This window comes from Triturus cristatus, chromosome 9, assembly GCF_964204655.1.
Source record: "Triturus cristatus chromosome 9, aTriCri1.1, whole genome shotgun sequence".
Lineage (NCBI taxonomy): Eukaryota > Metazoa > Chordata > Amphibia > Caudata > Salamandridae > Triturus > Triturus cristatus.
This window is the reverse complement of record NC_140592.1, coordinates 737,942,663-738,430,249: the sequence shown is the minus strand read 5'-3', so window position 1 is coordinate 738,430,249 and position 487,587 is coordinate 737,942,663. Positions and strand designations below refer to the sequence as shown.

At 45.6% G+C, this 487,587-nt stretch overlaps 1 protein-coding gene across 2 annotated transcripts; it reads left to right on the top strand.

The window, feature by feature from the left end:
* Window positions 1-213: 213 nt before the first annotated feature.
* Window positions 214-387,717, top strand: LOC146798684 (potassium channel subfamily K member 4-like). Of its 2 annotated transcripts, none has more exons than XM_085627995.1 (7): window positions 214-298; window positions 294,357-294,649; window positions 313,311-313,431; window positions 345,963-346,123; window positions 346,486-346,672; window positions 351,805-351,944; window positions 386,537-387,717. In XM_085627995.1, coding segments are annotated over exons 1-7 (1,467 nt in total). In that variant the 5' UTR covers window positions 214-297; the 3' UTR covers window positions 387,101-387,717. The 2 variants fall into 2 exon arrangements, with proteins under 2 accessions (XP_085484121.1, XP_085484122.1); XM_085627996.1 differs by lacking the exon at window positions 214-298 and adding an exon at window positions 247,464-247,610.
* Window positions 387,718-487,587: the final 99,870 nt, after the last annotated feature.

Sequence of the window (487,587 nt, the reverse complement as noted above, 5' to 3'; positions counted from 1 at the left end):
ACAAGTGGTGTCGGCGCACTGTGTGCTCCTGAGCACACGACAGGTGTCTGGCGGCGTACCTTCACACAGACACAGGTGTCAGCCCGTGAGCTGTCACTCACGGGTGGAGGAGTCGGACAGTCCATTCTCCGTCTGGATACTGGAGGTGCACTCTCTGCTGGTCTCTGGAGTGGGGGTGTTCGACAGTCTCTTCCCAGGTGGAGGCGTCAGACTGCCCGAGCTGTCCTCAGGTGGTAATGCTGGAGTCTCCTAGTCAACCTTACCACGAAACTCTGTGCAGTGACGAAACCGTCGAAGAGTGAGTACCCACTTCCCTCCTCCTCCCCCTTTCTCGACTTTTGGAGTTGATCCGTCTCGTGGCAGGAGGAAAGGGAGGTATTTTGGGAGAGGGGTGGGTCTGATGTATAATTCGCTTGGGGCCTATCCCTCGCTTTGCAGCCTCCCTGTTCTTGGTCCCTTCCGCTGTGCAGCCCGGTCGATAGTAATTGAATGAGTCTTTTTTAGGTCTGGCTTGACAGCGCATCTGTCGCCAGACATATGACTTGTAATGTCTGGGCCGATGCCACCGTCTGAGCTGCTGTTGGTGTTCACAGGCTCAGCACACTCATTGGGTGTCTGTGTAGTGTAAGTGCGCGCATATATGTGTTTGCCTGTGTCGCGATCGCGAGTATATGAGCATCTGTGTCTGGTCTGTGTGTCTCGTGCATTTGGGTCCTGTGGCATGTGTGTGTGTCTAGCAGATTTGTGGGCTCTTCTGGGGAATGTAGCCATTTATGCAGACCTGGGGCATTTGTTTAATCTTTTTGTGCCTGGGACAGTTCTCTCTTGGAAGTGTTTGTGTATCTGTGCGTTTCTGCCGTGTTTGTGTGTCTAAGTGTGCCAAGGATGGCACATATAAGGCCTTTTAAAGTATTTAATCTGTACTTTAGTTACTTACGTGGCCGTATGTCCCGGGTGTAGCGTGCATCTGTGAGAGACCAGGGAATTTTTTGGAGAATGTCTAAATTATTCGTTCATCTGTGGTGGTTTTTTTTTTTTGGGGGGGGGGGGGGCAGTTAGCTATTAAAGAGTATCTAAGGCTTGTGTGTGCCCGTGTTGTCTGAGCTATTTGTCTACATGTATATCTTGGGTTTTATATGTGTGTCTGAAGTATTTGTCTCTGCGCGAGTACATGTATCCATGTCTGGGGTATTTGTGTTCACATATGTGTTTACCTTTCATATTTTTATATCTGTTATGTTTGTGTGTGTCTGGGTATTGGTAAATCTATGCGTGCCAGGGCCACGTGTCTCTCCCATGTTTATGCATTCGTGTGTGTTTGTGTTTCTATGCATGTCAGGGGTGTCTTATATAAAGTGTTTTGAGTATTTAATCTTTGCCTTTTATTATTTATGTAGGAGCGTGTCCAGGGTAAGTGTATATCTCTGTGAGACTAAGGTATTGGGTAGGGTGTGTGGGGGTTATTTGCATAACCTCATCTGTTGTCTGACGTAGGTAAGTTTCTTGGGTGCTTCTGTATCCTAGTGTGTGTGAGGAATGTGTGTGTGTGTGTCTGTCAGGGTGTTCTTGAGTCTGATATATATTTTGTTAAGTGTCTGAGGTATTTGTGCATCTCTGTTTTTCTGGGGCTGTTAGGTATAAAATCTTTTACTGGGGTGTTCGTGTATCTGCGTTTCCTGTTCTATTTGGTTATATGTTTATCTTGGATGTTTGTCTGTTTTTTTGAAATATGTATCATTTGCCTATGTTTCTGAGGTATTTGTGTTTGCAAGTGTGCATATATGGGGTTACCTGTAGTATATGTTTGTGCGCATCGTAAGATTTGTTTTTGTCAGCACAGGTAATTAAACGGCAGTATAAGCTGTGTGTGCTTGTTATATAATTGTTATTTGAGAGACTTTGTGTGTCTGGGCTATCTGTGAGTTTGAGATATTTGTCGGACTTGCCAATCTAAGAAACTTTTTCACCATGTGATCGTATGGGGAGCAAGGGTGGCATGTATGACATTACAACGCATACATTTACAACGAATGCCTTTACAACGCAGTTTTTACATCGCAACATCCTTTACAATGCATTCTTTTACATCGCATGCCATTACATCACATTTCTAGAAACCACCTTTACAACGCATTCCATTACATCGCATTATACCATTACAACGCATACCATTACATTGCATTTAAGGTAAATGTTGGATAGTGTAGGGTTAATAATTACTATTCTAACTCCAGTGAGTGCAACAGTAGGGTAAGTGTTGGATAGTGTAGGGGTAAACATTACGATTCTAACTCAAGTGAGTGCAACAGTAGGGTAAGTGTTGGATAGTGTAGGGGTAAAAATTACTATTCTAACTCCAGTGAGTGCAACAGTAGGGTAAGTGTTGGATAGTGTAAGGGTACTATGCGTTGCAATGGTATGCGCTGTAATGACTTGCGATGTAATGCCTGTGTTGTAGTGACATGCGATGTAATGACTGCGTTGTAGTGACATGCGATGTAAAGGATGTTGTGATGTAATGACTGCATTGGAAAGGTAGTGCGATGTAATGACTGCATTGTAAAGGTTGTTTCCCGAAGAGGTGTGATCATGGCGAGGAAACTGGGCCATTGTGAGTGGGGCTTTTGTCTCTCTGCTCTGCCTAAACAGCTGCAGCTACCCTCCCCAACAGGAATAAGGAACTTTTCTGGCCCCGCCTCCATGTCCTGGGGAGGTTTTAGATGGAACCCACCTATGCAGTGTTCATACCTGCGCTGGAAACGCCTTCTACGCAAGGTTTTCAGACTCATCTTGTGATTCCAGTGGTCGAAGTGGGCGGGATCGGAGGGGCACAAAGTGCCCATGCTTTTTTAATTTAAGGAAAACAGTTCCCCTACTTTCTGTGAAAAGATAACCTTCCCAGGACGGTTAATTCCGAGAGCTGAAACCTTCAGCTGCAGTGTAAGACAGGGAGCCTTCTGTGGCGTGAAACCGAAGGCGAACAGGCATGTAAACAAGCCTTCTTGCCAGGGTGCCTGCTTACCTGAAAGAAATGTAAATTTGCACAACGGGTCCATCTGCAAATGTAAAGGGAGCTCGAATGCCGGTATTGGCTTTAATTAATTGAATCACTTGACACTTCCTGATGACACAGATTTATTATTTTTGAGTGGTTTTTGAAAGGAGTTACAAGCTGAGTTGTGAAGTGTGTGCTTTTTAAAGGAGCACAACACAGGGCCCTGCACTGTAGGGACTCCGGGGAGTCTTTGTTACGCCCCAAACTATTCTCCACAGCTCCAACTAGGATTCAGTTCTGTGGCTCTCTGGTTACAAACACAGGCCTCCTGTAGAGGTTTCATAAAAGTACGATAGTGCATTTCCCACTGATTAACTTAATTTGCACTTGCTTTACATTTAAGCTGTGTTATTTTATATGTACATACCTGAAGGCAAAAGATCGAAAAAAGTTATAGAATATTTTGTTTTTTAGAAATGCCTTGACCCCGCCCCCACGCTTGCTTGCTCCACCCCCATTGTGCACATCTTCACAGTTCTCTTACTTTTTTTTAAAGCTCTTCAACCGCTGTGTGATTCTGACTCCTGACCGTGTGTGGATGTGTGATGAGACATGAAACCGTGTGTCATACAGCAGCATTGTATGAGTTGTCAGGCTTGGTTTGTGTATCCATAGACACATGGGGTATCTGTGTACACATATATGATGACGTCGTTGTTCTATGGTGTGTGTGTGGGTGGCTCTTTTTCTCTGTCTGAATGTGCACCTTGGTGTGTATGAGTGTGTCTAGGTGATGCTTCTGTGTTTTTGATTTCGCCTCTGCATTTGGTTGTATCCTTTGTGATTTAATGTTGTCTCTGTGAGTGGTTATCTACATATGTATGTTCAGTTTATCTTTGTTTTGGGTATGTGCATATTTTGTTCACGTATGTCACTGTTTGTGTAGAAGTTTTTGGTGTGGATGTTTGCGTCTGCCTAGGTGTGTGCCTGTTTTTGAAATCATATACATCTGTGTGCATGTTGTGTGTGAGTTGTCTGATGTGTGTGTTTCCTGTTTTCCTCCTTGTTTTGATACGTCTTTGACACAGACCTTTTGTAAATCGAGCAGCACAGTATTTGTCTCTTGAATGAATGAAATAAAATTTATATTGCGCAACTAAAACCCGAAGGCAAGTGCAAGGTAGGAATGGTGTCACGGTAACAGTCTCCTCATTTTAACATTGCAGATACACGATTCTGGCCATCAGGGCATCACTCTTTTTGTCTCTGCCCATGGTACTTCTCAGTCAAAAAATAGTGAAAAGTTTGTAAAGTAGGTTGATCTACGGACAGTGGCGTTGCTAGAACTTTTGCCACCCGGGGCGATCCCTGAGTTTGCTGCCCAGTGACGACCATTCCAGGTAATAGGAGGGCGGAGACATCCGATGAAGAGCGGGGGGAGGCAACAACAGACGACGAGGGAGAATAAACAAAACAAAAAAAAGAAAAACTTACCTTGCACTCTTCGCCGCCCCCCCAAAAAGTGCCGCCCCGTGCAGACCACCGCCGCCCCCCCCCCCCCCAGCTACGCCAATGTCTATGGACGATTCCCTACCTCCACCGACGATCTCTACCTCAGACAGGCGTGCAACGCCCATGGGGCTAAAAGGGCTTTATGAGCTCCACCCTCCCACCCCCGCCCCCCGTCGTGTGTCTCAGCCCGGGCTGCTGCAGCTTGGGCTTCTGTGGGTTCGACAGGTCAGTGTGTGGCGTCCTATCTCAACCACATCTGAGTTTTTAACAGGTCTTTGAAAGACCGTTCAAAAGCCTTTGTGAACTGGTTAAGGAGACTTTATGTTTATACACTGGTTCCAGTACCCCCTGGGTCCGCACTCTTCCTAATATTGACATTTTTATTTTATTTTTACTGCCACAGTGGGAGAATGCATTTCGTGAAGAGGCATCTCATGAGTAGGGATGCCACCTTTCCAAGAGAAAAATAATGACCATTTGTTGTTGTTTAAAGAGTCTGCAAAGGCCTCACCTTGACACTAAATCGGGCTGTAAATAAATTGGTATTTATTCATTTGTAACATTACTATTCTGTCTTTTTTTCCTTTAATTATTAGTTATGGATAATAATGCAGCCCTAGAGCACATTTAAAAGTGATATTTGCTGTATGAAGTATGCACAAATAAGTGCTAAAAATACCAGCTTTGGGTCATTTTGCTTATGTTTTTTACTGGCTGGGTCATCAAAATACTCGTGGTGCCGGTATGAATCCGATCTGCTGGCAACCCTATTCAGGAGACTGAAAGTTTGTTGCAGGGTCAGCTCATTATATATTGCCTCCAGCCTCTATCCTTGATTGATGCCATAATAGCAATAGTTTGACATATATGAAACCCTACACCAGCCGTCAATACAATACTAAGTTACTCCAGGTCTCTGGGAATACAACCTGCATTCAGACAACTCCCTCATTCTCACTGCTCAGCCTTTACTTTCATGTTCACCCTGCACTCACAGCGATCACACTGCACTCACACTGCTCACCATCCACTCACGTCATTCACCTTCCTCCCACTCTGCACTCACACGAGCACACCACTCACCCTGCACGCACATGACACGCCACTCACTTGTCACTTTCACTGCTCACCCTACACTCACAGCAATCAAACTGCACTCGCACTGTTACCCTGCACTCACACGTTCATCCTCCTCTCACCCTGGGCTCACACGAGCACACCAAACCACCTGCATTCACAGCAACCACACTGCTCTCATGCCCATTGCTATGAACTCACGCCGTTCTCCCTCCACTTACCCTGCGGTTACAGGAGCTCACTGCTCACCTTGCACTCAGTGATCACACTGAACTCATAACCCTCACCATGCACTCATACTTTTCAACCAGCACTTATACCAGCACTATACTCACCCTGCACTCATGTGACACTTCACTCACTTGTCACTCTCACTGCTCACTCTTCAATCTTACTCAAACAAGCACATCACTCACCATGCATTCATTCCTCCCACTCTCCACTTTCACCCGCACCCAAACTCATATGTGACATCACTCACCCGCCAGTCACTCCTTTCACCCTACTCTCACACTGTTACATTGCTCACTGCATACTCACATAGGCACTCCTATCACTCACACAGCTCACCATTCACTCACATGGACACAGCACTCACCCTGCACTCACACCAAGCAAATAAGCACAGTACTCACCCTGGAGTCACACCACTTACCCTGCACTTCATCCTCTCACCCTGCACTCACACTGACAAACCTCTCAGCCTGCATTCATACAGGCACTCTGTTCATCCTGCCTGCACAAAGGGATAATAGTCTGCCGGAACTCATAGGAACACACCACTCACTCTGCACTAATTCCTCTCACCATGCACTCATCAGTCACTCTCATTGATTACCCCTCACTCTCGCCGCTCACCCTGTACCACACACAGGCACACCACTCACCCTGCATTTACATCACTCCCACCACCCTGCACTCACTCCTCTCACTCTGCACGCACTCCTCTCATGCAACACTCACATGGGCCCTCCTCTCACATTCCATTCGTGCAGCTCACCCAACACTCACATCGGCACATTTTTCACCCTACACTCGCACCACTCATGCTGCACTCACACTATTCACCAGCACTTACATGAGCACACCTCTTACTGTGCACAAATACTAATTACAGAACTCTTAAGAGTATACACATATCTACCCTACAAAGGCACCCACAGAACACCAGCTCTTTTCATAGTTCTAGATGCCTACTTAATTCCATCTGCAACAACGGGGCAGGTGCAAGAGGGGAGCGTGGACTGAGAATGTGGGATGGCACAAGGAAGGAGACCAGGGCTGAGGCTTTGGGGTATGGTAATGGATTGAGGACTGGTGACAACTGTTAGCTATCCTGGCTTTCCATTCACCACAATTCTTCATTCTGGGACTTGTAGTGTTTTTTTTTACATTGTAAGTTTGGTCTCAAAAACCCCAAAATGCAAAGTGTTACTGGATAAAATCAATGGTTGCCAAAGAAGTCAAGTATTTCATACGATCAGTTGGATGCTGTGATGTTACATGTTAGAACATGGATTAGTTAATTTCCAATGCTGTAACTGCTTGATCCACACATGAGATCAAATATAAGCCCCGTAGAGCTATTTTAAGGAAGTTTACTTTGCATTCACGTCATTCTTGTAACACACATTGACAAGGCAATATATTATTCTTTTTGAATAGCGTATAGGAATATGTGTTTATTAAGCTTCACTAAAAGGCAAGGCAGGTATAGCAGAAGCAGCAGGGCAAGCTTTTCTAACACAAGTAAAGTAGATTTACTAATGGAAGTGTGTCTGTGTGCGAGCTTGACAGAGTACAAATGTACAAAAGAGTGCAAGCGATATTGTGAGAATGTGTGTGTGAGTGTATGTCTGTTATGCATGCAAGTGTGATGCTGGTCTGGCATACTGGAGGTTATTTTTGCCTTGTGGACAAGGGCACTAATAGAATATGGGTGGGAGGTGTTACCTATGGCAAACTGCAGGCCCTGACATGCTTCTATTAAGACACAGTATTCCACCGGACTGAGAGCTGACAAGACGTGCTGAACTACAGATCGCGTAAATGATGCAACTAGCTTAAAATCCCAAATTTATTGAAGACATCATCCTTTTACCTCAAAAATCTTCAAGGCCTCCTCCTGATTCACCAGGACTACAACTTTGACTGAGAAAACCTTCACGCCTGCAGATATTAACCAAAATTTGCGTTTGGGCTGTATACCCATCTGCACTGTCCTGAGGAAGATCCGCCGTGACGCTTATTATATTTTGCGTAGTACACGGGGTCGAAACGTCGACGCACCCTTATATGTCTACACAATGCTTCTGATTACAGATTAATTCACATAGGATCTTGTAGCATATGTGAAAAACCATAAAGACATATCAAGAAATAATGTACCTTTCTATTCTACTTATTCACTTTTGCCGCATTTGAAATATATTGTATATACTATTTATCATCACATGTCACTTTATCACCACAAGTCACCAATATTTTGCTCTTTTGAACTTCTGTATTACGACAGCCCATAATACTTTATTCCCTTAAATTACCAAATTGCAAACTTTTTATTGGTGTGTGCTTTTTTTCCTCATTTATCTGATATCTGTTACATGTCATGAATATTTTTTTAACTTTCTAAAAGAAATCAGAATTTCCCGACAGAACCATTGTATTTATATAATACGCCCACCCAGGTTCTGAGGGACACCGGGACACCCCATTATTTTTGCTCAATCTATTAGGACACCATCATTGGCTGTGGGGACTCGAACTGTCTAACTGAGAAAGCCGCTAGCCCAGTCATACCCAGCGGCATGGACACCGAACACGCGCCTCTGGCCGAAGGCCCTGCCATGATGCACACAATTCTTAGTTTATGGGGTGGATCCATAGCCAAATGTTGGAAGTGATATTTGAGGTAACTCTTGTCATAAGATTTCCTGTACTTATTTTATAAAGGGTGTCAATTGTAAAATGCTGACCCTTGTATACCGGCGGGAATTCTTAGAGGTACCCATGCCTGTGGCTGAAGTATCCATGGTAAATTTATGGCACTGTCATATTAAATGCTCTCCTTGGCATAAGGGACTCACCCATGAAACACATGATGACCTTATTATAGTGGAAGTAATTTCTGACTAAAGACATTTGAAAAAAAACTAGATCTACTCCTAGGAAAGGCCAGGTTTCCCTGGTGCGCCATGAAAGTATTGGAATATTTAATGAATGCCTATAAGGGTATGCAGCGTTTTTGCAAATTTGATCCAAAAAGTAAAAAAAAAATCTCAGGGGAGAAGTTTACTTTCTCTTAAATCATCTATAAGAAATCTGTTAACTTGTTTTGCTTGCGGGAATTTGGGGGAAGTATCACACCCCACCACTTACATAGATCTTTCTCACTCATATAATGGGTAGGTTAGCTCTCACCCCATTTCTGGAAATGCTTGTCCTGCCCCATTGTTGGGGGCGCTATTGGCTTTAGGGTGTTGAGACTGGTGCCGCCGCACCTGGAGTTGAATTTGGTGGAGGCCGCTGTATTGAAAAATATTTTTTGTTTTAAAAGCACATGAACTTCCTTGTGCATCAAGTAGCTTTCAGGCTTCAACAAAAATAGCAAGATAACTGGTGATTAATGTTCCTACTAGTGAGAGTTCATAATTTTGTCTAGTTGCATTATTGGTTCATCGTAAAGTAGCACAGAGGGCTAATGTGCCTGCTGCAAAGAACGTGTGCCATGCAGAGCACATACTAAATGTGAGGGAACTATGAGTAGCACTATAAAAACATGACATGTACAGCAGAGAGAGGCTATGGAGAGATGAGGTGCACTGTTGGAGAGTGGTAGTGAGGGGATTCCTGGAGAAGGTGGATATAGGGGAGGAGAGTGCTAAAAAAGACTGTTGTGACGGCTGCCACCAGCGCTCGAGCCGGCCCTGGCTGGGAGTCTCAGCCCCCACCTGATGTTTGGGTCTAGTTGCGCCTCTGATGTCAGACTATGTTACTACTAGTGGTGAGAGGGAGGAGCACAGTTGCAGTTGCTGCTTGGTGATGGACCCACACCACCAACAGGCTCCCTCCACTCGCTCTCCTGTTGGGCTTTAATTTACCACAGCTGGGAGTTGAGCCAGGCCCTAATACTTTTCCCCTTAACCGTTAAACTTTCACCGTATGGGTCATATCTGGGATGCTTTCATACCGGTTCTGTTTGTATAAGCCAGATGACACTACTGGTGAAAAATACCAACCCCTGTTCGTGGATGACAAAATTGGTTAATACTGACCCCCCAGCTCAATATAAGATTCAATAGGCCCTTAAGGCTACAGAAAAAGTGAAGATGTCAGCACTACATGATACGTCACAGAGGAACTGGTCACCTTTGCAACAAGTCCACCCACTCAAAAGATACCCAGAGACTTGATGCTGGGCCTGTGGTATCCACTGGAGGCCTTGACATCCACTTCTCAAAAGCCAACATCTAAGGCTGTAATATGGTACACGGATACTCAGTTGTCCTTTGTTAAACCAAGTGTGTTTCCACCACCTAACAAACACGACATAGAATGGATAGCCAGTGACTTAACCACACAGCACACTAGACAACACTCACACGTTGACTGCACTCTAGTCTACGAGGAAGCCTAGAACCATGATGAAAAGCACACACCCAAAAAGAGCTCCTCCCTGGAAGGCGATAGTAAGGGCACACATGCCCTTAACAGTGACGCAATGTAATATTCTAGAAACCTTCCATCCAGGTTAAGTGAACAGACAGTCAGACACAGCTCTCAAGGTAGAGACAGAAAGAGATAACTCCTACCAAAGCACAGTCAACACATCCCGTCAGCCGAGACCCAGGCAAAGACAGGCATAAATGTGCCCTTTTCCAGCCCATTATCATTGGATTTCCTTTCCATGTGAGGTGGCAGTGCAGATGCTCACACTGCTTTATTTCAGGTTTTCTGTGGACCACAGACATGCTGACTGAGGTGGTAACAACACACCTTTCATGTATGATAATGTTTAATAAATTGCTCCAGCCACTTGTAATCCTGTAACACCATTCTCTGCGTTAGGCACAATCTTTGTGTGATTGCAGGAGATGCCTTTATGGACTTCCTGGGTATTCTCTCTATCCTGTTTATTGCAGGAATATATTTAATTTTGAGTATTGTTGATAATCACCCCCTACATTGGTAGGACGGACTGGCAGCCACATATGACGCTGATGATGCTTTTCTCCTGACCGACAGCAAACATGATCTTGATTGGTCGCTTTCCATCCTTGTGTCACATTGCACAAAAATAGCGAACGATTAATTGGGTGAAGAACAAGAGAACGGTATTTGGTAAAGAAAAATAATAACAACAAAAGATGCATCTTTCTGTCTGTTAGTGACTGCTTGCAAGGTGATAGTGATACAGTGTTGGTCTCAGTGGTGTTCATGCATGATTGGCCATAACAGAGATAAACTCAATAACACTAAAGCTCTGCTAGAGAGGGAAATTCTGCAGCTAAAGGAAATCAGTTTCTTTGCAGGCTCTCAGCCCAGAATTGGTCTTATTTATGGAAACTTCTGTGCTCTCAATGTAAATATGATACTCTACTATGATGTCCTCCAAGAAGATAATGGTAGTCCATCGGCTCTGGCTTGAGTAGATGTTGTAATGAAATTTGTGATCACTCGATGCGAGATCGATCATAGCAGCTGCTAATTTTGTCTGAGCTCCAGTGCTGGCCCCACACTCACTGCCATTTGCTGCTATTTTTAAAATAGCCTGTATCTCTTGACCCTGATTATTTGAAGCTGAACTCACCCCAGACAATGTATATTGCCACTGCCTTTTAGGATAGGGCTCACTTGAGTTTTGATTAATATTTTGCTCCGGAGGACAACGGTTGTTACTTTTCAGCCTGAATCTACTACCCTTAACGGATCAGAAGAATACAGAGGAGACTATACTGACTGCTGTTCCACTTGTTTTATTATATTTTTCGTGCCTGGATGAATGGATCACTGGTACAATATAGCAATCAACAATACCATGTAACAGAAGTATTGTGTCAAAAATATAGTTAAAAAAAATATCAATTTTCCATCCTTATAATGGTAAGTACAAAAATATTCTTTAAAAAACATACACAAATGTAGTTTCTAAATATATATAGTTTAAAGTAGTAAACCTTAAATATTTTATTATATACTGTTAATATAATGTAAATTAAATAAATCTCACTAATATTTAATGCTGTATATAAATATATAACTGTATAAACACACATATGTGTGTATGTTTATTTATATTTATAAACACACACATATATTATGTAGCACAATTAACAATATATATTTCACATTATATAATTTGTTTTGTTCAATTCTTTAGATTTACTACCATAAAAACATATATACATATATATATATATATATATTCACTTAAAAAACCATAGGTTTCACACACGTTATAGTTAGGAATTAGCATTTAAAAAACCTTGCAAATTCACTTAAAAAACCATAGGTTTCACACATGTTATAGTTAGCTGGACATTTCGTAAAAAAACATTGAAATTCCCCCGTTATAGTTAGTTCAGATAACTATAACTCGCGCGACCGCAATCCACTGCTGATGACGTCACATATTACATCACTCATGACATTGTCAGTGACATCACTCATGACATCACTGATGACATCATCCTTGTGATAGAGTGGCGGTCGCGCACCCCGCGATTTTTTGAAAAAAAAATAAAATGTTTTTTTCACCCTTCGGGGTCCTTCAGGGTCCCGCTGACAAAGGCTTGGGGGTCAGGAACTCTCTACCCTGCCCCCTTTTCACGTTCTCCACCTTTCTTTTTCACTGTCACACACAAAATGGCGGCCGACACTTCCTGATTTCGACCGATTCGAATGTTGACTGACATGTAACCACCAATCAGAATTACGCTCGCGCACGTTATGGTGCGCGCACCGTGCGCGCATATAGAAATGTATGTACTTTTAACTGCAATTTTCTCAGGAACTACTGAACAGATTGACACCATATATGCAAAAGGCACATGCCTGACCTGAGGACTACCTCTTTGCCAAATTTCAAGTAATTCTGTTCAGCCGTTCGGGCTGTACCTTCGACTAAAGGTCCTATGGGAAAATGCATGGGTAAAACGCGTTTTGGGACCCCCCTTTTTTCTCAGCCCCTGCTTGAGGAATCACCCCGAGACTTTCAGGGTAGGAGCTGAGCGGAGCTCCCCATTAGTTTTGAAAATTTCGCGAGGATTCGTCAACCGGCGCCAAAGTTATTCAAAATAGAATTTTCAGATTTCCTATGGGAACTCGGTCCTAACTATAACTATCTACTGGCGACCGCCAGTAGATAATATATATATGTATGTGTATATATATACTATAAAACAGGGAAAAAAGCTGAGAATTGTTTCAAATATTAACACTTCAATTCCAAACATTAAATAAATTGCCAAACAAAGAAAATTAGAAAACATATTTACAATTTTTTTTATACAATTTTAAAAACAAATAAAAATATGAACAAATACTATGAAATTAAAATTATAGACAAATATTAACAATATATATCTAGGAATAATAAACATACTATTCCCACTCCAGAGTGTGCAACAGTAGGGAAAGTGTTGGGCTTAGAAGGGGTTAAATATACTAGTCGTACTCTAGTCTGTGGAACAGTAGGGAAAGCAGTGGACTTAGGAAGGGTAAGATTTACTATTCACACTCCTGTCTGTGGAACAGTAGGAAAAAGGTTGTACTTCGAAGGGGTAAGATTTACTATTCCCACTCCAGTCTAAGTATCAGTAAGGAAATTCTGTGCAACAATAGGGAAAGCGTTGGACTTTGGAGGGGGTACATTTACTATTCCCTCTCCAGTCTAAGCATCAGTAAGGAAAGCATTGGACTTCAAAGGGGTAAGATTTACTATCCCCTCTTTAGTCTGTGCAACAGTAGGTAAAGCGTTGGACTTTGGAGGAGTTAAATTTACTATTCCCACTCCAGTCTGTGTAACAGTAGGGAAAGCATTGGACTTTGGAGGGATTACATTTACCATTCCCACTCCAGTCTGTGCAAAAGTAAGGAAAACTTAGGACTTCGGAGGGTTAACATTTACTATACACACACTCCAGTCTGTACAACAGTAGGAAAAGTGTTGAACTTTGGAGGGATGACATTCACTATTCCTACTCCAGTCTAAGCAACAGTAAGTAAACTACTTAACTTCAAACACATTACATACTTGAATAACCCTATTAATAAAAAAAAATTAAATCTCCAAATATAAACATTGGCACTTAACATAAAATATATATAAAAATAAAAAAATAAACAACAATTATCCAATTTACAAAATGTGTAAACAATGTAATTTATTTTCAATTACTTAATTAACTTTCCAGCCTATACCCTACAAACCTAGTAACCCACACCTAAAATATTATGAAAATAACGAAGTAAAAAACTATTTACATAATTGATAAACAATTACATAATTGATTAATAGTTAATTATAAATTAATTATTACTTAATTAACTTCCCACCCTACAAACCCAGCAGCCCACACCCTAAATATAATTAAATATATAATCCTTACACAATTTAAATATTTATTTATCAATGAAATATTTAATTATACATTAATATTCATTACCTTTTAATTATTATTTAGCGTCTCACTGTATACTCCTACAAACCTAGCAACCTGCATCTATAATATAACTAACATAAATTAATATTACATAATTAATAATGAATTCAATAATTAATAATAAATTATAAATTAACTGTTAATAATTCCCACCCTATACCCCTACAAACCCAGCAGCCTGAACCTAAAATATCACAAACATATATGGTTATTATACGATTTGTATAATTAATATAATCAATTAAATAATTAGTAATATATTATACATAATTTTTTTATTAATTACCCCATTAACCTTCCAACCTATATTGCTACAGACATAGCAACCCACATCTAACTTATAAGCATAATAAATCAATGTTACATAATATACATAATGAACATCAATCACAGACTTACTTAAAATAGTGTATTCATTATTTCTTAACTTCCCACCCTATCCCCCTGCAAATCCAACAACCTGCTACAAGACTGTATATTACTATTAACAAATATATAAAAAATTCTAAATCATTTAAAATGACAAACTATATTAAAAAAAGTATGCCAATTATATAAACAATACTACAAACAATATTGTATAATTCAATATTGTTAAGCAACATAGGACTTGAATTGGCAACAGATGGGTAAAACAATTTGCGGTTGTTCCAAACATGGGCCCCCAAAATATATCTTGCCCAGGGCCTCCAAAATCCTTAAGGTGACACTGTGCATGAGTAGCAGTCGCGGCCGGCATGTCTCGCGGGTGCGGGGGGCAAGAGGGGCAGGGGGATCACGTGCGGAGGGTTTAATTTAACTACAAAAATAAAGAATCAACGTACCTTTTGCTGGTCTGGTCCTGCGTTTTCTCGGCTCTTTCTCCTACTCTCCTCCCTCCAGCAGGAACAGGAAGTAGGCAGCCAGGTTCCCTCCGGACCCTCCCCAAAGCCAATCACAATGCTGCAAACAGCGTTGTGATTGGTGGGAACGCTGCCCAGCCAGGGGGTTACGGGGAGGCCATGTCCTCCATGCAGGCTGCATTGCAGCCTGCATGGAGAAGATCAGAGTGCGCATGACTGGTTTGAGCGGCCCCAGAGGGCCGACCAAACAGTTGTTGCATCCTCAGGAGTGGGCACACCACTCCTCCACTGCCCTCGCTGCTCGCAAAGCAGTGCCGCCCTCCTGCAACCAAACATAAAATGGTAATAACTGAAAGTTATTACCATTTTATGTTTCTGCTTCTCACACTACGGGAAAGCAGTGGGGCGGCGCTCCTCCACCCTAGTGGAGGAGCTGCCCCTGTTGAGTAGTGGGTAGTAGCGGTAAACTACATTAATGAGGCCCTGGAATCTTTGGTGCTTGCAGCACTGGAAGCTTGCTAGCTAAGGGTTTTCAAGGGGGCAAAATGAAATATCAGGACAAGATTTTGGACTAGCCATACACTGGAAGGCAACAACCTCCCTCCCCCGCAGATCAAAGTATCGAAGCAGATGAGGTGAGCAGTCTCAGAAATAGCGACCCTCCTCCTCATAGTTATGAAAACCACTAAATGTGCCAGGTTGGAGGCATGCTAAAATGGGTTGGAGATCAGTTTAAAAAAGTCAGATGAGCAACCCGCTTCCGATACCAGAGTCACAGTAAGGAAACACTGAAAAATGAAATGGAAAATCATGGGAGTAGCTACAGTCAAGATGTGAATAGCTCTTCCCTTAGCCACTGACTACAAGAGGAACAGCCAATGTCATAAGGTGATCCTGATATGTTGTCCAGAGAACAATGGAATGGGTTATGCACTTGTGTGTATTAGATCTGTATAAGGGAACCTCTGGGTGAGGTATCTGTTCAGTTTAGAATCTGTTTTTCTGTGCATTTTTCTGAAGCCTCAATAATAATCTAAAACTGTGGGGCTGGGCCTAAGCTGATGATAAGGGGAATGATCCTCCAAACCTGTTTTTTCTAGAACTACATAAAAACTTTGAAAAAGGAAATAAAAAGAATATCTCATAATTGCTGTAAATAATTTAATGTAAAATTCTGATTAATAAACATTGGATTGATGATTATACATTATCATCCATAAATATGACAGATGGACTGCATCCTTATAGAAAAAATCTGGAACCACCACTGTAAGTGTCTTATGTACCAAAACACATTCTTAAGTTTCTGCAAAACAACTTAATATCCTTGTTGACCTCTTCTTTGGTCTAGTTTAGAGCTTCCGGCTTCCTCACTGTCCTCATCACCCATCTAGACACCAGTGCCAACCAGACCCATTATGTTGTCCTCCACTTCTCTGTTATCTGTGAGTCGCTCTTCACTATTTTCATCATCCTGAGGACCAGGCCGAGGTCGTTTATACCAAAGTGAACAATCAACAAATCAGGAGGGCCTTTGTTTTGTGCTGGCTCCATTACCAAGAGTATTAGTTGCTTCATTCCATCCCTCCTGCTAAACCACAATATCTCAGTCTGCTCTTAGCTATGCTTCAACTGCCTCCCACACATCCAGTTCTCTGTTTTAACAGGGGTGTGGTCAAGGCGCCAACATGGTGCCTCACTGCTGAGCTCTGGCCAGTGAAGACTGATACCTGAAGATATCTGTAGACTCTCCTGTACACCGTTGCCCTGTACAGTCACCACAAGGTCACAAGTCACCACCTCGCTAAAACAATCAAAGCGCATGGGATGAACCTTACCTCATATGCGGATGACACCCAGTTGATTCTGGCCATCAGAGATGATGGGGAAACAGTAGCGGAGAGTTTTAAAGCAGGCATGCTGGCCATCGGACAGTGGATGGCAGCAAACTGTTTAAAACTGAACTCCGATAAAACCGAGGTGGTAACCTTTTGTCATCTTAGCCCTAACTGGTCCTCCGTATGGTGGCCGTCATCCTTTGGAGCCTTGCCCAAACCAACCACGAAGGTGAGAAACTTAGACGTCATTTTTTACGACAACTTGAACTTTATGGCTCATGCCAACCAGACGGCCTCCACAGCGTTTTACAAATTACGCCTGGTAAAAAAGATCCTCCCATTTCTCCCCAAAAGTGTAGGCAAGACATTAGTTAGTGCCCTAGTCCTGTCTGCATTAGATTACTGCAATGGCCTGTTTGCCAATGCCCAAATCAGGGTCATCAAGAAAATGCAGACAGTACAGAACGCAGCGGCCAGACTTCTCTCGGATATCCCCAAATTTAAACCTATAACTGATACCTTGAGAAGCTTTCATTGGCTCCTTATCAGGACTAGAATCAAATTCAAAACATTGTGTATTGTTTATAAATCGCTACACCCACAAGCCCCTCAATTCCTGAGAGACCACCTTATTCCTTATATTCCTCCTCGACCACTCCGTTCAGCCAAGCTGAACGATCTGGTGGTACCCCGGACTAGACTCGTCAACTGGGGAGACAGACGTTTCCTGGTTGCCGCCCCAAAACTATGGAACACACTTCCTCCATCCATCAGATCCAGCCCAAATCTCCTGTCATTCAGAAAGAAGCTGAAAACATGGTTATTTAACCTCTAAGAGCCAGAAGCCAAGCATAGGAGAGTTCACAATAGTACAGCGCCGAGACGCCTGCGGGCATTTGTTCGCGCTTTAAGAAATGCTAAAAAATAAATAAATAAATAAATAGATAAATAAGGGCTGGAAATTCGCCGGGTGCGAAAGAGCGGTAGGAAGTCAGTTTCAAGATGCTGTTCCCTCCCAGCTGCCTCCGACAAGCCTGACAGAGTACAATGGCATGATGGCACTTCTGCAGAGGTGAGGAGGTTGGCGGGCTTGACACGGTCCACCGAGACCACGTGATGAACGGGGCATGGCATCCCCCCGGTGGAGTGCAGGACAGAGAGGTGGTGAGTTCCCCTGCCCACCTGCCTTCACTCCACCATTTCTCCTGGGGATCATGAAGCCCAGTACCTGTACAGAAAACAGCTCCAGCATGAAGGAAAATCGAGCACACTCTCTTGAAGACCTGCTTTCTACTTGAATGCTAAGGGGTGATGAGAAATATCCTGCTTTGCAGAGGCGGGACACCAACTGCGCTGAACTGCTAATGGGGCAAGAGGACCTGTGATCATGCACCACATCTTTGGGGACTGCCATAGAAAGATCTGTGCAGAGGCCCAGAGTGGCTACAGTATCAGAAACTGAGGAAACCCTAGCGGCTGTGGGAATCTGCTCTAACAGCTAGGGTGGGATAAATGATGTTACTCGCAGCCAGAACCATGCAATTTAGGGATCTGGCCTGATATCCTCTCTGGGTAAATTCACCCCAGGGAAGACAACTGGGTGGTTTGTGACGAATGATCCACCCACAGTACTCGAACTATACCACACCCGAAAAACAGCAAATAGCAAACAAGTGGGCTTTTTTTAAAAAAAATTTATTGTGCAGAGAAAAGGGTACAAGCACGGGCCTACAACCGCCTGGGCCGGCCGCTAGTAGTCACAGTGATCAAGCAGTTCAAAAAACAATGACTGGCCCACAGGGGCTCCGCTATATTACAGAAGATCAGACTGCACATAAGGGAAGTCAGGATACACACTTTTAACATAAATAACAACAAAAATAAAGAAAAACAAAAAGCAAGGCGAAACGACATGAAATGGGCGTCGAACCACAGCCGGGGGACTCCACACCCGACCACCCGAGGGCGGTCAATAAAAAGGAGGCCTGAGAGGGAGGGGGGGGCCACGGGAGAACCAAATCTATACTCAGATGTACGAGATAAGCAAGGAACCCTCAAGGATCAGGGGGACAAGGCAACCTCAGACGTATCCACCAGGGGGGGAGCACAGATAGTCCCGCGATACACATTCCACTGCCCCCATATTCTACCCCATGCCCCCGGTTTACCACGAGCCACATACACAGTCTTCTCCCTGAACATGCACCAGTCCATGTTCTCCTTCCATACGGACACGGTGGGAGGCCGTTGGGAACCCCAAAGCTGCGCTATATCTCTCTTTGCGATCATGTTCCCCAGGGCCGCCCACCGCGCCTGGGCTGCATTATAGTCATTGGGCTCCCACACATTCAGAACACAGCGACGCACCTCCGGCAGCAGAGCGACCCCAGTGACTCGTCTCATAACATCATGCACCTGGCGCCAATATTCCGCCACCTCGCGGCACTCCCATAGGATGTGGAGAAAGGTGGCACTGAGCCCGCAGCCACGCTTACAGAGCCCGTCGTCAGAAAACCCCATCGAGACCAGACGGGGGCCCGTCACATAAACACGATGGAGAATCTTAAGCTGGACCAGACGGAGACGGGCCGGGATGGCCACCTCCTTAGGGGATGACAGTGCAGACTGCCAGTCCTCGTCGTCCAACTCAACCCCATCTCCCGTCCATGCCTCCCGAAGACGCACCAAGAGGTCAGCCCGATTATTTATCAGTTTTTTGTAAATCAGAGAGATAGTACTGTCGGGGACGTGACCGTCGAGTATGCGGTCCTCGAGAGGCGAAGAAACAGGGACCTTGGTCCCCTCCCCAAAGACCGAGAGCAGGGCATGCCGAACCTGGGCATAACGGAAGAACTCTCTTTCACTAAGCTCGTGCTCGCTCTGGAGCGCCGCGAAGGATTTAACCGCACCTTTAACCCATAGGTCCCCCACTCTGCTAATGCCGATCGTGTCCCAGTGCTCAAAGCCTTTCGTTGTCCAGAGGCTTCCCAAGCGTTCTGAGGCGAATAAAGGAGTAGCACACGTTAAACGCTCACTCCAGCCCATCGCTACGTTCGCCGCCTTCCACACACGTACCGCAATCCTAGTAGGGCCCGTAAGGGTCCTACCAGCAGATCGAGAGTAAAGCGCTCTGTTATAGTTACCGTCGAGAAGCAGGAATTTATCCATCTCATATGCCGGGTTCAAACCAGGAGCGTACGTAGCATGGTTAATGGCAGACAGCTGGGAGGCCCAATAGTACCGTCTAATGTCAGGAAGCGCGATGCCCCCGTCATACCAGGGGAGAGTCAGCTTTGCCAAAGCGATACGCGCTCGCCCGTCCCAAACCAGTCTCCTCTGCAAACTCTCCACTTCCCTAAAGTAGGCCGCCGGAATGACATCGAAGGAGTTCTGGAGTGCATAAAGAAATCTGGGAAGGGACATCATTTTAAACAGTGCCGCGCGACCAAGTGGAGACAAGGGCAACTTACACCACCGAGCCGTATCCACCCTCAAACGCCGGAGTGGAGACAGGAGATTCTGCTCATAGCGGACCGCCGGATCCAACGAAACGTACACCCCCAGGTATTTAAAGCCGGATTGAGATGTTTGGAGCGGAAGCCGAGGCGGCAAGAGAGGAAGGCCACCAGAGATAGGATACACGCAAGATTTGGACCAGTTAATTATCAGACCCGAATTTCTCCCGAAGGAAGTAAGGACATCAAAAAGAACATTGAGCGACTTCCGCGGCGAGGTGAGGTACAAGAGAATATCATCCGCGTACAACGAGACCCGATCCTCGAAGCCCGGCGCCCACCGGATCCCTCTGAGCGAGGGCTCCCAACGGAGCCAGGCAGCGAGCGGTTCCAAGGCGAGAGCAAAGAGCAGAGGGGACAACGGGCACCCCTGCCTAGTACCCCTCCCGAGAGCGAAAGGCCGAGAAACCCGCCCGTTGACAACAACCTGAGCCTTTGGTCCAGCATAAAGAAGCTTCACCCAGCTAAGAAATCCCTCCCCAAAGCCAAACTTCGCCAAGACGGCCCAAAGGAATGGCCACTCGATGGTATCAAAGGCCATCGTGGCGTCTAAGGAAACCAATATGGCCGGTTCAGAGAAGTACTCCGCCCTAGCGAGGATGCCGTGCAGACGCCGTAAGTTGAGAGCGGTATTACGATGAGGGATGAAGCTGCATTGATCCGGATGTATCAAGTCACATATAACGCTCAGCAAGCGATTAGCGAGGACCTTAGCAAGGATTTTGGGTTCGGCGTTTAGTAGGGAAATAGGCCTGTATGAGGCACAGCGGTCTCGTGGCTTACCATCCTTGGGAATCACCACTATAGTAGCCAGACGCTGGTCGTCGGGAAGGGAACCCCTCTCGAGCGACTCCTGAAACATACGACGGAGGAAAGGAGCAATTTTATCCGGGCGTAATTTATACAGTTCAATCGGCAGGCCGTTGGGGCCCATAGCCTTGCCCGAGCGAAGAGAGCGAATCGCAGTAGCAATCTCTTCGACAGACAAAGGGGCATCCATCTGCTCACGGTCCTCGACGGATAAGCCGGGCAGGGCAATATCCCGCAGCAGAAGACGAGAGTCGTCCTCATCTCTATCAGACACCGGGGAGTACACCGCCCGGAGGTGGTCAGCAAAACACTCCACAATCTCACCAGGCTCAGTCACACACACTCCATCCGAAACCCGAAGCTCCGGGACCACACGATTCACTCTCTCCTTCTTATCCAACCAAGCAATCAGTTTACCCGCCTTGTCCCCGGCATCATACAACCTACCCTGCTGCTCCCTATACATGGTCTTGGCAGCGTCAGTAACAAGAGACTTATATTCAAACTGCTTCAGGCTGAGGGCATGGAGCCCATCCAGAGTGACACCCGCCTCCAAGGCTGCCTCCAGCCCCGATATTTCAGTCTCCAGCTTCACCACCGCCTCATTCTTAACCCTCTTAGCCACCACTATCTGGGATAGGGCATGCCCGCGGAGCACTGCTTTGAAAGCTTCCCACAGGGACACTGAGGACAACACCGACCCCTCATTCTCGAGAAAATATTGATCAATCGACTTAACCAGGCTATCACGGATCTTGGGGTCTCGCAGGTACCAAGAGTTAATAGGAGCGATCCGCCCAGCGGACCGCGTCCCAGTGTCGAAAAGCAACCACAGTGGGGAATGATCAGAGATACCCCGGGCCAGGTGCTTAACCTCTCGAATCCGGGCAGTCTGGGCCGCGGGCATAAGAAAATAATCCAATCTGGAGAGACTCCCATGGGCCCCAGAGTGAAATGTGTACTGACACTGTGTCGGATGCATTAACCTCCAACAATCCACCAGACCGAAGGTCTCCAAGAGTCCGCCGAGCCACGCCTGGGCAGCAGGGAGGGCCCTGGGCGGGTGGCGATCCAGGTCACCCAAGACAACCGAATTGAAATCCCCACCCATAAGCAAAAGACTGTCAGGAAGCTCAAGCAGCATACGACCCAAGTCTGAGAAGGTGGAGTTCTGGAGGCCCGGGGGAACATAGACCGAGACCAAGGAAAGGGACTGCCCCTCCCACCTCCCAGTCAGAGCCACATAGCGCCCTCTATCATCTAGGACTACCCTGGTGATCTCTAACGGAAGTGAAGATCGTAGGAGAACGCCTACCCCTCTAGAACCAGTGGTGAAACCAGAATGGGCCACGAGTCGGTATCCCCCCCTGTTCATGGCATGACAAACATTACCAACCAGATGCGTCTCCTGTAAGAATACCACATCAGGAGTCAGACGACGCAAATATTGCAGCACAACACCCCGTTTGATACGGTCCCCCAATCTGTTGACGTTCCAAGACATCAATCTCAACCCGTCCCCCCCCCATCCCCTCCAGTAGATCAAGGGTCCCCTAGCAAATAGCGCAACACCCGAAACTGAACCAGAGCCAATACCTCGCCTTGAGAACAAAAAACACAAATCCAAACAACCCCTCCCACCCGCCAACCCTCCCCCGAATCCAACTCCCCCCACCCTGCACCCCTGCGGTCCAAAAAACCACCCCAACTTGCAGTGTGCCTGTCGCCCTACAAACCCCATTCTACGAAAAGACCCCGGAGGAGGAAAGGGACCCGTCCCCGCCCGCCCCCCACACAGATCATAATGAAACAAAATGCACAAAAGAAGTTGAACCCAGCCGAACAATACAAAATGGCAAAGTCAAGGACCAAAAGTCACTCTGAAGGAGACCCGCCACCCTCGGTACCGGCAGAGGGCCCAGGCCGGTCACCCCGGTCCGGCAGCGAATCCAGCCAGTCACTCACAGTCGCAGGAGAGTCAAAAAAGGTAGTCCGATCTTCATATTCCACTCGGAGCCTAGCAGGAAAAAGCATAGAGTACTTGAGACCCAGGTCCCGGAGACGACGCTTCACCCCCTGGAAGCCCATCCGCTGTTTCTGGACAAGTTGGGTGAAGTCCGGGAAAAAGTTAATGGACGAGTTCTCATATCGGACCGGGCCATGGACCCGTGAGGCCTGCAGAATCGCATCTCGGTCTCTGTAATGAAAACATTTTGCAACAATAGGCCTCGGGGGGGCCCCCGGTCGCGGCCGACCACCTGGAACTCGATGGGCCCGCTCCACGGCGAAGAACTTACTCAGGCCAGCGGGGGCAAGCTGTTTGAGGATGAGCTCCTCAACCATGAGATCAACCGGGCGGTTGTCGGAGGTCTCCGGAACGCCTATGACGCGGATGTTATTGCGTCGAGCCCATCCCTCGAAGTCCTCCAGCCGCCGGGCCATCAGATCGTTGGCCGACTTGAGGTCGCCGAGAGTAGTCTGCAGGTCCGACACGTCCGCACCAAGGGTGGACGTCCGCACATCCAGCGATTGAACCCTCTCGTTGGTCTTAGAGAGATCCGCCCGAATTAGCGTAACATCAATGGCCACCGTGTCGATTTTACGGGCCAAGGCCTCGTACTGCGTAGCGATGGTCTCCCTGATGCCGTTAATGGCGCCCATGATGTCCTGCAGGGACAGATCCGGAGAAACGGACGGGCCACCACCGGCATCATCCGGGGGGACACTGGCCGTCCCAGGGGACCCTTTACCTTGAGTGTAGCGGTCCATGTTGTTAGTCTGGACCGGTCCCCCACGTAGGGATGTCTTGGTCTTACGCCTCTCGGGGTCCCCCCTGCCTCCCATGAGAACCACGCTCGCCGAAGGGGACCACCGAGCAAGCGTCGAAGGGGCACAGGCAAAGCAGACACAAGCCGCACCAGAGACCGCAATGTGGCGGTGCGAGGGGACCAAAGTCAATGGGCACACTGGTAGCAGGCGGAGCCAAAGGCATCAAGCGAAGGCCAAGTGAAAACCCAGCCGCACCAAGCAATTCCACTGTCCAGCCCCTCAGAGATCCAAAAGTGAAACCGAAAGTGATGGGACGGCCACTGGCACAGCCCCGCTGCCGTTGTTGTTCAACTACGCCCCGGCTCCACAGTTCACCTTCGCACCGGGCACAGCCATCGGTTGGGCCTCAAAAGTTCAAACCACCATAGATCAGGATTCCCAGGTCCGATTTGGTTTCTGAAAGGAGTTTAGTGTTCAGCCAACATTCATCTTCCAGATTCCGTCAACCAAGTCAGGATAAAGTCAGGATAGGTTCCGAGGAGCAGCGAGGGTCCGGGGAGCCCTGTGCTCACGCGACCATCTTGGATGCGTGCTAGGCTCCTCCTCAACAAGTGGGCTTTTTGTGCAGCGATTAGTACATTTGTGCTAGCACGGGTTCCCACAGTCACACACGGATCAGAAGCCTGGTCCTGAAGGGTCTACAAGCGATCATGCTGTGGCTCGCATCCAATGTTTGCAGAACATCGCCTGCCAACATTGGTTTGAGTGATAACACCAAGGCTAACAATGTCACAGAGAAGGTGCTACAATGGTGACAAAGGGTCAAAAACACCACAGGCAAATAAAATTGACAAATACAATTCCACAAGGGAAGACTGAGAATACACCATGGAATCGTGACAAGGGTCCACAAAGGAGGGTGAAACCTAATTCAAAGAACTACTACTAGCTATCTAAGACACCAGATTGGCGCTGAAGCATAAGAGTGACACTCTCTCATTCAACGTCACACTGATTTGTTCTGACATGCAGAAAATTACAGCAATGAGTGCTGATGCAGAAAGTACCTTGGAAGAGCACACTGCAGGGCGAAGTCAGACTTCTTCAGGAATTAACTCACCACCTACGAGGGGAAGATGCTGAAGGAAGGTCCTGATGCAACAATTTAAGGCTGGTGGGCTTTCCTGAGAAAGTGTAAGATAACCCTGAACGTTTTGTGGAGAACTTTGTGATTACCACCATGAAACCTGGAGACCCGTCCACACATTTTGTGGTGAGACACGCCCACAGGGTGACAGGGTTTCCCCCAATGCCTTGAGCTAGACTGCACCATACAGCAGGAGGGAGGGACAGCCAGCAAAGCAGGCATATGAGCACTATGGAAGAAACCATGATGTGCACATAATCCATAACCATACACATATGACTCCCAATATGGGACAGGATAGCTGTAGAGGGATGTGTCTTACCTTCCTCTCCTGGAATGTGAATGGGTTAAATAATCGACTATAAAGGGGAGTGGTGAACAAGTTTCTTGCAAGAAAGAATCCAAACCTTATACAACTGCAGTAAACATCCAGTTGGTAATGACTACGATTTCCTGGGCAGGGAATGATACAAAGATCTAGCACATGCTGGCTTCACAGCAAGATCCAGAGGGTTAGGGAATCCTCACCCTTACAACACTCCTGCTTACAATCACACCAGCGTGGTTAGACTAAAGAGGCTGTTATGCGATGATCCAAAGGGAATGGAATGGATATAAGGTTAAAATTGCTTCTTGGTACTGCCCACCAAGTTTACATTTAACTAAATTGAAAGCTCTGGGAAAATCGATCACTGAGTTGCCAGATAAATCATAGCGGTGACTTCAACTTAACAAGGTGTGCAAAAAGGATAGGCTCATGAGTAGTAAATGAATGATCATAGGAGATAGGTGACTTCTGACTTTTACCACAGCTATGTGGCTTTTTGACCTATGAAGGGAAGAACACAACTGTGCCACTACTCCAATGCCTCCAATGGCAGGAGGGGAATTTTCAGGCTTGATTATTTGTATGCCCACAGGAACTAAGGGTGATTATACAGGAACACATGTTACCTAGCAAGAAGCATCTCTGATCACTCACTATTGGTTTCTAGACTTGGCCTGTCAGGAAATTGGAAGGGGAGGAGAGGAGGTTGGACCCTTGGGGGCTTACTAGCTGGGAGGCAAAAATATCTGTTGGAATCCTCTAATTTATACTGTAAGGAAAATAACGGGTCAATACAGCCCCTATTACAATCTGGGAGGCATACAAACTGGTAGTCCGTGGACTCCTAATAGCATATACCACTGGGAAAAGAAGGGAAAGACAGAAGGAAGTGTTGGACTTTAAATAGCGTTTGAGTCAGCAAGAAATAGAACATTTGCACCAGATAACCTTAATTTGGGTGGAGAATCGGTTACTCATAAAAAATGAGGCACACATTCAATTTCAAGCAAAACAACACAAACTGTACAAGGTGGGTAATTAGGCCGGGAAGTTGCTCACTTGGCTGGTCATGCAGAAGGGATAGTCAATGATGGATAGATAGAATCAAGACTGATACGGATGACATTGCTGAGTCGACCAGTGAGATTGTGCATGCGTTTGGCTCATATCTGCATAAGATGTATATCCTCTTGTTACAAATGCCAGGGGAGGAATTACTGGGGTTTCTTGGGGACATTCCGACACCACAGCTGACTGTTTTTTTTTTAAACATATTTTATTAATTTTCATAACACAACAAAGGCCATTATCAATTATATATCTGTTAACAACACATGAATCATGTATTTATGCCATAAATCAGTACATCATGTAATCATTAATAAATGCCGTATGGGCACCATGCATTTGTGACAGCGATAACGAGCATAGCGTTACATACATTGTATTATAGTGTCGTCATTAATAAGGCCCTCCCACCCTCTTCCCTCAACTAATAACAATGCAATAGCATCTCACCCCCCACCCACTTTCCCTCCAGACTTGTTTCATGTGATAACGCTAGTTTCCTAGTCAATGTACCCGAGCTATGCAATCCAGTAAATGCGATGAGGGATTCGTTAAACTCCCACCTTCGTTATTCCGACTCTGTGGTCAGATCGCTCCTTATCTCCACCCGTAAAGGCATTTAATCAGTGCATTGATGTGTAACCCATTTTAATTTGTGGGAAGTTCCGTGGCTATAAACCCCTCCAGTAACGCATTCCATTCCAGCGAGATAGGATTCTTTCTTAGAGCCCTGTTTTCTTCCCTTTTAATCTCCATACCTTCAGCTCTACCCCATCTGATAACTTTGTCATGCCAGCCCTGTACGGCATTTATTAATGATTACATGATGTACTGATTTATGGCATAAATACGTGATTCATGTGTTGTTAACAGATATATAATTGATAATGGCCTTTGTTGTGTTGTGTTATGAAAATCAATAAAACCAATAAAATATGTTTTTTTTAAAAATCAGTCAGCTGTGATGTCGGAATGTCCCCAAGAAACCCCTGTAACCACAGTCCCCCGCATCCGAAGAGCGACCTCCGGCGGCAGATCGTTCTCCCACCTCGCCGCCAAGACCTTGAGCACCCTCCCCATCCACCTATGGCAGACCCAACACCTGCTGTCCTTCAGAAGACTCCTCAAGACCTGGCTCTTCGAGCAGTAGCAGCATTCCCCACCCCCCAGCACCTGAGACCCTCACGGGTAAGTAGCGCGTTTTACAAATGCACTGATTGATTGATTGATTGTATTGCCGGAGCCTTTGTATCCTTCCATATCATTGTGATTGATCTTTTGGCCAGGATTAGTGCCATGTTGGCAAATCGACTTTGCACACCCTTTGCACACCCTTTTTCTTATGTTTGGTGCCTAGTCCTAATATACAATATTCAAAAGTTTCTCTACTAATCCCCGGGGCTATTTCATGCAATATTTTTTTGCACCGTTGCCCAAAAGTTGGATAATCTCAGGCAAGCCCACATCATATGCAATAAGTCAGCATTTGAGGCGTGACAGTGAGGGCATGAGTCCTTCATGTCTGGAAACATTCTGTGTAGTTTATGGGAAGTCAAATAGGCTTGATGCACCACCATTGATTGGATAAGTTTAAACTTAGGATTCCGAGATATCTTCTTCGGGTATTCTAGTATTACTCCCCACTCCTTATCTGTCAGTTCTCGTCCTATGTCCCCATTCCATTTGTCTTTAAGCACCTGTAGGGAGGTGGCAGCATGCGTTTGTATTCCCTGTACAACCATTTGGTAAGGTGTCTCACTGTGCCCATTAGATATAGCTTGTGCACTAGCTCGTGTGTTGGAGGTTCATTTCCGTCCAGGGCCCAAGTATTCCTAATATATCTACTAAGGCTCGCGTGGAGAAGATACAACGTATTGGGGACACCTTGCTCCCTTACAAAGGAGTCATGATTCATTAGCGTATTATCTTCTAATAGCATCCCCACAGTATTTACTCCCTCCTCTGTCCATTTGCATATACATCTTCTGGTGATTATCCTAGTCGGTGTGGGGAGCCCCAGTAGCGGGATATTGGGAGCGTAGGGAAGTAGCCCATTCGTGTAACGGATTGCTTTACCACAGCTGACTGAAGGCAATAGATCACTGCTAGATCGTAGAATGACAGAGGATGAACTGTTAGAGACCATAAAGCTGCTACCGAAGTGAGAAGACACCAAGTCCGAATGGATTCCCCCCAGAATTCTTCAAATGTTTGAGGGGCAGACTGGGAGCACTATTGCATGCAATGCTGGAACAGACAAGGACACCGGGGACCCTCCCTGGGGATCTCAGGATGGCAATAATAGTGGTCATACATAAACAAGGTAGACCAGCAGAGGTATGTTCATTTTATACGCCCATCCCACTGCTAAACGTTGAGGCCAAAATCTTGGCTAAAGATTGGTGAACCATTTTAGTCCCGTTATCCACAAGATTATTGCTCTGGACCGATCGGGATTAATGCCATGCCGGGCCACAAGGCATAACCTTAGAAGGCAATATTGCTGTCTTGCAGTATGGCATGAGATTGCGCAGCTGGGCATATTATTGGCACTAGACACTTAAAAGGCATTTGATTCTCTAGAATGGTGATACCAGCTAACAATTTTACCTAAGATAGACTTTGGGCCAGAGTTCTTAGCGTGGGTAAGGCTCTTATACTCAGACCCACTGGTTAGAGTCAAGGTCAGTAGGGTATACTCTGAAGTGTTCTAAGTGGAATGAGTAACGAGACAAAGTTTACCCCTCTCTCCATTGCTTTTTGTTGTGGCTCTTGAATCACTAGTGGGGTAGGTGTTGAAAGACACACTTGCAAGAGGTCTACAATGGGATTATGACTCAGAAGAGGTGATCTCCCTCAATGCAGATGACATGCTCCTTTACTTGACTGACCTGAGCATTTCCTGGTCAGAATAATGGAGAACCTTCAGATCTTTGGAAGCTCCCCTGGCATCAGGATAAACTGGCACAAATCAGTACTTTTTCTTATTATCCCCTGGAAGCTACCTGTTCCTCCCAAGGGTTTACTTACCTCGGTATATGTCTGCACAGGCCGGTAAGAGCTCTACAGATGGAACCTGGGCAGAATTTTGGAATACAAAAAGACGTGGCTCATTGGAGGAAGTTGCCCCTTGCACTGATGGGTAGAGCGGATCTCTGCAAGATGATCATGCCCCTTAAATATTTGTACATCCTACAAAAAAACACTAAATGACATATCAAACACATTATGATACAGGAATGTATGACGTTACAACGCAAACATTAACAACGCATGCCTTTACAATACAGTTTTTACATCGCAACATCCATTACAACGCATGATTTTACATCACATGCCATCAAAACGCATTTTTAGAAACTACATTTACAACGCATTCCATTACAACGCATACCATTACAACACATAATACTTTTAGGGCAACAGTAGGGTAAGTGTTGGATAGTTTAGGGGTAAAAATTACTATTCCCACTTGTAACGTTGACCAGTCCTCAGGATCGGTTTGATGAAGGAGTGGTCCACCTCTTGATCTAACCAAGCCTACAAGCCATAATGGCACAGGTCATCGGAAGGATCAAGTGGGGGAAGGAAAGGAAGGGAACAGCGGGGAGGGAGATCTGAAATGAGAAAAAGAACACACACTGTAAACACTTCCTTCACATAAAACACATTATGCGAAAGCCTGGTATATAAGCCAGACCCGGTGACTGTACCTCCTATACCTGCAAAGTAAAAGAATAATCCATGTAGGGATTGTAGTAGAAACAGAAGGAGGGGGGGCGCCTTCTGTGTGGGCGGATTTGTAGTGGTATCACTGCAGAAATGAGAGAAAGAACAATAACCATATATACACTAACCCACTCTCTTTCTTTAAGTATCGGACTTCAATAGCCTGGCACTGAAATCTTTTGCCATAAACCTACCCTTCTCTAGACTCCACCGTTCGTCACAGTGATAGAGCGGAGACCTCTACCACTCTTACCAACCCCTGTTAAAGATAGAGCCAGAGACAACACCGTTAACAAGTCTGTGGGTATGTTTCAATCACATAACACAGCAAGCCACATTCATCCAGTGACAGTAGGAACATCCCCTTAAATGATGCTTGACTTATCAACGTAATCTTTTGTTAATCCATACGACATTAGCTGTATGTGGTTCTTGTGTAATACATCTTACACGGACTTCTGTGGGAACTGTAGCAACCCAATGCGAGTGGGACACACTGGGGAACGCCTATAGAGTGCACTCAGGAGGACCTGGAAAAGACCTTAATTTGGAGCGCATGTAAGCCGCTCTTCCTGGCAACTCCCCCTGCCGGCCGACAATGCAGGCCGAGCAAATCCTCAGCGCTCCCTCGCCGCCAGCCGAAAATGCCAGCCGACACTCGCTAATGAGCCAGCCTCCGCACGAGCAGCCGCTCACCAACGGAGGTTGGCTTAAGGACAAAGATTGAGGTGGTGCAAGGCACCCTTACCAGACTAGGATACCAAGACGGGAACTTTTGCAGGAGATCACCCAGACTTGAGAATTTCCGACGGCGTCGCAGGAGTCTGTTTCCTGTTTTATGCCGTCCTCTCGCGACGTCGGACGTGACGTGCGAGGGATTCTGGGTAGTGTCGTTAAAATCGATGCGGCGGAATGCCGGTGAGGTGTTCCGCCTCTGGGGACGTGCGCTCGCTAGGAGGGGGCTCACGACACCACTCCAGTGAGTGCAACAGTAGGGTAAGTGTTGGACAGTGTAGGAGTAATAATTACGATTTCCACTCCAGTGAGCGCAACAATAGGGTAAGTGTTGGATAGTGTAGGGGTATAAATTACTATTCCCACTCCAGTGAGTGCAACAGTAGGGTAAGTGTGGGATAGTGTAGGGGTAAAAATTACTATTTTCCATTACTTCCTTATATTGCGTTGTAATGGCATGCGTTGTGGTTACATCAAGATTGGTGGACAATTTCTATTATGACATCGAGACCGGAGTGGTGTTGAACTCATGAGTCCGATGAAGAGAGACCAGCAGGCTGTCATTATGTGGATTCCATGTATATGTGGCAATGGTACCCATAAGAAGTTTGACAATATGTTTTTAGCAACTTATGCTTTGGATATTTGAGAATATACTTGCTAGTATATTAATAAAAAGATTCACAAAAAATGTTCTCTGTTTGAACACCTCACCAGTTCACAGTTGAGTTGGACTGCATTTCTGTGCATTAATTAGTCTGCTGTTCATGCGCCCGAGAACAAAGTACAAATGCTAAACAACTGTCACAGCGGCAGGACCATTTTTCTTTAATGGCTGAATTAAGGTCTTATGTGTGAGGTTTAAAAATCTTCCCCTACAGGTCTTAATTTGAGAAAGTGGTTGCAGGTGGTGGGCATTGGCACTCATTTCTGGGGACTAGGGTTTATTTTTCATCTTCAGGGTAAGAGAAAGAGAAAAGGGAGAAAGAAGGAAAAAGAGAAAGATAGTAAAACAGTGACAAAGGGTGAAAGGAAAGATGAAATGTAACTTGGAAGAGAGATAAAGACTGGCAGTGTAGGCTACTGCGAGTAAGTAGCATGAGATGGCATCAAGATAGACAGCCGTGCAATTGTCCATTAGTTGTGGGCTCCTGAGAAAGAAATTGTGCCGTGGCGCTTCCTTTCTTTTTAGGTCTTGCATGCACTGCATGCACTCTCATTTGTGAGAGATATTGTATAGAACAAGGGGCTTGCAGCCTGCCCATTGCTTGGCTTTTGTTTAGTGTTTGCTGGCTTCACTTCCTCTTCTATCAGCCGGAGCATGGACCAAGTACTGATTGCTTCGTCTTGATTGTTGTCCTTCTGCTGATTGCGCTGTGATTGAGTAGCTACTTTTCTTTTTTCTTCCCTGTCATCCTTGTTGAAACTCTTGCCATTTGGAGCTAAGTTTTACTATGTCACGGCACGTCAAAGAAGCCCTTTTCTCCTTTGAAACAGATGTGTATTGTGAGAACAGATGTTATCTGCTTTTATTGCGAGAACAGATGTTATCTGCTTCCAAATGTATTTTAACTAAAACATGGACAGGAGTGCAATTGCTTTCTTTATGTGATTGGATTTTTTGCCAAATGCCATATTTTCTTTTTTTTCACACTTGGGGAGATTAACTGATTTTCTCAGAATCAAGGGGGGGTTGTGCAGAGACTTAACAAGAATTCGCAAGCCAATAGGTCTCATATTTGAGACCATTGGTTCTGCCATTGCCTTTTGTTCATGCTGTACAGGCTGGGCATTGCCGACTATAGCAATGATTTGTAGTCATGCTATAAAGCAGGTGGCTAATGTGCAGCACCGTTCAAAATAATAAAACAAGTATTGGCAAAGCCAATAGGTCTCCCCTATGAGACCTATTAGCTTTGTTAATGTTTTTAGCCATTTTGAACAGCATCTCAGCTGCTGTGCACCAGGGTGAAAATAAAAGTCCTAATGATGCATTTTGTAGGCACATGCAGGCATTCAACATACATGCACGGACTTACAAAGGGCACTACTTTTCTTTTCATTTACCGATCCGAGGTTGATCGGTAAATTTAAAAAAAGTAGTGTGAAAGCATTGTTTTAAAACGGAGCTCGAAGCTCGTTTTAAAAATAAATAATGGATGCGCTGGTTGCAGGAGTGGGTGTGGGCCAGGCAACTCATGGCAACGTACTCTACGCTATTCCACAGTATACACGTCCATTCTACGCTGCCCCACTATATGCTATTTCACTGTACCCTACTCTACTATACCCCACTCCAGTGTAAGCCACTACAGTATACGCCACTCAATTGTACCCTAATTCATTGCATGCTATTACACTCTACGCCAGTACATTGTACGACACTCCAATCTAGGCTTTTTCACTGTATGCCACTCCACTTTACGCCACTCTACTATATGTTATGCCGCTTTATGGCACTTCACTATACACTAGCCCGCTATACCCTAGTCCACTGTATACTATTCCACTGTACACCATTCCACTGTACGCCAATCCAGTCAATCACACACCTCTATATGGAACTTCACTGTACGTCACTCCAGTGAGTGCCACTCCACTGTACGCCACTCTACTATATGCTTAATGTGTGTGGTAAAGGCATGGGTGGTCAAGTCATACAACTTAATAAACATACATAGAGACATGAGGCAGATATGACTCTAGAGCTCCAACGCCAGTGCCCTACAACTTGTATTATTTTATTTAGGGTTCCTAATAATCTAGTTTATGTGGAGTTTATTAACACAAGAACATGGGCATTAATAAAAACAGTATATGGTCTCCCTTACATAAGGAGTTCAAAGCCATCGAGGACATATACATTTTATATGTTTTTCTTACAAAAAGCACACATGCAACTTTGTGTGCATTGGGAAAAAAGCTAATATTGTCTAAACAAAACAATATACATTTATATGATTATTGTATAAAAAGCAGAAGGGCAGCACTCAACATATTCAATTGCCAACCAAGAAATTAAACTAACTGAGTTATCCAACATATGCTGAAGTGTTGTACATAGTGGAAAGCACGTTCTATGAGATCAGAGGAATGCTTGCTCACAGTACATAAGCATCCAACAGAAAGGCATCCCAATAGAAAACTAAATAGAACTGTTACTTAGGAATCTTAAAAGTAGACAGAAATAGAAACAGAACATTTTGGTCAATGTATATATTTTACTGTTCAAACCCCTGGTCAAGCAGCAAATGGGCCAGGGATGTTATTTTAGAATGTTGTAAAAACAAAATGCCAGTTTTTGGCATCCAAGTGGAAGGCATGCTGTGCCAGCTAGTGAAGCAGGCCCTGTAAAAAGTGATCTCTAAACAAAACATACACTTTCTTGGAAAAAAACGTGCCTCACAAATTAAGGCACAACCAAACAGCTTCTGATAAAAGTGAATGAGGAATCCACAAATCGCCTTACAGAAGCCATAGAGAGAGCAGTGGCAGCTTCTCCACTATTGCAGAGGAGCGGCACACCCTCCCACCAGCAGCCACAAAACTCAAAAAATAAAACAATAACACAGGTTTATTATTGTTTTATTTTTAAATGAATCTTGGGGGCGGGGCCAGACGATGACAGGCTGGAGGGGGAATGTTTCAGCACTGCTGTCAGTGCGCATGTCGGTTTGGGCACCCGACTCAGGACGGCCAAATTGACATGCACACTGCATGTTTCCATCCCGAGCTTCATTGCCGGGTTAGAGACATGCAGGCACAGGCTCCCAGTCTCTCTAGGAGCACAAATCGAGGGCGCTCAGGCCAATCCCGACGCTGCTCTCATGCATGAGAGCAGCATCAGGATTGGCCGCAGGGGAATCTGGGAGCCTGTGCAGTGCAGCAGAAGAGCACTGAGTCAACGATGTGGCGAGTGCAAGGTAAGTGGTTTATATTTCTTTCTTTTTTTATCTCGTCGTCTTCCATTATATCTGAATGTCCCACACACCCTCTGGCCCGCCACTCTGCCCTGATACCAGCTGCCACTGGCGGAGCAGTGAGCAGGAAAGGCCTACAAGGAGAGACAGCTTTAAAACATGCATTTTCATGAAGTGCTTCACTAAAAAGAAAAGAAAGAGTTCCCAAAACAAGAGCAGCCTTAGAAGAATAGAAGGAGCCATTCAGTGAGGTAGCAAAATGTCTATGCTCCATGGGAGGGACTAACTCAAGCAGGACACCCTAAAACAAATAAAGCCAGCGAAAAGAAAGCATGCAAATGTGAGTGACAAGAGGCAAAGCCAATGGTAGGGAATAGACAGAATGCATTTCTAGGTCAGCTTTCAGTATGTCCCCTGGTTTTCTTTGTAACCAGACCGCTGCACAGTCTGGTAGGCTTTGACCTAAAAAGGTCTATAATGCATCTAGTGCTAAAGCAACTTTAAAAAAGTGCATTATCCCTGGCTGTGTCATACCTCTGTGTTAGCGTTAAACACCACTGCTTTGTTTGCACAGGTCTCACTCCACAGTACCACAAGCACCAACAAGGGCCCCATCGTGAGAGCTGTGATGCTAAAATTATCTGCACTCTTTAGGCCAGGTTAACGTCCCCACCCCCAACCGCCGCCCCCTCAGTGTACCCTGAAGACTCAATCCCTGAGTGGACTGGACATGAGTCTGTATTCCTCACCCCCAGATTTATTGATACTGGGGGTATTGATGAATGTGGAACATCTGAGGCATTATGAGTTTGACCCTGAGGATCCACTAAAACCTGAGGATGTACAAGGGGAATCACTAATTCTGCATCCAAATGAACCTTTAATTTCATATTTCCCTCTTGACATTCACACGAGACTCAGGTGCTCTCAGCAGCTGAAATACCCGAGTGAAAGCAAAGTGATCGGTGGTGTTCCTGCAGATCCCGCATGTGCAGTGGGGCTGTTTATTGTTCTTCTTGTCCTCATCGGAATAAAAAGGCCACTAATAATGAGAGCCAATCACTGTGCTTGATCCTCCAGCAGCCTCACCGACACCCCGTTGTCTTTACCCTAAAATCTTCACTTAGCCTGCAGATCCCCTTATCTGACTGAAATTACAGACTGCATACAAAGAACAGCAGCAACTTTCCAATCACTGGGAACATAGACAGTTACAAGGGAAGAATTGATTATATCATTGATAACCGGATTAACAGCATCAATGATAGCGAGTAGCACTTCCGGCGGGCAAACACCGAAGGGCGAGCCGGATTTGCAGGAAAGGATGGCTCGGCATGACTCTTCTCAACTGATGGTATGGAAGGTTTGAAGATTGGAAATGGCCTTATGGGATACTAAAGGTATATCCATGGGAGGAACATATCCCATGTTAAAACCTAATTGTAGCTTTTGAATATTTTGTTCAAACAAATTGGCAATGTTGTTACATAACGTTTGTGAGGGGGGAAATGTCTTAATTCAATATTTTAGAATGGATGAATGATTTCACGATTTAAAAATACATTTTTGATCTGATTCAGCTGATTCTATTAATTTCGCGCAATATGCTTTTTTTTCACTATAATTTGTTTATGATATGCTTTCAGAGCCGTTTTGAAAACTGAGTTAGGTCCGCTGAGTTGTATCCTTTCCGCCATCTACGATCAAGTTGTCTACATTGAAGATGTAATTCAGTTAATTTTTTGGTATACCAGGGGGCTGTTATCTCAGTGGTCGATTTCATTTTCAATGGAATGGGGGGGGGGGGCAAAAATATTGCTACGAGTGGTCATCCAATGGTTAAAGCTCTGGTTATCTTGGGAGGTGTTGCCTATGAAGGTGGGTCTAAGTCCTAGTGCACGATTAGATAGATCCAGGGGCTTTAACATGTTGCACCATTTGTGCACCGTCTTGGGGGTTCTAGTGGTACGTGGCTGAGGGGGATTAATTTGAGGCCATGTGATTCCAAACTGAATAAATGTATGATCTGACCAAGGTAACAGAATCGGGGAGTTAACGATTAATGAGCATAGATGAGAGCAAATTCCATCAAGGATGTCCGGCACAATGTGTGGGGGCACACATCATCTGTTCAAGGTCCAGATCTCAATGTAGTCCAAGAAATTTCTAACTCCAGATTCCTTATAACATTCTACGTGGAGCTTAAAATCCCCAATAATGTAAAATTTGAACATCTTAAAATTAGGGGCCCTAAGGTATCCCCCAAAGATTCTAAAAATGAAGAGTTTGGACCAGGCGGACGATAAATCAATGCTCCAGCATATGAAAATGAGCCTTCAATTAGGAAGCAAAAACACAAGCTTTCTGCTCTTTTAAGGTCGGGGTGCTCAAACAGGGAGCATTTAAGCATATTGCAATAGATTATGGCCAAACCTCCTCCTCGTGATTCAATACATTCCTGTCTGTGAATTAGGTAACCCGAAGGGAAAGCCTGTACAATATCGGGATTGCACCCGTCTTTAATCCATGTTCCTGTGATAAAAAGGACATCTAAATCGGATTCGGGATGAGATCAAAGACGTTTTGAGTGTGCTTGCTCAAAGAGAGAGCATTAATCAGCTCACCCAACATTGAATTTGATGGGACCACGTTAGCATCAACATCTTTAGTGAACAGGCTCAGCGATACGCTACATTTATTGCAGGAAATGGGACCTGCCCATTGATCAAGATTCAGATAGAAACCACGATTATGCAGTGGCGGTGCGTCCATTAGGGCGCTGGGGCGTTGACCCACAAGCCGCGCCCGCCGACTCCTGAGGCAGTCATTTTATTTAGCAGACAGGCTCAGCTCCCTCAGCGGCACTGTCTGAAGGGGGTGGGTGGGGCAGCCAGCAGGTTGACTCCCGGCGTCATGCTGATTGACATGTCATTGTCAGACTCAGCAGGCCAGGGGGTGGTGCGGAGCGTACAGCAGGCAGCAATGCGCATGTTGGGTTTGGGTCGGAGAATTTTTCCGACCAGCCCAGTCATGCGTACTAGTGTTTGCTGTGGCTGGCGGCTGCGCATTAGGAGAGTGAGGGTTGATCAATGCCGCAGCCCTCGGTCTCCTAATGGGCGGCGAGCATCCCTGCTAAGCCAATCCTGGCGCTGCTGGAGCAGCATCTGTATTATTGTATTGGCTGAGAGGGCTTGCCACACTCATGCCAGTGGCCTCTCACAATTCGCCAATGAGGGGTTGGGCCCTGGGCTGCCATTGGCTGAGGGAGGCTGGTGGCTGGGAGAAGAGGCCTGACTCGGCTGGCACTGGTTGAGCTCAGCGCAGTGAAGAAAGGAGAGTCGCAAGCGCTGTGCTTCTGGAGCCGCTGGTGCGCGTGCGATGCTCTGCTTCTCCCAGGCTCCGGAGCCGTTGCGGGGCTGGGGCAGTTTCAGCAGGTGAGGCTGCACTGGAGCATCTCTGGGGGATAGGGACATGCAGGGGGGCGCGAGGAGTCTGGGGAAAGTTTATGTGCAGGGGCGGAACAGAGCTGGTGTGGGCAGGTTAAGGTGGTGCACACGTGTGTCGCGATGTCGGGGTCTAGGGTTGGTAAAGAAGGCAGGGGGGCAAAGCCTAAGTTGGACAGAAAGGGCAGATTTCAAGGGCATAGAGTGCATAGAGTTCATTTTGCACGGTGTGGCTGGGGCAGTAGCATGCAGTCCTCTGGGCGGGGGGTATGTGTGTATTGTACTCAGATCAGGCTAGAATAACCCCATACTGTTGTGGGCTCCGCGCTATGGGGCAGGGTGCCTAGAAGTAGGTTTCAAGACCTTGCGGTTCATTGACGTACGAGAAGAAGGCTGCGGCGCACTAAAGGCTAATGTGCTACCTTTTGGGGTCAAGATGGGTGTTTCAGATTTGGAGGCGCCTGGAGACATGGTGCTGGATCCGAGCATACAGAGAGCGGCTCAGAGTGATAGGCACCGGTGCACTAAGGAGCAGGTGGTAGATCCATGGGTACAGAGAAGGCTAAGGTATGAGAGCCTGTGGTACTCTTGGAGATGTGTTTTAGGACACAGTGTACCCTTGGGGAGGAGCAGCAGTGCGAGGGCCAAAGGTGTGCCTGAGGCGGAATGCTCTAGAGATGCACACCCAGGATGGGGGTACAAGCCCAGGACACACCAAGGGGCAGGCTGTTAGAACCTGGCGTGAATTAGTGAAAAGGGTGCTAGCTTTCTGATGTTCAAGGATACAGTGCTCGTCCTTTGGTAACTGATAGGCTGAGTGCTGGAACCGTGATTTGCACAAGGGCGCATGGTGATGGAGTGCAAGAGATGGGATTGCCCTCGGACTGGAACTGAAGCCCGAGAGTGCTAGGCTCTGGGTATTAAAGATGTAAAGTCCGTTGACGCATTAGTGTGCCCTCTGACAGTGGTGTGCTTCAGGCTGGGTACCCCCTGCCCTGTGGGTGCCCTGTAGATCAAGCATGCATTCACTGGAGGGCGAGGCTGGGAGAGAGAGAGAGGCGGACTGCGAACCGGGCCCGGAGAGCTCGAGAGAAGAGTGGGATTCTGACCAGGACAGGACTCAGCAGAGGACCATGCTGGTGGGACCGGCTGCAGGAGAGTTACCTGCGATGGAGTCCACGGAGCTGAGACAGCGGGAAGTGCACTGCTGCAGGCAGTGAGGAAGCAGCTCGGGAGATGAGGCTTGGCTTTTGTAACACCTAACAAAGGCTGCAGTGTCACAGCACTCTGGAAAGTGACGGGCTCCTACATCCCATTCCGAGTGTCATTGGTGGGCGGGCTGTTAGTGTCCCAGGATCAGCTACGTGTTCTACCCATTCCGGGGCTCTAACTACCCTGATGTCACTCACTGTAGTGCTCTAACAATCTCCGAACAATCCCCATGCGCAGCAGCTAGCGTGAGTAAACAGAGCTCATACTTGTACATACTGGGCCGCAGTATGGCTATTGTTTTATGGCTCACCACTTTCGAATATCACCAGCCGCCACTGCGATTATGGTGAAAATTATTAAAAGAGAGTAAATACTCTTTTGTCAAGTGCATACCTGGTTCAAATTGGGTAGCATTCCTGGTGCTGGCTGCGTTCCGGAGGACAGATTACCTCAGTGAGAAGTGATCAGTATTCTAGTTTAAATCAGTGGTTCTTATCTTTTTGAATTCTTGGGAGCCCCACTAAATCTGAACTGGAAACTGGGTACCCCTGCCTTAGCAATTTCACAAAAATACAGAAACAAATGTACATCAAATAAATACATGAATTACTGACCATATGGCCAAAAAAGCCAAGTCCTTAACATACCGTAAAATTATAAACAATCACCCTGACTCCACACAGTCTCTCCGGGAGAAATGGTAGAAAGAGGTAGGAGACCTAGACGAGATGGACTGGCAGGAGGCATTAGCATCCCCAAAGGAGGTAGCGATCCCCTCGAAACTCCCTTTAGTGCAACTAAAGGTGCACCATAGAATATACTATACAAGACCAACACTGTGCAAAATAGGTAAGATTGACAGTCCACATTGCCTCCGACCATGTGGAGAAATAGGGACATTTTATCACACGATGTCGGAATGCCCAGCAATAGCGGCATACTGGGCGAAGGTTATTTCTAAAATAACTCAATTCAGTAATGCCCCTGTACTACCAGAACCCAAACGATGCCTATTGAACATATGGGAAGCAACAGATCTTAACATCACAGCGCAAACATGGGCAACGCTGAGTATGATGGTGGCGAAACGCAACATTGCCAGATTGCGGTGGGCTCGAAACATTCCTACGATTCGAGACTGGAACTCAGACATGGATATGGCCATGGTGGCGGAAAGAGCGGTGTATATAAATATGAGATGTCCCAAGAAATGGGAACGGTTGTGGGGAAAATGGAATGCATTTAGAGGAGGGATATGTACCACACCTACTATAGAATCCTCACAGGAAGACAGTTAATCATCACATAATGGGGCAATGATTCTGTTTCATAGATTTTATCAATATCAGCTTATAGAATGTCCAGGTACTATAAGAAGAGTGCTGTATAAATAGCGGTTCTATTGATTCCGGATTGTAATTATGTATGTTGTTTTTGCACCAATAAAACAAATTACAAAAAATAAAATAAATAAATACACAAATTATTGAATATTTTATTTCAATTCAGTGCCTGAATACCTTCATGGGTGACAAGCACCACTCTATAAATGCCCCTTATATTACAATTCACACACAAAAAATGTGAAAACCCACATTTTAATTTTAATGGAAAGGTTGGAGCTTTTCAATTTTTTTTTTTATTTCTAATACATGAAGGGATATGCTAATCACCATCATATCACTTTTTGATTATTTTTTTTGCTCCTAATGTATGATTTCTTTTAGTCGGCTCATGCCAGTGCTTCAATTGAGGCCACAAATCATTCAGACTAGATTCAGTTTACTTTACTTTCCTCCTCTGACAAACCAAGCTAAGGATCCCAACTTAATTGTTAGCTGCCAATTTCAATTCACATTTGCAGAGCATTTTAACCCCTTCAGTGCCACGCCCTTTCCCCCTCCTGTGCCGGGCGTTGTATTAGTGGGTGGGGTTCATGACGAGATAGTCTCGTCATGGGCACAGCGCAATTGTGCTCCATGACGAGACTATCTCGTCATGGGCACTGAAGAGGTTAAAACTTACAGTTTTCATTTATGCTTCTTAATGCATATGTACTTTATTAATCAACTAATATGATTTAACTTTATAAAGAGTTGCGCCGCCCCCCAACCCCCCACCCAAGTAGCCATGATGGACATCCAGGGGTCTGTGGACCACAGGTTAAGAACCACTGCTCTAAATGACGATTGAAAAAGCAAATTAAAGTATGCAAGGACTCCTTCTACCACAATGGTTTCAGGCTTGATGGAAAATAGCTTAACCGATGGTACACACCTCTGAAAACTTTTATGACCCTGACTGACACAAACAGTTCTTTCTAGATGCAGGCTGAGGATCAACAGGGTTACTATGAAGCAGGCATCTTCTCATGCTGCCTTGATTCTTGAGGTGGCTTCACCTGTGGCCTGCACCTTATCCATCATGTACACATGTACCAGAGTTGAACATTCCTCATGGGCTAAAAGAATACTTGCCTATTGGGGTCTTTGGGTGCCTACAAATCCTTGAAGGTATCAAGACTTCAGCACCAGGTAACCTGCAGGCTAGCCTGACTCAGCACTACCATACTTCTGAAGTCTCTCTGGATTTGTGCTTTTATCTTTGCCCTCTGTGGGGGTTCCTCTTTAGGGATCTGCTCAGCCACTGGGGTTTCTTCTGGTTGAGCAGTCTGAAAGCAGGTAAGCACTCCATCAGCTGTTCCTCAATAGGACCTTCATGTTGAGATCTTCCCTGACTCCCCCTCAGATCCTCTCCATTGGGTTGCCAATCTGCAGGTCTGCCCCACACCCCTATGATTCTCCTCTATCAATGAGAGCCACTAAGTTGGCTCCTCACAACGGTGCATTAAAAAGACCTTCAACCTGGACTATAATTCAGCCATGACCACCGTTAAGCACCTCGTAGCATGTTGCGAATTGGAGTAGTCACTTGGGTTGGAAGTGCATTTGGTGTACGCCAATATTTAACTGAGTAATGTCATTTTCAAGAATGACAACATTGAAAATTAGGCTCACAGATTGTAAAGTGCCTTGGAGACCGGTCAGCAAAAACAAACAGAAGGACGGAACAGATTTTCCAAGACATACACAGGACCTTTGTCCCAACAGCCACCACTCACTATGCAACTGCTTTTCTCTGTGGCATGTTTAAATCCCTTGTTCCCTCCATCGCCTGTCTTGCCATTCAGTTATTTTCCCACACTCTAAGGTCTCCCTGCAGCCTGTAGGGGTCAGCCATATCAGAGGAGGAAATTAACCCTGTCCAAGTATTGGCACCTCTCTGCTCCTTCCTGCAGGTATTGCACTCAGTGTAGCAAATCACTGAATACAGACACAATATACTGGGTATCGGCGAGTAAGCACGAGAGATCCCTCAGCATTCCTTTATACCTTCAGGCCGTGCCAGGCCCTCTGGTTGTGCGTATGATGCAAACTATGGTAAAGGCCGGATGGCACTCGATATCCCTCCCAGCTTCCACTATTGTGGAACAATAACAGGTTATTAACTTGATAGGGATGTAACATACATGGTCTCTCAATCTCTGACCGGGTAAAGGATTGGGACGGAGTCCATACTTCTAGTTGCAACCACTGGCTTCCTGACTCATGATTTGTCCATCGCTCTTGCCCACCTGGATAGCGGGCGTTTGGCTACTTAGTTCTTGTGGGTCCACATTGCTGTGTTTGTCCTAGCTGATACTGTATCCATACGGTGTTGAGTGTGTCTGTATCTGATCCATAGGCATCAGCCACCGCTTCTTGGCCATTGTCCTGCTCTTTTTCCATGGACCTGATCCACTTGAACCAGGATATAATTCTTGATACCGTGGACAGACCTCATTGAACAGTTACCATTATGCCCTGGATATTGGTGATCTCCTACACTTCTTTTTCAAATGGAGTGCGGAACTTCCACCCTGGGTGTTGATCTTTCATGATCACCTTGTCCCAGACAACAAGATCAGAGACAATAGCTTGTTGATGTTTGCTGGCTTTGTCGTTAGTGGCTAACTGCTTTTCTTGTGCGGCATGGATGTGAGTAACTGAGGGGCTCCAGCTGGACCCAGCCGGGATGATATCCGAGTGCATCTCCTCATTAATAGGTCTCTTGGGGCACACCCTTGGGTGCTGTGTGGCATCTGCCGGTAGGCTGTTAGGAACCAGTGCAGGCAACACTCAGCATCTTCTTCGTGCTCTACACCGATTCTGAGTGCTCTGTTCAGGGTGCGCATGAAGCGCTGTACCTCCCTGTTGGCCTGGGGCCACTATGGGGTTACCTTTGAACATCTTATCTCCAAACTGTGGAGATAGGACTTGAATTCTGGCCCCTGTAAGGGGGAACATTGTCTCTTTTTATCTCATCAGGAATACCTAGCAATGAAAGAGTTTTTCCAATTTGGGCAGTGGGTCGCAATAGTTTCACCACAGGGTACTTGGTGTGGCTGTCCATTACGACAGCTGTGATGCGGCCATCGGGAAGACTGCCATGGTCCATACTAACACATGACCATGGTGTTGTGCAAGCTTTCTCGGTTATTAATGGAGCAGCTGGTCGATCCCCATGCGTGATCGCGCCGGAGTGGCAGCTTTGGACCTTATCATTGACCAATGTGTCGATGCCAGGGAACCACACCTTATCTCTGAAATGGGATTTTCTCTTTGCGATGCCCTGGTATCCCTGGTGTGCCAGCTCGATCACTTGTGCCCACAGGCTTCTCTGCATCACAATCTGTCGTCCCCGAAGCAGTAGACCTTCTTCGCGCATGCTGAGCTTTTCTTGCATTCTCCACAGGAGGCTCATGGCCCGCTTGCTTGTCAGTGGTGAGGGCTTTTGCACCGTCTAGAGAATTTCGCCATTGATGTTTGAGGAGTTATTTTTTTGCTTTGGAAATGTTCGTGTAACTTTCGGTTACTTCTTAGATCTCCTCTAGTGATAGAGCCCTTGGGCAGGCCTTATTTATTATCATCCTTCCAAATTCCTCTGCACCTTCGTCTTTCTGCATGGGGCTGTTACCTGTTGGTGTTGCCAAGTGCCTGAGCAGGTAGTCTGCACGGTAATTGACTCCTGGTCGGTACACAACCTCTAAGGAGTACGGTTGGAGCTCGTTGCGCGGTGGTCCGTTTCTGGTGGTGACTGCAAAAAGGGGAATCAACAACTTGCGGTCAATCACCAACTGCAACTTCTGCCCACAGAGATATAGGTGGAAATGTCAGCAGGACCATCAAATTGCCAACACCTCACGCTTGATCTCGGCATACCCTGTCTCAGTGAGGACCCTACAGTCATAGGCGATTGGAACTCATGACCCTTCTTGTTTTTCTTGCAGCAGGGCGGCATCAAGGCCCACCAAGGCCCCCCTACTACCAGCTCTGTTCTGCATCTGGGGTTGAAGTATGCCACTGTCACGTCTGCAAGGAGCACCTCCTTCACCATTCTGAACGCTCTGTCATTTCTGCTGTCCCACTCCCAGGGTCAGTCGCACTTAGTCAGGGCTCAGAAGGGTTCTGACATAGTAGCCAGGTTGGGGATGAACCGCACAGTATGTGGCCATCCTCAGGAAGGTTCTCACCTCCGACGCGTTTCGTGGGACGACCGCCATTCTTATGGCATCTACTTTCTACTTTCTTCAGGTCGACCTGTAGTCCGTCGCTTGAGAAGTTGTATCTGAAAAACTCAACATCGTTTGTGGAGAATGAGCACTTCTGTCTGTGGAGGGTGAACCCACAGTCTGTTAGTCTTTTTAGTGTCTCCATCAGCCTCACATGATGGTCTTCTAAGATGTCAGAGTGAATCAAAGATGTTGTCGCTCATGTTCAGCACGCCGACTAACCGGGACAGGGTTTCCCGGATGACATTCTGAAAGTTCCACGGCGGATGAAATCATCAAAGTTGAGGCATCTGTATTTGTAGAGGCTCACATGAGCTGAGAATGTGGTTATGTATCTGCTCACCTCGTCGAGCTTGAACTGGTGGTAACCTGCATTTAGTTGTAGCTTTGAGAACCAACGAGCTGCATTAGTCAGCCACTTTCTCCCCTATTGTGGGGGCGATGTGTTGTTCACGGCATATTGCTTTGTTCATGAGCCACATGTCAGCACATAGTCTTATGGCTCCTGGCTGCTTAGGTTTGGAGGTTATCCCTAGAGGTGATGTCCATGGGGTAGGTCCTGTCACCTTTTCCATTACCCCTAGCCATTCGAGTTGGTCCAGTTCCTTTTCCACCAGTGGGCGCAGGTGGAATGGCACCCTTCTGTGTCTGAGAGCTACTGATCTGATGCCCTTGTCGACGTGGAGCTTTATTTTCAGGGCTTTTAGGCATCCCAGACCTAGGAACAGCTGCAGGAACTTCTCGAGGATGCTCGTTGCATGAGAGTCCTGCACCTGCTGGGCAAAGAAAACCAAACCTAAGTCCTCCGCTGTATGGCATCCGAGGAGGTTGCCTGTGTTTCTCCTGGTCTCATGGAATATGGCTTGTGCTGCTTTTCCTCACTTTCCACCTTCACATCCACCACCCCTCTCAGGGGCAACGGTTCTGTTCCCCCATATGTGTAGATTCAGGTATTGTTGGGTGCCAATTTTGGTCATGGTTTAAGTTTGTGGAACTTGGTAGTGTCCATATTGTTCCCAGACACGCCCGTGTGGATAAGGGCAGTGATATGTGTCTCTCCAATTTGCACCTTGCATATCGGTGGCGGTCTCCTACAGTGGTTCTCTATCAGTGAAAGACACTGTGAAGACTTTGTTGTCATCATCATCCTTGGGGTGACCAAAGAATTCCAGCCGCTGAGCCAAATGTCCCATTTCATTTTCATACAGGGAGAATTCTTGAGGATCTGTACAGATTGTGGAGGTTTCTCAAGCACAACTATTACGAAAATGTGTGATTTTATCTGCAGGACATTCTGGGCATGAAAACCTAGTGTAATCCATAAAAGACACACCACCCTAGACTGTGTGCTCTAGTTGTCAAAAATATCCAGGTTTGGTAAGGTTCTCTGGGTGGTAGCTGAGCCCGGGCCCGAATAGTGCAGCCATTCAGCATGGAAAGTAAGACGAAATTTGAATTTACTCCTGTCTGCCTGCCCACATGTCAAAATTACGCACCCCCATCTCCAAAATCAAAATGTCCTTGTGCTTGCCATGGGAATGGGGATGCTCTATGCCCTAGGTGGGCAGAACAACTATTACGGCTTAAAGGGGGGGGGGGGGGATAGGCCCATCCACATCCTATATTTGTTTCCTAAAACACAAAAATATATCTCTGGTGTCTAGTGGACTTTCTCCCCTCCTGTGGAGAGCAGAATGTATTGTGATAAACTACCTAAGCAACTAATGGAGGGAGGGCAGGGAGACTGGTGGGCTCGTTCTGGGGAGGGCGCAGCACGATGCCTGTGTGGGGTGCCCTTGCCACTGTTTTTGGACCATTTTCCCCTGATGTCCATTGGACTTTCCGCCCCCACCAAACCTGAGGGAAGGGTAGAAGAGTTGTTGGGCCCATTCTGAGGTGGAGGCACAGCTCTGTCTCCCACCATTTTTTGGCCTTTTCTCTCTGGAGTCTGGTAAGCTTTCAGTAATAATCACCTTAAATAAAAACATTCCTTGGTGGGCTTTCTGCCCCCAAAGGAGCATATTGGGGGGGTAAACATCCCCATAGGACCTCCCCACTGGGTAGACAGAAAGACTCTGTTACCCAGAGCAATCCCCAAATAGGAAATCAGCTAGGAAGAACCAGCACAGAAAAGGGGACATTGGTGCCTTTCCCATGTTGCCTCCCATGGTGATCGATACTCAGGGAGAAGAGTTATATCCCCCCGGCAGCGATCAAAAGTGAAAGCAAACAGTGCTATTAGTGTGGTTTATTTTTGTTGTGATGTCAGCGTGCTGTGTGTGTTGCTCGTCACAGCAAAACAAAAAAAATATCTAACTCTGGACGCGAGGGTAGCTCTTCTCTTGCTTCCCAACTTTGAATTTAGGAAAGAAAATGTTTCAGGTGCCTTCACCAGAACCCTTTTTTATTTCCAGTATGATGGATGACCCTTGACATCCACTGCACTGTGAAGGTATGAGAGTTGTGGGGTGGCCATCAACAGTATGGCCACCGCACTCAAGCGGTCAAAATGACTCTCCACAGGAAATAATGATAAGTAAATAACATTATTTTGAGTTTTCAAATAAATATATACATATTTTGTTTAATGTTAAATAATATATATTATTATGTAATTATTATAAAATGTATTAATAAACTTATTCTAACACTAAAATTACATTAAACATTTATTAAAAAATGTAAAATCGTTTCATACATAATTCTTTATACAATTTAATATATATTCAATACAAAAATAAAAATTCTACTGTAGGTAGGATTGTTTTGAATTACTAATATAGACATGTTCATTAAAAATGGAATACATTTATTTTAAACAATAATAATTGAATAAACGTGTAAATTAATGTGTTGTCACATTTTTTTGTTGGGTTTAAAATATATATATATTATTTTAAATGTTAATACATTTGAATCATTTTCCCTTTACTCTCCCATTGGGAGATCTCTGTTTCGGTTGCAGAGGTCTCCACCTATGTGTGAAAAATTAAAAGTAGTAACTTTATACTGGTAAATTCTGATATAGGACCACCAGGGGGGTTGAGGCATGCAAGTCTACACTACTAAACTTTGCACTTAGATATGGTGTTTAGCAAAAGGTACAATAGTACTTTTACATGTGAGTAAATTTACACATCTTTGTGAATAGGCGCAAATAGTGTTAGACACAGTTTATAGTCCTGCCACTAGGCGGCAGGCTACTCACAACGGTTAAATATGGCCAAGCCTATGGAATGAGGCTCTGGTTACAATGGAGGCGCAAATCCTTTTTAAACACTAACTCTTGTTTGCACGTTGAACGGGATTACAGCTGTGTCACAAATCGTGGTTGATGCCCCTGCAACAAATAACAAGAGCAAATAGTGCGCATGCGCTGTTTGTGGCCACTAGAATAGGAAATAACGTGCCCCACTGGTGCATTGCTGCTTTTAGTATTCACAATTGGTGTATCACTAACACACGTGCAAAGAAAGTCTCCTCTTCTTGAGATGTCCAACTGTAAATGAGTCTGTTATACTATGAGCAAAAAATGTACACCACCCGTCTCTAAAGCGCCCATTTAAAGTGTTGCGGAAATTGGAAAAAATTGGATTACTGCACATTTTTTACTGTAATGCGGCTACAGAGCAGTATAGTAGTATCGCATTACTGAAATATGGCAGGCTCTGCTTCCCAGAAATTCTGTGGCAGCAGCTTACCATCAGTCAAGGTCGGGTGCCATCTACGCATGCATAAATGTGGAAAGACCTGTATTACCTTTATTATCATAACTTATTCTCCGTTACAAGTTAAGTTGTCAGGCTGACTCAGTAAGCGGATGCTAATTGCTGACCATCTCCTCCCATACTTGCAGTGCACCTTCACAGGATGACTTTTATCCTCATGCCTGCATCTACGTCATCTGAAAAAAAACACAAGAGGGAAGTCGGGGATCCCAGCGATTTGGAGAATGACCTGTTCACTATGGCCCTTTTGATGGCCGTTTCCTGATTTTAAAGAGATAGGAATCACAAACACACCCACAAATAAGCTGTATATCAAGATCGGATCTCTTAGGGACCATGGGGCATATTAACAAGGAACAGGGAAAATTAACGCTAAGGGCACTTAGCGTCAATTGTTTTAACGCCCGCTATCGCTGGATAATATTGCCTGGTTATCGCGTTATTAACAACGCTAACCGCCTAGGCGATAAAAAATCCAGCGATAGCGGCCTTTTGGGAGGTTATCGCTGGTAATGCAGCGATAAAACTACAAGGATAGGGATATCCTTGTTGATAGCCCATGGTGGATGTAGCCATGTATTCCACCTCCCATTGGATTACATGGCTAAGTCTGAAAATTAGCAGACATAAAAAAGTAGCGTTAACCATGGTTAGCACTGCTTTTTTTGTCTCTAACAGGGTTAGCGTGAAGCTTGATAGGAGAAATGTTGGTTAGCGACATTTCTCCTATTATTTTGCTCTGGAACGCCCACTTTGCACTTCATTAGAGATGCAAAGGGAAGCGTACTGAAAAATGGTGCTAACATGCGATTTTGCATGTTAGCACCCTGTTGTTGATAGGGCGATATTTTTATCTCCGCTTCTTTGGCTTTTAAAGCCAAAAAAGCGGGGATAAAGCCCTTGTTAATATGCCCCCATTTGGTCCTCTGCCTCATTTAGAGATGGGTAAGGTGTGTTTCAGGCAGATGAGGCATGGACTGCTTAACTGTCTGATACACCCTGCTTAGAGAGCAAGTGCCAGCTGACATACCACATAAAAACAACTCCTATTTAGGAAGGGGCTTCCAACGCAATGTCAGCCATGATTTTTCCATCCACATCCACCATTCTCAACATAACATTGGCAAAGCCAATGGGTTTTGCCGATGCAAGAGTTATTGGCTTTGCCAATGCCTGTTAGCCATGTTGTAGAGGAGGTCGGCTGCTGTGAGGTGAGGGTGGGAAACATGCACAATGGGAGAGAGGGTGTCAAGGAACAGATAACAATGACATCGAGAGTGAGGGTGGGAGAGACAGGGCAATCAGACAAAAAAGTGTGGTGATGCGGCTAGAGTTGGCTGCGTCATAGAGCTTTTTTTTCTTATGGTGGGTGGGGGCGGGTAACACGGACAACGGGAGTGTGAGCGGTGGTAGAGGATATAACAACATGGACATGGGGTGGTAAGGGAAGAAGCAACATTGCCAATGGGGGGTTGGAGGGGAGGAAGCAATGGGGACAGCGGGGGTAATGAAGAAGCATTACGGACAGGAGGTATGGGAGGGGAGGAAGCAACATGAGGGGGAGGGGAAAAGCAACACAGAGAAGGATGACAGGGAAAGAAAACAAATAGTACCTCAATCACAGCTCGATCAGTGGAAGGACAGCAAACAAGCTGAAGCAATCAGTACTTTGTCTATGCTCCAGCCGAAAGAAGAGGAAGTGAAGTCGGCACGCGCTGGCCAATTAGAAAGCATGAAATAAGAGTGAGAATGAAGACAATGAATGGCAGGCAATGGCTAGGCTGCAAGCCCCTTGTTAAACACAATATCTTTGGCAAGCAAGAGTATGTTCAGCACGTTCGCTGTTGCTGGCAAGACTTAAAAATACACTGGCTTGATTCATCAGGGAACATGGATTATTTTTTTGTTTCAAAACAAACTCCTGCCTTCGGGGTTTGCCTTCTGAAAACAAAATAGATGCTGATGAGCACCACACGTCTGCATGCCTGTTAGCATTGATTACTTTTACCAAAACTGTTACTGTCATGTGGTGGGAGCAATTCAGCAAAAATAAAAAATAAACTCAGGTGACGATGGGATTTTTTTAATGTTGTGTGCAGACCAACAAATATTTCTCCAGTAATTAGAATCTGATTTTCTCAGGCCTTTCATATCAAAATATCCTAAACGTTCCCACCTTATGATTTTTAGTTTGAGCACACGGTGTCTGGTTGCAAAAGACCTCTTGTGGCTTTACCAAGAATTTACAGGGGCTTACAGTCCGCATATTACTTACCATTGGCTGACTTTCTTGTCATTTGCATTTGCTTGCTTCTTATTTGATGGCTTTCCTTGTCTCAACATGCACATCTTGTGTTTGTTTCTTCCCTGGAGCATAACCTCTTGACCACCTCTCTGATTGGCCGACTTCTACCCTTCCACTGCTCACTTTTTAGGGAACTCCTTTTTTCTTTTTGCTTAAGCACTCCATGAGTGTTTGTGGTTTCCATCTCACTCATGTGCTTCTCCCTATGCCACATACCTGCTTCCGTGCTCCATGTTGCTGTCTCCCTTGTGTTGCAAGCTTTCTCGTATAAATGGCCCCGCACAAAACTCCTACCTCCCTGCTCTTTGTGTTGTTTTCTTGCTCGTATGTTTCTCCCCCGCCCCTGTGTTGCTTTTCCTCATGTACTGCTTTTTCCATTCCCCGCCCACTGCACATTTCTTTCCCCCCACACTCGCTCCTGTTTTCCCCCATATCGACCATCTTTATTTATTTAATGTATATAGATTTTTTAGGGGATGACCAGACAACAATTTGCTGCCGTCTCATCCACCGTCCAAAAATAATTTTCTGGACTTTTTTTTATTTATTTTTTATTTACCAATCCATATCGGTTTAGTAAATAAAAAAATCCATTTGTGTCGTTTTTTAGGTAAGTAATTACGCATAGATTCACCCACAAAATGAAGTGGCAGGTGTGGGCATGGTGCCTTTTTTTGTTTTAATCTTACCCTTGTAGAATAGCATCTTACCAATGCTTGTTTGAATTGCTGTTGCACACAGCTGCTCTAGCACGACTGCATTACTGTTCTCTGTACTTAGACTTCCTATGAATCTTTTTTTGTGGGTTTTATAAGAATGAACGTATTAGATTTTTACGCCCAAATTTAAAAATAAATTATTTTAATTAATGTCGTCCAGCATTATACTTTTTAAGGAAACTTGTGGATCCATTTGTATGCTTCTCAGTTGGTACTTTTTATTGGCATGTCTAAGGAGAATGAAAACTGTTATGCACGTGCCTTGTGAATATTGATAATGGACTACCTTGTTTTATTAACACAATTGTAATTCGGACATTTGTAATTAGTTGTTATGAAATGCACTTCCAGACTTAGTCGTCTTTTTAAAATGTTTGGCATTAAGAATTAAATTAGGAACTGTGTCCAAACTGATTAGATTATAAATGTTTTTATTGCTTTGTACTTTTATGATCTTTATTCTTAAATGGATCGAATAAAGTTTCTTTGATTGATTGATTGAATCTTCTGTCAAATGAATCCTTCTCTTCTCATTGTGGATTCTCTATGGTCTTTTCTCCTTCCTCACATTTTTCACCATAACGTATCTATGGCAAGGGTTCCCGTATTTTTATGTTTCAGTATTAATTTCTCTACAATTATTTTAAACAGATTGAATTCTCTACCCATCCATTTAAATATCAATATATCTGTCTCCCTTGGGGAGCTTAGTTCTGCATATTTTTTTTTACTTCTTTTTATTCAAAATTTTGAGCACCATTACATCAGAAGCAAGCAGTATTCAGTATATGACATGCGCAAGTACAATTCAGCAGTAGCATATATGCCATGTGGTGTTCCAAGTAACAGCATCTCTATGTATACTGAGTCTATTTTGGACAGGTCACTTTTAGGATTCATAGTTAGCATGCGTTGCTGCTTGCAGGTACACATATACTCCTGTGGATGTCCTGTAGGTCTCGTCAATTCCGCCCAAGATAGCTGAACATCAACCTAACAACCAGGGAGGGGGGAAGGAAGGTCTGAGGGAAAGAAAAAAAGAGGGGGAGGGGAGGGTACCTAAGGCGCGCAGCTGGGGTGAGCGGTCTAGTGCGGATTCTAGTTGACCCAACCCAGCCAGGAGCGAAGCGTTCTGAGCTACTCAACTGTTCCCCTGGGCACCAGGGGGCCCGCCAGGGAGGTCGAGTTAGCGAGTGTATAGTGTTGTAGGGGGCCCAGAAGTCCCTGGGTCTACATTGATTGGGCATCAAATCCCAGAATGCTGCAAGCTGTTCCTGGCAGAACGCTGCGTCTCTGAGCCACATTGTTTTCATGGGGGCAAGGTTTCTGCCCCACCCCATGGCGATGCGCCTTTTAGCAATCAGTAACAGCATTGCCCAGAGCCATCTGGCTCCAACTGGTACGTCCTTCACATACCCCAACAGTGCTGTCAGTGGGGATCTGTCTATAGTCACACCCATCATCTCATCTATAGCATCGAATACTGTTCCCCAGTATGTGTGGATTGGTGGACATTCCCACGCTAGGTGCAAGAAGGTTGCCTTGGTGGGGGCCTTGCGTCTCTGGCATTGTGCATCTGTTGTCAGTCTGAGTCGCATAAGCCAGTTCTGTATGTGTGGTGTAGAAAGCTAGAATGGATTAGGCGCAGCCGATAGCTCAGGGATAGCGTGCGCGCTTGTACGCAGCAATACGTCCATTGGTCTTGTGTGATAGGTGTGCCTAGTTTAATTCTGCATATTGATAGTATTTAACTGCCCGTCGGGCACCCTGTGCTAAATCCACTCCAGATTTTGATAGTTCTAGACCAGTGATGCTCAAAGTACGGCCCGGGGGTCGCTTGCGGCCCACGGACCTTTCCATGTGCCCCCCTTGGTGAACAGCAGCACTAGTCTGTTGTTTACTTGACTCCGCACTAACATTCAGGATGGTAGTAACTTAGATGACCTGCACCACTTAACTTTAGAACTTTAGAAACATCTTCATTTTGTAAAGACATCTTACAGTAAACCTGTAGAAATATGATAAAGTCTCGTCACAATCCAAAAATGTGTATTTAATTAACACGTAGAACCTTTTCTCCTTAGTGTATTAGTATAGCTGATGATATCACTGCATTGAGAGTTATTTTTTTTATATAAGATAGTTTTCAAGCATGAAGTTAGAAACATTCATGCTTGCACCGACCGTGACAATGCCAATAGTGAACTAAGAGGCAAGTCAGTTGTCATGTGCACCCTCTGGGTGGCCTGGGCTGCTCTTATAAATGGACAACATCATAGATTAAAAAACTAAACAAAAGAGAAGGAAAAGGAGGCAAAGTGAAAAAAAAACAGTTGCCTAAGATCACACAGTTTGGCCAAGTGGGGAAGCCGGGATTGATCACAGGTTTTCTGGTTTCGCATTGTGCAATTCAGCCACTATATGTACGTGCATCGCTTCCTCTACACCCACCGTACAAACCCCATGTCACCAGAACGCCACCCTGCTGGCATCAGTGTGGCCCTCGGTCAAACCACAGATCATACTTTGTGGCCAGAGGGAAAATGTTTCCGAGTACCCATGTTCTAGAGTCTAGACAATGACTCCTGAACTGTGGCAAGCGCTACTTCGAGCACTTTTCCCCACTTCTATCCTGACACACTCCAAATAGCATGCCTCTGTTGTTTTTAATATTCACATTGTTTACAATTCCAAAGAGCTTGAACTACAAATGTGTCACTGCATAATTATGGTTTATTTTCCATGTGTATATTTTGTTTCATCTCACTTTGTCCTACACCCATATTTGTTACTGGGTTTCTGGAAAAGACACTACAGAAACAAAGAAAGCAAAAACAAGTTCATATTTTGTGTACCATATAATACAAAATTAATCGTATTGTATGTATTGTTTGGTAAAAAGTTCCCCTGTCTCTATTTATCATTCCCAATTTCACTCAGTCCTTTTCCCCATATTTAATATGAAATAAGATGGAAAGGCTTCAAAGTGTATTGTACCCAGGGCCACAAACATGATTACCTTGCCCTGACAGCTACAATTCCATTTATTCGTCCCTTACCAATTTAAGCAAGAGAAACCTATGAAGTACTCTCTGCAACCCAAAATGCAAAAATTTCGCTATGAATCTGAGGCTCCTATTCGTGAATATGAAGGATTTTGTTTCCGGGTTTTTCTTATCAGATTCCAATCTCAGTGATATATACTTATATGGTTGGTTTAAAAAAAAAAAAAAAAAATGGATCCATTGAAACACACTGCTCGGATGTACGATTTCAGATTTGTACCACTAGATGGCAGCCGTGTCCCGCAGTAGATCATTGAAGATACCTAGTTAGCGCTCCAGGCTGTCAAATGTCTTAATAAAGATATCAACGGAGCCTAGGGAGTATTTGGTTGCAGCACTTAGGACAGAGAAGAAGAAAGCGCCTCTGTTTTATTCAGTGATTCAGTCATGTTTAAGAAGAAGCCGACAGGTCTCGGACAGGCACAACATGTTACTCTGTTTACATTACCATCCCTGTTAATTTCTGACCAAAAAGAGGTAGACTTGTTCAGGATTCAAAATCCATAATTACCATAATGATGGGAACAGATGATATGGCATGACGTGCCATAAAGGACTGGTCGTCACGCACATCCCCCCAATACAACTAGAGAACATAGTAACATCACACACACACACACACACGTACACATGCACGCACACACAGACGCGCGCACCCCACACACCCCTCCATACATTAATATATATTTTTTAATGAATGTTATTTTATTGCAAGAGGCTGGCTAATAAGCACAACTGTCAGGCCCTCCTAAAAGGGTCCAGCAAAGAAAAGACTATTACAGTAGAAACGTGCAAATCCTCTTCCCCCAGGCATTTTTAGGTCTCGCCTAGCGTTGCAGCGCATGTGTTGCTCACTCTGCGAGATCTATTGTCGTCGACTTGAATTCGGAAGTGGAGTGGAAGTTCCGCCCATGCTTTTGATTGGCGCGCGTCATCCTTTATGGTAAACACTGGCCTTCGAATGAAAGTGAGGCTTTTTGGTGACTGCCCGGTCTCCTTTAGGCCCCGCCCACCCAGACTGGATCTCTTGCTTGATGGCTGTCATGAGGGTATTTTTTGGTCTCGCCATCCTTGGAGTAGGGTTCTCTTCTCCTCCGTGGTTCATCTCAGCTGGCAGATACAAGGCAATGCCTGGAAAAGGTTACTTTACACTTTGTAATATTCGTCTCGCATAGCTCCATAAAACTGCCATGTGGCGACAACACTTTTGTCTGTTCATAGTCTGGTGCGAGGGCTGCATTAGGGTGAGTCCCAAACCGCATGCATCGCAGTTCGTTGCTACCACACGTACACAGCAGTCCGTGAGTGCCCGTGCTCCTTGAAGCAGCCCCTCCTACCCGGACACCTATCTCACAAGCTTCAGTGCGAGGCCCTGGCTGGGCCCGGCTGTCGAGGGGGCGCGGAGCTCCCCAGTAACAGCTGCGATCATTGTGCAAAGCTTCCTCCGGACAGCTGTTCCGTGGGTTTGGAGCATCTTTGGATTTTGATACACCCTTCCTCCCAGCATAACAGCTGTCCTGTGATTCAAGACGTAAAGACTGTGCCTTCCATAAATCCCACACAAGTGTTTAGATGCATCTCTGGCGTCTAAAGCCCGACCACAGACAACCCCGGGGTAGGGTTCCCTGTCCAGTTGTAATTCACACACAGACACGCGTGCAAGGGTACCAGTCTGAACACTTCTATCACACTTTCAGAGGGCTTCTTTCTACTGCTGGGCTGCATTGGTGTCTCTAGTCCTGATTTTTAAGGGAGTGGGGGGCCACGGATAAAACCACCAGGACTAATTACAAAAGGCGATCATGAAGAGTGTGCGCAGGTGTGGTATACAAAATATATATATATATATATATATATATATATATATATATATATATATATATATATATATATATATATATAATATGTGTGTGTATATATATGTGTAAATGTATATACACACACATAGTAATTTAAGCTTTTTAATCACTCTGCTCATGAAACATTAGTATGGCCAGCAAAGTAGAAAAGTCTTCAGAGAGTCTCAATCCCTTTTTTTCTCCTCTTCACACCACTCTCTTCTGCAGTCTCTCTTTCTGGCCCATAGTCAGGCCTGACTTGGCATCTGCGCCATTACTTTGGCTTTAGAGTCTAGCCTCTGTGTGTCTCTCCTCTCTAATTCTTGCTCCATCATCTGTGTTGCCGTTTCTCCCGCTTTCCTTGTCTCTCTGGGGCACCACAACTCATTGTGGTTGCTAAACAGTATAGCTTTCTCCTGTGTCGCCCATAATGCAGAACCTGGGCCTTTCTCTTGCACTGGCTGCAGTGCCTGGTTTCTAAGCCTGGATTCTTCACCCCCTCTTTTGCTACCATCCTTGACCTCACATTTGCACCCTCCCTTGCCACTCAGGCTGCCAAACCCTCACTGAGTCTCTGCTGTGTCACCCATACCGTGGAGCCTCGGCTCTCTGGGCTTACCCTGTCAACAAAGCACATCACTTCCTGGATCTCTCCCATCCCACAGTCCTCTCCTGGCCAGGATTGAAACCTCATAGTCTTGGCACTAATTAATATTCCTAGCATGTAAATCTTGGTTTAAGGTCTTGCTAACCCTGTTGCAACTGCCTCTATTTAACTTTCTTGATAGAAAATGACCAGCAGAGGTCAGTAAAATACCAGAATCACTTTAGCATTTTCTAAATTCCAGTCCATAGAAATTGTCTATCATGAGCACCCGTAGACAATATTCTTTTTTTCAAATCTTGTATTTTCGGTGATATGTCCACCGAAGGCCCTGGTTTTATATTAAAAACAGAGCTTTGGATTATACCATTTTCCACTGAAAGGCAATATTTCTCTCCATGTGTTCCCATACTTGGCATGTCACGCAGTTTGGTGCTTACGTTCCCTCCATGTTAAATAACAGTAGATGTTTCAGCCCCCAGGCTAATGTGCTGCATAGCTAAATACATATAAGGTCCCAAAGGCGAGACCAATTGCATTGCAAATGCTTGTTATAGGGGTAATCAGTATCCAAAGCCTTTCCAACTAAGATCATCTGTGGGATTCCACGTAAAAAACATATGCGGCAACAGACTTCAACACCGTGTACTAACAATCCACCATTATAGCCCTTTAGGGTGTAAATGCCTGCTCCCTTAGTCATAACTTTTCAAACTAAGCAGATAATTTATATGACATCTGACATTAACTTTTCTAAATAAAGTAATCTGAGCTCTATCATGTAAAATGTAATGGTCTCCATAACCAATTTAGCCCTGCTAGACGGAGCATTAGCTTTTTCTCAAGGCAACCATCAGGTATACATTCACACATTTACAAATATGTACACAATGTATAGTTGGCAAAAGAATGTGCAACCTCTAGGAGTGTTTAACAAGGATTCTCATAGTGTAAATCCTTTAACCCAAAATTGAAATATATACAAAATTAGATCATTGGAATGTTGAGAGCTCCGTTGCAGACAATGGAGTAGCTCTGGCTTATAATGGCTGGTATAAGCCTTTTGCTCCAACATTCCAATGTTTTTCTTTCTGTTTCTCCCTTTTTCATTTAGAACCTTCTACTCTCAGTGGGTGGAATGTTCTAATAGCCTTATAGCCTGCTGCCTAGGGCTATGCCAGTTGTTAAAGGCACTCTGCCTCGTTATAGGCTGAACCGATGGCTCGGGCCTATTACTCGGGTTAAGGGCCTTCAACAACCTGTATAGTCCTCGGCAGCAGGCTAAAAGGCTATATTGCATTTGGCAAAACAATGTACCAAACCTCCAAAGACGTCTTAACAAGGATAATCACAATGCAAATCTTGTACCCACATGGTTTGTCAAAATGGGGTAACCAACACCAAAACAGTGGCCAACTTTGCTACAGACTTTAACACAGTGTAATTACTATCCATACTTAAACACATTTTGACATTAACATATGTTTTTTTCTATAAAAATGAAAGTCCAACTGCCTTTGTCATAACTTTACATAATATACAGCTCAACCCAACACCCTTGATCATTGGTGTGTTACCGTAGCCAGTTCAGTCTTGCTGTATTGAATATAAAGTTTCCACAAGACAAATAGGGCAATACAAAAAAAATATTATCTGTGGAAGCACACAACTTCCACCCAGTCAAATGCTGTGCTCAAGTAAATCAAGATGTTTGTGGAACCAATGCCGCTCTCTCAGTTGTGCTTGTGAAAACTGTTTTTCTATTGACCACACAAGATTTCAGCAGCTGTACTGTCAAGGCAGACCTAAAAAGAGGCAAATTTTATGCTATCCCTGGGGAAATAATGGAAGCAGCGGGGAGGGAAGCTAAGTATGTTTCAGTGTATCACAGAAATAGTCAGGAGAGAAATAACCAGCATTTCAGAGGAATTGGCTTACAATGGCAATTTACAAAAACATGTCCCTAATGTAGCGCATCGCTTTTGCTGTGCCTAACTTGTTTAATAGTTTTTTCTCACTTTCTCTCTCTGTTTATCTCTGTTTCTGTTTATCTCTTCCTCTCTCTTTCTTTCATTTGTTCTCTCTCCTCATCTACCTGTCCTTGAATCTGCCTCTAGGCTCTTTTTGATGCGTCCATCCATTCATCGCAGGCTCATTATAACTCATTTTTTCTCTGCCCCTCATGGGTTTCTTCTCAGGCCCTTTCCTTGTCCCTTTATTCCTCACATCACATCTCCCTCACCCTCACGGTGTTGTTTCAATCATTAAAAGCTCACCTTTTCTCCTCACCATTTTACCATGTCAATGTGTTCATCAAACCTCCTTGCCCCTCCCTCTAACCCAAATCCCAAAGGTGAGAGAGAGGCAAGAAGAGGCCATGGTAGTGCTTAATTTGTAAAAAAATAAAAAGAAAAAGTGCCAGGGTTCTAGGCAGGAGGCCTCTGCAGATGATTGTACCACCCATTGCCAATGACAGTACCTACACAACTACTAACTAGCACACTGCTACAAATGTGACAATTCAGCCTATTTCAAACCTCCAAAGGTATAGAAACAGCTTGGGCTGCAGGTATTAGTTGTTTTAATGCATACTGAATGAATAAACAATCGCTGTTCTGCTCATCTCTAAATTATACAAACAGCGCCACCATGTGGCAACTCTCATAAATGCCAGTGTCGACAATTAAGTGCTGGTGCCGACAATTAAGTGGCGGTGCCGAGCACTGGAAACCACCTCCTCAAATTAAGCACTGGGCTAAGGAGCAATGAGACACAAGGGAGAGGGAGCAGATGGAGGGTGATGGTGGTCTGCAGCAAAGAGGGCAGCTCGGTCCGAAAGGGCCTTGACTGGTGAGAGGACCGGTCCAGGTACCTTAGGTGTCTGTGCACCTGCAGTACCCATCTCCTGTGTGGAAGGACATCATCGACCTTTCCACCTCTGAAGCTTTTTTTATAGGTTCTGACCCATTTTTTAGGTGTGGCTAGAGACTACTTTAGCTGGTTGGCGGACCACATGTAAAACAGAGACTGCTTAGAGGGATTTTCAATGTTGACCTGTGCAGGTACACATTTTGCATTGTGTTTTTCTATTAGAGAGGGGACTAGAAAATGAGTTCCTAGTTGCGATTACAAGGTGGAGCTTCCCTGAAAAAAATGCTGCCCTCATGCTTATCGTGACCTTGGTGCGCATTCCAACGGCAACCACAGCAGCAATCATATCCACCACCACAGCATGGATCACAGCAACAATAGCAGCTGTTAGGACCAAGGACAGCAGTGAACACATTTATAACCACAATAAGGGCCAGCAGCAAAAAGAACAGCTGCCAAAGTGGTAGGAATAACCGCACTGACAACAGCTACTACCACAACAGAAGAAACATTAGATGCCACCCCAGCAGCCATAATAGCTCCTTTATTAGCCACCACCACATCAGCAACAACAACTGCTGGAGCAGCAGCAACAGCTGCAAGCAAAGCAGGGATCACAGGAACAATGACTACAGGGATCACAGTAGTGATGGAAGCTATTACTACAACAGGGACAAGAGCAGTGAGGTAAACTGTAATCAAAGCATGAACCATGCCATCAAATCATGGGAGCAACAACAGCAGACACTATAGCTTAAACTACAGCAGGGATCACAGAAGTAACTATACAAGCTACAACATAAGCCGCAAAAGCTGCAACCACAGCCATTACAGTAGTATCAATTGCTGCCTCGATAATTGTAAGCATAACAGGGACCACAACAGTTTCCACCACAACTGTAACTACATAAGAGGGCACACAGTAATCACAGCTGCCATGACAACAGGGACAATGACAGGAACCACAGCAAATAAACAGCTATCATCATGGCACAACAGCAGCAACTGCGGCCACCACAGCACCAGGATACCCTCCTGGATGACTTGTGCGCTATACAAATATACATAGCATAATATTATGGACCTCTACACCAACCACAACCAGAAGCACAGCAGGGACTCCAACAGCAACAACCTCTACCATAACAGCTGGGATCATTACAGCAACAACTATCACAACAGCAGCAACCACTGCAGGGACAGCAACAGTTACCAAACAGCAGAGGCCAGGGCACCAACCACATCTGTAAGCACAGAAGGGACCTTAGCAGTGACCATTGCTGCCAACATGGCAGGGACAGCATCAATATCAACCACTGCCACTAAAACTAGAGCTACCACAGCATTAGCTGCCATAAAAGCAGGGGTCACGCTAATGACCACAGGTGTATTTGCAGCAGGGACCGTAGGAATGGCTACAGCTGTCACCATTGCAGAAACTAGAGCAATGACAACAAATGTAACCACAGCAGGATTACATCAGCAACAATAGCAGGGACAATAGATGCTACCATAGCAGCAACAACAACTGGCACCACTACAGTAACAAGAGCTGCAATTAAAATTGCAAGTCAGCAACAACAGCTGCTAGAACAACATTGACCACAGATGCAACCACAGCTGTATCTTCAGCTGAGACTACAGCAAGGATAACAGCAGCAACAACTATCACAACAGCAGCGGCGGAGGCAGTCTCAACAGCCTCGACCATAGCAGGGACCCATCAATGACCACAGCAGCCACCATAGCATCGAAAACAACAGTGACAACAGCTGGCAGGCAGGAAGGGATAACTTCATTGATCACAGTTGTAACTACAGCGGGGAAAACAGCTGCCACAAGAGGAAGAAATGCAGTCATGACAACAGTCACCCCTATAGCAGGCGCAAACACAAGAAAAGTGAGCGAGGTAGGGAGAATAGCAGTGACCACATTTGTAACCACTGAGAAAAATAAAACCAGCATTGAAAATGCAATAGCTCTTGCCTTTGATTAAGTTAAAAGCCATTTGCTTTGCTAATGGTATTGTATAGCAACGAAAATGGCTTTAACTTAATGAAAGGTGAGACCTTTTGCATTTTTAATGCTTGTTTATTTTCTTTAGGCACAGGGAGACTAAGTGATTTGTCCAGAACCACAAAATGCTGAGACTAGAACCTGGTTCCCCAGTTCCAAATGTGGCAGCTCTGGCCGTAACGCCACATCCTCATCTTGAAAGTACCACCGGTTGACCTCTACCAATAGAAAAAGAGTGCAAGAATAGCCCATATATCCATTTAATCCTAATGAAGGGGTGGTATATGGAATATAGTGCCCTCTGTCATGAGCTACGTAAATATTGCAAGTCACTAAGGATTGTAGCGGGCTGAAGGCCATGGATTAAGATGTTTAATAGAGCTACGGAGAGCGATGTGGCTCACAATTTCCTTACAATACACTCTAGCTATAGTAACAGAGGATCATGGACTACATATCATCTGACAACAATGTCGTGTCCTAAATGTTGTTTAAAAAAACATATCACCCATTAAATTCTATAGACAAAATCGATACCAAAGGATACAATATTTTTGTAAGCAATATTTAGGACACACTATTGTGTGAGATGATAATTTTGTCAGCCATATCCTGACATACAACGATCGACTAGAGGTTATTATAATCCTTATAAAACTTATTTACATCACTACCGTTCACAGAACCCTCTTTAAAGTCTTTGTTTTCATGTTCCTTATCATGAAAGAGATCTTGAAGTTCCGGGGAGTAAAAAATGTGGAATTTGTGCAGTGAAAATACACTCACCAATGTACACTTTCAAATTTGTTGCAAAAATATATTTTCAGTAGTTTAATGTGTCACTTTCAAAACTGACAGTTAAAATATGCTGTACGACACAGTTACATTCCTGATTGTATGAAACTCCAACTGTACAATAAATAAACCCTGTCCCAAAAATGTCTCCATGTTGCCTAATTCCTGTGAATTTTCAGGGGAAAAGTTAGGAAGTAAGGAAGCTGGATAGCTGTTTCTCCTTTTAAATGTTTAAGCAACAGTTGCGTTCAGTGACCCGCCTTTCACACTATGTTGCATCACACTGCTGTTGTAACAACTTGTTTCAGTACAACCGTGATGTAATTTCCCTGTTTGAGGGAGAGTAGTGACGCCAAAAACGAGACTGAACCAAAACAAGTCAGCAAACCTTTACGAGGTTATTTTATACTTGCATGCACGTTTTCATAATTTTATTTCAATTGATAACATGAATATATACATTGCACATAAATTCCTTGGTAAGTAATATGAAACCCACATAGAAGAAAAAATATAAGCTGACCGTGCTATTTTCACAAGCCAATTTCTTGGAAAAAGAGAACAAAAGATAAAATATGTTCAGTGTAGTGTGTGTGGACAAGAAGGACGAGAGCAGGAGACCTATGAAGGAACAGCTCTGGCAGTGAAGAAATAAGTTATTTTACCTAACCCTCTTCGGTGTGCGCTGCGTCAACGGCGCATCCGTCTTCTTGTTCACGTTTCTATTTTTAGGTCTCGGCGGGGCTTGCAGAATGCCCAACAGAGTTTGTTGAGCGGCGCCTTTACATCACGCTTTCTCCCAAAAAAAAGTGCCTAGAGTGTCATGCCACCAGTGAAGCCTCCAGTTTACGCGTGCACATCTTCTGTCCGACCGCCTGCACATAGGAATCCGTATTGATTCCAAAAGCCCTCGCATGGCGATTGCAGCGCATTTGCGCTGCTAACGCCAGGCGAGACCTAAAAAGCGATGAGTGGATGCTTGAATTAATGTTGGCCTAATTTAATTTACTTTGGATTGCATTTATCTGCATCTTCTTTTGGCTTACTATGCCACGGCAGACACAGACCAACTATATGCTAATCAGCCTTGCCCCAGCTCCAATCAGAACAGTCTTGCTTGCACCGCTGAGCCTTGGTCCCTCTGAATGGAGCACAACCAGTCACAGACTTGTTTCAGCCTGTTGGGCCTCATCAATGAGGTACAGCTTGATTTCTGTGGTACAGTGAGCATAAGGCCCATGTTTGAATATAGGACATGAGAAAACACAAACAAGCAGTATGGCAAAACCAACAGGTCTGGTTTAATGTGTTAACATTTGTGAACATAGCCATGCAGAAAATATACACAAGCCCTCCGAAGACAAAAAACGTGTTAGACCGATATCTGTCATGTCCTTGTCAAGATACGAAGTTTTTTCCTCTGCAAATGTTGTGTAGTTGTGCAAACGTTGTGTAGTTGTTTTCAAAACTTGGGCAGCTTTTCAGCATCTGCAATTGTTGCGAAGTTTAAATTCCAAGGAAAACATTCTGTAATATTAGGTTTTGCGATAAAATTATCTCACAGTTGATATATTGTGAAGTTTAAAAAAACACATTGCAACGTTCACAAAGCACTAGGGGCCATATGTAGAAAGCAAAATTGCGATCGCAAACGCCGAAATTCGCCGAATTTCGGCGTTTGCGATCGCAATTTTGCTAAGTGGTATGTAGGAAGGCAAATCTGCGTGCAAAATAAGGAATCTCTAAATTTGCGATTCCTTATTTTGCAATTGCATTTAAGGAATCGCAAATTTTGCGATTCCTTAAATGCAATGTAAGAAGCACCAAAAAAGTGCAATTTGGCCTTAAGGAATCGCAAATTACCACCAACTACAGGTTGGTGGTAATTTGCGATTTCTTTCAAAAATGCATATTTTTGCATTTCTCAAAGTGGCATGTGGTGCACACACATGTCCTTAGGGCAGGTATGTGTGCCACATGTGCACCCATGCTCATTTCAGGGGTGCAACAGGGTGTCCTTTTGACACCCTGGCACACTTGAAATTGCATTCTCAATTTGCGATTCTCTAATTGAGAATCGCAAATTGAGAATGTCTTCCCATTCATTCCTATAGGCCTCTAGGCCCATAGGAATGAATGGGGAGGTATTCCTTAATTGCGAATTGCAATTTGCAATTCGCAATTAAGGAATATGTAGGATTCGCAAAATTATTTGCTAATCCTACCTACATTCCGTTTTGCAATTCTCTAATTGCGATTCCCTAAAAATTGCAATCAGAGAATCGCAAAACACATTCTATCTACATATGGCCCTTGGTGTGAAACTCTCACAAAACTTTGCTGATGAAACTTACATTTTGCCCACCACTAGTTGGGTCTTCCAAGTTTTGTCTCCATGAACTCGTTGCTGTCATTTGCTGGGTTTGGTTAACCTGTCCGGCTTCAATTATATACAACGACATCAGTTCATTCATCTCATAAGAGAGAGTTATTCTGGGTAACTGGTACAGGAGGCAGATCTGCTACTCCAAATAAAATGTGCAGGTTACAGAGCGCTTCAGCATGTGGCTGGGACAGTGACTGTCTTCACTCCTAGCAAAGTGACTTTGCTTTTAATGGGTATTTAACTGGTAAGGTTGAAGGGAGGAAAAACTGAGAACTCTCATTGATGCAGCTCATTGCCAACATCTCTGTAGCCAACATGATAAAACCAAGAGAGGCAATGAATGCCTGGGCCTGGACAGGCTAAACTGTAATGACAGTACAGGCAACGCGCCAAAGGACCTTGTAAAGTGATCAGGATTGCTGCAGATAGGAGTCAAATTTAAGGGCATATGTACAAGCCCATGTCGCCACTAGAACGTCACTTTTTATGGCGTACTGGTGGCGATAAGCCCTCTGCCTTATTTACAAGGTGGCGTTAAGCCACTTGACGCTGCCTTGTAAACAGGGCCGGACTGTCCGTAGCGGGCACCAGGTGTTTTTCCAATGGGTCGGTAGGGTGGGGTCCGGTTTTAGACCAGTCAGAGCCATTTTTGTTACTGGGGGCCGGTTTTGTGCATTGCTGCAAAATCGCCCCCTGTAACAAAAGTGCATCCGCAGTATTTTACACCAGCACCCTTATCCCCCCCCCGCGGTGCCCGGTCCAATGTAATTAATTGCCAGGGCTGGTTTGCTTTCCCTGTCTGACCCTGCGTGTAAACAAGGCCTTTTTTTCATGCAGCACTTAGAGTGAAAAGGGTAGGCATTGGGTGTTGCAGTGTGCGTTCCCGCCGCAACACCCATTGATTTTGATGCTGCCCCATATTTACAAGGGTGGCGTAAAAATGGGGCAGCGTCAAAAATAGGATCAGGGAAAACCTGGTCTTAACCTGGCGAAACGAGAAGAAATTAAAAATTTCTCCTAGTTTTTGCTGTTTCTATGTGTGCTGCATTGTGCAGCACACATAGAAAGAGTAAATCGCCACTAGTAAGTGTTCATGTGCAGAAAAGTGTCCCTTCCTGGACAAAAACAATCATTAAATAATGACAAGTTGCAACTTCTATGTGTGCTGCACAATGCAGTTACAAATTGCCGTTAGGACCCCTTCCTGCACATAAATAATAAATCCCTGCAACGCAGACACCACTGCGTTGACCCTAGGCAGACAGATTTAGCACCAGGGCTAGGGGAAACGCAGAGGTACACCGTATTCTTGTGAGTATACAGCGCATCCCTGCATATTTAAACTGTAGGAGCGCGGTGATAGCAATGTTGGAGCTACACCTCGATCCGCCAGTTCATCGTAAATATGTCCGAGTGTTTTTCTGGTCCAGTGCAATAAGTACCAGAGGTTCCCACTGCCAAGAGCCGGTACAAATTAAGTATGCCTTTATTTATTAAGCGCTTCATACTGGCATTTGGCCCTTTTTTGAAGGGCTTGCATTTTGGAAGATATGGGCACTTGATATGGGAACTCAATCGCAGACGTAGACTTTATTTATCCAGGCTCAAACTATATGGCCAAGTAGCTGGAACAATAACCTTGGCCTCCACCATACAAGGGCATCCATGAAGCATATTGCCAACAATAATTAGCTTTCTTCACCATTGGAGCTGTTGATTCTGCTTGGCAGTCACAGCAATGCACTGGTTTATTTGTACAAATAAAGTGCAGGAGCCTAAAGTTTTTCTTCGGAGCCTGCTGCTGGCACTGCTGTATGCTAACGTTGATGAATACCAAGGCTGCCTAGTCGTGATTCCACCTCATGCCTCTTTCTTTCAGTATCCTACACATCCTGTCTCTTTATGTCACTCTTGCAGGCACTTTTTCATCCCGGCTTTCTAACACTTTTTCTAGCATTCTCCTCCTCTTTTTTCTACCTGTCCTGCCTTTCTCTCTCTTGTTTTGATTCAAAGTCTGATGATGAAAAATAACCCCCATTTCCCAAAAACCATTGCTCGCTACTTGCAACCACAGGCACACACGCACCGCAGTAAGGCCCTTGGTGACTAAGCACCTGTCTTGGGCACTGGAAGTATTGCCTCATTTCCTCTAGCTCAGCTGTTTACTGCAGCCTTGAAGTGGTAGGTTTCGCCCAGCACTTTAGATAGCCAGACTGCATCAGGTTGCTACTGACCACGATGCTGGGTTCTTGGATTCGAAATAGAAAGTTGGGCCACGAAAGTAGCTTGGTAGGGCTTTCATGGCTCAAGGGAAGTGGTGTGAAGGCTGAGCTAAATGCATTATAACACAGTTATTACATAAACAATAAATAGGACTGCCAGGATTATACTTTGAAAAGTAATAACACTTTATTGCACATGGTTACATTAGAGTATAGAACACTTTGAGAAGGAATACGGTGGGTCCAAGTCTATCATAGAATACCTCTTATGTAGGGTTATTTATCATCATTTTGTTTTTTACATAGGGCTCAATTCTGTATACAACCGAGCACTTGGTTCAAGAGAAAACACGGTCCCCGCTATTGGAACATGCTAGTCTTCAAAGTCTTACGAAATAAAAAAAAAAACACTGGTTGTTTAAGCGCAAATGTTTCGGCAGACTGTAGAAAAGATTACAGGCCTGTCTCAGGATATCTCCTACCCCGATACTGTTTGAACATATTTATTTATAAGAATAATATACTACAAGTGTAGGAGAGTGGCATCGACTGCATAGTTGCCCCCAACTTTTTGCTGATGTTTTGACTGTTTTTATGACTTTAGCCAGGCTGTGGCCCTGCTATCCAGGACCCCAACCTATCTGCTTCCTCTGTTAAACGATGTGAGTACCCTAGGTACTAACCAATTGGATGCTGAGGGTACCCTGACAGTCCCTTGTAGGTGGTACCCTAGGTACCCAGGGTATGGGTCCCTCAGTAGGCCTACCAGGGCTGCAGCACTTATTGTGCCTCCCTGGGACAGCCATACAAACTGACACCACCAGACCACTACTGTAGTCTGGGTAAGGTGGTGCTAGCACCCTATATCCCACCCCATTACAACACATGTACTCTCATAGGTCACCCCTATAGCAGGCCTTGCTAATCCTACAGGGCAGGGTGCTGAGATATGTGTGAGGGGGCACCCCTACCTGAGTAGGGCCTCTTTGCAACCCTCGTAAAATCATTGCTGGGTTGTTTGTAGTGTAGCCATACCATATACTCTTAACCGCATTATAAGTCTATGGCGATAGCGTGATAACTTGAGAATGGCTACACAGAACCATATCGTGTTTGGTGTCAAACATGTAGGAATCATACCCCCAGTCCAGCCATGGGCATGAGGGTACGATTCCCCCCTGCTAGAGGGGGGATATGGGAAAAGCGGCAGAATTGAGACATCAATTTAAAAGTGCACATGTAGTACAAAATGGCTACTACCCGCCACCCACACGACTCTGGCTGGCTGTTGCTGGGGAAAACCCCAGCCTCGCCAGCTGGACAATAGGGCTTCTGTGGCAGGGAGGTGCTAGCATCTCCCCAGACAGGATAATGTGGATTGGAACACTGTGGGTGCACCAAATGTCCTTTCAGAGTTGCACGTAGGCAGCTGCAGAGCCCTCATTCTGCATACACCGCTTGGAACCGGTTCAGGGGCATCCTGCCCTTCGCCCAGGCGGGAAACACACAAAGGGGAGAGGGTGTAGCCACCCTTTCCCGCCTCACTACTCATTGGTGGACACTACTCTGGACACTCCCCTAATCTTGGGGATAAAGGTGAATAACGTGGCCCCAGAGCCTCAGATTACTCTTGAACTTTACAGTCTTGACCTTCGACTTGCTGCTGCCCAGCTGATGGAAGAAATCTCCCTTGGGATAAAGGAGTTATCCCCCTGCTTGGCAGGCACCTGAAACACTGCAAGTGACCTGGTTCGAACCTCGCTGCTCCGACGGACTTCGACGACTTCCAGCACCCTTGAGGTGGGTTTCCAGCGCATCCCAGAGGCCAGTGAGTGTGCTCAACGAGTTTGGGCACCGTGGACCGCGTGGGTGCCGAGATCCCCAATACCCCAGGACACCAACCACCTCTTGCGTAGCACACAACCCTGACCAGTGGGGAAGTTATGCTTTGGCCCGTTTTTGAGCCAACCACTCTACAGCAATTGTGCCAAAGACCAGCACCCTAGTCCCCTCCGGTGGCCCGTGGGTGCCCTTTTACGCACTCCAAATTGCTGCCTCCCGCGGTCCCTTGTCTCTCAACTTGTGGGCCCTAGCGGAGGTCTATTTCAACAATCAAGAGGTCCCCTGGTTGCTCCAGGCCTGCTCTATAGTCTCTCCAAAGGAGACCTCTCCCAAATTTCGTGGGTCTTCACTGGAGCTGATTTGTTTATTCTTTGTGGGTTGCGGTTGCCAAGGCTTAGTGGATCCAATCCGGACACTAACACCGCAGTGACCCTCATCCGACGTGGGACAGTCACCCTCCGGAAGCTGGCCTTCCTTGAAGCCTCCCGGAGCCCGTGGCTGCAGATCCAAGCTTCACCCCTTCGCACCTGAAGCACCCGACATCGAAGGGCTCTTTGCTTTGAGCCTCCTGGTCACTTTGCCGTGACCCAGACTCTGTCCCCTCTGCGTTTAGGTTCTTCTCTACAATCTTCACATCTTTGATCTTCATGGCATCATCGACGCTTGTGGCTAGCAGCACTTTTGAACATTTTCCTATAGAAAATCAGCCCACGACCCGACACCAGAATCGACCTATGCACCCGGCTTCCCTGGGGCAGGTAACAGTGGTACCTCGGTACTCTCGTGGTAGTGGCTCCTTAAAAGCTTAAGTCTAAAGTTTTAACTTTGTACTCCTGCTAGAAGGGACTTTAATCTGTGTAATTTCAACCGCGACATTCTCCATAGACTATAATAGAGATCCCGATAGCAGCTACTTCCACTGCACGCGCCTCCCGTGGGTCCCCTTCCTCATAACCTGGGGTGGATTCTTAAGGGGCCAGCGATCCTAAATGCCCTAGGCATTGTCTGTAGAATTGTCGTGGTTCTTTTACCACTTTTTTGATATATGGTTTGGTCCTCCCTGGGGCCCAGTGATTCCTGTGCTATTTATTGTGTTTATAAATGCTTGTTTGAATTGCAACTTTGCCACTAGCCTCATAAAGAGACTGTGGGATTCTGTCTAGAATAAATACATATATTTTATATATATACCTGTGTGGGCTACTCTTTCATTTGGTTATTCAAGAAGTTATTATGGTAAAACAATAAGCTTAACACTCCTTCAAGACTTAGCCTGAAGGCTGCTCTCCACAGCTACCACTAGGATAACTTTCTTTAAAGGTTGTCTTAAACCTATCATCAATAAGAGTCGAATTGGACTGGTGCAAGGTGTCCCTATAACTAGGAGACAGCATATGCCAGGCCAACTTCTCACATTGGTGTGCAGCGGTTGGATTCAAGCTTGCCATTGTTTTACCAGATAACAAATTGAATTTCTAAAGTGAAAGCCACTTGGTACCAAAGGTACATATAAATTCAAGCTTAGAATACAATAAGTTCTACTGAACTTAGGAGTTGTGTGTAGAGGGTTTAGCACACCTTGACTACAACTCAAGAAAGGGTTTAGTAGGCCACACCTAGAGTAGGTAGATACACCACTATCACTACACTAGAAATGTCTTTAGGTTCAGGTGCCCATAAGGCTCTGGAAGGACCCCAAAGGGTTCCAGTCGACAAATATGATCATCTCTCCTTTGCTGATCTTAGGGAGATGTGCACCTTTAGGAAACTTAAGACAAACAAAGGTGCCAATACTCAACGCCTCAGGGAGATCCTGCTCATAGCAGACTTTAAGCAGACTTTAGGGTCTGATGGGGTAGATAGGTTGGGTGGGCACCCCTCAGAAGAGGACCCTCCTAGAGAGGACTCTGATGAGGACCAGGAAGAGGATGATGATCCTGACCTGGAAGAACCAGACCACTCACAACATGGAGGTGATGGCCCAAAAGGCACTCTCTCCATCCCGAAAGGGAGAGTGGTGGATCCAAGTAGAAGGAACAGATCCCCCTCAGTGGGGTCCAACCATTCTAGGAGATCCAAAAGGACCTCTGCCTCTCCTCAGACGAGAGAATCCTCCCAAGAGAGGAAATGCAGACTGATCCAGTTTGAGCAGGCAAAACTACAGCTCAGGAGAAAACAGTTAGCAGTAGACAGGGAGTCCCTGGAGTTTTAGAAAGCTTCAAGAAAGTGGGGTCTAGAGACCCCTGGTGGCAGTAATGAAACCCCTGGAGTTAGAGAGAAAGTCCCTGACAATAGGAATCTCCACAAGATTGTGCCCCCCTATCATACAGGGGATGGCATCCACAAATGGATCTCTGCTCTTGAGAGGGCCTGTAAAGTACAAAGGGTCCCAGTAGAGCAGTGGGCAGCAATCCTGTGGCTCTCCTTTGCAGACAAAGGTAGAGACAAGCTCCTCTCTGTAAGAGAAGAGGATGCTGATGATTACTATATCTTGAGAGATGCTTTAATAGATGGGTTTGGCTTAACCACTGATCAATACAGACTTAAGTTCAGAGATACCCAAAAAGCACAGAATCAAGACTGGGTAGATTTTGTTGATTGTGCTACCAAGGCACTGGAAGGTTGGTTAACTGGCAGCAAAGTGAATGATTATCAAGGATTGTATAATCTCATAATGAGGGAGCAGATTTTTAATAATTGTCAGAACCAGCTCTTACATCAGCACCTGGTGGACTCTGATCTGACCTCTCCCCAAGAATTGGGAAAGAAGGCAGGCAAATGGGTCAGAACCAGGATTAAGCAGAAGGTCCAGCCCTTGGGGGGTGCAACTAAAAAGGAAGATGCCAAGAAGTCTGAGAAGGGTGGGGAAAGGGAAAAGACCAGCAGTCTTCAACAGGCCCCCAAAAATCTGCATCTGAGAATACCCAAGCTACTAAAGCTAAACAACCAAGGAAGCCATGGTGTAAGTTCTGTAAGCAGAAAACCCATTGGACTTCAGATTGTAATAAGGCCAAAGACTCCAATAGTACCACACCTGCCCCTAAGGCACCTGTTCCCCCTAGTCCAGCTATAGGTGGTGGTACACAGAACAAGGGTATAGTAGGGTTGACCCTGGGATCTGGAGAGGACTCTGGCCTAGTCAGCACTCCTACTCAGGCTGTTCTAGTTTGTGATAGGGACCTGTCCCTGTTTGTGAGCCCCAGTGATCTGGGCAAATACAGACAACAGCCAAAAATTAATGGAAGGGAGTCACTAGCTTACAGGGATACAGGGGCCAGTGTCACCATGGTGACTAAGGACCTTGTGGACCCTAACCAGATCATACTTGGGGAAATTTACCAAGTGACCAATGCAAGCAACGTTAGTACTGACCACGCTCTAGCAGTTGTGAACTTCTCCTGGGGAGGGGTAACTGGCCTCAAGAAAGTTGTGGTGAGTGCAGACCTACCTGTTGAATGTTTACTAGGGAATGATTTGGAGACCTCAGCATGGGCTGAGGTGGAGCTAAGTACCCATGCAGCAATGTTGGGTATGCCAGCAGAAGTGTTTGCCCTGACAAGGTCAAAAGCAAAGCTGACAGGAACTGAACAGGCCTTGGATCTTGGAAAAATGGACCAAGGACCTTCCAAGAGGAGGAGTAGCAGGGGTAAGGCAGAGCCTTCCCCCCAGGATCAGTCTGTAGAGAGTCTTTTAGCAGAAGAGGATCTATCTCCTGAAGAAGGAACTGCCCCAGAGGAACTGGAACCTGATCAGGTTGAGTTCTTGGGGCAGGGGGACCTTCTAGGGCAGACTTGAGCCTGGAGCAGCAGAGCTGCCCCACTCTTGAACCCCTCAGACAGCAAGCTGCTGCTGAGGCTGCAGGGAATGCCAGTGGGACCCATAAGATTTATTGGGATGAGGGGCTCCTTTACTCTGAGGGTCGAGACCCCAAGCCTTGTGCAGCCAGGAGGTTGGTCATACCTCAAAAGTTTAGGGGCTTCCTGCTCACACTGGCCCATGATATTCCCTTTGCAGGACACCTGGGCCAAAACAAGACTTGGGACAGAATTGTCCCTCACTTTCATTGGCCCCAGATGAGTGAAGACTGTAAGAGCTTTTGCAGCTCTTGCATTACCTACCAAGCCAGTGGCAAGGCAGGTAAATCCACAAAGGCCCCCCTGATACCATTGCCTGTGGTGGGGGTGCCCTTTGAGCGGGTGGGGATTGACATTGTTGGTCCCTTGGACCCACCAACAGCATCTGGGCACAGGTTCATTCTAGTGGTAGTGGATCATGCCACTAGACACCCAGAAGCTATTCCCCTTAGGACCATCACAGCACCTGTGGTGGCAAAGGCCCTCCTGGGAGTCTTTTCCAGGGTGGGGTTCCCTAAGGAGGTATTGTCTGACAGAGGTACAAACTTTATGAGTAGTTACCTCAAGGCAATGTGGAAGGAGTGTGGGGTTAACTATAAGTTCACCACCCCTTACCACCCTCAATGCAATGGCCTTGTTGAGAGATTCAACAAGACCTTAAAGGGTATGATCAAAGGGCTCCCAGAAAAGCTTAGGCAAAAATGGGATGTTCTTCTGCCCTGCCTTCTCTTTGCATACAGAGAGGTGCCACAAAAGGGGGTTGGTTATAGCCCCTTTGAACTTTTGTTTGGCCATCCTGTTAGAGGGCCACTCTGTCTAGTGAAGGAGGGATGGGAGCAACCTCTCAAACCCCCTAAACAGGACATAGTGGACTATGTACTTGGTCTCCGCTCCAGGATGGCTGAGTACATGAAGAAGGCAACTAAAAACCTGGAGGCAAGTCAGGAATTACAAAAAGCCTGGCATGACCAAAAGGCTGTCCTGGTGGTGTACCAGCCAGGGCAGAAGGTATGGGTGTTGGAGCCAGTGGCCCCAGCAGCTCTCCAAGATAAGTGGAGTTGACCCCATACCATTTTGGAGAAAAAGGGAGAGGTTACCTACCTGGTAGACCTTGGCACTCCCAGAAGTCCCCACAGGGTACTTCATGTCAATAGGTTGAAAGCATATGTGGACAGGGCTGACATGGGCTTTGATCATGGCAACAGATGAGGGACAGGAGGAAGAGAGTGACCCTCTCCCAGACCTGCTCTCTCAGAACCCTGACGATGGGTCAGTTGATGGAGTAGCCTTGGCAGGCAGCCTCACTGACCAGCAGCAAGCAGACTGTAGACAGGTTCTTCAGTCTTACAGGCATATGTTTTCTCTAACTCCAAGTCAGACCACCTGGTGCACTCATGAAGTGGACACTGGGGACAGTCTGCCTGTCAAGAATAAAATCTACAGGCAACCTGACCATGTCAGGGACTGCATAAGGACAGAAAGTCCAAAAGATGTTGGAGTTGGGAGTGATTGAACCCTCAGATAGCCCTTGGGCTAGCCCAGTAGTCCTAGTACCAAAACCTCACACCCAGGATGGTAAGAGAGAGATGAGGTTCTGTGTCGACTACAGGGGACTCAATGCAGTCACTAAGACTGATGCTCACCCAATTCCCAGAGCAGATGAGCTCATAGATAGATTGGCCTCAGCCAAGTATCTGAGCACATTTGATCTGACAGCTGGCTACTGGCAGATAAAGTTAGCTGAGTCTGCAAAAGCCAAAACTGCATTTTCTACCCCTGGTGGGCATTTTCAATTTATTGTGATGCCCTTTGGTTTGAAAAATGCACCTGCCACTTTTCAAAGGTTGGTGAACCAAGTCCTCCAGTGGCGGTCCGTCCATTGGGGGCGTTGGGGCGTTGCCCCCGCGCCCCGTGCCCGCAGCTTCCTCTGCGTCTCTGAACTTAAGTAAACTCTCAGTTTACTTACGTTCAGAGACGCTGAGGGAGAACTGTCAGTCAGTATGACGTTGGACCGCCCACCCCCTTCAGAGTCTGAAGGGGGTGGGCGGTCTGGCGTCATGTTGACTGACAGGCAGCCAGCAGCACACAAGTGCGCATGAGTGGGGACGGAGGGCAATTTTTGCACCGTGCCCAGTCATGCGCACTAGTGTTTACAAAGGCTGGCGCATGCCCATTAGGAGAGCGAGGGTTGAGCCATGGCTCAAACCTCAGTCTCCTAATGGGTAGGCGGGCGGAGCGTAAGCCTGCTCTAAGCCAATCCTGGTGCTGCTCCAGCACCAGGATTGGCTGTGAGGGGTCTTGCAATGCCAGCACTGATGGGCTGGGCTCAGGGGCTGTTCCAGTGAGTAGGCGCCAGAAGTAACGGACCTGAGGCGGCGCGGTCGGTGGACCCGGACCTGCTCAGGACAGGTAGGATTTAATTAAAAAAAATGTCAAACCTTTACAGATATTTTTGAGAATGTTGTGGGATTGGATATCTAGAGTTTATCATTGTAATTCATGTTGAACCATCCACACGTGACACCCCCCCCCCACACGACACGAGCCGCGACTGAGTGGCAGGCATATTGATTAGAAAAGCTGTCAAGCTTTAAGGATTCCTTTTTAGCGAGACCGCGACCCTGCTGCCGTGCATGTCCTGCCCTTGACACTGTTGCGTTCTGGGGCTCGGCTATCCCTGCTCTGCCGAATTGGCCAAAAGTTCCCCGGGAAGTTTCAGCTTGAGTTCCCAAGCACATGAGGCAGCCAGTCCTGCAAGGCGCAGCCTCACACCTTCAGCTTTCAAACACCATTGGCGTCTCTAACTTATGATTTTAAATGAATTAAAAAACCTCCCATTTAACAGCGAGACTGATCAGTCTCACTCCAGCTCAGCCAAAATAATGTGTCTTCTCTGCCTGTGGAGCAGTGAGCCGTGGTGTTTACTTTTTCTGTTGTAGTTGAGGGTCAGACTCTGATCAAGAACGGGGCACAGAGGAGTTTGTTACTGAGAAATGTACTGGTAAAGGATGTGAGTCAGAATTCACTAATCGATCACTGCTTTGTGTAGCACCACAAAAGATACACAAGACTTAGCCGCCAAGGGTTCAGAATAGATTGCTAATGTGTGAGTTTTCATGGATTCAGTGTACTGTTAACTCAAGTTCGGTGCCCGGTTGCTGCACCAATTCTGGCTGGCTAGAGACTCTAACTCAAGGGTCCAGTCGGTGTGGCAGCAGGCAGGATGTTTTCATTTCAAATTCCTGCCAGCCCAGGCCCACAGGAATTGCTGCTGCCACCTCCTCGGGAATTGCATGTCCCTCAGAATTAAATAAGTTAAGGCCAATTCCTGTCTTCCTCACCTCCTCGAATTCCGGGGGGGTTGTCCACTCACGGTGAGAACAGGCGCTTAGTCTGAGTGACTTTAAAAGGCACGTGAGCCCCACAGCTCTGAAGTCACATCTAAACTCACATCAACATCATGAGCTCGCACTCTGACTGGTACTACTGCAGAGATGAGCATCATCACAACTCTGAGCTGCAGTGCAGCAGTCTTCAGTGGGTGTGATGGCACAGACTGCAGTTGAAGCAACAGCGGCAACCCGAGGCAACAGGCCAGACAAAGACCTGATAGACAGAGATTGGAGTTTTCCATAGTGCCTGTTTTGAATAAACGCACCATAAAGAAGTGGGGGTGGGGGTGGGTCATATGCCTGCTGCAAAGAATGAGTGCCATAATGTCACAGAAATGTATTTAATGTGATAGCTCTGTGGGTTACTGATTTTGTCACAGAGATCCTTTTCTTACTTGTGGTTTGGCCGCTGTTGAATAATGTTCTTGCTGAAGAGAGATTGTAGTTTCATCTAGTGGCAGTTTTGAGTCACCATAAAGTAGCACAGATGGTTAATATGCCTGCAGCAAAGTTCAGGTGCTTTGCAGCAGTTTAGCTATTCTTGTAGTTTCTCATTGCTCAAGTGGGTGTCATTTGTTATATTTGTCTGTTTCATGGACTTAATTTCTTGATTTTGATTGCAAGAAAGTGTCACTCGAGGTGTCACACATTTGGTCATTGCATGTCGCTCATTAAACAGAGATGCACATCTGTATCAGAATCGTGCCTGCCACAGAGATCCCCACCCACCAGGATTTAGAACATCTCTGAAGCAGCCAGGCCACTGCACATCGGCTCGAGATGCTTAAATGATTAACCTTGAATGGGCCAAATGAATTAACTCTTGACACACAGAGTTTTCTTTACACTTGAGTTTTAAAATGCTATATTTGGATCCCCTTCGTTCAACAATTTGTAGTAAACATGTGGTGTGAAAACCATCATTTGATCCATTATTTTCAAGATTTTGTTGCGAGGGAGAACTCTCTCCCCGCACCCTCCTTTTACACTTAGGGGTCGCTCGCACGCTCATTATACTCGGGTATAAAATTTCCGCCCTACCACTTTAAAAATCCACCAGCCGCCACTGAAGTCCTCTCAGGTCTGGAAGACTTTAGTGCAGCATATCTGGATGATATTGCTGTCTTTAGCTCCACCTGGGGAGATCACCTGATCCACCTGAGGAAAGTTTTGGAAGCCCTGCAAAAGGCTGGGCTCACTATCAAGGCTACTAAGTGCCAGATAGGGCAGAGTCAGGTTGTGTACCTGGGTCACCTTGTAGGTGGAGGCCAGGTTCAACTACTTCAGAGCAAAATCCAGACCATCATGGACTGGGTTGCTCCAACCACCCAGACTCAGGTTCGAGCTTTCTTGGGCCTGACTGGTTACTATAGGAGGTTTGTAAAGGGATATGGATCCATTGTGACCCCCTTGAATGACATCACCTCTAAGAGGATGCCCAAAAAGGTTCAGTGGACTGTCAGCTGTCAGAAAGCTTTTGATGACCTAAAACAGGCAATGTGCTCCGCTCCAGTGCTCCAAAGCCCCAACTACTCCAAAGAATTCATAGTTCAAACTGATGCTTCAGAGGTGGGGGTAGGTGCTGTGTTATCACAACTGAATGAGGAGGGCCAGGATCAACCAGTAGCTTTTATTAGCAGAAGGTTGACCCCCAGAGAGAAATGTTGGTCAGCTATAGAGAGGGAGGCCTTTGCTGTGGTCTGGGCCTTGAAGAAGCTGAGGCCATACTTGTTTGGCACTCACTTCATTGTTCAAACAGACCATAAGCCCCTCCTATGGCTAAAACAGATGAAGGGTGAAAACCCCAAACTACTCAGGTGGTCCATTTCCCTACAGGGGATGGACTATACAGTGGAACATAGACCTGGGAGCAACCATGCCAATGCAGATGGCCTCTCCAGATATCTCCACTTAGAACATGAAGACTCAACTGGTCAAGGTTAGTTTAATGTCCCTGCGTTGGGGGGGGGGGGGTTATGTAGGAGAGTGGCATCAACTGCATAGTTGCTCCCAACCTTTTGCTGATGTTTTGACTGTTTTTTAAGACTTTAGCCAGGCTGTGGCCCTGCTATCCAGGAGCCCAGCCTATCTGCTTCCTCTGTTAAACGATGTGAGTACCCTAGGTACTAACCAATTGGATGCTGAGGGTGCCCAGACAGTCCCTTGTAGATGATACCCTAGGTACCCAGGGCATGGGTCCCTCAGTAGGCCTACCAGGGCTGCAGCACTTATTGTGTCACCCTGGGACAGCCATACAAACTGACACCACCAGACCACTACTGTAGTCTGGGTAAGGTGGTGCTAGCACCCCTTACAGGGATATAGGTACCCTATATCCCACCGCATTACAACACATGTACTCTCATAGGTCACCCCTATAGCAGGCCTTGCTAATCCTACAGGGCAGGGTGCTGAGATATGGGTGAGGGTGGACCCCTACCTGAGTAGGGCCTCTCTGCAACCCTCGTAAAATCATTGCTGGGTTGTTTGTAGTGTAGCCATACCATATACTCTTAACCGCATTATAAGTCTATCGCGTTAGCGTGATAACTTGAGAATGGCTACACAGAACCATATCGTGTTTGGTGTCAAACATGTAGGAATCATACCCCCAGTCCAGCCATGGGCATGAGGGTACGATTCCCCCCTGCTAGAGGGGCGATATGGGAAAAGCAGCAGAATTGAGACACCAATTTAAAAGTGCACATGTAGTACAAAATGGCTACTACCCGCCACCCACACGACTCTGGCTGGCTGTTGCTGGGGAAAACCCCCGCCTCGCCAGCTGGACAATAGGGCTCCTGTGGCAGGGAGGTGCTAGCATCTCCCCAGACAGGATAATGTGGATTGGAACAGGGTGGGTGCACCAAATGTCCTTTAAGAGTTGCACGTAGGCAGCTGCAGAGCCCTCATTCTGCATACACCGCTTGGAACCGGTTCAGGGGCATCCTGCCCCTCGCCCAGGCGGGAAACACACAAAGGGGAGAGGGTGTAGCCACCCTTTCCAGCCTCACCACTCATTGGTGGACACTACTCTGGACACTCCCCTAATCTTGGGGATAAAGGTGAATAACGTGGCCCCAGAGCCTCAGATTACTCTTGAACTTTACAGTCTTGACCTTCGACTTGCTGCTGCCCAGCTGACGGAAGAAATCTCCCTTGGGATAAAGGAGTTATCCCCCTGCTTGGCAGGCACCTGAAACACTGCAAGTGACCCAGTTGGAACCTCGCTGCTCCGATGGACTTCGACGACTTCCAGCACCCTTGAGGTGGGTTTCCAGCGCATCCCAGAAGCCAGTGAGTGTGCTCAACGAGTTTGGGCACCGTGGACCACGTGGGTGCCGAGATCCCCAATACCCCAGGACACCGGCCACCTCTTGCGTAGCACACGACCCTGACCAGTGGGGAAGTTGTGCTTTGGCCCGTTTTTGAGCCAACCACTCTACAGCAATTGTGCCAAAGACCAGCACCCTAGCCCCCTCCGGTGGCCCGTGGGTGCCCTTTTACGCACTCCAAATTGCCACCTCCCATGGTCCCTTGTCTCTCGACTTGTGGGCCCAAGCGGAGAACTATTTACACAATCAAGAGTTCCCCTGGTTGCTCCAGGCCTGCTCTACAGTCTCTCCAAAGGAGACCTCTCCCAGACCTCGTGGGTCTTCACTGTAGCTGATTTGTTTATTCTTCGTGGGTTGCGGTTGCCAAGACTTAGTGGATCCAATCCAGACACTAACACCGCAGCGACCCTCATCCGACGTGGGACAGTCACCCTCCGGAAGCTGGTCTTCCTTGAAGCCTCCCGGAGCCGGTGGCTGCAGATCCAAGCTACACCCCTTCGCACCTGAAGCACCCGACATCGATGGGCTCTTTGCTTTGAGCCTCCTGGTCACTTTGCCGTGACCCAGACTCTGTCCCCTCTGCTTTCAGGTTCTTCTCTACAATCTTCACATCTTTGACCTTCACGGCATCATCGATGCTTGTGGCTAGCAGCACTTTTGAACATTTTCCTATAGAAAATCAGCCCGCGACCCGACACCAGAATCGACCTATGCACCCGGCTTCCCTGGGGCAGGTAACAGTGGTACCTCGGTACTCTCGTGGTAGTGGGCTCCTCAAAAGCTTAAGTCTAAAGTTTTACCTTTGTACTCCTGCTAGAAGGGATTTTAATCTGTGTAATTTCAACCGCGACATTCTCCATAGACTATAATAGAGATCCCGATAGCAGCTACTTCCACTGCACGCGCCTCCCGTGGGTCTCCTTCCTCATAACCTGTGGTGGATTCTTAAGGGGCCAGCGATCCTAAATGCCCTAGGCATTGTCTGTAGAATTGTCGTGGTTCTTATACCACTTTTTTGATATATGGTTTGGTCCCCCCTGGGGCCCAGTGATTCCTGTGCTATTTATTGTGTTTATAAATGCTTGTTTGAATTGTAACTTTGCCACTAGCCTCATAAAGAGACTGTGGGATTCTGTCTAGAATAAATACATATATTTTATATATATACCTGTGTGGGCTACTCTTTCAATTGGTTATTCAAGAGGTTATTATGGTAAAACAATAAGCTTAACACTCCTTCAAGACTTAGCCTGAAGGCTGCTCTCCACAGCTACCACTAGAATAGCTTTCTTTAAAGGTTGTCTTAAACCTATCATCAATAAGAGTCGAATTGGACAGGTGCAAGGTGTCCCTATAACTAGGAGACAGCATATGCCAGGCCAACTTCTCACAGCAAGAGTATATGTTAAATACTCTTCTGTGTTGCCCTGAATTGCCTTATATTTCAACGTGAAGATCTTAAATTGCATCCTGTCCTGTAAGGGTATTCAATGAAAGAAGTGTTTAGGAGAAGTCACGTGATCTTGAGGGTCTCTCACTGCTGCATTGTGCACGGCCTGGCGTTTGGCAATGCACTTTTCAGCTGCACCTTTACTTAGAGAGCTACAATAGTCTACATTTGCTGTGACTATCATTCTTGCCAACTTTGCTTTAATAAACTCCACTATGGGAGTTCACAGATGATATATATTCTATTCTCCAGTACCTTAACACAGGAGATTATCCCAAGTTCACCCAGTGGACTTTGCCTCTCCCAGACAAAGGTGCTCAAGATCCCAGACTACCAACGCCAGAGTGCTGCAGGGCCTCTTCAAAATCCAGCAAGCGGACCAGTAACATGGCTCTGGTACACTCTTCTGGTATTGCAGTCCAACAAGGCTGTTCTTGGCCCATGCCCTCTCCATGGCATAGACTTGTGTGCTTACCAGGCAGCCTGCCAAGCTTATCAGCTCCCAGGATGATGCGCTTGCCAAGCCTTCTCCTCCACTGCAGGTCAGTTTACCTGAAATTTGTTGACACTTCTGCATCTTCCCATCATCTCTGTTGAGGTGTGTCCTGAGGTTCTGCATGACACTCTGAGCGGCTCGATTGGTCTCCTTGGAATTTTTGGGTGACTCCTTTCTGGCATCTCTTCTGGTCAGTAGACAGGTGCAAGCAGCAGGGCCCTGGGCAGAACTCCAGGCTTTTCCCAGCATGGAAGAACAGACAGCACTTAGTGGCAGGGGATGCCCAACATCATCATCATCTTTATTATTAGGCACTTCAAACCTCCAGGCACTACACGTCCTCACAGATCTTGGACAGATGCAGCCTTTGAACTTGTTGGAGTTGGGCTCCAGTTTATATTCTCAGGGCCTCATTTACAAGCCCATTTCACTGCTGGAGCATCACTTTTTTTGTCGCACCGGCGGCGCAGTGTGCCTGTCCATATTTACAAGGCCACAGAAAGTCACACTGCGTGACTTTTCATGGCCTTGTAAATATGGGCCCCTTTCAAGCATTACTCTGCGTGAAAGGAGCGTTCCATGGGTGTTGCTGTTGGTGCTCCCATGCAGCAACCATGAGACCTGACACATTCCCAGATTTACAAAGTTTTGTAAAGCTGAGAATGCGTCCGAATCCTACGCTTTCCCAGGGGAGGTGTAGGAGTGGCGCAATGAAGAGAAATACTTTTATTTCTCCTCGTTTTTTCCCTCTTTCTATGTGTGCTGCATTCTGCCGCACGCTTAGAAAGAGGAAAATGCCATCAATGATTGTTTTTGTGCAGGAAGGCAAACCTTCCTGCACAAAAACAATCATCCCAGCAACGCAGGCCCCCTTGCAACATGACGCAAGGGTGCCCGCGCTGGCGCATGGCAGCCAATTGTGCACTGACGCAAGGGAAAGCACACAAATGCATCGTATTGTTGTTAATACAACGCATCCCTGTGCTTTTAAAATGACGCCGCTCAGCGCAGCAAAATGGCTTACAGCGCTGCGCAATTTCTTTGTAAATGATGCCCTGAGTCTGAAGCATCGATTGCCAATCATGTGACTTGCAGTACTGAAACATTAGGGCGCCAACCAATCAGGTTACAATTTTCCAGACTTTCTCCCACTCCAGAATGTCAGGAGGAGGGAGAGTGGGTTCTATGCGTGTTTCAGAACCCGAGGTAGACAGGATAACACAATGTGTTGGCTGCACTGTTACTCGGGGTGGGTAATGCCGCCTCGTTAGGATGATCTCTGCCTTCCCCCAAGAGACCAGAAAAAAGGGACGAGGGATGGCATAGGTCAGAGTTGCTGATAGTGTTTCCATCCGTCTATGAAGACTACCAAAGATGCCCAAAGGGGATCGGTGCCCGCTGCACGGGGAGAACCTGCCTTCTCGTCATCATCATTTTACATAAAGTGCCTTCTGTCCTGTACACATTCACCTTCCTGTTAAACCTACAATTCAGTCTCTAGGAAACCCTTGAACCAGCATTGGCGGTGTCCCACAAACTTTGGGGGAGGGGTAGCGGTCCTTGTTCCAGGGGGCTATTCGAGAGGCAGTTAGTAAACCTCACCCTCGCGGTACATCCAAAATGTACTAAAAACGTGATAAATCCACTACCTGCAACCTGTGCCATCACTGTCATGAGGTTCAGGAGAGAAGACCCTGAAGAAGACTTACAAATAAACCCTTTTGCATTATCCATTTTCCTAGCACGGAAGCACCCTACAGGTTGAACCTAGGTAGCCACTAGTCGCTGAGAGGAGTTTTAGATTGGCCTGTGAGGCAAGCTCTGTGCACAGCTCAAATAAAATTAATTGCATTTTGGCATTTAGGGATGGGTCGACTGCTCTTCCCGATGACTGTCACTGTCTGTGCGACACCATGCCAGGGATCCTACATGCATGTTACATGGCCAGCCACTCTGTTGCTGAGCCGCCTGGTTGGGTACAGTCTTATGGGCAGCAATCTCAACTGAGGCTGTTGGCTCCAATGTTCTGGCAGTCGGACAACCTACAGATCACCCAGTGTCATATTATGGCTTTTTAATGAGGCTGGTTGGAGAACTGTGCACCTCATGCTTTGGACAAACTGATGGGTAGGAACCAAACAAGACTATAATCAGACTGAGTGTGAAGCCTCATTTGTTCCCTGGACGACCCAACCAGCCTGAAACTCCCCAATAAACAGACTTTGTGATATCACAAGGTTGCAGCCAGTAAGATATATAAGAACAACCAATGATCTACAACCCAGGGAGATCACAGGATCATACTGCTTTTGAGATTGTGTATGGCATTTACTGCCCCAATGAAGCGCTGAGGCACTTAACCACACGGAGCAAGCTACACCATCTAGGCTATGTGGGAAGTGTTTCCATGTAAGGCGTGATGACCACCAAGGTGCTGTTATCGTGTTATAGGATGCAACACAGGGGGGTGTGATGGGTGAGGGTATTTGCAGGCATCTGGAAAAGCCATGGCATAGATGCAGAGGGGAGTGCAGCTGTTGCAAGTGTAATGTGCTGCACTGTGCACACCTGGCAAGAACTGTATCAAAACCCATTTTTTGAGCCTGCCTACAATTGATACTGTGTTGCGCACTCAGATGGATTCATGTATTACAGACAGAAGTTACCAGCTTTGAACAAATCTACTCCAAGATCCAGCTTTATCTGCTACCGACTCTTTATTCCAAGGGTCAGCTATTCATTGCCACTTGCCCCCCCCTGCCCCCCCCCATCCATGTGCAGAGGCATCTGTGAACAGAAGTGTGCATGGCTTTCGCAGAAGAGCTATTTAATGATCAGTCCATTGTCACACAGCATTTACATTACACTTTTTGGGTTCAGATATTTAATCATTGACTACAGATATAATAAAGATCGATAAAGGCATCACAGTGCCCAGTGCATGTGCAAATAAATGATGATGGGCTTCTGCCCAGGCACCGTATGTATAACAATGTGTGTCATCCTGCCATTGGAAACTGATCGAAACAAAATGGAGAAGTCACCCTGCTCGACTGTCCAGGATGGCCCCTGGACACAACAAGAGCAGCTTAAGACCACTGAGTTTAGAAATATAAACACCTGTGAACACTAGATATGGCAGGACATCAGTAGTAGGGAAATCAACGTAGGCTTGTAAGGGCAGAGCTCTCAGAATTTACCTGCTCATATATAAGTAGCTGGACCAGTCCAGATTTTAGGTAAAGCCCACATGCACTGTCTTTTGCTAGACATATTGTGGACTTACCAAAAACATACACAGGCTTGGAGCCCGCCCACTGCTTACCATTGGTTGGCTTTCCTGTCACTGTCATTTGCTGGCTTCTTATTCCGAAGATTGCCTTGTTTATCTTGTGCATGCCCTGCTCCTTGAGCATAGCCAATTTACGTGTGGCTTTCCTCTGCTCACTTTTAGGGAACTACTTTTTTCTTTTGTCTTACGCACATCACAAGAGTGCATGTATTTTCCCACTCTCTCCCTAATGCAGTCCTCTTCCCTCCCTACACTCTGCTCTCTCCCACCTGTGCACTTCTCTCCCGCCAGCTCTCCACTGCTTTTGCCTGTTGCTTCTCCTCCTCACCACGCCCTCCGGGTTGCATACCTCATCCGTGCTCTCCTTCTCACTTGCCCATTGCTTCACCTCCCTACACCCGTACTTCCCCACTTGCTTGCTCGTCCATGTGCGTCTCCCCACCCACTCCACTTTGTTCTCTTGTCCACCGCTTCTCCTTGCTACCCAAATCCTCTGTGTTGTTTTCCCCACCCATGCCCTGCTCCTCTGCCGCCCATTGCTTCTCCTCCACACACCCGCCCTCCATGCTGCTTCCATGACCATCTGCCCTGTGTTGCTTACCCCCACCTCTTCCCTGCCATGTTGCTCCGCCACCCCAGCCCTCTGCCAAGCTTCCTTCCGATCCTCACCCTCTGTGTTGTTTCTGTTTCCCCCAGCGTGTTGCTTCTCCCAACACCATGTTCTTTCACCTTCACCACAGCTCTCCGTTTTGCTCACCCCTCACTGGCATGAGTGGTGCACACGTCTACAAAATAATGTGACTGCTGAGTCACTGCGCCTTTTATATTTTAAAGTTTATTGTCATGCTGCACAGTATCGGGGATGCTGTACAGCACGGCTAAAAACCATTGGCAAAGCCAATAGGTCCTTAAGGGGAGAGCTATTGGCTTTGTTAATGCATGTTTTATTTGCATTCTGGTGCTTGTAGTCCTCTTTATCTCATGCTAAACTATAATTTTAATTTCTGTACAACAAGTACCTGAATGCAAGGAAAGAACATTTAGTCACTCATGCATGGATCTCAGAAACCTGGTAGCTGCTGTGGGTGAGGCTGGTGTCACAAATATTTGTGAAGGCAGTAAGGACTCTATGGGAATGAGGTAGAACTGTGTGCCACAGGCTGAAGAAAGGCAGTTACCTATGGTAAATGCAAGAACTCTGTGAAGTCAGCACAGTGTTTAAAATGGCTGACTTGCATTTGCTCTGGGAGCTCCTAACACAGTATTAGTGAGATTAAAAAGCCCCATTGATCAAAGTTCAATCCTTTAGGTCCTGTCATTTATTATAGCTCATCAACTTTAGAGTGCTGGAATTCAGCTCTCTTTTAAACCTCCCAGAATGCAATTTTACAAGCGCTAGTACTTCCACAACTAGATGCCTGCTCCACAGCCTCCACCCAGCCTCCTCACTGGCCCTCTTAAGTGCATTCTACATGCCAGAGCACGCCTCATCAAGAGCTTGATGAAATATGGCCACATCATCACCACCTTGATCGATCTCTGCTGGCTCTCCTTGCCAGCCCACACCATCCTCAAAACCAAAGGTTCCATTTCAAAAGCCACCTTGACTGGCTTCCACGTCTGCCTGGCTCACAAACTCACCACCTCTGGTGTCTCTCGGCACACCCACAGGCAGAACACCACTAGACTGCAGGTGAAGAAGTGCAAGAAAGAAAAAAGTAGGCAACAGACCTTCTCCATCTATGCACCTACAATCTGGAACAACATCCCTGTATCAAGCAACACTATCCTAATCCTGCTCTAATGTAGGAAAGAGCTGAAACTACACCTCTTTAAAGAACACAACGTCACACCGCAGTAAAACTCCACCTGATGGAGGTAGATTACATTAAATGTTTTTAGAAGGGGAGTACAGACATGCTTGGGGAGAGCAAAGCCCGGTGTTTGGCTTGGCTTTAAGAGCCATCACATGAGCCGAGTCATCAAAAGATGTAAATTAGGTAGCAAATGTGATGAAAAAATATGATAAAGACTTTAGTATAAAAATATATTTTCAGGGGAGTACCATTGGTGGCAGAAGCAGTGTGACTGCACTGAGACCCTGTGAGTGCTTGCCACCACGCCGCCATTGTGGGGCAATACTATCCTCAGCATACGCGTATATATACTGGGACCTGACAGGGCTTCTGTGTGCACGCTCATCGGTTCTCTGGCGCATCCCTGGTGTGTTTGCCTGGCATATAACTTGGTTGTGACCTCTCCTCCCACATGGACCCAGATGCAGATGGATTTGGCTTGTCAGTAACACAACCCGGCTCAAACCTAAAGTATTTGGTGTGGACATGGGTCTCCTGGCTTGTGTTTCCGGTGGGAACGGTGGTGTGGGAACGCCGATCCTCTACATCATGGGTCGCACTAAGGCTAGACAACCTGACCCCCCTGCATTTGATGCCACACATACTGCTATGAGATTAGATTTAGTGCATAGTTTCAACACTGATGTTGTGCCACCCACAGGGGCTGAACAACACGCTGATAAGTTGGACTTGATACTGAAAGAAATTAGAGACTCACTTGTGGCGATTGAAACGCAAATAGGAACGCTCTCTACAGGCCTCAACCTCTTACAAGCAGACCACAAGAAACTGGCGGACAAGGTAAAGTCAAACAAACTAGCTCTAGAAGACTTGATACCGCAACAAACTATACACACCTCCCAAATGGAACAACTACAGAACCAGCTAAGGGGGCTACAAGATAGGGTGGATGATGCTGAAGGGAGATCCCGCCGAAATAGCGTACGCATACTGGGAATACTGGAAAAGAGTGAGGGGCTTGATCCCACCCAGTTTGTGGAAAAATGACTGCAGGAGCAGGTGGCGAAGGAGGGCCTCACGGATCTCTTTAGTGTGGAGAGGGCACATAGGGTGCCGCCCAGGCCTCCCCTTCCGGCTGCGCCACCTAGACTGCTGATAGCACGCATCCTGAATTATAAAGATCGTGACACGATCCTGCGTGCCGCAAGAGAGAATGCCCCCATCCGCGTCGAGAATAAAACAATCTCCCTATACCCGGATTTTACATTGGCGGTTCAGAAAGCGAGAGCCACTTTTCAAGACGTTAAAAAGAAACTGAGAGCACACAACCTGAAATATGCTTTGCTTTTTCTGGCCCGTTTGAACGTCATATTTGGCCACAAGTCTCTATTTTTTGATAATCCTGAGGAAGTGACGGACTGGTTGGAGATCACCCTCATGCCTCCTGTGGCCCAGAATTCGCTACTGCTGAGTCAATCCACACGATCCTTGTCGCAACGCGAAGATGTGACCAGCATGGGCGAGACTCGGCGCCGTGGAGATGGGCCGGGCGTAAGCCCGTCTCTGGAACAGATCTCGGACAGCCAGAGAGACGCTCTCCTGACGGCGGCAGCCTTGGCAGAACATGATGCACAGTCCCAAGCTGTGTCTATTCATTCCTCGGACGATGCCACCATTCGTTCGGACTCTGACACCAGTCTGACATTATTTCCATTAGTTACTCCACAGACTGCGAATGACTATTGAGATGGTGTATGGGGCCCTCCGGAAGCTGGTATAGTATGAAGTGCTGCTCGGTATGATTGATATTTACATTGACACTTGATGGTCCAGTTCTCTAGTCTTCTTTCCTGATGATGGGGATTGTGCTGGAGCGATAAGAAGAATGTAACTGCATACGGGGTAATGTATGTTCAGAACGTGGTGGTTGCCGCCCCCCCATGGCGACTGCACTATGGTATTGTTTATTTAGAGTTCCTGTTGAACTTTTTTTCATGGTTTGGTCTTCTGATATTTTCTGGGGGAACCTAGTATTGGGGAGTTGATAAAGTTACACAGGCTCGGCTGCAGATTTCTTGACACCAGATTGGCCTAATATCCTATATGTTCCCAGTAGATCACTCTACTTAGGACCTGATGACACATCCTAGCAGATATAACTACAGCTCCTGGAATGTGAGGGGACTAGGCTCCGTTCATAAAAGGCATAGACTGTTGGCGCAGCTCAACAGACGGAAAGTAAATATTGTGTTTCTCCAGGAAACCCACCTGAACAATGATGAAGCAGTGAAACTGGACAAGAAATGGCGAGGGCAGCTGTTTTTTACGTCCCACTCGGCCTTTGCACGCTGTGCTGCGATATGGCTGAGGAATAGTACCCCTTTCAAATTTTTAGAGCAGAAGATTGACTGGAATGGTAGATATGTCCTCATACATGGTTTACTAGATGGGGAGCATATTGTGATGGAAAGCATATATGCTCCAAACACTGACCAAGACAAATTCCTGGAGGTCCTCAGTATGATCTTAGTGGGCTGGGAGGAGTACCCCTGGATATTGGGTGGAGATTTTAATGCGGTGCTTGATGTAGATTTGGATAGGTCACACCCTCCCTTACACAATATGGGAAGTAGGAGGCTGACGGAAGCGCTGAAAGGTTGGGCAGATGAGTGGGGATTGGGGGATACATGGCGCGTGGCGCACCCCAGTGGCAGGGAATACTCCTTCTACTCTCCACCACATCGGTTACATACCCGAATCAACAGAATATTTTGCTCCTTGACTTTACTTGGCTCCGTCAGCGATTCAACACATTTGGGTAAAACACTCTCTGATCGAAATCCTGTGAAACTTACACTCCTGTGGGGTAGGATTCCTACCCTGGTCCCGACTTGGAAATTGCAGCCCTTGCTCTTAGAAGACCTGGTCTTTCATATCACGCTTTCCACAGCCATAGATAATTATTTAGCTGGAAATTCGAATACGGCGGCCACACGCCAAATTGAGTGGGATACCTTTAAAACTGTAATACGGGGGGTAGCAATTAGTACGAAAGCTGGAGTGCAACATGCCCTTGTTGAACAACTCAAGGACATTGAAATTCGTATGGGTAGGCTAGAGCAGGAAGCTGTACTGGATGACGGACAACAAACACAGTTGCAAGAAGCGCATATAAAACACGCAGCACTCTTAGAAGATTTGCGTATCCTAGACTACCGTCTTTATACTCAGAAACAGCATGCAACAGCGGATATAGCGGGTCTAATTCTCGCTAAAATTATTAAGGACACCCCTTCGGTGTCTCCTGTTCTGGAGATTCGGAATATGGGGGGTGATACAGTTCGTACGCAGCTAGAAATAAATACTGCCTTTAAAAACTATTATGAGACATTATATGCAAAACCGGCTGACTTAACTGACATAGACTTTGAGCCCTTCTTTGATGGTCTGCAGCTCACCCGCTTATTACAAAACCACAAAGAGGAACTGGGGCAGCCCGTGATTGGCATGGAAATTAAACGGGCGATCAACAGCTTGCCTCGTAACAAGGTGCCGGTAGGTGGTGGCCTACCCATTGAATTTTACGCAACATACTCTGACCTACTAGTACCACATTTGCTGCAGCTGTATCAGGCATCCTTAGATGCTGGTACCCTCCCCCTTACCACACTACAAGCGACAGTGGCCTCGCCGCGGAAGCCGGGCCGAGATAGTACGGACATGTCGGGATATAGGCCCCTCTCCCTTTTAAATACAGACTATAAAATATTGAGTAAATTATTAGCGAATAGACTCTGCCAGTTTATACTGCAGTTGATACACATTGACCAATGCGGCTTTGTCCCGGGCAGAAGCACGGCACTCAATATTAGGCAACTGCACCAAATAATGGCACATACACCGCCAACAGCCACTGCGAGGGGTTGCATTTCGCTAGCTCTACGTCAAGCCTTCGATTCTCTACACTGGCACTATATGTTCTATGCCCTTTCCAGATTTGACATCCCAGAAGCCTCCATAAAGTGGGTAAGGCTGTTATATTTGAACCCCACGGCGCAAGCACGTACGGGACAGTATATTTCACAGCAGTACTGTGTTGCACGGTGTACCAGGCAGGGTTGCCCATTATCACCCTTACTATTTATCTTGGCCCTGGAGCCTCTCCTACATAAACTTCGTAATATAACGGGTCATATAGGGATTAAAATGGGGCCCAACACACATATTGTCTCTGCATATGCGGACGATTTAATTTTATACTTCAAAAACTTAGACGAGGATTATGAACCTATACCTTCCACCTTTGACAAGTTCCAGCGACTTTCCGGACTTTCGATCAATGAGAACAAGTCCTATGTCTATTTCTTCACTGACATAACATGTAGCGGTCCTCTGTGCTTCGGGAAGTGGACGTTTCAAATAGCACCTACTACCTTCAAATGCCTAGGAATCCAAATATATAGGGAAACAACAGATCTACTAAATGGCAACTTACAACGTACTATCACTGCACTCAAGCCCCAAATTAAATTCTGGACTTCCCTGCCTATATCGTGACGGGTAAGGTGGCAATCACCAAAATGGTAATGCTCCCTAGGTTGCTATATTATTTCACTAATTTGTCCATTGTAGTACCGTCACCGGTTTTTGAATTACTGACCTCCATATTGATTGACCTAATCTGGGGAAAAGGCCGCAGGCGTATTGGAATTGCGAACTTACAATTAGACACTAAACAAGGGGGAATAGGGGTCCCGGACTTGAAAGCTTACTGTTAGGCGAGCCAGCTACAATGGCTGGCGTATTGGGTGGCGGGCCGTAATTTACAGGAGATTGATATGTCTCGACAGTCGTGGCTAAGAGGAGACTTACATAAACTCTTACTACCCAACAGCAATATTCCCCGACGGCACCCCATTTAATAAGGGTCGTGTTGTCATATTGGAGGAATACTCTGCGATATACCAAACTGGTAGCCCCCTACGCCCCCACTATTCCCCTTTTGGGAATCCCCTCGCAGTCGGGCACTGTTACTAATAGAAGAATACTGGCATGGGGAGACGTGGGAGTAACTACGGTGGTCGCGTTCTTCCTGGACGGTACCCCGATGCCTCACGATGTCTTTGTCTGAGAACATGGAGTACCAAATACACTGTTTCTCCTGCATGCTAGTGTTTCTCACTACATACGCAACACGTGGCCTCCAGAGGGGATAGAACCAGTAACGCACGCACTACTGATGGGAAATGAACGCCATTTAACGAGATGGCTCTACAGAGGGATCTGCACGATTGCAGCAGTGCCGCTCCTACCCCTCCGCAGTAGATGGGAGGCGGATGTGGACCGTGCGCTTACTGACAAAGAATGGGACACTATTTTGGAATACCCGAGGAAAGTATCCAGGAACTCTAAATTTAAGTTTATACAGCTCATGCTCCTACATAGGGCCTATTTAACTCCATGTTCCATGTTTCCCGAAGCAGTAGATGCTTGCCCACGCTGTCACTCCTCGGAAGTGGGCTCAATACATATGCTGTGGAGCTGTCCACGACTAAGATATTACTGGGCGTCCGTGGGTAAGATACTGAAGGACATCGCCCCGATGCAGAATGATGTCTCGCTAGAGTTCTACCTGCTGGGGTTGGGTCCAAAAGGGAAGAAGGGACACCCCCTTAACAAATGTATTAACCTTGCTCTCATATTAGCTAAGCGTAACATCACAATGAGATGGAAGACTGCTAAACCGCCGTCACTACAAGACTGGCACAGTACACTGGTCAGATGGGAGGGGGCAGAGGGTGCCGAGCTGCAGAGGGAGGAACACAGAGGGTTGCGTAAGAAACCCGTTTCTATGGAATGGAATATATTGATGGAAGAATTTATGGCTGTTGACATGCAAATGTACTGACGGATTCCTTATACACTCTTTCCCCGGGCTGCTAGAAAAAAGCTAGGGACAGTTCGGGATGAAACATGTCTTTATAGTACAATGCTGGTAGCCTTTCCGCTGTAATGCATTGGGTCTCTACAATTCTGTTGTATTGGGATGGGTCAACTAAATGTATAGGATTTAAGCTGAGCCTGGGGGTAAGATGGGGGGGGGGGGGGGCTAGGGAACATTTAGGTTTTTTCTTCGTTGGAAGTGACACGGTCACCAGGGACTGTCACATGGGCCAGTTATATCACATTAAGTAGCCCATTGAGCTGTGCACATATTGAACAATGCTTGACGAGGAATGTACTGATGAGGTTACCTACATTTGATATGTATCAATTGTTGAACAGTTGTAAACTTGAGGCACCCCTAAGCTACATGCTTATGCTATTGTGGAGAAGTGTGGCTCAATGGTTAGAGTGGCAGACCTTGATGCAGAGCACTGGTCCGGAACCAGGGTTCGATTCCCGACGCGGCAAGGTCTCGGGCTATAAATTCCTCGGACCTGATATTCTCGCATCAGTGCCTATCCTAATCATGGGTCCCACGCTGCAACTCTGGGCAATAGCTTGCTTAGTCTCCACAACGGCCCCAACAGCGCTGGGATGCCTGGCTTCACCATGGGGATGCCCAGGAGTGGACACTTCACACGGATAGCCAGGAAGGGTTCCTACAGCGGTATGAGTACAGCGCGGAGATACCCCCAGGGGTGATTCGGCGCTATATAAGCACATACACATTTACATTTACACATTTACATTTACATTTATTCTGAGACTTCCCATGTTGACTTGTGAATCAACTTATGAATGTCCTCTGACTTATTGACTGCTGTGTAAAATCAATAAAAATATGTTTAAAAAATATAGATATATATATATATTTTCAACATTTCTCAGTGTCTCAATTAAGTAGATACAGTCATTTCACTGAACTGAGTGAGCTTTATTAAAGTCATTATTTTAAACATGAAACATTCAAGAATACCCCCATGCCCCGGCGATGTTGCCATGTAACCAACACCTGACAGTTTGTCATGTTCTCCATTTATATAGCATATACTGTTAAAATATTTGATGTAAGATTGTTTTATATTACCCATATACAGGTGAAGTTTCTGTAGAGTGCTGATCCTGTATTTAATTTCTTCAGTGTACTCTCAAACTGGAAGGTGTGGGAAAATGATACATACTGAAGTAAAGTAATGGGCCGTGGGTCACACATTTTGATCCAGTGGGAAGCCGGGATTTGAGCCCAGGATTGCATGCTGTGCAGTTCAGAGACTGCAGGGTTACAGTCTTCTCTCTTCAGTGTAACACTAAAGATCAGTGCTTTGTGTTCAGTTATTCAATGATTGTTATTCAATTAGTATCTGGAGTTCAATAAAATCACTTATCACGCCTTAAATCAAACCGACACCCAGCACACATTTACAGATGCGTAGTTATAACATTTAAAGATGTGCTTATCTTTTTGGAATGTGTTCACAGACCCTGAAGATCAAAGTAACAGAACATGTCTGTCTGAAATCCTCCTGCACTTCACACATGCATCCTTGGAGCAAACTCTGTGAGGACACCGAGACCCCTTCGCTTTTTGTCAGTTATTTCATTGTGGTCATTGAGGTGTTGAGCCTCTCCTAAAACCATTCTTTTCTCAAGTCAGCCGAGCCAGCAGTAACAATAACATAAAATGGCATCTCCTGCCTTCCATTAAGCTGCTGGCGCGCCAGGCTTGACCATCAGACCAATATGAGAAGTTGTTCAACACCTCAATGACCACAATTAAATAATTAACAAAGCAAAGAGGCTTTATAGCCTGCGCAGAATTTGCTCCTGAGGTTTCAAGAGGCTTAAGCGATCTGCAGCATAGCTTCGGACAGACATCTGCCATTAGTAATCTCCAGTTTCCACTTCAAAATTAAAATCTGAGGGGATGTAGTCTCCTGCGTCCCCCCGCTACATAATCTGGGGGGAGAAATCCCCATCCCACAGGGTTCCTACACCCAGGGTATACCCAACTCAGAACCCTGCTACCCCTCCAATCTCTCGCTGACAGTAGCTTTGCCATTGACCATGTACAGCCCTCCACTGCCTTTCGGCTAGGCTCGCACTTTGCAAATAATTCTAATAATTATTATTATACGCAATTTGTAAAGCGCATGGCTACCTAAACAAGGTTTCCCAGCGCTAAGGTCAGTTACGGAAAATAGATCAAACCAGAGTGGTATCAAGAGAAAATACAGAGTTAGGAAGATTCTGAAAGTTGACGCAGCCATGTCTATAAAGATTTACGAAACTGAGAGAGTGAATGACTCTCCCGCAGCGTTGGAGGTAGGTCATTCCAGACTCTCGGTCCAAGGAAAAAGAATGCTCGACCTCCTTGGCGGGATTTCCTAAGTTATATCTCTACTTGTACTAATAATACCACGTCCATTCATGTACATAATCAAGTCACAGAGTCATTTGATCACAACTCTGTCCCATGGTATGTTGTTATTTACTTTGATTTCATTGTAAAACCATAGGTCATGTGACATCATTTCTGCTGATATAGTCAGTATGCTAATTAGTGTTTTTAAAACTTGAAATGTTTTACCCCTTTTTGGTGCCAGAATGTTGGCAAGTATCCTCCCATTGCTGTCTACCAACCTCACCAGGCTGCTATCAGGTGCCCATAAGTTGTAATTTATCTTGGCAACACCAGCCAGCAACAACTTTATGAAAAATAAACCATTGTGAAGGTCTATCATGTAATAGGAACACGAACCAGAAGTATAGGAAACGCAGACCCAAAACAGGAAATATTATTTAAACTCATATACCTGTGGGAGGCCAGAGGTTAGGGCAGTTGCTGGTCTTATGTTGAATGGCCTTTCAGACAACATTGGTCAAGAATCAGACTTTAGGAAATTGTACTTTTCTGGCCCCTTCTCTATCTGTGACAGCGGTCCATTTAAAAGGACAATTTCATGGTGGTAGTCCCTTTATAACAATAATAAATATACAACAATGATGATACATTTTGATTGATAGTACTAGTACTACTACCAATAATAGTAATAAAAATTATCTTTGCCATATAATTAATGAAAATTAATGTAAGTAAAAAGGAGCACCAAAAAGTCCTTCCCTTTTTTGTGTTAATAGGGCAATTTGAATTGCTGCCTTTTTCTGTACTTTGTGTGAATTCCCATTTGTGCCCAGGTGTTCTCATGTTCAAATGCTGAAAGCATAAGGGAATCTGCTAACTCAGTCTCCACACAATGAAGTTGTCATCACGAAGAGCACTTTCATGCCATATTTGTGGTCTGCTGTCTTCAACTGCTCACCTAAAACTCATTTTTCTCAATTGAATATTCTCCTTTGTTTTATGTCCTCATTGGCTTTCTGCTGTAAAGCGATATTGACCATGAGCCTTCTTCATTAAACAGGAAGCACTCTTCAAGTTGCAAGTCAAATCGGATTAAAACAATTGTGCGCACAGAACAAAGGAACAATTCCAAAATAACTGATTTTTAGGTCAAATCCTACCAGAAAACACAGCTGTTTGGTTGCAAAGACATATAGGGGTCAAGCTGCAAGCTTACTTAAGTTGCGAATGCATTCCGCCCGTTGCTTACCATTGGCTTTTTGTCTTGTCACTCACAGTTGCTTTCTTTCTATTTGCTAGCTCTATTTATTTTAGCTCTTCCAGCATGTATTTGTCCCTCCTGTGGAGCATTGCCTCTTTACCACATCTCTGATTGGCTTCTTTATTTTCTTTCACAAATGCTGATGCAAGGAAACTCTTTTTTTTCATTTTTCTGAAGCACTCCATGAGAAAGCATGTTTTATCCAGCTATCTCTCTTTTGTGCACTCCCCCCAATCTCCGTAGCACAGTGAGCTTCTGGGCCACAACCCCCATGCTCCATGTTAGTCTTTTGCCCTTACAAGTATTCTTCTCCCTTACATTTGTCTTTTTTTTTATATATAGTAGGATCTTAGCCCCAGTGACACTGGAGAACTTTACATCAAGCACCAGTTACACTACACACTGTCACATGCATTTTTCAAGCATATTGCTTCGGCCCCTCCCTCGACCCTCTTTCCAGTTAGTTTACATTAGCAAAGTCAGTAGGCCTTTATACTGAGACCTGTTGACTCTGCCAATGCTTGTTATCTAATGAACACTAAAATTGTACTCTGTTACAGAGTAAAGGCAACGCCTTTCCAACTACACATCATCCTATATGGTGTAGCTTGCATCCCAGGTGCGTAGGCACTTCAGTGGCACACATAGGAATAGTAAGCGCTACACAAATAAATGCTGCAGTACAATACAATATAATATCATATTTAATATTTGCGTATCATCAAGATTTGTTTTAATCCTATTAAAATATTTGTTTCCATCATGCTTCCGAATTACAAAACAAAATGTGCTTCATTTGTTTTTCATAATTGCTGATATATATTGAAACATGTGTACAGTTCATTTTCAGGAATTTATTTTTTGCGCATTATATACAAATTTACATCCTGCAGTCTTTCTTTTTGCACTTCCTGTATGAAGAGCAACTGGAATATGTGATTCTGCAGACCTGGCATTTCCGCATAATTATGAATTTGCTGCCTTTGCAACATAATGCATCATCTGCTGCATGATCTGAAGATTTTAACAAAAAATTGTTTCTAGCTCAAATGGATCAAAAGTTAATAAAAAGGCTGCGTCACCTGCTGCCTCACAGTGAAAGGTCGTTCACAAAGGTTGACTGGTCATCTCTCAGTTATTTATATCTGCATTTGGATGTGGGTCTGGTACTAATGAAGTTAAACCTTTGCCTAGACAGTGTTAATGTGTAAAAATGACAAAATAATGAAGCAATACTATCACAAAATGTGCCACATTAAGTTTTATAAGTTGTGTTTTCTTGCCTCATAATTTAATCACCCTTGCCACATAATTTGGGCATTCCCTGCCGCATAATTCTAGTGGCCCTGCCTGCACCCAGTCGCGGCCCATGCAGGTAAGAGCGGTGGGGCCGGGAGGAGGGGGGTTTCGACAGACAACAACGAGGATAAATTAAATAAATAATTGATTTTCCCTCGTCGACGTTGGTCGAAATCCCGCCCCACCACTCTTACCTGCACGGGACGTGTCTACCTGTACCTCAGCGAGATTGTCACAGAGGTCACTTTAGGAAATCCTCTCACTTTGCAGTCAGAAGAAGAAAAGTAAACACCAGTCTAAACCTAAAACAATAAGCAGCAATTTGTCATAAGACACAGTCTGACATTTAAGGTCTGTCTTTAAACTTAAAGTGAATGTAACAAGATAAAGGCATTTTTATTGGTCATTCACCATCGGAACTGCCGCATATTTTTCTTTAGATTAGACCGTATGCATTCAAATGTGAAAGCAGTTTGTTTAAACTAAGTTTCTGATATATACTGTGCCAGCTGTCTTGTCCTTTGGGGGAGCCAAATATTCATGTGGACCAGCCTGGCCCTCAAATGCCCTCCCTGTGTGTCACGACCCTGGTTGAACATGCAGGAAAGGTGGATTTCCATCACCAATTCTGGGCGAGGACAAATCGGTCTGGTCACAGATGTCCAATGTGAGAGGGATTCTGGGCAGAGTGTAGAGGTTGGTGGTGCCAACTAGTCCATGCAGCAAGTTGATGGCTTTGTTGCATGAGGGCAGCGGTGGGATGGCCGCCACGAAGAGGAGGATTCACTTTGAGTCCTGCTGGCCAGGCATAGACAGGCATGCGTGGCTTGAGCATTCTGATGGAGAACCTTATTGAGCCTGTAGATTCGCCTGAACGCACGTGTAGAAAGTGTCCATGGACATAAGTGGTCCATTCGGATTGTCAGGAATGGAGGGAAAGTGCACTTTGGTGATTATTGTTTGTTTTTCCAAATGTCAACAGGTTAGTTTCATGAATGAGGGGAAAATGGCAAATATAATGACTTTTTTATGGAGAATGTTTTAGGAGGGAAGGTTATCCTGAAGAGACAACACTATAGTTTCTCTCGGAAGAATTTGAGAAATACTTGCAGCAACAAGATATGTGACACCACAAGACAGCTGTATACCACTCATGTGAGAGCGTTGCGCCATGGTGCAAGGGTGCCTGCACCATGGTGCAAGGGTGACTGTGCCATGGTGGAAGGGTGCCTGTGTTGGCTCTAGGCTACCAAAACAGTGCCAGCGCTGGAGAAAGGGACAGGAATGCACCGTATTGGATAAATATGGTGCATTCCTGCCCTTTCCCTCTGATGCAGGGCAGCGCAACAAGGTGACTTGCTGCGCTGCCCTGCGGCACAAAAATCATAAACATGGCCCCTAGTGTGGCTCTAGTGAGCAGAAAATACACACCCCTGTCTGGTGTTCTTACGCAGCCAAGTAACTTTCCAGATGTAAATGCCCGCCATGCATTGATCTATGAAACACCAATGTATCTCTGAAGCCAACCTATTCCATTCTACAATATATTTGATTTGTGCCTCTAGAGAATAGTGCTTAATGTTAGGTATCACCAGGCCACCCTCCTCTTAACATAAATAGATGTGTTATTTGCCATTCAGGACTTTTTTTCCTCCCATATGAAGCCTTCTAGTAATTTCTGGAGACTGTCTGGCACTCCAAGATATGGGAGAAGAGGCTGGGCTGCAGAGGCAGAGTCTGACTCAAGCACAGTATTGTGGGCAGAAGCATCATTTTAATCGACGCGACTCAGCCTAGCCATGGCAGTCTGCCCATCTGTCAGGCTTTCATTTCTTTGTGGGCAGTTATTAGTAAGTCTGCGAATTTCTGTGAGGCTGTTCTCTTGGTGGTAGAGCAGAATTTGTCCCCTTAGTTACTGCAGGTAGTGCTAGGCCCAAGTGAATGAGGAAAGCTTCTGCAGGGAGTCCCTGGTGTCTTGCAGTGTCTTGGATTTCTAGGTATTTATTTTTAAGTCGAACACTCTCCGAAATGCTTCAAAGTCACGTAGCAGGGCATGGATTCAGTTCCAAGGACTGGACAGTGCCACAAGCACATCATCAACGTAAAGGGCCAGTTTATGTTCCTAGCTTCCAATTTTCATCCCAGTAATTAAGGGATTAGACCTGATAGTTTCAGCCAGAGGCTCCATATAGAGGACAAAGCGGAGGGGAGGCAATGGGCAGCCCTGCCTTGTGCCCTTATCCACTTCAAGGGAGTAGATGTTATCCCATTGACTTTTGTGGTAGGATGGGAGTAACTGTACCATATCCATTTTTGAAATTTTGGGCGAAGTTCTAGTGTATTAAGGACTCGCTGTAGGAAAAGCCACTGGAAACAGTCAGACTCCTTCTTTGCACAGATGGAGAGCAGGAGATCAGTTTTCTTAATGTGAGCGACATTATCAATGATATGTTATACTCATTTGGTATTATCGCTGCGCTCTCTCTCAGGGATAAAACCAGTTTGATCCAAGTCTATCAGTCCCTGCATGTATGGACCAGGCTGAAACACCAGTATACCGTAAATATTTTGGCATCAATATAGCGGTAGGATAGGGATCTGTAGGATGTGCATTGTGTTGGGCCTTTGCCCGGTTGAGGGATCACGGTAATAATCACCTCTCTCATGCCGTCTGTGAGAGGTCCCAGGGAGGTGAAGGCAGGTTAAGATTGGTGTTAGGAAAGTACAGAAGGTCTTGTAAAACAGAGAAGTGTCTGGGCCAAGTCTGGGTCAAGTGCTTTGTCAGTTTGTAATTTGGCTATATCCAGGATGACCTCTTCCATTGTGATGTCCTTCTCTAATATGTTGGCCTGTTCTAGTGTAAGGGCCAGGGTTGGGATGGGTGCTTTGTAGGCTTCTATGTTTATCTCTGGTAGAGAGTTGGCATAGTATAGATTAACATAGAACTGGCAGAAGGTCGGTGCAATGTCTTCATCTGTGTGGATCATTTCTCCCCTGGCTTTGGCTAACTGTGCAATGGTGCCAAATGGTTTTTGGTTCTTAGTTTGCAAGCGAGCAGTTTCCCTGCTTTATTCCCCAGTTTGTAATTCAGATATTGCAGATGTAGCAGTGCACATGCAGCTGTGCCCCTGTCTAGAGCTTTAAGCTGTTTTCTGCCTTGCAAAAACTGCTGCCAAACTTTACATGACCCTGATTTTTTTATGACTGGCTTTATGTACTCTCACCCTGCTTTTAAGCTCCATCCTCTTATCCCTCCTCTCTGTATTAAATTTTGCTGCTAAAGCGCCCAGTTCCTCACGAATCACTGCTTCGAGATGTCCCAAAGGCCAGAGATGTGGGAGACCATACCTTTGTTCACCTGTGAGTTTTGGTTCACCTGTCATATGGCGGTGTTAGACAATTCACCTTTAATGATCGTATCATTCAGTCTGCATGTATAGCTTGAGGATGACAGGAGAGGGGTCTATCAATGTGACAGTGATTGGCAAGTGGGCCAGGAGGGCTGAGATGACAATGTTGACATGTTGAGTCCTAGCTAAAATGTGACACGTGCCCATGAAGTAGTTGAGTCTTGCATTGGTCTGGTGGGAACAGAATAAAAGGTATAGTCTCTGCTAGAAAGATTCAGAGAGCACCATATGTCTGTTAAGCCGAGATCCTTCAACCACCTCAATCCTTGCTTAGATAGGGATCCTGCCAGCCTGCTGTCTGTTTAGATCTATCTGATGTGAAGTGAAGTACAATGTTGAGGTCACCCTCCACCAGAATTTTATGCTCTGGAAAGGTTAAGACCTATGAGAAGGCTTCTTTAATTAATTTCTCTTGACTTTAATTCGGGGTGTAAATTGTACCAACTGTAAATGAGCAGTCGTTTAAGAATGTTCACCTGTAGCCTCCACGGTCTCAGGGGGTGTCCTTAGGACCTTCCCTTTAAATTGTTTGCCAGAAGAATTGCTATGCCCCTCTCCTGCTTGGCCTGGAGGAAATCATTTTCCAGAGAATCATCTGGATCTGCAAACGGCCCGAAGCACGCTTCAAAAGGTGAGCTTCCTAGAGAAGGCATGTATCGCAATTAGAATCAACAACATGTTAAGAAGCAAAATACACTTTAATGGGGTATGAAGGGCCCATACTTAAGCGTAGTATCTTAGTCATAGGTGTCTCTAAGAGACAAGGTAGAATATCTGGTATGTGTGATGTGAGGAGCTAAAGGAAACCATTTTGAGGTGCGTGGCCTTGAGTGTGTGAACTGCTTGGATAATAGATACGTCTGATCTGGAGTTACCCTAAAACTATAAACAGGGAAACATATAACTAGTTCAACTCTCCCGTCCCCAACAGAAGTCCACGATATCGAGGAGAGGACTATTAAAATAGTCCTATGGGTCATTGGGTGTATCCTTCGTGCACAAAATCATCAACCATTCCTCCCTCCGCCTCAGCCCAGTGATGCCATATGTAAGGTGGTGTTTCACCCTAAACTTCTTAAATATTGTCAGTTTGCTGCAGTGTGAAGTTAGGCCAGCCTATAGCAATATTCTGTTGAGGCCATGACTGCCCCACTGGTATCCTGCCCTTCTACGCGGGAGGCTCAGTCTCCACATTCAACCTCTTCCCCTTGCAACAAGTCTATGACAGCCCTTCTTTATCGCTGAATTTCTTCCTGCGACAATACAAGAGATGTATTTTTTAGGGGAATCTTGGTCCACCTCCTATGGCAGCACCCTGGGACATCCTTATCAGATCTCGGGGATGGTGTTGGGGTGGCCGTTCTTGGCAGCTTGGACAGGCAAACAGTGGCGGCCGCCACAAACAAAGGGTGGTGAGGCGGGTGGAGGGTACGCAGGATCGCGGGGTGATAATAATATTTAAAAAAAGAACTTACCTTAAGCTGCCGGCCGCCTCCCGCGCCGCGCCTCCTGTGCTCTTCCTGGTCCCAGCAGCCCCTGGGACAGACTCCCTGTGCAATCCCAACGCTGCTCTCATGCTGTGGGAGCAGCACAGGGATTGGCCTGAGCGGGCTGAAAAGACGCTCCGCTCAGGACAGGGAGTCTGTGGGGTTTCTCCAGCCCGGCTGTTCAATGAAGCCCGGTTGGGCAAACCTAAGTACGCATGTGTGTTTAGCCAGCCTGAGACGGCCGGCCAAACACACATGAGCACTTAGAAGTGCGCATAGCACTCCTCCTCCCCCCTCCCATGCTTCGGTTCCACCCCTCCCAGCACGCGCTGGCTCAGAGCCGTCAAATGAAAAATAAAACGATGATAGAACATCGTTTTGTTTTTCACCTTCTGGCTCTGAGTCAGGCAGTGGGGTGACGCTCCTCATCCATTGCGGAGGAGCGACCGCTGCGGACAAAGTAGGTGCTGGGCCTCTGGAGGGGTGCACATACCATTTAACTCGCAGTTCCACATGAAGATTAGGCAAAGTGGTGAGCCCATCTGTGTTTTATTCCTTTCTGTCTCAAAAAAAGTAGTGCCTGCGGGAGTAGTCAATGTTTTGCAAGTTAATGGGGAAAAGGGCTTGATATGGCCATAGGCATGGCCCCTCAAAGGAAATTGGGCCTGAGGTGCGGGCTGCCATCATAATGGCCTCCTGTCTGAAGTTGTGGACATAGGTCAAGATGTCCTGAGGTCCGTCTCTGGGCCCAGGTGGACAACTCGTACAACGTATCCTCTGCAGATTTATATCTGCATGTGAGGGGTCTGGCTGTAAATGCTGGAATAATAATTTGAAGTAACTTCAATGTCCCCTTTCTCTGCATTGCTGGAGGCCCCTGTATCCTAATATATGATCGCCTTTATGTATTTTCAAGATGGCACTGGAGATCGATGTTTTGTTTTCTGAGGGCCATCATTTCCTAGAAAAAGTTTCTAGTTCTTCTTCTCTGTTATCGCCGGCTTCTAGTAGTGTGAAGATCCATTGTTCCATTTCATGCTTAATTTCTTTCAAGTTTTTAGAGACATCTTCTCTTAGAGCTGCAAAGTGTGGCCAACCATCCAACATGGCCAACAGATGTTAGGAGAGCTCCTGAGTTGGCACAACGAATCCACCAATAGCTATGTGACTGCTCCCCAATCCTATCACTGAATCAATGTAGCCCCCCACCCCCAAGAGAGAGCGAAGTGACAAACAACGCACCCGCGGCCACGGCAAGAGACATGGACGGCTAGGGGTGGCCTACAGTGAGGAGGGCCGCACAGAGCACGCCCCCCCCCCCACCGAAGAGCCTGGCTGTAATATTGTTAGGGCCCTGGAAGTGTGCTGCCCTCCGCCCTCCCCCCCTTGGGTCTTGAAGGAGGGAGCTAGGCCTACCTGAAGAGACAGAAGAGCCCTCCGGCCCACAGAGGAGCACCCCAACAGGCAGTTGGGCCTGTGCTTCATACCTGGGAGGAGGGGAGTATCTTTGTGGCTGGGCGGGGCACTGGACACCCGGTCAAGCCACAAGAGTTTGGGAGAGACCAAAAGGGGCCCCTTCAGAAGTGGAGAGGAGATCCCACGCACAGAAACTCATGAATGGTGGCTCTGGACTGCAGGCACCTCCAGGCTGGAGAGTAACAATCCCGCACAGCCTGCAGGGAAGGAGACAGGGGGTGCAAGTCATTGTGGCCGGCTGAACTGCCTCAGCTGCACATGTTGCCCTGGAGTACTCTGTATACTCCTCTCTGCGGGTCAGGCATGCCGATACAATGGATCCCAGATACATTGGTGATGCGGGTGAGGGGACTACAACATCGGAGGAGACCAAGATGGGAAAAAATAAAGGAGTGAAGACTCTGGCCCACCGCAATGCCCCCGCGACGGGAACTGCAGACCTGGATGAGTCCACGCTGGTGATGACTTCCTCAGATGCACCACCGCAGTCAAGTGACACTGCATAAATCCGTACGGCAATAGGAGAGTTCCAGGTGGCGCTGGAGGCTAAAGTGGACACACTGGCCACAAATTTGAATATACTCAGGGAGGACCACAAGAAACTGATTGGCAGGCTGCAAACAGAGGCCACACTTAACAAACTCGTGCCACAGTCGAACGGCCAAGTCAAAGAAGCTGCATGCCCTGTTGGAGCGAGTACGGCTTCTAGAGCATCTTGCTGAGGATGCTGCCGGGAGGGCACGGCTTAATAATCTTCCTAGTGGAAAAAACAGAGGGCACCAACATCAGCCTTTTCATTGAAAATGGCTCCAAGAACAGGTCTGTCCTCATAGTCTCTCCTCCATGTACCCAATAGAGAGGGTGCATCAGGTGCCTGCAGAGGCCCCTCCCTCAATAGTACCCCGAGACCGATCATAGCAGAGATCCTTAACCTCCGTGATCGAGTTCTCAACCTTAGGGCTGCCCGGGAGGCGGGCCCATTGACTGTTGACAGCTCCAGAAAAATGATATAGCCAGACTTTACACAGGCTGTCCAATGCCAGAGGGCCTCCTTTATGTCTGTCAAGAAACGCCTTTGGGAGCTGGGCCTGACATATGCTCTGCAAACATTATTGGTGATAGCAGAACAAAAGACCCACTCCTGTGCATTGGCAGGGGATGCCTACACTTGAAATCATAAATTTCACCCAAGCCCCAGGGACGGGGAGGCTAATCAGGGCTATTCCCCACATGGGCAGCGGGCGGTGCAGGCTTGACACGCAAAGAGGAGTAGCTGGTAGGGCCCACAGGGTGGCCTGACTCCACAGCAGACATGAGACGACCGTGCTGGTGGCATTCTGGACCAGCAGACTCTCATTGGAATTGGGGTGGGGTGCCAGTGGGGACCTGTCAGATAAAGAGCTCAGCAATACCACCAGTATCCTGCCCAGTGTGACTCTACAAATGGCAGAGGAACTCCTATAGTTGACCTGCGCATTAACTCAGACAGGGGTAACAATCCTTGCATTACAGTGTACATAGCCGAGACTTCCCTACTCGAGGGGCGCTTGACTAGGATCTGCTATTGGCCATCCACCCCATCCCCTTCCACACTCTAAAGTGGATGATTGGTCCCCAAAACACCTCACAGTAGTTGAGTACATTTCTCCGATCACAATGAGCCAACAGTATGCCAACATCGCTAACTCACGGAGCCCCACGCACCCATAAGCAGCATTAAGCAACTGTAACAAACTATTAAGCTGTTACTATCTGTTCAGACAGTTCATCTGTTACAATGCTGGTCGGGCATTGTTCACTTGCCAGACCTGGAGTTGTATAAGGGGAGTTTGGTTCCACCTGGGTTGAGTATAAGACGGGTGACCTCACTATTGTCCCCTGAGATATCGATGTTCCAGCTGTATCTCATAGAAGGCCCTGGGCTACTGCTAGGGCTCATCCCTAGCCGCTCCTCCTAGCGCCATGGCGAGTCCGGGTAAATACACTACGCTTACATGCAATGTGTGGGGGTTGAGCACACTGCATGAATGCTATGGGGTTAAGGCGCAACTACAGCAATAGGATGTCCAAAGTGTTCCTACAGGAGACCCACCTTACCTAAAGGAAGGGGAGTAGACTAAAGAACAAATGGCATGGACAGCTATACTACACCACTTCCTCTGCTCTGGGGAGCAGCAATATGGCTGAAGCCAAACGTTCTGCTTCAGAGGAAACACGGATAGATCAGCAAGGCTGGTATGTGCTGCTGAGAGGAAGGTTAGATGGATTCTAGTTGGTGCCCGGCAGCATATATGCAGCCAGGCTTTTTAGCAACACTCTCACAGAGGCTGGCGGATTGGGTGGGCTTGCTGTGGCTACTGAGAGGGGATTTCAATTCAGTCCTCGACATAAAGATGGGCCGCTCACACCCCCTGCTGCCCAGTGCTCCAGACCACCATAACACCAGAGCTCAGCAGACATGGGTGTGCGATTGGCCACTGGCAGACTACTGGTGGGTTCGGAACCTAGGAATAAAGGAACAAAGGAATATTCATTCACTCAACGTCTCATGAGTGGCACATCCAGTTGGATTATATTTTCAGCATCTGGCCAGGGTGGAGTACTCCATGCTACTTACTTAGGAAAAAACCTCTACAACCACAACCCCAGAGAGGTAGAATACCATTGGGGATGGATGCTGACTCCAATCCCCTCGTGGAAACTTCAACTGCTATGGCTAGAAGGCTCAGTAATCATTGACATATTGCACAACACTGCAATTGACTACATCCAAGCTAAAGAGGGTACAACTTCATCCCCCCCTTGTGGAGTGGGAGGCTTTCAAGGTGGTTACCAGAGGGACTTGTCTACATGGCACCCTAGGCGCCCTTAGTGCGCTTCATGTGGATCTGAAATCATTGGAGGCTACCCTTCTGACCCTTGACTGAGCAGCCGCATGCACACCAACCAAGGCCCCTCAACTACAAGAAGCTAGTAAAAACCACACCCCTCTGATGGTGCGTGTTTGATGCCTGGACTACAACACCTATGCAGAGTGCTCACAAACCAAGGGGGACAGGGCAGAGAGCTTGCTCGTGAGGCTAATTAGGCCCCAGCAAACTTACTCGTCCATACTGTCCATATGGATGAGGAAAGACCGAGAGGTCACCATGCAATTGGACATAAATGGGTCATTCTAGCAATACTACGAGGCACTCTACTCAGACCCTCCCCCACAGATCTATTTGAGGGCCTTCTATCCTCGTTCTCGAAACAAGAAATAAGAGAAGCTATTCAACAACTGCCGACTGGAAAGACCCATGCTCCTTTGGCCTCCTAGCCGAATTCCATGCGCCTTCGCTACAACACTGTTCCCAAATTGCAACAAATGTATGGGGCAGCACTGGAGGCAGGCTGCCTTCCCAGCACGACTAATGAAGCAATTGTAACGTCAATCCTGAAACCCGGGCATCCACCTGAACAACTTTCAACCTATCGTCCAATCTCAATTTTAAATATGGATTACAAAATTCCTGCAATTTGACTGCTCCTGACCCTCTCCATTCTGATCCATAGCAAATAAAATAGCTTCATCCTGCGATGGAATATTAGGAGATTTTACCAAATTAAGGAGCAGCCCCCACGGAATGACCAGGATCAGCATACTTTTCCCTTGACCTCAAGCAAGCTTTTGTAAGTGACTGCACCTTTTTCAAACCCTGAGTCCGTTTGGGATACCCCAACAAATGCTAAAATGGATTCGATCAGCTTCTGTACGGAGTTCCCAAGGCACTGGAAAAAGACGGGCCAGCATATCTCGATTGCTTATACTATAGCCAGGGGCACGAGACAACACTGCCCTTTGTCTCTCTTGTTGTTTGTACTTGTCATCAAAACTCTTGGCCATGAAAGTGTGGCAGAGCAGTCCGGCATGGGGCCCGCCCTTAGCCAATAGGGAGGGTGGGGACCTTCGGACTTCTACTTGGCAGCCCAGCTTCAATGGCCAGCCAGATGACTGGGGGGAACCCATTTGTGAGAAACTGGATGCTCAACGACCCGGGATGGAGCACTGAACATGCTACTATTCCCCAGGTGGAAGGTGGTAGTGAAGACCCCTCTCTTATTGGCTAATGCCATAGCTCTGTGCAAAAAGGGCTTTGCATACACAGGTACCACAGTTTGTTTTTGCCCAGCCATACCCCTTTGTGGGCTGTCCACCTAGTTGGAACCTATTTCGACTTGGGAGTTGGAAAAATGGGAGAAAGCTGGTCTTCACACCAGAGTCAACCTATACGAAGATGATGTCCTCATGGACCTCCCCACACTGCACGATCAGTTCAGTCTCCCACAGAGTCAAATCCTACGATACAGGAGGTTTGGAGGACCCCTCTGAATGCAATGGGGTGGAAATAGTCCAGGGTGAAACTCACAGAATTCCACTCTTTTACTTTATGGTTAGAATTCCATGGAGTTACTTAAAAACTCAGGAAGATTTGGCGGAGTAACACCAGTGGTGGTTGGTAGAATTTGAAAGCGGCGGGGCGTGAGAGCAATGTATGAATTATAGCGTGAACGAGAGTATGGATCGAGCCTAATGTTCATGAGGAGGGTCCGGTGACGGGTTCTCCACCAGAGAAAATGTCTAAAAATTGGTGTCTATTGGTACAGTTTTCAGCACTATTTCTGGGATAAATGGACAAACAATCAATCAATCAATCAATCATAGGCATTTATAGAGCGCTCTACTTACCCGGAGGGTCTCAAGGCGCTGGGGGGGGGGGGTGCTGCTCCTACCCGAACAGCCAGGTCTTGAGCTTCTTCCTGAAGGCGAGGTGGTCTTGGGTCAGGCGCAGGTCGGTCGGGAGGGAGTTCCAGGTCTTGGCGGCCTGGTAGGAGAAGGACCTTCCTCCTGTTGTCGTTCTTCGGATGCGGGGGACGGCGGCGAGGGTGTGACTGGCTGATCGGAGGTGTCGTTTGGGAGCGTAGAAGTTGATGCGGTTGTTGAGGTAGCTCGGGCCTTGGTCGTGAAGAGCTTTGTGTGCGTGGGTGAGGAGACGGAAGGTGATTCTCTTGTTGACCGGGAGCCAGTGCAGGTCTCTTAGGTGTCCGGAGATGTGGCTGTGTCGTGGGATGTCGAGGATGAGTCTGGCTGAGGCGTTCTGGATCCGTTGGAGTCTCTTCTGGAGCTTGGCGGTGGTTCCGGCGTAGAGGGCGTTGCCGTAGTCCAGTCGGCTGGTGACGAGTGCCTGGGTGACATTCTTCCTGGTCTCGGTGGGGATCCACCGGAAGATCTTCCGTAGCATGCGCAGGGTGTTGAAGCATGACGAGGAGACGGCGTTGACTTGCTTGGTCATGGAGAGGGAGGATGGTTCTTATACAGGATTCAGCCGAACACCAGCCCTCTACCCAGGATGTGGCGTTACGACCAGAGCTGCCAACTCTGGAACTGAGAAACTAGGTTCAACTCTGGGCATTGGCTCAACGTCCTCTGATTCTAGGCAAATCAGTTAATCTCTCCTGTGCCTAAAAATCATGAATGTGACTTTGTATAATGTAATTGCCACGCATGCAAAGTGCTTTAATACCTCTAGGTTCTGTTTGTGCTAAATAAAAACTGAACAAAGAGGGTAAAAACAAAGCCTTAACATAATGAAAAAGAAATAGATACCCCTCCTGTAGCTGATTTGCATAAAGTAATACCAGAAAATCTGGCAAAATCATGGCTTTCCCACTTAAATTATGTGATTTTAGGCGAATATTTTATTTCACAAGAGCTCCATTTTCAACATCATCAAGTATGAAAGCACTTTCTAAAATGTGAGTTCAGAATATCAGTTGTATAGAAACCTATTGTGTTTCATTTAATGGACTGTAATGTTCCGCAATAAAAATATGGGCCACGTACAGCGCTTAAAGGACTTTTTTTCTTGCCTCTTGACTTTTAAAAAGCACTTCTCAGTGCAGTGCAGTGCTATCATGTGGCGTATTAATGTCAAATCTTCCACATGCTAAAGAAATACAGATTTTTGAATTTTGTAGAGACAACATTATATTTTACACAATGTTTGGTTTATGATTTAAACAGCAAACATTTGAGGGGGTCAGCTCATGCAGGGCTCTAAGAGCCGAACCAGACCCTTGGCTCCCCTTAACTTGTTGGCTCACCCATATGGTATATCTACTTTCAAATGAGTGGTTTGCCAGTGTTTATAGCAGGTCAGGATTGAGATCTCTGGCGTTCAGGCTGCAGGCAGTGCTCGTGTTTACAGTGTCTGCCAGAGGGTCAAAAGGCTGTTTGACTACATTGTCAGCCATTGTCATTATCTGGGCCTCTCAGTACAGCGCACAGAGCAGTGATGACGCTAGAAGGCAGCATTTTAAATTCTGCCAGACTGAGAAGCAACCAGGACCATGCTATTGAAAAGTGGTCGTTTATCCATTACACACCTTTTGTGTCTAGAAATGAAATTGCCTGATTAAATTGTAAATTTTCTTTCTAGACATAAAACATACCTCCGGGATAAATGAATACATTTAAAAAATACGCACCTTCTATGTCTAGAAAGCAAGTTGCCATGATTTAATTAGGTGATTTGCTTTTTAGACACAGAACCTACATCCAGGATAAATTACTTTAAGGAGCATTCTCTGCCAGGCAGAATTTAGAATACTTATGCTGCCAAAGGCCTGGCAAGTGCCTAATTTATGGCCTGCGGCGCGATTTGCTCTCCCTCGCTTTCTCTTAAGTAACGCGCTGCTGCTGTTACTGGAGAGAAAGAGAGGGAGCAAATAGCGAGAAAAGGAGAAGAGAGCGATTGGACAAGGACAGAGAGGAAAAGAAACAAATGAGAAGGGAGAGAGGAAGGGGAAAGGGAGGAAAAGTAGTGTGAACCCAACCAAGAAGAAGACAAGTCAAAACCACTTACCCTCTCAGCGTTGCTGTTGTCCGTTTGGTTTTGCCCGGTTGGTTTTGCACTTCACTGCACATATTACACACCAACAGTCCACTGCTCTTCTTCTCCATGAGCTAGCAGCTCATGAAATCCCCTCTTTGCTAGAATGCTTTAAACAGCACGCAAGGTGCAGACGCATGCGCAGTGCATCTGTTTACAGCAGGTGTCCTGGCATCACAGAGCCATGATTTGAGTCTCAGGACTCTGTGATGTCAGGCCCTCTTCTGCAGGCTGTAACACATTCCCTTCCCACCTCGTCACCCTGTGATGACTTGGTGACTTAGGAAAGAGAGGGGTGATGAAAAGCAGCTGTAAATAACTAACAAGCAGCCTCGGGAGTATGGGGGTCATACTGAAAACGCCTGGGGCTGCTTCAGAATAGGAAGCTTTACCGCGTCATTGGTGGGAAGTCCCTGGCGACCCCCAAGCATTGCACACTCCGACTGCCAGCATGTTAACCCGCAGGCTGTTTAATATTCACTGCTGCCACCATATAACAGGCGCATGCGCACTAGCACAGGTGCCTAATTAAAACGGCCTGATGTCCGTTTCGAAGAACGGACTAGGTAGGTCAAGGCAGTGGATGCACATAATATAATTTGAATTGGATGGTAATTGCTTTGAGCCATTACCATCCATGACCCATGTAATTAGAAGGGCGTGGCCCTTTCGCACATGCTCAGAAAATGGAGCTGAGTTACACCAATGGGCTGCACATCGTGCTGCTTGCACTGCGATTTAGCGCACTAGCACACCAAAAAATCAGCACAGACAGCACCACACACTGCCTAACTAAGCACAACATTGTTTTATCCAGCCTGCTTTTGCCCATATTTCTGTACTGCTTTTCCATCCAACCCAATTCACCCCATCTGATCACAATCCCACCTTTTCTTTACTTTGTTATTTCTTTCTGACTTTCCCAGTATAAGTCAAAACAATACTCATTCAGGCTTACAGTGCCTCATAAATTATGCCAAAAAGGAACCAATGAAGTCTGGGTTGTTCCGAAGTTTAGGTGGCTCTGCCACACCATGAACCGCTCCCTGGCAACCGCCTCGTTCCCTGACGACTGGAAACACACTGAGATCAACCCCCTCCTGAAGAAACCCTCGGTGGACCCCACCGACCTCAAAAACTACAGACCCATCTCCCTGCTCCCGTTCCCAGCGAAAGTCATCGAGAAAGTCATCAACAGCCAACTCGCCACATTCATCGAAGAGCACAACATCCTCGACTCCTCCCAATCCAGCTTCAGAAAAAAACACAGTACGGAAACCGCCCACCTCACCGCAACAGATGACATCCGTACCTTACTGGACAAAGGAGAAACAGCAGCCCTCATCCTCCTCGACCTCTCAGCGGCGTTCAACACAGTCTCTCACCGCACCCTAATTCGCAGACTCAACGACGCAGGGATCCAAGACAAGGTTCTCGACTGGATCCGCTCGTTCATGTCCAGCAGAACGCAGTGGGTCAGACTCCCCCCCCTTTCCTCTAGTCCCCCAGAGGTCCTCCCTCAGCCCTACGCTCTTCAACGTCTACATGGCTCTGCTCGCCCCCATTGTCAGAACCTACGGACTCAACATTGTGTCATACGCAGACGACACCCAACTCATCCTCTCCCTATCCAACGAACCCAACACCGCCAGACACAACATTCAAGAAGGAATGGAGGCCGTCGCCAAATGGATGAAAAACAGCTGCCTACAACTAAACACCAACAAAACGGAAGTACTCATCATGGGCCCAAACCCCGACACCTGAACCGACACCTGGTGGCCCCCCGCCCTCGGAAGCCCGCCCACCCCCACGGACCACGCACGCAACCTGGGAATCATCCTGGACTCAGAGCTCAAAATGGACCACCAGAAAAACTCTGTCCCATCTTCCTGCTTCCACACCCTCCGCCTCCTATATAAGACCTTCAAATGGATCCCCCTCGAACACAGCAAGATTGTCAATCACGCCCTGGTTACCAGCAGGCTCGACTACGGCAACGCACTCTATGCCGGAATAAACAAAAACCTCACCCGCAAGCTACAGAACATCCAAAACGCCGCCGCAAGACTGGTCCTCAACCTGCCAAGAAACTGCCACACCTCCCAGCACCTGCGCACACTCCACTGGCTCCCCATCAAAGCTAGCGTCACCTTCAAGATGCTAACCCACGCTCACAAGTCCCTACACACCGGACCAGAATACCTGAACAGCAGACTCAAATTCCACGCACCCCAAAGGACCCTACGATCAACACAGCTCTCCTACGCCGTGGGCCCCCGCACCAGAAAGACCAGATCGGGAGGTCGCTCCTTCTCCTTCCGCACGGCCAGAGCCTGGAACAATCTTCCGCTCCACCTCAGATAGATTACATCGCTCCCCATCTTCGCAAGAAACCTCAATACCTGGCTCTTCGACAGACCCCCCTCCTTGATGGACTGGAACCTGCGATCCCCCCACCCCCCAGTGCCTTGAGACCCTTAGGGGTGAGTAGTCGCGCTTAACAAACCTGATTGATTGATTGATTGATTGATTGATTGATTGATTGATTGATTGATTGATTGGAGAGCAGCTCCTATAGAGGGCATCCTACAACACCAGCAGTACTCTGAGTCTGCTCACCTCATATGTCTCTTTTTCTATCAAAGTTTTAGACATAAGATTAGCGCAGTGCCATCCACGCTGAGCTAGAAAGGGACAGTCTTTTGACATGTTCACAGTAAAGTCTTTTAGGATAGGATTAGTTAGTGCCACTTTGTCACTTTCTAAGTCAGTATGAGCTGAGCATTAACATTCATGTTTTATTCCTCTCTTGATATAGCTGCTCCTGCTGCTGGAGGTCCACAAACCCGGCAGGAGATAGACACCCGGCTGTGGCACTGCAAGTTGGAGGCCATGGCAGCTAAATACCGCCAGCCGGTTGCCCTTAGAGGAGGAGGAGTCCAGGGTCTCTAGTTGTTTGGTCCACCAGCCAGGCCCTCCCCCAACCTGGCAACAGCACTGCCTCTGCCTGCAGCCAGGGTCTACAACTGCTACCAGGAGCTCCCACCCCATCATTGTTATCTGATCACACCCTCCTTCACCACATTGTTGGTGAGCTGGATCTTTTCAGTTTTTCAGCCTTTTCCCTTGTCTCTCGTGGCTGGTCTCGGACTTGGCTGGAGTCCAATCCATGTCCAGATCATCCGAAGAGGGCTTGGAGAAGGTGGGGGAGTACCCTTCCTTTTTCTTGCTGGAGATCGTGAAGCCAGTGGTTGAAGAGCAACAGCTTGATCACCAGGAGGCTCAACCGCCTGTGATGCTGTACTTCAGGAAGAACTGTTACTCGCTGCAGTTCCTGTTGTTTACTTTCCTGAGATGATTGAGTACTTTGCGGCTCAGACAAATCCAGTTCAGACTCACTGCTCGTTGCCATGACTGCAGTGACAGCGTCGCTGAGAGAAATGGGCTTTGGCTTAGGTTGAGATGTGCCGTTGATGCGGGAGTGCTGTTCCCAGCTTTTTGCTGCCCAGAGGAGGGTGCACCACATTTTCTGAAAAAGGTGGAGGGCGGCACACCAGTAGTGGCAATATCCTTTTTCTTCTCCTCCTCACTGGCCACTTCTTTGGCAGGAACACCCTTCTTTGGGACCATTTTCAAATTCTTAGCTCTGGCAGTTGCCACTTAGCAGCACATGCGGAAGCAGAGGTGAACTCAGGTGGTGTCTGTACCAGCCTTCTGTTTGGCCGTACTTTACGTGATGTCTCTTGTGCACCTAAATGGAAACAAACAAGACAAAGATTCATTGAAATGTGGCATTTGCAATTTGAATCTACAGACAACATAATTTAGTGGGGGTCATCACAGATAATTAACAAAAGTGGATCTATTCCAAACCCAGCATAAACATAATATTTCAATAACATACAGATTGAAAGGATTACTTCATGTGCCTCTAAGGCCCATGAGAGTACCTGTGGTAGGCAGGAGTACAGGGAAAATGTAATTATTCTTACCAAAATTATTTCTGATGTGTGATGCACGTATGGCCTATGAGACACCAATGACAGGCATGGGGAGCAGGGGAAAATTTAATATTTCTTAGAAATAATGGATTGCTGGTATGCACCTATGAGACAGCTATGGCAGACAGGGGCGCTGGGAAAATCAAATAATTGGAAACAAATAATTGCTGGTGTCACCCTAAGGTTTATGAGAAATTCTGTGGGAGGCATGGGTGCTCAGGGTAAAATGGAAAAAGTGAGCAAAAAAAAAGCACTGTACTACACATATCATCAGGAACATTAAAGTCATATCAGGAAAAAAAGAAAAAATGAACTAAAAAGAAAAAATCAAAAAGGCATAGGCGGGGGGGGGGCGTGGCTTTGAAGCCGAGCATGTCGGACGCTTCTTTGTAGAGCTCCGCTAGCCCGCGTCTTCTCGGAGCCCTAATGCTGCTATTTATCCTGACCTCAGCCGCTGCCGCCGCAGAAGACTTCTGGCGGAGCATACCGAGACCCCCGAGGTGAAGTTTGGTGCCAGTGGCGTGCCGGTGGAGTCCAGATCTGGTGTCGACGTGGCTGTGGCTGAGAGCGGATTCCGTGCAGGGACGTGCTGTGTGGGCCAGGCCGCGGCCGTCGTTGGCTGCGGGCTGGTTGCACGGACCTCACTGCAGTGGCTGCCCCGTGGGGCCAGAGGTTGGTGCCGGAGAGGGACCTGGGGCTTGGGGGCCTGCTGTCGTGTGGCCTTGGCCGGCTGCCTGAGCCGCTGCTGCGGCGCCCCTGTTGCGGGTCCACCCCAGCGTCTGGCGCAGTTCCTGGCGAGGCCCCAGGCTTTGTGGAAGCCCGCATCGGATTGACCTGCTGAACTATGGGGGTCTGGCCGCCCTACTCCCTATATTGACATCTCTGTGGATGGGCCACGTGGGGGACGTGCTGGGTGGCCCGCGCTGCGGCCGTGATGAGCAGCGGACTGCCGGTGGGACCTCACCCATCTTTCGTGGGGCCTAAAGTGGTGTGGGTGGTGACCTGTAGCTGGCAGGCTTGCCGGTACCTGTATTCCGCCGGAGACTTGATTTCTCTGCCTAGTGCCTCCGCTGTAGACCCCTTTGCCAAGCTTCCAGAGGGGTACGACGAGGAGACCCAGTGGGCTTGTGGCTCTCCCACCGGCTGCACGTGTACCTAGTGCCTCATGTGATTGCCGTTTTCGGTGGTAGGGATCGCCGGCGGGGGCGCTGGACTTCGTGGCTGCCCACACATTGTGAATGCTACAGGTATGCTGGAGGGGACGGGCTGGTACACCCGGGGATGATTGTGGGGTTGCCGAGGCCTGTGCTTCGTTGGTTGTGGTCGCCCACTCATCCAGACGGGGAACCCTTCTGTGGCAGTCGCTGATGCCCTGGGGGCCGTCCTTCCCTGAATTGCCTGGCGCCCCTGAGGAACCCATTCCGCGCTCCTGTCTTGGATTTGGCGATTTTCCTGGTGGTCCCTGGAGCCAGTGGACGGCAGTGGCCTGAGTGGTGAGTTGTGGGGACGGGGTGCCCGGTCTGGTTACAGCCCGGACCAAACTGAGCCTATCTGGGGGCGGAAGGTGTCCCCCAGAGCCGGACCTGGTGCTGGATGGCTTCCTACCACTTGCTGAACCCCGTCATCATCGCGTGGAGGTCAACTCTTCCATACTTACCTGCAGTGGCTGCGGGCCTACGGCGGGCCTCTCGGTTTGCTGTTCCGTTTCACGATGGGCAACGATAAACATGGCTCGGCGGCCCCTAAGCAGAATACCATGGATCACTATACCACCGCTCCTACTGGGAAGGAGGTCGCTGAGGGCCTGTCCTCTGACACTGCGACGCTGCTCGCGGCGATCAATTAATCACAGACTGCACTTGAGGCCCAGATCGGGGCTGTTGGTTCCGAGGTATAATTTCTCCATCAAGACCTTCGGAAGGCGGTAGACCGGATCACTGAGGCGGAGACCAGGGTCTCCACGGTGGAGGACACCGTATCCGCCCTCCAGAAGAAGGTGGACAAACTTACCATGGTCTCAAAGGAGCTGGTGTCGCAAGTCGAGGATGCGGAGGGGAGGGCTCGGCACAACAACATCTGTCTGGTGGGCTTCCCAGAGGGCTGCGAGGGTGCCTCCATGGACGATTTCCTCTCTGGCTGGCTTAGGGCGTTGCTGCCGCCAGAGGTCATGTCTCCTAGTTGCGTGGTCGAGAGGGCCCACCATGCCTTGACTAAGAAGCCGCCTCCCGGGGGGCGCCTGAGGCCTGTGATCGCCCGGCTCCTCAACTACGCTGACCGTGAAGCGATCCTCCGCTATGCCCAGCTCCACAAGGACAAAATGTCTTTTGCATCCCATGCCATCATGGTCTTCCTGGACTACACCAGGCTGGTGCAGCCGCAACGTCAGTCATTTGTGGTGGCCAAACGACGTCTCCGGGAGCTGAACTTATCCTACGCGCTGCTGTTCCCCTCCAGGATGAAAGTGATATATAATGCCAAGACTCTCTTCTTTGACTCCCCTGAGGAGGTCTATACTTGGACTCGGACTCTTCGCGGGGATCCCATCGGAGTGGCCGGCAAGACAGAGATGCTGCGGTAAGGCGCCACAGATCACGCTCTAATTGGCGTTCCCAGGATCAATCGGGGAATGCAGACTGAGACCACCCTGGCTGGGGGCATATTCTAGCCTTCATCTTCTACAGAACACTGTATTGAAGCTGTGGTTCCTTGCTGGGCAGCGTCAGATCCTGATGTGCTGGGGTCTTTTCCGCTTGCTCTGAGAGGTGCCGGTCGATGACAGCCCTGGACGTTTTGGGTGATGTTCAGTGGAGGGGGATCAATTGGGGGACTTGCTTGGGTCATCATGTTGGGGGCCTGGGACAGGATTCCTTGTTTTTGGAAGTATGGGGGTAGGGAGAGTGGGGGGGCCATGTTCGGTTTCAGGTTGTTTGTTCTGCCCACCAGACACACAACTCCAAGCTACGTCATTAATGCACCATCGGTCACTGCACACTTTAGAGAGTAGGGATGACTCAGGTCACAGGTAAATCTCCACTGGGGGAACTCAATATTCTTGCATTGAATATACAGGGACTGTTGAACAAGATCAAACGGGGGGCTGTGCTTCACTTAGCGAAGCGTTACTCGTCTGACATCCTAATATTGGAGGAGACTCACCTTTTGGGCACTCAAGCCCCAAGTCTATCCCGATACGGGTTTCCTACAGTGTACCACTCCAGCTTTACGAGGGGAGCACGCGGCACAGTGATACTCATCCACCGCCGAGTACCGCTTCAGGTTACACAACACTGGCTAGATCCTGGGGGGCGTTTCACGATTATCTCTGGCATTATAGCCGGCGAACAGATCACACTTTGGAGTATATATGCCCCTCCACCGTTAGGTCAGACGTTCATAGATAAACTTACACAGCTTTGGGGAGACCCTCCCTGTGGCTTGATGATTCTGGGTGGGGATTGGAATGACACCATGGCTCCCCTTGACAGATGGCGGGCTCAGCCGCCGGATACACCTCCCCCCCACCCAGGTCCAAACTGAATGTATTGGCACATACACTGGGCTGGACAGACTCTTGGTGGCCGCTTCACCCCTCTGATGCGGGGTTCACATATACATCGTCGGCTCATCCCACCCTCATACGCCTAGACTATATATTCCTCCCACATAGCTACATATACAGAGTGGCACACACATCCATCATGCCCAGGGGCTTCTCAGATCACTCGCCAATTCAACTCAAGCTCCGCCTGCAGACTAATCGAGCCCCTTATCGGTGGCGCATGTCCCCAAGGCTTCTTCGTGACGCTGACTATCGAGAGATGCTGCATCTCACTATCATGGAATATCTTAGCCTCAACGTGGGTACTTCCTCGTCCCTAGTCACTCTCTGGGAGTCCCTTAAGCCTACGATTAGGGGGGCGGACATCAGTTATCGTTCCGGGGAAAAACGTCGACGTTTGGTGCAGGTGCGGGAGCTGGAGGACCGGCAGGTACACCTGCAGGCTCAACTGGTGGAGGGCGCCGATTCCGGTACTCATAGGAATCTCCTACACGTCCAGCAGTCCATCAGTTGCATACTGACAGTGCTAAAGAGTCATGGTTGGCGACCCAATACAGGATCTATCAATGGGGCGACAAGTCCAGTCAGATGCTCCATAGGCTATGTCAGGTTTGGACATTCCCGACGCAGGTTCCCCTCCTGAAGTCCACAGACGGCACTATGTGTACCTCCCCCGAGGCTGTGGCCCAAGCGTTTGCTAGCTTCTACGCAGCCCTATATGAGGAGCATGAGGTAATAGCCAAGTCCCTCATTGACAACTTTTTCTCTGATATCCCTCTCCGCCGTTTGCCCGATGATGTACGAGACGAACTGGATAAGCCAATCACTCTGCACGAACTGCAGTTAGCGTTGTCCAATACACACCCGGGCCGTGCTCCAGGCCCGAACGGGTTTCCCTGTGAGTTTTTGCACCCACATATGGCGACCCTGGGGCCTCACATGCTCGGGGCATTACACGAAGCCATGGAGCAGCGTGTTCTGCCCCCGGACTGGCAGCACGCCGAAATTGTGGTTTTTCTTAAACCCGGTCGCCCTGCGGAAGATCTGGGTTCGTATCGCCCCATCTCTTTGCTGAATTTTGAGCCCAAACTTCTGGGGAAGATGCTAGCTGGCCACCTCCTCACCTGCATTCAAGATCTGGTGCATCCAGATCAGTCAGGCTTTATGCCACAGCGCTCCACAAGGCACAATATCAGGCAGGTTCACAACACCATCACGGAGGTCCCTCGCTTGGGCCACCCCGCGGCGATCTTGTTGGCAGACATCAACAAGGCATTTGACTCTCTGAGTTGGACCTATGTTTTTAAACTCCTAGAAGCCGTTAACCTGGGACCCTGTTTCCTGGCGTATGTGAAACTGTTGTATACTGATCTCACTGCCTCGGTTTGCGCAGCCAGTTGCTGCTCGGCCCCCTTTCCGATTCACAGGGGCACGAGGCAGGGGTGCCCCCTATCCCTCTCTTATTTGTCTTAGCGATCAAGACCGTAGCTGTGTAGGTGCGTCTGGACTCTGTCCTTAGGGGACTAGACTGGACGCCGGAGTACTCTGACAGGATCGCTCTTTATGCCGACGACGTCCTGTTCTTCATGTCAGACCCTTGGGCCTCCGGGCCTCGTGCCCTCCAAATTCTTCAGGTTTATGGGAGATCTCTGGCCTCTGCACCAACCCGTCCAAATCTACGTTTTTTCCTATTTTTGGCGAACAGCTAAGTCAGACCTGGGCGTCGCCACTCCTCATTGCAGATGAGGGCCTTAAGTATCTAGGGGTCTACATAACACGGTCTCCCAGTGACGCCTGGGTACGCAACATAGCACCGCTACTCCCCGCCATCCGGGATGAAACGATGATCTGGTCTCAACTGCCTCTATTGTTAAACGGCAGATCCGCAATTTTTAAGATGGTGACTTCGCCGCGACTATTGTACATGCTCCAGAACTATCCGTTCCCTATCCCCTCGTCATGGTTTTGCCAACTTAACGCACTCCTAAATAGATTCCTATAGCAGGGGGCACGATTCGTGTGGCACTCGCGACGTGCACTCAGTCCATGTACTGTGGTGGTATTGCGGCAGCAGATGTCCACGCATACTATTGGGCTTCGCATCTCCTGGTGATCAATGAGTGGTGGTATGGCTCTCAGACGGACCCGGCCTACACCGTGGAGTGGTCGGCCATGGCGGGTACCCTGTTGCTCCATCTCCTATACAGTAGCTCCCCCCTGGAGGCGCTTCACCCGACTTGCCGGGTAGTTATTCAGACATGGAGGCAGGTGGTTAGGTCCACGGGTTGGTGGGGTACGTTGACACGTGCCACTCCCCTTTGGCAGGGAACGAATCTTCTGACACAGACTAATCCAATTTAAATACCTGCACAGGGTATATTACACGCGTCTCCGCCTCTGGAAAACGCGGGCCATTCAGTCCCCTATCTGTCTCAGATGTGGCGCGGACGAGGGGTCGTTCCTACACACGGTGTGGAGCTGCGGGGCATTGCAGCTCTTTTGGTCTGGTGTGTTGTCTTGCAAGGGGCGGGTACTAGTGTGGGATGTCCCGCAAGACCCTAGATTGGTGCTCCTACACAGTACAGAAGAGGGGGGGACAGGTATAAAAGACACCTTTTTTGGGGGGGGGTCACATTGGCTAAGCGGGACATTGCACAGCACTGGAAGGATACGTCCCCGCCCTGTCTAACCAATTGGAAAAAGGCCGTGGATAGGTGCATGTCAGCGGAGATTGCTGTGTTCCAGGCGAGGGGGTGTCCCCAGAAGCATGGGAAGATCTGGTCTAGGTGGGCCAAGTATAGGGGTATAGATCTGTCCTTAATGTCACAGACAGTAACCATGGACCCTATTGAACGACTTGTGGTGAATGATTTACCTGTTTAAAGTGTTAGTGCTAAAAAGACGTAGACGGGAATTCCTTTGGTTTGTGCATAAAATGCTATCAGTGTATGTATGGTGCGCTCATGGGTGGTGGGGGGATGGGTGTTTCTCGTGGTCTGATGTTCTGCAGACTTTTGAGGTTATACAGTACCTGGGGACTTTCCATTCTGCATTCTGCATTCCGATTGTACTTTGCTCGTTGGGCTCCGCCCTTGTGGTACGTTGAAAAATCAATAAAATCTGTTGTCAAAAAGAAAAAGGCATAGGCCTTTACTATGAATGTTCCTAGAAAATGGCCTTAAAGAGTGAACGAAAAGGATGTAACACACTGGTTGTGCAAAATGGTCACCTCCACATGTTCAGTAAGCAAGAAGGCATGGAGAACAAAGAACACATGTAGGCCTATGGCAAAAGCACACTGGCTGCACAAAATGGTCACCCGGCCACATGCCCACCAAGGGTTAAGGCATGAACAAAAAAGAACACATGGAGGCCCATGGCAAAAGCACACTGACTACGCAAAATGGCCGTTGGCCACATGTTTACAACTACAAGCAATAAGGCATGGACAAGAAAAAACACATGTGGGCCTATGGCAAAAGTACACTGGCTACACAAAATGGCTGCACTGCCACATGGCATGGAGGACCAAAATAAAATGGTGGCCTATGGTAAACACCCATTATTTCCCCCCCACACACACGCACACAAAACTGGCCACACAAAAATGGCCACTTGATCCGCAAAGAAAAAAGGAGGCATATTAAACAAAGACAAAAATACTACCATTAATTCAGCAATGCCAAAAACAAAAATTAACTCAACTTTATAAATTCGCCAGCCACAAAAATACCAAGGTATCCATAATTATCCCACCAAAATACAGATTAACATTTTGCAGAAAACCATAAAAAACACATATAGCATTTAGTCCAAGGCCATCCATTAATCAATAGATGTTTTAAAAAAATAGCACCGAAAACATTTTTTAAAATACACCCAATGCCTAGTGCTGGCTGTCATGGCCCATTAGCTGACTGGGCCCCATATAGTAAAATGATCAAAATAGTGCAAAATTCACAAACAAAACACAAGAAAATGGAGGGAAAGTATTTTAAAATCTGGCCTCCCTTTCAGCCTAAAAATGTGCACATTTTTCTGGTAGAAAAAATTAAAAAGGTTAATGCAAAATAGGCCCCTACTGCAACTCCAGACCACCCGCAATCAAATGTTTTTTTTTTTAGAAAAAACTTAAAAGATAAAAAAATAAACTGGTAGATGCCCTCCATCAAAGAACAAACTTATCCAGAAGTTCTTTAACTAACTTGATTTCTCACAAAAAAAACCTACAATCCAATGGTATATATATATATACATGCAACAGAGATTGTTGACAAAGAGAGTCATCCTTTCCCTCCAAATCCAAATAAAAAGTGGCCAAGGGATGGAAAGGCATTGGTAGGAACCTTCTGGACGGGAAAAGGAAGCTAAAGTCTCAGTGGCACTTACGTCCTGCTAAAAAAATGGGGTTTGCAGTACAAAAACAACCTCAACATCATCTCCTACGCCGACGACACCCAGCTGATCATATCCCTCACCGAAGATCCCCACACTGCCAAAGCTAACCTCCACAGAGGAATGAAGGCCGTAGCCGACTGGATGAAGGACAGCAGACTGAAGCTGAACTCAGACAAGACAGAGGTCCTCATTCTCGGACCCACCACATCAGCCTGGGACGACTCTTGGTGGCCCATGTCACTAGGCACAGCCCCGGAACCCACGGACCACTCACGCAACCTGGGGGTCAACCTCGACTCCACTTTCTCAATGACCAGGCAAGTCAACGCCGTCTCTGCGTCCTGCTTCAACACCCTCCGTATGCTCCGCAGGATCTTCAAATGGATCCCCCTCGACACGAGAAAAACCATTACCCAGGCCCTCATCACCAACAGACTCGACTACGGGAACGCCCTCTACTCAGGAACTACAAACAAGCTCCTGAGACGACTCCAACGCATCCAGAACGCCTCGGCCCGACTCATCCTCGACGTCCCCCGCCGCAGCCACATCACACTCCACCTGAGAGGCCTGCACTGGCTCCCCGTCAACAAAAGGATCACCTTCAAGCTCCTGATCCACGCACACAAAGCACTGCACAACACCGGACCCACCTACCTCAACAACCGACTCAGCTTCCACACCCCCACCCGAAGCCTCCACTCAGCCAACCACGCCCTCGCCACAGTCCCTCGCATCCGAAAAACCACCGGCGGCGGCAGATCCTTCTCCTACCTCACCGCCAAGACCAGGAACACTCTCCCCACCATCCTACGACAGACCCAGGACCTGCTGGCCTTCAGAAGACTCCTCAAGACCTGGCTCTTCGACCAGTAGCACCCCCCCTCCCCAGCGCCTGGAGACCCTCTCGGGTATGTAGCGCGCTTTACAAATGCAGTGATTGATTGATTGAAAACAACCTGAACCACCCCAGTAGAATATCTACTCGAAAACTATTTTCAAGCTGATTTTACTGCCGCTTGAGTAGAAAATCTACTCGGAAAGCAGCCATCTGACCACAACCGTTCGCATTCGAAAATCTCACAGGAAGTCCTCCTTAGGATGAGGAATCACGCAAGATAACGCAAGAGTAACGCAGAGTCACCAACATGCTCCAATTCTGCTCTCGGAATTAAAATTCTGCCCAGGCCTAGGCAAAACCCCATATGCCCTCCCTACTAATGCCTTGCTGCAGACCCTGCATACCATGGGCAAGGTCACAGACTAGTAACGTGGATATATATGTTGACTCGAGAACAGGCAGACAGATCCCTGCAGCTGCTGGCAAGCCCAGGAGGCTATAACTTTCGAGCCTGCCGCCCATAGGGCACGCGGAATGCCCAGGAGGCAATTTGTTTTAATTAAATCTAGGGCCTGCAGCTCATGGGGCATGCAGCAGACTAAAGGGGGCATGTTTAATTCAGAAGAGCAAAATAAAGTGCTGCAAAAATGCCCCAAAATCTCAATATTTGTGCCACATAATTTCCATATTTGTGCCGCAGAATTTGGCAATCTATGCCACATGATTCTCACTTGTGGTTAAGGGGTTGCTCGTTGTTCCTGATGAGGATGATGTTTGCTTCCTGGGCCCATGGGGGCCTCAAAACCTGCCCACAGGGCCCACTTGTCTTGTGAAACTTTTAATAGGTGACACAGTGAGCCCTTGGGCTCCCCTTCACACTTTCCCGCTCAGTGGACACCAATCTAGTTCCTGGAGGCCGCCCCTGTCCTTTGCACAATTGGACCTCTCACCTCCAGACAGCATTCACAGAGGTGATGCCAAATGTGCACTCTCTTCACATAGCATGATCGTTGCTGTGTGTTTAGAGATACTCGTCATTCCATCATGGGTGATTTCACTGCGTCATGCATCAGGGCCTCAGGGGTCTTTGACGCAGCCTGTCAGCTTTGGCAGCCGCCATATTGTTTGTCCACGAGTTGGCTGCTTTCCATCCACGAGTGAGAGCAGAAGAAAGCAGGTCCGGGTGATCTCTCGGTGTATTTGGGTGCTGCTGCAGAGTGAGACACACAATCAGGGCTAGCTGACAGGTGGGAGAATGCCGGAATTGCAGAGCTGGGTGTTGAGTTTCAGAGGAGAGCTCTCACTCCATCGCCATCTTTGACAGTTCCCCCCCCCATGCTCCCATTTAACACCTCCTTACAGCTCGTGGTAAATGCGAGCGTTAAACTCCACAGAATTGAGAATAGGTCTGCACCTCGCCAGTACTATTAGGGTGATCAGATTTTGAAAAATGGATAGGTGTGGCGCAGCGGCCGGGGTGGCTGACTCCGGAACGCAGGGCTCCAGTTCGATCCCCGGCGCCAGTGGCGGCTCAACTTTGCATCATGTAACTCTGGGCAATAGCTCACTTAATCTCCCCATTGGCCCCCAGGGCCTTGAGACCCTTAGGGGTGATTAGTTTGTGCCTTACAAATACCGGATTGATTGATTCATTGAAAAGGAAAACCTGGATATTTAGCAAAAATCAAAGAAGGACTACAATCTTACATCATTGGAGGGGCACAAAATGACAGCACTTATTAACATAAAAGCACAGACCATGAGGTCCCAAGGAAATACAATGAAGTTTTAAGGCCAGCATCTTACCCTGTTAATCAAATTGTTTTCTGATAAGAGTTACTAACTAGTCCTGCTTTAGAACACATAAAAATGTGGGTGCCACATTTTCAATGACCCTCTTTGAAAATCAGAAAATGAGCCAAATTTGCTACAATCTGGTGGGACAGCTGGTGAAAACGCAGGACGTCCAGGCAAATCTGGGACGCCTGGTCACCCTAAGTACTGTGCTAATAGGGATGGGAACCTTAGAGGGGGATGGCAAGATGAAAGCATGTACACACTTTCTCCTCCTGTAATCCACCCCAACACATACACGCTTGGTTTCTGTATACTAGTTGTTCTTGCCACATCTAAGCAACTACACAAAGCAGAGGTCTAAGGGCAATTATCTCCAACATACTGTCATGATGTCCCCACTACAACACTTTCTTCTAAGCAACACAGGGTTCATCACTCTGGTTCCCTACTCTGATAGTTAAGGCAGGAGCAACTGGGCAGAGGGAGTTTAGTATGGGTCAGTTTGATATACATAAATATTTTTAAAATTGTGTTCTAACTTTTCATAAATAGCCCAGCACTGTGCTTCTGTAATTGTGCAATGGACTTTATTGCTACATACCTGGCTAATATCATGCTATGCAACCTCTTTTGGCATACAACAATAACATCTTTAACAAGCATTGGCATAGCCAATAGGTCTCACCGTTGGGACCTTATAAGTGTTTAGCCATGCAACAGTTGCATAACTAAATACTTATAATTTCCCAAAAGCGAGACCTATTGGCTATGCCAAGCGGCCGTGCGGCCGCGAAAGTGATCGCGATCGTGATCAAACATCAAAGCGGCCGTGAAAGTGAAAGTAACCTCGGTCAAGCATGGTGCGCGCGCCCGCGCACATGCACTGTAGCTCTAGGCTGGCCTGGTAGCACTTTTTGGAGCCCTCACAAAATGTCTCGCCAGACCAGCGCATGTGCTGGGTCAGGCGAGACCTAAAAATCATATGGGAGCGTTTCAATTTAGTACATTAGATCACAACATTGCATCGTCATTTATGCGAAGTGAAAACTTCTAAAAATGAACTTTAAAACATCCATTAACCCTCCCTCTTGACAGCAGCAGAATTGAACAAAGTGAACCAATTATCTGGTGTCCCTTACGTCATGGGCATGTTTTAAGAAGGAGTTGTTTTAATTTACTACGCTCCCAGCGATTCTTTTAATCCTTTTTGTATGGCTTTGATATTGCAACGATTTTTATTACTCTGCACATGAAGATTTACTTACTCACTTACATGGGCAATATCATTATCGATGATGGAACATTATTCGCTAATAAAACATACAAGTGAATTTTTTGTACACAGTCCATCTTAAACTGAATTACTTGAAAGTGCTCTCAAATATCACTATCAAGTACATTAGACACATGAAGTGAATTGATTTGATTAAGCTCACATAATTTAGTCAAGCAGTGATTTGGGGATTTGAATCCAGGATTCACGGTAACACGTAATGCACTTAAGCCACTGACTACATTAATTTATTTTCCTCAATCTCCTTTAAAACCAGAAGACAATGTTTCTGTACTTTTCTGTAAGATGAGTAGGACATTGTGTTTCATAAATACAGTTGACAGGTTAATCTGACACAATATCTAGAAAGACAAAAAGGTCCATAATGAAGGTAAGGGAAATGCAGGACACAGTATGCTAATATCATTTGCTTTTTAGACATCATATAGCTATTCTAGTGGTGGGTGAGCCACTGAAAGCTTGAGCGAGTTCTGGCTCAGCTCAAGGTCCCATTGGAACCTCAAGCTCATAACAAGCAGAGCTTTCGGGTGGCTTCTCCTTACCTCCCTCTATCTACCCAGGATGTGGTGTTAGGGCCAGGGTGATGACTTTGGAACTGAGGAATCGGGTTTGAGTCTTGGCATCGGCTCAACATCCTGTGATTCTAGGCCAACCACTTTATGTCCCCATGCCTATAAACAATGGATGTAACTTTGTGTAATGTAAGTGGTGCTCAAGTAAAGTGCTCCGATACCTTTGGGTGGAGTTGACAATATATAAAAACTGCAGAAAAATGTACAAAAAAATATAAAACCAAAGCCTTAACATAAGGGAAGACAAATTCATACCCATTTCTTAGTTGATTTGCACAAAGTTAAATTAGAACTCTGAATAAATCGTGGCTTGACCACTTAAATTGTGTGACATTTTACTTCACCAAAACTCTTTTTTTTCCATTAACGCATATGAAATTACTTTCAAATACGTGAGTTCTGAATACCAGTTGTACAAAAACCTACTTATTTGATTTAAAAGTCTATATTGTGACATATTAACCTTAATGCTTCACATTGAAGAAATACACTTTATCGACTTTATCATATTTTACGTGATGTTTGTTATATGATTTACATAGCAAACCTATCAGGGCTCAGCTCGTGCATGGGATCTAAGATCTGAGCTAGACCCTTGGCTCAGCTCCGGCTCGGCTTTCCTTGTTAATTAGTTGGCCCGCCTACCTTTAAGCTATTCAATGCCACGGTTGAAGTGCATTCAACAGAAGTATGGGAACTGCAATGGGGGTGGTTCAGTGAGCGTGGAGGCAAAATCAAAGACGTGACTAAAAAGAACAAAATATTTTGTAAGTATTTTGTTGATCTTTCACCATCAAGTAACTCTGTATAAAATAAAGCACACTTTAACTGAAAAATACATGAAAGTTAAACTTATCAGTGGGAAATCTCTATTGGTTAATGCATTCACTACAGACATCTATGCGTGCAACCACAGGCCCATAGAATTGAATTCTGTCTGGTGCAGCAGGGAAAAGTGACTTATATTTTTAGTGCTAGGAGGTCCCTTAAAGCACTGTAAATGTATAAGTTATTATTTTAAACATGCATTACACGCAGTATAATTTAGGCTGCCATGAAATCTGTATATACATTTATGTTAGAGATAAAAAGTGTTTCTAAATGATAGATTTCACTAATATGCAGATGATTATACCTAGTGCAAACATTTTTTATAACTGTCCATTAAAAGCATCAACTCCACAGCTCAGCTTGGAACATCCTTACGGTACCTTTCAAAACAAAAATATCTTTGTCTTCAGGAAGCTTCAAGTGACTCCATCAATTAACGCCCAGACAGGCTCCAGAGCAGCATTTGACGATTAACCAATTGCACACATTAGCATTTCTTTGAGGGAGCAGACACCCTGGCAAGAAGGCTTGTTTCTTTTTAGCTGTCTGCCCCTCCCTTGGGGAACGCAGCACAGGAGACTCCCTCCCTTCCACTTCAGCTGAGGAATCTAAATTGTGTAGCTTTTGTCCTTTAGCTGAAAGGCTAAAATTATGCACAAATGCTGTTCGTTAAGACATCAATCACAAAACACATTCATTAAGGTTAATTTACGGACAGTCCGTGAAAGTTACAAATGATTGACCACCCTACTTGTTTGCTAGACCGATCAAATCTACCGGATGCAACCCCCTTGGCTTACAGAATTTTCACTGAAGGATGAGAAAGGGTGGAGGTTCCCTTGACTTCTTGTAGAACCTACTTAATACAAGCATTGTCAAAGCCAACAGGTCTTGCCTGTGCAGGAGCTATTGGCTTTGCAATGTGTTTTAGCCATTATGTACACCAATGTGGCTTCTGTTCAGCATGGCTAAACGTTAGTTCCATGAAGTGGGGTGGGGTAGATTGGGGTAGTGTTGAATGGAGTAGATTGAGGCATAGTGGGGTAGGCTGGCATAGAGTGGAGTGGAGGGAGGGTGGGGTAGAATGAAGTGGGGTGGACTGGGGTAGATTGGAGTGGGTTGGAGTAGGGTAGTTAGATAGATTAGCGTGATAGATTGGAGTGGGGTAGATTGGGGTGGAGTGAAGTAGATTGGGTGGACTGGGGTAAATTGGAGTAGAGTAGATTGAGGTAGATCAGAGAGGTGGCACATTGGAATGGGGTAGATAGGAGTCAGGTAGATCAAGGTAGATTTGGGTAGAGTGGAGTGGGATATGTTGGGATAGATTGGAGTGGGGTAGTTTGGGGAAATAGTGGAGTGATTTGGATTGGGGTTGATTGGAGAGGAGTGGGTAGACAAGTGGAGATGGGTAGAGGGGATTGGGAGGATTATAGTGGAGTAGAATGGAATGGAGTGGGGGTAGATGGGGTAGTTTGGTGTGGTGCAGTTTGGAGTGGGGTAGATGGGGTGCAGTGGGGTAGATTGGAGTGGTGTGTAGGAGATTGGAGTGGAGTAGATTAGGATAGATTGCAGTCAGGGAATGGGGTAGACTTCATTGGGGTAGAATAGGTTGGAGTGGGGTAGATTGGAGTGGAGTAGATCACGGTGGAGTGGAGTGGGGTATATTTGCGTAGACTGGAGTGGCTGGGGTAGATTGGGGAAGAGTGGACTGCAGTGGATTGGGGTAGAGTGGAGTGGGGTAGATTATGGTAGGATAGATTGGAGAGAAGTGGGATAGATTTGAGTGGGGTAAATTGGAGTGAGATAGATATAAGTCGGGTAGTTAGGAATGGGTAAATTGGGGTAGATGGGAGTGGAGTGGGGTAGTTTGGAATGGAGTAGATTGGAGTGGAGTTGGATAAAATGGAGTGGGGTAGATTCAGATGGGATATGGTAGATTGGATTGGGGTAGATTGGGTTAGAGTGGGGTCGATTGTAGTGGAGTAGACTGGAGTGGAGTATATTGGGGTAGATTATAATGAGGTAGATTGGAGTGGGATGGATTGGATGGGGTAGATTTGAGTGGGAAGTTTAGGGTGGAGTGGGGTAGGGTAGGGTAGATTGGGGTGGAGTGTGTTACAATAGACTGGAGTGGGGCATCTTAGTATGGCATGTGGTAGAGTAGAGAGAAGTGGAGTGGGGTAGATTGGATAGAGTGGAATGGGGTGTATCAGATTGGGGTAGCGTGGAGTGGATACGATTGGGTGGATTAGAGTGGGTAGATTGGAGTGAGGTAGACTGGAATATAGTGGAGTGGGGTAGATTGGAGTGGGGTGGAGTGGAGTTGGATAAATTGGAGTGGAGTCGAGGTTGGAGTTAAGTGAGATAGATTGGAGTGGCGTGAGGTATTGTAGGTAGGAGTTGAGTGGGGTAGATTGGGTGGATTAGAGTAGAGTAGATTGGAATGGAGTGGGGTAGATTGGAGTCGAGGAGATTGGAGTAGGGTAGATTGAAGAGAGATCATTGGATGGGCATAGTTTGGAGAGGGGTAAATTGGATTGGAGTGGGGTAAAGGGTGTGGGGGTAGATTTCAGTGGAGTGGAGCAGGGTGGGGTGGAGGGGAGTAGTTTGGAGTGGAGTAGATAGGGGTAGATTGGTGTTGGGTAGATTGAGGAGGAGTACATCGGAGTAGGGTAGATTGGGGTGGGTGGTGGTAGGTTTGATTGGGGTGGAGTGAGTGGATTGGGGTGGACTGGGTTAGATTGGAGTGGAGTAGGGTAGATTGGAATGAGGTAGATTGGAGTGGAGTGGACTGGGGTAGTCTTGGGTAGAGTGGAGTGTGGTGGAGTGGGTAGATTAGAGTGGAGTGGGGTAGATTGGGTGAATGTGAGCGTGGTAGATTGTAGTCCAGTAGAATGTGGTGAAGAGCTGTAGATTGGAGTGGAGTGGGGTAGATTGGAGGAGTGGGGTAGATTAGAGTGGCAAGGAGAGGAGTTGGACAGATTGTAGTAGAGTGGGGTAAATTGGAATGAAGCAGGGTAATTTGGACTGGGTTCGAGTGGAAAGGAGTAGAGTGGAATGGGGTAGATTGGAACGGAGTTGGATAGATTGGAGTAGATTGGTTTCGACTGGGGTACATTGTAGTGGGGTCGATTGGAATAAAGTGGGGTTGACTGGTGTAGATTAGAGCTGAGTGGTGTAGATTTGAGTGGAGTATGGTAGATTGGTGTAGAGAGGGGTAGATTGGAGTGGGGTTGATTGGTTCAGATTGAGTGGAGTGTGGTAGATTGGGGTAGAGTGGAGAGCAGTAGGGTGGAGAGGGGTAGATTGTAGTGGAGTGGAGTTGATTGGGTCGTCGTGGAGTTGTTTGGTGTTGATTGGAGTGGAGTTGATTGGGGTAGAGTGGAGTAGATTGGATTGGAGTGGGGTAGAATGGACCGAGTGGAGTGGGGTAGATAGTAGTGGAGTGGAATAGATTGGATCGTAGTGGGGTGGATTGGGGTAGATTGGATTGGAGTGGGGTAGATTGGATAAGAATGGGGTAGACTGAAGAGGGGTAGATTGAAGTGGGGTAGATTGAAGTGAGGTAGATTGGAGTGGGTTGGGGTAGACTGGGGTGGGTAAATAGGGGTAGGGTAGATTGGAGTAGGGTAGAGTGGAGTAGGGTAAGTTGTGTGGAGTGGAGGGGCATAGAGTGGAGTGGTGTGTTGTCGTGGAGTGAGTGACGTAGATTGGTTTGGCCTGAAGTCATTGGCGTAGCAAGAGGGGGTGGTCTTAGGTTGGAGGGACTTTGAGTGAAGTGTCATGTCATGGAGTGGAGTGGCGCAGAATGGAGTGGCATGGCATAGAGTTGAAGGGCATAGAGTGGAGTGGTGTAGTGTGGAGTATGCATGGTGTGGTAGCACTCTGCCATTTCAGACAACACATTTTCAATTGAAATGACCATTACATTTGCACCGAAATACAGTTTTACTGCACACAAACGATAATGTGTGCAAAAGACTTCACCTGGTGTACTCATTTGTTTTGATCGTATTCAAATATTTGTTTCCACCACACTTCAGAATTACAAAAAAAATGGTCTTCATTTGTGCTAATTCTGACACATTCTGAAACATCCACACAGTTCATTTCTATTTTTTGTTGTGTGCTAGAAAAATAAAACACCCTACACCCACTACTCCTTCATGGATACTCAGCAGGATTGTCACATGAATTCTCTCACTTTGAAGTCAGAGAAAGAAAGGTAAACACCAAGCTCCCTTGACAATTGACCTCTGTCTTTGAATGCTCAGCAAATGTGACAAGATTAGAACAAGATTTAAGTCCTGTTTAAAGAAAGAGTTCATGAAAGAATACAGTAAGCAAGGTTTGGGAAATGGAAGGGAGCAACTCAAGCTGGGTAGCCTAAGGCAAATAAAGCCAGCAAATAGAAAACCAGAACATTTGAGAAATCACAAAGCCACTGGTAATCAGAGGGCGGAATGCATTCCCAGAGAAGCTTTCTGAATGTTCCCAAGATGTCTTTAGCAAACCAGATAGCTGTACTGTCTGGTAGGCTGCGACATAAACACACCAGACTACCTTCAATGCCTCAAGGCCTCAAGTCAGAAGGATTTGGTGCCTTAGGAAGACATAGTAGAGGCTTATTTACAAGCCCCTTGCACCGCTGGTGTGTCACATTTTCCCATATGAAAAGTGACGCACTGGCGGCACAAGTGGCTTGTAAAGAAGCCCCATAGACTGGGAAACCAACTAATACACAGAAGAGAGGTGGCAAACCGGGTTTCCTTTAGATTAATCCAACTAAAGATTTGTACTAATCCTATTATCGGGTAGAAATCTGTATAAGATTGGCTTGATATTGCATGCCAAGTGCTTGAATTTTGGAGCGGAAGATAGTGCTTTAATTGATAATATCAAGAGTGTAGGCATAATAAAGCCTTTCGGGCAAAAAAGTGGGCAAACTTCAGAGGTCCTAGCTAGCAGTATACAACTCACTCTACAATCTACCATTTTGGGGTCCCAAACGACATTGATGTAAGAAGAAGTAAGCTCATTTTTTAGTTTTCTTTGCATAAATGATAGCAAAGAGGGACATCACAAGAGCATGGGGAAATCCTCTCTGCTCAACAGAAGGGATATTGTATTGACCAGGTGCATGGGAGCTGAGAGATAATTTACAAGAGCAGAGGATGTCCACAGAAATGTATTAAGATTTGGGGGCATGCAGGAAATATTATGGGTTAGATGAAGGACAGGCGGATGACACCCCATCACAGAAATGTGGAACCCGCTCTATTGGCTGTTTAGTAGAGGTTAGATGTTGCAACTCTGGTAAGGCTCTGTCAGACACAATGTTGTTGCCTTAATTTGATTTTATACGGCCATGTGATCTGGGCTGTTGTGAGCTGAATAGTGCTTCATATTATTAACAGCAGGTTTACAAGAGAATTTTCAATCATGTGAAACGTAAAAAAGAAATTATTGAAAATAAATAGGCCTGTGCTTCTTAGCCATGACAAATTGTGTGCAAAGTTTTATTCACTGCAAAAGGGGTTGCAAATTCAATTGCATGCTGTGTACAAATATTTGCGTAGATCATGTAATACAGACCTTGGCGTCATTACTTTTTTAAAGTTTTAGTTTATGGCAGTCACGGTAGGTGGCTTTCTAGTAGCGAAGCTTCGTTTTGACGATGTGGGGCATATTTACAAAGAAGTGACAGAGCACAGCGTTAACCTTATTGGCTTAACGCTGTGCTCTGCCACTTCTGAAACACAGGGCTGCACCGTATTTACAACAACACTGTGCAGCCCTGTATTTTTCCCTGCGCTGGCGCTAATTTCAGCTGCCTAGCGCCAATGCAGACACACATGCGCTATAGTGCAAGGGTGCCTGCGTTGTGGGGAATGATTGTTAAGTGGCTTAACACTACCTTGTAAATAAGGTGAAGCCCGTATTGCCACAGAAACGTCGAAAAAAGTGATGTTCCTGTAGCGATAGGGGCTTGTAAATATATAAATATATCTTTACTTTCACTTGTCACAAATTTCTAAGTTTTGTATTTTCTTAAAAAATAATGGAAATACACAGTTGGAGGACCTTCAGATGTGTAATACAATTCTTATGTTTGGACGGGAAACATCCATTACAACGCAGTCATTACATTGCACTGCTTTTACAACGCAGCTGTTACAATGCACCTGCCTTCACATCGCATGTCATTACAATGCATGCATTACAACTCATGCCTTTACAATGCATACCATTACAAAGCATACCATTACAATGCATTATAAGGTAAGTAATAGAGATTTTTTTAGTTTTAGTGTGGGTATGGGTATTGGGGTGGATGGGAATAGTAATTTTTACCCCTACTCTATCCAACACTTTCCCTACTGTTGCACTCACTGGAGTGGGAATAGTAATTTTTACGCCTACACTTTCCAACACTTTCCCTACTGTTGCACTCACTGGAGTGGGAATAGTAATTTTTACGCCTACACTTTCCAACACTTTCCCTACTGTTGCACTCACTGGAGTGGGAATAGTAATTTTTACCCCTACACTATCCAACACTTACCCTACTGTTGCCCTAAAAGTATTATGCGTTGTAATGGTATGCGTTGTAATGGAATGCGTTGTAATGGCAGTTTTTTAAAATGCGTTGTAATGGCATGCGTTATAAAATCATGCGATGTAATGGTAGTTGCGATGTAAAAACCGTGTTGTAAAAGCATGCGTTGTAATTGCATGCGCTGTAACATCATATATTTGTTTGGACATCACCCGAAAGAAATGTGAACTTTTTCATAATAAAGCAGGAACGGGCATATGTAGGGCATCCACACACTATTAGACAGCTACATTTAGACAAGAAGTGCCTGACGGTGTCTCACCAGGTACCGCACAAAAGGTGCTGCATTTTGATGTAGTAGAATATCCCAGCAGGGGTTTGCTGCTACTATAGAGCAATCGAAATATTGAACTATGAAAATATCACATCATCTATATTCCCTACCACTATTTTGCCAATGTAAGTAGATGTGAAGAAGCGAATATATGCTTACTATGATACAGAGTGCAGGGGTAGTCTATGTAGCGGACACAATATTTTTGTAGCTTGATGTTTGGACCACAATATCGTACCATACAACCCTCTCAGGAAATGGTGTTTACATTCAACTGAGGTCCAGCCTACCAGGTTGCCTTCCCTGCTTTATACTGCAGTCTCTGGCATTTCCAGTTTGAATGGAAACCTGCTGGTAAAAGTAGAGGGTGGGAGAAGGGTTGATCATGCTAAGAGGTGGGACAAGTGTGAAGTGGAGCCCTACAACTATCAACATTGATCTTCTCTCGGCGTGCCAAATAGGTTCTCACCAACATTGGCAGTAGTTTATGGTTCTGTGGGCTGTATGGTACAGGGGTTGGTGGAGTGGTATTACATTAGATGATAAAGTTCGAAATAATCAAGAGGGAAGAATCTTGCTTTTACATGTGAAACTAAATGATTGTGATGTGCTGATGGTAGGTGGATAGTACTCAAACGTTAATCTGGTGCTTGTCCTTCATGATGTAAGGAATGCATCATCATTGTATAAAAGCTGTAGGATTATATTTGCTCTGGAGCTTAATAAGACTTTAGACCCAGTGTTGGAAAAAGGTAAAGTAAACTATCATAATGGCAATGTTGGCATCAAAAATTTAACTGGATCTGTTGGCTTGGTTGGTGTTGTGAGGCTGCTAAATTCCACAGACTGTTTCAATTATTCTACTGCTCATTGCAATCTCGTCAGAACAGATTATATATTTCTGTAAGAAAGAAGTAACAGAAGAGCTAGTTGATGTAAAGCTTGCATACATACTGGCACATGCATCAACGTAGGCTTTTGCGATTCCTTAATTGCGATTATTAAGGAATCGCAATTAAGGAATTGCAAAAGTCTATGCATGTAGGAATCGCTATAAAAATAGCGATTCCTACACATTCCTTAATTGCGACTCGCAAATTGCGAGTCGCAATTAAGGAATGCCGTCCCATTAATTCCTATGGGCCTCCAGGCCCATAGGAATGAATTGGAGATTGCATGAGCAATTTGCAAGTACCAGTAGCTACTCGCAAATTGCTCATGCAATTCCAAGGGTGCAAGGGTGTCAAAATGACACCCTTTTGCACCCCTGAAATGGATCTGTACACATATGTTGCACACACACATGCCCTAAGGGCATGTGTGTGCAAAACATGAAACTTTGAAAAATGCACAAAAGTTCATTTTTCAAAGTTTTTGCAAATTACCATGAAGTTCAACTTCATGGTAATTTGCGCCCCCTATTAGCGAAATCACTAATTTTTTTACTTTCATGCATTGCATTTAAGGAATCTCAATTTGGGATTCCTTAACTGCAATCGCAATTTAAGTAAGTATATTCCTGAGTATACCCCAGTCCAGATGGTTATAACGGGGGCTGCTCAAGGCACTGATTTGGAAATTTAAGATACACCAACTGAAGAATTAGTCCTTAGTGTCATGATCCATGGCCTGCACATATCTGGGTGTGCCAGGTGGGCACGGAGACGCGTTTTTCCAAACTTCAATGGTGCTCGAGTCTAACGCTGAGAAAGAGGTCAACGGTACAGCCAGGGTGTAGGCTTCTTCGGCAGCGATGCCTGCACTACTTAACCATGCATGTGAAATTTAAACAGACTACTTTTCCCAGAGTGCCATGGAACTCTCTCGAGACTTGCAATGGTGAGGGCCATCTTAGAGCCACTGACTGCAAGTTGCTTGTGGTTCAGAGCATGGAATGGTAGGCAGGCATGATACTTAGTTGCTGCAGCAGGAATCTTGTGGCCCGGAGTTGGAATTCATCATGATTTTAATGGGAGTTGTCAACAACCTTGTGCTCACATAAGTATTTGGGACAAATGTTAGAGACTGAGGATTTATAGTTTAATTTGTACGTTAGTATTGGAGTTGACCTTTCAAGGATTATGAACTCTATAGACTGGGATCGTCCTTTCTAGGATTATGAACTATATGACACCTATTCATGGGAGGAGCAAGTGAATCCTTTATATTGTAATGATTTTGTTCATATCTCTTGAATTATGTATGGTATTAATGTATTATCAGTGGTGGCTAGGTGGATGTATACTGCAGAGAGTAAAAACACAATGCTAATAAGTATTCATTATGTTACAGTTGATAAGTGACATATATTGCAAATCATTGAGCTCACAGACTTGGGCCCCGATTCACAGAAGTAAACTGAAACGAAAGTCTAACTTTACGACTGTCGGTATTCACAAAGGGCATTTACGAATAGTAAAGTTAGACTTTCATCTCAATTAAAATTAAGACTTGGTCTTAACTTTAACTTTTTGGTCTTGGTCAACCTTAAGACCAACACTTAAGTTTAACTGAGACAAAAGTCTAATTTTACTCCTCGTAAATGCCCTCTGTGAATACCGAAAGTCGTAAAGTTAGACTTTCGTCTCAGTTTACCTTTGTGAATCGGGCCCTTGATTTCAAACTTGCTCAAGATAAATATAGGTACAAGAATATTATTACAGTTTGGGTTATTCCATACAGTATTTACAAAGGTTATGTATATCTCTTAGCTCTAAAAGTCATTGTTATCAGAAACCAGAAAGAGCGGGTTATACAGAGATTGCCACAAGGTATATCATGGTATACTAGATGTCATTGTGGAAATTGTGAATAGTAATGCCACTGCCTATATACTAAGATATTTATTTATTACTTTAGATATCAATGACTCCAGCAGTAAGAACAGACAAGGTGAAAGTACACATTGTCTCTGTTTTTCATTCTTTTTCCATTCTCCGCTTCCCTATACATTGTCGACTGCCATAGATATTCTCTGCATGGTCGTCAGTGGGTCAGGGAATTGTGGATATTAGCACCGCTCCTGTTGGATCTGGATTGCCAGGTTAGGACAACCATGACACCTAGTGGTAAATTTACAAAAAGAGACCTATGTGTGGCAATCCCTTAAAGAATATCTAAGAGGTCTCCTGATCCTATGCCACCAAGAAAAGAACAAGGAAGGGGGAAATGGAGTCTAGAAGAAAGCTAAAAGAACAATAATGAAGATAGAAGGATTTGGGAAAAGCTAAGATATGAAGTTACCAAGCATTATACTAGAAGTCCAGAATTTGCAATGTTCCATGTGCGCCACACATCAGGAATTTTGTGGAAAGTGAGCATCTGTTTTCAAAGTGGGTGCCCTTTGTCATATATACGACGAAAAAGCAACCACTTTCAAAGAAGATTGTTGGTGCCAAGAAACAAAAGGATTTTTTGAAAAAGTAATTAATTAATTTATAAGCAATTCCAGCTACTTTACAAGGCTCTTATAGAAGGAAATTCTAGGAAAGTCCTAATTAAGAACTAATAAACTTTACTGGTGAGAAAATACTCCAGGACTCGCGGTTTCTCTAGTGAATTGTATGGCACATTTTTTGAGCAGCTGGCAATACTCCTGGCAAAAGTGTATACTCAAAGAATTGAGCATGTATTGTACCACAATACTGAAATTTTTATATTGACTTGTATAGATGCCAGGATTCTGTCATCCGTCCACTAGATGGCACTCTTGTAGACCCTCAAAGGTTCTGCCTTTAGACTTGACCATGTCAGTACATTTTCCTGCATGCTGCACACTTTCTATACATTATATTCCAATCCTGGTTTTCACTTTACTAGCCTGATGCATTGTGGTATACATAGTTCCTCATGTTGCCCAACCATACCCCAGCCATACCTTGGTGGTGGAACTCCATTCAGCATAATTGTTCCTTACTCCTTTAGATACACTGACTCGTTCAGACTTGCTTCCTCTACTTGCACACTCTCAACTCCATTACACACTCTGTTTCTGGTTTCCCTGTTCCTCTTCCTGCTGGCTTCCACAGTCTTCCCAGATCCTGTGTAGCCTTCCCTTCGTTCAGGGCCGGACTGGGAACCCAAAGCAGGCCTGGCAAATGTTGTAAGACCAGCCCAAGTACCGTGCATAGTGACTGCAAAGGAAGAGCCTGACCACTGCAAGGAGAGTTTGAGGGTAGTTCTTCCCCCAAGTAAATTTGGGCAAAAATTGCACATTTTCATTATATATTCAATTGTATTAGCTTTTAAAGCATAGTAAATCATGACCTGACAGTGCACCAGGAGACAACAATCTTTGTTGGGCCCTGCAATGAGTCTCTCACAATCACCCTTTAACAGTGCCTCTCATCTCTCCATAGCCCCTCTTTCACATGTATTTCATTTGTTTTATAGCGCCGACCATACCAGTGTAGGATGTCGGATCACTTTACATCACACACAAATACAGAGACACTGAATAATATGTGTGTAAATCAGTGTATAGAAAATGTTACAAAGACAAAGGGAAATACAAGGTGTAGCATTCCCATGTCATATATACTGGTAGGTAATTTCTTTTTTTTTTTTTTTTATTTCTTTTTATTTACAGAAATAAACAAATCAACAACATGGTCAATGGAATCGCATTAACGTCATTCGAACACCGGTGACACACAGAGACAGTATGAGTTAGAGTTTACTGTGAATTAGCTAGGAGCGGTCAATATGTTAGTCTATGGCCTCTAAGCCGGAGCGGCGAGCCTGCGGGGGCTCACAGATGTAACCTCTGTATTCATTCCATTTGGACCACACCTCCCCCCACTTCCGGGGGCACCCTCGTGCCGTGTATACAGTCTTTTCCTGCAGCATACACCAGTCCATGTCTCTTTGCCATTCGGCCAATTTCGGCGGAGCGGGTGCACCCCAGAGGCGGGCAATGTTCCTTTTAGCCACCATTTGCCCCAGTGTGACCCAGAGTTTCCCTTTCACCGGCAGGTCCGTGGGTTCCCATATGTTGAGGAGGCATCTCTTCGCCTCCGGGCGTATCTCTACCTCCCATACCTCCTGCATGCAAGACATCACCCTCCTCCAGTACCTCCGCACACTCGGGCAGTCCCACAGGATATGGAAGAAGGAGCCGGTCTCTCCGTAGCCCCGCCTGCACAATCCCTCCCCCCCCCGTCCCATCGCCTGCAGTCTAGTGCAAGAGATGTATACTCTGTGCAATATCTTCAGTTGTATGAGCCGGAATCTGGCCGAAATCGCCACCTCTCTAGGGGACGCCAGCGCCCATACCCATTCCTCATCGTCAATCTCAAGTCCATCCGCCACCCATTTCTCTTTTAGGGACCCGAGTGGGTCAGGGGAATTATTGATTAGTTTTTTATATGTGAGGGAGATGGCGTGCTCCGGCATGTGACCACCCAACAACCTGTCCTCGAGTGGGGAGGCCTGTGGGGGCTTAGTTCCTGGTGGTATGTGGGACTGGAGGGAGTGCCTAGTCTGCATGTATCTGAAGTATTCAGTGCGGGCCAGGTCGTATGTGTCCTGAAGGTACGAAAAGGGTCTGATCCCCTCGGGCCCCCACAAATCTTTGACCTGGGAGATGCCAATAAGGTCCCAGCTACGGAACCCCTTGGTGTGCCCCAAGCTGCCCAGTCTCTCCGATGCCCACAATGGAGTGGCCAAGGTAAGAGTATCGGACCAACCTAGTTTACGCTGTGCCGCATGCCATATTTGCACAGAATGTTTCGTCGGCCCAGTGAGCTGATGTTTACCAAGTTTAGAATAGAGCGCAACCTCATAGTTCCCACCCGGGAGTAACCATCTATCCATCCCGTAAGCCGGGTCGTTACCGTCACTGTACGTCCCCTGGTTTATCGCAGATAAGTGAGCGGCCCAGTAATACTTGCGGATATCAGGGAGTGCTATCCCTCCGTCATACCATCCCAGCGTGAGTTTATGCAACGCTATTCTAGGTGTACCGGACCAGAGGAGGGCTCGCTGCGCCGCCTCTATTGCCGTAAAGTAAGAGTTCGGTACTAGGTCCGGATAGTTTTGGAGGGCGTAAATAAACCGAGGGAGTGCCATCATTTTGAAAAGGGCCGCACGGCCCAGCAGGGATATAGGAAGCTTCTGCCAAGTCCTTGAGTCGCGTTGGAGCCGGCGCAAGGGGGGTAGTAGATTCCTTTCATACAGAATGGACTTGTCAGTGGAGATGAAAACTCCGAGGTATTTGAATCCGTCCTCCGCAACGGTGAGCGGGCAGTCGCTAGGCAGCCTGGGGGGGCTGCCATGGAGGACGTATAGGAGAGACTTGCTCCAGTTGATGCGGAACCCCGAGTTCTTCCCGAAGTTGGTGAGAATATCCATTGCCACCACAATAGACCTTCGTGGTTTGGACAGGTAGAGAAGGATGTCGTCTGCGTAGAGGGAGATTTTGTCCTCCCAGCCATCCGCCCATTGTATCCCTGTGAGGTATACATCCTGCCTGATCCACGCCGCTAGCGGCTCGAGGGAGAGCGCAAATAAGAGGGGTGAGAGCGGGCAGCCCTGTCTGGTACCCCTCTCCAGGGCGAAGACCTTGGAGACCTTGTTGTTAACAACCACCTGGGCCAGGGGCTCCGAGTAGAGAAGACGGATCCAGGCTATGAAGTGTGGCCCGAAGCCCAGTTTGCGGAGAACCGCCATCATGTAGGGCCATTCTAGGGTGTCGAATGCCATGGTGGCGTCCAGCGACACCACCACCGCGTCCTCTTGCATCATGGGGCACCTCCCCAGTACACCATTCAGGCGTCGAATGTTAAGCGCCGTGTTGCGCTGGGGCATGAAGCCGGACTGGTCCGGATGGACCAACGTGGGCAGGACGGAATGGAGCCTGTTGGCGAGTGCTTTGGCCAGTATTTTCGGCTCTGCATTAAGCAATGAGATGGGTCTGTATGAGGAACAGGACTCCCTCGGTTTACCCTCTTTGGGGATGGCCACAATTGTGGCCAGGCGTTGGTCCCGCGGCAGTCTTCCCGTCGTTCTGCTCTCCTCAAACATCTGCTTGAGGTGTAGACTAAGGGCGTCAGGTTTGAGCTTGTAAAGCTCGATTGGGAGACCATTAGGTCCATACGCTTTGCCCGAGCGAAGGTCCGTTATCGCACGCTCCAGTTCGGCCGTGGCGAGTGGAGCCTCCAGGGCATCCCGGTCTGCGTCCGACAGGCTTGGCATACGAATGTCAGTAAGCAGGGCGACCGAGTCCTCCTCCGGACGGTCGGACCCTCTACTATAGACCTGCCGGAAGTGCCTTGCGAATTCCGCTGTGATCTCCCTGGGCTCCGTAACCATGTCCCCGGTAGCCGTTCGTATTTCTGGTACCACTTTGTTAGTCCGCTGTTTTTTGTCTAGCCAGGCTATTAGTTTGCCTGCTTTGTCGCCCTGGTCGTAGATCCTACCCGCCCTGTGTCTGGCCGCCGCTTGGGCAGGCTGCGCGACAAGCTCCCTGTACTCTGCAGTTTTGAGTCGCAGCCGGTGCTGCGCCTCCGGCTCACTGTCAGCGCATGCCGACTCCTCCAACCCCCCTAGGTCCGACTCCACGGAGGTAATCTGTGCCACCCGTTCCTTACGGCTGCCCGCGATGGCCGATAAGGCCTCTCCCCTGAGCACCGTTTTAAAGGCTTCCCAGAGAGTGACCGAGGAGCTCACCGACCCGACGTTGTGTTCAAAATATTGAGTGATGGAGCTGGAAAGCTTTTTCCTAAGATCCTCGTTTTTAAGATACCAGGCGTTTATGGGTTGCACACAGCCCTCCCGGCCATTCCCCATCGTGATGTGCGTCCAGACCGGAGCATGGTCGGAGATACCGCGGGCCAGGTGGGAGGCCTCCCGTATGACCATGTCATGGTGTAGTGGAGTCAATATATAGTCCAGGCGGGAGAAGGAGTGATGCGGGCCGGAGTAGAAGGTAAAGTGCCTATCCGCGGGATGCTTCAGCCGCCACACATCCGTAAGCCCAAAGGCGTCGAGGAAGTCAGACAGCCACTGCTGGCCCTGGGGTGTGTCCCTGGGAGGGTGTCTGTCCTGGTTCCCAGAGACCACTGCGTTGAAGTCTCCCCCAATGATCACCGGCCCGTCAGGGAGGGAGAGTAGAAGTTTGCCCAGGTCGGTATAGGATTGGGTTTGAAGGCCAGGGGGGATATAAACAGAAAGGAGAGTTAAACTACGGCCCTCCCACCGCCCTGTCAGCGCCGCAAAGCGGCCCAGCGGGTCTGTTTCCAAGTGGTCAATGTGGAGGGATAAGGAGCGGCGCAGCAGGATCCCTACGCCCCTAGAACCGGAGGTGAAGCCGGAGTGGACCGCCAATGTGTATCCCCCTCTATTGATGGCCTGGCATGTGTTACCCATCAAGTGTGTTTCTTGCAGGATGACCACATCAGGGAGGTGTCGTTTAACAAACTGCAAGACAACGGTACGCTTGAGCCCATCACCCAGCCAGTTCACATTCCAGCTGAGGACCCTAAGACTCTTCTCCCATCTACTAGCCATATCCGCTACTGTAGGAGCTGGCCTGTCCCTGTGCATCGGTGTTGTCCGAAACTGTGTACATAGCAACAATACGTGACCATAAAAACCTTCCAACTTCCCCCCCCTCCCACCTCCCCTCCCAACAAATCAATACGATACATAGAGTGGTTGGGGCCCCATGTTGTGGGCCCGACCCCTTCTGTAGTGTCATCCCTTTCGGAGATCCCCTCCCGCCCCTTCGAACCAACCCCCCCCACCCTGCCCCCTGCTCTGTAGGTTTCAAACTACCCACTACCCCAATTAGCAGAGCGCCTGTCGCCCGACCCCGCCCCGGAGAGAGTAAACCGCCCCCCCCCCCGGAGGAAATTCCGTGTGGAGAACGTGGGCCGGCTCCAACTCCGGCCGCCGTACCAGTGTTGCCCCAGACTATAAGTCCCTTAAGTTTATGGTGCACTATAGGATCAGTAACAAAGTCTCGGAGGCAATGAACAGACGGGTCTGCTTCCCACACCCTTGACACCACCCATTACCCGGTGCCAGTGTTATACATTACAGTTCGACGAGGCATGGTTCCACCGTCTGAATCCTCATCGCGTCGCTGTATCTGGGAGCGAGTCCCAGCGGGGACTGTTCGACCTTGAACGCCATGACCTTTGGCTCTGTTCGGCTGCTGCTTGCCTCCCCGCCGCAGAACCGGGGGAGGCGGCCCTGGCGTCTCTCAAGTGGTCACGGTCGTGCCCAACCCGCTCTTCCGGTGTCGCCGCGTCGAGCCACTCCTGTACCGCCGCTGGCGAGGTGAAGAAGTGGGACTTGCCCCCCGCAATGGTCTTCAATTTTGCAGGGAAGAACATCATGTACTTGATGCCCCGTTCCCTGAGTGCCGCCTTGACTCCCATGAAGGAGCGACGTTCCTGCTGGACTCGCAGCGTGAAGTCCGGGAAGAATCGGATAGTTGCCCCGCCATAGTGCAGGTCCCCCTGTTGCCTGGCCACCTGGAGGATGGCGTCCCGGTCCCGATAATTCAATATCTTGGCGATTATTGTTCTAGGCGGAGCCCCCGGCCTGGGTCTAGGGAGCAGGGCACGGTGCGCACGCTCGATTGTGAAGAGCGTAGAGAGTCTCTTGGGCTTCAAATGTTTGAGAATTAAGTCTTCCAGGAATAACTCCACACTTTGCCCCTCCGTTCCTTCCGGCACGCCAACCATGCGGATGTTACTCCGGCGCGCCCTCCCTTCCTGGTCCTCGAGCCGCAGAGCCATCTGGCGATGTTGGAGAACGAGCTCGTTTATTCGCCCCTCGAGCCGCTTTTCCGAGGCCTGTAGTGCCTTGATGGCTGTCTCGTTGGTTCTCGATCTCTCCGTGGTCTTGCCCAGATCCGTGCGCAGCAAGTTTACTTCAATGGAGATCTTGTCCATTTTCGACTCGAGATTCGTGCCCAGCGTCTGTATTGCGGCCATTATAGAAGTCAGGGAGGGCTCAGTTTGGTCCGTGGCGTGTCCCACCGTCGCTCCAGACTGTGTCGGACCAGTGGGCACCGCGTATTTATCCAGTTTGTTTGTTTGTGTCGTCGTTCCCGCCTTGGGCCGCATGTCGAAAACAGGCTCCCCTACCCCCGGGGTCAGGGCACCGGCCCGGGCGGCGGCAGTCGCTAGTCGCGCCCCGTCACCACCTCCTCAGCTGGGCAGGCCGTTATTCTGTGCGGGAGGCTGGCTCCGTCGCCGTGTGGGGAGTCGGGGCGCGCCGCAACAGGCCACCAGCCAGCAGCCCAGGGGCTCGCCTTGCGCCAAATGCAGTTCAGTGCCCTCGGACCGGGGCTCAGGTGTGTGGGCCGGACGCGCAACCCGCTCTCTCACCCTTCGTGGGGGTCCTCCCGTCTCACGAACGTCACTGCCACCAGGTCACCAGCGCCGCCGTCGCGCCCACCGCCAAGGCGCCGCACCCAGACAGTCGATAGCCCCCAGGCCTCAATTAACCTCACTCACGACCGGAGGTGTCTCCACTCACTGGCTTGGGGTGAGGGTCGTCCGCTCTGCAAGCTTGGTCGGCGAGGCCCATCTAGAGGCAGGCCGGTCGCATCCTCGGGCCGGCCGCGGCGTAGGGCGAGGTCCACGTAGTCCTCCACCGGCTGCAGCACCCCTTCCCAGGGGCGTCTCCCGGATAGTGCAGATTCTCACTCTGCCGCCGGAAATCGGGCCTCGCTCCGACCCCGCACAGGATAAAGGCCGCAAGCCGGGGCCTCCGTTTGCAACGCACCCGGCCTTCAGGCTCCACGCTGCGTCCACGGGCCCGTCTTTCCGCTCTGTTTCCAGGTTTTGCTTCTTGTTTCTTTGTGTCTTGGTTTCCCTTTATTTCCTATTCCCTATTCTGTGCTCTGTTACTTGGTTTTCCCTGTTTCTGTTACTTATGTTGCTGCCTCTCTGTCCCTCCTTTCACCTATGGTTCTAGTTCAGTCTGCACACTCCCTGTCCAGCCCTTGTTTGTGTTGGGATTCTTAGGCTCGGAGTCTTTTTCCTTACCCTGTGGTTTTTGTTCTGGTCTGTCTGTTTATTACTTCCCTTTCTTGGCTAATTATGTTCCCTTTTCTGTAGACATTGAGTGCAGTCCTACCCCTGTTCTTGATTCCAGTCCTGATTTTTCCTGAGCCCAGTTTCTGTTCTCTGTGTTTCTTCCTCTATTCCCTTTTGTTTTCCTCTCTTCCCTGTCCTCTCTTGTGCTTGTGTTGATATCTTTACTCCTACTACCAAGCGTATCAGACGTTCTGAGGCAGAGTGCCTCCTGCACAGAGATTCACCCAGTGCCCTTTTTCCATAAGGGCTCTTTTCTGACTCTGTAAGACTAACTGCTCCTTGCCCTTGTACACAAAAATGTTCCTCTCACAGAGACATCACTTTCCAAGGAGCATACAAAGTATCATTTATGAGTGTACTGCCATCTCTTGTTCTTATTATTTATTGTTCAGAATACATCTTGTCTGTGTAGTTTTGTCTTTGCAGGCATTACACAGTTCAGTTCCATGATGGTGATCACAACCTGTTCCATTCCATAAATTCTACCTTGCCCTTTTTCTTCCCAACTTTCTGGTATGGTCTTGTGTATACTAAACCAGTGCTTAATTTGAGCCTGTGGTTTCTGGTGCTCAGTATCAGCACTTAATTGTCAACACTGGCGCTTATGACAGTCTGCCACATGGTGGTGCTGTTTGTCTGATATAGAGACGAACACAACAACAGTTGGTTATTAATTCGATATACATTAAAATGGCTATTACCTGCCTTCCAAGCCCTTCCTACATCTTTGGAGGCCTAGAATAGTCTGAATTGTCACACTTGTAGGATTTCATGGTTAGTAGTTGTGTTGGTTCTGTCATAGGTGGTGCTGACAGGAGCAATGGGCTGGTACAAGCAGCAGTGGCCTCCTGACGAGGGCCCTGGCACTTATTTTTTCATGAATTAAGCACTGAAAACTCCTCCTGCAAAATTACTATATCCCTGCAGAAGTCACACCCTTCTTGTTTGTCAAGTTAGTCCCCATCTCAGCCTGCCAAATGACTACAAAATATACCAACATATTGTCAATGTGATTAGATGTAGAGCTAAGAATATTAAATCTATACTACCCCATGCAAGTGCCTACTTAACTCTGATGGGGACGGTTTCTTGGGCCACTTGTAATGTTGGTTTAAATGTTGCTTGAAGGTAAAGCCAGAAGCTAATCTGTACTAATCAGCTGGGAATAATTTTAGGTAGGTACAATTAAAACAATACTAATTTCAGGTGTAATGTAGAGTGGGAAACATGAAAGAGGAACCACCATAATCTCGCCAGATGCAGAGAAAGTTTTTAAGTTTTATTACTCAAACAAAGGTCTCTTCCAAAAGAAATAGTTAATGTTACATAGAATTTACAATGAAAGGCTATGTGTGCTTACTCCAAATGGAGACTTAAAGCATTTATTAACAAACATAACCCTGAAATTAAAAACTGTCATGAAAGAAATTGGTGGGCAAAAACATAATGGAAATCAAAAGATTTCCAAGTCTCAGGCATTATTCATTTGAGTGACTTGCAACACAATACAAATTCTCAGCCACAATATATAAAAGTGTCTTTGCTTTTTGACATACACAAGTAGAAAATCAGCTCAAGACACTACGGTCGACGGCGTTTCGATCCCAATTAAAAAAAGGGGATCATCATCAAGACACAAGAATTGTGCCCGCGAACCATGCCTTTAAGGAATATCATAAGGCGCAACTATAAACAGGATGCATAATTGTCCAATCATGGCGCAGTCCGTGTAAGGTCAAGAAATGGCTCAACAGAGTCCTTAGCAATGAGGGTTCTATGGTGCTCACGAAGGTAACGAATGAGGGAGCTGGTCCAGTGCACAGGAGCATCAATAGCGTCCAGGCATGCCAGAGCGATGTGAACCCAGTAGTGTGTCCCGGAGCCGCAGATCCGGGTTTGTGAGAAAGTGTTTAAGAGCACACATTGCAGTTACTGGGCATTAGTCTTGGTTAGGATGAGGTTACGTTAAATGTTTTGTAGAATATACAATCTCCTAGCTATATGGGCACTCTTGGAGGTGCCACCTCTGATAGGCAGTAAGTCACATGGACCAGTCAGATCAAGGGGGGGACATTTTTTTCTGTTTGAAATGCTTTATTAAAGAAATTGTCAATACAAAGAGATATCAGCAGTAATCAAAGATAAAGACAAAAATACTAATATGTTAACCAGGCTAATATCAGATACAGAAAAGTAAAAGCAATTTGTAAAATTTTTATAGGAAAGGGGATAAGGGAGAAAGAAGGGAGGGAAGGTAGATAAAGGATGAAAGGGGGGAAAGGGAAAAATGTAACACTACAATATAAAAATGTAAAATATGGCATACAAGTGCAAATAATTGCTGAAGGTAAACAATAAATACTGATCAACATAGTAGGAAAATTAGAGAAATATAAAAACCCTATAAAATAAAACAAAAAAAAAAGAAAAGATGCAATCTCCTTCAAGGAGGTTTAAAATTCTCCGAGTTGATGTGTGGTACAGCCTTCAGGGCCAACCGGTCCAAGTATGAAGTAAGGGGTAACCAGAAGAGATCCCTATTATGAATGGGATTGCAGGAGGAGGCAAAGGCAACATCAAGTCTATGAAAATGACATAAAGTGTTCCACCAACTACGTATAGAAACCTTTGTAAGGGATTTCCAATTAGAAGAAATGTGTTGAAAAGCAAGAGCAAGCATGAGATCAAGGAGACCATGAGAGTGTAAAGGAAGGTCTAAGGAATCAGAAAGGCTGCCAAGAAAAAGAAAAGGAATAGAATACGGAACTGAGAGAGTAAAGATACGAGAAATATACAGCCAAATATTTCCCCAGAATTGAGAAACTATAGGACAGAGAAAAAAGAGATGAAGAAGATCAGTATTAGGAGAACCACACGTCCAACAGTTAGAATCAGAAGAGGCAGAAAAACGTGCCAAAAAAAGTGGAGAAAGATAAAGTCTGTGATAGAAATAGAACAAAGATTGAGTAAGAGAGGCAGAATGAGAAACCTTCAAGGATCTGGACCAAAGTTTATCCCATAAAGCAACAGACTAGACACATCCCAAATCCGCCTCCCAAGAAAGTTCCAACTTAGATTTAACGTGATCTGGATTAGGAGAAGAAAACTATTTATAAATGAGAGAAGGTTTAGGAAGCGTAGAGAGGAGTTTGAGAAGAGGATTTTGGGAAATAGAAGAAGATGAGGAAGGAAGAGAATAAAAAAGGTCAAGAATAACTGTCATAAGAGTAACAAACTTCTGCAAAAAGTAACGAAGGCAATGAAAGAACAACTGAAATTGAGGAAAGGAGCAAGGTGGCACTCCGTCAAAGAGCTGATTAACCCATATAATACCCTTTTGTCTCCAAGAATTCCAAAAGATGGGTCTATTATTTAGAAGGATAAGTGTGTTGTACCAGATAGGGGAACGCAGAAAAGATTCACGGGTAACAGAAGTAGGGCCAACCAGGGGTTTTAAAAGAGAAGAGGTATATTTAAATAAGGGAAATAAAATATGAGGAGCCTTAGCAGAGAAGTTTACGATTTCACTAAGGGAGAAAGGTAACAGTAGTGTTTGCTCAATGAGAAACCAAAGAGGAGTGAAAGGAGAAAGAACTGATGTAAGCCATCATGAAGCTTGACGTAAAGAAAAGGATTTGTGGTAGAGACGAAAGTCTGGGAAATTGACTCCACCACTAGGCTTGGGTTTGCGAAGAAGTGCTAAAGAAATTCTAGGCTTCTTGTTATTCCAAAGAAATTTCGACAGACATAAATCAATGCGCTTAAAATAGATTGCGGGGACGTGAACGGGTAACATGGAGAAAATATATATTAGGATAGGGGCTATCATCATCTTGAACGAGTCCAATCGTCCCCACCATGAAAGAAAAAGAGGGTTCCAAGTGGAGAATGGTTGTTCGATTCAAGACAAGACTGCGGACATATTCAGTTTAATTGAAGTGGGAATAGAATTAGAGAACCAGATACCTAAATATTTAATCTTCGAGCTGTTCCAAGCAAACCCTGTAGATGAGAAAAAATGGGGGAAACAAAATTTAGTAAGAGGAAGAATTTCAGTCTTATCTGAATTAATTTTGTAACCTGAGACCTGCGAGAATGAGTCAAACTCAGATAGTAAAGGGGGAATAGATGTTTCTGGATCAGAAATGAATAAAAGAATGTCATCTGCATATGCAGAGAGTTTCAATTGATTATTACCATAAGGAAAACCAGAAATGGAATCGTTGTTACGGATAGAGGATGAAAAGGGCTCAAGGGCTAGAACAAAGAGAAGTGGAGATAAGGGGCAACCTTGGCGAACGCCCCGTTGGAGAGGAAAATATGAGGAGACCTGGCCATTCACTAGAACCGAGGCTTTAGGAGCAGAATATAGCAGAGTAATAAGAGAGATAAAATGACGACCAAAACCATGCCAAGGTAGTGAAGCAAACAAGAAAGACCAATCAACTCTGTCAAAAGTCTTCTCTGCATCCACAGAGATAGCAGCAAAAGGAGTAGAGAGGGAGGAAGCTTTATTTAAAACATTAAGGAAGAGACGCAAGTTGTCAGAAGAAAGGCGACCCTTAACAAATCCACATTGCTCTTTACCAATGAGATGGGGCATAAAAGAATCTAAGGGCAAAGCAAGCACTTTGGCAAATAATTTATAGTCTACATTAACTAAAGAAATCAGGCGGTAATTCTTACAAAATTGGGGATCACGACCATCTTTAGGGATGAGGCAAATGGTAGCTTCTTGAAAGGCGCCCTCCACCTTACCAGACAAGTGGAACGATTGGAAAAGAGTTAAAAGTTTGGGAAGTAAAAGATCAGAAAAATGTAAATAAAATTCAACCGTAAAACCATCTGGACCTGGTGATTTACTTTTGGAGAGAGTAATCAAAGCCTTGGATAGTTCATGTAATGAAAGGTCGACTTCAAGATCTGGAAAGTTAAGATGAGAATGAGAAGGAGTGGGAAGTTTCTCAAGATAGGATTGAATAAGAGACGGAGTAGGAGGAGATTCTGGCGTATAAAGAGTACGATAAAATAGCTGAAACTGGTCAAGTATATCTTGATCTTTATGTAGTAAAGTGTTATCAGAAGAATAAATAGAGTCAATAAGGGAACGTTCTTTGAGAGATTTAAGATAGTTAGCTAAGAGCTTCCCTGCCTTATTGCGACCACCATAATAACGAGCACTACTACGAAGAAGTATCGATGAAGCGTTATCAGTGGTGGATCTATTAAATTCCAATTTAGCGCGGATGAGGTCAGGAGAGAAGGAATTGTTCGAGGAAGTATAGAATTCGTGTTCCAGGGATTTAATACGAGCCAATAGGGTTTTCCGTTTCTGAAGAAAATGTTTCTTCTTCCTAGAAACAAATTCAATAATAAATCCCTGTGCTGAGGCTTTAAAGGAATCCCAGAGGAGATGGGGTGGAGTACTGGGAGTATCATTGAACAAAAAGAAATCATTAACAAGGGAGCGAAAAGAAGAGGAGAAATGAGGGTCAGTAAGAAGAGAATTATTAAAGCGCCAACGAGAAGACTTGGGATGCGGGAGAAGTAAGTCAAGGTCTGCTACAATAGGGGCATGGTCCGAAATAACTATGGGTTCAATAGAAGAAGATAATAAGTTTTGAGATAAGGATTGAGAGAGAAAAATGTAGTCACGACGAGAGAAAGATGCATGAGGAGGAGAGAAAAAGGAGTAGTCTAGGGTGTCAGGGTGAAAAAGCATCCAAGAATCGATGAGATGCGAGTGAGAAATAGTGTCCAGAAATTGTTTGTGAGGTTTGTGAGGTGTGAAAAGGACAGTTGACTTACGATCAAGAAACGCGTCTACAATCTGGTTACAATCGCCACCTAAAATGAAGAGGTCATCTCTATATTGAATACATTTGTTCGTAATTGAGGACCAGAAAGAAGAATCAAGTTGTATAGGACCATAAACATCAAAAACAGTTAGAGGAATAGAATTAATTAGCAACTTAGTTAGTATCCATCTACCATCAGAATCAGTTTCTTGTAACAAAACTTTACATTTTAATTTCTTGTGGCATAAAATGGCAACACCATTCTTTTTATTGGTAGAAGGTGAGAATAAGACCGTACCCACCCAGCCTCTTTTTAACTTAAGAGACTCAGCCTCAGTGAGGTGAGTCTCTTGTAAGAGAACTATATCAGGGTTGTATGAGGCTAGATGGGAAAAGACTCTCTGCCGTTTAATGGGGTGAATAAAACCTTTTACATTCCAGGAGATTACTCTGAATTTAAAAATTGCAAAAAGGCAATAGAAACAAAAACTACAGCAACAAAAACAGAGAAAAGAAAATGTGAAAAAGTGAAAGAAAAAAGGAATGAAAAAAGAGGAAGGAATCGGAGGAGGAGCCAAAAAGAAGCAAAGAAGAAAAAATTGGAACTATACAAATAAGAAAATAGGAAAATAGTAGAAACAGAGGAAAAACGGATGTAGGCGGAAGGGGAGAAGGAAGGAAAGGGAAAAGAGAGGAAGGATAAAAGGAAGAATGTACGAGAAGAGACAGTACATATCCAAAAAGGATGACTGAAAGAAACATACCTGAGGGGGACATAAAAGAAGACAACGGTGCCATGGTGATGCTCAACAAGACAAACCTCCCGAAATCAGGAGTCCAGACCGCACCAGGATGGAAGACGTAGAAGAAGAACCATATGAGATGAAGGGAAACACACCAATCAATCTAAATATATAAATATAAAGGCAATTAGGACGAGGGAAAGAACATAGGAAAATACATAAAAATATATACTACAATCCAACAAGCAACTGGAAGAAATAAAAAACTAGAGCAAAAAGAGACATTTTAAGGAAAACAACCAGAAAAAGAAGTAAACATTGAAAGGAACCATACTTAAAATTCTTTGAAAATATCAAAAGGCAAACCTACAATATAACAAGCAAAGATAAGTACAAAACACATTATCCGAGAAAACCTGCAAGAAAAAAAAATAATTAAACAATCAACCACAAGCAGAAGTGGCGGTGTCCATGCCACTACTAGTCTGAATATGAATAAAGTTTTTAAGTTCAGCAGGGTCTTGAAAAGTCCAAGTTCGATTTTGGTGAGTAACTTTGAAGATACATGGATGAAATAAACCATATCTGGCTCCAAGAGAACGGAGAGGAGTGCGTAGATTCAAAAACTCTTTCCTTCTTGACGCAGTGGCATTAGAGACATCTTGAGAGAGAAGCACCCTCTGACCCAGCCACGAGACTTGACGCTTAGATCTGGCAGCATAGAGGACTAAAAGAAGATCCGTGAATTTCAAGAAGAGAATGATGACTCCTCGTGGTTTAGTTGAGGTAGATGAGTGAGGACCAAGCCTGTGAGCCCTTTGAATACTAAGAGAAGAGGTAGGAGGCATATCTAGAAGTTTCGGAAGGAAGGAGGAGAAGAACGAGACAGGATCATCACCTTCCAGAGTCTCCGGCAGACCATAAATGCGTAGGTTATTCCTTCTATTCCTGTTTTCCAAATCCTCAGTATGCTGTTGAAGAGCAAGGGCAGACTTTTCCAAAGAGGAGATGCGTTGAGAATTGACTTGGATCTCTGAAACCTGTTGCTCCATGGAAGTCACCCTGCTTTCCATAGTTGACCATTTCTCCTCAAGAAACTGCATTTTATTGTTGGTTTCTTCTACAAAAGGATGCAAAGCGCGTATCTCCTCTAAAAGTGGCTCCATGGAGATAGGAGATGGTGATTTATCTGGAGGAAGAGAGTCATGTTTCAAACGTTTAGTGGATGTAGTAGGAGGAGAAGATTTATTTGAACCTGGCTGCGATGAGGAAGGGCGAGTGGGAGCAACTCCCGCCATTTCGACTGTGGTAGAAGGAGAGTTTGGTGGTGGGGAAAAGGAAGCTGCTGCCGTGGGAGCACTCTTTGAAGGCACAAAAACGAACTTCGGATTACGTAGTTTGCCCATAGAAACCGGAGTGGTCTGATAGTGAAGTTAGTGAGAGCCGCTGTGATGAGGGAAATTAATGGAGGAAAAGATCCACTCAAACAGTGACAAATAATCAATATTGAGCAGAGGCGTTGAAGCGTCGTACTGGAGATAGCTGAGGCTCACACCACAATAAAAAAGGAAGCATATAGGAGCAGTAATACAAAGAGTCTTGACACTGTGTGACTGATAGAGAACTGACAAAACAGGCTTTATATCAGGAAGAAGGAAAAAATTATGGCATACATAATACAGGGATATCCAAAAAAATCCCTCAAGACTGGTGCATTCTGCAATGAAAAAGAACCAGTTAGGTAAGCATGTCAATAATACCAGAGCTGGGTCAGTGAAGTATAACAAGGCAGCATGTTTCCTGTTGTGGTTGGTTATCCAAGGTGAAAGAAACTAGTAAAAAGGTAGCCGGTGAGATGAGCAGAAGAATGTTGTTAATGATAAGAAAGGCCACTAGAACCTGAAAATAGCCATTGTAGAAGCCGGAGATGGAAAATCCTTAGCGCGCGCTAGCAGAGCGTCAGCGTCGCGCTATCCACAGAATAACGGTCGTTCTGAGGTGGTTAAAAACCGCGCTGAAAAAAGACGTTAATTGGGCATCAAAAAGGACATAATGATGCTCACCAGGTGTGCGCTGTATTCCGACGCCAATATCTGACAGGATTCTTGAAGAGAGAAGCACGGAAATGGGATCGGCGATCAAAAATCCGTCCCAGTGCAGCGGAGTCCCGGGCTCAGGCGGCCATCTTTGTCGGCGCCGAAGCCACGCCCCCTCAAGGGGGGACATTTACCTGTCGGTTTTAGCAGTCTCCAGTCCAGTTCTGAATCCTATGGTTAGACTACCATTGAAGTCAATGGAGTGGTCCTGATGCAATGGATATAGGATGCTTAAGATGCTCAAGGATTTTTTTGTTTTTAATTGTTTTTATTAGCACAAATATAAACAATACATGGAGAATCAAAAATCAGAGATGCATGGACACAGACATGACATAACAATATTGCAGTATAATAATATAGAGCGGCAATGACACAAATAAGGTTACGATTAAGTTGGTCGTCTCAGGGCTGCATACAGTGTCGATCCTAGTGATAATCTGGGGCTAGGACCAGTGAAATAGGATAAGAGCTGGTGAGGACCAAAAGGAGGGAGAGTGAGCAGCCCTCTAGCTCCTCTCATTCCCCGGGTCCTGTCTTGTTACAATATGCACCTCCTCCTCCCCTCCCATCTCCAACCTGTAGTATTTTAATAAGGGGGTCCAGATTTCTTAAAATTTCCGGGGGCATCCTCTCAGATGCTAAAGGATTCTAAGGATGCTGAGTCAGTGTCTGGGATCTTCCTGTGGCCACCAGGGGAGGCTCCTCCGCTATGGCAGAGGAGCATCTCCCCACTGCTTTTAAGCAGTGCAACGTAAAGGAGACATAAAATGATAATAACTTTGAGTTATTATCATTTCATGTTTCCGTGCTGCTTTGCGGCTGGGCAGGGCTGCTCTGCTCTCGGAGCAGGGCAGGAGAGGTGTAGTTTGCCCACTCCTAAGTGCACATGACTGTTTGGCCGGCCCACTCGGGCTGCCCAAAACAGTCATGGGCACTTTCCCTGTTTTCCATGCAGGCTGCATAACAGCCTGCATGGAGAATATGCTCAGGCCCCCAGTCCCTGGCTGAGCATCGAACCAGGATGCTCAACCAATCACAACCCTCAGTCTGTGGAGCTCCCTGGCCCAAACGGGAGGTGTCGCTAGCTGGGGGCTACACTTCCCCCTGGAGGCTACTGAAAACTTTGGGCAACAAAGTGGCAACATTCTAAAGTTGCCATTTGTAAAATAGTTACATTAAATTTGGCTTGAGCAACAAGTCAGGTTCAATGCAAGAATTGTTTTGATACCTGAAGTACCATATTTAGTAGTCCCATTTGGGAGTGAGCACTCTTGATTTGTCAGCATGTAACTCCATACTCGCCAATGGAGCTACTAGCCTTTCTATAGTAAAACGACAATGCAGAGTTTTTACTCTCAGGATATATTAAACACATCGTTTAAAAAAAGAAAAACATGCACCCTGTCCTTAGGGCTCGATAGGTCTGTCTTCGGATGACTTACATATATTAAAAAGGAAGCTTTGGGCTTTGCCACTGGTTTAAGTGGGTAAGTCAAGGTAGTAGTTTAAAACTGCTCCACCAGCTGGTAATGGCGGTCTGGAGTCCTGCTTTGCTTTGTCACACTTGCAGTGCCACAATCAGTAGTACAGTCAATGAGGGATACTTAACTTACAAGCCCTAGGTGCCCTGCTACCATAGACTAGGGATCTATAAGTAAATTGACTTATGCCAAAGGTAGGTAATCCAATTAAATATTCACTTTTAAGGTCATTGCGGCCTGATTGGCAGGACTCATTGCACTTTCGAAAAACCAGCAGCATCAGTCCAAAAGATTGGTGTGATCCTGCAAAAAGAGGCATTTCCTTACACAATCATAATCGAAAAGGTTTTTTGTGGGGACTGGAGGAACTGTGTGGTATCTGTCTTTATAAGTCAGCTGGGCAGAGGTTTATGAAAATTATTTCCCATGTCAATTGTACTGGAACATGGAGCTTAGATTCAGTGTTCCAGATGGTACTTTTAGCATCTGGTACAGAAGTGGAGCTGTGTCCCATAATGATTATTTTCAATTTCTGAGATAAAAAGACACTGGATCGTTTAAAGGAGGTGAAACTGTTGATGGTATCTTAAAAGACGAATAGCAATCTGGTAAAGTTAGCAACAAGGGAAAGGTTTACTTTTTTAAGCATAATTACAGATACTGAATTTTAGAAAGTTTTTAGTAAATTCTGAGAAGTATACGGCATGTACTTTAATAGCTTTGCTTAAACAGTTTGTGTAGATTGTATGTAGTCTTGTGTAATCTTTAAATAATAATTGATTGATACGATGGAAATAAATGTTAATAATATGAATGCTATTAACATTTACACTTTCTTCATAGCAGGAAACTTCTGGTTATTTATTTTTTGTCTGGGTTTACTAGGATTTTCAGTTATTTGACACAGTGGAAACTATCCTTGCTATTGTATTTTTTCACTTTTTCCAAGATTAGAAGCCACTTGGACATACCAATAAAAACTTAGAGAAACTTTCAGGAATAACTGATCTTCTCTAAAAGCATCCTGTCATGATGTACCTCCAAAAAAGGTGAGTGGACCTCAAAAATTCCCCAGCCCCCACAAATTGTGCCGAGATTGAGGATCTACAGAATTAACTCAGTATTTCCTAACTACCACACTCATGCCAAAAGCTGCATAATTACTGGGCCCAATTCACAAAGGTAAAATGAGACGAAAGTCTAACTTTACGACTTTCGGTATTCACGTAGGGCATTTACTACTCGTAAATGCCCTTTGTGAATATCGAAAGTCATAAAGTTAGACATTCGTCTCATTTTACCTTTGTGAATCGGGCCCCCTGTATCTGGGAGGGGACTATCTGTGGGAGGAGTCTTCCCACTCTTTGGCAACCACATCATAACACGGTGAAACACACATACAGAGTAACTTGAAAACACCAACAACCTTGACTTAGGCACATAAGGAGGCTACGCCGTAGGTTATATGAAAACAGTAGTCCAGCAACCTTATATTCACAAATTATAGGGAAATCTTAATTGGCGGGGAAAACATTGCAAATTTGGACTCACCCATTTGCACTCCTACCAAAAGCAGCGACTTTAGCGTCAAAGCAGAGAGGGTGCATTTATCAAATGAGACCTGCCAGTCCTGCCCTGAAGTCACAATGTCCTAGACCGTTTATAGGGTCCATCCAAGTCCAGGATACACCAAGGATCTGTTGGTGCTAACTGATCAATCCAAGTGAGTAAAGGAGGAGAGAGTGAATCCCCCAAGTCCTGCATAACAGACGTCCAGTGCAAGCGTGACCACGCGTGCAAAGCCACTTATATATATTCAAGCACTGTATCACTTCTTGATGACATAACAGTCGAGGCATCAATGTGCGGTGAGTATGCCTCTCTTGGGCACTGACCTCTGGCCCAAGGTCTTTCAGAGTCAGATGCCAGGGGTCTTCTGGCTATTGTGGGCCATAAAAAGATACCTCTTCTGTGCCAAGCTGTCCAAAACCTTGAGAAAGAGTGTAGCAATCATGACAGACACGCCAATAGTGTGTAAACAACTGTTTTTATGGGATGGGTCTGTGTTTACAATATAGTTTACAATAGAGAACATGCATCAAAGACTAGCATGAAACCTAACTCATAACTACTGGTACCGGCCTCATCAAACCTCAGAGAAACACCATAACAGATACCGTAGAACCCTAAAAACCCTTCCCTTCACTGACAATCCACCCCCTTAGGCCTACTGGCCCTTACCCATTTCTGTTCTTCTAATTTTCCTCTCTTAACCCTGCAGCTTGTTCTACCAGTCCTCATGATTCTGCCCACTCCACTCCTAGCTCACACGTCAGGCCCTACAGCCAACCTCACACTGTGCAACGCTAAAGCAAAACAAGACGGAGAATTGGCTAACCCCATTCAATGCATGGCCAAAGGCCATGTGTGTGGGGGTTTGGATGCTTGCAAAGGGTTGGCCACACGCCAACCCAACACATTGCATGTCTAAAGACCATGCACAGCAGACGATTGGGCCTCCGCAGGGATTGGCGGCTGAAGGACCTGGTCTCAGGCCCGGTCCTACGATCACTCCCACACCACGCATGGCCAAAGGCCATTTTGTAGTGGGTTGGGCACCTGTGGGGTTTGGATGCCTGCGGGTACCCTACTGATATGGATGGCCAACAGCTGTGCTTAGCAGGGGAGTCAGGTGAATATAATTTAAAGAAACTTGAAATTCACTGGAAAAACATAAATGTTAAAGTGATGCTATAAATAGGTATGGTACTAAGATCTTAAATTTAAAAAAAATGTAAATGCAGAAATTTACTGACAAAACCAAAGATTAAAGTGAAGTTCTAGTTAAGTATGTATAAAGATTTTAGCATATGTTTTAAAAAAACTTTGAAATTCACTGAAAAAACAAAGGTTAAAGAGATGTTCAAATTAAATTTTGAAATAACACAAAATCCAATGCTGAAAAACAAAGAAAACTTTGAGATTCCCCTCGTATATTTCACTGAGCTAACCAAACATTTCTCCCCTGCAATGCACTGCTTATGATGTCACATATTATATCATACATGACATGTAAATGACATCACTGATGAAATCTCAACTGGTTGAAGGGCAAAGGTGGGGGGGCAGGACAGTTACAGACCCCATCCCCTAGTGTCGCCACTACCATGCTCGTCCTCTCCCTGGGGCCTAGCCTATCCATTTTCTTTTTTTTTTAATTGTTTGTATTGATTTTACAGAACAGTGAGCCAGTCATCATAAAGCGATATGTAAGAACATATAAACACATGGCATAATATGACATGGTTACAACCAGTATAGGTTAATATACTTGAACAATGTCAGACATCCGTAATCGTCTTCAAATGGCAACATACAATGAGCCGGTATCATTATAAAATCTCTAACATTATATCAAAACATGTCACTCTCAGTTTTCCTGTGTACACCAAAAGTGTGGCGAAACAAATGGCAATTTGTTAAATCTATCTGAATGTAATGTAGGTAAAACATCTTAACAAAAACAATCATCCCACCTCCCCTCCCTCCCCGCGTGCCCGGCCCACATTATCCAACAATGGCATTGGCATATCATCCATATCCACAGGTGTGTACAACTTGGTTTCAAAGTCTGTCGTACTTGAACTATACAGTCCTGTTAACAAACCTAGCGCAGCGCACATGCAACATAAGGAGCCCAAGTGTCCCATATCCGCTGATCAGACCCCCCTGTAACATCTCCAACATATCCTAGTAGGACAAAATATCTATCGCAGCGTATTCTTCTAGCATTGCATACCAGTTCAGCGAAATCTGTGTTTTCCTTAGACCTCTATATTCCTCCCTTTTCAATTCAGTCCCCTCTGCCCTGCCCCATTTCAACATTTCGGTGTGCCATTCCTGTAAGGATGGGGCTCTAATGGCCTTCCATCGTGTGGTTATGGCTCTTTTGGCTAGGAGGAGCGCATGGTTAGCAAAACGTGAGGCAGGGTTGCCCTTCTTTTCACGGGGTCCCAGACCCAGTATGCAGAATTCCAAGGTGTCATTCCGGCGCACCGGGGCCACTGCCGTCAATATTTTGCACACTGTCGCCCAGTAATGTCCCAGTCTAGGGAAAGCCCATACCATGTGTACCAATCTCGCATTGGGTGCGTGGCAGCGCGGGCAGTCATCGTTTGCCCCTGTTAACATAACACTCAGCCTGCGTGGGGTCAAGTACGCCCTGTGTAACAACATCAATTGAATACATTTAAATTTGGGATTACGGGAAACCTTCTTGGGGAACCCCAGTATAGTGTCCCATTCTTTGACCGTACATGCACGGCCCACGTCCCCTTACCACTTGTCACGTAGCGGCTGTAATGAGATTGCTCTCTCGGTTCGAATCCCGTGAGCTAGCCATTTTGTCAGCCGGGCCCCGTTACCCATCAGGTACTGCATGGTAAGCAGTGTGTTCGTAGGTGGTTCAGCATCTTCAGGCGACCATTTGGTGCGTATATTTCTGGAAATATGTGCGTGTAATAGGAACAGCGTATCTGGGGCACCATGGACACGTACAAACGTTTCATGTGACATTAGCACACCCTCTGTAAAGAAGTCTCCTAGTGTAGTGATGCCTGCCTCAGTGCACGCCTGTAGGGCACGATGAGAGGTTATTCCCGAACGTGTGGGGATACCCAGCGGCGGAATAGTGGGGGCATACGGTGTTCTCCGCCAGTATATCTCACCGCACTCCGTCAATAAGTAATAGCTAATTTCAATAAGTGGGGTGTCGACGCCAATGGGGGGGTTTGTGGTAGTAAAAGCCTGTGGATGATCCCCTTATCCCTATCTTGTGATTACATATCCAGCTCGTGCTAATTGCGACCAGCAAGCCAATATGCCAGCCACTGCAACTGGCTGGCATAGCAATATGCACGCAGATCCGTCACCCCCATCTCTCGTGCTTTGCGTGAAGTTGCAACTTCGCCAGGCTAATACGTCTACGCCCTGAGCCCCATATTAGATCTGTCACCAGAGAGTTCAACACTTTAAAGGACCTCGTGGGGACAAGTAGCGGCATGTTGGTGAAGAAGTAAAGGAGCCACAGCAGTAGTACCATTTTTATGATGGCCACTCTGCCTGCCACCGACAGGGGCAGTGAGACCCAGAACTGAATTTGGGATTTGAGAGCGGTAATCGCACGCCCCAGGTTGGCCTAGCCTATCCATAGACCCTCCATGAGGGCAGGGCTGTTGTCCCCCTCAAGAACAATCCTACAGTAACTCCAGTGCAATGAATCACACACTCAGAGAAGGCATTGAAGCACATGGCTAACTCTCCGGCGCCATAGACAGACTCCCCAGACTCCTCACTGCACTGCCCTCGCAAGGAACTAGAAATCAAAAGATTAAATGTTCATTGAGCAAAGAAGCTGGCACCAGCCAGCTCAAAATTGTGATATAATAAATCAATAAGTCAGGGAGAGGCCAAAACATATCCATAATGGTGGCTCCCCTTCCCCATTCCACCAATAAGGTAATGCAGAAGATGGCAATATGGGTTCAAAACACCCAATATCTGCAGGATGGCAATTCTCCAACTGCCAAACAGAGATAAACACAAATCGATCCCAAGATCAGAACACGGGCACTGGCAACAGAAACAACCTTCTAGTCAGAAATTGAGCAAAATCACAGGAACAGACCAACCCAATCCGGAACCTGAAGCTGACAAGAAAAGGCTGAACAGACAGTACAAGCAGGCAGGGGCGTAGCTTCCATTGGCGCAGCAGGTGCAGTGGCACTGGGCCCAGAGGCATGAGGGGCCCACTGAACCCTGATCATTGCTGTATTTCTCAGTTCAAACAGCGGCCAGGGCGCCCATTCCTTTCCCTGCACTAAGACCCATTATCCACTGGCTACACCATTGCCTGCATAAGAATGCCAAGGACCCCCCCCCCCCCCCACCCGAGGGGCGCAGCCCTTTCCCATTAGTCCCTATTGAAAGTAAGTAGCTCCCCTGTGTGCGTCCCTGCCTACTAGTTTAGAAGCTTTTGTTTGGTTGAATTAATATATGTACACCAAAATTGAAAAGTGTGTATTCGAGATGAAAATGTGTATATTTTCAGAAATCATTAGCTAATTTTGGGAGAAAAATGTCAGAATTATCAAAATATATTTACAGATGATATTTGATTGAAAAAATGATGCAATGTGGGGGAGACTGATTGCTAATGCTATTACCTTGTTTATGTTGCTTCTGGCAACCATGCCTGATGCACTGAGGGGACCTCTTCTAGTAATCTTACATATGATGGCCACTAATGTAATCTTGTCTATTGTGGTCACTATTACAACACTTATGATATTAGTAGCTTGGGATGATTTTCATTGAACATAAGTAGCACTGATTACAGAAAAGGTTGGAGAACTCTGATCTAGATACTTTTTGAATGTGGGACTTTTCAAGATATTTTATCAGCCACATGAGAAGACCCTACAGACCCGATTCACATAGGTAAATTGAGACGAAAGTCTAACTTTACGTCTTTTGGTATTCACAAAGGGCCTTAACTACTTGTAAACTCCCTTTGTGAATACCAAAAGTTGACCTTTACGACTTACGGTATTCACAAAGGGCATTTACGGGTAGTAAATGCCCTTACTGAATACCGAAAGTTGTAAAGTTTGACTTTCGTCTCATTTTACCTTTGTGAATCAGGCCCTATATGTTTTTGTTCTATTTAATAACAAGCATTTGTTTTTATATAGCGCTTCACGCCGTACTTTGCCCCTTTCTTTGCGTGTGAATTAGCGGATGCTACTTGTACCTCATTTAATATGACAATCGATTTACAGTGGTTGTCTGTTGTGATAGCTGGGATTTCTTACATACAAGTGCCCTGATTCATGAAGGTAAATATAGACATATGTGTACTCATGTGAGATTGACTCCTACACCTAGGTGTAATACCCTACTTTTTTGTAATGCTCTACTTTTTTTCACCGTTTTTTAGTGGAAATTTGTAACTAGGTATAGACTTACATTGCTCTAACCAGGTTAGTTAAGAGGTGGGGCTTCCTACAACAGATGTATGAACTGGTGGAGATCCCAACCACTGAGGTGGAGGTCTTCCTATGGGAAATTTTACAATGTTTATTTATTTAATTGGCACTTCCTTTGTGACCCATGGCCTCAGAGAAGGCAAAACCTTTGCCTCCTCTGAGGCCAGAGGTTGCAAAGGAAGTGCCTGGAGTAGCAGGAAGCAAGCTAGAGGTCGCAGCTGTGACCCCGAGCTAGCCTCAAATGATGATCATGTGTAAAGTGGTACATGCGTGACGCAGTGCTCTCATAAAAATGTATGAAGTCACGCAAAACCATCCTGCGTGGCTTTGAGAGGCCTCATAACTCATGAGTAAGGCCACACAGCGCAAATCACTGCTTCTCCTTACTCAGCGCCTCGGAGGCGTTCCACTGGCGTTGCGGTTGGTTTTCCCATGCAACACCCATGGAATTTGATGCTGGTCCAGATTTACAAAGTGATGTAAACCTGGGGAAGCATCAAAATTGTACGCCTCCTGAGATTAGTTTTTTTTCCTCTTTCCATGTGTGCTGGGCAGCACATATAGAAAGAGGAAAACACCTTGTAGGATTGTTTTTGTGCAGGAAGGTGCCTCTTCCTACACAAAAACAATCCTGACCATAACTGAGGCACCTTTGCACCATGGTGCAAAGGTGCCTACGTTGAGGCTAGACTGCCAAAACGGCGCCAACGCAGGGAGAAAGAACAGGAATGCACCATATTGCTTAAATACGTTGCATTCCTGCCCTTTTGCTTTGGTGTAAGGCAGCGAAGCAAGATGCCTTGCTGCCCTGCCCTATGCCAAATTGCCATAAATGAGGCCCCTGGTATGCTGCAGCAGACTGACGAACAAGAGAGATGCTAAACTGCACAAAGTTTGATACAGGACCAAAATTGCGCAATAGTGTACCACAAACTGCTTATTCTGAACTGATCTCTAGATTGCATTCCACCCAGATGCATCTTGTTTCCTCCACATTCTCGCATGTTTTTTTTTCATCTCACCTCTGTTGTTTCCAATCGCTCTGTCTTTAAACGTTCCGGCGTTCGCCTCTGTCCTCGCCCCATTTTCTCTTTCTCTCTCTCCCTCACATCCTCTCTAGTTTTGTTAATTTTTTCACTCAACTTCTTTGTTTCTCCTCTCTACACTATTTTCCCCCTCTCCATCTACGTTATGTATTACACATGTTCTCAGGTAGGGTAATGTGGGCTTGCCTGTCTCCTTCCCTTGTTCTGTTTCCTTTCTCATTCTAACTATGCCATTTCGCTCTGCCCATTCTCACACTATTACTTTTACCGGCTCTCTCTTGGTATTCGGTTTTTCTCCTTCGCTCCTATTTAGGGCTTTAAGTGGGATAAAAAAAACTGGGAGGTTTCTCAAAGGGGCGTGGCCAATGTAAGTAAGGGCGTGGCTTAAAAACAGGTGCGCTAAAAATCTGTACTTAGGATAGTGTGCCGCCCGACTTGTATTTTGTTGTTTCTGTCACTGTACCCAGATATATGATACAAGTAACATCATACCTACAACAAGTCAGAAATATTGGCTTTGTCAATGGTTGTTAGTTGCATAAGATAAATAAGCAGCAACTATGGCTTGAGCTATGGCTTGGATTTCACTTCCCCTACAACGCGCACCTGGCGTGACGTCATCCCGTAACGTCTCCACTTTTGAGAAGTGAGCCGTGTCAGCACGCGCACATCGATGTGCCTACTGTCACTGCAGTCCGGAAAAATCGGACCGCCTGTGCCAGGGTACAAAACAGAGCCCGATAGAGACCCGTTTCGAGGCCCCCTTTAAACAAGCATTGGCATAGCCAATAGGTCTCGCCTTTGGGACCTTATAAGTGTTTAGCCATGCAACAGTTAATGTTGTTGCAGTAAGGATATTGTGCTGCATAACTAAATACTTATAAGGTCCCAAAGGTGAGACCTATTGGCTATGCCAATGCTTGTTTTATTCCTCCTTTCCTGTTGTCTTGGGAGCGGGGCCTGGGGGGTGATAACACTGGGGGGAGTGGTGTGTGCACTCCCTTCACAGCGCATGACGGTTATCGCCAGCCAAACCGCCATGAACCCTGAACCTCTCTCCAACCCCAGCAGCATTGCTGGGGTGAGAGAGAGCAGGCACCTACTCCCAGTCTGTCCTGGAGCGCTAATCGAGAGCGCTCAGGCCAATCCTGAAGCTGCTCTCATGCGAGAACAGCTTCAGGATTGGCCGCAGGGCAGGCTGGTAGCCTGTGCCTGAAGAAGAGAAAGGAGCTGAGGAGCGCGACGTGGGACGCTGCCGAATGAAGGTACGTTTTGAGTTTTTTTTTTAATTGTTATGTTTTATTCCCCACTCCTTTTGCGACTCCTATGCCCCCCTCACCCTCCCACCCGCCCCGCCACTCATAGTAAACACGGCCACTAATGAGTGTGAGGGAGGGACAAAGATCCCAGTACTTTTCTCCCATTTGTTAGAGAGTGCAGTGCCTATTTATTCAACTATTGAGAGTGTTAATGCCTGTTTATTCTTGTTTTTTTTTACCAGTTTAAAACATCAAGGGGGAACAGTATTTTTTTTTTTATATGGACTGACAAAGCGAATGTGTGTGGTAAATGCGATCAGAGTGTGGCGGCATGTGCACACAGAAGAATGCAACAGTGACCGAGGATGTATGAGAGAGTATGTGTGAAGAGTTTGTTGTCATGAAGGGCTCCGGGTAGATTGAAGGAACCAATCGAAATATCTCTACTCAGAGAACGTCAGTATTTCTACAAAGTTGAAGATTAGTTGTAATGGAGTGGAAATGTGTTATTGTGATCAATCTGTTCCACTTGTACTTTGAATTCTTTTTGTATTAGTGTGCTGAAATAAAAAAAAACCAGCAAATAGTACTGTCACTTAATGTGCCACATAATGCGACATAACTTGTCTTTTCTTGCAACATAAGCTTAGCAAACCCCTGCTGCATAAGTGCATAATCTGGTTATCCACTGCCACACACTCCAAGTGGACCGGATTCCAATGCAATGGAGACAGTGTGTGGTTTATGCCCCCAGATGGTCATGGGGGAAATAATGGTGGCCAAAGAGAATCATTTAGGAATCAAAAGGGGGCGCTGGTGTGAGTGACAAGGAAATAGGAGACAAAAAAATCATTAGCACTGCCGAAAAGACATTCGTGAGACACAGATTAAGGGGGGGCGGGGGTTATTTGGAAAGAAAGAAACCATGTTGGTGTTCTATGCCTACTTTGTCTCTGTACATGTTATAGCTGTGACACGATATGCAGTGTAGTTGTAATGGGGGCGGATGGTGGAACAAGTCGCGAGTGCTTGTGCAGGTGACTAAGAAGCAGTCTTTCTGCAGGTGTTTTAGAAAAAGGAGAATAAACTGGATGCCGCTATGATATCTGGAAGTGATGGTTATATAAACTCCGATGTGTATAAAAAGCGTTGATAAATTACGAAGATTTAGGGGCATATTAGCAAGGGCAGTATCGCCGCTTTAGCTAAAGCGGCGATATTTTTATCGCCCTATCAGCAAGCTGTCGCTAACTGCTGTTGGCGACAGCTTCATGGCAAAAGCTACCGTTTTGGGTGCCGCTTTGCATGTCAGCGATATTTATCGCTAATGACATGCAAAGTAGGCGTTCCCAATCAAAAGTCTACAAAAACAGCCGCTATCAGACCTACCCCCTATTAGCAATGAGGCCCCGGACCCGATTAGCGATGACAAAACTGTATTCATCGCTGGAATTTTTACACCTGCTCAGAACACTTCTTACCTATTTACACAATGGGAGGTGGATTGTGGGGCTGAATCCACCAGGGCATATCAGCAAGCATTCCCCTATCGCTGGCCTATTTGCGCTGGATTCCATGCGATGAACAGGCATTTCGCTGCTATCGCTGGATTAATTATCGCATTGGAGATGCGCATTGCTAATAACGCCCTATCTCGGCGATAAAATCCAGCAATAGCTGGCGATAAAAAAATGTGCGCTAAGCGCGCTTTGCGATATTTATCGCAAAGCGTTGCTAATATGCCCCTTAGTTTAAAAAAAAAAAAAAAAACTTGTTAGTATTTGTCCCATTAATGTCAATATCAGAAAACAATTACAAGTATTTTCTTTGTAATTGTCATTCGATAGTGTCATTTGTCAAATCAACGGGGAAGGTTTGTGGCATGATGTCAAAGCTGTCATCACACAAGGCCCTTATTTTCTGCAGGTGTTCTGGCTCCCAATTACCGCAGTTGAAATTCAGAGGCTGTTCAGTTTAGCGCTCCGACTTGACTGTTCCCTTTGTCTTTGCGCTATGTAAATAGTTTCTTAACGCTGGTAGACAATTGTGCTGTCGCTTAAAGCAAAATCTGCTTGAGCCAGATTCCACCTGAATTGGTTTTCGAGGCGCTGTCTAACAATCTTATAGTGGTAGCTGTATCATCCAGTGGAAAGATGTATTGCTTCGTCTTAGAGAAATATCGGTTGTAACTTGTGCAATATATGTTTCTCAGAATCTTCTCAATTTAATCGTATGAAACCAACAGACCCCACTGTGCTTTGCCTCCCTTTCCAGAGCTCAACTTGGGTATTTTGAGTTCGATTATCCTGTTTGCTGTTATAGTGTTATGTAAGGTTTTGGTACTGGTAAGTGTGTGGCACACATCTCATGCAAAATACACCTTGCTGTTGAAAGGAGGGTCCCATGCACTGATTTGAAATGCGCCCCACTTTACCTTTCATTGTAGCCCTCACTGACTATTGTAACTCATCTTGTACATTGATTTACACATGTACATGATTTATTCTCTATGTATAATGTGTATGTTACGTGAAGAGCTCCGACACCCTGCATTGGGTTGCATAGTGCTATAAAAGAAATGAAATAGTGCTATTGAAATTGTTATTTGTGTGAATACTTGGACAGACCAACACACCAGACATTCTTACAGTGCATGCATCTCTTATATACAGGGACTGAAAAAAGGCAAAAACATGCCTTTCCTAAGTACCTGTGAAAAGATAACAAGATGTGCCTTTGTTTCCCCTCCGTGGCATTTACATTTAAGGGTGAGGTTCCAGGCCAGGTCCAGTCAGGATATTCAAATAAAAGGAGGCCTAATGGCCCCTTAACTTTGGCCCAGCTGGAGGTGAAAAAAAGCCCCCTCACTGCCTGCAGGTTGCTGCTAGGAATTGAAAGCAGACAACTACAGGTGCTGCTGAGCATGTTCCGTTGTCTGAAAGTACACTGGGACAAGTTCAGCATATTTCAGTGCGGCTCAACTTCTTGGCAGGGGGGGACGGCATCCACCCTGTGAAAAGAGTGGGTGGACGCCATGTACCTGCGTGCACCCCCGACTTGTGCCCCGATTGTGTCCATTATCTTACAAGGAGCCACCATGTTAGAGACAGGTAGGCGAAGAGGTGGATGGATGGATGGATTTATTTATTTATTTTACCTTTCAAAAAGGCATTAAAGACCTGGCTTTACACTGTATAGACTGTTTCTTTTCTTGACCTCGTAACTGTTTCATTTACAGCCGGATTGTGCTGGCTCTTGTGATATAGCGCCTTGACGCCTATGGGCATTTGTCGCACTTTATCAATTGAAAATCAATCAACAGACAGATAGATATATAGATAGATAGATTTTGCTCACAAACGCACGTCTATATGTTTGTTTGTGTGTCTGTGTACATGTATATATTTAACTCGCACGTATACACATATGTAAATGCTCGTTATTGCATTGGTTCTTATAAACGGTCAACAAACCCATATGATGATTAGGTTCCTAAATCTTACATTTTCAGCTGGGCGTTCCTTTGTCATTTTTAGGTCTCGCCTTGCTATCGCGTAAGCGATGGCAAAGCGAGACTATTGTAAAAGGGCTTTTCAAAGTGCTCCCAAAAAACGGATTGCATTGCTAGCACGCGCACAATCACGCGCATGGTGCCGACATGCACTCGGCTTTTTGGGAGCACTTCAAAGGGTCCGATCCCCCGCCTGGAATGCGCTCCCCCGCCCCCAAGCGCGCGCGCGCCATGCTCCGCCGGGCTTGTTTTGTTTCACTTCTTTTTTTTTTTTTTTTCAATAGCAATCACTTTCAGTCCCGCTCGTCGTCACCGTGTAGGGCATGGCTGGTTATCAGCAGCTCTGGTGCATCTTCAGGTACACGACATTGAAATGCATAATCCTATTCATGGTAGACTCTGTACTAGAATCAGCTGCTTAACCCGTGATGTGATTTCATGTCTTCTAACGTTGTGACGTATGCGCCTCATTTCCCACGTTCATTGGTTTTTTTCAATAGCAATCACTTTCAGTCCCGCTCGTCGTCACCGTGTAGGGCATGGCTGGTTATTAGCAGCTCTGAGGCCACTGAGGACATCAAAGCGGCCGTGAAAGTGCACACTATTTGCCACCCCCTTCCTGCTTGTTACTTCACTGCTGCTTTGAATAGATGCATCATGGAGGGATGTCATCATTCGGGCTCCAAATAACGGCCTGTTCCCAGGCAGATCCTCCGTGCTGCGCCGTGCTCACAGTAGGAAAGTCGAGATCTGTCGTCGCCTAAAAGCCGTGTAAATGGCAGACGTGCTATATGTAAACTGTGTAACATAAAACCCATACATTGAGAGTAATCTTTCATTACTTAATGCCTTTTAGCGTGTCATGCCTTTGAGCGAGCGCATGTCCGTTTTCTAGTACTTTGTGTTTCACTATTCACATCCGGTAATGGCTTAAATATGTGCGCATGCAAAGTCTTGTTGGTTGAATAGCCTTGACAGCACGAAAGTGAGACATGACGTGAAACCACTTGGACTATATATTTTTATGAGGCATCTTATGTCTGCTTTTAACCACATATTAAGGGTGCCCTAATGGGAATTTGTGCCTGGGACACCTCACGCTAGTTATCGCTGCTCTTCTCCTTGCTCCTCCACCCCTCCCCCTCCCACACCCACCCCCAGGCTGCACGACACATTGCGCTCATTATCACAGCTCCTCTCTTTGCTCCTCCAACACCCCCCCCCGCAAACTCCAAGCTGCACGATACCTCTTGCTTATCACCGCTCCTCTCCTTGCTCCTCCCCCCGCCCCCCTTCCCCTGAGACTGCCACGGAGCGTGCATTTAGGACAGTCACACTGTGAAACGGCCATATGGCCCACGGCCTCCCAGTGCCCTGCTGTGTTTTTATGGCGGCCGCGCACATCGCAGAAAATAAGTTTACAACGCTCCTCTTCTTGCATTTCAAATGCTTGTTTTTTAAGCGGCGCAGCAAGCCGCATGCTAAATGCGGCCGCCCTGCCATTTCTTTTCTATTTCTTTACTTTAGTTACAATCTCGGCACCCACGCGGGTGCCATGATTTCATCAAAAGTAAAGAAATAGAACAAGCATTTGCAATGCAATAGGTCTCGCAGTTAAACGAGTATAAGCTATTGGCATTGTAAATGACAATGCCTTTTATTTATGTTTTTAAAAATAAAAGGCATAGTTATTTGCAATGTCAATAGCTCAAACTCACGTAAATGCGAGACCTATTGCATTGCAAATGCTTGTTATGCATGTCCTTGGATTCAAGGGGATAGCGAAATTTGGAAAAAAACAAAATAGGTGTCGTTAACAACTCTTTTGTATTGACACCAGACTGGAATAAATAAGCCAAATAAACGCTAACTCGAGCAAATTGAAACAAGAACACGAATATGACTAAACAAATACCGAATTATCAAATGGATTTATGAAATTAAAAATACAATGCCGACTTTAACCAAAGAATAACTTCATCAGACTCACACATGGGAATCGACACACACAAAAAAAAACGCGAGGAAAAACAATACTATAGCAGGGATAAAATAACCATTTGCCAGGTGAAACAAACTCCCTGGACGCACCTCGACCCCCTTGTTATGACCTGGTTTGCAATTATGTTTTTATTTCTTGTACTTGGGATGTGTCGTTTTAGGTTTCTTTTTGTAATATGTCTTTTTAAGCAATCAATTTGAAATAAACATTGTTTGCATTCGGAACGCGTACCTTTCTGATAAAGAATGTAAGATTGTTTTACATTTGACAAACCCATGAAGAGTGCGCAGGGGTCTCGTCGTGTGTCCTCTCAAAAATAACATTTCGTGCTCCCCCCCCCTACGGGGTCAAGGTCGAGTGTGTCTCTGTCCTGTAATAACAGGAGGATAAAGCGGTTTGCGGAAGGCCCATGTGCTTGCCTGACCTGCAGGCGGTCATCGACTGTGCAAGCCTGCCCGGCTCTCCAGCCAGAGTTCTGGGCTGAGGGGGCCCCTGGAGGTTGGGGGCCCCCCCGCACCGCGGGGGCTGCGGGGGCCTGTGTTACGCCCCTGTCATTAGCCCTGCTTGGCAACTGTAATCAAACAGGAACCATCTGTAATTTGTCTCTCTGCAATGTAAGTCTGTAACCATATTACCAAACAAGAGAACGTCTACCACCTGCAGAGAGTAGCAGGTACTTTTGGGCACGACTTTTCCCCTTGGCTACTAGCATCTGGTCATACAGACAACCTGGCAAACAGACCGCTTTCAACACAAAAAAACAAATTAAACTGTGGACATGTAGTTTGTAAGCCTCTGGATGACAGTGAGGTAAAGAGTTCAGGCGCATAGATTTTCTTTATTCTGAAATGTGCACGATGGGTGCTGTTCCTTTTAACATGCATCAGTCTGCTCTTCCCCTTAACTGTGCCTCGGCCTCCTCAGGGAGCTGCCGTGCAACTCAAGCCTGCCTCCCCCGCCCCCTCCCCCGCTGAAGCCAGCAGGGCTGCGCTGCATGTGTGACTTTTGTCACTTTCGGTTTCACATAGAGCCGCTGGCAACGCAGCCTCAAAGGAGGGGCGGGGACAGGCTGCCAGGGCGAAGCAGAGGCAAGCCGAGGAGACAACACCGAATAAATGTTTGCCCAGTTGAGTAAGGCCTGAAAGAGAAGAGAAAATAAAGGATAGCATACACAGACCTGCCAACTTTAAAAGGCATTAATTGATTAGGAAACAAGGAAACCCTACCCACAAGGAGCCTGGGTATTATGTGTTGTGAAGAAACAATGGCTTGTGTGGATTAATTTTTACCAATACAATGTATAATACATGATAGCGATCCAAAAAAAGGGGGGTTAAGTGTGATGTCAGAATGAAAGGCACAGCCATACACATTAGGTCTTTTGTAGAAAATATTTTTCTCTTTTATATAACAAAAAAGTTTTGTAGGAAGTGGACATAAATTCACAATACAAATTGACAATATTCATACAATTTTCAAATAGTGTCCCAGTGAAAATTTTTTTTTTAACCTAAACAAACAAATAACATAAAGTGCAACATACAAAAAGGTTTCAATTTTTCATTACGAAGGCAATCATAGACAACTAATAAATCCAATTATCAACACTCAAACATTCTGAATGTCGACAGAATGATTTGCCTTTCACGTCAACGGCGTTTCGACCCTATTCCAATTAAAGGGTCTCGTCAGGACAGTCTAATATAGGGACACCTACGAAGAAATAATAAAGAAAAATACTTGTCAAAAAAAGGGGGCTCTTTTATCTCTAAAAAAAGAGGGGTATTTTTTAGAGGAGCAATGATATTGCGTCTCTCTACCTGGTCGTCTTGGATGATATACAACGTATAAGTGTTCAGTGACACCGTGCTCAATGTGAAATAAAATACTCACAGGGACCCAGCCGGGTGCTGCGTGAGAACAATAGAAAACTATTAATGTCAAACTCATTATCTAAAAATGATTATCAAGGTGCTCATGCATTCTACTTACCCCTGTGAGAGAAGACTCACGGAGAGGCAGTAGCCCACTCGTTGGATGTCTAATGTTGAATGTATTCAGCGTGAGGGTCTGATAGCATACGATCACACAGGGGGGCTGTAAACGCGAACTGCTAATTAGCTGTCGCTTGTTTTCAAGAGTCCAATCAACTGTAACAAGATGTAAAAAGGAAATATAATCGGCTCTTGGGGTTTGGAAAATGACCAATTATTTGCAGAAGTAACCTATATAAAACGGCAAAGCTGTCCCTACCTCTCTTCTCAGCTTCCGGGTGTACGAATCTCCCGTGAAGTGCTGCAGCAGGCGAACGAAGTTCTGTCTGCTAGGTACGATCACATTGATTGGTTGGAATATTCCAACCTTTGAACATGATTCGCTGGCGGATGGCCAATCAAAAGTCCCCATCAAAAATGAGCCAGTGAAGAAAAGCGCGTCACGTTGCTAGGTGACCGGCGCATACTATCGTTACAAGTGAAAGACTTCTATCATACATTGTCAATAAAGTTGTGAAGGATCATATAAAGAACCCGTTGTAAATGTTCTATTACGTAAGATAATAACATCGTTCTGACATACACTGCTGAATAACTGTGGGACATAGATCATCAAGCATAATTCCTTGACAAAATAATTCTAGAACAGAGAATAAAAACAATCGTTTTTGGATAGCTATCATGTATTATACATTGTATTGGTAAATATTAACCAACTTTAAAAGGCAAGCATTGGCCGCGCGGCCGTGAAAGTGACACGGCCGCCCGGCCCGCGAAAGTGAAAGTGATCACGATCGCGATCAAAGACAGATGGCGGCTGCGCGCGTGCATGCTCGTGTGAACGCAAGCGCTAGGCCACCAAAAGCCTGTGGCAGCACTTTGAAAACCCACACACTAAATTTCTCGCAGAGCAGCGCATGCGCTGGCTCAGCGAGACCTAAAAACTGCCGGTGCTCAGCACTGGTGAGACACGGCCCACTTAAAGCCTGGCTCCTACTACAAATATTGTCTCCTCTCACCCAGCCTCGCTTCTAGAGAGCTCAGTGTATAGTTGAGACAATTACAAATGTTGAGTAACCTTGCAGGCCGCAGGTACTTCTTATGGGATTGTCACTCGGCAATGGACAATAAGCCATCCTCTGAGAGGTGCAGAAAGGTCTGCAGATGGATTACGTCACGAGTTCTGGGAAATGTAGTTTTCTTTTGTAATGGAACTACAAGAACCAGAATTCAGAGAGAAAAAATCAGGCCCAGATGAGCAACTAACAACGGACATGTGGACATGAGGCGACGGGGTGAAAGAGCAGAGAGAAAAAACAGAAAAGTGGGGGTGCTATTGGAGGGGAGAGATAAGGAAGAAAGTAGGAGAGAAAGCGGGGTGAAAGGGAAGGAGAGTATCTGAAAGAGGGAGAGAATGAGAGATGCGTGAGAAGGGGTGCATACGAGGAAAGGGAAGAGAGAATTAAGTAAATGGCAGAAGAGAGAACTAGTAAAGAAGAGAGGGAGATGAAAGAGGGAAAGTGAAAAATAGAAATGGGCAGAAAAAGAAAGAGATTATCAGGGAGAAAACACAAGCAAGAAACTGAGTGAGAGAAAGGGGAACTTTATGGTGGGCTCTTAAGAAGGTTGCTAGTTCCGATAAAGCCCCTCCTCCGCACAAAGCTTCCACACTAAGGACCTTATTTATGAGGGCTTGCATCGCCATGGCGTCACTTTTTTGTGACGCTCCCGCAGCGTAAACAATGCACCACACTGCGCCCTATTTACAAAGTGACGCATCTAGGCAGATGTGTCACTTATCTAGGCAGATGCATCACTTTGTAAAGCCCTGCGCTACATTATACCTGCGTCAGGTATAATGTATGTAGGGTGGCCATTCTCAAGTTAAAAAGCCATGTACAAGTGGCATAGTGAAATCTATGAGAATTCACTGCACCACTCCTACGACTTGACTGCATCACCAGATACGTCAGGATTCCAGACATATCTGTGCAATCCTTGCGGCATAGAGCGTTGTAGTGAAAATACGGCACATCCATAGTGTCACAAAGATCGTGCAATGAAAAGTATTGCATCGCTGTTTTTCCCCAGCGATGCAGCACTTTTCATAAATGAGGCCCTAAATGTCGTGAAAGCAGTCTCCGTCAATAAGAGAACAGTGCCTTTCCTATTATAACAGGTCCTATGTTGTACCCTCACTTTGCTTCCCTCATTTGCACCTCGTTGGCCTATGTGTCCCTTTAGTGGGAGAGACGATGGCATGGAATGTGCCATTTGTAGCCATGTTGTCCAGGGTAAAAACTCGCTTATGTTATGGGGTACAATTTTTGTGGTGTTAATCGAGCACCAACCTGACTACAAGAAATTTGGAGTGCTGCTAAAAGGGATCATGCAAATGTTCTAGTGGTTCTAGTAGTAGTAAAATGACTTGCAGATGAAAAAGATGACTTGCAATAATGTTTTACCCTAGTGTCAAAATTGTAGAGTAATATTAACACTTCTTATCTGGTTATGATTGTGACATGACTTGATATTGACATTAATGGCACATTCCTAGGAGGCCTGTAATATCAAGCTCTGCATACCCCGCCCTTGTAAGTCCGGTGGTATTGTGGAGGGGGAACAAGATCTTTGCTTGCGGTGCTCCTTAGAAAGCAAAACTTAGCTGCCAATATTGGTCCTTAAGAACAGCACAAGGCCAGGAGTAATGATCCCATTACTTACCGGTAATCTTCATTACCCTGAGTCCTAGTGATCCCCTTCCCAGTCCTGAACACTTGAGGGGCCACGCCCCTAGCCAGTCATTTCCAGTAAGCTTTCATAAAAGAAGAAAGACACCCGACTCTCTTTCTACTGTACCCATGCCACACAACTCTCAGGAACCACTCCATGTTTAGGCATCCTGTCGTCACAGAGCGAATTTGTATTGGCTATATGCCGTTAGAGAGGGAGGGAAGGGCAGATTGCTGGACTAGGAGGGGGAACACTAGGACTCAGGGTAAGGAAGATTACGGGTAAGTAATGGGATCATTACCTCTTCGACCGTGCTCTCCATCCCAGTCCTGCAAACTTGAGGATATACCAAAGCAAGAATAAACTACGCCAACACAAATTGTTAAGTGCCTGATTGATTTAATAAAAGTCATAGGAACCATAAAGAAAATCACCATAAGTACTTTGTTGCTGATTTCAAAATTCCTGATGCAAAATTCATATAATACTCGTGTAGAAGATGTAAACAATAATTAGAAACAAATGTATTTGGCGCAGACCAGGTTGTGGCTCCATATATTTCTTGTAAGGAAACCCCTGCTGACTTTCCCCAAGAGGTGGAAATCACCCTACTAGAACAACCCTGGACTTCCCTTGGAGGAGCTTGACCAGCAGAAACAGGCTTGTGAGTTCGCCTATCTGACCCAACGACTGAGAATAGGAGTTGCCACCTTTTTGCCTTTATTGGCCAAGCTATAAGCAACAAAAAGAGCGCTAGACGACCTAAAGTCCTTAGTTTTAACTTAATAAATAATTAGTGCTCTTTTAACATCCAAAGTAGATGGAATTCCGCTACTTTTAACATCAGAAATCACCAGGATAACAACCTCCTGGTCTAAATGAAAACTTGCAGATGTATCCCGGCACTCAACAATATTACTTCAACATTGATTTTTACAATTGAAACACAAGATCTATTTATTCTATCGATCGCTCAAATCACAGGATATGACAATGTTTGGATTTGTACTGGGGTTCTCTCAAATTTAATAATCAGTGTGGCATTTAGTCTATACATACTGTACATACATATACTCAGTCAAGAAAAAGATTTTTTCAGAAACATTTCACATTTATACAGTTTTTTCAAGGTCCAGTTCTTGTTACTGGAAGAACAGAATAGCACAGTGAAATAGAGACATGACAGCCGACACGTGTTTCGTTACATTCGTAACTTCTTCAAGGCTTAGCTACGTAAGGGGGGACGATCCTCAATTGTTCATAGGGAATTCACCAATGTCGTATCGTCTTTATAACGAAAGAGAGTAGCCAAGAAGTAAGTCCTTATATGTGCTGTTTGAAATCTGTTGATGGATTCCAACGTCTTGCATGAGCCACAGGGAGAAACCGTTTCAGCAGTTCAGATGAGTCCGCTGTCTTGTGGCACACTGGTCAAAGTCCTTATTTGGACCGGTGTGCCACGAGATAGCGGACTCATCTGAATAGTTACGGGGCATACTCCAGCCCAGAGTCGCCAAATATTAGACTTATAAAAGGACGTATCACTGCCCTTCATTTGCACATTGGGTGCACCTCTATTTTTTCAATCACGCAACTTACAGGCATAAAATGCATTTTGATGACAACCTGTGCACATATTAGAAATGGAGGATCACCTATTTGGAGAATTGACTCATGAATTGTGACAAGTTCATTCCCGTATCCTATGCTCTGTCTGCCTAGCACTTTAATGCTTTAGAAGTCTAGCCCACATGAACTGGGAAAGACATGAGATATCTGCCACAAGGTAGCAGACAGGGAGGGGGGAGGTGAAAGGCAACATACATGCCCCCCATTGAATAAAGAGGCTAGAGGGAAGGGAAAGGGCAGGGGTGGGGAGGATGAAGGGGCTGAGGGGAGAGCATTAAAATGGCCCCCCGTTTCTTTAGCATCGGGGGTTGCTAGAGAGGGCCCCCAGAGCCTTACAGGGTTTTTGGAGGGAGAATGGAGGGTGAGAACAGGACCAGAGGGGTTGTGCGGGGCAGAGAGAAGGCATGGGAGAGTTGCCAGTGGGGTGCACAAAAGTATGTGAATGGGCCTGCATCCATGTTAATCACAGCAGCTTTAGAATGGAGTGATAAGGAAGGCCTGGGGGGAAGGAGGAAACAAGGTGTTTGGTGCTGGGGTGGGGGTTAATGTGTGGTGTAAAGCCCCCCATGGCAGACTTACACATGGTGAGGTTTGGGTGAGGAGGCAGCTCTGGAGGGGGAGGGGAGGAACTCGGCGGGAGGGAGGGGCATGTGGTTTTCGGTACAGGGGGGAAGAGGACAGGCTAGTGTGTCAGGTGGAGAGGCTAGTTGAGGGAGCCATGGGGTGTAGTTGGCTGTGCGTTTCCAGACCTGAATGAGGAGCATGGACAGAGGGACATTAGCAGCACACTGGCCCTGCCTTTTCTTTTGCAGGGCTAGCATCAAGGAGGACATGTGGAGTTGGGAGAGTCTTATGCAGCTCACAGACCCTGAGGAGAAGAGATAGTAGGGTCTAGAGTGGCCAGCCAAACAGCGATGTAGGACAACTACAACAATGCCGCACGAAGGTCTGGAGTGGCCTCAGTAGTGCAACAACCGGGACGGTCAATGCGGCCTTTCGGGCAGCGAGCAGCAGCGTTAAACTGCGTCAGTCGGGTGCCGAGGCAGGAGGGCTTACTATGACACCCTGTCCTTCCTCAAAGAGGGACATCTGTGTTAAAAGAAAGGTGCACGACAGGTTTGATGACAGGGCACAATGCCATCAGGGAGGGAGTATTTCGGCAAGGAGCAGAAACTGTTGGATTATGATGAAAGGAGTTTAGAAGAATGGGTAATAGTAGAGGAGACGCAGGAGAAGGAAGGCAGCTGGTGGACGAGGGGCGCCCAGGGGGGTTCTCATGACACGCTTGTTCATAGTTCGTTGCAGGATAGCCATGTCGGACAAAATCAGCAGATGGCGCCCCTTAACAACAGGTTGGGCGGCTGGATCCATGGAGGAGGCCGACCTTGATGCCAGGTAAGGGTGCCAGGGGCACAGGGGACATTGTAATGCACAAAGACGAGGTGTCAATGGGGGTTAGTGCGGGGGATGAAGCAGGTAATGGGGACATTCATTTGAGAAAAGGACCGTATGTAAAGGACACAGTGGTAGGCATGGAGGGACAGGTGGACAATGCTAAAGGAGGGCGGAAGACACGGATGAAAGGTCAAGAAGCAAGGGCAGTAGACACGAAGGCAAAGGGACTACAGAAAGCCCCGCAAGGGAAGGCAGAAGAGAAGGATGCTAAGTGTACAGAAGGGGGGATGACACAAAAGTTAAAGGAAGTAAAGAAATAACAATTATTAGACTGACGTATATGTGGATAACCAAGCCGCTGGGAGGGCTTTTAATGCTAGTGACCAAAGGAAAAATATGGAAGGGGGAGTATGTGCAGATGCTGAAGCTCCTCCACAGGGAATTGTGGGCCAAGGAGGTGTTGAAGGAAAAAGAAGTTGAATTGTTTAGATGGCCGAGAGTGCCTACGACAATAGAGAAGTAGATTGCGGCCTTTCTGATTTTCGCAATTGTATATTGCGAAATATATCCGGAGCGATGCATATCCTTATTTAAATACATGGATGTTATTCGCAGGGCACACATAATGTATGGAGGGTATGCCTGGGAACATTTCAACTCTGCCCCACCCGTGGGGGTTTGCGGCCATGGCACAGGGTGGGACAATGGGGACGTGCTGGGACTTCAATGAAGGGTCTTGTACTAGAGACTACTGAAAGTTTTGGCACGAATGTTCAAAGTGTTTGGGAAGACATTCATGCGTACAGTGTTATAGGGCTGTAGGAAATTTGTAGGGTGCACAGAAAGGACAATGGAACCAACACCACAGGGATTTAATGGGCAGCAGGGCAATGCAATGAACAGGGAAGGACAGGGGGTACATGGCAATATGGGAAAAGGCTCGTATGCCAGTTAAGGCAGACTGGATTGGTGATTGGTTACAGCACTATCATGACAGACAGGATGAGAAGTTGTTGAGAGATGGTTTCCGGGAGGGGTTTCGTTTGAGATACTTCCTACAGTGGGTCTTTATGTCACTCACGGAGAAGAGGACTGCAACGCACTATCTGGTTGATTTCTTTTTTGCGGGGATGCCCGGTTCTGTGGACTGTCAAAGGCAGTTGTCAAGTCTTCAAGAGCTCATGGGCGACAATGGAGGTATCGCTGGCTCCTGAAAAAATGGTGGGGTCTGCAACGCTGCTTTCATTCTTAAATATTGAGCTTGATTCTGTATCTATGGAGACACGCTTCCAGGTGGAAAAGAAGGTGCAAATGCAACTGCTATTGGGCGCTATGCTGGACAAACGAAAGGTGACCGTCAGGAGGTGCAGGTCTTGCTGGGACACTTGAACTTTGAGTGTTGAGTATTTAAGACAGGGGGACTTTCTGCAGGCATTTGGGCATGTCCTTAAATGAGCTGTCACTGCTGCATCATCATATGCATCTATCAGCAGGTACAAGGGAACTCCAGGGCATATGGCGCTGGTTCTTGGACGATTTCAATGAAATTTAAATGATCAACCCAAAGAATGTGGGTTGGACGGGGATAGGAGCATTGCCTTTCTGGAATTCTTCCCTTTAGTCATAGCAGTGAGGTTATGGGGGCAGGAACTTGCTAATAGGAAGGTTTTATTCAGAGTAGATAATATGTCAGTGGTACATGTAGTGAACAGGCAGTCGGCGAGAGTTGAATAGGTACTTAAACTGCTGCGAGTTTTTGTAATGTGTTGTTTGAAACAGAATGTCACCTTTACTGGTACCCAAAAGGACTCTCCTTGATGATTCAGACCTTCAAATCCACCTACTTACAAATAGCACCATGGAGAATCCTCCAGGCTCCGGGGAGGTCAGATGGACCTTTTCCACTGTGTTGAAAATTAGAGCCACCTACAAAGTAAGATCATTAAACATCATAGCCATTTAGGATTACGTTGAGTCAATGATAAGAGGTTGGGTTTAGTTTTATAGGCGTTATTTATCTATATGGTTAGGATTTCAAGTATCTTTATTCAAATTAGATAAATTCAGAAATATGAAAAAAAGAAGATTAGAAATTAGCAATCAAGACTTGTGTTCCATAAAGAAACCCAATAAGCTAACTAAAGAACATAATCTTAACAAGAACTCATAAAGAGTTCTGCTGAAAGAGAGTGATACATAGAAAGGTGAACTCCTCTTGAAGAGGAGTTCTGGAAACTCAGCCGAGTTCCCTAAAGCTGCAGTAGCAACTTTCAGAATAATGATCTGTGCAGTAGCATTGATCACAAAATTTATAAAAGAAGTCACCTCAAAGGTCTAAAGGAATCAACTCTCCATGAAGAAGGGTTTCAAGCAAAGGAGAAAGTCTAGCAGCAAGACTGCCGGATAGGTAAGAGGAAACGTAGAGTTGTCATAGTCTAACTAGCTAGGAAGACTTGTTATTATAACCTTTCAACACATGTATGGGTTCATATTGACGCCTTTCCCTGATGTCCAATCAAAACGGTTCGTAGGATGGTGTTGTCAGTCATCCGATGCATCTTCTTCCGATTCCCACAGTCTTCACTCTTGCCATCCGAAATGGTACAGTCCTTTGGTACAATAGTTACATGAAGGAAGGTTCCCATGAGAACCCTATTACCTGAGCTAAAGATGCATTGTGAGATTCAACCCAGAAACAAAGGCAAGACAGCAAATGTGAGAACATATATCAAGTTAGTATTCAAGCAGCATTATAAGTCTACATCACCATTTATTCTATTCAGTTTCAATACATTTATTATTCATAATAGAAATGTTCTAACATGGGGTGAGAGGAACTAGATGAACACAATACTAAAGTCAGCACACTTCTAAAATGACATCAATGTTAGGCTGTTGCACAGAACGTTTTACTATGAGCAAAGGTCGGAAAGAAGCTTCAGGCCTAGTCGCTGCAAAGGCTAAAGTATAGTTGCTTGGTGCAAAATTAAAAAAAAACATGCAATTTCAGTGAAGCATTTCTAATAGCATCTTTCACATCTATGTTAATCACTTAACAATATGTTTTGGTTTTATTTACTTCTACTAAAATGACATTCACACATTTTGTAAGGCATTTCTAAATATGCATTTTACTTATGTTAAAATGTGTTCTGAATTTCATTTTCTAATGTGCTAAAATATGTAAATTTCTAAATATGATGGCATTTTTCCCACCTCTCGGGCAAAGCATGTGCTAGGTGTAGACAATGACAATGCAGATTCTAAATCTCGTTCACAGTGGGAAAGGTTCCATGATCTGGTCACGGAGGCAAACAAAGACAGGACGTGGGTGCCAGCACACATGTAGAGCATAGGAGAAAGAGAATGCTGCAGTTGGTGGTAGGGTCGCTAGCCGTATCCACCAGGAAAGCGTATGCTTTGGCCTGGAAAGAGTTTGAGGCAGGAGGGGCCAAGTAGAGGATAAAACAGTGGGACAGGGAGGAAAATGTAGTTCAACACATCCTCACACTGAATGGGAGAGGTCTCTCGGTGGTCACCACAGTGGGTAAACTGGCTGGGATTGACTTTATGGGCAAGCTTTTCTGGGAATACCCACCTATGGCTGGGGAACTGTATAGTAGAATGTTAGCGGGATGGCCTATGGAGAGGGGTCGTCGGCCTCGGCTGCGAAAGCCTTTATCCCGGAGGTTGCTCAAGAGAATGATAGCGATGCTGCCAGAGATCTGCAAGGACAGGGGGAATGGGTGATTTTTTTCAACTCAAATGTCATGGATGTTTTTCGGGGCTTTCCGGGTTTTGAAGCTGCTGGGTAGGAAAGGTATCTCGGGATTGGAATGGGTAGGAAGGAGTGGGAGCACACTGCTTCACCTCACAGCACAGTTCGCCCCATAGCATTATGGTAAATGCAGTTCATGTTACATGCTTACTTGAATATTTCATTGAGTATTCCACCAAAGTTGGTGCAGGTTAGTGCTGTAAATCTCTAGACACGTGTTTCTGGATATCATCCTTCATCAGTAGAGATAAAAACGAATTTAATCTGGGGTTGCTGAGCAGGCTGCCACAATCCTTTCAGGTCTCAGTACCTCTCACAGGCGCAGAGGTGTATCTCCCCAAGCTTGTCAGCTCAATGGCTCAAGGGAGCCTTTTCAAACAGGAAGGTGTGGGAGCACACTGCTTCACCTCCCAGCACAGTTCTCCCCTTAGCATTGTGGTAAATGCAGTTCATGTTACATGCTTACTTGAATATTTCCTTGAATATTCCACCAAAGTTGGTGCAGGTTAGTGCTGTAAATCTCTAGACACGTGTTTCTGGATATCATCCTTCATCAGAGATAAAAGCTAATTTAATCTGGGTTGCTGAGCAGGCTGCCACAATCCTTTCAGGTCTCAGTACCTGGTGAAATACTCTAAAGACTTTTGCAAGTACACACGTTTGGCGAACTGCATGCACCATAATGCTTAGGGGCGAACCTGCTAGGAGGTGAAGCAGTGTGATCCCACATTGGTTTCCTGTTTAAAAGGCTCCCTCGAGCCATTTGAGCTGACGAGCTCGTGGAGAGGCACCTGCGCACCTTGAGAGGTACTGTGACCCAAGAATACTTTGGCAGCCTGCTCAGCAACCCCAAATATTTGAAATGCCTAATCTCTACTGACGACGGATAATAATCCAGAAACACGTGTATAGAGATGGCCAGTACTTATCTTCACCAACCTGGTGAAATACTCGAAAGACTTTTGCAAGTACACACGCTTGGCGAACTGCATGCACCGTAATGCTTAGGGGTGAACCTGCTGGGAGGTGAAGTAGTGTGATCCCACATTGGTTTCCTGGAATGGGTAGATGTGGTGAATGTAGACGGTGGGCTAGAACTGTGCATTCGACAATCCAAGACAGATCAAAGGGTGTTGGTACAGAGGAGTGCAGAGTGGAGGGTAGTCAGCAGGTTAGAAAGGGGGGTTGTTTTTTGTCATGTCCATGGGGCACAGGTGACTGCTCATCAGTTACTTTGTGTCATGCAAAAAGCATTGGCAAGCATTGAGGAGCATCCAGGGGACTCTGGGACACATTCTTTTAGAATTGGTGCACCCACAGAGGCAGCTCAGAGAGGCTGGATCAGGGAGAACATTATGTGGTCGGGCCGCTGCTTGTCAGATTGCTTCAGGCGTTATGTGCACAAGGAATAGACAGGGGGTTTCTGAATGGTGTCAATTCGGTATCTCAAAATTGTGTTCTTTACAGGTGCGGTAACTGGGCGGGAAGCTATTGATTTGTCAATATGGATTGTGGGACATTCATTTATAAAATGGGCTGCAAAGCATGAGTTCCAGAAGGGTCGTGGTTATAACCTTGGGCTGGATGAGAAGCTGTTTGCAGTAAAGTGGCATGGAAAAGGTGGTATGAAGTGGCAGGAACTATTACAATGTTTGAATAAAATATTGCGGAGGCACAAGTTTCCTGACATTCTCATGTTACATCTAGATGAAAATGATTTAGTGGTTTGTAAGGGTCTTGCCTTGAAACAGGAGATGAAGAGGGACATGTTGGAGATTAGGAGGCAGTGGGCAAGCACATTCGTGATATGGACGGAATTTGTTCCGCGGCAACACTGGAGAGGGGCGGTGTTGCAAAGTCATCCTGTGCCCTGGGCACCCCCCAAAATTCTGCTGACTGATACTGGTGGTACACAATGGTATGGTGGGGTTTCCCTGTGATTGGCATGACCTTCCCCATAAGCCCCTAGTATATAACAGGGCAGGGGGATTGAAACTACCTACAAGTCCCTAGTACCTAAGGGCATGGCAGTTAAGTGGCCAGCAGCTCTTTGAGAAATTGCATGTGTGCACTGCTGAAGCCTGAGGTCTGCTTTAAAGATGGCCCTGGGTGGCAGGACTGCTTTTAAAAAGTAAAGTGTGCTCAAACTCGACTTTAGGGTTTGGGGCACTTAAAAATGGATAACCTACAATGTTTTGGCATATTAGGAACCCCAAGGGTCTTCCCTAGGTGTCCCAGGGGTGGAGGGTCAGGTATCTATAAGGTAGACCCTTATATAATGAGTTTTATATGCCATGGGCTAAGTGAAAGTTCACATTTCACTCACCACATTGTGATAAAGTGCTGCCCAAATTCGACTTTGATGCTAGGAGCCCTGTGGATGGAGGATCTGCAATATTTCTACAGATTCAGAACCCCTAAGGTATCCACTAGTTGTCCCATGGGGTGGGGGTCCTGTAGCGATAAGCCAAGTACTTATAGACTATGCTTTTGTAAGTCCTGGTGCTGGAAAAGTGGCCCAAGTTATTTTTTCCATTGCAAATCCCCTGTTACATAGGATAACATGGTAGGAAGTTATTTACTAATAACTCTTGATAGGAGAGGGCTAGAAGGCCAATTCAAAGACTTCCCCAAATGGTATTAATAAATTCAAGAATATGATGTTGTTGAATTTCTCCTAAAGTGTACATACAAGAAGTTATAAGACGTTCTTGTTTGTAAGTCCAGATTCAGCCTTCCAGTGGTCTGTCCTGATTGGTCAGAGTTAAGTGGATTAGCCAGGCTGCCTTGAAGAGGTGATAAAGAGCCCCTGGGGTTAACCAGCTCTGCTGGCAGGGCAGTGTGCTGTTCCACAGGAATGCCAGGCCAGGGGGAGGAGTCGTAAACCATGGTCTACAAAGAGTAGAGCAGAAACCAGTGTCATTTACAACTCTGAACTTACCACCTCAGGCAGATGGTAGGATTAAGGAAGGTATGAGCAGATGCAGGGAGGAGAGTCTAAGTAAACTAGCCATCCTAGGGGTGTGTTTAGCCACCTCTTACCTCCCTGCTGGAAAATCAGCCTTGATGAATTTGGAAGATTTGATGCACTCTGGGACAAAATAATGCCACACTCTACAGATGTGGTCATATCTTAGAGGAGTTACCCTGCTCCCATTGGTCAGAAGTGACCTCTTGCCTGACCCAGAAAACTTGGAATAAGTATCTGAGAGGGGCAGAGCCCTCCAGATCTGCTGTTTGAAACTTACTGAAGCAAGACATTGCCAAGCTGAGAAGATTGCTGTGCAAAGATTTCTAAGACCTGACCTCTGAAGACTGCACCACCTGAAACTACAGCCCAGTGGATTATCTTGCTGAAAAAGAACTAAAGAGTGGACTCCCTGAAAGCTACAGGTTAAAAGAGCTTATCTGGATCATCACCACCTAAATCTGCACCTTGGATAACCACCAGTGGATTTGTAAGGGTTTTGTACCAGTGGATTGAGGGAACTGAAGTCCTCAACTATTAAGGACCATCTTGGAGCTTCCAGACCCTTGGAGTGAGTTTGAGACACTTTGGGACCCTTTGGCGAACTTCAGGAAGAAGTTCAAGAAGTTTGGAGAACTTTGGAGCAACTTTGGAAAAAAGCTCCATAGAGGGACCGACTCAACCTGGCCAGCCAGGCCGCCTGCCTTAAACCACAAGCTGGCCAAGCCATCCAGGTTTGTTCCGCTAAAAGCTCTGCAGGTCCAACTTCCAGAGTTTGACCGGGAATAGAAGAAATCCAAGGCCGACGAACCCTCAACGAATCCGACCTGGCGAAGAGCATTGAGGAACCCTAATAGAAAAAGCTCCGTAAATGTATCTAAGTCCGCTCAAATAAAAGGTGACCAGGAGCAACCGCGAAAGCCAAGCCGCCTGCCTTCAACCGCGTGTCGGCCTGGATACTCGGTTTGCCCCGCTGAAATGCTCCGGAGGTTGGACATCCATAAGTTTGACCGGGAGCTCATCGCAAGGCTATCCGGCGAACCCTCACCGAAACTGTACTGGCTGAGAGCTTCGAGGGACCCTGGGAAGAAAAGCTCCAGAAAAGTTTCTAAGTCCGAAGTTAAAAACTGTGACCGGGACCTAACGCGAGTGGTAGCTGCTCAGGGCTCCATTGTGGTGGGCCTGTAACTTTGACTTTGAGCCGGTCTATCATGACCAGATATCCCAATACGGTGCTATATGTTTCTGAGTGCTATATAATGCTAAATCTTTGAAAATTCATATCTCCTTTTCCCTACATTGGATTTTTGTCGTTTTGGTGTCATTTTAAAGATAAAAATATTTCCTATTTGTATAAATTGGATTTTTATTATGTGTTGTGTCTTAATTATTTACTGAATTGGTGTTTTTAAATGCTTTACATACCTGTCTTTGAAGTTAAGCCTGCCTGCTCGTAGACAAGCTACCAAGGGTTGAGCATAGGAATAATTTTCTAAGACCTATTCTGAGCCTTGTACTGTGTTAGTGGCCTTATTGGCAGGGGCAGATCTACATTTTCCCCTACTAATTAACCACTTTCCAACAGGCGGCTAAACCAGCCGCATTGACAAAGCCCGTCGAATGATCAACAGGGATATGAGGGTTTTTTGCAGGAAGGAAATGTTTGGCAGGGTGGAACATCCTGAGTTGAGATTCAATGCACCATATATATATATATATTTTTTAAAAACGTTATTATTATTTGCATCAAACATAGCGGATTACAATCACATATATTTTGCAGTTCATATATTATACATGGCAGTGCCACAGAGTGAACAACGTATATGTACTTTTGCTTCTCCACCTCACCCATGAGATCCGCCATTACAGTACATAAAAATTCTCCCCTGTAGAACTTCATCTGTGTTTGTCAGTCACTCAGTTCCGGATCAGATTCTTCAGGCGGAGGGCCGCATATGTTCCCTCGACATGTGTTCCATTTCCCCCACACTTGCATCTATTTTCGGGGACACACTCTATGAATAAATACTGCCTTTTCCGCTACCATAGCACTGTCTAAGTCACAACACCACTGCTGGTGAGAGGGGACGGTCTGTGCCCCCCAATGTTGAGCAATATTCCGTTTAGCCAGTGTGAAACCCAGGGTCGCCCAGTCCTGCTCCGTTTGGTTGAGGTCTGTTTGGCTCCCACACATTGAGTAGGCATCTCCTTGGTTCAGGGGAGACACTGAAGCTACACACTCGAGTGATCGTGTCCATGACAGCCCTCCAATATTGTGTAATGTGGGGACAGTCCCATAATGTGTGGTAAAAGGTGCCCGCTAACCCACAACCCCGAAGACACAGCGGTGTATCTGTCTTCCCTATTTTGTGGAGTGTTGTTCTGGTGTAATATGTTCTGTGCAATATTTTAAGTTGCACGAGTTTTAGTCTGGAGGGGATCGCCACTTCTCGCGGGGACGCCAGTGCCTCCTGCCAATCTTGCTCGCCCATCTCTCCCACCTCAGTTTGCCATTTTTCTCGAAGGTTGTGTGTGGGATCTTTCTGATCATTAACCAATTTGCGATATGTTAGAGAAATAGTTTTTTGGGTTAGACAGTCCGTTAATAATCGATTCTCGAGCGGCGAGGACCCAGGGTGGTCAGTTCCCGGAGGTATGGCCTTCGTCAGTGCGTGTTTAATTTGCATGTATCGATATTGCTCCGTCCCTGCCACCTGATACGTTGCCTGTGGCTGAGCAAAAGTGACTACCCCCCCCCTTTTTCCACAGATCCCAAACCTTAGATATGCCTATTAGATCCCATCGGGAGAAACACTTACTTGTGCGCAGCTTGCCCAACCTAGGGGTGTCCCAGAGTGGCGTGTGTTGTGTTATCACTCCCTCCCAACCGAGCATACGCTGTGCTATAAACCAGATGTGCACAGTATGCGCCATGGGGCTGATCAGTGCGTGTTTCCGAGATTTATTATATAGCGCACCCAGGATTCCGTCCGTGCCAAGAGTATGCCTGTCCATACGCAATGCTGGCTCGTCCTGTGGAGCGTGAAGCCATTGATTAACCACTATGAGCTGAGAGGCCCAATAGTATTGAATGTTGGGCAGGGCGATTCCGCCATCATACCAACCCCGTATTAGCTTACACATTGCTATTCGTGGGGGCTTCCCTTCCCACAGGAGGTGGCCCACCTCCGCCTCAATGTAATTGAAGTAGGAGTGAGAGACTGGGGTAGGTGTGTTTTGTAGAGCGTATAAAAACCTGGAGAGAGCCATCATTTTGAACAGAGCCACCCTCCCTAAGAGCGTCAATAGCAGGGAGTGCCAGCATTTCACATCACTACAGAGTCTTTAAAGGGGAGGCAATAGGTTACGCTCAAAGTATTGTGTGGGGTGTGGCGTGTTGTGTATGCCAAGGTATTTAAACCCATCTTCTGCGATCTGTATCTCAACGCCCCGGGGCAAGAGTGGAGGAGGGCCCTTACGTATATATAACACCGATTTTGCCCAGTTAATGGGATAGCCGGAAACTCTTCCGTAGGACTCGCAGATGTTAAGCAAGCAAGAGAGGGACCGTCTAGGGTTCGCCATGTATAGCAAGATGTCATCTGCGTAGAGGAAGATGCGATCCTCCCAACCCTCCGCCCACTTCAGTCCGCGTATTACTGGATCCCTCCTTATCCATGCAGCCAGTGGCTTGAGCACTAAAGCAAACAGGAGGGGGTATAGGGGACATCCCTGCCTGGTCCCATGCCCCAAGGGAGTCCTTCGAGAACCGCCCATTGACCACTACCTGTGCCAGTGGTTGTGCGTTGAATCCAGGCACAGAATTTGGGCCCAGAACCAAAGTGTTGCAGCACCGCAAATAGAAAGGGCCATTCCACTCGGTCAAATGCCATACTAGCATCTAGTGAGAGAATGACCGCCTCTTCCTGGATGGTGGGTATTCTAGCCAGCACACCATGAAGTCTCCGGAGGTTCATCGCCATGTTCCTACCCGGCATAAAGCCGGATTGGTTGGGGTGCACCTGGGTCATGAGATAGGGCTGCAGCCTGGCCTCCAGTGCTTTCACAAGTATTTTCGCTTCCGTGTTAAGGAGCGAAATTGGTCGGTAGGAAGTGCTCTCCTGTGGGGATTCACCTGGTTTTGGGAGCGCTATAAGTATTGCTTCTCGTTGGTCTCTAGGGAGTGTTCCTACCTCTAGGCTGGCCTCATACATTCTCAGCAGATGCGGCACCAGCATGCCCGCCTCTTTTTTGTAAAGTTCCACGGGAATACCGTTAGGACCCAGTGCCTTCCCTGGTTGGAGCGCTCTAATGGCTACAGTGATGTCATCTATCGTGAGATCTGCCTCCACGCCTGTACGTCCTGTGGTGTTAGCCTTGGCAGACGTATGTCTCTAAGAAAGGCCAAATTCTCCTCTATGGATGTTGTTGCGATGGGGTGTATATTATTTCGTAGTGGTGTGCGAATGCTGTGACTATGTCGTGTGGATCCGTTACTGTCTCTCCCGTGGGCGTGTGGAGTTGTGCTACCCAGCGACTGGCCTGTTCTTTTTTATCTAACCAGGCCAGGAGTTTGCCGGCCTTGTCCCCAACTTCATAGATGGTGTGCTGTGTTTTCGTGACTCGTGCCTTAGCTTCCTCCCATACGTGGTCTCTGTAAGCTTGTTTTACAAGACTGAGTGTGTGGGCTGTGTTATCATTAGGGTCTGTTGCATGCGCGCTCTCTGCCCGGTTGACCGCATATTCAAGCTCCCACACCTGCTATGCTTTCTCCCGTTTGTGGGCCGAGATCAAGGAGATAGCTTGTCCATGAAGGACCGTTTTTTATGATTCCCATAGGGTGATGGGGGAGGCCACTGATTGTACATTTTCTTGGAAATAGTGCCCAGAGGACTTGTGTAGGCCCTTCCATATGTTCGGGTCTTTGAGGTACCCAGGATGTATAGGATATGTGCGTCTCCCCGTGAGGTGTGATGTGTATGTTACTAACACGTTGCGAATGATCCGATATACCTCTGGGGAGGTGTTTGATCTCCAGTGTTCTTTCTAAACCTGTTGAGGAGGTAAGTATGTAGTCTATTCGCGATAAGCTATTGTGCACTCCTGAGTGGTAGGTGTACTGACATTCTTTAGGGTAACGTGTGCTCCAAATGTCTACTAGCCCAAGTGCATCCAGGAATTACCGGAGGTGTGACGAAGTTGTCCCTTGGTCTCTTGGTGGGTGTCTGTCCCATGTGGCATCCATTGTAGCATTAAAGTCGCTCCTTATGATTAGTTCCCCGGGGGGTAGTGTGAGCATAAATTTACCAAGGGCCGGGAGGGCGAGATTGTGGCGCTCGGGAGGAATATAAACGGAGACAAGGTTGTATGCGCACCCTTCCTATTGACAGGAAAGTGCTGCGAAGCGCCCCTGATCGTCTGTCCATGTCCCAGTTGTTACCAGAGGGCAGCTCTTTCGGATCAAGATCTCCACCCCCCTGGATCCTGAGGTAAATTCAGAGTGCACTGCCATTTTAAAGCCCCATCTATCCAATGCTTTAGGGGCTGTACCCACTAGGTGCGATTCTTGTATGAGGGCGACTGACGGCACCTTGAGGATCTCCCTGCCCAAAGACATTAAAATAGATGCAGGTCATATCAGTTTGTGTATCATCGGGTTTCTGTTGTAACGTCCCAATCTACGATCCAGACCGGCTGGCCCAGCTTAGTTACCCAGTACTGTCCATGTTCGGATGCCGAGTCTCGCTGTAATCTTCAAGCAGATCCCTCTATTGTTGTGAGACCTTAACTGCTGGGTGTTGCCTATCTTCATTTTCCATCCTCCGCCTGTGGTGGGTCATTTTCACCGCCTTCGTCTCTTGGGTTCAGAGAGGACTCTCTCATCGGATGCCGTTGTTGTTGTCTGCCTGTACGTCGTGATCCTCCTACCTGCCGCCAGCCCCCAAGCCAGTCATGGGACTCCTCGGGCATATCGAAGAACCAAGTTTTTCCATCAGCCACCACCTGTAGCTTTGCTGGGAACAGCATTGAGTAGGTGATTTCTCTGCAACTGAGTTCCTTTTTAACTTCAAGAAAACTTCTTCTCTTCTTGGTGACTGCCGCTGTGTAGTCTGGAAAAAATTAGACAACTGAGTTCTCTATGCGCAGTGGTGGGGCCACCCGTGCTGTCTGCAGTATGGCGTCTCGGTCTCAGAAGTGAAAGATACGAGCTAAAATGGGTCTGGGGTGAGCCTCTAGCTTGGGCCTGCCCCCTGGTACTCTGTGAGCCCGCTCTACTGAGAAAAAACTGGAGAGTCCTCTCGGCTGGAGCCGTGTCTTGATGAGCTCTTCTATGTACAGGTCCATTGCCGGTCCTCCTTCACTCTGCGGAATGCCCGTAATTCTGACATTATTGCGCTGAGAACGGCCTTCTTGCTCATCAAGCTTTGCCGCCATTAGCTTGTTTTCCGCTTTTAACTGGCTGACTTTCCATTGCAGGGTGGTGGTGTCTTTGGTGAGGGTCGCCGTTACATTTTCGACCTCCGTTACTTCCGTGGCCATTTTCTGAAAGTCGGCGCGAAGGAGACGTCTGCTGAGATTGATCCCACTGTCGTCTGGACGCTGGTGAGGGCGGACATGATATCCTGTAGCATGACTTCGGAGCGACCCTCAGGAGTGGGGGCCGGTTCTTTTGAGACAGTTCTTTCGGTCACGTCCGAGAATTCCTTAGAGTATGCATACTTGTCCAGTTTGAGCTGTTGGGTCGTGCACTGGCCTCTGCCCCCCATCAGTATCTGACCGCTGGGGCAATGCTGTGCCTGGTTCAAGTGCGGGGCAATACTCGCCGCTGCCTGCCTTGTGACTATATGTCACGCGCGGCCTTTCAGTTTTCCTGCCGAGCGGTGAAAGCAGTGGTAGTGGGAGCAACAACGCAGGTCCCAGGCCCGGTCTGGGTGAATCCTTAGTGATTGTTGCATCAGGTAGTGGTCAGCGTCTCATCAAACCCACTCGGGGCCCTGAGTGGGTGCCGTGGTGTGGGGTCCGTCTACAGGTGTTACTTGTCTCGCACGCTGTTGGGGCCGCAGTTGTCAGTCTGTGGCGGGACTGATGTGCCGCTTGAAGTCTCAGGGCATCTCCGTGCCCGTGTGCGTGTTGGGGCTTTCTACCCGGGTCTGCGTGCGTCGCTGCTTGTAATGCCGATGAATTGGACTCTCTGGGCAGGGATGGAACCCCCCCTTTGACACCTCTGTTTCTGAAGGAACAGTTATGGCACCCGCCTTCTCTGATGGGGCCGCGCCGACCTAGGCGCTCCGCCGCTGGGTTGTGGTGTTATGCAAGGCCCCTGCTTCAACCACGTGAGTAGGCCTCTTCACGATCGCGCACCGTGGATCACGCAGGATTTAAGTTTCAGTCTCCAAGTGGGGTCGGAGGGTGCCCCACACGTTCTGATGCTGGAATTCAGTCTTTGGGGTCAAATTGCTGTGCGGATTATGTGCCGGATTACTGGGGGATTTCTCGGCAGTCCCAGAGCTCCTCTAGGCTGCGGCCATCACGCTCGGCTGCTAGCCACGCCCCGCACCATATTTTTTGAGAGGTGATGGGGTCCATTTATCAAAGTATGGGATGGAGCTATATCTGGTTCAGATCAGAGAAGCGCTTGAGTCAGTGTTGATTGGGAGCAGAGTGAAGGGAGGTTGCTAAAGGGGGGGGTGTCAAAAAAGGGGAGGGGTAGGAGATAGGTCTTATATGAGTGGCGGCAGGCAGTTTCACTTGCCATGGTTATACATTATGATGATGGTGGTGAACATAAGGGAAGAGTTAGGATACGTAGATAGTTAGATGATAATATATGTAGGTTTAAGTGTTTATCGATGTAAAGGTTGACAGTTCAATGCCACAGGATGAGTTACAGTTGCAAGATAAGGATGTTAGGAAGAGAGGGAAATTTAGGGGTTGGTGGTAGGAGGAGGGTAGGTGAATTACTGTATAGTGAGGTCTAGTTTTGTGAGGCTAAGGCCTATGGTGGTTTTATTGTGATGTGCACCTGTATTCAATAAAGCAGCCTTTTTCACACTAAGAAGTGAGTATGTTGTCTGTGCTGCCCCGTTTGGCCCAAGCTCTTTTCATAGATTTTGCAAAGGTAACGAGCCAAACTCTCTCAAGAGTTTGGCAGAACTTAGGCAATGTGTGCAAGGTAAGTCGAATTTCCCGCCAGCAATAGAAGCGAGAGAATGCGGCCAGGACTGCAAAAATGTGTCCACACGGTGAAGCTGTAACAGGCTCATCCAAACCCCCCACCCTAGCTCAGCACATGAGCGGGAAGCCACCCGCCGAACGTCGCACCAAAATAAACAAAATACACACGGTAATACAAAAATGACATAAGTTACCAAAAGTAAAAAGCTTACTGCACTCTGGAAGGGCTTTTGAGCGACGTAGCAGCAGGATGCCTGGCAAGGAAGGGGTGGTTCTTGTGAGTTGTGTGTCATGGGTATTGTAGAAAGACTGTTGTGTGTCTTTCTTATTTTAGGAAAGTTTAGAGGAAGTGGCTGCCTGGGGGGCGTGGCACCTCAAGTGTTCAGGACTGGGACAGGGAGTAAAGAAGAAGGGGTAATGTGGTGTTCAGTGAAAACATTTTTTTAGATCATTGCGATTTGAAAATGTAAAGAAGAAAGAGCAGATGTGCTTATGGAAATGATGCTTGGTCCACCACCTGAACCACACGTCTCCCACACCCTGAAATGTAAGGAGTCGATAAAACAAATTGTGTTGTCAATGTGAGAGTGAGGACCTTTTTAGGTTGAGCCTCTAGACAGTGCATGCTCTGTCTGTTGAGACTTACCAACAACATAGAGGGACATGGAGCCCACCCATTACTTATCAATTGTTGCATTTCCTTGTCACCCTCATTTGCCATCTTCTTATTGATGCTCCAGCTTGTCAATCTTAGATTCATTCCTCCCATGAAGCATTGCCAACTTACCATTGCTTTGATTGACTGGCATGTCTTCTTCCATTGCTTGCTTTTTAAACATACTTTTTATTTTGTTGAGTATGACATGAAAGTGTGTGTTTTCAACTGTAACCCTTGTTGGATGAATGTCCTATGGGAAGTAAGGAACCCTCTCTCTGCCCAGAGCCACCCAAAATTATGGGCGACCTCGAAGGCGTACTGGCTGTCAGTATAAATATTGACAAACAGTCCCTCGCTCAATTCACAAGCTCTAATAAGGGCGACCAGTTCAGCTGCCTGAGCGGACTGATAGGGAACTTGTGATGTCTCAACTACCATATGTAGTGTGGTAAGTGCATACGCTGCAGTGGTGGTGCCATGCGGTAATTTGAAACAAGAACCATCGACATATAGTTCCCCTTGGGTGTCAGATAAGGGAGCATAAGTCAGGCCTACCCGTCCCTTCGTTTCCTCTTCCATCCGAAAAATGCAATCATGTATATTAATTTCCTCACTCTCAGAAGGGAGGCAACTTTAATTGCTCAAAAGACTGCTGACATGCAGACGTCTGAGGCAAGGGTTCATGCACATCTTTAGTGGTTAGCGCAAGCAGCGACTTTGTTAGTAATGAATAATTAGGGATCCAATGGCGACAGTAGGAAGTGATGCCAATAAAAGCTTGCACATTCCTCTGAGTTTTAGGGATAGGCATTTTAACAATGGCGCTGATGCACTCAGGGGTCAATCTCCTACCCTCCTTCGACAGTAGGTGACCTAAATAGGTGACCTCCTGTCGACAGTATTGAAATTTAGAAAGGGACACTTTATGTCCATGGTGAGCCAAATGTAGCAACAACTTAACCGTACTGTCTTTGCAACCCTGTTCAGTTTCAGAAGCGATTAGGATGTCATCCACATATTGAAGCAATACATTACCAGAGGGAAGCGTGAGGGAGTCTAATTGGGCTTTCAAGGCTTGACTATATATACTAGGGCTCTCAGTATAGCCCTGGGGAGCTCGACAGAATCTAGAGCTTCTGCCAGCTAGGGTAAAACCAAACAAATGTCTGCTAGCGGAATGGATCGGGATGCTGCAGAATGCCTTTTTCAAATCAATGACAGAGAAGAATTTAGCAGAGGAAGGAATCATTGTCAGAAGGGCAGTAATGTCAGGGACCACCAGGAACTGACGGACCACTATTTTACTAACTGCGCGTAAATCAATCACAAAACGATAAACTTCTTGGTGATCATCGGGGGGAGTTGGAAGATGCCTTTTTTAGAATAGGAAGAATAGGGTTATTACACACATTCGCCGTTGCCTCTTCAACCACTCCCGACTCAATCAGATCCGCAGCAAAGCGCGCTACCTCGCTTGTGGAATTTTATACTGGGGAATAGGAAGCAAGATGGCATTGTCCTTAACTTTAATGGAAATTGGAGGAATCTGCAACAGTCCTACATCTGTATCACCTGTGGCCCACAACGTGGGTGGCACATAATTAAATTCAGCAGGGAGGGGTGTATCTTTGGAAAGACATTGTTTAGTACTACCTACGCTCGGGCACATTGTCATGTAAACACCTTCCGGGGAGCAAACATTTGCAGCATGTAACCTCTTTAATAAATCCAAGCCCATCAAATTTTCTCCGCAATTAGACGTCAACAAAAATGGTAAATCCACAGTAAAAGGACCGATAGTCAAGACAAGAGGTTTGGAAATGGGGCTCATAACCGGCACACCACAAAAGCCTACCAAATCATTATTTTGGCCTGACAGAGCTGCCCCGAGGAACAGCGAATGAGAAATAGAGCTATTCATTGCACCTGTATCCACCAAGAGTTTCTTAACTGAGCCTTGCAAATCTGCAGTGACATAAGGACCGCACTGATCTACAGGTATCTAGATTGGTCCCTTACCATGTCCCTGGGTGTCCTAGCTGTAAGACATCCCTGTCACCTCGTTCAGATCATAAACATCGTGATAATACTGTCTCCCTCGAGGGTCATCAAAATAGTTCTAGTCAGAGTGACCCTGCAATGTCTCATCCCCCCGAACCCTGTCTTGATCACTTGCTCCATGGCCCCGTCCACGAGAACCCCGTCCTCTAGGGGCCGCGACTTTCTGTAATAACACCGGACACTCGCTACGCCAGTGCCCCTCCTCCTTGCAGCACGCACACTGATTCGGCCCTACAGGCGCAGCGTTCTCGCTAGTACGGAGAAGCCGCTGGGCCGGACCAGCACCACGTCCCCTTCCATTTGACTCCTGCTGTAACAACACCTTTGTCTTCAACTCCTGTGCTTCTTTTCCACCTTCTCCTCGTTCTCTCTGTGTTCATAATTCTGTGCCATACTCAATATTACAGAAGAGGAGGAGGTAGTCCAAGTGCTCTCCGAAGCCTGCAACCGATTCGCGATCTCGGGAAGCAGGTTCGTAACAATTCTGTTAATGAACAATCGGATACCCTCTCCCACCGACAAATCCTGTCCGCTAAAATCCAAGAACACTCATTCAAACCGAGTAAAAAAATCAGACACACTTTCATCTTTCTTCTGACGACATGCTGTTAACTTAGCCCAATCTACCCTTCTCGATGGAATAAGAGAGTGCATATAGGTAATAATTCAGCTGGGTAAAGCTAGTATCTCGGCCTTAGGCTTCTCACCCAGCTTCCTCTCCTTGTCCCATGCTCTAATCTCACCCCAAGTACCACCCAATTCCATAACGTGGTCCTGCGTATTTACCTGCCTCCAAATACCAACAGGCACCAGTAAACCAAAGAACATTTCAATATCTGCTAACGTCATCACTGTCGACAAAGCGGCCTCTGTCAATTCCTGATAATATGCAGTAGGATTTTTCCTAGGGTTGGGTAACTGAGTCTTAAGGAACAACACTTCACTCCTCTTCCATGGGGTATAGACTCACTGTTCTTGGAAATGGGCCTCTACCCTTTATCTAACAACAGCATTATGCTAATCTTGGAGCTCCGGTAACTCAGGGTGGTATATGGGATGGACTTCCCTCATCAGAAACTGGGATACTGTCTTTGGGCTCTTCTCAAGCAGCCTACTTCGGTAATCTACCAATGTTGCAACATTAACGAAAACCTCACCCGGCGCCATACCAGCAGCCTATACATTGGCCCTGATATCATAAATAATCTGGGGTGCTACATCATTGAAGCACTGTTCCCACAATCCAATCAGTGTAGCCGACATGTGCTTAAGGGCATGCTACTACACAAACGGCTCTTAATCTCTCATCACACTCCACACATCTTCCGTACTATAGCTGTGATGACGAACCCACTGAGCGGCCTGATAGGCTACCACCCTTTTCTCTTCCTCTCCCACATCAGATCGCATTAATATCTGCCCCAGTCACTACCTAACAGTTGCCCAGTCCCCGTCCCCTGATCCACGTACAGGCATTCCGCTACCCAGTACTGTCGGGGAATGAGGGAAAAGGGAAGGAGTAGTAACAGAAGGAGCAGGCACCAATGTCGTTAGTGGCTGTTTTGTATGTGTAAGGGCTGGAGAGAGGAGAAAAGTCGACACAATAGGTGTAGCAGGGAGATTAGCAGTCATCGCAGGCGCAGAAGGCGAAGCCACAGAGAGGACAGGAGGCGCGGGGGCCAAAGCAGCTGGATCAATAGCAGAAGAAACAGAGACAGAAGAGGCAGAAGAGACCGACGACTGAGGCTGCGGGATGGCAGGATATATTCTCTGCGGGGCGTATGGAGGTGGAGGTCGAGTCTCTAACAATTCCTCCACAAATGTATCATTTTCTTCTCGAACCACATATGACTTTTCACATTGCAATTGAAACTTCCTATCACCACACTCTGTCCCCTTCTCAATCTTCTCTTTATCATATGCGACAGCTTTCTGAGTCACTGTCTGCATCCTTCCCTTTCAGGCCTCCTTTTCTGCTTTCATTCGTCTCTGTTTAGCTTCCTTTTGCCATGTTCTAAGGGAATCAAACATTGACTGCCTCCTTCTTTTCACAAATAATTTACCCTGCAGAAAATTATGCTTTTGCTCATCAAAACTGCCTCTCAATGGCCACTGCAACTTGGCAACTTGGCATTGTCCCTAATATATTTGTGTCATAATGTACTAAACATAATAGAGCCAAGGCCATGCTTGACATACATCTCACAATTTGGAGTTCCTTCCGGAGGCGCAGGCTGACTCTCTTCCAATCGAGCATCAGTAGAACAACAACGACAACCCACGCAGCAGAACTTACTAAAAGAGGGCATTTTTTTCAAACGAAAACGAGTTCACTGTTTATGTCGAGGAGATATTTGCAAATATCTTACCAAAATTGGTCCTCAGACCTTACCAAATCCAAACCAAAGTGGTACCATGTTCACAAAGAACTTAAACAAATTCAAGTGCTTGTCCAAAAAACGATCCTCAGACCGTACCAAATACAAATCAAAATGGCGCCATAGCCACAATGAACCAAAGCAAACTCACCTGGTGCACACAGGTCAAACGAGTTTATTCTCCACTGCCGACTCTTCCGACCAAACAGTCAGATCCAAGGGTTTCGCCGTTCAGGACCCCAGCCGGGATGACCACTGGCTGAGGCACGGCCCGCTCAGACAGACGGGGCAGCTGCGAGTACCAGACTCTTTCATACAGGGATCCCCAGTCCACCCGTCTGACCCGATGTGGCCCCGTCCTCCTCACCCGTCCGTGGGAAAGGAAGGGTCACTCACCCGATGGGGCCCCTGTTCGGGCACCAACTGAAGGAAGTGACACGATTAGGGTCACTCGAGCCACCTCGCCTTCCATACAAATGAAGAATCGGTCAGACAGTAGAGAATACAAACAAAGTTATCTATTAGTATGCCCTCGAGCTGAGTCCGGTCTGACCAGACTCCTTAGATTGCTGAAGAGGGACTGACCCCCGCCAACATGGTAATAAAGACCCGCCCAGAATGGAATTTTCCAGTCTGGTAACTGATGAATAAAGGAGGTACAGAAGGATGAGCTACGATCCTGAGACCAGGTACATGCTATCTTAGTTTCAAGGTTACTCTGCCAGTGCCCGTCTCTCTGAAAGTGGGAGCAGGCCTATCTACTGGGAAAGGTATGCAGTGGCAGAAGGTTCTATTCATTAGTGCAGCAAAGCTCAACCTTGAAGAAACAGGGAAACAATCAAGGCTGCTTTCTGCTGAGGCAGGCAGTATGAGACAGAAGCTTAGTTTCGATCATGGCACAAAATGGCTGCTGAATACAAAATGGTGCTGCAAGTGCTAACTTACCTTGCAAAATGCTAGAAGGAGTCAACTAGACGCATTTTCAGTCCAACACCCTCCTGTAATTCTCTACCTCTAAAGTGTTCCCTGTTGACTGTCTCCCCTCGCTATTGCATTCGCTCATGTGTTTCTGCCCATTGCCTTCTGCGCCCTCCCTTTTGCTTCCCCGTACCACTCACACCTTCCGTTCCACTTCCCCGTCCCTTCTGGCCCCTCCCCTGTGTTGCTTGTACGTTTGTTGCCATCCACCCTCCCCCGTATTGCTTGAGCATTTGTCCCCCAACCTCCCCCTCATTTTGTTTCCACGTTCCCTGGTCTGGCTTCAGTCCCCTTCATTGCTTCTGTGTCCCCCAAAACCCTGAGGCGCACTTAAAAAAAAGGCTTTTGTGCGTTTTATTTTCTTTTTAGTTAATAATCCAACTTGGATTAAGCGACTCTCTTCTTTGACAGTTGTGGTGTTCTCTTTCAGCAGAAGGCTTTATTGTTGACAGCTATACTGTTATGTTAAAGCCTTAGTCTACAGTAGTTGCCTCCTCCATGGGTTGTGCGGTTATCTTTCCGGTAAGAGTTGTAGTGATTGTCTCATCGGATAACTTTGGTACTTTCCACAGGCCATTATATTTCCCCTATTAGTGGAGGCAGGGCCGGCTTAACAGCATGATATGCCCCCGGGCAACGCAGCGCGCTGAGCCCTACCTACACAACCACTTACAGGAATAAAAATGTTTAACAGAAAATTTGTGTTAAATTCTGGTCTGCATGGGGCCCTTTGTTCGTGGGGCCCCCCGGGCAACTAATCAGCGTGCCCATGTGTTAAGACGGCACTGGGCAGGATCACGTGTGTCCCTTGTCTCAATGTCCTCCTCACCCGTGATGAGGTGTGTTGTTGTTGTCTCCCTGGTTGTCCCTGCCATAGGAAGGCAGGCCTTGCAGCCCGGGCAGCCACACCTGCACCTATGTCAAAGCTATTCAATTGCTGTGATAAGAAATGTTCCCTGAGGCCGCACATCTTGGTTTTATTGTGCTTTTAAATGTTTAAAAGCAATCTGTTAATGCAGCTGCGATCCGCAGACTCCCTGCTTCGGGCATCCGCCTCGCACATTTAAAAGCCCACGTTTTTTTTATTGTGGTTTTAAAACAACACATACTAAATTTAAGAAAGGCAGACACTTTAGTTACTTAGGTTTTGCACAAGAGCTTGGGTGGCTGTATGTGATGCTAAGCATTGCGGCGATGTACTAATTATTAAGAAAGCCTACGCATGCAGTGTACAATTGTGCTGCGTCATGTGAGCGCCCAGGCAGCCATTAGTTAATAGCCTCCTCCAAAGTGAGGTATAAATGTAAGCAGGTTAATAAATATTTTCTTTAAGAGGGGCTTTCTCAGCTTTATGATGGTTAGATATAGAATTTTAAGTGGAATGGCCTCAATTTTAGGGTTTGTATTCGTGGTGAATTTGGTCCCTAGTTTCTCCTGGGCAGCGGCGGCTCTTCCACTAGGGCGGAGGAACGTCGCCCCATTGCTTTTCAGCACTTCAAAAAAGGAAAAATAAAATGATAATAACACGATGTTATTATCATTTTATTTTTCAGTGTAAACCAAGTTGAGCGGCCTGGCTGTCAGAGCAGGGGGAGGAGGAAATATGTGCACTTAAGTTATGCGCACCAATCAGGACTCTACTGTCATGCTGGTGACATGGCGACTGTGCAGAGGCAAGTATTATATTATTTTTTTTACCCGCCACCCTTGTTCCGTGCAAGCCTTCACTGCTCCTTGGAGACAGAGTATGACTTCCAGCTGAATATAAAGTTTGTTCAAATGTGTCGCCCATGGTTCTAAACAAATACTTATATATTTGGCCCAAAATGAACAGTTGTATCTCAAACAGAACGATTTTCTAGAATGGAGATTTTTTATGAGTGTGTTTTATTAGATACATATTGAATTTTTAAACATTCATTTTGGATAAAAACATTTTTGCACTTTGTGTGAGGACATGTTAGCTCGATGCAACCAGCTAGCTTCTTTTTTTTATAATAAAATTCAACAGATTTATATATCCTTTCGCCAAACTCTTTCCACAGATGCCCTATCATCTAACAACATAGGAGGCACTGACAACTGCACTTTAACTGCCTTCCCTATTATGGATCTTCCGTCTCTTCAAGAAATACTTGGCCAGTTGAAGTCAGGCTCCCCTAAGGACTCTGTTTCGCCCCTTACCTTAAACTCCATCTTGGACACAGTTTCTACTGTTATCTTGGATGTGATCAACGCTTCATTTCAGAAAGGTATTGTTCCCCCTTCCTGGAAGCAAGCTATGGTGAAGGCATTGCTGAAAAAACCTAACCTGGACCCGGAGGTATTGGGAAACTATCGCCCTATCTCCCTTTTACCAGGCATCAGCAAAATTGCTGAAAGGTACGTAAACAGGGTTCTGTCCAGGTTTTTGGAAACCAACAACTGCCTTCATCCGTCACAGACCGGTTTTAGACCTATGAAGGGTACAGAGACGGCCCTCCTGACGGTAACTGAGGCCTTGAAAAAAATCTTGGATAACGGAGGCTGCGCTGTTATTATCCTTTTGGATCTCAGCGCAGCCTTCGACACAGTCAACCATCAGTTGCTCATCTATAGGCTCAAGCAGGTAGGAGTGACTAATCTGGCTCTTGAGTGGATTACCTCATTCCTGGAGGACAGATCTTTTCAAGTGTGTCACGGAGACTGTATCTCTGATCCTCAACCACTTCGATGTGGGGTTCCTCAGGGATCCTCCCTGTCCCCCACACTTTTTAACGTATATATGAGCCCGTTGGCAGAGGTTGTGGAACCGTTCGGTATTCAAATAGTCACTTATGCCGATGATACACAGTTGATTGTTGCCTTCAACTAGGTGAAGGACTCTACATTAGATTTTGCACCGTGCCTGGAAGGAATATCAGCATGGATGGACCACTCTTTTTTGAAGCTTAACGGCTCAAAAACAGAGTTGATGTTTTTGGGTAACTCTACCATACCTAATTTAACATCTTTCTGGCCAAATTGTTTTGGTCCTCCCCCCCTTCCCAAAGATCATATTAAAAGTCTGGGAGTATGGCTTGACCGTAAGCTTGATTTTGGGGAACAAGCAAGGAAGGTGGCTGGCAGCTGCTATGGATTATTGAGGATGACTCGGAAAATCATTCCTATCCTCCCTCCCAGTACAAGAAAGGTGGTAATTCAGGCCCTGATCTTATCAAGGCTTGATTATGCCAACGCCCTCTACCTGGGAGCACCGTGCTCCACGGTCAGGACATTGCAAGTTGTTCGGAACTGTGCGGCTCGCCAACTTCTGAACATCCCTAAGCGACAGTCAGCACGGCAAGCACTGACCACTTTGCACTGGCTGCCCATCCAGCAGAGAGTACAGTTTAAGGCGCTCTGCATTTTACATAAGATTCTATCAGGCTCTGCCCCTTCTATTATTGGTTCTCTTGCATCCTTTTATAATCCTTCCAGACATCTTCGATCAGGTAATAAGTGGTTGGCAGTTGTTCCCAGAATCAGGAAAGTTCGTGCCGGTGGCCGATCCTTTTCTTACAATGCAGCACGGCTCTGGAACTCACTTCCTCTTGATATTCGATGCATAACCAACCATCTGGGTTTTCGCAAATGTTTAAAAACTTTTTTGTTCCCATAAACATCTACTACTCATTAGCTTTGGCCTCTAGCGCGGGGATGCCTTTGGTAACCATGCTCTCTATAAATATTTTTACAATTACAATTACAATTACAATGCAAATCTGTGAGATAATTTCAATAGTCTAAAAAATGTGTGTATGTACTCCACTCTACCTATAGCTAGAACGGCAACGTTCAAGGCAGTCTCCATTGTCCACAGAGCCTCCCAAAAAAAAGGACCACTATTCTACAAGTGAAATTGAAGCCATGCAAACAAACCAGGACACTGCGCTCCACGCTTGCACTAAAAATCATCATACCACCGTACTAGAAGAAATCCGTAGGAGTCACTGCTTTCTCAGTACAAGTCGCCAAGCTCTAAAGCTTGCTACCAGCCAAGGTTTGAAGCATCTAGGAACATATACATTTCAGAGGACAGCTGAAAACATGGTTATTTCCAACATAACTACATCATCCTGCAGTCCTTGAATTGAACTAAGTGAAATAATCGCACATTCAAGTTTAATCTGCAGTTTGCAACACACAGATGTAAATCAGCCCAACCTACACACTACTTTCTATATTCAGGTAAGCTAAGAAGAGCTGACCCATGGTTAACCTGGGTATTATATAAGGGATAACGTACCCCATGCTGTACATTATAAGGATATAGCAAGTCACCGAGGAGTTCCATAACCATATAGAGGAACGAGGCTGAAGGCTGAGTTCCATTATAAGGTTATGGAACTTCGAGGTGACTTCCAATATCCTTATCATGTATGCCAGGGGGTAGTTTATCTCATATAATACATGGTCACACCATCACCTTTTCCTCAAGATGTTTAAAACTTAGGGGTGTAGCTCTTTCATATGAAAGAGAGAATGTTAGCAAACATGAAAAATGCATATAAAATCTCTAGTGCCAAAATAAACACATCAGAAACCTGTTAGTTATTTGTTGCACACAGATATTAGAAACAATTCAATAGAATTCAATTTAAAAATACAAAAAGCTTCACTGTCTCAGACATGCAGAAAGATTCTAGCTTTTCTTTAAATATCTGAGTGCAAAAAATAAACATGCTCTCTCTGCTTGTCATTGTTAGCTAAAAAGTAGAGCAGAAAACAGAAAAACAACGTTCTGTGCTTGTAACGTCAGAGCTCAACTGTTACAACATATGATAGTTGAGTTCTGACATATTTTCCTAATAATTGTTGACTGGGTGCATCACAAGTAGCCGATTATAAAGAAATTAGAGACTAGCAATTATACAGAGATTACAGAATCCCATGTATTATACAGTAATGTCAATTTTTATATAACCCTTCTGGCCACACAAATAATAATACCATAACACTAAGTGATCGACTGCCAACTGTAGCTTAATAATCTTACACTCATATAAGAGATATTAGCTATGTGTCTTGTCCAGCACCCAGTACTGCATCATCCAATAAACAAGCCATCGCCAACTGAATAGACGAGGGACAAGTGAAGAGCTCTATCACACACCGCCGGCCAACTGGAGGCCTCTAACATAATCCACCTTTGCGGGTCCCAATTGGCTACACACTGTAACCGCTTCCTAACATCTCACAATGGCATTCAGCCATTGGATGATAGTACCAAAGCCCATCTCAGTAAATCTTTCAACATTTCTCTCTCCAACCAAGTCAGCCCAGGACCAAAAACTTTGAACAAAATATCAGATTGGACAACCCAGTGCAGTAACCGGCTAAGTAGACTATAATGATAAGAAACACCATAGAGGAATCTGCAGAGCTGCTCAAATCTGCCAGTCTATTAAAAACCATAAACTGAGTTTCTCTTTCTCACACTTCTTCCTCCACCCAGTGCAAAGCACTGCATCCCGTAACACAATAACCGCATCTCACTGGTCATCATGCATGACATGGAAACACTTCACACATATGATCAAAGGTAGTAAGTACTATATCAATGCTATATACATTGTGCAATCAATCAGGGAATTGTAAGCGCGCTACTCACCCGCGAGGGTCTCAACAAGGCGGGGGGGGGGGGGGGGGTTGAGTCCGTAGATCTGTCTAGCCGAAGAGCCAGGTCTTGAGGGTCTTCCTGAAGGTGTTCAGGGAGGGGACTCCCTCTGACTATTAAAGCATTCCTTTACTGCAATACAATATAATAAAATAGAATTCTTAGGAGTATTTCTATTCGTTTTGACGTACACAGCTTGTTGGTTTCGTATGGCCACCTTCTGAATTTGTTGCATTTACTTAGTGCTTAATTAGAGCTGGTGGGGGCCAATTGCACTCATTTTTGGGGACTGGCACTTATTTTTCCTCACAGATGTTTCCTGAGAGCAAGAGATGGAAATACACACTAAGTGGAAAGGCGGAAGAAGAGAAAGACGGAAAAACCATCACAAAGTGAGAAAGCAGGAACCTGCAAGTTTGAGCTAAAGGTGCAGGGAGTGCCAGGTACTGCATTTAAGAGGCATGAGATGGATTGAAGACTATGCAGACATTTAAGAGCACCGGCACGGATTTCTGATAAGAGCTTTGGGCACCAGCACTCATTCTTTTACAAATTAAGCACTGTGTTTACTTGTAGCTTAACAATGTCACCAGGGCCTGGGCTTCCGTTGCACCTGGGTGGACTATGCAGAGTATTTAATGGTGACTTAACAGCGTCTTCAGGGGATGGTCTTCCAATGCTCCTGCGTGGACTCAATACAGTATTTATTGGTAGTTCCATCATCTGGGTAGACTACATATGGTATTTACTTGTAGCTTAACAATGTCTCCTGGGTTTGGGCTTCCATTGCACCTGGATGGACTATGCAGAGTACTTAATGGTGACTTAACAGTGCTTTCATGGATGGGCCTCTGCCGCTTCTGGGCGGTCACCATATATTACTTACCGGTCACTTAACAGTGCCTCCAGGGTTTGGACTACCATCACACTTGGGTGGACTCCAGAATATTTATTAAAGGCTTAGCAATGTTTTCAGGAATGAGCATACATTACTTACTGGTGGCTTAGTACTGCCCCCAGGGGTTGGGCTTCTGTTGGCCCTTGGTGAACTCCCACCAACACTTGCTTAGGTGGGAGCTCTTTCCCCACACCAGACATGCAAGCACAAGAATACACTTCCAAGAGATTAAGGGTCATCAAAACATACCATGAATTCATAAAAGTAATAAAGACCTGTCTGTTTCCAAAATAAGACCTTCACTGACAATCAGACCAAAAGTCATACTGGTTTGTAGATGCAGCCGGTGACGCTATTCAGGCACAATTTTTGACATGTTGCGTCGTACATAAGACGCTGCCACATGTCATTGCCCCAAGTCTGGAACCCATCTGCAACCCTAAAGGGTGAAACCAAAGCAGAATACTCGTAGGTAAGGCCTCCACCAACGCCCATCTTTGGACATGCACAACAAACAGAATCAGCTGTGCAATGGCCATTGGGCTGAAGGGGCTTCAGCTCCCCCCCCCCATCAGCTGCCATAGCCCAGACTGGCTGAGCTGGGGCTTCAACCCAGTAAATGGGACTCAATCAAAGCATCCTAATCCTGTTTCTGAGACCATTGAAAAATGGATCGCCAAGCCATTGTTTTCTCTTTTTTAGGTCTCGCCTGCGACAGTGCATGTGCTGCGTATGCTCCTGCTTGAGAGAAATATTGTATACAACGAGGGACTTGGAGCCCACCCACTGCTTACCATTCGTTGGCTTCATCGCCACTCTTATAATCTGCCTCCTAATTAGGCAGCACCTCCTGGCTTCACTTCCTCAGAAGCATGGACCAAGTACAGCTTGAATGACTTTGATTAGTTTCTTTCCACTGCTGCTTGCACTGGGATTTAGGTACTTTTTTCCACTTTCCCTCTCATCGTCCTTGTTGTCCAACCCCCTTGTCTCTCTTTTACCGCTTCTGGGCGCGCGATCCAGGTGGGCCAGTTGATAAATGGCCAACTAGCCTTTGACAGCTCCCTAGGACTATTAACGCATTCCTTTCCTCTGCTGCAGCCTGCTGCTCCACAGCCTGGCATTCCCAGGGTTGGTGGCAAGCCCAGGGAACCAATAATCAGTGCCACTGGTCTCATTCCCACTTGGTGCATGGGAGCTGGTGGGCAGGGCTGTAGCATGGTCAGTAAGATTGGGGAGGTGTGGTTAAACTTCAAATTTTCCAACAATCAAGCAGGCATAAAGTGGTACAGCTAGACCTTTTGCCGCCCGTGGCCATCCCTGCGTTTGCTGCCTTGCGACAGCCGTAGGTAAGAGCAGAGGGGGGCTGGTGATCTCTGCATTGGCCACCCCGCGACAGCTGGTGGTAAGAGCCCCCCCAAAACTCATGCTGCCCGGGACAGACTTCCCCGCCCCCCTTTGTAACGCCACTGAAGGCATATAATGTTAAAATACATTATACAACAAGCAGGGCACATGAGGGGGACTTAACGGACTGTGAAAAGAGAAAGAAATGCAGATTGGTAGATGTACTAAGTGAGGGAAAATAGGATATTTTGTAAACTAACCAGCATTTGTTAAGACTTTCAAAACAGAGTGAGGACGAGAGTGTGTGCGTGTATGTAAAATTCCGTGTGAAATCCAACAGACACATCACCATACCCGACTGAAAGCACCTGTTCCCAACTGTTTACCAGAAAATCGTTATATTTGGGGGTGTAGCACCCCAAAGACGCCCCACCCCCCTGATGCAACCTCCCTGCTGGTGGGTGGTATTATTATTACAGAGGGTTGCATGGAGATCTGTGACCAGGCGCAGACACAAGCCGCCTCTTCTGAGCAGCGCCCCTACTGCCAGGTGGGCATGTTGGTGTAGTACTTGTGAAGGAATGTTTCCAAAATTGTTCTCCCCTCTCATCACCAGAGACAAGTATTATTATGTTGTGTGTATGGAACCTTCAATGAAAGCAAAAAGTTGGTAAGATAACTTGGGGGCATGTCAACAAGCGGCAGCGATAATTTATCGCTGGCCGCCCTTAGCGCGAGGAATTATATCGCCGGCTATCGCAGATAATTATCGCCATGCTAGCGCTGTATTACCAATGCATTGCGCAATGGCGATAATTATTCCTGTGATAGCTATGTTTTCCATGGAACATCACTGGTTTTCCAGTGACGTTCCATGGAAAACGGCGATATCCTTGTTGATAGGGCTGGGTGGTCTCAGCTCTATAATCCACCCAGCCCTATATTCCACCACCCATTGGCTAACATTGTTTAGTCAATCGAAAAGCAGGCGTAAGGAAAGTAGCGATAACCAAGGTTAGCGCTACTTTTTTATCGCTATGCTTGTTAGCGTGCCCATTGATAATTGGAGAAATGTCGGTTAGCGACATTTCTCCAGTTATTTTAGGACGGAACGCCCACTTTGCATCTCATTAGAGATGCAAAGGTGGGCGTTATGGGAAAGGGTGCTAAGGCAAGGCTTCACGCGATAGCGTGACCGTGCTGATAAAGCGATAAAATGATCTCCGCTTTTCGTCCGAAACCTGACGCAAAAGCGGCGATAATTTTATAGCATCGCCTTGTTGATATGCCCCTTTGGGCGGGTGGGTTGTGACACCTGCTTTAGCCTGTGTATGTAGCAAACAGAGCATAGCTCTGAATTCCTGGCAAGCTGATTCTGCCTTATGAGGTTGGTAAAATGAGAAGCAATGAATGCAGTTATAATATCACTTGCTATTACAGCCTTTTTGAGTTTCAGAATTATGTCAGAACACTATATAAGCAGAGATTTGTGGGGCAGATGTTGAGTAATGAAAAGAGACATACAAATAAATGACAGTGCGTTGTTTACTATAGCGCTTCGAAAAACGCTTTAACTAGTGATGCAGTAATGGAAATTATAAAGGTGGTAAATAATTATGCAAATGGGTGTCTTACCTCAGGAAGGTTCAACTCTGCTCAGAATTCGCAATGGATTAAGTGTGAAAAAGTTTGCAAAAATAGAGTTAATATATTATAACATGAACCTCCTCGTAGCACGTCGACGTGATACTTCATGTAGGGAAATTGAACTAAGGGGTTGCTTTCACAATACACATTAGAAGTATTGTTTTTACAAATGTTAAAAAGAACTCCCAGAGTTTTTCTTGACAGTTTTTACTCTTCAAAGACACTTTTATTCTTTTTAACATTGTTCATTCAGAGCTCCGCTGAGCTAGCCAAATTGACGTTTTATTTCACATTTAGGGGTATATTTACAAGGGGATGTAGCCATCAGAATGTCACTTTTAGCAGCATTCTGGTGGCGCCATGCCCTTCTCCATGTTACAGAACAGGGTTAAGCCACTTTATGTGGCCCAACGCTGCCTTGTAAATATGGCCCCTTTATACGCATCACTTAGCATGATAGGGGCGTGCAATGGGTGTTGCTGTGGGCGGTCCACCACAACACCCATTGATTTTTGCTGCTGCCCCAGATTTACAAGGATGTGTAAATCTGAGGCAGCTCCAAAAACTAACGCCATGCAAGAGCAGGCGTTAAAATGGCGAAACGAGGAGAAATACTTATATTTCCCCGTTTTTTTGCTTTTTCTATGTGTGCTGTATTCTGCAGCACACATAGAAGTAACAAATCGCCATTATGGATTGTTTATGTGCACGAAGTGACACCATCCTGCACATTAACAATAGTTCTCTGCAACGCAGACACCCTTGCACTATGGTGGAAGAGTGTCTGCGTTGGTGCTAGGCAGCGAATTTTTTGCGCCAGCACTTGGGAAACACCGAGGTGCGCAATTTTGTTGTGAATGCGGTGCATCCCTGTGTTTTGGAAATGTCGCAGCGCGCCACTGCCAAATTTAGCGCAGCACCGTGCTACCACACATCTTTGTAAATATTCCCCTTGGTTCACATTTTTCTGACTTAGGAGGTCAGATATTTATGAAACATCGGAACCGTATTGAGTAACAAGCTAAGGTTCGAGCTAAGTTGGCACTCTGCAGTTGCTCTTTTTGAATGTTATATATTTTGGGCCATATTTATGAAGGGGTTGCTTCGCTTTTGCACCATGCAACACGGTGCAAAAGTGGCGCAACTCCTAAGATGCAATTTATCAAGTCATGCAAGACCACCTTGCATGGATCTGAGTGGCTTCATAAATCCAGAGTAACCCAATGCAGCACAAATTGCCATGTTGCATTACACTGCCCCAAGGAGGCGTTCCATGGGTGATGTGTGGGTGTTCCCAAGCAAAACCCAAGGGCTACCATCACTTTCGTGCCGCCGGAACGTCACTGTTTTGACCTTCCAACAGCGTAATGTGCCACAGCATATTTATAAGGCCAAGTAAAGCCTCTTTACGTTGCTTTTTTTTCATGGCCTTATAAATATGTGCCCCTTTCGTGCAGAAAACTGTGTCAAAGGGGCGTTCCATTGGTGTTACTGTGGGTGTTCTCAAGCAACACCCATGGAACCTGACACATTCCCAGATTTACAAGAAAATGTAAACTTGGGAATACACATAGAAAAAGGAAATCGCCTCTTGTGATTGATTTTGTGTAGGAAGGTGTCCCTTCCTGCACAAAATCAGTCAGCCCCGCAACCTATGCACCCTTGCACCATGGTGCAAGGATGCCTCCGTTGGCGCACAGCAGCCAATTGCGCGCTGGTACTGGCGAAAAGGACAGGAATGTGCCGTATCACATAGATACGGCGCACTCCTGCCCTTTTGTTTTGACGTAGGACAGTGCAGCAATATTCCTTTCGGTGCTGCCCTGCGTCAAACCCTCATAAAGGAGGCTCAAGGATTTTGATGCATTCCCAGATTTACCATTACTGGTAGACCTGGGAATGAGCCAAATTGCAACTCCTTCCCAGATGAGGTGTAACAAGGAGAAATATCTTCATTTATCCTTGTGTTTTCCTCTTTTTATGTGTGCTGTGTTCCTCAGCATCCATAGAAAGAGAAAAATGCCTCAGGGGATTGTGTTTTTTTCAGGAAGGTGCCCCTTTCTGCACAAAAACAATCCTGCTTACAACACAGGCACCCTTGCACCAAGGCACAAGAGTGCTTGCATTGGCGCTAGGCAGCAAATTGTGCGCCAGCGCTGGGAGAAGGCAGGAATGTGCCATTTTGTGATAAATATGGCGCATACCTGCCCCTTACCTGTAATGCAGCTCAGTAAGGTGACTTGCTGCGCTGCATTACAATTTGATAAATATGGCCCTTTGGCTCAGCCACAGCCAGCATTAACTAGTAAATGAACCTGGACTCTAAAGCCAGATGCAAATTTTGATTTAAGCTTCGTTGGAATTGTACAGAATTATTTATACCTCCACAATCACACAAGACATACTGATGGAAAAAGATACACATACCCACATTCAGGTACACATGCCAGCACACAACCACACGCAGCCGCATAATTTCACAGATGCATGAGCAGAAACAGATGCACAAACACAGCTGCAGTCACATCACACATACCAGAGCAGAATTCATTTGGCAGAACGAAGAAAAAAACTGAAATTAAAATGATTTTCCATTTTGGAGACCTTCAGTTGTCAAAAAATATATACTTGAAATATATCTTTATGCCTTCGCATGCATGCAAACTTGGTCCTGAAGAAAACCATCCTGACTCCTCGGGCGGCATTGTTGTTATGGCTGAAAACTGTAGATAGTTTTAAAGGATGTGAAAGGTCACTAACTCCTTGCCAGACATCCACCACTGTTTTTAACCTTATCTAAATGTACCATTATTAAATACTATACCACTTCTGGTTGGTAACCCAGAAGACAATTTTAATTCACCCCTCATCTTCTTTGACAGAAAGAGACACAAAAAAAATCCAACTTCACTGTAATCAGGCGTTGAAGTACACCTATGACACGTCTCGGGTGGGACCCCAAAGATGAAGCATGCCACCAACTAAGTTCGATTCTCTCAAACTTCAGAGGCTGGCATGTGGCTTGTCACAATTTGGAGTTTCAATTAAAGAGTAGAATTTTATACTCAGTCTTAAAATGACGTAAAATGGGTTAGTCCTATCTGTTGGTGAGAAAGAGGTTTTTTCACAGAGTTCTGGTTGTATTGAAGAATTTCAATCTAAATCTGTTCTTCTGTGTGATCTGGAGCCTCCAAAGTTTCAAGGAGAAGCCATTGTAAGGGTATCAAATTTAATATTAATATGATGTGGGATGATATTCTGGTGCTGGAGATAGGGTTAGGCGCTGCATTGAGGCCTTCTTTGAAAGGGCCCAGGTGGATGCTCAGAAAGCCGGGTAGCAGGGAGTTGCTATAGCCCAGCACAGAAAGAACTAGGTTTAGAGTAATTGTTGGTACGAATGACTTGATTTCTTATTGCAGCCTGATTTCTTTTCTGGGGGTTTCATTTAAGATGTTGGCTCATCCTTGACTGTAGGTGTATTAGGGTCTTCACTTGTCTTACTTTGCCCTGTAGCTAGTCAATTCGATGTTCAAATGCATCAGATTATCACCAGTGTGTAGATGGATGAATATTCAGGAAAGAACATCCGAGCACCATGTAAAGGTTGGGGAGCTTGGCTTGGGGGAATGGTCCTTCTTGAGGAGGTGGCAGGCGGCTGGATATAAAGTTTGACAGTTTCACTTGACATTGATTGCAAGGCAGGACCCAACCCATCTCAGAACTATGCTGCTGATCCTCATCCATGTTTCCAGATTTTCAGGAGGGACGCATAGCTGACCATGTTGAATGCTGTAGGCAGGTCACGAAGACTTGGGAAGTAAAAGTACCCATTGCCAAATATGCAAAAACTATACTATGTCTAACATCGCTGTCTCACTACTGACCATGGTATAGATCCTGATTGAATATCATTGATGAACCGTTTTCATCAATGTGGGTTTTTTGTTATTTAGTGATACAGCTTTCACATTTTTTCACTATGAAGGGGAGGTTTGATATTGGGTAAAATTGATGGGCTCCTCTGGATCTGCAGCAGGCTTTTTTCAGCAGAGGGCTGATCTGACCAATTTGAGGAAGTCTGAGATTAGTTCTTGAGACAGAGATTTGTTGGTTAGATGGGGTAAAAGGATGCATGCACTTACATCTTTTACTATTTTTTCAGGGATAGATTTAGAAAATTGAGAGGACAGTTCAAGTACATAATGTTTGTTCATCAGGTTAGCAACCATCATCTTTGTGAAGGATTAGCATTTCTTAGCAGATTTGAAGGAAGTTTTGGGCCTCTTGAGGTGCTGACTGAATGTAGAATGGTGAAAGAAGGCTTGATCTTTTTTCTTATTTTATCTTCACAGAAATTGAATAATTTCTAATAGATCTCTATGGTACTCAGGCTACCTATGGCTGTGACTGTACATAATGTGAAGAATGGCATGGCTTTTGTTTGTTTGCCATGTTTATCTACATTCTGAAGAACTCCTCTTTGAATTCAAAGTGATGTTTTTGCACTGCAAAGCAGTTCTAAGCTCTGCCTTGATGGACATTGCTATCAAGGCAGAAGGAAGGGCACAGGCGAGATAGTGAAGGCAGAACGAGATAAGAGACATAGACATATACCCCCAAATCCCTTATTTATGTTCATTAGAATGTCTAGTTATGATTGGTCACTATCAAAGTTTTCTTTACTGGTGCTATTTTGCACTCTTTATTGGATAATATTAATGGGATGCATGGGCTAGATCTCATTTATGTTCAAAGGTTTGCCCCTTCTTTTTTCAAACATTTACTGTGTCTCTCAGAACATAGTATCAAAGCCGTATAGTGGTTAACCCGTTTACCACCGTGGTGCGGGGTGTTCCATTGAGTGGGCGGGGCCGCGTCGGCAAACGGACGTGCGCAGCACTACCGAGGTAGTGCTCACAGCGGCCGTTGGCCGACAGGCGAAACGAACGGGTTAAGCATTGCCATCTCAACTAAGACGCCCTTGCACAGTCCTTTCTCTTGGTGATCTATCACTCCTCATCCTGTCCTCCTCGCACTTCCAGAAAGAAAAGGGTAAAGAGACCAAGAGAGAGGCACCCAGAGAGAGCAGGACAGACTAGTAGTGTTTTGAAGTATACATAATGTAAACTTGGATATTAGGTTGCATCTTTGTATAGCATTTTAAATCATCTTCAGGAGGGAAGGGGGTAGAAAAGTGGCACCAGAAGAAAGGAAACAAGACAAAAGGAATCAGGAAAGAACTTTGTGGAAGGAGAAGTTATTCTCAAGAAACAGGTATCTAATCAGTCACAGTACTTTCTGAGTAGCTGCCCTTGGGTACCTGGCCTACAGAAAGGGAGGGAGGTAAGGGAAAGAGAAATAACTGGGAGTAGGGCACGACATGAGAAAGAAATGCAGGAATAACAGAGAGCTAGAAGTCATTCTGCACTGTGCAAGACTTTAACATGCAGGCCAGAGAGCCACGGGGAGGCAGTACTCTGCCCACCTACTCCAACTGTTGTGTTTATCTACTGGAGAAATAACTGGGCTTCTGGGTGGACACTGGCCACTGTAGTAGAGAAGTCACATCTTAAATCATGCTCTGAAGTCTGGAAGGCAAATAGTTAGGTTGGAAGATTGCCTGTGCTTGAAAGGGAAAATACTAAATGCAAGTGTTTATTGTCCGGGAATACCTACTTCCTGCTTTGTGGAGCCAGTACTCTGCCTTTGAAAACGAAATGAGGTTGGGATAAGCACTGCTGGGCCCTCCTTTTTTCCCTCTTCCCTGCCAGTGTCAACAACAGACCCTAGTATAAATGCAAATATGAGACCCTAGTGTGTAAGCCACTCATCCATTGCTCCCATCTTTACAAGGATGGGTTGCATTTCAGCCAAGGGATAGAACCAATCATTTCAGAAGCAAGACTATTTCATGAGAGCCGGAACTCACAGTTGCTATGTAGCACCATGGAATAAAGCTTCAACGACAGTCTATGCAGTACAGAGCCTGGACGGCGGGATTCTGCAGCCTGGAAGCAATGTAATTCTCTCCTGCATAGGTGAGCGTAAAAGCGTAAAAGTATTGCGATCTGGCAAATCCAGTAGGAACAGAAGATTAGCGGAACAAATATGCGCAGTCTGCCCCATTTTCCAATACTTTTCTGAAATGTCTTTGGTGGAGGAGACAGTGCTCAAGTAGCCTAATTAGATAGAAATTGGTGACAGGGGCGGCTCCTCTGTCGCCCCACTGGTCAGAGTCCGTTACAGAAAAATAAAATGATATTAAAACAATATAATTGTATTTTTCTTTGACGGCTCTGAATGATGGTTCATGCGTCTGAGGCGGGGCTGGGTCATGATAGGCAGAAGTGGTGGGTACTTAAAAGTGTGCATGTAAGTTTGGCTAGCCGTCGTAGACCGGCCAAACAGACATGCGCACTTCTATTTCTCCAACCCAGCTGTGTTCACTGCCGGGTGGAGAAAAGCTGCGTGCTGTGAGGCAGTGTCTGAGCGGCAGACCAGGCCACTGAGACCAATCCTGGCGCTGCTCTCATAGCATGAAAGCAGGGCCTGAATTGGCTGGGGAGCCTGTTCCTTCCCAGAGACTGCTGGCAGTGAAGCACGGAGACGGGCGTCAGCTTCAGGGCAGCGCGAGGTAAGTTTTTTTTTTATATTACTTTTGCCCTCAAATCTCCCCCGTCCTCCCTCGTTTCACCCACCCCTTCCTCACTCCCAACACTTTCATTGTACGGTGGCCGCCACTCCAAGTGCAGCTAGCCTAGTGTTGTCTAGTGCAGCAGAACAGTGAACTGGTGAATGCTGTACGAACAGAGCATAAAGTGAAAACATATGCCTATAATGCACCATTTTCCAACATGCTTTCAACATTTTTTTGGGGGGTGGAAAGTGCTCAAATAATCTTATAAGGCTGAGACCCCTGCGACCTGCCTTCTGTGTTTCAGAGTACACCAGTTGCTGATAATTGCACCAGAGTCTAGAAGCAACAGGTCTTTCTGCACCTTGCCAGGTCTACTCACCTAACGTGCAGTCTAATCCAGCCTTGGTGATCTGTCTACAATTCCTCTAGGAAACTTCTTAAAACCATGTGCAAGGTGTTAAGGTCTGTTCTGCTTGAGCACAACATTTGGCTAAAATTAAAAGAAAACTCAACTTGCAAGTGGTCCCCTTGCCCAAACTACCCGTCTAAATGTCTCTCCTGAAACTGACCATTCAGCAATCTCCTGGGCACACAAGGACGCAGCTTCCTCGCTCAAACTACTAGTTTCGAAGGGTTTCCTTAAAATGCAGTCAGCATTCTTCCGGGCAGATGAGGGCACAGCCTGTCAGACTGTGATTTAGGCCTGGACTGACAAACTTGGATTGCACCAGGCAGTCCGGCACCAGTGTACAGAGCTATAAGATGAAGTTTCTTGCCTAGCATCCAAGATGAGTGCTTCAGGGCCACACTAGAGCTATGAGGCGCTATGCAAATGCTACACTACAAGGAAGAAGTGTCAGGTGTGGATGGATACGAACCATTAGGCGCCATCTCGGCTTTACCAACGGGGACTCTGGGTTCCGTTCCCTTCATTGCAGTGGCGCAATGAAACCTGAGCCCCCCCCTTCCTGCAAAGTACATGGAAGCCCCCCCGCCCCCCCCCCCCCCCCCACTGCAAAGTACAAGCCCCCCACTCCCACCCCCACACTCAGGAGCTCTCAGGCCGCGGTACTGTGTTGAGAGGGCCCCCTGAAGTCGGGCCACTCCCCTAACCACGGGGGTAAGGGGGGCCTTTGTTACACCACCGCTCCTTCTCCCACGAAATGGCACGTGTACACGGCCCGCGGCTTTTGTCGAGCTAGCAACCAAGCGCTAGGAGACCCCCACTGTAAGGGGGACTTGAGGTGTTGCAAGGGGGGCACCAAGTACCGGGCCCGGGCTGTAATAGTCTCTAAGGATCGTGACAGTTTACTCTCGCTCGCGATTTATGCCTGGAGTCCATTTAATCTGTTAAAGCCGACGTGCTGTTTGTTTTATGCTTTTTATGTGACATTGACGGACTAACAAAATTGTTTATGAGAAGAAAGAAAATGATTAATACCCGAAATTAAACATGCAGAGGGGCTCTAGGCGGGGAGATCCCGTAGACGGTCTCTAACCATGTCACTGCTGTAACTCCGTGTTATATCGTTAGTGTGCGCACCGCGTGCTCAGGGCGTCCGGCCTGGCTGCTGCGCGGCCACAGACCCCGCGGTACGGCTACCGGAGCCAAGACAAGATGGAGGGTGAGCCGGTACCTCCCCAGGTACGACAATAGCGGTCTGCAGCGGGAGACAGAGCAACGAGGTAACCCGGAAGATAGCTCAGCTGTTCAATGCGCCTGCGGATGTATGAAAGATACTTCATAAGAACCAATAATATTGGCATACAAAAATATTGAGTCCACTACATCGTCAAGGTAAGTGCTTATGGCCTCATGGACGAACGGTTTCTGCATTCGCAAACCCCCCTCAAACCGGCATATCAGAGGGTTTGCAAATACGAGAAACATTTTGTTAGGTTCTACACACATCTAGCGATTCGGAAAAATGTTCCAGAATCAGTAAACGTGTTTCGAAAGGTGTGTGCTGTAGATGTCCCTTCCAAATATCCAATCAATATGTTATATATCAATGTTTCACCACCAAAGTCCAGTTGCAAAGGTACATACACTTCAAAGGAAAGGGTACCCCCCATTCGCAAAGGGGAAGGGATCTGCTGGGCCCATTCTAGTTTAGAAATGTTAAGAAAAGTTTGGGGCATATGTACAAGGAGTTAACGCCACTTTAGCGGCACTTTTCCAATAGTTTTGCGACGATATTTACATCGCCTTGTGTACAACCTGTCGCTAACCTCTGCTAGCGCCAGTTTTACTGAGAAAACGTCCATTGAAAAGATCGCCACTTCTGTTAGCAATAATGACATGCAAGGGAGGCGTTTCCGTGCAAAAACGGCTGCTAACCGCACTTTGCGATATGTACAAGGGAATCCTTGAAGGTAGGAGGACCCAAAAAAGAGCCTCAAACTGCAGTTAGGGCAGTTTTTTAACTCCTTAACCGGGAGTTTTAATGAGTGGGTGGGGACGCGTCAGCCAAAGGACGTGCGCGGCACTAGTGAGGTATTGCTCGCGACGGCCGTTGACCGACGCGCGCACGGAACGGGTTAAGACCAGAAAATAGCTGGTCTTAAAAATTGAGAAAACACCTGGGGACTCATTTCAGCAGGTTTTGGTGCTGGACAGCGCTGCAAGCAATGTTGCTCGGCTGTCCTGTGACAAAACTACAGGGCAGGAATGCGCACCATCAATAAGATAATGCATATTCCTGGGCCTCAATCATGAAAAGTGTTGCAGCGCTGCAACTAGACAGCGTTGCAACACTTTTCACTGCGCCCTTCTTGTGACACCAATGCGCTGTATTCACTAGACAGTGCTCTGTTATGAAAGTAATGACAGATAAGTCTGGAATTCTGACGTATCTGTCTTGGCCAAAGTCACGCATTGCTGCAGTGGTGTCACAAGCATGACGCAACTCCAGCAATGCATGGGGCCAGCCTATCCCTGTGGCACTGCGTCACCCTTACTGAACAAGTGCTGTCCTACAATTGTCGCAGTGAAATCTGAGGGATTTCACTGTGTCACTCCTATGAAGCCTTGTCGTGTGGGAACGCACACCCTGCGTACATCATACCTGATTCAGGTATGCCGGGCACAGGGCTTCACAAAGTCACGCATATGCCTACATGCGTCACTTTGCAAATACGGCACAACATGGTGCTAGTTTTGCCTGGTCCATTCTTGAGGGGTGCCAGGGTGTCGGCGCAGTTGGAGATCCATCGGTGGCGGTTGCGTGCTGCGGTGTCATCGACTGTAAGCATCGGCGTAGTGGTGGTGCTGAGGGAGTTGACGAGATGTTCTTCGGTGGCCTTGATCCAGCTGCGAGGGGGGTGATGATGGTGCTGGTGTACGGTGGGCATGGTGAAGACATGATGTATACAATGATGGTTGCTCCAGGAGAGTCCGGTGGTGTGGCTGTAGTTGAAGTTCCCGCTGGCGGTAAAAGTCGTGCTCGACCGTGTGTCCTGCTATATGGCTTGCCGCAGTGACTAGCTGCTTGAGACTGATGTTGGGGAGCGAACCCAGGAGGGGGGTGGTGTTCTGGTCACTGGGTTGTCCAGGTCGAACTTGAGTTCACTGAGTAGGATGTCTTTGGTGGATGGGAGAGCCTGTGGCGCAATGAGGTCTACAATGGTATCAGAGAATAGGGTCCATGGCCCGGGGGGGGCCTGCAGATGAGGGTGCCGCAGAGGTTGGTCCGGATCTGGAAGTTGAGGTGTACCATGGTCACTGTTGGGTCATTAGAGTGCGTGGTCAGTCAGAGTGTGCTTCTGTAGGTGATGGCAATGCCTCCTCCTGGACGGTCGGGGTACTCCTTGCGAGAGATTTAGTAGCATCAGTGATGGCGATGGCGCTGTCCAGTCTGGAACAGAGATTGGTCCTGGCAGGCGATGTGGTGTCCAGGGTTGATGGCGAGGAGGGTGCTGGCGTCGTAGTGGTAGAGTGTCCGAGAGGAAGGGTGCTTGGTGCTGAGCGCGTTTCAGGGGCAGACGGGCCTGCCTATGGCTTGCCTTTGGCACAGGAGATGCCCATTACAATGCAGGCATTACATCGTAATGCCTTTACAAAGCAACCCCAACAACGCCGGTGCCTTTACATCACATTCCGTTACAACGCATTGTGAGGTCAGTAATGGGATACTTTTAAGTTTTAGGGCCGGTATGGGTTTGGGGTGTTGGAGATTAAATTTGGGGTGTATTATGGGTTAAAATCTGAAATGTGCGGTGTGTTTTGGGGGCTCAAAGATGAATTTTAGGGTTCATTGTTTGCTTTGCGGTTCAAGGGTTAGTTTTATGGTTGCACTCACTGAAGTGGGAATAGTAATATTTACATCTCCTCTATCCAACACCTTCCCTACTATTGCAATATGCCTAGTATTAGTATGCATTGTAATGGAATGCGATGTAATGGTATGCGTTGTAACTTTATATATACCTTTGGCACACCAGTGGTATGCCCGCTGCGCATGGCCGCACAGCGGCCACCATTGAGAAGTGCTGCGGGAGGGACTGGACAGCTGGGAGGTGAGAAACACCGGAGAGGACACTGGATGGGGCGTGGACGCGGGGATGTGTGTGTGAGGGGATGTTGTAAATATTGAAATGAGAGAAATCCTACCTCAAGGCCGGGTACCGTGTCTTCGTTGCTCCTGCTCTCCTGAGTCTGCTTCCAGGAACAGGAAGTAGGCAGCCAGGATCCCTCCCCTAAGCCAATCACAACGCTGCAATGCGGCGTTGGGATTGGTAATTGAAGCCAGGACAAGGCGTTCAGCCAGGGGCTGGAGGGGTGGGCATGTTATCCATGCAGGCTTTAATAAAGCCTGCATTGCGAACAGGACAGTGCGCATGACTGTCTTGGGTGGCCTGAGTGGGTCGACCAAACAGTCATTGCGCACTTGAGTGGGCATGCCACTCCGCCCCTGCCCTGCTCCATGAGTGGGGCAGCCCTACCCACCCTCCTGCCGGCAAAGGAAACATAGCACGATTACATCAGGAAGTTATCATCATGGGATGATATTTCCTTTCTCTCACTGCTTGAAAGCAGTGGGGCGACGCTCTTCCGCCACAGTGGATGAGCCGCCATGGGGTGTGTCATCTGCAGGTGCTAGGCCTGGGCGACTCGACCCCCGGGCCTCCTCCGCTATGCGTCCCACCTTCTCCTTACCTGGACATTGACACCGTGGCGCAATCCGCTGCACTCTCTCCAAATCTGTGAATCAGCCAGCAGGAGCCTCAGCCAGGTGGGATTTCACAAGCCTGGGTACAGACACCCAGACTCCAGACGCAGGTCCTGCGAGGCATCCAGGCTCCAGACGCAGGTCCTGCGAGGCATCCAGGCTCCAGACGCAGGTCCAGCGAGGCATCCAGGCTCCAAACGCAGGTCCAGCGAGGCATCTAGGCTCCAGGCGCATGTCCGGCGAGGCATCTAGGCTCCAGATGCAGGTCCTGCGAGGCATTCAAGCTCTCATCCTGGTCATCCTGGATGTTGGGTGGCTTGAGGGGGTTGTTGATGTGTGCTGCACTTGGCTCTGGCTGCTCCATTCTGCATTTCATTGTTTCTTTTGCCTATTTTCTATTAGAGGTCGACTGCTAGGCTATTTTTTCCAATAGAGGCAAAAAAAACTCACATTGGCCTGACTAACGTGCGTTTTTTTGCCGTTAATGGGCCTTTTGTTGCTTTTCGCCCTCCAACGCCAGAATTCCTATCGCCATCACGCTGTTAGCGGCAGTTTTCACCGCTGATCCCTGAAGCTATTGCCATGTAGTGACAGTTTGTACATACATTGCTAACATGGCGATAGTTTTCAGCGGTACACGGCGGTAAGAAAACTGCCGCTAACTAACGTTAGCGATAGTTTTCGCCAGTCCTTGTACATATGGCCCGTAGTGTCCAAATCGCAAACAAAGACAAAAAAAAGTTTCTTTTTAAATGTAGTCTCATTTCCATTTAGGAGAATGGGGTGCATTAAAAAGGGTTTATTTAAAAGTGATTACAGACCTGGTGAGCACGGACCAAAGCTGGTCACCATCCCTATGATGACCTGCAATCAGAGTAGGTCACAATTTACACCTCATTAATATTCATGAGATAAATTAGATTGTGATCCATTCTGATTCTTTATGTTTATAAACCGACCTATCAGTCCATAGGTCAGTTTGCAGAATATTTAAGTGGTTGCAAAAAGTCGGTATGCAAAGTAAGACCGTTTTTTGTGACCACAATAAAATTACAAGAGGAACAAAATTGAGTTGCAGACGATGCAGGTAAGCGCAGTGGGGCCGTGGAGTGGGGCGGGGAGGGGGAAGTCGGCAGGTTTTATTTATTTATTCAATTTTACCTATTTCGTCATCTGTTGACTTTACCCCACTCCTACCCAGCCCCACCCCCCACCGCGCTTACCTGCTCTGGCTGCCGCTGACAAAATTGCTATTCTTAGTGCCACATCTACTTGCACCAGTGGCGGCTGGTGCCGGTAAGTGCGGTGTGGGGGTGGGGTGGGTGGGAGGTGGGAAAGTTGACAGACAACGGAATAGGTAAAATTTAAATAAATAAATAAAACCTATTCCGTCATCTGTCAACTCCCCCCCCGCCCTGTCCCTATCCACCGCCCCACCGCGCTTACCTGCACCGACCGCGACTGACTCACACTATACTTTGTGATGTGGTAGAGACAATATTTTTATCTTGTGATATAACAAAAGGAATGTCATGAAGGTCAACTGCGCTGAAAGTTAGCGCCAGGGGCTAAAGATGCTTGCTGTGTGCATCAGCTACATGGTGCAGGTTCTACACTCTTCTTGTGAGGTTTTGTGTGTCTACATGCCACAGCTCCCAATCTTAGGGGCATATCATCAAGACCAGGTGATAATTATAACTCAGCGCTCTTAGCGCGAGGATAATTATCGCCGGCAAATGCTGAATTTCATCATGGAGATAGCGTGCTATCAGCAACGCTTATCTCCAAAGCGATAAAATTCAACACGCAAGCTGCCAACTGTGCGATTATCGCTGGAAATCCAGCGATAATCGCACAACGTTTGGCGAAAGCTTGCTGATAGGGCAAGGCAGACTTAGCCATGATATCCACCTTCCATAGGATATCATGACTAAGTCAGTTGAAAAGCAGGCATAAGGAAAGTAGCGATAACCGAGGTTATCGCTATTTTTCTTGTCGCTCTGCAGGTTAGCGTGTGGCTAGATGATAGGAGAAATGGCACTTAGCTTATCTTGGGGTGGAACGCCCACTTTGCATCTCATTAGAGATGTGAAGATGGGCGTTGGAGGAAAGGGCGATAAGGCAAAGATTCACGCGATAGCGTGACCTTGCTGATAAGGCGATAAAATTATCGCCACTTTCCGTCCAAAAATGGACGCTAAAGTGGCGATAATTTTATCGCCTGGCCTTGATGATATGTCCCTTAGTAAGTAACATGCCTGCTCGAGGAAGTTTAACCTGCAGATCAAAGGATCACTTTTCTGTTAGTTAGTTCCAGGGGTTAATGTACTTGCTGCAGTGTGTATGACCTGTATATCATGCAACAAACAGGTCATTGTTTTACTATCTCAGTAAGTTAACTCTGAGAGTTAACTGCTGATGTATGTGAAACCTGCACATCACATGTTGCAGTCTCGGTAAGGTAGCTCAATGGGTTAATTTGCCTACAATTCTGTGTTTGTGTGTGCATCTGTAATTTGTTAATGTTGAATTATCCTGCTGCTGAGTGCATATGTCTGTAACATTTAGGTTGAAGTTTGCACTCTAAATAAATTTAGTTCAAGAGGTTAATGTCCTTGTTGCGATGTCTAACTCGAAAGTCAACAGTTCTGATTTCAGGAAGGTAGCTCAGGGTTTCATTGGCCTAATGTCGTGTTTTCTGTGGGTTAGAGGTTCTGATCTTAACACCCTAGTTCAGGAGTTGATGCGTCTGCAGCAGCAGAGTTTGTAGTTTGTGCCAAAAATGTCCTACTACATTGATGTAGCTCAGGGGGGTTAAGCAACGGAGATCTGTATGACTTGTACGTGAAAACTGACTCCCTACAGGGCAGAGCCGGGTCATTGCATTTATTTACTTAAAAAGCACACTTACACCAAAGCTTCTTGGCGCTAGAAGACTTAAAGCGGCTTCAGTTGAACCGTGTGATATAATAAAATAAACCGGGTTGAAGTTGGGGTCTCACAGGGGTGAATAAATAGCTGCACACCAAGCCAAACGGGAGAAGGAGGGATGGGGAGCCAGCACACCCCCTTTTTGCTGCTCCAGATCAAGGTACCCTCATTTCCTCTGGAGTCCTACATTTAAAAGGAGTCGCCGGTTTTTTTTGGAGGGGGGGGGGGGGTGTTTTCGCGGTGGATAATTTTTTTTCTGGTGCCATTAACTTTCTAACTCTGAGGGGCAGATTTTACTCCTCAGAGGCTCTCACCCGCAGTGTGCAGATGGGTTGGACTATTTAACGTGCATTTAACAGTGTTTACAGGTTTTTCCCCTCATAATGTGACCCTCTTTATAGTTGCTTTTTCCAAGCAGTTGCCCTCAAGTAACAGTAATGTTCGTTTTATTTCATGTTGAATGACGCACTGAATTGAACTCTCCAGTTACCCCTCGAATACCCTTGAATGTTCCTACATTGCCCCCAAGCGCTCTGCAGCTGCCTTCAACCTAATAATTCGTTATTCATCAGCTGCCCAGGCCCATCGAATATTTCTCAGTTGTCCCTTTACACGACTTAGTGGCCCTAAAAGCACATACATTAACTGCTCCCTCGAGTCTTGTTAGCTACTTAGGAAAGCCCCTCACTGTTCCAGAAAACTCTTTGATAGTCCATTAGAAGCCTAACAGTTGCCTCATAAAAGTATATCAAATAACCCCGGAATGATTCTCTAGTACCCCTGCAATGTTCCGTTATTTCCCCCGAAATTCTCTTCATTAGGCCATGGAATCTATTGCTTCTTGAACTGTTCCTAGATTTCCGCCGGAATGCTACTTAGACCCCGGAATGTTCTGTGGTTGTTAGTGGAATGTTCCGTGATGTGCCTGGAATGCCTCTGGGGTGATTCGGGGTTGCCTCGGGGGTGCCCCTTGGATGCTGTAGGGTCAGCTCCCTTGTAGGTCCAGCCGTGCCCTGCTCCACCGCCCTGTGACTGGCGGCTGGAGCCCTTGTTTCCAGAGGCGTTTGACCGTTCCCCTGCAGACCGCGAGGAGGCCATTAACCGGCCCTGAGCGCACATCGGCGGTTGCTCCTGACAGCCTGTGGTTGCTGGCTGCAGCTTGGGCTCCGCGGGCCAGCTCCCGAGGTGAGAGCGGGCCATGAACAGAGCAGGAGGCGGCCGAGGCGAGCATACCCAGCCCCACAGGCCTAGTGAATTATATGTCTCTGTAGTCAAGTGGGCAGTGCTTAATTTGTAAAATATGAAGTGCCAGGGCTCTGACCTGGAGGCCACTGCAGTTTGGACCACCCATCGCCCCTGTCATCGCTGCCAAAAACAGCTACTAAACATCTCCCAAAACAGCTACTAAACATCTCTCTCGTCTGCAAGTGCGACAGTTCAGATTATTCCAGGTCCCCAAAGTTTAAGGAATGGCTGGGAAGGTAGATATCAGTAATTTCCAATGTATATTATATTCATAAACAACCATTTACCTGCTCATCCCTAAATTAGATGAGCAGTGCCACCATGTGGCAGATTGTCCTGAGTGTGATGTTAACAACTAATTGCTGGGTGCCAAGCACCGCAAACCAATTAAGTGCGGGTCCTGAGCACCGGAAACCACCGGCTCAAATTAAGCACTGAAGTGGGCCTTGTTTCCTCTGCACTCACACCCTGCGAAAGAGGACCACGGAAAATACTAATGGCCTATTGTGCAAGCCTTTTCTGGTGCCTCAAGACCCTCCTTCCACCCAGGAGAAGGACAAAAATATTTTGCCTCCTGGGAGGTCTGGAGAGGGTCTTGTTCAATCAATCAATCAATCATGGAATTTATATCGCGCACTACTCACCCGGAAGGGTCTCAAGGCACTTGGGGGAGGGGGTCTGCTACTGCTCGAACAGCCAGGTCTTGAGCTGTTTCCTGAAGGCGAAGTGGTCCTGGGTCAGCCGCAGGTGGACGGGCAGGGAGTTCCATGTCTTGGCCGCTAGGTAGGAGAAGGATCTTCCTCCGGCGGTGGCTCTCTGGATGCGAGGGACGACGGCGAGGGCGAGGTTCGCGGATCGTAGCTGTCGGGTGGGCGTGTAGAAGGTCAGGCGGTCGTTGAGGTACCTTGGGCCCAGGTCGTGGAGGGATTTGTGTGCGTGGGTGAGGAGTCTGAACGTGATCCTCTTGTTGGCAGGGAGCCAGTGCAGGTCTCTCAGGTGGCTCGAGATGTGGCTGCGTCGGGGGGCGTCCAGGATGAGACGGGCGGAGGAGTTCTGGATACGCTGAAGTCTTTTCAGAAGCTTGGCTGTTGTACCGGCGTAGAGGGTGTTTCCGTAGTCTAGTCTGCTGGTGACGAGGGCCTGGGTGACAGTCTTCCTGGTCTCGGTCGGGATCCATCTGAAGATCTTGCGGAGCATGCGGAGGTTGTGGAAGCAAGATGAGGAGACAGCGTTGACTTGTCTGGTCATCGATAGGGAGGAGTCCAGGATGACGCCCAGGTTGCGTGCGTGGTCCGTTGGCTTGGGTGCGGTGCCCAGGGCCGGGGGCCACCAGGAATTGTCCCATGCGGAGGGCGACGGTCCCAGGATGAGGACTTCTGTCTTGTCCGTGTTCAACTTCAGGCGGCTGATGTTCATCCATTCGGCGACATCTTTCATCCCTTCGTGTAGGTCGGCTTTGGCGGTGTCGGGGTCTCTGGTGAGGGAGAGAATCAGCTGGGTGTCATCGGCGTAGGAAATGATGTTGAGGTTGTGTTGGCGTGCGATGGCAGCGAGGGGTTTCATGTAGATGTTGAAGAGAGTGGGGCTGAGCGACGATCCTTGCGGGACGCCGCAGATGACTTCGGTGGCCTCAGAGCGGAACGGAGGGAGGCGTACTCTCTGTGTTCTGCCGGAGAGGAATGAGATGATCCATTCCAGAGCAATCCCCTGGATGCCGGTGTCGTTGAGGCGTTGGACTAGGGTGCGGTGGCAGACAGTGTCAAATGCTGCGGAGAGGTCAAGGAGGATGAGTGCCGCTGTTTCACCTTTGTCGAGCAGGGCTCGGATGTCATCGGTGGCTGCAATGAGGGCGGTCTCGGTGCTGTGGTTGGCTCTGAATCCGGATTGCGATGGGTCGAGGGATCCGTTCGTCTCGAGGAAGGCGGCCAGCTGCTTGTTGACGACCTTCTCGATGACTTTGGCAGGGAATGGAAGGAGCGAGATTGGGCGGAAGTTCTTGAGGTCGGTCGGGTCCGCTGTTGGTTTTTTCAGTAGTGCGCTGAGCTCGGCGTGCTTCCAGCTCTCCGGGAAGGTGGCTGTGTCGAAGGAGGCGTTGATGATGTCTCGGAGGTGGGGTGCGATGGTAGAGGTGGCCTTGTTGAAGACATGGTGGGGGCATGGGTCGGTCGGAGATCCGGAGTGGATGGTGTTCATCATGCGTGTCGTGTCTTCGGGGGTCACTTTGGTCCATGTCTGGAGGATAGCGGCGGGGTGTGTAGGTTCGGTCGATGGGTGCGGGGGTGGAGCGCCGAAACTGTTGTGGATGTCGGCGATCTTGCGGTGGAAGTACGAGGCGAGGGAGTCGCAGAGGTCCTGCGAGGGAGTGATGTCGTTGTTGCCGGTGCTGGGGTTGGAGAACTCCTTAACGATGTTGAAGAGCTCCTTGCTGTCATGGGCGTTCTTGTCCAGTCGTTCCTTCAAAGATTTCTTCTTGGTGGTGCGGATGAGCTGATGATGTCTGCGGGTGGCGAGTTTGAGGGCGGTCATGTTGTCGGTGGTCTTGTGGAGGCGCCAGGCCTTCTCGAGGGTGCGGCAGGCCTTCTTGGAGTCCTTGAGTTCGTCGGTGAACCAGGGGGCCTTCTTGCTTCTGGGCCTGGTGAGTGGGTTCTTCAGTGGGGCGAGGTCGTTGGCACAGGAGGTCAGCCATTGCGTGAGGTCGAGGGCTGCTGTGTTAGGGTCCGTTGTCCTGACCGGTGGGTTCTGGCTGAGGGAGGTGGTGAGCTGGTCGACGGTGATCTTGCTCCAGTTTCTGTGGGGAACCTGCTTCGGGTGGTGGTGGACCGTGTTCTTCTTGAAGCTGAAGTGGACGCAGCTGTGGTCAGTCCAGTGGAGTCCGGTGCAGTGGCTGAAGGTGACGTGCTTGCTGGATGAGAAGAGGGGGTCGAGCGTGTGGCCGGCGTAGTGGGTGGGGGTGTTGACCAGTTGCTGGAGTCCGAGGTTGGCGAGGTTGTCCAGCAGGGTGGTCGTGTTGCGGTCGTTGTTGTTCTCCAGGTGGAAGTTGAGGTCCCCGAGGAGGATGTAGTCGGCGGAGGGGAGGGCGTGAGGGCTGATGAAGTCCGTGATGTCTTCGCAGAACTGTGCGCGTGGTCCCGGGGGTCTGTAGATGAGGGTGCCGGGCGCGGTCCAGGCGCGGACGGGCGCAGACGGGCTTACCTTTGGCGCACCTTCGGCGCTCAGTCGGCGCTACCGCTGCGCGCGTCCGCTGCGCGGTCGCTCAGGGGGCGTCATAAATAAGGAGCCGGGAGGGAGGGTCAGCTGGGAGGCGGGAGCGGGTTGTCCAATGGGCAGTGGGGGGAGGCGGGACTGCAGGCGGGAGCAGGAAGGAGGAGAGCGGGTCAGCGGTGGCGGAAACGGCGGGAAAAACGGAGCAGAAGTCACCGGGGCAGCGTCGGAGGTCAGCGGGCGAGGAGGGGCAGCAGCGGCAGGAAGCGACAGGCGGAACCTGGGAAGCAGCAGGCAGGAGGCAGGAGGTAGGAGGCAGGAGGCGGCGGCGGCGTGAAACCAGGTAAGTGGCATCAGGCGGAGGTTACAGGGTGGGCAGGTGCCAGGCAGCGACAGGTAGGCAGAGCAGTGAAGAGGAGCGACCGGCTGTGGGGGCACAGGGGTCACACTGACCAGCCCGCTACTGTCCCTTTAAATAAGGAGCCGGGAGGGAGGGTCAGCTGGGAGGCGGGAGCGGGTTGTCCAATGGGCAGTGGGGGGAGGCGGGACTGCAGGCGGGAGCAGGAAGGAGGAGAGCGGGTCAGCGGTGGCGGAAACGGCGGGAAAAACGGAGCAGAAGTCACCGGGGCAGCGTCGGAGGTCAGCGGGCGAGGAGGGGCAGCAGCGGCAGGAAGCGACAGGCGGAACCTGGGAAGCAGCAGGCAGGAGGCAGGAGGTAGGAGGCAGGAGGCGGCGGCGGCGTGAAACCAGGTAAGTGGCGTCAGGCGGAGGTTACAGGGTGGGCAGGTGCCAGGCAGCGACAGGTAGGCAGAGCAGTGAAGAGGAGCGACCGGCTGTGGGGGCACAGGGGTCACACTGACCAGCCCGCTACTGTCCCTTTAAATAAGGAGCCGGGAGGGAGGGTCAGCTGGGAGGCGGGAGCGGGTTGTCCAATGGGCAGTGGGGGGAGGCGGGACTGCAGGCGGGAGCAGGAAGGAGGAGAGCGGGTCAGCGGTGGCGGAAACGGCGGGAAAAACGGAGCAGAAGTCACCGGGGCAGCGTCGAAGGTCAGCGGGCGAGGAGGGGCAGCAGCGGCAGGAAGCGACAGGCGGAACCTGGGAAGCAGCAGGCAGGAGGCAGGAGGTAGGAGGCAGGAGGCGGCGGCGTGAAACCAGGTAAGTGGCGTCAGGCGGAGGTTACAGGGTGGGCAGGTGCCAGGCAGCGACAGGTAGGCAGAGCAGTGAAGAGGAGCGACCGGCTGTGGGGGCACAGGGGTCACACTGACCAGCCCGCTACTGTCCCTTTAAATAAGGAGCCGGGAGGGAGGGTCAGCTGGGAGGCGGGAGCGGGTTGTCCAATGGGCAGTGGGGGAGGCGGGACTGCAGGCGGGAGCAGGAAGGAGGAGAGCGGGTCAGCGGTGGCGGAAACGGCGGGAAAAACGGAGCAGAAGTCACCGGGGCAGCGTCGGAGGTCAGCGGGCGAGGAGGGGCAGCAGCGGCAGGAAGCGACAGGCGGAACCTGGGAAGCAGCAGGCAGGAGGCAGGAGGTAGGAGGCAGGAGGAGGCGTGAAACCAGGTAAGTGGCATCAGGCGGAGGTTACAGGGTGGGCAGGTGCCAGGCAGCGACAGGTAGGCAGAGCAGTGAAGAGGAGCGACCGGCTGTGGGGGCACAGGGGTCACCTACAAGCAAGAATGAACGGAAAGCCGCCATATTTCCTTGGGTCTGTCTAATCCAGTGATACTAAAAGTACGTCCCGGGCCACATGCGGCCCCATGGTCAACGGCAGCACTGGACTTGACTCAGAACGAACATTTAAAAAATGTTTAATAAACAGGCAAACATTTATTTAACGGTTAATTTAACTTCACAGAAAAAAGTAACTAGGTGTTCCTAGGCAGCTTACATTTAGAAACACTTCTATTTCTAATGACATCCTGGACAGCCGCGGCCCGCGAAGGGAGTTCTGTGGGGCGGTAAGGCGGGGCGGGGGAGGGGCAGGGTGGGGGGTTCTAAAAACCGGAATATGGATAATTACAGGTATGTAAACAATTAAATAAATAAAACGAATTTCGTAGCGCGCGCTGCATCGCAAAATGCGATGCAGCGCGCGCTACGAAATTCGTTTTATTTATTGAATTGTTTACTTACCTGTAATTATCCATATTCCGGTTTATAGAACCCCCCACCCTGCCCCTCCCCCGCCCCGCCTTACCGCCCCACAGAACTCCCTCCACGGGCCGCGGCTGATCCTGGAGCAAAAGTTTAAAAATATGTTAAAGTCTGTTTAAAATTCAAAATGTGTATATCCTTAGCATGCAGAACCGTTTCACCTTAGTACATCAGATTATATCAGTATATTGAGATTTTTTTTTCTAAACAATAGTTTTCAAACATGAATTTAGAAACTTCAAGTCTCCACCTCCCCCCACCCTGACAACAATGGCAGTGAACTAGTGAACTAAGAGGCAAGTCAGTTGTTACAAGCACTGTTTGGGTGTCCTGGGCTCATATTATACATGGACAACATTATGGTCTATTTAGCCAAACACAGGAGAAGGTTTTGTACAGCACACATGCTGCAGTCGTGTATTTCGAGATCCTCTTATGTAATAATGAAAAAGGAGGTAAAGTAAAATAAAACAATTGCCTAGTATCACACAAGTTAGTTAAGTGGAGAAGTTCGGGTTAATCCAGAGTTGTTGGTTTCATATTGAGCAATTCCGACACTAGGGGGCATATTCTCAAAGAGCCATCGCCGAGTTATTGGCACTTTATCGCAGCCAAAGTCGCGATAAAATTATTGCCCCATTCACAAGCTGGTGCTAACAGCCGATACCACCAGTTTTCCTGCGAAAGCATCCGCAAAAAACATCGCCACAGATGACCCTGGCAACTATCGCTAATGAGATGCAGAGTAGGCGTTCCCGAGCAAAAAGCAGCAACACCACACCTCAACATTCTCAAAGACCAGCCACATCGGCTATAAGACCACAAAACAGGTGATAAGGCGCTTTAGCAGCAGGAAATTAACACCTGCTCTGACGTGGTGTAAAGTCGGACGACAACCTGCAGCATAAAGGGAGCCCAGCCCAGAGCCACACCTGAAGAACAACAGATGCTATGGAGCTACTCATCTTGCAGCTCGGAGCCCCAACAGGGCCCCAACAACCACCGACACCCCACCCAGGACCGCCACCCCCCGGACCCCCACAGAGGCAGAGCGGACAAAGACAGCTGACCCTCAGGAAGCGCACCAGCCTCACAGACTTAACACCAGACAATGTCATTGCCCACTACAGCCTCAAAAGGACAACCATCCTACGCATCCTGACCATCATCGCACAACAGGCTGACGGCACCAACACAGCGGACAACCAACATCGCACCCCACTCAAAGCTGGTGGCTGTGCTGAACCTGTTGGCCTCTGGTACCTCCCAACCACAACCGCCAGACTTGGAGGAGTCTCACAGCCAGCCCCATCCAAGTCCCTCACACATGTCCTGGATGCCATCATCAGCCTGGTACCCCAGTACCTATACGCCCCCCACAATGCACAGGAACAACTGGAGACCAAGCAAGGACTTTATGCCATAGCTGGATGCACGCACGTGTTGGGGGCAATCGACAGCACACATGTCCTACTTGTGCCCCCTGGTGACACAGCACACAATTACCGCAACAGAAAGCACACGCATTCCATCAATGTGCAGGCAATAGAGGGCCACCGGGGACTCTTCACCAATGTCATAGCCAAGTACCCAGGCAGTGTGCATGATTCCTTCATCTTCCGACAGTCCAACATCAACCAGCGCTTCCAGGACGGCACCTATGGGAATGCACTGCTCGTTTGCAAGTACCAAATGAACACACCACAAACCTCAACTCCACAATCATGCAACTCACAACTCTGGCAATGCACACGTCACAAAATCACATACAACATGACCAAACAACATGCCACCCACCAGACACGACAGCACTTTTTACTGTGGCAACCTTGGTGAGCCATGTACATCAGCCATCAACGGCATGGCACCTCAGCCACACAATAGCGGAATGTGGGGAGAGGTGGGAACCAGGCATATGCAAAGGAGGCGAGTGATCCATGAATGAGAATGTACACAATGCCAAGTGTGGCGGAGATGTGCTGGATAGACTGCGGTATGCAGACAACAGACATATCCATGTCTACATGCACTGCTGGTGTTTGGAGTGTAGTGGACAGTGGACGCAACCATGTCACCCCAGCCAGTGGGGAAGATCACGGAAATGGAGCTGGTGATGTCCCCCCCGTAAGCGTGTGCGCATTGGGCTGGCCCGTCGTACGCCAGGCCAGCGTAGGGTTGTGAATAAAAAGCACTTAGCTGTGGGCATGGTTCTCTGACGGAATGCCCAACATGTCTGCCAGGGCAGCGTCTCCCACCCCGCCACGAGGCCGACACCGACGCCGTGAGTGGTGCGGCCTGCGATCCTGTGCACCTGCTGCACCCCGGGCCGCTGGTCCCCAAACCCGTCAAACCCTGCGCAGCCATGCCTCACTGCTCACCTTCCGACACTGGCGTGTGTCAAAGAGGGCCCACCAAGTGCCGGCGCAAGCTCCAAGCCCGAGGCCCGGGACCTTGGCAGCCTCCTCAGACCATCACGGCCTCAGCGACACAGGCCCGCTTTACTCCTTTCTTGTTGATGTACTCTACTGCTGCCTCCGGCCTACACTACGGTCAAGTAGGTCACAGATTTGGAACTGAGTCTTGATTATGCAATAGCACAGTACACACTTTATGGCTGAGTTTATATCTGTGTACTCCCTTCGTTGTGGTGCCACCAACTCTGTGCATAGCATTCGAACTACACCTGTCTGTGGTCCCTTGCTGACTACTGCCTTCGGCCTATACTGCGGTCGAGTAGGGCACACATTTGGAACCGAGTCATGATTTCTGCATGGCTGAGTTCATATCATTGTATGCAAGGAGACGAGTAAGAGGAAGACGCTGTTCAGTACGCAGATGATCGAACACTGCCGACAACTGCTCTGGTGTCACTAACTATGTGCATCGCGGGCCAACGACATGTGGCTGTGGGCCCCTACTGACCGCTGACTCGTGCCCACACTGCGGTCAAGTAGGTCACACATTTGGCACTGAGTCTTGATTATACAATGGCTGAGTATACATATCAATGCAGAGTTTAAATCACTATACTCCCTTCGATGTAGTGACACAAAGTATGTGGATGGCATCCCAACCACACGTGTCTGTGGGCCCATGTGGACCGCTGCCTCCAGCATACACTGCGGTCGAGTAGGTCACAGATTGGGAACTCAGTCATGATTTCTTCATGGCAGACTTGATGTCATTGTACTGGGCTCATTGCAGACTGCATCCCCTTTCAGCTCCGGTGCCAAGAATTCTGCTCCCCAACATCCATGGACACTCTCTGGTTGAAGTTTGGTGGCGACTGAGTCTATGGACTGGGGGTTGTCTTCATCATCATGTCGGTGATACAGACTTTGTGGCAAAAATGAGGCTGAAGCATTCCACTCCTCCATTTGCCGCTTCCGGCCGGCTTCTGCCCGCTGCATCATGTCCTGGTGGACACCTTCCACTGTCCCCCGCAAACCTCCGCTACATTCACCTTCTACATCGACGAGGACCCGCTCAGCTCGCGTGGCCTTATCTCACTGCACCGCAAGTCACCGTCCCGTGGCGTTGTGCCTGTGCCAGCCGCAGTGCATCCGGGGCCACTAACTCTGTGCAGCTCAAGTCATGGCCCCTGTCTGATTGCATATTGGTTTGCCTCTGGGTCGATGGACTGGGGGTAATCTAGGCCATGTGTCTGTGGCCTGTGCTGTCCGCTGCCTCTGGCCTCAACTGCGGTGCACATGGGCACACACATCAAATCGAGTCCTGACCAGCCCGGTTGTCGCATCACCTCAGAATGCATATGCCACCACTGCCAGGACCAACTCCAAACAACAGGTTCCCGGAGTAGGAAGTGTCTTACTGCCAGACCATCAGAGTTGCCACACCTGTCGTGGGTGCCATTATCAGCTTGATACCCTGCTCAGCTCTTCAGGTGCCACTAACTCAGTGCATCACAAATCATGGTCCATTCTGCTTGCATGTTGGGTGGACACTGTACTTTCTCCGGCTACCACCATAACGCTTCACAGTTGTTTCTGTTATGCTGGTGTTTTCTGTTTCCGCTTTATTTGTGATCACTGTTCAAGTTGTTGCCAGCACCAACGACTCCAAGGGCTGGCTTACACTCACCCCACACACATCCAGCACATGCATCTCTGTACATGTGACCATACCAATAAAGGTATCGAGCGCACGTGCTCGTAGCCTGTTCAACTAACTATCTGAGTGTGTCCATGTGCTCATGATGTATGCATTAAGGCCCGGGCCTTACAACATTACATTGTGCCGTGTACAGTGGACGCAGCCATGTCAGCGCAGGCAGCAGGTGAGACATTGCACATGTAGCTTTGTCGTCCCCCATGCAATACGTAAGAGGAGTGAACTGGGTCGGCGTACACCAGTCCAGGGTGGGGGTGTGGATGATTATCCCGTGGCTCTGGGTGTGGTTCAGTACCTGGAAATGTGCAAAGGCATGTGTCTCTATCGCAGTGTGGGTCTCCGTTGGGGAGTGTAGGTGGGCCCTGATGGGACTTAGACACCCACATGTGTGATCTAGTTCGGCTTCCATGAGGTAGTACCCCACCCGCACATGTTCGGCCACCCCCTTCTGGTAGTCTGACACTTGGCCTTGGAATGCGATGTGTGCTTCGGTGGGCTGCTGGGAGCCAGCCAGGGTGGTGCGTCCAGCTGTGTTGTCTACGCAGGGGTTGGGGGATCCTTGATGCAGCGGTGCTGCCCTGCTCCTGGAGGTCGATTGCCTAAGATGTCCATGAACTGTTGTAGGGCATCGTTGTCGAAAGTGTGGAGGTCCTCTTCAGCATCACTGTAGAGTTGTCTGGTCTGCTCTGCTGGAGGTGTTTGTCTCTCTGCAATGTGAAGGGGAAATGCTTGTTGACATTGTGTTGGCATGTAATTTGACGCATTGTTCAAGTTTACATGCAGACTGCATGACAATCTACATTGTGACTGTTTGGGGGGGCGAACTATTTGATGCGGGACAGTGGACATCTGTAGTACATGACGTAGGTGAGGTTGTATACGTACATTTTCATCTCACAGTTTCCTGCTGTGTCAGATGTGATTGGCCATTTTCTACACACAAGCGGACCCAGTTGTGTCCTCTGTTCTGCAGTGTAAGTGTTGCACTGTGTACCACATTGTCGTCCATGTGGATGTGCTATCATTGCTATGTGTGTGTGCTGCATTGTGGGAGAGTCGCACCTGCAGCTGTGATTTTGCTGCCCCTTATCCCTTGGAGGCTGTGTGCCTTTGGCTTTTGTGCTTTTAAGGTGCGGTGATGTTGGCGACTTGGGTCATTTGTGCTCTTGGACGGTTTTTGTACTCTTGTGCATTATTTGTCTGCAGATGTATTGTTGACGTCAGTGGTTGTTTGTGCACGTGGATGTGTCAGAGTGTGACCTGCTCCTTTCCGGATGTGGTCCACACTCAGCCACCTCAGTGTCATGGCGTGCACAATGTCATGGTGATTGTACTCCAGCCATGCTACTCGTCATGTGGTGTAACTTGCATTGTCAGTGTGGCTCTCACATGTGCAGCTATGCTGGGTTTCGCACAGGTGCATGTGTGTATTGTGGAATTGATGATGTGTGGAGTGGGACCCCTTTGGTCACATGGTGGACGGGGGCCTACTTGATGTTCGTATGTGTGCTGCAGTGTGCCACTAGGATCAGGGACATGACCCAGGGTCCTTGTGGGTGTGCGGTGTGCTACACGTCGTTGTGCATGTGTGCCATTGTGCCCGTCCCCCCCAGTTCCCCCAGTCCCTGTTTGTTACTCACCCTGTTGATGTTGTGTCAGGTCATGTCGAGTAGTGTCCGGACTCCCGAATCCTTGCACCGTCTCCACACTGATGACTGTGGCCACCATTTGCTCCAGCTCCTCCTGTGGCGCAGGACTCCCACCTTCTGTCGCCGTTGCTGCCTTCCTGTTGGCAACAGGTTTCTGCTTGGTTTATATTTTCACATCGTGCCAGTGCATCTTGGCCTCCTCAACACTCCAACTGCATTCACGATGAAATGCCATTTTACTGTCTGTGTTGCCAATGACACGGTGGAGGTGACGGACAGTTGTTGTTAGTGTTCTGTCACCTCCGTGACTACGATGCTGTTGTCATGTGGACTGTCCCCCGTCTTCCTCTTCTCCTTGGCCTTCCTCGACCCTGACGTTCCTTACAGGTGGTCTGTGGGGCTTGTGGGGTTCGCGTTGACCTGGGCACTCGTTCTGGGTGCATCCATGTTGCTATGCAGTTTATTTTGTTTATGGTGTATTTTGCTTGTTCAGCTTTTATAGTGCATTTTCCCGCATGACGCGTGGGAATTGCAGGCCTATCGCTGGTTATCGCAGATTTTTGTATCGCGGTTGGCCTTATCGCAACTTTATTCGCGTCCGTGTTTCGCATTTTTGCGGCATCGCGTTGATTTTAACGCGGTCATTTGAGGCGTTATCGTGGGACTATCGCATGGTGCCGCCAAGTTGAGAATACTACGTTAACACGGCATTGATTTACCGCGATTGACTGCGATATGCAAAGGTGCGTTAAGCTAAATTTGTGATGGTTATCACACGTTTTTGAGAATATCCCCCTCGATGTACATACTTTGCTTCCCCTTCACCCTCTTTATTGCCAGTGCCCCGATGTCCCGACTGCCACCATGCAGTAACTGGATGTTGTGCTTCTAGTGTCACTGTATTGTGCGCTGTTATAAGCAGTAACTGGTTGTTGTGTCTCCTAGTGTCACTGCAGAGTGCGCTGTTATAAGCAGTAACTGGATGTTGTGGCTCCTAGTTTCACTGCAGAGTGCGCTGTTATACGCAGTAACTGGATGTGGTGGCTCCTGGTTTCACTGCACAGTGCGCTGTTATAAGCAGTAACTGGTTGTTGTGTCTCCTAGTGTCACTGCAGAGTGTGCTGTTATACGCAGTAACTGGGTGTTGTGGCTCCTAGTTTCACTGCAGAGTGCGCTGTTATAAGCAGTAACTGGTTGTTGTGTCTCCTAGTGTCACTGCAGAGTGTGCTGTTATAGGCAGTAACTGGATGTTTTGGCTCCTGGTTTCACTGCAGAGTGCGCTGTTATACGCAGTAACTGGATGTTGTGGCTCCTGGTGTCACTGCAGCACAGTGTGCTGTTACTAGCAGTGACTGGATGCTGTGGCTCCTAGTGTCACTGCAGAACACGCTGTTATAAACAGTAACTGGTTGTTGTGTCTCCTAGTGTCACTGCAGAGTGCGCTGTTATAAGCAGTAACTGGTTGTTGTGTCTCCTAGTGTCACTGCAGAGTGTGCTGTTATAGGCAGTAACTGGATGTTTTGGCTCCTGGTTTCACTGCAGAGTGCGCTGTTATACGCAGTAACTGGATGTTGTGGCTCCTGGTGTCACTACAGCACAGTGTGCTGTTACTAGCAGTGACTGGATGCTGTGGCTCCTAGTGTCACTGCAGAACACACTGTTATCAGCAGTAACTGGAAGCTGTGGCCCCTAGTGTCACTGTAGAACACGCTGTTATAAGCAGTAACTGGTTGTTGTGGCTCCTGTTGTCACTGCACAGTGTGCTGTTACTAGCAGTGACTGGATGCTGTGGCTCCTAGTGTCACTGCAGAACACGCTGTTATAAACAGTAACTGGTTGTTGTGTCTCCTAGTGTCACTGCAGAGTGCCCTGTTATAAGCAGTAACTGGATGTTGTGGCCCCTAGTGTCACTGTAGAACACGCTGTTATAAGCAGTAACTGGTTGTTGTGGCTCCTGTTGTCACTGCACAGTGTGCTGTTACTAGCAGTGACTGGATGCTGTGGCTCCTAGTGTCACTGCAGAACACACTGTTATCAGCAGTAACTGGAAGTTGTGGCCCCTAGTGTCACTGTAGAACACGCTGTTAGAAGCAGTAACTGGTTGTTGTGGCTCCTGTTGTCACTGCACAGTGTGCTGTTACTAGCAGTGACTGGATGCTGTGGCTCCTAGTGTCACTGCAGTACACGCTGTTATAAGCAGTAACTGGTTGTTGTGGCTCCTGTTGTCACTGCACAGTGTGCTGTTACTAGCAGTGACTGGATGCTGTGGCTCCGACCTAGTGTCACTGCAGTACACGCTGTTATAAGCAGTAAGTGATTGTTGTGGCTCCTAGTTTCACTGCAGAGTGCAGTGACGGGATGTTGTGGCTCCTAGTGTCACTGCAGAGTGCGCTGTTATACGCAGTAACTGGATCTTGTGGCTCCTAGCGTCACAATGCAGTGCACCCAGTATCTGTGGATACTTTACTACCAGTGGCAATATACTGTGGTATCCCATCTTTGAGAATGCTGGGGTACCGTGTCGCTACTGATAGAATGCGACCAGGAATCTGAAGAGGTAGCCCTAAGGGTCACTGTGCTTTGGTATTCCATTTGTGAGTATGCTGTTGTACCCAATGGGTGTGTTTGTGAGGTTACTGCTATTGAAACTGTCCTTGATACGGTGTTTCAGGATACAGAGGGTCCATATTATTAAGGGTCCTGAAGTTGACCGTATCGGGATGCTGTGGTATTCAGTGGCATAATACTGTGGTACCACTATTTGAGGATGATTTGGCTTGCACCTGGGGGTGCTGTGTTTTCCCAGTGTTGCGATGTTGTCACGCCCACCCTCCGAGAGTTTTGTGGTTCCATATGTTAGGATAATATATCATGTTGTGCTAGGAACGTTTGACACCCATTGTCTAGATGTTTTGGTAGCACGTTTTTAAAGATGTTGTGGTACCCAGTTTTTGAGGTTGATAAATGCCAAGGATGTTTCTGTATTAAGTCTGGGATTGCTGTGATTCCAAGTGCCTGAGCTTTGTGCTGTGGATGCTGTGATTGGCTAGCGTCAGGATGCACAGATGGGCAGCGTTATCTTGCTTTGGTACCTTGTTTCTAGTGATGCTGTGGTTCCTTGAGCTTGTGGCAGAGTGTTACAAAGTGTCTGACGACGAAGCTGCGATTTACTCTGTTTCAGGATGTTGTGGGTGCCAGTGGTTAAGGATGCTTTAGAGCCCAGTGTCTTCGAATGCTGTGTTGTCCAATGTTAGGTGACGCTTTGGTCCCCAGTGTGATGGCGCTGGGATAAGAGGCACCCAGTGTCTGGGGACACTTTGGTACCCATTGTCGGATGGTGTGAGATGCCTAGTGCCTGGAGTTGTAGTAGCCAGTGTCAGGATGCTGGCAGTGCTCTAGTGGCCAGCAGATGAGAATGCTGTTGTACTCAGTGCCTGACGATGCTGTTGTACTACAGTCCGAGGATGCTGTGGTATCCAGGACCCGACGAGGCTGTGGTTTCCAGTGTATGGCGACGCTGCGATACCCACTGTCTGACGATGTAGTTGTATTCGGCGTCAATGATGCAGACTACTGTGACATTCAGTGCCCACTGATGCCGCGACACACAGTGCCTGGAAAGGATGGAGTAGCCAATGTCTAGGGATGCTGTGGTCCCCAGTGCCTGGCGATGCTGTAATACCGAGTGCCTGTGGTTGCTGTGGGACTCGGTATCTGATGGTGCTTTTGTTCTAGTGTCTGAGGATGCTGTGGTACCCAGAGCCCGAAGTTCTGTAGTTCCCAGTGGTGGAGGATGTCATTATACCCATTATCTGAGGATGCTGTAGGCTCTGAGCATGGCGATACTGCAGTACCCAGTACCTGAGGATGCAGTTGTACTCCCAGTGTCCGGCGATGCTGTGGGACCCAGTGTCTGGGGATGCTGAAGGCCACAATGTCTTAGAAAGATGTGGAACTCAGTCTCTAAGGATAATGTGGGACTTAATGTTTGGGGACGCCTTGTTACTGTGTTTGAGAGTGTTGTGATATCGAGGGCCTAAGGATGCTGTGATACACAGTCCTGGGATCTAGGGAAGCTGCGGTCTCCAGGTTTGGATGAGGCTGTGTCATACCTATTGGCTGAGGATGCTGTGGCTAACAGTGGGCGGAGTTCATGGAGTTCAGCTATGCGGAACTCCTAAAAGTGACAAAAAAACTCTGCTGCTCTACGTGGAGTTCTGCGAGCAGCGGAGCGTGTTAGGGTCATGCCGTTCGCAGTGATTTTGAGCACCGGATGTTTGTCCCGCACTGTAAAATCATCGCGAACGGCACCATGCGCAGCGCAAGAGGGTGAAGCTTCCTTTCTGCTGCTCGAGTAGATTTTCTACTCGAGCTGCAGCTTTCTCAATGCGAATGGAAGGTCTCTCGATGCGAGTTGTTTCGACCTACTGTGACCACTCGCATTGAGAAATCCGAACACCCGCTTTGAGAAATCTCACCAGGCGGTTGATGATCTTCGCTCACCATCTAGACCTTGGTGTGCGCGAGCTAGGAAAAATCTCGCCGGGAGGTGAATTTTCCTCGCTCGCCAACTTGACGTTGATGAGCGTGAGCGAGAAAAAAACTCTGCTCCTCAGATTTTTGGGGAACTCTGCATGCTCCAAGTACTGCGGAGTGTCGAAAACTCTGTGAATGGAACGGAGTTCACCGCCCAGGTTTAGCTGTGGCACCAAGTACCTTACGGTGCTTTTGTACTAGTGTCTGAAAATGTTAGAGCCTGTGTCGGATGATGCTTTAGTATCCACTGTCTGCGAATGCTGTGGTATCCAGTGTCTGAGGTTTATACGGACCCATTGTCTGACTGCTCCTTACCCAGTTTCTGAGAATACCTCAGTACGTGTTGTCAACCTATGATGTGATGCCCAGTATCAGACAGATCAGTGGTATTCAGTGTTTGACAGTGATGCGGTACTCGGTATAGCAGGATGTTGAGAATTCAGTGTCGGAGGATGCTGTGGTGCCCCGTGCCTAGGATGCTTTAGCGCTTAGTGTATGCGGATGCTATTGTACCCAGCGACACTGGAAGCAACAAGCATTTGCAATGCAATAGGTCTCGCATTTACGCGAATTTGAGCTATTGATATTGCAAATAATAATACTTTTTATTTTTGTTTTTCTTTTAAAAACATAAATAAAAGGCATTGTTATTTACAATGCCAATAGCTGAAACTCTCGTAACTGCGAGACCTATTGCATTGCAAATGCTTGTTTTAGTAGCGGCTTTTGTTGGACCTGCACGTACCTAATTGTTTCCCAAACTGTTTGAAATGGGTTTTAAAATGTTTAGAAACATAATCAAAATGTTGACGTTGCTTTCTCCAGAGAAAGATTGGGTACATTTTGGGAGCGGAGAGGCCCTTGACACCCCATGAATTTACTATTGAACGGCATAATGCACCCCCTGAATATAGCATAACGAGAGGCAATCACTGGGGGCGTAGCTTTGGCAGTAAGATGGAGAGTGTGGGGGGGCAGAGGTGTAAGCTAAGTTTTCCCAACAATCACGCTGGTTAAAAATAAATTATATGAGAAGCCGGGCAGGAGGGGCCTTAAGAGGCAGTAGGAAGGGAGAGGAGTGCAGATTGAGAGGGGTACCTAAAAAACACAATATTTTGTAAAATAACTATTTTTAAGACCTTTAAAAGAGAGTTGTTGCCCTCGTAAATGGGGTAAAGTATGGGGGGCATGGAATAAATTCAGAGGAGGCATATGCGATCCACCACCGGCGCAGGAAGATGAAACCTCAGACACAGACTGATAGGAGACACCACGGGGCTTACATATGGGGCGTAGATATCAGAGATGTAAAGTTACAGAGAGGTGATTTCAAGGGGCTAATTGTGATATCATGTGTTGTACTGTTCTATGCTATGAGAAAAGTGTATACCCAAATGTTATTCTGTACTGCTCTAAAGAAAATAAAAATCTTCATTAAAAAAAAAAAAAAAACTGAAAGAAAAAAAAAAAGAGTTGTGTGTGTGTCTTTGTCTGCATGTGTATGTGTATGTAAAAATCTCAAGTGAAATCCGACAAACACCTCCTCACCCTACCCGATTTAAAGCACCTGTACATAATTATTTACTACAGGATACATTGGGGTTGTAAGACCCCAAACACCCCCCGAAACTATGCCCCTGGCAATCACACACTGAGGACAGTGAATAAACAGGGCAATATAAAGAAATAGCAAATAAATGCACGGATAAAGTAGTGGGGGTGACCTCTTTTTGGATGTGTCCATAAAATTAACCTTTTGTCCTAAATGTTACCCTTTTTCCTGCATGTTTAGAGTCCTGCCCTGAATTTCTGGTCACCCTAGTATATTCCATAAAACAATAGTGGTGGTGTCACGCTAGTAGCATGTAATGTAACCAAGGCCATTAGAATTACGAGATTATGCGACCACAATGATTTTTGAATAATTATTAATTTGCCGCATTTCCCACATAATCCATCATCTACTGCATAATCTGCAAATTTTAACAAAAAAATGTTTGTTTTCAGCTCAAAGTGTTCAAAAGTTTCTAAATAAGCACCAACATGTGTTGTCCTTTGCAAAGGTTGACTTTCTGTTGCTTTTTTGCTCTGTTTGGGTGCTAAACTGGTACTAAAGAGTTGCAACTAATGCCCAAACAGTTAAACAAGTTTAAAAATGACAAAATAATGAAGTACTACTATCCCAAAATGTGCCGCATAATTTGCCTTTTGTTGCCGCATAATTTACTCGACCCTGATACATAATGTGGGCCTCTTCTGCCACATAATTACTGGAGCCTAGAATGTAACTTTAGAAGATGGTCTGGCACTGAAGCGCCTTTGAATTTGAATTTGTGGAGGGGGAGGAGGAGGCGACAGGAGGGAGAGGCACCCGGCTCCTCTCCAGCAGAGGCGATAGAAGGGGGAGGCGAGAGCACGGACCCCTGACCCTCCCCAGGATGTTCACCGTCAACGTCTCCTCGTCCATGTCCTATGGCCGGACGCCCGGGGACCCCGCCCCCCAACAGCGCCCGGCGGAGAGGGGGAGAGAGGTAAGGGGTGGGAGAGGAGGGGGGAGTGCTGAGAGAGCGGAGGGAAGAAGTTACAGGAGTAAGAGAGCTGCGGGGCAGATTAGATTGGGGAGAGCTTAGGGCAGTGGAGAGAGATGGGGGGCTGCTGAGGGGGTAAAAGGCGAGAAGAAGCTACAGGAGTAAGAGAGCTGCGGGGCAGATTAGATTGGGGACAGCATAGGGCAGTGGAGAGAGATGGGGGGGCTGCTGAGGGGGTAAAAGGCGAGAAGAAGCTACAGGAGTAAGAGAGCTGCGGGGCAGATTAGATTGGGGAGAGCATAGGGCAGTGGAGAGAGAGCGGGAGCTGCTGAGCGGGTAAGAGGCGAAAAGAAGCTACAGGAGTAAGAGAGCTGCGGGGCAGATTAGATTGGGGAGAGCTTAGGGCAGTGGAGAGAGATGGGGGGCTGCTGAGGGGGTAAAAGGCGAGAAGAAGCTACAGTAGTAAGAGAGCTGCGGGGCAGATTAGCAAAGGGAAAGCTCAGGGCAGTGATGAGAGAGGTAATGATGGGGGGACGGGGTGGACAGGTACGAAAGGCGGCCGCGGGCAGTGGTGAGAGACCTGAGGGGGAGACAAATGGGTAAACGAGTAGGTGGGGCAGCCTGCCGGGTTGTGATAGAGGGCAGAGGTAAAGAGCGTGTGCCAGGGGGAAGGCGGCGCAGGAGGTTGTCGATAAACTGATGAAGAGGGGAGATGAAAAGGGGGGGCAGGCGGGACAGTGGTGAGAGAGCTGAGGAGAGGGGACATATCACGAGGAGGCGGAGTTATTAGGAGTAAGAGAGGTGGAGGGAAGGGTGGCCAGGCGCACGGGGGATAAACAAGGGGGTGGACTAGAGTGAGAGGGAGGTGGGTGAGAAGTAATGATGGGGTGGGAGGTAACAGAAGAAAGGGAGGTAATGGAGGTGGGGGGACAAGTAACTCGGAGGGGCCATCTGCTCGTCACAGCAGGCTAGCGCCTTGGGTGGTCTCTCTCCACCGGCCCCACCCCTCCCCGCGCAGTGACACATACCCGTGGGGGGCGACATGGCACGTTTACGTGCTAGCAAAGTCTCGTTGGGATCTCAGAGCTGTGCACGAGCCGAGCCGTAAACCACTTGCACAAAAATACAACAATTCACGTAAAATATGATAGCAAGTCTTCAAAGTTCAAAAAAAAATTTCTTTAACCTGTGGAAGATTTGACATTAACAGGGCACGTTATAGGACTGCCCTGATAAGCACTTATTAAAAGTGATAGTTTTGTACAAATGGTAGCCTGAACTCGCACTTTCTCAAGCGCTTTCATGCGTGACAGTGATAACGAAGAAAAGAAGAGTTTTGGTAAAAACAACATTGGCCTAAAATCACACAATGTAAGCAGGGAAGCAGGTGTCTATCCGTGTTTTCTGGTTTCACTCTGTACAAACAGCCAGTCAGTAGGTTTCTGTTTTGTGTTTTAACCTCTTAGTGCATTCTTCGGCTGTTTTTTAAATATAGCGGCCACATGTATTGGAGCGCTTTACCTGGGCATCAGTTGTATTACACAACTATCCATGCATTGTTTATAGCGGGGAGATGAAGTGACTTGCCCAGAATCACATGATGATGAGCCGGCGCCGAGATTCGAACCTGACAGCTCTGGCCTTAACACCAAATCGCGGGTAGAGGCAGGCAAAAAGCCGCATCAAGGGTCGGCTCGGTATGATCTCGCGGTTACAACAGCACTTCGAGCCGAGCCAGAGCCAGGCTTCATGTTCGAGTCTGGCGAGTGGTCTTCAGTCAGTCCATGCTCTGCGAAGCACGGTGCATTCTGGTACTTGTAGTTCCCGGTTAAAATACTGGCAAAAACACAGCCTTGTTAGGTAAAAGTTAAGGATTCTTTCTTTGAATAAAAGAGAGGCCTGTATCTTTCTTTCCTTCTGCCACCACCTAGAAGACATATTAACAGATTATAATTTTAAGATTGCAACTTCGGCGCCTCGAGCCCAAAAGAAGGATGCTAGCGCTACAGATGGCGCTAAAGAGCAGATCAGAGACAGGCTCAAACATCCTGTGATTCTGGGCAAATCACTTAATCTCCCCGTGCCTGGATGTGTCCTTGTGTAACGCAACCGGTGCTCATGCAAAGCGCTCTGATACCTTCGGTCGAGTTCACGCTATAGAAATGTGCAACAAAAAAATCACTTATCTCCCCGTGCCTAAAAATAAATGTGTCCGTCTGGTATGCAACTGGTGCTCATGTAAAGGCTCTGATACCTTCGGTCGAGTTCGTGCTATACACAACTGCAAAAAGTAAAAAATGTAAATGACATAACAGCGGGCCAATGAATGAAGAGGAGTGGCTGAATGCCCCTATAAGTAAGTGTATAGTGTATACAATTTTAGTAAAAACAAAAGGCATTAAAAAACACAGCGCGAAAAGAGAATGAAAATAGATGTGCGACAGAGGAAGAAGGGGGGTGGGGGGGGCGTTCAGTAACATGAGAAACAAGCGAAGCCCGGCGGAGCGTGGCACGCGCGCTTGGCGGGGGCGGGGGAGCGCATTCCAGGCGGGGGAGCGGACCCTTTGAAGTGCGATGCAAAACGGATTGCATGGCGGCACGATGCACGTGATTGTGTGCGTGCTCGCCATGCAATCCGCTTTTCGGAGCACTTTTGGGAGCCCCTTACAATAGTCTCGCTTGGCGATCGCTTACGCGATGGCAAGGCGAGACCTAAAAAGTATGGGTATTCTGTGGTATACAGCGTCTGCGAACGCTGTGGTTTTGTGTACGAGGATGCCGAGCTATCCAGAGTCTCGGGATGCTGTGGTTTCCATTGTTTGAGGGTGCTGATGTACCCAGTGCCTGATGGTTCTGTTGTACCTAGTGCCTGAGGAGACTGTGGTACACAGTGTCTGTAGATTTCATGATACCCGGTGACTGAGGGGGCTGTGGTACACAGTGTCTGTAGATTTCATGATACCCGGTTCCTGAGGAGTCTGTGGTGCACGGTGGCTGTAGATTTCATTGCGCCCGGTGCCCGAGGAGGCTGTGGTATACAGGTGCCCGAGGAGGCTGTGGTACACAGTGTCTGATAGACCAGTGGTATTCAGACTTTAAGGAGGCCCCCGTACTCATCACTCGAGGATGCCGCAGTACAGTGCGTTGGAAGATGTCCCGGGTCCCAGTGTCGGGATCCTCTCGCGATGCCCTCGCCGTGCTCCTGTACCTTTAAATCTGAGCAGCCTCACGGGAGGCGCATCCTTTTGCTGGCGGTTGGGCTCGCGCAGCACTACCGCCCTGCGTGCTCGCGGAGGTGGGTGGCAGAGCCTGGCCATGTGCTTAATGTCCGGCGGCTGCACCCATCGCCATCTCCATGCCTATAACTGAGAAAGGAGAGCCCCGCGGATAACGAGACTCAGTACTGGAGCATCGTATCGGATGGAGCCCGGTAACCGGGGGCGAACGGGCTCTCAGTATCCCAGGCTGCAGGATCCAGGGCGGTGTCAGAGCAGGTGCTAGCATGAGGAAGGTATGTGCGTCTCGGCGCTAGGGTCTGTGGGTTCCCCTCCCTGGCTCTGAAGGGGAGAGTGCCGAGCGAGGGGTCTTGAAACTCTAACCTCCAGTGTCAGCCTCCCCATCTCCCTATCGGAGGCATCAATTGCAACCCACGGTCTGATTGTGACACCTCTCCAGGAATTTCTGTCTGTCTATGACATCACTTCAGGAGCCTAAAGTCTGATTGTGGCGTCATCTTACATGCCTGTTTTTATTTTTTGCTGTGACATCACTTCAGGACTTGATGTCAGACAGTGACATCACTCCAGGAATTGATGACTGACTGAAATCACTCCAGGAACCTGACTTCTGACTGTGATATCACTCTAAGTACCTGGTGTCTAATTGTAGTATTAAAATTCTTACCTGATGTCATACTGTGGTATCACTACATGTCTGACTGGACGTCATCATATATGCCTGATGTTTCTCTGTGACATCACTCCAATAAATGATGTCTGACCGTGATATCACTCCAGGAACCTGACTTCTGTATGTGATGTCACTCTTTGTACACTATCTCTTCTAAGTACGGTATTAAAATGAGTACCTGATTTCTGACTGATTTCACTCCACAAACCTGATGGCTGACTGCGATTTCACTCTAGGAGAATGACGTCTGGCTGAGATATCAGTGTACATACATGATGTCTGACTACAACTGCACACCAAGAACCTGACTAGTGATTTGGATATCACTCGAGGGGCCTGATGTATGAAGGATTTTTGCATTCGCAAAAGGTCCGAATCGCAGAATTAGGCGGTAAGAGACTGCAAAAAGGCTTTCTGTCATGTGCGAAACCCAAATTGTGAATCGCCATTTAGGTTTGCGACCAAATACCCATTCTGTATTTGGAAGGGGCGTGTTTTGGGCCGCGTTTCCAAATACTAATTGGAATGGTATGTATTAATGTTTTGCAACCGAAATCAGGTCGCAAAACATTAATACTTTACTCACTCTACATACGTAGTGGTAACCAATTCACAAATGGGAGGGTGTCCCAAGCGTCTCCTTCCCCTTTGTAAATGTTGGCAAATATTTTTTTTAAAGTAGTCTGCGTTCCAATGGACCACTGCTTTGTCCAAATAAAAAGTTGCTCAAACGTTTCATTTTTTTCCGAAAAATGTATTTAGAAAATATATTTGATTTTAAAGCAACCATAAACATGGTGTTCTGCTGACCTCAGAAGGCCACCACCCCTGCGATTCATAATGGGTCGCAATGTGCGGCCAACCTCATTAATATTCATGAGGCAGGTTGAATTGCGACCCACTACGAATCGGGTTTTTGTGAGCTGGCCTACTGGTACATACCTCAGTTTGCAAAACCAGAATGGATTCAGTAAAAGCGGGTGCGCAATATGCAACCACTTTAACTGACTCCATTCTTGGTACATCTGGCCCCAGACTTCAAAGACTTGTGGCCAGACTCCAGAAACCTGGGATTTGATATTACTTCGATTTAGTAGCCTAGTGTCTGACTGTGACTACATTCAAGGGACGTGTCCTCTGACTGTGACATCCCTCCAGGTACCTAATGTCTAACTGAAACTTTATTCCAAGAACCTGATGTCTGACGTTAACATCCCTTCAGGTACCCGACGTCTGACTATGACTTCACTCCATGACCCTGGTGTCTGACTGTGACATTGCTCCTGATACCTGTTGTTTGACTGCAGCTTCACTCCAGGAAACTGATGTCTGACTGTGATTTGCTTCCAGATACCTTAAGCCTGGTGGCTACTTCACTACAGGTAACTGCCTATGACTTCATTCGAGGAACCTGATAGGTACTGTCACAACAATCAAGAAACTAGACTTCTACTGTGAGAGCACTCTAGATACCTGATGTCTGACTGCCAACTCGCTCCCTGAACCTGAACTGTGTTTGTGACTTCACCCCAGGAACCTCACATCTGACTGTACATGTTATGTTATCAGCACTTGTCTAAATTTAACTACGTCAATATGACATCGTGGCACTTTCTGAATCTTTCCCTAAAGTGCTGGCTTTTCCTTTCAGCTGTAGTGTATGGCTGCTTGTTCGTGTGTCATTAATAGCTCATTTTTAATAGTTTAGTAATGGTTTAGGCTGGTCAGTCTGAACTTAAAAGGAGTTTGAGACTGTTGAACATCTTGTAGTGTTTTTTTTTTTTGCGTTGTTGCATTTACTAAAAATGTGATAATTTTTTGGTTGAGTTGGGTGATTAGTGGTGCATTGCCCAGACTGTGAATGTTTTCTGGATAGCATTAGTAAGGTAAAATAACTATGATGCAATGTTTTGTGGGTGTGGTTGGTGTATGTCAACAATAACTGAATTATTCTAAGGTGTACGTTGGTGTGGTGTGGTAGTGTGTTGTTGAGTTGACAGCACTTTACAATCCATATGGCTTGAGTGCTCTGTGGTGCGTATGAGGGTGCTGGGGCCTGCCTAGTGTTCTAGTTGAGGAAAGTGAATTATAAGTGTGATTGGAAAGGTGCTGTGTAGTGAGTATTGTAAGGTGCAAGTAGAGAGTTTTCTTAGGTACTGCCATAGCTGACAAAAGAGCATATCTGTCGCGGGTGTGTGTAGGGTGTTTTGTCAAATGTGCTCTGTTAGATGTTAGTGCGGGGGTGTCATGCTGACAAGTGCTGGTTTGAGCATTGTGATAGTCAACTGTAAGATGGTGTGATGTGTGATGGTGCTAGTTAACTGGAACCTGGTGATAGTAAACTGTAACCTGGTTATGACTCGGGGAATAAATTGCGGTCAGAAATCAAAGTTGTTTGTTAATTATTGCACCCTTACTATTCCTCCCAAACAAATTTTGTCATGTAAAATCTGGCAAAAATTTGTCAAGGGAAAATGCTTGTAAAAAGGCAAAATATCAGGATGTCAGTGTGATAAGTACTGAAATCTGCATGTTATTCCTCGTTTTCAGGGCCAAAACTATTAATAAGATGTCTTTATCACACTGAGTTTATGTCTCACCCTAGCGAATGAGCATTTAGCCGGTGTCGTAAATAACCCCCCCTATTTCAACATACTCAGAATCCCAGCATGTATGGCTGATGTGTGTGATTTTGGATGGATGCCGTCTAAAACGTTCTACTGGAAGTTTGTGTGTTTGCTGCCAACTGTATCATGTCATTCATTACATCTTAGTGGCAGGAGTGTGGTAGCGTGCATGTTTACAAGCGTCTATGTAGTGCCAAACGAGCTAGAGCAGGCTTCTCCAACGAGTAGCTCGCGAGCTACTGGTAGCTCTCCAGCTACCCGTGAGTAGCTCTCCTGTGCAGCCCAGCCTACTAAATGAGAAGCTTTTACTTTTTTAAATTAATATGTCTACAACAACATTGAAAAGTGTGTATTTGAGATGAAAATATGTGTATTTTCAGAACTTCTGAGCTGATGGCTGGATTTCCAGAATATATTTGAAGCTGATATCTGAGTGATAAATCATGTGGCATTGAGGAAACTTAAAAATAATATTATTGTTAGGGCCATTGCAGCTAAGGGTGTTATATGATAGCCATCAGAGGCATTCCAAAATGATCAAACCTCTTAAAAATGACTGCTGGAACCCTTCCTGATAAAGTGAGGTGAACACTGCTGGTAAGCTTGCATATGGTGGCCACTCATGTAATCTTATCTGGTATGGTCACAATCAAAACACTAGCAATATTAGTAGCTCAGGGTGATTTTCACGGAACATAATTAGCTCTTATTACCGTAAAGTTTGGAGACTCCTTAGATAGAGAGTGTGCAAAGTGCTGTGTGCATTTGCACCAAAAGAGTGTCATCACCGGAAGCGCTGTAAACCCCATAGTAACATGTAGAAGCCATGAAGCATTTTAAGGCAGGATAGCCCTGGTGGAGAAAAGTTGCACCACATGAGCCAATGAACAGTTTAAACAGCAATCACTGTTTGTGAAATGAAGCTCTTGATTTTTTAAAGATAGATGCAGTGCCTACCGTCATACATTTACTCAAGATTAGTGAGCTAAAAATTGAAAGAGCAATCAAAGAGGGCCACCTGAGCACCGCCTACAAAACCATCTGAAGACACAGTTCTCATTTACTTCTCCTAAGTCGAAAGAGTCCAAATTTTCACCAGTTGTTTGCACCCTGAGCATCTCTGAAGCTTCCAAACAGAGGTGATCTTATCCAGTGCTTAATCTGAGCTGGTGGTTGATGGTGGAGCCACCACACTCATTCTTGGGGACCAGCACTTATTTTCCTCCATCTGATATTTACAATAGTAAGAGAGGGAAAAATGCACAAAGCAGAAAGACGGCAGAAGTAAAAGACAGAACAACTGTCACAAAGAGAGAAAGCAGGAACCTGAAAGAGTGAGATTAAGGGGTCTCTAGTAGGTCATTAAAGAGGCCGGCGGTGGATTCAAGACTACAAAGCCGTGATATTAGGAGTGCCGACATTGAACTGCACCAGCCGCGGGCTTCTGAGAAGATCTTTGGGCACCAGCACTCATTCATTAACAAATTAAGCACTGTAAAGGAGGCTTGAGCTGTAGACAGCTTTGATTTTTGTAAACCTCGACATTGGCAGTGGCACTGGTGGGCTTCTGAGAAAAACATAGGCACCAGCACCTATGCATTTATAAATTTAGCACTGATCATATAACTGCAAGAACCAGACAGCTCCCGTGAAATCACTCCAGATGCCTGATATATGACTATGACTTTACTTCAAGAACCTGACACCTCTTGTGATATCCCTTCAATGATCTGATATATGGCTGCAACTTCAGACCTCTGATGTCTGAAAGAAACATCACTTCTGAAAACTCATGTTTGACTGTGACATCAATCCAGGTATCTGATATTTAACTGCAACTTTTCTAAAAGAAACTGACATCTGACTATGAAATCACTCAAAGAAGTTGAAAGTTATAGTGATATCGCTCTAAATTCTTGACTGCAGCTTCTCTCGAGGACTCTGATGAGTTACAGTGGAATCACTTCCGATACCTCATGTCTGACTAACTTCACTCCATGAACCTGACGTCTTGTTGTGATTTCACTCCAGATACCCGATGTCTGACTGTGACGTCATTTCAGGAAGCTGAGGTCTGAAAATGCTTTCACCCCAATCTGCCTGATGATTGGGCTTAGCATTCTTGCAACTACCTGTGACATCACTCCAGATAACTGATTTCTGACTGTAACTCCATTCCATGAAATTGAAGTGCATCTGTAATTTTATTCTGAAAACCTGATACCAGACTATGACCGCTTCAGGAACCTGATGGGTTGTATGACATAATATCGAGAACAAAATATTGCAATACCCACATGTCACAAAAAAATAGAGAAAACTAAAATATTGTGGCTACATACCCTGCATATAAACGAAAAAATATGGAGACAAAAATATTGTGGACCAGAATATTGTCAAAAAACAGATACTGTTTTTGATGTTACTATATATACACACAGCGTTAACTTTATATTAATTTAGATATTAATGTTTACAATAATGATACAATTACAAATAAATAAATATATTCACAAAATATATAAAACACAATACAAATATGTACTTTACAAAAATATCATTATTTAAACAATTAATAGAAATAAATTATACTAAATGTATTAAGTAAAACAATACAAAATAATAAACATAAATATAACAAAAACATTTAGTGATAGTGATCTGGACCAGAGACAGCTACGAACAGGAAGTATTACGCCAACTATCCGATGAAAAATATTATCGGAAAACAAATGAAGACTGGAACCAAATAATAAAGACCAAAATCATGTCCGTTGTAAATAATGGAATAGAAGAAGGTTGGCTTTCCAAAAAGGAATCACAATTCCTGATCAACGAGAACCCCAGGACCCCGATCATGTATGTCCTTCCCAAAATACACAAGGACCCACAAAAACCACCAGGAAGACCAATAATCTCGGGCGTCAATTCCATCTTAGAGCGTCCAGCAAAATACGTGGATACGTTTCTCAAACCCCTCATTTGGGAGACCCCAAGTTACATCAAGGACACTATGCAAGCCATCAACATGCTTGAAGATCAACCCTTTGATGAAGAAAATGAGCTTTTAGTTACATTGGACATCGTGAGTCTTTACTCCAATATCCCACAACAAGACGGTTTGGAAGCCCTAGAAGTTTTTCTAGAAAAAAGACCAAGACCACACATTGTACCAACTCTGGCAATACTAAAATTTGCGGAAATTTGTTTAAAACACAATTTTTTCAAATTCAATGATATTCAATATCTGCAAACCATGGGTACTGCTATGGGTTGTCCATTTGCGCCGGAAATGGCCATAATGTTCATGGCATTATTTGAAGAAAAGTGGATATACAACAACAATCCCCATGACGGACACATCAAAATGTGGCGTCGGTATATAGACGATGTGTTCATGCTCTGGAGAGGTAATATAGATCAATTACATTCTTTCTTGACATGGCTAAACGACAGAAACCAGAACATCCAATTCACCATGAATTCAAACAAAATTGAGATGAACTTTCTAGACATACTGGTGAAACATGAAGAAGGCCGTCTATATACCACACTATTCACGAAGAATACTGATAGGAACACCTTTTTAGAATTTTCAAGCTTCCATCAACGAAATCTACGAGAAAATCTACCATTCAGTCAATTCTTAAGGATAAGACGCAACTGTTCAAAAAAGGAAGATTATTTCAAAAATGCAACAGAACTCTTGGAAAAATTAAAAACCCGCAGCTATCCTAAAAAACTTCTAAAGAAAGCGATGAAAAGAGCCTGGTACACTCCACGAGAGTCTCTCCTCACCCCAAAGGATAAGCAGGACGACACTCCATTGGTTTGTGTTACTACTTTTTCAGGACGCACCAACGAAATACAAAAAATCATCCGAAAAAACTGGAATACAGTGAAAGACTTGCACCCGTTTAACCAAACACCAATCTTTGCCTTGAAAAAAAACACAAGCATAAAAGAAAAATTAGTACGAGCAAATACCAACTTGCCAAAACCTGAAACAACCCTACGTACTCTGTGGTCTATGCCACCTATAAAAGGCCACAGAAAATGCGGGAACTGTACTTCATGTGAAAGTACCATTGAGGGTACCAAATTCATATATGGGATGAAATTTGTAAACCACGAAAACTTCACAAACTGTAACACCCATAATGTTGTATACTGCGTGGTGTGCCCGTGCTCTTTAGCATACGTCGGAAAAACATCACAAGCCATAAAAAACAGGATCTCCCAACACAGGTCACGCATCAGATGCAGGACACCCAATGCACCCATGGTGTCACACTGTACCGAAAAAAATCATGGACCAGATGAAATTAAATGGACAGTATTACGCCACATAAAAGGAAGTAACATGGAATCACGCCTGTCTAGGACAGAAGCCAGAATGATAATGTTACTGAATACAATGGACAACGGCCTTAACGAGATGACAGAACTCGGGAATATAATATAACCACCTTAAACTCAAGTTTTGCCTCCACCCACCACCAAGATCATACCCTAATGTAACTCACGAAAAAAGAGGATAAGAGTCGAAATACCCTTCAAGAGGAGAACCAAATACTACAAGATCACAAGCCAGCAATACATCTGCTCTGATACCTCAAGAACCACTTGGGAGATGTAACCTTGATGATAATGTGGTCAGATAACAATACCGACATTTATCCATTGCTATCCGGGAATTGGAAAACTTTATTGTTCTCCCTAAACTAATTCCAAACAAGATTAACGCCGCTGTCAGCTCAACATACCGATAAAAAGAAATTTATATAAGCTAAGTCGATAGAAGGCATGTGTAAATAATGGGTCGCTTTGAGAGTATACTCGGCTAAACAACGGAGTCATTTCATACGATGTTTTATTGTTTCAGAAAAAAACACACTCTACCATGGTTACACGGACGCTAAAAACTCCCGCTGTCAAATGACGATAGCCCAATGAAATCCCAAGTAACAAACCACGCAATGACGTAGCGACGTCATGCACCAGTCAAGTTACGAGGACGAACAAACCCAGGAAGCGCTGACAGTTCCACAGCAGCGAGAACGCGAGGATTACGAAGAACGAGACCGCGAGGATCACGAAGAGCGAAAAAGGAACTTCAAGCCTTCTCCCTCTGAAAAAATCGTAAGTTGCTTTTAAAATAACGGAAACTACCGTTCACATTAATCTCACGGCGGTGTCCAAAATGGTGTAAATGAGAACCGACCCATAGCTTACACCGAGTAATACTAACGCATGAAGCAATATAAAAGTCAGAACCAGGAGCTATGGAGTACGCTGTACAGCCACTACATAACTTAAAAAACCCCCTCTCCCCTTGAACACGGGTGTTGGAGCATGCAAATAAAGGAACAGAGGACTGTCAGAATAACACCCCAAACATGACGATTTTTCCCCCCCGCTCTTTTTCAGAAAACTTCAAACGGCTTTTGGAATCCATTTAATAACAACATAAGAAATAACAGCAAAGAAACGTACAGGCATCCTCCATCGATTTGGAAAACAGCCTGGTAGGTGCCCACTAACAACGAGGCAATAGAGCATAAACTATACTAGCTTTTTGCCAAATGAAGCACTAATATAGACACACTTACGCTATTACAGGCCAAGAAAACACCACCGGTTTGAGCCACATAGGCTAAACAAGAATATAGGTACGTAACTTTGATCATGTTTCACCAGATCTAGCATAACTTACACGATTGCACACCCTAAATAAGGTTCACTGTTATTTTTGCAGGAGACCGGCAAGATCACATGTCCATACCACAGCAAAGCAAGCCCTGAAGAAGACCTTTCCATGACTCTGTAGGTCCATATAAAGGTCGAAACGCGTAGGCTATATATAAAAACCAGTCTAGCAGAGATCCTGAAAAAACAGGGACAGTGGAAACAACTTTCTTTTTTCCCTCCCCTAAATAAAAGGAACCTAATTAAGATAAGGTTACCCCTTGCCTGAACATCGCAAACTTTGTTACTGACTCTGCTCAGGACCAGCAAAATCTAACTATCTTGAGGAACAATTAGCTTAAGGCCCCAAGGGTATAGAATATTGGACTTTTCTCTTATGAAAAAACTAACGGTGTACAACTTAGCTACATAACGTCATATTATTTGTTTTTTGTATATGTTTGTGTAAATAAATGTAAATATTATGTACAGGATATTTGTGTGAATAGCGAAAAAATATAGGAGCCTATTGTTGTAGAGTTTACCCTGTATATAGAAAATTGTGAAAAAAGTAAAATGATATTGGTTCTCTCAGCCAAATAAAAAGGACTGATGATCAAATAGTACTTGTGATTTATGGGTTCAGAGGTAAATATATGTTTATAATAGCTGACAAAAGAGCATATCTGTCGCGGGTGTGTGTAGGGTGTTTTGTCAAATGTGCTCTGTTAGATGTTAGTGCGGGGGTGTCATGCTGACAAGTGCTGGTTTGAGCATTGTGATAGTCAACTGTAAGATGGTGTGATGTGTGATGGTGCTAGTTAACTGGAACCTGGTGATAGTAAACTGTAACCTGGTTATGACTCGGGGAATAAATTGCGGTCAGAAATCAAAGTTGTTTGTTAATTATTGCACCCTTACTATTCCTCCCAAACAAATTTTGTCATGTAAAATCTGGCAAAAATTTGTCAAGGGAAAATGCTTGTAAAAAGGCAAAATATCAGGATGTCAGTGTGATAAGTACTGAAATCTGCATGTTATTCCTCGTTTTCAGGGCCAAAACTATTAATAAGATGTCTTTATCACACTGAGTTTATGTCTCACCCTAGCGAATGAGCATTTAGCCGGTGTCGTAAATAACCCCCCCTATTTCAACATACTCAGAATCCCAGCATGTATGGCTGATGTGTGTGATTTTGGATGGATGCCGTCTAAAACATTCTACTGGAAGTTTGTGTGTTTGCTGCCAACTGTATCATGTCATTCATTACATCTTAGTGGCAGGAGTGTGGTAGCGTGCATGTTTACAAGCGTCTATGTAGTGCCAAACGAGCTAGAGCAGGCTTCTCCAACGAGTAGCTCGCGAGCTACTGGTAGCTCTCCAGCTACCCGTGAGTAGCTCTCCTGTGCAGCCCAGCCTACTAAATGCGAAGCTTTTACTTTTTAAAATTATTTTTGACTACAACAACATTGAAAAGTGTGTCTTCGAGATGAAAATGTGTGTATTTTCTAAACTCCTGAACTGATGGCTGGATTTCCAGAATATATTTGAAGCTGATATCTGAGTGATAAATCATGTGGCATTGAGGAAACTTAAAAATAATATTATTGTTAGGGCCATTGCAGCTAAGGGCGTTATATGATAGCCATCAGAGGCATTCCAAAATGATAAAACCTCTTAAAAATGACTGCTGGAACCCTTCCTGATAAAGTGAGGTGAACACTGCTGGTAAGCTTGCATATGGTGGCCACTAATGTAATCTTATCTGGTATGGTCACAATCAAAACACTAGCAATATTAGTAGCTCAGGGTGATTTTCACGGAACATAATTAGCTCTTATTACCGTAAAGTTTGGAGACTCCTTAGATAGAGAGTGTGCAAAGTGCTGTGTGCATTTGCACCAAAAGAGTGTCATCACCGGAAGCGCTGTAAACCCCATAGTAACATGTAGAAGCCATGAAGCATTTTAAGGCAGGATAGCCCTGGTGGAGAAAAGTTGCACCACATGAGCCAATGAACAGTTTAAACAGCAATCACTGTTTGTGAAATGAAGCTCTTGATTTTTTAAAGATAGATGCAGTGCCTACCGTCATACATTTACTCAAGATTAGTGAGCTAAAAATTGAAAGAGCAATCAAAGAGGGCCACCTGAGCACCGCCTACAAAACCATCTGAAGACCCAGTTCTCATTTACTTCTCCTAAGTCGAAAGAGTCCAAATTTTCACCAGTTGTTTGCACCCTGAGCATCTCTGAAGCTTCCAAACAGAGGTGATCTTATCCAGTGCTTAATCTGAGCTGGTGGTTGATGGTGGAGCCACCACACTCCTTCTTGGGGACCAGCACTTATTTTCCTCCATCTGATATTTACAATAGTAAGAGAGGGAAAAATGCACAAAGCAGAAAGACGGCAGAAGTAAAAGACAGAACAACTGTCACAAAGAGAGAAAGCAGGAACCTGAAAGAGTGAGATTAAGGGGTCTCTAGTAGGTCATTAAAGAGGCCGGCGGTGGATTCAAGACTACAAAGCCGTGATATTAGGAGTGCCGACATTGAACTGCACCAGCCGCGGGCTTCTGAGAAGATCTTTGGGCACCAGCACTCATTCATTAACAAATTAAGCACTGTAAAGGAGGCTTGAGCTGTAGACAGCTTTGATTTTTGTAAACCTCGACATTGGCAGTGGCACTGGTGGGCTTCTGAGAAAAACATAGGCACCAGCACCTATGCATTTATAAATTTAGCACTGATCATATAACTGCAAGAACCAGACAGCTCCCGTGAAATCACTCCAGATGCCTGATATATGACTATGACTTTACTTCAAGAACCTGACACCTCTTGTGATATCCCTTCAATGATCTGATATATGGCTGCAACTTCAGACCTCTGATGTCTGAAAGAAACATCACTTCTGAAAACTCATGTTTGACTGTGACATCAATCCAGGTATCTGATATTTAACTGCAACTTTTCTAAAAGAAACTGACATCTGACTATGAAATCACTCAAAGAAGTTGAAAGTTATAGTGATATCGCTCTAAATTCTTGACTGCAGCTTCTCTCGAGGACTCTGATGAGTTACAGTGGAATCACTTCCGATACCTCATGTCTGACTAACTTCACTCCATGAACCTGACGTCTTGTTGTGATTTCACTCCAGATACCCGATGTCTGACTGTGACGTCATTTCAGGAAGCTGAGGTCTGAAAATGCTTTCACCCCAATCTGCCTGATGATTGGGCTTAGCATTCTTGCAACTACCTGTGACATCACTCCAGATAACTGATTTCTGACTGTAACTCCATTCCATGAAATTGAAGTGCATCTGTAATTTTATTCTGAAAACCTGATACCAGACTATGACCGCTTCAGGAACCTGATGGGTTGTATGACATAATATCGAGAACAAAATATTGCAATACCCACATGTCACAAAAAAATAGAGAAAACTAAAATATTGTGGCTACATACCCTGCATATAAACGAAAAAATATGGAGACAAAAATATTGTGGACCAGAATATTGTCAAAAAACAGATACTGTTTTTGATGTTACTATATATACACACAGCGTTAACTTTATATTAATTTAGATATTAATGTTTACAATAATGATACAATTACAAATAAATAAATATATTCACAAAATATATAAAACACAATACAAATATGTACTTTACAAAAATATCATTATTTAAACAATTAATAGAAATAAATTATACTAAATGTATTAAGTAAAACAATACAAAATAATAAACATAAATATAACAAAAACATTTAGCAAATCATATATCAAAATAAACTAAAACTGAATAAACCAAAAGTATAAAATTAAAAGTTACAGATTATTTAACTTTAGGAATAATTAAAAAGATATTAAGAAAATAATATGAAAACATTGAAATAAATATAACTACTGACTAAGCAACAACAGGGAAAGTATTGTATTTGGAAGAGCCAGATTTACTATATGCACTCCAAAGTAAGCAAATGTAAGCCAATTGTTGAAATTTTGAACCCTGGAGGAGCCATATTTACTATTCCCACTCCAACATAAGCAAAAGTAGGGAAAGAGTTGGACTTTTTAGGGTTTAGATCTACTATTCCCACTCCAATCTAAGCAACAGTTAGGAAAGTGTTGGACTTTGGAGGGGTCAAATTTACTATTCTCACTCCAACTTAAGCAAATGTAGGAAAGTGTTGAACTTTGGCTGAGTCAAATTTACTATTCCCACTCCAATCCAAGCACCAGTAGAGAGAATGTTGAACTGTGAAGGGGTCAGATTTACTATCCCCAGTGTCGTAGCAAGGGGGGGAGGCGGTCTGCCCTGGACAGCACGAGCTTTGGGGCAAGCGGCCTCCCCCTCTCTTATCTGCCGTCTCGGGCAGAAATCGCCAGCCCCTCTACCCGCTCTTCAATACAGCCATCGTGGGACAGCAATCGGAGGAACCTCGCCAGCACCCACCCCGCTCTTCAATGTGGCGGGACCGCCACAGGCAGCCAAAGGGCTAGCTATGCCACTGACTATCCCCATTCCAATCTAAGCAACAGTAGTGAAAGTGTTGAACTTTGGAGAGAGTCAGATATGCTGTTCCTACACCAACATTGGACAAAGTTGAGAACACGTTGTACTTAAGGGGTTAGATTTACTATTTACCTTTCAACATAAGCAACAGTAGAGCAAGACTTTAGAGGGGTCAGATTTACTATTCTCGCACCAGTTTAAGAAAACAAAAAGGAAAAGCGTTGGACTTTGGAGGTGTCAGATTTACTATTTCTACCCCAGTTGAAACAAAAGTTTGGAAAGTATTGGACTTTGGAGGGATTAGATTTACTATGCCCACTCCAACATAAGCAAATGTAGGGAAAACGTTGGACTTCGGAAAGCTTAGATGTACTGTTTCCACTGTAATCTAGGTAACAGTAGGGGAAAGGATTGGATTTTGGATGGGTCAGTTTTACTATTCTCACTCCAATCTCAACAACTGTAGGGAAAGTGTTAGACTTTGGAGAGGTCAGATTTACTGTTCCCACTCCAACATAATCAAAGGTAGGGAAAATGTTGGATCATGGAATTTTTAAATAACTATTCTCTGTGCTTAATATTTTAAATCAAAAATTTAAGTATACACCCAAAAAATTACAATAGTTTAAAAAAATGTAAATTAAATGTAAAAAATGAGAAGTTAAAAATGCTACTTTTATTTTACAAATGCAAAAAGGACAACTGATGGACAGAATGAAGAACAATGTCAAACATTCACCCCAATAGAGAGATCCAAGCATAAATCCATCGTTTTTTTGCTCCCCATGTTATTCCAGTTTGAACCCAGCCATATGCAAATCAGTCTTGACCCTGTGCCCAATGGGAACAGGCCAGCCCAAACTGCCAGGTTAGGTCATCCCTGGACTGTAAACAAGCATCCTAGGACCAGTCTCAGAGTTTCACCTCTCATTAACCAGGATAGCTTGATTCCAGTGGCATGGAGAACACAGGACACATGTCTGGGTGTACCTGTCCCACTGGGGGTGACAAATGCAAAAAGAACAACTGATGGACAGAATGCAGAACAATGTCATACATTCACCCCAGTACAGAGATCTGGGCCTAAATCCATCGTTTTTTTTTGCTCCCCATGCCATTCCAGTTTGAACCCAGCCATATGCAAATCAGTCTTGACTCTGTGCCCAATGGGAATAGTCCAGCCCAAACGGCCAGGCCTGGTCCTCCCTTGACTGGAAACAAGGAACCTAGGACTGGTTTTGGGGTTTATTGCAAAATAATGATATTGCAAATATTTTAAGTTGAAACACTTCCCTTCCTACTATCCTAAAAAACAAACACCAACAAACAATTAAAATGAATAAAAATAAAAAAAACATTTAAAACTAATTAATCTTAAATTAAGTATTAAATAAAAGAACTAAAATTCAAAGAATTAATAAATAGTAAATTAATTAACAATATAATAACTCAGTAACTGATCAACCATTTTTTCAACCATTTTACAAAAAGTATCAACAGATAATTAAAAATGTTTTTTTACATATTTAATTAACAACAAAATGAAAGTACATAAAAATTATTTACATATTTAAAAAAAATAATTACACTTTTTAAAAAGTCCCAACTTAATTCCCAACAAATAAAATAACCCACTTCTAAATGAATACTCTCTAATTAAATTAAAACATAAATAGATTTAATATTAACATTTACAAATTAAACACATATATTATTATAACACAAATCACTTTTAATACAAAAAACTTTGCAAAACAGGAAGCAGGGAATTCTGGGTAGTTCCAAAGTTTAGTTGGAGAGCAGCTCCTTTATAAGAAGCACTCTACAGCACCACCAACACTCCAAGGGCCAGATGCACAGCCATTCCATTTTGCGAGTCGCAAATTGCGAAGTTTTGCTGCTTGCAATTTGAGACTCGCAAAAGAATGGTACAACAGTGTCGCAAGGGACCTGCCTCATTAATGTACATAAGGCAGGTCGCAATTTGCAAGACATTGGGAACGGCCTGCTAACACAGGGATGGTGGCCTGCTGGGGACAGCAGACCCCCATGTCATTGTTTGATTTTTCAATAAAGCAACTTTTTTTTCAAATGCACTCTGTTTTTCTTAAAGGGAAATCCCTGGAACCACTGCCTGCTCTTAAAAAATATTTTCGCACCCATTCACAAAGGGGTCCCCTGGGGACCCCTTACCGTTTGCGAGTGGCTTACCACCTACTTGAAGTTGGGGGTAAACTGTGAATGTTTTGCGACCACAAATGCGGTCGCAAAACAATTGTACATGCCATTCTGACTTGCTATTAGTGACTAATAGTGACTCGCAAACACTATCTTGCGAGTCATCGACTTGCAAAATATCGTTTGTATTTCCCATCACCCTTTTCTGAGGTCACAAATGAGCCGATTTCCCATTTGCGACCGCAAAAAACAGTTGTGCATCTGGCCCCTAGTTTCTCGAATTTGTAATGGTGACATTTTTATTTTCCAATTTCACAAATGAACAAAGGCTTTTATTATGCTCCACTTTCACCAATCAGTAGAGGGGGCACTTTTATTTTCTATTTCACAAATTGGCGAAGGCAGAGTTTTCTTTGCCTCTTTCACAAATTGGCTGACATCTATTTTTTTTATTGACACTACTTCAAATCATTGAGGTTAATGTTTTTATTTCCCACTTTCCGAAATCGGTGGATGTAGCATTCTACGTTTCCACGTTAATTGAACCAGTTGAAATGGATTTTTATTTTAAGCTTTCATGAATCATAGAAATTCTCTTTTTTATTTTCCACATACAATTATACATAGGAATATATCCCCAGCGTGTACTTTTCCCTAGACTTGCGTTCTCCAAGACTTGCCTGCATAATGTTGTATATCACTTTAAGGTCCTGCCAAGAGCTTGAATTATATATTTTTTCCCCTGCACGTTTGGAAAAGACCATATCCTTGCTGATGCGGAGCACAGTAAGTGTATTGAGCGCTGCTTGTAAATCAGTCACGGGAAATCGTCCCCTCTACCCTTGATTTTCGTCTGTCCCGTTCCAACTCGAATACATTGATTTTCGACCTGTGTTTGGATTCAAGGCAGAATATGGCTCTATCACATTAAATGTCCACCTTAGGGTTCAGTATTGTAATTTTTCATTCCCTGTCTCTTGGAGGAGAGTTATACCATAGTTCCTCCTGTTTTCTCTCTGTCCTTTGTGTTTACTACTCAGGGAGAGGTTCTGCAATTTGTCTTCTATGTCTTTTTGTGCATAGGTCAGTTTCTTCAGCTGGGGGCAGAGCCTGAGCAGAGAACTACTGAGCTCCTGGTGTGGCATTCTTATACCATACAGATTATGTAATCATGTGATGTATACATTGCTTAACATGTGCTGGTATCTTTAGATGGTGAGTACCGGTGCCTATTTTTGTGAATAGGAACTTATTTCCCATCATCAGACGCTGACTCAGAGCAAAACAGAAAAGGACAAAGAATGGTGAAGAGCCAGGTGGGAAAACAGTGAGAAAGGGAGAAACCAGGGATGCACTCCTCATGCCTACTTCTCTTCCATCATCCTTACTTTCATCCCTGCTTCTCTTCACTACTCACCCATCATCCCTACTTCCCTTCCAGCATCCCTACTTCTCATTACTTATCCTTACTTCTCATCTTTACTTCTCATCCATCATCCCTACTTCTCACCCATCATTCTTACTTCTCATCACTATTTCTCATGCATCACCCCTATTTCTCATCCCTACTTCTTATCCATCATTCCTACTTCTCATTCATAATCCGTACTTCTCATCCATCATCCCTACTTCTCAACCATCATCCTTACTTCTCATACATCATCCCTACTTTTTCATTGATCTTCCTTACGTCTCATGTGTCATCTGTTATCCCTACATCTCACCCGTCATCAGTGGTGTAACATAGGCCCCCGCAGCCCCCGCGGTGCGGGGGAAGGGAACAAGCCCCATGGGGCCCCCTGAGCACAGTACCCTGGCCTGAGACCTCCTAAATGAGTCTGGAGGGGGGCCTCTCCTTGCACTTTGCAGGGGGGCCCCCTCAAGTTTTGTTGCACCACTGCCTGTCATTCATCATTCCTACTTCTCATTCCTATTTCTCATCCATCTTCCTTACTTCACATCCATCATCCATCCATCTCATCCCTACTTCTCAACCATCAGTCAACATCCCAATTTCTTTTCCCTTCTTTTCATGAATAATTCATCATCCCAAATTCCAATCCATCATCCATCATTCCTGCGTCTCATCCCTACTTCTCATACCTCATTCATCATCCCTACTTCTCATTACTTACCCCTCAGTTATACCAACACACTTTCAATGTTGTGAAACACACCTTCACACTGATTGGCTGGCAACAGCCAATCAAAGCTAAGAAAGAGGGCTTCATTTTATTGATGTATCCACTGAAAAAAACAGCCTTCTGATCGCACTGTACACTTTGCTTCCAGTGAATGCAAGGTTGTAAAGCATTTTATTTAGGTGATTTTCTATTTACACAGGCCTCTGCAAAATGCTCTGATGGTCTGTAAAATACAAGGGTCCTCTGTTGGGGCTATAAATCAACACTTGGTATACAGGTCATCAGAAACCTTCTCTGGCTTCAGATTCATATTGTAACACAGAGAATGTTTAAAACCAACTCTTGGAGACGAGGTAATAGAGTGTATCAGAAACCTTTTCTGGTTTCAGTTTTGTTTGTAACAAGGAGATGTTTTCGTCTAAGGCTGCCTTTAGCTCTTAGAGCTGCATTTTTTCTTTCCTTGCAGTTTGTAGATTTCAGGGGAAGGGCTTAGTTGTGTAGGAAACCAGGAAGAGCAAGGCCTGGACAACGAAACTGAAACCAGAAAAAGGTTTGATGAACTGTATAGCCCGCTCTCCAAATGTTGATTTGTGACACAGGAAAGAGGCCCATTGTCTTTCACAAACTGTCATAGCTTTCCACAGAGGCCTATGTGACAGAAAAACACTAACCTAAATAAAAGGAAATGCTGTACAGCCTTGGATTCTCTGGAAGCAAACACCAGTCATATTTCCTCTCCTCTCTCTCCCAATCAGCATGTGCAATGAGAAGGCTATGTCTTCTGTATCTAGAACAATCTCTCTTAACTCTGATGAGGGATGAGGAATGAGAAGTATGGATGATGGTTGAGGAGTAGGGATGCGAAATATAGGGATGATAGTTGAAAAGTAGGGATGAGAAGTAGAATGATGGATGAGAAATAGAGATGATGGAAGAGAAGAAGGGATGTGAATGGGAAATAGGGAGGAGAATCAGGGACGAGAAGTAGGGATGATGGATGAGAAGTAGGGATGAGAAGCAAGAATGAGGGATGAGAAGTAGGGATGATGGAAGAGAATTAGGGATGATGGATGAGAAGTGGGGATTAGAAACAGGGTTGAGGGATGAGAAGAAGGGATGATGGAAGAGAAATAGGGATGATGGATGAGAAGTAGGGATAATGGATGAGAAGCAGGGATGAGAAGCGGGATAAGAGATGAGAAGTAGGGTTGATTAAAGAGAGGTAGGTGTGACGGATGAGAAGTGGGGATGATGAATGAGAAGTAGGGTGAGAAGCAGGATGATGGATGAGAAGTAGGGAGTGATGAATTTGAAGTAGGGATGAGATGCAGGTATGAGAAGCCGGGATGAGGGATGAGAAGAAGGAATGATGTAAGAGAAGTAGAGATGATGGTTGAGAAATAGGGATGAGAACTAGGTATGATGGATGAGAAGTAGGCATGATGGCTGAGAAGTAGGGATGAGAGGCAGGGATAAAAGATGACAAGAAGGAATGATGGAAGAGAAGTAGAGATGATGGTTGAGAAATAGGGATGAGAAGTAGGGATGAGGAAAGAGGATGTTCTAAAATGGCTGCTATTTGTAAGAGTGAAGTAAAGAGACACGAACTGTAGTGAGGTCAAAGTCGAAGGCATGAGACGGTATCAAGGCAAGCCAGCCTTGTTATATTAGGCAGCCACAGCATTCAGCAGTGCAGGCGGTACGTCCTAAAAAAATATTGGAACCCCATACACTTATTATTCCTATTTTTTTAAAACATAAATTAAATATGCTAACCCTACCTTGATAAGAAGCTAATTACATGAGTATTGGAGTCACTCCTTACAGGGAAAACTCTGTTCATCTTAAAATAGGATATCTCAGTCAATCACCCTGAGGTGACTTACCAAGTTTGTGTGGCACTTTGCAAAAACCTTAAATACATACAATTTCTCTCACTGGCTATTTGGTAGCTGAGATATCCTTATTAAATAGTGCCCACTGTTGGGTGTTGTAGGGTTTTTGAGGGGAATGACTGCCTTACTGTGCCTTGTAAAAGTTGCTTCTTCCTCTGCCCTTTTGTTTTTAAAGCACAGGGGTCCCGTCTTTACACTCTTCCCCAGTAACATTCAGGGCATTACACCTGTACCCACACCTACCCTGGCATTCAGTCCTGCTCTGTCTTCTCCTCTGATGTAATATCTAGACCCAATCTTTAGTCCCATCACCATGAGGTAGCAAGTACACTACTGATGAGTTATGTGTCAAAGCCATTTGTAGGGTCAGAGGTCAAGAAGAAATGGAAATTGGACAAGAACCATGTGGCCAGTGATATATTTTTTAAGATGCCAGAGAGTTCTTAACATTTACTACACAATTGTACATACTAATGCAGAGACTTAGAGTCATAAGGTTTCTGATACACATTTTGTAATTCTGTACTCTTGAGTTTATTCATGAAGGCTTTGTGCATTAATTCTTAAGGTCAGAAGGAATATTGGCCAATAAGTCACATGTTTGTAATGTATCCTCTAGTGGGTTTCTTCTCATTCCAGAAGTACCCATATCAATGTACAATATCAGAGTTCAACTACAATGTGGCACCAGTTGAAACTCATACTGCACACATCAGCACATTTGGCCAACCTTTTTGTGGGAGCCCCTCTCCTTGGTATTGCTAAGACACCAGTTCCAAGATGTCCGACGGCTGCCGCCCCTTCTAGGTGCCTGCAGCAATTGTTAAAAAATGGACACAATTGCTAAGCCTTTTTCGTTACTTTGGAGGTGGGTGGGTGGAACACAGATTTTAAAGAGGTAGCTAACGAATTGTATGTTGAGTTTAATGCATATACATTGGTTTTTTTTTTGGGGGGGGGGGGCAATATACACTTTATATTTGCCATGTAGTGCACACATTTTATTTCTGCGGTGTAGTTCATTCACTTTGCCTTTGTGTAATGACTGTTCTTTATCTCTTTTTACGGAGACGTGTGTAAATCTTAGAACAGCACAAACACTGGCTTCCTAAACATACATTTATTGTGCGAGATAAACTTCAGTAGAAGGATAGTATGAATTAAATAAATAAATTACTGCAAGGACGTTTAGGGAAAGGTAGAGAGGGGTTAAAACTAAAAATTGCCAAGGGTGGGGTTAAGACTATACACTAAGATGTCAGATATAGGGAGTGAATTTAAATACGATGCAAAATGTATTGTGTTGCCCCCTATGAAGCGATTTTGATTTGCGAAACATGTTTCCACATTTAAGCATTCATATTGCCATGGAGACAGATTATGACTTGAGTACAAATATCAATAAACTACACTTAAATACACAAGAGACTTTGGAACAAGATTGTTTGATCATACCATACCCATGTGGCCTGAGGATATATGGTAATGCCTCTCCGTCATTGTGGTTTCAATATATAAGCTGGCATGAAGATTTAGACTATAGAATCAAATATCTGTAATGTTTTGTGTTTCCAAAATGAAGCAAATCAGTGCTAGTTCTTGACATAGATTGCCACAGATGGGTAATGATTGTCAGAAGATAAACTGTTGCCTTGGGCACTAGAATTTTCAGGAATGAAAATGAAAAGCTTGGTGACAAAATGTGGGATATTTCAGATGACTATAGTGACCACCGAGAGGGGATTTGCAACAACCAAAACAACACTTTGGTTGTCCAAGAGAGTACCCTTTTTCACCTTCAGAAGTCTGCAATGTTCATGAAGAGAGTTGACAACTGTCTTAGTTCTGTTCTCTTGTGGGGTTTTCCATTGTGGCATTGTATTTTTTAACACCTTTCACTCCACCAACGTTTGGATTACTTCACCCGCCTTTGACCATATTCACCCTCTAACCATGCCAAATCCTGCCCATAGACCTAAGTGGATTCACGTTATCCATCTTTCTGAAGTTCAGTTTGAAGATGTTGCAGTTTTGTTTTTCTTCTATATTGAAGTTTCCCTCCGGGTGTTGTAATTCTTCTCTTATCTTCCGAGGTTCCTCCTCAATATACCACAGTTACACTCTTTTGTTTTTTAGAGTGAACTTTAAAGTATTTTAATTTTGCTCTCTTCTTTTTGAAGTTCTCCCCGAAGGCTTAAAATGTTTTTATTATGTAAGTCATTTCTGGAAATGCTATATTTTGGAAATGGCACGTTCTGTTTGGCTGAAGTGAGGCCCTAGCCAGGCAGAACCTACCACTCCTGTCAGGGGTGAGTGATTACACTCACTGTATAACCTGCGCTCACCCTTGGGTAGCTTGGCTCTGAGCAGTCAGGCTTATCCTAGAGGCAATGTGTAAATAATTGGCACAGCACTCTCACACAATAAAAACACCGAGGGTCACAAAAGAGACTTCACATGTGGTGTATGTAACTAAAGTTTGTATTCAACACACACATTAACTAACACAACATGAACATCATGTATTTCTGGGCATACATCTCATTCAGAAACACCACTAGCAGTACCAGGCCCACTGTGTTAAAATGACATCAGTGTTATGCACACTTGGGAAAGATCCTATTTTACCCCCCCTTCCCAGCACCCTATGCAGTGCGAAATGCTGACAGAACGCGGCCCACCATGGCAATTATTATAATTCAATACCACATAATTATAGGGTACACTCCAGAACACAACAATATTAGAAATGTGTACACAAGGATAATTGCACACTTTTAAACAACACCGTGGGCCAAGGCAGCACAGGTACAAACCAATGTCAAAGGTAGTATTCTTTTGGCAAAAAATGCAAAGCAACACCACTGTGCGGTGTAATTAATCACAGGCAGTCACTCCCGCACACTCACTCAGCACTGACACGCGGTGCCACAGATATCAGGCAATTCCGTATGGAGGGCACTAGCACACACATGCACACAATGCCGTAATGTGGTGCAACTGATATCCAGTAGGTCAGTTCATAATGCACATGCAGATCTGTGGCCCAAGCCCTCCTCCACAATTCAGCTCACCTCTACTGCCCTACACCTATGGGCAGGAGATAAAGAAAGTCTTCCCCCCTGATTCTAGGCCAGAGTGACACTTAGTCAGGGTCCCAGGGAAGAAGGTGGAGTAGGTAACAGGGCCAAATAGTTGGCAGTCGACAAATGGAGGTTTGGCGACTAATCGGGAAGTTCACCCCCAGAATGCGGAACAGAAGCGGGCTGAGGGCGATAGTCGTTCAAGCAAGGGATTTCACACTGTGCCTTCTGACACCTGCCCAATTCTGCAAAGCACAGGGGGTTCATGCAGTCTCTTGACCCGTTTCTGATTGTTTCTGAAGCGTTCCTTAGCCCGGTCAATTGCTCTCACCACCCTGGCCCGGACCAGGCAATCCTACCTGGCAACATGAATTCGCCGGGCCGGGTGAGGAGAGGGCAGTTTATCTGCCGCATTGAGGGCACAAAAGGAACAATTGAATGGGGGATGAAGTAGGGGATCCTCTCAGAGGAAGGAGGCACCCTGTCAAACACATGTTGATCGAAGAAGAACCCAGGCAATCCGGGCAGCATGGAACACAAACACGCTCCTCAGGACCTTCTTGGAAAAGAGGCACAATGTATGGTGCGCATTGATATGGGTCGCATCAGACAGTTCCGGTCACACACAATGAAGAGTCGCAAACTACCTCCCTGGAAATGAAGCACAACGTCTGGTGCACATTGATACAAGTCGCACCAGACAATTCCGGTCACACACACAAGTTCAGCAGTGTTGCATGAGGTAGAATGAGGCACTACTACAGGTGCGCCCTCATCCCGAGGGTCTCAACCTGTGAATCGGACACCACACGCAATGAATATGTAGTCAGCGTGTCACACTTTGGGTCCCGCAACCAGTGAATCCGCTCACCGCCAACAGGATGCTTATGCGCGTTGAGGCCCCACGATGCAGAGGCTACACTGCTTAGATGCGGGCAGTACTTTTGAGGCTCTGCACAAGGCAATCCGTTCTCCAGGCACAGTACTTAGTTCTATGCTCATGCGGCACTACCAGATGGGATCCAGTAGATGATGAGGGCAATTAAGAGGGCACCGCACTCCAGGTGTCACAAGTAGATGGTGTGGGTCCTTCACGAGAGGTCTTTGCTGTCCCTGAGACCTCCACAAGAGAACAGGCGGCAAGCCAACAGGCCTTGAAGAGCACACTTCAGGATGCCACACAGCAGCAGGTTGTCAGCCCAGGCCAGCCACTGTTCAGGAAGGGTGCACTGTCCCTTCCAATGGCAGTAATCCCCTTGTGCACAACAGATTTCTCTGGTAGTATGCACCACGCAGTTCCAGGATCTCTGGTCCCACATCCCCACAAGTGTATCTCTACCCTGCTGAACTATGGCACCAGTAGTTATACTGTAGTGTGCCTTTGAAGTTGGGGATGGTTTAGAGGGTTTCCCTTTGAACTATAGATGTAGCCCCTAAATCTCAGTCCTGTCTGCCATGGGGCCATGGAATGCAGATCTTAATCTTTAGTGGGGCCATGATCTGGCTTCCCAGAGGCCAAGTGTCAAAACTTCTCCCTCCAATCGATACAGCCAGGCCCACAAATGGCAGAGGTGTGTCGGTCCAGTTGTACGCCCAATGTTTATAGCTGTCTCTGGGGAATGCACAGATGTGTTCCCTCAGCCTCCAGTGTGGACTGAAGTCAAACCAAAAGGCACACAAAGAGTTTTCAAGCAGAGAAATGCTCACTTTCTAGAAGATGCCAAAACAGACATTTAAACAACGAGAAAGAAGGCGTTCATAATTGAGAAAACAGTTGCTACAATGTCAACATCTTCTTTAAAACTCTGAAGTAAATATGTGCCAAACCAATTGTGTCCAATGTTTTCCATCTTTTCAATAAGTTCAAATGCAACAAGTAGAAGGCATCCATTATTGAAATAATAGATGCACTGCCAACAGCTGTATTGGAAAATTTGAAAGACACACTCACACAACCCACACGGCATTTGGCGATTAGTGATTCACAATTCTCTTTGCTTTGACCTGAATAGAACAATTTCAAAAAAGAAAAATACGGGTATGAATAATTTTGCCACAGGACACTATTTAAACCCATTTGCCTGCAATTCTGCATCCTGAAGAGAGCCCCTAATCAACGTTGGGTTTGAAACACGTGGGCAGCTTGACACCTAGGGAGTGTTCCTATGTAAAAGAGAATTATAGGCTGAGAGGGAATGTTTGGTAAAAAATCAATTTAAAGGGCAGATCCTGTGAGACCTTAAACTTAAAGAAAGGGTAAGTGTAGGAGAGTGGCATCGACTGCGTAGTTGCCCCCAACTTTTTACTGATGTTTTGACTGTTTTATGACTCTAGCCAGGCTGTGGCTCTACTATCCAGGACCCCAGCCTATCTGCTTCCTCTCTAAACCGATGTGAGTACCCGAGGTACATACCAATTGGATACTGAGGACACCCTATCAGCCCCTTGTAGATGGTACCCTAGGTACCCAGGGCATGGGTCCCTCAGAGGCCTACCAGGGGCTGCAGCACTTATTGTGCCACCCCTGGGACAGCCATACAAACTGACACCACCAGACCACTGCTGTAGTCTAGGTAAGGTGGTGCTTGCACCCCTTACAGGGATATAGGTACCCTGTATCCCACCTAATTACAACACATTTATCCTCATAGGTCACCCCTAAGGCAGGCCTTGCTAATCCTACAAGGCAGGGTGCTGAGATATATGTGAGGGGGAACCCCTACCTGAGTAGGGCCCCTCTGCAACCTTTGTTAAAACTAGTGCGAGGTTGTTTGTAGTGCAGCCATACCATATACTCTTAACCGCATTATAAGGAATCGCGATAGCGTGATAACTTGAGAATGGCTGCACAGAACCATGTCGTGTTTGGTGTCAAACATGTTGGAATCATACCCCCAATCCCGCCATGGGAATGAGGGCATGATTCCCCCCTGCTAGAGGGGCGATATGGTAAAAGCGGCAGAATTTAGACACCAATTTAAAAGTGCACACGTAGTACAAAATGGATGCTACCCGCCACCCACACGACTCTGGCTGCCTTTTGCTGGGCAGAACTCCAGCCACGGCAGCTGGACAATAGGGATCTTGTTGCAGGGAGGTGTCCACACCTCCCCAGACAGACTATGTGGATTGGAACTGGGTGGGTGCACCATAGGATGTCTTTCAAACTTGCACGTCGGCTTCTCCAGTGCCTACTTCTGCATACACCGCCTCAAACCGGTTCAGGGGCATCCTGTCCCCTGCCCAGGCGGGAAAACACACAAAGGGGAGAGGGTGTAACCACCCTTTCCCGCCCGAACTCTCATTGGTGGGCTCTGATTCAGACACTCCCCTAATCTCTGGATAAAGGTGGGTGCAGGGTCCCCAGAGCCTCAGATTAATCTTGGACTTCACAGACTTGAACCTTCAACTTGCTGCCGCACAGCTGAATGAAGAAATCTCCCTTGGGGTAAAGGAGTTACCCCCCTGCTTGGCAGGCACCTGAAACACTGCAAGTGACCCGGTTGGAACGTTGCTGCTCCTATGGACATCGACGACTCCTACCTACTCTGAGGTGGGTTTCCAAGCATCCCAGAGGCCAGTAAGTGCGCACAGCAAGGCTGAGCACCGTGGACCCCGTGGGTGCCAAGATCCCCAATACCCCAGGACACCAGCCACCTCTTGCACAGCACACGAACCCGACAAGTGGAGAAGTTGTGCTTTGGCCCATTATTGAGACAACCTCTCAGCATCATCTGTGCCAAAGATCGACGCCCTAGCCCGCTCCGACGACCCGTGGGCGCATCTTTACGCACGCCAAATTGCTGCCTCCCGCGGTCCCTTGTCTCTCAACTGGTGGGCCCTGGCGGAGGTCAATATTCACTTTTAAGAGTTTCTCTGATTGCTCCAGGTCTGCTCTTGAGTCTCCTTGCTGGAGACTTCACTCAGACCTCGTGGGTTTGCACCAGTAGCTGTTTTGTGATTCTTGTGTGGGTTGCGGTTGCCAAGGCTTAGTGGATTCAATCCGGACACTAACACCGCAGCAACCCTCATCCTTTGTAGGACAGTTGCCTTCCAGAAGCTGGCCTCCCTTGATGCCTCCCGGAGCCCGTGGCTGCTGATCCAAGTTAGCCATCTTCCACCTGGAAGCACCCGACATTGAAGGGCTCTTTCTCCTGAGCTCCCTGGTCACTGTGCCGTGACCCAGACTCTGTCCCCTCTGCTTTCAGGTCCTTCTCTTCAAGATCTACATCTTCAATCTTCACGACATCGACGACGCTTCTTGCTAGCAGCAGTTCTTCATGTTTTTCCGTTGAAAACCAGACAGCGACCCGACATCGAAAACGACCTATGCACCCGGCTTCCCTGGGGCAGGTAACAGGGGTACCTCGGTACTCTAGTGGGTGTGGGCCCTCCAAGAGCTTAACTTTAAACTCCTGAACTTGAACTCCTGCTAGAAGTGTTTTAATTCTTGTAAATTTCAACCGCAACATTCTCCATAGGATTTAATAGAGAACCCGACAGTAGCTTATACCACTGCACGCGTCTCCCGTGGGTCCCCTTCCTCACTACCTTGGGTGGTTTCTTAAGGGGCCAGTGACCCTAAATGCCCTAGGCATTGTCTGTAGAATTGTCGTGGTTCTTATACCACTTTTTTAATACATGGTTTGGTCCCCCCCGGGACCCTATGATTCCAGTGCTATTTATTGTAACTATCAATGCTTGTTTGAATTGTATCTTTACCTCCAGCCTCATAAAGAGACTAGTGGGATTGTTCTTAGAATAAATACATATATTTTATATATATATACCTGTGTGGACTACTCTTTCATTTGGTCATTCAAGAGGTTATCTATGGTAAAACAATTGTATTGTATTGTATTGTATATCGATTTGTAAAGCGCGATTGCTGCCCCACGGGCGTCCAAGCGCGGAGGATGTAGACAGAGTTGGAAGGTACGGCAGAAGTTAGGACAGGTTGGACCTAGCAAACAGAAGGGTCTTTAATTGTTTGCGGAAAGATTGCAAGTTGGGGTTGCACCTGAGTTGAAGGGGGAGTGAATTCCACAGTTTTGAGGCATTCAGAGTGAACATTCTGCCTCCAGTTCTAGCTCTCTTAACTTTCGGAACTACGGCCAAAAAGGCTTCAGTAGAGCGTAGATTCCTGCTTGGGTGATAGCGGGTGATTAGATTGTCATTTATTGCTGGACCTGTTTTCCAGAAGGCATGATGTGAGATACATAGTGCCTTAAAAGCCACTCGCTGCTTCACCGGCAGCCAGTGTAGACTTTTTAGTCCAGGTCTAGCTGACTGCGTACGTGGAATGTTAAGCAGGGTACGGGCTGCGCAGTTCTGCACCACCTGTAACTTCCGTAGAGTCAGTTCTGGGGCTCCCACATAGAGGGCGTTATTAAAATCCAACCGGGACTGTATCAGGCCTTGTACTGCCACCTGTTTGGCCTCCATTGGTAAAAGAGGCAGAACTTTCCTGAGTGTTCTGAGCAGGCCGAAACATGTGGCAGATAACTTGGTGGCCTGGTGGGTAAATGTAAGACTTTTGTCCAACCAAATTCCCAGGCTCTTTACGTTCTCTTTGGGGATAGGGGGGGTACCCAGACATGAGGGCCATAAGGAGGTGAATGGTACTGGTGATACTGGGCCCAAGAGCATGAGCTCAGTCTTGTCTCCATTGAGTTTTAAGGAGGAGGCTGTCATCCAACCTTTAACCTCCTCCAGACATTTCATCAAGCCTGACGAATTTTGCCTGTTGCCCTCCTGCGTCAATGAAACCACTAGCTGGGTATCGTCCGCATATGATATGATCTTAATACCATGCGGTTCGACGATCCCAGCGAGTGGTTTCATGTATATGTTGAACAACGCAGGGCTCAAGGAGGAACCCTGCGGAACCCCACAGCTCAGTGATTTGCTGACTGACACTGTGTCCCCGTCAAAGATCTGGAACGATCTGTCAGTCAAAAAAGAGTCAAACCACCTCAGTGCACTGCCTATTACCCCGATGTCAAGGAGACGGTTCAGTAAGGTGGTATACCTGACCGTATCAAAGGCAGCACTTAGGTCAAGGAGGATCACTGCCACAGATCCTCCTTGATCCAGTATCCTCCGAGACTCTTCAGTGACTGCCAGCAGCGCAGTCTCAGTTCCGTGCCTGGGTCTGAAGCCTGTCTGAGTCGTATCTAGTAGTAGGTTGTTCTCTAGGAACTGAATCAGCTGGGTGTTTATGTATTTTTCCAGGATCTTACTTGCCCAGGGGAGCAATGAAATGGGGCGATAATTGGCGAGGTCTTCTGGGTCAAGATTTGTTTTTTTTAACAGTGCCCGTACCATGGCTCTTTTCCAAACGGTGGGCATAATACAAGATGAGATCGAGGAATTTAATAGTTCCAGGATTACGGGAAAAGTGGTTAGACTTGTCCGCAACATAATCTCCGGTGGAGCTGGGTCAAGTGGAGAGCCGGATTTGACTTGCCGAGCCAGCATGTTCAGGGTGTCGAGGTCTAGAGGTGGGAAATGTTCTAAAGTTGGTTGGCCTGAGAGGATGGGATGTGTCGAGGGTGCTTCCTCCGCACCTCCAGAATTTGAGGTTGCTGTCGAGAAAGAGGAATAAATCCGCGAAACTTTATCATGAAAAAATTCCGCTAGCTCGTTGCACTGATCTTGCGTTTTTGGCAGAGGTGAAGCTGTATTTAATCTGGTGCATTTTTTAACCAGGTGAAAAATTTCCCTAGGTTTGGACTTGGCTTCCATGATTTTGTCTGCAAAATAGGCAGCCTGGGCCTCCCTTACCCCGTCTCTATAGGCCTTGATTGCTTCCCTATATTGCAACTTTTTCTCCGGTAGGGAGTCTAGGCGCCACGCTCGCTCTCGTTTCCTACATAGGCGTTTTTGTTCCCTTAGGGTGTCTGAGAACCAGGGTGCTGATTTCTGCAGTCTCTTTGGTGTGACTTTCCGACAGGGAAGAATAGTCTCGAGTGAGTTTGTAATCCAGCCCTCATAATCCTTGTTCGCCAAGTTAGGGTCTGTATGGAGGGATGGGCGGGTGAATTCTAAGTTCCTGCACCACACTTCCACAGGAAGTTTAGGCCAGTTCCTCATAGCTTTTGCTTGGGGGGCAGGCGTGGAGGGTTTGCTGGTGACCCAGGTCAGCGGGATTAAAAAGTGATCGCACCAGGGGAGGGAGATGGGATGACCCACCATCAACTCAAAGCAGTTGCTAAAAATTGGGTCGAGTAAATTGCCTTTTTCATGGGTAGGGGCTGTGACCCGCTGAATTAGCTGTAGGGCTGCCAGATCGTCAGTTAGTTCCATAGCAATATGGTCTGTGGAAGAATTAAAATGAAAATTAAGATCTCCCAGCATAGTATAATTAGCCAAAGCCATGGCTCGTTTAGCTATGATGTCGGGAAGAAATTTGTGGAACAGTTTAGCCGGCTCTGGGGGGCGGTATATTAGAGTGCCAGAGAAGGAGCTGTTAGCCGTAAATTCGATGCTAAAAGCTAGGCTCTCGCATTCAGGGATGGTTTCAGTCGTAATGCGGCACTGGTCTTTCAGAATAATAGCCAGACCTCCTCCTCTACCCTCTGTCCGGTCCAGTCTATGGATTTGAAAACCAGGGGGTAAGGCAGAGATTATGTGTGGCTCTGAATGGAGGGTGAGCCAGGTTTCTGTCAAAAATACGGCGTCCGGCTTGCGCTCCTCAAGTAGTAGAGAGATTTGTGTACTATGTCTCGGGAGTGATCTACAATTTAGTAAATACATATGGTATTCCTGCGTCGTGGGTAGTACTGTGGTGTTATAAAAGGAGTGTTTACATCCAAGGCAATGGGGGGGAAGGTCGGCTGGTGCATAGATGTGTGCGCAGTGGACAGCCGCCCTAGCCCCAATGTTGTAGATGTCTAATGAACTGTATGTCCTGACCTGGGATACGTGGGGGCCAGGGATTGTGGCCCCTGGTCCCGGTTGGGCGCGGACGGGCGCAGACGGGCTTGCCTTTGGCGCGCCTTTGGCGCGCCGCCGGCGCGCCCGCTGCGCGCGTCCGCTGCGCGTTCGCCAAGCCAGTGTTTTTGACCCCAGTGCCCCGGAAGTGGTGGGGGGAGGGGGAGGAGTCAAGCCCGAGGTCCACCCTCCGTTCGATCGGCACTTGCCGCGACGGACCGGGGTGCAGGGCAGCTCCAGGTGACAACAAGTAAGTGGATTAAAAGTTTTAAAAGACAGTTGTAAGCGAAACATACAAAACAATTAGCGTTTTCCTGGTCCTTCGAACCGCAACTCAGCCGTACTAGCAGTACTCTGCTGCATCCGCTGCGCGTTTGCCAAGCCAGTGTTTTTGACCCCAGTGCCCCGGAAGTGGTGGGGGGAGGGGGAGGAGTCAAGCCCGAGGTCCACCCTCCGTTCGATCGTCACTTGCCGCGACGGACCGGGGTGCAGGGCAGCTCCAGGTGACAACAAGTAAGTGGATTAAAAGTTTTAAAAGACAGTTGTAAGCGAAACATACAAAACAATTAGCGTTTTCCTGGTCCTTCGAACCGCAACTCAGCCGTACTAGCAGTACTCTGCTGCATCCGCTGCGCGTTCGCCAAGCCAGTGTTTTTGACCCCAGTGCCCCGGAAGTGGTGGGGGGAGGGGGAGGAGTCAAGCCCGAGGTCCACCCTCCGTTCGATCGGCACTTGCCGCGACGGACCGGGGTGCAGGGCAGCTCCAGGTGACAACAAGTAAGTGGATTAAAAGTTTTAAAAGACAGTTGTAAGCGAAACATACAAAACAATTAGCGTTTCCTCCTTCAAGACTTAGCCTGAAGGCTGCGCTCCACAGCTACCACTAGGATAGCTTTCTTTAAAGGTTGTCTTTTAACCTATCACCTTAAGAGTCGAATTGGACTGGTGCAAGGTGTCCCCTATAACTAGAGGACAGCATATTCCAGGCCAACTTCTCACAGTAAGTTAACACTCCTAGTTTATAAGCCAATTCAGCAGGGGCTGAAGGACATTCCACTTTGTTCCCCTTTTGGTTTCTTCCAATTCAGGAATTGGTATATTGATTGCTACATGTTTTCTGTCATGTGTTTTAATGTTGCGGTTATCATATCAATTCATAGTAGTTTCAATGCGTTGATGTCTATTTGTTGTGGAAGATGTAATGTATGATTTTGTGTTTTGTTACATGAAGATGTTTCTCCTCTGTCATTGATGTTTATATGTGGAATGGATAATTTCTGATGTACAATGTAGGTATTAAAGGGTGATCACAATAATTAAGTTGTGTGATCACAAATTGAAATCATTGTGTTGTCAAAACAGAGTCAGTACTGGCGCTTGTTTCTCCTTGGAAATGTGATAGTGGCCTAGCCTTGCTGACATTAAACAGGCCCAACCCCTTGTTAGATATTGCACTTTTTAGAAGTGGCATCTCTAAGCTATTAATGACAAATCCCACTTTGCCACAGGAGAGGGTTTGCCAGTGTGAATCCTACGATAGGAAACATTATGAGGCTGCTCCAGTGTAAGCCACTATTGCAGCTTGAAGTAATTTCAACCATTCTCCCATGTTATCCTACGGGAACAGCAAACCTCATAGATAGTGAAAACACACATGGGTATTCTTCACTACCTGGACAGGGAAAACAGAGGTGCACCTGTCCTGCCTTTCACCTACCACTTGCTTCACCCCATAAGACTTACCAAAGGGTTGCCCTAGTGGTAGGGACAGGTCCTCTCAGGATTGGCCAGTGGTTCAGAAAGGCCAACCTGAGCATAGGTATAATTGCACACACACATGCCAGCTGTGGCATGCTTGACACATGTTTAAAAACTTCATAGGTGCAAGTGTGGACCCACAGGCCTGCAATGGCCTGACTTGAGGTATGTTTAAAAACATCAGGTAAGCACCACTTTCTAACTTGTGTACGAAGGGTGTGTGCACTTTCGCACTGTATTTGCAGTGGGAAAGTGCCCAGAGCCCTAAGGCAACTAAAAGAGAATCAGCAGAACCCCGGTGTTGTCCCATGGGAAGAGCTGACCTCCTAGGTAGCGAAAACCCACATGGGGGGTCTTCACTACCTGGGCAGGGAACACCTCTGGGCACCTGTCCTGCCTTTCGCCTACCACTTGCTCCACCCCTTAGGGCTTACCCTGGGGGCCACCGCGGAACAACCGCCCCCGCAACACTGCAGTGTGGGGTGCCCCCGAGCTCCAGGGGGTCCCCTCAGCATAGTATCCTGGACTGAGAGCTCCTAAGGGAGTCCGGACAGGGGGGGGCCCTCCATGTAGTTTGCAGGGGGGACCCTCAAGTTTCGTCATGCCACTGCCATGGGGTGCTCTAGTGGTAGTGCAAGACCCACTCAGGGTTTGTTAAGGAGTTGGACATGCCAACCTGAGCATAGGCACAACTGCGCACCCACAGGCCGGCAATCGCAGGCTTGATACATGTTTGAAAGGCTTTCTGGTGGGCGATCCAATCAGTGCTGCTGCCCACCATTAGCCAGTGCAGTATGGGTATGTGGTGTACCTTTTTACAGGGCACTCACAGGTACAACACGTAAACAAATAAAGTAAGCACCACTTCCTAGTTGGGTAGGAAGGACGCATGAGCTTTCACAGTGCATTACAGGGGGAAGCACACAGAGTCCTGAAGCCATGAAAAGAGAATCAGCAAAAAACCAGGAGGAGAAAAAGCAAAAAGTTTTAGTGAAATCCCCTAAGAAGGGCCATGTCCAGCATTGTAGTTGTTTTCATCTTTGGGGTACTCTTCTATAGATTTTGTAGCTCTCTTTTTTTTATCCTCATAGTGAAGGAAATCTGCATTCTGTCAATGGTGTAAAAAGGGCGTCATAGGTCCCAAGTCAAGCTAGGGCCCCAGACTCCATAGATGCAGGGCCGGACTGGCCGTAGCGGGCACCGGGCAATCCCCCGTTGGGCCGCACGGGTGGAAACGGTGTTGGGCCCCTGGGGCCGTTTTTTGTTACAGGGCCGTTTTTGCAGCATAGCTCGGCGGCAAACCCCACCCCCCTCCCGCCGGGGTGGGGGGTGGGAAAACCGGCCCTGGTAAAGAGCTCGGCGGCTCCCCCAAAGCCCTAAGGGGGCCTGCCGAGCACTTTGGCAGGGTCGGTTTTGGTGCCCAGACCGGTCCTGCATAGATGGGTATTAGACCATCACTGGAGTGCAGTGGGGCCTTCAAACCTCTGGGCACCGGTGCAAGTGCACCTGCCGCACTAATGATAGGTACACTACTGCTTTCAGTGTGCAGGTTGAGAAGAGAATGATTGACATCATCCGAATATGTTGTATATGATAGGGACGATGAGAGACCGGTTGATTGAAATAGGTGTTTTTTGAGAACGCGTTGGTTCAGCGTGTTGCCATTGACCCACTGGTAAGGCCTAGTTGAGAGTAAAAGCCCGCGATCCCAAGAGCACGTGTGGCGCCCCGGCCTTTCCAGTCTGTTTTGATTGGATTACTGGTGCGTTGCCCCTTCGGTCACAGGCCTCATACCTCTTACATTAATCTGTTTATAGGCCTTTAGCGACAGTAAACGGTAGCTGCTGAATCTGATTAAATGGCATCGTATGGACTTTAGGCTGAGCGATCAGCACATACTCCCTTGCCAGCCCTTAGTAAATAATGGTATAATCCCTTCAATTAATTTCGGAGTGAAATCAAATTATGAATAACGGCCTGAACTGTGAGGTGAGGAAGAGGAGGTGCTCTCGGGAATGGCAGAGCCCAGCTAGCGGGGGTTTATCGGGGAAGTGATGGGAGTGGGCGAGGTTATACTGCCAGATGGCTGACTCTATCCCAGCCCTACAGGCCTACCAGAGGAGAGCTTGGTATTAGGTTGGATCTGCTCCAATTCTACTGGCTTTTGTCAAAATGCACCTAGCAAAAAAAAAAAGATACACTTACTTTCCTGTGGGGCCCAGCTAACTCCCCTAACCAATCCTGGCTCTGCTTTCACCAGCATGAGAGCGGCACCAGGATTGGAGGGAGTGGCCTCAATCAGCGCTCTCAAGAGCACTGGAGGCCTGCGCTTTTTCTAACCCAGCTGTCTAAGACAGCTAGGTTAGAGAAGTTTAAAATGCGCTTGTCCGGCTGACCCTCGCAAGACGACCAGCCAAAGAGACGTGCGCATTTCAAAGTGCACAGGTCCCTGCTGCAGCTTGACAGCACTGGCCCTGCCACGTCCTATCACTCAGTTCGGGATGGGTCGGTTGCTTAAAATAAAATGGTAATAAATTAATTATTTTTACCATTTTATTTTTCACCTCCGGCCTGGGGCTTTTCCTTGTGGGACGACTCTCCCCTGCTCAAATGGAGGAGTCGCCCCTCCATGTGCCAGGGGTGGACTGGCCATTCTGCCCCTCTGGCACTATCCCGGTGAGCTGTAGGGTAACAGGTTACCTTCAGAGCAGGATGGACAGCCTTGCTTCATTTCAGTCACACCCTCTTGCAGCGTGAGGCACTTTAAAAACATTTCTACCAGGATGACTGTGGTTTCCAGACCCGTCCTGCCATAGCCTCTGGAAGGCCGGAGCCTAGTTTGTGAGTGATTCTGTCTCTGGTGGCATCGGGGTTCTCATTCTCACATGCCTTGGCCTTTGGTTTTGACCAGGGGTGTAGCTAACAATGGTACAGCAGGTGCTCTGGCACCAGGGCCCCATGGACTGAGGGGGGCCACAGAAGCCTGATTACTGCTGTATTTGACTACCCAACCAGTGGTCAGGGGACCCATTTTCCTTGTCTTCACTAGGGCCCTGGGCCCCCTTGCTACGCCACTGGTTTCGAGTTCCACGCAGCTGTTTTTCAGGCTTCCTCAAGGTGATTGACATGTTCCCAAGCTCATGAGATTTCCCGCTCTGCCACCGCGGCGCTCACATAAAGGAACCGTCAGTCAGAGGAGCGCGCGGTAGTCCCACCAGCCCAGCGCGGGCCCGGATTTCTGATCAGCAGTTCCTTAATTCGAAACCCTGCCTCATCGAGCTGACGCTTGGCTGCTTCTTGTAAATGGGAAATTGTGCGTTGATCAACTTGTTCCTGGACGGCAGGGCGGGAGGAGGGGGGCATATGGAGACGGAAGGAAAAAAGTCAGCAAGGATGGCGACCATTTATATGTCCAGTGTTTAATTATAACAGTGCTTTATTTGAGCCGGTGGTTGCAGGTGGGGCCCACCTGCACTCAATTTTGGGGACCAGCACTTATTTTTCCTCAGACTTTGATCCAGAGCATGAAAGAGGAAGGAAAAGACGATAGTGGCAAAGGGAGAAAGGAGGGATGAAGAAGACCCTGCAAGAGTCGGATAAAGAGGCAGGAAGTGTGGGGGATGGATTAAAGAGGCATGGAGTGGAATCAGGGCTACACAGCCTTGGTCAGAGTACTTATTCTTTTACAAATTAAGCACTGATATACATCGTTTAGTGCTGGAGTACGCTGCTTCTAAAAAGCACTCTATGTTTTAAGAGGCGTGGGAACTGGGAGATAAAACATTTTCCACAAAATCATATAATGCACTGGTCTCGCAAACCACTCTTACTTTTTCCACAGTCATCCGCATTTTCCCTCCTTCATTTTCTATATCTATTTTCAAGATTCAGCACTCATTCTGTCACTGTTTTTGTCTCAAATTAAGTGATAGGTGTTGATAAAAAAAATGACTAAACGGAAGGTCAATGAATGTCAAAGACGCTTTAAGGCGTGGGCAAAGTCTGCAACAGCCCAGGGCCCTCCCTCCCGTCTTCCGACTGCACCCCCCTCCCCCCCCATACTGGTGAAGTGAATTGTCTCTCTATCACCTCTATTTCTCTGATTCAATGTGTTTCTCTTTCTCTGCCTTCTAGTGCCTCAGACTGTGTCGCTCTATCTAGTGTACATTTAAAGAATTTGTCGAGAACAATATTTCGGCAGTGTTTGTCTGCCCCCCTTTCTGAAAATATAACGTATGATTTAATAATGTCTGGTGTCGTGTGTGCTCGAATTATCAGAATATTGGTTATAAAATTCAAAGAGGTTGCAGATATGGGGTCCCACAAATACACTGCCTGAGACGCCAAAAACCGTAAGATGATACTGATAATTGTGCCGTGCGCTTAGACTTATTTCTGGTCTTTGTGCTTATTTGGCAGTTGCAGAATTTTGTTAATCGGTTTTAGAATTATTCGAGATAGTTTACATCTGTTTTCACGTGTTCTACCTGCCTGTATGTGATCAAAAATAGAGTTAACGCAGCTAAACTGTGTAAAGTCAAATGAAGGGCTACCAGAATAAACAAGCATTTGCAATGCAATCGGTGGAGCCTTTGGGACCTTATAAGTACTTATCCATGCAGCACATTATCCTGGGTGCTGCAACCACCGGCTCAAATTAAGCAGAGGGAGAGGGGAGCAATGATGGAGGGACGAGAATCCTGGAGGGAGAGGGTGGCAACGAGGGAGGGAGCAGCAGAGCAGGGAGGAGAGGGCTGGAGGGAGAGGAGAGCAGCAGAGGAGGGAAGAGAGGCTTGGAGGGAGAGGAGAGCAGCAGAGGGGGAGGAGAGGGCTGGAGGGAGAGGAGAGCAGCAGAGGGGGGAGGAGAGGCTTGGAGGGAGAGGAGAGGCTTGGAGGGAGAGGAGAGCAGCAGAGGAGGGAGGAGACGCCTGGAGGGAGAGGAGAGCAGCAGAGGAGGGAGGAGACGCCTGGAGGGAGAGGAGAGCAGCAGAGGAGGGAGGAGAGGCTGTGAGGGAGAGGAGAGCAGCAGAGGAGGGAGGAGACGCCTGGAGGGAGAGGAGAGCAGCAGAGGAGGGAGGAGAGGCTGTGAGGCAGAGGAGAGCAGCAGGCAGAGGAGGGAGGAGAGGCTTGGAGGGAGAGGAGAGCAGCAGAGGAGAGGGAGGAGACGCCTGGAGGGAGAGGAGACCAGCAGAGGAGGGAGGAGAGGCTTTGAGGGAGAGGGGAGCAATGAGGGTGGGGCGAGAAATCACATCATGCATTCTAGCTCACAATGAAGGTTTTACAGCACGCTACTTCACTGGTAGGAGCAGACTACTTTGTGGGCATGGTAGAGCTTCTTTATGCATTCTTGCGCATCCTGGTGACAGCCCAACATCAGAGATTTCTCGTCTTGGTTCTTCTAGAGGGCCATCATCAGAACTGAGTCCTACAGTTTGGTGTTCACTCAGCAACTCACATATCCACCAAAATGTTGGCACCTGTGGTGGTTTTCATTCACTCCCAGGCATGGCCTGTCAATTCTTACCCTAGCTTCATTTCCTGTCCCCCAGAAAGGCCTGGGGACATGTGGCTCCAGCATAGAACAACATGGATTCCTTACGGACCCTTCCTCGCTGTTCACGGCTACAGCTCCAGCGGCGAAAGAAGCCAGAGCATTCCGTCGAGGAGCAACAGTGAGTGAGAGGACAAGTCGGGACAGAGGGCCGAGTCCAGGGTGTGGTTTCGGGCTCTTGAATACTTCAGGCCTGTAGTGCAGGTGCGCGGCCTAGGAGGGAGACTGAACAGCACTGTTGCTGCTGCTAGAAAGCAGAGATTGTGGCCCACTGCATGCTCTTGGGGTCAGCAGCGCTCACGTGGGCCCTTTAGGCTCAGCAGGACCACCAGTCTCTGCCTTACACCCACCTCAGAGCCTGGACCATATCCTGACAGAGCGACAGAGCGGGATCAGGATCCCCCCATCACTGAATAAAGGAAGTGACACAGAGGGCAGTGTATGTGGGCTCAGTGTGCAGATATTAGTCACTCAAATGAGCAGTATTGCTAATTCCTTACAGTTCACAAGTGGATGAGTGCGCCACACACTTAGGCCCTACCGGCAATTTCTCCCGATTTATATTCAGATTTCAGTCACGTGACGCAGACCCCACCAAAACATTTGTGAACTCGGCTTCCATGTTCCCTCACCAACCTCTGAGAGCTTCTCTCTACCTCCACTCTTGCTTTTAACTTCAGGCACTTCTGGTCTTTCACTCAACAGCACTTTGTATGGCTGACATTGTTGGGCATCTGATTGCAATATTAAAATACAAACTCCAAGTCCCAGAATGCAAGCTGCTATTGGGTCAAACGCCTGCACGGACGGAAGGCGTCACACTTAACATGAAAGTCCTCGGCAGCTGCGCTTCACCCCTGAATCAAGGCGCACACAAGAGCTAGCGCTGCGGCTGGAGCACTGCAGGGTGAGGCTGCAGTGTATGTGTTCCATATCGTTTGCATGGACAAACAGGAAAAAGTTACCAAAAACTCTTGCCGCCATCTTTATTGAGTGCAGAGAAGCAGACAATGGTTAGAAGTAGTGCTTAATTTGTGAGGTGTCCAAAGTTCTGCTCAGATGCCCGCAGCCAATTCAATTAAATGTTGGCGCGCCGAATACCAACCCTGAATCTCTTGCACTCAGTAAGTATCTGTGAGGAAAATAAGTGCCGGCCTACCCACCGGCTGAAATTAAGCATGGATTAGAAGGCTGCGTGCCAGTCAAAGTGGTTCTCTGCATTGAGAGCAGCACTGCAGCTTTGTCTGCTCTTAAACAGCGACCAGCTACTATTATCCAATGTCACGATGCAGTGAAACAGTCTCACCTTTCCAGCGTCTCGTTGTGCGCTATGGTGCTTGCCTGCCTGCCCGATGACACAATGGGAAAACACTGATGAACTTCACAGAAGAGCCCGTCCTTTCAAGCCTTACTCCCCTGTAAACCTGTTTTACAAAGAAGAAATAAAGTGCTCTTTCTGAACTTCGTTTTGCTCCTCCTGGCCCCCCTTCTGAAATGTATATCTACATCGGTTTCCGTCATCACGCTCGCGCGCTATAGGGTCCTGAAAGCAGCCGGTGACATATTCCAGACCCCTGCGTCTTTCAGCATCATGGCCTGTCCATAGTGCAGCCGAGATGACGGAGCGCAGGGGAATGAGAAGCCGGCGTCTGGCGAACAGGCCCTTCACACTGAGCATTAACAAGCGCTCGCCATTGCGGGAAGGCAGCCCCTTCTTTATATTTGCATTGCGCTCTCACTTTCACTTTAAGTGAAAGCGCGATGCAAAAATAAACACGCAGAGATGTTAAGATAAGAAATTGCTTCACGAAAGCTGTGAAGCAGACGTGTCAGTCCGGGTTGGCCGGATGAAAGGGAGAAAGGGCAGTGGCCAAAAAGCATTATTTTCAATGGGAAGCCAGCGTTTAGCATAAATGTTGACGCGACCCAATGAAAATGATGGGCGGGGCTTCAAGTCCCCTTCTGAAATCTCCTCTCTCACTATATGTCTCGCCGAGCGAGCAGCGCATGCGCTGCAACGCTAGTCGAGACCTAAAAACACCTGACATTCTCTTAAAATGATATGGTAAGAAGACCTAAAGATTCCCGGAATTCACATTTAAATACTTAAGTGATAAATAGTAATCGCTGAAGCCCCCGCTCTCTCAACACAGCCCTACCAACATTTCAAGTGATCTACCTGTTGATGTCCGAGGCAATGTGATATGTGAACTTAAAAGTGATGTCATTGATATTGCAACTTGTAATGCCATCTTTGACTTCATGTTTGAGGTCATGAGCAATATATGGTGGAGTTATGATGCACAGCTCACTGGAAATAGCTCAAGTTTTAGAGGGTGGATTTTAACCATAGGATCACTTTAAGTATTGTATTGTAATTGCATTTATATAGCGCCAACTAACCCTGACGAGGCGTCAAAGCGCTTTTTTGGTGAGTAGCACGCTACTCCAGCACCCATAAAGGATTAGTGGTGAATTAGTATAGTGAAAATATTAAAGTAATTCGAGCAGTGGATGTGTTAGTCAGTTATTTGGAATGAGAATGATAGAGGCGTTGTTTTATACATATTCACTTTAAAACATACAACATACAGTTAAAAACGTAGTTATGGTTCTGCTTCAAATGTCGAAAAACACTGAAATTCTCCAGTTATGGTATGAGATGCACACCATCCTTCACAACTTTTTTTTTAAACACACTTTATTGATTTTTTATTTTGTCGAGCCTTGTGTAGTCATGAACACTTTTGGTAAATTGTTGTATTAGAAGGCAGTTTGTCATACATTTATAAGTACCAATACTTTACAGCTGGTAATCTATACTGAGCTCGTATAGTTTTAGCTATGTATTCACACTTCAGAGATATTCTTTTAATACAGGCATTAATATAACTAGATGCAAGTACAAGTGTCTTAATTTAACCCGCCTCTCCCTCCCCGACCCTCTTGATCTAGCTCTTCCCGGATTATATTACTGCTGTGTATCTTTGCCTCGGTTACCTTGGTGTTGCATGTGGGGGAGTAGATTGTGTTTGCCAGGGCTCTGTGTGTCCGACCTGTTCCTGGTTTGGGCCCAGCTGTGTGGTGTCTGGTTGATAGGTATCTCCTATGTGTTGTGTGTTACAGGGAAGGGTGCGGGTTCGAGGGCTTTGAATGCCTCTAGCATGAGATACCAGTCCATAGAGATCAGATTTCTACGCAGCCCCCGGGCCTCCTCCCGTCTGATGGCTGCGCTCTCTGCCCCACCCCAGCGCACCACCTCCCCGTGCCAAATTTGGACTGTTGGAGACCTGGACGATTTCCATCTCATTGTTATGGAGAGTTTAGCTATAAGTAAGGTTAGGTCAGTGAAGCAGAGCTGCACTTTTTGCGATTTTGGACGTCGATGCATACCTAGTGTGCAGCTTCCAGCTGGTTCTCCTACAGTTAGACCTGTCGCTGTTCCCAAATTGTGCTTGACTTCTGCCCAGAACTCATTGAGGACTGGGCAGGACCATAGCATGTGTAGAATGTCAGCCTCTTCTACTTTACATCCAGGGCAGTGGTGCCGGAAACGTACTCTGTAGGCGGTGTGGGGTGAGGTAGGCCCTATATAAGATCATGTACTGTGTAAATGTAAATTTGGCGTTGCAGGACGCCTTTTTGGGGTAGTCTAATATGCCGGCCCACTCCTTGTCGGACAATTCCTTCTCTAGGTCTCCGGACCATTTGTTACGTAGCTCAGCGAAGGAGGTTCCTGCATGCGCCCAGGCTCCCTTGTATAACCATTTTATGAGATGGCGCCTTTCCCCCATTAAGTACCTCGGCTGCACAAGTTTGTGTGTTGGGGGTTCTTCCCTGGTTGGAGCCCAGTGTTTTTTAACATAGCGAAGTATAACAGCATGCGTCATGTATAGGTTTACTGGGACCCTATTCTCCCAAGTGAAGTTCTCATGGTCCATGTGGACACCGGTGTTGACTTCCTCCTCAGACCAGCTGAGGGTGTTCCGCTTGGTAATCAGGCCAGTGGGTGTGGAGATTTCTAACAAGGGAGTGTTATTGGCATATGGTGAGACGCTGGCGTGTGTATTGCATTGCTTTTTTCCAATATGTAAATGCTGTGCGTAGAAGCGTCGGGTCATCTTGAGGTATCTTGCTCCGGGGTAGTAGTAGGGTGTGTAGGTCTCCCCGGTTAATGTCTTGTACAGTATATCCCAGTTCGTGTAGGTTACGTCCAGCAAGCCAGTAAGATAACCATTGGAGTTGACTCGCATAGCAGTATGCGCGGAGGTCAGGTGCTCCCAGCCCCCCTCTGTCTGTCTCTAGTTGTAGTTTGGTGAGTCCCACCCTTCTGCGGCCGGTACCCCAAATCAAATCCAACAATAGTGTGTTGAGTGTTTTAAATAGGGTGATAGGGATCAGTACCGGTAAATTTGTGAAGAAATATAAGAGACGTGGGAGAACCACCATCTTGGATATGGCTGTACTTCCCATTACAGAGAGTGGTAGTGAGGTCCAGAAGGTCGTCTGAGAGCATAGCGCCCTAATTGCTCTAGTCAGGTTGCCTTCGATTAGGTCTTGAGGACTTCTATCGATTTGGATGCCTAGATATTTGAAAGTGTGCTGCGCTACAGAAAGGGTGTACTGTCTGAATTGGATCGCGTCTCGGCGGTCGCCTGGGCGGAAGAAGAAAGCATGAGACTTGTCTCATTTATGGCTAGGCCAGAGATGTGTTCAAATTGTAAACAAATACTTGGCGTCGGCTCCAGGGTGCCAGTCAGGTCGTGAGTGTATACTATTAGGTCATCCGCGTATGGGGACAACACGTGTGTGGTGCTTCCCAATCTAATTTCCATTTGCCCAGCTTCTTTCCGTAATTTAATGGCTAGAGGCTCCAATGCAAGCACAAATAATAGTGGTGATAGGGGACAGCCTTGACGAGTGCCCCTGCGTACCAGATATGTGCGCAATATAAGATTCCCTGTGCGGACTCGTGCCATGGGGGCTGTGTATAGGAGCTGTATCCATTGTATATATGCAGGTGATATACCAAATTTCCCCAGGGCCCTAACCATATAATCCCATTTGAGTGTATCAAATGCCTGTCTCAGAACTAGGGTAATGCTTCCTGCAATTGTACTTTCTGAGGGAGTGGCCTCCATGACATTGTACAGACGCCTAACGTTCAGTGATGTGCTGCGCGCTGGTACAAAGCTGCATTAATACGTGTGGATTAGTTTAGGCAGGTATGGGAGTAACCGACGTGCCAGTATTTTGCTCAGTATCTTGTATTCTGTGGCAAGGAGTGAGAGTGGGCAGTATCCCGAGATATCCGTGGCAGTTCGCCCCTGTTTAAGTAGTGATACCACTAACGCTTCCATAGTAGTGGAGGGGAGGTTTCCTGCGTCTAGTGCAGGTCAGTATAACTGCTCCAAATGGGGAACCAGAGTATTTGAGAATGTGTCAAAGAATTCTATCGGCAGGCCATCTAGGCCTGGTGCCTTGTTGGGAAACATCGTTTACAACGCGGGGATTACATCGCGATGCCATTACATCGCGGTTTTTACAACGCAAGTCGTTACAACGACTTGCGATAGATGGCGCTCTAGGACAAGGAATAGTATAATTTACTATCCAACACCTTGCCAACTGTACGTAGACTGGAGTTGGAATAGTAAATTATCCTACTCCTAAGTCCAGCGCCCTCCAACGCAAGTCGTTGTAAAGACTTGCGTTGTCAAAACCGCGATGTAATGTACCGCGATGTAAATGTATGCGTTGTAACGTCATACATCCGCCTTGTTACGTGGCAGCTCCTCGATAGCCTCTTTGATTTCTGCTCTCGTAATGGGATCTGACAGGTCGTCTTGGGCCGCCCGATTAAGTTGGGGATAGGTTAGATCGTCCAAAAAGATGTCCATGGGTTCACCCCCTATCTGTGTCAGAGGTTTGTACAAGGTTTCATAATATGTGCTGATTGCCTCATTAATTGCTTGCTGGGTGCTCACTGTCTCCCCTTCAGGTGTGGTTATCTTGTGTATTGTGATATGGGGGGTGCATCCGTATTATCTTTGTAAGGAGCGCACCCGACTTGTCACCCTTTGTATGTTTTATCTGTGTATACGATTTATAGTCTATATTTCTGAGACTTCCCAGCAGTTTGGCGTGCTGTAAGTGTGCCTCCTGCAGTGGTGCTGCTTTTGTAGGGTCTCTTGCTGCTTCTTGTTCTAGTGTGATCATGCTGCTTTCGACTGATTTAATATTGTTGTGTATTTTCTGTCTGGCCCCTGCTGTAGTGCTAATAGCAGTGTCTCGTATAACAGTTTTGAACGCGTCCCATTCTACGAGAATCGAAGAGGCGGAATTGGCGTTCTGTATAAAATAATTGGTAATGGAAATGGACATAATATTCTGGAAGACAGCGTCCTCCAGCATTTGGGGCCATAATTTCCAAGTGGGGACCGGCGTGGGGATTCTGCCCCAGGCAAGGGTGATCTCTAACGGATTGTGGTCTGAGAAAGTCTTCCACAAATAAGTGGTGTTGGTCACCTGTGTAGTGAGAGGGAGGGAGCATTATATTCTATCAATCCGTGTGTGGAGTTGGTGGGTAGGGAAAAGAATTAGTATTCTCTGCTGCTTGGGTTCTTCAATCGCCATATGTCTCCCATTGCCCAACCATCAGACCATCTGCGCAATGCCGCCGCTTGTTTAATAGACCCTGCATCTTGAATTTGGGGGGGGGGGAAAGGGAGCGGTCCATTTGGGTATCCATGACTGCATTATAATCACCACCCAGTATCCATGGGTATGCTTCCCATTCCACTAGTATTGCATTTAGGCCTGAGAGGAATTCGTCTTGTTCAAAGCTCGGCGCATATAGGCTGCCCACCACCACGTGTGCACCGTCCAGCGTGCCATGTACTAGTATGTACCTTGCCTGCGGGCCTTTGTGCTGTTCTAATGCCACAAACGAGACCCCGTGCCTGACTCATATTGTCGCCCCTCTGGCAAAGGCTGAATATGATGTGGAGAATACTTGGCCTTTCCATTTTTTACGTAATTTTGTCGCCTCAGAGTTGGTAAGGTGGGGCTCCTGCAGGAACACCACTTGTGCCCTACGCCTATTTAATTGTGCATGTATCCTGTGATGCTTATGTATTGGGCCCAGCCCCCGCACATTCCAGGTTATTATGTTATACGTGCCCAACATGTGTTTCTGATTCTGCATTTGTTTCGCAGGTCTGCCTTAGGCCACGAGGTCAGCAGTGTATATTGTATTATATAGGGTGAGCCAATTTCCCAAAACTCCCTTGTAACATTGAATACTAGGTCCAGCGCCAGAACTGTGATGGTCCAACCTATGAACACAACTGTGTTAACAATTAACAAATTATAGGTTGCTTTCGCAGTAAGGGGGGGTTCCCTTTTGTGCCTTGCATGTTGATATAGGCAATATGTGAGTCCTTCAGTGTCCGGACCATGTTCATTTGTTAATACTTTTCCCCCGAAGCTGGGTTAGGAATGGATGCATGTGCCGCTGGCAGCAGTTACCTCCTTCGCTATTTTGTGGACTGTCCAGCAGAGAGCGCCCCAGCCCAGCCATTTTCTATATGGGGGAGTGCACATGACTGCTTTGTTCGGCCCTGGGGCCGACCAAACAGTCAGTAATCACAACTGTGGGCAAGCCACACAACAGTGGGCAAGCCACGCCCCCCTGCCCTCGTGCAGGACCAGGACAACCAGGCACTCCAGGAACTTCTGCTTTCTCGCAGTGCGAGAAGCAGAAACATAAAATGGTAGTTTTCCATTTTATGTTTCTGCTTCTCGCACTGTGAGAAAGCAGTGGGGCGACGCTCCCATGGAGGAGCCGCCACTGCACCCCCATAAACACATTCACTCACACACAATCAAACTTGCACGCAAAGAAAATCATGCACACACATACACACGCACAGGTTTGCATACACTCACAGACACTCAGACACCATCATCCACACACACACGTTGGAAAAAGCAGTTTCCTCCACCCTGTGTGGCGGAAGGCGAGCATCGAATGCGTCTTCGTTGTCCATCTGCAATCTACATAATAAGAGCAGTACGGAAAAAACATTCACAGGTCGCATCACTCTACAAAATGCCCACACAAATCAGCACATTAATACAACATTCACATATCTTTTGTGATAAATAACATAATATACCACAGCACTAGAAACTGCGAGGTAATTCAATTAGTTCTTGATGAACAATCTCAAAATTATGTTTGATCTTACTGTGCTTTTTTATACATTTTTTAATTCTAACTTAAGGCTTATAGCTGTAATTGGCAGTTTCTTGTTATGAACATGTTTGGCTTATTTTATTGAAACTATGTTAGAAACTTTACTTATGATTACAATGAAGATGGCATGAGAATTCATTTGTTGGAGACTTTGAGCTTAATTTCGAGTTTAGCGGACAAGATACCCCATCACACATTTGGCGGATGTCCCATCTACCATATTACAAGTGTCATAGGCTACACTACACTTGCAACCTGGCAAACGGGGCATTTGCTGCATTTAGAACGGAGTATATGGGTAAGTTGAAAGGAGGCCGTTTGATATAAAAGGAGCCATTTGGTGAGCCCAAACAGACGTCATCAAACAAAGGAACATTCTGGAACGCCTGTTCTTGCCACCTGTTAGAGATGCAGGACTGGGTAAAGGGCAGCTGCGGGCCGTGCAGGTAACAAGGGTGGGGCAGTGATGCTGGGTAAGGGGGGATTTCGAGGGACGATGCCGAGGAAAAATTAGTTAGTTATTGGCTAGTAAAGAGAACATTTTTTTCCATTTCACTGGATGGCCCTTACAAATTGAGTTATTGTTCTCAGCACCTACTGAAAATATTTCTGGTACATAAACATATATAAAACAATCTGTGGCTACAGCACTATTTAGTTAGCCTTTCCAACCTTCCTGTCTTCTCTCTCTCTGTTGCCCAGTGATTTACCAAGGTCCCAACGAGCAGGAGGGTATTCTCCCTGTGACCTACTCCTCATACGAGTCCATCCTCAACTCCGAACCACGTGACCCCGGCTCCAACGTCATGAAGAAGAAGACTGTGCTCGCCATCTTCACTGTGGTACTGATCTATCTCGTGACCGGTGCTGTCGTCTTCCGTATGTTGGAGCAGCCCTATGAGCGGCTGCAACAGGATACCTTGGCGGCCAAGCGCATCAGCTTCCTGTCCGAGCACAGCTGTGTGGAGTCCGAACAGCTCGAGGAGCTGATCCTGGTAAGACTGTTTGTGGCTAGGTAGTGCAAACCTTAGAATTTAATAAGAAAAATACAAGGGCCCAAAATTTACTTAGGAGCCTGTCGCCAGAACTGCCTTATGCCAAGGTCGCCAAATGCTGTGGTTGCCAAAAACCGAGGCTACGTAGTCTTGATTCCACATCATGTCTTTCGTCCACCACCAAACACTTCCAGTCTCTTCATCTCACTCTTAAATATTCTTTTTCATCCTTGCTTTCGCCTTGAATCAATGGTTTCCTATTTTTCTCTTCCATATGCTTACTCCCTTTTCTACGTTTCTCCTGTTCTGGACCAAAGTTAGAAGATAAAAAATATACCCGTCTCCAAAAATGACCCATTAGGAATCCCAAAAATCATAGGGATGTGGCCTGCTGCAGTCAACAAACCACCATGTCTGTGATTGCTTTTAAATAAAGCAGTATTTTTTAAAAAAAATGCAGCCCATTTCCCTTAAAAGGAAAACGGGTTGCGTTTGAAAAAGTAAAAGTTTCATTTTCTAAGTGCAAGTAGTTTTCTGTGGGTCCACTGCCTGCTCTTAAAAAACATTTTTCCGAACAGTCACAAAGGTGAAGGTGTCCCTTAAGGACCCCTTCCCGTTTGAGAATGGGTTACCACCTACTTGAAGTAGGTGGTAAAATGCGAATGTTTGGCGACCGCACTTCAGTCGCAAAACATTCCTACATGCAGCGTCTATTCGGTATTATGAAGGGACGCACTAAACACGCCCCTTCCTAATACCCAATTGGTATGTATTCACAATTCCAAATTGCGATTTGGTAACATGTTACCAAATTACAAATTTGTATTGATACACACCAAAAAGCATTTTACCAGTCAAGAATTACCCGATTCTGCAAATCGGGCCGTTGCAACCGGTAAAATTCATGATACATGTGACCTTTAGATGTTAAATGGTCGACATGGGGATACCAAGAACAAAACGGGAAACAACCTTTACAACGAAACTTTGACAACGCGTGCAGTTACATCGCGGATTGTACAACGAACGCGATGTAACCACGCGATGCCATTACAACCCAAGTCTTTACATCGACTTGCGCTAGATGGCGTGCTAACATTACAAATAGTGTAGTTTACTATCCCAACACCTTCCCTACTGTTAAGTGGACTGGAGTTGGAATAGTAAATTACGCTTTTCTAATGTTAGCACGCCATCTAGCGCAAGTCGATGTAAAGACTTGCATTGTAATGGCATCGCGTGGTTACATCGCGTTTGTTGTAAAAACCGCGATGTAACTGCACGCGTTGTAAACACACGCGTTGTTACGTCATACATCCGAACAATACAAAGGGCAAAAGAACAGTCAGTTCTTGAGAATGATAATAATAGGTAAGATTGAAATATAAATAGAGATTCATATATTGGAAGGCCAGCAGTAGTCCACAATATGATAGTAGAAGAGGAAACCTTGTAGTCGTACTTATGCAAGCGCTTCACCTGCCCACATAGAAGTAAGCACTATATAAATGTTGCAATACAAGGTTCAAGCTCTCAGATACAAGTGTTGTGTATGGAACCATTCGAAGAGCAGAGATTTTAGGTTTTCTTGAACACATAATAAGCAGATATACTTCTGATGCACTCTCTTGGACAGAGAGATTGAGTTCCATACCCTAGGCACACTCTCAGAGAAGAAATGCTTCAGAGTCCTTGATTTCTTTCAAAGATGGTCTTTCCAGATGCAAGGAGCCTGAGTTCTAAAGTTGTCACCGACCACCCGCGACTGACAGCGTCTGTGTGAAATAATACAGGAGCTAGAGTGAAGTGGCTTGGGAGTAGTGCAGGCAAGCTTATAGTCACTGTGTATCTGAGTGGAGAGTTAGTTAGATGTGATTACAAAATTGGGATGTGGTCACATTTTCTTTTCCCAGAGATCAGGCTACCTTCTGCGTGTAAAGCATCAATGCATCAATGTATATTTTGGGAGTTTCTTCTAATGATGACTTTCTGTAGGCACACTGCTGCAGTTGTGGGAAAAAAATGATCAAATTTATTGCATACAAATGTTATATATACTAAATTTGATAAGGAAAAACAACATTTCTGTTGTTTCTATTCTTTATTATTTCACTAACATTGGGCAAAATATTGTCAAACAACACCGCCTGGTAACACTGAAGGCAAATAAACTGCATCAACAGCTGTCTTGAGCACCCAAATGGGGGATGTCCTGGGAAAGAGACAATCCAAGCCGCTGACCCAAACCCATCTTCCCTACTTTGTGGACCTAGAGACGATGGACAATTTTATGGGAATGAGGTTCTGCCCCTTAAAGACAAAAAAACAGCACCTGCCAAACCTAGGAAAATGTTATGTATGTAATTAATCTTCAATAACCCTAAACAGCAGTGCAAACAATCCCATGGGGTCCTCATTGTCTCACAAATCTGCACCATCACACCCAAAGGGAGAGAAAATGGAGCAAAGACGCTAAATTAATACTCTTGACCAGTCAAAAAAATAAAGGATTGTAGATGATAAAGTCATCAGTAGGTATGATGTCCACGGGGAGCAGGTCTTTGGGGTACGGGATCAGGAACAAAAGAGTGATCAGCATCTGCTGCGGGGGCTTCCAGGGCATTAACTCTGAGTATCGCTTCCCACTACCACCAGATGACCAATTGTCCAGGCTGCAGTGGTCGGCTGAGTCACAGCGCTACTCCTGAGCTGGGCAGCCCCTCCCTGCGTCATTATAGAAGGCCACTGGAATTATGCGGCAGGGGCGGCCCAATTTATGTGGCAGGGTTGACTAAATTATGCAGCACAAAAAGGCAAATTATGCGAACTACTGCAACACATTTTGTGATAGTATTGCTTTATTATTTTGACATTTTTGCACCTGCTAACACTGTCTGAGCACAGGTTGCACCTCATTAATAGAAGTTTAACACGCAAATTTAGCAATAAAAAACCAGAAAGGTGGCCAGTCAACCTTTACAAAGGGCCTTCAACTGTGCTGCAACACGTGTAGCTACGTTTTTGGTAACTTTCAAATCTTTTGAGCTAGAAACAATTTTTTTTTGTTAAAATCTGCAGATTATGCAACAGATGATTGATTATGTGGCAAATGCAACAAATCGATAATTATACGAAAAACACTGCAGCTGCACAATCGCATAGTTCCGGTGGCCCTGATTCATAGTGCTGGGTGAAGCACTAGCTCGGCCTGTGTTCTGTCTCAGTCATTGTCTACGTATGACTGAATCCAAAGAAAGCTGGTGTTCATAGATTGTCTTCCCTTGTGGGTTGGCATCCTCTGAGCGTGCGCAGACCCACTTAATTCCCTAGTACTCCTCATGTGTTGCGCCCACCCCTTCCTCGATGCAGCAATTGCTTACAGGTCTACCCAGCAGCGGCTCCCCCAAAAAACAGCAGGAAAGGGAAAATAAAGGGGAAAAAAACCAAACACTCATCTTATTTTTCCTTTCCTGCTGAGTCTTGGGGGCGAAGCCTGGTGGTGACAGGCACTGAGGGGAGTAGTAGTGCGCATGATAGTTTGGCCGGCCGTCTCAGGCTGGCCAAACCATCATGCGCAGTGAAAGCTCTCTCCAACCCAGCAACGCACAGACTTACAGTCTGTCCTGGAGCGCACATCAAGGGCGCTCAGACCAGTCCATAAGCTGCTCACATGCGAGAGCAGCTTCAGGATTGGCCGCAGGGCATTCTGGGAGCCTGTGCCTTCCGGAAGGTGAAGAGGAGTGCGAGGGGACAGCTGCAGATAAGCTTTTCTAATTTCTTAGTTTTCTTTTTTATTATCGCCCCCACGCGACCCCTAGGGCCCCTTCTCCCTCCTTCCCTCCCATCCGCCGCCCGCATACCGGCCGCTCCTGGGTCTCCCCCTTTCTATCTGCCATTATCACTCTTAGACACCCCTGATCTGGTGATAGCAAAACTACAAAGATGCACTCCACTCCGACCATCATTCAATGCACTTTTCACTGCACTGGTTCTCCTATTGTGCCGAAATTCTGTTTAATGCACAGTCGGTTCTTCCATAAGATGAATCTAGGCAACTGCTTTATGACACCACGAGCAGTGGTAACAGAAAGAGACATCCCACTTGGGAGCAGAAAATACAACTTTTTTCTGTAAAAGGGGAGTGGATGTGAAAGTAGCAAAATGCATTTTTACCCTTGGCACCACAAATCCTTGCAATATACTGAAAAGGCTTCTAGGCATAATTTTCACTTCCCTAAGTAGAGCCAAATTCCATAAGCTACCCTGCAGTAAATATGAAAACAAATTAAGATTTTGATTCCTTGTATCCATTCCCCAACAAAAGTTTCAATTGTTTATTTTCTGCTAAAATTAAGTGTATTTCGCTTAATTTCTTTGTGTACTTTGCCATCCCTATTTCTACAAGCACCACAGCCACTTCAGTTCTTGTTTTAAGAACATCATCACATTCTGGGGACACTGCCTCTGAAAGCATTTTCCTGCACTAGGATGCCATATTTTTCCTGGGTTAACCATTAACTTATCCATGACAGAGGAAGGGTGAGTGCTTAGACAGCACAAAAGGTGAACGGAATCCTGGATTTAATCTTAACCGCTGGTAATTACTCTGGTTTCTTCGAGTCCATCGTTTTTGTAGATTGTTTATGCCATTAGAGGCAGTGGTCAACCACATGCTTGTCAGTATTAGCCCCACCACATAAGTGAATGTCCAGATGGAACTGCCAGTCCAGATGCCATCTGAATATGGACAGACAGACACCAAAGTCGACCTTGTTGGTCCTAGTCACTGAGGAAAGGTGAAGTCACTGAGGTGAGATGGGTGAGCCACAAGCTAATGAGTCTTGACCACTCCCCGCAAGAAATGATCCAGACTGAACTGCCAGCTTCTCTCTGAATGAGAACACAAGTACCGCCATACTGTTTTTTTTTTTTTGCAGATTTATATCGCACAAACTCGACCCGAAGGTATTTAGGCGCTTTACATGAGCACCGGTTGCTTTATAGACGGGCACGTTCATTTTTTGGTAGGCACGGGGAGATGAAGTGATTTGCCCAGAATCACAGGAAGCAGAGCCGACGCTGAGGCTCGAACCTGGTACCCCAGCTCCAAAGTCTGTAGCTCTGGCCGTACGGCCACAACCTCGCTTTGGGCTTCATCAGTGGGGTGAGAGGGAACAGCTATACGCAACTCGGTCTTGGTCACGCCCCACAGGGGATGTCCAAAACCAAACTGCCATGCCTGACCCCCTTTGAACAGGAACACAAGCTACCCCACAGCACATGCAGCTTAAGACCAGTTTGAGCCTCACCGGGAAGGTGACGGGGATCAACCACATGCCAGGTGGTCTTGGCCAATCCCCACATAGAACAGTCCAGACTGAACTGCCAAGTCAGTTCCTCTCTGAAAAGGAACACACGCAGCCCAGACTGGTTTCAGCCCTGTTGGGCCTCATGAGTAAAGTGCAGTTTAAGCCCTCTGGCACTGCAAGCTCAGGATCAATGTTTGGGCATACCTTTCCCAGTGGCGGCTCTTCCGATATGGCAGAGGAGCGTCGCTACCTGCTGCGAGCACAGCAGGCACATACATTAATAAAATGGTAATAAATACTTTGTATTTTGGTCGCGCTGTTACAGCGTGAGGGCAGGGGGCCGGCTGATTTGTGCAGTCGCACTATTACTGCAGCCCCTGCCAGTGGCAATGTCAGATTGTACAGCTGCTTACAGTCGGCCAATCTGACATGCGCACTTCAGCCTGCGCAATCCCAGGGCTGAGAAACATCCGAGGGATTGCAGCCACAAGCCCCCAGCTGCAAAATGAGCGCTGGGTTGGACTGCACCAACCAAGCCTGCAGCTGCTCTGCAGCTCCAGAATTGGTTGGAATCACGTTGCACAAAGGAGGAAGTTCTTCCTTTCCCTGCTGCCTGCTGGAGTCACCGCCGAGGAGCGAGACACCGGATGTGGCTCTGTGCAACATCTATGGTGAGTTTTTGGGCCATAGCGGCTCACTAACTTTTAATGTCGCCGGCCGTCACTGACCCTTCCACCTTAGGCAGTCTCTCTTAACACAAAAATTGACGAATGGAATTCTTGAATTAATTGCAGCTACTGCCAGCCACTATGGGCTCCATTCCTGTCTATCCAAAGGCCCCTGTTTCCCCATGCCTCCTCCCCTCTGTGACTGATGATGCCAACCCCCTCTCTGTTCCCTCTGTCACCCTCCGAAATGGGTAGTGCATTGGGTGGTTATTGCTACACTCGTATTCGAATTAAAAACTACAATATGCCCCAATGCAGAGTCCCTTGTTGTAAACCCAACAAGCTCTTGAGTGTTCTGTCTGACCCCTGCCTGCACTGCTCACCCCATCTTGGGCACGCCTCCATTGAAAGGGACACTAGTCCACCAAACCGCTAGCTGTATACACTGTGGGGTCTGGTCGAGTCGGGACCATCCATTGCAGCCAGAAATCCATCCACAACTATTCCCTCTTCCCCTCTACATCGTCTGCCAGACACGCATAGAACTCTTCGCCGACACAAACAGAGGTTACTTGCATTTTTTCTTATTACTTAAATATACTTGAATAGTGCAGCGCACCAATATGAATACTTCTCACAATACATGCGGGCATATATAAGAAACACTATTGTTCCTTCTCAAAAGATACTGGAACCTTCTCTCCTTTGAAAACTCAAATTCCTCCTCTTCCATTGAACCCTCCTTGGCTCTAACTTCCCAATGTAGAAACTTAAAAATCTCCAAATTCTCCCCTTTCCTTAACTTCTCCTTTGTTGAAGCCATCAAGATTGCTGAAGAGCTTAGTAATATGTAAGGTAACTTCCTATACTTTCTCTTCTTGCCCACTTTCTTCTTCCTGTGTCACCTGTATTTCCCGTTCCAGTCATCACTATGTTGCCTACTAATCCTTCCTCCACTTTTACATTACGCTTGTTCTCCTCTCGAATTTTAGTGGCTTTGCCGTGGCCAGATACATATTTTCCTTTTTGTAAAAGAACTTCCTTATCCATGCTACTGTCCTTGCTACCCACTCCAATTGATTGAGACATTACTTGCACAACACCAGAACTTTTTCCCCATCTTACCTTGCCTTAAGATCTGGGCCTGCACTGAAGCCTACTGTCCTCCTAAAAGTCTCCTGTCCTCCAAAACCACTCTCAGTAAAGGCACAGCTGTCCACACATTCTGCGCCTGTAAAACACTAACTACCCCTTTTCTCAATTAAACCCCAGGACTCGCTACCACCTCAAGTCCTCAGACCACCACTGACCACTCTTCTTGCTTGTCCTCAAGTGTCCCCTGAACCAACTCCACAAACTCCTCTTCTTCCACCTTTTCATCCCCCCATCTTAATCTCAGTCTTGGCCATCCCCTCATAATCCAACCCTTTTGCCTCCACACCACTAGGACCTTGCAATTCTCCATCATCTACCCCATAATCATGTCGCTTCAATCCATAGTTTGATGCCATCTTCGTCAAGGCGCATGCTCCATACCTTCCTCGACCTTCGTTTTACCCGTCCTGCGGACCATCTCCTGCCTTCTTTCTGGGGCAGTGGAGCCACAAAGAACTTTCCCAGCTGGTCTGCCCCTCCTTCACTTGTCAACAGGTCTCATCTTTCTTCAGCTTAAATCCGTCATCTGGTCACCAGCCTGCTTCACCTCTCTCTGCTTATCTTCCCCTTCTGACTCACAGTCCACCCTCACACACTTCTCACCTTTTTCTGACTCTCTTCTCCTCTACCCCTTGACTACACTGCTTTCTCATCACCCAGGATGCATAACCTCTTACCGCCATCTCCTCCCTATCCTCTATCTATTATGCACTCGCTGTCTTGCTTCCATCTCTCTCTCCCACCCTCACATCCCGAACTGGCCTTTTGCCATCTACTTCCCCAAACTCGCTTTCTTGTCCTTTTCTGAGGTATAGTAGTTCAGCTCCTCATTTTACATATCAATGCCCTTTCCTCTGATCCACTTGTTCCCTCCCACCTTTTCTCCCCTACCTCTTCACTCGCCATCACTTAAGAGAAGGGCCTCCACTTACTGGAGCGCTTGCCCTCTCTTTGGTCATTTCAGTAAGGACCACAGTCCTTCCATGCTTTCTCCTGCTTCTGTCTGTTGGTCCCATACAGACGTCACGCTTCTCTGTGCCTCTGCATCATTTGAGGTTGGCGTTGTTTGAAACAACACCACCTTGTTCCCTGTTACTCCTCTCTTCTTGAATCCAGCTAGAAGCTAAAGACCTGGCTTTTCAATTTGCAAACCTACCGTAGGCAGGGCTAGGCCCACACACTTGCTCAGTGCCAAGATATCCTCACAGGTAATAGTGCGCTTTACAAATACACAGAACATTGAAAAATACATTAGTTAAGCGCATGGCTACCCGAAGGCATCCCAGCGCTAAGAACGGCAAGTAGTGGAAGTCAGCTGAACTAGGGAAATAGCCAGGTTTTTAACAATTTACGAAAGGCAAGATGGTTAGGTTCCTTTCGTAGGTGAAGAGGGAGAGTATTCCAGAGCTTAGCTGCATTGAAAGAAAACAAACGACCCCCACTTCTGTCTTTCCTAATCCTAGGAACAGTGGCAAGGTGCAGGTCATCTGATCGGAGGTGTCTGTTAGCACGGTAGGGCTGAACAATAGAGTGACTGATGGCCGGGCCCTTTCCGGAAAACGACTTGTGGACAATACACATTGCCTTGAAATGAACTCTTTCCTTGATAGGGAGCCAGTGGAGAGACTTAAAAGCAGGTTTTGCTGGTTGGTGTTTCGGGATATCCAGAAGGATTCTGGCTTCCCAGTTTTGTACCATCTGAAGTTTTGAGAGGATTGCGCATGGGGCTCCTAAATAAAGGGCTTTCCTGTAGTCGACACGCGACAAAATAAGTGCCTGGACCGTGAGTTTCCTTTGCCGTGAAGGGAGGACGGGAAGAACCTTATGAAGCATCTTTAAGATGCCATAACATTAGTCCGCCACATTACGTGCCTGGACCTTGAAAGTCAGGTCTTGACCAAGCCATATACGCAGGCTTTTTATCTGGGTCCTGGGGGTCAGGACTGGGCCCAGAGTGGACGGCCACATTGTGTGAAGATCAACGGGGGACAAGTTCCCAAGAATCATCATCTCCATTTTTTCCTCCTTCAATTTAAAAAAGGAGTCATTCATCCATTTAACTACCCCTTCCAAGCACGGAAGAAGGCTGGGAGGAGAGTTATGGGCATGGTTGAGGCCCACCATGAGTTGCGTGTCGTCTGCATAGGTCACTATGTGTATCCCAAATGGCAGCACAATCTGCGCGAACGGGTGCATATAAATGTTAAATAGGGTGGGACTCAGGGGTGACCCCAGGGGAACTCCACAGCGGAGTGGCACCTGTTTTGACACCACATTGGCCTCAAAAACCTGGAAGGATCTATTGCCCAGGAAGGATTGCAGCCATGCCAGGGCGGCCCCAGTCACCCCCACTCTTCTGAGTCTATGGACCAGGATTTGGTGGTTGTTCGTATCAAAGGCTTCACTGAGGTCAAGAAGAATGACCACAGTGATGCCTCCTGCGTCCAAGATGTTTTTAGACTCTTTGACTACTCAGAGCAGGGCCGTTTCTGTTCCTTGAAGTGGGCGGAAGCCCGTCTGGGACGGGTGAAGGAGATTATGCGTCTCTAGGAAGGCGGACAGCACAGCATTAACATGTTTTTCTGCTATTTTGCTGATCCCTGGGAGAAGTGAAATAGGACGATAATTTCCCAGCAGAACATAACATACCAGCATGCACCTCACCCACTGTGCTCACCTCCAGCTGCACATATGCCTTGCCCTTGGCCTCCTGCTCCATGCAGCTATATTCCCACCTCCCGGGTCGTGACTCCAACACTCAGGTAATTCTCAGTGTACCTTCGATGTTGCAGCACTTCCTCAGTTGCCTGCCTGACCTTTCCCTGCCTGTATAATAACTTGAAGGGTGACCCTTACCATTTGCCCCAGCCTATCTCCGTCCTCCACCAAAGGACAGCTGCAACTCCTCTGATAAGATGGAGGAGTGCCGCCCCACTGCTTTTTGAGCAGTGCGAAAAGGAAAAATAAAATGATAACACAATGTTATTATAATTTTCTTTTCCTTACTGAGGTCATTTTACTGGGCGAGGTGGGGCAGGGCGGGACTGGGCTGTTGTGACAGCCAGCAGGGGAAGGAGTGGTTGTCACACTTAAGTGCGCATGACGGTTTGCCATCTTGGGCCGGCCAAACAGTCATGTGCACTTAGCATGCTCTCCACCTGGCTGTATTGCACTCCGGTGTGGAGAACATACACAGCCTCCCACTCCCTATCTGAGCGCCGAACCAGGGCACTCTGACCAATCACGACGCTGCTGTCATGCTGGTGGCAGCAGCATTGTCATTGGCTTAGGGACGTTTTGGAGCCTGCTTGCTTCAACAGAAGAGGACAGTGGAGAGGTGACGGCCGACAGCCAGATAAGTGAATTATTATTGTTTTCTAACCCCCGCCCCATCTGTTTCATTCCAAGTCACCGCCACTGGCCAAGGACCCTTTAACCTCGGGCCTCTTAACTTTAGACTTTTGCGGGGAGCACGCTAGGACTGCTGCTGCCACAGCCTCTGTGGATCTCCGTGGGGGCACCTTCTACACCCAACACCTTTCTGCATATACACCCACAAAGCTAGCAGGTCTACCCTCCCACCTCCCGGAGCGCCCAAAGCATCTCCAGTGCCTTACCTTGCCCACCTGATATACCTGATGTACAGTGCTCCATGGCAAACAAATCTACCGATGCTGAGTGACCGCCTACTACAAGGGTGACCCGTAACTTCGTGACCCCTTGGTAGCTACACCTCCTAACGTGCCCCCATAGCACTCGTAGCCTCTCCTGGACTGCAACACCCTCCCAAAAAATCCAGGGAGCAGTTCTCCATCTCAGGTGCCCTAAGAACCCTCTTCTATGTTTAACAGAGAGCCCCACGGTTACCGTGGAGCCAGGAAAAGCGTCACCTCACTTCACAAAACGTCACAGAACATAAATCCGCTGCTGTGCAGCTTTATTGGCAAATTGGCGCGTAATTCACATTATTTTGGATGGTGAACTCTGAAGTTTTACAAGTCTCTCCTGATGTTTTGCTGCAGTGTTCCTGCACTGTTATGGCTTTTAAAAGTTTTCTCTCTTCGGCTTTTGCCATTAAAATGACAGTGGAGAACGGGGAGGGGGTGGGAGGATAGCGGATTTATTCTCTCAATTATATAGTTTACTGAGAATACATGAGCCAAGGGGTGGTAAATCACATTAATTCTCGGTCCTGGTAACATTGTTGTACACTGCTCCACAGGTTACTGATTCTAATTGTTTCCAGGGGGATTTGAGTAGGGACTGTTTTGCCCAAAGACCATTTTAACAAGCATTGAGGAGGCCATATGTTATGGTTTTTGAACAGTGTACAGAGAAAATGTTTTTACTAAGCTTCAGTAAAAGGCAAGGCAGGTATAGCAGGGGCAGCAGCAGTGCAGGCTTTTTCTAACATAATAAAAGCAGAGTTGACCAATGGGAGTGTGAGTGTCAGTGTGTGTGTGTGTGTGAGTGTTTGTGTGTGTGTTTGTGTGTGTGTGTACGTGCATGTGTGTGTGTGTGCATATGTGTGTGACTGAGTACAAATGTACGAAAGACTGCGAGAGTGATAGTGAGAAGGAGAATGTTTAAAACTATGTGGGAGAATCAGTGTCTGCGTCAGTATGTTTTTATGCCTGAGTGTATGTGTGTGATGCTTGCAAATATGATGCTGGCCTGGCATGCTGGAGCTTATTCTTGCCTTATGGATAAGAGCATTATTGGAAATGCTTGGGAGGTGTTACCCGTGGCAGAATTCAGGCCCTGACATGCTGCAAGTGCAATCATAGAAACATGTTGGAACTGACATTTGAGGTAATTCTTGTCATAAGAGACCTTGTACTCGTTTTTCATGGGGTGCTGATGGGAAAATGCGAACGATTGTATACTGGAGGACATTTTTAGTGGTACCCATGACTATGGGTAGAGTGTCTATCACATAATTCTGGCGCTAGCTTACTGTACGTAATCCTTGCCATAAGGAGCTCACGCATAAAAAAATTGCATTGTTGGCATATTGAAAGTCATTTTTGACTTATGATATTTGAGAACAAAAAAATGGGTTCTACTTCTAGGAAAGACCAGGTGTCCCTGGCACACCAATAAAGTGCTGGTGTATTTAATGAATGGCCTTTCGGGGTCCATTGTGTTAAAGGAAATTTGACCGAAACTTAAAAAGAAAAATTCTCATGGGGTGGAGCCTACTCTCCCCGAAACCACCTACAAGAAGTCTGTCTACCCGATTTGCTCGCTGGAATTCAGGGGAAGTATCACACCCCACCTCTTACAAAGATCTTTAGTTGCCACTGATGATCGGAATTGGCGGAGTGCATAGGAGACAATGTAAGAGTACAGCTCGCACTGCGTCTGCAGAAAGAACAGGAGCAGGGATCTGGCAATGAAGTAACAACGGGGCATATCATCAAGGGCCGGCGATAAATATCGCAAAGCATGCTTAGCGCTTGCATATTTATCGCCGGCTATCTCTGGAATTTATCGCCCAGTTAGCGCGTTATCAACAACGCGCATCGCCGAGGCGATAGAAATTTCAGAGTTAGCTGCCAAATGTGTGATTATCGCTGGAAATCCAGCGATAATCGCACAATGATTGGCGATGCGTTGTTGATAGGGCAGGGCAGACTTAGCCATTATATTCACCTTCCATTGGATATAATGGCTAAGTCAGATTGAAAGCAGGCGTAGGAAAAGTAGCGACAAGCGCGGTTAGCTCTACTTTTCTTATCGCCATGCAAGTTAGTGGGAGGTTTGTTGATAGGAGAAATGTCGGTTAGCGACATTTCTAACGTTATTTTTGTGTGGAACGCCCACTTTGCATCTCATTAGAGATGCAAAGCTGGGCGTTGAGGGAAAGGACGCTAAGGCAAGGATTCACGCGATAGCGTGCCCTTGCTGATAATGCAATAAAATTATCGCCGCTTTTCGCCCGAAAATGGACGCTAAAGCGGCGGTAATTTTATCGCCGGCCCTTGATGATATGCCCCTACATTGTCTAATCTTAAAATGGACAAGATTGCTTGCATTTCGAAAGTGGCTCAACTTGTCACTCTCTTCTCTTACCTGTAATTGTTCCTGAATTAAAGTCAAAATTGGGCCATGCGGTCCAGGCTACACCAATAACTCTCTGAATCTGGCTCCTATGGCTGAAAGAAGCTGGTCGTGTGTGGCCTGCTGCAGTAGGGGAGAGCGAACTGAGACCGAGGGATGGTGCGAGAGGAAGGGTGGGCATGAGGCTGCTGGGGCTTCTGCAACTGGCCTGTCTGTCGGCGCACTGGGATGGGAGGGCAGAGCAGACTGCTTATTCTGCACAGTAAACATGTAAATGCACAGAAGCCTTAGCTGCATTATGGGAAATGCCACGGCCATTTTGAACAGACGAACATCCTTCCTGAGAAGCTCTATTCACTGATACAATTAGCCTAGCAATAAAAACATAGTCCACACTGTAATTAATGCACACAGTGAGCATGTCATGACGCTTTATCAATATTATCCGCCAATGCTATTACAGCATGGTAGAGAAGTCCTCCCATTGCAAACTCGCACATAATTATGTATTTTTAGATGACTGAACTCCATTCAAAAGCCAATAGGAGTATAAGAAGCACTATTTCTCGATGGCAACGTGCACCATCTGCGAAATAAAATAAACTCTTGCAGGTTCTTTTTCACATTTGCTTTCTCCCTTTGTCACAATTTTTCCATCTTTCTCTTCCCCCTTTTGTGTTTTTTTCCAGACTTTTGTTCTGAAGCAAAGTCTAATGAGACAAAATAAGTACAGGACACCAAAAATGAGTGCAAGTGGGTTCCACTTACAACCACCACCTCAAATTAAGCACTACCAAAAACCCTAATATTTTGAGACCTGTATTTAAGTGCAGCCTCACCCATGAATATTTTGCAGCATCCCATTGTGTGAACTAAAATTGTAACATCGACATGAGCATTTTCTGGACTTGAAATGATAAATATTTCACAAGCAGATAGTCCTGCCACAAAATGAATCAGGGAATTGGTAAAAGGGGTGTTGCTAATATGCTTTTTAAAGAGCACTGTGAGTAGCTTAGGAACAGTGTCAAATTTATGAAAATATGTTTGTTATAATATCGGGTTTGTCCAATATGTTTAAATTGCACAGTTTGTCACTTCTTTCTTTCATAGTGTCTTTAAGGATAGTTCTGACTCCTTTCTGGAAAAGCTTTTCCTGCCTTATAAGTGGAAGCGACTGACCCCTCCCCCCCCCCTTCCCCACACCCTGAAGTTTGGGTCTTGTTGCACCCATGATTCATGCATACCACTCTTTGGAGAGTCAAGGTGCAATGACTTATAGAAACCCAAGCAAAATGCCATTTTGCCCTTGGGAGCACCCTCCTCTCCCCCACCCCCCAATGACAAATTAGCTTTTCCGAAGTAATTTCTTGGAACGTGCTGCTCTATTATGGTCATTCGCAGCTGCCTTCCATGGCCTTCATAGGACATTTGCCCGGAGTAGTGCCCAAACAGCTCACTTGGGGTCAGATGTACGACCATGTCATTTAGCGAACTGAGCTCAATTGCGAGTCGCAATGTGCGAGTTACAATGCCATGTACAACAGTGTCTGAGACACTGTTAGCGATTCCTAATGGGGTCGCAAATTTCATGCCTCATGCATATTAATGAGGCACTCGCAATTTGCGACCCCATTAGGAATGGCTGGCCCTCCCAGGTATGGTGGCCTGCTGGGCTCAGCAGACCTCCATGTCTGGAACTGCTTTTAAATGAAGCAGTTTTTTTAATGCAGCCCATTTTCCTAAAAGCAAAACATTCTTACATAGGCCTCTGACTCGCTATTCCTATTTGGCGAGTTGCAAAAAAATTGCGACTCGCTAAACAGGGATTGTAAATGGCCCTATTAGATTTCACATTCGCAAACGTGTCGCAAACCTGTTTGCGCATGCAAAATAGGGTCATACATCTGATGCTTGGCATCTGCATAAGATGCACTATATAAATGCAGTCTGTCAGTCAGTGAGCAGTTTAATGGTAGACGAGGCCTTAGGACAGCCGCTGTAAACAATATTTACTCGCCAATAAGCGTCCAAGAAACCAATGACGACCCCATGACGCGGGAAATGGCATGACAGTAAACATAGCGGCGGCACTGAGGTTAATGATCACCTCAGCAATGGCCGCGTCTTCGCTTCAGGCGGTAGAGATTGAAGAAACGGAAAGTGAATGAGCGCGGGTGCAGTAGAGGGGCGTCATGTACCCCCTCACCCCTTTTTAGCAGCTACAGAGGGGATGGGGATCTATGGGCCTCTTCTACCTGCAACTCAGCAGACACATGCTCAGCATTAACTCTGGAATGCAGGTCCAGGTCGATAGAAGAGGAGGCAGGAGCAAAGAAAAACGACAGCTGGTTAAATAGAACAGGGAAAGAATGAATACTGGAAGGAAGGGTGAAAAGAAGGAAGTATGGATGAATGAATGAGTATGTGGATGAATGAGTGAATGAAAGGACGAGTGAATGATCGATGTCTGGACAGTGAAAGGATGGCACAGTAAAGGGATAGGTGGATGGATGGGTGAGTTAATGAATAGGTGGAAGGACAGGGGAAATGATGGCAGAGTAAAGGGATGGATGAATGGATGTATGGGTGGAAGTGAATGGATAGGCAGATGACAGTTGAAAGGATGGCAGAGTAAAGGGACAGATGGATTCGTGGATGGACAGTTGAAAGGATGGCATGGATAAGGGGATACAAAGATGATTGAATGGATGGCAGAGTGGATAGATGGCAAAGTGAAAGGATGGATGGGAAAGTGATTGAACTAATGGATGGATGGATTAATGGAGAAATGGCAGAGTGGATGGATAGTAGAGCGTATGGATGGGGTGGATGGATGGATGAGTGGCAGAGTGAATGGATGGATGGCAGAGTGGATTGATGCATGTCAGAGTGAATGAATGGATAGTTAGGTAGTAGAGTGGATGGATTGATGGATGAATGGCAGAATGGATGGAGGTAGAATGGATGAATGTATTGATGGAAGAGTGGATGAATGGATGGATGGAAGAGTGTATAAAGGCTGGACAGAGGGATGGGTGGATGGCAGAGCGCATGGCAGAGTGGATTGATGGATGGCAGAGTGCATGAATGGAAGGATGGCAGAATTGATGGGTGGATGGCATAGTGGATGGGTGCAAAGATGGCAGGAGGGATGGATGGATGGATGGATGGGTGGATGGATGACAGAGTGTAGGGATGGATTGATTGTCTAGATGTAGATTGTCAAAATGGGTGGATTGTAGAGTGGATGGATGGATAGCAGAGTAGATGATCGATGGATGGATGAATGGATGGATAACAGAGTAGATGGATGGAGGAGTAGATGGATGGATGGGTGGCAGAGTGGATGGATGGCAGTATGTATGTATGGTTGAATGGATGGCAGAGTGATGGATAGATGGATGGATGGCAGATTGGGTGAATGGATGGATGCATGAATGGATAATGTAGGGAAAGATTGAATGATGGATTAAAGAATGAATGGATGACAGAATCTAAAGGTGAAATAGTGGTTATCAGTAGGTGGATGGAAGGGAAAAAAAATGAATGGATAGATACATGGATGGAAGGGACAAGAAATCTGTTCTATGGGGGTTCGGCTCACTTGCTTTGCTTGCTTGGTGGCATCAGCGCTTTAGTTCAAAGTTGGGGCATTTTTCATTTTCGGCCTACTCCCTTGGACAGAGTGGCAGCCTTCATCTCACAGAGCCAGAGGCGGGAACAGGGATGGACTGTTAATAAGATGTTTACGATTCAACCCACCTCATCCCGCCTGTCGGATGCAATTTATGACTCTGGGAGGAATTGCAGGACCCGGCAGAATTCATCACATTGAATTCTCTCTTAAATATATCTATCCCTTGGACTGGATAAAAAGACAAGTGGTCAAAACCACAGATGAAGCTCTGCTGGTTGAGATGTGCCACAATGAGAGTGGGCGAGGCCCATCGTTTGCATGAGGACCATCAGGGGATGCACCAACATTGTTCAGGTATGCCCTCACTGTACTGCAGACATTATATCGCATGACAATAATATTGCATCCTTTATCAATAAACTAACAGCCTGGTATGTATGGGTGAAAGCAAAATGGATTGCATACTTAGCTGCTGAAGTAGGTATGTATGGACTTAAGAACAGTATTCATATACATGCCTTGTGATGTGGTGGGAGGCAGTGTAGCTGATGCAGGCTTGCTGTAGGTTGAGATGACCGAGCTCGATAAAGCATCATAAAACCATTTTTCTCTGAAGAGATCTTTATGTCTAGCACACACCACACTACGGATGTTCTGCTTGTGCGAAAACTAAACTAGGCTATCATTGCAAGGTACACAGAGATCTCTGCAACAGGTGCTCAACACACTCGGCTATTTGACAGGTTCGCTGGTTGGTTACAGACACTTTATCCATGTTGCTGGGCCCAATCTGGAGTGCCTTGCTAGACCACTGGCAGGGGCAGCTTTAGGGCAGTGCGATCAGTGTAGTTGCACTTGGTGCTGACCTGGAGGCAGGGTACTGACCTAAGGGGGACACTGTGTTTAGCAATAATTTAAGATTTAAAAGCACATGCTGCAGAATTCCTTATGCGTGCAACTTTCAGGCAGCAATAAAAATGTCAAGATAACCCTTGTGAATAATGTTCCTGCTAGAGAGCGAGAGGTCGGAGTTTTGTCTAGTCTCAGGCGTGACTCACCATAAAGCAGCGCAGAGGGTTAATATCCGTGCTGCAAAGAACAGATCTGTATTTTATGTGGCTAGCTGAGTGGATTAGTAAACCCAGCCTTTGCCAGCGGTTGAAAAAAAATGAAATGTATGTGAGAGAGGGGCTATGTAGTGATGAGGGGAACTTTTGCTGGGTGATAGTCAGGGAATCTGAGACGGAGGTCATGGGGGGGGATGGTGTCAAAAAAGATTGTTGCACTGGGTGCCACCAGCGCTAAAGTCAGCCCTGACCACTAGAGAAATTGCTAAACAATAAAACCGAAGGCTATCATTATGATTTTTACGATCTTTTGGCAGCTCAAACCAGCCAGACGTTACCTGGAGGAAAAGGCCTAGTAAATACCGGCATATGCGGATTTTGGTGCAGTAAACACCAAAAAGTATATGGTGTACCCCAGTTTGGTCCAAACAGGTAATAGATGCCCTTAATTGCATTCTATAAATTCTGAACCCCATGGTGTCGTCGAGGATCTACATCAATAAAATTATATGTGCTAGCTGACCTCAGTCAAATTAACTTTGATAGGGGGATGAGGGTGTGCCAGTCCAGTTACCAGTTGTTAAGGAGTCCCATTGTACGTTTTGCACTGTTGCAGTCTCTAGAGAGGCCATAGTTTAAATGGTCAAAACTTCCCCTGTACCATTGCAGAGCAGGCTCTATTCTTGTTATCAGTAAGCTAACTGGTGACTTTCTCTCACCTTTGGTTCTCTACTCTTAGTTCCCTCTTTCTCATTTCAGCAAGTTAAGGAGGCGATGGGGGCTGGCGTGGACCCAGTGGCCAATGCCACCAACGGCAGCAGCACCCACTGGGACGTTGGCAGCGCCTTCTTTTTTGCTGGAACCATCATCACCACCATCGGTGAGTACCTGGGTGAGGAGGCCGGAGGATACACCTCTGTGACGTACTGGGAGGGGCAGTGTATGTTGTGAAACACCAGGATAACCACAATCAGAGTAATGCACAACTAGGTCATATATTGTGCACTTCTAAAACATATATCGCACACTATTAGGTCATGTGTCCTGCAGCACTAGGCTCACTATATGGAATGCACAGCTAGGTATTTTGTTCTGTGCTTCTAAGATCACCATGTACCCTTTGCTTTTGGGCTGTGGGTCATACAAGGCTCAGGTTAGGTGTTTGTTCTGCACCACTGAGGTCACCATGTGTCCTGTACTTCTGGGCTCAACATGTATCTGTCACCATTGGGGTCAACATGTATCCTACCCCACTTGCGTCAATGTGTCTTCTGCACCGCTAGGGTCAACATGTGTCCTGCACTACCAAGGTAAAAAAGTGTTCTGCACCACTACAGCCAACATGTCCAACACCCCTAGGGTTAACATGTCCCCTGCGCCACTGGGGTCAACATGTATCCTACCCTACTCAGGTCATCGTGTTTCCTGCACTGGTAGAGTCAACATGTGTCCTGAACTGCTGGGGTGAAAAGCGTCCTCCACCAATAGAGTCAACATGTTCCACACCCCTAGGGTTAACATGTTCCCTGCACCACTGGGGTCAAAATGTATCCTACCCTACTCAGGTCAACATGTCCCCTGCACCCCTAGGGTCAACATGCGTCTTCCACTACTGGGGTGAAACGTGTCCTGCACCACCAGAGCCAACATGTGCCACACCTCTAGGGTTAACATTTCCCCTGCACCACTGGGGTCACATGTATCCCACTCCACTGGGGTCAAAGTGTCTCCTGCACTATTAACGTCAACATGTGCCCTACACCACTAGAGCCAGTATGTCCCACAACCCTAGGGTTAACATGGCCCCTGCACCGCTGGGGTCAAAATGTATCCAACCCTACTCAGGTCAACGTGTCTCCTGCACTGGTAGAGTCAACAAGTATCCTGCACTGCTGGGGTGAAAAGGGTCCTGTACCACTAGAGCCAACAAGTCCCACACCCCTAGGGTTAACATGGCCCCTGCACCGCTGGGGTCAAAATGTATCCAACCCTACTCAGGTCAACGTGTCTCCTGCACTGGTAGAGTCAACAAGTATCCTGCACTGCTGGGGGGAAAAGGGTCCTGTACCACTAGAGCCAACAAGTCCCACACCCCTAGGGTTAACATGTCCTCTGCACCACTGGGGTCAAAATGTATCCTACCCTTCTCAGGTCAACGTGTCTTCTGATCCGCTACACTGCTGGGGTAAAAAGTGTGCTGCACCACTAAAGCCACCATGCGCCACACCCCTAGGGTCAACATGTCCCCTTCTCCAGTGGGGACAACATGTATCCTACCCCACTCAGGTCAAAGTGTCTCCTGAACTGCTAGGGTCAGCATGTGTCCTGCACCACTAGGGACAACATGTTTCTTGCACCACAAGGGTCAACATGGGCCATGCCCCACTTGGGTCAACATGTCTCTTGCTCTGCTACTGTCAACATGTGACCAGCCCATCTCCTGAACTACTAGAGCATAGATACTCACAAACAATGTCCCTGGGCCACAAAGTACGTTTTTTGGTGTACCCGAGGGCTGCATTGATGCCAGCGGGGTCAGAGTGGGTCTTTGCAGGGGGAGGATAAATGGGGAGTATAGTGGGCGTAGGGGAACAAAGCATGTACATGGTGTGGCCAGTGAGTCATGGTGTTATTTTGAAGGTTTCATCCATGCTGCCCCCTAAATTAAGCCCCTAGTCTCTTGAAGAGGCATAGATTTGACAATACTGTGCTATGCTGTATCTGAATCACTGTACTTCTACCGCACCTTGGGGTAAGTCTTCTCTACTTGCTATCACTACATTGGGAGTCAAGTGTAAACAGGAAGTAACTTGATTATTAAATTGGAATGAAATACGATTGAACAATGTGAAACCAAAATATCTGGTATCAATCCCGGCTTCCCCACTTGACCAAATTGTGTGATCCTAGGCAATTGTTTTATTTCAGTTTGCCTCCTTTTTCTTCATGATCACATATTAGCACTTTAAAACACATGAGTCCATGATATGCGCTGTACAAAACATTTTCTTGTGTTTGGTTTAATAAACTAGAATATAGTATAATAACAACACAGGCCACCCAGAGGGTTTCATGTGACAACTTATTTGCCCTTCAGTTCACTCTTGGCATTGTTGTTAGGGTGGGAGGGTTTATATGTTTTATTTTTTTTAATTACTTTAAAAAAATGCTTTTTAATACATTGATATAATCTGATGTAGTAAGTAAGAGTGGACGGAGTTAACGCAGTTGCACTACGTGGAATTCCGCGGAGTTGCAAAAAAATCTCCTGGCAATTCTGCGGAGTTCCGCTCCGCCCTAGTTGGGACAGATGATTTCTTGCATCAGGCCTCTCTGCTCATTGTGAGTGCAGAGGCCGGTGATGTTCTTTTCTACGCAGCTTCCCAATTGGTGACTCGCTCTCTTCTGGCTCTCCACGCTTTCAGGGAAGGTAGCATGCTACCTCCATGCTGTTCTGGGCCAATTCCTCCTGTGATTGACAGGGACGGGCCCACAAGCCACCAGCCATCTCTGTAATCGGTTTGCTTTTATCAGGCAGACTACTTTAAAATGCGCTTTGTCTGCTGCCTATAATCCTGTGCTCTACACCTTTATGTCCACAATCCTTTCTACTATAGCTACAACCCTTAAATGCATTTTTCAGTATTTAGGCCAATCCTTCCTTCTATTGTAACAGGATCCGCTTTTTTGTTGATAAATAAACCAGATTACCATTCCAAGGTACATCTTTTCCTGGACTAAGCAAAGCAGGCTAATGTGTAAAATGGTTGTGAATCAGTTGCTGACAACTGCAGAGCAGCCCAGCTGATGCATTTGCTGGTGATGTCTCCAGTATTTCCTTGAGAGATGGCACATATCACCAGAACACCGCTTTGCCTTAGACTACAAGTCCCAGAGTGCACTGCGATGCATAAGGAGTCCAGGAACAGAGAACCCTGCTCGCACCCCCACAGCCTGGGAGATTCACGGAGCCCTCGGGCTCCTGCCACAGGTCACCCCCATGCCACCCTCACCCGGCAGAGTCTCTCAGGCTCCTTCCACAGGTCACCCTTCCCATGACACCCTCACCCGGATGAGTCTCTCATATGAAGCGCAGCAGGGCCAGCCTCAGGCAGTGCTGCAGGCATGCCGGGGGCAGGAACCAGGCCTGGGGCAGAAGGGTGCATCCTTTATGTGTGTCCCACGATACTGGGTGGTCTGGTGCTCCTCCAGGGAGGGAAAGGTACTGCCCCTCTGCAAAGGAAGAATCAGAAGGAGGGCATAACATGACACACAGCAATGATGTCATCATTAGCATCCTGCTTCTGCCTCAGCACTGTTGCTCCACAAGAAAGGCAGAAGATGGATGAATCCACCGTGCCATCAGAGGCTGAAATCGAGGTGGCCTTTGAGACATTTTGTGCGGGAGGGAGAATGCCTGCAAAACAGGTGGATGAGCAGTGGGGTCCACAGGGAGGCCATGAAGAATGGCTAAAGTTTTTGGAGCGGTGACTGTCAGTGAGTCCTCCTCTCCTGTCTTAGGGACGAAGAGTGGCTGCATTAATGTTGGATGTAGGGGGTGGGGCCAGGCGGCAGAATCAGAGTTTTTTCGCGGAGCGTGGATTGGGAAAACTCCGTAAACTCCACTGGGGGAGCAGAGTTCACCGCCCACCCCTAGTACTAAGGTGAAACACTTCTGCATATTAATGAAATACACTTATTTATGACCAAACGTGAGTCCCGTGCTCTCCATGCCACTCGAGTCAAACTAGCCTGGCTGATATGGGGTATTACCCTGAAACACAGGATGCTTGTTTACGGTCCTAGGAAGACCTGACTTGGCAGTTCAGGCTGGACTGTTCCCATGGGGAGCAGGGTCAAGACTTATTTGAATGGCTGTGTTTAAACTGGAATGGCATGGGGAGTAAATAGACAATGGATTTAGGCCCAGATCTCTGTGGATCTCTGACATAATTTCGACAGACAGAAAATCGACCTACAAATATATCGCAACACAAATATCGATGTCAAGAATATCGGCATCCTATCTACAACATGGTAAGTGCAAAAATATCGAAAATTAAATATCGATGTCAAAAATATCGTTAATAAAAATATCGTTTTTTTAACTTTAAAAATGTATGTAAAATAAACCAAATAATACTTATAAATTATATAAACATAATTAAATATATTGTATAATATTTAAAATGTATAATATATATAATTTAATAAAACTTTAAATAAACATATACATATAATATATAATATATATACTTACTTAATAATTAATTTTAATAATAATTTCTGTAACGTATAAATGATTAAATGTTTTAAAAAATTACCAATACATCTATACACATAAAACAATAACATCAATAAATATTTAAAAATTACATATAGCAAATAATAATCAATATTTTTAATTTAAATAATTTTTATTATTAATGATATATTACAATAGCTAAAATAATACAAAACATATTAAATATCAGACACAATAAAACTACTAGTCCAACTCCAACAAAAACAACAGTAAGGAAAATGTTGGATAGCGTAGGGGTAAAAATTACTATTCCAACTCCAAAGAGTGCAAGAGTAGGGAAAGTGTTGGATAGCGTAGGGTTAAAATTACTATTCCAACTCCAGAGAGTGCAATAGTAGGGAAAGTGTTGGATAGCGTAAGGGTAAAAATTACTATTCCCACTCCAGAGAATACAACACTAGGGAAAACATTGGATAGCGTAGGGATAAAAATTACTATTCCAACTCCAAAGAGTGCAACAGTAGGAAAATCGTTAGATAGCGTAGGGGTAAAAATTACTATTCCAACTCCAGAGAGTGTAATAGTAGGGAAAGCGTTGGATAGCGGAAGGGTAAAAATTACTATTCCCACTCCAGAGAGTGCAACAGTAGGGAAAGTGTTGGATAGCGTAGGGAAAAAAATTACTTTTCCAACTACAGAGAATGCAACAGTAGGGAAACCACTGGATAGCATAGGGGTAACAATTACTACTCCCACTCAAGTGATTCCAACAGTAGGGAAAGCATTGGATAGCGTAGGGGTAAAAATTACTATTCCCACTCCAGTGAGTGCAACAGTAGTTAAAACGCTGGATAGCTTAGAAGTAAAAATTACTATTGCCACTCCAATGAGTGCAACACTAGGGAAAACATTGCATAGCGTAGGGGTAAAAATTACTATTCCCACTACAGAGAATGCAACAGTAGTGAAAACGCTGGATAGCGTAGGGGTACAAATTACTATTCCCACTCCAGTAAATGAAACAGTAGGGAAAGCGCTGGATAGCATAGGGGTAAAAATTACTATTCCCACTCCAGTGAGTCCAACAGTAGGGAAAGCGTTGGATAGCGTAGAGGTAAAAATTACTATTCCCACTCCAGGGAGTGCAATAGTAGGGAAAGCGTTGGATAGTTTAGAAGTAAAAATTACTATTCCCACTCCAGGGAGTGCAATAGTATTGAAAACGCTGGATAGCTTAGGAGTAAAAATTACTATTCCCACTCCAGGGAGTGCAATAGTAGGGAAAGCGTTGGATAGCGTAAGGGTAAAAATTACTATTCTCACTCCAGAGAGTGCAATAGTAGGGAAAGCGTTGGATACCTTGGGTGTACAAATGACTATTCCAACTCCAGAGAGTGCAATAGTAGGGAAAGCGTTGGATAGCGTAAGGTTAAAAATTACTATTCCCACTCCAGAGAGTGCAACAGTAGTGAAAACGCTGATTAGCATAGGGGTACAAATTACTATTCCCACTCCACTAAGTGAAACAGTAGGGAAAGCGCTGGATAGCGTAGGGGTAAAAATTACTATTCCCACTCCAGAGAGTGCAACAGTAGTGAAAGCGCTGGATAGCGTAGGGGTACAAATTACTATTCCCACTCCAGAGAGTGCAACAGTAGGGAAAGCGCTGGATAGCGTAGGGGTAAAAATTACTATTCCCACTCCAGTGAGTCCAACAGTAGGGAAAGCGTTGGATAGCATAGGGGTAAAAATTACTATTCCCACTCCAGTGAGTCCAACAGTAGGGAAAGCGTTGGATAGCGTAGAGGTAAAAATTACTATTCCCACTACAGAGAATGCAACAGTAGTGAAAACGCTGGATAGCGTAGGGGTACAAATTACTATTCCCACTTCAGTAAGTGAAACAGTAGGGAAAGCGCTGGATAGCGTAGGGGTAAAAATTACTATTCCCACTCCAGAGAGTGCAACAGTAGTGAAAGCGCTGGATAGCGTAGGGGTAAAAATTACTATTCCCACTCCAGAGAGTGCAACAGTAGGGAAAGCGTTGGATAGCATAGGGGTAAAAATTACTATTCCCACTCCAGTGAGTCCAACAGTAGGGAAAGCGTTGGATAGTGTAGAGGTAAAAATTACTATTCCCACTCCAGGGAGTCCAACAGTAGGGAAAGCGTTGGATAGCGTAGAGGTAAAAATTACTATTCCCACTCCAGGGAGTGCAATAGTAGGGAAAGCGTTGGATAGTTTAGGAGTAAAAATTACTATTCCCACTCCAGGGAGTGCAATAGTAGGGAAAGCGTTGGATAGCGTAGGGGTAAAAATTACTATTCCCACTCCAGAGAGTGCAATAGTAGGGAAAGCGTTGGATACCTTGGGTGTACAAATGACTATTCCAACTCCAGATAGTGCAATAGTAGGGAAAGCTTTGGATAGCGTAAGGTTAAAAATTACTATTCCCACTCCAGAGAGTGCAACAGTAGTGAAAACGCTGATTAGCATAGGGGTACAAATTACTATTCCCACTCCACTAAGTGAAGCAGTAGGGAAAGCGCTGGATAGCGTAGGGGTAAAAATTACTATTCCCACTCCAGAGAGTGCAACAGTAGTGAAAGCGCTGGATAGCGTAGGGGTACAAATTACTATTCCCACTCCAGAGAGTGCAACAGTAGGGAAAGCGCTGGATAGCGTAGGGGTAAAAATTACTATTCCCACTCCAGTGAGTCCAACAGTAGGGAAAGCCTTGGATAGCATAGGGGTAAAAATTACTATTCCCACTCCAGTGAGTCCAACAGTAGGGAAAGCGTTGGATAGCGTAGAGGTAAAAATTACTATTCCCACTACAGAGAATGCAACAGTAGTGAAAATGCTGGATAGCGTAGGGGTACAAATTACTATTCCCACTCCAGTAAGTGAAACAGTAGGGAAAGCGCTGGATAGCGTAGGGGTAAAAATTACTATTCCCACTCCAGAGAGTGCAACAGTAGTGAAAGCGCTGGATAGCGTAGGGGTAAAAATTACTATTCCCGCTCCAGAGAGTGCAACAGTAGGGAAAGCGTTGGATAGCATAGGGGTAAAAATTACTATTCCCACTCCAGTGAGTCCAACAGTAGGGAAAGCGTTGGATAGCGTAGAGGTAAAAATTACTATTCCCACTCCAGGGAGTGCAATAGTAGGGAAAGCGTTGGATAGTTTAGGAGTAAAAATTACTATTCCCACTCCAGGGAGTGCAATAGTATTGAAAACGCTGGATAGCTTAGGAGTAAAAATTACTATTCCCACTCCAGGGAGTGCAATAGTAGGGAAAGCGTTGGATAGCGTAGGGGTAAAAATGACTATTCCCACTCCAGAGAGTGCAATAGTAGGGAAAGCGTTGGATACCTTGGGTGTACAAATTACTATTCCAACTCCAGAGAGTGCAATAGTAGGGAAAGCGTTGGATAGCGTAAGGTTAAAAATTACTATTCCCACTCCAGAGAGTGCAACAGTAGTGAAAACGCTGATTAGCATAGGGGTACAAATTACTATTCCCACTCCACTAAGTGAAACAGTAGGGAAAGCGCTGGATAGCGTAGGGGTAAAAATTACTATTCCCACTCCAGAGAGTGCAACAGTAGTGAAAGCGCTGGATAGCGTAGGGGTACAAATTACTATTCCCACTCCAGAGAGTGCAACAGTAGGGAAAGCGCTGGATAGCGTAGGGGTAAAAATTACTATTCCCACTCCAGATAGTAAAACAGTTGGGAAAGCACTGGATAGCATAGGGATTCTATAAACACAATAACCAATTAAATAGTTATTAATAAAAAAATAGCATGTTAATAATTAATTTACAAAATAATTATTATTAAATACCAATTATTTAAAAAAAATATTTACATAAATAACTTTGAATTACATCCCACACTATTCCCCCTTTAACACACAACACACTACACATACAAAATACACAATACATTTAAATATCAATGTATCTATTATTTACAATTAATAATATATTCTTTATAATTAATATAGTTATTATTTACTAATTTATACATATTAACTACCAAATTACAATTATTCACAAATTAATTATTAATTAACAATACATTAATTAGCAATAACAACAAATAACATGAAATAATAAATTATTTATATTTACTATATTTAACGTACTAATAACAATTAATTACCAATTAATAATTAATTAACAATTAATTATTATTAATTACAAATAAATCAAAATTATCATTAATTATTGTAATTTAATTACATGCCACCCTATTCCCCTATAAACCCACAACCCACTACACATAAAAATTCACATAATTATTTTAATCATCAATTAATCACTTAAAAAAAATTAAATCACCAATTAATTAGTAATTAACAATTAATTAATTAACGTTACCAATAAATTAATATTAATCTTAAACTAATTATAACTTATATAATTAACCAATTAATAAAATTAATTTACAATTAATAATTAATTAACAATTAATTATTCAATTGATATATTTAATTTACAATTAATAATTAATTGACAATTAATTAATCATAAATACCAATTAAACAATACATATTAATTCATTAATTAAATTACTTCCCACCCCATTCCCCTATAAACCCACAACCCGCTCTGATACTAAAACGCTAAATTAAATCTTAAATAATTATTAATCTCTAAACATTTATTTTTAAATGTATTAAAATACATTACAATAATCTTTAACATACAAATAAAATACATTACACTAATAAAATATCGATATTATTGACATCGAAATTTTTGCTTACGATATTACTTACATCTATATTTATGTTTTCGATATTGTTAACTTCGATAATACTTACCTTGGGGTCGATATTCTGTCCATCGATATTCTTGACTTCGATATTCTTGACCTACGATATTAACAACTCGATATACTTGTAGGTCGAAAGAAAACTCGATATTTAGACTGCTCACCGATCTCTGTACTAGGGTGAATGTTTGACATTGTTCAATATTCTTTCCGTCAATTTTTCTTTATGCATTGGGTTGAACTGAGACCCTAAAATAGCCCTGACATATTTTTTTGCAATACCAACCCTAAATCTCACCGAGCCCGATCATGTCAATCTATTGAAAATTTATGAAAAAAATGGGACTTAAACGTGGACGCATTATATGGTAACATTTTACAAAGATTTTGGCTAAAAAGCAATACTTTTTAGTACAGTTCATAAGAAGCACTTATGAAATATAAGTTACTCAGAAGCATTGGAGGGGTCTGCTCAGCTTCCCAATAGTAAGCTAAAAAAACAACAAGAGGTAGCCCCTAGATGTCTACCGCCTATATCTTTTTTCCCCTTCAACCCCCCCCTGGTTTTTTATAGTCCTCCCACACACACTAGGGTTCCTAGTGGTATGCTTCATTGTAGTGTACTCTTCCAGATACCTAATGTATCTGGACGGGCTCAATGTTGAGAATCAATCGAGCTCTTTGGTGTTTATGAGGGATCCTAAAGATAAAATTGTCGAAGATGCCCAGAGGTTTGTGCTTTTTACAAGGACACCGTTGCAATGTAGGTGGGAACACCTAGCAAGATTGTTAGTATCTCAAGCGTCCCAGGGTCAACATGTTTCAGCCAACTCACCAACACTTCAACAGGTTATTTGGCTTGGGAATCTAACGCTTTTAACGTTGCCACATACTTTTTGGGATCTTAGACAATTTTAACTTTAGGATCCCCCAATAAATACCAAAGAGCTCCCTTGATTCTCAACGTTGAGCCCGTCCAGATACATTTTGTATCTGGATAAGGACTCTATGATGAAGCATGCTACTAGCAACTATAGGGACTGATTACGAGTTGAGGTGGTGTTATTTTTTGCAAATAATAAATAATGATACCACTGCATACGTTATTTTTAATGCATCCCATAATTAGCAGATGCATTAAATATAGCCAAACTGGTAATTCCGACCCATGCGTGAACAGGAGTTTATGCAAGGATTGGAATGTACCAGCCCTTGAAATCAGGCCCCTTGTATGTGGGAGTACTATAAAAAAAAGCCTAGGGTGATTTTGTTGAAGGGGCAGTAAAAATGATTGAACTCACATTACGGGGCTCCATCTCATTCTTTCATTTCCCTTCTGAAATATCCCATACTTTCGAGTGGGGTAAAAAAGTCTGACTCCACACTTTTAATTGGTTGGGTCACTCCACAGAAAATTGCTAATATTAGGGTGAAACACAGCGATTTCAAGACTAATTTCCCAAACAATGGCTATAAAGCCACCGTTCCATAGTTAATTCAGATAATCTGGATATTCAATTTGGCATGGCCTATTATTTTATAAGATGTCTATAGAATCTTTATTCACTTCTACTGTCCACTTCTTGTTTTACCATCTGTCACAATTAAGTGGATTACCGGTCATACATTAGTAGTGAGAATCTACTGATAGGATATGGTAGAGAAGATTCAGTTGAAAAGAGAGCTCTCAATTAGAAACCTAGTGGCCTCATTACGATGAGACTCGGAAAGCCTCTGACCCCAGGTCGGAGGCTTTCCAAATCTAACCGTAGGTTTCACTTTCGGCTGTCGCATTACGATGCAGGCAGTCAAAAGAGAAACCGGCCAGTTATTCCGGCTGGAGTCCGATGGGCTCAAGGAGCCCGCCGGCCATTCAAAGGCCTGACCATAAGCCCAATGGACGGCAGTTCTGCAGGGATTACGATGACGATTTCTGACACACTTTACAAGTCGGGCTTTCCGACATGGAAAGACTGCCAGAAAGTGACTTTGGGGGCCGCTAGCAGGGCCACCTTCTCTCTGCGGCCTCCGGTTGTGGGCCGAGGGTGCACCTATAGTGTCCCCGTGTTGATCCTTGCACCGTGTGGCAGGCACCTTGAGGTGCCTGCCCCATGGTGCAGTGATAAACAGATTCTCCCATTTCTCTATAGGAGCTTGTACTATGGCCGGTTTACGGCCGCAGCACAAGTTCGCATTGGGAAATGGGAGTATGTGACTGCACCATGTGCGGTCGCATTGTAATGCTGCGGTCGGGACCGCCGACTGGAGGTCAGTCGGTCCCGATTCTGCAACGGTGTTGGGCAGACATGAGTCTGCCCGACATCGTAATAAGGCCCCTAATGTCCTAGTTCAATTGTGGACCCAAAGATGCATGACTAGTCTTATTCCACTGACTGATGATGGGCAATTTTAGAGGCTTCCTACAACTCAACAGTCCCAGTGTTAATGATAGTAGTAAGAGAAGAGTGATTGGTCCAAATGACTCATATCATACTTTCGGTTGAGGTGCGAGGACTTCAAGATAAATAGGGTGAGGTAAAATCCTTGTCACGTGTGTTGGTTTCTTCAGTGGAAACTTGTGCTCATCAACAGCAAACCTCCTCACACATCAATCATACAAAAAAGTAAAATATGGAGGAATCATGTTGGAAGTTGAGGGCCTCTGGTAGAGGAACATACTGAATTTGAGCTAGAAGGCAGACCAAACTATATTTGATTAAGAAAAGGCAGGCAGACCAAACTACATCTGATTAAGAAAAGGCCTGGCAACTGAAATGTTGTAAACCACTTTTACCCGAACTCCTCATAAACAGGGGTAGCGAGCCACGAATATCAGGCTGTGGTCCCCTGCGCAGATAGGAATCTAACCCCCCTTATAATAACTATCCATACACTTGCTCACCTGCAGCTCTCGGAAACATCCTCAAAGTGACACTAAGCACTTGATAACAAACATTTGCAATGCAATAGGTCTCACATTTACGCAGTTTGAGCTATTGGCATTGTAAATGACAATGCCTTTTATTCATGTTTTGGTTTTTAAAACATAAATAAAAGGCATTGTCATTAACAATGCCAATAGCTTAAACTAGCCTAAATGTGAGACCTATTGCATTGCAAATACGTGTTTTTCTTCTGCAGTGAGAAGTGGAAATTGTAAAAAAAAAATGCATACTAGCTGAAAAAGCACAGCAGGAAGGCCTATTACCTCCCAATTAGATCGTTAGCGGCCGAATGTTCACCTTCTCGGGCCTAACGAAAGCAGCCTGCACTATTAATAAAATAAATAAATAAGTGCATCTGCTATAGTTAAAGCGAATGTGCTATAATTTAAATAAATACATTGCGAAAGCGGCCAGCATTATTAAATAAATTAATAAATAAGCGAGGCCGCTATAGTTAAAGCGGACGCACTATAATTTAAATAAATTCATTAGTATTACCAGAGGGCCTGCTTAGATGTCGTGGGGTGAATAGGGAAGATCATTAAAGAAAATAGTGCTCACCGACATATGAAGGAGGGGGCTAGGGGTCCCCGTCAAGAGGAGAATCCCAGATGAAGAGGCATGCCACCTCGGTGGGTGATGGGATTACATCCTAATTAAGGGACTCCTCCAGAGATCATCTTTGCTGTCTCTTTTACTTGTATAGTTGTTTCACTCAGACCCGGTGATTTCTTGTGTTTACTGGAGAACGTGTAACGCCACAAGTAAAAGGTTCAGTCGTTATGGGAGGCAACAAATGCAGACAAGGCGGTACCAAGGAGGGACTAAAAAGCCTATTTACAAATCAGAAGCCAGCATTTCCAAAGAAGAATGGCACAAGCTTATGACAAATATGGGAGGAGAGTGGGCGGGGCTTCCAGTGCATTCTCTAATACAGCATGCCTCGCAGAGCAAGCAGCGTATGCGCGCTGCCGCTAGGCTCGACCTAAAAATGTAGGATGATAAAATGACAAGTCGTCCTTGAGGTCTTGAATATTTGAGGGTTTAGGATTATTGAGCCAAAAATTCAGTCTGCCTACTAAAGTGGCATATTCAAGTTGGGCTGCTAATTGGGAGAGTAGATGCTTTACTGGTTTGTGAGCTAGCACATATATTTGTGTGCATGCCTTAACAGTTTTTTTATTTTTGGAAGTTTTATATAGGACAACGGCATAAGAAACCATATTATATTATATTGCACATGTTTTAAGCACAAGGAGATGAAGGGATTTGCCCGGAATCACACATTGAGCCGAGGCTGGGATTTTCTTTTTTTTTTTTTTAGAGTTTTATATAGCGTGAACTTGACCCGAAGGTATTGGGTATCAGAGCTCTTTACATGAGCACCAGTTTCGTTACAGATGGACACATTCATTTTTGTTAGGCGTGGGAAGATTGAGGTGCCGATTACGATCCGGTAAAAACCGGGTACGAACCGTCGGTCGGAGCGTATTCTCCGTCCGACTCGTACCCGGTTGTAAAACATTACAAACATGGAATTACGATTCGCACGGAAACACCATTTCCGTACGATTCGTAAAAAACACCGACCGACGGAAATATGCATACGAATGTGATCCGGGAATGCTGCGACGTGACGTCGGGACGCTTCCAGGCAGCGTTTCACGACCCAGGAAGTACGATTCGAACCGACAGCAGTCCGGACGGCAATATTTTTACGGCACCCAAAAAGTGCAGGAAAAGCGAAGTACGGCGCGAAACGACCAGAGTAGGTGGCCCGGTAAGTGCCGTACCCCCCCCCCAGCCCCCGCATGTACGCGCTGTACCCCCCCAGCCCCCGCATGTACGCGCCGTACCCCCCCCAGCCCCCGCATGTACGCGCCGTACCCCCCCCAGCCCCCACATGTACGCGCCGTACCCCCCCCAGCCCCCGCATGTACGCGTCGAACCCCCCCCGTGTATGTACACCCGAGTACGTGTCGAACCCCCCCGTGTATGTACGCCCGTGTACGTTCGAGTCGTACCCCCACCCGTGTATATACGGTGCGTACATACACGGGTGGGGGTACGACTCGAACGTACACGGGTGTACATACACGGGGGGTTCGACACGTACTCGGGTGTACATACACGGGGGGTTCGACACGTACTCGGGTGTACATACACGGGGGGTTCGACACGTACATGCGGGGGCTGGGGGGGGTATGGCGCGTACATGCTGGGGCTGGGGGGGTACGGCGTGTACCTGCGGGGGCTGGGGGGGTACGGCGCATACCTGCGGGGGCTGGGGGGGGTACGGTGCGTACCGGGCACCTGTTTGGACGTCTCCATGGTTGCTATAGGAGTTCGGTGCGGACGGTCTTTTGACCATACGGTTGTACATTCGGACGCCCGGGACGGATCGTGATTCCCCGGTCGGACTTCGCTTTTCACGTTTGTACGGTAAATCGTCCGTGGGCGTGTCGGACACTTTTTCCGACCCGAGGACGTGTGGGGAATTATTCCCAATGCGACTCGTATGGGCTATTTACCATGCGAATCGTGATTGCCAGTTTGTACGGCACTTGTACGATTCGTACGGTAAAAAGACCGGATACGAGTCGTACGGGAATTTTTTTTACCGGATCGTAATTGGCACCTGAATGATTTGCCCAGAATCACAGGAAGTTGAGCGTCCCTGCCGAGACTCGAACCCAGTTCCCCAGCTTCGAGGTCTACCACTCTAGCCGTAAGGCAGTTGGCAGCTCTAGCCCCTAAGCCTCATCTCCTCCCCAAGATACTTTGCAGGGATAAAGTCCTGGCACCCAAATAGTAGAGCACAATCAGGTCGCTAATATTAAAGGTGCTTATGACAAATGAATGCACCTCTACGGCCTCTGCTAATAATAAGTTCCTGCAGACTCTATAAATCTGGGGCCGGAGACCGGAACCTCACTTTGCTGTGGCAGGAGCTGGGGGCCCTGACAACCCGTGCAGCAGCCCGAGGGGAGCAAATAACCCCCCCTCCACTAGATTGACAGAAGCCTGCACTGAACTCCCTGATACTCACACGACCGGCCCTGCCACAGATACTTTCTGCCTGCTGAAAGCAGGTGAAAAATGTTGGTGGCTTTATCCTTAGATTGGACCCAGGGGCATATTTACAAGCCCCGACCACCACAGGACCGGAACTTTGCGGCTTCACCTTATTTACAAGGTGGTGTTAGCGTGGCTTGACGCCGTCATGTAAATAAGGCACCCTTTCACGCTATACTTGCAGGGAAAGGGGTGGGCAAAGGATGTTGCGTTGGATGTTCTGCCGTTACACCCATTGATTTTGATGCTGCCTCCTATTTACAAGGGCGGCGTAAATAGGAGGCAGCAGCAAAATTATGACGGGGAAAACCTGGTCTTAACATGACAAAAAGATGAGAAATGCTTTATTTCTCCTTGTTTTTGCTGTTTCTGTGTGTGCTGCATTGTGCATTACACATAGAAACAGCAAAACGCCATGAATGATTGTTTATGTGCAGGAAGGTGTCCCTTGCTGGACATGAACAATCATTAAAAAAATGACCATTTGCAACTTCTATGTGTGCTGCACAATGCAGCACACATAGAAGTTTCAAATCGCCATTTCAGATTGTTTATGTGCGGGACACCTTCCTGCACATAAACAATCATTCCCTCAACGCAGGCACTCGTGCACTATGCTGCAAGGGTGCCTGCGGTGGCACTAGGGAGCTTAATTTAGCGCCATCGCTAGGGAAAACGCAGGGATGTGCAGTATCTTTGTAAATACCGCTCATCGCTGCGTTTTCAGAATGTGGCGTTAGCATTTGTGCTTAACGCCGCGCTCCACCATTCCCTTGTAAATATGCCCCCCCCGTATTTCCAGGTCTGTGCAGCTATTACCTTAGTAGTGCACGAGGCAGCCAATTATTGTGATTGTGAGTTTTGCCTTGGCATACACGCCTGTCCTTTCCTGATCATCATGCTGCACAATGTGCTGGTATAAACTCGATCAACTGATCCATTTCATGTTATGATTGACGTGCATTCTGCCATTAGGCTGACCTTGCAGCGCCCTTGGGATCTGTTATCCTCTTGCAATAACGCCAATATAGTTCAGGGTCCGGCTGGTTTCATGAGCTGTGGTATTAGTGATGTATTTATAGTACCGCTGTTTACGATAGTTGTTTTTTTATTAACTCTTCGACAGGTTTTGAAGTTTAATGAGTGTGGGCGGAGGTGTTGCCAAAACCGTTTATTTGCTGTTCATGTTAATTGGGTCTCCGTGTCCTAGCATATTGTTATTTAATTGAATTAACTATAATTAATGGTGGTGTTGCAGAGCCCTGGCATCCATCTGCTGGGTTATTTGGCCTATGATGGGAGGGTGTTATGTATTCTGTTTAAAGCGTTCTGTGATTGGTTGGCGTAGGATGCATCAGGTAGGGAGTGTTCTGTTGTGAGGACGGTGATAGCCAAAACACTGTAATTCTGTGCAAGCTGTAGTTGTGTTGGATGCGTGTAGGGAGTGTTGTCAACTATGTTGTGTTGTTAGCTTTGTGCATTGTGGTTTGTTATGCTTTTCACATTACATTGTAGCGCATTTCCTTTATGGGTGGCCTTTTTAGGTGGTTCCTGAAATGCTATCAGTTAAACTGGTAGAAAGTGTTGCTGGAGTATATGTGGTTTTGTGCTGTCTGGTTGCTGGCACTTGTTAGAGTTTGTTTGGTGCTACATTTTTAAGTAGTTTGTATGAGTTAGTATGAAAGGTTTGTGAGTTTTATCTGGAAAGACATTTATGCTGTTTTGAGTTGGTGTGCTAAAGTGTTTTCCATTTTTCCCTCGATTGGGGGTTGATGGTCATCAATTAATCATTGCTCTGCCACAACAAATAGCTTTGTATATATGTATCACAACCTACGTTGGTATCTTATGATGAAATGTTGGTGGGCGAAGGTGTGTTTATGCTAGATGAATGAGTATGTTTTCTAGGGTGTAAATTTGTGTGGTGACAGTGGTGTTGATCTGGTAGCCCTTTGCCAGCAATATTACTTTGCTACGTTTTGAGGGTGAGGGGGTCCTGTCTAATGTGTGCTGTCTGAGTGTGACCATTCGTAGATGAGATTAGAAGAAAGTGTGTGGTGTTTTGTTGGCGATAGAGTGGTGTTGGATTTTCAATCAAGTACAGGTACATGTTAACAGAGGTATGTTATTTGCAGTGGTGTAGCAAGGGGAGCGGTCCGCCCTGGGGTGGCAGAAGGTTTGGGGGTGGTAGCCTTCCACCGCTCTTACCTGCAGCCGCGCTGGGCGGCAAACACAGGATTTGTTCGCCTGCAGACCCCCCTCTGATCTTACGCCGTCATGGACCGGCAAACGCTGGGGCCGCCAAGGGGGGCAAAAGGCCTAGCTACGCCACTGGTTATTTGCATGTGTCTGGTTGTTTATAGCAGTGCTTTGATGGTGGAATTGGGTGTAGCCTTTTGGTCTGGATGGCAATATTAGTTGGAGATAAACCTGTTATTCCCCAAAACTGGAATTGCTTTCCTATGCTATCATGGTGTCAGATGATGCGTTCTGAGAGTCAGTTGATGCCTTATGGGAGAAAAGCACCCAAGAGAAATGCACAAAGAGAGGCAATACAAGCTTCCCAACCACAGACACAGAACCCTACCACAGAGGTATGGCTAAGTGCACAGAAGACTTTCTGCTGACAATATCAGAGTGTTTCTGGCTTGATGTTGGTGAAGTTTAGGCAGCGCTGCTTGTTTGGCAGTGGTCTTCCGGCTTTATGGCTTTTGGTGACGTCTTGTGTGCATGAGTGAGTTAGAGTTCGATCTGGCTTGTGATGTATAAGGATGACTATGTGCAGGTCCATCTGGAATGATAAAGAAACAAATTTAGAAGGGTCGAGGTAAACAATACCGCACCTAACATCAAAAGTAATTGAGCAAAATGTAAATCACATGTGGTGGAAAAGCCTAGAGCACAACCCATCTCTATTCCAAATTGAAAACAAGTTTTCAAACTAACATATCCACCTAATGGTCCAGCACTCACAAAAATGTAATCAATATAACCATATTACTGGGAATCCGGCATGGAAATAGTCCACAGGTTTGTACTTGGAGCATATCATGCGAGAATAATGAACAACATGTATTCACTGCATTCGACAACAGATATTATAGTTCAAATATCCTTTATTCTTTTTTCTTCATCTTTAAAAGAAATGTCGTGGATTAAAGATAGTAGTAGCCAACGCATTTCGCCCTTTCTCGGACTTCTTCAGGGCTCAAAAATTGTGTGTCAAACGTACTCTATTTGTTATCCTTTCAATCAATATAGATATTTTGACGAATCGAATCCTTCTCCAAACTGTGTGTCAAAACGTATTTTGCTTGACAATGCGAGGTAGGCTGAAGCGCTCTGGGCACACGGACCCAATTTTCTGTTATTATACAGAAGGATTCGATTTGTCAAAACACCTATACTGTTTGAAAGGATAACAAGCAAAATACGTTTTGACACATAGTTTGGACAATAATTCAATTCGCTAAAATATCTATATTGCTTGAAAGGATAACAAATAGAATATGTTTGACACCCAATTTGGAGCCCTGAAGAAGTCCGAGAAAGGACAAAACTCATTGTCTACGACTATCTTTAATCCACAACGTTTCTTTTAAAGATGAAGAAAAAAGAATAAAGAATATTTGAACTATAATACAGCCGCGGCCCGTGGATGGAGTTACGTGGGGCGGTAAGGCGGGTGGTGTAAAATTCACCATTTGGTCAAAATGTTTTTCAAATGCATTTAGGGAGAGGAGCTGCCCTGAATGAGTTCCAGCCTCACTCGCTCCCTCAGTACCATTTTTACATGGTTCAAAGTGGGGAGTATTTTATTTTTCTGACTGCTACCCTGGTGAAAGCTTCCCTCACACACAAATGAGATACTATAATGGTAGCAGCGGTGCAAGTTCTCTCACACTTAAATCAGGTCCAGCACTGCAAAAGCAGTGTAAGTTTCCTTTAGTAGTAGTAGCAGAAGGTCCCCAGCCTTTCTGCCTCTTTAGTCATGCGCTATTGTCTGAAGGTAGAAGGTGCATTGGGGGTTGTTCCAATTTTGGGGTGGTGGGGCAATGTGGGGTAACACGAACATGGGAAGGGGTTGGGGGTGAAGGGAACAAAATTAAAAAAACACTTACCCGCCCCTGTGCCCGCTGCATCGGTGCTCCTCTCCCCATGCAGGTCACTCTGCACAGACTCCCGGGGGCAATCACGGCGCTGCTCTCATGCTGGTAATACAAGCATGAGAGCAGAGCTGTGATTGGCTTGAGCAGGCTGACTTGACGCTGGCTCAGGCCCAGGGAGCCTGGGGCTTTTCTCCAACCCTGCTGTTGCAACACAGCTGGGTTGGAGCAACATGAGTGCGCATGTCTATTTGGCCGGCATAAGATGGCCGTCCAAACTGACATGCGCATTTACAAGTGCCCAACACTCTTCCCTAAAGCGGGAAGCTAGGCAGGATGGCCCGCCCCCACCCTAACCTCGGCTGACAGTAATGATAATAAAATGGTTTTAATATCATTTTATTTTTCAGTGGGGTGAGGCTCCTTCGCGATAATTGAGGAGCTGCCCCTTAGAGGGTGTATTCTGATGTGAGCTGCAGTGATTCCTCTCACTGTGACAATTGGAGTTGATCGAGGAAAGTGGGCTTAGTGGGGTGGCACCTCATCTACGGATAGATAGACTAGGCTTTGGGGAGCAAGTGCTACCGGGATCCAGAAGGAAAATCTGTTGGCTACAATTTTTTGTGTTGTGCACATACCTCCCAAACCAAATAATGACCATACATCCTCCCATTCAATACATCATAAACTGTCCTTGAGATGCACCCAGCACTCAACACCCTTCCAATATCATATAATCTGAACATCGTCAGATATCTAATAGCACACTCCTCTCAAAAATATCAAAATGCATCACCTTTCAAGATGGTCCAGCACACACAAAAAGTGTAATCGATATAACCATATTACTGGGAATCCGGCATGAAAATGGTCCACAGGTTTGTACTTGGAGCATATCAGGCAAGAAAAATGAATGACATGTAATCACTGCATTCAACAATAAATATTATAGCAGCCGCGGCCCGTTGAGGGAGTTCCGTGGGGCGGTAAGGCGGGGCGGGGGAGGGGCAGGGTACGGGTTTCTAAAAACCGGAATATGGATTCGTGTTGAGGGTCTACACACCCCTCCCCTTGTCCTGAGGAAGATCCGCATGGCTGAGGCTTTAAATTCCCTCAATTGCCCCTAAGTCGGATCGAAACGTCAACGCTATCCCTTCTCGCACCTGGACCATCCTCCTTCCCAATTCCCATGTTCCAAATTCTTTTAAATCTACGTAATTCGAATTACTACTTTTTACGTATATGGCCAGGTTGCATTGAACTGTTTATTCATTATCAGTTGTTGTACATTTGTGTAAATATATGCCCCCTATATTATGTATTTAAACTAGGCCTGGGCGAAGCACTACGCTACGCTCGCGTAGTTTGCGAAGTTCGCGCTACTTCGCGCTACGCGAACTGCACGTAGCACAGTGCGAACACGCATAGCGTAGTGTTGCGTAGTGCTGCGGTCATTTTTTGCTTGCTCGCGGTCCTCAACGTCAAGTTGGCGACCGCGAGCAAGCAAAATGACATCCTGGCGAGACTTTTTCCTTGTTCGCGATCGCGAGCATGGAAAATAAACCTCCCGGCGAGATTCCCAACGCGAGAAGGTCAGGTTTCTCATTGCGAGGGGTCGCGTATGCTCGCGACCGCTCGCGATGAGAAACTACCAGTTCGCGTTGAGAAAGCTGCAGCTCGAGTAAAAATCTACTCGAGCAGCAGAAAACTACAGCTCGCACTGTGCAAGATGCCATTTTCAATGATTGCACAGTGCCGGTTGCTTGTCCGCACTGTGCAATCATTGAAAACAACATCTTGCACAGTGCGAACATGTTACTTCGCAGTTCGCGAAGTGCTACGCGTAGCTCGCGTAGTGCGAACTTCACTTTGCGTAGCTTCGCGAAGTGCTACTTCGCGAACTACGCCCACCCTTAATTTAAACTCTGAGTCTTCTTGACTCCTAATTTTTTAGCACCCCTTCTATACACGTTTGCTTGAAAAATCTCCCCCGCTTTTTCTCTTCCATGACCCTCTTAATTATATTGTGTTTAAACCAATTTTTGAATCAAAAATTATTTGACTTGCATTAAATAAACTTTTGTAAAATTATTCTTGTCCAGCACATTATGTTCTCTTGATAAAGTTGACGATTTATATACGTCTTGTGAACTGAGTATTGTGAGCTCTTAATGGTGTGAAAACTAATATTGCGTCTAAATAATATTTTCAGAATAACTGTTCCAGGACCATTGTTTTTTGTAATATTGATATTTGAAGGAGACATACATTCTAGGCCGGGACCTGTGCCTTCACCCTTTTTGATCTACTCCAATGTTGTCGCTCTCGTCTACATCCTACGCCATGTCCTGTTGGGGTGTCACCCCATAAATGACCGTCTTAGGCCAGTGGCGGAGGGTAAACTGGCTGAGGAGGCGTCTCCCTGTCCACTTTAAACCTGGCTCCTTGCCACTTAAACATACTAAAGCCCCAAAATCCATTAGATTCGAGGAAACCTCAAAATTTTCAACAAAATATTTTATTTAATGCTTTTATTATGCAAAAAGCGATAACTATGAAAGCAGATGGGAGGAAATGATTCTTACAGAAGGCTAGTCCTGCAGAAGGATGGTGATATAAACTATAGACCCTGGTATAGCCATGACTCTCAGAGGAGGATGAAGCAGGACCGTAGCTGCCATCAGCGCTTTACGTTGTGGTGGTCTCGAGAGTTCTTATGAAATTCAATCTCCCAGGTTTCTGGGTTAGTCGCCCTGGCTCTTTTACTAAGATCTTTCGATCTCTTTATATTGGTGTTCTTAATCAAAGAAGGTTATAGGAGCCTTTGTTTTGCAGTCCATTTTAGATTTGAATAACATATATTTTGAGAATATTCTCCATTTATATTTACGCATTCTCTCCTATAGTAGTTTACCTCGCTAACATTACTACACTGAAGCCTTACCTCCTTTACCTAAATGACCCATTAAGTCAGAAAGTCTTGTAGTGTTCCACGTATTAGCAGCCATTGGTGGCAGGGCATCTACTGAGGGAGAGGTGGGGGGGCAAATGGGTGGGTGTGCGCATTGGAAAATAAAAGAAAAAAGAAAGAAAAACACTTACCGGATCCTGATAGACGACGTCCTCCTCACTCCGACCAATTCTGCTGGGACTGCAGTGCAGGCCCCGGAAAACTCCCTCGACCAATCCTGGCCTGCTCATGTGCTGTTAACCAGCATGTAAGCAGCGCCCTGATTGGTAGGAGCGCCCTCTCTCGGCGCTCTCCAGCACACTGGGGGCCTGCACTTGCTCTCCACCTAGCTATCTTAAGAGAACTGGGTTGAGAGGTTTAAAGTGTGCATGTCTGGCTAGCCGACCAAAAAGACGTGAACTTTAAACAGTGCAAAAGCAGCCCTCTGCCCACCACTTCTCCCTGCTGTCACTCAGCAGGCCCGCCCTGTCTTGATTCTCAGTTCAGAACAGGATGATGGAAAATAAAATGGTAATCAATTACCATTTTATTTTTAATCTCTGGTTCTTTGGAGGGCACTTTAGTGGGCAACGCTCCTCTGCTCCAATGGAGGAGCCACCCCTTGTTGCAGCATCTGAGCATGTTTGTCTTTGACAAAAAGATGCTTCCCTGTCCAGTCCCTTGGGCTTGGGGACATCCTCCCTTCCCACATTAGGATACAACCCACACCGATCAGCTCTGGCTAGACCCTGGTAGATCCTGGTTCTCTCCTCCCTACCCCGACAGCTGTTCATGTAGTTGTCAACACCATTAATACGCATCCTCTACTGAGCGTTTGTGCTGGTGGCCATAAGGCGCCAACATTCCTGCCTACCATCACACATTTGACTCTTAAGACCAACACAATGTTTCAAATATACAGTGGACCCCAAACACCGACTATTGTATCATCACACAATAATTCTATTTCTTTGTAAAAAGAAGCACAATCATGGATGTGAGAAGCACATAAACTGAATATTGTGTGACTAAAAATAGAACGAGCACATTGTCACTGATATGTTTTCTGTTCAGATCTCTTTGACAAAGTGTGAATATTTTGGAAGAAAATAGTAGGTTGGTGAACTGCAGAGACAAAAAAAAACAAACCCACAGAGCATGAATATTTGAAACTGTGTACAAGGAAGTGGTTGTAAAGGAATTCATTAAAGTAAGATGTGGTCATTTGCTGCTGCAAATTACACAAAATAGTAGTTAGAGTAAAGGCAAGTGCAGAGGATATGTCAAGATGACTATCCTATTTGAAAAGCGATACAATCATTCTGACACCAGCTTTGGACAGAGGGGCCATTGAGAAGCAAGGGTGGCGGTAGAGGTGCTGGAAAAATACAGTCAGCTAAGGAGAAAGACTTGTCCAGGTATCCTTATCTTATGTTTATGGTTTCAGTCTCAACCGCGAATACCTTGCTGATGTAGCCTGAAATGCATCCCCTAGCGCACAGGTGGCAGTTCGGGTCACCCATAGTGATTCCCTCATCTCCATGAAGAAGAGAGCACAAAATGGCTACCCTCTGGTCTACTGAAATGTTTGGTGTATTTGGGTGTGTGGTTGGGCTTAGAGGATTTGTTGACCAATGTGGTAGCTGTGTCCACGTCTCTTTGTGCAAAAACATAGGTTATTGGTACAGGAGGGATGCTGTTAATACCTCAGCAGTGGCTTATCAACATCCACTGCCCAAGGTGACTCCAAGGGCATCTTTACTGTGCAAATATAGGCAGAATATCACAAGAGTCCTTTTATATCTATGAGTTTTGTGTTACAGGATTCCAGTGCCACACAGTGCCACAACACACAAATCCACCCCTCATAATTCTACTACACATAACTCCACTCACCACCACACATCATTTCCACACCACACAATGCCACAACAAACTATTCCAATCCAACCCATAAAATTCCACTCCACACCGCATACATCCTCTCCACTCCATAACACATAACTAAAAGACAGGATTGCCGGGATCTATTGGCTTTGCCAATGCTTGTTATTAGTGTGTCCTATTACCACTATGCTCTCATTTCAGCAGAGCCTGCTTAAATGCATCTACTTCCCACAGTTTTATATGTCATTGTCAAGTATTTTAATTAACTTCCCTATTCATTGAATGTTTTAGGAGCATGGCTTTGGTTGTGTTGTGGACTCGGACAGAATGCTTTCAGTTCTGATGTGCAGGGATTCATATATACTGTGTGAATACTTGTTCCTCAACCCGACAAGATCCAACTCAACATCAAAATCATGTTTCTGCAAATAAAAACTGAAAATACTGTGTCCGGTCCCACAGCAAAACCTCGTCAGCATGTTCCAGTCCACAACACAACCACCGCCCTGCAAATCAAAGCTGCACGGCAAGGCCCCACAATACAAGCACAACCCTGCTCATCAAAGCAGCATCTCCTGGCCCCAATGCAATCATGGTTCTGCAGATAAATATTAGACTGCCCCCAAAGCACAACCTCAGCCACGTAAATTAAAGCCACATTCCCCAGTCCCACAATACAACCACTGCCCTTCAGAGAAAAGCAGCATGCCAAGCCCCACAATACAAGCGCAATCCTGCACATCAAAGCAACACTTGTCTTAGAGCTTAATTTGAGCCAGTGGTTTCCGGTGCTCAACATCAGTACTTAATTGTCAACACCAGCGCTTGTGACAGTCTGCCACAAGGTGGTGCTGTCTGGCTAATTTAGAGATACCCACAGCAACAACTAATTATTAATGTAATATACATTAAAAATGACTATCACCATCCTCCCAAGCCATTTTTATTTGTTTGGGATCCTGAAATAGTTTGAATTATCACATTGTAGGTGTGTGATGGTTAGAAGGGGCAATGTGTGGCACAAGCTGCAGTGGCCTCCTGACAAGAGCCCTGGCACTTCTTTTGTTTACCAACTAAGCACTTGTGGGCCGCACAATACAAACTATAGTCCAACAGATCAAAGCACCATATCACGGCCACGTTACAACCAAAACACTTGAGGTCAGACCAGCATGCCCTGGCCGTACAATAACAACCAGTGGCCTCTGCATCAAAGCAGAATTCCCAGGCCCCACCGAACACAAGCCTGCAGACTGAAGGAGTGTGTCTGACCTCAGTACACAAAGACAGCCCTCTGTGGGACTGCTGCATACCCTGGCTCTACAATATTACCATACAAATCAAAGGAGGGAGCGGAGAGAGATCGTGTCCACATGGACACTGGGGGCGGATTCAGTCTCCCCAATTACAGTTAAAGAACACAGAGAATCCACCCACGAATAATAGGCGAAGGAGAAAGGGAACAGGTTCTAGAATGGCAGGTGTTTCCTACAATGGTTAGAAGCACTTAGTGTTTTTTAAATACCCCTCACACACCAAAAGGGCCCTTGGTGTCATGCTTCATCATAGGGGTCTTCGCGTCCCTCTACGGAACTCGGCGTGCTACTAACCAACGAATACGCGGAAGCACTGATGTAATCACTATGTGTGGTGTGTGAGGTTGGTGAGTGGTAGGGTCAGATGTGAATGGATTAGTGAGTGTTTAAAAAACTACCTGGCAGTGAGGACTAAAAAACATTTAATATGCCTCCGTGCTGGTATTGTTAAAAAGGTGTGATGGAGGTTTTATGTGTATTTAATGTTCATAACCTCCTGTGTGTGCATCGACATGTTTCGAAGCGTCAAGCTGCTTCTTCAGGACAGGTGCACAGATCTCTACCTTGCTCACATGTGACAGACTTATGCTGTCTTAACATAAATAATATTATGTGTGGAAAATAACCAAATGTGCCTATTATGGTAGAAATGGCCTGCAACAAGGTACTGCCTTCAGTGTCAATCTGAAAAAGAACACAGGGGTGCAAAAGGGTATTAAAAGCAGACATTCCTGGTGTGTAAATCATGACCTGTAAAGGTAAAAGTTACACAGTGTGATGGTTGACCTATCAATATACGTGTAGTGCTCTGTAAAAAAGACACATACAAAACAGACCAAACACTTTACATAAAACACAGTCTCTATATAAATTCTAGCGTTTGCCGTAGTCCTCCCCTAATGAGATCAGAAATAAATACAAATCATGCGAGGGGAAGAGAGGGATATGCATACTTGCTAAGATGAAGTCAAAGGCATCATGAGCCTGCGAGGACATTGTGCTGACTAGCACTCTGCAAGGGTAAAAAGAGTACAACATTCAGCATCAAAGGTGGTACTCACTCGATCGTAGCGGTGATGATCCTGCGGCCCTGACATCGGCTATGCTGTACTTACAAGTATAGAGGTACTCCCTGCTACCAACGATCCTATTGCAGCTCCGTGGTGTAAATGGAGTCCGCAATAGTCGCTTTTCATCCTGCCACTGATTGAAACGAATTCCCGCCTAGCAAGGAGGACGTGCCAAACACCGCGTCCGTATCGGGGCAGGGCTTGACTATGTTCACTGCGACTGCGCTAGGCAAGGTAGAGTACTTTGCTGGTCATGCGCATTACTAAGGTGGTCCCGCGGTAACAGAAAGCTGTACCGCTAACTCATTGTTGATCTGCGGATGACACTGCATCTGCGCAGAGAGAGGAGCTTGCCATTATAGGAGAAAAATGCCGATTTGTGAAAGCACGTTTCAATATTAAAGTCAAATGAATAAAGCTAAACAAGAAAACGTGAGAGGCTTAATTAACGAGTTATGTAGAAAAGTGCCGATCAAACACTCCTAAGTATTTACAATATCGTTGATGAAAGGCTCCATAAGCTGACTGCAAGGGTATTTGCAATAAAAACGTTGGTAAAGTGGGTGCCAAATACCAATATGGTTATAAGTACTTGTTATAAAAAGGGGGGGGGTTGGTACATACCCGCTTCTGAAAAAACGACATTATTTCTAAAAGGAGGTTCAAAAAGCAGGGGAAAAGTGTAGTGGACTTTGTAGGAGGAGCCCATTGGTTAAAACAGAAGCCACTGCAAACCACTGTTGGCAGGCTGGTTGTATGCCCCAAGACATTCATTCTGTTTAGAGTCTCTAATGCTCTTAATATCATAGACCATTTCAAGTGAATTGATTCCAGGGGATACTGTCGTTAAGCCCTGTAACACTCGTCCCCAGACGGAATGCCCAACGCTGTTCTTTTTCCAGTAAACCAGTCTCTGATGGCAGTTGTTCAACAATCGTCCAATGTAGATCATTCACTGTGTGCATTTCGTTTAGGAAATGGGAAGCCATTTTAGTGGTGCTCTTCTTACATCGAACGTTGCTTTTATGTTCACCTATTCGAATTTTGACTGGCCTTGACGTCATGCCTATGTATTCGAGCCCACGGGGGCACGTGATCAAGTATATGACGTTGCGGCTGTTACAGTTGGTGAATTTCCTCTGCTCCCATTTACTCCCATTCCTGAACTCCACCCATCTGCTTTTCTTGGTAAGGTGGCACGTGCTGCAGTTGCCACAAGGGTGGTGGCCCTGGACAGGGTGTACAGATGGGTTGTTGGTAGGCGTGGTTTGACCTGTGTGAAGGCGTGTATGGACCAGCATGTCCTTGAGGTTCCTGCCCCTCTTGTGAGCGAACAAAGGTTTTTCTAGATGGAGATCCCCACAAGTGAGGGTTCTCCCATGTTTGTTCACAATTTTGGAAATCACATCTGAATGGGTGTTGTAGGTTGTTACACATATAAGTCTGGCCTCTGGATCTTCTGTAACCCTTTCTTCTAGCAAAGCCTCTCTGTGATTATTGCATGCCCTCTTCATGGCCCTGTCTATGACGGGTGCCGGGTAATTGCGATGGGCGAGTTTTGTCTTGAGGTCTGTAGCTTGTTCTCTGTAATCAGTGAGATTGGTGCAGTTCCGCCTGAGGCGGAGAAACTGCCCATATGTCTCGTAGGTGGCGTGGATGAAAGCTGTCATATCTTAACAGGCAGGTTTTTGATGTCGTTTAAAGTGTGTGGTTTTCTTCAGTAATCCCCCCTCCGGGTAAATGTTGAGGTCTAGGAACACCAAATGCTCACGAGATGAAATGCTTGTAAATTTCAGGTAGGGGTTCTGTTGGTTGATCCAGTCCATTAACTTTTCAACGGATTGGGTATCCCCCTCCCAGATAACCAGCACATCATCAATGTAGCGTTTCCAGGTAATGATGTTACACCTGAAAGGGTTATCTTGATGGAGAATCTTACTGTGCTCCAGATGGTGGACATAGAGACCAGCCAGGCTGGGAGCAAAGGTGCTCCCCATGCTGGTCCCATGTCTCTGCAAGTAGAGAGTTGTCTCGTAGAGGAAGACGATTTTGGTAAGTGCTAGGGTAATACACTCCATTACAAGGTTTCTGTGTATTTGGTACTCCCATGTGTTGGAAAAAAGGACTTCCTCAATTATCTCCAGGGTGTCATTATGGGGGAGGCTTGTATACAAGCTCTCTACGTCTAGGCTCATGAGTATCTGTGTCTCTGGGTTGAAGATTAGATTTTGTAGTAGTTGTAATACTGTTTTGGTATCTTTTAAGTAGGTGTCGGGTGTCTGAACCAGAGGGCGTAGAAAGGTGTCCGCAAATTTAATAAGGGGTTCTAAAATCGACCCTATGCCGGAAACTATTGGTCTCCCTGGTGGGTGTTCGAGGTCTTTGTGTATCTTGGGAATGGTGTAAAAATAAGGCGTCCTCTGTGATTTTTGGACAAGGAACTCTGCTCCCTTCTTTGACACCCAGTCGTGTGCTAAAGCCTCTTCCACCATTCCCATAATCTGGACCCGTAATGATTCCATTGGATCCTCTTGTAGGATGGCGTAGTTCCTCCTATCTGACAGAAGTCTTCTGCATTCCTGGTCGTAGGCTGTTGATGTCTTTTTTATAATAAGTACTTCTAACCATATTGGAATTTGGCACCCACTTTAGTGGAAAAGTGTGGCTCAATGGTTAGAGTGTCAGACCCTGATGCAGAAGTCTGGCCTGCGGCCAGGGTTCAATTCCCGCCTCGGCGGGTCTTGGGCTCAATTTCCTCGGACCTGATAATTCTCACCTCGATGCCTATCCTAATCATGGGTCCCACTCTGCAACTCTGGGCAATAGCTTGCTTAATCTCCAAAACGGCCCCAACAACGCTAGGATGCCTGGCCTCACTTTGGGGGTGCCCAGGAGTGGACACTTCACAGGGAAAGGCCAGGAAGGGTTCCTCAGCGGTATTCGTACAAGCGCTGAGATACCTCCGGGTAGTCGTGCGCTATACAAGTACCTCTACATTTACATTTACTTTACCAGCGTTTTTATTGTAAATACCCTTGCAGCCAGCTAATCGAGCCTTTCATCAACGATATTGTAAATACTTAGGAGTGTTTGAACGGCACTTTTCTTCATAACTCTTTAATTAAGCCTCTCACGTTTTTTTGTTTAGCTTTATTCATTTGCAAATATGTAACGACTTTAATATTGAAACGAGCTGTCACAAATCGGCATTTTTCTCCTATAACGGCAATCTCCTCTCTGCGCAGACGCAGTGTCAACCGCAGATCAACAATGAGTTAGCGGTAAAGCATTTTTGTTTCCGCGGGACCACCTTGGTAATGCGCATGACCAGCAAAGTACTCTGCCTTCCCTAGTGCAGTCGCAGTGAACATAGTCAAGCCCTGCCCCGATACGGACGCAGTGTTTGGCACGTCCTCCTTGCTAGGCGGGAATTCGTTTCAATCAGTGGCAGTATAAAAAGCGACTATTGCGAACTCCATTTACACCACGGAGCTGCAATAGGGTGTACCCCTACACTTGTAAGAACGGCATAGCCGATGTCAGGGCCGCAGGATCATCACCGCTACGATTGAGTGAGTACCACCTTTGATGCTGAATGATGTACTCTTTTTACCCTTGCAGAGTGCTAGTCAGCAGAACGTCCTTGCAGGCTCATGATGCCTTTGACTTCATCTTAGCAAGTATGCATCCCTCTCTTCCCCTCACATGGTTTTTATTTATTTCTGATCTCATTAGGGGAGGACTACGCAAACGCTGGAATTTATATAGAGAGTGTGTTTTATGCTAAGTGTTTGGTCTGTTTTGTATGTGTCTTTTTTACAGAGCACTACACGGATATTGATAGGTCAACCATCACACTGTGTAACTTTCACCTTTACAGGTCATGATTACCACACCAGGAATGTCTGTTTTTAATACCCTTTTGCACCCCTGTGTTCTTTTTCAGATGGACACTGAAGGCAGTACCTTGTTGCAGGCCATTTCTACCATAATAGGCACATTTGGTTATTTTTCACACATAATATTATTTATGTTAAGACAGCATAAGTCTGTCACATGTGAGTAAGGTAGGGATCTGTGCACCCGTCCTGAAGAAGAAGCTTTACGCTTCGAAACATGTCGACGCACACACAGGAGGTTATGTACATTAAACACACATAAAACCTCCATCACACCTTTTTAACAATACCAGCACGGAGGCATATTAAAAGTTTTTTAGTCCTCACCTGCCAGGTATTTTTTAAACACTCACTAATTCATTCACTTCTGACCCTACCACTCACCAACCTCACACACCACACATAGTGATTCCATCAGTGCTCTTGCGTATTCATTGGTTAGTACCACGCCGCGTTCCGTAGAGGGACGTGAAGACCCCTATGATGAAGCATGACACCAAGGGCCCTTTTGGTGAGTGGGGGGTATTTAAAAAACACTAAGTGCTTCCCACCTTTGTAGGAAACACCTGCCATTCTAGAACCTGTTCCCTTTCTCCGTCGCCTATCATCATTCGTGGGTGGAGTCTCTCTACAATATTACTACAGAGTTTCAGATCAGAATTGATGTCTTGGGCAATACAGACTCGACAGCTATAGATCAGAGCAGCATTTCCTGGCCCATAATAAAATCCCAGTCAAGCAAACAAAAGCAGCATGATCAGGCCCCACAACAGACGCCCTGCCCTGCAGCAGCATGCTCAGGCCCCACCATAAAAGCCCAGCCCAGCAGACAAAAGCAGCATGTTCTACCCCACAATAGACGCCCTACCCTGCAGACAAAATCGCATGCTCAGGCCCCACCATAAAAGCCCAGCCCAGCAGACAAAAGCGGCATGTTCTACCCCACAATAGACGCCCTACCCTGCAGACAAAGCAGCACGCTCAGGCCCCACCATAAAAGCCCAGCCCAGCAGACAAAAGCAGCATGTTCTACCCCACAATAGACACCCTACACTGCAGACAGAGCAGCATGCTCAGGCACCACCATAAAAGCCCAGCCCAGCAGACAAAAGCAGCATGATCAGGCCCCGCAACAGACGGCCTGCCCAGCAGCAGCATGCTAAGGCCCCACCATAAAAGCCCAGCCCAGCAGACAAAAACAGCATGTTGTACCCCACAATAGACGCCCTACCCTGCAGACAAAGCAGCATGCTCAGGCCCCATCATAAACGTCTAGCCCAGCAGACAAAGCAGTATGTTCTACCCCACAATAGATGCCCTACACTGCAGACAAAGCAGCATGCTCAGGCCCCACCATAAAAGTCCAGCCCAGCAGACAAAAGCAGCATGGTATACCCCACAACAGACGCCCTACCCTGCAGTCAAAGCAGCATGCTCGGGCCCCGCCATAAAAGTCCGGCCCAGCAGACAAAAGCTCCATGGTCTACCCCACAATAGACGCCCTACCCTGCAGACAAAGCAGCATGCTCAGGCCCCACCATAAAAGTCCAGCCCAGCAGAGAAAAGCAGCATGAACAGGCCCCCACAGTACAAGCCCAGCAGAAAAAGGAGCATGCTCTGCCCCCTCTCCCCCCCCCCCCCCCCCCCCCCACTACAAGCCCATCAGACTAAAGCAGCATGATCAGGCACCACAGCAGACGCCCTATCCTGCAGACAAAAGCAGCATGCACCGACCCTATAAACAGATTACGATGAGAGCTGTAGACCATGGGGCAAACCTAATCCCCACTATTCCCTGTCTCCTGCAACAGGATACACACTGCATAGCAGACAGCTCGGTCTTTGTTCTTATATGCTAAAGTGTAACACATTCCAAACTGATGAAATATAGTTCCAATCACAAGAAACAAACATTTTCAAATGATTTGTAAAGTTGCAAATATGTTTTATTGAAATTTAGAGTGGTAGAAGTCACACTCAGCAGTGACTGAGAAGAAAGGGCAAGTGCAAAGAGGAAGACAACCGAAGTCAGAGGAGGGCAGAGTGATAGATGGGTGCCAACGTGGAGATGAAGAAGAGGGGGAAAGACTGTAGGTAATCTGACCCTGATTTGGTTTTTCCCATGCCCATTCAGGGTTCGGCAACTCTGCTCCAAAGACTGACGGAGGGCGGCTCTTCTGCATTTTCTACGCGCTGGTGGGCATCCCGCTCTTTGGCATCCTTCTGGCCGGCGTTGGCGACCACCTGGGCTCCACACTGAGGAAAGCCATTGGCAAAGTGGAGCAGATTTTTCTGGTAAGTGATTTTTACGGGTGGGACAAAAACAATGGCCCCCTCTTTTTTCGTCCACCTGTTTACTTTTGCTAAATTTTTCCTACGGTGGTCTGACCTGTTGAGGAATTACTACTCCTCCCGGATACATCTGTACCTCTGAAAGGATGGCTGGAGTGTGGCAGATTCGTTCACATTTCAAGTGGTGCTGCCATTTTTGAGGCGCTGCTGAGAGACACCCTACTTGTCTGACATGTGACTGCCTCTGCGCAAACATTTCATAGGTTGGGGACTTTAGGAGATCCCAGACTTTCCCCAATAGGTCGGCCACCGTCTATTTCTGTTCCACTCATGTTTCTCCTCTGTTTCTATGTCTCTGTCTGTAGAAGTGGCGCGTCAGTCCCACCATAGTCCGCGTCATCTCGGCTGTGCTCTTTATCCTGGTTGGTTGCCTGCTTTTTGTGATGCTGCCCACCTTCATCTTTCAGCGGGTGGAGGCCTGGACCCTGCTGGAGTCCATCTACTTTGTGGTTATCACCCTAACCACTGTTGGTTTCGGGGACTACGTGGCAGGTGAGTAAACCCTGAGCAGCCTCCTGGCTGAAGCAAGTAAGAGCCCTGTGATCTGAGGGATTGCTATGTTGCCTGATAATAGTGCATCTACAGTGCATTTGGGAAATAAGTATAGCATAATAATAAGAACTGTGTGCCCTGAGGTTGCTTTGCTGCCTAATAGCTGAGTCCATAACCTCTACTGAACCTGAAGATTCGCTTTGCAGCCTGTGGCCTATGCCTGTGGGTAAACTGACACCTGGGGGCATATTTACAAGCCCCTATCGCCAACACAAAGTCACTTTTCTCGATGTTGTGGTGGCAATAAGGCTTCGCCTTATTCACATGGCAGCGTTGAGCCTTGTGAATAAGGCTCCCTTTCATGCTATATTTAGTGTGAATGGGGCAGGCAATGGGTGTTGTGGTTGGCGTTCTGACACTGCCCTCAATTTACAAGGCGTAAATATGGGGCAGCGCCAAAATTAAGACCAGGTAAAAACATGGTCTTACCCTGGCGCAATGAGGAGAAATGTTTAATTCCGCTCAATTTTTGCTGTTTCCATGTGTGTTATGTTGTGCAGCACACATAGAAACATCCTGCACATAAACAATCATTAAAAAAATGACGTTTTGCAACTTCTGTACGAGCAGCATTAAGCACCACACATAGTAGTTTCAAATCACCATTTCAGATTGTTTATGTGTTTGCCATCAACACAGGCACCCTTGCACCATAGTGCAAGGGTGCCTGCATTGGCGCTAGGACGCTAAATTAGCACCAGCGCACGGAGAAACGCAAGGCTGCACCGTATTCTTGTAAATACGGTGCAGCCCTGTGTTTCAGAAGTGGCGGGGCGCTTCGTTAAGCCAAGAGGGCTAACGCTGCGCTCCACCACATCCTTGTAAATATGCCCCATGGTTCTCCTGTTCTTGTAAGATCTCTGTAACAAGCCTTGGCTCTTTGTTGAAGCTCTAAATAATCTGTGCACCAAGGATGAGAATCAAGCTTTCTGTTGAGTCTTTTGTTGTCCATTTACTAAGATTTAACACCATGATTGCATCACAAAAGGGATGTGAAACATTGCTAAATCTTTTTCCCCTATTTACTTTCCTGCATAAAACCTGTTTTATGCGGGAAAATCACTTGAAAGTAAAGCCAAGAAGCGCATTCACTGCTTTGCATTACTTAACACCAAGACGGCTTAGCATGGGTGGTGTATGGGCGTTCCCATGCAAACACCCAAGGTTTCTGTCGCTAAGCTCTATTTACTTAAAAAAGTAGACCAGGTTTAACGTCAGAAAATAGTGCCCATGTCAGATAGGCGCTATGAAGAGGAAATGCTTTTTTTCTCCTTTATTTTACGACTTTGCATCTGTGCTGCACTGCCCAGCACACATTCAAAGTGGGAAAAGTTAGCCTAAGCATAGTATTTTGTACTGGAAGGGTATCCTTCTAGTACAAAACCTATGCTAGACTCACTCAGACACCCTAGCACTATGGTGCAAAGGTGTGTCCGTGGCGCATGAACGCACATTTCTTTGCCGGCTTAGGGAGAGGGTGGGAGAGTGCCATAATTCTGTAAATATAGCACTCTCCTGCTCTCTCCTTCTCATGCAGAGCAGCGCAACATTTGAGGATGCTGCACTGCGTGACAAACTGGTAAATCAGGCCCTATGAGTCTTGTAACCTGAGTGATAGGCCTACTGTTTGAGGTCTTAGCATATGCCTGCTGCCAGTGCTTAATTTAAGCCAGTGGTTGCAGGTGGGGTACACCAACACTCATTTTTGGGGAACTGCACTTATTTTTCCTCATCAGACTTTGACCCAGAGCAAAAGAAGGAAAGCCACACAAGGGGGTAAGAAGGAGGACGAAAAAGACAGAAAAACCACAACAAATGGAGAAAGCAGGTACCTGCCAGAGTGAGATAAAGGTGCAGGAAGTGTCTGATGGATAAAAGAGGCATGAGGTGGAATCAAGACTTGTTTTTGTGCAGAAAGGGACACATTCCAGCACAAGAACAGTCCTGGATGGATTCTTCCTCTTTCTATGAGTCCACATAGAAAGAGGAAAAAACAAAGAGAAATAAATGTATTTTGCCTCATTGTGCCTCCCCTGGGGAGACGTAAGGTTTTGGCACATCCCCAGGTTTACATGGTCTTGTAAATCTGATGATGCAACAAAGCTTATTAGGGTTCCATGGGACCACTCACCACAATGCCCATGGAACACCTCCCTACCGCAGAGTAAGGCAACGCAGCGATTTGCGCTGCGTTGCCTTACTCCATATGTATGAGGCCATTCAAAGCCGTGCAAAGTGGCTATGCGTGGCCTCATAAATATGATTTGGTGGTTTGAGCTGCTCTTGAGTCATGAAAGGTGAAGCTTCGGCTTTGCAGGGGGCTTGTCAATTAGCGCCATAGTATCCAAATATCAACTATTACAATATCATGAAGGTATATATTGGTACATATAGATTTACTATTTTTTAATTTACATCTTTGCACCTTGAAGATATATCTTCGAGGTGCACAGATATGTATATATAAATAGTATATCTATTCTCATCTTTACTCCACAACTGTGTGCCTTGAAGATATAAACCTTCAAGGTACATAGATGTGGAGTTAAGTATAGCAATTCTATACGTGCCTATCCATATTTACCTTCATGATACCATGGTACTCAATGTTATGGAGCTGATATTTTTGTAGGACGATTTTGTTGTGTTCCATACTCTGAAAACCACCGTGTAAATTAATGCATAGCTCTACTGTGTGAGACATATAAGTTAATGTAACCAAAAAGATAGGCATACAGTGCAAGACCAGCACTTTATCCATACATGGTGAGTTTAATGTGCCGTTTATGCCACATACGTCATGCCGTTTATGCTCTAGAAGAGGTGTGGTGCTGCGGCCAGGTTCGATCCCCAGCGCTGGCGGTAGATTAGCCCAGCACCATGTGACTCTGGGCAATAGCTTGCTTAATCTTCCCGAAGCCCCCGGCGTCTAGAGACCCTTACGGGTGAGTGTTCGCGCTTTACAAATGTGGATATTATTATAGGTTGCCTCTTACATCTGACCACCAGGCTACCCAGTCATGGGGCCCTCACCAGGCCCAATCACTAGCCAGGTTAACTTCTTTTGACTTAGGTGTTAAAATAAATATGAGCAAAAAGTCTGATCAAGGGTAAATTATTGAAAATGAGACAAGGACATGTTTTAGTGGCATTTTTAAAGGTGTACAAACAAATCCACACTGAATATGAATTAAACGGACTTTAGCCCATCACACCTCCTTGGAGGAGACGAAAGGTAGCTCATTGCAGAATTCATATTCGTCAAGTGATCTCCAGGTCACTGTAGCACCAAGAAAGACAAGGTGGCGAGGATGGAGGCAACAATGAATGAAGAACCATCCACTCTCCGGACTTCATTCAGATCAAGATTATGCAAGAAATGTAAGTAAGGCAATAGAATTAGCCTGTTAATAAATAGTTACAAAAAAATGTAATTCCAGAGGCCCAACATTTTTCTTAGGAGGCCGCCGTTGGCACTGCCTAATCCAGGCTTTGCCAAATCCCAAGGCTGCCTGGTCTGGACTCCACCTCATGCCTCATTCTTTCACCACCATACACTTCCTGTACCTACATCCCTCTACTACTTTTCACCCCTGCTCTCTTCCCTTGTCATTGTTTCTTATTATTATCCGTTTGTCATTTCCTTCTTTCTATCTTTTCTGCCTTGCTTTTGGTCAAAATCTTCTGATGAAAACAAAGTCCTGGTCTCCAAAGGCGAGGGCTGGTGCCCATCACCATCTAACATCGGCAAAAATGAGTCTAAAGTTTTCTGAAAAGCATCTATGGTGGAAGTGGACATTTTTTTAAATGTAGAAAGTTCTAGAGACCTTGGGGCAGTTGATGACAAAGTTTCTTTGAAAAATTGATTGTGGCTAAATGCAATAGAGTACATGCTGGCTTCTCCAAACCCTGTTCACTGATCTTCTCCGCCAGAATGAGAGATGGGCAGGGCACTAGAGGAAATCATAAACTCACCCCTTTTGTGGAAGGGTACCCATGAGGTGTAACCTCAATAAGATAACATGAACAAACTCAGTCTTGAAACAACAGCCAACAGTAAGAGGTTAGAAGTCAGTGTCTGGTGTGTCTGAGCAGAGCAAGCTGGAAAGATCCTGGGTGACTAATTTACAGAGCTGTGATGAAAAGACAGACGAATCACTGACAAGCCAAGAGATCGCAGCGCTGCAGCCAGAGTAGATTTAATATCATGTAAGGAAAAACTAAAGAGCGAAGGCTGAACAAAGACAGAGGTGCACCAAGATGAAAAGAAGAAAAATTCCTCTTAGATGGATCTAATTTCTTGTGATCATCTGACGTCTAGTCTTTTATGGTTTTGAGACAAATCCAGCAGGCAGTGGACAGATCTTAAACATTGCACCATCCAAAAGAGGATAGTGTACTCAGTTCTGGTGGGTGGAGATGCCAGTGAAGCACCACATCTTCCGGCCAATCCAAAGAGTAATTAAATAAAGTGGGTAAGAAGATGGAACCCTGATCATGCATCAGTGCATAGGCATGGAGCATGACCTGAAGGTCCCAGCCTATGCAAACTGGTTACGCCAAAAGGAAGTGAAGAAATCCAATTCAGAATACAGCCTAAAGCTGATTAGGTGCTTAGAATGGGTTGAGTTGACCTGTCAAGATGCCCATCCATATGATCCGCCATGTCAGATGCCACTGAGCGATCAAGGACAGCAACCCGAGAAGACAAACATAGGGGCACTTTCACCATCCAACACAGCCCACCATCTGACAAGTAGCAGTCTCAGTGCCATACCCGGTTTGGAGACCAGATAGGTGAGAACAGCCAAACCCCAACTGTAAGCCAAGAGATTCTGGGGCTCAGCTATATAAATGAAAAGAATATAAGTTCAAGTCACATGTCTGAAAATGACTATCCTATATTCGAATGGCAATTTGGTTGGTAGGGAGTCGAGAGGGACTTTTTAATAATAAAGCAAAACTGTGGAGCGTTAAAGTCCCAGGAAATTCAATATCTCCGAGGCTTATATGTGAAGTGCTTTGTGTGCCTTCTGTGAGTGATCATCTCTTTGTGTGTTTTACATCCTCAGGTGACAGCTCGGGGCAGGAGTACATGTGGTACAAGCCACTGGTCTGGTTCTGGATCCTTCTGGGCCTGGCCTACTTTGCCTCCATCCTCACCATGATAGGGAACTGGTTGCGGGTCCTATCCAGAAAAACCAAAGCTGAGGTAAGAAGGAGGGCTAATGGTCTGTAAGACTGGGGAATTGGCTTCTCTAAAGGGCAGGCATAAACCGTGCTTTATTTGTAAAAACAGAAGTGCAGGACCCCAAAGTTTTCCTTAGGAGCCCACCATCAGCACTATGGAAGGCTGGGGTTAGCAAATACCAAAGCTGGCCAGTCTTGATTCCACTTCCTGCTTCTGTCTCCTCCACCCTACACTTCCTGTTTTTTATCTCACTCTTGCATGTTCTCTTATCATGTCTAGTGTTTCCTTTTGTTGGTGTTCTCCTATCTTTATGTTCCTTGTTCCTTTTCTATATCTTGATGTCGGCTAAAGTCTACTGATACAAAATAGGTCCTGGCCCCCAAAAATGAGAGCCTGTGACCACCACCTGCAACCACAGGCATACATTATGCTCAGTATGTACTAGGAACAGATCAGGTCACATCAATGCACAGCGTATCATAGCAAGATACTCAAGACCATATTAGGGAACCCCTTAGTTATTCTAGTGGATATCTGATTGCACTAGACTATATTTTAGCAATATGGGCACCTCATTTTATACCAGGTCAAACAAGAGATACCCAGTTACAGAGGCTATACAGATCATAGCACTGCACACCAGAGAATAATTCAAGCCAGGCCAGACAATACATTTCAAGCTTCTATTGTTGAAGCTCACTTGATATAATCTGTGGTGGAGGGCTTATAATGCAGATTTGCTAGCAAAACCTTATAGTTTGCAATCTTTTAGACGCCCTATGACAAATACTTTTCAGCATTTTACCAGAAATACTTTCAGTTGACCCCTAAAAAACACAGAGATACAAAGATCTAAAAATAAATAGGACATCTAAGGTGCTATGGGCCTATTAAATGCAATAAGACCTTATGAAATGTTTGAACTGTAGATCGGTCCTGTTAAAAATCAGTTTCTACCTTGCAGTTTTTAATACATTACGTAGATTTTAACTGTATTTTAAGACAGTTATTTTAAAATTATATTAACCTATGATGTGCCATATGGTAATGTAAGAGTGTCATATTGTAAGTTTTAATTAACTGAACAATAAAGTGTTATTTCATTTCATTTCACAGAGATATACAATCACCACATTCATCGTAGTCAAATACACAGACAAATCACTGGTTCATTGTTCCTGGTTTCTCCTGCCTTTTAGCTTGCACTCTGCCTATGGCAGTGGTGCATTCACTGGGCTCTGGTGTGCATACAGGGGACTTTCATCTTCTGTGGGTCCTCAGCCCCAATGGGTCTTAATGTCTCCTCAATGTGGTACAGAGAGAAACAAGGGGATCAAACGTAGGTGTCAACCAGTTGACCACCAGTGCCTGTGGTTTTTAGTTTTACCCCCACCATTTTGAATGGCAACCCACTTTCAGTGGACAAACGCTTGAGTACAGATATAAATTGAGGCTAGATGCACCTTTCTAAAAGTGGCAATGTATTGAAAGCATTCTTTGGTTAAGACGCGTGATGTTATAAGAGATTGGTAAAGATCCCATGCCTTCTGATTTTCCTGCAATTCTCCAAATCAAGAAAGAGATGATAGGAGGGTCCTCCCTCTTCCTATGAGGTCACTGTTTCTAGGAAAGATCTCCCCCTATCATAGAGGTGTCCAGTACAGAATTGTAGAAATGTTCATAAAGTAAGTGTATGACTGCTCGACGTACCTTGCAGTTACCCATGCATTACCAAGAAGGGAACCTTTCTATATTGTTGTATGTTATTGAATCACTCTTCGTCTATGAGATTAGACCTTCTGGTGTCAGTAATTACTTTAGTCATTTAATCCTTCTTCTATTCAAGAAGCCTTCTGGGTGATAATGTGGATGATAATAACCCATGTTTCCTAGAGCAGCCGCCATTTTGTGTTCATGGGAAACTGCCAAAAAAAAGAAGTCCTCTTCATCACATTGAGGAAATATGAATTTTGTGATCAGTTATGTCCCCTATCGTAGACCCCAACGGCTCCATGTGCATGCTATAAGTACATGTATGTTCCCTCCTGCTCTAGTTCTGAAGACGCAAATATATGTGCGTCCACCGTCAACATGTCCTCTTTCAGATCCGCCATGAATGGGTCAGATATTCCATTCCTAAGTATGAAAGGCCACCGACTTTATGTGGTTCACTTCCCACATTTCACAGATTCAGGCGAGTAGGCCCGAATTCTGTCATCAAGCCTTTTCCTGCCTTCTGCCTCTGAAAGCTCCAGTCTGAGCCTGCATCTGTGACCATGAACTTTGTCTTACTCCTTGCGCGGCTAACGGTGCCTGATCCAGCCTGTCGCCTGCCAAAAACTGTATTTCACCTTCGAGATTATCTCCTTCGCTCCCCATCAGATGCATTCCTGTCTAGTAGTTTAGGTAAACACTCCTCCAGCTACCGTGCAAAGGGCCAGGCCTCGCTGCCCTCATGCAAATAATTCATAGCCCCGTTACCATGGAATATTCCTACCCCCTCGCATCTAGTGTAGACACTTAGACGCTTGTACACGCACTAACAGTCAGTATAGTCAGTATAGAATAAGATTCTATCCTAAGAGACCTTTCCTTTTGGATAACACAGTTCTTTAAACATAGGATATTAGATATGATTTGGAATTAGGTTGACATAACCCCAGACTTCTGTCTCCACATGTAGAGCTAAATGTCAAGTCCCCTTCACCCTCTAGTTGCACGTCAATCACACGTCATGCGGCTGCGTGCGCATCTTTGCCAAACATTTCTGCTGACATTGCAGGATTCTTTTATGGATCCGCCCACTTGTGACATCATGTTTAGTGACGTTTCTTGAATTACGCCCTCTATTAGCTACGTATGCACCTTTTATCAGCTGTTACGCCTCTTGCATCTGTTTCACTGTAATGTATTTTCTATAAAACTGCCTATCTGTCAATAATATAGGCTCCCTTCCTTCCTGAACTTTCGTGGTGATGGAACAGAAGGCCCACAATTCGAATTGTCTTCCTTTTTATAGGAATAAAGCATTTTAAACCCTCTCATACCACGGATTCTGCCTCTTATATTTACTGAGTTATTCTTGATAGATTTTACCGCATAAAAAATAGTACCGGTAACGAAATATTTACCACAACATGCCCGCTGAGGGGCCACATGTTGACAAGCACAGACTTCCTGTCCCAGTGTTCACCGAGAGGGGGCCTTTCCTTTCTCCCCAGTGACTTTGGTCACAGTATAAGAAGCGCTCGAATGCTGTCACCAACAGAGGACTTGCTCGCTTGCAAAACTCCAGCCACCCATGAACTCTTGCTTCTTGGCGCTTGGGTGCTCCTGGAAGTTGTCCACCTCTACGTCCTCCACAGAGGAACACTACAGATCATATTTATCCTTATAACCTACACAGACGAGGTATCCAAGAATTTGCAGAATGGTATTTAGGCAACTTTACTGAGGAGTATGTTTCTCTCTTTTGATGGACACTGCAATATGATAAAATGCCCCAACTCTTCCTCCCTCATTCATCCTCAGGCCCAGAGGTCTTGGAATGAATCACTCATTTTCAGAGGAGTGAGGCTTTTATTTGATATCATAATAAGTGTCATATCAGCATGGATATATTATGCTGGAGGGGACGTGACTTGCCACTGTGAGTCCTCACACCTGGGTGATTTATAGTGTGCAAGCTGCTCAGTTCTGTTGTACTGGAGGGTATGCACTATAAACCCAGGGTTACCGGTGCCTGAATGATGGTGGGTCCACAATGTCTATCATGCTGTCAGATCCCATAGGTCCTGGCACCCTGGAAGCTGTTCAATCTTCTCCCACAAGCACACATCTTCACCAGCCCTGTAAGAGACCAATTCACTCATCTCCTCTAGGTGCTCTTTCAACCACTTTCACATGTGATAGGCTGCGTATACACCTATCTTTTTGTGTGAAGAGATCTTTGCCCCGAGTGTGGAGTTTCCGCACATGTATATGTTCTAGTAGTACATGTGGGAGAGATAGAGTTGAATGGCTGGTAAATGGGGAATATTTGCTACTAAATTGGAGGTAAAGAGTAGGAGTAAGGAGGGGTTAGGAGAAGGGAAGTTCTCGGAGGGGTTTTGGGAGCAACAAGAAACTACCCCCAAAAGAGTAAGCTCATTCCTATTTACTGAAGGCTAGGGGTTGGGTTTTTAGTGCAGTCAGGAAGAATGGCGCTCGGAATAGTATGCGTGGTGTTTTATGCAAACCTGAGTAGATACGGTGCTGCCAGGTCAGGGAAATTATCCCCGCGAGTGTGTGAATCGAAAGACCCACACTGAGAAATGAGCACAGTCCCGGGCACATGTAGTGGGGGTATAACGATGGTGTGGAAGTCTCGTGCAAATTATAATTGTAGTGGTCGACACCGGTATAAAGTTGAAAAGTTATTTAATGAAGAACCAACTGGATTATAAGGAAACAATCAGCCGACACGTGTTTGTGGGGTGGGGTGTGGGTAAGGCCGCAGGCGTGTGTGGTCCCGTATAGAAGCAGCTACACAACGGTGTTGTGGCCGGATCCCGGACTGGACGGCCCAGACAAGATGGCGGCCCCCTATGCAGTGGCTAATAACAAAGCTTCCGGGATCTATTAAGGGGCCGACCGAGAACGCTGAAACTGACCACTGTAACTCACGGCGGTGAGAGACTGGCTGGGGGAATTTACCCTTCTGATCCGGAGGGCGGGAGGTGAGAGCGGACGGAGCCTTCGCCGCCGAGCTGGGTCATAGCGGTGGAAATCTTTAAAGACTGCATATTCCTGCGGCGTAGTGTTGTCAGAAGCGCAGCAGGTGTGGTGAAGCTGCCTGCGCACCCGGCACTGTCCTAGACGGCGTTGGACCCGACTCAACGGGAGGAAAAGGCAATGCCTAAGGCCTTGGATGCCCCCCTCTGCTTTTTTTCCTGAACTTGAGGAGAATTGGCCACGTGAGTGAAGCGGTTGCAGTCTGGGGCCAGAAAATGAATTAAGACACGTGCAGTACCCAGGCCTGCTGGGCTTGGGTTTGGGAGTGCGGGGTCCGCCTGGCTCAGCCTCGCCCTAAGGGACAAACTGAAGGGGTAATATGAGCAATATTCCACTAGAGACAGTTGCCCCATACTCCCCAGTGGCTCAGTATCATACCACCCCCAAGGAGAGGTGCAGGATGCGAAAGGACACCACCACCTGAAATTTGACCCTATTTAGCGGTCGTGGACAAGATCCTCCACCCCCTCCCTGCCCAGGCTTTAGTTGCACACAGGAAATTCATGGTGAGGGTGGCTGTGCAATTTAGTGCCTCAGAGGATTCTACGCTGATGGTCCGGTTGAGGCCCTGGTTATGATCTACATCTCCCGTGACTTCCGCACGGGAGAGTGGGAATCCTACCCGCCGCTGTCGATTTCAGGAGCTGCGGGGGACGGAGTGGTTGCCCTGCTCCGGTGGACCCCAGTGGGTGAAGATCATCGGCCCCAAAGAACGCCAGACCGAGAGCGACTGTCATTTCACGTGAGTTGTAAAGTGCGTCTAGGATACCAGATCTACCCTTAACGCAGAAAGTCCTTCTCCCTCCACCCCAGACTGTGCCGATAGAGAGACAGTGCCAGTCTTTCACTCACTCAGCGGACTGACCCACGTACTGAGGACGAATCGAGAAACATGCTGCCTCCAGACGAATTCCAGGCGGAATCAATAAAGTGAACCCATACATGCATGGTGCGGTGGAGGTGAGACGGAATCATTGCCAAGGATAAAGACCTGAAGGCCGCGAGACAGGGCAAGTTGTACAAATACACTAAAGTGCTCCCGGCGCACCCTGAAGGGGCGGAGGCAGCACAGCCTCCCTCAGACACGGCCCTACTCCTTCAAGCCATCCAAAACTCCAGAGAGGCATTGGAGGGGAAGATCGGCGAGGTATGCTCCGAGGTCTCGTTGCTTCACCAAGATCTGCGTAAGGTGTCTGAGCAGGTGACAGAGGCCGAGACCCGGGTTTCAGAAGTGGAAGACGCAGTCAAGGACCTCCAGAAGGAGATGAGAGAGGTACGCAATAACACTGCGGATATGCTCTGGAGTATTGATGATACGGAAAACCGGGCCCGGAGAAACAACCTCTGCTTTTTGGGTTTTCCGCAGGGGGTGTAGGGCTCCAACGTGGCAACCTTCCTGACTAAGTGGTTAACCGATGTCATCCCAACAGAGCAGTTCTCTCATTGTTTCATCGTACAACGTGCACATTGCGCCTCGAACGCTAAACCTCCTCCCGGAACTCCGCCAAGACTTATTATCGCGAAGCTCCTGAACTTTCTGGACAGAGACATGATGCTCAGGGAAATGCGCCGTAAGGGGAAGTCCACTTTGAAAGCTCGAAGATCATGGCGTTTCCCGATTACAGCCGAGAGGTGCAGAGGCAATACCGCACCTTCGATGCGGTCAAGATTAAATTGCGAGCCCTCAAACTTCAGTACATGCTAATGTTTCCGGCAAAGTTAAAAGTATTATTCCAGGGGAAGTCTTTCGTCTTCCAGACCCCGGAGGAGGCGTGGGCATGGGTGGAAGAAAGACCGATGCTCCAACAGCGGAAAGAGATGCCTCCGGACGCTAGGGGAAGAGGGACTAGAACCAAGGAGGATGGGTGCCCGAGGAGACGGAACCGTACAGATACGGGGCGACCAGGGAGAAAACGTCAAGGCACACCATATACTAGAAGATGACTTACGCCTCTCACAAGGAGTCAAGATGGTCGCAAAGAGGAAGACACGCCATCTTAAATGGAAACGGCACAGGGAATCGGCTCCCCTAACCAGCACTCAGACTCAGACGATACCGGCAGGTCCTCCAGCCCAGCATCACGACATCCACTTGAAAAGGCAATCTTGGAGCTTGAACAGAGTGGGAGAGACAAAGTACCGATCATGGACCCTTTGCCCACGGATGGCACATAAAACAACTCCACCCGAGGTGGTGATGCTACAGGAAACGCATCTCAGGGGAACACAGTGCGGATTTATCGCTCGAGGGGCATACAGACTTCTGGCACACTCGGGGATCACTACTGGGGCATGGGGGGTGGCGATCAAGAAAAGTATTTCCTTTCAAACTACACGCACTTGGCACGACTCCCTGAGTAGATATGTGGGAGTTCTGGGGATGTGGGGCCGGGTGAAGGTCCTCTTGATCTGTGTCTATGCAACCCCCCAGATTGTAGGCACCCACCATGACGAAGGTAATTGACGTACTGATCGAGACACCCTCCGCAATACATATGGTAGGAGGGGATTTTAACGATGTGATGGACCCGGACATCGACCGCTCTAGGTGTGGGGTCGGATGCACAACGATCACACCACTACAACACTTCTCCATGACGATGGGACTGACCGACATTTGGAGGGCAAAACATCCCCAAACCAGACAATACTCCTTCCACTCGGGGCCCATGACTCACATTCCAGACTGGACTACATATTTGTTCCCAGAGGAGAGACATATGGCGCAGGGTGCGCTGAATATACAGCCTGGGGCCTTTCGGATCATTCCCCACTTCTGGCGGAATTAGGGTTGAGGGAGCGCGACGGGGTTAGGGTCTGGAGACTGAACCCATGGGACCTGCAGAATACCAAAATTGCAAAGGGTATCAAGGCAGACATTGACATATACTTCCTAGAAAATAAAGACTCAGTCCAATCTGGCGTAACGGTCTGGGAGCCCTACAAAACGGTTCTATGTGATAGGGTCCAGAATCGTGTTGCTTGGGAAAAGCGAGACAAAGTTCAGAGCCTGATGGATCTGGAGCAAAAAATAAATGATCTAGATAGACAGGTTGTTCAGTACAACGACCTCGAGCAGTCTTGTAGACTTGTTACCCTACGAAGGGAATACAAGGAGTTGGCCTCTGACGCTGCCAGGAAACTCTATGAGGTGGGAGACAAGGCCGGGAAGCTTCTGGCCTGGCTTAACAGGCAAAAGGTTCAAAACAGGTGGATGGCAACAGTGACGGACCTCTCAGGGAACACTCAATGTACAGATGAAGGAGTGGCTGCGGCCTTTGCCGAATATTATAGAGATCTTTATAGGGCGTGGCCACACAGAACACTGGCTGTGACGCAGGCATACTTGAAGGCAATCACCACCCCAACATTAGAGGAGGAGGAAACTCGGGCTTTAGATGAGGACCCAACTCTAGCAGAGGTCCAAGAAGCGGTGGCAAAGCTGCGTCACGGGAAGACTCCTGGTACTAATGGGCTGCCCGCCGAATTCTACAGACGATACGCGACCACTCTCTGCCCCCACCTCCTCCAGCTCTTCCTAGACGCCCGAACGGAGGGGATTCTCCCCCAGACCTGCGGATGGCAACTATCATGGTCATACATAAGGAGGGCAAGCCTCACGATCAGTGTGGGTTGTATAGACCCATCTCTCTACTGATCCTGATCCTGATCCTGGCCACCCTATTAGCGACTTGCCTCATGGGCGTGATTGGGAGGTTGATCCACGAAGACCAATCCTGTTTCATGCCAGGTGGATCTACCCAACTGAACCTCAGACATACTCACAATTGGCGTATGGAGGTACGCAACAGTCTGAGCCCCCAGGTGTTTTGTCACTGGACACAGAAAAGGCGTTCAACGCCGTTAACTGGCAATTCTTGGACACCACTTTGGACAAATTCAGATTAGGACCGAAATTCCGCGGCTGGCTGGCACTTCTGTATAATCAACCGAAGGCTACAGTACGGGTCAATGGTCGATGTTCGGCTCCCTTCCCCATCGAGAGAGGGACGAGACAGGGCTGCCCCCTATTGCCCCTCCTCTTTGCGCTTACTCTGGAGTCCCTGGCCTGCGCTGTTAGATCACATCTTTGATCCGGGGCTTCCGCTTCACACCCGCAGATGCTTAAGAGGAGAAAATCTCCCTGTACGCGGATGATATCCTGTTATACATCACCTACCCTGAGAGGACGATTCCGGTCCTGTTTGATTTGATCACCGAATATATGGACAACACTCAAGGTACAAAATCAATTGGAATAAGTCCTCGATATATTGTCCGTCTAGAGCACCCCTAGACTGTCGCCTACCTGGAGAATTTCAAGTGGTGTCGAGGGGTTTTAAGTGTCTAGGTATATTTGTTATGCCCCACGCGGAGGTGTGCAGACGAGAAAATCTGGACATCGTCCTAGGCAACTTTAAGTCTGATATAGAGAGATGGAGGGACCTTCCTCTCACCCTGATGGGTTGAGCTTCTCTTTTTAAAATGATCACCCTGCCACAACTCTTGTATGTCCTCCAAAACACATACAATCTTCTGCCTAGGGCTATTTTCACTGAGATCGATGGCAAAATTAGATCTCTAGTATTACAGATGGACACCCCAGAATCGCACTGCAGATGCTGCGGCACAACCCGCACAATGGAGGGATTGCACTCCCCAATGTAGAGGCTTATTATTGGGCATCCCACTTGATCTCCATAAACGAATGGATGCACAAACATAGAAACCACCACACATACCCTCTTGAAAGGGAGACAATGCAACCCCACACACACCTACATTATCTATATGGGGGTAAGGGCAGTTCACGCCTGCTACCGGTGACCCAAGTGATACTGTGGGCCTGGAAGAGGGCTAGCAAGACCCTGGGTTGGACGAAACGGATTATGATTACGCAGTCCACACCGCTCTGGGAGGGGACTTGGCTTAAAGAAATATGTAAGATCACTGGGTTTGGAACCTTGGATCTCCTGGGAATCTCCACGATAGGGGACATAATTGAAAAAGGCGAACTTAAAACATGGTCTAAATTTAAGCAGGTATATAATATGGTGGACTCTCAATTCCTTAAATACGCTCAATTGAGACACGCGTGGCAGGTGGAGAACATCCCCCATGAGCAACTCCCGGAATACGCTCCCCTGGAAGGTAGGCTCCTACAGGAGGAACTTATTGGTAAAGCGGTCTCCTTCACATATAAAACTATCAATAACAATCTACCCGACGGGTTGCTAGGTCTATGAACAAGATGGGAGTGGGACGTGGAGTCGCTAGAGGATATCGATTGGGAGGCGGCATTGATGCATCTCAGGGAGGTGGCTATAAAGGCCCGACTTCTAATAATTCAATTCAAAATATTGCACCGCACGTATTATGATAGAGAAACACTCCATAGGACGGGGAGAGCAGAGTCGCCTCTATGTCTGGTGTGCAAGATCACTAACAGTAATTTCTATCACACGATCTGGGCCTGCCCTGCACTCAGGCCATACTGGATGCAGGTGATTGGCGTATTGGGAACGGTCTTGGGGGTAACGTTGCCAATGGACCCCAAATTCGTGCTCCTGGGGATCCCTAGGCAAGTACCCTGGAGTGTCCCTAGGAGGAATGGGAACAGCTTCTTCGAGTACCCCTTTTCTAGTTGTGATCTGTCTTAGTTTCGAAAAGAGCGGCATATTGAGAACTGGTCTGATACTTGATTTTGAACAAACTTAATACAATAAACCACGATAATGAACTGTCATTCACACCACAATATGCAGGACGTATTAATACATTTAACATTTAACATTTAATGAGCAGCGATGATGATGATGATCTAAGAAAACTTAATTACAAAACATAATTCTCGACATTTAACGGAAATTATTCTGAATTTATGTATACTTGATATACTAGATATACTGCTAAACAGTACAGATACACTGCTAAAACAGTGCAGACCGGATTTGTGTACCCAAACCCGTCTGGACCGGCACAACTTATGTGCACGCCAGAACGCCTCCCCAGTAATGGTACTCACCGGGTAGCTCGGAACGGAAGGCCTCGGAACGGAACTGAACTGAACTGGACCGGACTGGACTCGACTCGACAACTTCGGATACTTCAGGATATCGGAAACCTGGTGGGCCTCTGTATACCTCGGATCTTGCTCTCTCAGCTAGGCTCTGGTCGGGATACTTCGCACTTCTCACCGCCTCGTCTGGGTGTTGATCGCAGCCTCAGTCGCCCCCGCTTGACCGGAGGGAGATACAGGAAATCCTGCTGGTACGCGTTGTTGTCCGTCCAGCTGTGGCAGGAGACCGGGCCTGCAACGCACCGCCGGCGCGTGAGATGAGAAAGTGTCCCTATTCGGGCGCCATTTATGTGGTAAATAATTTAATTACCGGGACTTAATTTGATACAGAACATAATAGAAATAGCTCAATAAATAAGAGGCAAAATCCGTGGTATTAGAGGTTCGGAATGGGCTTTATTCCAGTGGACGATTCGGAATCGTGGCCTCCAGGTTCCATCACCACGGAGGTTCAGGAAGTGAAGTACATACATTATTGATAATTAATCACTTTTATACAATAGGCATTACAGTGAAGCAAATGCGAGAGGCGTAACAATTGATAAGGAAGATAACATTATTCATGCGTAATGAAAATGGGCGTGATTGGGCGTAACAAAGGAACGTCATCAGGTATGATGTCATAATGGGGTGGTTCCATGAAAGAATTTCACAATGTCAGCAGAAATACTTGGCAGAAATGCGCGCGCAGCAGTATGACGTGTGATTGACGTGCAGCTAGGGGGTGAAGGGGACTTGACATTTAGCTCTACATGTGGCGACAGATGTCTGGAGGGTCAAGTCAACCTAATCCCAAATCATATCTAACATCCTATGTTTAAAGAACTATGTTATCCAAAAGAGAGGCCTTCTTGGAGTAGAATCTTATTCTATACTGACTATACTGACTGTTAGTGCGTGTACAAGCGTCTAAGTGTCTACACTAGATGCGAGGGCAGAAGTCTTCCATGGTAATAGGGCTATGAATTACTTGTATAAAGACAGAGAAGCCGGGCCTTTGCTCGGTAGCTGGCAGAATGTTTACTTAAACTACTAGACAGGAATGCATTGGGCAGGGAGCGGAGCAGATAATTTCGAAGGTGAAATACAGTTCTTGGCAGGCAGCAAGCTGATGTCAGGCATTGTGAGCCGCGCAGAGGATGAGACAAAGTTCATGGTCACAGATGCAGGCTCGGACTGGAGCTTCAGAGACAGAAAGCAAGAAAAACTTGATGACAGAATCAGGGCCTACTTGCCTGGACTGTAAAATGGCATAAGTGAACCATATAAAGGCGGTGGCCTTTCGTACTTAGGAATGGAATATCCGGCCCATTCATGGCGGATCTGAAAGAGGACATGTTAACGGTGGACGCACATGTATTTGCGTCTTCATAACTGGAACTGGAGGGAACATACATGTACTTGTAACATGCACATAGAACCGTTGGGGTCCAAGATAGGGGACATAACTGACCAGGAAAATCCATATTTCCACATTCCCTCCTTGTCCCCTACTTGCCCGTCAAGAGATATCAATCTTCATCAATCCATTGATCTGTTCATATAGCATCATTTGTTCTTCTTTCTTCTTCCGGGATCTTGAACGAAAATCTTGATGTGGAATACACGATGTGGCACACAGACCACAAATCGCTGGTCCACATTGCAGGCATAAGCAGCAACTGAATAGTATGAGAAGGCCAATACCTAGGAAGGATAGAACTCTCCATCCACAGGCTGATAACACGCTCCAAAACCACCCGGACCAAGTCCAAGTGCCTGGATTCTGGTGTATCTGGCTCACAATCTTATGAAGGCGGGTTATAGCTTTATATACAGATGGTGAATTTTCTGGTATAAATACGCAGCAGCTTGATCCGATGACCCTACAAGCTCCGCCCCTATCGGCCAGGATGACGTCAAGGACAAGACGATTTTGAAGCACAACAATCCGCATGGCAGACTGCTCTTCTGTTAAATTGCCTAAGGCGGAAATAGTTTCGTTCACTACTGCTTCAAGGGTTCTAGTTAATCTACGTATCAGCTTACTATTAGTAACGGTACCTATATAGGGAAAGAGACCTTTATTGAAATCTGTGTATTTTTCCCATGCTGTTTCAGTGTAATCGACTATTGGGAGATCTCTCCTTTCTCTATTGTGTACTAAATGAGTATTTCTGTGATAATCAGGAGGAGCTAGAAAAACAGGTGGCAAAAGGAATCCAATGTAGCAGGTACCATCCCAATCTAGAGGCAAACGTACATATGCCGTCTGACCACACATAAAATAGGAATGGCGGGAAGCTCTAAATGTCGACTTGCCTTGATCACTGAATTCTATTACAGTGGTGCATCTACTATGGCCCATATGTATGGAACAATTCTTTCTTACATATAATTCACCTTTTACTGGAAATACTGACATGGCGGGCAAACTTGGAGTAGCTTCGGATTCGACGTTCAAGATCAAGAGATTAAGCGTAAAATTACCTAATCCATATACTTCATTTTCTAGATCAGTTCCTGTTCTTTTGGGAAGTCCCTCCTTGTTGGGGTGGCAGACTTTAAGTAAAACTAAGTTCAGATTTCCCCATACCCAGTTGTCTTGATAAACTGCAGAATTTGAATCTAAGGAATTAATTAAGCTAAACCATGCTCCACAGGAGCCGTTGTGTGTGAACGGGTATGGAAAAAGAGGTAGAATTCCTTTATAGTTCTGATAGGGAGGGAGTCGGCCACATATCCAACAATTTGTAGCATTGCTAACCTGATGGGAATGATGTAACATACTAATAAAAGTGTTATTGCGCAGCGCAAATCTGTATGACAATTCATGCGGAGGTAATTCACTAAAAGAATGTTCAGCAGTAACATTATAAACGTGTCTAGAAATAGGATAATATATGTGCAACAATATACTTGCAATAATTATTAAAAGACTTAAGAAGAACAAAATTAATAACGTCACTGTGCAATGACTACGCAGTGATTTACAGTATGCATGTCGTTTCAACATTTTTCGGGTTTTTCCTCTATTCAGATCTAAGGGATACATGTCAGAGACAAATTCAACCGCTTCACCTTGGAGAGGACTTAAACAATCAAATTGCCCGACTGATTAGATCTGAGTTTTAGTTTATATTGTTCGTGACTACTTGATTCAACCAAAGGAAGTTTTAAGTCAATGGGTGAAGACACGCGAGGTGTAGTTTTTACATCCGATGGTAGTCCATAAAATTTCTTGATATGACTTGAATGTACCCAGCCTTTCCTGCCTTCGATCTTCACGGCTGTCCTTGTGGTGAGCAAGACCAATTGCGGCGACCTCCACCTAGGATCCAGCTGAGTCTTTCGATCAAAGTTCCTCACTAAAACGAGATCCCCCGGAATTACGTCGTGGGGTTTCACCTCAGTGTTGTCAGGAAAAGCTGCAGCTACCTGTGAACGACAAGATTGTAGTGCAGACATCAAGGAAGCCAAATAATCTGTCAGCATATTACAGTCAATATCAGTTATTTTACGTGGTATAGGCGTCCCCCACATATTTGGTGGTCTGCCAAAGATCACCTCATACGGGGATAGCCCTGTTCGAGAGTGTGCTACCATTCTCATGTAAAAGAGTGCAACTGGTAATGCTACTACCCAGTCGACACCTTTCTCCCTGCATATTTTGGACAATCTAATTTTCAGGGTCTGATTATGTCTTTCCACGAGACCTGCTGCCTCGGGGTGTCGGACACAGTGGAATTTCCACTGATAGCCTAACAAAAGTGAAACGTGTTTCATTAGTTCGGATGAGAACGGCTGGCCATTATCTGAGTAGACAGCACGTGGTAAACCGTATCGTGGGAAGAATTCTCGAACTAACTGTTTGGCAGTAGTCGGGGCAGTGTAATCTGAAACCGGGTATGCCTCTGTCCAACGGGAAAGAGCACAGACAACTACGAGAACATATTTGAATCCTCGACATCGTTCCATCTGGATATAATCCATCTGGAGGATTTCAAAAGGGTGATCAGGAGGCTGAAATCCACCCTGCTCTACGGGGATGCTTTTTCCTGGGTTGAACTGACAACAGATCATACAGGTACGAACTTTTTGTTTCGCTGCTGCTCGTAAATGTTTGTTGAACCAAATGTGTTGAATGCTGTCTAGCATAGCTTTCTCTCCTAGATGCGCTGGACTATGGACAGTGTTAATAATGACTTGGACCATTGAATCAGGAAGGAACCACACAGATTTTTCCTTCGTCATCCATCCTTGATCCGTTTGGATCCCTCCTAATTCAGTCCATTTCCTTATTTCGTCTGGAGTAGCATGTGTCTGTATGTCAATTACATCAAGAGCGGGATCCTTAACCATCATGCAATGTGTTGGTGTCTGGACTATTGTCTTTGTCATGTCGGATGTTTGAGTTTGAGCAGTCTGTTTAGCTGTTCTGTCAGCTAGATCATTGCCTTGAGAAATGATATCAGTAATTTTCGTATGAGCTTTGCATTTCATAATCGATATTGCAATGGGTAAATGTATTGCATCTAATAAGGCATGAATGAGGGGTCCGTGCTGAATGTGGGCACCGTGAGAAGTTAAATAACCTCTCTCTCGCCACAGCACGCCGAAGTCATGTACAACTCCGAATGCATAACGTGAATCAGTGTATATGTTGACTCTTTTATTTGTGGCTTGAATACAGGCCTGTGTCAGAGCGACTAGCTCTGCCGCTTGAGCGGACAAGGTATTTATACACTTGGTTTCAATAATTTCAGTGTCTGTTGTGACTGCGTAAGCGGCCACTAACTCTCCTGTACCTGTTCTCATACATGAACCATCTACATACAACGTCCGGTCTGGATCTGACAATGGGACATCTGTCAAGTCTTGTCTGGGTTTCGTCGTTATTGTAATAACTTCAATACAATCATGAGCTAGTGGGTCTGTTCCATTTACAGGTAAAAGTGTGGCAGGATTCAATGTGTTACAACGTCTGATTTCTATATGTGGCTGAAACAATGTTAATTCGTAACCTGTAAGTCGCGCTATAGTCAAGTGTTGTGTTTGCGTTCGATTCACAAGAACCTCTACTGCATGTGGTACTTGTACTGTCAATGGATGTCCTAACACTATGGCATCGCTTTGTCTGATTGCTAAAGCTGTCGCTGCCACTGATTTCAGGCACGCAGGCAGAGCCTGAGCTACGGGATCTAATGTACTAGAAAAATAAGCACACGGTTTGTGTGATCCTGCTTGTTCCTGTGTGAGTACTGACAAAGCAGTACCTTCTCGTTCTGTAATAAAGAGTGTAAAATGTTTTCTGTAGCATGGTGTTGCTAAAACAGGTGCTTGGCATAGAGCTTTCTTTAAGCTTTCAAAAGCTAGTGTGTGTTCCTGAGTCCAAGGGAGGACAGTCGATGTGGCTGCCTCCTGTGTTGTTAATTGAATGAGTGGTTTTGCTAGAAATGCATACTGAGGGATCCACTGCCTACAATATGAAGTGAGGCCTATGAAAGCCCGCACCTCCTTTTGTGTCTTGGGTATTGGCATGTTAGCTATTAACCGAATGCGATCTGGTGTAAGCTGCCTTCCCTCCTTGGACAGCGAGTGACCAAGGTAAATAACTCGCTGGACACAGAATTGCAGCTTAGAAGGGGACACCTTGTGCCCCTTTTTGGCTAGAAATTGTAAAACCGTCAGTGATGCTTTTTCACATTCAGGTTCGCTTCGGGCGGTGATCAGCAGATCGACATATTGAAGCAGAGCAGTGTTGACTGGCATGTGTATACTGTCAAGTTCTCGTTTCAGTGCTTGGCTATAGATGCTGGGGCTTTCTGTAAATCCTTGAGGTGCGCGTGTGAATTTAAAGCTACGTCCATTTAAACTAAATCCGAACAAGTATTGGCTTTCCGGATCTATTGGGACGCTAAAAAAGGCATTCTTGAGATCAATTACAGTAAAGAATGTTGCTTCGGAATCAATAGCTGTCAGTAATGAAGAGATGTCTGGAACTACGGGATATTGTGGTACAATACATTTATTTAGTTCGCGCAGATCAATAACCAATCGATATACTGGGGGAGCCTTTGGATCAGTTCGTTTAAGAATCGGAATTATCGGTGAATTACATACATTGGAGTCGGTCTCCACAACCACTCCTTGGCCAATAAGCTCGTCAATGATTTGCAGTAAAGCCATTACAGCATCTGGGGGTAACTTGTATTGTCGCATTCGTGGTAGTACCACTCCTGCCTTTAGTGTGACTCGATATGGTGTAATGTTCATGCAACCAACATCTGTAGGGCCTTGTGCCCATAAATGTGTGGGTAAAGTCTGCAGTCGGGAATCCATGTCTCGAGACACATAGTGACCTTTGAAATCACGTAAAAACAATCTTACTCCTTCCGGAGAACAACATATTATAGCTCCTAGAGCTTTCAGTGTTTTTATACCTAACAAGTTTTCTGGACATGATTTAGTAAGCAATAAATCTGTAGTTCTGGTCAAGGGTCCTATCGTAAGTGGAAGAGGCTGTGATACTTCATTAACAATAGGTTTTCCTGAAAAACCAAGGGAAATATTCTGTGAGCCTGAGAGGGGTGCCCCTGGAACTTCACTACGTTTTATAGTTGTTCGACTTGCCCCTGTATCAAGTAAAATTTTTCTATCTTGGCCTAATAATTCACTATGTATATAAGGTCCTTCTTGGTCTACAGGGACCTCGATAAGGGGTAAGTCAACTTCCCTCTCTAGGCTGGTTCATGCATATCGTTGATAATCAGGATAGTCATACTGTGCGGTCTGGTACAGCTGTCGTGTCGTGGTTTGTGTGGCAGCAGCAGGCAACGCTGGTGCGGCTGGCACAAACTGTATAGACTGTTGTGGAGCTGGCATGGCCTGTGCATGCTGCGGTACTCCTTGTTCATTCTGATCCTGTCTAGGTGGCCGTGGTCTTTCTTTTGTAATACCTGTGGCGATATTACGCTTCAGTACTGGGCAGTCGTGTATGTAATGTCCTGGCTGTTTACAATAGTTGCATGTCCCTTTTACAGGTCCTGCTGACTCACCAGAATGTGTCGTACCCTTTTTATGTCCTTCAGCTGGAACTGTCTGAGAGACTAGCATTTTCATTTTCGTGTCTTTCATGCGTCTTTGTTCATGTTCTTGTTCTTCTCTAATTCTATTGTAATGGTACTGTAACATTTGTAACATTTGTGATGGGGTATTACCTTGCCAGGTACTCTCGAATTTTAATACTCTATTCTTCACTTGGGGCAAGGAATTTTCAACTAATTTTGTCACAAACAGATGTGGGTATGACTCGCTACTTGCTTTTATACCGCTATTTATACCAAAACATTTTTCGAATCGGGCATAGAAATCACTAGTGTCTTCATCTTGCTTTTGTTTACAGGCTGAGATTGCACCCCAGTCTTCCTTTTTCGTAGTTAATAAACGTGGCAGTACCTGTACTAGTAAACCTGGTAGTGCTTTAGTTTTGTCCCCAAGCCCCGAACCTGGACCTCGGGCCTTTTCTTCATTTTCTAATGCTGTCCAATCTATCTTTTGGTCTCCTACCTCCCACTCTTTTTCCTTGAGTTTTTCATAAATGCCAGCAGGCATTAATACCTTTAATATTGTCATAATGTCGGGATAGGTATACTCTCCCATGAGTAACATGTCTTTAATTTCTCGGTGGAAACCCGCTGGGTCTTTGTCATGACTGGGTACCACTTTCTTCATTTCTAACAATTCTATTTTAGATATGGGCGTATATACAAATACACGTTTAAACTGATTGTCCTCGCCCTTTATTGGGTGTACTTCTCGTAAGGGATTCTGTCTGTCCATGTAATACATCGGTCTTTCCTTGATGGGCAATGAAACATGTTCTGGACATATAAAAAGAATGTACTGCTTTCTGGATTCTAGTATTTCCTTAATTAACTTAGTACCTGAACCTTTCCATCTATTCGTGAGTAATTCAGTCAATATATCAGGTAAGGTACCAGGATCTGAATGTTGGCTTTTATATAGTATAAGAAGTTGTTGAATCATATAAATCCCAGCTAAACGCTGTTCATCTGGGGTGAGGTTCAAAAATGTGTGTGCTACTGTATCATCACCATATTTTCCGGGACTGTCAACCCAATGAACGGCTGACCTGGCTAATTCTTGTTCATCCATAGAATCGAGTAAATGATAACCCCTTCGTTCTCGGAGTAATTTATCAGCGGCTTGGAACGAATGCTCGGGGGACCTCATATTTATTATAGGTGTTTGGAAATTCCTGTTATTATCTGGACATATCGGACGTATCGGGTCAGTAAAGCATCTAGTACTATTACAAGATCTTCCTCTACCTACATAGGCTATGGTTTCTGACTGTCCTGTGGACAGTCCTGATCCTTCCTCCTCCTCGTTTTGTTCAAACTGGTCTACCGCTAATCTCTCTTCGTGTAGGCGTTCTATTTCTTTACGGATCTTTCTGCACATGGCTATTATACATTTTTGCCTGTCATGTCTCCCTTCTGATATATTCTGGCTCCATCGGGTAAGAGTTTCCATTGTTTCCGGGTCTACCCCCGGTCGGTCTTGATTTCTGATCACACAATTTATGAGGAAACGTAACAGTTCCCCCTGTATCTCCACTTTCTGGTATTCCATAGCTCTGTTAATACTTTCAGAATCTCGCCCTGTTTGGACAAAATGATATATATTATCTAGATGCACAGTCATTCCTGGTAACTTCCCTAAATACACCGCGGCTCGTCTGATACGTAATGATGCCATGATCATTTCGTCCTCTTTGCCGGGCACAGGGTCATATCTACAATCTATAAGAAGTTCCTTAAGCGTGCGGGCATTTATGAGTTTGGGGGTACGTGGATGTGCTGACTCTTGAAAGATAAGTTTATTTATTCTGGGTGGCGTAGAAAAAATGTTGGTAGCACCTCCAGTAGCCCCGTCTGGGGTATCAGGCGTGAAAGGATTCGTTGAACGCGATACAGCAACTATAGGTGTGGACACAGCTATAGAAGTAGCTGTAGGAACAGATGTGGAAACGGACGTGCTTGCCGGAACTTGTGTCAGGATTTGATGCTGTAAGGATACAGATACAGGATCTTGGCGTTGAACCTCCCCGGCCGACGGTCTATGTGGGGCGGGGTTAGCATACTCGGGAGCTGCGTCATCTAAATATGAGGAAAGGAAAACATCTTCTGCGGTTCTAGGATGCCCCTTAGGATGTACTTTTATTGGAAATAATGGGGGTGGCAAGTCTTTTGGTATCCCCGGAGTAGCCTTAGGTAATCCTTCGGCCAGAAGGGGATACATACCCTTCATAAGGGCATTTCTTTGTCTGTCTACTTGTTCTGATTTTACTCGTGTACCTTCTTCAATTAATAGATTTTCTCGAACTTTATTTGAATTCTCTTTACTCTTCTCTTCCTGTCTACGTGCTTTTTCTGTGCGTCTATACGATTCTTTACGCCATAATTCAATGGCGTCTTTCTGTGACTGTCTGGCTTTCCTTTTCCATAACTCTTCCTCTACTTTAACGATGCAATCTGCATCCCAGGTCCCAGCTGCGGGCCACCTCTGACTTTCTGGTAATTCCTTAGTGTAGTCTACCCATAGATCAAGAAATAATATAGCGTCTAGGCCGTGTTTATGATACATGAAGTACCCTGGAGTGTCCCTAGGAGGAATGGGAACAGCTTCTTCGAGTACCCCTTTTCTAGTTGTGATCTGTCTTAGTTTCGAAAAGAGCGGCATATTGAGAACTGGTCTGATATACAGATGGTGAATTTTCTGGTATAAATACGCAGCAGCTTGATCCGATGACCCTACAAGCTCCGCCCCTATCGGCCAGGATGACGTCAAGGACAAGACGATTTTGAAGCACAACAATCCGCATGGCAGACAGCTCTTCTGTTAAATTGCCTAAGGCGGAAATAGTTTCGTTCACTACTGCTTCAAGGGTTCTAGTTAATCTACGTATCAGCTTACTATTAGTAACGGTACCTATATAGGGAAAGAGACCTTTATTGAAATCTGTGTATTTTTCCCATGCTGTTTCAGTGTAATCGACTATTGGGAGATCTCTCCTTTCTCTATTGTGTACTAAATGAGTATTTCTGTGATAATCAGGAGGAGCTAGAAAAACAGGTGGCAAAAGGAATCCAATGTAGCAGGTACCATCCCAATCTAGAGGCAAACGTACATATGCCGTCTGACCACACATAAAATAGGAATGGCGGGAAGCTCTAAATGTCGACTTGCCTTGATCACTGAATTCTATTACAGTGGTGCATCTACTATGGCCCATATGTATGGAACAATTCTTTCTTACATATAATTCACCTTTTACTGGAAATACTGACATGGCGGGCAAACTTGGAGTAGCTTCGGATTCGACGTTCAAGATCAAGAGATTAAGCGTAAAATTACCTAATCCATATACTTCATTTTCTAGATCAGTTCCTGTTCTTTTGGGAAGTCCCTCCTTGTTGGGGTGGCAGACTTTAAGTAAAACTAAGTTCAGATTTCCCCATACCCAGTTGTCTTGATAAACTGCAGAATTTGAATCTAAGGAATTAATTAAGCTAAACCATGCTCCACAGGAGCCGTTGTGTGTGAACGGGTATGGAAAAAGAGGTAGAATTCCTTTATAGTTCTGATAGGGAGGGAGTCGGCCACATATCCAACAATTTGTAGCATTGCTAACCTGATGGGAATGATGTAACATACTAATAAAAGTGTTATTGCGCAGCGCAAATCTGTATGACAATTCATGCGGAGGTAATTCACTAAAAGAATGTTCAGCAGTAACATTATAAACGTGTCTAGAAATAGGATAATATATGTGCAACAATATACTTGCAATAATTATTAAAAGACTTAAGAAGAACAAAATTAATAACGTCACTGTGCAATGACTACGCAGTGATTTACAGTATGCATGTCGTTTCAACATTTTTCGGGTTTTTCCTCTATTCAGATCTAAGGGATACATGTCAGAGACAAATTCAACCGCTTCACCTTGGAGAGGACTTAAACAATCAAATTGCCCGACTGATTAGATCTGAGTTTTAGTTTATATTGTTCGTGACTACTTGATTCAACCAAAGGAAGTTTTAAGTCAATGGGTGAAGACACGCGAGGTGTAGTTTTTACATCCGATGGTAGTCCATAAAATTTCTTGATATGACTTGAATGTACCCAGCCTTTCCTGCCTTCGATCTTCACGGCTGTCCTTGTGGTGAGCAAGACCAATTGCGGCGACCTCCACCTAGGATCCAGCTGAGTCTTTCGATCAAAGTTCCTCACTAAAACGAGATCCCCCGGAATTACGTCGTGGGGTTTCACCTCAGTGTTGTCAGGAAAAGCTGCAGCTACCTGTGAACGACAAGATTGTAGTGCAGACATCAAGGAAGCCAAATAATCTGTCAGCATATTACAGTCAATATCAGTTATTTTACGTGGTATAGGCGTCCCCCACATATTTGGTGGTCTGCCAAAGATCACCTCATACAGGGATAGCCCTGTTCGAGAGTGTGCTACCATTCTCATGTAAAAGAGTGCAACTGGTAATGCTACTACCCAGTCGACACCTTTCTCCCTGCATATTTTGGACAATCTAATTTTCAGGGTCTGATTATGTCTTTCCACGAGACCTGCTGCCTCGGGGTGTCGGACACAGTGGAATTTCCACTGATAGCCTAACAAAAGTGAAACGTGTTTCATTAGTTCGGATGAGAACGGCTGGCCATTATCTGAGTAGACAGCACGTGGTAAACCGTATCGTGGGAAGAATTCTCGAACTAACTGTTTGGCAGTAGTCGGGGCAGTGTAATCTGAAACCGGGTATGCCTCTGTCCAACGGGAAAGAGCACAGACAACTACGAGAACATATTTGAATCCTCGACATCGTTCCATCTGGATATAATCCATCTGGAGGATTTCAAAAGGGTGATCAGGAGGCTGAAATCCACCCTGCTCTACGGGGATGCTTTTTCCTGGGTTGAACTGACAACAGATCATACAGGTACGAACTTTTTGTTTCGCTGCTGCTCGTAAATGTTTGTTGAACCAAATGTGTTGAATGCTGTCTAGCATAGCTTTCTCTCCTAGATGCGCTGGACTATGGACAGTGTTAATAATGACTTGGACCATTGAATCAGGAAGGAACCACACAGATTTTTCCTTCGTCATCCATCCTTGATCCGTTTGGATCCCTCCTAATTCAGTCCATTTCCTTATTTCGTCTGGAGTAGCATGTGTCTGTATGTCAATTACATCAAGAGCGGGATCCTTAACCATCATGCAATGTGTTGGTGTCTGGACTATTGTCTTTGTCATGTCGGATGTTTGAGTTTGAGCAGTCTGTTTAGCTGTTCTGTCAGCTAGATCATTGCCTTGAGAAATGATATCAGTAATTTTCGTATGAGCTTTGCATTTCATAATCGATATTGCAATGGGTAAATGTATTGCATCTAATAAGGCATGAATGAGGGGTCCGTGCTGAATGTGGGCACCGTGAGAAGTTAAATAACCTCTCTCTCGCCACAGCACGCCGAAGTCATGTACAACTCCGAATGCATAACGTGAATCAGTGTATATGTTGACTCTTTTATTTGTGGCTTGAATACAGGCCTGTGTCAGAGCGACGAGCTCTGCCGCTTGAGCGGACAAGGTATTTATACACTTGGTTTCAATAATTTCAGTGTCTGTTGTGACTGCGTAAGCGGCCACTAACTCTCCTGTACCTGTTCTCATACATGAACCATCTACATACAACGTCCGGTCTGGATCTGACAATGGGACATCTGTCAAGTCTTGTCTGGGTTTCGTCGTTATTGTAATAACTTCAATACAATCATGAGCTAGTGGGTCTGTTCCATTTACAGGTAAAAGTGTGGCAGGATTCAATGTGTTACAACGTCTGATTTCTATATGTGGCTGAAACAATGTTAATTCGTAACCTGTAAGTCGCGCTATAGTCAAGTGTTGTGTTTGCGTTCGATTCACAAGAACCTCTACTGCATGTGGTACTTGTACTGTCAATGGATGTCCTAACACTATGGCATCGCTTTGTCTGATTGCTAAAGCTGTCGCTGCCACTGATTTCAGGCACGCAGGCAGAGCCTGAGCTACGGGATCTAATGTACTAGAAAAATAAGCACACGGTTTGTGTGATCCTGCTTGTTCCTGTGTGAGTACTGACAAAGCAGTACCTTCTCGTTCTGTAATAAAGAGTGTAAAATGTTTTCTGTAGCATGGTGTTGCTAAAACAGGTGCTTGGCATAGAGCTTTCTTTAAGCTTTCAAAAGCTAGTGTGTGTTCCTGAGTCCAAGGGAGGACAGTCGATGTGGCTGCCTCCTGTGTTGTTAATTGAATGAGTGGTTTTGCTAGAAATGCATACTGAGGGATCCACTGCCTACAATATGAAGTGAGGCCTATGAAAGCCCGCACCTCCTTTTGTGTCTTGGGTATTGGCATGTTAGCTATTAACCGAATGCGATCTGGTGTAAGCTGCCTTCCCTCCTTGGACAGCGAGTGACCAAGGTAAATAACTCGCTGGACACAGAATTGCAGCTTAGAAGGGGACACCTTGTGCCCCTTTTTGGCTAGAAATTGTAAAACCGTCAGTGATGCTTTTTCACATTCAGGTTCGCTTCGGGCGGTGATCAGCAGATCATCGACATATTGAAGCAGAGCAGTGTTGACTGGCATGTGTATACTGTCAAGTTCTCGTTTCAGTGCTTGGCTATAGATGCTGGGGCTTTCTGTAAATCCTTGAGGTGCGCGTGTGAATTTAAAGCTACGTCCATTTAAACTAAATCCGAACAAGTATTGGCTTTCCGGATCTATTGGGACGCTAAAAAAGGCATTCTTGAGATCAATTACAGTAAAGAATGTTGCTTCGGAATCAATAGCTGTCAGTAATGAAGAGATGTCTGGAACTACGGGATATTGTGGTACAATACATTTATTTAGTTCGCGCAGATCAATAACCAATCGATATACTGGGGGAGCCTTTGGATCAGTTCGTTTAAGAATCGGAATTATCGGTGAATTACATACATTGGAGTCGGTCTCCACAACCACTCCTTGGCCAATAAGCTCGTCAATGATTTGCAGTAAAGCCATTACAGCATCTGGGGGTAACTTGTATTGTCGCATTCGTGGTAGTACCACTCCTGCCTTTAGTGTGACTCGATATGGTGTAATGTTCATGCAACCAACATCTGTAGGGCCTTGTGCCCATAAATGTGTGGGTAAAGTCTGCAGTCGGGAATCCATGTCTCGAGACACATAGTGACCTTTGAAATCACGTAAAAACAATCTTACTCCTTCCGGAGAACAACATATTATAGCTCCTAGAGCTTTCAGTGTTTTTATACCTAACAAGTTTTCTGGACATGATTTAGTAAGCAATAAATCTGTAGTTCTGGTCAAGGGTCCTATCGTAAGTGGAAGAGGCTGTGATACTTCATTAACAATAGGTTTTCCTGAAAAACCAAGGGAAATATTCTGTGAGCCTGAGAGGGGTGCCCCTGGAACTTCACTACGTTTTATAGTTGTTCGACTTGCCCCTGTATCAAGTAAAAATTTTCTATCTTGGCCTAATAATTCACTATGTATATAAGGTCCTTCTTGGTCTACAGGGACCTCGATAAGGGGTAAGTCAACTTCCCTCTCTAGGCTGGTTCATGCATATCGTTGATAATCAGGATAGTCATACTGTGCGGTCTGGTACAGCTGTCGTGTCGTGGTTTGTGTGGCAGCAGCAGGCAACGCTGGTGCGGCTGGCACAAACTGTATAGACTGTTGTGGAGCTGGCATGGCCTGTGCATGCTGCGGTACTCCTTGTTCATTCTGATCCTGTCTAGGTGGCCGTGGTCTTTCTTTTGTAATACCTGTGGCGATATTACGCTTCAGTACTGGGCAGTCGTGTATGTAATGTCCTGGCTGTTTACAATAGTTGCATGTCCCTTTTACAGGTCCTGCTGACTCACCAGAATGTGTCGTACCCTTTTTATGTCCTTCAGCTGGAACTGTCTGAGAGACTAGCATTTTCATTTTCGTGTCTTTCATGCGTCTTTGTTCATGTTCTTGTTCTTCTCTAATTCTATTGTAATGGTACTGTAACATTTGTAACATTTGTGATGGGGTATTACCTTGCCAGGTACTCTCGAATTTTAATACTCTATTCTTCACTTGGGGCAAGGAATTTTCAACTAATTTTGTCACAAACAGATGTGGGTATGACTCGCTACTTGCTTTTATACCGCTATTTATACCAAAACATTTTTCGAATCGGGCATAGAAATCACTAGTGTCTTCATCTTGCTTTTGTTTACAGGCTGAGATTGCACCCCAGTCTTCCTTTTTCGTAGTTAATAAACGTGGCAGTACCTGTACTAGTAAACCTGGTAGTGCTTTAGTTTTGTCCCCAAGCCCCGAACCTGGACCTCGGGCCTTTTCTTCATTTTCTAATGCTGTCCAATCTATCTTTTGGTCTCCTACCTCCCACTCTTTTTCCTTGAGTTTTTCATAAATGCCAGCAGGCATTAATACCTTTAATATTGTCATAATGTCGGGATAGGTATACTCTCCCATGAGTAACATGTCTTTAATTTCTCGGTGGAAACCCGCTGGGTCTTTGTCATGACTGGGTACCACTTTCTTCATTTCTAACAATTCTATTTTAGATATGGGCGTATATACAAATACACGTTTAAACTGATTGTCCTCGCCCTTTATTGGGTGTACTTCTCGTAAGGGATTCTGTCTGTCCATGTAATACATCGGTCTTTCCTTGATGGGCAATGAAACATGTTCTGGACATATAAAAAGAATGTACTGCTTTCTGGATTCTAGTATTTCCTTAATTAACTTAGTACCTGAACCTTTCCATCTATTCGTGAGTAATTCAGTCAATATATCAGGTAAGGTACCAGGATCTGAATGTTGGCTTTTATATAGTATAAGAAGTTGTTGAATCATATAAATCCCAGCTAAACGCTGTTCATCTGGGGTGAGGTTCAAAAATGTGTGTGCTACTGTATCATCACCATATTTTCCGGGACTGTCAACCCAATGAACGGCTGACCTGGCTAATTCTTGTTCATCCATAGAATCGAGTAAATGATAACCCCTTCGTTCTCGGAGTAATTTATCAGCGGCTTGGAACGAATGCTCGGGGGACCTCATATTTATTATAGGTGTTTGGAAATTCCTGTTATTATCTGGACATATCGGACGTATCGGGTCAGTAAAGCATCTAGTACTATTACAAGATCTTCCTCTACCTACATAGGCTATGGTTTCTGACTGTCCTGTGGACAGTCCTGATCCTTCCTCCTCCTCGTTTTGTTCAAACTGGTCTACCGCTAATCTCTCTTCGTGTAGGCGTTCTATTTCTTTACGGATCTTTCTGCACATGGCTATTATACATTTTTGCCTGTCATGTCTCCCTTCTGATATATTCTGGCTCCATCGGGTAAGAGTTTCCATTGTTTCCGGGTCTACCCCCGGTCGGTCTTGATTTCTGATCACACAATTTATGAGGAAACGTAACAGTTCCCCCTGTATCTCCACTTTCTGGTATTCCATAGCTCTGTTAATACTTTCAGAATCTCGCCCTGTTTGGACAAAATGATATATATTATCTAGATGCACAGTCATTCCTGGTAACTTCCCTAAATACACCGCGGCTCGTCTGATACGTAATGATGCCATGATCATTTCGTCCTCTTTGCCGGGCACAGGGTCATATCTACAATCTATAAGAAGTTCCTTAAGCGTGCGGGCATTTATGAGTTTGGGGGTACGTGGATGTGCTGACTCTTGAAAGATAAGTTTATTTATTCTGGGTGGCGTAGAAAAAATGTTGGTAGCACCTCCAGTAGCCCCGTCTGGGGTATCAGGCGTGAAAGGATTCGTTGAACGCGATACAGCAACTATAGGTGTGGACACAGCTATAGAAGTAGCTGTAGGAACAGATGTGGAAACGGACGTGCTTGCCGGAACTTGTGTCAGGATTTGATGCTGTAAGGATACAGATACAGGATCTTGGCGTTGAACCTCCCCGGCCGACGGTCTATGTGGGGCGGGGTTAGCATACTCGGGAGCTGCGTCATCTAAATATGAGGAAAGGAAAACATCTTCTGCGGTTCTAGGATGCCCCTTAGGATGTACTTTTATTGGAAATAATGGGGGTGGCAAGTCTTTTGGTATCCCCGGAGTAGCCTTAGGTAATCCTTCGGCCAGAAGGGGATACATACCCTTCATAAGGGCATTTCTTTGTCTGTCTACTTGTTCTGATTTTACTCGTGTACCTTCTTCAATTAATAGATTTTCTCGAACTTTATTTGAATTCTCTTTACTCTTCTCTTCCTGTCTACGTGCTTTTTCTGTGCGTCTATACGATTCTTTACGCCATAATTCAATGGCGTCTTTCTGTGACTGTCTGGCTTTCCTTTTCCATAACTCTTCCTCTACTTTAACGATGCAATCTGCATCCCAGGTCCCAGCTGCGGGCCACCTCTGACTTTCTGGTAATTCCTTAGTGTAGTCTACCCATAGATCAAGAAATAATATAGCGTCTAGGCCGTGTTTATGATACATGAAGTACCCTGGAGTGTCCCTAGGAGGAATGGGAACAGCTTCTTCGAGTACCCCTTTTCTAGTTGTGATCTGTCTTAGTTTCGAAAAGAGCGGCATATTGAGAACTGGTCTGATACTTGATTTTGAACAAACTTAATACAATAAACCACGATAATGAACTGTCATTCACACCACAATATGCAGGACGTATTAATACATTTAACATTTAACATTTAATGAGCAGCGATGATGATGATGATCTAAGAAAACTTAATTACAAAACATAATTCTCGACATTTAACGGAAATTATTCTGAATTTATATATACTTGATATACTAGATATACTGCTAAACAGTACAGATACACTGCTAAAACAGTGCAGACCGGATTTGTGTACCCAAACCCGTCTGGACCGGCACAACTTATGTGCACGCCAGAACGCCTCCCCAGTAATGGTACTCACCGGGTAGCTCGGAACGGAAGGCCTCGGAACGGAACTGAACTGAACTGGACCGGACTGGACTCGACTCGACAACTTCGGATACTTCAGGATATCGGAAACCTGGTGGGCCTCTGTATACCTCGGATCTTGCTCTCTCAGCTAGGCTCTGGTCGGGATACTTCGCACTTCTCACCGCCTCGTCTGGGTGTTGATCGCAGCCTCAGTCGCCCCCGCTTGACCGGAGGGAGATACAGGAAATCCTGCTGGTACGCGTTGTTGTCCGTCCAGCTGTGGCAGGAGACCGGGCCTGCAACGCACCGCCGGCGCGTGAGATGAGAAAGTGTCCCTATTCGGGCGCCATTTATGTGGTAAATAATTTAATTACCGGGACTTAATTTGATACAGAACATAATAGAAATAGCTCAATAAATAAGAGGCAAAATCCGTGGTATTAGAGGTTCGGAATGGGCTTTATTCCAGTGGACGATTCGGAATCGTGGCCTCCAGGTTCCATCACCACGGAGGTTCAGGAAGTGAAGTACATACATTATTGATAATTAATCACTTTTATACAATAGGCATTACAGTGAAGCAAATGCGAGAGGCGTAACAATTGATAAGGAAGATAACATTATTCATGCGTAATGAAAATGGGCGTGATTGGGCGTAACAAAGGAACGTCATCAGGTATGATGTCATAATGGGGTGGTTCCATGAAAGAATTTCACAATGTCAGCAGAAATACTTGGCAGAAATGCGCGCGCAGCAGTATGACGTGTGATTGACGTGCAGCTAGGGGGTGAAGGGGACTTGACATTTAGCTCTACATGTGGCGACAGATGTCTGGAGGGTCAAGTCAACCTAATCCCAAATCATATCTAACATCCTATGTTTAAAGAACTATGTTATCCAAAAGAGAGGCCTTCTTGGAGTAGAATCTTATTCTATACTGACTATACTGACTGTTAGTGCGTGTACAAGCGTCTAAGTGTCTACACTAGATGCGAGGGCAGAAGTCTTCCATGGTAATAGGGCTATGAATTACTTGTATAAAGACAGAGAAGCCGGGCCTTTGCTCGGTAGCTGGCAGAATGTTTACTTAAACTACTAGACAGGAATGCATTGGGCAGGGAGCGGAGCAGATAATTTCGAAGGTGAAATACAGTTCTTGGCAGGCAGCAAGCTGATGTCAGGCATCGTGAGCCGCGCAGAGGATGAGACAAAGTTCATGGTCACAGATGCAGGCTCGGACTGGAGCTTCAGAGACAGAAAGCAAGAAAAACTTGGTGACAGAATCAGGGCCTACTTGCCTGGACTGTAAAATGGCATAAGTGAACCATATAAAGGCGGTGGCCTTTCGTACTTAGGAATGGAATATCCGGCCCATTCATGGCGGATCTGAAAGAGGACATGTTAATGGTGGACGCACATGTATTTGCGTCTTCATAACTGGAACTGGAGGGAACATACATGTACTTGTAACATGCACATAGAACCGTTGGGGTCCAAGATAGGGGACATAACTGACCAGGAAAATCCATATTTCCACAACGCGGAGGTGTGCAGACGAGAAAATCTGGACATCGTCCTAGGCAACTTTAAGTCTGATATAGAGAGATGGAGGGACCTTCCTCTCACCCTGATGGGTTGAGCTTCTCTTTTTAAAATGATCACCCTGCCACAACTCTTGTATGTCCTCCAAAACACATACAATCTTCTGCCTAGGGCTATTTTCACTGAGATCGATGGCAAAATTAGATCTCTAGTATTACAGATGGACACCCCAGAATCGCACTGCAGATGCTGCGGCACAACCCGCACAATGGAGGGATTGCACTCCCCAATGTAGAGGCTTATTATTGGGCATCCCACTTGATCTCCATAAACGAATGGATGCACAAACATAGAAACCACCACACATACCCTCTTGAAAGGGAGACAATGCAACCCCACACACACCTACATTATCTATATGGGGGTAAGGGCAGTTCACGCCTGCTACCGGTGACCCAAGTGATACTGTGGGCCTGGAAGAGGGCTAGCAAGACCCTGGGTTGGACGAAACGGATTATGATTACGCAGTCCACACCGCTCTGGGAGGGGACTTGGCTTAAAGAAATATGTAAGATCACTGGGTTTGGAACCTTGGATCTCCTGGGAATCTCCACGATAGGGGACATAATTGAAAAAGGCGAACTTAAAACATGGTCTAAATTTAAGCAGGTATATAATATGGTGGACTCTCAATTCCTTAAATACGCTCAATTGAGACACGCGTGGCAGGTGGAGAACATCCCCCATGAGCAACTCCCGGAATACGCTCCCCTGGAAGGTAGGCTCCTACAGGAGGAACTTATTGGTAAAGCGGTCTCCTTCACATATAAAACTATCAATAACAATCTACCCGACGGGTTGCTAGGTCTATGAACAAGATGGGAGTGGGACGTGGAGTCGCTAGAGGATATCGATTGGGAGGCGGCATTGATGCATCTCAGGGAGGTGGCTATAAAGGCCCGACTTCTAATAATTCAATTCAAAATATTGCACCGCACGTATTATGATAGAGAAACACTCCATAGGACGGGGAGAGCAGAGTCGCCTCTATGTCTGGTGTGCAAGATCACTAACAGTAATTTCTATCACACGATCTGGGCCTGCCCTGCACTCAGGCCATACTGGATGCAGGTGATTGGCGTATTGGGAACGGTCTTGGGGGTAACGTTGCCAATGGACCCCAAATTCGTGCTCCTGGGGATCCCTAGGCAAGTGGACGTAACTAGGACTCAGTTGATCTTTGTTTCTTTGGGACTGATGGTGGCCAAACGGGACATAGCCAGAAAGTGTGAGGTGGCTGACAGACCTTAGAATGGACTAAGGGGATGGACCTATACATGACGGCCGAGCAAGTCACATACCGTAGCAGGGGGTGCCCGAGGAAATTTCACAAGATCTGGGACACCTGGAGGAAATACTTTGGGTTGGACACAGGGAGCGACACACAGCAGTCTACCGGTCACACGACACAGGGGACTTCGACCGAGATCGGAGTCTATACAATTTCACAAGATTATCCCACTAACTTACTGACAACCGTGTCTTGGTCCAAGACACAGTCCCCTCTTTATGGGGACAACTCCTTTGGCATGAACTGGTTTTCAATGGATCACTGGGTCAGAGGGGGAGATTGGCCCGACAACAATGACTATTTTTGCAACGATTTGCGCTCTACTTCTGTTACTGTATCATGTATGACTTCCTTAGTGCTGATTGTTCAGTTGTATAAAATAAAAAATACATGTATATAAAAAAAATATATATATATACAAATAATACATTGTTTCAATTTAATTGCTAAGTATTTTAACAACCTTGTTGCATTTAAAATGAATGTAACAATGCATTTTATTAAATATCATTACATTATATTTAATTCATTCTTGGTACATGGTTATTATCATAGCTGTCAAGCATCCGGAAATCGCAGTCCCGCATCAGTGAATCCAAGCAAGATATCTTCAGAATAAAGTTGTACTTATGTCAGTAATCACATGTTCAATTGTCCCAACATGGAGCCCAGAAGTTTGGTTAGATATTGCAATAAAAACCAGAACGTCAAATACCCCCACTCAGCCGTAGTTCAATGTTTTTATTGCTGACATTACCCTTCGGTTTGGGTCTGAGTGTCTGCAGCACCCGGCACCATCAATTAATTACCCTTCGCCATTGCTCTCTGGGGAGTTCTAGTGATGTTGGAGACAGAGGTCCCGCTGGCTCTTCTTCAAGCCCTGTAAATGTGCCCATTAGCAGCGCCCAGTTTTCTGCCAGTGGCAGTCTGCATCAATTCCCTTTGTTCCTCTAGTCTCAGCACAGATTCTTCACCTGTTGCCCCTTTAATAAATTCTGCCTTCCACCTCCTATGTGGGTTTCCATCTTGTGATCTCCAGTGCATCGCAATCACCTACTTGGCCAATATTAGGCCCAGGTCAATGGATCTAGAACCTACCTTTAGGGCTGATGGCCAGGAACCATGCCCAGCATGCACATTTTTAGTTCCCCAAGGTGTGTCCATTGTGTTGTCCATCTAAATCCTGAGTTACTCTGTGCCTAAAAAATTAACTATTGTCGGGCATCCTCAGACCATATGTAGAAAATTAGCGTCCTTCAACGAGCACAGTGGGCAAGCCTTGTCTGTAGTTCCAGCTATTATACTCAGTCTCTGTGGTGTCAGTTAAGTAGTGTGGAGGTAGTTGAGCTGAGTATATTTGAATCTAGTAGTCCTGGAGTCCTGTCGGTGTATTGCAGGGTGGCAATCCATTCTTTGACAGTCAGACATCTATCCAGTGCTTTCACACAGATGGCCCTGACACTGTCTATGGGAACCATATACATGGAAATCATGGTTTTGTATAACCAAGAGATTAGTTTCTGCCCACTCCTATATGTAAGAAGTGTCTGCGGTTTGTCATGTGTCGGGGGTTCTGTCAGTCCCACTCCCAATACATATATGTATCACAATGGTGAATGTACCGCACGTCAGGATACTTTTAATTGATTCTATACATAACTTTTAATAATTATTATTGCATAAAACATATCATTTACTGTAGTTGGAGATTTTTTTAAATTTAACTTTGAGAAAACTAAATTCATGTAATTTGATATATTTTAAATAATAGAATTTTTAAATGAACTACATTTTGAACTAAAAATAAATTATTTAAAATTATTTTTATTACATTAAAATTATTTTTATCAGGGTTAAATTAAAAAATAAATTCCCACTGAAAGTATAAATATTTTTTTATAATGTATTATTCATTATTAAAAATAATCTATTGAAATATTTAAAAGTTGTTTCATTCTATTTAATAATATGTATTGTCAAAAATAATTGTTAAATGCAATAGTGGTTATAAATATGTTTATGATTAAATTAAAACATGTACTATTTTCATATATTTTAGAACACTAACTTATATTTTTATCAATTTATATTAATTTAATTTAACATTATTTCCATTGGGGTTTTAATTAAAGACCCTGCCTCCATTATTTGCCATGTGAAGGTGTTGCATTACCAGGGATGGCCATTAGTAGTGTGAAACTTACAACTGTTTTTATAGTAGTAAATTACACTTTTTAAATTAAGCTGTATCCTCCTTTTTAGGGGTGGAAACATGTAAATCTACACTTTTGCATAACTTTACAGTCAGATTTTGTCAACAGTCAAAGGTAGTAAAGATACTCAAAAGTGTAATAATAAAATTCACATGCATAAATTACTCACAACCCTATACTCTGCAAATTAGTATTTTTTGAGGTTCAATTTTCCATATATAATGGTTCCCTTCCAAAAGATATTGTACGTGAGCTTCTCTGTGTTTCTCATTGAAAGAAGAAATGCCCATGCAGAAGGTGGAGCGTAAAGATTTGCTCTCCTTTGGTTTGTGTTAGTCATTCCCAAACCTACCTGCGTGTCTCTCACATTTTAATAAGAGACACAAAGGGAATCACTTCTCAAATAACATACCATACAAACAATTTCTTGCATAGAGATTTTCGAATTTGACCACCTGTCTGTTGAATGGCATGGAATATGTAAATTATCTTTAGCCTTTAGCCAGGTCAGAGCCACAAAATCACTTTCTCTGAATGTGAAGCTTGCTATGTGAGAGAGAGATGATGTGGCCTTCCTCTTCTTACTGTCCAATGCTTTGTTACTCTGTTTCCAGATGGGAGGCCTCACAGCACATGCAGCAAGCTGGACCGCCAACATGACGGCTGAAATGAAAATGGCGCATCGAGGGCTGAGCATTAACTTCCCGGACAAGCTGCATAAGGGCAGGAGACGAAAAGTGAAGACCACAGTGCCAGGGCAAGAGGAAGGGTCCCAGGAAGAATATTATGATGATGAGGACGAGGAAGATGACTACGAGGAGGAGGAGGAGGAGGAGGAGGAGGATCAGTACCCAAACAACTATTCCAAGGAGAAGCTTCAAACCCCAGTGAAGTCAAGGAACCCCTCCCCGAGCACTGTAGAGGCCAAGCGGGTGGAAGAGATGAACCGCCTCAACACAGCGAACCAACCACATCCTATTGACTACTTTGGTGAGAACCTGGCCTATATTGATGAGTCCTCTGACACACAGAGCGAACGAGGACCAAACGATGTACGGCTCCGGGGCAAGAAGAAGAGGAGACAACGGCTCCGCCGAACCACCAAGGAAGACAGTGGGCAAGTGGACACCAAAATTGACCTAGTTGCAAGAACCAGAGACAAGGGAGAGAATGTGTAGCACTTTGCACTATGCTTGCCTCATTCAGTCTTTTCTCCACTGCTCAATTGTACTTTAGGTGGAGAAAACAAAAGTCCAATAGAATGTCATTGTGTACCTGAATCCAAATTGCATCATCTATTCAGCTGATTTAATTCACCTGGGAGCACAATTGATTCACAATGGAGGCTTGAGTGCTTTGTCCCTTTGTGTGAGGCAGCCATTTTAAGGCTTCCATTTGCAATGTGGCTGTTTTATATCTTGAATGGCTTGGCTGTGATCCCCTCCTTTCAACAAAATACCTGGACTTCCTTGAAACAGGACTCGTACAGAAGAGCAATGACTGCCAACCTAAATCTTGGAATACAATGAAGGCTTTTTACAGCTGACCAAAAGGTAAAATGTTCAAAAGGCAAGAAAAAAACAACTTAAAAGTTATGCAGAAGTCTAAGTCGTGCCTTGCACATTTACCAATACACTGTGGAAATCCTTTGACTTCGCAAGAAGTGATGTTCTTCCAAACAAGGCAGAGATCCAACGGACGTTGTGTTTCTAAGATGATGCCATATTCTGGGGCCATGAACAAGTGTCCTAGCTGCCTCTAACCCTTCACATTTATTAAATTCACAGATGCCTGATTTCAAGGTGTACAGCCTTCATAGACTTCTCCAAAATTGTTTCTGCATGTCCAATCTGCCTTATTCAGCATGGAAAAGGGGATCAGCATTGTCTTGGGAACCAAAAGTGGTGTCATGGGACATCACACCTTAGAATGAGGAACTGATGACCACCTGGCTTGTTTTGTGACTTCTCAGTTGCTTAAAGTGTTATACTGGAGTGGTACTAACCCTTGCAGATTCTAGTTCTGTAATGGTACATATCCAGATGTCTAATTCAGTGATTCGGATAGGCTTCTTGTGCAGCTGGCCTATAAGCGATTGAGTTTTCTATCCTTTCAGAGGCCCCTAGTGTGCCCCATACACCTGCCCAACTTGTGGCTGCTGCACTAAATCTATCAATAGTCATACTTTCCTGCTCAAACGGGGAGGTTTTATGTATGTGACCCATCTTCTTAATCCCGATGAATACTGATTTCAGATCATGCCAGATCTCTGTGGGAAGTCTGATCACTACTCCTTTTAATTTTAGAAACAAACTTACAAACACTTTCATAGGATCCCGTATTACTAAAAGCCCATTCAGTTCTGCAGAGAATATTATCATTTTTCAGATAATATTTTTTTCCTATGGAAAATTTAATGAGATTTATGAGATTCAAGGATCTCTGCATGAAAATGAATGGGTTGTCCTGATGATTTTGTGAAAATGTGGGATTCTGGATTTTTCTGAGAAAACAACAAACTGTACAATGAGCAGAGTCACAGGATACTCTCCCTTGGTCTTCAAGGTTGTATGTCAGAACATTGTGTACAGAAATATTGGCTGACAAATGTATTGTGTCCAAAATATTGTTTTCAAAAATATTGTTCCATTGGTTGTAGATTTGGTATTAACTTCAATGTTGACAATACTTAGGGCACAATATTTATGTTGAATGTCTTTGAGGATGCACGCAAATATATTCCAAATATTAATTGTAGAAATCATGAATATCAGCCTCAAATTGGCCCCAAGGATTGTCAAGGAGTAAACCTGGGAGAGCCAAGGGCAAGGTTTGCGAGTTTGAATATTGAGCCTGATTTGTCTGGAGTTTGACACCCAACTAGCAACGGAAGATTTATAGATGGTTGCAAGCTGGTGGGGCATACCTCCTCTTCCATTGTTGAATGGTCTTCCCCTTTGAGGTTGTATGTCAACATATCGACAACAGAAATATCATACTACCAAAATATCGTGGCCAAAATATTGAGGACCAAAATACCAAGTAGGTAACTCCATGTAGGTAAGTATAGATTTACTTACTAGTCTTAACTCCACATTACATACCTTGAGTAAAAGAAAAAAAAAAAAATATATATATATATATATATATATATATATATATTCTCCAACGAAATTGCTCCTTCCGAAACCTAGGACCCATGAGAGGTGGTGCGTACCACGGCAGAACACACCGGTAAATCCATAAAACAACGAGTCTAGTGAAAACGCACACTCCAGACCTGTGACTCCTTGTTTTATATATATATATATATATATATATATATATATATATATATATATATATATATATATATATATATATATATATATATATTATCGAACACAGTCCTGGCTCCTCACAGATTGTGGCAAAACATGTACGGACCACTCCACGTTGCTCGAATTCAAAGAGTGCTTTTAATCAGGCAAAGTTTCACCAACAAAACAAATAGTCGAAGCAAATGCCATCTATCAATTATCAAGGTGCACCTCTACTTACCTATATTGATTTACCTTCCTGATATTTTGTTCTTTAATATTTTTGCCACAATATTCTGGTAGCACGATACTCTACAGTCTACAGTTTGATTGAATACCCCCTTGAGCAGACCCCTAATAAGGCACTGGGGTTGTCGTCAAGGTTTCTCTGGCCGTGATGTTCTGGCACCAGTAACTGTGAACCTTGAGTGTTTCTACTTGAAAGTTAAGTACTTTCTGTAGCTTGCAAGCCCATTGCTTAGGTCGCTGACATGCACTTTTATTGCACAGCTCCATGGCTTGCACACTTGTTAATACTGTGACTGGCATGCACATTTATTTACTACGATCTATATTTTGCACGCAAAGTGACGATATTCCTGGCATGCACCCTCATTGCACAACCCTACGTGAGGTTGATTCCTTCATCCATGTCAGCTGGATGCCATGTTTGCAGTCCTGGGATCTTCTTTTACAAACCATTGTTTTAGGGTTTGCTAGCTCAACTGGTTTTATGTAAACAAACCAAAGTTATAAGTACCAGAATGGACATATTTGCTCCATAATTGGCCAGATTTGAAACATGGTGCCCCAGCCTTATGAGGCAAGGAGACAACCCCTTGCCCCATGTCTTCAACGCTCATAGCAGCTGTTTCTGATTTATATTTTCACTACATATTTAGGGCTTTTACACTCATTTCAGAAGTTGCTGACTTGCAGTTTTTTTGACGTAGCTCTATTGATTCACAGCTGGTGGACAATAATGATGTGATATGTCTTCGAACATCTCTCGGCATTAAACCAAAGTGCTTGGCTTGCACATCTCAAGGCGGTGAAGTGCTGAACATTCATTACTAAGTTTTCTGGTTTGCATTCACATCCTAGAAATACCTTGCTTAGAAGTCTTTGCACAGCTTGCTGCCTTACAACCTCAATTCAAATGTTTCTGGCATGCTCACTCATTGGAGAGGCACAAGATTGCACACTCTTGTAAAGAGGTTACTACCTCGCATATTCTTGCCAAAGCCCATGGCTTTCACATTCATCGCAGATGTAGCTGATTTGATTTCTTGTCGCAGATATTATTTATTTTCACACTTGTTACGGAAGTAAATACTTTGCACACACATCATGGTCCATTGTTTAGCAGTCTATAGTTTGTACTTATCCGAGGGATTCCTGGTTTGCAGACATATTACAGAAGTCACTTGCTTAAACACTTCCTGTTGACATTGTTGGCTTCCACTCACAGAACTTTCTGTCTTGGGCACTTAGGGGCAGATTTACAAGCCCCCTGTGCCACCAGTATGTCAATTTTTTGTGACGTACTAGTGTCGTATTTTTCTGCTCCATATTTACAAGGACAGGAAAAGCCACCTTGCGTGGCTTTTCCTGTCCTTGTAAATACTCCCCCTTTACACGCAGCACTTTGCGTGAAAGGGGCGTTCCATGGGTGTTCCCACACAACACCCATGGAACGAGACACATTTCCAGATTTATGAGGCGCAGGGAGGGGCAACGAGGAGAAATGTTTTCATTCTACAGCACGCATTGGAAGAGGAAAATGCCTGTAGTGATTGTTTTTGTGCAGGTAGGTGCACCTTCCTGTACAAAAACAATCTCCCCACAAAGCAGGCATCCTTGCACCATGGTGCATGGCTGCAGTTTGTGCGCCAGCGCAGTGGGAAGCACAGAGATGCAACATATTGTTGTAAATATGTCACATCCCTGTGCTTTGAAAGTGACTCAGTGCAGCGGAATGCACTGAGTCACTTTCATTGTAAATCTGCCCCTCAGTGTAAATGTTCCTGATCTGCTCACTCGTTCAGATCTGGAGGCATATTTACAAGGAGTTAACGCCACCAGAACTTCACTTTATCCGACGTTCTGGTGGCGTTAACTCCATCGCCTTATTTACCAGGTGGCGGTAAGCCACTTAACGTGGCTTAGCGCCGCCTTGTAAATAAAGCCCCTATTCATGCAGTATTTAGCATGAAAGGGGCGTACAATGGGTGTTGCAGTTGCCGTATCCCCGTAACACCCGTTACTTTTGATGCTGCCTCCTATTTATAAGGTATGGGGCAGCTCCAAAAATACTGCCAGGGAATTCCTGGTCTTAAGCAGGCGAAACAAGAAGAAATGTTTTGTTTCTCCTCGTATTTTGCTCTTTCCATGTGTGCTGCATTCTGTAGCACACAACGATAGATAAAATCGCCATTATTTATTGTTTATGTGCAGGAAGCTGTCCCTTCCTGCACATAAACAATCGCTCCCTGCAGCGCAGGCACCCTTTCACCATGCTTCTAGGGTGCCTGCGCTGGTGCTGGCAGCTTTTTTTTAGCTCCAGTGCTAGGGGTAACGCAGGGGTGCGCTGCATTCTTGTGAATACGGCACATCCCTGTGTTTTTAAACTGAGCGTGGCGTTACCAATTTTGGCATAACACAGCGCTCCGCCAGTTTCTTGTACAAATTCCCCCTGGTTTCCACACTTGAAAATTGCTAACTTTCCCAACTCATCGCAGAAGTAACTTGCATGCTCTGATATTTGTGAATGTATTGTCCAGAATTCTGGCAGACACACACACACACACTCAGTTCACAGACATGTAGTGTCTTTGCAGATGCGTCTGACTTGCACAACCATTCAGAAGGGCTCTAGTTTGCAAACTCACTGCAGAGGTTGCTGACTTTTACACTTCCCAGAAGAGGTCATGGATTTGCACACTCCTTGCAGATGTCACAAGCTGATATGCACCTACACATGTACCTGGTTGGTACACTCATCTTAGAGGTTATGGATTACACAGTCATTGTAGAACTGCCTGGCTTTCACACACATTACAGGAGTAACTATTGTGCTCTGTGACTTTCACAGTTATTGTTCATCTTGCTGGCTTTCACACCCAGCTCACTGACATCCCATTGAGGTTGAATGCATGTACTCTCATTGCGGGGGTTGCTTATTTGCGTACTCGCTGACCAGGTTTGCACTTGTTGCAGAAGTTGGTCACTTGCACGCTTATTGCAGAGGCTGCTTGCTTGCACACCTATTGCACAGATCAGTTGCTTGTATGTCAAACTCAGACTTGCCTATAGAATAGAGAAGCTGCCAGCTTGCATGATTTTTGTACAAACTGACAGTAGCTTCGTTCTCCCCAGTTGTAGCTCACCAGACTTGCGAAAGGCAGAACTCATCTGAGAGAATATTGTGTACAGGTATTTGTGTGGCTTCTGTGATCACTACAACACCCTCAGGTGTGTCAGCCGCTGCAGATAGTGTTGATTGTGGTATTCCTAGTGTTTTGCCTTCAGCAGTGCCTCCAAGCCCTTCTTTTTTTTGTTGCAGTTTTATCTAGCGCAAACTCGACCCAAAGGTATCAGAGCACTTTACATCAGCACCAGTTGCATTACAGACGGACACATTCAATTTTTTAGGCATGGGGAAATTTAGTGATTTGGCCAGAATCACAGGATGCTTGAGCGTCACTGCCGAGACGCGAGCCTGGTTCCCCAGCTTCAAAGTCGGCTGCCCTAGCCCTTTAGCCACACCCTCTCCCCTAAAAATACTTTGGGAATTTACATCTTTCCTCAAAATATTTTAGTACTGGAGTTAGAATAGTAAATTTCACTTCCCAGTGTCCTCCAAGCGACAACCACCCACTGCCCTGAGGCCTTGCTTGTCCACCAAACCGTGCTCTTCCAGTGGAGTGCTAGACCCTCTTTCTGTATGCTGGCAACTGCAACAATGTCCCCCAGTTTGCTTGTCTTAGTATTTTAGAGTTTGGCGTCTTACCACAAAGCCTTAACTTTCGCAGCCTTTTACATGACCAGACCATCACAAACCTATCTCAATGCCAAAAGACTGGTCCCAGCGGCCACGCCACTTGCGACTCCTTGCCTTACCGCATGCTCTGGGTCACACATTAAATGGTAATCGTTCATGCTGGACAAGCGGAAGACCACATAATGAAATGAGGTGAGCTCCACGGGGGAGCCTTGTCCTGAATTATTGATTCCATCCAGAGACCCAGACAGTGGGCCAGTGGGATTTTAAATGAACTGGATGATGCTATTTTTCCCACACTAGTTGGTTTTCGTCTGTATGCAAAAGGCCTGTGTCACGGTTCGTTATAACGCTTTTATTTATTTCAAATAATAATATTAAGGGTATTTAAGTGGGTATTTAAGTTGCGGTTTGAGTGACTGCCTTTTGTCTAGCCACACGATCAGAGCTGTCAGACAAGAAGTGGATTTTGAGCCAGGTTTGGGTAGTTTGGGTTGCTAGGGCGTGGTTTCATATTAAATGTCTTTATTTTTGCATAATTTTTTGGCATATTGCATATATTTGCTAAATTAATTTAAACAATTGCAGTCATTCCAAGGCCAGATCTATTGCCCTTGCAATTGGCAAAGAGGCCCGCCAGCAGTGTGAGGGCAAGTTTGAGCTGGGCTTGTCTGTTCCTTTGAGCGTTTATGTAGCGCCCTAAGTGGCCAAGAGTGTGCCAGGCCTGGGTCCCCTGCTGGCTGTGCCTTAAGATCTAAGCTATACCTCACTGATGAGGTGTAATAAGCTCATACCTGTCTGGATGTTCTTGTGTTCTCTTCTGGAGGTGATGGGAGGAAGGAAACCTTGCTTAGCAGTTCAGAATAGACTGTGGTCCTGAGGAGCGGGGTGTCAGTACTGATTCACATATGGTGAATCTGCCTCAGTAGAGCACAGTGAGCAAAAAACAAAGGTTTGGATTGCGACCGAGAGCGACTGCCAGTGGTTTTTACTCTTTACAAACAACTTCTGATCACTTTTTGTGTGTTTGCTGTTCCTTCGCTGGCCATACTCATGGCGGTCTCCTTTAGAATTCATGACTGAGACCGAGGTGGCGTTCATTCTGGATAACTGTAGGGTCACCCCTTGAATTTACTTTCCTCTCCCACTACAAGTTGGGTGTGGGTTACAGGGCTATGGAGATTAGGACCTGTTTACTTTTAGCTGCACTCCCTGCATGATTGACTTAGGGGCGTAGCTTCGGGGTAGGCTGGGGTTTGGGGGTGTAGCAAGTCTGCCCCCATAGAACTACTCCTTAAATGGATGAAAATGCACTGCTGTTTGGAATTCACAAACATTGGCAGTAGTAGACTTGGAAAGCTGTGCCAGTCTCAGGTTTCCAGGCATACTACTGTACTGTCAAACACCCAGGGGCAGATTTACAAGGTCTGGCGCATCTCTGCAAATCAGCAGGGATGCGCCAGAACACTTGCGACCCGCAAAACCACCCGTGCGCCACCACTGATGCCCCGCATTTACTATGCGGCGTGCCGTGGCGCATGGATGGGCAGATGCGTGTCGCATCCCCCGGCGGAAATGCGGCACATTGCTGGAGTCATTTTGCAAGCGCGACGCGGCTCCGGCAAGGCTCGGGGGTGCCCTAGGACTACCATGCTGCGTCAATCCTTGCGCTTGCTGCAAGCAGGCGCAGGGTTTTGACTCAGCATGGCCGTAAAAGTGACTCAGTGAAATCTTGTAGATTTCACTGCGTCACTTTTACGAGGCGTACCTACGAGGGAACGCCCACCCTGCGCTGGAATACCCACATGAAACCTGACGCAGGTTTCATGTGGCGCAGGGGTTTACAACGTGACGCATCTCCCTAGATGCGTCGCGTTGTAAATACGGCACAACATGGCGCATGATTTACGCCGCCGCTGCGTCACACAAGTGATGCAACGGCGGCGTAAATGTGTCGCATGGGGCTTGTAAATCTGCCCCCCAGTGCGTAAGGCAGGCTATGGAGAGACAATGGAATGGGCAGTTAAGGGACCTTGCTGGAAAAGATAGCATCTTATGTTTCCTGCTAAGGTGAGCTTTTTGAAGCCATTGGGGTTGAGACAGAGTCACCGCCGGTCAATGAGGAAACTGACTTCCGTGTGTAATGGGTCTATGTGGGTCTCACACTGAAAAATGCTTTAAACAAAGGGAAAATGGCTCTTTCTTGGTCTGAAAATGTGCACAGACCTTGCCACTTGTCCTGAAGAAGGGCTCACCCCCAATTAACATGCACCCAGCCAGCACACAGATTCCATTTGACCTGCACATATGATTTTTTTCAGGCGAACATTTTAATCCAAGCAATATACATAATTCTATAAAGAAAATGCACTCTTGTTGCCCGAAGGGAGAGAGATTAGATTTCTCTGTTCGAAAAGCTTCACGAGCTTTTAGGCTGCCTGAGTTCCATCTTTGGATCCTGCTCCTGCAAGAGCTGTGGAAAGAAAATAGATTTATGTCTGGGCCGTCTGGCAGAATGTCTGCTACTGACGCATCAAAAATCAGATTTCAAGCAGACACGCAGGAGCCTTCTATCTGTAGTCTTCCTAAAAGCACATCAAAGCTGATAAAATATAGCTCAGGGAAGCAATGCGCCTGCAGCATAGGGGACCTGTGTGCCCGCTTAATATGCAGATTGCGCCCTCTTTTGGTCTGTCAAGGTTGATGAAAGGGTACATCTGATTTCTACCACCCGATATACAAAGTGATAAGGAGAAAATCCATGTGTGTGTGTGTACACACACACGTATGTATACAACATATATACATACATATATGCACACACACAGTTAGAGAAATGACACGATTCTTTAAGACTGAATAGAATGCATCAAGAGATAATTTAAAGGCTTTGGGCTATGCCATTACAAGGCGGGCATGGGGGGGGGGTCCCACTCCTTCAGCTGCATGTAAATGGTAACAGGCATTTTGTTTTTGCTTTCCCTGAAGTACATATTTTAATACTGAAAAACACCTGGCCAATTGGAATTAAAATCCAGAGGGCCTTAAATTAGGTTTTAGCCCCAGGCCTCACACTAACTCCTGACAAGCCTGTTGGGGCTACTAGGGCTAGTCTGATTCCGATCTAGGCACGTGCTGATGCAGATTAAGAAATCCCTGAACAGAATCGTCCCTGTTTGGATTCAGGGACATCATCAGGTACCGGCCTCTCACGTTTGGGCCTGGTGGGCTTAGCTACATTAATCACTGGGCCAATGTACTGGGCTAGTCAGATTCTTTTCCGATCAGATTTGGGTCTGATAAATCTAGCCAGATTAAGTAAACCCTACACTGATCAAAGGCTGCTTCCATCGAATCTTATTTAGATGCAGGGTATTATCAGATTCAAGCATAGGACGATTTGTACCTTGTCAGGTTTCGGCCTAGCTAAATTTGGGCTTTTAAAATTTAGACTTGCTCAGATTTGGGCCTAGTCAAATTTATCCAAGTCAAATGGTTGTTCTTCTTCCTCCATTATAGGGGTTCGAGGAGTCGAGGTTCTTCAAACCCCCTGAACTGACTTATTTCATGAGAAGCACTGAGAAATATGAACTGGCGCTTCTTCACAGAATTTTAGCTGCAAGAAAAACAAGCACTGACAAAGGCAATCGGTATGGGTTTAATATGGTAATGCTCTAGCGTTAGCACATTTCAGCAATATATGTAGGGAGCTAGCAGGACTGGACAGAGAGAGAGATATAGCTGTAAAGTAGTCCCTCATGCACGTCAGTGCAAGAACTGAAGTTGAAATGGAAGGATACACCCAAACAGCTTATAGCATTAGGTGAGAGAGTGATATACTTCACTGGGCTGTGCCAAGAAGGGAATGACGACGTCTCAAGCCAAAGGTGATTGAAAAAACACCAGTGGTTGAAAGGGTAGGATCCAAAGCCTACTCCATACATAATGTAAGCGATGCGTCAGTTTCACAGATGCGCTGCCAAAGCCTAGACCTAAATAATAAAGGCAGTATTAGTGAAGTGCCCTAAAGCTGCCAGTCCACAAAACTCTGAATAATCTCACGTCCCCCACACATAAAGCCCTTTCAAATAATATTTGGCTGTAGTGCAGGATCACAAAAAGTCAACCAACAACGAGCATAAACATTCTGTTTTTGTAACTAAGAGCACATTTTGGGGTTAAGCAAGGAAATTGCGTACTTTAGGAACACATTCTCCACCGCATGTTTTCCTAGTCTGGTTGTGCCACATGCTGCAAAAAATGCTACACACTTGTATTCGACGCCACTCCTGAAAATGTAAAATTTGGGGCAAAATGTCAATTTCAGGCAGTATGCATCCCTCACACCAAGCCTGCCTTAAATGTGTTTGGGATATAAGGGAGCTGAATGCTCAATCAAGTGATTGACATGATAGTGACTCTACCCCAGCCCTGCCAGCCTTTTAGAGGCATTGGCCTGTCGGAAAGCCAGCCCACCTCTGCTCAGAGTCCCGACAAATTTCCGCTTGAAAATAACTGAAAACTGTAAGAAAGCGACACATATTTGAATCATTTTGCACTTGGTTTAATATTAGTTTTTGTATCATAGGCACAATGTATGTGTGTATGTTTTTTACAGGATGGCATGCCCAATGTACTGCAAAGAAAGCATGAGAAACTGTCTTAAATAATCCTTTTCCATGTCTTGCCTCTTTGGAAAAGGGGGCGTGCTCATAGGCTTCATTGGAATACACGATAACATTAAATGTACCTGTTGCCTTATGTGTGCCTTTGTGTGTCTGACGTTCGAATAATAAAGAGTAATTAATATGTAAATTTAGAAAAACTGTAAAAAATAAAATGTTTCACAAAATCACAATGTCTAATTGTAGAGTGTTTGAAAAAAGAGGGGGTACTTCGGAATAAGTTGGCGCAGGGTGTGAGGGTCGTTTCTGGAGGCTGCAGGAAAGCCCAGACTCTCTGAACACCAAGGCTGGATTACAGAAATGTTACACTGGTGCCGAAAAACAGGCGAATCGACTTGGACCAGTTTAGAGGCTAGTGTGATATTGAAAATGGAGAAAAAGTGTATTTGCACAGGACAAATCAATTTCACACTAATTGTGCTGTGTTTGCATTATCAGAAGTTTCGAAAATACATTGTCTACAATTTTTAAGTGGGAGGGATTTGACCATGTTTCAGGCGTGATTTGTTTGTTTCATTTTTGTATTACATAAGTAGCACAAACAAACAGTGTACACAAAATGTGTGTTCTTTTAGAGCAAGCATTGGCAAAGCCCACAAATCTGGCTTTCATGCGTGCACAGATAGGTGGTGATAATGATGGTAGTAGTGGCAGCAGTAGTAGTGATAATGGTGGTGTTGGTAACAGTGGTGATGATAAACATTTTAAAAACAAAACACTGGTGTAACAAAATACAAAAATGCATTGGTTTCTGTATAAAAATCATATATTAGACAAATAATTGAAGGAGTGATGGGTGACTGTATTACTTGGATGTACAATAGTCCCTCATGCCGTCATGCTTTGCAATACAAGCAATCCACAGGAGGTGGAATGACACACTAAACAGTCAACAGCAAGCGGTGAGATAGAAATAATACCCTGAGTGACGTCCCAATGTATGTTTTAAAGAACTGGTAACAAAAAGTTAATACACATCTGCACTGTGAAGCCAGACCAAAAAATGGTAATCACGGATTAGGATTTCTTCATTCAGATTTTAATTTCTGATGGATATTTGTTAATTTCAACGTGTTTTATTAAATTTTATACGAGAACATATTGGCAGTTCTGTTACAGGATTAGCATAGGTTGTATCACGTGCAGCTTGCACATCAGTATATTGAGACGTTATGTCTACCATGATTCCTCTTCTTAGAATTTCCACAGACACCAGACTGGATGGGAGATTTTTTCCGTAGCAGTGCTCCCCCGCATCGCTAGGTGGCGCAGCTTCACTATGGCTCTGCACCACTCTGGAAATAATAGAGGGGAGCCGCAAATAAGTAAGCCTGGGCAAAGCACTACGCTACGCTCGCGTAGTTTGCGAAGTTTGCGCTACTTCGCACTACGCGAATTGCACATAGCAAAGTGCAAACACGCGTAGCATAGTGCAGCGGTCATTTTTTGCTTGCTCGCGGTTCTCAACATCAAGTTGGTGATCGGGAGCAAGCAAAATGACATCCCTGCGAGACTTTTTCCTCGTTAGCGATCAGCAACATCAAATTGCCGATCGCGAGCGTGGAAAATAAACCTCCCGGCGAGCTTCTCAACGCGGGGAGGTCAGGTTTCTCATTGCGAGTGGTCGCGTATGCTCGCGACCGCTCGCGATGAGAAACTAACAGTCCGCCTTGAGAAAGCTGCCACTCGAGTATCAATCTACTCGAGCGGCAGAAAATGACCGCTTGCACTGTGCAAGATGCAGTTTGCAGTGATTGCACAGTGCGGACAAGCATCCGGCACTGTGCAAGCAGTGCGAACAGCATCTTGCAAAGTGCACTACGCAGTTTGCGAAGCTACGCGTAGCTCGCAAAGTGCACTCCGCGTAGCACTACTTTGCAAACCACGCCCAGGGTTACAAATAAGCCCCTTCCATGCGCACTGATGTGAACTATTTTTCTTCAGTACCTTCCAATTCGGGTTCAAAACCCCTCTCTTGATTTTGCCAGTTTTCCGATGGCTTCCAAAACAGTTTCACAGTGTGCCAGGGAAAAATGTCCCTACCAAAAGCATCAGGTGTCAAGTCATCCCACCAATGCAAGAAGCAGATGTGGGTCACAAGCTTGCACAAGATGGACTGTAAGTTGTGTCATAAGTACACCCTCATACACCCTAAGGGGATCTGAGACTAGGGGCCATATGTATCAAGCCTTTTTCCCGTTTGCAAATGGGCAGATTCTCAGAATTACTCTAACAGCCTTACTCTAACACTGTCTTTGTACCACATTGCAACTATGAGCAGAGGATCCATTATATTTTTGTTTCTGACTCTGATCCTGTTCCAAAGCATGGTGCGATGATAGTGAAGATGGTGGCTTGCTCTCCGGTCAGTATACTGATGATGCCTCATACCTTGGGTTACAGAATGCCACTGGGCTTGATAATTCTCCTGATACTGAGCTTGACTCACAACATGGGCCATCAATAGAAGAGAGTGCCTCATTTGCAACAGTGCTTTGGAGGACAGCTGATGTATTAGAATTACAGCGTCTCTTACCTGAGGCCAACACAAATCTTTTGACAGAAATTCTGCAGCCTGGGCCAGCAAAATCTGAGCCCCTACTTCCCTTTAATGTTGCCCTCAGAGAAACTCTGATGGATACATAGACAAAATAATTTTCTTGTCCACCTGTGACTAGGTAAGGCTTCATACACTGAAGCACGGTGATCTGGATTTTCTAACCAAGCACCCTAGTCCAGAGAGTCTTATTGTGCAGACATTGATGAGTAAAGATTCATGCTTTTGGCAAGCACATGTTTTCATCCGCTAGTCTGGCACTGCAACCTGTGAACATAATCAGCGAGATCTTGCTGGATGTTCCAAAATATCGTAGGACCCCTTTGGCCCAGATGATACACATTGGGTAGAATGTGGCTAAGTATGTTATCCATTCAGGCCTGGATGCACGGAATTGCCTGTGCAGAGTGTTGCATTAACTGAGTCTTTGGCTGAACTCTACAATGTTTGTTTTTACACCCACGGGTGAGATGAGTGAAGTTAATTCAATGTGCCAACGCTTTAATATGAAAGACAGGTTTTTTAGCCCTGCATAACCCCACCCAGTACATTGTTGAAGTGGCATCAATACTTTTGGGTAATTGACTGTCCCTAAACAGGGATCCAGGGACATAGTGGTGTTTGAAAACAAACCGATTCCTTTATCATCAATACCACACACACAAACAGCACTAAGACAAAAGGCACTTTAACTAAAAAGCGTGTTTATTTCAACAGGTGCTTAACACACATACAACAACCCTAATGCATGTTGCGAACACTCAAAAATAATATGAACATTTCTACCATGATTAAAATGTCATCTAAAAAACCTAACACACTAAAACCTACTTCCACATGCTGTGCCTGGAGAACAAGGAGTAGCATTACTAACATCGAGATTTTCTTAGGGAGAATCAGCGCACTGCATACCTGTTTACAGCCAAGTGCTGTAATTATCAGTAGTCAAGGAGATTGTGTTCCCTTCAAAAGGCAAACACATGTGGCATCAGCATCAGCTCCACCTGTACTCTGGCCCGATATCACATTTTAGTAGAAAGTGGGATACGGCAGCATCTCTGACATTCAAGATCTTCTCTAGCAGTATCTTCAGTGATAATTTGGGGCGAAGGACCTCTCTTGACAAGTGTACAATTGGCAGTCCTTTTATACTATGTCTTATCTAAGATTGTATTTCCAACATCATCTTAGGAAAGTCTGGTATAACCAATGAGCATCAACATGCTACTCTAAGATGCATTCTTTAAAACAAATAAGGAAAAAATGCAACAATTCAGCACATACTGTTTTGGCTATTGTTCTGGTTTGTCCTTGAAATTAAGATAACAAGGCACTTGTTCCAGACTGATGTTGCATCAAGTGTCTTGTTGATGTCTATATCTGCTATATCATGCCCAGACAGTGAGGGAGAGGATTCAACATTTCTTCCCAGGTTGGCAATCGATCATGTCTGACAGATGGATCACACAGATTGTTCAAAACAGCTATGCCCTACCTTTTCTCTCCTCCCCACCTACTATCCCTCCAACACCAGAATGAATTTTTGAGGAGCATCTGCTCATCCTGCTAGAGGAGGTGCACCTGTTGCTGACCAACAATGCCACTGAGAGCAGGACTTGGAAAGAGGTGGGGGTTGTTACTCTCACTATTATTTCCCCCCAAAAATGGACAGGATCGCAGGCTTATCCTGGACATTCAACCTCTGAATGCCTTCCTGCGGAAGGACAAATTCAAAATGCTTCCAGTGGTCCTGATCCTGTCTGCTCTGGACCAGGGCAACTGGATGCTCTTGGACTTTCAGGACGTGTATTTTTAAATACCGATCTGCAGTCCCATGGTCGTTATATGTGGTTAAGAGTGTAAATATTATTTGGCCCCTCTACTTATTGTCATCAAGGAATGGGCATTAGCTCCCCAGGAGGAGTCATCACTGCAGGCAGGCCGTATGGCCTTGGGAGTGCGAGGATATACCCAAACACCCTTTATAGATCGAAGTCCAGAAGGAAACTCCTGACACAAACAAAAGTAATGGTAGAAACCCATGGCTGACACTATGGGATAGTAATATCTAGCCAGAAGTGGGGGAGCTTTAGGGCTTTACCAGCTGGGACAAAAGAACAAAAGTTACTTACCTGTAAACTGTGGTTCTCCAGTATTGTTGTCTGTCATTGATTCACATACTTGAATCATTTCCCGTCGTCGAAGTGGGAGTCCCACGGTACATAAAATAGCAATATATGTATATATATAAATATATACATAGTATAACAGTAGCATAGCTAAACAAAACCATAGGAAGTGATGTAACATAGCAATCAATAGGAAAAAATGTGTCACTTTGTTAGCTCGTCCACGTCATTAGATATAGTCCAAACTCCAGCCAATCAGGCGTCAGCACCACCTAGAACCTTCTCCCCAGAGGCTCAGAACCTCAGATTTTCTAGCACGAGAGTGATATAAAGTCAATTAAAGAGGAGAGCCTCTGAGGGGAGGTGGGCGGGTCGCATGTGAATCTATGAAAGACACCAATACTGGAGAACCACAGTTTACAGGTAAGTAACTTTTGTTCTTCTCCAGTATCGGGGTGTCTTTCATAGATTCACATGCTTGAATCAGAGTAGATAGCAGTAATTCCAAAACTGTACACAGTCAGTTATATATAAACATAAATACATATATAAATATGTATGCATATATATATTCACTGAAAAAACCATGGGTTTCACACACGTTATAGTTAGGAATTAGCATTTAAAAAACCTTAGAAATTCAGTGAAAAAACCATAGGTTTCACACACGTTATAGTTAGGAATTAGCATTTAAAAAACCTTAGAAATTCAGTGAAAAAACCATAGGTTTCACACATGTTATAGTTAGCTGGACATTTTACTCGTAAAAAACCAATGAAATTCCCCCGTTATAGTTAGTTCAGCTAACTATAACTCGCGCGCCCGCAATGCACTGCTGATGACGTCAGATATTACATCACTCATGACATGGTCAGTGACATCACTCATGACATCACTGATGACATCTCAAATGACATCACTGATGACATCACTGATGACATCATCCAGTGAATGTGTGTTTTTCTGAAAATTAAATATGTTTTATATATGTATATCTCAAGGTCGATGGAAGAATAAATGGGTATATTACTGTCTAAATGGATGATTTCTTTTTGAAAAATTGATTGTGTAACTGACTGATTAAGTGTATCATAGTGAATACATGGCTTAGTGAGTAATGTTTAAATATATAAATATCTGTATCAGTCTCTCACTTTGTGTATAAGTGGCTGCATGGGTTGGTGAGTAGCTACATGGGTGTCTATATAGGTTATTAGTTGGTTTTTTGAGTATCAGTATGAGTGTCTGCATGGTTCGGTGGGGGGTATGACGTAGTGCATAGGTGCATGAATGAGTGACTCACTGTTTGTATGTGTTGAACAGAGCATGTGTGCAGGACTGCATGGGTGGATGAGTGTGTGTATGGGTGTGTTAGTGAGTGAATGACTGTCTCAATAGTGTCTTTATGAGTAACTACATATGTTTAAAACTAGTATATGTGACTATTGGTTTATATATGTGAGTATATGTGAGAGTGAGAGATTGAAAGAATTCCTGTATGAATAAGTATGTATTTCTATAAGTAATTGTTTAAAAGACTAAGTATGTGTAAGTTTCCGTAGAAGTAAGTGTGGTGGTGTGTGTATAACTGTATATGCAAGTAAATGTATGTTTGATTCTTTATTAGCATGAGTGACTATGTGTGTGAGTAGCTCTATGGATGAGTGGCATTGTGTAACAGGATGTATAGGTGTATGAGTACATATGATAAGTGAGTACATGTATGAGTGACTGTATTGGACTGTTGGTGAATGAGTGGATGTGTATGTGGATCTTAGAATTACTGAAGAGGTTGTTGTAACTGTTATTGGTATGTCCATTGTTTTGTAAATTTTAGTCTCTATTTTTGAATGTGTGTATCAAAGGTTATATTAGGGGAAGAGGAGGTCTGCCACTCTATCACAAGGATGATGTCATCAGTGATGTCATCAGTGATGTCATTTGAGATGTCATCAGTGATGTCATGAGTGATGTCACTGACCATGTCATGAGTGATGTAATATGTGACGTCATCAGCAGTGCATTGCGGGCGCGCGAGTTATAGTTAGCTGAACTAACTATAACGGGGGAATTTCATTGGTTTTTTACGAGTAAAATGTCCAGCTAACTATAACATGTGTGAAACCTATGGTTTTTTCACTGAATTTCTAAGGTTTTTTAAATGCTAATTCCTAACTATAACGTGTGTGAAACCTATGGTTTTTTCACTGAATTTCTAAGGTTTTTTAAATGCTAATTCCTAACTATAACGTGTGTGAAACCCATGGTTTTTTCAGTGAATTTGCAAGGTTTTTTAAATGCTAATTTTTTTTTTTTTCTTCTATTTTTTTTAACATATTTTTATTTTAATTTTCTTACCTTTTATAAAGACTATGGTTAAAATTTTAAAATTCTTTAATATGTTTTTTTTTAATATATTTTTTAAAATAAACATGTAAAATTTATTTGCATTCCTTTTTTTCTATTTTTTTTTTTTTTTTTTAGTACGCGTACCGTAAGCTTACGGTAAGCGTACGGTTTACGCAACGCCCGTAATAATTTCCCTACGCTGCTTGCGTATAGTTACGCAATTTGCGTAGCCGCGCGTACTCCGCGTGGGACGCGTGCGCGCGTACGCTACACGCACACGTTACGCGGAAGTGTCGGGTAGTGACTGTTATGCGCATGTGCGCGTGAGCGTGTCTTTTTTACGCGCATGCGTAGTTTTGCCGTAAGCGTACCGTAAGCGTACCGTAAGCGTACGGTAGGTCATGTGATCATGAAACACAACTTTTGATTGGTTGAAACTACTTTCAGTTCTAGAACTCTCCTACACCACACCCATTCCTCTCATTTCTGCTTGTGATCCCTTAGGAGAAGGAGCTGGGTTGTCTTTGTGATACGATGGCAGAACAGCAGAGCTCTTCTGAGAGTGAGGCTAGCACTAGCAGCACTGTTTTGAGGCAGAGAGCGAGGAAACAAAAGCCCTCTTATGTATGGGATTATTTTACTTTTCCTGAAGGCCAGCAAAAGGTGAATGCACCCTTAGTAACTTGCAAGCTGTGTCAGCGTGTACTTTCAAGAGGTAATCCTGACAGGAAGTATTCCTTTGGGAATCATACCATGAAGAGACACCTCAAGGATGTACACAGAAGGACACATGGTCATCTTTTTGGAGGTAACTCTTCAGAAAGACAAGCAAGTACATCCACAGCAGCTCAGCCTGGACCATCATCTGCAGAGCTGACTCCTTCTTCTGCAGGTCAGGTGAGCCCTTCATCTGTGGGGGGAGGATCTCCTTTTGCTGGCCCTCTGGAAATGAACCCTCGATTTCGGAGGGTTGATATTCGATGCGCCTTTTGTCAAGATCTAATTTGCCATAGGGAGACCAGTGTTTCCCTAGTGAACAACAAAATAGATCAGCACATTTGTCGCTTTGAATAATTTTCCCATTCTTTCTTTCCTCTGTCCCTGCATGAACACAACGGTTCTTTTAAGAGCCAACCTTATCTTTCATCTTTTTTTTACATATGTTTTTAAAAACTTTTTTTGTATTTTTTTTTACCGTACGCGTACGGTACGCGTCCTTTTTTTTTTTTTTTTTTAAAAACACTAAAAATCAATTATCACATTACAAGGTCCTTGAGAGACTACAATTATTATTATTGACTTACCATACCCACTGAAAAAAATATTTATTCATTTGTTTTTTAAAAAAATAGCTTTAAAAATGGTTCTAGTTTTCGAAATTTTTCTATATCAATCTGAAAAAAAAGAAAAAAGTATTAATATTTTTTAAAACATTTTATAATACAGTACACATATTTACATATTTTTCAAAAAATATTTTTGCCTTATTTTTGCTGTTTTCAGAATATATTGCATTTCACTATAAATTGTGAAAGCAATTGCATTCATCATTTTACAGCGGGCAAAAAAAAATAACAATCACAAAGATTGTATTAAAAAAGCCCAGAATCTCTTTTTACTTAAACTTAACATTATAGAAATGCATAATATTCTAAAAAAATATCATCTAATACCAATACTTATTTCTTTAAAATACCGTCTGATATGTTTGTTTCAGAAGTATAATCACAATATTATATCTCAAATAACTCCACAATACATCTGATTCCATTTCCTTTAGGCCAAATAGTAATTTAAAAATTTTTTTGGGAATAAATTTCCAACGGTAATCCAATAAAATTCTAAAGTTTAATTTGTCCAGATCTCACCGATTCTCTGTAACATTTTGGTTCACGAAAATTTTTGGAATAATTTATTAAGTCCACAATAGAATTGGTTACTTTTCCGCATGGCCAAATAGTAATTTTTTAAATCATTTTTGAAAAAATTTCCAATGGCAGTCCAATAACATTCCAAAATTTAAATTGTGCAGATGTTACCAATTATCTCTAAATTATTGGTTTTTGAAAGTTTCATTAAAAATTAAAAAAGTCCACATTACAATTGGTTATCTTTCCATTAGGCCAAATGATAATTTAAAAAATCTTTTTTTTACAAAATTGCAATGGTAATCCAGTAAAATGGTAAAATTATTTTGTCCAGATCTTGCCAAGTCTCTCTAAAATTTAGGTTTCAGGAAGATTAGATAGGAATTTGCTAAATCAAAAGGCAAACGTTGTTTGAAAATCAATTGGGAATCATTACACAGTGTCCAACCTTTTTCACATTTAAGATAAACTGTGTAATGTCCAGAAGTAACAGTAGGTCCATCATGGAAAATTATTGCAACAGTTACAAAAGTTTTTCCTGAAATTGATAATTGCTGTCCTGTAAACTTCTTTATTAAAGTATCCAATTTTGAACCATCAGCTCTACATCGTTGCATCATTAAAATTACATACTGTCCGTATTCCTTTAAAATTAATGTTGAAAACATGTCAGATTTACACTCACCACATTTCATGCTATGATTAGCATCTTTAACTAATTTTGCAAAAGTGACTGTTTTACTCTCTGGCAATGTCAAATAAATAAACCTTTCATTATCAACATTAGAGCCACATATATTATAACAATTTTCACAACTATGTTCCCATTTATAAGAGAGACCAAAAAAAATTTCAATGGGAACTCCTTCTTCTTCCACTACCTGAAGAAAATACATCAAAAATTCATGTGCATCTTGCTGTTCATTTTGAGAAAACTGTGTTCGTCCTGAACATATATCTAAAAGTTTTCTAATTTCAGTAGCACTTTCTATTTGAGTTTTATCTTTACTCAGCTTTTGAAAAAGGAGACTCAGCTCTGAACAGAATCTTTTTCCCTGATTTACTATTATCTGCTCTTGCAAACTTTCCAGATAAAATGCAACATTCAGCACTACATTTGCGTAGCAGTTGACACCAGAGCTATTTTCAAAATGACATCCTACAACCTGTTCTTCATTTTCCTTTTTCTTTTTGCTTGCAATTACATCACTCCTCTTTTTTTTCCTCTTCTCTACATCTTCATTACAGATATTCTCATTTTTTCTTTTACGAGAAACTACACGTTTCTCCAACACAGGATACTGACCTAAATGAGGAGCATAGCTTCTTCTTAATCTATTATACTCCTTTACACAGTTTGTATCAGCACTAACTTTTGAATCATCAAAGTCTATCATGAATAAACCTGATAATGTTTTCACTCGTGACAAAGAAACATATGCCATACCTTCTTTGAACACAGTTGAACCAATGTTCACAAATGCACAATCTACAGTCAATCCTTGAGACTTGTGAATAGTTACAGCATATGCTAGCGAAAACGGAAACTGCTTCCTACGTACATATAAGTCTTTTACAAGCATGAAACGAACTGAACAACGACAAATATCTTTAACTTCTTCTATCTGATCAAATTTTATTTTTAAACATTCAATTCCTTCTTTTTTCTGATAATTAATAAAACCCACAACTCTTCCCATAGCTCCATTAACTAAACCTTTTTCAACATCCAAATTTCTTCTTAAAAATACTCTACAGTTCATGCAAACATATAGATTTTTTTCTAATCCAGCTGTTTTGGAGATGTTCTTCTCTAGTGAGTCCAATTTATTTTTCAGTTTGCCTGTTACTGTGACAGTAATTCTTCCATCCTCAATTTTGTCCACTGCTTCCAATTTCCTGATCTCTTCCTTTTCCAATTTCAAAAGCTCCTCATTAAATATTGAGCATTCACGTAGAGTTGGCATTAAGCAGATGACACTTTTGTTTTCTGCAATATTCTTGTATATTTTCTCTGCAACTATTTCTTCCTTTGGAAATAAATTATGTAGCAGCCGACTCTGTAATGCTTTTTTGCCAACTTCTGTGAGTAGTCCAATTCTGATATCTTTCAGAATACTTCCATATTCTTCATCGCTTGCTTGCCTCATATTAGTAGTAAGTTCCTTGTACTCAAAGAAGGACCAAATATTTGTATTTCCGATGCTTCCCAATGACTTCTTCGTGTCTTCATGTGTGACAGTATTAAATACTGGTTGTCCTTTAACTGGAGTAAGTTGCAAAAGATCTCCAAAAACTATGACGTGTTTTCCACCAAATAACATGTCATAGTCTGTCTTCAAAATTTGCTGCATTCTTAAATGCACAAAGGCAAGCATTAAGTTTGATACCATGCTCACCTCATCAATAATGAGAACTTGCATCTTCTTCAATACTCTTGAAACTTCCAAGGATGCTTCTCCAGTTAGCTTGTTGTATTGTATTTTGTTCTCATGCTCCACTGGTAACATTAGCAAACGATGTAAAGTGATTCCTTTTATGTTATATGCTGCTAACCCAGTTGGAGCAGTAACCACACAAGACAAAGTAGAATCCGTTTTTTGCTGTAGGTAGCTTCTGATGACTTTTATTAGGAAACTTTTTCCAGTTCCAGCTTGTCCGCTTACATACATCCTGATTGGATGAAATGATGTGCATGAGCACTCTTTTTTTTCATGTAGAAATCCGTGATCAATTTTGTTTTTGATCTCTTCATAAATTTGTTGCTGCTCTTGATTCAGTTGTCTTTCCAAATTTTCTAAGTCTATAAATTCTTCTTGAGCTTGATTCATAGCCGTTTCCACTTCATTCATGGCTATTGATGCTTCATTTTCAACGATTGGTTGTCCTAGGGGATCTTGACTGAGTGTTCCTGAACTTTGGCTGTCCTGAGAACTGTCTCTAGCTATTTCTGCTGCAATTGTAGTTTCCTGTTCAATTTCTTCATTTAACATTTGCAGATAAGTTGAGAATGTACTGCATTGTATGCTGTCTTTGCAAGCATTAAAAGAATCTTCATAGCTTTGAAATTCTCCCAGTAGTTCATCCTCTGTACGCCATGGTTTAAACAACTGTAAAAGAGCCAAGTAGTAAAATTCCTTCTTGTCAGTAGTGTCACAACTCAGCTTCCGGTGATTTATCAAACTTCCTTTTGTTTGCTTCACCAAACATCCTTCTTCACCAACGACTTTATATTTTCCATTGTTGATGTCTTCTGCGGCTTTCCGTGAATAAATGTAGTTCTGCAGCACTTCATAGAGACACATGTTCTCCAGATGATGACTTCTCTTGGGATAATAAGTGTCCAACATGTTTGATTTCAAAATATCTGTACTTTCTGGGTCATTCTCGGCCAAATATTCAATTTCTCCTACAGATTTCAGTACCCGATTTCTCATTGCTGCAAGGCCTAAACTTGCCCAAATTATTCTTCTTGACTTCGAGTAGAGACTTGCAGAAGATAACCTATCTGAACATTCGTAGGATCCAATTTCTCGATGCGATAACATCTTCAAACTGAAACTGTACAGCTTCTTACTGACAGTCTTCTCGTGAGAAATCTCTTCCCACATTTCCTTCAATTCTGTTTTTTCTGATTTTGTAATGTAAGACGTTACATATCGAGCAACAGCAATGGAATTGTCAGCAACATACTGTATATCCATGTTAGCGTTCCACATGGATAAAATGACTGGGTTGTAGTCATTTATATTTTTTGATTCTTCTTTTCTTTTTAGGTTGTAGGTATTCTTAGGTGATTTTCTTGTGATAGTATGTCTCACAGCTGACATAAAACTGTTGACTCTTCCATTTGAAAGAACAGGTCTTGGAAATCCAAATCGACATTTAGTGTAGTATTTATCTTTGCTCTTGTATTTCCGTCGACAGTATTTTCCACACCGATGACTTTGGAAACGTAAAACTTGCTCCTTTAACTTTTTCTCTTCTGTGCTTTTTGGTATAGCACATGTTGCATATTCTTCAATGTAAGATAACACTGCTTCATCAGTATCTGTTCCAAACTTTGGGGCATCCTTGATCCACAACAGCATATGAATATGAGGAGCACCTCTTGCCTGGTACTCTTTTCTCCAAAAGAAATCCTCTACTTCTCCAAGAGGTGGATTTTTTTTATTGCAGATGAAGGACATCATAGCCTCAAATCTATGATTGAAATATCTGCAAACATTAACCGGATCCAATGAGCACAGTTCTCCTGGTGTCTTGTATTCAATGTTTTTAATGTTTGAATTTGCCTCTCGTAGAAAATCCAGTAAATCATCCCAAGCGTACTCGGCACAGCTTAGGGTAAGGAACCATGTTGGTGTTCCTAAATTCCGTAACATGCATTTTAATTCACCATGGCGTCGGTACCAATATTCATTTGTCCCACGCTGACAAGCCATCAGATTGATCAGTTGTGTTTCCAAATGATCATCTCGGTGCTGCACTTTCTCCATAAAATCCTTAGCAGACACATTTTGTAAATGTACTCCACTTTTTAAAATGTGATTTACTGCATAAGACAGTGCAGACAAGTCGCTTTCAAATAAAAGATGGAACAAATAAGGAATACTTTGTCGAAATCTGGGATCTTCAGCATATAGTCTTGTAGTCCGATACTCAGAAGCTGGAATCTGTTCTGGACGTTCATCGTATCGTCCTCCTTTTCCTTTAGGAAACAGCTGGGGAAAACATCGAGCTTCCAAGCTCTCCTCCCATACACTCACGGGAGTTCCTTTTGCTTTCTTCATCTGAAAGAGATCAATATTGTCTCCCATAACTTCTTTTGAATGAAGAGGATGTATGCTAAAATGTTCATAAATTTCTTCTTCCTTTGACTTGTCCACTTTTTCAATTTGTCCAGTTGGTGTTTCTGTGTCTTCTTGTAAATCTTCTTCTTCTTCTTCTTCTATATAAATTGATTCATACCATTTGTTATTCCTTTTCAAATACAAATTTGCTTTTTGTACTTTCCGTACATCTACCAGCTCCTGCCAAATCTTCTTATTCTTTGTAGGTACACCATTAACCAGAATAATTAATGGTTCAGTTTCCAAAGTATCCGCATCAATAGTTTCCATATTTTTTTTCAAATCCAAGGGCAAATACACCACTCTACCTTTTAAACCTCTCAGTAAATCTGAAGGAGGTAATTTACCAGTTTTGGGCTCCATACGTACTATGGTCTGGAACGGATGAACACATTGAATGAGTATAGACTCATATGTATTTAATTCAGAAAGTTCAGCAGGAATAGCATCCAATTCTAAATTATTATGTACAGCTCTGGTCGGCATTCTATTTTCCTCTAACTTGTTGTAACAGTATTTACAAATACGCTGATCTTCACCCAAATCAAAACAATTTTCTAGAAATATATATGTGGCAAAATCCTTCCACTTATAATTATCTTCATTTTCACTCTTTCTGTAGAGATCAACATTCCTAGTTTGTTTTCTATAATGAGTTCTGCGGCAACAAATACAAGTAAAATTTGGTCTTTCATTAGAGACTATTGCAAATTTTGTTATGTGATCATTAAATGTGTTACTTACAGAGGGTTCTACATTCTCTTCCACTTCTTCCTCATTTACTGTGTCCTTCTCTGCACTGTTTTGTTCAGGACCAAAGTAACAAAACTGAATTTCATCAACAACCTTCTCTACATCTGATACCGTTCCTCGGAACAGAGCCCTATTCAATTCATTTAACTTTATTGCTGGACTTTTGGCAAAATACAACCGTCTCACAAACTTTCTCATTTCAGTATGATGAACAGCCAGCATCCTAAAATGATGGAAAACACTATTGCACACTTTTCTAGATAGACAAGCCAGAGAATGACCCTGCAAACCAGTATTCTCTCTCACTCTGCATGGATCCAGACTTTGAAGCACCTTAATCTTCTGTTTTATACTTTTTTTACTATATTCTCTTAGAAACTCTCGAAATTTGTCAATAGATTCCTGACGCACAGTGCAAATACTACTACAATTCCAAGTGTACACTGGGGCTTTAGGACGTCTCCCCATTGCCTCATCTGCCATCACTTGTACCTCATCTCTTGGAACCATTATCTCCTTCTCCATTATGCAACCATTTTTTACTTCGTATGAACAACCTCTGGTGTCAACTGCATGCAGCAAACTATTACTTTGAAAATAGCTCTCTTCATTAAAAAAAGGTTCACTACTTGAACTATGCATCCACTTTCCTAAAAACACTTTACAAAAGTTTGTTCTGTTCACTACTCTTTTCCTTTTGCTATGTGATTTCAGTACATTAACCATTTTGTCTAATGTACGCATCCTATTCAAAATTAATATGAATAGTTTCCTTTTTAATTCTAATGCCTTTGCTGCAATGGCTTCAATTTCTTTTTTTCTCTTATAAAACTTTGCCTTTTGCTTATATTTCTTCACATCCTTTATCAAATTGGACATAACTTTCCTCAGAAACATTTTTCTACGTATCTCTTTAAACGCTGTTTTTCTGTTTAAGTTTATCTTTTTAGTTGCAGAAGGTATATTTGCATTAACTAAATTCTCAATTTTTTCCTGTCCTTTTCGATTGAAATCATTCTTTCCAGTACAGACATTTTGTACATTTTTCCTTTTTTTGAATATGTTCCTTAGAAAATCTTTTTTTTGCTTTCCAGAAGATTTTTTCTTCCTCCCAACATCAGCATCTTCTACTAACTTTGATCCTCTAGTTGTCTTCAAATATAGTTTTTTTTTTAGCGTTTTTTGAACTCTGGATTTTGTAGGCATCTTAAATTTTGTACACTGCTCTTCAGCAATACCTGAAAAAAACTAAAAAAAAATTTCCTTTATTTTATTTAAATATATTACTACATTTCTTTTCACAATAGTCACAAAACGAAATTTCTTTGCCAATTTGAATGCACACTTACTGCTCTTTTTTTTGGGCAAGTGAAAATCACTTTTACAGACTGACACATTATGAAACCACTTTTCAGATTTTTTAAAAAGCCCATGTCCAGACTGCTACACTCCAGCAAGGGCAACCAGTCTTAGTGATGCTGAATGTATTTGCATTACAGACTGAAACCTCAAAACCCCACTCGCTTCTAAATACTGTGCATGATTATACATGGAAAGGAGCTGGGTGTGTGCTAAGAGTCTGCTTCTTCCCCCAAAAAATCGCTCCCCCTTTTTCCTACTAATGCAACTGTGAAATCACCAGAGCAAAACGCAATAAATCTCTGCCTGTAATTCCTATTTCCACACAGAGTCATGTTTTCACATTAGTCCCAAAACGAAATTTCTTTGCCAATTTGAATGCACACTTACTGCTCTTTTTTTTTGGCAAGTTAAAATCACTTTTACAGACTGACACATTATGAAACCACTTTTCAGTTTTTTAAAAAAGCCCATGACCAGACTGCTTTTTCAGACCACCACCATGTGTATCCTCAGTGACTGCCTACACTCCTTCAAGGGCAACCAGCCTTAGTGATGCTGAATGTATTTGCATTACAGACTGAAACCTGAAAACCCCACTCGCTTGTAAATACTGTGCATGATTATACATAGAAAGGAGCAGGGTGTGTGCTAAGAGTCTGCTTCTTCCCCCAAAAAATCGCTCCCCCTTTTTCCTACTAATGCAACTGTGAAATCACCAGAAAAAAACGCAATAAATCTCTGCCTGTAATTCCTATTTCCACACAGAGTCATGTTTTCACATTAGTCCCAAAACGAAATTTCTTTGCCAATTTGAAAGCACACTTACTGCTCTTTTTTTTTGGCAAGTGAAAATCACTTTTACAGACTGACACATTATGAAACCACTTTTTTGATTTTTTTAAATGCACATGTCCAAACTGCTTTTTCAGACCACCACCATGTGTAACCTGGGTGGCTGCCTACATTCCAGCAAGGGCAACCAGCCTTAGTGATGCTGAATGTATTTGCATTACAGACTAAAACCTGAAAACCCCACTCGCTTGTAAATACTGTGCATGATTATACATGGCAAGCAGATGGGTGTGTGCTAAGAGTCTGCTTCTTCCCCCAAAAAATCGCTCCCCCTTTTTCCTACTAATGCAACTGTGAAATCACCAGAAAAAAACGCAATAAATCTCTGCCTGTAATTCCTATTTCCACACAGAGTCATGTTTTCACATTAGTCCCAAAACGAAATTTCTTTGCCAATTTGAAAGCACACTTACTGCTCTCTTTTTTTGGCAAGTGAAAATCACTTTTACAGACTGACACATTATGAAACCACTTTTTTGATTTTTTTAAATGCACATGTCCAAACTGCTTTTTCAGACCACCACCATGTGTAACCTGGGTGGCTGCCTACATTCCAGCAAGGGCAACCAGCCTTAGTGATGCTGAATGTATTTGCATTACAGACTAAAACCTGAAAACCCCACTCGCTTGTAAATACTGTGCATGATTATACATGGCAAGCAGATGGGTGTGTGCTAAGAGTCTGCTTCTTCCCCAAAAAAATCGCTCCCCCTTTTTCCTACTAATGCAACTGTGAAATCACCAGAAAAAAACGCAATAAATCTCTGCCTGTAATTCCTATTTCCACACAGAGTCATGTTTTCACATTAGTCCCAAAACGAAATTTCTTTGCCAATTTGAATGCACACTTACTGCTCTTTTTTTTTGGCAAGTGAAAATCACTTTTACAGACTGACACATTATGAAACCACTTTTTTGATTTTTTTAAATGCACATGTCCAAACTGCTTTTTCAGACCACCACCATGTGTAACCTGGGTGGCTGCCTACATTCCAGCAAGGGCAACCAGCCTTAGTGATGCTGAATGTATTTGCATTACAGACTGAAACCTGAAAACCCCACTCGCTTGTAAATACTGTGCATGATTATACATGGCAAGCAGATGGGTGTATGCTAAGAGTCTGCTTCTTCCCCCCAAAAATCGCTCCCCCTTTTTCCTACTAATGCAACTGTGAAATCACCAGAAAAAAACGCAATAAATCTCTGCCTGTAATTCCTATTTCCACACAGAGTCATGTTTTCACATTAGTCCCAAAACGAAATTTCTTTGCCAATTTGAATGCACACTTACTGCTCTTTTTTTTGGCAAGTGAAAATCACTTTTACAGACTGACACATTATGAAACCACTTTTTTGATTTTTTTAAATGCACATGTCCAAACTGCTTTTTCAGACCACCACCATGTGTAACCTGGGTGGCTGCCTACATTCCAGCAAGGGCAACCAGCCTTAGTGATGCTGAATGTATTTGCATTACAGACTAAAACCTGAAAACCCCACTCGCTTGTAAATACTGTGCATGATTATACATGGCAAGCAGATGGGTGTGTGCTAAGAGTCTGCTTCTTCCCCCAAAAAATCGCTCCCCCTTTTTCCTACTAATGCAACTGTGAAATCACCAGAAAAAAACGCAATAAATCTCTGCCTGTAATTCCTATTTCCACACAGAGTCATGTTTTCACATTAGTCCCAAAACGAAATTTCTTTGCCAATTTGAAAGCACACTTACTGCTCTTTTTTTTTGGCAAGTGAAAATCACTTTTACAGACTGACACATTATGAAACCACTTTTTTGATTTTTTTAAATGCACATGTCCAAACTGCTTTTTCAGACCACCACCATGTGTAACCTGGGTGGCTGCCTACATTCCAGCAAGGGCAACCAGCCTTAGTGATGCTGAATGTATTTGCATTACAGACTAAAACCTGAAAACCCCACTCGCTTGTAAATACTGTGCATGATTATACATGGCAAGCAGATGGGTGTGTGCTAAGAGTCTGCTTCTTCCCCAAAAAAATTGCTCCCCCTTTTTCCTACTAATGCAACTGTGAAATCACCAGAAAAAAACGCAATAAATCTCTGCCTGTAATTCCTATTTCCACACAGAGTCATGTTTTCACATTAGTCCCAAAACTAAATTTCTTTGCCAATTTGAATGCACACTTACTGCTCTTTTTTTTTGGCAAGTGAAAATCACTTTTACAGACTGACACATTATGAAACCACTTTTTTGATTTTTTTAAATGCACATGTCCAAACTGCTTTTTCAGACCACCACCATGTGTAACCTGGGTGGCTGCCTACATTCCAGCAAGGGCAACCAGCCTTAGTGATGCTGAATGTATTTGCATTACAGACTGAAACCTGAAAACCCCACTCGCTTGTAAATACTGTGCATGATTATACATGGCAAGCAGATGGGTGTGTGCTAAGAGTCTGCTTCTTCCCCCCAAAAATCGCTCCCCCTTTTTCCTACTAATGCAACTGTGAAATCACCAGAAAAAAACGCAATAAATCTCTGCCTGTAATTCCTATTTCCACACAGAGTCATGTTTTCACATTAGTCCCAAAACGAAATTTCTTTGCCAATTTGAAAGCACACTTACTGCTCTTTTTTTTTGGCAAGTGAAAATCACTTTTACAGACTGACACATTATGAAACCACTTTTTTGATTTTTTTAAATGCACATGTCCAAACTGCTTTTTCAGACCACCACCATGTGTAACCTGGGTGGCTGCCTACATTCCAGCAAGGGCAACCAGCCTTAGTGATGCTGAATGTATTTGCATTACAGACTAAAACCTGAAAACCCCACTCGCTTGTAAATACTGTGCATGATTATACATGGCAAGCAGATGGGTGTGTGCTAAGAGTCTGCTTCTTCCCCCAAAAAATCGCTCCCCCTTTTTCCTACTAATGCAACTGTGAAATCACCAGAAAAAAACGCAATAAATCTCTGCCTGTAATTCCTATTTCCACACAGAGTCATGTTTTCACATTAGTCCCAAAACGAAATTTCTTTGCCAATTTGAAAGCACACTTACTGCTCTTTTTTTTTGGCAAGTGAAAATCACTTTTACAGACTGACACATTATGAAACCACTTTTTTGATTTTTTTAAATGCACATGTCCAAACTGCTTTTTCAGACCACCACCATGTGTAACCTGGGTGGCTGCCTACATTCCAGCAAGGGCAACCAGCCTTAGTGATGCTGAATGTATTTGCATTACAGACTAAAACCTGAAAACCCCACTCGCTTGTAAATACTGTGCATGATTATACATGGCAAGCAGATGGGTGTGTGCTAAGAGTCTGCTTCTTCCCCAAAAAAATCGCTCCCCCTTTTTCCTACTAATGCAACTGTGAAATCACCAGAAAAAAACGCAATAAATCTCTGCCTGTAATTCCTATTTCCACACAGAGTCATGTTTTCACATTAGTCCCAAAACGAAATTTCTTTGCCAATTTGAATGCACACTTACTGCTCTTTTTTTTTGGCAAGTGAAAATCACTTTTACAGACTGACACATTATGAAACCACTTTTTTGATTTTTTTAAATGCACATGTCCAAACTGCTTTTTCAGACCACCACCATGTGTAACCTGGGTGGCTGCCTACATTCCAGCAAGGGCAACCAGCCTTAGTGATGCTGAATGTATTTGCATTACAGACTGAAACCTGAAAACCCCACTCGCTTGTAAATACTGTGCATGATTATACATGGCAAGCAGATGGGTGTGTGCTAAGAGTCTGCTTCTTCCCCCCAAAAATCGCTCCCCCTTTTTCCTACTAATGCAACTGTGAAATCACCAGAAAAAAACGCAATAAATCTCTGCCTGTAATTCCTATTTCCACACAGAGTCATGTTTTCACATTAGTCCCAAAACGAAATTTCTTTGCCAATTTGAAAGCACACTTACTGCTCTTTTTTTTTGGCAAGTGAAAATCACTTTTACAGACTGACACATTATGAAACCACTTTTTTGATTTTTTTAAATGCACATGTCCAAACTGCTTTTTCAGACCACCACCATGTGTAACCTGGGTGGCTGCCTACATTCCAGCAAGGGCAACCAGCCTTAGTGATGCTGAATGTATTTGCATTACAGACTAAAACCTGAAAACCCCACTCGCTTGTAAATACTGTGCATGATTATACATGGCAAGCAGATGGGTGTGTGCTAAGAGTCTGCTTCTTCCCCCAAAAAATCGCTCCCCCTTTTTCCTACTAATGCAACTGTGAAATCACCAGAAAAAAACTTAATAAATCTCTGCCTGTAATTCCTATTTCCACACAGAGTCATGTTTTCACATTAGTCCCAAAACGAAATTTCTTTGCCAATTTGAAAGCACACTTACTGCTCTTTTTTTTTGGCAAGTGAAAATCACTTTTACAGACTGACACATTATGAAACCACTTTTTTGATTTTTTTAAATGCACATGTCCAAACTGCTTTTTCAGACCACCACCATGTGTAACCTGGGTGGCTGCCTACATTCCAGCAAGGGCAACCAGCCTTAGTGATGCTGAATGTATTTGCATTACAGACTAAAACCTGAAAACCCCACTCGCTTGTAAATACTGTGCATGATTATACATGGCAAGCAGATGGGTGTGTGCTAAGAGTCTGCTTCTTCCCCAAAAAAATCGCTCCCCCTTTTTCCTACTAATGCAACTGTGAAATCACCAGAAAAAAACGCAATAAATCTCTGCCTGTAATTCCTATTTCCACACAGAGTCATGTTTTCACATTAGTCCCAAAACGAAATTTCTTTGCCAATTTGAATGCACACTTACTGCTCTTTTTTTTTGGCAAGTGAAAATCACTTTTACAGACTGACACATTATGAAACCACTTTTTTGATTTTTTTAAATGCACATGTCCAAACTGCTTTTTCAGACCACCACCATGTGTAACCTGGGTGGCTGCCTACATTCCAGCAAGGGCAACCAGCCTTAGTGATGCTGAATGTATTTGCATTACAGACTAAAACCTGAAAACCCCACTCACTTGTAAATACTGTGCATGATTATACATGGCAAGCAGATGGGTGTGTGCTAAGAGTCTGCTTCTTCCCCCAAAAAATCGCTCCCCCTTTTTCCTACTAATGCAACTGTGAAATCACCAGAAAAAAACGCAATAAATCTCTGCCTGTAATTCCTATTTCCACACAGAGTCATGTTTTCACATTAGTCCCAAAACGAAATTTCTTTGCCAATTTGAAAGCACACTTACTGCTCTTTTTTTTTGGCAAGTGAAAATCACTTTTACAGACTGACACATTATGAAACCACTTTTTTGATTTTTTTAAATGCACATGTCCAAACTGCTTTTTCAGACCACCACCATGTGTAACCTGGGTGGCTGCCTACATTCCAGCAAGGGCAACCAGCCTTAGTGATGCTGAATGTATTTGCATTACAGACTAAAACCTGAAAACCCCACTCGCTTGTAAATACTGTGCATGATTATACATGGCAAGCAGATGGGTGTGTGCTAAGAGTCTGCTTCTTCCCCAAAAAAATCGCTCCCCCTTTTTCCTACTAATGCAACTGTGAAATCACCAGAAAAAAACGCAATAAATCTCTGCCTGTAATTCCTATTTCCACACAGAGTCATGTTTTCACATTAGTCCCAAAACGAAATTTCTGCTCTTTGTTTTTGGCAAGTGAAAATCACTTTTACAGACTGACACATTATGAAACCACTTTTTTGATTTTTTTAAATGCACATGTCCAAACTGCTTTTTCAGACCACCACCATGTGTAACCTGGGTGGCTGCCTACATTCCAGCAAGGGCAACCAGCCTTAGTGATGCTGAATGTATTTGTATTACTGAGTCCAACCTCAAACCCTTAAACTATTCTTTTTTTTTCCAGTACACCTTAATTTATCGTGAAAACATAGTCCATATTATTTTACATGTTCCTCACATTTAAATTTCTCCCAAAACAGAAAATGATAAACGCAACTTCAACAAAAAGAATTTCCATTTCTATTATTCATTTCTTAATTTACCATATACATCTCCTCTCAAACTCTAACCTCACCTTTAAAATTAGTTAGTTGTGAAAGAAATGTGGCACTCAAACAGCAGATTATCAGAGCCAGGATCTCTGTTCTGTTCACCTCTCTCCTCTCAGCAGAACCAGATAATGGCAAACTTTCCCTCTATTTTTCCACACATATACATGTAAGTTTCAAATCTCAGTGCTTCCCCCTTTTTTTCAAATGTAATCACACATTTCTATTGGTTGAAAACCAACCCTTTTCCAAAAGTACCCTGCCCCCAACTTGACTTCTGCCTAGTACCCTTCCCCCAACTTGACTTCTGCCTGCTACCATAGCAACAGCTCATGGAACACTGCTGTGTGGAGTTAGGTCAGAAGTTCGCCACACAATGTTTCAATTCCACAGAGCAAGAGTGCTTGACTTTTCAAACCTAACAGCAAATCCATAGTACTGTTCTTTGGTAACACATTTTTTTGTACCAATACAAAACATGCTTCTATTAATTTACACATACAGCCTAGTTTTTATTCTAGAATGGTATGAAACAGCCAATCAGTCCTTATTGTTTTGAAAAAAATATGTATGCCTCCATTTCCAAACTGTCTTTCTTTTCATATTGCCATTCTACTGAAAGACACCTCCTGAGTGCATCCAGTTCTCCTTTGAAGATGTTCACAGTGTGGATTGTAGGGCACAGCTATGTCTTCTGGAGTGAAAAGTTTGCAGAGAAAACAGATATGGTGAGAGACCTTGCTTTGCCAAATGTAGACATTAAATGGATTGGTCAAAGAGGGTTAAAGTGGCACCAATTGATGCCATTGGTGAAATCCTTCATGCAAATCCAACACCCTGACCTCATAATAGTGCACTGTGGTGGCAATGACCTAGGCACTTTGACTGGGGTAGGTCTGGAAATGCTTATGAAGGACACCTTTGCACAACTGTTTTCACTTTTCCCTAAAACTGCCTTTGTGTTTTCCAACATATGCCAAAGGCAAAAATGGAACTGGTCCAATCATTTCTGTCCGCAGATTGACAAAGCAAGAAAGCACGTCAACAAATCTGTTTCTGCTTTCCTCCGTGACTATGGTATGGGTGCCATTTACCACAACAACTTGCGTTATGACATGCAAGACATTTATAGAGGAGATGGTGTGCACTTCAATGATGAAGGGAACAGAGTCTTCCTCTTGAACCTTAGACTCTGCATCGGTACTTACTTGTAGGTACCACTAAAACAATGACTTCATAAACACAACAGCTCTTTTTAGAGCTCCCTAATATCTAAACTCTTAAATCTGCATTTCATTTCTTTTTTAATTTATTTTTTCTTCCGTACGCTTACCGTAAGCTTACCGTACGCGTACCCCGTGATTTTTTTTAAAATCAATAAATGTTTTTTTTGTACTTTACAGTCCTTCTTTGACCCCCTCACAAATGTAAGGGGGTCTGTAACTCTCCTCATTGCCCCCTTTTCTTGTTTTCACTCTTTTTTTTCTGAGTGAAACACACAAAATGGCGGCCGCCGCTTCCTGGTTTCGGCCGATTCGAATGTTTACTAAGATCTAACAGCCAATCAGAATCGCGCTCGCGCACGCCACCGTACGCGTACGGTAAGCGTACCGTAAGCGTACCGTAAGCGGGCTCAGATATATATATTGATTTAAAGGCTATTTTCTCAGAATCTACTGAACAGATTTACACCAAACCTACAAAAGGCACTTCCTTGACCTACGGACTACCTCTCTGCCAAATTTCTAGTAATTCTGTTCAGCCGTTCGGGCTGTAGCTCGTTCTAAAGGTCCTATGGAAAAATGCATGGGAAAAACGCGTTTTGGGACCCCCCTTTTATCTCAGCCCCCGCTTGACGAATCCCCCCGAGACTTTCAGGGTAGGAGCGGAGCGTAGCGCCCCACCTATTTTGAGAAATTCGCGAGGATTCATCGACCGGCGCCAAAGTTATTCAAAATAGAATGTTGCGGATTTCCTATGGAAAAGGGGTCCTAACTATAACTACCTACTGGCGACCGCCAGTAGGTAATATATAGATCCATATATCATAGTAAGATAATATATATATATAATTACCTAAAAACTTATATCATAATGTACATTCTGTGTACTAGGAGGGAAGAAACAGAGGCTCACCTTATTTGAAAAGATTACGTAGCACTGCTTGCCCCACGGCTGTGTCAGCATTGTCTGCAGCTTCCAGACAATAATGCTTGGTGAAGGAGTGTCTGCTAGACCATGTCGCAGCTCTACAAATTTGATGAAGAGGCACACCAGCAAAAAGGTGCTGTCGAAGAGGAGACAGCTCTGGTAGAATGTGCCTTGACCGTTCTTTGAAGTGTCTTCCTGCTTGTTGATGACAGAAAGAAATTGTACTAGATATCCATCTAGCGATAGTCTGTTTCGTTACTGGGTGTCCTTTACGCATCATGCTGTAAGCAACAAATAGTTGATCAGTTTTTGGAACAGGTGCTGTCTTTTGTAGATAACATTTTAAACACCTTTTGACATCTAAAGAGTGTAAAGCCTTTTCAGCTGGCGACTGAGGATTAGGGAAAAAAGTTTTTAAGATGACAGGTTCATTTAAATGGAATTCAGAAGGCACTTTTGGGATAAATGCCGGGTTAGTGCAAAGCACAACTGAGTCTTTGGTGAATTGAAGAAAAGGCGGTTTAGTAGTAAAAGCCTGTATGTCACTGACTCGTCGAGCTGACGTAGAGCCAAAAGCAATGAAGTCTTCCAAGAGATAAATTTAAGCTCAGCCCTATGAATGGGTTCAAATGGGGACTTCATGATTTGAGACAACACAACGTTTAAATGCAAAGATGGAGGAGGGTGTCGTATTGGCGGGAAGATCCGGAATAAACCCTTGAAGAATTGTTGTAATATTCTAGAAGAATAAATAGAATTTGAACCATCTTGTCAAAATCTGGAAATTGCAGCCAGGAAAACTTTAAGGGTAGCATGAGATAACCCCGATTTTGTTAATTGCAAGAAAAAAGGCAAAAGTTGCTCTGGCGTAGAATGAACCGGGTGAACATTTGAAGCCTCACACCAAAGACAAAATCGTTTCCACTTTAGTTTGTAGGTCTTGATAGTGGAAGGTGCCCTGACATTAGCAAGGACCTACCTGCAGTCCAAAGGAATCACTAAGTTGGCAAACTCATAGTGTTCAGGCGCCAGGCCGCCAATTTCAGAGATGCTGGATCCGGATGGCAGACTTGCCCCTGGTCCGTTGTGAGAAGATCTGGAATTGGACGAAGTACTATCGGATTCTCCTCCGACAGAAGAAGTAGCTCTGAAAACCAAATCTGGCAAGGCCACTTGGGGGCTATGAGAAGAATGCGACATGGCTCCCTCCGCATCTTCCGAAGCACCTTTGGGACTAGAGGAATCGGCGGAAAAGCGTAAGCATACATTTGTGACCAATTCATCAAAAAAGCATTCCCGCACAACTCTGGTTGGGGAAGCCAGCTTGCATAAAATTCGCATTTGCGGTTCTGACTGGTCGCAAATAGGTCTAGATTGGGCCGTCCCCACCACTGAAAAATGCTGTCCAGTGTTGCCTGATGAAGCTCCCACTCGTGGTTGGACAAGATTGACCTGCTCAGAGAGTCCGCCAAAGCGTTAGACACACCCGGAACATGAACTGCTGATAAAGCTTTTTGATGTCGAATCGCCCAATTCCAGATCTGCTGTGCTTGTAGGGACAGTAGAGTGGACCTTGTGCCCCCTTGTTTGTTCACATAATGCATGCTTGTAGTGTTGTCCATCCTGATCAACATTGAAGCACCTTGAAGGAGGGTGCGAAAAGATCGTAACGCCAGGAATATCCCTAGTAATTTCAGAAGGTTTATGTGCCAAGTTCGTTGCAGAGCATTCCATTTGCCCTTGACTGTGAGACCTTGAAGATGTGCCCCCCATCCCTCGAGGGAAGCATCTGTTGTAAGGATGAGACTTGGATCGTCTACTACAAAAGAGCGGACTATTGACAAGTTTGTTTTGTGAGTCCACCAAAGCAACGTTTTGTGCATCCGAGAAGTAATGACAATTACATTGTCGAAAGAACCTGGGACCTGATCCCATTGTTTGTCGATTTCCTCTTGTAATGGTCTCATTTTGAGACAGCAGTTGGGAATTAAGGGAATGCAGGAAGACAGCATTCCCAGAAGCGACTTGAACTGTCGGACAGAAACTGACTTTCTTGCCCGTAGAAGAGATGCCAGCTTGGAAATCCGTTGTTGTCTTTCGTCTGAGACATAAGCCTTTGTTGTCTGAGAATTTATCATGGCTCCCAAGAAAGTCCGAACCTGAGAAGCAGTGAAGTGAGACTTCTCCAGGTTTATGGACAGGCCCAGTGACTGAAATAGAGACCGGCATATATGAGTGTGTCTCGTTGCCACTGCAAATGACTGCGCCTTGATAAGGCAATCATCTAGGTAGGGAAATATTTGGACGCCTGCTTGACGAAGATGTGCTGCCACCGGTGCCAAAACTTAGGTGAACACTCGGGGTGCAGAGCGGAGGCCGAAGGGGAGGACTTTGACTTGGAAGTCTCTGACAGCCACTCTGAAGCGCAGGAATTTTCTGTGTCTGGGTAGGATGGGGACATGAAAATAGGCATCTTGAAGATCCAGTGTTGTCATGTAATCCCCTTGAGACAGAAACTGAAGTACTTCTTGGAGAGACAACATTTGAAATGATTGCTTTTTGAGAAATTTGTTGAGGGAACGGAGGTCCAGGATGGGATGCCAATCCCCTGATTTTTTCTTTATGAGGAATAATCTTGAATAGAAACCTGAAGAAGAGTTACGTTGTTGTCCCTGATACTGTCTGTTCTGATTGTAGCCTCCTCAAAAGGAATAGGAGGAACCCCGACCCCTCGCTCCACGAAAAGGTTGCTTTTTAAATTGCAAAGTGCCCAAAGCACGTGCGGTGTTAGTATCTTTGTTTAATTGTTTGCAGGGCATCATCTATGTTCTGCCCAAAAAGTGATTCTCCGTCAAAAGGCATATCAATTATTTTTGTTTGCACTTCTTGGCGAAAGGAGGTAGGTCTTAACCAACCCTGCCTTCGGAGAACTGCCACACCTTCCAACTGACGAAAACCTGTGGAAGCGACATCCACTGCACAATCAATGATCTCAGCAGAGATCTTCTCCCCCTCCTGGAGAATCTTCAAAGCTTCGGTCTTTGAGTCTTCAGGCAACAGATCGATGAAAGGAGAAATGTCCGACCACATTTGCCTATCATAGCGGCCTAGGATGGCAAGAGAATTAGCTGCACAGACCGTAGTTGCTGCCATGGTTGAATTTGTTTTGCCAAGGGCATCAAGGCGTCTGCCTTCCCGGTCAGGAGGAGCCGACAATGGAGAAGAGGGATTCCTGGCACGACACTGAGCTGCCTGCGAAATAACCGAATCTGACTTCGGTTGACCAATTAAACAGGCTGGCGAATTGTCTGGTGCCTTGTATTTTTTATCCAAGCGCGGCAGGACTGCAGAAATGGAGGCAGTGGTTTTCATGACCTTCAGACCCTCCTGCCAGATGAAATCGATTATAGGAATCGCCCGCACCTGTTTTTGTGGTTGATTCTTGAAATCATATGAGAAACAATCCTCGTCCTTTGAGACTATAGGGAGATGAAATCTCTTGGCTGCTCTGTCCATGAGGACATGAAATCCACCTATATCCACAGGCGGAGATTCCACAGGAGTAGGAGAGGCCGGCAGCAGTGTCTGAATTTGATAAATGTCCCATTCAGTAAGTAGGGATCTATCATCTAACTCCCCTTCTTCTCTGTCCTTATCAGTTGAATGAGTATCCTCTATAATATGCGCAGTAGATGCCACCGGAGAAGTAGGAGGGGGCGGCGCAATGATTGAAGAAGGTGGAGGAACAGGTGTTTGAGGGACCGAAGAAGCTGGCTCTGAAGGAGGGAAACGGCGATAATAGTCATCCAGCATGTGCTGCAGATTTGAAATGAGTGACAAAGGCATCTGTGCAGTCGAATTTTCAGACTGCGATTGGAAATTCGACTCAGAATAATAGTCATAGTCTTGTTCTTCATCTATGTCCTGGCACTTAATGAGGAGCTCTGATGGACTACGAGCTGCTCGAAACCTATCATCCTCCTCTGAATCCTCCTCGTCCGCCCCATAATCAAACAGCTGCACTGGAAGATTTGGAGAGGCTTGCATAGGCAATAAAAGGTCCATTGAAGATTGTCTATATTGAAGCAACGAGCCTTTCCTGGATTCAGATGACTGCAGAAGAGCTGCTGAAGGCTTCAAAGGCACTAAAGGGATCAAACCTGGAGGCAAAACCAGGGATTCCGTCGACAAAGCTGCCGCTGTCGACGAAAAACATACTTGAATCTCCATCTGGAAAAGTCGTCACTGTCGTCGCCGAAGCAACCATCAACAAAGCAGGAAGCCGGCGTCGACGAAGCAGGTGTCGACGAGACAACCGCCGATGGGACAGGCATCGACGAGGCGTGCATCGACGAGGTCGACGTCGACGGAACCAATATATCCTTGGAAGTTCCCGTTGACGAAGCAGCATCCGTCGATGAAGGTGTCTTCTTTATCTTCGTACACAACGAGAAAGCAGCTGACTTAGGCTTCACCGTCACTGACACCAGCGTCGACGGAGAAGATGTCGACGACATCAACATAGCAGGCTTAGGCGAAGAGAAAGTAGTCGTAGTCATCGAAGTAGTGATGACGGAAGGTTTCGTCGACGGCGGAATCGACGCCGAGCCTGTCGACGATAGACCAGTTTTTTGAGGTAAAGATGATTCTGACAGAGATTTTGACGCCTGAGACTTGGATCTCCGGGGCGTTGACGATGTAGAGTGACCCTTAGGGGGAACAGAAGTCCCTTTTGACGATGAAGGCTGGTCATCACATTTGGAAGAGTGATGTTTTTTTAGACAACTCCACCTCACTAGCCCTTTTCTTAGAGGCAACAGTCTTAAGAGAGGAATCACTCTCCACATTAGAAACTGGGCCATCCTTCATTTTAAGCTTCTGTAGCCACAAAAGTAATTGACCTTCTCTGTCCCTTAAGGTCTTTTGAGGAAAAGTCCTGCATATTTTACAGTATCTCATCTGATGGTCAGGATGTAGGCAGTAAATACATTTTTTGTGAGGATCCTCGGAGTGAAGACGCAATTTTCCACAAGACTCACAGTATCTGAAGAGTGATCTCTTAGCAGTAGACATTGCTGTGAAGCTGTAAGTAGAATTCTTGACAAGAAGAGATGAAGTACTGAGCAGAGCTCAGGGAGACTCCCTTCACACGACGTGCGGTAGAAAATCTGAGGTTCTGAGCCTCTGGGGAGAAGGTACTAGGTGGTGCTGACGCCTGATTGGCTGGAGTTTGGACTATATCTAATGAATGGGACAAGCTAAAAAAGTGAAAAAAAAATTCCTATTGATTGCTATGTTACATTACTACCTATGGTTTTGTTTAGCTATGCTACTGTTATATTATGTATATATGTATATATATATATATATATATATATATATTGCTATTTTATGTACCGTGGGACTCCCACTTCGACGATGGGGAATGATTCAAGCATGTGAATCTATGAAAGACACCCCAATACTGGAGAATAGGAATTACCAAATTTGGAGACATATGGAAGGATGGTGCCCCAATCCCCTGTGAGTCTCTGCAGGTGAAATGCAGCCTGGAACACACAGAGGCCTTCAAAGTAATGAAGATCAGGCACACAAAGTACCTCAGATAGAAAGGGGTACAATACTAGAAGAATCCTCACCATTAGAAGACCCATTACTCTCAGAACCAATACTGAAAAAGGCCATATCAGTAAACTATCAGACCACATAGGAGTGATATTGCTTAAATAGCTCTGTTGAACATTTGGGGGGGGGGGGAGGGGCATCAAGAGACCCGAGATTGGTCATCACCCTGGGGTTGATGGTTGCCAGATGGAATATAGCCTGCAGATGGGGTGCATCTGGCCCACCAGACTTCGGGTGTGGAAGAAAGATATGCATTGGTGTATGATGGCTGAGAGACAGGTTTATGAAGGATCACGGCTGCCCAAAGAAATGGACTAAAACATGGCATTATTTGCAGTCCTATAGATGACTGAATGTTTTGAGGTCATCACTATAAAGGAGCCAAAGTCCCACCTGATTCCTTCAAAGAGATTTCCATTCACAGGGGCAATACTGGCCATGGTGGAATTCAGGACTTTTCCTGCACATCAGCTAGTGAAGTACATTTGGGCTAAGATCCCAGTGTTTCAAGCTCGGTGACAATGACTCTGACATTTCTTGGACTCTTGGCCTAATGTCAACCATGCCAGGTGGTTCATGCATGCTCTGCAATGGATCTTGAAGTTCAGCCCAGAATCAAGACAGATTGTCCGACACCATTCAGGTCTCATAAAAGATGACCTGAGATCTGCAGCGGTGACGGCTAAAAAGCTATTGGTTCAGCAACAGGTCCCTCACTCTTACCCACCAAAAGCTGATGATGGACGCATCACTGTTGGCTAGGCAGGTCATTAGAGGGAGGTGGATGTCAGATCAAAGGTCTTTGGTCTCCAGCAGATGGTTGGCTCCTCAGCAACCTGCTAGAACTGCACACCATTTGTCTGGCTCTGAAAGCCTTTCTACAGTCTGTCAAGGGATTTTTGGTGTGGGTTTTCACAGACAACATCCCAGCGATGTGGTACTGCAACAAGCAGGAGTTGCATTGCCTTGTGTTATTCCTGATTTACTAAACAACGCAGGGTCAAGCAAGGTGGCCTTTCATGGCTTGCTAAATCTGACTTAAGGACTGCGTGATGTAAGGGTAACGCAATCCTATGATAAATCTGGGCAATAGTGTTTTGTAGTTAAAACACGCTGTACCCAGAGCCAACAAGTGAGCTGCAGCTTATGATTTTTCATTTTGTACTGATGTTAAATTCTAATAAATGAAAAATAGGTATGAAAAAAACCTACACATCTCTGAAATTTGGCCAAGATACTGAGTTTACAAATGATGGTTATGTGTAGGATGCTGAATTTTGCGTTACCCATCTTCTCACAGGACTCATATGGCATATTGCAAAATGTGTTCTTTCTTCCACGTTAGCTTTCATTTGGAAGATAAAATGGAGAGAAATTAATTTGCCAATAAAAAATGTTCTTCTATTCTGTGTTCCCATACTTCTCCCTAAAGAAATGGTACCCCATGTGTGTGAGTGTCTAGTGGCGTTGGGACAATTTTTGGAGTTGGGGTGCTGTCACCAATGTTATGTCACTGAAGTCACAGGGATTGTGAAAGTTCCAAGTTTCCCAAAAAGACCAAGTATAGCAAACGAGCTATGCCCATTCAGCAAGCGAGTGGTAAGGGTATTGCATGTAGCCAGTGGTGCATTTTGGAGCACACTGTTGCAATTATATTACAAAAGCATTGTGCGGTAGCACAGTCATTTACAGACAGCACATTTTCGATTGAAATGGCAACAGAATTCGCACTATGATGCATTTTTTTTCCTACTTTTATTTATACAAGTGTGAAAGGCACAATTATCAATTCACTAAGATGCAGTTTTAAAGATAAAACTATATAGTTCACAAATGATAATGTCTGAACATTTCAGTGAATATTTATCATTTCCCCTCACCAAGAAAAGTGTCTTTTTTGCTTTGATCCTACTAAAAACTTTGATTCCATCACACTTCAGAATTACAAAAGCATTGTGCTTCATGTGTGCTTTCCTAAGTGCTGAAATATTTGTACAGTTAATTTACCTGTATTTGAATGTTATTGTATGTGTTAGAAAAAGGCTACCATCCTGCAGCTTTCCTTTCAACCTAGCTATACCCAGGCAGTATTGTCAGACAGTTAACTTTTCAAAATTCTCTAACTTTGTAGTTGATTAAAGAAAAGTAAACACTAGTCTACATGCTAAAGAAATGAGCAGCAATTAGTCAGAAGATATAGCTTGACATTTGACCTGTCTTTGAATGTACAGCAAATGTGACACGATAAAACATAACTTAAATGCATCTTTATTGCTCTTTAGTTTCTGACCCCCTGAATGTTTCTTTTGGGGGTGTTGCAGCACCCCTGTACCCTACTTCCAGCACCTATGTTGGATGAGTCTATCACCCACAACAGTAACAGGGTTCATAGAGTTCTCTGGTTGCCGCCTGACCCTGAACCAGAATAGTGCAGTTATTCACCATGGTAAGTGAATTCAAATTGGGATTTACCTCCTCGTTGCCAGCCCATATATTAAAACTACACCTAAAAGAATCCCAATTTCCTCTTGCTTGCCATGGGGATAGGGGTGCTCTAGGCTCTGGGAAGGCAGGAAGAGTGTTGGGTCTTTAGGAGTGGAGGATAGACCGAAAGCCTGGGCAGGCCTGCCCACCAGGGGAAGGGTGCAGATTGTAGGTAAAGTCCACCAAACTGCCCAAGGAGGGGGGGGGGGCAGAACAATGTTGGTCATTTCCCCCAGTTTCTAGTAGGATTTCTTCGTCCCCGTGGGAGTAGAGTGGGGGTAAATCACTCGATCTGTGTACTCCAGGGTAGAGAAAGACTGTTGAGCCTGTTCTGAGGCTGGGGCAGGGCCGGTGCCTGGGTATGCCACCCAACCCTTTCTACCCTCATGAAGGGGAGAGACAGATTGTGGGTAAACACCCTCAGTCTTCCCCCTTAGGAAGACTTCTGGGCGTGTTCTGTGGGAACACTCCCCCTTCTTCCCTAGATTCTAGTCAGCTTTCTGCCCCTCTGGGTGGGGATAGATTGGGGGTAAACCCCACAATGACCCTCAGGGTGGTAGAAAAACATATCATTTTGAATTTTAGGGGGGGTGAGCGCTGGTCTATGCACATGAGGACTTCTCCCCCGTTCAAACCCTATTCCCTGGTGTCTTCTGAGTGGGTCCTGCATCAATCCCCAAGCAGGGATCCACAAGGGAGAGGCACCACTGGAAAGATGATGTTGTACTCTTATTTCCACTGTACCTCTCCTGCCTTGATCGGTTCTCCATAAGCACTGATAAAAGTAAAACCCGTAAGGGCCTAATAGTGCTGATTGGTTTCACTTTCATCAGTGTGACGTCAGTTCGGTGCATGTCCTGCTGATCTAAAAAAATATACAAACTCAGGATGCAAGCAGCGGTGGATTGGCAGGGTGGGCAATCGGCCATTGCCCGAGGGGCCTGGGGCAAAGGCTAGCTGGTGGGCCCTTTTTTTCGACTGGAGATAAAATTAGATTTTCCGGCCCGGCTTGACCGCAGGTGCTTGACCTGAAAGGCGGCTGTAGACTTAGAGGAAAGACCAGAGCTCATTATAACCAAGTACAGAGAATGGGTGGCTCAATGTCTTGTGCAGTAGGATAATGAGCCAAACTGAGCAGGCACAGCATGTGGTGGGTCCCCTCATGTCCCAAGTCTTCCAGCGTGACAGTGATGCTGCTGGGAGTGGCTCTGCTCTTTTTGAGCGTCACAGCCAGCACTAATGTTATCGGAGGTTGGGGCGAAGGGGGCTCTGCAGGGAGACAGATTTCATGTGGTGGCCATCAAAAAGTCTCTACTTTTGTCTCCAGCAGCAGACAGATGAGCCACAGGTGCCCGCTGCCACCTTGTCATTTTATAAACTGGGAGGGGACTCCGGTTCACCACTGAACGAAAATAAAAAATAATTCAAACAACCAAAAGGAGCAAAAAGAAAAATGTTTTTTACAACACAACACAATTTTTCTTTAAACATTACTGTGAAAAATGTTCATTCGGGACCAAAATGACAAAGGGAAGGGAGAGTATACATGGCAGGACAGTAACAAAATGGTCAGAGTGAGGACAGCAACGTGGAGAGAGAAAAAGGGAGAAATGAGACAGCAGAGTGGAGAAGAATGACAAAAATATGGGAAAAGGAAATCAAGTGAGGGAGAAAGGAAAGGTAGAGGAGAGAGGATAAGAGTGCTAGAGATGCAGACAGATGGAGGGAGTGGGGAAGAGATGAGGGAGAAGAAGTGATGGAAGATAGTGGAGAGTAGGGCAGAAATTATTAAAGATAGAGGGAAGTGAAAGTGAAGAAGAGGGAGACATGAAAGTGGTAGAAAAAGCCAGAACTGCTGACTTTGGAACTTGGGAACCAGGTTTGAGTCTCATCATTGGCTTAACATCCTGTGATCCTAGGCAACTTACCTAATCTCCCCGTGCCTAAAAAAATGAATGTGTCAACGTAAAGTGCTTCAATCCCTTTGGGTAAAGTTTGCGCTGTATAAAACTACAAAAAAAAGTGAACGATGAATGAAATGATAGATAGGAGAGGAAGGCTGAAGAGGGTGTTAAACATTTCCCGGTCTATGAGGAAAAAGGAGGAAGGTTACTACCTGACATGCACTATCCTAATTCTATCCCTCAGTCTAGCGCTTAGTTTAGAGGTTGTTAGCATTCCAGGAGGTGGCGCTAAAGTGGAATTTCCTTCATCAAAGGGATGGAATGGTAAAGGAAATTCCACCTGGGAATTGTCCATTGTTTTAATCGCTGCCTCCAAGCACGGGAGGACGTCCATTACTGTTTGTAGCAAAGCAATAAAGGTGACAAATAAGAATATAACATTCAGTATAGTACAAAAAATGTCAAGGGGCAAAGGGACGTGAAAGAAGATGACAGGCGAGAGCAAGACAGGAGAAAAATGGAAGGTTGGCAAGACACAGAAATGAAATGAAACATCAAGGAGAGATGCAAAATGACAGGGGAATAAGGGCCTGAGAGATATACAAATAACTGAAAATGAGCCCACAGGTGAGACAGGAGTGGGAGAGAGAGTGGGATTTGAAGACAGATATAAATATAGGAAAAGAGAGAGGGGAAATGTGAGAGACTAAGTGAAGCACATAGGTAGAATGAGGAACAAGAAGAGGAAAAAAGTAGAGTATGAGAGAACAAGGAAGAACTAAAGAGAGGGGAAAAAAGTGACAGGGAGAACAATAGATGTGCACACAACAAGTAAGAAATTAGTATAGAGACAGAGAGAAAGAAAGGCATTGTGAGTGCATTCCTGTAGCTTTTCCATATTCAGATCAAGTCTCTACCCACACTACAAAAGACATTTAGTACAAAGCTACATGCAATCCCCAAAGCCATCACTTGCAGAGAGGCTCCTGAGTGACAACCAAATGAGGAAGACCCCTGGTTCCTTGAGGGTGAACAGAAGCCTCCAGACACGAAGGATGCAGATGGTTCTCTGACTCATGGCCTGATATAATACAGGATATGCATGGATCGTTCGGGTGGATCTCAGACTAAGGGACCAATAGGTGACTAACACATTCAGGCACCCAAAGTAGAGAGAGGTATAGGCCTGAAGGTCATGTGAGGAGACCTGTGGGTGAGTTGCAGTGAAATATTGGTGTGGCTAGTGGTGCGTCTAGTCTTGCCCAATTCTACTGACCCCACGAGCTTAGAATGCTTAATTTATCAGAGATTTCTCTGAAAATGACTCCTGATACTAAGCAATGTTTCATGAAAGGTCATTATCCACAAATGTGAGACACTTTTTCTTTCGGTGCCTGTTTCGACAGAGACCACAAGGGAAAATTAATTATTTATTTAATTTTCCCTAGTAGTTGTCTGCGAATGCCCTCCCAACCCGGTTCCACTGCTCTTACCTGCATGGGCGACGGCCGGGTCCAATGCTTTTTTTCCTGTTGGAGAGAAACCGTACAGCAGAATCATTATCATGTAAAAGTATGCTATTGATGCACAGCACATTAAAAAAAACAGGCAAGCAGAGAATAATAGTTCTTCTTTTTAAGTATATTTATAAAGCTCCATAGTCAAGTTACAACACTACAGAGCACTAGTAACAACAAAATCAGTGTAAAGGGTTAGGCATACTGCAGAAATTGTTATGAATGATTTTTAGGGCGCTAGAAAGCTGTTTTTACAGCTTCAAGGCACAAAGTAGCCCCTGTTGAAAAGGCGAAATGGAATATATTGAAATAGTTTATATCAAGGAAGTAAATAAATTCAACAAAGACTAAATATGGGCAATGTTTAATTTAAGAAAGCAGACTGGGCGAAAAAAAATTGTTCTGAGATGTAACGAGTTTATGAATTAGTTGAGGGATTGGGTGGGTGGCAAGGCACAACAACCAACGTGAAATCTTAGGTAGAAAAATGGTAATTGAACATTTGCTAAAAATTGTTATGGTCCCATGCAAATGTTGGAACGCCCTTGCCCTGTGCCTGCGTGATATTACAGACATGGGCACACGGAAAACAGATTTTCATGAGGTGCACTGAATTTGTGCCGCATCTGAAGTGGGGCACAGTAAGTATTGTCTCTCAGAGTCCCCTTGGGAGTGGGGCACAGTGGACTTAGTAAACACAGACATTTCCCCCAGCAGGTGAGTGCAGTCACACAACTAGTGGGGGGAATATCTGGGGCAGAGGCTCCCTGCCCCTCCTCAAAGTGCTGCTAGTCCCCTGCCTTTCATTTGCAAACAAGATTGCACTTCCATTGAGGAGAGCACATTTGTAGGTCTGGTGTTAACCAAGACCTTTTGGTTTTACTAAAATTATATGAATAATATACTTACAGGAGCTCTCAGCCAGCCTTCTTTATTCATTGGACTGTTGAACTTCACATTTTTCTTCAGCTCACTGCAGCATAAAGCATTGGGCAGTGGGTCAGCCCACTTCAGCCACAGGCTAACTCTAATGTAGGTAGTGGCATCCTGCCTTTTCATGAGGAACACATCCATACACAAACTAGGGGGCATATTTATGAGGAAGTGGCGGAGCGTGGTGTTACCACCTTGGCTTAATGCCGCTCTCCACCACTTCCAAAACACAGGGCTGCACCGTATTTACAACGACACGGTGCAGCCCTGTTTTTCCCTGCACTGGTGCTAATTTTAGCTGCCTACTCCCAATTCAAACCCGCTTGCACCACATTGCAAAGGTGCCTGTGTTGTAAGGGGCCGCACATAAACAATCTGAAATGGCATTTTGACAATCTGTGTGTTCTGCTTAATGCAGCACACATAGAAGTTGGGAAACGTCATTTTTAGGTCTCGGCTCGAAGGCTGCGCTTGCGCAGTCTCGATCCGAGATTTAATGACTTGGAGAAGAGGGGCTTGAACCCGCCCCTCTTCTCCCCTGTTCTCCATTGGCTGGCCTCTTGAATGCTGGCCAGCCATTGGAGAAGAGGTCCGTCACTCTGAACAGGCCCCGTCCTTTTCGGATTCGGGGGCGTGTTTTTTTCAAGAAGTCTAATTATCTCCTCCAGCCAATGGCAAGAGGAGAGTAAAGGAAAACACGCCCCCGAATTCGAAACCGCCACTGCGTTTCTCCGAGGCATTTCTGCTCTGCCTCGGAGAAAGGCAGTGGTGTGCCTTTTGCTCTGCCTTGTTTCTCATTGGGTGTCGGGGGGGAGTTTGAACTGTTGTCGAACTCCCCTTGTAGTGGTCAGACTTGCTGCCATGCACCGTATGGGTGCTGGTTTGGTTTCACAATTTACCAGGGCTGCTTTCCGTTCACAGCCGGCCCTGGAGAGGAGAGCAAACCTGAAATCCTCTCTAGGGCATGCGATCCGCCAGGAAGTGACGTTGGTAAACTTGTGCGCAGGCTCAGAAGGAGATAGTCGCTTTTAGTCATTCTCCATTGATGTCCGCTACCTGTGGTCTCCCTGTCCCCTCCACGCAGATGGCTGTCATGGGAGCAAGAACCGGAGGGCGTGAGGTGGACCGAAAAGGAAGCCACCAGAACCCCCTAGACTTGGAGATGGCCACGTTCCGGGACATGGGCAGCCCTGGCGTGGAGCGAGACGGCCTGGACTGGACTGTGCACCGATCTCCACTCGCCAGCAGCAGATGGTGGTGTGGGCAGAGTAGTTAGAGCAATGCCAATAGCTCTAACTTTACCAATGCCGAGACCATTGCATTGTAAATGCTTGTTTAAAATTGATTGTTCATGTGCAGGAAGGGCCACCATCCTGCACATAAACAATCAATGGCCTTTTGCTGTTTATAAGTGTGCTGCACAACGCAGCACACATAGAAACAGCAAAAACGAGCGCCTGTTTAAGACCAGGTTTTCCCTGGTCTTAATTTTGGCGCTGGCCCATATTTACGCTGCCTTTGTAAATATGGAGCAGCGTCAAAATCAATGGGTGTTGCGGTGGAACGCCCACCGCAACACCCATTGCCCACCCATTTCACGCTAAGTATAGCTTGAAAGGGGACCTTATTCGCAAGGGGGCGTTAAGCCACATTAAGTGGCTTAACACTGCCTTGTGAATAAGGCAATGCCCCTATCGCCACCACAATGTCAGAAAAAGATATGTTGTGGTGGCGATAGAGGCTTGTAAATATACCCCTAGTTCTTTTCAGTGCCAGGGACTACTATGGCAATATGTGATTTTTGCGACCTCACAAAATATTTTTGCTTTTAGCCACTGTTTTTCGGGTCTCGTCTACCAGACAGCGCAAGCTGTCTGGTTGTACAAGAACTTTTGTGATCCTACAGTGGGCTTAGAGCCTAACTATTGCTTCCAATGATTGGCTTTGCTGTTACTCTCATTTGCTTGCTTTTTATTCAATGGCTTGTCTTTCTCTTCTTCTCTTCCCTCCCATATAGCATAGCCTCTTTAAAATCCTTTTGATTGGCTGACTTATATTCCTCCACCACTCATATGTACGGAACTACTTTGTTGTTTTTCATTCAGCACTCCAAGAAGGTGCATGCTTTTCTAGCTCTCTCCCTCGTGTGCTACTTCCACCTCAAATACTCTCACCCTCACTGCGTTACTCCCCACCTTTCCCAGCTTGTCTGTAAAAGCACAGCACGGGGATATTTTTTCTGCGGTATGGATGAAAAGTAGTCTTTCAGGCTGTTTTATTTTATCTCCTACGTCATATATTGCATAAAATCACAAGCAGTGTCACACCAAGGCTTTTATGGAGCTGGGAGAAAGGCCTTCGGTAGCATTCACTCAGCTGTCACCTGCGGCAGGTGCACTTAGCATGACACATGTCCTGGTGGCTCAGAGATCTGCTCCCTGAGCAGAGGAGCAAGTGAGCAAATCCTTTGGAAAGTAAATTAGTCCTGTGCAAGCATTCCCCTTTACATACTGGTGCTTCATTATTCTTTATATATTCTCTTCAGTTTCTTGCGTGTTAAGTACTCAAAAAAGATACCATGCCATTTATAAGGATTAAAAACATGGGATTCAGTGTACAGTTTTGTGATATCATAAGATATGTTTGCTTTTACTCCAGTATTTTGAAACATGCTTTCTTTTACTTTTTTTAACAATACTTTACATACAAACATTGGTAAAGCCAACAGCTCATTACTTGCATTATAAAGGCGAGACCTATTGGCTTTGCCTCTGCTTGTTTATGGTTGACAAGGGCTTGGCAGCCAACCCAACAATAATGTTTTGAAAAAAACATGAAAAACCAAAACAGCCATTGACAAAGTCAAAAGTCTGCCGGCCAACATCAGACCAATAGGCTGTATCAGTGGTTGTTTTATGTAACATGGTGTAGACAGGTCTAGTGCGCCAATTTACATTTTAATGCACCTACTGTTCTTGGTGGCAACAGATTTGGGTGTGATTGGAATCCATTTATTTTTGGTGTTTTCAGTGCTTAATTTGAGGCAGTGATTTCCATTGTTGGGCACCCGCACTTAATTGTGGGCACCTGCACTGAATTGTCTACACTGGCACTTATGACAGCAGCCACATGGTGGTGCTGTTTGTGTAATTTAGAGGTGAGCAGAACAAAAGTTTTTATTTATTCAATATACATTAGAATATACATTAGAACAAGTAACATCTGCCGCCCAAGCCATTCATAAAGCTTTGGGGTCCTCGAACAGTCTGAATTGTCGCACTTGTAGCAGTGTGATGGTTAGTGATTGTGTCATAATTATTATTGGCAGCACCGGCAGGGACAATGGATGGTGCAAGCTGCAGTGGCCTCCTGATGAGGGCCATGGCACCTACGTTTAAAAAAACAAAACAAGTTAAGCACTGGGGGGGGGGTTTATTTACAAGCCCCTTGCACCGCCTTTACATCACTTTTTTCCCATATTAAAAGCGACGCAGCGGTGGCGCAAGGGGCTTGTAAATAAGCCCCTGGGGGGCTTATTTATGAGCCCTTGCGTCACTTTTGCGCCGCTGGTGCGTCACTTTTTGTGACGCACCAGCAGCGTAAAAAATGAGCTTTGTTGCCCCATATTTACAAAGTGACGCATCTAAGTAGATGCGTGACTTTGTAAACCCCTGCGCCACATTATACCTGCGCCAGGTATAATGTATGCAGAGGGGCGTTCTAACGCAAGAAAGGGTTGTAGAAGTGACGCAGTGAAATCTATAAGATTTCACTGCGCCACGTCTAGGACGCAAATGCGTCAATATCTTACACCTGCCTCAAGGCAGGCGTAAGACTGACACAGGCACATTTCACATGGGACTTGCCCATGTGAAATTACCCATTGCTGGAGTTACGTCACTTTTGTGGCACACTTCAGCAATTCGTCCTTTTTGCGCCTACAGATACGTCAGAAATACGGACGCATCTGTAACTCCTTGCGACATGATGTGTCATACTGTAAATATGACGCATCATTGGTGTCGCAAGGAAAGCGCAATGAAAAGTGACGTATCGCTGTTTTCTCGCAGCGATGCGTCACTTTTCATAAATAAGGCCCCCAGAAAAGTGAACCATCACTGCGTGAAAGCAGCGATGCGTCACTTCTCAGTGCGCCCTCCTTGCGACATGATGGATGCATCATATTTACAGTATGACGCATCATGTCGCAAGGAGTTACAGATCCGTCAGTATTTCTGACGTATCTGTAGGTGCAAAAGTGACGCATTGCTGGAGTGTGTCACAAAAGTGACGCAACTCCAGCAATGTGTCCTTTCACATGTGAAAGGGCCTGCGCCAGTCTTACGCCTGCTGTGAGGCAGGCGTAAGATATTGACGCATTTGCACCCTAGAAGTGGCGCAGTGAAATCTTGAAGATTTCACTGCGTCACTTCTACGATGCATACTTACGTGGGAACGCCCACCCTGCATACATTATACCTGACGCAGGTATAATGTAGCGCAGGGGTTTACAAAGTGACGCATCTACTTAGATGCGTCACTTTGTAAATATGATGCAACAAGGCTCATTTTTTACGCCGCTGGTGCGTCACAAAAAGTGACGCACCGGCGGCGCAAAAGTGACGCAAGGACTCATAAATGAGCCCCTGGGTATTTTGTAAAACACCATAATATGGCTGAGGCCCAGGGAAAAACTGCAGTGAAGTAGTGTCGCGAGAGGCGAGGCTAACACAACTACCCATAATGTTCCCTCAGTCACTCACATAGTAATGGCGCCTGATTTAACAGAATACCGTATCGATCCAATGCCTTCGGGAAGCATTTGTCAACATGGTGGCGAGGAGCGTGCTTTTCAGACGATGCAAATAAACTTTTTATTAATTGCACAAAGTCACAAAATTAAAACGCTGCTTTTTTCCCTCGACGTTGAGAGCTTTCACGGGAGATGATGTATTCGCCTCAAAGGCCAAAGTGGGTATATTAATGTGCAATGCCGAATCTCGCTCTCTGATGCAGCATTTAAAAGAAACATGTCCCCAAGGGAGATTGCACAGTTTTTTTAAAACTAAGACATCCTTTCTACACTAATGGACTCGACCTCAGAGTGCCGTGGAAAAAGTAGGGGGGGGGAAATATTTTGACCTAGGATAGCCAGATATTTAGTATGGCCCATTTTGCATATATGGAATAAAGTACCCCCCACTATAAATGATAAGGATATTGCAAGATACAACTGGGCTTATTTACAAGCCCCTTACACCCCTTTTGCGTCATTTTTAACATGGGAAAAGTGACGCAAAAGTGGCGCAAGGGGCTTGTAAATCTGCCCCAAGGAGTATAAGGGAAATATGCAGAGGCTGAGTTTCTTTCTAAAGCCACAGAATTCTGAGGTGGATTTCGATATCCGTGTACTGTATGGGAGAGAGGATTTTGTAGGAATATTTGGTTGCAAAATACTGGTCACAAATTGCAACCACTATTTTTGCGACCAGTAAAGACTTTTAAGAACCGACGTATGTACTACAGGGTCAGATTGGGATCAAAAATAAGCCCGGGCGAGCTAAAAAAAAGTGGCGCACATTTGCGCATTGCCTTTCCGCATAGTTTTATGAAAAGAAGGGGGGGTGGTCTCTTACAGAGGAATGTTTTCTTAACTTCACTTAGATTAATAAAAATGCTTGGATGAGTTCACACTGGGGAACTAAACCTGAATACAAGTGAAACCACTTCTGCTCAGGCCCCCTGCCCCGCTCAAACTACATATATTAATGGGCGGTCCAGCGAGAGAAAGGCAGTGAAGCCTCCGCCTCGTTGGTAAAACGAAGGTAACAGAGGCTCATTTACCTCCAGAAAGGCCACTCAGGCACCCACTGGACCGCTGGCGGCATCCAAGCAGCACAGACACTGCCTAAATCAGCCCCCAGGGTGCCCAAAAAAGCAACCCAAAGCTGGAACTCGGATACCAGCCCATTGGCCATTGACCAAGTGCCCACCTTACCAATCCGCCACTAATGTACTAATAGGTAATTTCTTCAAAATGTGAACTGTAGTAAGTTTCAATCCAACCTACGTAATGAATATTAATGAGGTAAGTTGCAAATTGTGCCACACTGCAATTGGAGGACATCACAGGAAATGTGACTGGAGTCGTCAGACCACCATGTCTGTGATCGCATTCAAATCAAGGAAACATTTTTTTTAATATGCAGCCAGTTTTCCTTACAGATAACCTGGCTGTTTTTAAAAAGAAAATATATTTTTTAAAGTATTTGCAGTGGTCCCAATGTCCACTACTTACTCCCAGAAAATACTTATTTTAACACTATTGAAGGGGAAGGGGTCCTGAATGGATTTCTTCTCTTTTGTGAATGGGTTATCACCTAAACTTGGGGCCTGGTATTTCTTTCAATGTTTTATGACAACTATTTCAGTACTAAACCATTGATACTTATGGACAGCAGTCGCTATTTGGGACACCGACAACACACCACTTCCAAAGAGCGAGTCCTTATCCATAGACCCATTTAACCTGTGGTTAAAAATGTACCGACTCCTAAAATGAATTTAGTACATTAAAAAAATAATTTTTGTGGTTGCAAACTGATTTGGAGAGTGTGCAACTGAAAAAATGCTGCATAATAAAACATGGCTGCATAATCCATGGCCACACCATTCACTTTCTCTCAACCCTCTTTCATATGGTTTTTCTACTACTTTTGCTTAGGAAAAAGATATATTTGCAGATATTATAATAAATGTGAAATTAAACACGCCAATATGAAGTTTATAATTCACTTTTAAAGGCGGCTGTAGTTCCGCATCTGTGGAAATATGCTGATGCAGTCACAGTGTACTGTAAAAAAAAAACTCCATAAGTAGTTGTTACCTCATCAGCTAATGACAGAAACTTTTCAGGGAAAAAATATCTCAGTTGAAAGAGTTCAAAAGCCAGTCCTCCCTTTCATTGTTAAAAAAACAAAAGCAATCAGCTCACCGACCTGTTTTCACACTGAGGTGGCTCTGGCAGCAGGCATTGTCACAACTCAAAAGTAATAAGTTAATACAGTAGAGCCGCTTTGACATTTTCATATTACATCTGCAAAGAGTAGGGTCACTACTTTCTCTCCCCATAGCGAAGGAGCATCCGTCGGGTACTCTGTTAAAAATTGCACAACATTATTTATGAAAAGGTAAAAAAGTGTCGAAGCTAGTACACAGCCTTGGCGCACTCCCCTACTGACAACTATTGGGTCAGTGAGTTGCCCTTGTGTGCCCCAACATACCCTAGCAAAATTATCTTTGTGTAGGCAAATCACCAGCATTACAATTTCCTGTGGTAAGCCTATGTAGATAAGAGTTTGACACAATTTCTGCCTGGGGACACGGTCGAAGGCTGTTTTTAGATCTATGAAGGCAACGTGTAAACTGCCCTTTCCAATAGTCACTGTTTTCCAGCAAAGTAAAAGCAAACGGAACACCTGGTCAACAGTCCTAGTTTTCTCTCTAAAGCCAGCTTGGTATGGGGTTAAAACTTTGTTCTCCTTGATCCATGCCTGTATCTTATGCAAAAGTGCCCAACTAAATACTTTCTGGATCGATTCGATTAAAATAATTGGCCTGTATTTACAAGGCTGACCCTTGTCGCCTGTCTTAACCAGTGGCACAACTTTGGCTCCCCTCCATGATCCCGGAATTGGTGCACCATCTGCTATGGCATTAAATAACACACACATATACTGTGACCAACCATGGATATCCCAGAGAAAGAGGTCAACAAGTAGACCATCAGGTCCCGGGGCTTTTAACTGGACTATTGTGCTAATTGAGGACACAATATTCTCCATGGTGAAGAGGACACCATTAGTTTGGAAGAGGATTCTGGGCCGTTCTTCTGAGGTAGAAGGAACTTCTTGGTCAGTATATAAAGCCAAGAAATGAGCATGCCAATCGGAGGCAGAAATATGGTTCTCAGGCTTGGGGCTCCATACTGATCTCCCCCCACCACCAGGGACCAGAAGGTTTTGGTCTCCCTGGCTTGGCATGCATCCTTGATGGACTATCATCTAGCTTCATCCCAATCCTTCTTTGTCTTCCAGCGTTCGAACCTATACACTTTCCTGGCGTTTCTAGTTCCCTCATGGTCCCTGGATTGAATTGCTTTAATTAATTGGGACCTAGAGTGCCTTCATGCATTATTGTACCATGTTTGTGTTTTCGTATTAGTAAACCTTGAGTTATTTATGTGCGCAGACACAGTAAAATAGCAGCCCATATGTTAAAAAAAACTAAAATAAGCATTTGTTACTTCCATCTTCCCCTCCTGAGTCTCCTGTAGTATTGCAACTTCAGCTGTACAAGGCGGTAATCCCCATGCATGCTCTGCAGCTTATCTATATCTGTAGCAAGCTTATGCCACTTAAGGCGGCGCATGTCATTTGCTGGTCTTACCTCTTTAGTTAATAATCGCTGGGTCCTCGACATTACAAGGGACTCCCCCATACTGAAACCATAGTTAGGCAGAGGAGGTGATGGTCGCTATCAACTGTTTCGCCTACGGCCATATCTATCACATTATGCCAGAGCCTCAAATCCAGCAGGATATAGTCAATCCGACTGGGGCCATTCGACCTATTATAGGTGTTCACACCCAACCTATTGGATTTAGTCCTGCCATTTATTGCCCTCAGTCCAGACTCCATGGTCATGGCTTTAACTTGAAGTACTATTCGAGTCCACCTCTTGACCAGTTTCAAGTCCAGGGCGTGAGCTGCCCACTGGTTCTCCACCTCTTGTACTTCAACCGACTCCTCCCTGTCTAGTAGTCCAAATATAACGTTAAAGTCACCTGCTACTATCGGGAATGGGATTAGGCTTCTCTTGCCCAGGAGCTCCTCCAGTTTTGTGATGGTTACTGGGGGTCTACACCCACTAGTGCCTCTTACATAGACATTATAAATGTCTACGGTATTAACTGTGGTGTCCTTTAGGCGAATTCCCATAACATCTGTGCTATTCGAAGGTAGTTGTGATATGACACAGCAATTAACTTTACCCTTATGAGTAAGCCCTCCGCTGGTCATTCCATTTTACTTTTGGTTGCCGGAACCCAATAACGGGCACATCCTGCCTTATATACTGGAACTATGATCTTGGAGCAGACATATGTCGAACCTCTCGATAAACCTATTCCAATGCGGGTGGGATAATTTGCTCTTAACTCCTGCCACATTCCATGAAACTATTGCAAGCTGTGATGTTAATTCCCTTTTGGCTAAAGCATAAGGACTTTGGATTGTATGATTCTCTATAGTGACACCTTCTGATGTGCTAACTCTACCTGATTTGTCGTCCATTAAAGATGATGAGGTAGTCCTGTTGGGTCTCTGGCACACCTGTTTACTCCTATTATCAAGCAAGGGGCTGCCTGCTCTTACGAACGCACCATTGTTTAGTGTGGCTGTAACTACCGCACAAGCTTCAAGGGATAGTTTTTTGCTAGTTATGGGATGGTGTCCAGCTGCCAGGGGGCCTTGAACCGCAAGTCAGTCATTATCCCCCAGAGATGACTCAAGGGCTAAGCCTTCCAGCTGTCTGCATACCACTGGAAATGGATCTCCTAATGCTGGGATGCATCTAAATTGTAGGGCAGACAATGCTGGAGGGCGGGTGCTAAACTCTAAAGCTATCAGATTCTCAGCCAACCTTTCGTGAACCAATGTCAACTCTATACAATCAGTAGAGGAGTTTAGAATCTCACATCTCCTAGCCCTGACTATATCCTCTCTAATTAGGGACCTACACCCTTTCAAATGACGAATCCAATGGATCGCCTTGTTCTTCAGGGCCCCTCGAAACCTCTCTGGGTACCGTACTTTATGGCATTAGCCATGTAAACTTTCCAGGGGTTTTGCGTTCTCAAATTCTTGTTTAGTGGGGGCCCACACTCCAAGTTATTTCTATTAGGGGATTCAAAAGACCAAGTGCCCCTGGGCCTTATATAATAATCCATACCCCCGTCCACCCCAGCTGTGTGGTTTGAGTTAGGAAAACAATCCCTAACTACAGCCCTATTTCCTGAGCCCCTTTTCTCCTGTGCAAACACTGAGCTTGATGGGATGGCCAGTGCCTCCTTTGAACCACCAGGCACTTGGCCATTCCTTTTCCCAGTGATCGATGTATTGAACAGGTTCGACAGGGCCTTAGAATGTGGGGGAACCAATTTATTTAAAGCCAATAGCTCCTACATCATCCCGAAAGATCACCGATTATAGACATCAGGACATTGACTTCTGCTTTAAGATCACTGACAAGTTCGTAAACACTGGGGTCATACACCGGGGCAAGTGTTGCTTGTGTTGGAAGGAATTCCCCTGCCAGGCGATCTTTACAAATATCGACATTATCGTTCAAGCTTTTCAAGGGAGCAAATCGATTACTACATGCAATTGTTAAGTCTGGCAGGTCCTGTACACATGAATCTGGCAATGATGTGGCTGTTGCTTCCAAGTATGAACTTACTTGCTTAGTTGTAGGTGCCAGGCCACTCCTCCCCTAGGCTTCTCAAACATCTTTAAGGTAGTGTGTGTTGCGCAAGAACTTGTGCGGGGAGGACAACTGCCAGTGGAGCTTGGAGTGCCTTTTGCCCCTTCTACGCCGCTGTCCAATACTCCCTCACACTCAACCAGAAGGCTTTCACTGCGGTCGAGTACGCAATTGCTCCCTGCATGTTTTAATATTCTCTTTGCCTTCTTAGCTTTCCCTGTTCCTGCTACGTCCCCTCCCTCTGCCGCCTTTCTTTTAGCCATCAACCTTTCTACAATCGGCGCAATGACCCAAGGGAAGGAGAAGAGAAAGAAGTGATATAAATAGGGGTACACAAATGCAGTCCCATACTTACTACCTGCAGCACAGCTTGTTATCAGCTGCTGTATAAACACTAAGCACAATTTTAGCCTCTGATAACTGCTTAAAACACACAGCAGTACCTTAATGTCCAAAGTAAAATGCATGAGAGATGGCCCAGCCCAGCCTCTGCCAGGCTCTGACGGGCGTAGACAGGCCTTCCCTTGGCCCAGGTTTCACCCTGGCATGGCACATGCCCATCCAGCACTGCAAGGTTAGAGGCAGCGCTTTAAGCGCGTTGGCCATGCCTTCGCCCTCGGCAGCTGTGCCTGGAGTTCTCCGATACACTCTGTGAAAGGAAGTCCCACCAGGGTGTTTGCAGGTGGGCCAGGAGTGCAGGAATGCAAGAATGCAGCCAAAAAGGATGTCCCGCGCCGCAGGGTAAGAGGGGGAAGAAGCATTTACAACACATGCTTTAGATCGCATGCCATTACAATGCGGTCTTTACAATGACCGCGTTGTTACAACGTGAACCATTACATCGCAAGTTGTTACAACAACTTGCTGTAGGGGGCAGTAGGTGTTGGATTCACAATCCAACACCTTCCCTGCCGTTGCACAAACTGGAGTAGGAATAGTAAATTATACTATTCCTGAATCCAGCGCGCCCCCTACAGCAAGTCGTTGTAACGACTTGCGATGTAATGGTTCGTGTTGTAACAACGCGGTCGTTGTAACCACCGCGTTGTAATGGCATGTGATCTAAAGCATGTATTGTAAAGAGATATATTCGGTTAGAGGCAGTGCTTTAAGATCGTTGGGCACACCTTCCCCCTCGGCAGCTGTGCCCGGAGTTGTCCGATGCACCCTGAGACAGGAAGTCCCATCAGGGTGTTTGCAGGAAGGCAGGAATGAAGGAATACAAGGAGGTATATATATATATATATATATATATATATATATATATATATATATATATATATATATATATATATATATATATATTCTTTCCTCCAGGCGGGTTTGTTAAGGAGCCGAGCCCGTTGTCAGTTGGTGCACGATGCCGGTAAACCAGAAAACCGGCAAATCTGTATAACTCCAATATTGCACGTAAACAAAGCACACTCAGAGTCACGGGTATTCCAAAGCGGCAGTAGTTTATTCTTCGCTACGCGTTTCGACACGCAGAGTGTCTTGATCACACGAATCTACGAACGTTTTGCATGGATTTTAAATAAAGTTCATTGAAGTGATTTCACCCAAACATGATAATAGAAGTGGGACTATGCCTTCAGTTAGTCATACCGGATGTTCTAGTGCGGCAGACATATTGGAAAGTCCAAAACAACGTTTTTGAGATTACAAAATACAATCTGACTTCATTTGTTTAGCATATTGCTAAATAGACACCATAATTACTTATCGCTCATGGGAACATAAATTCAATATGCAAGTGATTGCATATTTCAGGTTTTAACATTTATAAATAAGTTGCCGTACATGTTAGTTCAATTTCGTTCTTGCCATATTTCAAGGCTAAATAGCCATTATTGATCTGACAATCATTATATTCAACAATATATAGTTAACACTTGCATGTATGAGTGTTAGTAGTCCCCAGTGGGCCTGAATGACACATGTTTTGTATCTAAGCGCTCTAGTGGCGAAACAGTATAGATAAAGGGTCTATTGTTAATACATTTTTATCGGTCTAGTGCCCGAGAGAGACTGTATATTTCAACATTACATTGATTTGGCATTAGTTAATACTGTTTGCAACATCATTCGAGACTAAAGTCAGTTTGTAGGTTAATGTCCCAACTTCATCCGTAATACCATCAAATGTGCAAAACAAACAAAAAAACAAAAACAAAAAACACAAAACCAATTCTATTTCCAAATAGATAGATATTTGTAAAAATTCTCTTATCTGTGTTACAGTGTAGTCCCGAGCCCGGGGAAGAAAAGGTTAGGGAACCCGTGAGAAGTCAGACACGAAGTGGGCCCCTTCCTTTCCTCCTGTAAAAAACACAAATAAGAGATATATAGCCATTAAATTCTCGAAGAGAAAAGGACAAAGTATCCAAAAAGAAACAACACATTCATTAGATTTCTCACAATGCAGTCATAATATTTGATATTGTCTCTAGTTGTTTATTCTGTATGAAGATGTGAGGCTAGTTCCTCGTCCAGATTATGCCCTCCCGGGAATCTGGTTTCCAACTCGAGTATCCATTTCGATTCCTGTTGTCTTAATCTGAGGTCTCTGTTACCGCCTCGTGGATTCAAGACTATTTGTTCGATGGCAAAGTACCGTAACAGGGAATTATTGGATTGATGAAATTCCAAAAAATGCCTTGCAATTGGGTATTGTACATTTACATTGGTAATCGCACGGAGATGTTCCATCACTCGTTTCTTTACCATGCAAATAGTACTCCCCACATATCTACGTTTGCAGGGACATTCAAGTACATATACAATACAGTTACTACTACATGTTAGAAATTGGTCGATTCTCCACTTTTTGTTTCTCCCTGGAATATCAAATTCTTTTACAGAGTGACTGAATTTGCAGGCTCTGCAGTGCCCGCAGGGGAAAAACCCTTTAAGATCATGGAAATTATGGCTTTTTGGTTCAGTGATATCCCCTCTTACCAATATATCCTTAAGACTTTTGCCTCTTTTATAGGTGATCAGGGGTCTTTTTCCTATTTCTTTCCCTATGATGGCATCAGTCTGGAGAATCTTCCAATTCTCAGTGAGCATTTTACACACTTTTCTTGATCTGTTGTTATATGTAGTTACAAGTCTGATGTTATACAGATAATAACGGCACTAACTGCGTAAAGTGGGCGCGCGGTGCGCGAAGCGCACCGCGTGCTCACTGTGCACGCACGGTGCGCGAAGCGCACTGTGCGCGCACGGAACGAACTGCGTTAACTGGGCGCGCAACGCCACGAATGGCGTAAAGTAACTTAGCATTTAAAAAACCGTACAAATTCACTGAAAAAACCATAGGTTTCACACACGTTATAGTTAGGAATTAGCATTTAAAAAATCTTGCAAATTCACTGAAAAAACCATAGGTTTCACACATATTATAGTTAGCTGTACATTTCACTCGTAAAAAACCAATGAAATTGCCCCGTTATAGTTAGTGCAGGCAACTATAACTCACGCAACCGCAATCTTCTGCTGATGACATATGTGTCTTTATGAAAAAAAAATATTTGTAATATATGTATAGCTAAAATTTAATGGAAGAAGACATGGGCAAATAAGTGTCTAAATACAGTATTAGCATCAGCAGAGGATTGCGGTCGCGTGAGTTATAGTTGCCTGCACTAACTATAACGGGGCAATTTCATTGGTTTTTTACGAGTGAAATGTACAGCTAACTATAACATGTGTGAAACCTATGGTTTTTTCAGTGAATATATATATATATATATAAAAAAAATATATATATATATATTCACTGAAAAAACCATAGGTTTCACACATGTTATAGTTAGGAGTTAGCATTTAAAAAACCTTGCAAATTCACTTAAAAAAACCAAAGGTTTCACACATGTTATAGTTAGGTGGATATTTCACTCGTAAAAAACCAATGAAATTCCCCCGTTATAGTTAGTTCAGATAACTATAACTCGCACGCCCGCAATCCACTGCTGATGACGTCACATATTACATCACTCATGACATGGTCAGTGGCATCACTCATGACATCAATGATGACATCATCCTTGTGATAGAGTGGCGGCCGCGCGAGTTATAGTTATCTGAACTAACTATAACGGGGGAATTTCATTGGTTTTTAACGAGTGAAATATCCACCTAACTATAACATGTGTGAAACCTATGGTTTTTTAAGTGAATTTGCAAGGTTTTTTAAATGCTAATTCCTAACTATAACGTGTGTGAAACCTATGGTTTTTTTCAGTGAATTTGTACGGTTTTTTAAATGCTAAGTTATGTATGTATTATTTTTTTTATATATTTATTTTACAATAAACTACATATTAAAAAAAATTTAAAACTGTATTTTTTTGGGGGGGGGGGGTTTCACCGTGCGCACCCCCGCGATTTTTAAAAAAAAATGTAAATGTTTTTTTCTGCCTTCGGGGTCCTTCAGGGACCCCCTGACAAAGGCTAGGGGGTCAGGAACTCTCTACCCTGCCCCCTTTTCACGTTCGCCACCTTCCTTTTTCACTCTCGCACTGAAAACAAACAAAATGGCGGCCGACACTTCCTGATTTCGACCGATTCGAACGTTGACTAACATGTAACCACCAATCAGAATTACGCTCGCGCACGTTAGGGTGCTCGCACGGTGCGCGCACGGTGTGCGGCTATAGATATGTATGTGCTTTTAACTGCAATTTTCTCAGGAACTACTGAACAGATTGACTCCATGTATGCAAAAGGCACATCCCTGAGCTGAGGACTACCTCTCTGCCAAATTTCAAGTAATTCTGTTCAGCCGTTCGGGCTGTACCTTGGACTAAAGGTCCCTATGGAAAATTGCATGGGGAAAACGCGTTTTGGGACCCCCCTTTTTTCTCAGCCCCCGCTTGATGAATCCCCCCGAGACTTTCAGGGTAGGAGCGAAGCGGAGCGCCCCAATTATTTTGAAAATTTCACGAGGATTTGTCAACCGGCGCCAAAGTTATTCCAAATAGAATGTTGCGGATTTCCTATGGAAACACGGTCCTAACTATAACTATCTACTGGCGACCGCCAGTAGATAATATATATATATATATATATACATACATATATATATAGAAAAAAATAACAGAAAATTAAAAAAAAAAAACTAACAATCATAATAGACATAGTTAAACAATATTAGGAAAAGTACTGGGGAGTCTTGGAATGACAGATGTATTATTCCCACTCCAGTTTATGTACCAGTAAGGAAAGCGTAGGCTTTCTGTGGGGTTAAATGTATTATTCCCACTCCAAACAGGTCAACAGTAGAGAAAGCCTTAGACTATTCCACCTTCAGACTGTGCAACAGTAGGAAAAGCATTGGACTTCAGATGGGTAAGATTTACTATTCCTACTCTAGTCAGTGCAACAGTAGGGAAAGTGTTAGACTTTGGCAGGGGTAAGAATTACTATTCTCACTCCAGTCTAAGCAACAGTGGAGAAAGTGTTGGACTTCAGAGGAATTAAATTTACTATGTCCACTCCAGTCTCTGCAACAGTAGGGAAAGCGATCTAACTCTGAAGGGGTAAGATTTACTATTCCCACTTCAGTTTGTGCAACAGTAGGGAAAGCGTTGGACTTCAGAGAGATAAGATTTACTATCCTCACTCCAGTCTGTGCAACAGTAGTGAAAGCGTTGGACTTCAGAGGTACGATTTACTATTCCCACTCCAGTTTTAGCAACAGTAGGGAAAGTACTTCACATCAAACACATTACATATTCGAATAGCCCCATTAATTTAGAAAAAATATGATTTTTTTTAAATGAACATTATTAATTAAACAGAATATATATACATATATATATATATTTTTAAAACAATTGACATGATTATTAGACAATTGAAAAATTATCAATGAAATGTATTTATCCAATTAACTTCCCACACTATACCCTTACAAAACTAGCGGCCCACACTTAAAATAGAACTAAAATAAATAAGTATAACACAGTTTACATAATTGATAATCAAATAACTAATTAATTAACAATTAATAATTGTTTGTTAATTATTAATTAATTAATGTCCCATCCTACATCCGTGCAAACCTAGCACCCGGCAACTGAAATATACCGAAAATAATTCAGTATTACATAAAATACATCATTAATTATCAATTAAATAATTAATCATACATAAAAAATAATTAATTATTACTTAACTTTCCACCTATATCCCTACAAATCCAACAGCCCACACCTAAAATATAGCTAAAATATAAAGTTCTTACTAAATTTACATATTTAATAATCAATTAAATAACGAACAATAAATTAATAATCTATTGTTAATTAATTGCACACCCTATACCCCTACAAACCCACTAGCCTCACCTAAAATATAACCCAAAATATAATGATTACACAATTCACATAATTAATAATCATTTAAAATATTAATAACAAATTAAAAATTAATTGGTAATTAATTATTATTTAATTAACTTCACACCCTCTTTTAATTACATTAAAATTAAAAATCACTTAAAATGACAAACTATATTTAGGAATATTGTTAACAACTATCCAAACAATAATAACACATAAAATTCATATATAAACTAAAACACATTAAGATAATCAAAAAAGTATATTTTTTACAACTATATTATTGAAAACAATATTAACAACAACGATATTCTTAACAACGATATTACTTACCCAAAAAAACGGTGGGCTTGATTATGATGTTGGTGGTTGGGACACCGACAGCCCGTCGGTGGCGGTATGACCGCCCACAGCACTTCACTCCGACCGCCGTATCATGAAACTGGCGGTCAGACCCACAGCTATCGGATGCAAGACCGCTGCCTCTGCCAGGATCATAGATCGTGACAGGCCGGCGGTTGAAGGAGCATCCCAACATGACAGCGGTGCCAAGGCAGGTACCACCGTCGGGACTACGATATCCCTTTCCAACAGCCTTTCCATGGCAGGTACCCCCCATTAAAAAGTTGTTGGAAAGGGATGGGGGGTCCCAAACAGGGCCCCGGCTGTCATAGGCCAAGAAAACATGTCCCTGAGGGAACATGTAGTGTCCCCATTCACCAGTGTGCACTGTTTGCCATGCATGACATGGTGCATGGCACATGGTGCACGGACGTGTAGGAGGTGCTGCACGGCGGCTGCATGTGCTGCGGCCCTTTTCCATGGTCATATCTTGCCCCTGCCGTGGTACCGCAGACTGCCTCAAGCTCGTCGGGTGGTCTCTCGGCCGCCGCAATAGCGGCTGGCAGTCCGACCGCCAGGTATCGAAATGATGCCCTATATTCTTGACAACAATATTTCTGCATCACAATATTTTTTGCCGATATTTCTGTTTCCTGATATTTACAACTCAGTGTTTCGTCCACATACCACTACATCTTTCCCTGGCTAACTTGCTTTTTTTTACTTGCCATCTGTTGAGTGATTTATATGGTGGGTTTTTTAATGGCTTGGATATTGCATTTGACACTTCGCGCCATGCTACAGCCCTGCCTCGGTTCTCAGCTTTAATTTGGTAGATTAATCACCTCTCACATTAATAATCAGCTTCTTCCACCATCTTCTGCTTTCTTCGGTTTCCTAATTTCTGCTAGGGCGCCTTCAATGGATGCCCTTGACCTCAGTATAAGGTACTCGGAATTAGTGTACAGTAGTACAAGTGCTTAATTTGTGAAAGAATGAGTGACGTTCCATAAGCTTTTCTCAAAAACCTGCGGCCTGTGTGCGCAGAATACCAATGCTGTGTAATCTTGAAATCACCTCATGCCTCTTTAATCTCCTACAAGACACTCCCTACCCCTTTATCTCACTCTTGTAGGTTCCTGCCTTCTGCCTTTGTGTCATATTTCCCGTCTTTCTATTCCTCCTTCTTTCACCTTTGTATGACTTTCCCTCTTTTGCTCTCGGTTAATGTGCAGTGAGAAGAGTAGATGCCAGTTCCCACAAATGAGTACCTGTGGGCCCCACCAGCAACCTGCTGCCACACCTTTAATTTTTTCCCCAGAGAGATTTTACCTCCCAGTTTCATGGGTTTTTAGGTGGGAATGAGATGAACGTGTAGAATCAGTTTTTTCACAAAAAATATTCTGGAAATTTTCCTTCATTCCAATCTATTTCGACTGTGATGGGAAAACCTTGGAAGAGCGGTCATTTTGCACAACTCGGGTGAAAATTCAATTTGTGTTCAACTTCTGATTTTCCACAAGACTCTAAGGGCCTCATTTGCAAAAACATGATGCAGTGCAGTGCTTCAAGACATTATGCTGCGCTGCGCTGAGCTGCGTCATTTTAAAAGCACAAGGATGTATCGTATTAACAACAATACGATGCAGCCATGTGCTTTCCCATGCCCTGGCGCACAATTGTCTGCCATGTGCCAGCACAGGCATCCTTGCATCATGTTGCAAGTGTGCCTGCATTGCAGGGATGATTTTTTTGTGCAGTAAGGGACAGCATCCTGCACAAAAACAATCATTGATGGCATTTTCCTCTTTCTATGCAATGCTGCAAAATGCACCACGCATAGGTAGAGGAAAAAACAAGGAGAAATAAAATTATTTCTCCTTGTTGCGCCACTCTTATTCCTCCCCTGGGGAGCAGTAGGATTCTGACGCATTCCTAGCTTTACAAAGCTTTGTAAATCTGAGAATGTGTCAGGTTCCATGAATGTTGCACTGGAACACCCACAGAAACACCTGTGTAACGCTCCTTTCACACAGAGTAATGTTTGAAAGGGACCAGTTTACCAGGCCATGAAAAGTCATGCAGGGTGACTTTACGTGGCCTTGTAATTATCGGCAGGCACACTGCGCCACTGGTGCGTCAAAAAAAGGGATGTACCGGCGGCACAATGGCCTTGTAAATGAGGTCCTGAATAAGGACCCTAGATTCATCCTTCTTACCCTTTAGTTCTCTTAGTCAAAGCATCTCCTTGAGGCTAATCTTCATCTCACAGTTGGTGCGTGCCAGACTTTTGGTAAGTAGTAGGACTACACAATTAATCTTCGTTCCTAATTGGTATCCGCTTTCTTGGTCGTGGCACCCTTCTTTAGCACAGAGCAGTTGTTTCCACCTTGTCCTATGCTTATTATTTAACAGAATAGGTGGCTGGTCCAAAGTATTTCTTAGAGGCTTGCTGCTTGTGCTGCTGAATGCTGGGGTTGCCATGGGCATAGCCATCAATAGTACAGCAGGCGCAGTGATACTGGAGCCCAGTGCTCTTACGGGCCCAATGACTCACCAGAGTCAGCAGTATTTTACTACTCAACCAGCGTACAGGGGACCCACTTTCTTTGCTAGCTCCAGGGACCTCGGCAGATTTGTTACCCCACTGGGGGTTGTCGAACACCAAAGCCGCCTCACCCTGGTTCAACCCTCCTACTTCTTTCTTCCGCCTCCCTCTACTTCTTGTCTCATTTTATATCGCTCTTGTAGGTTCTTTTCCATCCATGATTTCACGCTCTACCTTCTTTTCCCTTTTCCGCATCTCTCAGTCTTGCTCGGGGCTATAGTTTGTTGATGAAAAATAAGACTTTGTCAACAAAAATGAAAGTTGGTGCACACCACCTGCAACCACCAGCACAAATCAAGCACTGGCTGTTACAAAGTCAATCTTTCTGATGATTTATTTTCATCCCGTTCTAAAAAGACTCCAGTTTTGCCACCTGGTCAGTGGTAGCCATTATTTGTGCAGGCCAAGGAGGAATAAACCTTCTATGACTCATGCTATGATGGGTGCATGATACACAGAAGGTTCAGAATGTTGGCCGCACCTGTGTATGGTGGTCATACGCCTTAGACTCCTTAGGTTGGCTCACTCAACATGTTCACTAGCACTATTTCAGGTCCTTGGTAGTGTGTTTAGGCAGTGCCTGCTGCAGACAAATTGTACCACAGTATTTTAAAAGAAGATTTCTGGAGGTGGTAATGTGTGGCAAGAAAATGTGTACATTTGTGTTGTACTGGTTTTTGTTGTGGTGGTGATGTATTCAGTTGCTTTTTGTGCCAATGTGTTTCTACATTACATTCTTGTAATATGATGTTGTGTTGTAATGTGGCGGTTTTGATGCTTTCTAATTTGACTGTTTTGTTGGACTGTTATGTTTTAGTTAAGTTGTTATGTTACTTTGTCTTATTGTGTTATGTTCTGTTGTTTACTTTAGATATGTCAATAAAGGCAGCTAGCAAATAGTGTCTCTCCAGCTCTTCAACTATTTAAGAAAGCAGTCAGTCCAAAACTATGGCAGAGACTATGTCCCACATTTTCCCATGGACTCAAAATAGATCCATTTGGCCGTGTGTCTTGAACTAACACTTGCAGTGCTCACCTTATGTGATATGGGCCCTTGTCTTGAATTCCCATTTGTGACATCCTTTAAATTTTACTGCATTCAAAGTATGTAACCAGTTATTCACCCTATACCATTTGTTAGTTTTGTTGTTTATTTGATCCAGATTTTATTCTGCTTCAAGTATCCTTCTGTGCTGCATTCAGGATAACTATGAATGTTTGAAAGAAGTCATGAAAATGAGGAATGCGAAATACAGTATTTGAAAGTCATAGCAGATCAAAACCTTTGAAGAGCTTGGATTTCATTGCCTAATGATTAGTGCCATTGTTCACCTTTTGATCGGAACACGTTTTTTTTCTGTCCCTTTCACTGATAATGCTTCAAAATATTATCACGTTTTTTATATTTTAATGCGAATTTTACAAGTGAGGTGCAGCTTTTTTATATGTATACATAGGTTCTGATTTTGGGCCCGATAACAAGTTTGGGCATGCCGGCAGCCCGCTCCCACACTGCCAAACCCGTGGTCGCGCCGCCCGCCAAATTACCAGTTTCCTCATGTCTGGCAGGCTAGTATTAGCGTTCCCACGGCGGTGCCTCTGAAAATGGACACCGTAATGGGAACACGAAATATTTCCTTCACGACATGGACTGTAAAGTCCATGCTGTGCAGGAACTGTGTGCATGCACGCAGGGGGGCACATGTTGTGCCTGTTGTGGCTCACAGGAGAGCACTGACAGCCCGAGGCACATGGGAGAGAAAGAACTACAAATCCCGGTGCGCATTGCGTGATGACGCTCCAACGTCATCACGCACGTAGCGAAGATGCAGAAAAGGGAACATCCGGCATCGAGCGGGTGCCGGTTATTTTGGTTCCAGGTTCCCGAGAGGACGTGTTCGAGAGAGGACGATTGGCGTACTGGTAGGGGTGCTCGGCACCAACCTTGCAATTGCGCTGATTGTGTTACCTAGTAACGAATAGTATTGTTTCCGGTCCTTGCGAAGTGCAAGTTTGAGACTGTACCGCTGCGGTTCCGTTGGACGCCTGCCTTGGCATTGCGGAACCGCTGTGGCGGTGTAAACTTTTGATCATGGTCATGTTCTGTTGTACATAGCGACTCTCAGGATCAGAGTCGCTCCTTGTTCAGGCAACAGTGAGAACCTTTCCAGGGGAACAGTGCAAGGCACGCCCGCTGGATTATCGGAGGAATTGCCTCCCCGAGAAGCTGAGGGAATTTTGCCTTTGGCTAGCGCCCTCCCAGGAGTATGGGAATAGCGCTCTGAGTTCGTGCAGAAACTGTGGAAATAGCAGCAGGCAGCATTATGGTCTGACGCTTAGCTGCACCTCAATTGTTTCTTTGTCTTATAAACAGGGGCGGAGAGGAGACTTCTGGCATACGTCCATCCCCTCCCCCTGTTATACCCGAGGTTCCAGATTTGTGGTATGTCAGTTTGTTCTGGGAGAGGACCAGAGGGCTGTTGCCTAGAGGGGGTAATCGCAGGCTAAACCGTGTCCCTTTCTCTAGGTTCTGAACAGTCTGATCCTCGGCTCTCCGGGTCCGCCAGGCAAGAGTGCCCTCTTTAATTTACAGGTACATCAGGGGAAAGATAGGGATCGCCTGGAGTAGTGGGGGTTTAGGGGTTGTCCTAACCAAACGCTTGTGCTTTCTCTTTCAGATCTCCCTCCCCGCAGTTCCCTTCCTTTCCTTCCCTCGCCTGATCACCCTTCTGTGTCTGTCATACATATACCAGACCAAGGGGTTATCAGGAGGTGGACCCCTTACAGCATCGTGCGACCCTGAGGACGTTGGACTGCGACAAAATAACCGGCCCACGAATAGTAGTCCTCCCAGTCGCACGGTGGGATGGCCACCTTAGAGGACGTGTTGGCTGCTTTGGCCCTAGTACAGGCCGAGGTAGTCGCCTCGAGAACAGAAACTGCCACACTACAGGCGCAGGTCAACCGCTTGGAGCGTAATCCTTTTGACGCGGGCCCCCCCCGCTCAACCCCAGCCGCCCCTGTGGTGGTTGAAATCCCCACGCCTGTTCCACTAGCCACCCCCGAAAGGTATAGTGGGGACAGCGGGAAATTACAGGTCTTTCTCACACAGGTAATGCTGCATTTCACTTGCAAGGCCAGGGCTTTCAACACTAACCATTCGAAAGTCGCCTTCTTGTTGTCTTATTTGTCAGGAGACGCTGCACAATGGGCTGTTCCCTTGGTGAGGAGAGACGACCATCTTTTATATGACTGGAATGCCTTCTTGTTTGAATTCGAGAAAACCTTTAATCGACGAGCGGCCACGCTCTCGGCCGATAGAGATCTCCTGGAGTTGCGACAGGGCAATAGGGATGTCATCTCCTATCTCAACGACTTTCGGAGACTGATCACAGAAACTGAGTGGCCTGAAGAGAAACATGCAGCCATCTTTCACCAGGGTTTGAGTGAGGACATGAAGGATGTGTTGGCTCAGATCGACCCACAACCCACCTCCTGTGAAGCCCTCATTAGTTTAGTCCTAAGATTGGATCATCGCATGAGCGAAAGGAAAGGGGAACACAGAAGGAGGGAGAAACCCGTGCAGATTGCAGACTACTCCAGATCAACAAACTCTGCGATGCCGAACAAAACAGAGCCCATGGAAATAGGCGCTGTGCGATCCCCACTCTCAGCGGAAGAAAGAGACTACCGGAGGAAGCGAGGGCTGTGCCTGTACTGTGGGCGAAAAGGACACTTCATACGGGAGTGTGGCCTAAGGCCAAAGGTATCCCGACCAGAACAAAAGGCCGCGGTAACCCGATCACAAGGCTTCCCTGCGGGAAACGACTTGGCTTAAGGGAAGAAGAAGGGAGTCCTTTGAGCGTCATGCATATCTCTTCTTTGGAAGACGTACAATTGCACAACAAACACCATCTCTTCGTCAAAGTGCACCTCCTGGTGGACGACGAGTGGATCCCGGTTAACGCATTGGTGGATTCAGGGGCCACGGGGTGTTTTATGGATCAAGCCCAGGTAGGAAGGCTCGGAATCACTTTGCAGGAGAAAAGCAAGCCTGAGATGGTTTTCGCAGTGGATGGGAAGATGTTGGATTCCGGTCCAGTAAGATACCATACGGGGCCTTTAACGATGAGACAGGGGACTGCGCATCAGGAACTTCTTTCCTTCAATGTCATACCCGCACCCCATTACGGATTAATTCTGGGATTGCCGTGGCTATGTCTCCACAACCCGATCATCAACTGGCAGGAGAAGACCTTGTTATATTCCTCAGCCTATTGCTTATCCAATTGCTACGTCTCACCTTCGAATCCAGCCACCTCCTTGGCTATCTGTTATCAGGTGGCAACTGCAGTGGAACATGCTGTTACCTTGCCACAGGCATACAAAGAATACGAGGACGTCTTTAATGAAGACAAGGCCGAGGTCTTACCGCCGCATCGATCGTACGATTGTCAAATCGATTTACTTCCCGGAGCAGTGATTCCCGCTGGACGAGTCTATGCCCTGACGGAGCCCGAACGTAAACATCTCAAGGAGTATCTGGAGAAATACTTGAGCTTGGGCTTTATACGAGTGTCAAAATCTCCCGCGGCGTCGCCTCTTTTCTTTATTCCTAAGGCAAACGGCGAGCTGCACGCGTGCGTGGACTACCGGGCCTTAAACGCCGTAACAGTGAAGAACCGGTACCCCCTTCCCTTAATCAATGTCCTGCTGGAGCAGGTAAAGGAGGCGGTGATATACACGCGCCTTGACCTAAAAGGGGCTTATCATCTGGTCCGTATGAGGAGAGGAGACGAGTGGAAGACCGCATTTAAAACACGCTTCGGTCTCTATGAATACTTAGTGATGCCGTTTGGGCTGTGCAACGCCCCCGCGGCCTTTCAGTTCTTCTTGAACGATGTTCTACGGGAATACCTGGACCACTTCGTCATATGTTACATAGACGATATCTTGATTTACTCTACGAATACTCAAGCTCATACACACCACGTCAAGACCATTCTCCAGACCCTGAGACGACATCACTTATTCTGCAAGATCAGCAAGTGTGAATTTGGGGTAACAACGGTGGAGTTCCTAGGAGTAAACCTCACCCCCTGGGGCCAGGAAATGTCGGAAAGGAAGGTGCTGGCGGTAAGAGAATGGCCAATTCCCCGGAACCTTAGGGATGTACAATGTTTCCTGGGGTTTGCTAACTTTTATCGCCGGTTTATTGACCACTTCTCGGACTTGGCGACCCCTCTTACTTTGCTCCTGCGTAAACAGTCGGCGTTTCAGTGGACTGCCAAGGCTCAAAAGGGGTTCGAAGAGCTAAAGGAAGCCTTTGCGACAGCCCCTGTGTTGGCTCATGCTCATCCGGAATACCCCTTCATAGTGGAGGCAGACGCGTCCGATACAGCGGTGGGAGCCGTCTTGTCACAAAGACATTGCGAAACAGGACGCCTACATCCGGTGGCTTACATGTCCCGAAAATTGAACCCCGCTGAATGCAACTACAATATTGCAGAAAAGGAGTTGCTAGCCATCAAGAACGCCTTCAGTGAATGGAGGCATCACTTGATGGGGGCCAGACATGTTGTTACGGTTTACACCGACCACAGGAATTTACAGTTCATGACGGCTGCCAGACACCTCACCCCCCGTCAACTGAGATGGACCCTCTTTTTTGCAGGGTACAATTTTGTTGTCACTTACAGACCCGGGAAGGATAACAGGAAAGCAGACGCGTTAACCCGGCAAGCATCCCAGGACAGCACCGTAGCGGGTACAACAGGGACCATCATTAGCCCCGATCATGTAATAGGGGCTACGTGCACGGATCCGTTCTTACGGAGTGTAGCATTGAACTGTCGAACAACTAAATGGAAGAACTGGCTGCACGAAAATCCAGAGTGGAAACGGGTACAGGGACTCCCGCTACGAGGAAGACAACTGCTCCTTCCCATCAGATTATTAAGGCTGCAAGCGTTCAAATGGTGCCATCACCTGCCCTGCGCTGGACACAATGGCCGGGACAAAACCCTTGACAGGATCCTACGACAGTTCTGGTGGCCTTCGGTAAGGAAAGACATGTTCACATGGGTCCAGGAATGCGGAGTGTGCAATCAAATGAAGGCAACCCATACCAAACAAGCTGGCTTACTGCAACCTCTCCCCACCCCTGACCTCCCTTGGGAGAACATCTCAGTAGACTTTATAGTGGGCATGCCTCGGAATAAAGGATGCACCGTGATCACGGTGGTGGTGGATTACTTAACTAAAATGGCGCACTTCGTCGCTTGTAAGACGCTGCCCTCGTCAGGTCAGCTGGCACACTTGCTCCTGGAGAACGTGGTACGCTTACACGGATTGCCAAGGAAGATTGTCTCCGATAGAGGCGGACAGTTCACAGCCCATGTCTGGAAGGCCTGGTGTTCAGCCTTGGGAATCGAATCCAACATATCCACCAGCTTCCACCCGCAGACGGATGGACAAACAGAGCGGGTTAACCAAACCCTCAAGCAATACCTGAGGTGTTACTCCAACGCTTCGGACAACGAGTGGGTGGATTTCCTATGGTTAGCGGAGGTGGCATATAACAGCGCTACGCACACATCCACCAAACTTATGCCTTTTTTTTGCTCTTATGGGTTTCATCCTTGGTTTTCCCCCTTCCTGAACACAGCACACGTTGCAAAGGTACCTGAGGCGCAGAGTAGGATAGACCGCATACAGACAAATCTAAGAATAGCAAAGAGCAATCTGAGGGCCGCAAAACGCAGCTACAAGGCATTCGCAGACAAGCACAGGAGGTCAGGGCCTATTTATAAAGTGGTGGACTACGTGTGGTTGTCCACAAAGCACATACGTTTCAAACGTTTCAGCATTTTCAATCCCAAGTTCATAGGTCCCTATCGAGTGCTTAAACTGGTGAACCCGGTGGTGGTGAAGCTATCCTTGCCCTCTACGCTACGCATACATCCTGCATTCCATGTCTCCCTGGTGAAACCTGCTCTAGTGGGGCCCACTCGTAAACCAGCCCCAGTGGTAGTGCATGGCGAAGCAGAGTATGAGGTGCGAAGGGTGCTTGACTCCAAGATATACCGCAACAGGCTATGGTATCTCCTTGCTTGGGAGGGATACGGTGAGGAAGAAAACTCTTGGGAACCTGCATCCCAGGTCCACGCGCCTAGGCTTGTTGCCCTGTTTCACAAAAAACATCCCACAAAGGCTTGTTTGTGTCAGTGCTCTTCGGGGGAGGGATGTACTGTTGTGGCTCACAGGAGAGCACTGACAGCCCGAGGCACACAGGAGAGAAAGAACTACAAATCCCGGTGCGCATTGCGTGATGACGCTCCAACGTCATCACGCACGTAGCGAAGATGCAGAAAAGGGAACATCCGGCATCGAGCGGGTGCCGGTTATTTTGGTTCCAGGTTCCCGAGAGGACGTGTTCGAGAGAGGACGATTGGCGTACTGGTAGGGGTGCTCGGCACCAACCTTGCAATTGCGCTGATTGTGTTACCTAGTAACGAATAGTATTGTTTCCGGTCCTTGCGAAGTGCAAGTTTGAGACTGTACCGCTGCGGTTCCGTTGGACGCCTGCCTTGACATTGCGGAACCGCTGTGGCGGTGTAAACTTTTGATCATGGTCATGTTCTGTTGTACATAGCGACTCTCAGGATCAGAGTCGCTCCTTGTTCAGGCAACAGTGAGAACCTTTCCAGGGGAACAGTGCAAGGCACGCCCGCTGGATTATCGGAGGAATTGCCTCCCCGAGAAGCTGAGGGAATTTTGCCTTTGGCTAGCGCCCTCCCAGGAGTATGGGAATAGCGCTCTGAGTTCGTGCAGAAACTGTGGAAATAGCAGCAGGCAGCATTATGGTCTGACGCTTAGCTGCACCTCAATTGTTTCTTTGTCTTATAAACAGGGGCGGAGAGGAGACTTCTGGCATACGTCCATCCCCTCCCCCTGTTATACCCGAGGTTCCAGATTTGTGGTATGTCAGTTTGTTCTGGGAGAGGACCAGAGGGCTGTTGCCTAGAGGGGGTAATCGCAGGCTAAACCGTGTCCCTTTCTCTAGGTTCTGAACAGTCTGATCCTCGGCTCTCCGGGTCCGCCAGGCAAGAGTGCCCTCTTTAATTTACAGGTACATCAGGGGAAAGATAGGGATCGCCTGGAGTAGTGGGGGTTTAGGGGTTGTCCTAACCAAACGCTTGTGCTTTCTCTTTCAGATCTCCCTCCCCGCAGTTCCCTTCCTTTCCTTCCCTCGCCTGATCACCCTTCTGTGTCTGTCATACATATACCAGACCAAGGGGTTATCAGGAGGTGGACCCCTTACAGCATCGTGCGACCCTGAGGACGTTGGACTGCGACAAAATAACCGGCCCACGAATAGTAGTCCTCCCAGTCGCACGGTGGGATGGCCAACATAGAGGACGTGTTGGCTGCTTTGGACCTAGTACAGACAGAGGTAGTCGCCTCGAGAACAGAAACTGCCACACTACAGGCGCAGGTCAACCGCTTGGAGCGTAATCCTTTTGACGCGGGCCCCCCCCCGCTCAACCCCAGCCGCCCCTGTGGTGGTTGAAATCCCCACGCCTGTTCCACTAGCCACCCCCGAAAGGTATAGTGGGGACAGCAGGAAATTACAGGTCTTTCTCACACAGGTGATGCTGCATTTCACTTGCAAGGCCAGGGCTTTCAACACTAACCATTCGAAAGTCGCCTTCTTGTTGTCTTATTTGTCAGGAGACGCTGCACAATGGGCTGCTCCCTTGGTGAGGAGAGACGACCATCTTTTATATGACTGGAATGCCTTCTTGTTTGAATTCGAGAAAACCTTTAATCGACGAGCGGCCACGCTCTCGGCCGATAGAGATCTCCTGGAGTTGCGACAGGGCAATAGGGATGTCATCTCCTATCTCAACGACTTTCGGAGACTGATCACAGAAACTGAGTGGCCTGAAGAGAAACATGCAGCCATCTTTCACCAGGGTTTGAGTGAGGACATGAAGGATGTGTTGGCTCAGATCGACCCACAACCCACCTCCTGTGAAGCCCTCATTAGTTTAGTCCTAAGATTGGATCATCGCATGAGCGAAAGGAAAGGGGAACACAGAAGGAGGGAGAAACCCGTGCAGATTGCAGACTACTCCAGATCAACAAACTCTGCGATGCCGAACAAAACAGAGCCCATGGAAATAGGCGCTGTGCGATCCCCACTCTCAGCGGAAGAAAGAGACTACCGGAGGAAGCGAGGGCTGTGCCTGTACTGTGGGCGAAAAGGACACTTCATACGGGAGTGTGGCCTAAGGCCAAAGGTCTCCCGACCAGAACAAAAGGCCGCGGTAACCCGATCACAAGGCTTCCCTGCGGGAAACGACTTGGCTTAAGGGAAGAAGAAGGGAGTCCTTTGAGCGTCGTGCATATCCCTTCTTTGGAAGACGTACAATTGCACAACAAACACCATCTCTTCGTCAAAGTGCACCTCCTGGTGGACGACGAGTGGATCCCGGTTAACGCATTGGTGGATTCAGGGGCCACGGGGTGTTTTATGGATCAAGCCCAGGTAGGAAGGCTCGGAATCACTTTGCAGGAGAAAAGCAAGCCTGAGATGGTTTTCGCAGTGGATGGGAAGATGTTGGATTCCGGTCCAGTAAGATACCATACGGGGCCTTTAACGATGAGACAGGGGACTGCGCATCAGGAACTTCTTTCCTTCAATGTCATACCCGCACCCCATTACGGATTAATTCTGGGATTGCCGTGGCTATGTCTCCACAACCCGATCATCAACTGGCAGGAGAAGACCTTGTTATATTCCTCAGCCTATTGCTTATCCAATTGCTACGTCTCACCTTCGAATCCAGCCACCTCCTTGGCTATCTGTTATCAAGTGGCAACTGCAGTGGAACATGCTGTTACCTTGCCACAGGCATACAAAGAATACGAGGACGTCTTTAATGAAGACAAGGCCGAGGTCTTACCGCCGCATCGATCGTACGATTGTCAAATCGATTTACTTCCCGGAACAGTGATTCCCGCTGGACGAGTCTATGCCCTGACGGAGCCCGAACATAAACATCTCAAGGAGTATCTGGAGAAATACTTGAGCTTGGGCTTTATACGAGTGTCAAAATCTCCTGCGGCGTCGCCTCTTTTCTTTATTCCTAAGGCAAACGGCGAGCTGCGCGCGTGCGTGGACTACCGGGCCTTAAACGCCGTAACAGTGAAGAACCGGTACCCCCTTCCCTTAATCAATGTCCTGCTGGAGCAGGTAAAGGAGGCGGTGATATACACGCGCCTTGACCTAAAAGGGGCTTATCATCTGGTCCGTATGAGGAGAGGAGACGAGTGGAAGACCGCATTTAAAACACGCTTCGGTCTCTATGAATACTTAGTGATGCCGTTTGGGCTGTGCAACGCCCCCGCGGCCTTTCAGTTCTTCTTGAACGATGTTCTATGGGAATACCTGGACCACTTCGTCATATGTTACATAGACGATATCTTGATTTACTCTACGAATACTCAAGCTCATACACACCACGTCAAGACCATTCTCCAGACCCTGAGACGACATCACTTATTCTGCAAGATCAGCAAGTGTGAATTTGGGGTAACAACGGTGGAGTTCCTAGGAGTAAACCTCACCCCCTGGGGCCAGGAAATGTCGGAAAGGAAGGTGCTGGCGGTAAGAGAATGGCCAATCCCCCGGAACCTTAGGGATGTACAATGTTTCCTGGGGTTTGCTAACTTTTATCGCCGGTTTATTGACCACTTCTCGGACTTGGCGACCCCTCTTACTTTGCTCCTGCGTAAACAGTCGGCGTTTCAGTGGACTGCCAAGGCTCAAAAGGGGTTCGAAGAGCTAAAGGAAGCCTTTGCGACAGCCCCTGTGTTGGCTCATGCTCATCCGGAATACCCCTTCATAGTGGAGGCAGACGCGTCCGATACAGCGGTGGGAGCCGTCTTGTCACAAAGACATTGCGAAACAGGACGCCTACATCCGGTGGCTTACATGTCCCGAAAATTGAACCCCGCTGAATTCAACTACAATATTGCAGAAAAGGAGTTGCTAGCCATCAAGAACGCCTTCAGTGAATGGAGGCATCACTTGATGGGGGTCAGACATGTGGTTACGGTTTACACCGACCACAGGAATTTACAGTTCATGACGGCTGCCAGACACCTCACCCCCCGTCAACTGAGATGGACCCTCTTTTTTGCAGGGTACAATTTTGTTGTCACTTACAGACCCGGAAAGGATAACAGGAAAGCAGACGCGTTAACCCGGCAAGCATCCCAGGACAGCACCGTAGCGGGTACAACAGGGACCATCATTAGCCCCGATCATGTAATAGGGGCTACGTGCACGGATCCGTTCTTACGGAGTGTAGCATTGAACTGTCGAACAACTAAATGGAAGAACTGGCTGCACGAAAATCCAGAGTGGAAACGGGTACAGGGACTCCCGCTACGAGGAAGACAACTGCTCCTTCCCATCAGATCATTAAGGCTGCAAGCGTTCAAATGGTGCCATCACCTGCCCTGCGCTGGACACAATGGCCGGGACAAAACCCTTGACAGGATCCTACGACAGTTCTGGTGGCCTTCGGTAAGGAAAGACGTGTTCACATGGGTCCAGGAATGCGGAGTGTGCAATCAAATGAAGGCAACCCATACCAAACAAGCTGGCTTACTGCAAACTCTCCCCACGCCTGACCTCCCCTGGGAGAACATCTCAGTAGACTTTATAGTGGGCATGCCTCGGAATAAAGGATGCACCGTGATCACGGTGGTGGTGGATTACTTAACTAAAATGGCGCACTTCATCGCTTGTAAGACGCTGCCCTCGTCAGGTCAGCTGGCACACTTGCTCCTGGAGAACGTGGTACGCTTACACGGATTGCCAAGGAAGATTGTCTCCGATAGAGGCGGACAGTTCACAGCCCATTTCTGGAAGGCCTGGTGTTCAGCCTTGGGAATCGAATCCAACATATCCACCAGCTTCCACCCGCAGACGGATGGACAAACAGAGCGGGTTAACCAAACCCTCAAGCAATACCTGAGGTGTTACTCCAACGCTTCGGACAACGAGTGGGTGGATTTCCTATGGTTAGCGGAGGTGGCATATAACAGCGCTACGCACACGTCCACCAAACTTATGCCTTTTTTTTGCTCTTATGGGTTTCATCCTTGGTTTTCCCCCTTCCTGAACCCAGCACACGTTGCAAAGGTACCTGAGGCGCAGAGTAGGATAGACCGCATACAGACAAATCTACGAATAGCAAAGAGCAATCTGAGGGCCGCAAAACGCAGCTACAAGGCATTCGCAGACAAGCACAGGAGGTCAGGGCCTATTTATAAAGTGGGGGACTACGTGTGGTTGTCCACAAAGCACATACGTTTCAAACGTTTCAGCATTTTCAATCCCAAGTTCATAGGTCCCTATCGAGTGCTTAAACTGGTGAACCCGGTGGTGGTGAAGCTATCCTTGCCCTCTACGCTACGCATACATCCTGCATTCCATGTCTCCCTGGTGAAACCTGCTCTAGTGGGGCCCACTCGTAAACCAGCCCCAGTGGTAGTGCATGGCGAAGCAGAGTATGAGGTGTGAAGGGTGCTTGACTCCAAGATATACCGCAACAGGCTATGGTATCTCCTTGCTTGGGAGGGATACGGTGAGGAAGAAAACTCTTGGGAACCTGCATCCCAGGTCCACGCGCCTAGGCTTGTTGCCCTGTTCCACAAAAAACATCCCACAAAGGCTTGTTTGTGTCAGTGCTCTTCGGGGGAGGGATGTACTGTTGTGGCTCACAGGAGAGCACTGACAGCCCGAGGCACACGGGAGAGAAAGAACTACAAATCCCGGTGCGCATTGCGTGATGACGCTCCAACGTCATCACGCACGTAGCGAAGATGCAGAAAAGGGAACATCCGGCATCGAGCGGGTGCCGGTTATTTTGGTTCCAGGTTCCCGAGAGGACGTGTTCGAGAGAGGACGATTGGCGTACTGGTAGGGGTGCTCGGCACCAACCTTGCAATTGCGCTGATTGTGTTACCTAGTAACGAATAGTATTGTTTCCGGTCCTTGCGAAGTGCAAGTTTGAGACTGTACCGCTGCGGTTCCGTTGGACGCCTGCCTTGGCATTGCGGAACCGCTGTGGCGGTGTAAACTTTTGATCATGGTCATGTTCTGTTGTACATAGCGACTCTCAGGATCAGAGTCGCTCCTTGTTCAGGCAACAGTGAGAACCTTTCCAGGGGAACAGTGCAAGACACGCCCGCTGGATTATCGGAGGAATCGCCTCCCCGAGAAGCTGAGGGAATTTTGCCTTTGGCTAACGCCCTCCCAGGAGTATGGGAATAGCGCTCTGAGTTCGTGCAGAAACTGTGGAAATAGCAGCAGGCAGCATTATGGTCTGACGCTTAGCTGCACCTAAATTGTTTCTTTGTCTTATAAACAGGGGCGGAGAGGAGACTTCTGGCATACGTCCATCCCCTCCCCCTGTTATACCCGAGGTTCCAGATTTGTGGTATGTCAGTTTGTTCTGGGAGAGGACCAGAGGGCTGTTGCCTAGAGGGGGTAATCGCAGGCTAAACCGTGTCCCTTTCTCTAGGTTCTGAACAGTCTGATCCTCGGCTCTCCGGGTCCGCCAGGCAAGAGTGCCCTCTTTAATTTACAGGTACATCAGGGGAAAGATAGGGATCGCCTGGAGTAGTGGGGGTTTAGGGGTTGTCCTAACCAAACGCTTGTGCTTTCTCTTTCAGATCTCCCTCCCCGCAGTTCCCTTCCTTTCCTTCCCTCGCCTGATCACCCTTCTGTGTCTGTCATACATATACCAGACCAAGGGGTTATCAGGAGGTGGACCCCTTACAGCATCGTGCGACCCTGAGGACGTTGGACTGCGACAGTGCCCTCCTGTGTGCACCCTCGAGCCGAGAGGCACAAGGGTGCCCTGTAGGAATCCCTTTGTTTCCTCTCCGCCACGGTTTTCATGGAGGAGGAACCGCCATGAAAACCGTGCCAGAGAGGAAACTTGTGATATGCTTGACGGGACTTCACCAGTCCTGCCAAGCATTTTGCTGCCTCTACACCACCATGCCACCGCCAGACAATGGCAGTTCTCTGGCAACATCCGCGCCTCAGTGGTGGTCTGACTGCCCTACCCGTAATGGGGCGGTTGGAGCCCCGGTGCGGCCTTGGCTTGACTACCACGCCACACCTCTGCGAGTCTGGTGGTCCTCAAACCACCAGACTTGTAATCAGGGCCTTAGAGTTTTGTGTACGGCTTAGTCCGTGACAAACAAGACGGATATCCCATCCACCTTATTGTACGAGCTATATAATGCACTTGTAATATGGCGGAGGGGACATCCATCACATTTGTGACAGAATAACACGTCCACCAATCTCTAAATCTGGCACACAATTTGCTAAATGGGACAATTTTCGACTTAAATTTTACCTGAAATTTAACCTATATTCTTAAAATACAAGGTAAGAAAAAAACGTTTAGTTTTTTACTTCGTGATGGCCCTCGGTGGGACATCTGAACATCCAATTATTTCTGGCAGTCCAGTGCTCTGAAAAGTTTCTCTGAGGAGCCCCCAAATCTATATCTTTTTAACTCCGATTATCTATGCCTAAAGTACCCTAAGTAAATAACTTCCCCAAGACCTTTAACTTATTTTGAAAGAAGGCTCTCCTTCTCTGGTTCAGGTCACTGGCAATCTCCATGATTTGAAATGTAAACTCTCATCAAGCGGACAAAAAGCTGCTTATGTTTTATTATAACATCGGCTTTCTTCAGGCTGCACAACTTAAAAGACACGAAATACAGTATTTTGGGTGTGTGCTGCTGCATGGCAAGAAAACAGAAAGCTCTCTTTTCGAAAATTTGGTGGAGATTTACTAAGACTTTACGCCAGCGCAAAACCTTTTTTTCTGATTTACTTTCCAGCCCTAAACTTGTTTAGCGCTGGAAATAATGTGAAAATAAGTGAAGCAGCGCATACCGCTGCATTGCATTACTTAGCGCCAAGGGGGAGTACCATGGGTGGTGCATGAGCATTCCCATGCAACCACCCAAGCTTTCTGGCACTAAACCCTATTTGCTAAATAAAGTACACAGGGTTTACCGCCTGTAAACTGCGCCCTTTTGAAGTAGGTGCAAGGAAGGAAAAATGCTTTCATTTCTCTTTCCTTTTCCGGCTTTGTATGCGTGCTGCACTTAACAGCACACATAATAAGAGGGAAAAGGGGTAAAGTTAGTCTAAGCATAGTATTTTGTACTGGAAGGCTATCCTTTCAGAGCAAAACCTATGCTAGACTCAAGGAAACACCCTTGCACTGTGGCGCAAAGGTGTCTCCGTGGCGCACGGCAGCGGATGTCAGCGCCGGCGCTAGGGAAAGGGGAGGAGAGTGCCATATTTTTGTAAATATGGTGCTCTCCTCCCCTCTCCATTTCTCGCAGCGCAGCATTTGCGACTGCTTCACTGCGCTGCATGAATAATTGTTCACTGTGGCCCTAGTTTCCAGAAGAGAGGTATTAGAGAAGGTGACAAATTACTCTACAACTGATTCTTCCCGGAGTGTTTCTGTCTTCAGAATGTTCAGAATGTTCATCCTTTTAAGTGAGTTTTGGGTGATCTGATTGTACAGTATTATGGGAAGACAGGACACCCTATTCGATTTAGGGCATCTAACATGCAGAATCAGCAAATGATCCCAGGAAGCCCTTATGCCCAAGAGAGGCACTTTTGGTTTTAATGTTTCTTTTTAGTCAGTCTTTTCGTCGATTACTTGCAGAGTAAAGGGGGAAGGGTGGTGTATGTCGACGGACTGATTCTTAAAAGAAAAATGCACGTTGTCCCACATGAGTTTTTTATTTTATTTTATTTGCATCTTTTATTTAGCGTGAACTTGACCCGAAGGTATTGGAGCGCTGTACATGAGCACCGTATTTACATTACATATTCAGGCACGGGGAGATTAAGTGATTTGCCCAGAATCACAGGATGTGGACGCGACCTCGAGGCTCGAACCCTAGTTTCCTGCACCAAAGTCGGCAGCGAAGCCAACGGACGACATCTCCTCACTGCAGCCGGCGCCACCCGCAGCTTGTACCAGTGCTGCAGAATGCCAGTGCCAACATTTGCTCATAATGAGCCCGTTCTAACAAGTGAGCCATTTTGGACTATTCCAGCCCCCTGCCCCCCACGCTGTTGGGATAGCAAGTGCTAGTTTTATCGTATTAACAAATAATTACAAGCGCCGGACGTATTTTTTTTTTTTTAAATAGACACACATCGCCACCTTGCGGTAGACTTTGATATGTGCTGGTGTTTAGAAATAAGTGCCAAAGCAGAGCATAGGGGGAAAAAACACACACAGCAGTACAAATGAATCCCTTCCTCTATATATGCACTGATGTGCCTGCTGAGTCTAAACCTAACTCTCCTTTGTAACCGACATGGGCATGTCGGTTTTGAGTGATTGCGTGCAAATAGGAGAGTGGTCGAGTAGTTCCACTCTGGAAGTGGATGAGCTCAGATCTCCAGTCCAGAAATGTAGCCCCTTCAGGGTGGGCTGACCTCTGGAGGTGGGGCAGGCAATGCACTAGGTGATAGTGAGCCTCTTGGAGATGAGCTTGGTGCCACCTCTTCTGTAGAGGAAAGCAGTCAAGATGCAGGGTTGCTGTTAGTAAAAAAAGATTCTGACCAGGCCCCATGTCGCACCCAGTTAGGCCTTGGAAAAAGCAGACTTGAAATACTTCTCCTCTCACTGTCGAACATGGGACTCCAGAATCTAAAAAAAAAAAGGTCAACAGTTCCATCTTACTCAGACAAACATCTTTGATGAGGTTACACCACTCAAGACTGCACCAACTACAAAGACTGTCAGGGAGATTTGCTGGTTTGATGTTTTTGATATCTATATTTTGACATCAATTTTGACCATGATATATATCTTTGTGTCCTGTAATCCGAAATGCAACCAAAGAGCAATGTGGAGTATACATTTATTATAATTGGATACAAAGAGTACCTTTTCATGGCATTTTTCCTGCACTGTAAATATCCCCTGTAAATGTTCATCTGACAGGTTCTCAAATCATGTAGTTACTTTTTTTGCCATGGCCCATACCCTAGGCCTGCGCTTTTTTGGGCCCCAATCTCCTGCTAGAAAATATATTTATATAATCAAAAAGCAGACGGTCTTTTCAATTATGATGAGCTGGCATGGCAAGCACACCACACATGTTGGAGAAGCCTCATAAAGTTATACCTTTTCCCTGGAAAACATTTTTGTTCAGATAGTGAAGTATTGTTTGCATGAAAACCAGACTGGGGCCTGGCAAAAGGACTTTGACACATGTTTTGTGGTGGGCCAGAGTGGGGCAGCACATGAAGACACAGGAACACACTATAGTACATCATCTGAGCCCGTGCACTCATATAGCTCAGGATAATATACCCTGTGACTGGGTCCAGCTCCAGGGTGAAAAGATGTATGATGATGTGGCCCAGGAAAGTCGAGGGGCAATGGGCATGATTACAACTTTAGCGTGGCAACACGCAACCACCCTGCGCCTGCACCGCCAAAGTCAACCGCCGGCCAAGTTACAAGTTGTAATCCGGGTGGGCGGTCCTGCGACGGCTGGACCACAGTGCTGCCTTTTCAAAGGCTCATAGGAAAGCCTTAAAAAGGCAGCCCCGTGAGTCAGCCACAGCGTATTCCAGCATGGCATGGACTGTGCAACAAGGCACCAGGGGGCCCTGAGGAGCCTCCTAAGTTTCCTCACCATAAATGTAAATGTCTAGTATTTGTAAAGCGGGAACAATTACCAAAGGTGTCAAGGCGCTGGGGGCCTTTGGGAAGATTAAGCGAGCTATTGCCCAGTGACATATGGTGCTGGGCTGATCTGCAGCCAGCACCGGGGATTGATCCGTGAGCCCCGGGTTCCGGAGTCAGTTGCCCTGGCCGCTGCGCCACACCTCTTTCACCATCATCTGTCTCATTGCAGGCTCACCGCCATAAGACAGCTGGCAGGGAGGAAACTTGTAGTATGCTTGGCAGGGCCGCAGCGGCATATAAAGGCCTCTAATGGATCCCTTGCAGTAGCGACGGTGCAATAGCAGTCCGACCACCCAACTTGTAATGGGGCAGTCGGACCGCCAGTGCAGCGATGGCTGTACTACCACCGCTAAACCATGCTCATAATCAGGCCCCTAGTACATCCCTCCCCAACCAGAATCAGGAATTTCACTTCACCTGGTCCAACTTACTTGGGATGTCCTGGTTGTGGGTGATTTGCCTGGGGTAGTCACTCAGCCTTTGTAATGGCTGAGGTTCAGTTCTTAGGCTACACCATGGCCCACTATGACCAGGACGTGTCGCTTGGCCTCTAACTGGGGGTGCCAGATCTGGTGTGATCACTCAAGGACTTGGGACTAGGCTTGGGGGTGGAGGGTATGTTGGTGTTTGTTGGTCCCCTTCATCCCAGTCCTCTTCTTCCATATCTCTCAAGCAGTTCGGCTGCAGGCCGGGCATGGAAGAAGACCATTACCAACTCCTAAACTACAATATGTTGCAGTTCACTCGGTCGTCTCTTCTCCAGACGATGATCATCCCTTTTGGGGAACTGCATACCCTTCTTAGTTTAAAATAAAAATAAAAAACATAAACTATGCCTAATTATACTTTTAAGAAATGCCAAATAAATGCATCACAATATTCACTACAACATGTAGTCATGGGAACTGGATGACTATCTAAACATAACGTCCATGAGGATGGATGACATTTCTCCTGGTAAGTGATAATCTTGGCAAACATGAAGTGAATGTAACAGAATCACTTCCTTGTGTAACTTTACTTCCATGTGGCTGGATGGATTTCACTTCTAGAGCGAGCTTCACAATCTCCACAGTTTCCCCCCTCCTCACTCTCCAAGACCACTGCACTTGGGGTATTCTTCACCAAACGTGACATGCTCCACCAATCTCCTGACTCAGCTTTCACCACATTGGACCTTACCTCAACAATCTCAAAAGGTCCAAAATAACCACAATCCCCTTTCTTACACACTCTTGTATTTCCATACTTTACCTCCTACACACTACATACCTTTCTTTGCACCATATTTGCAGTCAAATCTGTTCTAATCTTCTTGATGTCTCTTATCTTATCAGCTATTCCTTTTCCTATTCAACCATTCCGGATGCACATTGGTTCCTGCCACACTTCCTTTTACAAATTGGAATGGATTAAAATCTATAACAGTATTAGATCCAGTGAACATCTACCATTCACCACTCATTGCACTTTATTAATCTCGCATATAAAAGGGTTAGATCCTTAGGTGGCCCCCCAGGAAGTCCAGCTTGACAAACAACTAGCTGCTACATCCACACCCATGCTCCCTTTTAGAATCGTTAGATATAAACATATTGTTGCTAGCTATCGAAGGCTCTTGAAATCGATTTGGCATTTTATGTACCTATTTATAACCCATTTTTATTTTATTATCTGTCTATTTTTATAAAATGGGCTGCATTCCCTTGTTGACAAATAATGGTTATGGTTCTGCTCCCTCTTAGACTCGTTAAATGTACCTATGGTGCTGCTAGTACCTGACGGCACCTGATAATTAGTTTGCCAATTTACATATTTTTCTTACTCTCGTTTTTCTCACCCAAGATCTGTCTATTTTATAACATGGATTGTCTTTTCTTGCACACTTATAAAGGTTTTAAATAACCAAATACAATAAAGGTATATTATTACACTCGTTGCACTCACTCCTTAACCAATCTATTCATGCTGTCAACTACACCATTCGCCTGAGGCAAGTAGCGAGCTATTCTTATATGAGTTACTCTCATGGTCTTCAAAAATTCATGCCTCACAGAAGAAAAACATTGTACACCATTAGCAGTTATAATGTTTTCAGGAAGGCCTTCTTTGGCAGAAATGTCCTTTAGGAAATCAATCATGGTCTGGGTGGTCACTAATAACTGCCACAACCAGCTGATCTCCAATTAGAGATGGAGTCCACAAACTTAATCACAAACCTTTCCGAGGTCTGTAGCAGATTGAATGGACCAACAATGTGCAATCTCAACTTGCCCTAGGGACTAACCGGTACCCCCAGAGGCAGCAGTGAAGGTGTTCTGACTGTCTTACTCTTGTCACATTAAGTGCATTGCGAACAATTCATCAATACCAGCTCTACCATGTGATACATTTTGCGCCACCAATATCGCTCCCTAACTTGTGCCTTAGTCCTATTTGTACCTAGATGAATTTCATGAGCCAAATTCACAATCGTGTCGCACAGCCCTTAAGGCAGCACTTGTCTGAGACCACTACACAGCAAATATCCTTTCACAGATAATTTGTACCTGACCAACCAGAAGATCTTTTCCCCTTCGAGCAGGTCTTCCAACACAGGCCATCCTTTGACTGCATGCTCACATGCCTTGGACAAAGTAACAACTTCCTCTATTACCTTCCTCCACTCATCCTCAGTTAGGGCACATTCTTGTACCCATGATGCACAATTTTCCTCAGGCTTATGCCTGGAGTCATCCACAGGTAAACAAGACAAATGATCCACTGCTCGATTGAGCGATCCTATATATTTTACTTGAAAATTGAATTTTCTGACTCTTCAAACCATCTATTGATCCATGAAGTGGATCTCTCGCTCCCTTTGCTAGAGAAGGGATTTGCCAAGCTAGGATCCGTTCTTATAACAAATGGCACTCCCCTAAAATAGAACTTAAAATGTTGAATACACCAAGTGCACGCAAGAGCCTCTTTTTCCACTGCAGAGTAATTCTATTCTGCTCCCTTCAGTGCTCTCGAAGCGAACACCACCAACATCTCTTCACCATTTTCCTTTTGAGACATCACTGCCCCAAACTGTTCCAGCTTGCATCTGTATTTAAAATTGTTATCTTGAACACATTGAAATGGCCTTAAGTGGGTAACTTTCCAATGCACAATTTAACATCTTTGAAAACCCTGTATTCTACCAACCCAAGAAAAGAATGTGCCTCATCCTTATCTCATGGTTCAGGTTCATTCACAATAGATTCAATCCAGTTTTTTACCAATTCCTTCATTCAAAATGGTGTGTGTAGAAAGTGTAATATTATATGGTATGGGTGGGTAACCTTACCATGCAATATTATCACAATGCCTCAAAGATGATCTTTGAGTCCATAACAATAACTCCTTAGCTCAATCCTGGTAGTGTGGCAAAGAGCAATCAGCCTTTACTGGAGGAACAAGTGTTAAGCATTTTCCAATAGCATTATGGTTCTTAAGTCATTGAGAGAACTCAGTAGAACTCTGACACCAATTGTTAAAAATAGAGCTAATTTATATATAAATTTAGACACCAAAATGAACTTTTTAGCATAAATATAATCAGAGTTATGAATTTTCAAAACAATGAAAAATAGGTGCATTAAATACAGTTGCCATTTAACATTGAGTTCAATGGCAAAAACTACTAGTAACAATTGATCACTTAGGGGGTCTATTGGCATTTCACCCTCACAGGGTAGAGGTGGTGGGGTCCCAGGACCAGGCCACAAAAGTCAGTTTAATTTTACCTGGTCCGTGGAGCCCGGGTACAGTGGTTGTCCTGGTCTGTGGAGCCCGGGTGCAGTGGTTGTCCTGGCTGTCAGTGGTCCTAAACGGGACCCACAGTAAAACTGCTTTTCCCACAAAGACGGTGCTGCCAGAAAGGGGATGCAAAATCACAAGAGCAGGGTTATTGCTGACTTCAGTCGCAGGTGTTGTGGAATACCCTCTTAATGCAGCATTGAGTTAAGGTGTCAGTTACCGAATGGTGACCAACAAGCCTTGGTAGTGGTAAAAGTAACTTAAGGGAACTTCGATGTCTGCAGGTCCAGGGGAGTCTGGTAGTGGCTTGAAGCTTCAATAAAAGCCAGACTACAATTCCCAGAAAGCACTACAACATTTAACTTTAGGCAAATCATTGGAGGGCCTGATGACCAGCAATTCTTTTGATCCTGAGCGTCAATTTACCTGCACTTTACAGGAAACTGGTCCCACCAGTCAAGGTGAGTCTGAGGGTGCTTTTGGCTTCCACAAGGGTCCCTCTCTGAGTGAGTGTTGAGTTTTAGCCAAGGATGAGGGTCATTAACTCAGTTTCAACTCTGTTGCCTTAGAGACACAATGGGCCATATGGACAAAACCCCGTATTTGCGATTTCCAAAGTGCGAATATGTAGAAATGGCCATTTGAGAATTCCAAAATGGTATATATGTAAACAGCGATTCCACTAACAGCGATTCCTATGGATTCGCATTCGCAATTTGAAAATCACAATTTTGAAAATTGTGAAATTGCAATTTCCTAGTAGGAAAAGTCACATTCTGGATGCAGAATGATGATGTCAGACCAGGAAGTTCACAAGTATGACCACAACCCAGAAGCCTAGGACGGTGCTGAAAGTGAGGAGTGCTCCTGGCTTACTACCTGCACTGGTTTTGGCACTTCCAGAGGAACTGGGAGCTTATGAAGGTCCAGCACAATTGCTCCTAAAAGTGAATTGTAAATGAGGGTGTGCAGTTCCTATCAGACAACAGGGAAAAGAGAGTTCCAGGTCACAGGGAAAAGAGCACCATATAGGAGCAAGTGCCCTCACACAACCCGAGATGTGTCATGCTTCATCGTTTGGGCATGCTCCTCGTCGGGTCGGCGCTGCAATGCCCGACAGCCCCCTTTAGGGGGCTCTTTGCCGGAGATCTTTTTTTTCTGATGCTGTAAGGTGAATTGTGGGTAGTGTAGTGTGGTGATTGAAAGTGTCTTAAAATAGGTATAGTGATGCTAAATGTCAATTTATTTAATGAAAAAAGCACACTACCCCCCAAACAATGCGGTGCTCAATTCAGAAATATTGGTCTTTACTGCGCTCAACTCAACAAGTGGTGGTATATAGTGTTCAGCATGTTTCTTGCCTCTGGTTGCCCACAAGGATCAAATGGAAATTCTTCAGGGCCTTGTGTTGCAAACCTGCACTACTTAGTGATTATAATCTAAGTGTAGAACTCAATGAGAAATAGTAGACAGTCACAAAACAGGCCACAAGGCAACAATTTACCTGGACCTGGTCAGGCAAAATGACCTGAAATACAAATGGACAAACAGAACAGAACATAAAACAAGCAAAATTGGAAAAACATCACCACTCGGTTTTCAGAACATCTTGAAGCATGCGCTGCCCAGTTAACTGCATGCCCCAGTGCCACACGGGAGTTATTTGGTAGAATAAAACATTTATCAACCTGTGTGAAAAAGTGGAGGCAACCACACAGTTTGTGCTGAAACTACCTCTCTTTGTTTAAATGACGATATGTCTCATGTGGCCACAGTTGTCAAAACTCATGCTTAATAGGGCTAGACTCGCCCCAGAAGGCTTTGTCGCGACCTGGGGGGTAAAGGAGAACAATTTGTTGGAAACGATAATGTTACCAAATCTGAAGTGGCTTGTGACTCCGGTCTCCATGTCACAACTTACTTTGAAGCGGAGCTGTGTCCGTATATTGAACCTACCCCGGTGACTCGTAATGGCGTCGTGTTCGGAGCCGAACATTAAATCTCAATGTTCCCGCATCATGGTTACGTGTGCATGGTAATGCGTGCAGCGTCTAGAACACTGACATCATGCGCCATATTCAGTTGGTTGGTGGGTGATTTGTAAGGGCAATCATATACACTAGTGCATTGTGCAATATATATTGATTTTCTAGATCACATCAAATGTACAATTATGCATCGACGTGGGGCATAATTGAAAAACGGATGCTAACTTTTTGTGCCCAAGTTGGCTATTATAGTAAAGGATAGTATCAGGTAACTCTACGTAGTATCTTGAGAATCAATGATTCTTGTAGCAGAACATCATAGAATACCTGTGTTGCATCAAATGTCCTTCCTAGTGCTCTAAGTATGGAAGCAGGACAATTTTGTGAAATCGTGTATTTTTAAAAATCTTTTTGAACAGTGTTCTGCTCGATTTTCCTGGCCTTCTTGTGTTAACAAATGATTGAATGTGACTTCAGTCTCTTACCATTCAAGCCTAAGGGTTAGAGTAGTGAATGGAGCCTATTTACTAGGCACTTCGACATGATTCTGTGCTCTTCCCCATAGATCAGGGCTTGCACACATAGCCTAGGGGATAGATTTGTTAGTATTAGGGATAACCTGTCCTGTAGTGAGGGTATTTCATGGAGCCGTGCTGAATTCAGGCCTGGTAGGCCTCAAACGGGAGAGACTCCATCTTTCTTTCTGCTCTGGCAGCTTGGGATTCTTCTAGGTCAAGAGTAATGTTTTAGTTATGAGGTGTTATTCGCTTGGAGAGAACCGGTTCAGGCCGGCCCTTATCGAAGGATTGTATTTTTCTTCATGCCGAAGACACTACATCAGGCCGGCCGGCTGGGAACGTGTCCTTGGTACGGGGAGGTACAAGAATTTGGTGGGTGGCGGGTTACGGGCCGGAATTTTCCATGAGGAAATGCACCTCTATATTAGTGAAAGTCGGAGGCAGTTACACGTTCAGTCCGTAGGCGGCATGTAGCCGTTAGCAGTGAAGCTACTACTTATTCCAGGGAAGACAGACGCCATCTTGAAGGCGGAGAAGAACTGAGAGACAGATGCTTTCCTAACAGAATAGCCAGAGAGGAGAGAGTAGCCGATAAGGAAGAGGTCCCAGTGACTCGGAGAAGGGTGATTCCAGGCGAGCCGAGGCACAGACGAGAAGGGAGCCTAGATGACCACTGAGTGCAGGCTACATACTACTAAGGTGATGTCGACCCTTTCTTATTAGAGTGTACAACTTAATCTTTCACTTTTCTTTGCAGGTTATGTGTCATATCGTAATGTTATGTGATTGTGTATGCAATGAGTAATAAAGTATCCAGTTTGTAGTGAACCAACATGTGCTGTGTGTTCTTGTATAGGAGGGTAGCCTATTCTTCTAGTCAGCTGCGGCTACATGAACAGATGTTAACCCTGATCAGGTAAGTGGTAACTGAATAAGGGAAAGAGGAGCCCCTCAAACCTGAGAACAGGCTATGCCCGAACTGGCAATCCTTGTGTGATCTGATGAATAGTGAGACTGATTCCCTTTTTGTATGTTATGGTGATCATAGGATGAACTGTCGTATGAGACTGCCGTCTAGGTAGAGAGGTCTGGATTCGTAGGGGATCGCGAGGCCGCCGATTGTGCTGATACTGTCGTATGGGCAGAGAGGTCTGGGTTCGTATGGGACCGCGAGGCCGCCACTTGTGATACTGTCGTATGGGCAGAGAGGTCTGGATTCGTAGGGGATCGCGAGGCCGCCGATTGTGCTGATACTGTCGTATGGGCAGAGAGGTCTGGGTTCGTATGGGACCGCGAGGCCGCCACTTGTGATACTGTCGTATGGGCAGAGAGGTCTGGATTCGTAGGGGATCGCGAGGCCGCCGATTGTGCTGATACTGTCGTATGGGCAGAGAGGTCTGGGTTCGTATGGGACCGCGAGGCCGCCACTTGTGATACTGTCGTATGGGCAGAGAGGTCTGGATTCGTAGGGGATCGCGAGGCCGCCGATTGTGCTGATACTGTCGTATGGGCAGAGAGGTCTGGGTTCGTATGGGACCGCGAGGCCGCCACTTGTGATACTGTCGTATGGGCAGAGAGGTCTGGATTCGTAGGGGATCGCGAGGCCGCCGATTGTGCTGATACTGTCGTATGGGCAGAGAGGTCTGGGTTCGTATGGGACCGCGAGGCCGCCACTTGTGATACTGTCGTATGGGCAGAAAGGTCTGGATCCGTATGGGATCGCGAGGCCGCCGATTGTGAGATCTTGGTATGCATAGTAGGAATCCCCTGTCCTTAGGTGATAGATATATGTGGTTGTAGGATTGTAAAAAGGTTCTAGGGAGGGGGTAACGTTCTGGCTGGGTTAGTGAGGCTCTGATGAGCGAGTTCTATCTGATCCAAAAACCCAAGCAGAACATTTGGCGTCACGAACCGTTTACGAAACCTGTGTGCGTTGTGGTTGTATTGTGTTTGCCTTCGGCGCGTGCGTGGTTTTGTTTGTATATTATTTGTATCTACCTGCGTGTAATTTTCTTTTCTCTTTCTTCTTTTTCTTTTTCTCTTTTTCTTTCTTTTCAAAAATGTTTTCTAGAAAGTCGAAATCTACTTTTAAGTTGCCCGTTGATATTCCCGGCTGGGATTCAACGCCTTATGAAGCCTTAGCCCGTGAGTGGGCTGATTCTACTGGTTTGAGTGAGAATTGGAATTCTTTTTTGGAGCTGGCGGAGCCGGCTAATGTGATTACTTGCTTACAGAAGGCGCCGGTATCTAAGGGTGATGAGCTTCCCGTTTTAGGGCGCAGAGGTTGGATTGTTCTGTCTGCGTACAGGATTCTCCATGAGAGGTTGTTGAAGTTGCAGAACTTGCATAAGGATTTGGAAGCGAACTTTGTTGAGATTCAGAATGCTCATACTTTGTTGCGGTGTCAAAATAAGTTGCTTGCTGATAAACTTGAGACGTACCAAACTATTGCCGAGAGGGCGGCTGTGCGAATTGCTCGTTATAAATACAAGAATCGGCGTGGTCGAGTTTCGACGCGGAAGGTGCGTCTGGTCGTGGCGAAAGCCGGACTGGATTGGAATCCTGATGAATGGGATGGTAATATCTGGAACTCGAGTGATTCTCCTTCCTCGGGTGAGGAGTCTGCCAAGCGCGAGTCCTCTCGCTCCGGCCGTGCTTGTAAATCTGCTTCTTGCGCCTCTGATGGTGCACCCCGTGATTGCGCTCGTCCTTCGAGCGGGGTCGATGCTTCTTCCACTGATTGTTCCTCTACGTGTACTGGTCGAGCTCCTTGTGATGCTCATCCCGCGGTCTCGGCGCATCCAGTTTTTCGACGGAAGGTGCAGCAGGCTCCCGGTGCTCCGAATGGTATTGCTTTAGACTCTTTGGAGGATTTTACTCAACAAGAAATTAGTGATATTTTGCAGCGATTTCGGCAGCGAGTTGGTGAGCCCTTGCTCACATGGATGGTGCGCCTTTATGAACTGGGCGCTGCTGGCATTATGTTGGATGCTGGCGATTGTTTGAAGTTTTGTTCCTTGAGTTCGGATTCTACTGTACAGGATCATTTTCGTAACTTTAATGGTGGTGGTCAAATTTCTTTGCTTCAATTGGCGACTGAGGGTTGTAATCAAAAATATCCTACTGAGTCTGACTGGCCTGTGAATGACAAACCGTGGTATACTTTGCGCGATGCTGCGCAACGTCTCAAAGAGGAGGTGATGAAAACGGCAATTTTTTTTAATACTGCTGACCGGTTGCTTGATGCTTTCTTGACATCTTCTGTACGGAATCGTATTATTCGTTCTTCCCCTGTTGCTTATAAGCAGGTCATGATGACTTTATTGATTAATCAGACTGGTAACATGTTATCTGTGGTGCTGGAATCGGTACGCCAACTCGGTGAGTTGGGTGAGTGGTTTAAACCTGAACGGCAGTCCCGGCCTGACACTCGTACTCCTGGTGAAAATAAATTTACTAGACGTGATATGTTTTTTGCTCTTATGGCCGATGGTGTGCGGAAGGAGGACATTGATGGTGAAACTACTTCTCGTTTGTGGGAAATGTTTCGCAAACGTGGCTTGGATCGAAAGGAGGGTGCCCGGCGTGTTCGGACAACTGAGTGTGATCGTGGTTTTTCTGACGGTAGCGGTGATGACGACCGCCGTGGGCGCTCTGATCGTCGTGATGATCGACGTTATGTGCGCGATTTGTCCCCCCGTCGCGAGAGAGACAGGGAGAGAGAGGGGGAAAGAGAGAGGGGGAGAGATGATTATGTTAACAGCAGACGTAGAGATGATAGGGATCAATCCCCTGAGTTGAGAAGGAGAGAGGATCGACACATATTGGCCGATCGAAACCCGCAGTACAATGCAGGGAACAGTAATCCATTTCGTAATGGAGATGGATATGAACAGGAGGTATCGATACCTAGGAACCGTGAGAGTCTTTATCCTGATTTATCCTGGTACACAGAACACAATAAAAAGGACTAGGAAATAGGTCAAGCTCCAGTACACAGATGGGCTCACAGAGATAATAGACCCTATGTAGATATTGATATTTATTGGAGACATCGTAATATCCAAAGGGCCCGAGCATTGGTAGATACAGGAGCGGAGGCCACTCTTATTCATGGAAAATCAAAGAAGTTTAAAGGTCAGCCTTTTACAATTACCGGATTAGGTGGAAAGGAAACTCCCGCAGTTCAAACCTTACTTGAAATGAGAATAGGTAGAATTCCTAGAAAAGAATACTCTGTATTAGTGGTGCCACTCTTAGAATTCATAATTGGAATTGATATTTTGAAAGGAATGACTTTGCACTTAGATGATGGATGTTACCAATTTGGAACTAAACATTATATATCGTCCAGGCCTGTACGGGTTGGTCGTTTAAGAATGCCCCCCATAAAAGTTCCTCAGGCGACAAAAGTGGTTCGTCAGAAGCAGTATCGTATTCCAGGTGGTCATGAAGAGATTAGTATCACTATTCAGGAGTTGGTGGATGCAGGAGTTATAACCCCAGTTACTTCTGCTTGGAATAATCCTGTTTGGCCTGTACGTAAGAGTGATAATTCTTGGCGCATGACTGTTGATTATCGAGAATTGAATAGACATACACCCTCTTTGACTGTTGCAGTACCGGATGTTATTACCCTAATTGAAAGAATTCAGAAACATCCAGGTACATGGTATGCGTCCATTGATATTGCTAATGCTTTCTTTTCGATTCCGATTGCCCCTGAGTGTCAGGAACAATTCAGTTTTACGTGGAACGGGCGTCAGATGACGTTTAGAAGTCTTCCTCAGGGCTATGTGCATAGTCCTACGATATGTCACCGGCTGGTGGCAGAGCATCTGGCTGAGGTACCAGTTCATCCACAAATTCAGATATGTCACTATATTGATGATATTTTGATCCAAGGTGAATCACAAGAGGAAGTTCAGACCCAATTGGATAGAGTCATTGAGTGCTTGCGTGAGAAAGGTTGGGAAATCAACCCGGATAAATTACAAGGTCCGTCCCAGGCTGTGAAATTTTTGGGTATTAATTGGCATGAAGGGCACCGAGAAGTGATCCCTCAGGTTAAACAGAAAATTCTTGATTTTGCAGTTCCGAGAAATAGGAAAGAAGCCCAAAGCTTCATTGGTTTGTTTGGTTTTTGGCACCAGCATATTCCTCATTTGAGTCAAATATTGGCCCCTTTGTACCAGGTCACTCGTAAAAAGAATGCATTTGAATGGGGTAAACCACAGCAAGATGCGTTCAGTCTGGCAAAAGAAGCAATTCAGCATGCTCTGGATTTATGGCCTGTATGTGATGGTGATGTGGATTTGAATGTGTCTGTACAAGGCCTTTATGCGAATTGGAGTTTGTGGCAGAAACAAGGCAAGAGTAGAGTACCGTTAGGTTTCTGGACCAAAAAGTTACCTGATGCTGGTGAGCGTTATACACCTTTTGAGAAACAGTTACTTGCATGTTATTGGGCTCTGGTGGAAACCGAGCAATTGACTTTGGGACATGATATAGTTTTGCGACCTGAAATTCCTATCATGCAGTGGGTTATGAGTTCGCCGAAAACTCACCGGATTGGACACGCTCAAGAGGCGAGTGTGATTAAATGGAAATGGTATATACAAGACAGGGCACGTGTGGGACAAAAAGGAGTTGCATCTTTGCATGAGCAGGTGGCACGGGCGCCATCAACTGAAACTGAGAGTGAATGTTCCGTACCTTTAGTACAGGAGTCTCCTGTTAAGTGGGGTAAACCTTTTGATGATTTGTCCGCAGAGGACAGAAACCATGTCTGGTTTACGGATGGTTCAGCAAGGTTCATAGGGACGAAACGGCATTGGAAGGCAGTGTCCTATAATCCGATCACACAAAAATTGCTGAGTACAACTGGTGAGGGTAAGAGCAGTCAATTTGCTGAACTCTATGCTGTTTATCAAGTTCTGAAACAAGAGTTACCTGGCACATGTCATATTTTTACCGATTCTTGGTCTACTGCCAATGGACTGGCAGTTTGGTTACCGACTTGGCATTCCCATAGTTGGAAAATCCATTCCAAAGAATTGTGGGGAAAAGAATTATGGCAGGAGATTTGGGAAATGCTCCCACAGAGTACTGTTACAATCTTCCATGTGGATGCTCATACCCCGATAGACTCTCTTGACAAATTCTTTCATAACATTGCAGATGAGAAATCTAAAATTGCTGAGGCAGTGGTGGACACGCAAGATTCTGATATTGCGGGATTGGCGAAATGGGCCCACCAGAAAGCAGGACACTTTGGAGAAAAAGCCACTAGCAGGTGGGCTACTGATCGAGGAATTTATATTCCCTTAGATTTAATTAAAAATGTTATTCTACATTGTCCCATTTGTCAGCATATCAGGCAGCGCAAAGTGCCCCAAATTGTTAAAGGTCATTTACATCGCGGGAAATTGCCCGCTCAAATTTGGCAGATTGATTACATTGGTCCACTTCCTATGAGTAGGAATTGTCAATATGTTTGCACCATTGTTGATACATACAGTGGCCTGTTGGTGGCCCTTCCCTGTAAGCAAGCTACCCAATTGAATACTATTAAAACATTGGAATTGATTATGATGTATTATGGTGTGCCATTCCAAATTCAATCTGATAATGCATCCCATTTTCGTGGAAGATTGGTACAGGAATTCTGTGTGGAAAGCAATATTGAATGGGTGTTTCATATACCATATTATCCACAGGCCTCGGGTCTTGTGGAGAGGTTGAATGGCCTGCTAAAAGACCAACTGCGCAAATTAACAGATGACAAGTATAAGAATTGGCGAGATTTTTTGCCTCAAGCGCTATTGATTTTGAATAACCGTCCTTTTCTAAATGCTGAATCCCCACTTATGCGTTTGTTTCCTCCGAATGTTGATGCAAAGCCTAATGAGATCAGAGAGACTGTGATGTACTGGGAGATCACTCCCGGAGCTTTAGCTCCATGCAGAGCGACCCCAGGGTCGGCAGGTTTAGACTTGCATGCCATGGATGACACCATTATAAAAAGTAAAGATCGAGTCATCATTGAAACAGGTGTTGGTGTTCAGATACCACCTGGAAATTTCGGATTAATTGCCCCTAGATCGGGGCTGGCTGTAAAAGGTATTCAGGTGCTTGGAGGAATCATTGATAGTGATTATCAGGGAGAGATTAAGGTGCTCCTGCTGAATAGCAGTGAGGTTGACTTACTGATACATAAAACTGACCGAGTGGCTCAATTGCTAATAATGCCTGTCTTCAGTGGTGAGATGGTAAAAGGCACTGCCCCAACGTTGCTAACTGTACGAGGCCAGAAAGGCTTTGGCTCCACAGATAATCCTGGGGCCAGAGTTTGGGTGCAGTCGCCTAAGAATCCCCCTGAACCAGCAGAGGTCATTGCAACCGGTCAAGATAATACCATTTTAGTTATGAGACCAGGGAAAGATAGCTGGGAAGCAGTCCCGGCTGACAAATGTTACTTACGAGAATGAATAATGCCTGTATTTGATTCTCTTTCAGATCATTCTTTGGACTGTTGCTGCAGGATGTGTCGGCGTTGGACTGTTTTTGGGCTGCTACGACGAGAGAGGAGGGATCCCATCAACCCGGGATGAGTTGAGAACCCGAGTGTCGCGTTCCTTCGCTGCGTGGGATTCGTCGTCGAACTTTTGAACTTCACTAGCGAAACGGGTGACTAACGCCCCTCATTTCTGCTTGACACCGATGAGATCAGTGAATGACATTTTGGCAACTTGTTTGGTTGCTGTCCCTGCTTCGTTGGAGACTCTGACTCACATTTTCAATATATCAACCGCTCGCCCCAATGTTCTTCTGGGCGATTTCGCTACCCATCAGTATTGCCCCTTGTGTACTGAATTGTCAGACCCGATACCCCCCATCCAGTCCCAAATAGTTACCTATAATATCACACAAGGTGATTTGTGTTTTTTCCTTACGTGTAATCCTAGTGCAATTTCGGAATGTATGCGTTTAAAATTGAAAGGTGCCACCTCATTCACCACTCATGAACGAACTTTGTGCCTTCAAAGGACACCGAAAATATGTACTTCTGTTCAGAATAACATGACTTGCAAGAGTATGGTAGTTGCCCCCAGTCATTATCGCACGATGTTACTACCTGCCGGATGGCTTTCCTCATGTGGTAATACTTCCTGGCCATATGTCCCCGCAAATATTTCTGGAGGCCCTTGTGCCATTACTAGACTAAGCTTGCTCATGTTTTCATCACATCCGAATGCCAACTCTCGTGTGATTCGAGATACAGTGAGGTTACAGGAGGATTGTGACTCATCTTTGCATTAATATTCTAAGTCCGAAT

Bases quoted from the DNA above. Each gene is read 5' to 3' on its own strand.
- LOC146798684 (XM_085627995.1), top strand. The intron at 294,650-313,310 runs GTAAGACTGTTT...TTCTCATTTCAG, and splicing joins AGCTCGAGGAGCTGATCCTG to CAAGTTAAGGAGGCGATGGG. The intron at 346,124-346,485 runs GTAAGTGATTTT...CTCTGTCTGTAG, and splicing joins AAGTGGAGCAGATTTTTCTG to AAGTGGCGCGTCAGTCCCAC.